Source organism: Dama dama, chromosome 1, assembly GCF_033118175.1.
Source record: "Dama dama isolate Ldn47 chromosome 1, ASM3311817v1, whole genome shotgun sequence".
NCBI lineage: Eukaryota > Metazoa > Chordata > Mammalia > Artiodactyla > Cervidae > Dama > Dama dama.
In genome coordinates this window covers 64,962,481-65,539,196 of record NC_083681.1, presented here as the reverse complement: position 1 = coordinate 65,539,196, position 576,716 = coordinate 64,962,481, and the positions used below count along the sequence as shown (strand labels likewise).

The 576,716-nt window shown below is 45.4% G+C and overlaps 4 protein-coding genes, 1 long non-coding RNA gene and 2 other non-coding genes across 23 annotated transcripts; 3 read left to right on the top strand and 4 right to left on the bottom strand.

Moving 5' to 3' along the window:
- Nucleotides 1–9,516: 9,516 nt before the first annotated feature.
- Nucleotides 9,517–91,806, bottom strand: PRR5L (proline rich 5 like). 9 transcript variants are annotated; one of them, XM_061152121.1, is made up of 9 exons: nt 91,788–91,806; nt 68,433–68,720; nt 66,262–66,342; nt 48,239–48,287; nt 34,418–34,475; nt 29,583–29,674; nt 25,171–25,311; nt 21,460–21,586; nt 9,517–12,546 (listed from the first exon to the last, which is right to left on the bottom strand). In XM_061152121.1, exons 2-9 carry the CDS (start codon nt 68,594–68,596, stop codon nt 12,152–12,154), a joined length of 1,107 nt encoding a protein of 368 aa, XP_061008104.1. In that variant the 5' UTR covers nt 68,597–68,720; nt 91,788–91,806; the 3' UTR covers nt 9,517–12,151. The 9 variants fall into 9 exon arrangements, with proteins under 9 accessions (XP_061008104.1, XP_061008095.1, XP_061008110.1 ...); XM_061152112.1 differs by lacking the exon at nt 91,788–91,806 and adding an exon at nt 91,648–91,734; XM_061152127.1 differs by lacking the exon at nt 91,788–91,806 and adding an exon at nt 91,438–91,455.
- A 3,208-nt stretch (nt 91,807–95,014) lies between these two features.
- On the top strand, nt 95,015–159,822 carry LOC133054896 (uncharacterized). 2 transcript variants are annotated; one of them, XR_009692530.1, is made up of 3 exons: nt 95,015–95,143; nt 100,619–100,733; nt 159,281–159,822. It is a non-coding gene; the product is annotated as an uncharacterized LOC133054896 (long non-coding RNA). The 2 variants fall into 2 exon arrangements; XR_009692529.1 differs by lacking the exon at nt 159,281–159,822 and adding an exon at nt 128,161–128,470.
- Nucleotides 103,220–103,291, bottom strand: TRNAY-AUA (transfer RNA tyrosine (anticodon AUA)). The gene has a single exon. It is a non-coding gene; the product is annotated as a tRNA-Tyr (tRNA).
- A 15,125-nt stretch (nt 159,823–174,947) lies between the features above and the next one.
- Nucleotides 174,948–187,936, top strand: COMMD9 (COMM domain containing 9). Its single transcript, XM_061152064.1, has 6 exons — nt 174,948–175,015; nt 181,374–181,499; nt 182,960–183,099; nt 184,681–184,715; nt 185,567–185,670; nt 187,204–187,936. Exons 1-6 carry the CDS (start codon nt 174,965–174,967, stop codon nt 187,342–187,344), a joined length of 597 nt encoding a protein of 198 aa, XP_061008047.1. The 5' UTR covers nt 174,948–174,964; the 3' UTR covers nt 187,345–187,936.
- Nucleotides 187,937–220,454: 32,518 nt separating this feature from the next.
- Nucleotides 220,455–479,539, bottom strand: LDLRAD3 (low density lipoprotein receptor class A domain containing 3). Of its 8 annotated transcripts, XM_061152000.1 has the most exons (8): nt 479,448–479,535; nt 471,059–471,437; nt 450,080–450,185; nt 403,563–403,709; nt 359,761–359,886; nt 338,556–338,690; nt 225,029–225,374; nt 220,455–223,388 (listed from the first exon to the last, which is right to left on the bottom strand). In XM_061152000.1, the coding sequence occupies exons 3-8, from the start codon at nt 450,132–450,134 to the stop codon at nt 223,151–223,153; spliced, it is 1,047 nt and encodes a 348-aa protein (XP_061007983.1). In that variant the 5' UTR covers nt 450,135–450,185; nt 471,059–471,437; nt 479,448–479,535; the 3' UTR covers nt 220,455–223,150. The 8 variants fall into 8 exon arrangements, with proteins under 8 accessions (XP_061007983.1, XP_061007973.1, XP_061007989.1 ...); XM_061151990.1 differs by lacking the exon at nt 471,059–471,437 and having other exon boundaries at nt 479,448–479,539; XM_061152006.1 differs by lacking the exon at nt 479,448–479,535 and having other exon boundaries at nt 338,556–338,687; nt 471,059–471,420.
- Nucleotides 479,540–507,220: 27,681 nt separating this feature from the next.
- On the bottom strand, nt 507,221–507,355 carry LOC133064861 (small nucleolar RNA SNORA70). The gene has a single exon (XR_009694747.1). It is a non-coding gene; the product is annotated as a small nucleolar RNA SNORA70 (small nucleolar RNA).
- Nucleotides 507,356–539,441: 32,086 nt separating this feature from the next.
- Nucleotides 539,442–540,982, top strand: LOC133054890 (mitochondrial-processing peptidase subunit beta-like). The gene is given in 2 exon segments (XM_061140292.1): nt 539,442–539,980; nt 539,983–540,982. Coding segments are annotated over 2 exon segments (1,458 nt in total). The 5' UTR covers nt 539,442–539,451; the 3' UTR covers nt 540,912–540,982.
- The last annotated feature ends 35,734 nt before the right edge of the window (nt 540,983–576,716 follow it).

Sequence of the window (576,716 nt, the reverse complement as noted above, 5' to 3'; positions counted from 1 at the left end):
TAACGCTATGCTTGCAGTATCTGAGCTATGATCAAGTAATAAATAGTAAAGTCAAAGAGCAATACATTCACCCAGAAAATTAAATAATCTTCAGGTGAACTTCTTAAATAATTCCCCAGTGTGACTTTGAAAGGACATACAGCTCAACTCTTTGCCTTATTAAGTTTGGGGGATTCTTTTTAACAGAGGATAAAGACAGCAGAACATGGAGCGCGTGGATTCTATACATCTGGGTGAAAAAAAGTTCAGGATGGAGAAGATATATTCAAAAACAAGAACCAGTTAATTCAGAAGGAGGAGAAAACTGACTGATACTCAGAATTCATGGGCCGCTTCCTTGGATTTATTTTCAACACTAGCTACAATCACTTTCTCCTGCTTTTTAAGTAAGTCATTTGTCATCTTTGTAGTTATTTGGCTTACAAACTAGTCATTCCCTAATCATTTCTCTTCGAAGTTTGTCTTAAAAGTTTGCTAAGTTTTTCGACATTGTTCTTTTGTTTTTCATCTAAAAAATTCAGGTCTTAATTTTTAAAAACATCAGAGGTATCCTCTGATTTTTATGAAACAGTTGCCCATCTGGGGAATTAAACTTTGACTGTTAAGAGACATGAAGTGAAATAGAAAAACCATGGGTCCCAACCCGATCTCCATATTTTTCCATAACTTTCTTTTGCCTTTGGAGAGATACTTTAGGAATGAATCTCTGTTCTGGATAAACATCTGGAGTTCAGCAGCTTCTTCATTTCAGTTCAGTTCAGTTCCTTCTACTAATTTCAAGTAAAATTAAAATTCCGTAATTCTTGTAAAATAGTCTTTGAATGGGTATCTTCAAGTGAGATTCAGATTTTTTTTCTTTTTTGTACTTTTCTGTTTTTCCTTTATCTAAACCAAGACCATGTCTTTTTTATTAAATTAAGTTTTAAAAATTCACTTCCTTGATCAACTTTATCACTCTCAGTTACTGATATAACAGTATCTATCATTTATTGGCTTTTTAAATTTTGAAAAAAAAGTTTTATTTTTAAAATAATTTTATTTAGATATGTTTTACATAGCATAAACCCACCAATTTCTAGATATTTATACAGCAATATTCATAGAACTATTATTCACAGTAGTCAAAAGATGAGCTTAGTTGCTCAGTCATTTGCAACCCCATGGACTGCAGCTTACCAGACTCCTCTGTCAATCGGATTCTCCAGGCAAGAATACTGAGGTGGGTTGCCATGCCCTCCTCTAGGGGATCTTCCCAACCCAGGAATTGAACCCAGGTCTCCTGCATCAGAGGCAGATTCTTTACCGTCTGAGCCACCAGCAACACAAATGTCCATTGAAGGATGATAGACAAGATGTGGTACATACATACACTGCAATATAGCTCATCCTTCAAAAGGAAAGAAATTTTGACACAAGCCACAACATAGATGAACTTTGAAGACATTATTTGGAGCAAAATCAGTCAGTCACAGAGGGACAAATATTGTATGATTCCACTTACACAGGGAGCCCAGAACAGTCAAACACAGGAGATAGAAGATATAGTGGTGGCTTCCAGGGGCTAGAGGAGAGAAATGAGGAATAATAATTGCTTAATTGGGTACAGAGTTTCAACTGGGGAAGATGAAGATATTCTGGAGATAGATGGTGGTGATGGTTGTATAACAATGTGAGTGTTTACTTAATGCCACTGATCTATACATCTAAAAAAGACTAAAATAGCAAATTTTATGTATATTTAACCACAATAAAAAAAAAGAAAAAAAATGCAATGTCAGTGTACAGTTCAGGTGTATAGTTACATTTTAGTAAATTTCCATCATCATACATCATCATCATACATCAGTTTTAGGACATATTTATCCCTGCGATAAGACCACTGATGCCCATTTATCATTAATCCCCACTCCCATTCCCTACCCCAGGCAATCACTCATCTGCCTTCTATCTCTATACGTGTGTCTTTGTTGGACATTTCATATAAATGAATCATACAATAAACAGTCTCTTGTATCTGGCTTTTTTCACTTAGCCTGACGCTTTTTGAAGTCTGCCCAAGATGTAGCCTGTGACAGTACGTTATTCCTTTTTTGTTGCCAAGTAGAACTTCACAATTCATTTTGTCTCAGCATTCATTAACCTATGGATATTTAGGTTTCCAGTTTTTGGCTATTACACCTAAGACTGCTAGGAACATCCATGACTTTACCTAACCCAGAGACAGCCTGAATCTTTTCTATGCCATTGGTATTCATACATGTGTGTATGTAAGCAGTATATAGTGTATATATGTGTGTGCACATATATATATATATATTTTTTTTTTTTTCCTCTAAACTTGCAAAGTAGGCATAATTAGTTGCATTTTGTGGAAGGACAGAGAGATCAAGTAACTTGTCCAAAGTCACCAGCTAGTATTGCTGGGCAGAGAAAAAGGTCTGTGCGACTGCAGGGGCAGGAGGCTGGCTGAAACTATAAACAGAGGCCCCTGGTTTTCCCGTGGACCTCATTCTCTTCCTGCGCTCACTGGCTCTGAGAGGAACGTGATGGGGAAGTGCCTCAGGGCGCCTCTCGCACACTGGTGGGGAGCCTCACAGAGGGAACTTCCCTCCAGTGAAACACCCTAGGGAAAACCAGGGGCCCCAAGGGGCCACCCAGCTAGCTCTCATCTTTCTCAATCACTGTTATTTGGTTTAGTAATTTAGGTTACAGGTTCCAAAGAGTGGAAGAAGAGTTTATCAGAGCATAGTTAAAAGCTAGGTCTCTGGAGCTGGACCACCTAGGTTCGCATTCTGGTGTGGCCCCTTATTAGTTCTGTGGCCTTGGACAAGTTGCTCAGCCTCTCTGTGCCTCAGCTTGAAGTGAAGTGAAGTGAAAGTCGCTCAGCTGTGTCCAATTCTTTGCAACCCCATAGATTGCATAGTCCATGGAAATTTCCAGGCCAGAATACTGGAGTGGGTAGCCGTTCCCTTCTCCAGGGGATCTTCCCAACTCAGGGATCAAACCCAGGTCTCCCACATTGCAGGTGGATTCTTTACCAGCTGAGCCACCGGGAAAGCCCAAGAATACTGGAGTGGGTGCCTCAGCTTAAAACGTGAATAATAATGTGTCTACTTCATTGCATTTTTAAGAGGTTTAAATGAGGTAATATAGAAAGAGTTGAGTGTTACGCTAGCATCTGGTCATAGTTAGCCTTCAGTGAATATTAAATGTTGTTCTTACAATTACTTGTTACAGAATTATTCTTGGGGGGGTCCCAGAAGCTTGGAAGACTCTTAGGGCCCCTGCGTCACCCTGACTGTCCATCACCTCAGCACATGATGCTCCAAACATCAGCCTGTCTTCTCTATAGGCTTTTCCAGTTACTCCTACCCAGGAAGAAAGAGGACAGGCAGCTGATGACAATATTCCTTGAGAGAAAACACCCCCATCATAGCTCAAAGACAGAGAGACCTCAGCCTGCAACTGAGCACTTTAGGAAATGCTTCATCTCCTGGTTTCCCTTCAGATTCTTCCCTCGCACCCCGATGACGGGCCCTTCTGTCCCCACTCTCTCTCTGGGCTCCCCCAGTCCCTTCTGCACAAGCCTACCACCCATGCTTCCCTCCAAACAGCTTTGCATTTTGAGGGAAGAACAGAGCTAGAGATGAGCTGGGGAGGATTACCTGGGGTTTTCCCGCTCTGGTTCCCACTACCCGCATGTGTGTAGATTCAGAAACAAGTCTCTCCTTTACCCTGAGCACTGCTGAGGCCTCCTCTTCCATTCCAAGGGAAGTATTTTAACTCTTCTTACATCTGAAACCATGTGAGATGGCATGCCTTAACAGCCACCTATTGACTGGATCAAGGATGGATACATGCTTGAACTAGACCGGATTCTTGAGAATTTGGACTGAGAAATTCAAAGAAATCAGACTGCAGGAGTCCATGAACTGGAAGGTCTCTGTATCTTTCAGGGATCATGTGTAACAGAGGAGGAGAGCATTTACACAGAAGCTTGTGTGTGCGGGAGTGTGTGTATGAGTCAAACAGACTATCTGAGGATCTTAGCTCTTGAAAGGTTCCAGTCTACACTTACAGGAATCCCCACAGAATATCCTCCGCTTAGGTTACAATGTACTCCTGTGCTTTCAGGGACCCTCTCCAACTGCATACAAGCTTGTTCAAACAAGCATACCATAGGCAATATTGTACTTAGAAAGCAGAGCAGTGATTTAAAAGCTCTCTGGCAAGAGGTCAGACCAAACTACATTTGAATCTCATCTCTCTCATTTTCTGGTTATGTGATCCTAGGCAAATTGCTCAGTCTCTCTGAGCTTCAATTTCCTCATCTAATGAGGATGATAACTTTTCTTCATAAAATTTCTCTGGGGATTATACAAAACAATGAATGTAAAATACTTGGGGTGGTACATGGCATAGAGTTGATGATCAAGAAATGATTACTTTATTATATTTATATATCTATTGTATTATATTTATATCTTTATTGACATCTTATCATTACAAAACTTGCACGATTATAACTTAGCAACACCAGATTTCTTTTGCTAGCATTTACAGAGTATGTTTCCAACCTTTTAGTTTCAATCATTCTCTGTTCAAAGATTAAAAGTGTGTCTCTTATAAACAGAACATTGTTATCTTTTAATCTGGTCTAACCTTCTCTGTCTTTTCATTGGAGTGTTTAGTTCATTAATATTTAATGTAATTTCTGATATCACTGTATTTTAGTCTACCATCTTGCTACGGGGCATGACCTTACTCCCAGAATGTGGCCTTTCTTGGGCCTCAACCAAAAGGTGGGACTTGAACCTTGGTCTCCTCAGCATCGTGCAACAGCTGAAATCTGTTCTGTTCTTTAGCATCCCAGCTGCTATTTTCTGCTGGGTTTCCTGGAGTTCTCACTGCATGTTCAGCTTGTGTGTGTGTGTGTGTGTGTGTGTGTGTGTGTGCTCAGTCATGTCTGATTCTTTGTGACCCCGCGGGCTGTAGCCCGCCAGACTCCTCTGTGCATGGAATTCTCCAGGCAAGAACACTGGTGTGGATAGTCATTCTCTTCTCCAGGGTATCTTCCCAACCCAAGGATCAAACCCACATCTCCTGCACTGGCAGGCAGATTCTTTACTGCTGAGCCACCAGGAAAGCTCCATGTTCAGCTTAGGAGTCAGTCAACAGCTTGAGGAAAATGGGTATGCAGGTTTCCCATTTAGTTCTCTCCATCATTCTCCCTTCCTTCAAGTTCCAGCTACTCTCTAGCCTTAAACTCTGATCTCAGTCCAGTAAGACTGCTGCTTGCTGCTGTCACCCACTCCTTCTTACTCACACCCCTGCCAGTGACTTGGGGAAAAACCATCTGGAAAAACCAAGATGAATGTGAAGTTTTGCCTCATTTGTTTCCCTTCTCTTAGGGAGGGATCATAGCAGCTCAGATCCTGCCTGCCCTGGGTGATCACCAATTCCTCCAAACAGTTACTTTATATATTTTATCTAGCTTCTATAATTATACTGGCAGAAAGATTCATCTGATACAAGTCATTCCCCTATGGCCAGAACCAGAAGCTATGTGCTATTTCCACTTATCGAGCCCATCTCAAAACTGCCTTGGAGTCGGCAGCAAAAGTTTCTGTTGGCAGGCAATTGACTTGATCCTAGTTCAGTCTATAGAGAATAGAATGACCTCATAATTTGGACTCCAGACAAATCTATCTCCAAGATATATAACTGATATCAGACTTAAGTTTAGGTATTTGTTAAAAATTATGTGTTCCTGAGAATATGAAAGAATTCAGGAGATGGTTGGGTTCAAGGTATTCACATTGCTTAGTAGTCTTCTCAAAGGTGATTAGATGTATGGCAGAAGAACCAAGGAAATTAAGAACCAATTTAATGAATGACTTGGTGACAAAGGCATACTTCTGAAGGTAGACTGGGAAACTAGGCAACTGCCTTACAGCTCTTTTAGGTTAATGAAGTCATTGACTAAAAATCATAAACAGCATCCAGTGTCTCTTGGGGATGCTGGCAAGAATCAAGTCCATCAAGCCAGTCAGCTTCACTGTTAATTTAAAGAATGCTGAGGAACAATAACCAAAATTATTTGAAACGCTATAGTTTCCTAGGGTGGGGGTGAGAAGAATCATTCTGAAAGTCTGCTGGTCTGGGTCTCACATCGAAAGGAAGTTTCTGGTAATGCCTAAGCTTGGTAACCTGGGATGGTTACTGTCTTCTTTAGCAGGCGTGTAGTTTCAACCCTGGCTCATTGGTCTGGGTCTAGTCAGGGGACAAATGTCACATCTGTCATTTTAACAGAGAGCATTTAGTAGATTATTAATCAGGTATTGGACAAATAAGAATAAAATGGCGAAGAGTAGACACCGAGGAATCACAGAGGTAGCTACAGGAAGCAACGATAACCCACAGAAGGGAACGACTGGGAATGACTGAGGTGTGAAGGGTTGAAGGAGGGGCGCTGAGAGCTGGACTGCCAGGGTCTGAGGGGGCCCAGCCAGGGTGCTGCTGTCTCTCGGAGAGGATGTTGAGGTGGGTTCCAAGAGGGAGGAAAACCTGCAAACTGGAGGTACCTGCAGCTACTAGACCCAACTGCCAGTGCAACGGCGACAAGACAGGAAGCGGTGACCCCACCAGCTTCCCAGGCTCCCTCTAGCGCCCCCCACTGGCAGAACCAACAGCGGGGCCCATCTCACAAAGCCGACGTGTGATGCGCAGAGGCCCAGCACCCGCATCCCAAAACACATAAAAGGCTGGAAGCTAAGCAACACAACAGGAAGATTTAGGCTTAAGTGGAGAAAGATTTAAAATAAACAAAACTATAGCTTTAATATTTTTACGTTAGGAAGGCAAAGTGCATATTTGATATTTCAGATGTGATATTTAAGAGAGTAAGTCCCATTAGAATGTCACTTTTATAACTCCATTTTAAAATACATAATTGAGTAATTAATTTAGACTTACAATTTTTAAATAGTGACATCTAAGTTTAAGTAGAGTATAATATCATTTAAAGTATAATAACATTTATTTATAAGTTTAATTTATTAGTTTCTATAAGAATTTAGGATTGGGGAAGATTTTGCATGCTGTCAGAAAAACTGAAGTACTTTAAAAAGAAATAAATATATTAAATTCATAAATGCATTTAAAGCATTTGAAGTGCTGAGCTAAGGTTGTAAATAGGACCAAGCATTATTCAAAGTCTCCTCCAAAGTTATTGCTACAATCTGTTAAGACTTATATAAAGAACAATAAAATGTGTAAGCTGAACTTAAAAGTCCCAAAAAAGTTTAACTTGTCTCTTAAATTGAATATTGATTCTAAAGACAAAATTATTAATTGTACTATTTATTAAATGATTACTAATGATTATACTTACTAAATATTATTTTTAAAGCCACATTTAAACCTATTAATATTTAAAGATTTAAAAAAAAAAAAACATTGAGGAGTTTCTCTGGTGGTCCAGCGGTTCAGAATCCACCCGCTGATGCAGGGGACATGGGTTCAATCCCTCGTCCAGGAAGATCCCCCGTGCCACAGGGCAACTAGGCCTGTGTACACAACTCCTGAAACCCCACACCCTAGAGCCTGTGCTCCGCAACAAGAAGCCACCATAATGAGAAGTCTGCATACCGCAACGAGAGAGGAGCCCCTACTTTCTGCAACTAGAGAAAGTCCTTGAACAGCAACAAAGACCCAGCACAGCCAAAAATAAATAATAAATAAATAAATAATTGAAATCTTTTCTACATAAGAAATCCATTGTCCAGGTTCCCCCAATCCCCCGCTCCCTACCCTATGAGGTTTTCTAGAAAGAGTTTGAGAAGAGGAAGAGAGGTAGCTTTGAGTGGACATCAGGTTTAAAGGCCCCCGGGACAGGCAGACCAGTCTCCCTGGACACTGAGACTGGTACCCACCTGCTGGCTGCAGCTCAGGCTTCTCAGCGTCCCGAGCACACCACGAGGCTGGCCTTTCCTCCCTGAGACATCAGTAGAGGGGGCAGCAGAGGCAGTGGTAATCAGAGGCCCATGGAAATCTTGACATAAAGCTTATCCCAGTGGGCCCAGTGGAATCACAAGGGTCTTAAGAGTGGACAAAAGCAGAATGGAGGCTGGCATGATGCAACGTGAGAGGGACTCAACCCATGGCTGCGAGTTTAGTGTTGAAGATGAATGAAGAGGCCGCAAGCCAAGGAATATGGGCGGCCTCTGGAAGCTGGCAAAGGTGAGAAAATGGGTTCTTCCCTTGGAGCCTCCAGAGAGGAACGCAGCCTTGCCAACACCTAGATCTCTAGCCTAATGAGACCCAGGTCAGACTTCCAGCCTACAGAATGAGATCATAAATGCACGCTGCCTTTTTTTTTGGCTGCAGTAGGTCTTTGTTGCTGCGCATGGGCTTTCTCTAGTTGTGGTGAGCAGGGGCTACCCTTTGTTGCAGTGTGTGGGTCTCTCATTGCGGTGGCCTCTCTGGTTTCGGAGCACAGGTTCTAGGCACGCGGGATCAGTAGCTGTGGAACACAGACAGTCGGCCCACAGCACGAAGGATCTTCCTGGATCAGGGATCTAACCAGGTCCCCTGCATTGCCAGGGGGATTCTTAATCACTGGACCACCAGGTAAGCCCAGCGAGCGCTCATTCATGGTAATTTGTTATGGCATTGAGCGGGAACAAAAGCAGATTTTTAAGGCTGATCCCAAATTTAGAGTGACCTTCTCTAGCCACCTGGTCTAGGGTCACCCACACATCAGCCATTAGTCACTGTGTGTTGCCATTCTATTTCATTCAGTGTTGTTCATTACTTGAAATGCCTGTGTTCACCTGACTGCCCGCCTTCCCCCATTGGAGGGTAAGCCCCAAGAGATGCAGGCGCATGGGTTTTCTGTCCCATCACCTCATGCCCAGCACCCACAAGTGCCTACAATGCAGTGGCAGTTTCACAAATATTTGGTGGAAAGATGAGTGGCTGAATGAGTGAATACAGATCGTGTACCAGAGATGTGAAATCTACCGAGACAGACCACTCAGCATTCATAGTTCACTGTTCCAGTCTCTGAAGGCTCATTGAAAAGTGTGACTACTGTCCTTGACCTCCTCCAGGATTTTCAATCAGTTCAGGATACACCTCTTTGAAGGCTCTTACAAAGGCTCCCTCCAGGTCAAACACTCAGGAAAGAGACCAAGCTGGCTTCAGAAGAGACCTTGCCTTTGCAGACTCTGTTTGGTGTTTTCCAAGCTCCTCGGCAGACGGGCTGTTCCTCCAGGAAATGACTTGCCAGATGAGGATGGCAAGCAAAGCCCAAGGGAGACCAGCTAAGGTCAGGCTGCTGCCTAATCCAGGAATGGAGGCAACAGGAAAAGGGACCTAGCAGCCGAGAAGGCAGGTTCCTTACACCGGGAGTGTGCAGACAGGATGCAGAGGTCTACCGGACACGCTCAGACTCAGAATTTGCAAATGGACGCACGTGCAAATTCAATCAAGACACACAGCCCGGGAACAGAGTAACGTACAAAATGATGTTTATTGAATCCGTTTTGGAAACAGACAGCATGAAAGCTTTTTGGTTTCTGAGCTCACTACGAGTTTAAGAGTCATGATTGTTTCCTGTCATTAAACCTCAGGCACAGAAAGATCCTAGCTTAAATAATGAAAACGAATCTTCCTCTCATGAAGGGGGGAACAGTGGTTAAAAACACTACCACTGTTGCTCTTGCAATAGCTCTGATGGCCTGAATGCTCATAAACATCAGCAGTTTTTCTATGTACAGCGTGAAGTATTTACTGCACAAATATCAGGTGTGGACATCAAAGGTACAGTTGTGAACTAGCTAACATTCATTAGCAATTAAGTACACTAAGGGCTTACACATTTAACTGATGACTGCTGTCCTCATCAGGGGCATTTAGTATATGGAAAAAGCATTTAAAAGCATATATATCATTCATGTTGTAAACTAAAAAAGCAAACCCAACCATAATTAATTACTTTGCTGGGATCAGTAAAGACTATTCCCGAGTGCTAAAGTATGCCAATAAGGACAGAAGTCATCGGTTAAAGAAATCATCACATGTTACCTACTGATATTCCATTTGCTAATGCATGTTAGTGAATGTGTGGACTTTACCCAACACATCCACAGATTATTTTTTGTTTGAAATTCTCAGAAGGTCTCCTTTGTGTATGTTTTCTTCCATCACTCTCTTAAAAGGATGTAAACGAAACAACTTTTTAAACAAAATTTCCAAATCAGAAGCCATCAAAAGCACGACTCTGGTCATATTTCAAATCTTCACCCAGAAGGGAAATACCGTCAAGGATGAGATGAGTTTAGAACGTCTCTTCCTCTGCTGGCAGCTTAGACTGTCCTCATCCTCTCTCCTGCTGTATTGGAAGCCAAGCTGGCTCACAGCTCTGACATTTCATAAACAGTTTCCAAAGACTAACAGGATACCTAGAAGGTGCCAGAAGTGTTCAGGGCCTTCTTTTTTTTTTCTGGAGTTGTTATCAGGGGGCCAGCAGACAAATACAAAAAGAACAGTGAGGTAAAAGGAGATAAAAAGCCCAGACCTGGATGGAAGAAGCAGTGTTGAGAAGATATTATATGACTCAGATGGTAAAGAATCTGCTTGCAACGCCAGAGACCTAGGTTCAACACCTGGGTTGGGTAGATCCCCTGGAGAAGGGAATGGCTACCCACTCCAATACTTTTGCCTGGAGAATTCCATTGTCAGAGGAGCCTGGTGGGCTACAGTCCATGGGGTTGCCAAGAGTTGGGCATGACTGAGTGACTAACGCTTTCACTTTTTATACATAAATAGTACCAAAGCCTGCTGCCCCAAAGAACATTTCCAGACCCTGAAGGTTAGACATTCCAGGCACTTGTAGGCACTGCTTTAATCACAGGGAATGAACCTCTCCTCCAAAAGGTCTTGCCCACATCACCCCTGGCTCCCCCGAATATAAAGCACTGAGACATCTCTTTTGCTCAACCCCTCGGCTCCCGAGGCATGCTGAGTCTCCTCACCGCAATACAACTTTTTCCTATAAACCATGACACTCACAAACACAGGCCTTAACTGCACTCAAATTCAGCTGCTTCCAGAACTCTGTAGCCTCAGGGCCCCACCTACCATGGATCGCTTTCACCCTGAACCACTCCTAATCTCCTTTCTTAGGGGGTTTGCTATTTTTCTGTGTGAAGACCCACCCCCATGGGAAATGAGTGGTGCAAGATCTACGTGCAAATATTTGCAAGCAATTTTATTTTTGAAACGATGTACATTAAAAAAAAAAAATTCAAGTCAAATCCAGGAACAGATTAGTCAGTTGGTATCGGCTGGCCCCTCCCTGATGACAGCAAAGGGGTCAGTTTCTGAAATAAAAGAGGGAGAAAGGCACCAGCTATTCCACCGGGAAGGTTAATTCCTTGAGCTGGGGAGAAAGCCTTGGGAAGGGAATGCTGAGGCTTAATTAAAGATGGGGCTCCTCCAACCATGTGGCCCTCCTGGGCCAAAAGCCAAAGACAGTATAAAGGGTCTGGATATAGGTGAGGAAGAACCCTCTTTTGCCAGTAATTCTGAAACTGAAAGGAAAGATGCATTCCTGGTCAGGCTTGGGAGGGGCTGCAGTCTACTTTTACTCCACACGAGACAGAGACAAGAGGTACCTCTCTACTGCCCCTTTTCACCCATCAACCTTTTGTATCATGAGGACTCAAGGGGAACTCCACATGCCAACACATCCTTGCTGGCTTTGTGTGTGGTTCAGATGACCTCCAGCTATAGGAACGCCGGGGGGGCTGGGATATACAGTCAGGAGGACCGGACAGTCCACTATCTGAGAGTAAAGGCCCAGAGAGGAAGATCTGGGTTGAGTCAAGCAGGGAAGGCTGAAGCAGACAGAGGGCAGACATTGGGCAGTTAGATGTGTGTGGCCGCAAGGAGGGGATCACCATCCTGAAAATGAAAAAACTTACAATGGGAATTTCCCCTAGGGCACTCAGATTAACCTGTATCCATCCGAAAAGGCAGAAGGTGGCATTGCCCAGGGGAAGCGCTCCCCTCGGCGATCCTCGGGGATGCAGCTGCCCTCATCCTGGTTGCCAGGCAGGAGCTGGGAGTGCTGGGAGACGGGGGTTCAGCTGAGGGAAGCACAGTTCAGCTCTGAGTCCTCCTGGCTGCCTGTGGCCCCCTGCTCTGGCTCGTCGGGGCCGTCGGTGATGTTGGGCTCGCTGGAGCACTGCCGGGGGGGCGGCGGGAAGCTGGGCTGCAGCAGCAGGCACTTGTCCTCGCCGCCAGACTCTTCCCCTAAGCCCGAGTGCATCATGGTGGCCATGGCCAGCAGCTGGATGTCCGAGTGGGCATTGGCCACCGTGTGTCGCCGGACGCTGCCACACTTCTCTAGGTAGGCCTCCCCCTCTTGCTCCGTCAGCGGGGTCAGGGCCATCTCGTTCAGGGGCCGGCTGATGGGGGTTATTGGGGAGGCATAGTTCAGGAGCGTGACCTTGGGCCGGACCCTGGAGTGGCGCCTGGCTGCAAGAGAAAGACCAGCAAAGGCTGTAATCTGGTGGGGGTGGTGGGTATCAAAAACTCCTAAAGAATTTGGGGGAAGAGGGAGGTGGCAGGAACGGCTTTAGATGAAGCCCTGAAGCGCAAGGGAAGAACTTGGCTACATCTATGCTTCTCTTGTAACTTCACTTTGTTCATGCCTGATCCTGCCTATGGCCAACATGCCCTCCCATAGTAGAAGTCCCAATGGACGTTCCATGATGGATCAAGGAGCTCCAAGGGAGTCTCCTCACATTTGCAGCTGCTGCCTCAGCTTCCTTGGATATGCCCTCAATTCCCTTCTAACCAGTCTCGTCAGAAGACCTGAGCACTGGCTGGACCAGCTACCCAGAGATGCTCTGGGCTCTGTTCAGCACGATGAGCCCTCTGCAGTGTCAACAGAGGAAGTGGAAAAGACCTCATAACCTCAAGTCTTGAGGAACAGCTAACTGGGGGGACCTTGGCTATCAAAGCAAAGGCAGTGGGACATCCTCTGGATCGTCACGGACCAGAACCACCAACACTCCCAGCAGGTTGATGATCTGAGGCCTGCATTCTGTTCCAGTCGATACTCTGGATTCAACCAGCCTTTCGCATCGGGGTGAGGCTCCGTCAATGGCCCATGGAGGCAGGCAGAGAGCACTGGGCATGAATTATTAAAAAAAAACTGCTGCTTCTCAAATTCTCACATTTTGGAAACTATGCTCAACCTTGACATGTGTTCACCTTTTGAATTCTCTTAAAAATTGAACCTAAGTTATGATCATTTTTCATAGTTAAAGTGGGAGATAATATGAGCATCAAAGAGATAGGAATTGGCCTATGCTGACACAGCTAGAACGTAGAAGAGCTGGGATGCTAGAACGTAGAAGAGCTGGGATGCTAGAAAATAGAAGAACTGGGATGCTAGAACGGAGAAGAGCTAGGGTGCTAGAACATAGAAGCACTGGGATGCTAGAACATAGAAGAGCTGGGATGCTAGAACGTAGAAGAGCTGGGATGCTAGAACGTAGAAGCACTGGGATGCTAGAATGTAGAAGATCTGGGGTGCTAGAACGTAAAAGAGCTGGGATGCTAGAACATAGAAGCACTGGGATGCTAGAATGTAGAAGAGCTGGGGTGTTAGAATGTAGAAGAGCTAGGATGCAAACAAGGGCCATCTCACTCCAGACTTGCATCCCCAAGGCCCCAGGAAAGCCTCCTCCATAGGCACCAGCCTTCTATCCCACTGAGGCACCATGTTAGCATCACGAATTGGATGAAAGACCCCAGTGAGGCAGAGGAGGAGAGGACAGAGGGCTGAGGAGTGGTGGGGTCTGGTCAAAGCCTCTTTTTTCCTTCTGCCCTCTTCCAGCCAGTGTACACCCCCAGCCTTCCAGCTGCCCAACCCATTGGCACTTGTCACTGCTTTCACCAGCTCCCCCCATCCCTCAGACCTGGAAGACTCCTAACACATGCCTCTCTCAGCAGGGGATTCCAGGGGGATAAATGAGGGAGGCCTGGCCTCGCTGGTGCTCCCTCCACCCCTGACAGGATAACTAAGGGTGGAGGGGGGGACCTGGTCTCTAAAGGGAGAGAAGACGGCACTCGCCAGTCACAGACTGGCCTTGGGTCACTCAGCCCATGCTGCTCTAGTTTACTGTTGGCTCTTCCCATGGATCTGGAGGCCCTGAAACATGCAGTCATCACCTGCAAAGCTCATGCGCCTTGATGGGCATTGTAGTGAGGGTGCCATGTTTATCTGCAAAATTCTCAGCAGGTCCCATCACTGGATGGTCTTATATGTCCATACATGCACATATGCATATGCATATAAGGGCTTCCCTTGTGGCTCAGCTGGTAAAGAATGTGCCTGTGGTGCGGGAGACCTGGGTTCGATCCCTGGGTTGAGAAGATCCCCTGGAGAAAGGAAAGGCTACCCACTCCAGTATTCTGGCCTAGAGAATTCTATGGACTGTATAGTCCATGGGTTGCAAAGAGTCAGACACAACTTTTCATATACATGTGTGACTAGATACACATACACAAATATGTATATACAATGACAAGAGAATAAAATACTAACCCTTAGGACTAAGTCACCATGACTATTGGCTTGGAGCCCCTAGAAACTGTGGTAACAGCAATTATTTCTCAGAACCAGGTAATAATACATAGAATTTAGAGCTTACTGAGTGTCTTCCCATCCATTATCTTACTGTTGAGTCCCAATCTCCCTCTGAAACACTAGGACATCTCTCATCATCCCCACTGGTCAGATAAGGAAGACTGAGGCTCAGCCCAATCCTGTGAAACCCTAATTGGCAGTGCCCAGACATTCCCTACTACACGCCGCTGTGTCTCAGGCCTCCGTCACCGCCCTTGGGCCAGCTGACTCTCTGAACTCAGGCAGTGGCAAACACTGCCTCCAGCAGAGCCAGACAAGAGGCTGGGTCCTCATGCCCTTCTTTGGGAGAAACATGATATAGGAGACAAAACGCCAAGGAGCCAACAGGACAGAAGAATCTATGCCAGGTGCCGGCAGCGGTCCTCTCTGAAGCATGGGTGCCTCCACGCGCCAAGTCTCACATTTCTAAAATGTCCCCACATTTTTTACAATAACCATGTATTACTTTTATGATCACAAAAATCGATAACTATAAAACAGAAGCACCGGAAGAGTTCAAAGAAGCAGGGACCCCATTAAAGAACCATCCTTTAAAAAAAGTGCCCTTGAAAACAATTCATCTTCTCTCCTGCTGCTGTTAAAAGCAAACACTCCAGGTTGGCAGTTGGAAAACCAGGTGGTGGTGGCCCTACAACCAGCCTAGAAGGAAACTGGACTGGACAGTGAGTGTTTACTGTGTGCAAATCGAGGAAGAGGAAAAATCTAGAACAAAGCCTGGGCTCAGGACGCGGGATGAGGTCTGGGGGAGAGACGTGAATGGACACACAGCATCTCTGGAGCAAAGAATTCCTTGGATGATTTCCATAGTCCCCAGCCGGGCAGAATGAACTAGCAAGTTGTCTCAGATGGGTGCCTGGACGTCATCCATCTCTCTCACACTGTGAGTCCAGCAGTCTAAAGGTTCTGGATGGTTCAACTTGGGCTTTTGTGGAGAGATGGAGCCAGAGGGAGGGTGGCCAGCCTGGAGGAGGGAGTCCCCATGATGCCCAGTCCCTTTCAACAAACGTCTTGAGCTTTGTGCAAAATGTTGTGTTCGCTGCGGAGAGCAAAGTGGAGCTTAAATCTGATATGAGGCCCCACACAGGGGCTAGAGCACAGTGGTGGAGGGGAGGTGTGGAAGTTTCAGGAGCAATCATTAGTTGAGCATCTACTATGCACTGTATCCAAACAGGAGAGGCCTCACTGACATGATCTCCTTCTGATTGCTTTGCAGAAAGGGAACCTGAGGTTAAGATGCTAAGTCATTTTACAGTCATGGTTAGTGATGAAACTGGGATTCAAGCCCAGGGCTGATGGCAGAGTCCTTGCTCCTGACCTTCCAGAGGCCGGCACACACATCTGTGTCAAACCCAGGTCAACGCAGCAAATGTCAGGGCAGGGGTACAAATGAGAGCAGGCTGGGGAATCAGAGGAGGAGGAGTTATGAAGAGGGGTCTTCTCAGATGGGCCTGGTCCTTTGGGGGTCAGACAGACTGCCTGGCTGTCCGTTCATTCGTTCTCTCCCTTGGAGGGGATGTGTGCCTGGCCTACAGGGGAGCCACATGCAGTGAGTCTAAGGGGGAGACCGACAATAATCAGGCCGTGACTAACACAGCATGGTATGGTCTGGGATGTGGTCTGGGGTCCGTAGAAGGGAAGGGGAGGCACACACAACTCCTCACCTGGGGTGATTCCACAGGCCCCAGACCATCCTATCTGGGCCCGTAATACAGCTGGTGGCAACTCTGGCGGGGCCCTGCCCAGCGACAGGGCAGCCTCTTCCTCCTCGGTGTTCAGCTCTCCACAGCTCAGAGACATTGAGTAACTTACTCCAGGGCACACAGCTGAAGCCCACCCTGGTGGTTTCCACAGCCTTGCTCCCTCTGCGGCCAGCCCCACCTCTCTTCTTAGGACAGTTCCCTGCCGCTGACCCGGAGGCCGCCAGCTCCTCCTGCTGCCTTCTGGGCACAATGTTCTGGCTCCCAAGCCTGGGTGTGGACACAGCAGAGACCACAGGGGCGGCTGGGCTGTGTGAGTACCCTGGGCAGACAGTGTGTGCTTGCAAAGCTCCCCAGAACATTCGGAGCCACCTCCCAGAGAAAAGACCACAGGGGCCCCTTGGGAGGCCTTTAAACTGCATAGTAGGCTTGGAGATAGTCAGCTTGCCATACTGGCTGCTTGCCTTCTTTGCCTTCTTTTCCTTATTTGCATCAGGGAAAGCTGGGCCCTGCCATCCAGAGCAGGAAGTCTCCACAGGGGATTGGCTGAGCTGTGGGTCTCCCCCTGGTGCCTAAAAGCTGGCCCCTCCCTGGCGAGGGGGCCCACGGAGAAGCAGCAAGAGGGCTGGGCCATGCCACCTCCTACACCCACCTCCTGGCCGCCTCCTGTGTTTGCTCCTGCCTCACTCCCCAGGCGCCCCGCGGAGCCCTGGCATTCGTCCCCCTGCTCTGAAGCCAGCCCTGGCAGCTCCTTTCAAACCTCCAGAGAGAAGCAAAGCCCAGAGGAGGGGGTTCTTTGTTGGGGACTCCATTCCCAGGCCTTTGATCTCCCAGGCTTTCGGCTGGGCCCCGCCGGAGTGGCCCCCGTCAGGTGGGTGTTGCAACCCCTGCCCACCAGATCCACGGTGGGGGTCTCTCTTTAGGACCTGGCACCTGAAAGTCCATGAATGCCGACTGGTCACGAGGACATGTTACCGTATCTGGGGGCAAAGGACCCTCCCTCTGGAGACACAATGGAGAGAGATGAGTGGGACGCCCGGGCCTTTGTGCGGGAGAAACGAGCGCTAACTGAGCCAGCGCAGTGGCCTGGAAACCTGGGAAACTGGAAAGGTAGAAATGTGGGCCTGGCCTCTGACAAATCGGCCTGTTTGTTGTTGTTGTTTTTTTTCTAAAGATTTCATTATTTTCCTCCTCACCCACGACTCCTTCTGCCCAAGAAAAGTGACACCTTTGGAGGGAAGGACACACACGCTCACTCCATCACATCTTGGGACTCATTTTTTTCTCTCTGAAGCAAGCCCTGCATATCCATGGGGTGAGGCTTAACTCTCAGACCCATTGGCCTGACCGGCAGGAAGGGAGTCCACCCGTGAGTCCCCAGCTCAACCTGCCTGAGCCCGTGAGCACAGGTGGGGAGCCCCTAGGCGGCCACTTCTCCGGCTCTGGTCACCTACCCCGCCTGGTGACCCTGGGGACGTTTCTTACCAATGCAGAGTCTGAGGTCACGACGGCGTGCATCCCCAGAATCTGGTAGGATGACTACATGCCCAGTGCTTGCTCAGGGCCTGGAAGGTGACAGGCGCTTTGAGATGCCGGGCCCAGCTGCCACTTACCCCTCCCACCGTCAGGCCCGGAGGGGACGTGGGAAAGGCCTCCCGAGATTTCTCACGTCCACTGCCTCGGCCCAGTCTCTCTCTACCTCAGCCAGCTGTCACGACAGGCAGCCACCTCTTCCACAGATAGGAGAGAAACCTCTGCTCAACTGAGGGGAAGATAGTCCCAGAGAGTCCTCTCTATCTAGAAAGGGGCGTCCTCCATAAGGAAGGGCGCCGTGGTAGCCATTTTAGCTTCTGGTGTCCAGGGTTGGGGATGACGTCCTGGCCCCGGATACCTCTGGCACTAAGGACCACGTGGACAAAGAATGCCGCCTGCCATACCACTAAACAAAGGATTCCCTGGCCCCCAAGCCAGCAGCCACTCTGGACTGTGTACACTCAGCAGATTCAGGATGGAGAAGAGCAGGATACCAGGCCTAGACGTTAGGGTGCACATCAAAGGACTCTGAGATCAACATGTGCATGCTGCTATATTCCAAATGGATAACCAACAAGGACCTACTGTATAGCATAGGACCTCTGCTCAAGGTCATGTGGCAACCTGGATGGGAGGGGAGTTTGGGGGAGAATGGATACATGTGTATGTTTGGCTGAGTTCCTTTGCTGTTCACCTGAAACTATCACAACATTGTTAATTGGCTACACGCCAATATAAAATATAAAATATACTCCAATATAAAAGTTTTTTTAAAAAAGGAGTGATTTCAACGAGCCCAGATCGCATCTTCCCGTATGTAGAAAAGCGCTAAATTCACGAACTTGAGATATCTATTTTTCTTTAATTAATAGTTGGAATAACAATATTCCAATTACCTGGTCTTTGTTGCAAAAACGTCTATATATCCTAGCTTCTCCCTCCCCTCTTTGGAACAGTCCTCCAGAGCAATCTGAGAGGCTGTCATCTGTGCTTAAGTACTTAGGTTGTCCATTGACTAAAACATAATTCTCAGTTTTTAGGGTGTACATTTTTTTCAGTCAACAACTGAGAAGGAAGGACCAGCTTCTCCGAGGTTCCTCAGCGCCATCCGTCACCTCTTGGAGCTGACAGGGTAGGTGGGGAGCAAGTGGAGTGTGGGAGAACAGTTGGCCAAGGGCAAAGAGCTGGGGGCTTTGAAAGCCTGTCTCCAACAGCCAAGCGACCTTGACCTTCGTTTGCCTCACCTGTGAGTGGGAACATGTTATCCAGCCCACCCTGCACAGTGCCCAGGATGAGGTCTATGTCCCGGGGCTTCCCCTGCCATCAGCCACTCTGCAACTCTAAAGCTCTCTCAGTTCCTCAAATGTTGCACCCTCCTGCTCCCCACCTGCCTCCCCATAACCCCAAAAGCCTCCCAGAGATCTTTCCCTTTGCCTGGTCAATCTCTCCTCCCCACTGACTCAGCTAACTTGTATTCATCCTCCAGGTCCCTTTGCAGAGATCACCTCCTCCAGGGTGTCTTCCCTGATTGCCCAGTCCAGGTGAAGTCCTCCTGCTGTGGGCCCTGGACGTCCCCTCTGGGAGCACTTGTACACTGATGAGTCATCATCTCGTGTTTGTGACTTCCAAATTGGCCCCTGTGCCAGAGGGCAGGGGTGGGTCGGTTTTGTCACAGATATCACCTGCAGCACCTCACAAGGTGCCAGGGACAGGCTCTTCTTAGTACACATTTGTTGAAATAATAATATAATTTAAAAAGTAATCAAAAGAACGTCATTTCCTCCCCTCTTGGGCTCTACTGTGACAACGCCCAGAGACAAGGACTGTCCTTGGCACAAGAATAAAACCGCAGGCCTTTGATTACAATTTGATGAAAGTATGTATTCGTCTCATCATAGCTGAAAAGTTGAAGGCATCCCCTCTTAGACTGAGTCCTCACTGAACAAACTCCCAAGCCTACTCGTGCTCCCGGCTGCAGGCCCAGCAGATGGTGGGGTCCCCGCCATGGCCCGGCTAACCCACTGGCATGTTCCCATCGCTCTGGATCCTCCCACCCCAAACTCAGGGGCCAGCTGGCCTGCCCAGGGCAGGAAGGTGGCGCCCAGCCCTCCTCACGGGGAGGGGAGGGTACTGTTTTCCTTCAGCCGGCTCTTGCCAGCTCCTGGGTGGAATCAGGGAAGGAGGGAGGGAGGGAGGGAGGGTGGAGGACCAGGCAGGCAGAAGATGGGCCAGCACCCTCAGACTTGTGGTGACTGTGGTTAAACCGGTGTCTCCAGAGAAACATGAAGGGGCCCTAAAAACTGCGGCAAGCCCTGCTTTCTTCTGCAGTCGGGAGGCCCGGGAAGGGGCGGGAAGCTTGCTGGAGACTGCTCCTCCCCTCTTTTCTTTGAAGCTCAGCTCTGTCTCCATTCAAGCAAGAACAGGGGATAAAAGGTTTCAAATTCGGGAAATCCCTTTCCACCTCTGCACCTGTGTGTCAGTGCTGGTCACCCCAGCCTCGGGTACCACCCATCCATCTAACAAATAGTTTTTGACTGTCTACTCTATGCCAGGGCTTCCCAGGTGGCATAGTAGTAAAGAATCTGCTTGCTAATGCAGGAGACGCAAGAGATGCAGGTTCGATCCCTGGGGTCGGGAAGATCCCCTGGAGTAGGAAATGGAAACCCACTCCATTGCTGGGACAGAGGAGCCTGATGGGCTATAGTTTAGGGGTCACAAAGAGTCAGACGTGACTCTTTGAGTATGCACACATACTGTATTGCCAGGCACCATCTTGGCTGCTGAAGTTAGAACCACAAACCAAAAGTTCCTGCATTGGGGGGGTGGGTGCTTCCATTTCAGAGAGTAACTAAGGAATACCTTTTATGATAGTCTACAGCTATTTCCCCATCTAGACCATAGTCTCACTGAGAGAAGGAATAGACCCATTTCATCTCTAGATTCTCCGGGGTGACTAGTACAGAGCCTGAATTTTAGCTTGGCAGCCACTGAAAGAGGCCTCAGTGGGACTTGTGCCCCAGCCCAGGAGCCCCTGTCCTGCACATGCAGGCTCTGGCAGTACCTATAGGAATGCAGTGGGCAGCCAGCAGCTGGATCTCCAGCCACACACCCGTTAAGCTGGCTTCGCATTTTCAGCCACTCTCAAAAGGAAATTCATCACTGGTGGTTCTTCCAGTCATGAGGGGGTGGGCTGCAGTCAGGCATGGCTTTTGGTATCAGATACAGGAAAATTAACACTGCAGGCACCACAACAGATTAAAGCCACGGATCAAAGGTGTGAATCAGACAAGCACCACCACAGAAGTTCGGTATCAGTTTGGACTCGCCAAGCAGGGAGGTTACTGCAACCACCAGGCCAGAGGGCAACACAAGTAGTGAGCATGCAGAGGTCTGCAGGGCCTACGTGGGAAGCAAAGGGCTTGGCGGATCATCAGGGCTCAGGGAAACATAACTGGTACCAGTCACCGAGGCTCCTGGCAACTTGAGAGCCGGCCCCCTTACCCAATGCGTACGTGGGGCCTGAGAGGCCACGGTCCTCGCTGATGCCAAGGAAGGGAGAAACCACCTGCTTCACCAGCTCCTCCAGCTGCAAATAACCCTCACTTGGGCCTGTGGGCTCGTGAACACTCTGGAAATAAACACCCAAGAGAGACAGAGGTCAGTCCAAGTCACCATGGCCAGCGGATTCTGGCCACCCTCCCACTACATTCAAGGCAGGCTGTATCCTTGTGGCTGAATGAAGGAAACCCAGGCTTGGAGCCCCAGGCACTGGTCCTGGGTGGCGGTGATCAGAACTGTGCATGGAGCGCACCCTGGCCTCTGTGGTGGGATCCCGCCCCAAAGCAGGGCCAGCGGGACTGTCCCCACCCCAGCTCCAGGGCTGAGGTCTGACTGGTCCCAACCACAGCCAGCTCACCCTCTCCGCCACAGTAACCGTTCCACACCAGGCACACAGGAGGTTTATAGAAGCACTTTATATGTTTCATGGCACCTGCCAACAACCCTCACCATACCCCCTTTTACACACAAGGAAAGTTAAGACTCGGAAAGCTTATGTAACTTGCCCAGGAAAATACAGCTGGTAAGTGGCCAAAACCCAGGACTGGCACACAAGCTGCCTGGCTCTGAGCCCATTTTACGGCTCCTTGTTAACAGGCTAGAAAAGAAAGGGGGAGAGAATCTGGAAAAGACCAGAACGGTAGAAGAAAGGGAGCATCACTGTGGACTAGACACACATTTAGTACCAAAATGAAGGGTCAGTTCAAAAGGACAGTAGTCCTTGGAGCTATAAGGAGCTGGAAAGTCATTGAGGTTTTCTAGAAAACCAGCTAACTCTGAAGGAATTCAATTTCTTCCTGGAAAGGTGTGGAAGCCATGTGTTTGTGTGGAGGGCCTGCAAGAGAGCAAGGCTTTCGTGGGCGCTGTGCTCAGCCCAAAGGGCCAGCTGTCAAAGTCTCAAAGCGGAATAGATTTTAAATCACTCTTGTTTGAAAAGAGAAAACTCTCCCCTGCACTGGAGTTTAGGAGCTGGGGCCAAGAAGCGGGAGGGGCCAGTCCTACGGGTTGGATGGAGACCCCTGGGTGAAGTGCAAGCTCCAAGGAAACTGGCTGATGTGGTACGTTGTCAGCTCCATCACAGTGAGATGGAGGCGGCTGGGGGCAGTGGGAGGGAGGAGTGGCTTACCAAAACCAAAAGGAAGGCCGAGGAGGGGTCTATGAGGCAGAAGACTTGGCGGTCAGGACCAGGAAGGGGTCAGAATTGATGCAGAGGAAATGGGAGTGGGGTGGTCTGGCACTTGAGGGGGCTGCTAATGGGAGAAGACCTGAGGGTTTTTCATGTCCCTCAGCAACAGCAGAAGCACTGGGAAAGGCCAGCAAGATGCTTCGCTTGATACTCAACAAGGACCTACTGTAGGGCACAGGGAACTTTACTCAGTACTCTGTAATAACCTACATGAGAAACTGACCTGAAACATAAGAGAGTCATGTACATGTGTAACTGAATCACTTTGCAGTACCCCTGAAAGTAACACAACATTATAAATCAACTGTACTGCAATATGAAACAAAAATTTAAAAAATAAAAACAGGTGGAATTTCAGAACTACCAAAATGTGTACTGTGCTAAGTCACTCAGTCGTGTCCGACTCTGCAAACCATGGGTTGTAGCCTGCAAGGCTTCTCTGCCATAGAATCCCCTGGGCCAAGAATACTGGAATGGGTTGCAATTTCCTTCTCCAAGGGATCTTCCCAACCTAGGGATCAAACCTGGGTCTCCTGCATCTCCTGCCTGGGCAGGTGGTTTCTTTACCACTAGCAATAGAGTGGCAACCCACTCCAGTAGTCTTGCCTGGAAAATCCCATGGACGGAGGAGCCTGGGAGGCTGCAGTCCATGGGGTCTCGAAGAGTCAGCCACGACTGAGTGGCTTCACTTTCACTTTTCCTTTCATGCATTGGAGAAGGAAATGGCAACCCACCCCAGCATTCTTGCCTAGAGAATCCCAGGGATGGGGGAGCCTGGTGGGCTGCCATCTATGGGGTCGCGCAGAGTTGGACACAACTGAAGCGACTTAGCAGCAGCAGCAGCAGCAGCAATATATTATTACAAAAACTTTTCTTTGTTAAAAAAAAAAGTAACTATCACAACTACCTACAGAACTACATGTTGAGAAAAGAAAGGCTTCACTTAGAAAGGCACACGAGACTCTCCACAAGGGTGAGGGGATCCTCCAGGGGGCAGAAGGGAGAGGGGAGCCTTATTCATGCTCCCAGAGACCCACCCGCAGCCTCAAAAGTAGAGCGGTTTCAGCCCCAAAACCACCTTGGTTGGGTTTCAGAGCTGAGGACACTTTTATCTCATTTTTTCACACTTTGATATTTCTCATCTGCCTTCTCCCCACAAGACTCTTCCGCTCTACGATTCCTAAGCGCTAAACAAGAGAGGGATGCAGAGCGAGGAAAAGAGGCAAGAAGTGGGAAGAAAATTCTGAGCTGCATGGTTTTCTCCCTGGGCAGAGAACCTGACTTGCACACAGCCCTCTGGGAAGGAGCTGCCCTTGGCTTGGCTGCTGCGCTGGCTATGTATTTGCAAGGCTCAGCACAAGATGAAAATGTGGGGTCCCTTGTTCAAAAATTAAGAATTTCCAGATGGTGATGAAAAGTCAAAGTGTTAGTCACTCAGTCGTGTCTGACTCTTTGCGACCCTATGGACTGTAGCCTGCCAGGCTCCTCTGTCCACGGGATTGTCCCGTCAAGAATACTGGAGCAGGCAGCCATTCCCTTCTCCAGGGGTTCTTCCCAACCCAGAGATCGAACCCGGGTCTCCTGCATTGCAGGCAGATTCTTTACCATCTGAGCCACCAGGGAAGAGAATGGGATCCTGCTGGGGGCGGGGGTAGGGAAGGAGCCTGGGGCACTGGCCAGCAGGGGGCACACCGGCTTGATTGGGCGGGTCCCCTCAGAAGGGACCATGCTCGCATAGTCTCAGACCTGCCTGCGCCTGCCAGGGAGAACAAGATCTCCAGGGTGATCAAAGTCTCTGGTTCAGCTTCTTCCTGGACAGCCTAAGCATAGGACCTCACGACCCATGGGAGGAAAGGTTGAGCCCCTTGTATGTTTTGAGGAGGGAGGGGTTGGTTCAGGGCCATTTTGGAAATGCACTGGGAAAGAGAAATGGCTCTTCTCTCTGTGGGAGAGGTAGGCAGGGAAAAACCAGCCCTAGATCTCTTGAGGCTGTGGACAGTTGGGGGCCAGGCAGAGAAAACAGCAGTTCTAGCTACTGGGGCACAGCTTCCCTGCAGCGGGGATGGTCTGAGGACAGTACAACCTGCACGTTTCCTTTAGATTCAGAAGCTGCCACCCCTGCCACCCAGAGTTAGTCCTGGGCTGGGGAAAGACCCGCCTTTGCCATTGTCACACCCCCAGCCTCTGGCTTCCTGGCTCCTAGAGGGTAGAAGAAGGTGTCCCAGGAGGCCCTCAGGGAAATGATGCCAAATTCCCCGTGTTAAAGGGACCATCACTTGTGGGGCAGCTCCAAGTGTCCTAGGAGACGGCGGGAGGAGAGGGACCTTGACAGTGCTGGCTGCACGCACAGCAAACGGACAAACGAGCTGGAACGTGACCGATGACACTAGAGGACACGGAATGGAGCCAGGGTGCTCCAGCCACAGGGGCCCTCCCCCACCCCGCGGCCATGCTCCGTCGTGCCCCACCTGCAGGATGAGCAACATCTGGACGATGGACGAGGGCGGCTGGGGCTGCGCCAGCAGCAGCAAGTCCTCCAGCTTCACCTTCAGTAGCACCAGGTCGCGGAAGCCCAGCAGCGAAATCTGGCGGATGGTCAGCTCCTGGCCCTGGTGGGACAGAAGAGGCAGCGGTGGGAGGTGAGAGTGCGTGGGATCTGCCACCAACCACGTGGGGGCCGGGGCCACGATCGGAGGGGTGGGACCAGCACCTCCAAGGCCCAGGGGGGCTGTCGAAGAGTTGAATATTTGACCCCTGTTCCTTCAGAATGAAAGCTTCGTTTAAGATAAGGTATGACTCATGGGTCTGGAAAGATCTATGCACCCCAATATTCATAGCAGTGTTATTTACAATAGCTGAGACATGGAAACAAGCTAAATGACCATAGGCAGGTGGCTAGATAAAGAAGATGTATATACACACACATACACACAACGGAATACTATTCAGCCAGAACAAGAATGGAATTTTGCCATTTGCAACAACAAGGATAAATCTGGAGGGTATTTATGCTAGGTGAAATCAGTCAGACAGATAAAGACAAGTACCTTATCACTTACAAAACAAACTAATGAATATAACAGAAACAGACTCAGAGAATAAACTAGTGGTTACTAGTGAGGAGAGGGAAGGGGGCAGGGGTAATATAGGGGTAGAAGATGAACAGGTACAAACTACTAGGTAAAAAATAAATAAGCTACAAGGATATATTGTACAGCACAGGGAATATAGCCAATATCTTACAATAACTTCAAATGGAGTGCACTCTATAGAAACATTGAATCACTGTGTTGTAAACTAATATTGTATCATTGTAAATTAATACTATAAATCAATTATACGTCAATAAAAAAAGTAAATGCTGAAATGCTCAATCTGCTTAAATGACCCAAAGGTGATACAAGACACATATATTGAGGGTCGTGCTGTGCTGTGAGTGGTCAGGAAGGAGGAAGAGGTGGAGAAACAAGAGGAAAGATAGCGCCTCCCTACACTCAAGGCTGTGTCCTCAGCTTCATCCATTAAATACTTGTGCACCTATCATATGCCAGGCAAAGAAGGAAATACAGGACCTGCTAAGACTCTTCTGCAAATGCAGGTAACATAGGAAGAAAAATCACCGAAGATGTAGAAGAAAAGGACTTGTTCAACCACGTAGATAGCGGCTGAGGATGAAAATAATGACTGATAATCTTAAGAGCTGATCCTTATCTTAGTAAGGCTAAGTAAGACCCTTACCTCTGACATGTGCTGGGCTTGATTTTCAATATGCTAGATATAAATGGCACATTTAATCCTCATGACCACTTCTGAGATAGATACTGTAATAAAACCCAATCCACAGAAGAAAAACCCTATACCCAGACTGACAGGAATTTACTCAAGGTAGAGCTGGATCTCAAAGATAAACTATTTAATTCTAGAGCTCCTAAAGCCTCCCAAAACAGAAAGGGAAAGGAGGGCCCATTCCCAGACTCTCCTCTGCACATACGTACACCACACATGCCCCAAACTGGCTGGTCTTAGAGAAGATGAGATATCATCAGGGTATCCTCCCAAAGAGATGTGGCCTCCCATTCCTCAAGTTGGCCAAGGTTGAAGGAAATACTGCACTTCCTATAACTCCTTAGGGTTTACAGAAACACGGGCAAGAGTGGTTTTGCCATTCTCACAGCCCCCTACTCTCCAGTCCCAAAGAGATACACCCCACCCACACCTCACAGGCTCAGTTTAACCAGTCCTTCTCTTAAAATTTTTTTCTTTAGTTCTAAGATTTTTTCTTTCTTTCTTTTTTTTTTTTTTTGGCTGCTTGAAACAAGCAGGATCTTAGTTTCCTGACCAGAGTTCGAACCCATGCCCCTACAGTGGAAGCATGGAGTCTTAACCACGGACCACTAGGGAAATCCCTAACCACTCCTTCGTGATTGCCTTCCCCGGCCACTGCCAATGGCGGTGGTCCCCCCACCTTTCCCAAGGTCCTACAATTTCTATTCTTTGCACCACATCTTAGCACTCATCACTGATTGCCTATCTCATAGGTGTCTATGCCCTTGCTTCTTCTCCAGGAATCCATTCACTCTATAAGGTAGAAAAAGGCAGGCAAGTTTCCACACTCAAACACCTTTATCCAGTGAGGAAGCAGGTCTCACGCAGACACTTACGCAGCAAGTTTGTGTCTAGACTAACAGACACCCCGAGGGTGTTATTACCAGTAGTGAGAGCCCAGGGGTTCTCCAAGTGGGGTATCTGCATCAGAAGCAGCACTTGGGAAATTGTGGGTGGGGAAGGTAGATGGGGCAACAGCATATGTTGCCACATCTTGCAGTTTTTCTTTCTTTTTTTTTTTTTGACGCAGTAACAGATTTTATTTTCTTGGGCTCCAAAATCACTGTGGACAGTAACTGCAGCCATGAAATTAAAAGATACTTGCTCCACAGTTTTTCTTTAAAAAAAAATTTTTTTTTTTTTTTACTTAATTATTTAGCTGCTCTGGGTCTTAGTTACAGCATGCACAATCTTCACTCTTCATTGCTGCATGCATGTGAACACTTAGTTGCGGCATTAGGGATCTAGTTCCCTGACCAGGGACTGAATCCTGGCCCCCTGCATTAGGAGCATGGAGTCTTAGCCTCTGGACTACCAAGGAAGTCCCAGATCTTACAGTTTTCTAAGATAAGTAGGACAGTGTCATCCTCAGGTCCACACAACTGGACTCCTGCCTGAATCTGGGGCTAAGGGAGCCCTTCTTGACCCTTTAATACCAGAGGCAAGCCCCTCAGCTTCCTCACTTCCCACTCTAACTCCATCTACTGGGGAATTCCCTGGCAGTCCAATGATTAAGTCTCTGAGCTTCCAATGCAGGGGGCGAGGGTTTGATCCCTGGTCCCCTGGTCGAGGAACTAAGATCCTGAATGCCTTGAGGCACGGTCAAAAAAAGAAAATACCCATCTGGGTATCTCTATCTAGGAATTCCCTGCCTACACAGTCCTAAGAGGGACCTACGTCTATACCCCTTCTCCACTAGGGCTGCCAAATAAACCAGAGGCTGTCCAGTTACATTTGAATAACTTTCTAGTATAAGTACGTCCCAAATATTGCATTGTTTATTGTTCACCTGAAATTTAATTCAGCATCCTGCAGGTCAATTTCATTATCTGGCAACTCTGCCTCCCAGGCATGTCATCTTAAGACCCACTGCTGGCCAAGGAGTGAGTATTGCACCAAAGGGACAAGTCTATAGACTCAGAGGGTGAGCCATCCAAAGAAAGGCTATAAATCCTCTCGTGGGGCTGCAGCGGGGAGCCAAGGATGGGATGAAAAGAGCAGTGGGCTGCAGTCCACACGCTTCTACTGGAATTGTTAGGGGCAAACTGGAATTGGAAAATGGGACTCTAAAGGTATAATCTCCTGATTTTAAAATATTTGACATGTATTTTAAAAAATCCAGAATTCCTTTAAAACAGCATTCAGAGCAAACAAAGCCCGTGGGCCCTTACTTGCGATACAAGGTATTTCCTACCAATGGCTTCACATCTAATCTAACCTGATTACATGCGAAGCCTTAACCCCAACGGGAAGAGCTACTCTGAGCACACAGCAACGGAAGCGGAAGCGTATGACAGGCACGTACACTTTGGAGAAGAACATCTATTGGTTAGTCGGCCTGAGGGCGTGTCCCTTCTGACCAGGCACTGACCAATCCTGTTCTCGGCCCCTGCAGGAGGGTGGAGGGAAACCAGCACATGGTAGAAATGAGCTGAGCTCGCGGAATAAGCAGCAGAAGACAGGCTGTTCGTCTCCTACTCTAAACTCCTCATTCTGCAGGAGATGAAACGCAGCCATGCTCAGAGACGGGAAACGAGTTTGCCCATACTCAACTACGGATTCCCAGTCCGCAGTTCTTTCTGCTACATCATGGGCCTTCTCGTCTTCAGGAAATCGCTTATAGAGAGCAAGGAACACGACTCTTTTCCCGGAATTTGGGAGTCACAGGAAACTTGCCAGACAACTGTGCGTCAAAGAAAGTGGGGAGGGGAAAAAAGGAAAGAAAAGGGAAAAAAGTCTCCTTCCCCCACCTTCCCTTACTTCTGAAAAGTAAGAAGAAACAAACCACTCTAAGAAGATACAGACATACTCAAAACCACGAGGGAAAGGATAGCCTACAAATTGCTAGGTATGCAGGCACTGTTTGCTGCTTGAGGTCAGATGCTAAATATAGAACAGAGTGCCCTCCAAAGATGTCCGAGGTCCTAATCCAACTCAGGCAGTGCCCAGGCTCCTGGCTTTCCCCCATTCGCTGGCAGGCCCCAGGGGGGACACCGGTCAAGGAGTAAGACAGACTGCTCAGGCTGGCAGGAGGTCGTTCCCCAGTGAGACTGACCTGAACTGGATAGAATATGGCCTGCAGGGTGGGGAGAGTCTCAGTGAAGAAGTGGTCCCAGACTTCAGCCAGAACCTCAATGCGATTTTCACCTACACGAGGGCGAGAAGATGGGAGGGGAGAAAGAAAGAAAAGAATGTGGTCATTACTCACAGGAGTGGTTGGGAGGCAGGTCCTAGTCAAATGGAGCACAGGCGGGGATGTTGTGGGGGAAAGCTCATTACCTACATTGGATCTCTAAGTGACTACAGCAAACATGGAATTGGATGGCAAGATGATCAAGAATATGTGAATATGCCTTCTCTCCCTTCATCCACAAAAGGGAGCTGAATTTTGAAAAGCACATAATAATTACAGTCATCATGAGAATGGTTACAACATGATCAGGCCCTGTGCTATTTATCTATAAGCATCTCATGAACAGATGCTATTATCCTGCTTTACAGCTCAGACATGCCAGGTATCTGGACTCAAAGGAACACAGGTAGAAGGCCAAGCTGGGGTTCCAGAACCCATGTTCTTGTCAATAGAATCCAGCAAGATCAAGTGCACAGTTATATATTATCTTTTTTTTTTTTTTTTGCAATCACTAAGACACTGGCTTTTCAGTCTAGATTTGTGCTATCACTTGAGAAAGATGGAAAGAGGACTTAGAAACTATCACCTCCACCCACTGTAACCAGAAGGGCATTACTCTCTGAATGGTCACCTGCAAAACACAGCCACCTCCTGACGCCGTGTCTATCCACACCCCCGGGATCAGGAAGCCCGAGTCCTGGCCAAGTGCTCCCCCCAGGCTAGATGGACACAGGTCACCCAACACCACCGGAAGGCTGTTTGAGGAACTTTGCACCTGCAGGAAAGGCAGGCACTGGCAGAGGGGAGTCTGCACGGCAGCTGCTATTTAATGACCTAGATAACAGAGCTGACTGGGCACTGTCTCTGCCCAGCTGAGGCAGGGAAACTGGGTCAGCCAAGATTAGACACTGAGAGATGCGTCTGGCAATACGTTGCCAGATCCACTGAACAGATCTTGAAAGATTCACTTAGCGATGTCCATCTATTAGTTTAACGGACAACAAAAGCAGTAGCTGGGAGAGAGAACAGAATGAAGCCATGACTTTAGCTGGCAGGACCAAAGATGTGCCGATTTTAAAAGGTCAGAGTGAAATACACCAGAATGCAAATCCATCCACTCTCCTTTGTAATTAGCCAAGAACTAATTACACTCTGTTGGAATCACTCATTCACTTCTCTGTCTCCTCCACTAGCACGGGAATAAGGGCACCGGCCTTGTCTTCCTGCTCACCTTTCTAATTCTAGTGCTTAGCATGGTGCCAGACACATTGGTAATTCACTGTTTGGAAATCTTTGATTGAATGAATGGGAAGTATTGAGTGTATAGGTTTTTGTAAATGCCAGGGCTGGTGAGTGGGAGGAGGTTACCTTTTAACCCAAATATGGGACAGGACAGGGCAGGCAGGACTTAACAGTCAGCTCCAACATTTTCCTTTGCTCTTAGATAAAGAAAACCACACCATGGCAACCTGGCTGGGGAGAGTCTGTTTCCTGCTTCTGTATCTTCATCCTCTTCTGAATTCCCCTTCTACATGAATTTTATTTTAGTCCCTTACACTCACCATCCTCCCTCCATGCCACAGGGCTTTTGCACATGCTAGTTCCTTTGTCGAGACTATTCTCTGCCTTCTCTCTTTGCCTAACCTACATCTGTTTATCTTCATAAACTGATGAAGTGTTCATCTTCTTCATAGTTTCAACTCTAGCATCACTTCCACAGGAAAGTCTCCCCCATTGGTCAAACTCCCCTGTTATGGATTGTATTCTTAGTACTTGTCTCAGTTATGGTTTTATGGTGGTGATTTGATTAATATATGTCTCCACTACCAGGTTGTGAGCACCTTCAGGACTCGTAATCCTATGAAGTTTTGCTCACCACTGTGTTCTCGGCACCTAGCAAAGTACCTGGTATAGTAGATCATCAATAAATGTCTTTTTTTTTTTTTTAATTAGTTGGAGGCTAATTACTTCACAACATTTCAGTGGGTTTTGTCATACATTGATATGAATCAGCCATAGATTTACACGTATTCCCCATCCCGATCCCCCCTCCCACCTCCCTCTCCACCCAATTCCTCTGGGTCTTCCCAGTGCACCAGGCCCGAGCACTTGTCTCATGCATCCAATAAATGTCTGAATGAATCAATCAGTCACCATTCTCTTTTCAAAGGCAGGTTTGCTAGTTCACTGCAGGGAGGAGCCAGAAAATCAAGAGACAGTCTGAAACATTAGGTCATGCTGGTGCCTAAAACCAACGTGAATCCCAACACTTGGACAGAATGTCTCAAAGGAGAAAAGGCTGCACCAGCTCCTTTACTGACGGCCCTTACCCTGAGCCTTCCATCACAGAGACAAGCAGAGGCCCTGCTGACTAGAAGGATGGGACAGAAAAGCATGCTGCTCAGTGCTGCTCCTACTTTCTCCCCTTCAGGTCCCAGACGGAATACTCATGGCACATGCAGTCTTCATTCAACCCGGCAACAGGAAGGTGCCTCTCCTGGGAACCTGGGTCTAATTGTCGGCTGCAAACTTCAGAGAGGAATGGAGGTTTTGGAAAGTGTTCAGAGAACATCAGAGAGACAGGCTAAACAGAGTAGCCTGGGGAGGAAAGAGTTAATGGGACAAGGTGACTCCACCTCCAAGAACAGCCCCCAAGTCAAGGGCTTAGTCCTCTACAAAGATGAAAGGGGTCTGGATGGAAGCTTCTATTAAAAACTATCTTATTAAAAACTGTCCTCTAATTGCCACAGAGGTTTAGATCACCAGAGGTATACAGAATAAGTCAGAAATTCTTCCAAGGTCACTAAAGCTCTAGAAAAGATTACTGAAACTAACAAGGCATATTCTGCCTACAAAAGAGAACCACAGAGCTAGGGGCTGCCTCTGTCCCTTCTGCAGCCATCAGTCAGGGTGGACGAGTACAAGCCAGGTTGATAAAGTACAGGTTATTCAATGATGGATTCCAAACTTGATTTTATAGCAAAACACTTTCATCCAAATAAAATCTTTCTTGGAGTTATAACATACAAAATTAACATGTAGAAATGTTCTGGTTGAAGATGTAAGAGCGCCTTCACTGTGCAGAAAGGACCCTGCCACCTAACCCCCAGGACAAGAAGGGACCCAACAAGAACATCCCGGCCCACTGCCCTCCAGTCGCACTTTGGAGCAGAAACACAGATACTTGGATGCTCTTGTTTCTCCTGTCAAGCTCTGTGCCTGAATTTTCACTCTGAATGTAGCTATGTTGAATGTCACCTGGGCGAGAGACCATTAACTTTCCCTTTTAAGGGCCCTTGAATCTCTGGTTTTGCTCAGGATCTTGTTCTAACTCTGGTTATCCACATTTCCAGGAGCATGAAATAACTCTCCAAATGACTTACAATGTGGTCGAAGACCTGGAAACCGCCCACCTTTCAGGCCTGGGTACTAGCCCCACTCCAAAATGCAAAAAGGCCATGAAGCTTTCAATGTAATTGCATTCGAGGGAAACAAGGCTGTAGGTTCAGTCAACTCTTGAGTAGACAGGTTAATTTGGAACCTCTGGTTTTTGCAAAGTTTTGGTGAGCACTCACTGTGTGCCGGGCCCTGGGAATTTCCAGGGTCAGTTTCTCATTTTTCTTCCTACTTTGTCTTTCTAGGAGACACGACACGGTACACAAGTGTCTTTCCCAGAGAAGGGGAAGAGAAAAAGGGATGGTCTACTGCCTAATGCGTCTGAATCTAGAAGTAAACTTGACGAACAGATAGAAGTCTCGAGGCTGGTGTAGGAAAAAAAGAAGGAACCAGTGTGCATACCTACTATGTACCAGGGACAGCGCTATGCTGGTTCTACTCCTTACATCCCCTATCATCCCTAGCTCCATTTTATCATTTTAAAAATTATTGGAAAAATCAAGACTCAAAGAGGTGAGAAACTCACCAAAAGTCACCCAAGAAGTGGGTGGCAAGCTACAATCACGATCCACGTTGACAGGAGTTGACAGTAACCATCAGTGGAGCCAAGGGGTCTATCGGCCAACTCTTGCCTTCATCCCAGCTCCCAGCTCCATTCAATGCCTTTCTATCAGTTAGACTCTAGAATCTTTTAAGGCTGGGAAAATGTTCTTTTGCTTCTTAAATTTTACCCCACTGAGTGGGTGCCTGCTTGGTCTCCCTCAAATGAGTGGACCACCTGACAGATACAACTTCAAGAAACAGTGAAAGTCTGCTCAGTCGTGTCCGACTCTTTGTGACCCCATGGACTGCAGTCTGCCAGGCTCCTCTGTCCATGGAATTCTCCAGGCCAGAATACTGGAGTGGGTAGCTGTTCCCTTCTCCAGGGGATCTTCCCAATCCAGGGATCCAACCCAGGTCTCCCACATTGCAGGTGGATTCTTTACCATCTGAGCCACCAGGGAAGCCCTGAGAAACAGTACAAAGGTCAATAGGAAATAGCCTGGATCAGACCAGAGGGAACAGGATCTACAATATAATGTATTCCTTCAAAGGTGACCCCTGGCAGCATCTTGTGAAACCCAGCCCTTAACGGGGTCTCCCAAGAGGCCACCCTCATTCCCCCTCATTTCTCAAACAGTCTGACTTGCACCGCCAGGAGTGGCTGACTCAAACTGAAACGCTGCCGCCTAGCTGGAGAAGAGGCGGTGGGGTGACTCACGTGCTTGGAGCCTGCCTCTCTCAGACAGACTCATTTCAGCTGTCCAAGCATCAAAGGCTGAGTCAGAGTTCCCGCCAGACGGGGACTGCCTTGTACTTGCCTTCACACAGCTTGATCTTCTCCTCCACGAACAGCAGTCCTTTTGCTAGAAGCTGGTTCTGCCGGAAGAGAACAGAGGACACAAGACTTCACTGCGTGACTAACCCTTGTCCACTCCAGGCGGGTGAAGGCATGGAGTTCTAGGCACTTGGACACTGTCATGCCTCCAGGCTAAAGAAGCCTTCGGTCCTCTAGGAAGGCTGAGGCTTCGGGAGGAGTCAGTGAGGCAGCCCGTCACAGAGGAAGGAGATGAAAGCCAAACCCAACCAGCATTCCCATCTCTCCAACCAGGGAAGACGTGACCACAAGCTTGGCTGGACTGTCTGGAAGGACTAGGGTGGACACCCAATGTCCTTTGAGCCCTTCATATAAACTCAGAAAGTGGAGCGTGGAGGCAGTGGGAAATTATGCAGAAATGATAGACTTTTTATACAAGCTAACGGTTTCTCAAGCTCGCGTGAAAGAGACTGCCTGCAAAATTTTAAGCAGCAGTGAGGGTGTGTCCCTTAGTGACTGTGTGCATGAGAGAGCTGTGGGAAGACAGGGTAAGATGAAGTCCCTTTGCAAATGCAACGAACAACTGTTCGGTGTTTTGCAGATATCACAGGATATTTATTCTTCATCTCATCTAATTCTGACCTTCCCAATAATCCGATCGAGTTGGTGCTGTTACCCACTGACTTTACTGATAGTCAGGGTAGACTTGCCCACAGGAGACAGACTCAATCTTCCTGGCTCCACCAGCCATGTTCTCTCTACTCTGCCTTGCTGCCTTCCAGCAGGTCTTCCCACCCAGATCCCCTTCTTCCCTCAAAAGGGTACAGCTGGTCCCACACAACGCAGGCAGCTTTTCCAAAGGTCACAGAATCTCAGAGATGCCTCACCACTTACCTCACATCTTTAGATGATCAAAGGCCTATGCTTATGGCATGGGGGATCCACAGTGGTATATATCCTATCAAAAACCTATGCATTTCTTGGTGTTCTCCTTTAGAAAACCCTAAAAGCCCTGTTACCACGATGGTGAGAGCGTACATGGCAGAGAGGAAAGATCAGACAGGTGTTCAAGTCCAGCTCAGCCACTTTCTAGCTGTGTGATCTTGGGCTTCCTTTCCTGAGTCCTGAGCCCCTCATCTGTAAAATAGCATCACACCAGCAATATCATAAAGTTCTTATAATAATCATTATAAATATACACACGGGGACTTCCCTGGTGGGCCAGTGGTTAAGACTCCAAGCTGCCAATGCAGTGGGTGTGGGTTCGATCCCTGGTTGGGGAACTAAGATTCCACATGATGTGTGGCACAGCCAAAAGATTAAATACACACACACATACACACAAACATGCACACACACATACACACACACAGCCAAAATTCTAATACCCTTAGGCATTTGTACATTTTGCTCTTATTTTACAAATATTTACACACACAGAGTAATCAGTGGTAATGGGCACTGATGACAATAGTTGCTCTCTTAGCCCAACTATCTTCACAAAAGGATAGGCGGGTAAAGAGATTCAATAATGAATAGACCTACATCAAACATATTAAAGTAGTTTATCAAAGGCACTATCACATTCCTGTAACTAATACATATATATGGAATTTTATAGACCCAATTAAAATTTCCAAGCTATAACCTAATTTGAAAAGTAATTAGCCATCATTTAATTTCAAGATGGAACCCCAACTCAAAGTTACAGTGATGTCCTATAGGAGTCCACCAACTTTATTAAAGGGAAAAAGGTCAATTCCTTTCCTAGGAATTACAGAACAGACAAGTAATGAAGGTGGAACTGTGTGTTTCTACCTTCCACCAAGCACACGAATCCCAGAAGCAAGAAAAACACCACAGCACCAAACTGAGATGATCAAAATCAGGGCTTTGTGCCAACTTAGCTGGGTGGGAATGGATGGCACGGGTGTTTCCAGATGTAACCAACCCCATCAAATGGCTCTGAGCAAATGTCCCAATTCAGGCCTGAAGTCTGCCCTGGTCCCTTTCACTGGCCCGGAGGATGGCCTTAGGATGTCCCCCGGTACTCTGTGCAAGGAGTCCCGATGCCTTGCTCTCCATCACTACCTCCATTGCCAACACGGATACTCCAGCCTTCTTCCAAAATAGCCACAAATCCTCCTCAATTTCAAGTTTCTGAGATTTACCTCCAAATGTACGAGAGACTCCTCCCTCTGATGCAGGTTTCATAATTATGTTCCTGCACTGTAATTATTTACATTTTATAGGTGGGGGGTGTCCAAGGCACCGAGAGAAATAAAGGCCTAGTCCAGGTTATATCATGAGTCAATGATAGTTAATATATCCCATGTGTCAGGATTTTAGGTTCTCAGGGGTGAGGACCATGTAATTTAGGTTACCTGGCTTGGAGAACAATGCTTAAAACATGGTAGAAGCTAACAAATATTCACTGAGTACGTATTGCCTGTTTGGATGTTACAGACCAGTTTTGCTTTTAAGAAATCAAGGTAAGAGATAGAATGGTTTTAAGAAGAGAGAAAGTGATGTAAGTCCCTAAAATTCTAATACACAATAAGCTATGTGCTCAGTCATGCCCTACTCATTGCAACCCGATGGACTGTAGCCCACCAGGCTTCTCTGTCCATAGAATTTTCCAAGCATAAATACTGGAATGAGTTGCCATTTCCTACTCCAGGGAATCCTCCTAACCCAGGGATTGAACCCAAGTCTCCTGCATTGGCAGGTGGATTCTTTACCACTGAGCCACCGGGGAAGCCAAAATTCTAATACCCTTAGGCATTTGTACATTTTGCTCTTATTTTACAAATGGCATTTTCTTCCTTTGATGAAAACTACTTTGCATCTTAAGAGACAAACTTTAAAAAGTGGCATAGACTCTCCTTCCTGCTCTTTTCCAGGTCCTCCCCCTACAAGGAGACATTTCGGGGATGTTTTTTTCAAACTAAGGAAGTTATTTGTGTATTATGGAAGAAATGGAAAAGGAAATATTCTTTTTTAAATGTCTCATGATACACAGCATAGAAATTCTTTACCTCAGACCAAAATAAGAGTAACAAAAACCTGAGGTGAAAAGGGACCTTCAGAATCATCTAGTCCTTCTCACCTCTCCCCAGCCCCGTGGTCTGAATCAAATGGTCACACATAGTTTCAATAATTTTTTAGTTTGGACCCATTTTCCAGGAAGCTAAAGCACCTTTCAAAAGCATCTGAAAGAAAGGTTTTGTTACTCCTAGGCTTTACAGATTTTGCTCTTATTTTATAGTTGAATAAATTGCAGCTAGAAGTACAGTCTCCATCTTTTATTTGGCACGTGCTAAGTGACTTCGGATCTTTTGGGCCAGCCTGGCCCTCAGCCCCACTTCACTGGAGAATTGCCCGCCACCTACTCAGTGGCACTCTGCCCCCTCTTGCATGCTCCAACCCTTTGAACCAGCCTGCATCTCTGGCTGTGCTGACTGGCCAGGTGCCCACCCTCCGCCCCACCTGAGTCTCCAATGGAGCCAATCACTTGCTCTCCTGGGAACTGTAATCAACCAGGCCCCCTTCAATGCAAAGGGCCCTGTAATCCTAAGGTCCCAATGCTTTGAAAGGGCTTATGCTCTGCAGTTGCCTTCCTCACTTCGTAATATTTTTATTTTTGAATCTGTGTTTTTTTAAGAGAAGGCTGACAGGGCAATGGAGCTCACCCCAGGGGCTGGACTTCAGCTCACTCGTGGTCTGTCTCCTACAGCCACCCCAGGAGGGGTTTTTAGGTCCCTGCTCCCCACCCCCCGCCCATCTCCCCTGCCCTGCCCCACACTGCTGTCATCCTACTCCTAAGGCGATGACAGGGTCGCGTCGGTGGGCGCCCAGGCGCCGGTGCCTTACAGCATCTTGCAGAAAGCCAGGCGGCAGACCTCCCTGCCCTGGGCTGGCAGAGCTCTGGCTCGAGTGCTGGTGACTCAATGGGGGCCTCTTGACCACCCCTGATCTGTGCACTGAGACCATGAAGGTTGCAACTCTTGGGGGTCCTCTGTCCATGGTGGGTTGCAGCTGCAGGTCTATGGGAAGGGAAGAGCCTTCCACGCCCTGGTGGCAACCACATTTGCATTCTGCACCTGCTAATGACGAAGCCCACCCTGTCTGCTGATCACTTCACCTAAGGACACACCAACTGGACATCTGTGCAGCTTAAAACGGCTGAGACTTAAAGAAAAAAGAAGAGAAAAACAGCCTGGATTCTGAGAGCTATCTTGTCTTTCTAAGCGTCTGTTCCCCCTGGCCTCACCTGCCAGTATTCCCAGCCAGATAAACACCTGACTCTAGAAGGTGCCAAGAAAGTGTCTGTACGGGAACAGAGCTGGAGAAGATCCCGAAGAGAAGATCCCGACTTTCCTCTTGTCCCGCTCCCTGCCCAATGGCACCAACCCCATCACCCCCCAACCCAAAGGCTTTGAGCCAAAAAACCAGTTATATTCAATAGCAGCCACCTAGGAAATGGGCCAGTTGTTACTTAATGCAGCCCCCATAAAAGAACTTGGACAGGGAATACATAGCCCTCTAATGAAGTGGCAGAGGATCCAGAAGGAAAGAAAAAAACAGCTGACCTGTGTTTAAGAAGATGCTGAAAATGGGCTGCCAGTGGAAGAACAAGGCTCCAAGGGAAAAAAATGCAAAAAACAAAACAAAACAAAAAAGACAAGGATGTCTGTGGAAAAGTATCCAAAACTATGCACTCTTCAGTGGATTGAAAAGATTGAGCTCATCCAGGGTAATCCTGGAGGGTGGGCAGAAGGAGTTGGGGAGGACAGAGGAGAGAGTGGGCCTGTGACAACTGCAGAGCTGCTCCCTGACCCGGCCAGAAGGACTCAGGAATATGAAGAACCAACAAGCTAGGAGTTGGGGTGAATGAGGCTCCTCCCACACAAGGTAGGAGCTCTGTAAATGCTTAAGGCTGCTGACCACCCATTGCTTCTAGTGCTTTAGCAGTGATGATGACAGTAAGAAGAGAAAGGATGACAGTAGGGATAACGCTGGTTTTTAGTCTTTGTCAGGCACCGTATTGTACCTTAGAATGCATGATCTCACTTTACCGTTGCCACAAACTGATGCCCTTTATACAGAAGAAGAAACTGAGGCTCAGAGACGTGAAAGTCAAAGTCGCTCTGTCGTGTCTGACTCTTTGCAACCCCATGGACTATACAGTCCATGGAATCTTCCAGGTCAGAATATTGGAGTGGCTAGCCTTTCCGTCCTCCAGGGGATCTTCCCAACCTAGGGATTGAACCTAGTTCTCCTGCACTGCAAGTGGATTCTTTACCAACTAAGCCACAAGAGAAGCCCAAGAATACTGGAGTGAGTAGCCTATCCCTTCTTCAGCAGATCTGTCAGACCCTGGAATCAAAACAGGGTCTCCTGCATTCCAGGCAGATTCTTTACCAACTGAGCTATCAGGGAAGCCCTGAGGTTCAGAGAAGCAACTAGCAAATGTGAGACTAGAACTTGCATCCAGGTTGATTGGAATCCAAAGCCCAAATCTTTCCCCCAGCATATGACTCTGTTTTACTTCCTCAATGATGGTTAAAAAAAATACTAAGGTGAACGCTATCATTCCTTGATGGCTCACTTTGTATTATACAAAGCACTTGATATATGTCATCTCCTCTAGCGACTGGCAACGATCTTTTGAAGTAGGTGCTGTGATTACAGCTAGATTATCACTAAAAGAACTGAGTTTCAGAGAGGCTAGGTAACATGCCTACAGTCACACAGCCAGAAAGTGTTCTGGCAAGGACCGGCATTCAGACCTTCCTGGCAGAAAGGCTGGTGTTTTTAGGCATCACACTCTTCTGCCCTGTCAGTTGGAGAGGTTTTTAATGCCCTTGCCCACAAAGGAAAATAGATGAGATCCATCTGGTTCAGATACGGTGGGGAGGTTGGCTTGGCAACTTCAGGCTATAATTGGGTTCCACCAAAACTTTCATTTGTCTGGGTCACTGCTGCTGCCCAATCCTGCTACAGCTTCTCAACTTCCACCTCTCCAAAAGGGCTTTCCTGGGGCCTCCCTCTCCGCTGTGCTAGCTTGCTTCAGTCATGGCCAACTCTGTGAGACCCCATGGACTGTAGCCAGGTTCCTCTGTCCATGGGATTCTCCAGGCAAGAATACTGGAGTGGGTTGCCATGCCCTCCTCCAGGAGATCTTCCCAACCACATTCTATATCCAGCAAGGCATACACCTGGCTCCCAGATGGATTCTATTCCCAGATAAGACATTCTTTCCTACCCCAGAAGGATTTGGCAGTATGTCACTCTGCCTACCAAGAACTTGTATTAACCAATAATTCTAGTCCAGGCATTTGTTTCCAGGGACAGCAACGTCTGCAGAGGTTGTTGTCATTGGCATCAAGCCAATGATGGATTCATGGGCCACCTCCATTTTTTTCCCCTTTTGTGACTTTGAAAGTACAGCCATCATCTCTAAGGATGTCTACATTTCCTGTGAACCTGGATGTCTTCCTAGATAAGCAATAAAAAGTCTTATAAACAAAACTCACCCCCAGGCCCAGAGAGTTCTTAATAAACCAATGTGTAGGAGTGATGAGACCAGAGAGAAAGCCCCAGATGGAAGCTGAAGACAATTTAAAACTTGGTACAAATGCTAATTCTTCACTTAGCATCATGTCGCTGGTAAAATTCACTGAAAGGGTGAACTGGGGCTTTTTTCAAGTTATTTTATTAGGAATCAGGAAAATAGTCCCATGTCTGTTTTGCTACATACTGAAAATATAAAATTTAAAAGCACTGAAATTTCTCTTCTCCGGGGTTTTTCAGGGGATGTCTTCAGGGCATTTTTAACACTTTAAAGTATATGATCCAAAAGATTTTTTCCCATGTCCAGATGGCCTGGGTTTGATCTATGCTCTACCTTTGACTGGGCTTCCCAGGAGGCGCTAGTGGTAGAGAACCAGCCTGCCAATGCAGGAGATATAATAGACGCGGGGTATGATCCCTGGGTCGGGAAGATCCCCTGGAGGAGGGCATGGCAACCCACTCCAGTATTCTTGCCTGGAAAATTCCATGGACAGAGGAGCCTGGCGGGCTACAGTCCATAGGGTCACAAAAAGCCAGACATGACTGAAGCGGCTTAGCATGCACGCTGTCTTTTACAAGCTGTATGATAGTGGGTAAGCTCTCTTTCCCCAGGTTCAGCTGCAATACGTGCTAAACAATAGCAATGACAATGTTCTCATCAGCTGTCAGGAGGACTACATGACTTGGTGTAGGAATGGTTCTCAGATCAGTTCTCAAGACTTGAGCACACACGAGAATCACTGAGGACTTGCTAAAACACAAACTGCTGGGCCGCAACCCCACAGTCTCTGATTCAGTTCATCTGAAGGGGGGACCTGAGGATTTGTTTATCTGACACTTTCTCAGGTGATGCTGAAAATGCAGTGGAGAACCAACAGCTTAGAACAATGCCTGACAGATAAATGGTGGAAAATATTAGCTTTTGTTACTATGATAGTTATTTTTGTCTTCCTTTAGTTGTAGAACAGACTCCGAGAAAGGCCCCCTGCTGCTTTCCAAGTCTAACAAACACTCCTCAGCCCTCCCACCTCTGTCTTTACTTCTCAGGCCACTGAAGTGCTGGATGTTTTCATGTGCCCAGCGTCTACCTCTGTCTTCCATCCCTTCTCACATTGGTTCCCTAAACCTGTCTCCTGCCATTCCCAGCCTAGTCACCCAATTTCATCCATAATGGGTTTCCAAAAACACGTACACATGTGGAACAAGACACTGATGTGTTATAAGGGGGAGCTCTGTTCCCATAGAGCATCAGATGATAAAATCCCTATTTACACCTCATTTTTGGAGCCCATCTTTGGGTGATATATTTGCAGCATTTTGTACATACATGTTCCTTCTTTAACAGTTGAACATGTAATAACCTCGTCGGACGAGGCTAAAGAGTTGCTGTTTCAGCATGTCCACAGATTTCCATCTTTCTCTCACTTATATTAAGATTTATGGATATCCATTTCAAGACTCATTTTTCCATTTATCTTCATAAAATTGGAGGAAAGTCCAATAAAAATATTCAAATAATTGCATAAAATTCAAGTCATTGCCAAGGAGATTAAGCACAGCAAAGTGGCTGGAAGGTAACCACTGGCTGGTGGGCAACCCCACAGAAGGCAGCCTGAAAGAGCCAGGGGTCCTCCTGGAAGCCCCCTGACTATGCCAACTTTTTCTGTCCCTTCTCAGCAGCCAAGGGAAGCGTTAGGCCACCCCAGTGTTCATAGACTCTGTACGTAAGGCCTCTCTTACAAGAGCTGGCCAAATTCAAAATGCAACCTCTAATGACCTTCTCACCTAAAGACATCATCCTCTCCCCATGTCTCCCATCTTCTTACTGGAGTTCAGCTCCTCGTGTTCAAAGCGCCTCTGGATACTGGCTCCAATTTCACCTTCAAAGTAGTATATGGGAACTGTCCCTCACTACTTGCATGTTGCATACTAAGGTTGCCCCAGTCATGCCCGACTTTTTGTGACCCTATGGACTGTAGCCCACCAGGCTCCTCTGTCCATGGATTCTCCAGGCAAAAATAACTGGAGTGGGTAGTCATTTCTTCCTCTAGGGGATCTTCCCGACCCAGGGATCGAACCCAAGTCTCTTATGTCTCCTGCAACGGCAGGCTAGTTCTTTACCACCAGCGCCACCTAAGAACTCCTCCTAATTTATCTTTTTTCCCATTTCAGGAATCGCGCTAGCCTTCCCAAGTGGATTAAAGAAGAGTTTAAACTTTTGTACCCTATTCCATTTGGGTTTGGAAATTGCAAAAATTATTTCCCCCACTCTTTATTGTTTCTCCACCCTAATCTTCCTGGATTCTTACAAGCCCTATCTTTGTACCTAAACAATGTATTTATTCTGGGCCTGTTTTTAAGCCTTTACCTTCCACTCAGGGCTTCAGCTAACATAATGTTCTGTATTACCTGGATGGATGTATCTACAGCCCTGCACTTCAGTTTCATTCTCCATGGTGACCAGGATGCTCCTATGGGTCTCTCCTTCAGCTTCCTGCCACGTGCCACATGCCCTTGATGAATCCTCTCTGATAATGGTGAGTTAATGGGAAACTGGCCTCCTGGGACTCACGGATATGAGCAGAAGATGGAAACATTCATATCACACACTACTAGGCCATCTGTGACCTATTGACAAGTGTGGTTGCCAAATTTCCCCTTTTGCTAGGTAGTATCTTGTTCAAGGGCTTCCCAGGTGGCTCAGTGGAAAAGAATCTGCCTGCCAATGCAGAAGATGCAAGAGACGTGGGTTCAGTCCCTGGGTTGGGAAGATCCCCTGGAGAAGGAAATGGCAACCCACTCCATTATTCTTGCTGGGAAAAATCCCATGGGCATAGGAGCCTGGTGGGCTACAATCCGTAGGGTCGCAGAAGAGTCAGACACGATTGAGTGACTAAATAAAAACAACAAATCTTGTTGAAAGTCACTGACTACACACTGAGTTTCTGTATCAAGCAAAACTCTGGTTCCACCAAAAACAATTTAACTTTCTGGGCTTGAGGAAAAGCTTCCAACAGACACAATGCAGATGCAGAAACACAGAAAGTGCTATCTGCCACTCTTCCCATCCCCATGTCCCGAACCACCAAGGTACCTAATCAGTTAAGAGAAAAATGCAGAGCATTTCCTATCATCTGTTTCCAGAGTTAAAAGAAACCAATTACCTCCCCAGGGCTGTCTCTAGGATATAGAGTTCCTGTCGGAAACCCCAATTTTCCTTCTGGGCGCAATTCAAAACAGACCGAAGGAAAAAGAAAATCAATACTGCAAATGTCAAAGATTTTTTCTGGCCGGTGTCTTCCGGAAATCTATCTGTGCTTTTGCCAATCAAACTGGCTGACTTCTCTGTGTGCAAGCATAAGATAAGCACCATTTTTCCACCTGCTTTCCCCCTGCCCTCACCTGGGGTCATTTTCATTATTCTTCCCTGAAGACCATCTTTTTTTAAAGCTGAAAAATGAGAATGTTCACTTTCAAAAGCAGAGCCCCAGTGATGGCTTTTACAAACAGTGATCTCTGGGTTGGGGGTTCTGGGTACCAGGAGACAGACCTCACTGCTGAGTACAGATGTCTGGGAGGGTGGTCATCTGATCCTCCACACAGAGGAGCCCGTTCATCACCTTACCCAACAGCCATGTCCATGGCGTGTGGGTTGCAACAGCCCACCCCCGAATTTCATTCCTCACTTGTCCCCAGACCTTGCCCCCTCCTTCTTGCTGGAGGAATGCTCTTTCTGGAGCCCATCCTGACTGTCCCTTTTAAAACTACAGCTGATAACTGAGTGTGAAGGCTGAGGTTGCCTCTATCCGCCTTCCCTCCTGGATTTCCCTCTTCATCTGAAGAACTCTTCTTGGCGTGGCTTTGAAACCAGCCCATTACCAAGGGTGCCTGACGAAGGACTTTCCAAACCTGAGTCTCTCTTGAACCACCGTCACCACTTGGCCACAACCAGAGCCACTTACACTGTCATTCCTGTATACTATTTTTCTTCAATCAATCCATTTTTTGTTCTTTATTTTTAAAGATTTTTCTAAAAAATCTGGGCCATTTTAAAAGTCTTTATTGAATTTGTTACCATATTGCTTCTGTTTTATGCTTTGGTTTTTTGGCCCCAAGGCATGTAGGGTCTTAGCTCCCTGACCAGAAGCCCATACCTCTTGCATTGGAAAGCAAAGTCTTAACCGCTGGACCACCAGGGAACTGAGGAAAGTTCCCCTCAATCCACTTTTTCAAAATATAAATATGTTTAAAAAAGAAACCGTAGCAACACCATTTACCATAATCAGAATGTAACTCAGGATCTACTCAATGCAAACTAAATGATGTTACGTAACCCTAATTATAATTAGACACGGCTCTGGCTGAAGACACTAAGTCTGAAACCTGCTCTCTCTTCCTTAAACAAGAGAGATCATCAAGTCTTGCAGAAGCATAACAGACACAAGGGCGCAAACCGAGACTTTCCCTGGCAGGATCAGAAGTGCCAAAGGAAAATAAGGAAACACTGTGAAGGAAGGTTGCTCAATACCACAACATACACCTCCTCAAATCTCATGTGTACCCACGGTGGACAACCCCTTCCTCTAGCCCAGGAAAGTTTATTGGGCATCTACTACGTGCTAGGTAATTTCTAGAGACTAGAAAATCAAACAAATTTAAAAAATGGCTCTGGGCCTGCACGAGACCTAAAATCTACATTTTAACAAACAGTGTCTAGGATAGCCTTTGTTCCAATCTAGCACCTTAAACTAAGGAAAAAAACCCAGATTTGAAATCATGAAAAACCCCCAGAAGGAGACTCAATAGTCACCAAGCAGTCTCTCTGATTAAGCTCTAGATAAAACATGACATGTGGTTACCAGCTGTTAAGTGTCTGGCACACTTTGTAAGCAGTACTAACTGCCCCCGAAACCTCAGGGCTTCCCAGATAAACAAATCCCCACCCAAAAGCCCTCCCCCACCCATCCGAGGGGGAGCCCCCAAAGCCAAGCAATGACTGACACTTCAGACCTGGTTGAAACCACACACGGAACCTTGTCTATTTTAAATGTCAATGAGGAAGGCAGCTGGGCCAGCAGGTTTCTCCAGGAGGGACTGAAAAGCCACTTCTGTAGTGGGATTTAAAACTCAGTCAACTAGAGACAGCAAGAGAAGAGCCTGTGGACAAAACTGACCTCTGAGTCAAGGGCAACTGAAATGATTCACATTCGTGACTAATTATCTCCTCTTTAATCTTTGTTTGTCTCTCTCCCAGGACAGGGGTTGTCTTTCAAGCTGCTGAGGTTTTTGACCTGACTGAATTCCCGGCTTCTGTTGGGTCTTGCTTTGTCCAGACTTAGAATGGCCAAGTGGCCACTTGCTGGTGTGTGTGTGGGTGTGTGTAACAACTGACATTTATCATTCTTTCAAAGTGCACATAAAAGTTTAAGCTTCCTGATCTATGCAAAGAAAATGAAAGGACGCCTGTGTTGTTTTTAAAACCTACAGACTCTTTATACTGTCTTAAAAGTATGCTCACCTGGGATACAGAATAACATCACCAACCTGAAACCAATTTGTTATGGATTTTTATGTCACTTTCCCATTAAAATGGATGAATTACACTTTAGAATAAAGAATGTGTATACAGCTGATCCTTGAACAACATGGGGGGCTTTGGGGGGCCAACCCTCCACGTACTTGAAAATCTGCATATAATTTATAGTCAGTCTTCTGCTTCCCAAGATCTTTGATATTCATTGATTCAACCAACCACGGATCCTACAGTACAATACTATTTACTATTAAAAAATAAACCAAGCCTGTGTACAAGTGGACCTTTGTGATTCAAAACCATGTTGTTCAAGGGTCAACAGTATATAGATATTTAATGCACACATTATTCTGTCTTACTCTGTACTAATCACTGTCGAACACTTAACAAATAATAATTACCTTAGTCCTCACAACAGCCCTATAAGGTTACATTCTATGACCCCTGTTTTTATAGAACAAGACACTAAAATAAGAGAGATAAAATGACTTTCCAAGGCCACACAGCTAGAAAGTGGCTGTGCTGGGCGCTGAACCCAGGCAGTCTGCCTCTAAGCATTCCTCTCTGCTGCCTCCCGCCCCAGCCCCCGCACACTACGTGCTGTGTGCTTTGCATGCATTATTTCATGTGGACCGGGCAGTGACCTATAAGGTAGATCTTCTTTTGTTTTTAATTCCATTTTACAGATGGGGAAACTGAGGCACAGAGAGGTGAAGCAGCTTGCCCCAGGCACTCAGCTCCGACTTCGTGGAAGTCACCCACTCAGTTACATGACACCTCCCCACGCCCTCCCACCACGTGCCTTTGGCTGGGGTCAGGAAGCCAGCTCGTGCCAGTGGGTTAGAAACCATCCTGTGACTGCACCTGGAGTCTTGAATTCACTAGCTGCATGACAACAGTGTCTAGGCAGGAGGGATGTTAGCTTGTCTGATTCAATTCTACCTTTAACAGAACAGACTGAGAGGCTTAGTGACAAGAAAGAACTCGGCTAAAGGGACATATCATTACACTCAATTAGGTACCATCCACGGGCTGGGAGGGAATGGCAACAGAGGAGCAGTTCTCCAAGTGTGGTTCAGGGTCCCCTGGGGGATCACCCAGACCTCTTCCACATGGTCAAAACGATTTTCTTAACAACACTAAGCTGTTATTTGCCTTGCATCCTCTGTGAGTGTACTGTGCAATTTTCCAGAGACCATGTGCAATATTTTCCAGACACGCATTATCACAACAGTCTGATGATGAAGCCAATTCAAGGACCCAGTCTGCAGGCAAATATGCAGGCCTATAGGACAATGCCACACTTCTACATTTAGTTTGAAAAAGTGATTGTTCATAAAAATGTCATTAATGCTAACATTAGTAGGTTTATTATTTGAATGAATTAAGGCACACAGTAAAGTTTCTCATCTCTAATTTCTATTATTGTGAAGATACAGTTAATCCAAGCAAATGATCATTTTTAAGAACATAAAGGGGTTCCTGAGGCCAAAAAGCCTAACAACTGCTGCCTGAGACTATAATCTCCAAAAGAGCAAGGACCCTTGCCCTGTATGCCTCCACAGGCGCTGCATTGCAGTGCCCAGCACATAGTAGGAACTCGGGATGCATAATTGCGGATGTTGAAGGCATATCCCGTGTACCATATCGGTCATCCCTTACGGTCCATGTACCCACATGCAAAGTATAACCCATGCTCAGATGCACAGAACTTACCTGGAAATAGTCTGTAATGAATGATCCAAGTTCACTCTTCAGCAGCCGCCTGGAGAGAGAGAAACACTGTCAAGCAGTCCTTGATGCCACAGCTCCTGGAGTCCAGCTCACGGATGCACGATGAATTGGCGTGCTTGCCAGAGACACAGGTGCTGAGGCCAGGCCTGGGAAGGGAGTGTGCTTTCCTAGGCCCTAGGAATGCCCTACCCCCACCAAGGTTATTAAAGAATGGGGGGCAGGGGATGGGAATCCTAGAGGGACTTCTGCTCCTTCATTCCCTTTATGGGTAAAGCATCTCCGGAGGGCAGCCACAGGGGATCCTATTTCTAATAGAGGTGGAGGCAGGCCAGGGCACCTTGCTTCACATGCAGCAAAAGATAAGGAAGGGGAATACCACAACTGTGTAATTAATGCCCCTATGTTTGCAGACTTCCTGGTTTAAAATGCATTTTATATTTTTCATACATTCTTCATCCAAGTATTGGAAAGTATGTGTGTGGGGGGAGCAATTATTATCCCTCAAGTCTAGATAAAGAAATTGAGGCACAGAGAGGTCTCCCAAATAAGTCAGTGGCAGTTAACATTCAAACTTTTTCTGCAAATTCAACATTCTTGCATAACTACCCTGTCTTGCCTCGAAAATTCATGGAAGAATATATTCAGGTATTATGATTTCAGTGGTCTAACTGCCCATCCCCGAGCAGCCGAACAGTCCTTGAGGGGAGAACGGGTCTATTTTATTTATCCAGCACCAACATTCATTCAGCTGCCGTTTATGTGCCAGTCATTGTTCCAGCATCAGGCATGCAGAAGAGAACAAGAACAGGCGAGGTTTCTGTTCTCTAGGAGCTTACATCTTTGCAGGGAGGGTTATGAAGAGCCAGTGGGTTAATCAATACACTCCCAAGATAAGTTCAAAGAGCCTTAACAGCTAAAAAAAAAAAAAAAAAAAAAGAAAGAAAGATAATGAAAAATGGGGGTATTGGCACCAGACCTCCTTCTCCCTGTGACAAATCATGCAACCATCCCTACTGTTCTGTCTTTAATTTAATCCAAACAAGGTGAGGGAGCTGAAGCCAAGAATCCAGTGAGTTCCCTAGAGAAGAAAACCTTCAGAACGTCCAATGACTTTATTTACACATCCTGTCAGCCACAGTTACTAAGGAGCAAACATTCAAACTTCTGACCACACCAACTGGGCTTTAACTCCTCAAAACAACGCGTTCCCATGTGTCGGATAAACAAAGTTGTTACAGCAAGATGTCACAAGGTGCAGAAGATAGACACAACAAGATTGGACCACAAGAAGAAGAACCATCCATGACCTAAACTTTTGTACCAGGAAGAACCCTGGAATGCTGAAAACCCACACTGAGCAAGGAAAATACCTTCTTTTTCCCAGGACCGAAGATGTGTCTGTGGTGGACACTGCATTTTGAGATCTAACAGAACTGCATTTTCTGATCCAAGAGATCAGAAGGACACCCCACCCAGAGAACCTAAGGTTCACTAACATGTGGGCAGGTTTGACCGAGACAGGGAAGTCTTCGTCAGTCACCAGGCCAAGAGCAGGTGGGTCCCGGCTGGTCTTCGAGGCTAGAGGCATCTCTCAGACCGGACGTGGAAATCAAGTAGGTGGTCCCAGGGGGAGGCCCTGGGACAGGAAGAGACAGGGAAGCTGTTTCTGGCTGCTGGCTCCCAACAAAGTCTTCACGGCCACCGGGAAGTCTCAAAAACACAGGTGAAGGAGGCAAGCTTCATCAAAAAGTGGGGGAAACAAGGCCTCACAGTCAGTTACTACTAACAGCTGCTCAAGCCTATCTTCAGGGCCCACAGTGTGGAGGGGTCAACACGGTTCTGAGGCTAAATTGCATGCTATGGAATTGGTGTCCCAAGGAAGCCACACTGGGAGAACGCTGTGCTCATGAAGATGCTTCAGATAAAAGCAAAAATGAGAGTTCAGCAATAGGAGTAGGCCTTCAAAGTCAAGAGCTATGGAAACCTCCTGGAGCACTGCAGGGGCGTAATCATTGTTAGCTGGGACTGGACGTGATTAAGCAGGTGATTATCACCCAGGGATTTTCACAGTGGTACCCTGGGAGCATCGTGATGCTACCCAACTGAGGACCTCAAGGTCTCCTCCCCTGCCAGTGACAGGAATGGTACAGCACCCTGAGGTTACAGTCAGGGCTCCATCAAGCCATGGCCAACGTCAGGGTTCTACAGAGCATTACAGGAAGACAAAGCTCAAGATAGAAACCAGCTCATAAAGGCGCAGAGGCTATAGAGTGAACTTGTTCCAACTGCCAAGACAAAGGCCTAGCAAAAAGGACTCAGAAGCTAGCAGTAGCCACCCCAGGGCAGCAAGACGCAGATGGATATGAATAAAGAAGCAGAATAGAAAGAGGTGCTCCCACCACACTGATAAGGGTGGTCCTCAGTTCTTTACTGAAGCGGGACCAGACACAGGTGTGGAAATCTGCTTTACATACATTAAACGTAATGGACCATAACCAGGTCTTGTAAGAGAACCGTGCAATTGTCCTTTTATCAAATCCCAAGTTCAAAACCCTCTCCACTAGGTATTTTTATTACAGAGTTAGCAGAACAGAATGGACCTTACCTGATCATTTAAATCAACATTCTACTGGCCTTGGTGGGTATATCAGCAAGCTATCTGTCCCTTACAAAATCCTGTCTTATTTCTGTCTGCACATGTTACTGGTTAGACAAGGTCAATGCATATATGTACAAGATTTTTGCTGCAATGAAATATAGGGATTAACATAAATTGCACCAATAAAGTGCTCATAAAAATTTGGTTCACTCATACAATGAAGTTCTAAGTAACCATAAAAAAAAACACAAAAGGAAATAAGTGTTCTTAGTAATGATACGAAGATGCCTACATTACATTAAGTTTTTTTAAAAAGTAAGTTGCAGAACAGTATGTATAATATGTGAAAAGAAAAGAGAAATATATATATATATAGTTTTTTATTTACACAATATCAACAAATTCATTTGTCAAATCTGGTCTAACTTGCTGTTCTGTCATAGCTATATGATTTGGTGTCCAAGTGGCCCTTTGAACTAAAATATACGGTACTTTGGGGCTTCCCAGGTGGCGCTAGTGGTAAAAGAACCTGCCTGCCAATACAGGAGACATAAGAGACACGGGTTTGATCACTGAGTTGGAAAAATCCCCTGGAGGAGGGGACGGTAACCCACTGCAGTATTCTTGCCGGGAGAATCCCATGAACAGAGGAGCCTGGCACATTACAGCCCATGGGGTCACACAGCTGGACACAAATGAAGCGACTTAGCGCGCACACACACACACACAGACACACACACACACACAGACAGTACCTTAATTTTTAAACACGCAAAACACACATGCATTTTCAAAATTATCTGTAAATGCACTGGGTTGTGTCTTCTCCCCTGTATCGCCCCTAAAAGAAGGCTACAGAAGGTTGAAGCTGTTACTGGAAATTAAGTCAGGCAACAAAACACTTTGCTGGGGCTTCCCAGGTGGTTCAGTGGTAAAGAATCTTTCTGCAGTGCAGGAGTCACAGGAGACATGGGTTCAGTCCCCGGGTTGGGAAGATCCCTTGGAGGAGGGCATGCAACCCACTTCAGTATTCCTGTCTGGAGAATCCCCATGGACAGAGGAGGCTACAGAAGGTTGAAGGGGATGGGGGTGGGAGGGGGGGTTCAGGATGGGGGACACATGTACACCCGTGGCTAATTCATGTCGATGTATGGCAAAAACCACCACAGTACTGTAAAGTAATTAGCCTCCAATTAAAATAAATATATTAATAATAAAAAAAAAGAAGGTTGAAGCTGTTACTAGAAATTAAGTCAGGCAACAAAACACTTGAGCAAACTTTATTCCTTGAAGTTGGGAGATGCAGTGCTATAGACACCAAATCACCTCATCAGACCCCAGTTTGTGGGCCTCATATAAAGTGTCAAGTAAGTATCCACAGCTGCTTAAGTACTCCTTCTGTATGTATAAAGAAACTCTGGATGAAAAGCCAATAAACGACTACAATAAAAGTGATCTTTGGAAGGGAAGTAGGAACTGGGTTTCTGGAGTACAGGGAAGGGAGATTCCTTAGGTATTTAAAATCTGGGAGTACACGGTGGACATGTCCTACTCAAACACTCTAAAAACGGTGGTTTCTAATTAACGATCGCCACCACCAAGGTTGCCAGCGGATGGCTCGAGGCCGGGAAGGAATTGTGGGAATGTGTTCCCACATCAACAGCACAGTATCAGGAAGCAGACTGACCTCGGGGAACAGAAACCCACAAGGCCTGAGAGTCTGCCAGTGCAAACCCACCCCGGGGCGGTACCCCGAGATCGTAACACAGAGAGCGCGGGGTAAGGTGAGGTCAGAGCTCGCTGGCCCAGCTGAGAGCAGTCAGCCGCTGTGTCCGTGTGGGATCCGCCGTCGATGCCTATACTCTGTGTGCTCCGCTTGCGCTCGATTTACAAGGAAGGTGCCCTTCTGAAAAGCTCTACCCTGGCCTTGGCTGAAGTGAAGGAAAGGGATTTTCTGCCTCTCAGCCTTGAGGCGCCATCTCAAGGGGAACTTGGCAGTAACTTCTCCACCAAAACAGGAACAGGGGACTGACAGAGCATCGGGACCCCAGGAGTTAATTCCACCACGTCACAAGCATTTCCTGAAAACCTACTGTGTGTCAGACACGGTGTGAGGCACTAGGAGAGGAAGATAGGAGAGCACGGACAATGACTCAGCCCCATCGGGACCACTCCCTCAGGAGACAGGGTACCATCTTGTCCCAAAATGGAAAGGATTAAGACATTAGGGATGCACAAATCTAAATCCACAGAGGGATCACTCAGCCCTATAATCTTCCTCACAGTTTTCCAGTTCAGCTTGGAAAGTACAAGAAAGAAGAGAAAAGCAGAAAGACAGGATTAAAGAGCCTGTGTTTTGTGGTCCCCTCCATACAGAAGAGATGGAAAACCTGATTCCCAAAACCTTGGATGTGTGTTTCTCTTGGGCACAGAGGCACCAAAGTCAGCAGCCTCCCTTCCTCTTTTTCCATCCTTTTCTAGGGTTTCTTCCCAGGAAATAGGAAAGTGATTACATATTGGAGCAATTAATAATAATGAATAAAAAACCAATTGCTCCTAGGATGGAGCCTCACTTTTTTTTTCCCAATTAAAGTTTACTGAGCATTTATTAAGTGCCAGGCACCACTGTCAATAATGTACATGTGTTTCCTCATTTAAGCCTAAGACAAAACTATTAGGTGGTAGTGATATTTCTGCTTTGTAGACACAAGAAACCAGAACCTCAGAAGTTACTGAGGAGGGTGTGCAGTGGGCTTAGGACAGAGAGGAGAAGAGTTTCACTAAGAGTGCAGTTTCATTAAGACTGGGTCTGAACCCTGTGGTTAGCAATATCTTTTACAAGTTCACTGACAAGTTCATCCCTTGTACCTGTTTCCTCAAATGGAATTCGGGGGTAATCAAAGGATCCACTCCACAGAATTACTGCAAGGGTCAATTAGTTAACCTTGGAATGGTGAGTTTATAGAACACTGCCTGGCATACAGCAAAGCTTGGCAAGTGTCACCACCACCACCACCCCCATCACCATCACCCCCATCACCAGTGTCACCACCATCACTATCATCACCACCATCACCCCCATCACCAGTGTCACCACCATCACTATCATCACCACCATCACCTCCATCACCAGTGTCACCACCATCACTATCATCACCACCATCACCCCCATCACCATTGTCACCACCATCACTATCATCACCAGTGTCACCACCATCACTATCATCACCACCATCACCCCCATCACCAGTGTCACCACCATCACTATCATCACCACATTCACCGCCATCACCCCCATCACCAGTGTCACCACCATCACTATCATCACCACCATCACCCCATCACCCCCATCACCAGTGTCACCACCATCACTATCATCACCACCATCACCTCCATCACCAGTGTCACCACCATCACTATCATCACCACCATCACCCCCATCACCAGTATCACCACCATCACTATCATCACCGCCATCACCCCCATCACCAGTGTCACCACCATCACTATCATCACCACCATCACCCCATCACCAGTGTCACCACCATCACTATCATCAGCACCATCACCCGCATCACCAGTGTCACCACCATCACTATCATCACCAACATCACCTCTATCACCAGTGTCACCGCCATCACTATCATCACCACCATCACCCCGATCACCAGTGTCACCACCATCACTATCATCACCACCATCACCCCCATCACCAGTGTCACCACCATCACTATCATCACCACCATCACCCCCATCACCAGTGTCACCACCATCACTATCATCACCGCCATCACCCCCATCACCAGTGTCACCACCATCACTATCATCACCACCATCACCCGCATCACCAGTGTCACCACCATCACTATCATCACCGCCATCACCCCCATCACCAGTGTCACCACCATCACTATCATCACCGCCATCACCCCCATCACCAGTGTCACCACCATCACTATCATCACCAGTGTCACCACCATCACTATCATCACCACCATCACCGCCATCACCCCCATCACCAGTGTCACCACCATCACTATCATCACCACCATCACCCCATCACCCCCATCGCCAGTGTCACCACCATCACTATCATCACCACCATCACCGCCATCACCCCCATCACCAGTGTCACCACCATCACTATCATCACCACCATCACCCCATCACCCCCATCGCCAGTGTCACCACCATCACTATCATCACCACCATCACCTCCATCACCAGTGTCACCACCATCACTATCATCACCACCATCACCCCCATCACCAGTGTCACCACCATCACTATCATCACGACCATCACCCCCATCACCAGTGTCACCAACATCACTATCATCACCGCCATCACCCGCATCACCAGTGTCACCACCATCACTATCATCACCACCATCACCCGCATCACCAGTGTCACCACCATCACTATCATCACCGCCATCACCCCCATCACCAGTGTCACCACCATCACTATCATCACCGCCATCACCCCCATCACCAGTGTCACCACCATCACTATCATCACCACCATCACCCCCATCACCAGTGTCACCACCATCACTATCATCACCACCATCACCCCCATCACCAGTGTCACCACCATCACTATCATCACCACCATCACCCCCATCACCCCCATCACCAGTGTCACCACCATCACTATCATCACCACCATCACCTCCATCACCAGTGTCACCACCATCACTATCATCACCGCCATCACCCCCATCACCAGTGTCACCACCATCACTATCATCACCACCATCACCCCATCACCAGTGTCACCACCATCACTATCATCACCACCATCACCCCCATCACCAGTGTCACCACCATCACTATCATCACCACCATCACCTCTATCACCAATGTCACCGCCATCACTATCATCACCACCATCACCCCCATCACCCCCATCACCAGTGTCACCACCATCACTATCATCACCACCATCACCCCCATCACCAGTGTCACCACCATCACTATCATCACTGCCATCACCCCCATCACCAGTGTCACCACCATCACTATCATCACCACCATCACCCCATCACCAGTGTCACCACCAACACTATCATCACCACCATCACTCCCATCACCAATGTCACCACCATCACTATCATTACCACCATCACCTCTATCACCAATGTCACCACCATCACTATCATCACCACCATCACCTCCATCACCAATGTCACCACCATCACTATCATCACCACCATCACCCCCATCACCAGTGTCACCACCATCACCCCTATCACCAGTGTCACCACCATCACTATCATTACTGCCATCACCCCATCACCAGTGTCACCACCATCACTATCATCACCACCATCACCTCTATCACCAATGTCACCACCATCACTATCATCACCACCATCACCCCCATCACCAATGTCACCACCATCACTATCATTACCACCATCACCTCTATCACCAATGTCACCACCATCACTATCATCACCACCATCACCCCCATCACCAGTGTCACCACCATCACTATCATCACCACCATCACCCCCATCACCAGTGTCACCACCATCACTATCATCACCACCATCACCCCCATCACCAGTGTCACCACCATCACTCCCATCACCAATGTCACCACCATCACTATCATTACCACCATCACCTCTATCACCAATGTCACCACCATCACTATCATCACCACCATCACCCCCATCACCAATGTCACCACCATCACTATCATCACCACCATCACCCCCATCACCAGTGTCACCACCATCACTATCATCACCGCCATCACCCCCATCACCAGTGTCACCACCATCACTATCATCACCACCATCACCCCCATCACCAGTGTCACCACCATTACTCCCATCACCAATGTCACCACCATCACTATCATTACCACCATCACCTCTATCACCAATGTCACCACCATCACTATCATCACCACCATCACCCCCATCACCAGTGTCACCACCATCACTATCATCACCACCATCACCCCCATCACCAGTGTCACCACCATCACTCCCATCACCAATGTCACCACCATCACTATCATTACCACCATCACCTCTATCACCAATGTCACCACCATCACTATCATCACCACCATCACCTCCATCACCAATGTCACCACCATCACTATCATCACCGCCATCACCCCCATCACCAGTGTCACCACCATCACCCCTATCACCAGTGTCACCACCATCACTATCATCACTGCCATCACCCCATCACCAGTGTCACCACCATCACTATCATCACCACCATCACCTCTATCACCAATGTCACCACCATCACTATCATCACCACCATCACCCCCATCACCAATGTCACCACCATCACTATCATTACCACCATCACCTCTATCACCAATGTCACCACCATCACTATCATCACCACCATCACCCCCATCACCAGTGTCACCACCATCACTATCATCACCACCATCACCCCCATCACCAGTGTCACCACCATCACTATCATCACCACCATCACCCCCATCACCAGTGTCACCACCATCACTCCCATCACCAATGTCACCACCATCACTATCATTACCACCATCACCTGTATCACCAATGTCACCACCATCACTATCATCACCACCATCACCCCCATCACCAGTGTCACCACCATCACTATCATCACCGCCATCACCCCCATCACCAGTGTCACCACCATCACTCCCATCACCAATGTCACCACCATCACTATCATTACCACCATCACCTCTATCACCAATGTCACCACCATCACTATCATCACCACCATCACCTCCATCACCAATGTCACCACCATCACTATCATCACCACCATCACCCCCATCACCAGTGTCACCACCATCACCCCTATCACCAGTGTCACCGCCATCACTATCATCACCGCCATCACCCCCATCACCAGTGTCACCACCATCACTATCATCACCACCATAACCAACATCACTAACATCACCATCGTTACGGGCACCACCACCATGACCATCACCACCACGATCATTACTATCACCACCACAATCATCATTACCACCACCACCAGCAGCAGCCACTGAGCGAGAATGAGAAGGAAGTGGGGGCTTGAGAGCAATGGGAAGTGAATGTTTACGTGGGACTCAACCCAAAAGGGCCATCACAGGGAGAAATGGGGAACTGCTCACGCCCTGATATGTGTTATCTCACCCCTCACCCTCCAGGCTGACCGGGTGAGACACCACCCCAGATGACAGGATTTCCTGCTATTACACAGGCCTGCCATCTCGCCCCACACCATCTTGTCAACTCAACTTCCCACTTCTGTGGGCCCGATGGTAAATGAGGCACAGAAGCTGGATTCTAGCCAGTTGAGAGGCAGAGGGATGACCGAATGGCAGGCAGGGCAGGAAGTAGCAGAAATGACACAGAGAAACCACCTTCGATGTGAGCCACAGTCTCCCCTGAGCACAAGCCCCAAAGCAGCAAAATTCCAAAGGATGATGAAGCAGCTTAGAGAGAGGTGCCTCAGGGCTAAAGTCTAGCCAGTGTGACTGGGGAAACTGTTATCAGTTGCGTGGTATTTCTGTGCCACATGACAATGAGGGGCTGCCCCAGGCCCCTTGGCATTATCTGGCCAGACGCCCTCAGGGTCCAGGAACAGGGGGGACCTTACAGGATCCTGCCTGATCCTAAGCTGGTCAGTGCCTCTCCGATTTGATCATTAAATTCTCCCAAGATGACCCACCTCACATCTGCAACAGGGTATGTTTCAAGGAGGCGGCATCTTTTAAGCAGGAACACCTGGAAACGACCTTTCCTCACAGGCCCCCATTCTATAGGGGCCCATCAGAGATCGTGTGCATGACTCAGATAAAACGCTAGGACTCTCACACCTCTCTATACTCTGCACTGCCTGGGTGGCAGTGGGCACAGTGAAAAAGATGGAGAAAGCCAACAGCGAGCACTTCCAGAGCTATAAATCATGCCGCTTGTACTGTGCTAAGCAGTTGGCACAAAGCCTCCAGGAGCCTTTAAGGTAGGAATTGACCCTTGTTTTGAAGACAAGAAGACTTGGCACTCACAGCCTTGCCTGAAGCCATACACACCGGCAGATCCCAACTCAAACAGAGGCCCACCTGAACATCAGGCAGTGGTACCCGCCCCCACGCCCACAGGGGCAGGCAGATAAGGTGAGGAAGGGACATAGACGGGCACCAACAACGGGGCTGCAGCGAACTCTGCGGGAACCAGCAGCCAGGTCTCGGTCCCACTGACCAGTTGACCAGCTCCAAGTCCAGTGCTGCCCACTGTAAACTTTCCAGAGAGCCCTGGGTTTTCAGGGCAGATGTCCAGATGCTGTGCAGGCCAGCCACCACATGGGCTGGCCCTGGAAGTTTCTCATGAGCTCTTTCCCTCAAATTACTCTTCCCGCCCCCAAAGATAAGGCTCTTTCTCAACCAGAGCAGACACAAGGCGTCAGGCAGAGTGACCTGGGCCAGAAAAAGATCTTGCCTGAAGGCCTCTCAAACGAGGGTTCTCAGAAGGCAATGCTCCAACCATCTGATGATCTGTTCATGAACCTCTGTCCAGGGGCATCAGGCTTAAATCTGGACAAGGCCCATCACGTACCTCTTGGAGCCCACTTACTGTTTTTTGGTTGTTGTTCTTAGTCTTCTGTTTGTTTTTAAAATTTATTTACCTATATATCTATTTGGCTGCTGCAGGCAGGAGCTTTTGGTGCAACCCTGGGTTTAGTAGCTGCCACAAGCGGGAAATGTGGGATCTTAGTTCCCCGACCAGGGATCAAACCCGCGTCTTCTGCACTGGAAGGTGAATTCTTAACCACTGGATCACCAGGGAAGTCCCCCACTGACTGTTTGTTAAGGAACATGGGAGGCTCAGGTGCAAGTCTCAGGTCAGCTGCTAACTAGCTCTGCAAACTCTGGGCCAGTTATTCCACCTCTCTGTGCCTCTATTTCCTCATCTGTAAAAGGGAGATACAGCAGCACCCAGATCACAAGAGTGTGGTGAGTTTTACCAGAGTTAACACACACAGCCTGGCATGCACTAAATAAATCTTCTACTAAAGTCTGCTATTATGTCATGGAATCTTGACTCAGACCGGTCCCCTCTGCCAGCCTGTGGGCTCCATCCGAGTTCTCCTCTCCTCCCCTCCCAGCTCTCGCCCCAGCTTCAGGTCCCAGTTGGGTCAACAGATTCCTCCCAGGGCTGGACCCAGCTAAGGCAGAGCTCCGCTTTGGGACTCAGGCAGCCAACTAACTCAGAACAAGGACGTTCAACTCCAACCTGTCGGAGATGGAGCTCAATTCTTGGAACCTCCTCTTTCCTTGAAAATCTCTGGGGTTTCCTTCACGACACCTCCCTCCCAACAAGAACCGAAGCAGGGTGGTTGGAAAGAGAAGGAAAATGTGAGTTTCCTGCCTCAGGCCAGCTGCAGATAACTCATCTCTGGTTTCCGGAAACCTCCATCTGTGAGCATTTATTTCTACTGAGAAAAAAAAAAAATCTCCCCAGGAAGAAGGAGGGGTGAAAAGGTATGGAGAGATGGGTGGCAAGATTTTTCTCTCCTCACTTGCCCTTTCTACCTGACTCTCACCTGCCCCATCCTACAGATTTCAACAGGGTGCCTTCTCCCAGATCTAAGGGTGCCCACTCCCCACCTCGCACTTCCCCAGCACTCTGGATTCTCCCACCACCTGACTTAAAATATCGTTTGATAGCTAGTTGTTCAGTGCCTTCATCTTACTCTGTGTTATCTTCCCTAAGAGCAAGAACCACCCACCTCAACAGCTGCCCCAGAACCTGGCAGAAAGTCCACAAATATTCACCGATGAAATGAAGGAAAGCATCAATGACCCCTCTCTCTACATGTACCCCCCACCTCCAGCCAACCACAAACCAAAAGCACTTTTAAGAACCTACTTGCATAGGTTCCTATGAGAACCAGGACACATAAACAGTAGCTTTCTCACACTTTCCTAACTTTCTACAATTAGTGGACTAGTTACTGAAAAGAATGTTTTAGCAGGAGCATGCTTTCGTGTTTTAGTTTGGCCACTCTTGTTCCTGGGAAAGTTCATGAAACTCAAACCTCTAACCCAGACTTGTCCCCACTAGTCAAAATGCAGCCACATTAGGATGGAGGCTGGAGGGGGGCGTTCAAAACCACACTGATGCCCCATAGAGAATTTAAACCAAGAACATACTCAGGTCCAGCCCATGCCAGGGCAGACAGAATTGTAGGTTGTGATAACAAGGGATTTCACTAGAATATGTCTATTCTGAGGGGTCATTTTCTAAGTCAGTTTCAACAGAAAATAATCTGATTCATGGTCTTCATATTGATAGACCATGAGCCCTGACTTTAATTTAGGGAAAACTTGCCACTTTATTGAGGTGGCCACCTGATGCAAAGAGCTGATGCATTGGGGAAAAAACAGAAGCTGGGAAAGATTGAGGGCAGAAGGAGAAGGGAGCTACAGAGGATGAGATGGTTGGATGGCATCACTGACTCAATGGACATGGGTTTGAGCTAACTCTAGGAGATCGTGAAAGACAAGGAAGCCTGGAGCACTGCAGTCCATGGGGTCACAAAGAGTCGGACACGACTTAGCGACTGAACATCAATAATTCCTGACGAATTTGATCTTAAAAGTTCTCTGCATCCTTCTTTTGATCTAATGATCTATTGTAGAACCTAATCATCCTTAGTCCAGAGTTCTTCCACAGAGCTACCCCAAAGTCTATCTCCCAATGTTTAAACTGGAGCTCATTTTTTAGACATGGAGACATGTCTTAGAAGAAAACACCAATTATTTGTAACAACGGCATTTCGGGACCCAATTATATAAAACTTACCTTTCTGGTGATCCTTTGCATTGGCTAATATTTATATGAATTCACGTTTCCCGGGGAACACACTAACTCCACAATTAGGGCTGGCTGGGGTAACCTGGGGAAGCTGATTTAGGTTTTGACATTGGACTTGGATAATCCATCAAAGTTTATTACTGTTTGGCTGGAGTAGAATGAAGAACTGAGAGTCATTTCCTCTTGTTCTTTCCTCTGCAGAAAGGAGAAACAGCTGGCTCTCCTTGTAAGAACTTAGCCTCACCCTCACTCCCAGGCCAGCACATTCCTGAAGGAGCCTGGCCTGGATCTTTCTAGTTCAAAGTCAGCTCACCTCATCCAAACAATAAGAGAATTCATTACACAGTGCTGCTCACGAGGCGACTGGTCACACCGCCCTGTGCCTGCATGCAAGGTACTCAGCAAGCATTTATCACTTTATTATTGCTAAATTTTCACAATACGAATAATAATGGCTAACATCTACTTTTTTTAGACACAAGCTCTTGTACTAATGACACTTCTGGCATTATCTCAGACCTCCCAATCACTATGATTTTGATATCATTATCCTTATGTCATAAAACAAAGAACAGAGACTTGGATAAGCCATGGTCACATAGCTGGTCTAAAGCTGGTCACATAGCTACTCTCTGAAATTAAACAATTCTCTTGAGTCTGGCAGGTTTCTTCCTGCACATAGAACTGTCCTAACTGATTGAATAATGGGGTTGAGATTAGCAGCCTTCTTTCCCTCCACATCTTCCTCCCTTATCCCTACTGCCTCTGTCCCTCATCCCACCTGGTGGGGCCTCAATGCTGGTGAGGCGGCAGTTGCATTCTGCGAACAGGTCTTCTTAGAGAAAAAAAAAAGAGAAGAAAAACCAAAACCTGTCTATCTGAATGTAACCAGAGACTAGCACGCCTGTTTCGGTGTTTTAATTACTGAAATAAAGGCAGCTGTGTTTATTTCCATGTTGGCTCTTGCAGACAAGGGTTCACTTATTTAACTAGGGACAACCAGGTCATACAAAGTCTGGGATGCGTTTCATGTTCCCAGTTATACTCTGAGTGTCTGTGCTGGGAAAGCCCACATCCATTCTAATGACCAGCCTCAAGAAGGACAGAGGATAGATGGTCCAGAGCATGGTCATTGCAACTCTGGTTTTTGACAGCTCTGATGTATTCTGAGCTCAATTCACATCCGGGTAATTAGCTTCAAACCCCAACCATATGTGTTTCTCATCATCCTCAAAACAGACAGAGGAATATCCAACACCTAACACTAAACCCAGTACTGGAAAGGAGTGTTGGGGGAGTGTTGTGGTCCTCGGAGGATGTTAAGAATCAAAGCTCATGGTGATAGATGGGGCCTTGGAGGCCTCAGGAATGGAACCATGGCAGAAAGAAAGATCAAGACCATTGGCTTAACCCTTCTTCCAGCTAAAACCTCTCTTTCTGACACTATCATGCAGTGCAAAGAACACAGGTTTCACTGCAGGCTGACTTGTGTCTCCACCCCACCCCACCCCCCAAATTCATATGTCGAAGCCCTATGGCCACAGTGTGATAGTATTTGGAGATGAGGCCTTTGGGAAATAATTAGGTTTTGATGAGGTGATAAAGGTAAGGCCCTCAACACTCATGCTGGGATTAGCATCCTTACAAGAACGGACACCAGAGACCATGCCCTCTCCTCTTCGTGCGCAGAGGGGCTGTGCAAGGACACAGCAAGAGGGCAGCCAGGGAGAGAGCTCTCACCAGGAGCTCTGTCTGCCAGCGCCCTGACCTCGGACTTCCCAGCTTCCAGATCAGTGAGAAATAAACATCTATTGATAAAGTCACCCAGTCTATGGTATTTGTACGGCAGCCCGAACAAACTAACACAGGTGTCTAAATCAGACAAGGATTCATGCGTTTTTGTTTTTAATTTTTAGTTGGAGTTTAATTGCTTTACAATGTTGTGTTTGTTTCTGCCACAGAACAACGTGAATCAGCCGTAAGTATACACACGTCTCCTCCCTCCTGAACCTCCCTCCCACGCCCCCACCCCACCCCACCCCCTCTGGGTTTGTCACAGAGCACCACCTTGAGCTGCCTGTGATATACAGCAACTTCCCACTAGCTATTTATTTTACACCTGGTAGTATATATATATGTGAGTGCTACGCTCTCAATTCGTCCCACTCTCTCCTTCCCCACTGTGTCCACAAGCCCATTCTCTATGTCTGCGTCTATATTCCTGCCCTGCAAATAGGTTCCCCAGGAAAAGGTTCACATTTTGACTCTACTTGTGACCTTGGACAAGCTATTGTGTTTCTCTTGCCCATCATTTTGTGGACGGACTACACAATGCGAACAATGGTTGTCTGGCAGCTCTGTGAGCTGGGTTGAGTGTGGTGGAGATGAAAGGCACCTAGCACTTTTCCTGGCACCTCCATCCATGTCAGCTCCCTCTCCTCCAACTCAAGGGTCCTTAGTGCTAGAATCTGGAATGCAACATTCCCACCAGCAATGCCTCCCATGCATGCGAAGGCCGATCTCACAAATGGACACCTCTTTGGTCAGTTTCAGCCCGTGGATGTGTTTTGTTTGCCCCATACCGATGTTTGGGGACATCTGGATCATTTATCAACATTTAAAAGATATGAAATTTCACGTAAAAATCTCAGTCTCTGGTTCTTCTTGAGAAATAAGATGGCATGACACTGGACCACATTCTTCCAGCGGGGAGGGGGAGTGGAATCCCCTTGCGCAGAGAGTTAGCCCTCACTTCCATCCACCAGGCTGGCACCTGCAGGCCTCTCGGTGGGCGGCCCATGGGTTAACAGGGCTGGTGCAATCTGGCGTGACCCATACTTTTCCTAGCTGCCCACAAACAATGGTTTTAAGTACAATTTCAGGATCCGTCCCCTGATGCAAGGAACAATTAGCACGTTCCTGAGTCACCACTTTATTTATTTATACATCTATTGTGAGCTAAGGAACATTCATGAAGAGCCGGGGATCTTAGTTTTTGGAGTGAAACTCAGTTTTTGCAACCGGGAGGTTGGCTGACCCAGCTTTGCCCCTGTCACTCAACTTCTCGGGGCCTCAGTTTCCTCCTCTGTGAAAATGGGGCCTTGGGTGAGATGATCTCTACCGTGTCTTTCCTATTTTTGTAACTCTTATGTGAAATTCAAGCACATGGCTAGAAATTTAACACAACTCTCTTTACTTCTGAGCTCTAAAGGTTTTCATGAAAGCAGAGCTCTTAAAACACTTCACTGACCCTTAATATAGGTCTTAAGTAAATGTAAACAGGACTCAAAGAATGGCCTTGTTTAATGTTCTGCCCACTTCAGGCTTGGGTCTTTAGCCTTGATGTTCTGCACTTAACACACCCAAGAGGAATGAACACCAGCGCATTAAAAGAACTGATGTCCAATTCTTGTCCCCAGGAGATCCTGGGGCTCTGGGCCATGCCTGCTTCTCTGCCCTCATTTTACCAAAACACAAATCCAACCACACCACCACCCAACCCCCAGTGCTCTGGGCAAATGTGCTTACTTTCAGTTCTGTGCTGAGGTCCGTTGCTACCACAGGACCTTTGCACCTGCAATTGCCACTACCTGGAGCCCTCTTCATTTAGTTAATATCCACTGATCCATCAGATGACAGCACAAGTGTCACATCACCATTCCTAGCCTCCTTGGCAAGATCAAGTCCTACTAACAGTTGTGTTGTGGTAGCTGTCACAGCTACATTATTATTAATACATTTTTTATGTGTGATCAGTTGACTAATGATTATTGCCCCAACTGAACATATTATAAATTCCAGGAAAAGCCGTGTCCACATCTATCTTTATTCATTCTTGTGTTTCCAGTGCCTGGCTAATGGGGAGGCACAAAAACATTTGACGCATGAATGAATGAATGAGTAGTAGACACTACTGGGAAGATTTTGGAAGACAAACTCTTCAAGGACCATATCTTATGGAGAGTTTTATCACCAAAACCTAATAGCAATGACAGTGACAAGGATGGTTAGAGCTCCGAGTACCAAGTACTTCACGCATTTCCAACTCTGTTCTGACAGACTATTTATGCAGTAACTCAATACCTCATAAGAACTTACGGAAGTAGGCGCATTTCCTATCCCTGTTTCACATAAGAGAAAGCCAAGGCACAAAGAGGTTGGTAAACCTCTTAGTAAAAGGAAGAACAGCTATAAAATCCTAAGCAGTCTACTCCCAACCACTAGACCATCTTGCCTAATACGGTCAATGAGGCACAAGAAATGTTTACAGAGTGAATGACAGCTGCTAGATGTCACCCTCTACCCCTGAGCCCCACCACCCGCACATGCACTATATACATGGACAAATGGACAGGCCCTCTCTGGAGCAGAAGTCTAGACAGACAAGGGCCCCGGAACTTAACAGTCAGAAAAGATTCAGAAAAGCCAACAGAAGCACCAATAAGAACCAAGCAGCAAACAGAACTTAAGGTGAGGCTCCCAGAGTGATGGTGAGGCGTAGCCCCTCTGCCCCAGAACAGGCCCACATAGGAGAGGGTCCCTGCCGGGCCAGCCACATACCTGATGTTTTCATTCAGCGCATAGAGCTCATTGCTCTGCAAGCCGCCCCCTTTAAAGACGTTGATCACAGCAGTCTGGACGCTGCGGGGAAATAGAAAGACCCCGGGTGAGTGGATCTGCCTCCCCGGCGCCACCTCCACAAGCGGCTCAGAGCCGAAGGTGGCGAGAAGGGCCAGGAAGCCCAGGGCACAGGCAGGGCCACGTTTTCTCTCCCTGGAATCCATCACTTGCACACGAGGGTCCTTGGAGAGGGAGGAAGACTGAGCCCCAGAAGACAGAAAGAGGCCCTCTCCCCGCACTTTCTCGCACACTGGCAGCCCTGCTGGGGAGCAGCCTTACTCGAGGGCGGGCAGTGGGATCTGCCCTCGGGAAACCGCGTGGCCAGCACCTGCGGGCCTGGAAGAATCCCGCGTGGCTCTGATTGCAAGCAGGAGTTCACCCCAGCCTGTGGGTCTCTCACTTAGGAGGCCTCTGTCTTCACAGCCTGGAAAAGATCATGCCTTGGCTTATCTTATTTTTTTTTAAATTTTGCAATTATGGATTTCAATGTCCTCGCCTTTTGTTTTACTTTTTTAAAAAAATTGGAGTATATATAATTGCTTTACAATGGTGTATTAGTTTCTGTGATACAACCAAGTGAATCAGCTATACATATACATAATATCCTTTCCTTCTTGGACCTCCCTGCCAGCTCCCCGCTCAATCCCACCCATCTAGGTCAGCAAGGAGCACTGACCTGAGCTGGTGCTATACACCAGCTTCCCACCAGCGACCTGTTTCACAGCTGGTGGTGTACGTACGTCACTGCTACTCTCCCAATTCATCCCGCCCGCCCCTCCCCCTCTGTGAGCACATGTCCCTTCTCTATGTCTGCATCTGTGTTCCTGCCCTGCAAATACGTCCATCTGGACCATTTTTTCTAGATTTCATATTCATGCCCCAATATACGATAGTTGCTTTCCTCTTTCTGATATTTGTTTTCATACTTCACTCTGTATGACAGACTCTAGGTCCAGCCTTTCAATAGTACTTTCTGGGAAGAACTCCAGAAGGGCTGGCCTCACTTCCCCTTCCCCTCCCACAAGTGCCCAGGCAGGAGAGTTGATCCCTTGAAGGACCCAGGTAAGTCTCTGGGCCCAGCCCAGGATTTCAGCAAGGAGCTGATCACAAGTTTGTCTTCACCCCAGGTTTCAGGCTTTTTTAAAATGAGCCAGGTTCATTTTAAGTAGAACCAGGTTCTACTTACCATCAAAACATTTCAGATCTCTCCTCCCTCACCATCATGAGTTGTGTGTTCATTTAAAAAAAAAACGATAATGATCCAAATGACAAAAAAAAACAAAAAAACACTTCAGTAATGCTTTAAAATAACAATGCATTTGATTTATCCAAAGAGGAACCAAATTTGAAAAACAGCTCCAGGAGGGTTAGACATAGTATGGATTCAGTCTCTACTCAGTACCTGGTACACAGATTGGCTGGACACCTTTTGAAGGTGCAGTGTCTCCTCTCCCAGCCACCAGCAGCTTCCAGGTGGGGATCAACCCTGGTCTATGCTGCGTTGCTAGCTTTTCACAGATACGTGTCAAATCTTCCCAAATAGGTAGCAGGTGACTGGAAGTTATTTAGACATTCCCACCCTAGGGTCTCTGACAACTGGCGTAAGACTAATGTTAAGTTTTGATACAACTGTCCTGGGCTGGTTAACTGACTTTGAGAGCCCAGAAGCCCCCAGTGGTCCGCTTTCCCTCTATTCAAACATGGAAAGACAGGGAGAGAGAAAGAGGGACAAACTAGGAGTATGGGATTAACAAACTAGGATACAGCAAACAGATAAGCAACCAGGACTCACTGCATAGTACAGGGAACTATATTCAATATCTTGTAATAACCTATTGTGAAATATAATCAGAAAAAAATAACTGAATCTAACAAAATATTGTAAATAAACTGTATATCAATACAAAAAGAAAAAATACATTAAAAAAAAGAAAAGAAAAGCTGATGGATACAGTTGCCAGGGAAATGGGCACACTGTGTCAATCACCCCTATACCCATGACCTTCTGGAGCCGTGATCTCAGGAGATGCTGAAGTCCAGCCAGCCCCTGGCCCTGGCACCCCAACCCCTACCCCACCACCACCTTCCTGCCCACCCAGTGCTTCCCATACCTGTTCCAAGCAGAGTTGGAACTCAGCTGCCGAGCCTGGCGGGCTGCCTGGAAGCGGGGCAGGTCGCTGAGTGCCGGGGAGCTCATGAAGCGCGGTCTGGGCCTGCGGAAGGAGCCCATCTTGGGGAACTCGACGGGTAGGCTGGGGGCGAAGCCACGGGTCATAAGTCCAGGTGAGGGGGCGGCTTCTCCTCTGGACCAGAAGGTTCTGACTGCCCACCCAAAGGGCTTCTCCCAGGGCTGTCTTCCGGCCGTCGGGCGTTCTCAAAACCACGGCGTTGGCCAATACCTGAAAAGAGAGGCCAGCTTTTCTTAAAAATGTCTGGGCTAAGCAGACCCCATCTTGGGGGAAGCTGGCTGGGACTTCCCCCTCCCAAAAAAAAAAATTCCAGGACCCTACAGTACTATCTATATCTTGCAGGGTCCCATGCACAAGTGTTCACAAGCCTCCTTTTGGTTATAACCTTGTGGTCATCCCCAAGTGGAGAGGCACTCACAATGGGTTGAGGCCAGTCCTACAGAAAAGTGATTTCTAAGCTACGTTTGACTGTGGTTCCCATGCACACCTATCAAAGTTTGGGCCCCCGCTGAGTGTCTGTAGCTTCCACCAAGTTTTCCATTGAGATGACTTAAAAAAAAAAAAAAAATAGAGCACACAAGAGCTCCTTGTCTAGGCACTGAAGATGGTCTATGACACGCTCTGACCCCAGCAGCCCACATGCATCGCTCACTATTTCCCAAAGCATCAGCGCCTCTTCCCTCAGGCTCATCTCCTCACCCTCCCTTACCTGCCGTCCATTCATGCACTCCATCAGAACATATTTATTGGTTACTATTTACTAACCAGGCTTCCCTAGTGGCTCAGTGGTAAAGAATCCACCTGCTAATGCAGGAGACATGGGTTGGATCTCTGGGTCAGGAAGATCCCCTGGAGGAGGAAATGGCAACCCACTCCAGTATTCTTGCCTGGAGAATCCCATGGACAGAGGAGCCTGGTGGGCTACAGTCCATGGGGTCACAAAGAGTCGGACACAACTTAGTAATAAACAGCAACAATTTATTAACCATGTGAGTTGTGGAGCATCCGAAGATTTCTAAGACCTAGTCCCTGACCTCAAGAGGCTCATGGTCTATGGCAAGAGAAGTCGCCATGTATTTGCTCACGCAATAAACATTTAAGAAGCCCCTACAGCACTTCAGGCGCTCAGGTATTGGGGATGCATGATGGCCATGGAGAACGTGGTCCCTACCCCATGGAGCCGTTCCATGTGAGGCTGCAGCCTTTTGATTGTATCTACAATTTCCCTTGGGGCTTCCCTGGTAGCTCAGCTGGTAAAGAACCAGCCTGCAATGCAAGAGACTCTGGTTTGATTCCTGTGTTGGGAAAATCCACTGGAGAAGAGATAGGCTACCCACTCCAGCATTCTTGGGCTTCCCTAGTGGCTCAGATGGTAAAGAATCCACCTGCAATGCTGGAGACCTGGGTTCAATCCCGGGATGGGAAGATCCCCTGGAGGAGGGCATGGCAACCCCCTCCAGTACTCTTGCCTGGAGAAACCCCAAGGACAGAGAAGCCTGGAGGGCTACAGTCCTTGCAGTTGCAGAGAGTCAGACACGACTGAACGACTGATCACGGCACAGCCCTGTTTCCCTTGCCCAGAACCCCCTCCCTCTTCCTCTCTGCTTATCTAAATCTAACTTACCCTGCAGGGTTGGGTTCAATGACACTGTCTCCTGGAAACCTTTATGACTCCAAGGTTAATGACTTTGAGTGAATCTGGGTTCACATCTTAACAAGGTCACTCCCAGGTTGTGTGACTTCGGGCTGATTGAGTCTGAGAGTCCTCAGCCGCTAGCAAAGCCAACTTCACAGGGCAGGTAAGAGGGGAAATGAGACGGTGTGACCTGCCCAGCAAAACAGCAGACCTGAGGCTCTCAAGCACCGGCTATTTCTGTTCAGACCTGTCTCTCTCACTTCTCTGGGCACTTTTGAACCTGCCATTTCACCCTTTTATCCTTCAGTCAGCGTCAAGTCCAAACTGACAATGCAAAGTGAGTTTGGGAACTGGTCAGAGGGAAGAACAAAAGGAAACCACCTAGATCACAGTCACTTTTTTCTTCCAAAGCTTTAGGGTTTAGCCCAGAAGTATTCTCAGTGGCACCTCACCAGCTACTCTGCTGTGTCCCCAAAACCAACACTGAAAGAAAAAGATATTCCAGCCGCAAATGCCAACTTTCCAGCTGGCAGGGGGAGCAGGTTTTGCAGGCCCAGCTGCAGTGTTGGAAGAAGGAAGAATCCAGGTCCCTCCTCCCAGGGAAACAGGCTGCCCTGGTCAGCGAAGCACTGAGGCTGCTATCTGGGCCCTGAGACTGTCCATCCAGAGGGCATGGGCAGGGTTACCACTCCCTGTAGACAGTGGGCACAGTGACAATGTACTTGTAAAACCAAGAGCCCAGAAAGGAATGACTCGTCCTACCTCTGACATTTTTTAAATGTGTCCCACTTTCTCTGACAGTCTCCTGCCCTTCACCCCATTCTCAGAATGAGCTGATGATGACTAAACTTTACCAATAAATGCTGAGGAAGTCATGGCAGACCTGCTCACTTTCAGAGGGTCTCAATAACCCCACAAGTGCCCTGGAAGGTGGAAAGATCTATGCAAATAAATGAGTGGGGCAATGCAGTAATAAAACCACGGGAGCCCTTCAGACGCCTTAAACTAGCTGGCTTTGGGATTTAACTTGCCCGGTAAAGGTCACACGATTAAGAGAGACTCTGTTTCACCGCCCTTCTTTAAATGGGCCTGTTAAGTGCAATTCATCTGTGTAATTATGGGATATTAACTCCATTTACGAGGATCCTAAACTCCAGGTGATGGAGCTGCCTCCCACTCAGGGGCACCTGTACAGGGAAGTGGAAAGGTGAGCAGAATGCATCATTCGAGTCTTCTGGTTTCCTGCCGAAACACCACTTCTCCAGGAGGCTGGGCAGCACAGCGGATCCCGGGAGCGGGCTCCTACCCGCCCATCCCACTTCTCAGTTACTGCCTCCGGTCCCACTGCCAGGCTTCCTGCTCCAAGCCGTGTGCACATCCAGCAAGCCTCGTGGGCAGCCCCATCTACATAGGCAACCCTTTTAACTAAGGGAGACTTTCAGCCAAAAGGATGATGACTGCGGTGTCCTCAGCATTGCCTCAGTCGCGCGGTAACACACAGCCAGGAGCATCTCTGACTCATTCGTCCCCTGCAAAACCTGCCACCCTCAGATCCAGACATTCCAAAGCTGTCTTCATCCACCATGCCTACTTCCGGCTGGAGCCAAGGGGCCTCCCCAGAACCCCAAGAGGAAGCTGCTGGGCGCATTGATGAGAGGGGCCTGAAAGGGAAACGCTGACACAGCCTGTATCCACCTGCCATGGCGCTGTCTCCTCACACCCGGGCTTGTCCCGACCTAAACAGGACAAGGCAAAACTCACAAGACAGACGGGGCTTCGGAGTGAAGCCAGGCCAGGCTCTCGCTTACAGAGGACAAAAGTGAGGCCCAGAAGAGCAGAGAAAGGTCTGATGTCCGAGGTAGGAGACAGCCAGGACTGGCTAGAACTCAGGTTCCCTCATTCCTGATCTAGAAAGTTTCCCAGCCCCCACCTAGGCCATTCTGTAGGCTCTTTGAAGACAGCAATCAGATCGAGACTTACTCATCTCTGTAACCTCAAGCCTAAGGGTACTGCTGAAGCTAAAAATGAAGAGACTAGCAACTCATAAGGCACCAACTGCCTGCCTGACTTGATGACAAACGCTGTCACAAAACCCCATCTGAAGATCAGAGAAGTTAAGTAACCTGCCAGAAGTCACACAACTATTAAGAGGCAGATCACTGACTGACGACTGGCCTCATCCTACAGCCCATTCTCACTTTGCTGGGAGACCAGACCTGGCCAGGAAAATCACAACTGAAGCTACCAAGTTAGGCAGAAACATCTAGTCACAGAATTTCATATTAAAATTTAAACCTCATGCCCCAGAGATGGATAAACAGACGTAAGGAACACTAAGACCACATTTGACACGGGCAAGGGGAGCACAAAGAGGAGAAAAAAGGAAGGCGAAAGCATAGACTGCTCTAGTTAGACACCCCACCCCTTACTCTGTGCGACCTTGGCAGATCTCTTGACCTCTCTGAGGCTCAGTTGCCTCCTGCAGGAGATGAGCCAGCTAGCGTGACAACCTCAGGGTTGAATGAGGATAAAAGGAGGATATTTGTAAAGCACTTAGATGGAACAGTGCGTGGCAAACAGCAAATGCTTCACAAGTGCTTGTTAAATAAATAACTTGTTATTTCTAAATCTCTAGGCAGGGACAGCAGTGGGAACACAGCAACACTTCCTCTAGCTTATGGCGGCCTCACAAACATCTGGAAAATACTCCACTTGGGAGCAGGCCAGGTCTCCGAGCCCCCATGGTGGTCATAGAGCAATAGGGCCTTGGGTAACTCAGGATGGTATTTATTGAGGCATGATGCCTTTCAACTCCTTTCCTGTAGCACTATTTCTGGGTGGCAGTGGGGTGGGGGTTGGTCACAGAGTGAAGCAAGCTAAGAATTACTGGCCCTTTGGCCCAGCAGTTCCACTTCTAAGAATGTACCCTACAGAAATGGTCACATGGTCCTGAAGACTGGCAGATATGCCAGTTCTTTGCAGTAATGAATAATGGAAACTACCAAAATATCCACCCATAGGGGGCAGGTTAATCAACGATGATACCCCCTAAATGGAATGGTTGCTGTTCAGTTGCTCAGTCGCATCCAACTCTTTGCAACCCCATGGACTGTAGCCCACCAAGCTCTTCTGTCTGTGGAATTTTCCAGGCAAGAATACTGGAGCGGGTTGCCATTTCCTGCTCTAGGGGATCTTCCCCAGTCAGGGATCAAACCCATGTCTGCTGCATCTCCTGCGTTGCAAGCAGATTCTTTACCACTGTGCCACCTGGGAAGCCCAAATGGAACATTTAACATACCATTAAAATTAACAGGAATGCCTGTAGTTCTCAAGGAGGAGTGGTCACTAGAGGCTTTTGAATCAGGCAAACCCTGGTATCAATGCTCATTCCGCCACTCATTGACTGTAGGAGGCAGAAAAACTGGCCCCCAAAGATAGAGTCACTGCTTAGTCCTCAGAACCTGAGACCATTGCCTCGAGTGGCAAAAGATGTAATTAAGTCAAGGATCTAGAGAGAAGTAGCTTAGCCTGGATTATCCAGATGGGCCCATAAATATGATTACACGTATTCTGATAAGAGGGCTGCAGGAAATTGGAGACAGAAAAGGAGACACAGATACACACAGAGAAGATGAGAAGACGGAGGAGGAGACAGGAGAGATACAACCACAAGCCAAGGAATGCTGGCAGTCACCAGCTGAAAGGGGAAAGAAAGATTCTCCCGATGCAGCTAGAAGTTGGTATGCTGTGAAAAAGAAAATGAGATTCACCCCTAGAGTCTCTGGAGGGCATGTGATCCTATGATACATTGATTCTGGACTTCTGACTCTAGAACTGTGAAAAAATACATTTCTGGGTTTTTTTAAAGACCTTTTTTTTTTTTTTTTTTGGATGTGGACCATTTTTAAAGTCTTTATTGAATGTGTCACAATATTGCTTCTGTTTTATGTTTTGGTTTTTTGGCTTAAGATGTGGGATCTTAGTTCCCAGACCAGGGATCAAACCTGTACCCCCTGCATTGAAAGTCTAAGCCTTTTTTGAAATGCTACCTGTTAATTTTGGAAAACGGTTTGTTTTGTACTGGGGTATTGCCAATTAACAATGTTGTAATACCTTCAGGGGAGTGGCAAAGGGACTCAGCCATACATACACACGTATCCATTCTCCCCCAAACTGGAAGTCGAAGTCTTAATCACCAGACCAGTCAGGGAAGTCCCCACGCCTGTTGTTTAAAGCAAACCCAGGTTGTGGGCATTTGTTACTGCAGCCACCACAAATGAATATACTCACTGCGTCCCTGGCCCACCCTGCACTGCAGGGTCTACATCGAAAACATGGGAGCCTGGAGAGTTGTGGTGCTGACGAACAAGATGATCTACGAGGTGCTTGGCACGGTTCCTGGAATTACGCAGGTGCCGCCGCACATGCCGTGGAGGTTCAGACCGAAGGGGCCAGAGCCAGGCTCCGTGTCACCACTTCCAACCGAGGCAGGTGAATTAGGTTTGGTGGTGGTAGCGATGGTGTGGGGCTGGGTGAGATGATTCAAGGCAGGCTTGAAACAAGCTTGGTATGCAGCAAGGGCTTGATATCTGCTACCCATTGCTTATTTTTATTACCACCACCACCACTGCTGCCGTATTAGCCTGCTCTGTCTGCTCTAACCAAAGACCACAGACGGGGTGGGTTCAAGCAGCAGACATTTATTTTCTCACAGTTCAGGAGCTACAAGTTCACGACCAAGCTGTCAGCAAGGTGGTTCTCTCCTGAGGCCTCTCTCCCTGCCTTGCAGACGGCCACCCTTTGTCCTCACGGGGACTTTCCTCCGTGTGCCTGCATCCCACGTGTCTCTCTGTCCAAACTTCCTCTTCTTATAAGGACGCCAGTCAGATTGGACGAGGGTCCACTCTAATGAGCTCGTTTTAACTCAGTCACGTCTTCAAAGTCCCTATCTTAAAATGTTACATTGGCCAAAAAGGCTTGTTGGGTTTTTTTTCCCATAAAATGTTACAGAAAAATCCGAACCAACGTTTTGGCCAACCCAGTACAATCAATTCTAAGGTACTAGGGGCTGGATCTCAACATACGGATTCTAGGGGGACACAATTCAGCTACAAACCCCAATGCCCCCACCACCATTATCACTGTCACCATCATCACTGTCACCATCACAAAACCTTCCTCGCCTGAAGTCTCTGAGTTACAGAAACCATGGTGCTTTAGTAGATGTTCGCTCATGAAGGACCAATGAGGTTAACACTTAGGAAAATATGCTTCTAGAATGATTTAAATAGTTAAGTGTTGCGTGCTTTTCAGCTATCTGGAAAGCCAGTGTCCTGTGTCCACGAAGCATGAGACAGTTAGAGGGTTCCTGGATGCTGTCACTGGCCTTGCTCTCCCCCAGGCTCATTGCACAGGATTTCTTTGGAAACTTGGGATCCACAATGTGTATATTGGAGAAGAATGTGGTGTCTTGCCTTCTCCCGGCTTCTAGGGCCAGGGCACGGGGAGGGGGCGCAGCCTACGGGCTGGGCCAATGGGCAGAAGAAGGTGGTATACCTAGCAGAAAATGCAAATGAATTCTATTGTACTAAGGCTCCAACCCTCGGCTCTGAAAAGGGAAGTAGGATCATGGCAAAACTTAAAAGAAGTGGGTGGCTTATAATGACTCTGAGGCTTCCTAGAAAAAGCCAATCTGAGGGTAAACAACAAAGAAGTCAAACAAAACTGGGTACTCAGTCTGATGTGGCCGCCCAGAAAACAAAACAGGAGAAACCCGTTCCCAGGGAAACCACACAGCCAGCTCATCTGATAAGGTCCCCTCACCCCCACCCAGGTGCCCCTGAAGGCAGGAAGCCCAGCGTGGAGCTCCTCCCCTGGGACACGAACACAGAGATGAAGAGCCAATGACCTTCCACACCCTCAGGATTTAGATACCGTCATTCAACTCCACCCATCCATTCTCTTAACTATGGCCAGGGCAGTCTTGATCATGATGACTGCGGAGAATGATGGCATATTCACTGAGGGCAAAGAAAGGGACAGGCCCTTGACATGCCTTATCATGGTGCCTCTAAAATGAATTCAGGGGGGCTTGACCTGAATATAGACCCCTAATCTATATCTTTCATGATATAGATTAGAATAGGAAATATCAGAGTGCACCCATCTGGGGGAAACGTGCATATTACACATTTACTGGGACTAAATATATCAGTATTTCCTACCATCAAAATGTTAGAAAGCCCCTGAAAAAGACACATGTTCATTGTAGCCCAATGCTCATTGTAGCACTATTTACAATAGCTGGGACATAGAAACAACGTAGATGACCACTGACAGATGAATGGATAAAGAAGCAGTGCTCCATATATACAGTGGAATATTACTCAGCCATAAAAATGAATGCCCTTTGAGTCAGTTCTAATGAGGTGGATGAACCTAGAGCCCATTATGCAGAGAAAGTCAGGAAGAGAAAAACAAATAACATATATTAACACATATATATGGAATCTAGAAAGAGGCCAATGAACCTGTTTGCAGGGCAGTAATGGAGACTCAGACATAGAGAACAGACTTGTGGATATGGAGGAGGGAAGGAGAGGGTGGAATGAATGGAGAAAGTAGTGTTGAAATATACACACCACCATATGTAAAATAGATAGCCAATGAGAATTTGCTGTATGGCTCCGGGAACTCAAACTGGGGCTCTGTGACAACTTAGAGGAGTGGGATGGGGTGGAGGTGTGAGGGAGATTCAAGAGGGAGGGGACATAAGTATACCTTTGGCTGATGCATGATGATGTATGGCACAAACCAACACAATATTGTAAAGCAATTATCCTTCAATTAAAAATAAATATATTTTTAAAAAATGCTTGAAAGCCCTGTGTGCTATCATCTTCCCCATCTTACAGAGAAGGAAAGGAGATGCTGCTTTGAAAAAGAACCCAACACCGCAGTGCCTGCAATGCTCACAGAGCTGTCACTTCAATGCTTTCAAAGGCTCCCGACAGGTCTTAGAATAAATCCCCAAACCTCATCCTCACATTCTCACCTCCCTTCACTCTGCACACCAGCTTTCCTACATGTCCTCTAATACTACCCGCTCTCTCCTGCCCCAGGACCTTTGTATGTGCTGTGCCCTCTGTGCGAAATAGTTTCTACTCACTTACCCAGGCTCAAACCTGCACACCCTTTATCATCTAAACTTCACTTGCTCAGAGAGGTCCTACTCCTCCCCCCACCCACCCCCACCCCAATCAGGTTACACCACCCCACAGAGCACCCTCCTCACCAGGGACCAGTTTCATGGAAGACAGTTTTTCCATGGATGGGGGCAGGGGATGCTCTGGGGGTGATTCAAGTTCATTACATTTATTGTGCACTTTATTTCTATTATTATTACATCAGATCCACCTTAGATCATCAGGCATTAGATCCCAGGGGCTATGGACCCCACAATAAATCACTACAGAAATATTTCTTACGGTTTCCATGAGGTCCATAATGGCAGGCACTATGTCTATTCGGTTCTCAAGTGCATCCCCAGAGTGTAGTATAATGCAAGAATTCCACAGATATTTGATGAATGCGCAAATGAACCTGTCAGAGAGTGAGTCTTGCTGGGAGACACAGAAACTATAAACAAGTATCAGCTGAGGATTCCAGTACCTCAAATTACATACGGCCTTACTGTATGAAAACATCCTAGTACTGAAATCTGACAAGCCTGGGTTCAAATCCAACCTCCACAATGTATCAACTGGGTGACCTGGATAAATGACTCAACCTCTCTGAATCTCTGTTTCCTCATCTGTCAAACGAATGTGATATTTAGCTCAATGTTGTTAGTATTAAATGAGGCAGCCTAGATCATGGCCTCACCCATAGTAGGAGACCCCCTAAATGGAGCTAGTATTAAATTTTTATAGAACATTGTTCTCCACGAAGCCTCCATAAGTTCCCAAAGATGACATCCAGTCATGGTGTGGGGCTTGACTGAGCGCAGTCTGGGGCAACTGCCATGGAGGGAAGTTTGATAAGATCTGCAACCTGGTGGCTCAGATGGTAAAGAATCTGGCTGCAATGTGGGAGACCAGGGTTCGATCCCTGGGTTGGGAGATCCCTGGGTTCCCCTCTGGAGAAGGAAATGGCAACCTACTCCAGTATTCTTGCCTGGAGAATCCTATGGATAGAGGAGCCTAGCAGGATACAGTCCATGGGGTTGCAAACAGTTACATATGACTGAGCGACTAACATACACAAAATGACCAAGGTTGTATCCTCGGACACAGAAACACTACTTCCAGGGATGTTACTCTGGGCATGTTGAATGGCTTTTAAAACCTGAGTTTTTCTACTGCCTTCTTTAGAACAGCCATGGGTCAGGAAGACCCTAAACGCTCAGCATCCAGGACTGGCTCCGTCAGCTGCGGTGTCCCATATGCTGGGATCTGAGAGAAGGGTCCAGAAACCATGCATTGATTGGGGTGCTCGCCAGGGGACTCTCTGAATGAAGCGTGTTAAAGGGCTAAACATAGAATCATGTGTATGTTAGGCTCCCACCTACATAAAAAAGACGAAAAAGTGTATGTGCCTATTTCACCAAATGAGCATAAAGTATCTCTGAAAAGACAAACCAGAAACTGGTAACCCTGGTTTTCCCTAGGAAGGAAGCTGGGTGGCAGGAACACAGTGGGGAGCACTTTTCTCTGTAAACCCTTACGTACTTTTTAAATTTTGAAACATGAAAATGTATTACTTTTTCAAATAAATAAGTTTAAAAAAGTGATCAGCTGGGTGATCAGCTCCCCTTCTCAAAAGTCAAATACAAACATAGCTTATACGATTTGTTCAAAGTCACTCAGCTCTTAGAAGTCAGGATTCAAACTGGGCTCCTGATCCCCAGGGCAGTGCTCTATCACTTACCACTCACTCATTCAACACAAATTTATTTATTTAGCATTTATTCTACAACAGGAGCTGCCTTGTGGAGGGAAACATGGGCCAGAAAATAAACCCTGGTAAGAAAAGATGAAAGGGAGAATCAATTTCTTTCCATCTTCGCATCATGCATCACAAACTGTCCCAAAGGGCTGAGCCTGAAACATCCCAAAGAGTGGACAGAAACAACCCAGGTTAAAGGAGGCATCCACTGCCCAATCCAATCTGGATTTTGCCATCTTAGGATAAAAGCCCAGCTGTCCCAGATCTGAAGTTTTCAAGAGAAGCCCCAAATCCAGACCTATTAAAATGTTTAAATCACTCAATGTGTAAGAGTTGGCAACTAATTCACCAGGTGGACTAACACCTCAGGGGCTTCACATAACCCTTCCCAGCTGGGGCAGTGATAAAAGAATCTGCCTGCCAATACAGGGGCTGCAGGATATCCGTGGGTCAGTCAGGAAGATCCCCTGGAGGAGGAAATGGCAACCCACTCCAGTATTCTTGCCTGGACAATCCCATGGACAGAGGAGCCTGGTGGGTTACAGTCCATGGTGTCACAAAGTCGGACTTGACTAAAGCAACTTGGCACGCATATGGGTCTGTGACCTTTATTTTATCCCATCATAGCTATGACCATCAGCCTTCTCACACTTTTTACCCAGAGCCTAATCAGAGTATAATGTAAGCAAGCATTACCCAGCCACTGTGGCCTTGGATAAGTAACTTCCCTTCCTAAGATCTATAAGTAAGAGACTCGCTGATGGCCATGCTAGCCGCCCTGGTAGCTCAGACGGTAAAGCGTCTGCCTGAAATGCGGGAGACCTGGGTTCAATCTCCAGGTCGGGAAGATCCCCTGGAGAAGGAAATGGCAATCCACTCCAGTACTCTTGCCTAGAAAATTCCATGGATGGAGGAGCCTGGTAGGCTACAGTCCATGGGATCACAAAGAGTCAGACACAACTGAGCAACTTCACTGGATGCTAACCTCTCAGCATTGCCAGCCATGTATTCAACCCCTCCTCTGTGAGGCCGACATAACTAGGCACCTTTGACAGACCAGGATGGGGATTAGACCCTGACACAGTGCAAACGCGGAACCAGCCTTCAGCCTTCTGTCATATCCCACTTGCCATATCATCTAATTGGTCAGCCTCTTAACTAACCAGCTCTCTCTCTTATCTCACCCTTACTCTATCATTGATTCCTCAGTGGAGCCACAAGCACCCTCTCCTCCCCTCCACATTACATACACACCCAGATACACTCTTCAAACAGGGCCAGTCAGCAGCCCCTGAGATTTCACTAAAAGAAACACATAGCAAACAGAGCCTGCTAAGCCAACCTAGGAAACCAGATCTGAACTACCTGGCGCCCATATGTTTTGAAGAACAGTGGGACCATTTTCCAGATCAATCGCTTCCCATGATGATTTTCCTCTTGTTGGTGCTGGCAGGAATATACTAACCATCATCAGAGGCTGGCCTGGATGGTCGGGTAATTCTGAGCCTCTATGAGCAACTATCATCTCAGTCCATTTCTGCCCTAAACCAATGAGGTAGCTTTTGTTATTTTCATTTTGCAGAGGAAGAAACTGAAGCCTGGGAATTAGCTTGCCCAAAGTCAGAAGACTAGTTAAGTGGGACCAAAAGTCAAATCCCACCTGATTTCACGTCCTGAACTCCCAACCCTCGGTTTTAACGACAGGTCTGCCACAGGACCACCTCCCACACTTCCCTTCTCAACCTTCGCCGACAGCGTCTTACCCGGTTCAGGCAGCCCATGAGCTCTGTCCCTTAGAGGAAGGAGGTTTTGTTTCTTCATAGTCCCTTCAAGAGAGCTGAAGTCATTTGTGCTTGTTGACTTGTTCACAGTCTGACTGGCCCTGAGAGCACGTAAGTTCTTTAAAGACATGTGAGAGCTGGCTGGACTCGCTCACTGTCGTATCCTGCTATAAGCACGGTGCACAGAAAAGATTGCCCAGGAAATAAGGGTGAATATTGGAATGAAATGTGGACTCCCAGGCCAGCAAGTGGAACAACCCTTCCATTTCTGAAAGTGAAAGTGTTAGTTGGTCAGTCATGTCCCACTCTTCACAACCCCATGAATCACAGCCCGCCAGGCTCCTCTGTCCATAGGATTCTCCAGGCAAGAATACTGGAGTGGGTAGTTTTTCCATTCTCCAAGGGATCTTCCCGACCCAGGGATCGAATCTGGTTCTCCTGCATTGCAGGCAGATTCTTCACCATTTGAGCCAAGCATACACAAGGGACCAGAAAAATACCCTTCCTTCTGCTTGAACTGGGGTCCACCTTAGCATCACTGGACCTGGGCCACATGGGCAAGAAGTCCTGGGTCTGCCTGCTGGTCCGTGGAACCCACAAGTGCAGCAGAGGAAGGCGCCGGCGGCAGGACACGGCACACTTATTTGGATTAAGACCCACCTTTGCAACTTGTAGGAGACAAAAACCAGTGGGAGACAGACATTCTCACAAACAAGAAAATGTTAGGAGTCAAATTTGGGCTATGGAAAAAGTTCAACAGGAAGAATGAGACAACTTTCTCAGTCCTCCGCTGGAAATCAGACGCAGACGGAAGAGTCTGGGAGTCCAAATTTGTGCAAGAGTAAATATTGGCACAAACAGGATGCAAGCGCCTGCTCCTCTCTGCTTCACAAGATTGGCAAAATGTCCCCAGAACTCAGAGCACTGACAATCCCGATGCATCTAGAAGTAATGATTTCATTCCAGCAGCATCGTCACCCAGGCTGCCAACCACGATATAATCATCAGAAAAATCCCCTCCTGTGATACAAGTCAAACAAAACTGTGGGGAATAACCACACCTCTTATTTACTCCTCTCGAAGCCCCACTTTAAGTGTCCAAGTTTCTTGGAGTGTTTGGGTGTGGCCCATAAATGCCATCCAGAGTGATTCTGCAGTGCCTCCCAGATGATAAACTGAAAAGTCTAGACACCAGTGGTTGCAGAGACTGACCATGCATGATGTCGGCAATGACACTGCTGACGTGGAACGTACATAAGACCTGGAGGGGTGACAGAGCGGTCAGAAGCTACTGTCTGGCAGCCAGCAGGAGTTTTCAGTGTGGGGAAATGTGCTCTAGAATAACATGTGTGATTTATTAAAAATTAGCTTCACTCTCCCATTGCAGGAACAAGATGGAGTGCTTTCTCCTAAGAAAAGGAGACAAAGGGAAAGGGCCCCATGTCATGGGGCCAAGTGCAGAGAGCGCTGGACAGAGTCAGGAGCCTGGAGGGGCTCCTGGGATCTGATCATTTCAGGGAGGTCATGAGTTCGATTCAAGTTCATGTAACAACCACATGTTAGAAGGTCCGTTGTGCACGAGATCTGAGTAGGAAAGAACCGTTCAGGACAAGGAAGAATGGAATATCTGCCCCCAAGAGGCTCAGGGGCTCACAGGAAATACTCAAAAGTAATGCCATAAATGCGCTATTACACCAACGGCTGTAATTGAAGATGGACGGTTGAGACAAGACGGAGGCAGAAAGATTAAATCGCCTTCTCCATTTACAAAGCAAAGCTCATGAAAGGTCAACCGAAAAATACATGCTTTCTTTTTTCTTGTCTGTTTCTCTAAAGAATATGGGCGCTGGACACTGGGAAGGAAATTTGGGGAAGAAAAAAAAAACAAGCTTTCATAGCTAAAGCTCAACAGGTACCCTTTTAAAATCTGGCAAGGATGGGACCAAATATTACGTTTTAATACATATCAGTAAGCACCCACTATCCAGAGTGTGGAGAAGAGCCAGATGTGGTCTTACCAATAATGAAGAAAAGAGAAAAAAGGAACAGGAATTTGGTCATGATTAAAGAAAAACACAGGAAGGCCTAAAGCTCTGATGGCAAACAACTCAATGCCTACGGTGGCCCAAGGCAGAGAACACACCCATGCTTAGAAGGCCAGGTGGGGACCACAGCAGACTAAAGGGAACCCTCTGTCTTCTTTCTGTTTCTTAAAGAAAAGCTGGAAGCCCGAGTTTACATGTCAAATCTTCCAATTTTTAAATACTGGAGCAAATAATCTTTTTTTTTTTTCAAAACAGGACTCAAACCAAACAGGACATTTCTGATGCCAAAGTCTGGCTCCTGGGCTGCCAGTTTGAGGCCCCTTGCCTTAAAGAGTGACTACAGAAAAACAAGTATAGTTCCTAACTGCCAGGGCCAGAGGAATAACGAGGAAAGAGCGTGATGGTCACTCAGGGAGGCCTGTAGGAAGATGAATCCAGTCCTGGGAAAAATAACCGAACCAGTAAAATGAAACTTCAGAGGCCTGTAGTATACCACTCACCACTGACACCTGCACAGCACTTCATATAGTCAGCCTTAGGGATCTGTGGGTTCTGAGCCCTCGGATACAGAGGACCAAGTGTAAAGACTTGAGCATCCTTGGATTTCAGTCCAGGGAAGAGAGACCTCCTGCACCAGTTTCCTTCAGATACCAAGGGATGACTAGTCATGATCAGATGACTACCTCATCTGATCTCCCCAACAACTCTCAGAAGTAGGCATCATTATGAACCCTATTTTAGAAGTAAAGAGTTTCTAGTTCAGAAGCCAGAGAAGGAACTTGTCTCCAGTCCCACAGTTATGAAAGGGCAATAGCATCAGGACTCAAGTCTGGGATGAGTACTTTTGCAGAATTTCAAAGAGAAGAACTCCAGGCTATCCTGATATACAGCCAGCCTTGACAACACCAGTCTAGCAAAAACTAATGTTCTCAACCAAGGGTGATCTTGCCCCCATCTCCTCCCAAGGGAGACATTCAACAATGTCTCCAGGTATTTTTGGCTGCTGTGCTGTGGGGAGGTGTGAAGGGTACCACAAGCATCTAGCAGATGGAGGTCAGGGATGCTGTTAAACATTCTACAGCATGCAGGACAGCTTCCTATGACAAAGAACTATCCAGCCCCAAGTGTCAATATGGATGAGGTTGAGACCCTGGTCAGACTCTAGCGCCTGGCTACTTAACTCAAGACCTGAGAATCAGCAGAATCAGCATCACTTGGGAGCTTGTCAGACATTCAGGCCCCAACGCACACCCACTGAATCAGCTTCTGTGGTTTAACAAGATCCCTGGGTGATTTGCGCATACCTGGAGAAGCACAGCCCTAGACCAGGCTTCCTTGGCCATGTCGGAATTTTAACATAGGAAGCAACCTTCACAGGAGACCATTGCATTATTTTGTACACGGCAACAGTGAGCAGTTGGCCCCGGGTCAGACAGCTTGCCCATGGCAATCTCTGATCTCAAATCCAGATCTCAAATCCCTGTCCTGCACTATCTCCAAGATGCCAGGCAGGACCAACATATGGCCTCTTTGTACAACTCTCTCATCTGCAAAGTTGATACTGACCTTTGGGGGTATCTTGGGGACTTTTTCTGAATCGTGAAAGGAATCGATTATCCTGCTGGCTGAGATTTTTTAAAATGATCTCAGAACACTGCATGGGATAACCATGTTCACCCACCACATTTGCCTGCAGATATTTTACAATGAAAGTGGACACACAGCTACCACAGTGGTGGACTCCAGTGGCCAGCAAGTAGCAGAGTTCTCCAAAATGACGGCGGCAGCTGATGTGGTCTTCCCCAGCGGCACCTGGGGAATAATGCTGAACCCGTTCCAGAGGAGTATTTAGAATTCAACGACAAGCGTAAAAGGCTTTACACGGAGGATTTACACAGATGAGGTCACGAGCAGGTTGTAACAGGGTTTGAGGCAGCTTAGTTCAGAATAATACAGACACACGTCAGAGTCCTTGCTGGATTTTTGCCCCCAACCTTGGGAAGAAGGGGAAAACAAATTCCTTCACGTATTCTCCCAGGCTCAGCTAAATGGACATATACTCTAGTTCCTGCATGGCCAAGGCAGTCCCAAGCAGTCCCTTAATCCTAGTATTTGCTAGAAACAACTGTTGTCACAGATGCCTTCAACAAAACACAGAACTCGGCATGCATCCAGAAGAGCCAGCAAAGTTGAAGAAAGTTCTGTAACAAATGAGGAGAGAAGCAAGAAACTGGAGGTGTTGCTGGTGTGTGGTGGCCAGCTAAAGTGAAACCAGAACACTGATGATGAGAGAAATCTCATATTTACCCCCCAAAATTAAGGTGAGGTGTACTTAGAGGCAAGAACACGTTTTTTGGAGCCTATGATTATATGCAAACTAAATCATACAAATAATTATGAGAGGCTGTTTGGGCATTGGCAGGGATAGATGGTGACCTGGTTTTTCCAGAGGCCATGGTCAAGAGGGAGAGGGATCTTAGGGTGAGTTCCATGGCTCTCCAGGACCCTCTGGGCACAGTTCACCCATAGGCACGACAGGGCTAGGAAGAGGGTGAGGCGAGTGAGGTATCACTCAGGGCCATGCCCTTGGCGGCTCACTCACCTCACCCTGGTGCGTGCGTGCGTGCATGCATGCGTGTGTATGCTCGGTCACTTCAGTCATGTCCAGTTCTTTGCGACCCTATGGACTACAACCAGCTAGGCTCCTCTGCCCATGGAGATTTTCCAGGCAAGAATACTGGAGCAAGTTGCCGTTTCCTCCTCCAGGGGATCTTCCCAACCCAGGGATGGAAACTGCATCTCCTGTGGCTCCTGCATTACAGGCGGATTCTTCACTGCTGAGCCACGAGGGAAGCCCACCTCACTCTAGACCCAGCCTCAAAGCATACACACCACCCGCTTCCATAAAGAACACTCATATTTTTGACTGAAAGCTTACACAGAGCAAAGGTGGTTGATTTTCATTTTAAGCCTAACCTTGTACTACAGAGAAAAATGAGGAAGCCATACTCCATCCCCAAAACCTCACAGAGGTGTCCTCATATTTCTGACAAAGAACTCAGCTAACTGACTTGCTTTCCAATCAGCATAGAGCCAGCTAAACCGGGCTGCTAGCTTCTGCTTCATAACGAAGCCAGTTTATAATAATGTCATTTATTATCCTGCTACAGAAATGGAATATTTTTAAAAGGGAGGAGACAGAGAATGTCTTCCACACATATGAAAAATATTTAAAAAGCCCCCAAATCACCAGAATATGTTAGGAGTTGGAACTATCAGAGGGGGAAAAAAAAAGTCAGCTTAAATTTAATAGACCGTTTAAATTCCTAGTTGACAGTAATTAAAGAGCAAGCAGTATTTCTTTAAACGGCTGCTAGACAGAACTTAATCCAATTTAGGTAATCACTAACCTTTACTATTTTTTTTTCTCTCTCTCTCTTTCTCTCTCCTCTAAATGGAATCCAAGGATTGATCTACAAAGGCCATAAACTGGCAAAGCATAAGAAAAGAATATTTAAAGAGAGAGAGAGATTGGGTGACTGTTACCTCAAAGAGCCAAGTCCAATTAAAACGGAAACAAGTCTGGGGCTCCCTAATATAAATTGACTATAACCTGGGGCTTCTAACGAGGCTTCCTCACAGCAGAAGCCAGGCCAAGAGAGGTGGCAGTACTGCCTCCCCCATTCTCCTGTTTCAGAACCTGCTGGGCAGGCTGATCACCAGGTCCTGCCCACCAGTGCGACAGCCAGCCCTTGCCAGACCAGCACCAGTAATTCTTATGGTCACAATACCTTCTGGGCCTCTCTCCTTCCATGGAATAACTACTCTCAGAATTACCCAGACTGTCCCTTCGGTTCCTCCAGTGTTCCCCCAGCCCCTGTCCTCTCATGTTAATGCTACCACACTGCTCTGATTCAGAAACTTCCATGTGAACAACTAGGACCTTCTTGAGATCTTGGGATCCTGGGTTTTTCATGGAAGGTCTTCAAAGACACATATCAGAATATACTAGAAAGAACAAGGGGCTTGAGTTAATAGCTGTGTGACATCAGGAAAATAATTAACCTCTCTGAGCCTTCGTTTTTCACATCTTAAAATAGGGAACACTATCTACCTGTTTGATTGTTGAGAGGTTCAAATAACATTACCATGACTGTACCTAGCTCACAGTAACTGCCCAGTAAATAAATTGGCTCCTTTAACTGTACAAGTTTTAAGATAAACCTTGAATCTCCAGCCCCTGCCCAAATCATGAATTAACTCAAGTTCACTGCTGATGCTCGATCATTGCTTTGCATCACTTAGCTCCAAAGGGGACTCTTCCCTTCTAAAACAGTACCTTCTGCTCATCAGGGTACCACTGTCTCTGTTCCCAAATTATTAAACTCATAGCCTGTAGAAAACCCACAAAATATTTTATTCCCAACACTCAGCCACTGAAATATTAATTTATAATAAATGGTTAACAAATGATACTTTCTATAAGCATTGCTTTTAGCAAGAATTTACATTTTGCATATACAGAGGCAACTCTAGGGAACAAACTTTAAATGATGAACCCAACACAGTAGAGATCTTTCAGAAGGCCTCACACTCTATATTTCTCACATCAATTCTGTATCAATCTACCTCTGCAAAAAAAAAAAGGTGAAAATGAAAAAGGCTACAATTCAAGTTTCTGTGTATTCTATGCATACAATGGCCGTACAAAAGGAATGACCAAGGAGACTATTCACATGGACACCTACAAATTCCCTAGGATAGAGAACTCATTAAGAAATCCACAAAGTCCTTATTGATTTCAATTTTCTACAGATGAATGCTTGAAATACTGCACGTACATTGTTAATAAACAAAGTGAAGATTATGACATTAGGTCTGGATCCCCAGAATCATATTTTCAAATACCAGTGTGATGGTTTTTAAAGATAAGACTAGGATTTTTTTCCCAGTGATTGAGTCACTCTATGATATTTAAAAGAAAGAAAAAAGAAAAGCCACCAGTTAATCAACTATAAAATGATCTTATCAATAACTGAGGCCCTGAAAGGAAAGACATCTTCAGAGCTGGCTGGCACTTCAAGGCTGGAGTAACAGATCTGGAACCCATTCTCAGCTCCATTCCAAGGTGTGTGTGCCTGTTACTGAGTCCAGGCTCACTCTGCTTGCTGCACAGAGGTCAGTGAATCCAAGAGGCAAGGTGTTAAGGCAAGAACACGACTTTATTTGGAAAGTCGCCTGACCAAGATGGCAGACTAATGTCTCAAAATAACCATCCTGTCAAAGTCTGGATGCCAGATTCTTTTATGCATCAGTGATGGGGGGTGGTGAGGAAACAAACTAAAAAGGCCATTTACTCTCGCAAGTATCTCCTAGAGTAGCAAGCCTCAGACAGGGTGATGTGTTAACTTCTTCCTTCCTGCCATCTACAGGTGGAAGAGTTCTGAATAAAGGCACTTTAGCTTAACAGTCAAGCGGAGGGGCAGGATTCTCAGAGGCAGGCCATTATGTGTAGTTATAATAACAAAAGAAATAGACCTAGCAGGGAAGAGTCCCTGTTACTTGACTTTGGACAAAGATGCTTTTGAACTGTGGTGTTGGAGAAGACTCTTGAGAGTCCCTTGGACTGCAAGGAGATCCAACCAGTCCATCCTAAAGGAGATCAGTCCTGGGTGTTCATTGGAAGGACTGATGTTGAAGCTGAAACTCCAATACTTTGGCCACCTGATGCAAAGAGCTGACTCAGTGGAAAAGACCCTGATGCTGGGAAAGATTGAGGGCAGGAGAAGAAGGGGACAACAGAGGAGGAGATGGTTGGATGGCATCACCAACTCAATGGACATGCGTTTGGGTGGACTCCGGGAGTTGGTGATGGACAGGGAGGCCTGTTGTGCTGCAGTTCATAGGGCCGCAAAGAGTCAGACACGACTGAGCGACTGAACTGAACTGAACTGAAGTCCTCTAAGCCTCAGTGGACTTATCTATGTCATGTGAAAATGATACTATTTATCTCATTTTTTGGGGTGCAGATTATATATCAAAGTTTCTTAGTGCAAAGTTTGATATAATAAGACTTCAAGAGGTGTTTGTCCCCCTCCCCTTTTATAAAATAAAGAAAAACATTTTTGAAATGTTCAAACACAGACCATTGTTGAAATTTCACCCATTTGAAATAAAAACACAACCATGACCCTCTGGATCTGAAAGAAATTAAGTCTCCTCATTGAGAAATAAGCTTGTTTAAACTAAGCCCTTGAGCAATAACCAGGTCAAATAATCTTATTTCTAATACCTTTCTTTTTTACACTACTAAGGGTTCTGGTTGTAACAATCGTCGAAATACTGAAAGGATGATGGTTGGAGTTGAACAAAACCAAAGACAACTTTGTGGATTAACCAAGCATTGTTTCCTTTATCTGCTACATTCTACAAAAACACTTGAACAGCTCTCTTGGTCAGATTCTTGGGCTCAATACAACCAGAAAAGCCCCACCAGCCAGGTTCCACAGAGAGGAGCGTTGCACTTCTTAGTCCTACTAGGAAACTCACAAGAAACTAAATTTAAAATGTGGCTAAATTAGTTCCTGTAAGTGCCTGTAAGTGCCACCTCGCCTTCTGATACAGGTGCTGTTTCTGTTGTCAGTTACAGCGCCTCCCGCACACCTCTCAGCAACCCCGCCCCAGCAATTTACTAGAGCACAGTTCCATGACATTTTGCAGCATGCAGGCCAGTGATATGTCATGACTGCACCCACAGTGGTCAGGATCACTAAAGGGAAATAAAAAGGGCCACCTCTGAGGTTTGATCAGCAAGCACCTTTTGGTGGGGAAGGGGGAGGCGGGCGCGGAAGATGGAGACAATCTGGAGTTGGAGTCCTTGACCGCTTTGGTCGTTTGCAATGGGTCGTTTGGAATGGGTCGTTTGGATCTGCACGTATCGTGTGGGCAATAGGTCTAGAACTCTACCCAGCAGGAATGTCTGGAGGTTCCAGCCCAGAACTTTTTCCAAGTGGGTCTCCGGAGCAGATGTGCCTCTGAGCCACCTCGCGTGAGCCTTCCGTCCCGTGGGGCGCATCGCAGTAATTGAAACCTTGCATACCGCAGGACTGCAGTGGTGTCTATAAATACTCACCGCCTTACTGCTGACCAACAAAACGCGGGCTCCCGGCACCGCGGGGGAAGAGGCGGTGGCATGTGACCCAAGGCGGAGGCTAGGTAGAACAGGGGAAAACCCTACTGCCAACCAGGGAGGCACCCCAGAGCTGATTCCTGAAGCACGGTTGCAAGTACAGAACCCGGTCTGATCCTGGGCGGCCGCCCCTCGGAAAAGGGGGAGAAAGCTGGAACCAGAGTCGAGAGGCAGGAGTGAAGATTCCAGACCGCCCCCCTGTGCTCGCAATGAGCTCTGCGTGCGCGCACAGTAGGCGCACAGGGGAAAGCCTCCCCAAAACGCGGGCGGGCGGGAAAGATGTAGCGGAAAGGGGATGCAGCTGGCGAGGAGAGCCGCCCGCCGGGCCGAGGTCTCCGCGGGCTGCTCCCCGGCCCGCCCCAGTCTGCGGAGCGCGCACTTCCAGCGGCGCTTGGGACAAAGCGGCTCCCTTCCCTGGCCTCCCCTCCCAAGCCTCTCTCCGAAAAGAAGGGGGAATAGTAGGAAAAGATGGGGGTGTTTCGGGGCGCCGAATCGCCCGCGCCCGAGTAGGGGCAGCTCTTGAGATTTGCACCTCAAAGGGGCCAAAGGGGAGAACCAGAGAGACCGACAAGCAAACTTTCTTTTTCGATCTCCAGGCATAGCCTGGGTCCTAGGATCGGCGGCGTCCCTCGCCCATCCTAAGCCACGACGCGGGGATCGTTCCTCCCCTCCCCGCCCCCACCCCCCCACGGTGATCGCGAGCCCAGTCCTCTGTGCCCGCCTGCAGCGTCGGATCCGAGGACCCTTAACCACGCGAGGGCCCCCACCCGGTTGCCCCCAGATGTAACGCTTTCCCCAAGCCCCCTCCGCGAGCCCCGCCGGATTGTGCCCGGTGTGCCGGGCGACTGTGTTCTCAATCCCGTGCCGCTGCTGAGCCTAAGGCTCCAGCCCCTCCCGAGTCACCTCGAGTCAACGCACCCCCGAAGCTCGCCTCCGCCGCAGACTCTGCACGCCCGGGGAAAAGTTTCCGGTCTTCCCGAGAAAGTTTTCTCACCCGCGAGCAATGAGCGACCTAGATGGCTCTCGCCACCGCGCGGTGCCCAGCTCCCTCTCCTCCCTCCTCTCCCGGCTCGGCGGGGTCCTGTCCAGCCTCAAGTCCTCTCCGGCGCGAGTCCACAATCGCGGTGGCGGCGGAGCTCCCGGACCCGAGCTGGTGACACGTTTCCCTCCTCGCTCATCTTGCGACCTCCCCCTCCTCCTCCCACCGCCCCCCGCTCCTCCTCCTCCCGCTTTTCCTGTCCTGTGCTCATCGCTTTAGTTTCTCTCCAGCAGCTCGCACCCCACCCCACCTCACCCCATCCCACTGCTCCTCCCTAGCAGCAACTCTCACCCGGCTAGGGAGGGGGGCGGTGCAAGGGGAAGGGGTCGCCTGCACTTCGATCCAGTGCAACAATTTCAGGAAATGCAACGCTTGTAAAGCTGGGGAGGATGCAACAGGTCATGGGAGCTTGGCGCTGCGCTTCCCTCACACAAGAGGTCTCGAGACCCCCCAGCCACCCACCCCCACCCCCACCTCCACCCCCACGAAAAGAAACTCTACCGGGATGCCAAGGGCGTGATTCTAGGGCTCAGTGGAGGGCTGGAGCCTGGGATTTCTGTCATTGCGTTAAGGGACAATCCTCAGGCCGGTTCCAGAAGTTAAGTGCATTAATGGAAATATAATTCCAGTGAAGTCTCTACCTTAGATTTGGTAAACTTTTTTTTTTTTTTCCAATTTCTCACTTCTCTTTCCAGCTGAAGGTTTAGTGAATTGGAGGGTCCTTCAGAGTTTGAAACAACCGAAAGCCAACCGATCCCCAAATTAAAAACAATGAAAAACTATTTTCAAAACTGTTTTTCTTTTGCAGGTGTTAAGAATTTGATGCAGCTGTTCTCAGGACTCACTGGCTTGCATAATTTCACCCTATGGCTGAGCAGGAAATACTTTACAAATAGGCTCGTTCACACATCACACTTAGGCTTTGAAACCACAGTGACATTTGCTGAAAAAAAGATGTCTTTTTATGTCAAAACTGAGAAAAAAATTCTTGTTTATTTTGAGCAGTGTGACCTTATGAAAGGGTTGCTGGTCAGAATGTGCCCAAAGGGGGTTTCATGAAGCTCCGGGTGCTCCCCTTGTCCAGAGATATCAGATAAAGCTAAAGTGTTCTCAGCAAACCTCAGCAGGATGAAGAGACTTTAAATCCCATCCCAGGAATCACAGACAATGAAGGAGACTGGACAAAGCGCGTGCCTGGGATCAGAAGGCTTGAGAGCGCAGTGGTCAATGAGGGGAACTGGGAACTGCAGTCAGTTACACTGACATTTTCTATTTCATGTTCAGTGCTCCCATTTCATTTAGTTTATGTTTTCCAATTTCTCCATCTCTTCTGGTTTTTTTTTGATGTTCTTTCTCAAGCCTTTATCAAGTGCAGTAGAAAAGCTTTTGTATACATATATATAGTATGTATAATATATGTATTTTAGAAAACATGAATTTTTGCCTAGCTAAAAAATTTATGACAATTTTGATTCTCCTTGTTTGACTTAGTATGAATAAAATGCTAGGTTTCTAATTTAAAAGAAAATAGATACACAAGCAACAAAGATATACTGTATAGCACAGGGAACTATAGCCAATATCTTGTAATAACCTATAATGGAAAATAATCTGAAAAATAATATATGTGTATACATATTACTGAATCACCTTGCTGTATACCTGAAACATTGTAAGTCAACTACAATAAAATATATATATTAAAAATTTTTTTAATGAACTAGCAATCAAAGTCAGTAGGATAGAGAAGCAAAAAAAAAAAATAGATTACTAATAAGGACCTACTGTATACCACAAGGAACTCTACTTAATGCTGTATAATGGCCTACGTAAGGAAAGAATGTAAAAAAGAGTGGATATATGTTTATGTATAACTGATTCACTTTGGTGTATACTTGAAACAAACACAACATTGTAAATCAACTATACTCCAGTAAAAAATTAAAAAAAAAAAAAAAAGCAGTTGTGTAGAGCAGTTGAGAGCCAAAGCCTGGAACCAGAGGTCAAGGGTAGTCACCCACCCTTTCTGACTAGTTGCAGAATATTAGCCAAGTTATTTAACCACTACGCTTCAGTGTACACCTATGCAAACGAGGATAAAAGTAGTAGCTATCTCAGGCTTGTTATGAGGATTTAACGAATTCATACAGAGAAAGTGCTTAGAATCTCTGCTGAGATTCAACAGACACTATTATTATTACTGTTATTATTCTGCAGGTCTGGGAAGTGGAAAGGGAGTCTTTGTTTAATGAGGCCTTCCCTATGCAGTCTATTTAAAATTGTAACTCACTCTTCCCTCCCAATCCCCCTCATTCAACTCTACTTTTTCTTTTCCATCTATTACCATGTAACATTTTATGTGACTTTTTTTTTTTTTATTTAGAGGATGAAATAGACAATAGACTCAATAGACATGAGTCTGAGCAAACTCTGGGAGGTGGTGAAGTATATGGAAGCCCAGCATGCTGCATGCAGTCCATGGGGTTGCAGAGTTGGACATACTTAGCGACTGAACAACAATGAATTATCTCTCCCATCACCTCCTGTTTCCATACTAGAACATCAGCTCTTCAAGAACCTGGATTTGTTCTGTTCACTGATATTATCCAAAATCCTAGGAGAGTGCCTGGCATATTTGCTGCTACCCAGTAAATAGTGTATGAAATAATTCGTGAACAGATTTCATCTAGCAAATATATGCTGTACTGGTTGCCGATGGGGGGTTGGACTCTGTGCCGTAAGAAAAAACTTAATTACTGGGCCTATCCAAGAATAAAAGAGGCTCCCTCCAAAAGAAGCACACTCCCTGGTAAAGAGAAATATTCACAATACAGGTGATGCCAGCATGGTGTGGATGCCATAAAAGAGTATTCAAGGATTGGAAGGAAGGTTTAAAGAGGTTAGAGACTTCAACTCTAAGAAGTTGCCAATTTTGTAAACAGAAGTTTCTAAAAATTAGAAGGGGCCAACATTTTGGTGCAAATGAGAGCTTTGCTCTAAGGCCTATTGATACCAATATATTATACTTGTTACCACTCAAAATTTCACCAAAATTCTACCTAAATGCAATGGAACATTGCCTTTTCTTATTAAGAAATAGAATTTTGTTAGGAGAAACTAATACAGTTTATTCTATTTAAACATTTGTTTATGGAGGAGAAAATTTTCATTCTTTATTAGATACATCAGGTACACAGTTTACCATGGCCACAGCTTCTGAAGTGGAAGTTGGTCCAATCAAGTTTCCTGCTGAAAGGGTAGGCCTTAGGCAGCCTCAGTGGGCCCTGATCCAAAAGTAGCCAAACTCTGTGACAAACTTCTCTGAGGAACTCTGGCCTCAAAAGGTATACTGAGTGAATCAGTTTCCATTTCAAGAATGTAAACACACACACACACACACACACACACACACACATACACGTAGCTAGTATCCAGAACAAGAGCTGAAATGTCATGACTTTATCTGAACTCTAGTGTCTAATCACTGCAGATTGGCTGTCTGTAGACCAACTAGATATATATTAGATGTATACTGTTTGAACCCCGTGGTGACAACACTTTTGAAATCACTTGCCAACATGTAAAAATCAGAAAACTTCATGCAAAAATATGGATTTTCAGCTTGCTTTGAAAACTCTGGACTACTTGGCATTGTCCATGGTGGAGGCCTGCACAGCCACAATTAGCTGGTGCCATGGTCCTTCTCTTCTGTTAAACAGGGCATGCACTTTCCACTTTGCACAATCCCAGCCACTCCCTACTCTCTGCTTCTCTTATTCCCAGCCTGCTTCACCCACTTCTCTGGCACCCGGTCGCAGCTAGAAAAGGGATGCTGGCATATTGTCAGAGGCGCCAGAGGTCTGAGTCAGCAGAATTTATGCTAGCGTTCAAACCATTTTTCTCCCAGCCAGAGAACCCACTTCTAAACAAAACTTTGCTTGGAATCACAGAATTTGAATGCTGCTGAGGGAGAGGAAGCGATGGGGTAGATATGGAGGTGAGTGAGCATCAAGATGGGGAGCAGCTGAGGCCTTTGCTAGGGCTGCCTTGGGATCAAAGCCACCATCCAGTTCTGCTCTTTTGGGAAGCCTGTTGTTTCTACTTTCCTCTGTTCCCATGACAGTCCTGCCCCTCCCAACTCATTCTACCCCATCCTACCCCCGAAAGCCTAATCAGACCAAGTTCAAGAAGCGTTAGGTGATCTGTCTACAATTATACACAAGCAAGAAAAGACAGGGCAGCCAATGCCAATTCAGAGCTCCTGTTTTATACTGTACTCCCTCTTATTCTGATTAAGTGCTTTCATCTTTAAATAATAATTAAATTGCTTCAATTTACAGAATCACAGCTGTTAGTACCCTAAGGATCTGGTATACAATAGGAATAAAATAAATGTCTGTTGAATTTAGGTGTTTAAGGTCTGATTTCCAATTCAGACCTCCTTCCATGACACCTCAAGTTCTCGTATTATAGCATAGAAGTCTTCCAATGAAGAGAAAGATCATGTCCTTCCATAAGTTTTCTCCTCTTTATAAATAGAAAATTAGAGGCTCATAAATTCCAAAATCTTTTGCTAATGCCAGGTACAGAGTTTGTGAGGAGAATAGGTAGATGCCCAGGCACAGGCAGTATTAGAACACAGTTTTTCAGGTCCTGAGAGCTCTGGTCATAAAATGAGTTAATGTAGTTACTCATGATAAATACCAGTCTAGATACAGAACTTGCGTAAGCCCTCAATATACATATATCCACAGCACTGCACCATCCATAAAAACAGAATCATTTGAAAAATAAGCTCAGCATCTGATCTAACACTGGGGTGTAAAATCAGTGACCTTTGTTACAGCAGGAGGACTTAGCACACAAATGAGAAATCTTGCCCGCTTTCTGTTCTCTTTTTAACTTCCACAGTAATACTGAGAACCTTAAAGTCTGTGTATTGAAAGAATTTTGGATGACACAAAAAGCTGTCTTTGTCTTCTCATTCTTTTCTTGATAGCAATGGGCTGTTTCTGTTATGTTGTTTTTTTCCAGTTATTTTTGTCTTTTAGTATTGGGAAGTGCCTCTCCTACAGTCTAAAAGGAGAAAGTGAAAGTGTTAGTCGCTGAGTCCTATCTGACTCTTTGCGACCCCACGGACTGTAGCCCACCAGTCTCCTCTGTCCATGGGATTCTCCACGCAAGAACACTGGAGTGAGTTGCCATTTCCTCCTCCAGGGGATTTTCCCAACCCAGGTATGGAACCCACGTCTCCTGCATGGCAGGCAGATTCTTTTACTATCTGACCCACCAGGGATCCTCAAGGGGCTGGTATGTAATTCTGAAGGTATTTTGAGAATAACTTGAATGAGCCAATCTTAAAAGTGAAAAGAACTTTAGCAATCCTACACAAGTTTTCCCTGGATAATCCAGATTTCAATTATTCCTTTCCACAATTCCAAGTCAGTCAGTTGGTGGACAAATATTGAGCCGTCACTTATTGTTGTCAGATACTGGGAAGGCCACAGCAAACAAGAAAGACAAAACATCTATGGTCTAAGGAACAGAAAACAATAAACATGAAAAGGAACACATAAAGGTGACTTCATGTAATTTCAGGTATTGATCTGTGCTATGATGAGGATCAAATGAGGCATTAGGGTGAATCAGAGGGAAGAAGAGAAATGCTTTATCTATGATTATCAGGCATGGTCTCTCAGAGAAGGTAGCTCTGGAGTTGAGATTTAAATGACGACAAGAGGGGGACTTCTCTGATGCTCCAGTGGTTAAGAATCCACGCTTCCTCTACTGGGGGAGTAGGTTTGGTCCCTGGTCAGGGAACTCAGATCCCACATGTCATGTGGTGTGACAAAAAAAAAAAAAAAAAGACTGAAAAAATAATGACAAGAGGCAGACCTAGGAACAGAAGAATGTTCCAAAAGAAGAAATGGCCAGTGTGGATGCCTTGAGTCGAGAAGAAGTCTGGCAAATTAGAGGGATTAAGAAGAAGGGCAGGATGGTTGAAGCCCAGCAAACAGGTCCAAGAAAAAAGATCAAGGTCAGATCATATGGGACCTGATAAGTCATGGTAAGTTGGGTCACAGTGGAAAGTTATTGGAAGGTTTTAGAAGGTAGGATGTGATGTGATCTGATTTCTGTGTTAGAAAGATCCCTCTGGCTAATACATGGTGGATAAACCAGAAAAGTAGCAGAAGTGAAGGGCTGGCAGTCCCTTTAAAGAGGTGACTGCAGTAAACGAAAGAAGAGGTGATGAAGCTTGGATTAGGTTTGAAGCAAAAATGTTTGTAAGACATTAGAGATGATGGCACTTTCTAATGGACGTATGAAGAAATGACAGACATCATGGGATATGCTTCCACTCTTTGTTAGAGCAACGGGATGGAGAGTGATACCATCTACTGGCATGGGAAGGACAGGATGGAGGCTGAGGTTAGAAGGAGAATTAGTATGTCTGCTTTAGCCATGTTATGTTTGAAACGCCTAACGTGAGAGCCAAGCAGAGATGTCAAAGAGACGCTGGAATATATGAGATGGCATTTAGAGTTAGAGAGAAAAATAAGAGCCCTCTCAGTGTATATAGATGGTACTGAAAACCAAGGGACTAGGTCTGAGGACTTGGAGAGTATGGATGGAAAAGAGAAATCGGGAAGAATAGAGGAGTCTAGTAAAAGAGGAGGAACCAGCAGAAGAATGGAAAGAAATGAGCTTCTAACGAGACAGGGAAATCCTAGAATGTGTGATACAGAAACTTCAAGAAGATGTATGAAGAAGGAAGGATTGATCAAGTATGTTCAACACTGTCAAAAAGTGAGTTAAAATGAAAACAGAATTAACGTTTCTTTGGCAAAATGTAGGTTGATGCTGATCTTGATAAGGGTTCTTTCAGCGGAGTGGAATGGAAGGAAATTCCATCAGAGTGAGCTGGGAAGAGAAAGAAAATCAAAGTGGAGACGGGGAATACTAACAACTCTTTCAGAGTTTTGTTATAAAGGGGAGCAGAGAAATGGGGCTGTACCTAGAAGGTACAGAGTCAAAAGACAGTCTGTTGGTTTGATTGTCTGACAGTTAATTTATAAATGGGTGATAAACAGCAAGACATGTTTTAAAGGTTGATGAGAATTATCCAGTAGAGAGGGAAATTGATTTATATCCCTACACACATTTTGGTGGGAGGGAATAGGGAAATAAATGCTCTCGTTGAACACATCCTCCAAACATGGCACCATTTAAACACATTTTAAATGCAATACATTGACATGTTGAGACTATGACGAAAAGATGCCAGAGGAAGCAATGCGGAAGTAAGATATGGACACGCACAGAGAAGGTTCTCACATGACAGCTTCTGTATTACATAACTGCAAAAAGCATCAGTCACTTAGACCACAGCGTGAATGATGTCTTTCGGGACTTGTGCAATATGACAGACTTGAACTTAAGATTGTTTGGGCTAGGACTTCCCTGGTGGTCCAGTGATTAAGAATCTGCCTGTCAGTGCAGGGGATACGGGTTCAACCCCTTTTTCGGGAAGATTCCATGTGCCAAGGGGCAACTCAGTCCATGTGCCACAACTGCCAAGCCCGTGTGATGCTACTGCTGTAGCTTGCACACCCGAGAGCCTGTGCTCTGCAACAAGAGAAGCCACCTTAATGAGAAGCCCATGCACTGCAACTGGAGAGTAGCCCCCTCACAACAAGAGAAAACCCAAGTAGAGCAACGAAGACCCAGTGCAGCCAAAAATAAATAAATAAAAATTAAAAAAAATTGTTTGGGCTAGATCCATAAAGTATGTATATACATATACATATAATATACCTATACATTTTTTAAGTCCCGGGACGAATGGCATTGTTTTACATTTCTGCAAATCTCTCAACTTCCAGCTTAATGGAAGACAGCTGGATTCTTCTACACTCCTGCATTCAATCTGTTGTGTTATCGCACATCACGGAGCCTCTGGAAAATTCCACAGTAGATTTGTGAGAGAAGGAGAGCAAAGAGGCTAATAGTATCTTAATGCTATGATGAAAACACTTCTTGACTTATGGATCTCTGACAGGGTTTTAGAGGCTCCCTGGGGTTCCTTAACTACGCTTTGAGCATCACTGTTCTGAATGAACACTGGTTCTCCCCTGAGGCCCTTCCCTCCTCCAAAATCTTCTCAGATGGAGGCGGTTTCTCCCCCACAGTCCTTGTATCCCTGGACTTCAAGGGAGCGTGTTTGTTTTCTCTGTTCCTTGTGCCACTTCCAGACCACAGTCCCTCCCTAAACATCCCATCAAACCATCAGACCATCCTACCCACTCTCCCTCCTTGTTGTGGTCAATGCAGTCTCCCAGTTAGCCTCCTCTTTCCTCGAAGCCTTGACTCTTTGTTCAAGGTCACTCTGCCTCTGATGGTTTCAATATCCAGTCAATATCCATTGAAGAATTATCTTGGTGATTTCAATATCCACAGAAAGACTTCTTCCAGTATCCTGGAAGCTCAGTTCCTTAACCCCAGTTTCAATGACCTTTCCCTTCATTCTACCACAGCCACCCACGCTGATGGTCAGCCTTGACCTTGTCATTTCCTATCACCACCCTGACCGGCTCTCTAACTTTCCACTTCTCTCCCTCTAGTTCCCTGCCTCTCATAATTCTTCAACTCACTGGGATGTATTGGGTTGGCCAACAAATTCAACTTTTTGGACAGCCAAACAGTATCTTTTCATGGCACTTAACCCTTCATATCCTCACTTCTCTCCTCGTTCAGCTTAGAGTCCATCATCATATTAACTTCTTCCCATACATCCTAGACTCCTTCGCACCTTTCTCATTTCATTGCTTTGCTAAATTAAGGTTGTTTCATCAAATTCACCTCTGCACAGTGCCTACATGGAGAAGGAAATGGCAACCCACCCCAGCATGCTTGCCTGGAGAATCCCAGGGACAGAGGAGCCTGGTGGGCTGCTGTCTATGGGGTCGCACAGAGTCAGACATGACTGAAGTGACTTAGCAGCAGCAGCAGTGCCTACATCAATATAAACATAAGTGGAGAAATACAGGCAACTGTGTATCCACATCCATCACCCTCCGGGGCCCTTAATGCTGCTCAGCACCCACACCAAATGTGTCTAGTCTTTTCACACTTCTATTGTCTCCTACATTCCAAAGTTTCCCTCCACATCCTCGCTCTCATCAGAGAACCTTCCTTCCTTCTTTGCATGATAATATAGGAACATCTAACAACAATTTCCACAATGCTATGGACAGAATGCTTGTATCCCCCCAAATTCATATGTTGAACCCTCAATCCCTGATGTGACGGTATTTGGAGGTGGGCCTTTTAGGAATTAATTAAAGTTAGATGAGGTCATGAGGTTGAGACCCTCGCGAAAAGAAAAACGCCTAAATAGAGAAAAGGACACAAAACTGAAATGTCTGTATGTCTCACTGTCTCTTTCTCTGTCTCACTCACTCTCTCCACCAAGGAAAAGCCACATGAAGACACAGCAAGATGGCGGCATCCGCACGCTATGCAAAAAGCCCTCACCAAGAGTCAAACCTGCTGGTTCCTTGATCTTGGACTTCCTGGCCCCCACATCTGTGAGTAAACGGATGTCTGTTGTTTAAGGCCCCAAGTCTATGGTATTTGTTATAGCAGCCTGACACATTTATCGCCACTGCTGTACCTATCCCCTTGCTATAATTAGCAGCCATATTCTGCCTCACTTCTGTTGCTGGAGATGAACCGCCAATGCCGATTCTGAGGCTAAACCCTCCATTGTGCAACCGATCCCATCCCTCACATTCCCCATCTCCTAGTGGAGCTGGTAGGATGTTCCCCTCCCCTCCCCTTCCAATTTATTTAGAGCAAAACACCTTGAAAGAGTTTTCCATATTCATCGTTGCTAATATGTCTTTTCTTTTTCATTCTTTGACCCTCTCCAATCAGGCTTTCGTGTTCTCTATTCTGCCGGAACTACTTGTCCGGGTTATCCATGACTGCCATGTCACATAGGAACTCAAATACTTGTTGAATGAATGAATGAATTATCCCATGGTGAGGATCTCCCAACAGAAAAGTCACACATGTATACATGTGCACAAACAGACACACACACATAGATAGAGGGCAAGGGGGAGAGGGAGGGAGAGAGAGAAGGATGGAGAGAGAACTCTTTCTGGCCCCAGATCCTACAAAGCCTGGCTTGGCCTTATGTCTGTGAAAGGCCTCTTTTATTTAAGAACAGAGTATGGGTAAGGCTGTCTTCTGTAACATAGTTATCTTGACCAAAACAGTCCTCCCTTCTAGGATAATCCACATCTTACAGTCGAGAAATGTTCCCTTGTGGGGAAGAAGCTTAAACTTTGATCTAGACTAGTATTAAGAGCATTATTTCAGGTTGGGCTTCCCACGTGGTCCAGTGGTAAAGAATCCACCTGCCAATTCAAGAGATGCAAGAGACTCAAGTTTGATCCCTGGGTCAGAACGCACCCCTGGAGTCGGAAGTGGCATCTCGCTCCAGTACTCTTGCCTGGGAAATCCCATGGACAGAGGAGCCTGGTGGGCTACAGTTCACAGAGCTGCAAAGCATTGGCCACGACTGAGCACGCACACACGCATGTCATTTCAGGGCAGTTCCGTAATCCATGAGTCTCAGTTGCAGATACATCCTGGTTTTCAGGGATATCAGAAAGTCTAAATGAAGCTTATGAGAGATATGTGAAATATTTGGCATAGTGCTTGTCACACTGTAGGACATTTACTAGCAATAGAAAAGTAATGAGGTGCCATATTCAAAGCAAGAGACTGTTGGTGTTTATTGTCCATAACATTTGTTTCCCTTGATAAATAATCCCAATTCCTTCACGGTAAAGTCTAGTATTGTGCTTGATTTCCAATTTGGTTCACATGTGTTTCGACCTTTCTTTATACTCCAGTGCTTACTGTATTACTACAATGCAAATACACTCTTATATTTAAAAAAAAGTACTGTTGAGTATAAAGGAGACTTTTACAAGTGGTCCAAGAATATGGCAATAAAATGGTAATTCTATTTTTTTTTTTTTATTATTATTATTTTTTTTCCCAGTGGGTTTTGTCATACATTGATATGAATCAGCCATGGATTTACATGTATTCCCAATCCCGATCCCCCCTAAAATATGACTTTCACATGCTCCCACTTCAAAAATAGATAAAAATAAGGAGCAGAATCACATAAATGTAACAACAAAAGATAGTAGTCTGCATTCCAAAGACAAATGGAAAAAGCAGCAATGAGTTTATGCTAATTTCTGTTGGGGTAGGCAGAGGGAGAGGAGGAGGATAGGAAGAGGAGTGTTAAGGAGGATAAAGAAAAAGGGGGAGGGAGGACTTCCCTCATGGCTCAGTGGTAAAGAATCTGCCTGCCAGTGCAGGAGACGCGGGTTGAGTCCCTGATCGGGGAAGATCCCACATGGCCTGTGCTCCAGAGCCCGGGAACAGAAACTAGTGGGCCCACGGGCCCCAACTACTAAAGCTCAAGTGCCCTAGAGTGCGTGCTCTGAACAAGAGAAGCCACCGCGATGAGACCCTGTTCACCACAAGAAGAGAGTAGTCCCTGCATGCCAAAACTAGAGAAGAGTCTGCGCAGCAGCAAAGACCCAGTCCAGCCAAAGACAAATAAATAAAATTATTTTTTCAACAGGCAAAGTAAAAGAGATGGTCTTGTCCAGCGAAAGACTGCTGGCCAAGAGAGTCTGTCTAGGCTATAGTCAAAAGGCCTGATTGGAAAAAATCCCTCAAGGCAATCTATCCCTCTTTCCTTAGAATCATCACCCATCTCACAAGTCTCTAACCACTGAATTCAGTATCCTGGGTGCCATGATGCAGCCACAAGGTGTATCCCATGCAAAGTAAGCTTCTGAGGACCGACTCATGCTGACTAAATTCTCCAGAGTCTGATGTATAAGTGACAATGTCAGTCACTCAGTCGTGTCTGACTCTGTGTGACCCCATGGACTGTAGCCCACCAGGCTTCTCTGTCCATGGGGATTCTCCAGGCAAGAAAACTGGAGTGAGTTGCCATGCCCTTCTCCAGGACATCTTCCCAACCCAGGGATTGAACCTGGGTCGCCTGCATTATAGGCAGATTCTTTACCATCTGAGCCACCTGGGAAGTCTCTGATCTATAAACTAAGGTATTAATTAATGTATAACCAGGGATTCCTGGGTTGGGAAAATCCGCTGGAGAAGGAATAGGCTACCAACTCTAGTATTCTTGGGCTTCCCTCGTGGTTCAGCTGGTAAAAATCAGCCTGCAATGCGGGAGACCTGGGTTTGATCCCTGAGTTGGGAAGACCCCCTGGAGAAGGGAAAGGCTACCCACTCCAGTATTCTGGACTGGAGAATTCCATGGATAGAGGAGGCTGGCTGACTACAGTCCATGGGGTCACAAAGAGTTGGACTTGACTGAGCAACTTTCACTTCACTTCACTTCAACCAGTAATCTTGTTTTCCAGGACTCTGCCTAGTATCACATTGATAAATTATCTCTTTAAGTGAAAGAGATAATTCGTAGGAAATTCATTCATTTGCCATTTTAATCTAAATCTTCCTCTGCAAGATGGAATTCCCATTATATCTTAAACATTGCATCATATGCCTCCCACTTTCCTCTCTTTTTCATTCTTTTGCTTTCTCTCTCTCTCTCTGTTACACACACGTGGAATCTACAATAGCAACAGTTACAACTGACATTAATATTAACTGCAGACATACAACGTGCTGGCACTGTGTTAGGCGCTTTGCAAGCAATAGCACACTCCTCAGACCACAAACCCTGTGACATGGGTGCTATTATTATTCCCATTGTACAGATGAAGAAATTCAGGCTTAAGTGAATGGCTGAGTCCTTTCCCAAGGTCACGCAACTTGTCAGAAATAGAAATAACCACAAATAACAGTGTTTTCTTTCTCACTGTAAGTTCTTCCCTACCCTGAGTCATCTCGACCTCCCAATTTAGGGAGAGGAAGTTGCAGAGCTGTTTGGGGAAGATAAATATTCTCATCCAAACCACCAACTGTAGGGAGGTTTTCTGCTGGACGTGGGAAATAAGGAGAATTCTGCAGTAGGAGAAAGTAAACAAGGCCAGGATACACTGTCCACTTGGACAGCTATCCCTAGCAACTCGGTCATGGTAAGCCAAGCCAGAGTGTGGATGGCCACGGTGCACAGAGAATTCTCTGTTCACTCTCTGGCATTAACTGGGGCAGGCAGTTCTGATTTGACATCACTCAATGTCTGTTCCACCTCTTCTAAGTATGGTACTCATATTACCAGAGTTTGGGTGTTTCTGCATGACTTTCATCAGTGAAGTCTAACTTAGGACATTTCTCAAACTCTTCTCTGAGGAAGAGTAAGCCACAAGATGTTGCTAGTGTTGCTGGAGAAAGGTTCCTCAGTCAAACAATCTTTGGAAATACAGCATACAATATCGCAACATGCATCTGTATGTTAAGATCTTGGGGGTGGTCTGCAGGAAAGAAGCATTCAATAATTTCACTTCTTTCATGGAATACTACTAACAGTTTAAGGATATAATTTTCCATAGACCACAACTAGTACAGTGCTGTCCTAGACTGAAGAATTGCATGTCAGTCAAATTTGCTTTAAAGACAGCCCAGGACTAAATAAGATCAAGGGGAGGTAGTAGTAGAGTCTTCTTGGCAGATTCTGCTTTCAGCTTTTTAATTTCTTGGATGACGAATATACTGATAGTATCCTAAATTTACAGGGGAAAAGTCTGCCTGCTTCGCTGTGACTGCAGAAACAAAATGAATAACCTTCACAGTCACTCTTTTTGACCTACGCATCTCATCTGGGCTGGAGAAAAGAATAAGAAGCAGTCACCTCCGTCAGGAGAAAGGCAGACGAGAGCAGATGCCGATGAGATCAAGGCATTTGACAGTGAATTAGATGAGCAGCCATATTTGCTGAGAGCACAGAGGTACCACGTGCAGGCTAGCTCCCAGCAGACAGTGGGTGACCTGCTTCATTGTACAGCCTTCCTGTGATGCATCACGGGCCTGTCCATTTGGGGAATAACCAGAACCTAGCATTGTGCCTCCAGTGAGTAGACACTTAAAAATATTTATTAAAGGAAGGAAGAGTGGGAGGAAGGAAACAAATTGAGGTTTGGAGATGCTCACTTGCCTAACATCACACCTCTGATGAGCAGGAGAGCCAAGACTTAAATGCCAAATAGCTTAGCTCCCCCATGACTCGCCAACTGCCAAGATTTTGGTTAGCTAGCACACAACCAGCTTCAAGGGGCTGGCTTGAGGTTCTGGCCACATGTGCTCTGTATGTTAGCTTTGGCATTATTATTACTTGTGCAATCACAATTGCTGTTTTGACGCAGCACTTTTAGTGGGGGTGGGGGGTGGTGCTTGATACTGACAGATAAAATTTAGTGAGCACTTACTACGTGTCACTTACTGCACTGAGACCATGACACAGCTCATTCCCCATGACCATCCTAGAAGTCAGGACAATCGCAAACCCATTTTATAGATGCAGAAACTGAGGAGCAGAGAGATTAGATGACAACCTCTAACTAAGTGGTGGAGTCAGGATTTGAATGGAGTCAGCTATTCTAGTTGTAGTGTGCATGCTCAATCATGTCTGACTCTTTGAGACCTCATGAACTGAGGCCCAACAGGCTTCTCTGTCCATGAAAATTTCCAGGCAGGAATACTGGAATGAGTAGTCATTTCTAACTTCCAGGGGATCTTGTGACCCAGGAACTGAACCTTCATTTCCTGTGTCTTCTGCATTGGTAGGCGGATTCTTTACCACTGTGCCACCTGGGAAGCCGGAACTGAGGCAGTTTGACTGCCCAAATTCTTGTTTGTAACCTCTTGGCTACATCTATTGCATCTGGCCAATTACAGACATCCCAAGAGAAGGAAAAGACAGGCAGGTACCACACACAGCTGCATAATGATATTTGCTTTTATTAATTTAACCCTTAAAGATGTTTACATAGGTCTAAGCACATCACCAATACCAACTCATTTGATCCTCAAAATACAGTAAAACTGTATGAAAGTGAAAGTTGCTCAGTCGTGTCCAACTCTTTGAGACCCCAAGGATTATATAGTTCATGGAATTCTCCAGGTCAGAATACTGGAGTCAGTAGCCTTTCCCTTCTCCAGGAGATCTTCCCAACCCAGGGATCGAACCCAGGTCTCCAGCATTGCAGGATGATTCTTTACCAGCTGAGCCACTAGGGAAGCCCAAGAATACTGGAGTGGGTAGCCTATCTCTTCTCCAGAGGATCTTCCCAACCCAGGAATCAAACTGGGGTCTCTTGCATTGCAGGTGGATTCTTTACCAACTGAGCTATCAAAACAGTATGAGGCTGGTACTATTATTTCCATTTCATAGATGAGAAAACCAAGGCACAGAGAACTTAATAACTTGCCCAAAGTCACACAGCAAATGGCAGAGCTGGGACTCAAATCCAGGCAGTCTGCTCCCTAGCCCTTAGGCTTAACCCCTACAGAATGCGGCCCAGTGGGAACAGGCAGACACCTCATTTAAAGGTGAAATACCCTCCCAAGACCAGTGGCTAAAATGATCTCCAAGTTCCTACTCAGAGCCATCTGCAGTCCTGGAAGTTAAACGGGGGTCAGGGAGCTTGAAAGACTTAATTGCTGTTCAATTTAGATTTCCTGGCTGAAAGGCATTCTGCTCATCCTACTGGAAATTAATAGCCAATTGTTTCTTTGCATTCTTGTGGGAGGGTAAGCCCTTCTCCCTGGGCCCTGGCTGTTTCTGGAACAGTAAGCACTCAGTCAGCATCAGCCAGGTAAAGGCTGGGAAGTGAAACCAAGTCTCTTTTGTTGAAGCTGGCAGCTTACTCCACTGGTCTAGGAGCTGGGGCCCCTCCTCCTCCTGACTTTGCAGGAAAGCGCCCTTCTGTGCCTCTAACAGAGGGAGTCAGAGGAAGGAAAGGAGGTTGTTAGGAGAAGGGGCACAAGGTCTTCAAAGGAAGCATGAGAAGCAGCAACCATAGCATCTGTAGAAGTGACCCTGCACTATTAACAGTGGATCCCGCTTAGCACAGTAAGTCTACCCCCAGCCTTGCTGGATGGAAGTGAGCTCAGAGACACGGTGGGAGCGACCTCTGTCTGGGCACAGGGCAGGGACTCAGTGAATATACACTGAACATCTTGTAACATGAATATAACTGAACAGCCCCTTGAAACACTGGGTTTTACTTTTTCCTGGTCCCTGGTCACCTCCTTATTCTGCTGCCAGTGTGACTAGAGGAATACGATAAGCTGGCTGGATCCCAGCTTCATCTCCAGCTACGCTTTCTTTTCATTCGCCTTGCAATGCACCAAGTCACCCTGAGCTGCCTGCATTCTTGGAAAGGTGGGACTGCATTTAGATCAAGGGTCCAGGCAATGAAGACGAACTGGATTTCAGGGCTGGTCCAGCAGTGCAGCGCTGTGAAGTTGGGCATACCACTTAACCCCTCTGGGCCTGAAGCGCCCTGTTCTCCTTTATAAAATACCACTTCCCCCTCCAGGCGCCAGGTCAGGATTGTCCCTTTTCTCCACCCCAGGCGGCCTGCCCAGCACTTTGCACACCCTCCCTTGCATCCACCCCGGGCACCCTGCCCTGCACACCCTCCCTTGCAGCATTTGCGTCAGTGCCTTACAGAGATCAGTTCACCTGTTCTCTGCTCACAAATCAGGAAATCAGTGATGCTGGGTAATTTATTTTCGAATCACCAAACCTAGGCAATGCCTGGGATACAATCATGCATGATTGGTCATTCAGTCCTCTTCTGAGTCTTTTCGACACCATGTAGCTCACCAGGCTCCTCCGTCCATGGGATTCTCCAGGCAAGAATACTGGAGTGGGTTGCCATTTCCTCCTCTGGGGAATCTTCCTGACCCAGGGATTGAACCCGCATCTCCTGCATTGGCAGGTGGATTCTTTACCACTGAGCCATCTGAGAAGTCCCCTGGGATATCATAGAGGCTTAGGAAAAGCTGTTATGGAAGAATAGAGGAAGAGTATAAATGAAGAAAGAAACACAGATGGAGAGAGAAAGGGACCCATCTCTGATGACCCCTTAAAAACAGCAGGTATGGTTTGAGAAGTTCTAGGAAAAAAAGTCCTTATCCTGAAAATATCTATTTCACTTGCCCAGAGTCTAAGATTTCCTGCTTGGGAGACTTGTTCCTGGTGGTGAAGATACTGTCTCCCCTTGTTTCTTTTCCAAGGGTAATGTGTTCAACTATTATCAGCCAAGCACCTTAGCGTTCCATCACAAGATGGATTTCCAAAAGACAAGTGGGGAAAGGATGTCAGCGCTTTGGTGCTAAAAGTGGAGGAAAGGGGCTTTAAAAAGGGAAGGGAGGAATCAGTGACCTAAAAAACTGTCCATCTAGTGAGTCAGAGTCATAAGAATGAGAACATGCAATTCTCATTCCCACCCTGCCCTGCCTACCCGGTTCTCCCTTGCGTCAGTCACTCAGAAGTCCTCTTCTCAGACTCCAGCTGGTGCCTGCTTCCTTGCATGCAAGACCGGAAACCCTAGTGACTGCTGCAATGCTTTGGTCTGATGGAATATCCGTTTTCTCCTCCTTTCTTGTTTTTTTTTTTTTTTTCTTCTTCTTCTCCTTCCTTTTCCTCTTCCTCTTCTTCTCTGCTTCCTTTTTTCTTCTTCTATCTTCTCTCCCTCCTTTCTTTTTTCCTTGTAAGATACGTATACCATTCGCTATGACTTCAGCCCTGTGAGTCTGGACTAGGTAAGGGAAGACCCTCTCATCAACTAATGCTCCAGAAGGTCAAGGGACCTCAGAAGTCACTCACCCAACTCTCTGCCTCATGCCCAAATCTTCTCCAGCACCCACACCAGAAGTGGCTTCTGGCTGGACCCTTTCAGGGACGAGATGCTCGCTGCCTCTCAGGGCAGCCGTTCTATTCTGGGAAGCTCCCATGGCTGGAAGAAAACCAGAACCTGCCATTCTGAAGTTTATCCAAAGAAAGAAAAACAAGTAGAAACAAGCGATTTGTGTTAGATGACATGTTGGGAAATTGTGAAGAAGTTCAAGGGTAAAGAAAAGGTTGTGTCTGTCTCATCTTTAAATAGAGGTAGATTTCTTAAAATTTTATTTTATTGAAGTATGGTTGATTTACAGGTTTCCCTGGCAGCTCAGCTGGAAAAGAATCCACCTGCAATGCAGGAGACCCCAGTTTGATTTCTGGGTTGGGAAGATCTCCTGGAGAAGGGATAGGCTACCCACTCCAGGTAGCCTATTATTATATTTTTCCCTGGTGGCTTAAAGTGTAAAGTGTCTGCCTTCAATGTGGGAGACCCGGGTTCAATCCCTGGGTCAGGAAGATCCCCTGGAGAAGGAAAATGGCAACCCACTCCAGTTTTCTTGCCTGGAAAATCCCATGGAGAGAGGAGCCTGTTAGGCTACAGTCCATGGGGTTGCAAAGAGTCGGACATGACTGAGCAACTTCACTTCCTGTGGTTTATCACAGGATATTGAATATAGCTCCTTGTGCTATACAATAGGACCTTGTTGTTTATCCAGCCTGTGTGTTGGGTTGGCCAAAAAGTTCATTTGGGTTTTCCTATAAGATACTATGGAAAAACCTGAACAAACCTTTTGGCCAGCCCAATATAATAGTTTGCATCTGCTAATCCCAAACTCCCATCCACCCACCCCCTCGGTAATCCCAAGTCTGTTCTCTATGTCTGTGAGTCTGTTTCTGTTTCATAGGTTCCTTTGTGTCATATTTTAGATTCCTAGACATAGATTTACCTACATAAATGAACAAGTGTGATGGTTAATTTTATGTGTCATCCTGACTGGGCTAAGGGGTGCCTAGACAACGGGTAAAACATTATATCTGAGTGTGTCTGTGAAGGTCTTCGGGAAGAGACCTGCATCTGAACAGGAACCCTGAGTAAAGAAGATCGCCCTCTCCAATGTGGTGGTCTCTTGCAATCCACTGAGGGTATGAATGGACTGAAAAGGCAGAAGAAGGGCCAATTTTCCTTCTTCTCCTGCCCCTGGACATCAGTGCTCCTGGCTCTCGGGCCTTCAGACTCGGGCCGAATTACACCACTGGCTTTCCTGGGTCTCCAGCCTCTTGGCTTGCTTCTGTTGTCATTTGGGCCAATTCTTACAATAAATCTCCATTTATGTATAATCTCTCCTATTGGCTATGGTTCTCTGGATAACCCTGACTAGTATAAGTATAAACAAGCACACTGTATCTTTTGGTCACATTCCTTCAATGATTTCTTTCCTATAAGAGAAAAAGTAAATACCTATAAAGCCTTGAATAGCTTTCAGACAGCCTTAAATAGCTTTCAGACTTTTTGGACTCAGAATCACTTTATACTCTTAAAACTTATTGATGATCCTCAGAATTTTTGGGTTTTGTGAGTTGTGTCTATTGATATTTAATATGCATGCATGCTCAGTCACTTCAGTCATGTCTGATTCTTTGCGATCCTATGGACCTTGGCCCACCAGGCTCCTCTGTCCATGGCATTCTCCAGGCAAGAATACTGGAGTGGGCTGCCATGTCCTCCTCCAGGGGATCTTCCTGACCCAGGAATTGAACCCATGTCTCCTGAATCTCCTGCATTGCAGGCAGATTCCTTACCCAATGAGCCAGCTGGGAAGCCCAATATTTAATATAGTAAAAGATAAAACTGAGGAAAATCTAAATAGCTATTTATTGATTCACTTAAAAACCATTTTAAAAAAGATTTTATGTTAACAAAATTAAAATACATTTATGAAAGCTGTTTTCCAAAAGCAAAATATATATGGTGAGCTGAGTGGCATTGTTTTTCAAATCTGCAGCTCGCTTTAACATCTGGCTTCAGAGTAAATAGCTGGATTCTCGTATCTGCTTCTGCATTCGATCTGATGCAATAGAGCTCCAATTCATATAGCCTCTGGAAAGCTCCACTGTGTACATACTTGTGTGAGAAAGATAGTGGAAAAGGCAAATAATATAGTAAAATTATCATCATCATCACTATTATAAGATAGTTCTGAACTCATGGATCCCGTGGAAGGGTTTCAAGCAACTAAGACCAGCTACATAATTTGCAGGCAAAAGGGAGAAGTCTCTTGTTCAAAAGTTATTTACAATTTCAAGACAGCCACAACACAGCCTTAAACGGAGCACCAGCCCTTCAGAGCAGGGGGCCCTGTGTGACAGGACCTGAGGGCAACTTCAAAGGTCCCTGGACCACACTTTGAGAGTTGCTACTGCAGAATACTGCCTGCATCTTGCATCAGATCACTGACTTAGGGCCATAAGAATACACCAAAACGCTACAGAGGTAGCAGTCTGCTTCTCTGTGTGTGTGTGTGGTTTGAGCTGCTGGATCACCAGGCATAAGGGTTTTTGATCAATAACACATCCATAGCAAGATAGAAGTATCACTTGTGCAGGCTTCCCCCTGGGTGCCTTCCACATAACCCAGCCTTTTACACAAATACACACACACACATACACACCTCTAGCTAAAAGGTTGCACCCCTTATGTTCCAAATGGCTGCACACTAGATATTCATCATGGTTTCCTGTTTTGTGTTTTTATTGTGGTTAAGGGCTTCTATCAGCCAAGCTGATATCTGTGGTCCCCATTTTCCTGTTTGGTGCCTAACACATAGTGGGCACTCTATGCTTTTGCTGAGCTGTATTTTACAGTTCTGGTGGTTGGGTGGAAATTCTACTTAATAAATGCTGTTAACAACTGATGGTTGGCAACATAAATACACCGATTGCCCCTCCTTCCTGAGAACCAGGCTCTTGGGGTGATAAGAAACCCCATGACTAATGGGTGGACTTGCGCATTTGAATGACAGACACAGCATTTTCTAGCAACAAGTTGGCAATATTTCTTGATGTTCCTGAGGCTAAGATAAGTACATAGTTAATAAAGGAGTGAAGTTTTTATAGCTTTTAGAAGGATGCCCTTAGAATCCTGGTAACAAATAAGTCAATTTCAATGAATATAATGTGTGTGCACGGGCAAAGTCACTTCAATCGTGTCCAACTCTATGCAACCCCATGGACCATAGCCCACCAGGCTCCTCTGTCCGTGATATTCTCCAGGTAAGAATACTTGAGAGGGTTGCCACGCTCTCCTTCAGGAGATCTGACCGACCCAGAGACTGAGCCCACATCTCTTGTGTCTCCTGCACTGGCAGGCGGGTTCTTTACCACTAGCGCCACCTGGGAAGCCCAATGAACATTATACACATTTATAAATATAATACAGAGCAGTTTACAATTCTGGTCAAATCACCTGTCTCTCCAGCACAGAAGAAAGGGACTGCGACCTCTCTCTCACTCAGACAAAAATCGCACAATAGAGGTATTAATCCTCCACCTAAAATAAGACCTTCTTCTACTCATATTAAAAGGTAGTACTGCTGCAAGTTCCAAGGACCCAGGATCTTGAATTCAAATCTACCACTTTACAGGATGGGGAAATGGAGACTCAGAGATAAGATGTGACTTTTTTAAAGAATTCTTCTTACAATTGTATTTATTGATTTTTGGCTGTGCTGGGTCCTCACTGCTCCTTCGTGTCCCTGGTTGTAGTGAGCAGGGGCTACTTTCCCGTTGCGGGGTGCAGGCGTCTCACTGCAGTGGCTTCTCTTATCACGGAGCACGGGCTCTAGGGCACACAGGCCCAGTAGTTGCAGCTCGGGGGCTCAGTGCTTGGGGATCCTGGGCTCAGACTCAGTAGTTGTGGGATGCAGGCTTAGTTGCTATGAGGCATGTGGGATTCTTCTGGATCAGGGATTGAACCTCTGTCTTCTGCATTGGCCGGCAGATTCTTGGCCACAGAGTCACCAGGGAAGCCTAACAGATGACTTTTTTGCCCAGGATCACAGAGCTGCTTATTAGCAGCTGTGGGACATACACCCAACTCTCCAAATAGTTAGATAATGGATCTAACACACCAGGGCTTTTAGGACAGTGTGGGTCCAGATTACTGAAAGTTTAACCACTGCTTCATCTAGGATCATTAACAAGTAAAGCCCAAAACATTTCTTCCAAACACAGCTGGACATCAAACCCTCCACTAGTGCCCTGAGCACCATCCCTTCCCTGACATTCATTTGAAACACCTTCCCTCCATTTTCAGCATCTTTATCCTCTTCTCTTCCATCAGTCCCCTTTCCTTTCCTCCAACATGCATTTGTTGCCTTGGGGAGAAGGGAAAGACAGCCTTCCCACGGCTAGCTGCCCCTTGTAGCTGTAATTCTATTTCTTTCTGGGTTGTTACTGCCCAGCCCCTGGAAGTGATCTATAATCGGGGCCTCCCTTTTCTCACCTCCCTTGGCTGCCTTAGCCCTTGCAGTCTGGCAGTCATCCCAGCGCTTTACAGAAACCACCCACTCAAGGGTCAATGATGTGCTTGTCCTAAATCAAATGGCTTTGACTTGGTCATAATTCTACTTGACGTCAATGACCGTGCTTCCCTAATAGTGATAGTCATCGTGATAATACAAAGCTTTTATACTTCAAAAGCAGGTCAGGTCTTAAAAACCCATTTGTAAGTTCAGTAGTTAAAAGGACTTTGGAACCAGACTGCCTACTTCATCTCTTGCTTGCACAACTGACCAGCTGGATCCCTTGTGTCTCAGCTAAACTGAAAACATAACGGTACCCAGCTCACAGAGCTGGGGTGCAAGCCCATGAGATAGATTTAGAACACTGTCTGGCACACACTACATGCTCAATAAGCATGAGTTGCTGTTGTTAGTATAACATTTGTAAATCTAAGAAGATTGAGACGAGTTTAAGCTTGCAATGTCCGTTCACATATCCACCAGACAGAAGGGTTAGTTGGCACTCTGACATTCCTATTTCTCTTTGCTGCTCTCATACATCTCTCAGGCATATTTCTTTAAAATAGATCAGTTCGGAAATCTAGACAGGCAATTGACAGTCCATCCCCAGACGGTCTCCATAAGTATCTTAGCAGTCTATAGGATCCATACCCCAGTCACCCAAGGTTCTTTCTAATGAGGAACAGATTCAAATGAGCTTTAAATTCATGGATCACCCATAGCTTGCAATAGAAATCTCCAAGTGGCACGTTCCACTTTCTGCGAACAGGAATGTATAAGCCCTTGCATTTTCCAAAGCCTAGCCTACTCCTAAATTTGCATGAGGCTTCTAGGGTTGACACTCTGCTCTGGCCTCCTAGTAGCGATTTTTTTTTTCCACTCTGTTTTTCTTTTTTTTTCTTGCCTCAGGCTGATAACTGTAGAATACATGAGTTCAGCATCTTCCAAATATAATACGATGCCCTCTTCATTTGACATGATGATGATATGATGATGACAAAGATGGAAGAAATTTCTTGAGTGCTTACTGTGTGCCCAGCTCAGTTCTCAGCACTTGATGTGCATCATTGTCCCGTGTTCTCACTTCACCTCAGATGCACATGCACAATTCTTTTTCTCACTTTCAGTTTAAAAAAATGACCTCTACTTTCATTTCCATTATGAGCAAATCTCTCAGTAACATGCTCAATGCTCTCCCTGCTTTTGTGCATACAGGAAATTAAGGATTTAGTAATAAATCATAAGACACCTCAAAACAAAGCAACATGCAACTAACAAGCCATAAGTAAAGGACAATCAAAAGGCTGAAGCTGAAGCAACTACCCCAGTGACTCCCTCCTGTCTTTGGTGGCAGAGGATATGTCATGTCCAGAGCTTACCTTTGTTCCTAAGTATAAAATAAGCTGAAAAATGATTAGAGACGCTTCAATAGGACTGTTGAGTGTTTACGAGGTCCTAGGATCTGTACTCAGAGCTTTAGAAGCATTATCTTCTTGAATCTTCAAAACAATCACGAGCTGAATATTGTTAATGTCTCCATTCTACAGATAAGGAAACTGAGGTTAAGAAGGTTATTTGCCCAAGTCATATTAGGCCAAGATTCAGACACAGGTGCATCTGCCTTCAAAGTCTACGTTCTCAGCAGCTCAATTCCTATGCTAACTTCTGCAGCAGTATGTTCTCCAAGTTTTCCCAGAGAAAGAAAAAGATATATGACTGCCAAAGTCCTTTCTGCCTTCTCTCTTTTCTCCCATCCCCCTCGGGACCAGAGGAGAGCATTCACTTTCACCTTATCACTCACCTCGATGGGAAACATTTTAAAGTCATCTCATTCACCCCTGTGTGTCTAAAACCTTGCCTAACTCCTGGCACATAGTACACAGACAGTATATACTGGTCTGGATAAATGAACAAAATACCTTTCTAAAGGTGTTGAAAAAAAAAAGTAATCACTGTATTCTCAAGGAATGATCTTAGAGCTTCAGTTTTTAAGAGTTTATGAGTTTGGGCCCATGCAATGATGGAGCTCATGGTAAGCATGTTGACGGAAGGCACTGGTTCTCGAACTCGGGTGATTTTGTACCCCCACCGCCACCATGCCAGGGACATTTAGCAGAGTCGGAAACATTTTTAATCCTCGTGACTGGGGGTGGGGGGAGGGATGCCAGTGGCACCTAGTGGCAAGGGTGCCATTAAACGCCCTCTAGTACACAGGAAAGTCACCAAAACAAAGAGCTATCTGGTCCAAATGTCAATAGTGCTGAGGCTGAGAAACCAGTATAAGGGTTTGTTCTTTCTGAAGCTGGAGTCCTGGAGGCTGAGATGGGGCAGGGACGTATAAGCCCTCTGTTTATCTGAGTGCCAAGTACCATAATCCAGGGTCACCCTCTTATTTGAATGGAAGGAATGGGGAAAAGGAACAGCTTGAGGATCCAGAGATGTAACTCCTGGTCCTGAAACCTCCAACTAACATGATTTAGTGCTACAGAAAAGGGCTGGGCTCAACTTTTCATCTGTAAAAGGGGTGTGGATAGAGGGGACCCCTTTTAGTTCTTAAATCCCCTAGTTTTAACAAATTTTGAAAGCTGAACTCTTCTTTCTGTTAATTTATCTTTCTGATTTTACATCCAATCCCAAGTCAAGTTTTATGTTTGCTTTTAAGACACTCCTGCAAATGCCTCTTTTCACTCCTCTGCACCACCTCTTCCCCACCACACACACTTACTTCTACCCGGTCCTCATTGTTACCGCTTGGATTACAGGATGAAATTCCTAATCGATTTCCTTCTCTCCAGGCTAAACCCTTGGGAGATACAGGAGCTCGACCTGGATGCCCCGTATCCCCTAATATGTGACATAAGGCATCTTTTCTCCCCTCTTCGTTCTCTCTCCACCTTCCCTGAAGAACAGCCAATGCTTCAGAATACCTCTTCATGGAAGTTTCCCTCAAGTCAGCAGAATTGCCTTTTTTTGCTCACACTCTAGTAGTCCTTTCTGTCTAAAAGCAGGGCATACATTTCTCCTGAGAAAATGTCCTCCTGGTACCAGGAGGAAAAGAACATTCTTATTACCTGAGATGGGGAGTTGAGATGGAAATGAGCTTGCACAAATAAACATTATTCAAATAACCCTTATCTTCCATTAGTTTCCCCTATATATTTCCTATTCACTTTCCCACAGTTTACCACCCTAGAAGCCCAATCCCCTTTCCTTTGTCTAATCACTTCTCCACAATTTATCACCATTTGTTAAAATGGTATCCAAGCCCCCAGAGAGTTCTACTTCTTTCACATACAAATACTGATATCAAATAAAATGTGTATGCTTTTCTCCTGTTACTCTGTCATCTGTCAGCTTAAGTCACAGTCCTGACTCAGAATGCAAGAGGGTAGAGGAAATGTTTTTCCTCCTCTGAATATGCAAAATTATTAAAAGACTACTGTGCTGTGTTAAGTCACTTTAGTCGTGTCCGACTCTTTGTGATCCCCATGAACTATAACCCGCCAGGCTTCTCTGTCCATGGGGTTTCCAGCAAGAATACTGGAGTGGGTTGCCATTTCCTCCTCCAGGGGATCTTCCCAACCCAGGGATCGAACCAGTGTCTTAGTTCTCCTGCATTGGCAGACAGGTTCTTTATCACTAGCACCACCTGGGAAGCCCCACTGCTACTTCCACACGATGAGCACATTTACAGGCATTGTCCATTGTTCCAATGGCAGGGGTGTGAGGAGTGGACTCATCTTTGTTTACAAAAACATGGTGATGAGTCTTTAGCTATAAAAATTTATCCAATTCAGATTATAATGAAGAAGCGGAAATAAAGGAAGCTAAAAGTGTCCTCCAGAATAAAGTAACAATAATTCTCCATTCTTCCCTTGACGTCTGAGCCACAGATATTGGAAAGGCTTGGGAATTATATAACAGAAGAAAATGAAAGCAGTTCATCAGGGTAAGGGCAACCGGGGGACCCAGCAACATAGAAACTAACCAGATCAACAACAGAGATGACCTAGATACTATGGCAGTTATTTAATAACTGATTATCTACTGCTTACCATGTGCCAGGGGCTTCCCAGGTGGTGCTAGTGGTAAAGAACCTGCCTGCCAAAGCAGGAGATGTAAGAGATGCAGGTTCCACCCCTGGGTCGGGAAGATCCCCTGGAGGAGGGAATGTCAACCCACTCCAGGACTCTTGCCTGTAGAATCCCATGGACAGAGGAGTCTGGTGGGCTATGGTCCATAGGGCCATAAAGAGTCGGACATGACCAAAGGGACTTAGCAGGCACACACCATGTGTCAGGCACGGTTCTAAGCACCTTACAAGTATTCAGTCACGGAATCCTCACAACAATCCCATTGGTATTATTTATTATCACTATTTTCTAGATGAGGACGCCGAGGCAGAGAAGTTAAGTGACCTACTTCCCATTTCACAGCAGGCAGGGGCACAGCTGGGGTTTGAATCTGGGGAGTCTGACTTGAAGATCTGTTCTTTTAAATGACTGTATTGCATGCAGATGCATGCATTTGCTCTGAAATGTAATTCTGTTAGCTCAGAAAAAATCTGGGAAGTTAAACTGAGAGAGAACAAAATCTATTCTCTTTAGCCTGGGAGCTCAGTGGTGCAGAGAGCTGACACCCCCAGCAGCAGTGAGGATGGACTAGAGGTGATGGAGGAAAAGCAGGTGGCAGGAGGTCAAAGCCAGAGATGGTGTTGGGCTGTCTCCTTTGCTGACTCCTCTGTAGGGAAGGCTGGAGAAGGAAATGGCAACGCACTGCAGTGTTCTTGCCTGGAGAATCCCATGGACCCAGGAGCCTGGTGGGCTACAAGTCCATGGAGTCGCAAAGAGTCAGACGCAACTGAATGACTAGGCAACCTGTAGGGAAGGGTAGGTCTCACAGTCCTTTTTCTGGTTAATAAAGGAAAAAGTGAGCCCAGTTCCCTCTGGACCACCCCAAGGTGTCTTAGGCCGAATTCAAAAAATGATAGGCTTTTAAAAGGTGATAAGCTAAATTTGCCACCCAGGAGAAAATGAAGGAAGCTGTATCCCCCCACCCCCACAACACACACACACACACACACACACACTCTCACTCACGCCAACCCCCACCAGGACCCGCTTGTTCCCTCCTCACCTGTCCCTGCCTCAGGAGCAGGAGCTAGAGAGCTCCCGGGAGGGTGTCGGGGCTTGAGGGGCGGGACAGGGGCCCCTTGCTGTAGAGTGTGGGCATCACGGGATTCCGGAGAAAGAACAGAAGGCCCCTTGCCTTCCTTCCCCAGAACAATCGACCAGAAGGAAGTCGGGACACTCAGCGCTTGGATTTTCCCCGCAGGAAACCCGGGCCCTGCAGGGCCTCCCGCTTCCCCTCCCCCACGGCCCGGGTACAGCTCCACGTGAGCGCCGGGCTCTTGGGCTAAACAGAAAGGGCGGGGTACAATCCGTAATTTGTTTTGCTGTCTATTTTAGCCTTGTTGCTTCTAGAAATAACAGTTTCTTAAATATAAATTCATCAGAGAGGGGTACTAAATAATACTACATATTTACTCCGAACCTACTGGGTGCTGATACTGAGCACTAAGAAAATAGGAAAGAGTCAGCCTCTTCATATATGGATACTTGGGTGGTACTTCATTACTGGTGGAGAAGGAAATGGCAGCCCACTCCAGTGTTCTTGCCTGGAGAATCCCATGGACAGAGGAGCCTGGCGGGCTACAGTCCACGGGGTCGCAAAGGGTTGGACAGGACTGAGCGACTTCACTTTCTTTCTTTCTTTCATTACTGGAGCTACTTAATCACTTTCCTGAACTTCATTTTTCCTCAGTAGGGCAGGAACACGGATACACACCTTAGAGAGGTGCTGTGATATTACATTTAAATTCTGTGTGAAGGCATCTAGCACCATATCTGACACACAGCAATCTCCTTGAATTTAGCATCAATGATTAATTTTTAACTCATCTCTTATTTATAGTTATTCACTTGAAAATACATAAAACAAAGCCCCTGATCTCCAAGATCTCCCTTTTGGGTGTGACGCATCCATTCAACTACCAGCCCACACCAGCAAGGTGGCCACAATGCCCAGATGTCTTGAAAATGGAGGTACTGTGTGGTCAGAAGAAGCAAGACTTTAATTGGTTGAAGGAGGAGCAGGATTTGGGTACCCATGTCACCTTTAATTTGCATCCTGCCTTTTACACTCCCAGTGTAAAAGGGTCTTTCATACCTCATCTGCCTGAATTGATGGGGACAACAGGTGCCACCAAGTCTTTTATAGGTGAGAAAACAGCTCCAGAGAAAGAATACAACCAAGAATACAGATACAGAATACAACAAAGAATACAGCCAAGACCGGTCTGATTTTTGTCAAAGATTGGGAGGCAAAAAGTTAACCAAAAGTTAACACAGTAAACCAAAAGTCATCTGGCGGTTGTGTAACAACCCCAATGATGACTATCATGACAGCAAACTATTAACATCTACTAAACACTTATTCATTGTTCCAGGAGTCACAGAAAGTGCTGAATGAGTGTTGGCTCATTTGGTTCTCATAATAAGTCTATGAAATATGGGGTGGTATTATTATTAATTTTCTCTCTCTTACACAGGAAAAACTAAGGCTTCCAGAGGTTCAGAAACTTGGCCCAAGGTTGCTGGGCCAGTTGCTACCCCAGGTCTGTCCACCCCAGAGCTCAGGTTCTGAGCTCAGGCCCATAGAAGTTCTGCTGAGACCAGCTTGTAGACTATTTTAGACAGGGGCCATGTAAGGATCACCTAATCTGATCCCATCCAGAACCCCCGGTGGCTGGACTGTCCCCTGCTTAGCAGGAGGTGATGGGTCGCCGTGGCTCAGGCACAGACTCTGAGGCTCCGTGAGCGGACCGGTCTCCTCTCCACATCCACCCCCACACCTGCTCTCTCTGCTTCAGGCTCAGCAGACTGCTCCCCTCACAGGAACTCCCTAGACCTTCACCTTCCCAGCCTTTGTCCTCAGCGATCACCTAGCTTGCCCACGTGTGTCTTACATCCCCGCACCCCAGGCTAGAAAGAGAGCCCTGACTTGACTGGTACAAAGAAGAGTGAGACTGACCCTCTATCATACAATCATGCTTTTGTAAGCAGCTTTTGCAGGAAAGAGCTCTCAGCAGGAGGCACCCTTCTGTCTTGTCACCAACTTTAATCTGTGCATCCACATGCTCTGCTCACCTCCAGTCCTAGCACCCCTTTCAGACCTTTTGATCACACAGTTGGTAATTAATAGGTGACCAGATCTCTTCCCCAGCTCCCCCTTCAGTAATCTCGTGAACAAACTCTGTGAACAAGAAATCTTTTAAAGAAAAAATCCCGAGAAATCAACAAGCCTGCACACAGTAGTTGGATCTGAGCTCCAACTCAATGATTAACTGAGATTGTTTCCTTTTTTTCCCTTTAAAAACTTTCATGACCAAGCAGAATCATTGGAGATGGTTTTAGGGGGACACAGGATACCATCTCCTCAGACTGCTGGCATTTTGCTTCAAAGCAACTTTCCTTTCTCCCAACATTTCCGCCCTCCCCCCCCCCCCGCCCCCCCATTGAGTTTTGAGCCGTGAGCAGCCAGCTAGACCTGATTTGGTAATGCTTTCATTATCATTGTCTCAAACTGAGTACTTTTTTTTTTTTTTTCTGGTTTTTGGTTTTGTTTGTTGGTTGGTTTACTAATTACTGATTTCTCTGCAGCTTGTGGCTAACTAAAACTTCTTTCAATAAAGTCACAACTATACAGACAAAGGCGCTCCTGTACAACTGAGAATTCCCAGTGCTTAGTTATGTTGTTTGGGGAATTCAAACAGAAATTACAAAAAAGCAATGCATATGTCCATCTCAAATCACACAAAACAGAAATGAATAAAGAAAAGTGAATAACCTCCTTGCTCCCCATCCTACCTTTTTTCTCCTCAACGTACCCAATATTAACAGCTTGGACCTATCTTTATAAAATATGTACACACTATTCAAGGGGGATCGAACCCAGGTCTCTCGCATTGTGGGCAGATTCTTTACCAGCTAAGCCACTAGGGAAGCCCAAGAATACTGGAGTGGGTAGCCTATCCCTTCTCCAGTGAATCTTCCTGACCCAGGAATCAAACCAGGGTCTCATCCATTGCAGACAGATTCTTTACCAGCTGAGCTACCAGGGAAGCCCCCAAAAGATCACACTCTATGCCATATGTCAGAAAACTATGGTCTGCAGGCTAATCTGATCCACTGCCTGCTTTTGTAAATAAAGTTTTATTAGAGCACAGCTGAGTCTATTCATTTATACATTGTGTATAGCTGCTTTTGCACTACAATGGCAGGGCTTAAAATATTTGCTATTTAGCCTGTTTCAGAAAACATTTGCCCATTTCTGCCCTATATATGACATTCCAGAAAACATTTGCCCATTTCTGCCCTATATATGACATTCCAGAAAATATTTGCCCATTTCTGTCCTATATATGACATTCCAATCCATATTGTCACAAAGTATCATGACCACCTCTTAGGTCACACCACAGGATCTAACATTCTTTTTAAAGCTATTTAATGTTTCATAATATGGATGAATTATAACTTATTCTATGATTTCACTATTTGTGATACTATGATATAATAAATATATGGACTTCCCTGGTGGCTCAGACAGTAAAGAATCTGCTTGCAGTGCAGGAGACCTGGGTTCAGTCCCTGGGTTGAGAAGATCTCCTGGAGAAAGGAATGGCTACCCACTCCAGTATTCTTGCCTGGAGAATGCCATGGACAGAGGAGCCTGGTGAGCTACAGTCCATGGAGTCGCAAAGAGTCTGACATGACTGAGCTACTAACACAACAACAAGAAATATATATTTCTTCTTTCTCTCTGGTTCCTGGCACAAGCTTCCTAAAACCCTAGTAGTTTCCCATGTAATAGGAATGAGAGGAGTCTTGTTATTCATTATAAACCCCTGTCAACCAAAGCTGAGTTATTGCTAATAAGGTGACCCTTGGCGCTTCCCTAGGTCATTTCAAGATGGGGATTGGTTGCCAGAGGAACCAACCATGTGATTAGAGGGACCCCCATCACTACCCCTACTTGAGGGGGGGAAATCTGGGGATTGAGTGAATCACCAATGACCAGAGATTTAATTAACCGTGTCTTGTGTAATGGAAATATGGAGGGCTTTGAAGAGCATCCTGTTGGAAGGGTGAAAGTGAAAGTGAAAGTCACTGAGTCGTGTCTGACTCTGCGACCCCATGGCTGGAAGGGTGGGACGCCTCAAACTGCACAGGGACAGAACCTCCTGTGTTCAGGATCCTTCCAGACCTTACTCTAAACACCTCTTCATCTGGCTGTTCATTGGTACCCTTTATGATATCCTTTGTAATAAACTGGTAATAGTAAGTAAAGTGTTTCCCCAGGTCCTGTGAGCCCTTATAGCAAAGCAAATTATCAAACCTAAGGAGAAGATCCTAGAAACTCCCAATTTGTAGCTAGGTCAGACAGAAGCCTGAGTAACCTAGAAACCCACTACTTTTGATTGAGTACATCTGAAATGAGGCAGGCAATTTTGTGCAACTTAGCCCTTAACCTGTGGGGCTGGACTAACTTGGAGTAACTAGTGTCAAAATTGAATTGATTTGTAGGACACCCAGTTGCTGTCCACAGAGGACTAGAGAATTGCTTGGTGTGGAAAACCCACACATTCGGGATCAAATACATAATGTGGGTAAAAATACTGATCATATCAGTTGTACTCTTGATGGACCCTCAGATTGTTCACAAGTTTCTTCAGCTGTAATCAATACTGTAACAAATGTTTATTTTTAGAATTACTGTATGATACAGCAATCTCACTCCTGAACATATATCCAAATAAAGCTACAGTTCAAAAAGATATATGCACCCCTATGTTCATAGCAGCACCATTCACAATAGCCAAGGCATGGAAACAGCCTAAATGTTCATCGACAGATGAATGGATAAAAAAGATGTGGTGTATATATATATATACATATACACATATACATATATACACACACACACACAATGAAATACTACTCAGCCATAAAAATGAACAAAGTAATATCATTTGCAGCAACATGGATGCAACTAGAGAGTATCATATTAAGTGAATTAAGTCAGAGAAACACAAATACCATATGATATCACTTAATGAAATACCTAAAATATGACACAAATGAACCCATGTATGAGACAGAAAGAGACTCATGGACATAGGGAACAGACTTGTGGTTGTTAAGGGTGTGGGGGCTGGGGGAGGGATGGAGTGGCAGGTTGGGATTAGCACATGTAATTGATTACATATAGAATGGATAAATAACAAGGTCCTACTGTATGGTACATTCAATATTATATGATAAACCATAATGAAAAAGAATATAAAAGAAAGAATATTTTAAAAAGAAATTATATATATATATATATATATATATGTATAATTCAATCATTTTGCTATACAGCAATGGGGCATCCCGGGTAACTCAGCTGGTAAAGAATCTGCCTGCAATACGGCAGACCTGAGTTCAATCCCTGGATTGGAAAGATCCCCTGGAGGAGGGCATGGAAACCCACTCTAGTATTCTTGCCTGGTGAATCCCTATGGACAGAGGAACCTGGCGGGCTTACAGTCCATGGGGTCACAGAGTTGGACACGACTTAGGGATGAAGCACATACAATAATAATTAACATTGCAGATCAACTATACGTCAATAAAAAATTAAAAGAAAAGAAATAAATAATTTTTAAGATTTCCCAGAAGAAATGGGATATAATAAAGAGATTCATAGGGCTCAAATATGAAGCTCCCACTGTGCCAATAAGCCTCTTCAAGCAGCAGTTCTAGTCAGCCTTGGGTGTTGCCAGGCTCCCACAGGAGGAATTAAACTTTTAGAAAAGAGAGTACCTCTCCAAGTGGAAATTTCGCCTTGATAGATTCACCTGGCTGCAGCCCAGCTTTCTGCTGTGCCGAAGAGCTTTCCCCTGAGCGTTCAGTCTCTGCCTCCTGAGCCACCCACACCTCTGCTAAGCCCTCCATCACCCAGGAGTTAGGCTGGGGGACCCTGTTGTTCCATCCAGGGAGGGTTTTCTGCCAATTGTGGAGAAGGAGGTGCCTCTGAAATAGGGCAGAAGGAGTTCAGCTCTGGAGAGAGAATACCTTTGATCCTAGAGATGGAGGGAATGTACACAGATTACTTGTTTCTCATTTTCTGAGGGTCATATACTCCTGAAAGCTATAGATCTTTCCCCCCAGAAAAAAACGTGCTTATTTTTCTGTAAGCGTTAGTCGCTTAGTCGTGTCCAACTCTCTATGATCCCGTGGACTGTAGTCCACCAGGCTCCTCTGTCCACAGAATTCTCCAGGCAAGAATACTGAAGAGGGTTACCATTCCCTTCTCCAGGGAATCTTCCAACCCAGGTTTTGAACCTGGGTCTCTTGCATTGCAAGCAGATTCTTTAACATCTGAGCCACCAGGCAGATTCTGCACAAATTTAGGGTATGCACAGACCTCCTGAAGATGTTATCTAAGGCAAATGGTCCTCAGGTCAGCAACCTGGCTCCAGGTACACTGCAATCACATTCCTTCCTGAGGCTCACCCAGCCCTTGGCATGGATTTGACACAGCGTATTTTTCTGTGATTCATTAACGCTTCCCTTCCTCCCATCACTGACCTTGTGCGAGGTCTTCCTCAGGCTGCATGTCATGTGCCTCCTTCTTCCTCCAGCTATCCTGTTTGGAAAGATAAACCCGCTTCCTAGCCCTCAGAAAGCTCTCGCTGGGCACAGAAGGCCATCATCAATGCCACCGACCAACACCATTTTTTCCTGCTGTTGCTATTACCCTGACCTGCTTTCCTAGCCTCGGGTGCAAACCCACACTGGAAAGACTTTCTCTCTAGCCTTTTGCCATCTGGATCTGTCTTCCGGAATCTTCCTGAAAGCTGTAAATCTTTCAAGTAAACTAGATTTTCCTCTCTGGCCTCTGCTTGTAAATATGATGACATTGTAGTTGCTAAATTTTTTAAAGGAAGTTTGGCCAAAAAAGAAAAAAATGCTAAAAAAATATGTCAAATTCAAATAGCCAAGAAGGATTTCTGTTGGTGTTCGTGCTGCCCCCTCCTGGTTAGAAAAGAAGCGCTAAGTAAAGGTGACTACTTGGTCAGTCGATTCTTGCTCAAAATCCTCACCGTTTTACTTTATCTTGATTTTTAATTGGAGTCCTACAAAGTAATACTGATCTTTGTTATTTACAAAGGCAGGGTACATGGGTGTCTATTTTAATACCTCATAATGTCCATTAAATGTTCTTGCCCTTTGGTCCAGAAATTTCCTTTCCAGGAATCTGACCTGAAGAAATAGAAATGTAAGCAAGAGATTACCTTCAGGGATAGCCATCTTGTTACTAATGGTAGTAAAATATAGAACAAGGTTAAATGTCTAATAACAGATGGTATAACACAGCCATAGGATGAAATATTATGTTCACCTTAAAATGATGTTAATGGAAAATTTTTAATAATATGAAGAAATGTTCATAACATGTCAAGTAAAACAGGACACAGAATGATAAGCAATGTACAATCACAACTAAATTTGCATTAAAAAAGAAATCTGGAAGTAATATATCCAAGCTTAATCCAGCTTTCTCTGAGTAGTGGAATTAGGCTATTTAATACATTCATATGTTTTCCAGTTTTCCTATGAGTGTGTGATATTGTAAAATCAAGAAAAAAAATCATAAAACTTATTTCTGCATGGTGTAAGGAACATGGACTTTAGAATCAAATAGCCTAGATTTATATCCTGGCTCTGTGTCCTTGGAGTGATTCACTCTCTCCAGATTTGTTTCTTCAACAGTAAGTGGGGTATATAATAGTATCTGCATATCAGAATTATTGTGAGACCTGAGTCTGCAGAACAAACCTTACTGAATAATCCTTATCTTTGATTAATTTCTCTCATATAGTTACCTTCCCCAAACTTACCACCACTAGAAGCCAAAACTGCTTTCCCTTTGTCTTGCCTGTCTGGCCACTTCTCCACAATATATCACCCTTTATTAAAATAGTATATAAGCTCAAAGGTCTAGCCTCTTTGAGTTTTCACCTCTTTGTGAGGCCCTCCAAGTGCATACAAAATAACTTTTTTTTCCTGTTCATCTTTTGGTCAGTTTAATTCACAGATCCTAGGTACTAAACCTAAAAGGATAGAGGAAGACTTCTTTTTTCTCTTCCTTACACTATCAACATTTGCAAACTTCTATCAGTGAGCAGGAATTATGCAGTTCCTATAAATTGTGCTGCATGTTTAGTTGAAGTCCCTTATAGCTGTCTTTTTAGGTACTCAGACCAGCTACCATCTTGCATTGAAAGGATCACCAAGGCAGTTGAAAGAATATTTCAGAGATAGGACTGTAAAACCGTTATAGTCAGTCTCAGACAATGAAGAAAATCTTCAAATAGATAGACAGCCACTTAGGGGTAAAAGGGGCTTTTCCAGTGGCTCAATGGTAAACAATCGGCCTGCCAGTGCAGGAGAACTAGGAGATGCGGGTTTGATTTCTGGGTCAAGAAGATCCCCTGGAGGAGGAAATGGCAACCCACTCCAGTATTCTTGCCTGGAGAATCCCATGGACAGAGGAGCCTGGAGGGCTGCCGTTCATGGGGAGTGGGGATCATAAGAGTCGTACATGACTGAGTGCACACACATGCATTTAGGGGTGAAGACTTGAAGTCTTACATATTTTTCACACAAGGGTAGGAATATTAATAATAAAACACTTTTACCAATTTATGAATCTTGAATACCACTCAATAACAGAAGTTGAGAGCTCCTTTATAACATCCATTATACTTATCAACATCCTACTAATTTCACCAATGAAAATCTATTTTTGATACTTGATACTTAGTTTCCTCATTTTGGTGTCTCTCAGAGGTAAAGGGAGCCAAAGTACTTTAAATGGCCTCTTCCTGAGTGATAATTTTCTAACATAATCCTAGCTGACCACCCATGGAGAGCAGAGGCCTGATTAGAATGGTTGCTGCCCTAGGGTGTCACTTCAAATGTGCGTGCATCGTCTGTCACTCAGTCATGTCTGACTCTTTACCACCCCCTGAACTGTAGCCTGCCAGGATCCTCTGTCCATGGAATTCTCCAGAAAAGATTACTGGAGTGGGGTGCCATTTCCTACTTCAGGGGATCTTTCCTACTCTAGAGATTGAACCCGTGTCTCCTCTGTCTCCTGCACTGGTAAGCAGATTCTTTACCACTGAGCCACCTGGGAAGCCTGTCACTTCAAATAAGTGTATATAAATATCACAGGACCTATGCTGCAGTGTTTTAGAGTAAATCACACAGATAACACCTATAAAGCAATAAAGGCCCTGAAACAGGTAAGCATACCAGATTACGTGATTAGTAAGTCTGACGCAAAAGTTCCAGGTTGTTCCATATTCTGAACTTTGAACTGCTTCCATGTACTTCCTTACAGGTTTTGAACTATAAAACTGGAAAGAGGAAATCTCATTTAAAATAGAATCAGGATGCCAGAAGGAAGCTCTCTTGCCTTCCTACTTCTTTCTCTCTGCAGATCCCAAACAGAAGGAGACTTGCCTTTCATCTCCAAGTGGAAGGTTACTACTTTGGAACCCCAGCAGGGGGAAGGAGGATTTTCTCCTTGCCTGGCAACAGCCTAGCCAATGAGAGATTGTGGCAACTCAGCCAGTGAAGTCACCACGCTTTGCACTCCCAGTTTCCTCCAGTGGACTCTTTATTTACAACAGGCTGTCCCAGCTGCTCCTTTTCCTCTGTGAAATAAGCGTCTTCTCTTTTGCTTCTCAGAATGTGCCTAGGGTTTTTGCTCGAGCATGCTTGTCCCAAATTGCAATTCTCTGCCATTCCTAAATAAACCCATTTTTGCTGATAAGTCCATTTTTGTGAAATAAACATAAAATTGGCTGCGTTATGTTTATAAAAGGTCAAACAGATTAAGTTTTTTTTCCAATGAATTTCTATTTTCCCATTCTTTTCTGAAATGTGGCTGTATTGAATGGGACAAGAAGCCTAGATGGTAAAGGTCTTCAGTCAGAATACCCAGGGGAGAGAGTCAGTGCTGATCCCCAGGTTCCTAGGGTCAAACAGTTTATCCCCCTACCCTCACCCATGCCAGGGCCCACTGCACCTCAAGAATCCCATTAGAAGGGCTGCTTTGGCATTCTGAGAGTTCTCCATTCAGTGTGGTTTTATCAGAGGAATTAAGCCAGAAAGTATGCAGCTCAGATAACAGGATTAATTAACATTCTTCTCATTCTGCAGACAACCGATCTGGGAGGAGTGCCTCCTGTGTCTTGCTGGTCCTACTGCGGTGGGCCTGGTGCAGGCCTGGAGCTGCCCAAGGCTGGTCTGGGATTTAAATGACTCTGCTGAATCCTAGCCTTCTCTAGGAACCGCGTGTTGTGAACAAAACAAAACAAAACAAAACTCTCCTTTGTTCTCATGGGGCTTTCCCCCTCCTGTTGGCCCCACTGGTTTTCAGCTTTGTATTTTTAGGCTGGTGTCGCTATACGGAACCTGGCAGCTAATAATGATTGTAGCAATGAGAGCAGGCACTAACATTTATGGAACCGTCCCTGTGGACCCGCATGAGGTATTCACGAAATCCATGTGGAATGAGCCTTCACTAGAGGTCTCAGTCTCAGCACCAGCCCACCTTGAGTCTGTACCATCGTCCCAGCAGGCTTAGTGGTAAACAATCTGCCTGCCAATACAGGAGACAAGGGTTTGATGCTTGGGTCTGGAAGAGCCCCTGGAAAAAGAAATGCAACCCACTCCAGTATTCTGGCCTGGGAAAAGTCATGGATAGAAGAGCCTGGTGGACTCCAGTCCATGACGTCGCAAAGAGTTGGACATGACTGAGTGGCTGAACACCCCCACCCAGAAGATCTGCCTCCAGTATGGCATTTGTGAGCAATGGCTCCTCCACTGAAGACCGTAAGCAGAGATAAATATGCAGATTTGGACTTGCAGTGTTACCAGCTAGCGCTGACTTTAAATTTTTCCCAATAGGTACCTCCTCTCCCCACCATCCCCAAACTTCACTCTTCTTCCACCTTTCTCTTCATTTCTCCTCTTTTTTCTTCCCCACCCTCAGCATCTATAATTCTCTTGATTTTCCAGAGCTGTTAGGCACTAACTCTCATTTTGCAAAGCCCAGCTGACACTCAGGAAAGGAAAGCTAGCTTCATCCCTGGAATCCAACTTCATGGCCTCAAGCACCTGTCTTGTGGGCAAGGGGTCCTCAGCATATTCCAGTTACTACCTTAGCTCATATAATTCTCTTGACATTCTTGAGAGGGAAGAGAGGGAAGATTCCCGGGGATCACTCCCATTTTGGACAAGAAACAGGCTTAGAGGTTAACTTGCTCATGGTCACAGCCAGATTCAGAATTAAGAAATCCATACCTGTGAGGGTCTTAATGGCTTGGCTTACTGTGACCATATGTCTCAGCCCTGGAGAGCCCCAGTTTAAGCCAGTGTTCTTCATGCTCCATGGCGCCCTAGTCTGGGAAGTTATGGTCACTCTAACTATGCCATAGACTTGTCCATTTTTGCATCCACAGCGCCTGGCAGCCAGCAGTGCTCACTGAATAGCTTCAGAGACACTTCCTGGGTGGGTCCTGAGATGGACATCAACCATCTGAACCAACCGTACTTCCCCTGCCTCTGCCTCAAAGCCTTTGAAGAGGGCTCTTTTGCAAGGCTGTCAGGCAGCTAACCTAACAAAATGAATTTCTCTCTGTGCTTCAGGCTCCATTCATCTCCCTGTGGAACCGCAGCACAGCGGGGCTCAGACAGGCTGGGCGACCACGGTGGACACCTTCACAAAGGCTGAAGCCATCATATTTCATCCTCACCTCCCTCCCTGGGAGACAGTCAGGATTGAGATGGATTACACTTGTTCATGAGCTAACGTTTCAAGTGAGAGTTGGATGGAGGCTTAATAGAATTAATTAATTCTCCGTGTTCCAAGAAGGGAGGGAAAAGGGAGATACGGGAAAACTCCACCACAGCAGGCTCTCTGGTGGCCCCAAAGATCCTGGCAGGTGCTCACTGGTTTCTTTCTACGCCCTGATTTCCTTTGGGGCAAGGTTAGTTTTGTTCAGAGCAATGAGGAAAAGCAGCCTTTCCCTGATGGCTTGTTATTTGTACAGGAAATGAGCTCTATGGGTTTAGATTTTCAGAGTGTCGACTTCAGGCTGCAGAGGGGCCAGGTTCCCTCCCTGCTTCCCCCTCCCTGACCTCTCCCTTTGGAGCAGGGACAGAAATCTCAATCCCTAAAGTGAGAGACAGCAGGTGGTGTTTAAAAGCTAAGACTGCGGGGCTAGAATGCCTTGCTAAGAGTTCCAGCCCTGACACTACTTTTAGTATGGACCTTCATGTTCTCATCTGTAGAACGGGGTTAATAACCATACCTCTTCCAAAGATGACTGTGACAACGAAAGGTGAAGCCCCTAGTTCAGTGTCTGACATATAGTGCCACATACCTATGCTGTGTGCTGCTGGCTGGTAAGGAAAATTAATGTGGATAAAGGTGTCTGGATAATAGGAAGGGGGATGCTATGCCAATTTAGACAGAATGTGCTCCATCTGAACTAGACAGCCTGAATCTGTGGGCATATAGACCCAGTGTTGCCAAAATCTTCCAGTTTTTCAAAAGAAGCCCCCCTGTCCAGATTTTGTGTGACATCTTCTAAGTTGTGAATGCTGATGATGAATTTAAAAAACATGAGATGCTGGGCTGCACAGGACAATCAGTGGGTCTGATGCAGCTGGGGGCCTGCAGATGGTGGCCTCTGCTTACTTACTCCATGCTGTCCCTGCAGAATGGAGGAGACCAAAGCCATGCAGCTTCCAGGAAACACAGAGGTGGGTGAATTGCTTTTATTGCACCCAAAGTAGTATTTGACAATCAAAAAGGAGGACAGGGGACGGGGTGAGCATCTGAGACTCAAATGGGCAATGGTAGGTTGGCAGTGCCCAGCCCAGGGGCACTCAGTAGGGAAAAGGCATCCCAGTCTAGGCAATTTCCTGCTGGGACAGGGTGGCAGATAAAGTCCAGATTGTGGGTGGCTACTTACGGGATGTCACTAAATCTTCGAATCACCAGACTTACCCTTACTTTCCAGTCACCATCTTAACACAGGACCAAGAGCCTGGCCTCAGGCATCAAGCTTTGTGGATTACATCCTGGCTCCAACCCACTCTCAGCTATGTGACTTTGAACAAGTAACTTTACTTCTCTGTGCCTCATTTTTATTTGCAAAATTACTAGTGCCTGCATCCTGTAAATAGCCACCCACCATCTGGACTTTATCTGCTACTGTCCCAGCAGGAAGCTTACTTAGACTGGGATGCCTTTTCCCCACTGAGTGCCCCTGGGCTCAGCACTGCTAACCTACCACTGACCATTCAAGTCTCAGCTGCTCGCCCCTGTCCTCTGTCCTTTTTGATTGTCAAATCCTACTTTGGATGCAATAAAAGCGATTCATCCCCCTCTGTATTCCATGGAAGCTGCATGGCTTTGGTCTCCTCTATTCTGCAGTGACAGCTGCAGTAGAAGGAAATGAAGTGATATATGTGAAAAGTTAGCATAGGACCTATCACATCAAAATTACTCAATAAATATTATTATTAATATAAGTAACCATCATTTAAATAAATGTTAGCTTTTGTTACACACAAAGCAATAGAAAGTTATGAAGCACTTAATGGGTCTGAGTTTTAAATCCCGGCTCCATGGGAAATATTAGGACATTGAGGACAGGCCCTAAATCTTACTTACTACTAAATCCCCAACGTGGAGCACAGTGTTCATTGAATAAGGGTCTTCTGTCCTCAGGGAGTGGCGGGGAGAAGCAAGACTTAAATGTGTAAAAAATTAACAATGAAAGATTAATGCTGCTCAAGTCATCAAAAGAAGGGCAATCTGAAGCAGAAGGGTGTGAATATCTGAACGAGTCAAATACAATTCCATTGAATATTCAGTTTCAGAAGAAATCAACTCAGATGCAAGCAGTCAGGGGAAAGTCTCAAGGAAACAAAGGTGTGGCTTGGCTATGAAGTAAAAACACATTCCAAGAGGGCTGAGTAAATGGAGATGGCGACAAAGTGCTAGGTGTGTTTCAGGGACAGTGAGCAAAGGAATTTGACGGGGGCAGAGTGGTCAGAACAGTTAGTAGGTGAAGGAAATCTGGAAAGCTGGACTGACACTTTATTGAAGAAGGCCTTCAAAGCCAAGCAATGGTAGAGATTGCTAGATGTCTCTCCTTCTTTTTAAACAAAATTCTTAGTTTATTCACTAAATATATTGATACTATACTTCTCAGCCTCAGTGGTAGCTGGGTGCAGCCATGTGACTAGATCCTGATTTAGTTGAGGCCAATGAGACTTAATGAGATTTAAATTCTGGGATATTGACCCAATGGCTGGAGCTTTAGCAGCCATCCTAGTTCTAGAGGCAAAATGCTAAGGCTTTTGGCAGAAAGGAAGGAAAGAGCCAATCTCCCTCATCAGTCTCAGATATTCTACCTCTGAATGGCTACTAAAGAGAGAAATAAACTTTACTGTTTAAGTCACTGTTATTTGGGTCTATTTTAACATGCAGCCAAACCTAATCCTAACTGATACACAAGTCAAAGACTTTATGCTTTATCCTGGGATATCAGGCAACCATTGGAAATTTTTTTGGTGAGTAACAAGATTCCCTGGTGGCTCAGATAGCAAAGAGTCCACCAGCAATGCAGGAGGCCCAGGTTTGATCCCTGGGTCAGGAAGATCCACTGGAGAAGGAAATGACAACCCACTCCAGCATTCTTGCCTGGAGAATCCCATGGACAGAGGAGCCTAGTGGGCTATAGTCCATGGGATTACAAAGAGTCGGACACAACTGATCAACTAACACTAATAGCAAGATGAATATTTGGTATGGAGTATACAACCCAGAATAGTCTGGAAGCAGCTATGCAATAGGGATGGAAGGAAAGGGAACCCAAAGGCTGAAAGCTCAGAGAGGAGACTAATGCAGTAAGTGAGTAAGTAAGTAAGTGTTGCTCAGTCATGTCGGACTCTGCAACAGTGCATGCACTGTAGCCTGCCTGGCTCCTCTGTCCATGGAATTCTCCAGAGAAGAATACTGGAGTGGGTTGCCATTTCCTTCTCCAGTTAATACACTAGTTTAAGCAGAATGAACAAATGAGTGTATTAGTTGAATTATCCAGAGACACAGGACTAATAATATTCTTGCCTGGATGATTCCATGGACAGAGGAGCCTGGCAGGTTACAGTCCATGGGTTCACAAAGAGTCAGACATGACTGAGTGATTAACACCAACATTAGAATTCTAATAGAACTAGCAGAATTATACATATAAGAAGGAATTGGCTCACACAGTCATGGAGGCTGAGAAATCCCCAGATCTGCAGTTGACAAGCTGGAAACCCAGGAGAACCAATGGGATTGTTCCAAGTCCTAGTCCAAGTCCAAAGGTAAAAGAAGACCAATGTCCCAGCTCAAAGACAGTCAGGTTGAGAGAGAGATTTCTCTCTTACTCAGCCATTTTTTGTGCTATTTAGGCCTTCAGCTGATTGGATGAGGACCACCCACATTAGGGAGCACAATCTGCTTTACTTAGTCTGTGGATTCAAATGTTAATCTCATCCAAAATACACACTCCCACAGACACACTCAGAATAATATTTGAACATTATCTGGGTACCTTCTGGCCAGTCAAGTTGATGCATACAATTACCCATTACAAATGAGCATGTGTTGAAACCTGTTTTGAGGGAAAAATCATTATAGGAACTGGAATTAAAAAGTAAAATATACATGGAGTATGATGTACTTTGATAATGTTGAAAAAAGTTACTGCTTATTAATTGATCCAACTAAAATCTTGCCTTAGTGGCTCAGGCCAGGCCAGAGAAAATCAGATAATATTGTATAATATTTTATTTTTAATTTTTATTTATTTATTTATTTAACTTTACAATATTGTTTTGGGTTTGCCTTACATTGACTTGAATCCGCCATGGGTGTACATGTGTTTCCCATCCTGAACCCCTCTCCCACCTCCCTCCCCACCCCATCCCTCTGGGTCATCCCAGTGCACCAGCCCCGAGCACCCTGTATCATGCATCGAACCTGGACTGGGGTTTTGTTTCACATATGATAATATACATGTTTCAGTGCCATTCTCCCATGTCATCCCACCCTTGCCTTCTCCCACAGAGTCCAAAAGATTGTTCTGTACATCTGTGTCTCTTTTGCTGTCGCGCATACAGGGTTATCGTTACCATCTTTCTAAATTCCATATATATGCGTTAGTATACTGTATTGGTGTTTTTCTTTCTGGCTTACTGCACTCTGTATAATGGGCTCCAGTTTCATCCATCTCATTAGAACTGATTCAAATGAATTCTTTTTAATGGCTGAGTAATATTCCATTGTGTATATGTACCACAGCTTCCTTATCCATTCGTCTGCTGATGGACATCTAGGTTGCTTCCATGTCCTGGCTATTATAAACAGTGCTGCGATGAACCTTGGGGTACATGTGTCTCTTTCAATTCTGGTTTCCTTGGTGTGTATGCCCAGGAGTGGGATTGCTGGGTCGTATGGCAGTTCTATTTCCAGTTTTTTAAGGAATCTCCACACTCTTCTCCATAGCGGCTGTACTAGCATATAATATTTTTAGAGGAGGCTCCTGAGTTAGACTTCCTGAGTTTAAATCCTGGCTCCTTCAATTACCAGCTCTGCAACCTTCGGCAAGTTATTTAAGTCCTCTGTGCCTTGGCTCCTTCTTCACCTACATGACAATTGGGGATAATAGTTTATGTGCTAGAGTTGCTGTAAGCATTAAATGAGAGATGATACTCATTCATTCATGGGTTGTTATATTACACCTGTTATGTGCCCCACACTGTGCTAGATGCTGAGAATATAGGCATGGACAAAAGAAAATCCACTATTTGGATTAACTAGCAAGGACACTATGAATAAGAGAATATTTATAAAGAAAAGTGGCTTTCACTTTTGCTTATTATCTAGTTGACAGACCAAGAGTTGCCCTATGCAGAACTTGTTTTTCTGAATTTATTAATATCCTATAATTATCCTGCCAAAGCTTCCACTTAAGTAGACCATACTGTATCTGGATTGTCCCTCAGGTAAATCAACACAGTCTTGTCTCCCCAATTAAATGAAAAACACAAACATGTTAAAGCATGCTGCTCCCCAGCCTCTTTCTTATTTTGAAAATAAGAGTGAGCTTTATTTTGATTGTCTTTGATCAGAACGGGAGTGATTGTAGAGAGAAATTTTCTGTTTCAGTGAAAAACTATAATCCTTTCTTGTGGGTTATCAGATTCTAGTTCTGTTCATTGTCTTTGAGCCTATTTCTCCACTTTGTAAATGGGATCCTGCTATCTCACACATTTTGTCAGTAATTAATGTTTCCAATTTTTCTCTTACCTTCTTGTCTTGGCATCACTGAGAGCTAAGATGTCCTTTTTCCAAAGCCCTGCACACTGAACTGGATGACCTGACATAACTTCAAAAGATTTATCACCACTCAGAAAGTTCACCAGAACGCTGCATCTTCCATGGTCCCCTCTAGGGAATAACCATGACCATGACATTGCTGGCTGCCATCTTCACACTACTACCCAAAGATATTTTGAACTCAAAATTTAGAAATCTAAACTGGCTGTACTCTGGATTAAGAAGAAAACTGCCGAGAAGAGAAGAGAAGAAAAGAAACGGGAAAAAAATGGGTTCTGCAGTCAGTTCCAATCATTAATCTTTGCTTTTCTTTTGTTTCCATAGAAATGCTCCTCATTAAATGTCTGACTGCTTGCACCATTTGCCGCTGTTTAGTCGCTTAGCTGTGTCCAACTCTTTGTGACCCCATGGGCTGTAGCCCACCAGGCTTCTCTGTCTATGGGATTCCCCAACCCACTGGAGTGGGTTGCTGTTTCCTTCTCCAGTGGATCTTCCCATTCCAGGGATGGAACTCACGTCTCTTTTGTTTCCTGCATTGGCAGGCAGATTCTTTACCACTGCGCCACCCAGGAAGCCATATAAAGGCCTACTTTTGGCCTTACTTCCCTCTACAGCATCACCTCCTGAAACACAAATGTCAAACTGGACTGATCTGCTCCCAGGACTGAAAGGCTGGGTTAGTGGGATATGAGCCGGTCTATTAATAACTCAGCTCCTTATCTGTGAAACTTCTAGGGAGGTTTCAGATGGGATAAATGAAGGGATCTGGAATATACCATTGTGAAGGGTCTTTGTTCTGAATTCCCCTTATCTGTGTACAAGGGGAAATTTCCCAAAGAATTAAATTTTCATAAACCTCTGCCCCCAGGGAATCACAACCAGGGAAGACTGACTCCCATCACTGGAGATGAGAAGTTGGCACCAGGATAAGAAATTATCTAAATTCACATGATTACAAAGAGATCATCTCTCTGGAGTAATTCCTAAGGGCCCATTTATCTTTTCTAAATGTTGTTTGTTTTTCCATAAATGCCCCTTTCTTCCTCCTTGTCCTCTGTTAAGTTGGTTTACAAACTCCAAATTGCGCCTCCTTGAGTCACATTTTTCTGTGAACTCCCACATGTGAATAAAAATTTGCCCTTTCTCTTGCTAATCTATATTTTGTCAGATTAATTTGTAGAGCTCCAAATGCTGAGCGTAAAGAGTGCAGAAGAAAAGTATTTTTCTCCCCAAAAGATTGATTCAAATTGAGACTGTCTTGTGGGTGGTATTAAATGGATATCTACCTGTGTTACCATCATTCTGCTGTTTATCCGATGGATCCAGCTGTGGAGCACAGAGTTAGAAAACAAACTCAGTAAATACAGAATGACTTTGGCTTATATCTTAAAGACCTCATACCACCTCTGTATTTCATCTTCCACTGGTCTCTAGGGGAATTTACCCAGATGAGATAACAGGGTTTTATTTTTATTGCTCCTAACTAAAGCAAGGTTTTAACAATCACTTACCCTGACATTTAATTGGGTCCTTAAGGATGGTTTAGATTCTTTAAATAGTTCCAGTCTTTCCAGGGGACATTTAAGAAGTCATTTCAAGAGCTTAGCAGCTTTAAGAGAAACAGTCTAAAAGATCCAGGACCACCTGCCCCCTGGTGGGGAGATGGGGGACAGAGGAAGATGTTAAGGACCCCAAGGGGTATGGTCAGTCAAATGAGTAATAGGATCTAAATGAGTAATATAGGATAAGTGATTGAACCAGGGACTTCAAATAAATGGAATTTGGGGGTAGTGGGGAGGAAGTGGGAAAGAGAGGACAAGGGAAACTGTTAATGATTAAAAAACACAAGAGGTAGATCAACCTCTTGATCTACCAAGTGCAACTTTGGTTTGGATCTTGATTCCAATAAAGCAACTATTAAAATATTTTTAAATATGAGGAAGTTGAATGGATTGTATTAATTGTGTGTGTTATTGGTTTGAGTTGGAGTGTTTTTGTTCTTTGCTATTCTCCAATAACATTCTAAAGGATTTATGGATGAAAAGCTATATTTAACTCACTTTTTACTGATAGTCATTTTAATTGTTTTCTGTGTTCTGACATCATAACCACCACCCCCGCCCCGGACAAATATCCTTTTAGTGATCTTTTACACATATCTGGGATTATTTCCTCAGGATGGATTTCCATGAGTGTATTGTTGACATTTGTAAAAATGAGAATTTTTTTTTTTTTTTTTTTTTTTTTACCAACGGATCTATCAGGGAAGCCCTATGCCAAGCTATAACATCTATAATTTACTTCATATCAAGAAAGAAAAAATAATGTATAATGTGGGAAAAGGGGATGCAGATTGTATAAGAATAACAAAATGATGATTATTAAAGTTAGGTAATAGAGACATGAGGGTTCACAATAGTATTTGAATTTTGCATGTTTGATATTTTAAATAATTAAAAGTAAAATAAAATGGCATACATCACTTCCAGTAGTGTAAATTAATACAAACATTTTGGAAAGCAGTTTGGTATATATATCCAAAGTAATAAAAGTGTTTACTCTGTTAAAAAAAATTGTCAATTTTGCTAATGTCAACAATGCACTCATAGAAATTCATCGTAAGGAAATAATCCCAGATATGTGTAAAGATCACTAAAAGGATATTTGTTCCAGTGGGGGTGTTATAATGTCAGAACACAGAAAACAATTAAAATGACTATCAGTAAAAAGTGAGTTAAATAACTCAGGGTGAAGAAATGTGTTGGCATATTACGCTGTCATGAAAAATGATGTTGCTGAAAAATACTAACATAGAAAATGTTTATAATAGGTGAAAAAGGTAAAAAACTGGTTCCCTATAATCAGATTTTTGCTTTTCTAGAGAAAATGAAAAGACGTATCTCAAAAGTCATAATGATTTTTTCTAAATAGTGAGGATGTAGATGGTTTATTTTCTCCTTTTAAATTTTTTATGTTTTTCTAAAATTCTAAAAAGAGGGGCTCCCCTGGTGAACCAGTATTTAAGACTCTGTGCTTCCATTGCAGAGGGCATGGGTTTGATGACTGGTCAGGGAACCAAGATGCCACTTGCCTCGAAGCATGGCCAAAGGAAATGAGAGAATGGGAAGAGTATATATTTCCTAAGGCTTCCGTAACAAAATACCACAAACTGGATTGCTTAAAATAACAGAAATTTAGTTTCTCACAGTTCTGGCAGGAAGTAGTCTGAAATCAAGGGGTCCACATGGACATGCTCTCTCTGAGGGCTCTTGGGGAGAATCTGCCCCGTGTCTTTCTCAGCTTCTGGTGCTTCTGGCAATCCTCAGTGTTTCTTGGCTTGTAGACTCTACTTGCTATGGCATCACTCCAGCCTCTGCTTCCATCCTCATTTGGGGCTGTCCTCATGTGTCTCTGTCTCTTTTCTCTTCTTAAAAGGACACCGGTCAGATTAGGGCCCACCCTAACCAACGATGACCTTATCTTAGTTTGATTGTACCTGTAAAGACCATATTTCCAAATAAGGTCATGTTCACAGATATCAGGGATTAGAGCTTCAATATATCTTTTTGTTGGGACTCAGTCCAACCCACAACAGGAGGACCACCCTGCCCCTCCAATCCCTAACATCCAGCTAAGTACTGACATGAGTCATGTATCCAGTCCTTCAAGGATGGACAATCACCTTGGCCCAAGGATGCAACCACCTGTTTAAATCTGTGATGAGGCAGGAGGTGCTCAGTGGCAGGTGGGGTAGGCAATGATTTGACTCAAATACCCAAAGGTCATGTGCAGTAGAGAAAATTTCCCAAAGAAATGGTATACCAAAGTATGTTAGGCAGATGAAAATAATAACTGCCACAGTTTACTCTAAACCATTATGTTGGTGGTGGAAAAGAATCTACCTGCAATGCAGGAGACCCAGGTTTGATTCCTGGGTTGGAAAGGTGCCCTGGAGAAAGAAATGGCAACCCACTCCAGTATTCTTTTTTTTTTTTCAGATAGTGGAGTGCAGTTTATTACGCCGGCGGGCCCAAGGCAGAGTCTCCTCTTAGCCAAGGACCCCGACCAGCATTTGTGAAAATCTTTTATACCCCATGTGTGCGCGTCCAAACCCACTACCCCAATTCCAGTATTCTTGCCTGGAGAACCCCATGGGCAGAGGAGTCTGACTGGCTATGGTCCATGGGGTTGCAAGAGTTGGACACGACTTAACAACTAAACCACCAATACTTATTAATAAACCATTATGTTAAATCATTCCATTTTCTGGGATTATATTTATTATCAATTCATTTTGAGAGATTCACCAAGAATTAATGTTGGGTATATTGGTGTGTTTTACCTTTTAAAAATAGGAACCCGAATTACTGGTAACACCCACCTCAAAACTTTTCCAAGGTGAAATTATCAGTTGCATGAAACATTTCCTGGCTGTTATATATCATGAATAAAACAACTGCCATAATCTCTGAGGCAAAGTCAGGATAGGTTCATGTCAAAGAATGTTTTTGGAATAATTATGAAACTATAGATATGTCACAAACCATTAAAAATGGTTAAAACTTATTTTAAAGGGTAATCTTGGAAGTTGGGAATTGTTACGGGCTGAATTGTGTCCCTCACTCCCGCCACCGAACTCATATGTAGAAGTCCTAATCCCTAGGACCTCAAAATGTGACCATATTGAACACAGAGTCCTTTAAGAGGTAAAGCTAAAATGACGTTCTTAGGGTAGGTCCTAATCTAATGTAACTGGCATCCTCATAAGAAGAAGAGATTAGGACCAAACACACACAGAGGAAAGATCAGGTGAAGACACAGGGAGAAAAAAGTCCCCTGCCAGCCAAGGAGTGAGGCCTCAGAAGAAACCAATCCTGCCATCACCTTGCTCTTGGATCTTTAGCCTCCAGAATTGGGAGGAAATTGATTTCTGTTGTTTAAACCATCTCGTGTGTGGTTCTTTGTGATGGGAGCCCTAGCAAATGAATACAGGGACTCAGAAACAACACAGAGGATCATAACAGAGGAGGTAGGCACGAACCGGTGCTCTGTGCTTATCCGTCAGTCCTGGCATAAGCTCCCTGGGGCCTGCCTCTTTTCGCATCCTCCGTGTGCAGTCAGGCAGCTTCAGAGCTGGGTCATATTTAGCTAGTGATGGGCAAAACCTCTGAGGCATAATTTCTCTCAGGTATGAGATCAAGACCATATCTGGGCAAATGAGGCTTGAAAAGACATTTGTTACAGGGCTTCTTCCCAGGAGGCGCTACTAGTAAAGAACCCACCTGCCAATGCAGGAGACCCCAGAGAAGTGGGTTCAATCCCTGGGTTGGGAAGATCCCCTGGAGGAGGAAATGGCAACCCACTCCGGTATTCTTGCCTGGAAAATCCTACCGATAGAGGAGCATGATGGGCTACAAAGAGTTGGACATGTCTGAGCACATGCATAATGGCGATAAAGGCTTATGGGAAAGCAACTTGCTTGTTTTTCTGAGAAAGCCACTGGAGAAGACCTTTTCTCTTTCTGAAGGATGTGGTAGAGGAAGCATGTGGCCCCTGGATTTATTGGAAACCATCTTCTGGCCATGATTTGTGATCGTTTTAACATGAAATTGTCCTCACAGAACACAGAGTATAGTGAGAGGAAGAAAATAATCTTTGGCGACATTTTTGAGTGCTGTATTAAGCCTTAGATGACTTTGCAATTAATTACATGGGCCAATAAATGCCCTTTCTCATATCAATCTGTTATTTTAACTGGAAGTATCCTTCTCTAATGGTTAGAAAATCAATATTTTTTTAAAGGCATGGATTACTTTCATAAGCTTGGAGAAATAACTGAAAGCAACCAACAGCGTGCATGCTTGCTCGCTCAGTCGCTTCAGTCATGTCCGATTCTTTGTGATCCTGTAGACTGTAGCCTGCCAGGCTGCTCCGTCCATGGGATTCTCCAGGCAAGAATACTGGAGCAGGTTGCTATTTCCTCCTCCAGGGGATCTCCCAATTCATGTATTGAACCCCAGTCTCCTGTGTTGCAGGTGGATTCTTTACTGTCTGAGGCACCAGGGAAGCCCCCAAAGCAACCTACACCATCAAAATCCAAAGAATTACTTTTGGGAAATTTCATAATAAGAAAAATAAGAAGCAGGAGGAATTTTCTATCAGGAACTTATTTCTAAAAACGGAATAAAATCATTATAAGCAAACATAATAAACAATTACCCTTTACAGATTATCTTTGGCCAAGCTCTGTACTAAGTGTATCATATGCCATAGCTCATTTAATCTACACAACACTCCTGTGAAGAGGGTTCTACAAATTTCGCACTTTTACAGATGAGGAAACAAAGATTCCAAGAGTTTAAATAACCAGCTCAGTATCACAGTAAAAAAGGCTAAAGGAGAACTGGGTCCTGCTAGTCTAACTCCAGGGCCTTCCCAGGTGGCATTAGTGGTAAAGAACCTGCCTGCCAATGCAGGAGACATAAGAGACGTGGGTTCAATCTCTGGGTCAGGAAGATCCCCTGGAGGAGGGCATGGCAATCCACTCCAATATTCTTGCCTGGAGAATCCCATGGACAGAGGAGCCTGGCGGGCTATAGTCCATAGGGTCATAAAAAGTTGGAAATGACTGAAGTGATTTAGCACACAATCTAACCCCAAAGCCCCACCTTGAACAAGTACACACACTGCCTTCTAAGCATATATCAATTTAATCCTTACACCACTTTCCAGGGTGGGGCCAATAACAGATGAGGAAATTCACATTCACAGAAATTAAGTAACACGAGGGAGCTCCATCAGCTCGCGATTATGCAAAAAGGTGAACCACAGGGCAGAGAGTATTAAGTCAGAGATTAACAGGCAAGATCATTGATATATGGAAAGAACCACCAAAACTTGGCACTCGGTGAGCCCTTAAAGATTCCTGGTTCAGCACGTTCTTTTAGTACTGGAAGATTAAGGCTCAGAGAAGTTTCATCTCTTGCCTAGGGCAACACAGCATGTTAGTGACAGAGGGGGCATCTGCTGAATGTGCTTAATCTGGGAACTTTTCCCTGTCTTAATGGAGTAGATCAAGCCTCCAGGGCCTGTTCATCTGATAATAGACCCCTGATTTTTGCTGTAGAAACCACCCCTTCACCCTGCATGTGGTCTTGAAGGACTGGCAAAAGTCTCCCTCCCTTGGACATGTGATTTGAGCTAGAACAATGGGAATCTCTCTCCTAGGAATTTAAATTTGGGCTGCCATTTATTTTGATAATAAATCTCTGTTTTTCTTTAAGGAATTCAGAGTCAATTTGTAGAGTTTAGAATCTGTGGACCTGGATTAGTTAAGGCTTTTTCAGTTACAAGTGTTAGAAACTCAAGCCAAATATACTTAAGCAAAAAAGAATTTAGTGCCTTAGGTAAGGGATCTGCAAACTGTTGCTCTTGGGCCAAATCCTGCTCACCACCTACTCTTGTAAATAGTTTTATTGGAGCCCAGTTACACCCACTGGTGTATGTACTCTATGGTTTTTACACTGTAGTAGCAGAGATGAGTAGCTTTGACAGAAAGCTTTTCAAGCAGGCCCTTTATAGGAAAAGGCTGCCGATCTCTGATTTAGGTGGAATCAAAGTCAAGTGGCTTGATCGAGGGGCTTGATGATATTTCCAAAATCCAGACCTTCCATCTCTTAGCTTCTGCCTGCTTTCCTCCATGTATTAGCTTCATTCTTGGATTAGCTTTCTCCTTGCAGTTGTAGCCCAAGCAGGGACAACAGTTTATTCCCTCCACAGGCAAATAAAAGTCTTGGGTCAGCAACTCATTGGCCCAAATCAGCTTTTCCCTACGGGCAGAGGAGTGGGGCTTACTGATTGAAGTCAATAAAGATTCACCCCCTGAAGCTAAGGATGGGGTAAAAAAGGATTCTGTAGGGATATGAGGAGCCCTAATTTGCCAGATTTGCTGAATGTCTTCCCTGGTGGCTCAGATGGTAAAGAATCTTCCTGCAATGCAGGAGACCTGAGTTCCATCCCTGGGTTGGGAAGATCCCCTGGAGGAGGAAATGGTAACCCACTCCAGTATTCTTGCCTGGAGAATCCCAAGGACAGAAGAGCCTGGAGGGCTACAGACTATGGAGTTGCAAAGAGTTGAATAAGTTGGAGAGACTTCACTTTCTAGAGTCAATACTGCTATCATACTCCTATTATAGCTGACTTCCAATGCAGAGTTGGGAGGAGATGCACGGTAGCAGGCCATTAAATAGTATTTCCACAATAAACGCCACAGACATAAATATTTCAAGGGCTAAGATGATAACAAAGTGTAGCAAAATAATTAGGAAGTGATGAACTTGGAACATTTATTACTAATTGCATGTTTATATAAGTTAATTTTTAATAAGGGCCATGTTTGACAACTGGCTTATACTTAACAGTCAGCTCTTACTCACCAGCTCCAGCACAGCATAAAACTTATGGAGACTTCTTTTCCCAGAACACAAATAGATGTTAGATGGTAAATAGATAACAACAACAAAAACAAACAAACAAACAAATAAAATACCACACAAGTATCCACTGTGGAAAAACTGATAAACCAGGTAAGGTGGGAAACAGTATGTGATTTTAAGAAAATAAAATATATGTACATTTTTGGGTGAATCCAACAGTGGTGAGAAGCTAGAGTCAGGCCCTGTGAGGCTAGAGATGTGTGGGCTTATATGGGCTGCCCACTGTCCCTCAAATAGCTCCATAAAGCATTGGTTTACACTGACTTCAGGTGACCTCCTGAAGTAGGTAAAGTGGGTAAAGTGACCCATTAGGCCACGCTGAGAGCTAATCCAGAAAGTTCCATAGGAAGAAATCAGGCCATGTAGGAGGGCCAGACACCAAGGAAAATTAAAAGCACAATATGATGGAAATACAGATAGACATTAAATGCCATTACTATGGAACACAGTTCATTAATAACACAGTCTCTGGGGGCATTATTAATAAGAAAATTAAGAAATGTCTTGGATCTATAGTCTGTGAAAGTTCCCAAAGGACAGTCCTTCGAACATCTGATTGTGGGCCCCATGCTCACTCTCTGGAGGGCACACTGTCTCTACGAATGAGAAAACAGAAATGTGGACATGGTCATAGCGAACAATTGATTGTTGTTGTTCAGTTGCTAAATTGTGTCCGGTGGGGTCTTTCCCAGTGAGTCGGCACTTTGAAACTGGTTGAGCTGTGACTATAATTCCAGTCTTTTGATTCTAAACTCTATTCTATGAGCTGAAATCTGACAAATAACATGCTTTTGCCTTGGGATATGCACACACACATAAACAGGTTAAAACTAGAGAACCAAGTCACCACAAGAAAAAAATACCAGGATAATAAATGCTTTTATTTAGGGATTTATTTGCATAGGCTAATGAGTCCATTAATATAGTTTGACTAATTAGATATGTTAGCACCCAAAATGGAGCGGGTAAATTTGGTTCTTCCATTTGACTTTCAAAGCAGTAGGTTTCAACACTATTATCATGGATAATATAGTGGTTCAGGGTTCAGATTGTAGAGACAGGCTGCCCAGATTCGAATCCCAGCTCTATTATTGCTATCTGGAAGATATTGTTTACTTTTTTGTGGCTTAATTTCCTCATCTGTAAAATGGGGACAATAACGGTGCTTCAAAGGTTATTTGAAGATTAAATGAAATAATGCTCAGAGCAGTACCTGGCACATAGTAAACCCTTGATATATGTTAGTGGTTAGTATTTTTATCATAATCAACACTACTGATTTTACTTGGCATAAATACTAGCTTCAGAAGTCAAACTTTAAATGGATGTGCTTATTTAAATTTAGATTTGTTTATTCCTGCTATGATCCTTAGTAGTAAAAACACTATACACTCACATCCATGTATTTTTTTATATTGTCCAAAATCTGTCTGAAAATATTCTCATTTACTCCACTACACAAGAACACTGGCATCATTTAGGGATATGAGAAAAAGAAAGTCTGGATAACTTAAGTGTTAAGCCTTGGAGCCACAATCCAGCCCGGTCTCCTGACTCCAGTAGTTACCAAAGACAGCTGCACTTTCTTAGCCTTTTAGCTGCTGCATCACTGGGCTGTTCTTTGCTCACAAAGCTTCCCTGAAGCCCTCCGTCCGCTTGCTAGGTTTAATGGCTGGTCTCTGATGCTCCTTCAGCATCACCACCCTTCCTTTCACTGGAGAATCCACCCCTCCCCCTTTCTCAGCCATGCAGTTTGAGTGGGACCAGCTTCACACACTCAGTCCCATGAAGGATCCTGACTGATACAATTAGCCTGCCTTAGACTCTAGGCCACATGATTGGGTGTGGCGTGAGCACGTGACCCATTGTGGACCAATGAGAATCCTAGGTCTTCAGCAGGAGACTTTAGAAGAGATTCCCAGTATTCCTGAGTCCAGTGTGGGTTGAGGGCTCTAACTGGGTTAGTTATGTTGTTCTCATGATAAGAGCAGGAAACTACCAGCAGATGCAGGTGTGCATCTAAGCAAAGGATGAAGTCCACAGTAACAAAGGCAGAATGAAGATATGGAGAAAATCCTCAGTGATGTCATTTGAGCTGCTAGAAATTGCCTTACTGGAGGCCAGCATCCACTCTAAACTTTTTGGTTATTAGGATCAAAATTTTCCTTTTATTATGGAAGCCTCCAAGTTGGGTTTTCTGTCACAGCAAAGAGTTCTATTTGATAGAAAGGACCTTCCCATATGACCTACACAGAATCCTCAAAGCAAAGAAGAGATTTAGGCTAGACTAGTTCTATAATATTGACATGGGATATATATATTCTTCACAATGCTTGCTTCTGGTTCTAAATTTCCATTATTCCTCCTTTTTTTTTTTCATATAATACCTATTGAAGAGTTAATAATCCATTTTATTTTCCATCAGGAGAGAAAAAAGTGATGGGTATTAAGTGCTTCTATTATTTAAAAAGTTATTGCTATATGATTTTGGACCATCAGGACTGTTCTAGTAAAAAGATAAAAGGTGTGGAGGGGATGTGGCAGGGAGGGTAATTAAAGGAAACCTGTTCTCAACAGGCCAAGCTCCCAAGAACATCTTCTTTCGTTATATTTGAGTCTCTGACACTTGCTACCAAATTTAGACCTCCTTTTCTGCCTTTTCCTCCATTTCCCTTCTCTCTGACGTATCCTGTGGTCCACTCCTTCTTAATTCCTTTCCACTCTTCGGGATATCCAGGACACTTCTCTGACTGTGCGTGTTGCCCGCGCCTCCTTTGCACTATATGGCTTATGTCATATATGTCCCTGCGCTCCTGTCCTAGTGCAGGCTGAGCACCCCAAAACTTCCACCCTCAGTGTCCTTAATGACTCGTAGCTGACAGCAGCCCCACACGTCCATATCCACCCTTTCCAGAGATGCTGTAAAGGAACCCAGATGAACCCCAGCTTTCTGGGTTTCAGGGATTCATCACATCTCAGGATTGGGAGGAAATCAGCTAGCTAATGCAACAGTCCTAACTGGTGTGTGTGGGTCAGCTGCATGTAGTGTCCTAAGCAAGGTGGTGAAAATAGTACCAGATAATTTACTTGAATCAGTGAACTTAAAAAGATAAAACAAAGACTGATAAAAAGAACTACATTAAAATCAGGGACTTCAGTTTATCAGAAAACACCTATAACAGCTAAAGTTCTCATATCTAGACTCCATGAAGAATTTTGGCAAATGAGTAAGAAACTTCAACAGACTCTTTCCAGAAGAGGGTATTCAAATGGCTAATTAGTATATGAAAAGCGTACAAACGCCTCCCACTTGGGAGACACCAATGAAAACCACCAGAAACCAGAATGATAAACAGCTGACCTGCTCATAAGAAGTCTCATGGGAATACATATTGTTGATGTTCAGTCGCTCAGTCCTGTCCAACTCTTTTGTTGCCGAATGGTCCATAGCTCACCAGGCCCCTCTGTCCAGGGGATTTCCCAGGCAAGAATACTGGAGTAGGTTGCATTTCCTTTTCCAGGGGATCTTCCTGACACAGGGATTGAACCTGTGTCTCCTGCATTGGCAGACAGATTCTTTACCCCTGAGCTGCCAGGGAAGCCCGAGAATGCAAATCTGCAGAGTTATTTTGGAGGCCTACTTAGTGTCTACTAAGCAGTTTAGAACCTACTATAGCTGAACACAGACAACCTATGACCCAGCAACTCCACGCGTAGGTATGATGTGGACTATTCAAACAATGCTAAACATAGACCTAAACTGACTCTTTGCGACCCCATGGACTATACAGTCCATGAAATTCTCCAGGCAAGAATACTGGAGTGAATAGCCTTTCCCTTCTTCTGGGGATCTTCCAAACCCAGGGATCGAACCTAGGTCTCTTACATTGCAGGTGGATTCTTTACCAGCTGAGTATGAGAGATGAAAAAAAAAACAACAACTAAAGGCAACATCAGTCTTCAGGTTCCATTCAACTGTCCATAAAATACAGTATATAGACCATTTTGTGCATGCTAAATGATTTACATCACAAAGTGCATTTAACCCTCAGAACTCTGAGACAGGTTTGATCACCCCAATTTTACAGATGGGCTCAGAAGGGTAGAAAAACTTGCCGCAGGGCACACAGCTACATTAGGAGAGTGCTAGGATTTAAACCTGATCCAGTCTCCACACTCTTATCTGTTCTGTACCACCTTTGTTGCTGATTGCCTTCACTGAGATAGGCAAACCCTGTAAAGGAGGGGGAGAGGAAAGGAGCTGTGAGATTTCCCCTGCTCTGGGTTCCCACAACCCTACTTCGTCCACCTACCCAGATGCAAGCCTACTTCAGGAAGGTGTTGGTTGGGGTTCTTCTCTTTTCCAGGTTTCTATCCAGAGCCATAGCCTAGTCCAGGAGCCCACAGCTTTAGCCCAAGGGCCAAATCCAGCCCATCACCTGTTTATTCAAATAAAGTTTTATTGGAACATGGCCAGTACGAAATTAGCCTATGTATAGACTATGGTGGCTTTTGCCCTGCAATAAGTGATAGTTGCTCAGTTGTGTCCGACTCTTTGCTATCCCATGAACTGTAGCCCACCAGACTCCTCTGTCCATGGAATTCTCCAGGCAAGAATACTGAAGTGAGTTGCCATTTCCTTCTTCAGGGGATCTTCCCAACCCAGGGATCGAGCACAGGTCTCCTACACTGCAGGCAGATTATTTACCATCTGAGTCACTAGGGGGGCCTACTATTAAGAGACATTTCTAAGTATAAAGACAGGTCAACTTAAAAAGTATCAGCAGATCCATATGGCCCTCAGTGCCTATAACATTTATTATCTGGGTCTGTACAGAAAAAGTTTGCTGACCCCTGCCTAGACTAATACACTTCCCTTGCAGTCCAACCCCTATAAGAGGCAGGAGGAGGTTGATTTCATCACATCCTGGTCCTAAACAACAAACTTTTAGGTGCCCCAGGTCCCATCCCAAAGGAGAGACATCTGGATGCTCTGGGTTTAGGAGAATTCTCAGGTGCCCTGAAGCTCCTTTCTGCTCCCAACAGACCCATCCCCTCTCTGGTAGCCAATCCTGAAAGGACTAGTTTGGCGGCAAGGTAACTACGGTCACCTGTGTAAACTCTACTTATGTCTAATTACCCCACAGCATAGATTGGTTTTGCATATCCTTTACAATGTCATATTAAATTTGTTGCAAGCCTTATTTGATTCCAAACTAAACTATACTCATGCATATTCTATCTTGCTAATGAGCTGCTTTTGGAAAATGGCCAATTGCTCACAATTTACACAAAATCAAATGGAACACTGGTCAGGAGTGCTGGGTTATTGGCTTATGCTCAGAATTATTTCTTAATATGTAGCTGAAGAAAGGAAATGACTATAAAGCTAACAGCCCCCAAAGAAGTTACAATTTCCAAAACTAAATATCAAGAGAGAACCATTAGAAAGTTTATGAATTGTGTAATGATTTGAAATTTCTAAAGCCAGAGCTATCAGCTTAAATTAATCAATTTCTGTCTTGACTAAAGCTTTTTGTAAAATAGCATTGGGATTTTCTCAATACATCTGAACTTTTCAAATGTGAATTTTATACCAGGAGAGAAGACAAATATACCTTCCCAGCCTAATAGTTCGATTCAAGGCATAAGCTTTTAATAATAATAGCTACACTTTCTTAAACTTTTAAATTGCATGAGTCTTTGTCTTTAAGTACATTATTTGATTTAATCTTCCCAACAGCCATATAAATAGGTACTATTAGCATCCCCATATTATGACAGAGGAAACCAATATACAGAGTGATTAAGTAACTTGCAGAAAAATTTCCCAGTGTCATCTAGATAGCCCTGTTTCCTCCTTTGTGCTCTTATTGCACATACGCATCTCATAAAAAGTTATCAATGCCCATTTTCTACTGAGAGAAAGCCCACTTATGTTTTGTGAGAGTTCAGGATGTGATTTATTCAAAAAGCATAGATGGCAATTACTGTTCCGTGTTTTGCAGGCATGATTTCACTTTGTCTTCACAACAGCTCCATTAGCCCTATCAGTATCTTAATTTCTTAGGTGATTATCCTGCGATTCAGAGAGCTCATGTACCTTGCCTGCCATCACAGAGCCGGTAAAGAACAGAGTGGTAGGTTTCCGATAGAGCAATGGGCATTGGAATGCTACAATGCACAGATGTGAGTGCATCCGTGCACTCTCAGTGGTGTCCGACTCTCTGCGACTCCAAGGACTGTAGCCCACCAGGGAAGAATATTGGAGTGGGTTGCCATTTTCTCCTCCAGGGAATCTTCCTGAACCAGGGATCCAACCCTCATTCCTGTATCACAGGCAGATTCTTTACAGCCAAGCCACCGGGGAAGTCCACGGATGTGAGAGTTGGACCATAAAGAAGGTTGAAGGCTGAAGAATTGTTGTTTTTAAATTGTGGGGCTGGAGAAGACTCTTGAGAGTCCCTTGGACTGCAAGATCAAACCAGCCAATCCTAAAGGAAATCAGCTTTGAGTATTCACTGGAACGACTGTTGCTGAAGCTGAAACTCCAGTACTTTGGCCACCTGATGTGAAGAACCGACTTGTTGGAAAAGACCATGATGCTGGGAAAGGTTGAGGGCAGGAGGAGAAGGGGTGGCAGAGGATGAGATGATTAGAGAGCATCACTAACTCCATGGACATGTGTTTGAGCAAATTCCTGAAGACAGAACTCCTGGAGAAGGGGACGACAGAGGATGAGATGGCTGGATGGCATCACAGACTCAATGGACATGAGTCTGAGTAAACTCTGGGAGTTGTCAATGGACAGGGAGGCCTGGCGTGCTGCAATCCATGGGGTCGCAAAGAGTTGGACACGACTGAGGGATTGAACTGAACTGAACTGAACTGGAGATAGTGGAGGACAGAGAAGCCTGGTGTGCTGCAGTTCCTGGGGCTGCAAAGAGTTGGACATGACTTAGTGACTGAGCAACAATGAAGTGCTCTGATGCCCCTTTAGGAGAGCAACGTCTTGATTCATGCGATGAATCAAGTTGGGGTTGTTGCGCTATGATGCTTTTGATTGGGTAAGTTCATGCACTGGGCCTGGGGCAGGGCCAAACGGCTCTGCTTATTAAAAATAGTGAGGAACTGAGGGACTTCACTGGCAGTCCAGTGGTTAAGAATCCAAGCTCCCAATGCAGGTGGCCTGTGTTTGATCCCTGGCCATGGAACTAGATCCTGCATGCCAAAAGTAAGACCTGGTGCAGCAAAAAAAAAAAAAAGCGGGGGGGGGGGAGGAATTTTAAGTTCCCAAGAGGCAGAGAGAAAAACCCTGGAAGCTGGTGTGGGGAAAAGGGCACCAACAGAAAACCTTAAAGCGGAGCCAAGCACAGACTCTGGAGGAAAGAAATCCTGAGGCAGAAGTGGTGTGGCAGTGGTGTGCACGGGCACACGCACTCAACGTACACTCCCATCCCCTTCACAAACCTCACCAGGATATTGTCAGTAAAGTCCACCTTGCTCGCTGATGTGTGAGGAGAATTTTTTAGGGTAACTTAGGCACCAAGAGCCGGATTACTGCAAAGCAAAACCAGAGACAGCTCATGTGATGCAAGAACCCCAGCCCAAGGTGCCGACTGACACGCATCCAGGTTACAGCAGTCACCTACAGGGGGCGCATTTCAGATCCCTCTTGCCAGCTGTACTCAACCCCATTCCACTGTACTCTTTAGCACTGCATTAAGTACTCCTTAGTGCCAGGTAACAGATAAGGGGGGAAAAAAGACTCTTAGAGGGTGCTTGAGACTAAACTTCTATACTACTTACTAGGAAAAGAGTACTTTGTGTGTGTGTGTGTGTGTTAGTTGCTTAGTCGTGTCCGACTCTTCACAACCCCACAGACTGCAGCCCACCAGGCCCCTCCATCCACGGGATTCTCCAGGCAAGAACACTGGAGTGGGTTGCCATTTCCTTCTTCAAACGGAACTATAGAAAGAAAGATAGCTCCTCATTCCAGCTTACAAAGTCTACAAGCAATAAATGCTGGAGAGGGTGTGGAGAAAAGGGAACCCTCTTACACTGTTGGTGGGAATGCAAACTAGTACAGCCACTATGGAGAACAGTGTGGAGATTCCTTAAAAAACTGGTATTAGAACTGCCATATGACCCAGCAATCCCACTCCTGGGCATACACACCAAGGAAACCAGATCTGAAAGAGACACGTGCACCCCAATGTTCATCGCAGCACTGTTTATAATAGCCAGGACATGGAAGCAACCTAGATGCCCATCAGCAGACGAATGGATAAGGAAGCTGTGGTACATATACACAATGGAATATTATTCAGCCATTAAAAAGAATTCATTTGAATCAGTTCTAATGAGATGGATGAAACTGGAGCCCATCATACAGAATGAAGTAAGCCAGAAAAATAAAGACCAATACAGTATACTAACGCATATATATGGAATTTAGAAAGATGGTAATGATAACCCTACATGCAAAACAGAAAAATAGACACAAATGTACAGAACAGACTTTTGGACTCTGTGGGAGAAGGCGAGGGTGGGATGTTTCGAGAGAACAGCATCGAAACATGTATATTATCTAGGGTGAAACAGATCACCAGCCCAGGCTGGATGCATGAGACAAGTGCTCGGGCCTGGTGCACTGGGAAGACCCAGAGGAATCGGGTGGAGAGGGAGGTGGGAGGGGGGATCGGGATGGGGAATACATGTAAATCCATGGCTGATTCATGTCAATGTATGACAAAAACCACTACAATATTGTAAAGTAATTAGCCTCCAACTAATAAAAATAAATGAAAAAGAAAGAAAGAAAGAAATTGATGTTGCTCAGTCATGTCTGACTCTTTGCGACCTCATGGACTGTAGCCTACCAGGCTCCGCCATCCATGGAATTTTCTAGGAAAGAGTACTGGAGTGGGATAACCCATTCACCCCTCACAATTACAGAAGAGAAATTGAGGCATAGAGAAGTTAAGCAACTGGGTCCTCATCACACAGCAGCTAGGAAGAAACATGGCTGGGACTTGAACTCAAGACACTCCAGCTTCAGAGCCCAGGATCTGAACAAATACTAAACCCCCCAGAGCATGCTGCCTGGAGTACAGTGCCTAGAGAACTCAGCAGGGCCCTCTAGCCTCCGAAATCTGGTTCCTGAGTTGACAGTATCCAGACTCCAGCTCGTATTCTTCCTCAGGTGGATTTAACGGGCAGTGAGGGTAAGGTCACCGATGCTTGGCTGTTGCTGGGCCCCTATTCTGAGGTGTTCATTAAAAAAAAAAAAAAAAAAGACCCTAGGGATGGGATGAGACTCGCAAGCCAGGTGTCCAGAGCCCAGGCTCCTCCCCGCACTGAGCACAGTCTTCTGCGTCTGATTACACCTGCAGGGCGGACTTGTCTGCCCTTGGCTCACCTGCTGCTTCAAAAGGAGGCAGAGAGCCTGCAGCCACACAGCAACGCAAACGTGTCTCTCACCAGAACCCGGGGACCAGCACAAAACCATTTCTGATGTATTCAATGTTTCTGAAACCCGAAGCACACTTAACTCCTAAACACTGGTGTGGCTTAAAACTTCTGTCTCAAAAATCGGATCTTAAAAACGTAACAATCTTAAGAGTGGGAAATCCCCAACATCACGGCCTACCCTGGCTTTACTTTTTCTCCCATGCCTCCCCCATCAAGACTAGATCACCACAGACGAGACGCCACGTGAGTGTCTCATTGGGGTGAACCGGGGCGCCTTTGTTTCTTTCCCTGAGACTGAAAGAAGACGGAGGATGAATTATCTGGTGCAGCTGAGAAGTGGGAGGAGGGTTCTCCTTTTAAGGGGAACCATTAAGTTTTAGAGTCATTTTCACAGTAACATTAAGCCATTTACTTAGCAATTATGCAGGGAATAAATACTGATAGAGTGTTCTGTGAGCACAGCTGCATGCCAGCATCTGGAGCTGCCTCTGGAATCCTAGAGGGCACATCTGCCAGTAGAGAGGCTCCTCCGGAGAGTGCCTCGGAGGTTGGATGGAAACGCAGCTGCAGTATCAGCCAGTGAGGTCAGGAAGGGGTGGGCTGTCCTGACCACGCAAGAAACCTTAGACTTCGTTCTGTATTCTATACAGAGTCAGGATCTGCGCTCCTGGCCACACACACACACACACACACACACACACACACACACACACAAAATGACTGCACTGGTAAAAATAAACTCCCAAAGCAATTGAGCATCTGTAATGGGCCAGGAGGGCTTCCCAGGTGGCTCAGAGGTAAAGAATCCGCCTGCCAATGGAGCAGACTTTGATCCCTGGGTCGGGAAAATCCCCTGGAAGAGGAAATGGCAACCCACTCCAGTATTCTTGCCTGGGAAATCCCACAGACAGAGGAGCCTGGTGGGCTACAGTCCAGGGGGTCACAAAGAGTCAGACACCACTTGGGGCGCACACACCAGCACTACCACCACCAAAGGGCCAGGCACTGTCCCCTGCACCCTGTGTGTGAGGCTTCCTAACAGTGAGGGCGCTGCTTGTGTTATTCCTGTTTAATGAGGGAGGGCAGGATCGAGGGAGGACTTAGGTACTCAAGCCCAAGTATCTAGCAGCACCAAGACTTGAGCATGGGTATATTCTGATGTTGGAGCCCATGCTCCTAACCATGACCCTATATTAACTCCCAAGTAGGTGATCATATAGAGCTGTGCCAACAGATTCTGCAGCACTCTGGCTGGCTTGACCCTAGCAGTCATTTTTCAGAGTACCTAATCTGTGTCAAGGGGCTTTCCAGGTGTGACCAATGCAAGTGACTTAAGAGACGTGGGTTCGATCCCTGGGTTGGGAAGATCACCTGGAGGAGCGCGTGGCAACCCACTGCAGTATTCCTGCCTGGAGAATCCCATGGACAGAGGAGCCTGGGGGGCTATAGTCCATAGGGACTCAAAGAATTGGACTTGACTGAGTGACTTAGCACACATGCACTCGGTATCCGACACATCCAGTGGATTGAAATGTAGGGAGCATGTCAATGGGAGAATCAGCAGATGGAGGTGTTCTCCACTGCAGGCAGAGCACCCACCCCGAACATTCTTCATTTGTCCCTTCTCATATTGCCCCGCCTGCCCTTTTCCTTCTCCCTTTCCCAAAGTGATGAGAAGGAGCAATCAGATGACTTATGATGAGGGGCAAAGCAACTATGTCTTCCCCTCTCTGAGTCATTCTCCAGATCTCTAGATATCAGTTCAGTTCACAGTTCGGTTCAGTTGCTCAGTCATGTCCAACTCTTTGCGACCCCATGGACTACAGCACACCAGGCTTCCCTGGCCATCACCAACTCCCAGAGTTTGCTCAAACTCATGTCCATTGAGTCAGTGATGCCATCCAGCCATCTCCTCCTCTGTTGTCCTCTTCTCCTCCTGCCTTCAGTCTTTCCCAGCATCAGGGTCTTTTCCAATGAGTCAGTTCTCATTAGGTGGCCAAAGTATTGGAGTTTCAGTTTCAGCATCAGTCCTTCCGATGAATAATTAGAACTGATTTCCTATAGGATTGACTGGTTTGATCTCCTTGCAGTCCAAGGGACTCTCAAGAGTCTTCTCCAGTACCACAGTTCAAAAGCACCAATTCTCAGTGTGAGAGAGTCCAACTCTCACATCCATAATGACTACTGTATTTATCTCTAGACATATACAGGTATAAATTTATGTACATGTTTCAATATTCAGTGAAATGTGTCCCCCCACCCAGGTCCTACCCACCCATCCCCTAATTCTACTGATTTGCATTTTCTTGTGTTTCCTTCTAAATTTGCACATACATATGTAACACATTACAAACTTAGTAGTTATTAATCCTTCTCACTCCTGCTCATTTTCTTGGTGCTCTAGCCCTGTGAATACTCAGAGAGAGCATCTTCATTCTCTTCTATAGCTGCATACTATTCCATTTACAGATGTGTCATACTTACTTGAGTTTCCTCCTATTAAAAGACATTCTGATGTTCTCTATTTTTCTGTTCATAGATGGACACTTTGACTCTTTGTGTCTAGATCTCAGTTCTTTAGAACTCCATGAAAAATAAGGAGGATGATGGACATCTCCAAATTTCAAAGAACCACCACTACAGAGTATCAAAGCAAAGAATCAAAATGTACTCAGGAAAAGCTCCACTCTGAGAAGATCTTTCTATGCCAGGAGAGACTGCCATGTCCACCTTTTCCCAAATATTCCATTTCCAGACTTTCCTGGTCATCCAGGGGTTAAGACTCTGCCTGCCAGTGCAGGGGACATGGGTTTGATCCCCAGTCAGTCCCGGAAGATCCCACGTGTTGTGTAGCAATTAACCCGTGTGCCACAACTACTGAAGCCTGAGCTCTGGAGCCCACGCTTCTCAATAAGAGAAGCCATCACAATGAGAAGCCTGTTCACGGCAACTAGAGAAAGCCCACTCATAGCAATGAAGACTCAGCGCAGCCAAAAATAATTTTAAAAAATTCCATTTCCCTTCAGCTCAGAAAAAATCTGACATCTTGAATTATGCGATCTATACATAAAGCAGTTTTTAGCTATAATTGGTGGGGGATGGTTATTGAGATAATGTAAAACTCAGCCCAGTCTAGCCTACCAACTCAGGAGGAGTCCAAGCCTGGAGGTCTTTCCTTTGCCTCTCTGGCTGGGCCCATCAGGGGCTGAGCAATTGTCCTCTCCATGAAGACATTCACTTTCCCAGCGCAGCCCCCCGACCACCCCATCCAAGCCAGATAAGCGTGCCTGCATTTGTGAAAATGTCACATCAGTGCTGGATTTGTCACCAAGAAATGATACGTGTTTCTTCTCTTATCCCTTTCAGATCTTTACTAAAAACAGCAGTCACACCTTAGAATGGGACCAGCACTAAAATAACGAGAATTAGGACAATCTGCTTGCCTTTCGGTTTGTCCTAACACCCTCACCTTTTCTAAACTCGGTCACTGCATTCTACCTCCTCCCTCCTCCCACCTGTAGCTGATGCTGTTGGTTCCCTGCCCACATTCTCTTAGGTACCATTTCAGGGTACAGTGGCCTGACTTTCAATGACTAGCATCTGCATCTCTTTGCCTAAGAGCTTTCTCCAGCTACCAGTGGCCATTCTGCCCATATGCAAGGCAGACTGGAAGGGCTCAGGAATTAATGCCCAGTGCTCTTTCCCTTACATTCTACTACATTTGAGCACTGATGATGAAATACTTGGTGTGGCAATTTCTTGGCCATGAAGAGTGTTTCAGTGAGAATGGGTCACAGAACGCTTCATAAAAAAGTTCTTAGAATTTGGGCTGTTTCAAGAAATTCCCCAAAACCTCTCCAGTTCATCCCCTCCCTGAGCTATATTTAACACATGCTGTTCCAGGGGCTGCTCTGACGGGACTTGGTCTCATATCTTGTCCTACAAGCCCCTCACACCGTCCACACCCTTTGGGCAATACTTGAAAATATCGTCTGCGGGAGTCTCCTATTCCTGCAACACTGCTGCAAAACAAAAACTGGTGACTTATGAAATCAAGCGTTTATTTTTCTTATTCACGGGTCTGCAGATTGGCTATGGTGATGCTACTTCAGTCTGGGTTTGGGTCTGTTCCATATGACTAATCCTGGGATCCAGAGACAAAGGGCACTGGCTACCCAAGGCATGCTCTTCTTATGGTGGTTACAAGGGAAGCCACACAATGTAAGCATTATTTAAAGGCTCTGCTGGAGTCACAGACACTCACATTCCATTCGTTGAAGCAGGTCAATGGCCAAGGCCACAGTCAGTAGTGTAAAAAGCATATAAGGTCCCAGATTGCAAGGGAGATGAGTGAAGCTCTGCTGAATAACACTTCAATCGATCACATCAGCTACAAGTGTGATTTCCAGGGAGGGAGGGAGGTCAAGTACATCTTCCCAAAGCCTCTGAATCTACAAACTGATACTGTCCTATCACTCAAGTCAGTTCTATAAGCTGCCAAGAGGCAACAATCTCAAAGGGACCTTTCTTGAGAGATCCCCGGGGATGTGAAATGGCATTCTCCCAGATTAGAGATCCCCAAGATGGAAAGTATCTAGTTGATCTGGGATAGTTTAAAAACCTACCATTCTACTTCTCATGATCTGCCCTAAATCAAGCTTTCAAACTTCCCTTTAGAAAGGATGGGACCTGAAGAGAGGGAAGAGGCAGATGTGGGTGGTTTATATGCTTCACCCTCAGTAATCAATGTCTAGCAATAAAGGTCCTGGCCAAGATACAGAATAGTGCAGTGGCCAGGAATAGCTACTCCTGAGTTTGACAACACACATTTGAATCTCTTCTTATGCTGGATACTAATTGTCTTCCCCACCCAACTCCTCAACTTCCATTTCCCCTTCTGTCTCCCAAGAAGAATCCTCATTTTGTTCATGGAACTGCCCTCCTCAGGGAACAATGACCCACCTCCAACACAAACCTCAGCTGAATTGGCAGGGACTAGTTCTGTTCCCTTTGCCAGTGACTGGTTCAAGAATAGGTAAGTGACCTAGAAGGGGCTGATGAGATAAACAACCGTGGCTACGGGAAGAGTTTGCTGGAGGGAAAATATTCCATCATTGTAAGGAGAAAGCCCTAGAAAGAAACCAACCCTTTCTTCTTTTTCTGAACTTTGTTATGTCTAGATGTCACTGCTAGAGTCCTCTAACTTCCCAAAGATGAAAACAACTGAAAGATGGCAGAGCAGAGAGATGGAAAGAACAAACGTCCTGAGGATATCATTGAACTGCTGAATCAACCTCGCCTGAAGCTTGTCTTAACTGCGACCTTGCTTTTCAGTGAGGTCATGAAAGATCCTGGTTCCTGACTCTTGACTCACAGCTAAGCCAGCTTCAGCAGTCTCTACCCAGTCACTGACTACCACTGTGTCCTTGGGCAAGTCACTGAATTTCTCGAACTCCGTTTTTGCACCAGAACCTATTGCCAGGATTAAACGACAATAAGAATGAAGCATTTGAAAATTTGCAGTGTCTGGTGTCTCGTAAGGATGCAAATGACTCCCAGGCATGATTTTTATTATAGGGCTTTGGGGCACCATCAAGCAAGAAAGTGCAGGCCTGGGCTGAGAGTCATAACTTATGTACTTCTCTGTTTATAGTTGTCGTCCTCTGGCTGTTCCTTCTAGAAAGTTACTAAAAACCGCTCCCCAAAACCTGTTTTTATAATGGACTGAGAAGTATAAGGTTTCCTACCCTAATCTCTGAAGCCTGTGAGGTGTAAAAGCCCCATGGTGAAGAGTACAAGGGGGATGTGTTTATGTCTTATTTTTTAAACATTACATAATTAACACATGATTTTTTAATATGAAAAAATGCAGATAAGCAATATGAGAAAACAAAAAGAAAATTTACTTACAATCCCAACACCCAAAGGAAAGCACTCTGAATACCATGTACATGTTCTTCCAAACTTCTTAGTTGGGGCATCTTTGAAAAGAGAGAAAAAATAAGCATCCTTGTATGCTACTTCTGAGGGTGAATTGGTGATGACCTTTTGGAGGGAAATTTTGTAGAGTCTTTGGAAATTTAAAAAATATGTATATTTTAATGCACCAACACTTTGGTTCCTCTTGACAGTCCCTTGGACAGCAAGGAGATCAAACCAGTCAATCTTAAAGGAAATCAACCCTGAATATTCACTGAAAGGACTGATGCTGAAACTAAAGCTTCAATACTTTGGCCACCTGATGCGAAGAACTGATTCACTGGAAAAGACCCTGATGCTGGGAAAGATTGAAGGCTGGATGAGAAGGGGACGACAGAGGATGAGAGGGTTGGATGGCATCACCGACTCAATGGTCATGAGTTAGAGCAAGCTCTAGGAGTTGGTGATGGACTGGGAATCCTAGCATGCTGCAGTCCATGGGGTCACAAAGAGTCAGACATGATTGAGTGATTGAACTGAAGTTTGGCTCAACAATTTTGCCTTTAGAATCCGATCTCTAGAACAACAGCAAGAGGTGTGGATTATTGGATAGAGCTTGCAGAATGCCAGGTACTGTTCTCCACATTTTTGTACTTGTCTCAGTTTATCCTCACTACCCATGAGGGAGATATTACATTTTTTATAACAGCTCAATTGAGATACATTTCACATACCATACAATTTGTGTACAATTAATGTTTTTTTAGCATATTTATCAAGTTGTGTAACCATCACCACAATTTTAGAATATTTTGTTGTTATTGTTCAGTTGCTAGGTCATATACAACTCTTTGTGACCCCATGGACTGCAGCACACCAGGCTTCTCTGTCCTCCACTGTCTCCTGGAGTTTGCTCAAATCCATGAACATTTTAATCATCTTTAAAAGAAAGCCTCCTTGGTAGTCATTCCTCTTTTCTGCAACCCCTTAACCCCTGGCAACCACCAATCTCCTTTCTGTGTCTATGGATTTGTCTATTCTGGACATTTCATAGAAATGAAATCATATAATATGTGGTCTTTTGTAATTGGCTTCTTTCAGTTAGCATAATATTTTCAAGATTCAGCTACAAGCTACAGCTTGTATCAGAACTTACATCTTGTTAATGCCAAATAATATTCCATTGTATAGTTACATGGTATTCTGTTATCCGCTTATCAGCTGATGGGCATTGGGGCTGTTTCTACCTTTTTACTAATATGAATAATGCTGCTGTCAACATTTATGTACAAGTTTTTGTGTGAACTTGTGTCTTCATTTATCCCAGGTATATACATCGGAGTAGAACTGTTGAATCATATAGCAATTCTATGTTCAACCTTTTGAGGAGCTGCCAAACGTTTTTCTAAGGTGGCTGCATCATTTTACATTCCCACCAGCAGTGCACAAGGGTTCCAATTTCTTTGTATCCTTGCCAACCAATACTTATTATCTGTCTTTTTGATTACAGACATCGGAGTGGATGTGAAGTGGCATCTCATTGTGGTTATTTTGCGTTTCCTTGATGAGTAGAGGGAGGTAAATTATTATGTTTATTTCATACGTGAAGAAACTGAGTCACAGAGAGGTTAATTAAGTACCCCTGGTTACTTAGTAAGTGTACAGACTCTTGTGAACACAACAGTATATGCAGAAGACAGCTTGCTGCAGTACTGTGAAAAAAAAAAATCAGAACACCAGTAGGGGTTTATCCCTACAGAAGACCATTCTCCAGTTTTCGAAGAATGAGGAAGGCCCATTTATGTGTACATGAAATGAACTCCAAGGCACATTGTTAGTGAAAAAGCCAGTCACAGGATCATGTGTACAAAATGAACCTACAGATAGAGTCATTGATACGGTTATGGATATACATGATATAGCTATAGATTAGAAGGTTATACACTAAACTCATTAGAAAGCAAGCTCAAGGAGGCCACGGATCTTTTCATTTTATGTGCTACAATATCACCAACAGGCTTCCCTGATGGCTCAGTTCAGTTCACTTCAGTTCAGTTCAGTTCAGTTCAGTTGCTCAGTCGTGTCCAACTCTTTGCAACCCCATGAATCGCAGCACGCCAAGCCACCCTGTCCATCACCAACTCACGGAGTCTACTCAAACCCAAGTCCATCGAGTCAGTGATGCCATCCAACCATCCCATTCTCTGTCGTCCCCTTCTCCTCCTGCCCCCAGTCTCTCCCAGCATCAGTGTCTTTTCCAATGAGTCAACTCTTCGCAGGAGGTGGCCAAAGTACTGGAGTTTTAGCTTCAGCATCAGTCCTTCCAATGAACACCTAGGACTGATCTCAGTGGTAAAGAATTCGCCTGCAATGCAGGAGACACAGGGGATGCAGGTTCAATCTTTGGGTTGGGAAGAACCATTGGGGGAGGAAATGGCAACCTACTCCAGTATTCTTGCCTGGGAAATCCCATGGACAGAGGAGCCTGGCGGGCTATAGTCCAGAGGGTCACAAAAGAGTTGGACACGACTTAGCAACTGAGCAGGCACACGTATCACCGATACCCAGAACTGGACGTGTAGCACACAGTAGGAGCAAAATAAATATTTGCTGTTAAATGGGCAATTCCTTCGGAGAGAGGATTGGAAAACAGGAATATATACAGAAGAGCTCAGGCTTCATTCTGCAGAGCCATGTCCTCTGTGAGTGAATCCATGTAAGTTGTATCATTTTTGACACACAAAAATAACCTGGATAAATACAGGCAGCAATGCAGGGATGATCTCTGCTTCCTGTAACTTGACATGCCAAAGGCTCTCCTAATACTCCACATTTAGGTCAAAGAGGAAAATGGACATGTCTAATGAAGCTGCTGTATTTATTAATATTAATGAATAAAAACTGTTTGGATGGCTTAAAAATTAAAAAAAAAAAAACACCTGGAATTCTTGGGGCCATTAGCAAGAGAAAAACAAGGCCCCCAAGAGAATTGGTATGGAAATGATACACAGCCTCAGTGTCTTCCTGAGACACATGAGGACCTTCCTGGCATCACCCCCCACTTCAAGTGCATACAGCTCCCTCCCAGCGGGGCTCCATCTCTGGGGCTGATCACCTGCAGGGGAGACAGGCTGGCTCCAGCCCTGCTGGGTATCCCAGTCTGATCAATAAGTTGTTCTTTCAGTTAACAGGAATCCAGTGTCAGGATGCCAGCAATGAATCTTGTTTTCATGCCTGAGAAGATCAATAAGCATTAGAAGGACACAGCCAAATATTTTCCTTTCTATTGTTTTTCAATATTTGCTTAATTTGTCATCCCTGATGAGCCCTCTGAGGAGGCCCAAAGATTAAGGGCTGCTGGTAAAACAGCACAGGTGTTCACATCACATTATGCAAGGGTAACTGCCTTGGAAGACAATTAAGAGACATTTGCAGTTGGGAGCCGGTTAGGAAAGGGACCAGGGGCTGTGGCCTGTTCTGGTATACCTAGGGTACAGGGCTGACCTACAGATTGCAACATTTACAGGTGACAAAATTCAAACAGTGAAAATGTCAAGTTGCACCAAAAATGATGGTTAGCAGGGGCCGGATGCTTTCAAATTGTGGTACTGGAGAAGACTCTTGAGAGTCCCTTGGACTGCAAGGAGATCAAACCAATCCATCCTAAAGGAAACCAACCCTGAGTATTCATTGGAAGGACTGAAGCTGAAGCTCCAATACCTTGGCTACCTGATTCAAAGAGCTGACTCATTGTAAAAGACCCTGATGCTGGGAAAGACTGAGGGCAGGAAGAGAAGGGGGCGACAGAGGATGAGGTGGTTAAATGGCCTCATCGACACAATGAACATGAGTTTGAGCAAACTCAGGAAGATGGTGAAGGACAGGGAAGCCTCGCGTGCTGCAGTCCATGGGGTTGCAAAGAGCCGGACATGACTTAGCAGCTGAACAACCACAAGAGCAGAGGCCGGGGCAAGAGAAACATGAGCGGATGTACAGCAGGTTGCTCCGCACAGATGGAGACATTAGGGATTTACTGACACCCTCTCCATTTATTATGAGGAGGACATCTCTTCTCTGACCATGGGACGTTCTCTGACTATGTGCCATACTCAGGCCAAGAGCGGGCAGTGGGGTAGGGTCTGGCCACCATCTTGGACTCTTCCTTGAGAAATGAAGTATTTCCTGCCATCTCAGTAAACAAAGGATGTCACGGTCAGCAGCAATTATATTCACCACTAATAGTGAGCTGGTGAGTCCCAACAAAACTCAGGAGGGAAAGAATACCTGCTCTCTGGAGAATCCCAGGGACGGGGGAGCCTGGTGGGATGCCGTCTATGGGTTTGCACAGAGTCGGACACGACTGAAGTGACTTAGCAGCAGCAGCAGCCATCAGATCCTTGCTCCTCCAGGCTCCTCCATATCTGTGACCTTGGGCAGGTTACCGAACCTGGCCATGCCTGTTTGCCTCATCTCTAAAATAGAGAGGCTAATTTTGTAGGCTCCTGGGAAAGGCACAGTGAGGATTAAGTGAACTAATCTAGATCAAGTGCTTAGAACTTAAGTGGCTGCCAGATGATAATGGCTCAATACTCATTAGTGACATCTTTCTGAAACACAACCTCCTTGCTTACACCCAGATCAGGACAAAATTCTAGCCCTCCTACCCAGCCTGCAACTCTACAGGACCAGCTTACCTTTCCTGTCTCACCTCTTGGTGACTCTCTGCTTCTCACTCTATACTCACATTCAATGTCCTTTTGTTCCTCTAGCAAAACAGATTACCAGGCCTTCATGCACAAAACAGACTACCATGCCATTACCTCTGCCTGGAGCCTTCTCCTATCAGTTCTTCCCCAACCCCCTGCCTACGGACCACGCATCTCTCAGGTCTTAGATGATGTTTTCTTTGGGAAGCTTCTCTCACCTATCAGATCCAAGTAGGAGCACTTCTTTATGTTTCAACTATATCTTACTTCCCATTAATGCCCTTGCTACACTGTATTTTAAAATTTTTATTATGAAAAGTCAAACCCAAAAGAACAGTACCATACTACAGTGAACTCTCATATACTCCCAACTATTGATAACGTTTCCCCATATTTGCTTTGTCTCTAAATATGTGTGTGTGTGTGTGTGTGTGTGTGTGTGTGTGTGTGTGTGCGCGTATGCAGGTGGTGGTGGTGTTTAGTTGCTCAGTTGTGTCTGACTCTTTTTTGACCTCATGGATTGCAGACCACCAGGCTCCTCTGTCCATGGGATTTTCCAGGCAAGAATATTGGAATGGGTTGCCATGCCCTCCTCCAAGGGATCTTCCCAACCCAGGGATCGAGCCCAGGTCTCCTGTTTCCAAGCACATTACAGGCAGTGTGACCTTTCAACTCAAAACATTTCAGCTTGCATCTCCAAAAAAGAAAAAATAAAAGTTAAGGGTTATTTTCCAATCTAAACTATAACACCCTAATAGCACCTACAAAAAATGAGTCATTCTCTAATAACTGAATACTTGATCTGTATCCAAACTTCCCCAACCACCCCCCCCCCCCGCAATTTCCTTTTCTGTCTTTCTGCAAGATTGCGTTTGAATTGCTCTTTTCCTTGAGATGCAACTCTAAGAGGAATGGAATGTGTCCCTTTGCTCCCCTCACCCCAGCACTCAGCCCTCCTTGGTAGGAATTTTTTGTAAGAAAAACCTCCGTGTCCCACCTCTTCCTGCATCAACATGCCAGAACCCGGACCCCCAGAGTCTCAACCACTGGACCACCAGGGAAGTCCTTGTATAGATCCTTTTCAGACAATCACCAGGAAGAGTGGAGAAAGAAGCTGAGAACAACTGATATGGCTGAATTATGCACCCCCAAATTTATATGTTGAAGCCCTGTGCCCAACCTTGAAACATAACTTTATTTGCTGATGGGGCTTAAAGTGATGATTAAGTCAAAAAGAGGCATGTAGCATGGGCCCCAGTCCAGTCTTTACAAGAGGGATTTGGACACACACAGAGATAGCAGGGTGCACATACACAGAGAAAAGACCACGTGAGGACACGGCGAGAAGATGCCGTCTGTAAGCCACAGAGAGAGCCTCAGGAGAAACAAGCCCTGCGTACACCTTGATTTCCACCCCCCAGCCCCCAGAATGTATTTGTGAGGAAATACATTTCTGTTGTTTAAGCCACCTAGTCTGGGCTATTTGTTTTGGCATCTCTCGCTGACTAAGACAGACTGCTCGGAGGCTGGGGGACTCAGGAAAGAGTCTTAGGCACCTGCCTCAAGGGATTGGCAGTTTAGAAATCCCCAAAGTTAAGGAAGGAGGGTGTTCTCTGTAGTATCCACAACATTGTATGAAGAGACAAAGAAGCAGGTTTAACACCCAGCAGGCCCAGCCAGTGGGGGAGGAAGACTAGTCTCCATTTGGATGCAATATTGGAGGTCTAGGTTATTGCACAGACCTCCGAAGTATCAGCTACTGAGCTGAAGCAGTGTTGGAACTAGAAAGGTAATCAGAAGAATGAGGCAGTGGACTTCCCTGATAGTCCAGTGGTTAACAGACTTTATCTCCCTGTGCAAGTGGTGTGGGTTCAATCCCTGGTCTGGAATCTAAGATCCCACAAGCCTCTTGGCCAAAAAACCGGAACATAAAACAGAAACAATTTTGTAACAAATGCAGTAAAGACTTAAAAAAAAATAGAAAGGCCCATCATAACATCTAGCAGCAAAAAATATCAAAGAAAAAAAAAGTCAGGGAGCTGCCCTAATTTTCATCCCATGGCAAGGAAAGAGTGGGGCAGCACATACACACACAAAAATTAAAGGCAGCAACAGACACAAATAAAGCTGGCTTCCTGAATATACCTGGTAAGTTCTGCTTATTTAATATCTGTTATCTTACTTAGCCTGTTACTGGCCAAGTAAGCAATGGCATTCATTGAGCAATTATTATCATCCAAATTCCTTCCCTGTCACCATTGGGCAATTCCATCTTCCTTGAATTTGGCAAAAGCTAAGGAACAACAGGCAAACCGCTGAAGAGCTTCTGCATTCCTGAAGCTGACAACTCAAACGCTGATGTTCTACAAAGCCAGGATAAGAACACCACCCTCCGTAACTCATGATCCAGAGAAGGAGACTAGCTCCCATCCAGCCAAAGGGTAAGGCAGGCTTCAGATTCACACAAGGCTCCAAAGGAAACTGAGTTCAAATCCTGACCCTGCCACCTGACAACTGTGTGACCCTGGGCAAGATACTTAATGCCTCTGTACTTCCATCTCCTTGTCTATACAATGGAGATGATAGAAGTACCCATCCCATGGAATTTATGTGGAGTAAATAGAGTTTATTATATGGAATAAATAAGGAAGCAGATACAAAACATTTAGAACCTTGCCCGACACAGTAGTTAGCATTACACATAGTTCCATCTAGCTAGTATTATAGGTCGGTGCCCCTCAAAGTGAAAGCTTACAATAACCTTGGTTTGCTGTAAAGGACATTAGACAAGAGGCATGGTGATGCAAGCACAGATTCTAGAACCAGACTGCCTGGATCTGAATCAAGCAAGAATGTAAAGCACATGCTGTAACTGTTTGCTCTAATTGCTAGCAATGCTGTCAGATACCTATAGTCATATATATGTACACATATGCAATACACAGAGTAAGAGATTAATTATGGCAGCTATCATTAGAGAACTAGTCTTCTCAACAAACCCACAGAGACCCTGAAGTTGCTGGTCACCCAGAGACATCAGAGGCGTTGAGTGGGGGTCTGACAGGAAGTGTGCTGCAGAACTTGACCTCAGCCGCTTTGGCTTCTTTGCCTACCAGCAGACAGTGGCTCTCAAGCCAGCACGGTGTCTTGAAATCAGAAACCCACCCTCCTGGGGCTGGACACTCAGCCATCACCTCCAGCCCCCATTCCACGCCAGAAGCTCTCAGCCGCTTCTGTGTTACCTGTCTGCTCGCTTCCTCCAGGGCAGGGGAGGTTACCACAGCCCTTCGGCCTCCCGAGAAGATGACATTTCGATGCGGCCCAGCTATCCCTGGGCCTGACCGTCCACTCGGTTCCCACTGCCCTGGGCCCTGAGGACTGGCAGAGGAACAGGCGGAAAAGATAAAAAGCTGACAACCCCCTGCAGGAAATAATTGTTCAGCTGATTCCAGAACTGAAAAACACAAGTGTAACGTCGGAGAAAGGAGAGCAAAGTGCCATTCAAGGCCATTGTTACAGCCTCCTCTCTGTGTATGGAGGAAACAAAGAGGCCCTGTGTGTGTGAGGACAATGGCATGTGTCCCCAACCCCTGCTGTGTTACTCCTGGGGACGGGAGGACGGGAAACGAGGCCACAGTACCCTCCTGGGTCTGGCGCGCTGTGGACTCCACTGATCACTGCCCCCAGCCTGGTCAGAGATGGGAAAGCAACTTCAGACTCCCAGCCCATGGTGCCCTGTAGTGAGGGGCAGTGGACACCCGTCAGGAGTGACCGATCAGGTCCAGGCTAGTCTTCCAGGCATGGCGAATTGCTAAGTGACCCTTCCTCTCCCTCTCCCCTTCTCTCACCAGTTTTCAGAGGCTCACCACAAGTTAGAGCTGAAAAGAATCACAGCTATCTTGTCTTCAAACACTCCGACTCTCGGCTCTCATGAGAAGGCATCTGGCCCAGACTGTCGCCTGGCTGTGTCCCACGTCAGCTGCCATTGGTGAGGCCAGATGAATCCTGATGTAAGAGCATCCCTGGGACCCCCTCAAAGACCAGACACTCTGTTGTGAGCAAGCTCACAAAATGAGGCTTCTGCCTTTAAATCCTGGTTCTGCCACTAACTACTCATAGATTGTGAGGGTTCTTTTTTTTTCCCTGTCTGAGCCTCAGTTTTCCCGCCTATAAGCAGAGATCATTCTTGGGTTACCATGGAGATTAAATGAGTTCATAGGCATCTCAGTGGTAAAGAATCCACCTGCCAATGCAAGAAATGCAGGAGATTCAGGAGACGTGGGTTCGATCCCTGGGTCAGGAATATCCCCTGGAGAAGGAAAGGGCAGCCCACTCCAGTATCATTGCCTGGAAAATTCCATGGACAGAAGAGCCTGGCAGGTCCATGGGGGTCGCAAAGAGTCAGACATGACTGAGCAACTGAATGACAACAATGTAAAATTCACAAAACATTACTTGGCCTGTAACAGTTGCTTTAGAAGCAGGAATGACAAGTTAGATGCTCACATCACACATGAGATTTGCTTAGGCTCACGAGGAGAAGGCATGAGGATGGCTGGAATCCCAGGGTCTCGAATACCCAAATTCAGTCTCGCTGCTCACGATGGCCTAAGTTTGCCCCATTAGGTCCCTCAGGGAAGTTGGGCACCGATAAATACCCTCAGGGATGAGGCAGGTGGCCAACTGTGACACAAGCGGAAGCAGTTGGGACAGTGGGAACCCAGCACCTGGGCCAGGATACAGAGGCAGCCAGAGCTCAGCTTCGGGCAACCACTGCAACATAGAAAGGTGGCAAGAGCATGACCCCGCTTGTCGATTTTTAAAACAACCCAGAAACCTGGATTTTTATGTCGAATTTCCCAGTTTTGACACATGTTTCCTGAGACATTGTTAGTGCGAAGTCAGCCTCAAATCATGTGCCTCGTGATGCTTGGTCTGGACACAGATGTCATTTTCCATGCCAGGCCACGCCTGTCGTTTTCAAATCTTCTGCCCTCCACTTGCAGGCAGATTCCCTGTCCGCTGATCAGGCCACTTCAAACCCACTCTCTGACTTGGAGTAGGTGGCCTAAGATCAAAAAAGATGAGCAGCCCTATCTCAGTCCAGGAAATGGGGGTGAGGAAGAGGTCAACCAGGGAGAAGAGAGGGCTCTCCCCAAAGGACCGCAGCCCCTTGGCCTAATCCGTCTCCTGCAGGCACTCCCCTGATATAGCCTGGACTTGGCAGTAGGACCAAAGGGAAGATTGAGAGCTCAAGCCCCTGTAATCTCCATCAATCACCTCAAATGAACATAAGCAGTCTAAGTGACCAAAAGTGCTTGGTAGGCAAAAGCAACTTCAAAACAAGATTGCTCATAATGAGATACCATTTCACACCCACTAGGATGGTTACCATCAAAGAGACAGATAATAACAAATGTTGGTGAGTATGTGGAAAACTGGAGCCCGCAGACATTGCTGATGGGAATGTAAAATGGTGCAACCACGATGGGAAACAGTCTGGCAGTTCTTCATAAAGTTAAACACAGAGTTACCACATGACCCAGCAATTTTACTCCGAGAGGAATGAAAACATAAAGCTATACAGAAACTTGTTTGAGAGTGTTCACAGCAGCATTATTCATGATGGCCAAAGGCAGAAACAAGCCAAACATCCATTAAATGATGAATGGATGAGCAAAATGTCATGTATCCACACAATGGAAATTATTCAACAGTCAAAAGGAATGAAGTGCTGAAACAGGCCACCAAAATATTAGGACACCTCATGAAAACATTAGGCTGAGTGGAAGCTAATTAAAAGACCACATTTCATAAGATTCCATTTATACGAAAAGTCTAGAATAGGCAAATCTATAGATACAGAAAGGAGATTAGAGGTTGCCTAGGGCTTGGTGTGATGAAGAGAGTTGGCAGAATGATAGCTAAAGGGTATAGTTTTTCTTTTGGGAGTGATAAAATATGTTCTAAAATTGGCTGTGGTGATGGTTACATAACACTAAAATCCATTGAACTGTTACACTCTAAGTGGGTAAACTGTATACAGGACTTATATATCAGTAAAGCTATTACCAAAACAAACAAACAAACAAAAAAAAAAACCCTCAAAACTAAGATTGCTGCCTTTAATTACCTTCTTTTTTCTTTTTTTAAAGACTTTTTTTTCTGAGGTGGATCATTTTTAAAGTCTTTATTGAATTTGTTATAATATTGCTTTTGTTGTTTATGTTATGGTTTTTTGGCCATGAGATATGTGGCAGCTTAGCTCTTCAACCAGGGATCAAACCCACACCCTCTGCATTGGAAGGAAAAGCCTTAACCACTGGACCCTGAAAGAAGTCCCCTTAATTGTTGTTTAGTTGCTAAATTGTGTCCAACTCTTTTGTGACTCCAGGGACAGTAGCTCACCAGTCTCCTCTGTCCATGGGATTTCCCAGGCAAGAATACTGGAGTGGATTGCACTTCCTTCTCCAAGGGATCTTAATTACCTTCTATTAAAAAGAAATTCTATCCATATCACTCTCTTCACTGTAGCCACACTGGAGAAGACAGGTCAAGAGCTCTAAAAGGGTGGTTTTCTTCAAAAGCACAGGGTTCAAACAAGGGTAACCAACTAACCTGGTTTGCCTGAGATAGTCCAGTGTTAGCACAGAAACTCTGGTGTCCCAAATATAGATGGCTGACGACCCTAATACCCACTCTTTCCCAGAGCACAGGAATGTTCTGCCCTTCCATGCAGCCAATGGCTAGAATCAAGTCTCCATATAAATAATCTTTCCCCATTTGGGGTGTAAGTCATCCTTAGTCAATGACCCTTTTGACCCTCTAATGGTCAGAAGGTTTTGTTTTTTTCTTAATTATTGTTGCTCCTAATTTACAGATGAAGAAACCGAGGTTCAGTGATGAAATAACTAGCCAGAATCACACAGGAGCCAGAAATTGAACCTGGATCTTTTTCCAAAACCCAAGTCACCCCTTCCACTCATCATCTCGTCTCTTACCATACCACTGGGTTGAATGTCCAGGAACACTATGAGATTGTTCTTGGCCCCTGGGGAAGGTAGTCAGACAACCAGAGAGAAAAAGCATGAGCTTTCAGCTACAGGAAGACAGGAGATAGCACAGACTCTGGAGCTAAAACGCTCAAGTCTGGGCTTTGCCAAAATTTTAGTTGTGTGAACTTGGACAAGTTAACTTGACTTCTCTGTGTCTCAGTTCCCCCTTATGTAAAACGGTAAAAATTATAGTACTCTGTGTGTGTGGGTGTGTATAACACATCGGATTGCTATAGGAAGTAAATAAATCAATAAGTGTGAAATGATTAGAATGGAGCGTGGCACATGTATTAAGTCAATCTATTTAAAACATTTATTTAATAATACAAATGTACATTTATTAAATAAATTGGTGTCATTAAGTAAATGAAAGCAAGCACAGATCCACATACCCAGTACTGGAAAGATATCAAACTAGGTTTAACAAAAACCAGAATGTGAGACCAAATCATGCAAGTAAACCTAATTCGTTCTGCTGCTTCCCATGTAAATGTTCCTGGCTGAGAAACTGCTAGAAACTCTTGGGGCCGTAGACACACCTTTAGCCTCAACATGGCGGTGGCAGTGTGGGCAGTCCTGGCAAAATGGGATGGTCTGACGCCGGGTTGCAGGCCCTGCCTGGCACTGACTAAGCCCAGGATTCCCCTCACCGCATGCCAGCCCACAAGGGCACAGAGAACTGTTAGGTAGCTCCTTCCACGGGGGCAAGTGGGTGTGTGATCAACATCATTTTTTGATCAGCATCAGCTTCAGCTGAAGTTCAAGAGGCTCAGAGAAGCTCAAGAATTTGTTCAAGGTAAGTTAACAAGGAGAGTTCGAATTCAACCTGAGGTTAAATTCTAAAGCTCCTATGCTTTTCTGCCTCCATGGAATAGTTGTTATTGCTATGTAACAAATTACCTCAAAGCTTAGCAGCTTAAAACCACAAACACTCATAAGGCCAGAGATCCAGGAGTGGTTTAGCTAGGCAGTTCTGGCTCAGAATCTCTTGTGAGGTTGTAGTCAAGGTGTTGGCCGTGGCCACTGTTATCTCAATGCTCTACCAGGGCTGAGAATCTGCTTCCAAGCTCGGTCATGAGGCTGTTGGCAGGCTTTTTAGTTTCTGGCTGGCTATTGGTCAGAGGCTTCAGTTTTTCACCACACGAATCTCTCCAGAGAACTTTTCATATCATGAAAGCTTGTTTTCCTGGAAGCAAGAGATTCAGGAAAAAGAAATCAGACAAGAAAAAAAAAAAAAAAAAGAGTACTGAGAAGCTGTCTAGTTTATAACTAATCTTAGTTTAAACTACGTTAACTAAAAGTTAGTTTACAACTAATCTTAGATGTGACATACCACCACTTCTGACACCTGCTGTTGGTCACACAGACTAATTGAGGCACCATGTGGGAGGGGACTTCACAATGGTGTGAATACCAGGGAGCAGGGGTCATTGAGAGCCATCTTTGAGGCTGATGACCATTCTGCCCATCTTCCCAAAGTAAGACAGAAAGCACAGACCTGCAAATAATAAAGTAATATCCTAAAGAAAAGTCTGAGAAAGTAATTTTTTAAATTAATTAATTAATTTTAATTGGAGGCTAATTACTTTACAATATTGTGTTGGTTTTTGCCATACATTAACATGAATCAGCCAGGGGTGTCTGAGGGGTTGTTAACAAACATTTAGTTCACTCAAAGCAGTGGGTGGCCCTATGGATACAGGCAGAAGTAAACCTAGAGTTTACAGGGACTAACTGGCAGAAAAGAAAAATCAAGCCATGTGGTCCTGGGAGAAAAGAAGAGGGAGAAGCCAAGAAAGAGAGCTGGAATCAGGACTCCAGGACAAGGTGGACAATCTTCTAGTCCAGATAGAGGTTCATTCTCAACAGCCTATGTCTGTTGTCCTGGGTCTGGACAACACCCCCACAGAAAATGGGAGACCAAAAGAAAGAAGCGGGAGAAATAGAAGGCAGAAAAACTAATGACCAATTTCTGGATTCACAGTTAGACATTCTTTCTCTGGCTTAAATTCATCAGAACCTGTTTCGAGCCAAATTTCATGAAGGAGCTGGGGATGGAAAAAGAAAGAGACAACTAGATAGGAAAGATGCACAAGGGAACTGTCAGAGGTTGGGGGATGGAGGCCAGAGGAGGTAGGTGGTTCCTTCAAAACCAAGTTCCAGGACTTTACAATTTAAATCTATTCCAAGATGGGATCTAATCACTGGGCAAATCAAGAGTCCTGTACTATCCACTCAAAACCATCCTTACATTCGTTACAATTATTTTGTTGAATCAATGAATTAAATCACTTCCATGAACCACCCCTCCCATCCCCGCTATAGGTGTCATAGGAACCTAGTTAGGTAATATCTTTCATTGGATTCCCTTTCTACTCCTCCCTAAAACTTCCCCACTCGCTTATCAGAATGGATCTCCTCCAGGACTAGAGAAAGTCATCAACACCTCATTTGGATAAGGTTAATAATACCAGCTCCTACCTACCCCAGGGACAGAAAGGAAATTGAACATGTGAAAGCAATCTTCGAGACAGGTGGGGTGGGGGTGGGGGGGTACATTCCAAGAATTTGTAATGACATGCACAGCCATATTTTAATTCCGAGCGGCCGGGTACGATGATCACCCCAGAACAGCTACGTTTCCAAGGCGCTCCTCAAGCCTGCAGACGCAGTTCCCCAATCACCCAGTCCACCCACACGAGCCAAGAAAATAAGTTTTCCCCGGACCTGGCGAGTAGACAAAGTAAAGCGGCTCAGTCGTGTCCGACTCTTTGCGACCCCATGGACTGTAGTCTATCGGGCTCCTCCATCCATGGGATTTTCCAGGCAAGGGTACTGCAGGGGGTTGCCATTTCCTGCTCCAGGGATCTTCCCGACCCAGGGATCGAACCCAGGTCTCCCGCATTGTAGGCAGACGCTTTTACCGCCTGAGCCACCAGGGAAGCCAATTTCCTGCCCTGAAAAGCATCCAGCGCCTGCGTCCTGCAAATCCCACGGTCCTCGAGTCCCCGGGCTTGAGCAGTCCCGCCTTCGCGCCCTGTTAGGCGCCTCCCCATCCCCTAGCTCCGTAACTCAGGCCGCTCCCGCCACCCTGAAGGACTACAGCCCCCGGTATGCCCCGCGCGGCTATCGGAGCCACGTGACCGCGCTTCTACGCCTACCTCGGTCACGTGATTCGGGGAAGATGGCCGCGCTGACGGCGGAGAACTTTGCAGCTCTCCAGAGCCTGCTGAAGGTAAATGGGAGGGCTGGGGGCAGCCAAGACGGGCCTCTGTCTCCGAGACTTTGGACAGAGCAGGAGTTGAGAATAAACCAACCCTGATTTGGAGCCACGACTCTGCCACTGCCTCTCACTGTGACCTCTGGCAGGGGGTTGCGCCTTTCCGAGCTTTTTGATGGTAGGAACGAAGTTGATATCGCTTTGACAGCATAGTGGGGAAAACAGACAAGACAATGGACTTGAAGGTGCTGTACGAAGGTGCCCTACTAAAAGTCTCTGGGGCTGGCTTTGGGGATCGGCGCATTGGGGTAGTAATCGCTAGATCCACCTTACCAGTTCCCCATGCACTTTAATTTTGAGATCTTGATTTACAGGCAGTTGCGAAAACAAACAAACAAAAACGCTATACAGAGAGATCCTATTTGCCCATTACCCAGTTTCCCGTAGTGGTAGCATTTTGCAAAGCTCTAGTATGATACCACAACGAGGATATTGACATTGATAGTCAAGATGCAGAACATTTCCCATCACCACAGGGTTTTTCGTGTTCCCCTTGTAGAGCCACACCCACTTGCCCTCAGCCTTCACTCCCTCCCTAAACTCTGGCATTCACTAATTTGTTCTTCATTTCTATAATTTTCTCATTTCAAGAATGTTCTATAAATAAAATAATACAATATACAACCTTTGGGGACTGGCTTTTTTCACTGAGCCCAGTTTTTGGAGAGTCATCCATGCCGTATGTATCAATAGTTCTTTCTTTTTTGTTCCTTAGTATTCCCTGGTATGATATCTGCAGGTTTTTTTGCTGTTACAAATAAAGCCACTGTAAACACTTGTATACAGTTTTTTTTGTATAAGCCTAAGTCTTAGTTCTCTGAAATGAATGCCTAGGAGCACATTTCTGGATCTTTTAATAGTTGCATGTTTTGGGGGTTTTGTTTTGTTTTTATGAAACTCCAAAAATCTCCAGAATGGCTATACCACTTTACATTTGCAACAGCAGTGCATGAATGATCCAGTTTCTCCGCATCCTCACCACATTTATTGGCATCACTATATTTTATTTGAGCTATTCTGATAGGCGTGTATGTCTGTCTCATTGTGGCTTGAATTTGAATTTCTCTAATGGTTAATGATTTTGGACTTCTTTTCATGTGCTTACCATCTGTATCTCTTAAGAGAAATATCTGTTTATGTCTTTTGTTCATACTCTAATTGCATTGTTTGCTTTTTACTTTGAGTTTCTTTCGAGAGTGTAGTTCTTTGTTATATTAGTGGTTTGCACATATTCTTTCCTAGTGTATACTTAGAGAGAATTGGTGGCTCACCCAGGAGAAATGTATTGTCTTCCAGTTCTGGAGGCCGGAAGTGTGAGATCAAGGTGTCAGTCAAATTGGTTCCTTCTGAGTGCTTTGAGGAATAGTTTGTTCCATGCTTCTCTCCTACTGTCTGTTGGTTTCTGATAATATTTAATGTATGTAGTGTCTGCATTCACTTTCACATGGCGTTTTCCCTGTTGGCATATCTGTTTCTAAATTTCCCTTTTAATTATGGCATCAGTCATATTGGATTAGAGTTCACCCTGTGTTCCTTGGGGCTTCCCTAGTGGCTCAGATGGTAAAGAATCTGCCTGCAAAGTAGGAGACCTGGGTTCAATCCCTGGGTTGGGAAGATCCCCTGGAGGAGGACATGGCAACCCACTCCAGTATTCTTGCCTGGAGAATTCCGTGGACAGAGGAGCCTGGTGGCCTACTGTCCATAGGTTTGCACAGAGTAGTACACCACTGAAGCAACTTACCAACTCAGCTAACCCTGAGTCTTCACTAGACAGGTCTTCACTTGTCTTCACTAGTTACATTTGCAGTATGCATGCGTGCATGCAATCCTATTTCCAAATGAGATTACATTTTGAGATCCTGGGAGTTATGACTTCAATAAGTGAATTTTAGGGGACACAGTTCAGCTTGTAACAGGAGCTTTTGCAGAACAAAGGTTTTAATTTTGATGAAGTACAGTTTTTCAAAAAAAATGTCCTTATATGAACTGTGGGTTGTTTTTTTTTAAAGAACTGTACTTTTGGTATAAATTCTCAGAACTCTTTATGAAGCCATAGCTCTCAAAATTTTTCCCTATTTTTTGCTTGTAGTTTTATATTTTCCATTTATGTATCTTTTAACATATAAGTCCGTGACAAGTTTTGCTTTAATTTTGTATAAGGTGTGTGAGATACTTTGAGGTTTCCCCCTCCCCACCTTTGGCCTATGAATATCCAGTCATTCAAGTACCATTTGTTGAAAAGTCTATTTTCTCTGTTGAATTGCTATTACAATTTTGTCAAGAATCAGTCAGGCATATTTGCATAGGTCTACTTCAGAGGTCTTTGGTTTGTTTCATTGATCTATTTGTTTATCCCTCTGAAAATACCATATATTCTTGATTATCATAACTATATAATAAGTTTTAAAATCAGGCAGATGGATTCCTCCTATTTCATTCTTTATCAAAATTACTTTAGGTATTCTAATTCTTTTGCCTTTCTGTATAAATCTATAGAATGATCTTGGATATATCTTTTAAAAAAAGAAAGTTTGCTGAGATTTTCATAGGAATTGGGTTAAATTTGTTTGTCATTTAGGAGCAAATTGACATCATCTTAATGTGTTGGATCTTCCAATCCATGATCATGATGTGTCTCCCCATTGATTGAGATCTTTGATTTTTTTTAATCTGTGCTGTGTAAGTTTCAGCATACAAGTCCTGTACATGCTTTGTTAGATTGATTCCTAAGTATTTCTTCTTTTTTTTTTGAGACGTTGCAAATGATATTATACTTTTAATTCCAGTGTCCACATGTTCATTGCTAGTGTGTCAAAATACACCTGATTTTTGTATGTGTCTCTTGGATTTGCAAACTGCTGACCTCATTTATTCTAATAATTCTTTGTACATTTCTTTGGGCTTTCTCATAGGCTGTCATGCTGTCTGCAGATACGGACAGTTTTATTTCTTCCTCTCTGATCTGCGAACCTTTTCTTTATTCCCCTTGCCTTGTTTTAGTGGCTAGAATTTTCAGCACTATGTGGAGTAACGGTAGTGAGAGCAGACAGCTTTGTCTTGTTCCCAGCTTTAGTCTTTCATCGTTAAGTATGCTGTCTCTAGGTTTTTTGGTAGATGCTCTAAATCAAGTTATGGAAGTTCCCCTTTATTCCTAAATTTGTGAGAGTTTTCATCAAGAATGGATGTTGAATTTTACCTACTGCTCTGCCTACATTGATTGATACCCTCTGATTTTCTTCTTGAGCCTGTTAATATGGTGGACTACATAGATTTTCAAATACTGAACTGACCTAGCTAGTATCCCTGGAGTAAATTCGACCTGGTTACAGTGAATAATGCTTTTTATATATTGTTAAATTCTATTTGCTAGTATTTTGTTAAGGATCTTTGTATCTCTTTTTATGAGGGATATTGGTCTATTGTTTGTTCGGTTGGTTTTGCATATATTCTCTGTCTGATTTTGGTATCAGAGTAATGCTACCTTTGTCAAATAAATTGGTAAATGTTTCCTCCTTTTCTGTTTTCTAGAAAAAGATTATATAGAATTACTTAATTCTTTCTTTAAATGTTTGTTAGAATTCTCCAGTGAAACCATCTGGGCCTGGCAATTTCTTTTCTAGGGGTTTTAAAATTACAAATTCAGTTGCCTTAATAGTTACAGGACTGTTCAAGCTTTCAATTTTATTTTGGGAGAGTTGTGGTAGTTTGTGTTTTTTTGAGAAATTGATCCATTTCATTTAAACTGTCAAATTTATGTGTGTATAGTTGTTTGTATTTAGTTATTCTCTTATTTTCTTTTGAAATCTGCGGGGTCTGTAGTGATATGCCCTACTGCCTTCCTGGTAATGGTAATTAGCGTTTCCTTTGTTTTTAACTTTGTCAGTCTTGCTAAAAGTTTGTGAAGTTTTAAAAATTAATTTATTTAATTTAGTTAATTAGTTTTAAGTTTGATATTTTCAAAGAACCAGTTTTTCCATCGATTCTGCTTTTTTCCTGTTTTCATTTTTTTGGGTGTCTGCTCTTTGTTATTTCCTTCCTTCTTCCTTTAGGTTTATTATGCTTATGTTTTTCTAAGTCCTTAAGATGAGAACTTGGGTTATTTTTTTGAGATTTTTCCCTCTTTTCTAATGTATGCATTCAGTGCTGTAAATTTCTCTCTCAGCACCATCTTGGCTGTATCCCAAAAATTTGGGTGTTGTATTTCATTTTCATTTATTCAGTTGAATAAATGAAGTAAGTTATTTCATATATTTTTAAATTTTCCCTTGAGACTGTCCGTTTAGTCTGTGGATTATTGTTTCCAAATGTTTGGACACATTTCTTTGATCTTTCTTATTGATTTCTAGTTTGATTCTATTGTGTTCGCTGACAGCACTCTCTGTATGATTTCTGTTCTTTTGAATTCATTTGGTTTGTTTTTGATTCAGAATATCATCTATCTTGGTATATGTTCAGTGAGCTTTTGAAAAGAGTGTATATTCTGTTGTTACTGGGTGGTGTTCCATAAATGTCAATTAGGTTGATTGATGGTGTTGTAGACTTCTTCTGTATCCTTGTTGAATCTGGTGTAGTTGTTGTATCAATTGTTGAAAGAGGGGTGTTAAAGAGTCCAGCTGTATTTATGGATTTGTCGATTTCTCCTTTCACTTCTCTTTTTGCTTCCCATATTTAGTAGCTCTCTTGCTGAGTGCTTACATTCAGGATGTCTTCTTGGTGGACAGAAGTTTTTATCATTATTTAATGTCCCTCTCTGTCTCTGGTAATTTTCTCTGCTGTGAAGTCTACTTTATCTGATGGTCATGTAGCCACTCTTGCTTTCCTGATTGTTTGCCTGATCTCTTTTTTCATTCTTTTACTTTTAATCTGTTTCTGTCATTATATTTGAAGGGTGTTTCTTGTAGACAGGATCATATTTAACTGATCATATTTCTTAATCTAGCAGTCCCCAACCTTTTTGGGACCAGGGACCATTTTTGTGGAAGACAGTTTTTCCACAGACTGGGTTGGGGGCTGTGGTTTTGGTATGATTCAAATACATTACATTTGTTGTGCACTTTATTTCTGTTACTATTATATCACCTCCACCTCAGATCATCAGGTATTAGATTCTGGAGGTTGGGGACCCCTGTTTTAATCCACTTAACCTTTATTTTTTGTTTCTTTAATTTTACTGCCTTTCTGTGGGTTATTTGACCAGTTGACCATTAGGGAGAATTCCATTTTGATTTATTTATAGTGCTTTAAAATGTAATTCTCTTTATAACTCTTATAGTGGTTGTTCAACTTATTACACTTATTTACATAACATCACAATCTCTGTGGCAATATCAGTATCATCATTTTACCAGGTAGAGTGAAGTAGTCCCTTATTTATGATATAGTTATCTTAAATACTTCCTCTACATGCATTTAGAGCCACATCGGACAGTGGCCTTTCTTTTTGCTCATATATCCCAGACTTTGAGTTGAAGAAGAGGGCCACCCAGATGCCCAATGGGTGAAAACAAAGAAAACTCCATCAAATACTTGCTTTCTCTTATCGAAGACCAAGAAAGGGATAGCTTACGAAGACAGAAAACTGTTAGACAGTAACTGTTTTACTCCACCAAAACACCACAGAAAAAACTGTGGCTTCCCTGCTTCCTGCTATGTCAACAAAGGCTGAGGGGGAACACAGACGCCTACCTTGGGAGGCTGTGACAAGGTGTTTCAGCGCCCCCCTCCGTTGGCGTCTAGGGAGCTGGACTTCCATCCCCACCAGCTGGTTCCACCCCCCTCCCCCATGGTATTAGTGGAAACTACATGGAGCCAGAACTTCCGCCTCTGCGCAGTAGCAGCAAGGAACCCCCACGTTAAGAGTGTCAACAGGAGCCAAGTAGGGGAGCTGGACCTTTATTTCGGTTGGTCGTCATGAAGCCGCATCCTCCCCCACCACACACACACACTCCCCGTGCTGTCTGAGCAGCGAAAGAGGAAGCCAGCTAAAATAGAAGGTTTAAACAAGATCCACAGTCTCAAGACATAATATGACCACGTCATTCCCTGGTCATGAGGTCCCTAGAAGGTCTGTCTGCTCCTCTCCCTTTTCAGCGCTGTCTTACATTTCTAGAAAGTGCCTGGGGAGTTTAGCTGTGTTTAGCAGGAAAAATAAGAAAAAGTACATCTGCCTCATCTTCCCAGAAATGGAAGTGTCCTGTGCCCCTCTTAGGCCTTACACCTTGACCGAGACTGTATTAAGTTCTTAAGAAATGTATTTTCACAGTCTGAGTTTGTTTCTTGTTTTGACTTTTTCCATCTGTGAATTAATTTATAGGCCTCCTCGAAAGATGTTGTCAGACAGCTGTGCCAAGAGAGCTTTTCCAGTTCAGCCCTTGGCTCCAAGAATCTCTTGGATGTTACGTGTTCCAGCTTGTCCGTGACCCAGGAGGAGGCAGAACAAGTAAGTGTGGTCAGAAATGACCTCTGGCTACTGGCTTCTCAGCCCATCAGTCTCTTTGTTGACGTCCCAGCCACTGCCACGTCCAAGGGAATTTTTCCCCTGAATTGTCTGTTGACGTTATAGCAACTTAAAATAGATGATTTTTTTTTTAAATGTTAGGGATCTTGGTGGGAACCTGCTGTGTATCACAGGGAGCTCAGCTTTGTGCTCTGTGGGGGCCTAGAGACACCCCTGTAGGATGAGAGGGCGAGAGGGAGACCCAAGAGGGAGGGGATATATGTATACTTAAGGCTGATACACTTTGGTGGTGGTTTAGTTGCTGAGTCCTGTCTGTCTCCTGTGACCCTATGGACTGTAGTCCTCCAGGCTCCTCTGTCCATGGGGATTCTCTAGGCAAGAATACTGGAGTGGGTTGCCATTTCCTTCTCCTGATACACTTTGTTGTGCAACAGAATCTAATACAGTATTGTAAAGCAACTATGCCCCCCACCTCCCAAAAAAAGCTGTTGTCATTGAACCATCACATTGTTGTTATAAATGAGGCATGGATGGGAAGACTATACCCAAAATCAGAGCTTTTGACCATTTTCTTTTCAGATTTGTTACCTAGACAGTGTGCACGAAAGCCACACTTGTGCTTTTCTGAGCTGAGCAACCTCCCGTGGTGTCTAAGAAAGCCCTAAGGCAGAGAAAATTACCTCCGGAGCATCTTGTTAGGTTCAGCTAAGCAGTGTGATTCTCACAAGACGAGGACAGGCCACACTTGGCTATACATTCACTTGGAATGACACGGGGTGGAACCTGGACGTCCCAGCAGGGCAGCACCAAGCTCTCCTTCCACAGGGGGCTTTGCACAGCCAGCCTGGAGCTCTTGGCTCTCCTCGCCCTCCCTGGTGACAGCTGGGGGTAAGGAGGTGCATTCCAGCCCCTGTGGATGAAAAGCCCAAACTCCCCTGGAGCCAGAGCCAGTGCAGTAAGCACAGCTTCAGCGCTGGCAAGGACCATGCGGCCACACTCAGGGAAGCCCGCGCCGTGGGCCCTGGTGTCTCCGCAGGCCTGGGCCAGCGTCTGGGGACCAGGGCAGCATTGCCTAGTGACACCGCTGACTTGCCGCTTCTCTCACGTTACCAGGGGAACAGGCTGGAAAGTTAGCTTAAGGTCAGAGTCCGTGCACCAGGAAAAAAACGGGTGTCATTAACCCTTTGCCCACTGGCAGAGAGACTTTCTGGCAGGTTGATAGCATCCTTGGTTGGGCAGCTGCATGTCTTCTAAGCAGCAGGTGAACTTGGAGGCGGGCCGAGGCACGTGGGCATCAGCAGTCGGGTCCCCGGGGCCTCTGGACTCCTGAGACCCAGCGTGAGTGACGGGAGCGGGCGGCAGGCCCTCTTCCCAGCAGCGGATGGCGCCCTGCCCCCCGTCCCAGTGCCCCTCACCGCCCAGGCTCCCCGTCTGCCCCGCAGCTGCTCCAAGCCCTGCACCGTCTCACCAGGCTGGCCGTGTTCCGCGACCTCTCCTCCGCCGAGGCAATTCTGGCACTCTTTCCTGAAAATTTCCACCAGAACCTCAAAAACCTGCTGACAAAAATCATCCTGGAACACGTGTAAGTGCTCATTTCCTGAGAGTTTCTTATAATGCTGGTATTTTTTAATTTCTCTTCTAGATAAAGTATGCTCATTCTTGAAAGGCAGGCACAGGTAAGCAAAAAAGAAGAAAATCATTAATTCCACCACCCAGAGGGTTAGCAGTGTTCATTCCCTAACAGAAAACCTTTTTCGAGGGATGTACTTTTTCCATTTGCACAGAGAGAGAGGGATTTTTGTTTTGCTTTTGTGTTTAACACAGTGGGGTTGTGCCTTTTTATAACTTGCTTGTTTTCAGTTCACAGTATTAATGTGAATGATATTCCAGGGTGATAAATATTTATCTTCAGCATTATTTTTAATGGCTAACTGTATTTCATTATATGAAGAAATTATGTATAATTTAGTTAATGGATACCTTAGTGTCAGACATTTAGGCTGTTGGCAGTTTTCACTTCAGTGAACAGTTTATTGGGGACCCTTTGCCCACATTGTGCTTAACTATTTCCTTGCTGGTAGATGGTGATATTGGAGCTTGGCTTTTTATTATCAAGTTAGCCATTGGGAAGATTGCACCATTTCTCCATCAGTAGGACATGGGTGTACTACTCTGGCCACACCATCACCTGCACTGGGGGAATTTTTTTTTTTTACTTCCAAGTTTCACAAATGGCAAATGGTACGTCATTTCAATTTGCATATCTCTGGTATTGGGTTTCCCAGGTGGCACTGGTGGTGAAGAACACACCTGCCAATTCAGGAAGCATAAGAGACCCGAGTTTGATCCCTGGGTCAGGAAGATCCCCTGGAGGAGGGCATGGCAACCCACTCTAGCATTCTCGCCTGGAGAATCCAATGGGCAGAGGAGCCTGGCGAGTTACAGTCCAAAGGGTCGCAAAGAGTTGGGCGTGACTGAAGTGCCTTAGCATGCTTGCATGAATCTTTGGTACTAGTGATGTCAAATATCTTTTTCATGTTATTGGTCATTTTTATTTCTTTTGTGAATTATCTGTACATTTTCTAGCTTGGAAAATCCTTTTCAGTACATATAATTTAAGCAGAACTGATTAACTACTGGTTAGCAGCAGGCTTGAACAGACCTCTATTCTGTTGATAATCACAACGGATAACGCTTACTTACCGAGGGTTTTGTTGCTTATTTAGAAACCTCTGGGTAACCACATCTTACTGTGACCCTGCACCTCACTGTGGCATGGTTGGCTGTAGCATTAGGTCTGTTCGGGTGTGTTTTATGTAAGGCGCCAACATTGTGTAGCAGATGCCCAGTGACAAAGGGTAAGCTGACCTTCTCTGTTGCGTCTCTGAGAACACTAGTACAGTGTGATTACAGTGCTTTTAGCCTTCTCTTGTTTTTCCTAAGCCGTGAAAACCGAGCACCTATGGCCTCTACATCACTCGATTCTGTAAAACAAACAGCTGCTCCTTGGAGGGGGGCATTCCTCTGGTCCTCTTCTGTCAGGAGGGGATTGTAGGTATGAAGATCACAGAAGGAGCGGAGGCCCAGGCTCACGGGCCTCATTATCGGAAGACTCAGTTGTCATCCCTTCTCCATTCTGTTTTCCTCATCTTTCCCCAAACAGATCTACCTGGAGAGCTGAAGCCCAAGCGAATCAGAGTGAGTACCAAGGAGCCTGCCTCTTCCCCCACCCCCATCCTCCGCAGCCCCAGCCCTAAATCTGCTGGAGTTCTTAACTAAAACCAAAGTGAATTAACCCAATCCCAAACCCAACAGTGTTTGTTCTGCATTCCTTTTTAATTCTACTTTTTAATATGGTTTCTGATTATAAACTTAATAGAGGCATGTTGTTAAAAAAAAAAACAAGAAAACCCAGTGTTCAAAGCAGAAAGTACTTATAATAACTATGTTTCCATTAGAAAACAAATTAACCATAATTGAAATTATTGTGAAAGAGTGAGTAAAACTGGGTGCTTGGTAAATGGTCACTAAACTCGGTCATAGTGCTGCAGAACTCGGCCTGCATTAGCTCATTTAGTCCTCCCAGCAAGCCTGTAAGCGGGGTGGGCCTCGTCCCCATTTTACAGGTGAGCAAACAGAGGCTCAGCGATCAAACAGGAATATTGAAGCCAAACCAGTGCGTCTCTCAAACAAAAGCTCTTTCCGCTGTTGGCAAAGCTGCACATTTCCTGAGACTCAGGCCTCGGCCTCATCTCCTCCCCACGTCACTCATTCCTCATTCTCTCCTGACATCTGGAGGGCTGGGTGTTCAGGCCGCAGCCTGGAGGTGCTGTCCGCCAGGAGTCCACACTATAATAAGCGCGGGGCCACAAGCAGTGGTCAGGAAGGCCCAGGGCTTGCTGTGGGCTCTTGGGCCCCATCTCCCCGTCCCCCTCGGAGGCTTGCTGTGTGGACTAAGCGCCTTACACGTGTGCAGCCCCTAGAGCTGCCCGTCGTAAAGGCTCGGTCACTTGCTGGTGCGAGGGCTGAGCTGAGCTGTATCCCTGCAGTCTCTCTGCCGCGCCTGGTGGACCTGGACTGGAGGGTGGACATCAAAACCTCCTCAGACAGCATCAGCCGCATGGCCGTCCCCACCTGTCTGCTCCAGATGAAGGTATGGCCACCGTCATGCTCACTGGAAGGCCGGGGGGCGGGGGCACGCAGGGTCTTGGTGTCCCACAGACCAGCGGAAATGCCAATCTCCAAAATCATAGGATCTCTGTGTGTGTGTTTAGTCGCTCAGTCGTGTCCGACTCTTTGCAACCCTTTGGACAGTAGCCCGCCAGGCTCGTTTGTCCATGGAGTTTTACCAGGCAAGAATACTGAAGTGGGTAGCCATTCCCTTCTCCAGGGGATCTTCCTGATCCAGGGATCAAACTTGTGTCTCCTGCATTGTAGGCAGTTCTTCACCTGCTGAGCCAGCAGGGAAGCCCCTAACCCCATAAATTAAAAAACTGTAGCACCCCTAAAGAGCAGAGTATTTATTTAGAAAGTATATGTGAATTAGCATAGTACAGTCATAAAACCTATACCAAAAGTAGAAATATTTTTAAAAATAAAACAGACATGAAATACAAATTTTAAAAATAATTTGCTGATACCTAAAGGTTACCTTTGACACTTACAGGAAGGTTTGGCTTTAACAATAGGAGCATGCACTCAAATTCCAAATTGTCTTCTTGATAAGCTTGGTATACTTTACTGAATTCTTGTCTAAACTAAGGGGGCTGTCGCTGTTTATACCACGCTGAACAGGGGCTCCTATTAGAAGTTGGAGAAGTGTCAATTCTTCATTTTACTGTTCATATGCTGTGGCCTCATTGGTGGTGTCTTCACAGTTATTTTCAGGAATCTTTTTAAGTCACATACCTGTTTTTAGGGTTTGTTTAGGTAAAACCTGGGCTTCCCTGGTGGCTCAGATGATAAAGAATCTGCCTGCAATGCAGGAGACCCGGGTTCAATCGCTGGGTCGGGAAGATCCCCTGGAGAAGGAACTGGCAACCCGCTCCAGTATTTTTGCCTGGAAAATCCCATGGACGGAGGAGCCATGGACTACAGTCCATGGGGTCACAAAGAGTTGGACACGACTGAGCGACTAACAGTTTGAGGGTTGTTTTTTTTTTTTTTTTCAGTTTTTGGTTAAAACTAGATAAGGTAATGCTGTATTTAGTTAACTACCAGACAGCCAGAAACTCAACACCGGTGAGAAAATGAAAACAAAGGGTGCCTCTAACAACTTAAGTTTTTAACTCTTAGTGTAAGACTTACTTAAAAAAAAAGATACAACTTTAAAAAAAGATGCAAACACATATAACTAGAGGTTGTAATAGTCTTCCTGCATCCTGGCGGATTCTTCCATACCCGTAGAGCCCCGGCCTGAAGTGCCAGCATGAACCCAGGCCGTGTTTCTCACTCGAATGCTGAGTTGGGGGTGGGAGGGTGAGGGAGCCTGCTCCGACTCCTGTTGGGAGCCCCTGAGACGGCTCCCGCCCTGTCCCCATTTGCTGGGTGACCCCAGGACTGGGCCTCGTGACTCTGACACCAGAGTCACACGTACACCTGTGACACCCTCGTGACACCAGAACCAGGTAAGGCCTGCGGGTTGAAGTGAGGCAGCCTTGACTCTGGGGAAATGTTCTCTTCTCAGATCCGGGAAGATCCCAGTCTGTGTGGGGACAGGCCCTCCGTGTCGGCCGTCACCGTGGAGCTGAGTAAGGAGACGCTGGACACGATGCTAGACGGGCTGGGCCGCATCCGGGACCAGCTGTCCGCCGTGGCCAGCAAGTGAGGCGGCCGGAGGGCCCCGGCGCCCTGCCCGCCGCCCCTAGCACGTGGCGCCCCCGCAGTGCCCACCGCAGGGGTCGGGGCCGGCACGAAAGGGGGCTGGCATCCAGAAGGCGCGGCTGGGTCGGGAGGAAACAGCCGGGCCCCCACGCTCTTCTCCTCACTCGTCTTCCTCTTCCTCTTTCTGAAGTTGGTGGGCAGAAGCCACTGTCCCCACAAGGCTCCTGGGGGGGCTTCACGGCCGCTGTGGGGACAGGGAGGGAGCGTTTGCTTGGCCAGCGGCCTCTGCCAGAGAGTGGGCGATTCAGGCCCAGGTTGTGGTGCTCGTCTTAGCAAGGCCCTGTCCGGCTGCACTCTGCTGAGCTCGCTTCTGCTCCGGAGCACGTGCGGGGAGCCAGGTGATGGTCCCTGCAGGATCCCTGTCCTCCTGAGTCCAGAGCCTCCCCCAGCCCTTCATCCCTGCTGGACTGCCTTTCAGCATAGAAAGTGGGAATTCATTCCCTTCTTCATGGAGCCAGTGCCCCTTCCTTGATGTAATGGGACCACTCAGGGTGAAGAAGTGGGAGTGATTGGAAATAAACACCAGTTCTAAAAACTTTGTGATCCCAGTGGCTTTTGTGGCTTGTCCTTGGCTTGAGTCGTTGCCTTGGACCAGTGCTGCCTCTCATTCGTAAAGATGATCCTGACGTCGTCCTTCCCGGCTAATCCCATGACCATGGTGTGACCTAAAACCCATCCTGTGAACTGGCCCGACTTCCACATAGCCGTCTGTCGCATAGAGCAAAAGCACGGTTGACATCAGCATGTGCTTCTCACAAGAGCTGTTGATGAATGCACTCCTCGGTGGTCCAGTAGCTAAGACTCCACGCTGCCAGTGCAGGGGGCCTGGGTTCGATCCCTGGTCAGGGAACTAGATCCCACGTGCTGCAACTAAGACCCATTCCAGCCAAATAAATAATAGTTTAAAAAGTGCTCCTCAAGGAGTTTAACCAGATGGAATTGTCCCTGTCCCATGCCGACACGTCCGAGGGGCTCGGCGTAAGAGGTGCCCTTCCTTATCCAGATCACTCAGTACCAAGAGCCTGCAGTCTGCTCTGAGTGCTTCGTTTTGGCAGCTTCTTGGGTGATGTGTGTGGATGGCGGATGGGAGGGTGGATGGAGGAGGTGGGGCCTCAGGTTAAGAGGATTCGCTTGAGCTCAATTCTTGCCCACCCTGAGTTTTTACTTTCATTTTTTAAATTGGAATAATAATTGCATCTGCTTTGTAGAACTTTTGTGCAGATTAAGTGGGATAACTACCTAAAAAGCACTTAGCACTGTTAGGACAAATAGGAACGGCCAGATACTGTTAGCTTTGGGATGGAAAGTAGCTCTCTCTGCTCATTGTTTAATCTCCTGTAACGGGGTTCATATGACTGTGAGTGTTACTGTCCTCCCTTTATTGACGACGAAGTCAGCTCATCCAGGTAAAGTCACTTGCTAATAAGTTGCCTCGTCAGATCTTGGGCCCAAGTCTCTCTACCCCACAGGACTCTGCAAGGGACTTGGAGTTCTGTGACTTTAGCTCCATTTGAAAAAATATTGGAACTGAAGTAGAGATAAGAAATCTTACTTCTGCCCCCGCCAATGAAACACTAGGCAAGTCAAGAAAAAGAATCCCCAGACTTCTCTCTGCCATCCCCTGGAAGCTGAGCTACCTTCTGTTAAAAATGGCAGTTCTTGACCCATTAGGGGCTATGTCCATTGAGAATCTAGTGAAAACCCTGAATCCTCTCTGTAGGAAATGAACACTCAATTTTTTTATATTCAAGGCCAAGCGTTCATGGACCCTGGGGGCCAGCCCACTGTCTCCAGGTTGAGAGCCCCTGGTTTCGGCCTCAGGTAGAGGTCAGCCTTGTCGTGACTTCATCCCCTTCTTTTTTCCTTCCACTCCCTGTGACCCATGGACAGAGACCTCCAAATAATCTGTTTGCTGGGCTTCCGGTGGGGTTCCATAAGAAACACTTGAAGCAGGAAGCCCAGCAGAGGTGTCTGGACAACTGGACATTCCTTTAGCCAGATCCACCTGAACAAAACTGGGTGCATGACAATGAGAGCATTCAAGAAATAACATTGAGGGACTTCCCTGGAGGTCCAGTGGCTAAGTCTCTGCACTTCCAATCCAGGGGATGTGGGTTTGATCCCCGATCAAGGATCTAAGATCCCACATGCCATGTGGTGCAGGCAAAAATGGTAAGTGTTTGCCCCCCTGAAGTCAGTGGAGCGTGGTTCCTTGAGAATCCAGGCATTTACTGAGGAAGAGTCAGTTCAGAGACAGCCAGGGCTGAGTTAGAACTCCAATCTGGGTCTTCAGCTCAAAGGTCTGTGCTCTTTCTTGCCTTGATTTTGGAAAAAGAAAACCTGGGTTCTTTACAGATAGTGAAACTTTACCCTTAATCTGACGACATTCAGCTTCCTCCCTCAGAAAGCAGAAATCAGTTCTGCTTTCCCATTCCCTGCTTCTGGTGATTATCAGGTTCAAAGACCATGAGTGACCTGGGGACCAGACGTGTGAGTCTTTCCCACACAAGCCAGTTCTCTAAACACACATGGTGGGCGCCATGTCTAACGATCGTTAGTCAAGCTCTGTGCTCTGGTAGTTACAGATTTCCAGGATATAAGTCCGGCGTGATATAGAGGCTCTTGGTTATTTTGTTCAGTAAACTGAGATGTTAACCAGAAATGAGAGAGGGCTTTTGTTACATTTTAAAAATATTTTCATCTGGAAACCGTTAGCTCCCTGGCATTTTGAAAGTTTTCCAGTGGTTGGACATTTACAAGAACAATTTTGAACCTGTTGCTGCTGACTTTCAAATACTGATCATTCCTAAACATTCTCTCATTTACGTGATGCTGACTTTGGTACAACTTCCTTCTTTATTTAGTGCTCACATTTCTGAGCTTTAATTGTCCTTTTTAGAACTACTTTAAGAAAGAGGAAAAAAAGATTTCTTAGTAGTAGTTCCTGGATGGTAGGCTTCCCCAGTGGCCCAACGGTAAAGAATCTATCTGCTATGCAGGAGATGGGTATTCAATCCCTGAGCTGGGAAGATCCCCTGGAGAGGGAAATGGCAACCCACTCCAGTATTCTTGCTTGGAAAACGCCACTGACAGAGGAGCCTGATGGGCTACAGTCCATGGGGTCTCAAAGAGTCAGACATGACTGAGCAACTAAACAACAACTTCCTGGCTGGTATCAGAGGACCCTAATCTCCAAGGAGAGGGAACCAGTCTTCATTTGAGGAAATGTCAAGAACTCTTAAAGATAAGTCTGGGAAGCTGAGCTTCTACTTACCCTGGGCTCTTGGAAAAGACTCTGATGGGTTTTTCTGCCTCATCTATAAGTGGAGATAACTACTTAGGTAAATGCATCTCATAGATTTGTAGAAAACTACAAAGTAGACCCCTTGACTGAAGAGTGGGCCTTCCTTGGCTCTTCGTGTCAATGTTGCACTAACCATGTGACGTCTGACACATACCACACAGTGAAACACAATCCTGTCCCAACAAGTTGAATCATAAATGAATTCAGAGATGCTTTGGGATATCAGAAGACTCCGGGGTCAGTATAAACATACCCTGGATTGCAGCTCAGGGGTTGGCCTCTGGTTAGGATTTCAGGAACTCTGATCAAGTTCCCACTTCAGGCAGCAGATGCCCCCCAGGAAACGTTCATTGGTGTCCCACCTTCTTCCACAGACACACACGATTTGACACCTATTAGTAAATGATGGTTGAATTATATCGCATTGATCAGAATGGCAGACTCGTGGAATGAATGTAAATGTGAATTTCTTTTCCAAAACCTACCTCCGCAGTGCCTTTCACCCCAGATCAGTTCATCCAGGCACCTGCAGAGGGAGCTGTGGTCAAAGTGAAAGCCACTCAGTCCTGTTGGACTCTGCAACCCCATGGAGGATACAGTCCATGGCATTTTCCAGGCCAGAATACAGGAGTCGGTTGCCATTCCCTTCTCCGGGGGATCTTCCCAACCCAGGGATCGAACCCAGATCCCCCACATTGCAGGTGGATTCTTTACCAGCTGAGCCACCAGGGAAGCCCGAGCTGTGGTGGCTGGGCCCTAATTCACCAGTTGGGACCATTCTCCCCTCTTGCCACCAAGCTTTCAGGCCCGGGTTGACCTCAGATCTGTGAGCACGGGGTGGTCGCCTAGCAGTCTCCCAACCTGCTAGTTTCTAGTTTTGCTAGTTTCTAGTGTTAGAGGAGGAAGCTGTCAGAGCCCTGGGGGCTGGGAGGAGGGAGTCTGCTGGCCGGGGATTGGGGGTCGGTGGAGGGCAGAACTCAGCTCCCACCACTATGACAGAGGTCAGGGACAGCATTTCCAAGGGAAACACTGAGTTCATTCCAGCTGCTGGGGTAGGGTGGGGAGGTGGAGAAAAGAAGAGACTAGCCCTGAGCCTAAGCAGGATGGCCTAGCTGCACCCTCTCTCTGGAATGCCTTCCTTTATCCTGGCTGAATTCCTATTAATATTTATCCCTCTGGATTCAGGAGCAGCACCTATCAGGAACCTATTAAGTCAGTTTAATTGCCTGTCTTGTCTGCCTGTGTTCCCCCCGTCATTGGTCAGTCGTGTCCGACTCTTTGTGACTCTACGGACTTTAGCCCGCCAGGCTCCTCTGTCCACGGGGATTCTCCAGGTAAGAACACTGGAGTGGGCTGCCAGGCCCTCCTCCAGGGGATCTTCCTGACCTAGGGATGGAATCTGCGTCTCTTATGTCTCCTGCAGGCAGATTCTTTACCACTAGTGCCACCTGGGAAGCCCCTCATTGGTCTTACAAACACTGCGTTTTAATCATCGATATATTTGCCTGTCCCTCCCTTTTTCTCCCGTGCCCCCTGTATCCCCACTCACTGTATCCCCACCACCTCCGTGCACAGGTAATAGGCGCCGGGTTTCCTGCCTCTGGCTGAAATGGGGCTCTGTCCCCAGGGTTACTCCCGTAGCAGAGCCCGCTTCTCGCTTGTTACATCCCCTTTGTCGGCCCAATACTCTTGGAAGGCCACGCCCGCCGGGTCATTTCCCACCCACGCCTCACCCGAGCGCAGCTGGAGCCTCCCCAGCATGCCCAGCAGGTGGCGCCGTTGCTCTCCTTATCGCCCCACCCGGGCTACTATCGCTAACAAAGACCGGTCCAGAGCGGGGTAGGCGGGGCGGCGGGCGGGCCTCTCCTCGGGCCCTGGCGAGGACCCGGGTCCCCGCGCGTACAGAGCTCTCCGCCTCAGGCGCAGAGCAACAGATGGGAGAGAAGCGGGGAGGTGGGGGCAGGGCTGGGCGCCCATCTCCCCGCTGCGAGCCGATGCAAGGCTGTTCCCAGGGCTGAGGTCCGAAGCGCTCATCACTCCCGCCCCCCCCCCCCCCCCCCACCCCGCAGGCTGGTGGGCGCCAGAAATCCAGCTCCTGGGGCCTGGAAGATGCAACTCTCCCCAGTAAGGTTTTGTTAGTGGCAAAGCCCATCGGCCTTGTACTGCCTCACTTCCTACCTAAATCCTTGGGCAGGTGATGGAGCCAGGATCCAAGTCCAGGTCAGTTTGGAGTCAAGTCTGTTTCTTCATCTCCAGAAAAGAGAGATTAAGTGTAATTTTTGCTGACAAGGCCGCTTGGAGGGGATTAATTATAGATGAGGGAGTCTGAGAAATGGAGGCTGCCCAATCCATGATGGTTAAACTTCACACATAGACAGATACCTTTCTGGGGCAGAGCCCCCTGCAAATCAGGGGACTTTTCAGTTCCTTTCTGCCAGCCCTTGGCCTATAGAGTCCAAGAAATTCTCCAGGCTGGAATACCAGAGTGGGTAGCCTTTCCCTTCTCCAGGAGACCTTTCCAACTCAGGAATCAAACCCAGGTATCCCTCATTGCAGGCAGACTCTTTACCAGCTGAGCTACAAGGGAAGCCCTTTCTGCCAGCAGGGGGATGTGATGGGTGGGGTGGGGGTGGCAAGGGGCCTCCTGAGTGCTTTCCCCGACGCCCATCTCGCCGTCCTCCTCTCCTGGCCTCCCATTCAGCCCCCTCACCGCTGCAGGTGTTTTCTGAATGGAAATCTAATGCCACCCCTCACCTAAAATACTGCAACGCCCTTCATGCTCTCAGCACAAAGGCCAAATTCAGAAAAATGTCATTTGCTGCTCTTTACAATCTGATTTCTCCCTACAGTTTAGTTCCATGAAATAAGATTAAAGAAATGGGCTTCAATCAGAATAAACTGCGTGAGGTCTAGGGGCGGGAGTGAGCGCTGAGTGATGATTCAGGACAACTCTGGGCCCCAAGAAGTGAGGAAGTGGGGACAGAGGGAGGAAGAGAAGGGCGAGAGGTCTTGATGGCCAGCAATGTCCAGGCCTTGATCTGTCTTTTTCCAAGGGCAGAGACTGGGTGCCCAGCGCCTGGGGCACTGCCTGACATCAGAGATGCTCGGTCAGTGTTTGCTGAATGCTTGCAGGCATGAATGAATGAGTGAATGAATGAATGCCTGCAGACTGACATTTCCTGTGTCCAAGTGGCCACTGATTTTAGTCTATTAGGGGCTATACCTCGTTCTCCCCCACCTGCTGGGCTGGCCCCCTCACTGCTGCCTTGACTGGCCTTCGAGATCGGAAGGGGCAATGCTGGAGGACAGTGAGGCCAAGAAGAAGAGGGACTGTCTCAGCGATGCAGCCTGGGACTCAGTTCAAGGGGAAGTAGTGGTGATGTTGAGGGCAGAAAGCCTGCTCTGCCTGCGGCCTCTCTCAGCGCTCCGTCCTGAACCTTGTAGGAAGGTCACCTGCTTTCCCTCCGTGAACCCCTTGGGTGGCCAAGGGCATGGGCGTGGCTGTCTGGCCAGCTGTTTCGGGACAGCTTGGTCCCTGCACAGATGCTGGTGTCCAGCCCTCCCCCATCCACAGCGCGCAGCTGGCTGCCAAGATGTCACATTGCCGCAGCCTCCTCCTGGTCTCTCTCGTGACCCAATTTCCCCATCACTCACCTTCCGTCGTCTCCGTACTGTGGTTTCACTTCCGTGTTCTCCCTCTGGTCAGCCTGCTCAGCCACCTGGGGACAGACACCCAGAGCACCTTGTCAGCTTGTTCAGCAGGGACGTGGATTTTTCCCACATCCACATGGTCCCCGCCCTTGGTCTCCTCATCATCAGCCTGAAACTGGGCTCCCTGTCCTGGGCTTGTTGCCTTCCCCATATCCGGCCTTCACAATGCATTCCAGAAAGTAAATCTGCCCTTGTTTTATCCTCCAGACAAGATCCTCCTTTTCCCAGGCTTCCCTATCTCAGCAAATACCAGTGCTATCCAGAAATGTGGGGGACATAACTGCCCCACATTCTCCCCCATGTAACCCACTAGCAAGTGCTGTTGGTTTTGTCTCTGAAATGTATTCACATTGTTCCATATCTCTTCATCTCTTCATTCATGGTGCCATCATTTTTCAGGAGCTCCTAAGCATGGGGGCATCTGTCAATTTGCCTCCAGATCTCCTGTTACTTTCCTCATCACACCAACCATCAGTTCCAGGGGTCCTCTAAGCTGTTTCCTGCCGCAGGGCCTTTGCACATGCTGCTCACTCACACCTATCCCCACCCACCTGCCCGGAACACTCTTTCTCCTGGTTTTCACAAGGCTGGCTCCTTCTCAACTTTTAGGGCTCAATGAGAAAGTCGCTTCCTTAGAGAGACTTTTTCTCCAGCTACACTCTCTAAAGAGGATTCCTCCTTGTACTCTCAATCCCAGAATCCTGTTTATTTCCTTCCCACTCCCAAATAAATTCTTATTTTCTTAATGAATTTATGTGTGTACATAATTTGTCATTGTCTGTCTCCCCACTGGAAAGTACTGTAAGAGTAAGAAGCTTGTCTGTCTCGTTCAACACTGTACCCCGGAGCCCAGCACGGGCCTGCACCGAGTATGTGCTCAGTAATACTTGCAGATCCATAATGTTACTGCCCTGCTTTGGATGGTCAGTGCTTCCCATTGTCCTCAGTATACGTGCCAAACTCCACGGGCCCCATTACTGTTTCTTTACCACCTCCTTGGGCTCACCTTTCCCAGCTCCCTCATCAGGCTGATGGGGAATCGGCATGGAAGCGGTTGAACCAAAAGGCAGTTGTGCCTCATTGCAGAGAACTGACCTGGGAGGTGAAAATGACCTTCATGATCCTAGGCAGCGCTTCAGTTCTGTGATGTCTGATTTTTTTTTTTTTCTTTTTTCTTTTTTAACCATAGTGAGAATGAAACTCTGGACCAAGTTGCCAAGGGAGCGACTTGCGATCAGCAGGGACCGCTCTGGGCGGCTGGGGAAGGGGTGTGCAGATGGCCGAGCCCCCAGCGCTGACTGAGGCCAGGGAGTTAGAGAGTTCTGAAGTCCCCCGAAGTGAGCAGATATGGGGCCACGCCCACTGCTTCACGCTGCATCCTCCACACTTAGGGAGGGGCCTGGCACGTGGATGCCCTGGGTGACAAGTTAAGTGAAGGCATGTGTGTAGGGGCCAGAGGGCCTGTCCCAGTGGTGTCATAACTAAGGTGCAGCAAGACTGCGAAAAAGCCCCCAGGGGCCAAGGTCCCCCGAGAATTAGGAGCCTCTCAGGAGAGCAGGGAGGGGCTATTGGCCCCCCTCCCCTGAACCGTTCGAGACCTTGACTGAGCCTCAGGCCCCGGGTGAAGGTGTCCTTCTGGCCCAGGCTCTGCTCTGCTCCTGACCCTGAAACAATTATCCAGCAGATTAAACTTATCTCTGTTGGCTCCTGGCAAAGTGGCTCTGAGCCAAGGTGTCTTGCTCCAGCCTCCACGCCCAGTGCCAGGCAGCTGCCAGGACTGAGTCTCCAGCTCAGAGCCCCCAAGATCACATCTCCTCTGAGCCTGGCGTGCAGCTCTGGGTAGGAACCTCCAGGCTCAGCTCTGACTGTCGGTGTGGATCCAGCCTCCATGGTGGGAGTAGGGTGGGGGGCGGAAGTGGCGTTAAAAGCAGCAGCTGGGCGTTTCCAGGTGCTTTTCCACTGACACAGCCAGTCCAAGCAGCCTGAGCTTCGTCCTAGCAAACTCAGAAACTGTTCTGTGTTTCTCATCAACCCACTGGGATGGATCCACCGAGAGGATAGACTGACCCCACTTTCACGCTGGGCACCAGACATTGCCAAATAAGACCTCTGGCCAGCATGTGCTTAAAGCCAGGTCAGGAAACAGAGGCCCGGAGACATGAAATAACTCACTGGAGGTCCCATGACTAAGCGCCTGCTGGCCCCAAGTCAGGTGGTTTCCCACTGTTGGAAAAATTGAGGTGCAGGAATTTACAATGAGAAGAAGGATCATCCTGGGAGGATGAGAGTCAAAATCAAAAAGATGTTTTCCTAGGGGCGGGGCTGCAGGTGTCAGTGATGGAAGCTCGGAGCGCCAGGCTGCCTCTCCTTGTTGAAACGGGAGCAGAGGGACCCGAGGGTCAGAGGGACCTGTGACCTTCGAAGCTGCTGGCAGTAGAGAGTGGAAACAAAGAAGAACGCTGGGGGTGGGGATGAGGACCCATGTCCAAGTGCTAGCTCCTGGAATGCGTGCTATTCCGGGCAGCAGAGGGAAGATTGGGGCCGGGAGGAAGGTGGGAAGAGAGGAAATGCTGCTGGCTTGGTGGGAACAATCTCTGGCTCTGGGGGAGGTTTAAAGCGGTGCTTTCCTTTGAGGGGACTTCCCTGGTGGCTCAGACGGTAAAAATGTCTGCCTACAATGCAGGATACCTGGGTTCAATCCCTCAGTCAGGAAGATCCCCTAGAGAAGGAACTGGAAACCCACTCCAGTACTTTTGCCTGGAAAATCCTGTGGACAGAGGAGCCGGGTAGGCTACAATCCATGGGGTCACAAAGAGTCGGACACGACTGAGCAGCTTCACTTTCACTTCCTTTGAGGGGTCTTTGTGGGTTTCTCTGAAGTCTCCTTCTGAGGGGCCTCATATAAGCTCCTGTGTCCTCCAGTAGCCACTCAGCACTCCCCAGAATTTCTGGTTGAGTGAGTGAGGGAGTGAACAGATGTGTATCTGGGGAGGAGGTTTGGGATCTGGGGTCCACTGCCCCAGCGAGAACCAAGTCTGGGGTGGTCGGCATCAACCACAGAGATCTTTCTTCCCTCTCTCGTCCTCTCCTCCAACACAGGGGTTCCCCAGGGAGTGCTCCAGGACCTCCATGTAGTCCTCAGCGGCCCCCTGCTGCTCCCCCTGCAGGAGGCAGAGCCTGGCCCATAGGTGGAGGGTGATGAGAAGGGCAGTTTTCGAGGAAGGTGTTCCCAGGTGACGCGTGCTTCCTTCAGGCATCCTCTGGGTACCGGGCCCCTCTGGACTCTGCTGCAGCTGACCAGTTCCCTCCGGTATCTCTGTGCTCTTTCTGGACCAGGGGCTGAAGCCTCATGGATAACCCTCCCCAGCGCTGGGGCTGCCAGGGTCCAGAGGCTACAACGGCCCTGAACTCTGGTTCCCATGACACATGTTTCCTGGCCTGATCCAAGGCACGTCCCTTTGCTAAACCTCCCAAAGCTCCTCGCTTCCACTCTCTGCACTACTGAGAGGGCCACTTGTGCAGGAAGAAGGCCCATCATCCTCACCGCCAAGCCCCCAGATGCTGCAGACGGGGCTGTGGCCAGAGACTCTTCCCAGCCCCTTTCTTTCCTGGACAGGGCAGGACCAGCCATGAGTGGCCCCCCTCTCCTCAGAGCCCCGCCTGTGCCGTCATCAGACCAGTGGTTTTTGAGGTCCACCTCCCCTCCACCCTGGGAGTCGTAAGGAGAGGCTTCCTTCACTGTAGTGCTGGGTCCCCAACGGCTTGCTTGGCTTGAGGGGTGGAGAATGACTCAGAGGCAGGTCCTGTGTTGGCAGACAGCCCCCTGGACTCAGCCCCAAACCTCAGAACCTAAGTGACTCGCCCTTCATGGGGACACAGGGGGAGAAGGGGAGGATGGGACCAACAGAGAGAGTAGCATTGATGTATATACACTGCCATGTGTAAAACACAGAGCTGGTGGGAAGCTGCTCTGTAGCTCAGGAAGCTCAGCTCGGAGCTCTGCGGAGACCTAGAGGGCTGGGATGGGGGTGGGAGGGAGGGAACTTCAAGAAGGATGAGATACAGGTATACATATAACAGCCATGAAATTAAAAGATGCTTGGTCCTTGGAAGAAAAGTTATGACCAACCTAGACAACATATTAAAAAGCAGAGACATTACTTTGCCAACAAAGGTCCATCTAGTCAAAGCTATGATTTTTCCAGTGGTCATGTATGGATGTGAGAGTTGGACTGTAAAGAAAGCTAAATGCTGAAGTATTGATGCTTTTGAACTGTGGTGTTGGAGAAGACTCTTGAGAGTCCCTTGGACTGCAAGGAGATCCAACCAGTCCTTCCTAAAGGAAATCAGCCTGAATATTCATTGGGAGGACTGATGCTGAAGTTGAAACTCTAATACTTTGGCCACCTGATGCGAAGAACTGACTCATTTGAAAAGACCCTGATACTGGGAAGGATTGAAGGCGGGAGGAGAAGGGGACGACAGAGGATCAGATGGTTGGATGGCATCACCGACATGATGGACATGAGTTTGAGTAAATTCCGGGAGTTGGTGATGGACAGGGAGACCTGGCATGAGTCGCAAAGAGTCAGACTTGACTGAGCAACTGAACTGAACTGGACTGAATAGCTGATTCACTTCATTGTGCCACAGAAACCAACACAATATTGTAAAACAACTATCCTCCAATACTAATAGGTGACTCAGTTTTTCCTTGCCCCCTATAGGTACCGCAGGCAAGTTCTCGGTCTCATAGTAAGGTCACGGCCCAACCCGCTCACTCCCCTCGGTCTCACTGTGGACCCTAGCTGGCGAGACCAGGACCTTTCACAGGGACTGCAGACATCCCCCCCCAACCCACATTGCCACTTCTACTGTTGTCCCTGACATCCACTCTTTACCTGAGGGCGAAGCCATCACTTTAAACCCATCAGGGGTCCTCCTTCCTGCCCTAAAACCCCAGCAGGGCTTGTCCCAGCCCTGAAGCCCCACCCCCCGCCCCGGGGTGCCCCTCTCCTGTGTTCACTCTGCTGCAGCCCCGCTCACCCCTCCCCCGCACCATATCGGCCTCAACCGTGTTCAGCTTCTTTCTGCTTAAGCCCTCTGCGCTAGCTCTTCCCTGGAATGCTATGCCCCTAGAGCCACGCGTGGTTGCTCAGGGCTCAGTCCAAACATGAGCTGCTCAGAGAGGCCTCCTTGACAGCCTAGAACAAGGCAGCCGCGGGCACCTTGCACGGTGCTCCCTTTGTCTCCTGTCACACTTGCTGAAATGATCTTGCTTCGTGTTGTCTGTCTCCTCCCCTGGAAGCCTCGCTCCGGGAGAGCCTGAACCTCATCGTTTCCAATGATGTGTCCCGCCTTCCAGAACCTGACCTCCCCTCTCTGCAGAGCTCCACCCACGGGAGCTGTATCTTGGTCACATTCCTGAATCCTTTCAACAAGCTTCATTGTAGGCAGGAGCTCCGGCAACCCCTCAGTTCCTGAAATTTAACTAAGATGCGTGAATTAGAGCGCAGATCGGGTCTCAGAGGACGGAGAATCCTCTGCTGATCGTTCCTCTTGCCTTTGATGTGGGGCCTTTGATTTCCTCTACCTTCCTGCTCTCCGCCTCACTCTATCTGCCTCCAGTCAGCCTCCTCAGCCCCAGCCCCAGCTCCCTTGCAGCTCACCCATCAAAGGAAGGCAAGATCCGGTAAGGAGCTCCTGAGCTTGTCTGCCCCAAACAAAAGGAGCCAGGGAAGGGAGACAAAGACAGACAGCCGCATCAGGGGAGGGAGAACAGAGCTCCCGAGACGAAGTCAGCTGAGGCTTGTGTCCGGCGGCTCCCAGGGTAACCTGGTTCGGTCACTCACAGCATCACAGACACAGTCTGGGTCAAGCTTACCCCGTGTGACCACACTCTCAACGAGCTAGACAGTCTGGGGGAAAGTCCTGGAATGTGACATTTAACACCAGCTCTGCCTTGGGCTTCTCTTGTGGTTCTGGCGGTAAAGAATCTGCCTGCAATGCAGGAGACCTGGGTTTGATCCCTGGGTCGGGAAGATTCCCCTGGAGAAGAGAATGGCTATCCACTCCAGTAGTCTTGCCTGGAGAATCCCATGGACAGAGGAGCCTGGCGGGCTACAGTCCGTAGGGTCGCAAGGAGTCAAACATGACTGAGCGTGTCTTTCACTGTCTGCCTTGGAATTGTTGAGTCAGGGGCCACACATCTTTTTATTTCCTTGTTTCTTTATCTCCTCCTTGACTTCCATCTCTGGATGATTTGAGAAGGAGGAATAATAATAGCTCATCTTTCTGAATATTTATTACAAGCCAGTCACTATTCTGAGCCTTTTAGATGCTTAGAATGTCGAATTCACCCATTTAATATTCTAACCACCTTGTGAAGTAAGAACTATCATTATTTCCATTCGTGACAGATAAGAAAACTGGGTTCCAGCAAAGTTAAGTAACTCGTCCAAGGTCACACAGCCAGTAAAAATGAGAATTTGCTCCAGGCAGTCTCATTCCTGACTTTCTGCTCTTTACACCCACCATGGCTCTCACCCAAGATCATCAACTTGAATAAGTCCTATTCCATGTGACACCCCCATTTATGAATTTATTATTTATCAACCTGCTTTCCCCTGGCTCGTAGCATCTCTCCATGTTTCTCACAGTATTTCTATCCCAGGGATACCAGGGGACCCGGATGGGAACCCAGGACACAGCACACAGCTACTCAGATGCTATTCAGTTAGATCCCACCCGGGAGAGCTGCTGGGGAATGAGTGAAGAACAGTAAGATGATGGAGGAGCTAGAGCTCCAAGCTAGAGTTTTCCTTTTAATCTTTTTTTTCTCTCTCTCTTTTGGCCGCACTGGGAGACATGTGTCATCTTAGTTCCCCAACCAGAGATCGAACCTGAGCACCTGCATTGGAAGCACAGTCTTAACCCGTGGACCACCAGGGAAGTCCTCCAAGCTAGAGTTTATTGATCACTCAGTTAGTAATGAAAATAAGTGATGTTTGTTGAGTGCTAATCACATGCAGGCATCATTTGATGCTGTCCTACCTGGCATGTGGCCCCTACTGATCCTTGCCTCCTGATAGTCTTACCCTTGTTGAGTTCCCTCCTGCACTGAATCAGGGCTGACCTGTGTGACTAGGATATTTATATGGTGGAAGTGGCAGTGTGTGAAGGCATCACAGCTTCCTCTTTGGTGTCTTGGAAAGGAGCTGAGACCTCAGGCCAACAGCCCCAAGAGTGCACCATCCTGGACACAGATCCTCCAGCCCTACTGGGGCCTTCAGATGTTGCAGTGATGGCCAATATCTGACTGTGCCTTCATGAGACACCTTGAGTGGGAATGCCTGATGGAACACCCCTGAATTCCTGACATCCGAAGCATCAGAAGGGAAAAGTCCACCCCCAATGGTGAATGCCTTGCTTTGTCCTGTTGGGGTCCCCTGCACCCTGAGCTTTCCAGCTCTCATTGTCAAGCTCTCAAACTGGACAATGAAGCCATCAGAACTGGGCCAAAGCCCCATGCTTCCGGCATGCCACGGCTGGAAGTGGCTGGCCGTACCCCAGAGGTGCTATTTTATCCCTTGCCCCAAACCATGCACCCCCAAAGAGTGTGCAGCCAACAAATTGCAGCTCAGGCCTCTCTGGGCTGTCCACCCCAGCTGTTCCTGCCGCGGCAACCGGCCCCTTCTCGTGCGCCCTCTGATATCCAGATGGCAGCAGACGCAGCAGTAAAGGCAGCTTCAGTCAGGCAGCTCCCAGGCCAGCTGTGTGTCTGATGAAGCAGAGAGCCCGGCAGACACAGCCTATCTGGAGGGCTCACAAAGGCAGCGCACAGCCAGCCACAAAACATCGGCGGGTTTTATCCTCAGCCCAGCCAAGCAAGTTTTCTGTGTTGATTCCAAAGTATGTTCAATGATGTTATAACGACAACCACTATGATTGAGCACTTAGTGTCAGGCGTCCTGTGTTCCATCCACCCTTTGGTGGAGATGTGAAGTGAAGTGAAGTGGCTCGGTCGTGTCCGACTCTTTGCGACCCCATGAACCCTACCAGGCTCATGGAAATTTCCAGGCAAGAATACTGGAATGGGTTGCCATTTCCTTCTCCAGGGGATCTTCCCAACCCAGGGATCGAACCTGAGTCTCCTGCATTGCAGGCAGATGCTTTACTGCCTGAGCCACCAGGGAAGCCTGATGGAGATAGTGTTGTTATCATCATTCTGTTTATTGTGCTGCTTCACGTGTCAGGAAAAGGGTTCCCCAGCTGGCATGGGGTAAAGAACCCGTCTGCCAATGCAGGAGACGTAAGGGACACAGGTTCTATCCCTGGATTGGGAGGATCCCCTGGAGAAGGGCAGGGCAACCCCGTCCAGTGTTCTTGTGGCCTGGGGCACTGTTCCGTGCTCCAGGGGCACTCGACATAAATCACAGCAATACCTTTTCCAAGTCATCTCCTAGGATGATGGAAATAAAACAAAAATAAACAAATGGGACCTAATTAAACTCAAAAGTTTTGCACAGCAAAGGAAACAATAAACAAAATGACACCCTCTTAAATTATGTGCCCAAGACAAGTGTCCTGTTTGCCTCACCCTAGTTCATGTCTTGATGGGCCTTTCTTATGGGGTCTTAGCTCCCCGACCAGGGATCGAACCTGGACCCTTAGCAGTGAAAGCTTGGAGTTTTAACCACTGCCCCCCCCGAGAATTCTCTAGATAGGACTTTCAAAGTGAGGACTGATGCATTGTGAATAAATTAATGCCTGATTACACCTGGGGATGCTGAGGTTGGGAGGATGTGTAATTGACTTGAGGTCACGCTGCAGGTGACTTGGGCTGGATTCAGTCCCAGACTTGCCTGGCCCCAGGGCCTCTGTTCTTCCCATCACTCCAACCTGCCCCTGGAGCACCTCCTCGGTCACTTAGGCATGTGCGCCTGCAGGAAGAAAGTGGTTCTCAGACTGGACTTCTCTGCTCTCAGAACTGCCCACCAGAGATGGCCAGAAACCCACCATGGGACTCTGCTCTACCAAGTGAGCGCAGCGTGGGCAGAGATTCTGCAGCCCCACCAGGCTCACTGGCTCTGCAGTGCAGAGGTCAAAGGGGGAGAGGACCCTGAAACCATAAAGGCCCCAAAGGAGCCCCCCCCCCCCCCCCCACGGAAGGTGCTGAGGCAGCAGCATCGTGTCCTGTCACCCACTCACCCAGCAGCCTAGGGAGGACAGAAGCAATGACTCCTTTGTAATTGGTTTCCCCGCTGAGGAGCCAGATAGATGGTCTACTGGATGGAAGCTGTAGAGGCATTCTTGCAACAGGACTTCTTTCTCTGTCTCCTGTTTGAGGCCTCAGCTGGGTGTGTAGTGTCCCCAAGGAGACGGCCGATCTGGGGAAGAACAGGAAGAGGCTTGGCCTCTGCCCTGCCCCTGGTTGGACACATCCGTGTCCTGGCTCTGGCTGAGAATCACAGGGCTCTGGGGTCAAGTCTTTTGGGCTCTGAGTGGCAGGGATCACTTGAGCACTAATAGGAGCCTGGGAAGGTACCAAAAAGAGCAGCCAAAGTCTTCTAACCCACGGGCGGCTCCTGTTTGCTTCAGAGGCCCAGAGCAGAACGTGGGGCTCCTGTGGGCATCTCAAGCCAAGATATAAACCATTCTCTGGGAAGGAAGGAGGACTCGGCCCCAACGTAAGCCATCCATTCACTGCCATTGGCATCTGCTGGCCCCAGGCCTCTTCTCAAGGTTAGTGTCACTGACCCTGGGCACTGAAGCTGCAGCTCCCAGCACTGCTGCTGGGGCCCTGGGAGGTGCTGTCTCCTTGGATATGGACCCAAGCTGGGAGGTCTTCAGTGGACAGCCAGTCTCCTTCCACTGCCTCTGGCCTTTGAAACACAGCACTGCAAATGCCCAGCCCAGGAGGACCAGAATTAAGAAAGGGGCAACAAATAAGAAAAAATGGTGATTTTCCCTGGTGGTTCAGACGGTAAAGAATCTACCTGAAATGTGAGAGACCCGGGTTCGATCCCTGGGTCAGGAAGGTCCCCCTGGAGGAGGAAATGGCAACCCACTCCAGTCTTCTTGCCTGGAGAATCCCATGGACAGGGGAGCCTGGCGGGCTATAGTCCATGAGGTTGAAAAGAGCTGGACATGACTGAACCACTCACACACTCACACACACACACACAGGAAGTAATGGTAGAAATGGCATTGAGATGAGAAAGCATTTGGCTTGAGGACCGTTATGTAACACTGCATCAGTGACTCATCCTTGAACTTAAAACATTTATTATGCTACAACCTGTGTAGGTCTGAAGTTTAGGAGCCGATTCACTGGGTCCTCTGCCTCAGGGTCTCTTAGAAGACGGAAATCCTGGCGTCAGCTGTGGTCTAATCCGAAGGCTTTGCTGGGATGGATACACTTCTCAGCTCACATGACCATTGGTAGCAATCAGTTTCCAGGTGTAGGCTGAAGGTCAACACTCCCTTGATAGACCGTCCTCTCCAACAGGACAGGCGTATTAGAGATACAGAGGGAGAATAGCAGCAAGGCAGAAGTCACAAAATCTTTGATAACCTAATCACTTTTACTATATTCTCTTGGTTAGGAGCAACCAAGCCCCAGCCAACACTCAAGGGGAGAAGATTACACAAGGGCAGGAATACCTGGAGGCAGCGATCACTGGAGCCATGTCAGAATCTGCCTGTCATAGCTGGTTTGCACTGAACAAGTTACACTTCCATCTTTCCAGATGCCTTTAATTACCTGCCCGTGGCCCTGCGAGACACTGGCCATAATAGCCTGGACCGGAGTGATGCCTGGGGCTCAGCCCTATTAGATGCTGCGACCCAGGTAGTTTGAATGGAAGACTCAGAGAAAGGCAATAATCATTCCTTATTCTAAGGGAATCCTAGGCACTGGGTCCACAGTAATACATGAGACGGACATAGTCTTTGCTTAAGGGAGAAGTAGGGAGATGCACAAGGCAATGGCAAGAATGAGGAAGCACCAGTGGCCATGAAGAAAGCAGCATCCATGAGGTTGTGAGAAGAGGGAGAAGGGGAAAATAATGCAGGGAAACAGAAGCAGAGGCACAGATACGTGTGAGCCTCCCCAGGGCAAGCCCAGGTATAAGGGGAAATGCATCCATTTACTAGCTTAGCAACCGGCTTAACTCCACTAAAGAGATACCATCTTCCCTGAAAATTCTGGAGATCAGGGTCACAGACTGAGTCGCTTGCCTGTCATTGAACCTAGGGGCCAGAGTTCTGATCAGCCACCTCTGAGTCACCTGCTAGTCTGAAGAAGGAGGGGGACAGAGCTGAGGTCAACTTCACTTAAACCACATGAAAAGACTCCAGAGCTACCAAGGTAGACAAAAACAACAGCTATGTGCTATATGTGGAGTTTAGAGGAAGGAAGTGGGGGAGGGGACTTGGCTATTGATGTCTGCCCAAGAGGCACCACTGGACAGATTTTGGAAAGCTGCTCTTCATTTTCTGTGCATTGTGGGGCATTCATACTTCTGATGTTTGCAACACCTACAGGCGGTCCTTTCAGCAAGCTCTGCATTCTGAGTGCACAGAGTGCTTTTTGGACTCTGGACCAGCAGGTTAAGCCAGAAAGTCAGATGTTTGTTTCCATTTTTAACTTATTTATTTCTACAGGATTATTTGTTGAAAAATGTCTCAATTGGCAATTCATTCTCATATATTGTTTTCCAGTTCCCTTATTTTTTAGGTCAGCTCAGTTCAGTTCAGTCGCTCAGTCGTGTCTGACTCTTTGTGACCCCTTGAACCGCAGCACGCCAGGCCTCCCTGTCCATCACCAGCTCCCGGAGACCACCCAAACCCATGTCCATAGAGTCGATGATGCCATCCAACCATCTCACCCTCTGTCATCCCCTTCTCCTCCGGCCCTCAATCTTTCCCAGCATCAGGGTCTTTTCAGATGAGTCAACTCTTCGCATCAGGTGGCCAAAGTATTGGAGTTTCAGCTTCAGCATCAGTCCCTCCAATGAACACCCAGGACTGATCTCCTTTAGGATGGACTGGTTGGATCTCCTTGCAGTCCAAGGGACTCTCAAGAGTCTTCTCCAACACCACAGTTCAAAAGCATCAATTCTTCGGTGCTCAGCTTTCTTCACAGTCCACCTCTCTCATCCATACATGACCACTGGAAAAACCATAGCCTTGACTAGATGGAACTTTTTTGGCAAAGTAATGTCTCTGCTTTTTAATATGCTGTCTAAGTTGGTCATAACTTTTCTTCCAAGGCGGAAGCGTTTTTTAATTTCATGGCTGCAGTCACCATCTTCAGTGATTTTGGAGCCCAGAAAAATAAAGTCAGCCACTATTTCCACTGTTTTCCCATCTATCTGCCATGAAGTGATGGGGACCAGATGCCATCATCTTAGTTTTCTGAATGTTGAGCTTTAAGCCAACTTTTTCACTCTCCTCTTTTACTTTCATCAAGAGGCTCTTTAATTCTTCACTTTCTGCCATAAGGGTGGTGTCATCTGCATATCTGAGGTTGTTGATATTTCTCCCGGCAATCTTGATTCCAGCTTGTGCTTTCTCCAGCCCAGCATTTCTCATGATGTACTCTGCATATAAGTTAAATAAGCAGGGTGACAATATACAGCATTGACGTACTCCTTTTCCTATTTGGAACCAGTCTATTGTTCCATGTCCAGTTCTAACTGTTGCTTCCTGACCTGCATACAGGTTTCTCAAGAGGCAGGTTAGGTGGTCTGGTATTCCCATCTTTTTCAGAATTTTCCACAGTTTATTGTGATCTACACAGTCAAAGGCTTCGGCATAGTCAATAAAGCAGAAATATATGTTTTTCTGGAACTCTCTTACTTTTTCGATGATCCATCGGGTGTTGGCAATTTAATCTCTGGTTCCTCTGCCTTTTCTAAAACCAGCTTGAATATCTGGAAGTTTATGGTTCATGTATTGCTGAAGCCTGGCTTGGAGAATTTTAAGCATTACTTTACTAGCGTGTGAGATGAGTGCAATTGTGCGGTAGGTTTTTACATCAGAAGACATTAAAAAAGAAAATAGATTCCCTTGACCTTGATTGTAGGTCTACCCCAGAATATCATTGGAGGTTTCCTGGAGTCCCTGTTGATGTATAATTTTGTTTGCAAATCTAGCCAAACCTCCCTGAAGCAGTGGAGTCTTGCACTGGCTCTTGAAAGCCTCCTTACTCAGTACTGCATTTGATCATGTCATGTTGTTCTCTTGGAATTGGCCAGGGTGGGAGTATTTATACCAAAGTGAAGTCCCTTAGTCGTGTCCAACTCTTTGAGACCCAGTCTCCCCGTCCAGAGGATTCTCCAGGCCAGAATACTAGAGTGGGTTGCCATTTCCTTCTCCAGAGGATCTTCCTGACCCAGGGATCGAACCCAGGTCTCCTGCATTGTAGGCGGATGCTTTACCATCTAAGCTACCAGTGAAGTAAATTATACCATGAAATATACAAATGCCGTGGTTCATGGCTTTGCTTCCAGGTTGAGAGCTGGTGGTTAAATATATACCAGCATACCACTGCCTCTAAGGAAAAGACTTCTCAAATGACCATATTTTAGTACTTTCTTATTTTTCTTGCCCGTTCAGGGCCTTTGAAAAAAGTTGTGGCATAGTTGGATTCTTTAGTTTCTCTCTTTATCTCACCTCCGCTGCTAGTTTCAGTATTATTCCCTCACCGGGGGACTAACAATTAAGTAAACCAGCTGGTAAATATCTGATAGCCCAGAACAATTGGTCTAGCAAAATCCTAAATTCTACAGCAAATTTCTGTCTTCCTGAGGTTTAAAAAAATACTATAATTATAACCTTCAATTTAGCCCTAGACCGTGGTTAAATTTCAGCTGCTATAGATGTGCCTTCTGGTCTAGTAGTTTTAAGGGGATATTTTGCAATGTTATTGTGCTTTTCCTGAGACAAACTCACTTAGAAAGTCAGGAGAAAGAGCAGAAGAAAGAGAGGGACCTAAGTGAGTGGGGACCATGAAGTTGAAAGAATGAAGTAAAGAGCAGAAAACTCTGAGAGCTTGGACAGGAGTGAAATAGAAAGGCTTCGAGACAGACTTTTAGAGTCAGTGTTTTGTTTTGAGTCCTTAGCGTATCAATCAAAGAAATTGATTATTGAATTTTTAAAATTGAAATATAGCTGATGTGTAGTATTATGTCAGTTTTAGATATACTACATGATACAGACATGCATTATGAAATGATCTCCACAGTAAGTCTAGGAACCATCTGTGCCCATACAAAGATGCTGACTGTTGAAGTTTTAATATATTTTCTCATAATTTTCTAAAACTGTTATTAAATGCATTAATTCCCTCACTTTGACATGCCAAACTTTCTTCAAACGGTCAATTATTCCAAGTTTTATGGGCTGGATTGTGTCCCCATAAAAATCATCTGTTGAAGTCTTAGCTCTCAGTACCTCAAAGTGTGATTGTATTCAGAGACAGGGTTTTTAAAGAGGTGATTAAGTTTATTTTTATTTTTTTATTTTTTTTCCTCATTTATTTTTATTAGTTGGAGGCTAATTACTTTACAACATTGTAGTGGTTTTTGTCATACATTGACATGAATCAGCCATGGATTTACATGTATTCCCCATCCCGATCCCCCTTCCTTTAAATGAGATAATTAGGCTGGGCCCTTCTCTGGTATTTTTATCTTTTCTAAGAAGAAGAGGTTAGAACACAGACACAGAGGGAAGGCCATGTGAAGACCCAGAGAGACAACAGTTCACTACAGGCCAAGGAGAGAGGTCTTAGAAGAAACCAAACTTGCTGACACCTTGGTCTTGAACTTCAAGCTTCCAGAGTTGCGGGAAAATAAATTTCTGTAGTTTAAACAGCCTAGTCTGTGATACTTTGTTATGGCAGTCCTCACAAACTAATACACCAAGAAGAAAAATGTTTTGCCATTTACCTAATTAAATGCAAATTCATTTGAGGAGTAGGAATTCTGCCAAGAGGACGTTGAGGCTTTGACATAGCCAAACCCATGACAAAGAGACCAACCACTATGATTGGTCAAAAAGTATATGTGTTTATGAATGTTTTTTTCAGATGCCCCAACCAAGAACATGTTAGGGAGGGGTGAGATAATCAATAACCCAAGAATGATTGACCTTAGAATAGAGTGAGCAAAGTGACCTTCTTTTACAAATTGATAAGACGGGGAGTATCCTCATAAAATTTTGAAGGGGACCCAGAGCAGAATTTAATGCATGACTTTTGCATGAATTGTTTGCTGGTCTCCAAACCTCCAGCTTATAGTCCTTAGGACTGGTGTGAATTGAATTGAAGCCTATGCCTCCAACTCTCCCCATGGAGCCTTCTTTGTGTATTCAACAGACGCCAGTCAATCCAAGTCAAAACAAAGACACACACGACAAGACTTTACAAACAGTCATGCTAAGTTGCTTCAGTCATATCCGACTCTGTGACCCCATGGACTGTGGCCTGCCAGGTTCCTCTGTCCATGGGATTTTCCAGATAAGAATACTGGAGTGGGTTGCCATGGCCTCCTCCAGGGTATATCCCTGACCCAGGGATCGAACCCGCATCTCTTACATCCCTTACATCACTAGCGCCACATGGGAAGCCCAATTCTGGCACCAGGTTCATGGCCTGCCTCCTCAGAAAGAGTCAAACAGAATCAAAAGCAAAGCAAGCATGAAAAGAATAAGCTAATGTGGCAAAAATATTCACCAAATGGTACAGCTCCAAAATAGTTCTCATTATGTGATGACTGAGACCTAATTTTCTTGTTCAAGAACCATTTGGTTACAAATCCCGAGATAATAAATTCAGCAAAGACATTTTAATGGCATGCATCAGGGGAGTCTATAGAGTCACTACCCTTGGGCACAAAGGACCAGGTGCGTGAATCTGTTGGATTGAGGACTTTCAAAATAATTTCATTGGAACCTCCAGACTTATCAAAGGAGAAAACCACTGCTCAAAATCTGAAAATATTTCTTATTTATTTACTTTTGGCTGTGCTGGGTCTTCATTGATGTGCACGCTTTTCTTTAGTTGTGGCACGTGGGCTTCTCATTGATGTCGCTTCTCTTGTTGAGGTTTGTGGTCTTGGGCTCAGTAGTTGCAGCACATGGGCCTAGTTGCCCCGTGGCATGTGGGATCTTCCTGGACCAGGGATAAAACCTGTGTCCCCTGCATTTGCAGGCAGATTCTTAACCACTAGGCCACCAGGGAAGTCCAGAAAATATTTCTTAAGTAAAGGAAGAGCCATACTGATCATGCAGATTTCTCTAAGCAAAGCAAACTGCTGGTCTTTTATGGATTGTTGGGAAGAGTGTATTTGGGGTTGGGTTGGTTTTAGAGGCAGGACAGGTTGATGTCAACCTTGGAAGCATGTTCACAGAAGGCAGTCCACCAGCAGTTGGCTGCCTTCCATGCCATGATGACCGTCACTAATAGCCTGGCTTTCAGAGTTGTGTTCATTGAAGTGACTTCTCACTCATCAATTCATCAGGTATAGAATTGTCATTGATGGATTAGACAGGTTGAAAACTATTTCTGGTGGAAACTTGTACCATGACTATAGAATAATCAGTCCTTTCCTAGGGGTGTGGGACCACCATGTAACAATCTTTATATCTTTTATTTTGTTTATTGAGTATCTCTCACCTTGAGGAGAGAGATACACTCCAGAGGGGCAGAGATTTTTACTCATTTTGACCCTTACTGGATTTCCAGCGTCTAGACGTGTCTGGTGCAGCGTGCTAGGTTGCTTCAGTCCTGTCTGACTCTTTACGACCCCATGGACTATACCCCACCAGGCTCCTCTGTCCATGGGATTCTCCAGATAAGAATACTGGAGTGGGTTGCCGTGCCCTCCTCTAGGGGATCTTCCCCACTCAGCGATGGAACCTGTGTCTCCTGCGGCTCCTGCATTGCAGGCGGATTCTTTACCGCTGAGCCACTGGGGAAGTCCTCTGGCACACAGTAGGTATACAACAAATATTTGTTCAATGAATGAATAATCCTGACCTCCAGATCTCGACCTGTAGAATCTTTCAGGGAAGATACGGTTTTCTATTTGAGTTACTTACCAAAAAATCCATTACTCCAGACACTGGGCTGGATCTAATCATGATAAATGCTTTTGAATTGAGGGTGATTAACGAGCTGTGGGATAAAGCTAAGTGTGTGCGGTGTGCCTGCTGCCTCTCCAGGTCACGTTTTGACTCCACTGTTACTGTACTTGCAATGGATTTCGGATACTGGCGGGATCACTTGGATCATTAATCTTGAAACATTCATGCTCTGGCTTTCGTAGTTCTTAGAGATTTGCTTCCTTTTGGTCTTACGGTCCTAGAGTGTGAATTCCAGGAGGTGGTATGGCATGGTGATCAAAAAACTTAGGCTCTTAGTAGTGGCATCACTTGGAGAGGCCGTGTGCAATGTTTCCAAGCCCCAGTCTCCTTGCCTGTAACATGGGAACAGTGATAATAGAACTTAAGTCATACGACTGTGGTTTTCACCACCACCAGTACTATCATTGGTCCTTGTCATCCACGCAACCACGGGGCTCTAGTGGGCTCCCTGTGTCCCAGCACTGGCCAACATGAGTGTGCCGATCTCATGAAGCTGATTAGTGGACCAAATGGGTTAATGTTGAGAGCATGTGGCCTAGTGAACGCACATAGCAAGTGCTCAGTAGCGGCTTGCTTCCTTCCACCCTGGGATGGTGGAGGAGGTGGAATTCTGAGATGCGAGTCAGGGGCTAAATCAGGTCCCACAGAGCATTAGCAGGGATTGTCGTGGGCCATGAGCCATGGATGCAAACCAAGAAAGTCCTCCTCCGAACCCTTCCTCCACCCTGCCCCTGGAGCTGAGTAGACAGCCCTCCTCCCCGGAGGGCCTTTCTCCCCAGGGAAGGTGCAGAGAACATGCCCAGCAAGAGTCAATGAGCCACCTGCCAATTGCCTGTCCCTGCTCTCCTTGCTCAGACAGATTACTCCTGTGAGGAGTAGCAGCAGCCTGCCTCATCACCCTAATTGCAGTAGGTCACAGGTCCAGGATCAGAGGTCAATGCTCAGAGGGAGGTCAAAGGGTCTGGGGGCAAGAGGTCAGAGGTTAAAGGCCAATGATCACAGAGTCAAAGACCAGAGGTCAAAGGTCTGATGTCAGAGGTCAAGAGGTCATAGGGTCTGTGTTGAGGTCAAAGGTGAAGGAAACAACAGGGATTCGAAATTAAATTCCAACGTGCAATTTATCCAAGAGATGAGGACTATTGCGAGATTATGCAGAAACCCCTGCCTTCCCTCTGGAGGCGGAACGTTCCTGCTGCCAGTGCTGCCAGACCCCAAGCTTGTCTCTTTGGGGCCAAGGCTCTCGGGAATGAGGATTCTCCCTGGGCTGCTGTCCGCTGCTTTCCCATTTTACAGATGGACTTACTGAGGTATAGAGAAGGGTCTAACACATGGAAATAGTCCTGGGAAAACTGAGACCAGGACTGGTGTGGCCCAATCTCCCTTTGGGAACTAGGCGTGACAAAGCATCTCTCTGGCACATCCTGAAACGACAAATGAGGCCATTCTGGGTGATAGTAAGGGCTGCAGGCATTTCATTCTGAAAATCACAATCCTTCCGTCAGCATTCATTTGCCTGAACGAGGCTTCTAAAGAGCCCAGGCTTCATATCAATGTGCCAGCTCCTTCCTGGCAGATTCATCTGCCAGGAGCTTGCAGACTGGCTCCTGCCACCTGTTTCCCCCAGTCCTGAAATGTTTTCCGAATCTCAGACAACAGAATTAAGATGGCAACGTTGATTGAAAACCACAGAGGTGAGGAAGCTGTCGAACCAGGAAGGCAACATGGCTAGAAGTGTGTGTCTTCCTAAGTGGCCGCCCTCTGGCTCCCTCCTATCTCGGTTCAGCACGCGACCGGTAGTGTGTGGGTGCCTGGCCCTGGGAGCCCCTCTCCACAGTCTGTGGCTGTTTACTGTCGACACTAATCTTTCTCAAGTAAGCCTTAGGCTCAGACGAGAAGCAGAGCAAAATGCCAACACCTCCTCTGGGGTTCAGGGCTCCCTAATGTGGGGGATGGGGCACAGGGACACTCAAGTGACAAGAGCTGGAGCCCTGGACACCTGTGCTCCAGGAGAAGTGTCTCCATAGCCAGCCCTGCCTGGCAAAGCCTTACTTCTCCCGGGTCCCTGGGTTCAGCTCCCAAACTGGCACAGATTTCCAACATTTACCAGACAGACAGCACTGTGGATTCAGGGGTCAATTTTAAGAGTGTCAAGTGAGCAAATAACCCCTCAGGAAGCAACATCTAGTTCTGATGGAGAGCCTGGAGGCAGGAAGTGGACATTTCAGTCCAGGGCTGATGCCATCATTTGAAGTTGCAACGCGGTAACCGTGGGTCGTACACCAATTCCCCAACAGGGCAAGGGGGATGAAAAGGAGGGGACATCACTGTCATAAAATGATGGGAAAGGTTAAAACCAAGTGGTTGGAGCATGGTCTCTGAGTGCAAAACTGAAATTGAAGGCTTTCAAGATTTAGCTCTTAGAACAATTTCTTTACATCTGTGGCCCTCGGTTTTCCAATCTGGAGAGTGGATAGAACAATGGTATCCATCTCTCAAGCTTCATTTAGAGGAACTTTTTCTATAAAGGGTCAGATAGCAAATATATAGGCTTTGGAGGTCATGTGAAATCTGTTGCACCTACTAAACTCTGTGGTTGTTGGAATGAAAGCAGCCATAGAATCAGTAAATGAATGGACATAGCTGTGTCCCAATTAAACTTGATTTAGAAAACAGGTGGTGGGTCTGATTTGGCCTGCGAGTCGAAGTTTGCCAACCCCTGATTCAGAGGATTATCTGCGACAGTGCAAAGGATAGCAAAGTGTTTGTCACAGAACTAACCAATAAATATTACTGTCATCCTCATCCTTTTCCTTATTGGCATCGCTCCTCTGCATTTGGTCACATGGACTGTAGCCCGCCAGACTTCTCAGTCCATGGGATTCCCAGGCAAGAATACTGGAGTGAGTTGCCATTTCCTTCTCCAGGGGACCTTCCCGACCCAGGGATCAAACCTGGGTCCCCTGCACTGTAGGCAGATTCCTTACAGATTGAGCCACCAGGAAAGCCATTTGAATCATCAGGTGCTGCCTAATAAATACCTCTGCTCCCCATCTCTCTGCCTTTACCGACTTGTTAAATTTCCAAAAAGGGCACTTGCTTGAGTTCCTTCAAACTCCTGGATGCAAGGACATTCAGGATTTTGCCCTGAAGTGGCCTTCATAATGCAGACTCTCAAATCTCTTAGCATTTAAAAGCAAGGGAGTTTGGATCCCCAGCGAAGTAAACAAGGATGTGACTCCCCATTAGAAGTTTCTATTGCCCTTCACAAGGGATTTCCTCTGTAATATAGCATAGATTTCTCACAACTGCTTGAAGAAGTAAAGATGATTACAACGATCTTACAGGCAAGGAACTGAACTTTGGGAAGACATCTTGACTTGTGTGAAGTCAGACTGAGAATCGGGAGCAGAGCAGACACTTGATCCCAGGTCTATGGGCTCCAGATTCCACTGCTCGTGCCTCCACGCTGCAGCTGCACAGAGTATTGCATAAGTCAAGATCTTTGCTGCCAACAATAAACTTGCTGGTTTAAACAGAAAAGGAATTCATTGTCAGTGGCTTAGAGAAATTCTGAGAGGTACAGAGAGTCAAGTGGTAGGCTGTGAGGGGAGAAATAGATCCCAGTGAGAATGCCTGACGCGTAGTTGCAGATGCTTCAGACCCAGGAACCACACCTGGCCCCACCAATGCCTGTCGCCTTTAAGATGCCTGCCCCTGCTGTGGCCTGAAGTTCAATTTCTTCTGCCACCTTGGAACCAGTCCTGCACTGTGCTTACTTCTTCCCACCAATCTTTCAAATGCAAGTCTTCAAGAGAGGGTCCTATGGGCTGAGCCTTCTCATGTGTCTGGGCCCTAATTCCCAAACGAGTTACTGACTGCTTCCTGGTGGTGGGGGAGGGGGTGGGGGGCAGGGCTCCTAGGAGGGGGATTTCCCAAGCCCAGGAAGAGTGTGCCAAGGGTGCTCAGCCAACTCCACTTTGGGATACAGACTCCAAAGAAATGAAGGGAAGGACTCAAAGAGATACCTGTACACCCGTGTTCAGAGAAGCACAATTCACAATAGCAAAAAGGTAGAAGCAACTCAGATGTCTGTCAATTGCTAAACGGACAAATGTGTGGTATATCTCTACAATGGAGCATCATTCTGCTTTAAAGAGGAAGGAAATTCTGACACAGGCTACAACATGGATGAACCCTGACAACATTATGCTAAGTGAAATAAAATTAGATATAGGACAAATCATCTTTGTCCATGATTCCACTCATGTGAGGTTTCTGGAATAGTCCAATACACAAAGACAGAAAGTAGAATGGAGGTTACCAGGGGTTGGGAGGAGGGGGAATGAGGAGTTATTTTTAATGCGTGCAGAGTTTCAGTTTGGGAAGATGAAAAAGTTCTGGAGATGGATGGTGGTGATGGTTATACAACCACATGAATGCACTTAATGCCACTGAACTATACACTTAAAAATGGTCGAAATGGTAAATTGTACATAATGTATATTTATCGTAAAAAAAAGGTGCCAAGCATGACACATATCCACGCTGACAACTTTAAGATTTCATTTTCGAGAAGAGGCCCAGAAAGTGACTAATCAGTGGCAATGTGGGCGACTGTCAATCTTGAGTGCTTGCTCCTTCCAGAAAGAAACTGTTGGGACCGTTAGAAGTAAGGTGCCAGCTCCTCAGCCTTGCTCCGCCAAGCAAGCGACCCAGCGAGCTGAGTGGGTTGGATGGGAGACAGCGAGGAGGAGGGGTTACTGTGATGCTTTGAGGAACAAAAGTTCCGTCCCAGCAGGGCGGCTGCTCCTCGGTTTGGCCAAGTTTGACACGTGGGCAGGGAGCCCCATGCTGCTCCATCTCCTGGCTCCTAAGAAGAAGCCAGACATCCAGATATTTATGTGAAATCTCCCGAACTTTAATTGTTGGCAACAGATGCAAATAATATGAGAGTCTGCAGGCTGGGATGAAATCTCTCTCTGGGTTGAATGCCACCCTTGGGCTGCTGGTCTGTGAACTCTGTTTGAGACTAGGGGCCAGGGCCAAAGATAACATCAAGATGTCAGTTTTAATAGTTGATGCTCAGAATCCCCCCAGGAAAGAATGCTAAAGAAAACATAGCTATGAGCTAAAATCAAAATAAGGGTCTTGTAGTACATTCGACTTCCCACGCTAAATTCTCAGATCTTCCGGGGCAGAGTTGGGACTGAGGATTAAACTCCATGGGAACTCAGCCACCCTGCCTGTCCAAGTGGCGGGAAGAGCTCTGCCTCTAAAACTCATTAACCAGGAAACACAGAGTGACACAGAGTGGGAGGATGGAGGCAAAGAGAGAGGCAAAGAGGACAGGGAAGGACGGAAGGAAGAGGGAAGGATGCAGAACAGGTTTTCAGCCTTTTCTCAAGGCCAACTCCTTCTGCAATCTCTGAAATGACTGTTTCCAGCTGGAGCAACCCGTTCTCTGGTTGATGTGGCCCAATCTGAGCAAACTCCGTGAGATAGTGAAGGACAAGTGAGCCTGGTGTGCTGCAGTCCATGGGGTTGCAAACAGTTGGATGCGACTTAGCTACAGAAAAATGATTGATACATTCACTTGGTTTGACTCTTACCTAGTAAATTTGCTCCTGTGAGAAGGTGTCAGAAAGCAGGGGAGAGGGAAATCATTGTGGAGAGGGGCCGGGAAGCTTCTCCATTTTCACTTCTAAAAACTCATTTGGTTTGATGGCCAAACCTGTGGTCAACGTGCTGGCGGTTTCTCTCAGGGCAGGAGATGAGCATCTTACTCCCATCTTCATGAAGTTGCTCACCCAACACCCACACCTGGCCCTTTATGAGTCTCACAGGGACCCTCAGGGGACACTAGGAAGTCAACACAGATCATTAATAAAAGTCTCTCCAACACCACGCTTTTCCATTTCCCAACACAAGTTGTCTAAACATCTTATCGGAGACTAAGCTAAATAACAGAATCATTCTAGTTTGAAAACTGTGAACTCCAATTATTAGATACACCTAGAAAAAAAATTAAAGGTCAAAAGTGAAATTCCCCTTTCTTATTAAATACAAAGAAATTAATGTCCAATATTTGTTGAGTCCAATTTGCTATAATACATTACAAGAACCCTCTCACTGGGAGGAGAGAGTATCTGTTCTGGAAACTACTGCTTGGATCAAGATCATGGTTCCCAGGGGGGATGAATGTCTGTTGTCTTCACTCTCATCTCAGGCTGGGAATCATACTTCCTGGAATCCCCTTCCCCCTGTGGTTCTAGGGGGCAAGTGTGTCAATGAAAGGAGCTTACGTGAGACTTGAAGGCAGAAGTGTAGTTAGTCATTACTCTGGACTGGGGTGAGTGGCCATGTGATTTAAGTCCTCTCCATGAGCTAAGTCACCGAAGTACCACCTTGGACTTATTATACTGCCTTCCTGGTCACCCTTGCAAGCTCCTGGTTCTCCATCTGTCCCAGGCTTAGGCTGGTGTCATTGGTAATTATGTCTAGGATCCTCCAGCTGCAGCCTTCCAGGCATCTCTCTGCCAGCTCTTCCAGGGTCAGTATAATTCCTTATCTCCATCTTCAATCCCTTTTTCCTGTAACACTTGTAGTGGCTCTGACTGATCCCAGCTGAAACACTGGGAAAACATAAACATCATTTTCCTAAAGAGGCACTTATTAGATCTAAGCCAAGATAGCAACTAGGTCAAGATACTCACATTCCATCACTTTCTGGCAACTGATTCCAATTAGAAAGATGAGTTACTTAAACAGCTTATTTTTCACTTACAAGGGAGCTAACCCCTTCTTCTCTTTCTATGATACCCCAAGAACTCATTTCCCTGCTTGAACATGGTGTCAGTTTCTCATCTCTGAACTGGGGATTTCATCCTCTCCAGATAGGATCTGTGGTGCTAGGAAGTTCATTGAAGGCAGTTTCCATTAGTTCTCAAAGAGAGAGTATCTTTTGTTTTTCTTTTGAACTTTTTATTTTGTATTGGGGTGTAGCTTATCAACAATAGTTAACTGCAATAGTTTCAGGTGAATAGTGAAGGGACTCAGCCCAGAGAGAATCTCTTTTTCTTAGATCATGAACCTGGATATTCTGGGACCCTATTTTCCACCACATTTTATAAAACCAAGAAGTCATGGCTTGACATGGATAAAGCAGGGCGCAGAAGTCAGAGAGGGCAAAACAGATCCCTAATGACAGCTGTTGAACCAAAGAATTCAGCCCTGTCCCAAACCAATTTCCATACATTTGAAGATGATTGCATTTAGCCAATACACCTGCTAAAATTTAACACAATTCAGCTTCTGTGAGTGGGATTACTTATAACTATCACTTACAACCGGGGATTCTATTAACATTCCCACTCACTTGTATAACTACAGGATGTCAAGGGAGTTTGCGTATTTTCTCCCTGGATGCATTTCTTCTCCTATGAACACCTCCACTGCAGCCATCTGAAGCTCCTTCTTCCTTATACTGTTCATTCTTTGAATCTACTGCCTTGCTTGAGGGTAGCAAGTTAAATCGAGAAGATGAACACTACCTCCCAGCTCATTTATCCCCATGAACTTTTCTCTAAGAGACAGACTGTTGTGATACTTTATCTTACAGAATCCTGACCGAGAGTAGATTTTCAACCAAGACCTTGGCATTCAACTCACTGTTTAAGGCCTCTCTGGGAAAGTCTCTACTCATCATAACCCTGAATTTCTTTATTCACTGGAAAAGAGCTAAGAGGGTCAATTAAAATGAATTTCACAGGTCCTTGAACTGCCTTCTTCCTACGTTCTTCCATTTTTAATTTTTTGGAGGCTGGTGCCGTTTTGAGGGTTCCAATCTCCAAGGCCAACCGTTACTGTGCTATTTCTTTTCTTTTCATGAGCTTCGGATCCATGAACACGATGTAGGAATGAGCCATTAAGTTAGGGGTGGGCAAATGACAAAGCCAGATCCAGCCCATTTTGGTAGTTACTGGAACAGAGGCACATTTATGCACTTATGTATTGTCTATGGCTGTTTTTGTAGTTGCTACAGAAACCCTATGGCTGCAAAGCCAAAGTATTGTGTTATCTGACTCTTTACACAAAATGTTTACTGATCTCTGCTCTAGATTAGTGTTTCTCAACTGTTTTCTCAAATTAGTGCCCATAAAAATGAGATGAAGGAGCTCACATCTTGATAAGATTTTGGGGGCACATTGTTCAGGAAGGTCTCCCTAGATCACTTGGGGCAGGACATAACCTGGTATATGCTTGGGATACCACTAGTCTTTCCAACACCTCTGGGTACTGACACACGATCTACACCTTGACTTTGTAGGTCCTGTGTTTTGACTCCCACAGAGATTTTGATTTTGGTCAAGGCCAAGGTTACTATTGTTCATGAGTGGTGGTGGTGACCTCCTGGGTATCCTGACTTCCTGTGCAACTGTCCCTGTAGCATAAAAGGAGACTTATAAGAGCGCAAAGATGCTCCCATCACTGGTGGACCCATTGGAGCCATTTGTGGTTCAAAGCTATTCACCAGCACACCTGTGCCAGAGTCAGTGCATGTCCTGAGTATGTGGTCAGAACCTGTTCAGTATCACAGTCACGTGCCCCTTTCCCTCAAACACTGAAGTCACTATGGGCATAGTTAATGCCCATCTTCTGAACTGACATCCCAGGTCCCTCCAAAATGGACTGGTGTCCACGACTTTACCTCCAAATTCCAACCATGCCAGGTGTGGAATCCTTAAACACCCATCATATTTTGAGGTCCCATCAGCAGTCTCTCGTCTTTTCTCATTTTATTAGGGTATACATTCATTGCAGAAGGCACGACAGAAGCAGCTGTCCATTGAACAATAAAGGGGTTAAGAATCATTTACACCAACAGGAAGAATGAAACTGCAGATTTATTTGAAAGTATAAAAATTAAAAAAAAAATCCAATCAAAAAAGCAACCACACATAACCTTTCCAGTTTACATCAACTTTGAATGTCACATGCTATTTATTAACCACTTCCTTGTGTTTTTTAAAAATGTCAATTTCAAAGTAAAGGGACTGAGGGCAAGTGATAAGTGATCACAGTGGAACAATTTCAACGCTAAAATAAATGCTGATCTTATTTGAGAAAAGGGAGCAGAGGTGGTTTTCTGGTTGGCACAGATTTATGCCATGTATTAAAAAAAAATATCCTCGTTGGAATGAGTAAAAGAAATAATGCTGGCCACTTATTTGCTATCTTAAGTAGGGGAAAAAGCAAAACTCTGCTGCTTTGGTGTCCTATTTATATCTTTTTTAAAAAACCCACCATTTAAAAAAATCAAATCTATAATAAAAATGTCCCTGTGTTTATTTTAAAAAACAACATTAAGAGGCTCTTCTTATCGACTAAGACCATTTGTCCTTTCTAAGATGCCTGGAAGCTGAAAAGCGCGTGAAATTAATTCACTGCACAATTAATTAAAATTAGAATCCTTTCCTCTAAACAATTTCCAGAGCACCAGAAAGAAGCAGGGGCCCACCAAGGGGAGAAATGAAGACAGTGTGACTCATGTGAGAGGAAGTGATCAGCCAGAGCTCCTCACACACTCCGGCTGCCACTTAAAGTTCTCTCTGCACTGGACTACTCAGAAAATAACGCGTGTTATTTTAAAAACGAAAAGAGTGAGCAACTAGGTTTCTTTTCTTAACTTGAAAATCACCAAGTGGCTAGCTTTCCTGTAGCACACTTTGAATTTGGTTAGAAAAAAAAAAATCGTCTACAGAACAGGATCACTGAATGCCACTTCATCCCTGCTCCTGCAGGCTCTGTTTGAATTAGCATCAAAGAAGTTACTGAGCATGTGGGAAGCAGGTCTGCATGACAGCTGCCCCGAGTGGCTCCACCTGGTTCCAGTTTTGTCCCCCGCCCCCCGGTTAGTCAGTGTGGTTTCTTGACAAATAACATCTACATTTCCACCCATGACTTCCTGAGGGGGTGGGCGCTGTGGCTGGCTGGGCAGGGAGAAAGGAAAGCGAGCCTGAACACAGAGACCATGAACTGAGGGAGAAAGGCATTGGTCTTTCTGCATCCTTCACGAACTCGATAAATAAAAACTCAAAGTGCAACAATGCACAGACGCCTGGCACACAGGGCCGTCTGGGGGCGGGGGGACTGGTTATTAGAGCTCAGCGGGACAAAGGTGTGATCTTGTGCATCTTTGCTTGGACCTCGCTAATGGAAAAACAAACAAAAGACAGCTTTCCTATACACATATAAATAGTCCCTTAACTAGAAGGGAAAAAACAAACACACTGTTTCAAATGCATTTCTAAGAGATTATATATAAAAAGAGTCCGAATGGCAAATCTTGACTCCAAACTGTCTGTTATCCATGTCTCTCAGAGAAGAAACTATGGGATGTCTGGAGAGGTCTGATTCTCGCTCTGACCCTAATCCTAAACCTTGGTGCTGGTATCTATCTGGCTGGGCCTTGGGAAGTTGGGGGGGTGGTGAGTGCCGCCCAGGAATGCGGAGCTCTCGCGGCGGGTGCTGAATTAGGTTTTCATGTGAATTAGAAACCCACAGTGTCCTCAAGCCCGACTGCACAGGTAGAATGACTTCTGAGTGTCTGGGGGGACTGGGGAGGTGAGGGTTGAAGCTGCATGAATGGGCAAGGCAGGCTGGGCATGGTTTACAGGGACAAAAGGACCAGATCAGATTTCTGGCCAACTCAGGTTTAGTCCTCATCCCTGGGCTAAGGCAGGTCACAGCTGGGAGGGTGATGATCAGAAACCAGGGAAAGGGCTGTGGACCAAAGCAGACCCCGGTTCTTGGCAGCCTGTATTTTAGGAGCTGAGAACTCAGATAAACTAGTGGTGGGGGCTCCCTCCTTATTCTGGGATGAGGCTGATGATATATGATGCTGGAAAAAGCTCTCAAAATGAGGATTCTTGGGCAAATTGTTAAATCCAGAATCTCTCCAGAATTGATGGTTTCAGAGTCCTTCAGAAAACCAAAATGACACTGCTGACTTCTGAAGGACGTTACTCCCAGCAACAGTTTTCTTTGGCCCCAGCCTCTGCTGACCCAAGAGCAACGTGCAGCTTCGTGCAACATCCAATGACAGCCTCCTGGGAGGATCACCCAACCCAAATCCCCAGGTGGAGCTCTAAGGTCACAGCCCACACAGAATTTGGTCCAGTCTCCTCTGCCCTTCTGAACATCCCACATGACACAAACACTGCTTTCTCAGTACTTAAGTACCACGTTCTCCCGCCACCTGCAAACTTACGCCACCGCCTCAGCAAGATTCCAACAGTAACAGAAGAATGACGTGGAGGGTGAGGCTGTGATCGTTGGCCTCAAGGGAAGAATAATTGCCCAGAAAAGATGCACCATACAACAGGTCAACTCAGAGGCCAGAACAAGGCAGGTCGCCCTCCAAAGAACATTCCTGAAATCTGGGCAAGGAGGTGAATGGAGAGACAGCTGACACTCCAAATCACTCCTTGAGGGACCCCGAGGAGCTTCCCGTAAGCGCAAGTTGTTAGGACAGTCAAAGTCAGAGCAGATGAACCCATGGAGACTTTGGAAGAGCCGGAGTTTATACGTCTTCGGTGCCCTGGCTGGGCGCGGAGTCCCTGGGCTCAGCGGTGCCCTCCTGCGGGCCAGGCTGCCCCGGGCTGTGGCCGGGGGCGTCCACGCTCAGGAGGCTGCTGGCTGCCTGGGAGCTGGCGCTGTCGGCACTGCCGGAGCGGGAGCGGTAAGGGGGCAGGTCGGCTTGGTTCAAGGACTCAGTGTCTGAAGAGTAGGGTGGCGGAGGAAGGTCGTACCAGGCGGGTCTGTGATGAAGAGAGCAGGGTGGGGTGAGGAGCAGGGTTGGTGGAAGGGAGAGAGAAGAGAACATATTAGGAGCCCAGGCACGGCAGGCAAAGCTGACTTCTGTCTGTTTTTGAGTGGATGATGATGTCAGGACTGAGATTTTTCCCTCCAAGGAGACAGGCAATCCTAGTACTAGGGAAACCAGTGATAAGCAATAAGATGAAGGGAAGGGATCAAAGGTCAGCATGCTCTGGCTGGCTTGTGCCAACTGTACAGTGCCAAATACATAACCTTTGGGAGGGGGAATTCTAAGAAGCCCCCGGCTCATCCTGGGTGGTTCAGCAGGGATGCAGCTGGCCTGAGATTTTGATGGAGACCTTAATGATCCACATTATTGGGGGTCCTTACTGAAAGCCAACTCTTTCTGGTTGTCTGGACTTGGGCATAATAATGACACCTTGCTTGCATTGAGATAACTTCAAAGGCATTTTACTTTCCAGCTATCATTTACAGAAGGCTTCTTGTGAGTCAGGCATTGCACCACCCACCTTATATCCTTTATTTTATTTAGCATTCAGAAGAATGCTAGAGGGAGCCATTACTTGTATGCCCATTGTAATGGGGAGGAAACTGAGGCAAAGGGGCATTAGACAGCTTGCGTGGGGTCACAAAGAGCTAGTAAGCAGCAGTGCTAGGATTTGAACCCAGGAGTTCTGTCTCCAGATGCAGCAGTTTTAACCTTGCTCTACATCTGATGGTCCAAGCACTAAGAACACAGAATCTTAGTGCTTATTTGCAAAGATGTCCTTAAGCACCAGGCCCTGGAGCTCTGTTTATCTTTTATGAGGAGGAAAAATGAAGATTATATAATACAAGAGCTGTCACTGGACGGCTTCAAGGAAGAGCCCAGTTAGCCCAGGAACACTGCCCGCAAAATGCCTCACCAGTGAGTCCCAGGCTTATAGAAGAGGGATCCTGCAGGGTAAGGGATGCTGAGAACTGGGGGCTCAGCTAGCTCTGGTCCTGGGACTTCAAAGTGGGTTCTCTGGGATATGCTGGAGGTCACCAAAGGACAGAGGAAGGCTGAGCAGGCGGGACTGAGGTCCACTACCTACTCCAACTACAGAATTCTGCGTTTGACTTTGTTTGTTGGGGTTTCCTGTACGGCTCCATCTGCAATGAGGGTCCTAAGCTTGAGAATTCTCCCTTTATATTACAGATGATGGCATGCAAAGTTAAGGAACTTATTTATTTACCCTCTCATTCATTCATTCAATTAGAAATCAAACCTCCAACGTGGGCACTGTTCTGCGGTAGCAGGTGGGTCCCCAGAGTTGGGTACATGTGTCCATGTGGCATTACCAAGGAGGAGGAGGGATCTGAACTGGCTGGGATAGCTGTTTGTCCTCAGATGAGTAACTGAAAAACTCAGTTTTCTCATCTGCAAAACTGAGGCAAATATAACCTCGCTTGGTGAGTCACTATGAGGATTAAGCGAGATGATACGTGTGAACTGTTTTGCAAAGACTCAGTACAAGGCAGACACTGCGGCATCTTTGCAGCTGCATGCAGGGATCCCAGGCGTGTGCACAGAGACTCTGCCCCTAAGTGCGACGACCTCCCTTCCCGGCCGCCCCAGGGTCTCCCGTCCAGCACACACCTTTGGTCCAGCAGGGCCTCTGAGTAGGAGGGCGGGGAGCCCACTTCCGACGCGTTCTGCTCGGCCTGGCTGGCCACGTACTGGATGCCGTTGTTGACGTTGTAGGTGACGTTGCAGCGGTGGGGGTGGTCCAGGACCACTAGGCGGGACAGCAGCACGGGGTGCTGCAGCCGGTGCACCGGCAGCGTCATGAGGTTGTTGCGCTTCCGCTGGTGATGCAGGACGAGCGCCAGCAGGGCCACCACCAGCACGAAGATGACGGAGCTGCCGATGATGGCGTAGGTGATGCTGGGGTAGTACACGAGCTGGTTCTCCGAGGTCACAAACACCTGCCCGCTGCCTGGTTCTGGGAGACCCCAGAGGGGAGAGAAAAGGAGAGACGTTACCAGGTGGCTTCACTCACGTGCCTCGAAGTCAGCCCCAGGAGGGGCGTGCAATGTTCCAGCAGCACCATTCGCAGTAGCCGAAAAATAGAAACCGCCCCAATGTCCACCGACTGGGGTGGACAAGATGTGGGCTGTCCATACAATGCAATATTATCCAGCTATAAAGAGTACTGGCACATGCTACGACATGGATGAGCCTCAAAACATTATGCTAAGTGAAATAAGCCAGACACAATAGCCGAAAAGTGGGAACCACCCCAATGTCCACCGACGGGTGGAGAGATAAACAAGACGTGGACTGTCCGTACCATGGAGTATTATCAGGACATAAAGAGTACTGATGCATGCTCTGACACAGATGGGGCCTCAAAACATTACACTGAGCGAAATAAGCCAGACACAAGAGACCACACATTGTATGATTCCATTTATATGAAATGTTCAGGAAACGCAAATTCATAGGGACAAAAAGCTGATTAATGGTTGCCTGGGGCATGGGGGCTCACTGGTGATAGGCATTGGGGATCTTGCTGGGGAGATGGGACTGCTGTAAAACTGGATGTGGTGATGGCTGCACAAATTGATACATTTACTAAAACTCATTGAATTGTAAAGTTAAAATGGGCAAATTTTATATTATGTAATGCACGCTAAGTCGCTTCAGTCGTGTCCGACTCTTTGTGACCCCATGGACTGTAGCCCACCAGGCTCCTCTGTCCATGGGGATTCTCCAGGCAAGAATACTGGAGTGGGTTGTCATTTCTTCTTCCAGGGGATCTTCTCGACCCAGGGATGGAACCCGCGTCTCTTATGTCTCCTGCATAGGCAGGTGGATCCTTTACCACTAGTGCCACCTGGGAAGCCATATATAATGTAAATTATACCTCAATAAAGTCATTAAAAAAAATCAGCCCAGGGGAACATAACATCCAGGGAATGGGAGTGATAATTGCTATGACAGAAAATAGTTTTTCTCTGGAAGTTTATAATATGTATGAGGCACACCAGCCAGTGTGTCCGGGGTTCCTTATGTTGGCGAAGTACTTATTTGATGCCTGGCCCCTTGCCAAGCTTTCAAGATGAACAGCCAGCATTGCACAGGCTAAAATCACGGACTCCGAAGCCATTCAACCCCCAGCAATTCAACTGACTGGCTGCGTGCCCTTTGGAAAGTGGTAAACCTCTCTGCTGTAATTTGCTCATCTATGAAATGGGGATGGTATTAGTCCCCACCTCACTGGGCTGTTCCGAGTGTGAAATGAGTGACTCATTATCAAACACTTAGAACAGCGAACACACTGTGGGTGTTCCAGGCACACATATACATACTTCATGATATCTGTGTGACTCACAGCAACTCCGTGAAGTAGGTGTTGTAACTGCCTTCTTCTTAAGACAAGGACAGGGATGCTCAGAGAGGTTGGGTCCCCTGACCAGGGTCACAGGGTCAGGAGGTGAGGGGCTGTGCCTGATTTGAGCCCCAGTGGTCTGACTTCAGAGCCTCGCCCCTAACACTTTGCCCGCAGCCCCCTAACAAGGCCCGCTAGGCAACCAGCAGGCATTTGCTCAGAAGCCTTTGGATGAAAGCCTGAAACCCACCCACACCCAGCAAGATGCCATTCCCCTCCTCTCCACCTGGAGCAACAGCCCCCACTTCACATACGCAGCGGAAGGGTTTCCCACCAGCAGGACACAGCTGGCAAGGGTGGCCAGGTTCAGGCGGGCCCAGGAAACCAGAGCGGTCCTTCCTCGTGGAAAGCTGGAAGATCTACAACTACCCCCAGCTGTGGCCCCGCCGCAAGAATCATCTAAATGCAGCCTAAGTGCACAAGTCTGAGACCACACCCGGTGCCCGGTCAACCTCTGAAGCCACGAGGAGGTCTGAGTGGGTCCTCAGCGGCCAGTGTGAGCTATGAAGTGGAAGCAGTATTGTGCGCTGGCAAGGGCCAGCCCCGGGCTAAGCTTTCCCACACCCTCGTCACTAATCGCCCACATGCACAACGTTGCATTTCACCTTCTGTATACATTAGAGTGTGCTCACCACCAAAACTTCGGGTCCCACTCATCACCATGGGCTTCCCTAGTGGCTCAGTGGTAAAGAATCTGCTTGCGGTGCAGGGGACGTGAGTTCAATCCCTGAGTTGGGAAGATCCCTTGGAGAAGGGAATGGCAACCCATTCCAGTATTCTTGCCTGGAGAATCCCATGGACAGAAGAGCCTGGTGGGCTACAGTCCATGGGGTCACAAGAATCACACATGACTTAGCAACTAAACCACCGCCACTCATCACCACCATACAGTTGACCCTCTTTATCCATTTCACCCTCCCCCCACACCCCCACCCCTCTGGTAACCACCACTCTGTTCCCTGCACCTCCGTGTTTTGTTTGATTTGGTCTATTCACTTATTTTGTTTGTATTTTATATTCCATATATGCGTGCAATCACACAGTGTTTGTCTTTCTCCATCTGACATCTCACTTAGCACCATACTCTCTAGGTACTGTGGCATGATTTCATTTTTTATGGCTAAGTAATAATCCATGTGTGTGTATATGTGTGTCTGTGTGTGTACACACACAGACCACATCTTTTCTATCCATTCATTCATCTGTTGATGGCCACTCAGGTTGTTTCCATATCTTGACTACTGTAAATAATGCTGCAATGAACATAGGGATGCACATATCTTTTCAAACTAGTGTTTTCATATTCCTTAAATAAAAACTCAGAAGTGGAGTTGCTGGATCACCTGGTATTTCCATTTTTACATTTTTGAGGAACCTCTATACTGTTTTCCATAGTGACTGCACCAATTTGCATTCCCTTCAACAGTGCATGAGGAGTCCCTTTCCTCTTTTTCTATTGTCATAAAAATATATGTAACATAAAATTTACCATTTTAACCAGTTTCAGGTGAGCAGCAGTTCAGTGACATGAAGTTACATTCACACTGTTGTGCAACCACTACCATGATCCATCTCAAGACTTTTTCATCATCACAAACTAGTGATGTGAATTTTTAGTGTTTGCATTCTTTCTGTCATCCTCACCAGCTTCACTAGACCAGAGGGAATGGCTGGGAGAGCCCCTTTTGGTGGGGGATGGTGTCGGGGAGAGAATAAGAACTGAATGAGCTCCGTTCCAGGAAGATGTACCCCTTCGTTATCTTTGACCGCACTGGGTCTTTGCTGCTGTGCGTGGGCTTTCTCTAGTTGTGGGGAGCAGAAGCTACTCTCTAGCTGTGGTGTGTGGTTTTCCCACTGCGGTAGCTTCTCTTGTTGCAGAGCATGGGCTCTAGGCGTGCAGACTCAGTAGTTGCTGCACATGGGCTTAGTTGCCCCGAGGCTTGTGGGATCCTAGCTCCTGGACCAGGGATCCAACTCGTGTCCTTTACATTGGCAGGTAGATTCTTAATCACTAGACCATCAGCAAAGTCCCTGAGATGGACTTCTTAAAAGTCGATGGATTTTCACATGGAAAATAAATGGTTCCAGAGATCTTAAAACACTAACTTGCATGTAACCACTTGAGATTTTAAGAATCCAGGAGGGAGCTCTTAGTGAATGGAATGTAAAATGCTTGCTGGTGAGAAGCTGTGACCACATTTGCTCGAGAAATTATGATGTTACATAACTCAGGGGTGCCTGGTTTCCGCTCTGTATGTAAAATGTCATCTTGCATTAATTCATTAACTAGACTCACTTTTCTTAAGAGCTTAATGAGCCCGCGAGCCAAATTACTAATATCAGAGTTGCCTGGGACCTGAGTTCCAAGTGCATAATCCACGGATAATGAAGTTTCCATTTGTTCTGGCTTTCCCTCAAGCTCATGCCCTCCTACTCACTGTCAAGCAGCTTGAACTCCTGTCCTGCATCTGTGGCTTCTGCTGCATTAATTCCAGGCAATTTGGTTACCTCCAGAGACCACTGAAGCTCAAAGCTTCCGGGGCTCTGGCTGCTGCGCGTGGTGGAGACAGCTGTGCTCCAGAGCTGCTCATCACCTCGGTCACAGCTTTGTGTAGTTACCATGACAGTTTTCGAGCGGACGGTAGATGTCCTGGGGAGGAGAAGGGCCTTTTTCTAACTCATACAGAGGTGATATCCGGACTGACAGAGGGACTAAAGCAGTGGACGCTTGTGACTCGGAGTTCCTTGCTTCTAAAACGTTCCCTCCTCCAGATTCAAACTGTATTTCCTCTAGCACACAATTATTCACCTCTCAGACTGGGCTTCTCTAGTGGCTCAGACAGTAAAGAATCTGTCTGCAATGCGGGAGACCTGGGTTTGATCCCTGAGTCGGGAAGATCCTCTGGAGAAGGGAGTGGCTACCCACTCCAGTATGCTTGCTTGAGAATTCCATGGAGAGAGGAGTTTCATGGGCTACAGTCCATGGGGTTGCAAAGAGTCAGACACGACCAAGCGACTAACACTTTCACTACTTTCAGACTAGGCAAAGGGGAAGTATGAGTTCACATCTTGCCAGGAAAACAGGTATAATTATTCATGCATGACAGGTACGAGGGTAAATTGGTACAAACTAGGGTAGTGATTGGGGTTAACAATATAGATCAAAATAACAAATGTACATTAACAATATATATCTAAATAGAGAAAGTACATATCATTTGACCCAGCTTTTCCACTCTTATGAATCTAACAGATATATTCACGCAAATGAGAAACAACTCTTTAATACAAATATTCATGGAAGTATTGTTCACAATAGCAAATATATCTAGAAAGATATATCAAGAAAAGATCTAAACGTCCATCATTTGTGGACTGGCTAAATAAGCTATGGTGCATCCAGACAGTATCATACCTATTTAAGAAACTATGGTAGCTCTACATAAACTGATGTGAAATAGTCTGAAAGATATTGTGCTAAGTGCGGGGAAAAAAAAGTCCAGTGGAGAATGTTTTGAATATTTCTAGAAGGAAACAGAACTAGTAAAACTGGGAGAGAACTTTCCCAGTACTTTTCATTGTTTACTCTTTTCTGCTCTTTATTATTTATACTGTATTATCCAGTCAAAAAATAAGCATCTTGTCTCTTCTTCTGGCTCTGCCTAGGCTGAGGTTTTCCTTCCTTCTCTCCCTGTCGTGTGAGGGCTCCTGGGGGTTCACGTTTCACTGTCACTCACTCACTCAAGATCCCTGAGTCCAGAGTTCCTGTCCTAGAAGCGACACTGCCCTGTTCAAATGGATACCTCACCATTATCCTGAAAACGCCATTGCTTCTTTAAAAAAATTATTTTTAAAGTTAATTTTCCTCTAGATTAAGTATCTTTAAAGTCAAGTTTATTGAAGTAACCGACACATGATAAAACTTACCCTTTTAAAATATACAGTTAGATGAGCTGAGTAAGGAAGATCCCCTGGAGGAGGCACAGCAACCCACTCCAGTATTCTCGCCTGGAGAATCCCACGGACAAAGGGGCCTGGGGGGCCACTGTCCACAGGGCTGCAAAAAGTTGGACGTGACTGAAGCGACTTAGCACCCACGCACAACTAAACGCAACAGTCGCATAAACATCACCACGAGCAAGATATCAAACCTTTCCATCCCTCCCCTTGTTAGCAGCCGCTGGAAACCACCGGTCTGTTTTCTGTCCAAATAGATTCATCATTTCGAGAAAGTCAGGGAAGGGAATCTTTTGGTAAGTAGCCTACTGTGCGTGGCTTCTTTCACGCAGCATAACGCCTCTGAGATGCACCGGGCTCCTCTGAGTACAGTGTTCCTTGCATGGAGACTCACAGTTTCCTTATCCCTCCACCAGTTAACGGAGGGAAGAGGTTGTTTCCAGTTTCTGGAGTGCAGATCTTTACGCTGACATATATTTTCTTCTTTAGGGAGTATATACCTAGGGGTAGGCTGCTGGGTCATACGGAAGGTGTATGCTTAACTTTGTAAGAAACTATCACACTGTTCTTCAAGGTGGCTGTCGCAGTAAGCCCTCCCCAATCGCTCTGCAACCTCACAGCACATAACATCGCTAGCCCTGTCAGTTTCAGCCAGGAGCACAGGTGTGTAGCGGTACCTCTCTGAGGTTTTAAGTTGCATTTCTCAGTGACTAATGATGTTGAGCATCTGTTCATGTGCTGATTTGCCATCTGTATATCTTCTTTGGTGAAACATCTATTTAAATCTCTTGCCCATTTCAAAACTGGCTTGTTTGACTACTTATTGAGTAGTAAGAGTCCGACAGACATTCTGGGAGACAAATTCTTCTCCAGATGTGTGTCTCACAAGTATTTTCTCCCAGACTGTGGCCTGGCTTTTCACCTACTTCACAGGATCTTTTTGAAGAGAAGTGTTCAAAATTTTCTTATGAAGTCCATTGTATTAATTATTTCTCTTGTGTTTTGTGCATTTTGTACTCTATCCAAGAAATCTTTGCCCAGAAGACGTTTTATAGCTTTAGCTCTTACATTTACATCTATGATCCATTGCAAGTTAATTTTTGTTTATGGTACAAGGTGAAGTTTAATGTTCTTTCTTCCCCTCCCTTTGGATATCCTATTGTTCCAGGACCATTTGTTGAAAAGCCTATCCTTTTTTTATTGAATTACCTTGGCACCTTTGTTGAAAATCAATTGAGCATACAAGACTGGGTCTATTTCTAAATGATCTATTCTGTTTGATTGAGTTACATGCCAATCCTTATGCCAGCAAGTGTGCTGAGAACTACAGCTTTATGGCAAGTCTCAAAATCGGGTAGTGTGAATCCTGTGTTTTCTTCCAAATTGAATTTTTCTGATTATAAAAATACATTAAAATTTAAAGTAATATAGAAATGTTCATGACAGACAACCTCTCCCGCCCCCTCCCTACTAGAAAAAGAAGTTCACAGTCTGGTGTAGACTAGGGGTTGGCAAACTTCTCTGTCAAGAGTCAGACAGTGTGTTGTACAGGTTAAGCCACAAGCACCTCAACTCTTGTCTCTGAAGTGGTGGTGGTTTAGTTGCTAAGTTGTGTCCAATTCTTGAGACCCTATGGACTGTAGTCTGCCAAGCTCCTCTGTTCTTGGGATTCTCCAGATATGAATACTGGAATGGGTTCCCATTTCCTTCTCCAGCAGATCTTCCTGACCCAGGAATTGAACCTGGGTCTCCTGCATTGCAGGCAGATTCTTTACCAACTGAGCTAAGAGGGAAGCCCTCTGTAGTGCAAAGCAGTTACAAACAGTACATCAGTGAATGAGTGTATTTGTGTCCCAAATCTGATTTACAATGACAGGCAGCTGGACCAACCACTGAGAAACTATCATTTCATAGATTTCTCCACGCCACTGTTTATATTCTCTTATTGTGAGACTTTGGAGAAGGCAATGGCACCCCACTCCAGTACTCTTGCCTGGAAAATCCCATAGACGGAGGAGCCTGGTAGGCTGCAGTCCATGGGGTCACAAAGAGTTGGACACGACTGAGCGACTTTACTTTCACTTTTCACTTTCATGCATTGGAGAAGGAAATGGCAACCCACTCCAGTGTTCTTGCCTGGAGAATCCCAGGGATAGGGGAGCCTGGTGGGCTGCCGTCTATGGGGTCGCACAGAGTTGGACACGACTGAGGCGACTTAGCAGCAGCAGCATTGTGAGAATTATGGCTGTATTGCATGTATGTATGTGACCAGGTATTAGATTTTAGCAGGAAAAAAAATTTCCAGGAATTTATCAACTTCAGATTAATAATCCTTTAGGAAAAGTGATAATAGTTCTTAAAATTTCCAGTTAAGGCAGAGAAAACAATTATTACATTTTACAACTGATTTCATTCTAAGTGTTCTTTTAATTCAGCTTCAGGAAGATTGTACTTTTTGAGATCTTTCATGTGTAAAAATGCCTGAGTATCTTTATTAAGCCTGAATAATCATGTTACTATATATAATTTTCATATGTCAAAAGTTATTTAAAAAATCATCTAGATATAGTTTTAAACACTGTAGAGTCAAATAAAATAGAAGATTAAAAATATAAACCCAGCCAAACAAAAAACAGGCAGCAGATCAGATTTCGCCCGCTGGCCCTAGTTTGCAGACCCATGAAGTAGAGATCCCTCAAAACTCTTCTTTGTGTATATACACATGTACAGAAATTCTTCAGGTTATACAGACATTTCTACAAATGGACATCTTTCCTCACCTCTGCACACGTTTGTTAAGGAGCTATGTAGAATCCCACTACATAGGTAACTCACAATTTATATCACCAGCCCCTGACTTATGTACATTTTGGTTGTTTTTTTTTTGGTGGGGGGGGCACTAATGTAAACAATGCTATAGTAACATTCAGGCAGACCAACCAGACTATGACAGCCGAGAGGGGAGGGCTGGGTTTACTGGTCTACCTTCTATACTCACTGCCCCAGACAAAAGATAAATATGTTAATCTTTGGTCACTGATACAACGATTTCTTAGGATGGGCTCTGGTTGCTGGTTATTTCCCGGGCCATCTAGTCTCTGGGGCTGTCCTGAACACTCTCCTTTTCTTTGACCACACTGAGCCACCAAGCGTGGTCAACTGCTGCTATGCAGGGCTTCTCCAGCCTCTGCTTCCGGTGTCCAACAGGTCCAGGCCAGGAAGAGAAACCTCCTTGGGGTCTTACTAGCTTTAGCCTCTTTGTCCTCCAATCTTTCTGCAATACCCTCATCAGTCTGAACACGACCCAGCTCTGTCGCTGTGGCATTCTTGTAAAGTTCTTCAGGTCCAGGACTCTGAATGGCTCACATCACCCTCCCCAGCCACACATTCAGACTGCAGCCTTCCCTGCCTCGGCTTCTCAGTACCAACCCTGGAGGGTGTTGGAGTGTTGCGTGGCTATTTGCTTTGTGGCCTGTCCCCCACTGAAATAGTACGAATAATACCAACCACCACCACCCATGTTTACTTTGAACTCAGAGTAATAATAATCTTATCACCATCTTCATGATCGCTGAAGCCCTCATCCTACCAGCAGTATCTTATGTGTTTACATGTGAATTCTGATTTTGTATTCCTTAAGCCAACTGCAGTGAGTTGGACGATGTCCCTCCATCCAACTAGGAACCTCAGAATGTGACCTTCCTTGGAATAATGATCTCTAAAGAAATAATTGACGTAAAGACCTTGAGATGAATTAGGGAGAACTCTCAGAGTGTCCTTACGAGAGACAGAAAAGGAGAAGGTCCAGAAACAGACAAGGGAATAGTCATGCAGAGATGGTGGCAGAGGTTGCAGCCCCCAAGCCAAGGACACTAAAGCAGAAGAGAGGAGAGAGACGTAACTCTCCTTAGAACTTCTGCAAGGAACTAACACTGCCAGCACCCGCATTTCAGACTTCCGGTCTCTAGAACTGTGACAGAACAACTGTGCTGTTGTTTTAAGCCACCGGGGTAGTAGCGATTTGTTTCAGCAGCCCTGGGAACCGGATACACCATCCTATGAAGTCAACCACTTTACAGAGGAGGAAATGGGGGCACGGGGAGGTTAAGTCACTTGCCCAAGTCCTCCCGACACTGTTAATAATAGTAATAGTAATAATAATAACAACTAGCTAATGTCAGAGCTGGTTAGAGAGGGAACTGGGAGGAACCTAGCCAGTCTGGCTCCAGAATCCTTGCTCTTCATGTATGACTTTCTTTCATGTTCATGTTTCATGTTCATGTCTTTCAACATGAAGAGGAGTTTCAGTGGGCAAAGGCCGGACTCTCCTGTTGAAGTCCTACTCAGGGCCAAATACAACCATGGAAATACAGCAGGTATTCAGCAAGTACTTTTTTTGGGGGGGAGGGGGCGGTGCGTGGGTTCTTCATTGTGGTGCGTGGCCTTCTCTTATTGCAGCACTCGGGCTTCCTTGCCCCATGGCATGTGGGATCTTAGTTCCCCGACCAGGGATTGAAGCCTGCATTGGAAGGCGGCTTCTTAACCACTGGACCACCAGCGGAGTTCCTGCAAGTACTTTTTGATATCTGTAAACTGACTTTGAAACATGGGAATTCACAACCTCTGCATTTACAGAAAGAGTCAAACACTGAATAAGGTGACCTTGATGAGGGCAACCTTGAAGCTGAGGCAAGTAGGCCCCCTACTGCTAATCTCCGTCCCGTATGCACAATTTCACTTCATCCTTACGATAACTCTGACTTACAGATGGGGAAACTAAAGCCCACGGAAGGTCACAAAGCAAACACGTGGTACAACTAGTATCTGTGCCCAGGAGTCTGATGCCAGAAGCTGCCGCACGGTCCCAGGTAGTTCTCTCTGCCCTCCCCTCCCCTTTTCTGCCTCTCCTATCCAGTTGTCTCCCCACCTTATTGTTCTTGCAATGGAGTCCTTTCTCCAGTAACTCCATTGACTCTGATCAACATATTCTGAAATGTCTTTGGTGAGATGGTAAGAGGTATTTCATGAGAAAGGGTACCTTGGTCAAAGAGGTATGAGAAAAAGTGGACTAGACAAATTAAACCACTTTCTTTGTAGCTGTTCAGAGTGCAAGCTTTGGAACCAAACTGTCTAGATTCAGTCCTTGGCTTTGCCACGTATTAGCTGTGTGACCTACAGCAAGTTACTCTACCTCTCTGTGCCTAAAAATCCTCATCTGTGAAACAGGATAACAGCAGAACTCCCCCCACGGGGTTGTTTTATGGATAAAATGAGAACATACATAAAAAAGAGGTTAGAACTTTGGTACACAGGAAATACTCAACAAAGCCTAGCTAATATTAATAGCTATCATTATAGGATTTTTCAGAGTCTTTATTAGGCAACTGTATACTTTGATCTTAAAGTCCATCTTAAAGGAAATCAGTCCTAAATATTCCTTGGAAGGATTGACACTGAAGCTGAAGCTCCAATGCTTTGGCCACCTGATGCAAAGAACTGACTCATTGGAAAAGACCCTGATGCTGGGAAAGATTGAAGGCAGGAGGAGAAGGGGACGACAGAGGACGAGATGGTTGGATGGCATCACTGACTCAATGGACATGGGTTTGAGTAAACTCCGGGAGTTGGCGATGGACAGGGAGGCCTGGCGTGCTGCGGTCCATGGGGTCGCAAGATGTCGAATACGACTGAGTGACTGAACTGAACTGAACTGATACTGTGATGCTTCATGGGAGAATATGGCTATTTCATCAACCTGTTGCTTTTCGGAGATGGACAGAACACACATGCTAAGTTGCTTCAGTCGTGTGTGACTCTTTGCGACCCAATGCACTGTAGTCCACCAGGCTCCTCTGTCCGTGGGATTCTCTAGGAAAGAATACTGGAGTGGGTTGCCATGCCCTCCTCCAGGGGATCTTCCCAACCCAGGGACTGAACTGGCATCTCCTGAGGCTCTTGCCTGCAGGCAGGTTCTTTACTGCTGAGCCATTGGGGGAGCGCTGGACAGAACATACATCACGTTCTAAATAAGCACATTCCCAACATTCTGGAAGTCATCTTTTTACAGATCATAGGGGCATCCCTGGCCTTCAGGTTGTTGGAGGAAGCTCTGTGGCTGCAGCTAAAAAGCTAAGAGGCAAAAGGTGAGAAGCAACTGCCTAGCACCCCTCCCCCTCCATCTCCAGGCCACACCCAGTTACAGTCCAGCACCCCCATCACTGACTGAAGTCGGCCAAGTACCAGGAGCCCAGACTGTGTGGCAGCTCCTGTGAATTAGATAAGAGATTCCATCACTGGGAAGGCTGCCCCACACCCTGCCATCTTGACACCTGACAAGACCAAGTAGGCAGGAGCTGGTCCTGTTTAAACATGCAAAGAGCCCAAGGCTGCCCTGGGTCTGTTCTCTGGAAGCTTGAGTTCATCATGGTCCCTGCATAATCAGTTCCTCGGTGCTACATCTGTCTGTTAAACCTTATTACCCAGGGAAATGCTGAGTGAGCACACTTGGAGCTTTGAGTGCAGAGAGCTTGCTGAATAATTTAGGGGAAAGGTTTGGTAACAGAAGATTACAAGTGGGGCTCCCTAGGGGGAGTGTTATTGACCATGAACACATACACAGCTTCTGGAATTTCAGAAAATCTTAATATGATGACTGGGGCCCCTGCACCCCAGAGGGAAGCGCTATTCGTTTTGCACATACTGGGGTCTTGTGCTTCGGTCCCAGCGCTGGCAGGACACAGAGTCCTTAAACGGGAGCTCGGACACCTCTGATCCCACAGGACCTCTGCCCACAAGCCCCAGTCCTCACGCCCACGTCCCACGCCCCCCATGGCTGCCGCCATCATAGCGGTCATGTCACCTCCACCCTGCCCCCAGTCTTGCCCTCCAGTCTCTTTTCCCTGAGCTGTGGGGTGCTCCTTCTAAACCCTAAATTCATTGGCTCATGTTTATTTCACTCCTCTACTCAAAACCCCTTAGTGGTTTCCCACATACTCGGCTCACTTGCTAAGTTGTGTCTGACTCTTTGTGACCCCGTGGACTGCAACACGCCAGGCTTCCCTGTCCTTCACTATCTCCCAGAGTTTGCTCAAACTCATGCCTATTGAGTCAGTGATGCCATCCAACCATCTCATCCTCTGTCATCCCCTTCTCCTCCTGCCTTCAATCTTTCCCAACATCAGGGTCTTTTCCAATGAGTCGGCTCTCCACATCAGGTGGCCTACTGGAGCTTCAGCTTCAGCATCAGTCCTTCCAATGAACACTCAGGGTTGATTTTCTTTAGGATTGACTGGCTTGATCTCCTTGTTGTCCAAGGGACACTCAAGATAGTCGGTATAAGACCCCGATGTCCTCACTATGGCCTCCTAGTCCTAAATGATCTTGCCTCTGATATCACTCCAACATTCACTCCTGCCCCCTCTCTGGCTCCTTTTGCTGCAGACCCACTGGCCTCCTTGCTGTGTTTTTAGGACACACCAGGCACATGCCTGCCCCAGGGTCTTTGCTCTTGCTGTGCTGTCTGCCCAGGACAGGCCTCCCCGGGCAGCCTCATCGTTTACACCCAATTCCACTCAAGTCTCTGTTCCTAGGCCAGCGTCATGGGGTGGCTTCCTGGGCCACTGACATCCATTTCCACTCCTACCCTGCTTTATATGTCTTCATAGCACTCAAGACCACCTGTCACTGTTCGGTGCATTTGTACCAAATCATCTCTCTCCTGCTGGAACGTAACTCTGTGTGGGCATACCCGGATTCCGCTCACTCACGGCTGCATCCCCGATGCCAAACCTGGCGCTCTGTAAAGATGCGCTGGGGGAAGTGAGCAGAGTGTCTCTAGCTCTGCGGCTCTGTCCGTCTCAGTCTCAGCACACTGCACGCCCACCAGAAGCCCCTACATCTTTCATGTGAGACTAAGCGCCCTACGAGCCAAGTGCTTCGTGGCTATGAGCCGAGTTAGCTGCACAGATGAGAAAAATAAGTCTCAAAGAAGTAAGGTCACTTGCCCCAGATCACACAGCCAGGAAGAGACAGAGTTGAGACTGGAGCCCAGGTTTCTGACCACATCCAGAGGACAAATGGGAAGGATGGAGTGAGCTCTGACCAGAGGCTGCCGGCCCGGGAAGGCTGGAGGCGGGCAGATTAGGCGTGGGCATCTGATGTGAGCGGCTGGGGAGGGATCGTATTTGGTTTTCTCTGATTGATCCTAAAGCTGGAAATGGGGACAAAATTTAGGGAAGCTCTCAATTACTAATCAAATCTTGGATGCTTTGGGCCCATAGTAACAGCAGTTAGTGCTTGGCTCCCTGGGCTGATGTGGGAGGTTGAGGGTCGGAGTTCTGCTTTGACACGTGGTCTGGCCAATGCCCATCTGTATATTCAGTTTCTCGCAGACTACCCCAACCGTACCCCCAGATCTGCCTGTGTCCCCGTGACACCCTGGCCAGTCTACTCCTCATTCTCCTCATTTGTAAAGTAGGGGCGGTGCAGCCAGCGTGCAGCGTCTCTATGGGGCTTAGAGCTGACACACGTGATGTCCCCACCCTGGAGGGGTGAGCCTAAGGTCATCGGGTACCTGGCTGCTCACAGAGGGAAGTGAGGTGTAGTATGAATGATGACAGGTCCAACCAATGAACCACAAGTGGCGTGCGTGATGGTCAGCTGACATCTGGGAGTCTGGTGGACAGGCTCAGGGCTCTAGTTCAGCTACAGACCTCACGAGTGATACGGAGCAATCTCCCGCACCTTTTGAAGTCTCGTCTGTAATGTCAGGATTCAAAACTTGCCTGCCTCAGCAGAGTTGACAGGAACATTAAAGACTGTTGTTTTCAATTTAAGCCAAGTGAACTGACCGTGAACTGGCTGCTGTGACTTCCCCTTGTCTGTTGAAAGACGCTGATCCCTTCATACCTGAGCTGACTGGCAGACAAGAGGAAGTGGGGGAAGAGGGAGGCTGAGGCTTTCCAAGGCTTGTGTGAGAGTTAAGGACCTCTGGTTGAGGCTATGCTCATTTATCACTTACGGAGCCCAGATTGACGGTCAGGCCCTGGGCTCAGAGCTGGGGACTCCAGCACCCAAACGGCAGAGACCTGACTCTAGGGATGCTCACATGGCAGAGGCCCTGGGCCCCTACTTCTCTCCAGGCTCCCCCAGAATCACCTCTACCAGCCTTCAGCCACATCCTCTCAAGCAGGGGAGCTTCCAGGGACTGTCTTGGCCACTGTAAACCGAGGACATCCTGACATCCACCTGGACTTTGTCCTGTTTTTCAAAAAACATCCCATGCGGCTGCTGCGCCTTTGTGGATCTCTATTCCAAGCACATCTCCTGTCCCAATTTAGATGCGGACTGAAAAAGTTTAATTTAAAGGGCAGACTGGCAAATGACTGAATCAAAAGAGAACCACGAAAACCCCACTGAACCATTACCATGGCAACGCGAGTTTCTAAAATTAACCGAAAGGAGGGTGATGGGAAAATCCTTGCTGCCAGCCTGCCCAGCGTCAGCCGGACCACAGCAGGAGGCATCCTGGCTGCGAGCCAGAAGGAAATCAGAGACGGGATCCATCTGGAAGGAGGGAACTAGGGCTTTGAGACCATTGAGAGCCAGGAAACAAGCACATGAAGATTACATTCAAAATGGGAGAGAGGAAAAAGAGAAGAGAAAGTTTTAAGACTGGAGAAAGAATGAGGGGCCATCTCCTTGAGAATTCCAGTGATTCTTATTCCAAGAGGGCCCAGGGGTTCTTGTCCTTTCCACCTCTCACATTTGGGCAGAGGGGACAGGAAGTGTCCCTAAGAGGCCCTGCATTTTCAATAAGACAGCCAACTGTTACCCATGGCCTCTAATGGACAAGCTGCTCACCATGAGCAGGGCAGCCTGGTGTGAAGGAAAGCCCCCTTCATGATCCAAGGCTCTTAGAAGCCTGCCAAAAGCTGCTGTGCAAGCTCAGAGCTGGTTCTCTGTCTTTGATGAGGAACTGGGGAGTGAGGTGGTGGTAAATGGCCTCTTTGCTAAGAAGCAGGCCCAAGGCGGTAATACACAACTGGCTAGAGGGTCAGGAACTTAATTGGCTATTTAAGGCAGAAAAGGGCTTTTGTAAAAATAGAAATTCAAATTGCTACCAAAGCTCGGTGATGAGGGTAATTGGGAGCTAGGGCCCCCAGTGGCCTTTTTAGAACTCTGCTCAATTGCGTCATGGCTTATCAAATGTCAACAGAAGAGTGCAGTGAGCGGGGAGCTGTGGTTCTATGCCACGTCTTCCACTGCAGACCACGAAACGCAAAAGCCAAGAGGAGCTGGCAGGCAACAGGCATGCGACATTGGGATCAATGCTCTAATCATTCTAACCATCGAAGGGCCCCTCTCTCTTGTGTACAAGTGGCTGTAGCCAACCCAGGCTCCTGCATATGACATTCTGGACTGCTCCGGGAGGCAATGTGCTCAAAATGGTTATAAGTGCCTCCTGGAATTTGCTGAATAAGGAAGGCCGCACAGAATTACTATTTCTATTGCTTACTGTATCTATTTACCTGGAGTGGTTGGCGGAAGCTGCAAAATTAAATGCTTAGCAGACATTCTTTGAACGTGATGGTCAGTTGGTTTCTGGGCTGGTAATAAGGCTTGGCGCGCTGCAATACAATGGTTATTGAGCCCACAGTGTCAGCGGCCAGAGCAGAATACTGCTAACTCCAGTGGGAAGCTTTGATCAGTCTGTGAGTGCCGGAGAAACATAAACAAATAGCACTGCTGGGAAAAGCTAACCCTAAAAACCAGGGAGAGGAAAATTCTATCTCAGGCATACCATCACCACTGCAAATAAAGTCTCATTAGTGTGGGGCTGAGAAAACAGATACTATTAAATATCAATTACAACCCCACAATGCCATCCGCAGCCACCCCGAGCTGGAAGTCCCAGCATCAGCTCTGTCTTTGCCTTTTGTTTTCCATTCTTGTCCAACCCTTTTCCATTCACAGTCAACTCATGTCCAAAGGCAGGTCTTGCTAATTCTGCTTCCAAATTATGGGACTAATTGGCATCATCTGTGGCATGGATTACCACAAGAACTTCCTAGCTGGCCTCCCGATTCCTACCCTGCTTCCTCTCCAATCCATTTCCCACACAGCACCCAGAAGCTCTTTTTAGGAACTAAATAAGATGGCTGCTCACTGAAGTAAAAAACCCAACCTCCTAACAATGGCCCAGAGAAGCCTCTCTGATCTGGCCCTCAACTCTGCCACAACTTGATATTGAGTTATTTATCAGGCTCTAGCTCAGGGGTCAATAAAGTCTGATCCATAGCCTGCTTTTTTGTTTTATAAATAAAGCTTTATTGGTACATAAGTGTTCATTTATATACTGTACACATCTGCTTTTGTGCCACAAGGCTGAAGTACACAACTCTGACAAGCTAAAAAACCTAAAATATTAACTGTCTGGCCACACAAGTCTAAGTTTGAATCCTTGAGCAGATCAGTATTGCAATAATCAAGGAGCTAAGAGAAGTACCGGCTACTATTAGCCAGCACACAGTCTTTTGGGGAAATTACTATAATACCCCATATGTGGCAATCATGATGTGACGATTGCATCCATTACAGAGAGTAAATGACAAAACCAAGAACTAAAAAGGAAGAAATCCAGCCACCCCTCCCCAGCTGGGCCTTCACCAGCTCTTGCTTTGCACTGTCCATAGAAGTGGGCAAGTGAAATGTTCCTACAGGAAATGGCAGCTTGGCCTCAATCTTGGATACGAAAAGTCTTGAATGGTTATAAATCTGTCTGCTCTCTGCCACCTCTACCTTCCTGGGTGGTCAGGCAGCTTTCCCTGACCATACAATCCTGTCTTCTAAGAGATGCTTGGATAGCACGTATCTATGCTTCCTGAGACGAAGGCTGGCTGGAAGTTTTAATGTTCTCTAAGACAAGGTGCTGGCGGCTTCATGCCAAAACGTGATGGTTTCCTGGGCAGTGGGTCTCTGAACTTGGCTCTTCCATTATAAATGAGTAACTTACAAGGTCTGGGGCAGTGGAGGATTCTGTTACCTGCCTGATTCTTTAAAGAGGAAATAATCATCACGTATCCCTAGGGCCATTTTAGAATCCACGTATCCTTGTCAAATGCTCTCCAGACACCAAAGACAAGGCCAGAGAGCTCAGGCAAGCATTTTTAAACATTAATGGGGCTGTATTAAAACAAGCAAGGGGAGATATCAAAGCTTCTGTCACTGTCAGAGAGCCCGAGCTGGTCTCCTTAGAAAGAGGAATAAGAGGGCCCAGAAGGATTGATGTGACATAAAGAATCCTGTGATGGGCCGAGGGCTGAGGGCACCTGCTTATTCATTAACTGTTTACTGAACATCTGCTGGGGGCCAGCCTGAATGCCAGGAGATTCTGGGCACAGCTATAGGGTGGGAGATACTGGGTAATGAACAGGAACCCCTGGGTCCTCAGCACTACCAAGACTGCTTAGATTTTTTAACATTTATTTTTTAAATAAGCGATAGATGCATGGTTCCAAACTCAACAATGCATCTTCTGGCTCAGACAGTAAAGAATCTGCCTGCAATGCAGGAGACCTGGGTTTGATCCCTGGGTTCGAAAGATCTCCTGGAGAAGAGAATGGTGACCCACTCCAATATTCTTGCCTGGAAAATTCCATGGACAGGAGCCTGGTGGGCTACAGTTCATGAAGTCACAAAGAGTCAGACACAACTGAACGACTAACATTTACACTCCAAACTGAACAGGTAAGAAAGAATTTGTAGGGACTTCCCTCTTAGTCCAGTGGCTAAGACTCCATGCTCCCAATGCAGGGGGCTGCAGTTCAATCCCAGTCAGGGACCTAGATTCTACATGACGCAACTAAAATGTCTCACATGCTGCAACTAAGACCTGGCGCAGCCAAATGAATAAATATTTTAAAAAGGGAGGATTTGTAAGAGAAAAGTCAGTCTGTTTCCCCTGTCTCCAAGCCACCACATTCCCCTCCCCAGACACAACCACGCTAAGTGTTGTGTGTGTGTGAATCAATGTGTGTGTATGTGTGTGCAGACTTCCAGAAATAGCTCAGGCATACATTAGCAAATATCTATTATTTTGAACACTATGGCAATTAAAATTTTTTTCACTTAATGAACCATATCACACATAATTTTTTAAAAGCCAAGTACCATTTTGACTATTTAATAAATACCTATACGGCACTGACTACAAGTTTTCAAAAAATTTTTAATTTTGAGATCAGTTTAGATTTATAGGGAAGTTACAAAAATAGTCAGAGTGCCCAGAATATAACCCACATTCAGTTTTCCCTAATGTGAACACCTTTACTAACCACAGGATGACTGTCACAACTAAGAACTGACCTTGGGACAATTATATTAACTAAATGACAGGATTTATTCAGATCTTCCCAGATTTCCCCAATAATGTCCTTTTACTATCCTAGCATCCAGCCCAGAATCCCACACTACATTGGACTCTGTGAGCCTGTGACACTTTCTCAGTCTTTATCTTTCACAACCTTGACACTTTTGAAGAAGCCTAGTAGTTACATCCATTAGTAAGAAGAATATCACAGAAGTAATGGGCCCTTCTCAGAGTGTTTCATCTGGGGATGCCTGCTGTGTATTGACCAAGTCTGTCAACCATGACCATCTGATCAATGTAAGGTGCTAGCCACCGAGACTCTACGTTATTAAGTTACTACTTTTTCTTTTTGTAGTTAATTAATATCTGGATGAGATCCTTTGAAACTATGCAAATATGTTATTTCTGCTTAAATGTTCACCCACTAATTTTAGCATTCCTCCTGGATTTTGCCTGCAGCAAGTTATTACTGGGTTATCCTGATGGTGATTTTCTCTTTCTCTCCTTCCTTCTACACTCATTAATTGGAATTTTTCTAGAAGGAAGGTTGCCCCTTCCTTTATTTATTTACTTGGTTATTTATTTACATCAGATGGACTTGTGAATATTTATTTCACTCTCTGAACTTGAATCCAATCCTATTATTATTTAATTTATTGTTCAAGTCATTTGAACTTTGGTCACAGGAAGATTTTTGGGGTTGGCCCCTGGAACCTTCCAAAACACCTCTACGATTCTGTTTGTTTGTCTGACCACGTGTTTACTTTCTGGCAAGGGGGTGCTTCGGGTCATCTTTTATTTCCCAGTCTGGGGCCTGGAATCAACTTTCGACTATTTTTTAATGAATAGACGCTATTTGCAATGTGCTATTTGCAGAGATGTGTCATCATTTGACGGGCATTTGGACCTACTTCCAATCTTTTCCTCTTATAATCTTTTACAATGAAAAATCCTTATGGATGGGTCATTTCGCACTTCAGTAAATGTCAGAATAAAACCTAAAATTCGTGTAAGGACTTACAAGGCCCTCTCTGAGCAGCCCCCACATTCTCTCCGACCCCAGGTCCCTTCGCTCCTTTCCCCTCACCCAGGGTGGCGGGCCATCTTTAAGACAGGCCCTCTGATTGCTGCCTCCCGGGATTCTCACTCTTGTGTGATCTCTGATAATGAACAGACTATGGCAGAAACAATGAGCTGCCACTGCCAATGAAAAGTGAAAGGGAAAGTCGCTCAGTCGTGTCTGACTCTTTGTGACCCCATGGACTATACAGTCCATGGAATTCTCTAGGCCAGAATACTGGAGTGGGTAGCCGTTCTCTTCTTCAGGGGATCTTCCCAACTCACAGATCGAACCCAGGACTTCCACTTTGCAGACAGATTCTTCACCAGCTGAACCACCAGGGAAACCCAAGAATACTGGAGTGGGTAGCCTATTCCTTCTCCAGGGGAATCTTTCAGACCCAGGAATTGAACTGGGGTCTCCTGCATTGCAGGCGGATTCTTTACCAACTGAGCTATCAGGGAAGCCCTGTCACTTCCAATACTAGGCTGTAAAAAGACTGTGGCTTTTGTCCTGCCTTAGATGAGCTCTCTCTCTGTCTCTCCTAAGAGGGCCATACGGGAGCTGCCCTATGGAGAAGTCCACTTGTGACAGAGCTGAGAGACACCCTAGCCAACAGCCCACCAGTGAGGAGCCGAGGCCCTCACCCCAGCAGCCCATGGGAAGCCAAACCCTGCTGACAGCTACGTGAGTGAGGTTCACAGCAGATCCTCCCCCAGGCGAGCCTTCAGATGAGACCTCAGTCCAGCCAACAGCATATCTGCAATCTCAATAGCCACCTGAGCCAGACCTACTTGTGCACAAAGGGCGAAATCAAATCATGTTTTAGAAGAGCTCAGAGTGGAGAGCAGTCTTTCTAGTTACAAGGCTCTACAAGTAGATTTTTCAGAAGTCCTTTCTTCCTAAAGCTGCTGCTCTTTTGGCCTGCTGTGTCTTTCCCAATAAGACTTCTTGTACACATCCTGGCTGATTTTCAAGACTCAGATGGCCTCTGAGCCACTTTTTCCCTGACTTCTCCCCTAGGCTCTCCAACTTTAAATAACTTTTCTTGGTTTCAGCCTCTACCTGCAAATTCACCGGATCCATGTCACAGCACTGCTCACTCCCTCTCTTGTTGCAGACTTGCTGATATAACTACTTTCCAATACAGACAACTCTAAATTTCTTGAGGGCTGGATTCCTGTCTCAGTCATGTTTATAACTTGTCCCTTTCTCTCGTAAGCACTAAATTCAGCCTTACACACATATATTAGGTTCTCTATAATATCTGTGGAACCAGTAAGTAATAATAAGCCTCAAATTATGGGTTTAGACTCAACTGGCAGTCACAGGGCTTACCACACACAGTTATTAGCTATTATAAGCATTATTATCACCACTCAATATTTCATGAATGAATGTTCCCTTTTCTGAAAAGGATTTAATTTTCTGGACTCCCCATGATCTTCCTCTCTAATCTCAGACTCTCCAAGTTTAAAGGAAATAAGAAATAGCTTCTGACCAATAGCTTCTTCTGGTGGTGGTTCCACTTAGAGCAACAAGGGGACACCGGTGTTAATACCAACATCAAACCTTCATGGAAGACTCAGGGAGCAGAAATTTCCAGGCAGGAGCATCAATCAGATTCATGTCAATTAATATTATACTCCTAACTTCTGAGGTTTTGCTGGCCACCTTATCATTCTCAGCAAAGCTCCTCTTGCCACAGCATCTCTGTCCAATTGCATTAATTGAACACACAAATGAGGGAGATAAAAGAAGACTTGGCTAATAGCATTTTTTATTGGCTTCAGAGGAGGAAACCTCATGATCAGTCATGATTGCAAACTCCCCTTGTGGTCTCAACAGCTCAGACTTGTGTGTGTGTTAGTAGCTTAGCCATGTCTGACTCTTTGTGACCCTATGGACTATAACCCACCATGCTGCTCTGGCTATGGGGATTCTCCAGGCAAGCATACTAGAGTGGGTTGCCATTTCCTTCTCCAAGCACAGACTTATGCTGGTGCTATTCTGAAGCACCAGCTGGATGGTAAACAAGCTCTTAACCATTTTCTGATCTATGAAGACTTTGAGGAGATAAGAGATACCACAAACCTTCCTGCATCCTTTGGTTTAGAAGACCCATCAATACTGAGTCTTAAGCTAAAGATACTATCTGTGGTGTTTCCACCATCATGGGTTCTCCTGTGGTTAAAAGACGCAATATAAATGTTTACTCTTTCAATGTGGACACCATTGGTGGTCAAAACTATGACATGGCTGGCCCTGTGAAGCCCCTGACTGCCCAACTCCTTGGAAACCATGTTTCAAGAAGCAGACAGAAGGAAACAGGGGCACTGAAGGAAAGGGAAATTGAGGTTTCATCCTCTTTGGAGGGACGAGCTTCGAGCTCCCCTGGGCTTTCCACGCTGATGACAGTCACCGTGGGGTGAACCCACTGAAGGCAGGATTCTTAGGCTGCACCATGCTCCAGGAGCCCAAGAAGGGACTGGAATTTTGTTACCTAATTCTAAACCCTTAGGATTTGCTATAATTAAAAGTGAGGCAAATCCAAATTGAAGGGAACACTGATCATGAGTCCCATCTGACCGTGGAAAACAGAAATCTTATCCAGAGAAATTTGGTCACTTATTAATGAAGAGGAGGAAGGATCTGGGAGCCTGGGGAGAAGACAGTGTTGTGTATGAGGGCTGGGGTGCATAAGGACAGGCAGCAGGAGCCTGTGGCCCTTAGCTTCCCAAGACTTCTGCACAGCAAACGCTGACATAATGGCCTAAACAGGCTGCCTGGCAGGGGATGGGAAAGTCTAGCAGCGAAACGATACCTGGAAACTTTGTAAATGAGGAACCAGAGAAAAACTGGAACCATTAACAAAGAAACTCCAATGACAACAAGAAAATTAAAAAATCACGGGAGAAGAAGAGGAGCCCCGTGAGTTCAGCTCCACTCTGTATCCTGGGAGGGCACAGGGGCAGCAGGAGGAGGAGGGAGCCTGGACCCGTTCAGCCACCGGTCAGCTGGCTCTCCAGCTCCGGAAGACTGCTGGCCTTTGTGCCTCAGTTTCCTCATGACTGCACCTAAGACGGCACAGAGATTTGGCTCAGGCCTGACGCACCATTATACCGCATTTGTGATGGAGAGGTACCTGGGATGTTCTGCCTTGAGCCTCAGATTTCCCTCTAACAAGGCAGGTTCTGTCGCACTTCGGCAGGTTCAGCCACAAACACATTCAGCCCCCAAATTGCTTTAGCTACAGAATGAGGAAATTGCTTCACTTGGTGAAAGGTTCTCCTCCTGGTTCTGCTAATGGCAGTCTGGTAGGTGCGTCTGTAATGGAATTTCTTTTTTCTTAAACTGAAGCTGTCCAGATTAATGAGAATTGGAAAAGGGCTGTGGTAGCAGCATCATGGGGGCCATCCCAGCCCCTCTGGTGAGCTGTAACTGCCTTCAGAAATCATATTCTCCCAGACAGAAACCACTGACCTTAAAAAGAGGGCTTCAAAAACCAAAACAGTGTCTTGGCTAAGAGGGCACAGTCTGACAGAAAGAGGCCAAAGGTGGAGAGGTCTTTAGGGGGTTATGTATTAGGAAATGGAACCTCAGAGAAAGTGCTCTGTGTTAAATAACCACAGGACCCTGTAATGATTACAGTTATACCCAATCTACCCTTCTTCAATCCTTTGCTCTGGAGATTCAGGTTCTTCACAACCGTCCAAATACCAACTTATTTGCAGTCAGAGGAAATTTTTCCAAGATTTCTGATACTCAGAGTCTGACACTTATCAACAGGAGCAAAACTGAAAGCTGCCCATGGACATTAAAAAGGGGTTGAGATGATGATACACAGCATATTAAAAAGCAGAGACATTAGTTTGCCAACAAAGGTCCGCCTAGTCAAGGCTATGGTTTTTTCAGTGGTCATGTATGGATGTGAGTGTTGGACTATAATGAAAGCTGAGCACTGAATAATTGGTGCTTTTGAACTGTGGTGTTGGAGAAGACTCTTGAGAGTCCCTTGGACTGCAAGGAGATCCAACCAGTCCATCCTAAAGGAGATCAGTCCTGGGTGTTCATTGGAAGGACTGATGCTGAAGCTGAAACTCCAATACTTTGGCCACCTGATGCGAAGAGCTGACTGATTTGGAAAGACCCTGATGCTGGGAAAGATTGAGGGCAGGAGGAGAAGAAATCCAGTGTAGACAATGGACTCTGCATGCTGACAGACCCAGGTTTGAATCCTGGCTGTATTGCTGACTAGTTTTGAAATTCTGGCAAGTTACTTAAACTCCTGAGCCTCAGTTTTCCTCATCTGCAGAATGGGGGATAATAACAGCCATCTCATGAGTGCTTGTAAAGAGCAGACACGGTCATTATGACGTATGTAGCACAGAGACAGGTGAATAGTCTGAGGACTCAACAAGTATCTGTTGCTGCTACTGCTGGTACCACCATCACAACCACCTTGGCTGTGTTATCCTTCATGAGGAGGCAGAGGGCTTGTCTTACTGACTTAGATACCCCCAGAGTGTTTATCTGTAGTAGAGGGTGGCCTCAGAAAAACCAGAGAGATGAATAAACTCTACATGCAGCCTAAAGTAAGGACTATAGAATTTCCTTTCATTTTCTGACTTGAAGAAACAGGTTAGTAAGCTATTGTTGTTTCAGTCGTTCAGCTGTGTCCTACTCTTTGCGACCCCATGGACTGTAGCCCACCAGGTGCCTTTGTCCACGGGATTTCCCAGGCAAGTTTACTGCAGTGAGTTGCCATTGCCTCCTCCAGGGCATCTCCCCAACCCAGGGATCAAACCCGCATCTCTGGCATTGGCAGGCAGATTCTTTACCACCAATCCACCTGGGAAACTGCCTCAGTAAGAGTCAGGTTCCAATCTCTCTCTGCCACTTACGTGGCAGGGAGAGGGACCCTTGGCAAGCTCCTTAAGTTTCAGGCCTCGGTGGCTTGGAGGACGGGAGAGAATAATATGTGTCGAGTGCCCAGAGCACCGATGAGCCTTCAGTAACAGCTCGGCCCAGGAGATGAGGTTACTATATTCTTGTGATAACCAGTAGGTTTTATATATATGTTATATATATATATATATATATATATATATATATATATATATACTTCCTGTATCTTGCACTGGAGAAAAGGGTACCCCAAGAGATGTCCAATGAGGAGCCTGAGACAACAGCTGAATGGAAACGGGGCAGCTGGTGTACTAGGGCTGGGCTATGCCTACGTGCTGTAAAAATGGGAATCCAAGGTGTTCTTCAGACCACACCTTGGGCAAGGATGTATGCCATGACAAAGATCCAAGAAAGCCAAAAGTCTACAAAATTAAAAGAAAAATTGAGATAAAAGGCACCTGTGACTGTCTCTATTATATGTCTGGGGGCTATTTTGTGGGGAGACTTTGCTAATAGTTTGAGGAGACTAAAACCCAATGCAGGGTCCCCAAGCTAACCCAGCTAAAAGTTTAATTAAATACAATTGCTTGCGGTGTGTTCCTTTCCCAAACGGCCTCATACATATTCATCACTGTAATTATGGTAGTGGAAAAAATCCACGACTAATTATTCCATGCTCCCCATCTTTCACATGCCTAGAATTTTTGCATAATTACTGTTGAAATTAATTGCAAGTTAGTTAATCTTATACTTTGTCCTTTCAAAACTTAATTGAAAATTAATTTAAAAGATACAACTCCCCCCCCCCCCCCCCCGACAACCCAACAACCACACAACAAAAATCCTACCACCAGCTATTATGGCAAACCTGGTTACTAAGACTTATGATGTGCATTAAAAATGCAAAGCGATTATTTCTAACCCAGACGCAGGGTTGTTCATGTCAAGCTATAATGGAATGCCAGTCCCATAAATGCCCTGGAATCGCATCTTTATACCACAGCAACAAAGACAAGACTCAGGATGGGTGGAGAGGCCAGCCAGTGGTCTGGCTATCTTCTGGCTCTGGGTTTATCATTTTATGTTCAATTAATTGCATCTCCAGCCTTCAGAGAAGAATAGCATGTGGCTTTCATTATCACCCCATCCGGCTTCTACCCTCAAATGTCTCTGCTGGTACCCATTTTCAGCATCCAAGTGCAACATGGCATCCAGGACACTTCGCTTTCATGCTGCTGCTGCTGCTAAGTCGCTTCAGTCGTGTCCGACTCTGTGCCACCCCATAGACGGCAGCCCACCAGGCTCCACCATCCCTGGGATTCTCCAGGCAAGAGTACTGGAGTGGGCTGCCATTTCCATAAATGTCTCTTCCTCTTGTTCGTCACAGTGCTCCACTATCCCCAGCTCCTTTGAGTCACACCCATTAATCTTATTTCTGTGACCTATTTTGTGTGAGACCAGGAAGGAACCACTGACTGGAGTGCCTGCCCTGTCCTGCAGTTGGTTGTAGACGTATACATGAGTTTTGTTTAATTTCAGCACCCAACACACCGTGTGACATATCAACAGATAATCAGTCAATCCATAGTTATTTCCTAACTGACTGACTGAATAAAGACTAGCTGTCACAAGCTCACAACTGAGCATCATCAACTCCACATGTACAGAGAAATAACGGCAAATTCTGAGAGATTAAGTACATCTCTGAGTTCACACAGTCAGTAAATGACAGAGCTGAGACATGGTGCCACGTTGCCTCTTCATCCTTCTCCTGACGCCCTACCATCCTGACCGTTAAGATTTTATCTCCTGCCAACCACGGTCTCTTGATAACCTGGTTTCTTAACCCTGAGTCCTGAAACCCGTTTGTTAGGGACTGAATATTCATGTGACCCCACAAATACATTGAAGCCTTAACCTTCAATGTGATGGTTTTCGAGATGGGGCCTTTGGGAGGTCATTAGGGTTAAATGAGGTTATTAGGGTAGTACTCTCATCAGAGGACTAGTGCCCTTATAAAACGGAACACGAAAGAATTTGCTCTCTCGCTTTTCGACATGTGAAGACACAGCAAGAAGACAGTCGTCTTCATGCCAGGAAGGGAGCTCTCCCCAGGAACCTCTCTGTCTGCACTTTGATCTCGGACTTCCCTGCTGCTGCTAGAACTGTGAGAAGTAAATTTCTTTTATTTAAGGCACTCAGGCTATGCTGCTTTGTTATGGCAGGCAGAGCAGAGTAAAACACTGTATCACAGTTTACTGAATGACCTAGGTTTACTCACATTATACATTTTCAACTGATACAAGGTGAAGGTGTGAGAGTATAAAGGAAAAGGTAAATGGAAACCAAGTCAAGAGAGAGAAGACACATCTTTATGACACAAAGGAAGCTGGATGAGCTACTGTTCCAAGGCTAAGGGGCTGCTCTCATCCCACCTGGAAAGAGACAGAATGTATACTACATACCCAAACAGGGGTCCTTACCCAGAGGACAAGGATGACCCATCTGTCACGGAGTAGATGGGGAGGAGAAAGAGATAGAAAACCAATCCACAAACCACAAGGCTACTGATTTTTTTTTTTGAGTCCACAGAATTACCTCTTTTACAGGTGACTTTTAATGACACGACCCTTCAGCAATTTCAGGACAAACAATTCATCCTCCAAGAGGCGTATGAGGTTTGGGACCCTCTTATGACTAAAGGAACAATTCCTTAACAAAGATTCTTTATAGAGTTCAGGCTCTCAAAATATGAGAGGTAGTTTAAAAATAAGATGATGTGCATGTGTATAATTTTTCCTCCACATATTAAACAGAGGCTCCCGTTCCAGATGAGCCCATAAATCCTAGCTGCAAACTCAAATTAGGTGTTCAGATACAGCCATAAAGCTTCTGTATACTATTTGCACATCAGGAAAGTATGCTATAGGGCGTCTGAAGGCTTTAAGTGGGTGCAGTAACACGGCCTTGCAGATAGAGGGCAGCCCAGTCACTGGGGTGTGACCGGAGCTGTCAGGTGGGTGGGGGCAAGGCAGGGAGGAAAGCAGGTTCATAACTGAAGGTTCAGTGTGGTTCTCAGCTCTTGGGTGTTGGACACAGAAAAGTACCCGAGCTATGTTGCTTGGTGTAGGAAAGCACATGATAAGAGCAGGATGTCACTTCTGTGGATGAGATAACGTGTGTGCATGTTTCTATTCAGGGCTTTCCCGATGGCTCAAGTGGTAAAGAATCTGACTGCAATGCAGGAGACTCAGGAGACGCGGGTTTGATCCCTGGGTAGGAAAGATTCTCTGGAGGAGGAAATAGCAACCCACTCCAATATTCTTGCCTGGAGAATCCCATGGACAGAGAAGCCTGGCAGGCTACAGTCCATGAGGTCACAGAGAGGTGGACATGACTGAGCACACATTTCTATTCCTTTGTAAAAAAGATGTGGAAGGCTACAGAGTAAAATATTAATAGTGGTTATCACTAGATAGATAAATTATAGATTTTTGGGGTCTTTTCCTATATCTTCTGAATTAATTATTTTTAATGAATTAATGCCTCCCCTTCCTTCAATTTCAGGTCAGTCATCTCCTTGTCAGGGAAGCCTTTGATGACCTTCCTGATTGGGGTAATTCTTACCTGTGTTCACCTGGAACTAGCTCTCTCTCTTTTTATCATAGCACATACTACAGTTACACTTTCACTACAGTCTTTTAGGTAATGTCTGCCTCTCCCAGGAAACTCTGTGCCCCATAAGGACAGAGATCATGGTGGATTCTGTTTTGTTTTTTAGACAACTCTGTTCCCATCATCTAATAATGATGATGATGATGATGTCTGTAAGAGCAGCAGGAGCAAATCTGGGTAGTGGAGATGACTCACAGCACTTATTAAGTGCCAGGTGCTATTCTAAGGACTTTAGAGGGAGGTAAGCATGATGGGGGCTTTCCAGGCAACTCAGTGGGTAAAGAATCCGCCTGCAATGCAGGAGATGTGGGTTTGATTTCTGGGTTGGGAAGATCCCCTGGAGGAGGGCATGGCAACTTACTCTGGTATTCTTGCCTGGAGAATCCCATGGACAGAGGAGCCTGGTGGGTTACAGTCCATGGGGTAGCAAAGAGTCGGAAGCGACTGAGCACACACGCAAGCATGGCTGACATCCCGTTTTATGGTTGGGGAAATCACAACACAGGAAAGCTGTGGACCCAGCACAACCTCACACAGCCACTAAGAGTTGAAGTGGACTTGCTCCCAGGCCGCTGGGTGCTTGAGTCCATGCTCGGAACAACTATTATACATTGCATGCCCTTTTTTCAGCAACTTTATCTAGCACCCATGGTTGCCCAATAAGCATTTGTTAAATGGAAGATCGATCACACATTCCTTTTAGAATCTTAAAAACATTATCTCCTTTTTTGGATGAATGGAAATTAAAACAAAACAAAACAAAACAAAACACTCCCCTGGGAATGAACCAGCAGAATGAAAAAAGTAGTTATGAAAAATCAGTTTTCTGCAAAGAAATTTTCTTTTTCAGATGGCAGTGCTTGACTCTATAGAAAAATATACCACACAGGGTTCATTCATTAAAACAAGTCCCCAGTGTTTTAATTTCCCTGAATCCAGAAGGGAGTAAGGACTGACAGGGCTCAATGTCATTCTTCCTACAGCCAGACTCTGGACTCAAGTTCCCATAACTTGATAAAGTCAAGGGTTTCGGCTCCTCATGATTAGCTAATCAAAGAGAAAGTCAATCCTTCATCTGAAACCTTCCCAGGCTCATGGTAAGTATATCCAGCCTTTGAGAATTGGCGGTGTACTACTGCTAAGGTGAAGACACGCCAAGTGCCTTGTCTGTGAGTGAAGGATTTGGGTAAAACCATGTAGGCATGGAAAATTATTGTTTCCTCCCTAAAAAGGCAGGCAGAAGCGGTTATCTCTGCAGGGTCTTAGCAGAACATGACTGTCTGTGGAGCTAGAGGGCCCCATGTGCATTGTTAGCTAGAGATATTTAACCGATTAGGACCACGTGTCCTGGCAGACAGACCTGATTTAAGTTTTTCACATGATATGAATTCCCCACAGTAAAACCCAACACGCTGGCATCATTCCAGGTTAAGGCAGGAGCTAAAAGTGGAAGAACTCAGACTGCTCTGTTCATTTCAAACCAAGAAAGAAAGCATCTCCTTATAGCTTATTGTTTCAGGATTAGTGGATGTCACGTCAGCGCCACCCTGAATACTGATGAGACGGGGCCTCACTTCATTAAGCTTTTGATATGGTTAAACTGCTACCCCGTTTCACAGCCTGCAGGAAGCACCATACCCTGACAACATGCCCTGTGAATGGAACGCAGAAGTGCATTCCCTGGCTGCCTGTGAACTTTCCCACCCTCTCCTTCTGATCATTTTAAGATCAAGTGGGAAAAAATTACTCTTTTCCAACTCCCCTGTGTCTTGAGCAAGATAAGAACACGGTTTCTACCATTTCTACCGTTCTCTGGCTCATGCCAAAGGTATTCAATAACTCAGTCAAGCCAGATGTTTCCAATTCCTGCCAGAGCTTAGCATCAGATCCAGCTACCAGGCAGCTGTGAAACAGAGCAGCAATCTGTCAGGGTTTAATGAGGCCAGCTTTTTGGGAAGGGGTACTTTTTTGCCTTTTCATACTGTTCTTGGGGTTCTCAAGGCAAGAATACTGAAGTGGTTTGCCATTGACTTCACCTGATGCTGCGAAGAGCTAACTCATTGGAAAAGACCCTGATGCTGGGAAAGACTGAGGGCAGGAGGAGAAGGGGACGACAGAGGATGAGATGGTTGGATGGCATCACTGACTCAATGGACATGAGTTTGGGCAAACTCAGGAAGATAGTGGAGGACAGGGAAGGAAGATAGTGGAGGACAGGGAAGCCTGGTGTGCTGCAGTTCATGGTCACAAAGAATAGGACACGACTGGGCAACTGAACAACAATGACAACACATTTTTTTGTGGGGAAGGGGGTGGACACTTTGGCAAAAAGCCGGGATACTCTGACTATGGAACAGGTATGTCCTTGATTCAGGTGATGTCTGACTGACCAGCGAGGGCTTCCTTTACTTGCCCATCCTCAACAGGAGTAGTTACAGGCTGAGGAAATGTCAGAACTTTATGCATATGTGGGGAATCAACAGTGGTATTTCTCTGGCTTTTCTGTTCTTCCTGCCAAACCCACCATGTCACTGCTGGTCAAGTATCCTCCGTGACTAAGAGTAAGACTTAGAATGCATTTTTTTCCCTTGAAACCAGAGCAAGATCTGGCTATAAAAAAGTGTACCCTAAAGCACTGGTCTGCTGTATCATAGGGATGCTTTGCAGCCCTTTAGTCTGGATTTTAGAAGTATTAGCCGTTTTCCCCCTATTTTAAAATGTTCAATTTATATTCAGCTGTTCTTTCCAATGTCTGAACCTTAACAGTGAAAAGCTGCTTGAATTGATTCAAAAGGGATTAGACGGTGGGACTTCAGAGAACAATAACAGCGGATCAGTTGGAACCACATAAATGGCCAATCACAGAGGATTAGTTGGATTAGTTGTGAACAGTGCTGAGGTGTGACTGTAATGGTGCCATTCAGGGGTGCTTCAGGTGCATGAGAAACAGGCTTTCATGGACTCATGCACCACGCAAACAACTGTTCTTAAAGAGAATTGAAAAATCTTCCCCGTTGGTTCAATTATCTTGCAATTCCCGCCACCATTTGTCCTGAATACTGATGTTACTAATGGTGATGATGATGACAACGGTGATGAGAGCAGTCATGGCTAACATTTACCAAGGGTTTTCTATACCTTATGCCACCATCTTTATGAGGTGTTTTCTATGGATTCTCCATCACATCTGTTCTTATCATAATCCTGTAATGTAAGTATGGTTATCACTTTACAGATGGTAAGTCTGAGGCACAGAGAGGTTTAGGAACTTACCCAAGGTTGCTGGGAGTGAGGCAAACCCAGGGGCGGTCTAACTCTAGAACCCTTTCCCCACCATAGTAGTCAACTGCCTTTTCTGCCCCGACTGTCAAACTGGCAAGGACTATGTCTGTCTTGGTTATCACTATATTGTAAATAAGATAGTACTTGGCACATAGCAGGTCTCGTAAGTACAGTATTTGACAAGGAAAGGAATAAATGAATGAGTCGAGGACAACAGAACTTCAGAGAACTGGGGTCCTTGAAGATTGGTCGTAATTTCACACAGGAGAAAGCTTCTTTCTTTGTGTGTCCTCAGGGCTGAGAGGAACAGCTGCACCTTGAGACACCTGAATTTGCTCGGGTTTCTAGTAAAGCTTGTGCATCGCAGTGAGGGAAGCATGACCCCAGAGAGAACAGGACTGTACCCAACAACCGAAACTCCTAGTGCCTGGCAGAGAACCACACACCCAGCAGTGACACCAGACTTTCAAACAGGAACGTTCATGCGTGAAGTAGACTCCTGGAGGACAAGGCAGTCATTAGACAGTGGACTGAAATCCCTGAATTTTGCTCCTTCCAGATACAAACGGTAATGGATTAGACTTCCCTGTACCCTTGGAAGTTAGACTTGGACATATGACTTGCTTTGGCCAATGAAATGTGAGCACTTACCTCCCTGAGTAACTAAAATGAGAGCGTGCCCTACTGATCCACAATGGACATGCAGCATGAGCAAGAAATAAACCTCTATTGTTTTTAAACAATAGAGGTTTGGGCCTGGTTGTTACCTTTGCGTTAGCTAGTGTATACTGACGGACACAGAAGGGTAAGTTACATGACAAAATATGCATGCGCTGGACCTACAGAACTAAGGAACAGAACACCCACATAGGAAACAACCGAGGGAAGAAAACTGATATGGAAGCAACTAGATGCCAGATGTGATACTAAGGGATTTATGCCCTTATTTCATCATGACCTCATGCATTATTTTATTTCTCAATGTCCTCATTTGTAAGCTGGGAATGATGACACTTGCTCCTTGGAAGAAAAGGAAGACTTTATTTTTACAAATTCCCATTTCACAAGTGAGACCCTGAGTTGTAAAATTATGTTTCCGAGGTCTCTCAGCTAGTAAATGGACAAGTCTAAGATTTTGAGTCCAAACCGTCAAGACTCCAAAACATGCTTTTTCCCACCAATGAACTCAACAGCTTTCCTGGCCAAAGAAATTTAACTGAAATTGCAAGAGACCAATGCTGGTTACTTCCAGCAGCCGGAAGTGCTGCTGGACAAGGCATAAAGAAGTGTGATCAGAGAAGGCTTTCTGATGGAAGTGAGTTTCAAGTCAACTCTTCAAGTAAGTGACGCTCTAATGAGAGAAGCTGGGGAGGGCCTGTGACAGTGTGTAAGCAGCAGAGGCAGAAGGCACGAGACCGGACGAGGAAGACAGTGGCCACTTGGACAGAAGAGAGGCCAGCAGGAGAGTGGGGAGGGAGGCAGCTGTGTGAAGCTTTAAATGATAGGCGGGGTGTTCTGATTTTATAACCACAGTGGGCTCTTCGGCGAGGGTGGGAAGGGATAAAAGCGGTGTTTCTGAAAAATGATCCTGCTAACTGTCTGAGGATGAGCTACGGCAGAGAGAGGGAGAGAGAGTCAGAGTAGCTAGGTAAGTGATTCTGTGGCCCGACAAGAGGAAGGCAGTCCTGAATGAGGATGATGGCTGTGGAAGTGCACAGGAAAGGAAGTAAAAATTGCCTCGGTGAACGCAGCTCTCACTAGTCACTGGGTATCGGGCTGAGGACGCTGTACGCACAGGCTCACAGACTGCAATCTCAGATGCAGTAGTGTCCTGTTTTGCAAATGAGGAAAGCGAGGCTCCCAGAGACTTGGTGACCTTCCTGACACACGCAGGCATTATAATAGTGAGTTAATAGCTACAGATCCCCTGGAGAAGGGAATGAGCCCTTCTCTCTTCCCTCTCTCTATGGGTAACCACTAATTTTTGCCTTCCCTCATAGCTCAGTTGGTAAATCATCTGCCTGAAATTCAGGAGACCCAGGTTTGATTCCTGGGTGGGGAAGATCCCCTGGAGAAGGAAATGGCAACCCACTCCAATATTCTTGCCTGGAGAATCCCATGGACAGAGGAGCCTGGCAAGCTACAGTCCACGGGATCGCAAGAGTCGGACACGACTTAGCGACTAAACCACCACCACATGTGACAGGCGCTGGACTAAGGACACAGTTCAGATGTCATTTCATTCTATACTGGAGGTGCTACAGCTACCTCCATTTTACGGAGGTGAAAATAGAGGCTCTGGGAAGTGAAGTAACTTACTCAGAGTCACACTCAGCTGCTAAGAAGCAAGGTCAAGATCTGAACCAACCAACTTTGTGTGGGCTCCAAAACTCATGCTCTGACCCACTACATTGATGGGAACACACATTTGGTCTCTGCAGTCCTGGCTGGCTGGGTTACATGCCTGGCTGTCTTTGTTCAGTTGTAAAGCTGTGTCCAGCTCTTTGGACATGGACTGCAGTATGCCAGGCTTCCCTGTCCTTCACCATCTCCTGGAGCTTGCTCAAACTCATGTCCACTGAGTCGGTGATGCCATCCAACCATCTCATTCTCAGTTGCCCTCTTCTCCTTCTGCCTTGAATCTTTCCCAGCATCAAGGTCTTTTTCAATGAGTCAACTCTTCATATCAGGTGGCCAAAGTACTGGAGCTTCAGCAGCAGTCCTTCCAATGAATATTAAGGGTTGATTTCCTTCAGGATTGACTGGTCTGATCTCTTTGCAGTCCAAGGGGCTCTCAAAAGTCTTCTCCAGCACCACAGTTCAAAAGCATCAGTTCTTTGGCGCTCAGCCTTCTTTATGGTCCAACTCTCACATCCGTATATGACTACTGGGAAATATTGTAACTTTGATTAGATGGACCTTTGTCGGCAAAGTGATGGCTCTGCTTTTTAAAACACTATTTAAGTTTGTCATAGCTTTTCTTCCAAGGAGCAAGTGTCTTTTAATTTTGTGGCAGCAGTCACCATCTGCAGCAGTTTTGGAGCCCAAGAAAATAAAATCTGCCATTGTTTCCACCTTTCCCTCATCTACTTGCCACATGCCTGGTAGCATGGGGCAGAATTCCACTTCAGCAAAGGAGTCTCTGCTATTCACCCGATGGGACTGGGAAGATGAACCAGGTAACATTTTGCATTTGCAGCTTGTAAAGGAAGGTGCCACAATCAATGCACCTAATCCAGGCTGCTTGGGAGGGTGAGAGAAAAGGGAATAAATCCTCATCTTGCTTCCCAGATAAATGCCATGTGGTTTTGCTGTGAAAACCAGGGCAGAATTACAACTCACCTCACAAAGGGGTCTTGGGATGCTTTCTGTGGGCCCCAGACCCACTTAGAGGGTACCTCGCTGTCTCTTCTGGTTTGTGGTAGACCAAAATGCTCAGAATTGAATTTTTCAATAAACCACTCATCCTGCAGTTATCTTGCAGAGAGAAAAGGTCATAGGCTCCTGAAATATCACCACTGCATCTGCGCCTACATTGTCAAGGTGGACCCAAGATTGGGGGACAAATCCGGGTACAGAGGTGTTTTTCATGCCTGGGAACATCTTCAGGGAGGATGCAGACACTTGAAGGAGCTTTTCCTCTGACAGTTCATTTTGAAAGCATAAGTGCTGCTCCAGACCAATTGTTCCGACCAGTGCATTCTTTAAATTCTGTTTTCACTTTTTATCAAAGGAACATGCACACACAATTTAAAGAGTCAGATAGCTGTATGAAGCTGGATAAAAAAATAGTCTTCTTTGACCCTCCTCTCCCAGAAGCAATCATTTCCTGCTATTTTGGCTGATTCTTTTCGTAGTTTACCTCCATATCTCTAAATAACCTGCATTCGACACAACTTCTTGATTTTTTCTGTTTTAGAAATTGGCTATTGACTTCTCTCTCTGCAAGAGAAGAATTTAATTCCAGTTTATCTCCATCTCAGCTGCCACCCCATGCAGACCCACTTTCAAGCCCCCTTGTTAGATAGTAATTTTAGATAATTGGTGTTTTTGCTGTCTTGATCATGAAAATGTTATCCATTGATGTGCCAACAGAGTATATTATGCTTTAAACAGTTTTCTTCCTGGAAAAACTTTTTGTTTTCCTTATAGCCCCTTCTTTTCCATCGGTTTAAGGGTTTATATGTTTCTTGCTAATATAGAGTCTTCCTGACTTTTTTTTTAATTTTTGACTGCTCTGGGTCTTCCTTCCAGCACACAGGCTAAGATTGCAGCATGTGGGTCCTTAGTTTCCAGACCAGGGATCGAATCCATGTCCCCTGCATTGGAAGTCAGAGTCTTAACCACTGGAACATCAGGGAAGTCTCTTCTGGGCTTCGTTAATCTCCTCTCAATACATTTAAGTCCATTTGGTGGCTCAGTTGGTAAAGAATCCACCTGCAAAGCGGGAGACCTGGATTCGATCCCTGGATTGGGAAGATCCCCTGGAGGAGGGCATGGCAACCCACTCCAGTGTTCTTGCCTGGAGAATCCCATGGGCAGAGGAGCCTGGTGGGCTGCGATCCACGGGGTCCCAAAGTGTCTGACACGACCGAGTGACTAAGCACAGCAGAGTACTCCGTCAGTCCCTGGAGGGCCCTTCCAGCCCCACTTCTGCCAGTTTCTTCTTTTTGCTTGGTTTGTGTGCTCACTCAACCATGTCCAACTTTTTGAGACCCCATGGATGGTAGCCCACCAGGCTCCTCTGTCCGTGGGATTTTCCAGGCAAGAATACTAGAGTGAGTTGCCATTTCCTACTTCAGGGGACCTTCCCGATCCAGGGATCGAATCCAGGTCTCTTATGTCTCCTGCATTGGCAGGCAGAATCTTTACCACTGAGCCACCATGAAGCCCCTGGTTTACCCCCTTAGTTTTGGGAACATATTCATTAGTAGTTTCAGAGGGCTGTTTGGAAGTCAGCCCTTTTTTCCGCTCACTTCTGAAAATGCCTTTATGGTGCAGAATTTGAAATTACTTCCAAACTGCTGACTCCTGTCCAATGTGAATATGACATTCGATGCCATTTTGACTCTGGAAATGTGGTATAAAACCTGTTTTTATTTATGTACTTAGTTTTTTTAATGCCCTCTCTGGAAGCTAGGAGGATCTTCTTTCTACCCCAGTGTTCTGAAATTTCATGATGATGGGCTTGGTGAAGTTTACTTTCATTTATGGATCTGCAAGCTGTCCTTGGGTTCAGGAGGAATTTCCTTCATTTCTCCTTTCTCTTTAGAATTCCTATTACTTGGGTGTAAATCTAACCATGTCCTCTATTTTTTTTCTCTTTTGGATCTTATTTTGTATTTCTCTGTGTTTTTGTACTTTCTGGGATATATCCTCAAATTTACCTCCCACCTTTTTCATATTTTAAACTCTTTCCTGGTTACTGCTATAAAAGGGTGGGAGGGGGGCATCCTGCTTTCATTTAAAAAATGCAGTATCTTCAGTTATCTTTTATCTATTTATTTTTAAAGTTTTCTTCTCATTGTATAGGCTGTTTCTTCTAAGGAGTTTTTCACTTTCTCTCTCTCTCTCCCCCTGGCCCCCTCCTTGTGCTGTCCGTGTATTCTTCATATTCAAGGCTTTCCCCAGGTGTCTGGTAATTCTCAGCTGAACACTCCTGTTTAAGTACAGGGCACTAGAAAGGCGATGGCTTCAGGCCTCACCATGAGTTGAATCAGCTGGCCCATCTCACTGGGGATCTCCAGTCCCTTAAACAGGGCTTCCCAGGGGGCTCAATGTTAAAGACTCTGCCCGCCAGTACAGGAGACGCAGATTTGATCCCTGGGTCGGGAAGGTCCCCTGGAGAAGGAAATGGCAACCCACTCCAGTATTCTTGCCTGGAAAATCCCATGGGTAGAGGAGACCGACAGGCTACAGTCTATGGGGTTGCAAAAGAGTTGGACACGACTGAGCACACAGCAGAGAGAGAGCGAGATGTCCTTAAACCCATGAGATTCCCACATGAAAGACTCTTCTAGACTCTTGACTAGAAGGTTCCTGAATCTGGCCGACTGTGCTCTGGCAAATGACTTGATGAAAAAGATGAGTGGTTTCAACGTTCATTATGTCAACTTACAGACATAATGTCCATTTTTCAGAAAAGGACCCCCATCCTCAACTGTGCTCGATGCCTGATATTTCTGAGACCCTCTGCTTTACCCCCACTGGAAAAGAAACTCTGCTGTTCTCTCTGAGTGTGTGAGGGGCCGTTGTCCACCATACAGGAAGCAGATGTGGGAGACCGACAGCTTCCTAATGAAATGCCAACCAACCTTCCTTTTGGAGCCCCATCATCACCTCTGCTTCCAGAGTTATCTCATGCTGTAATTCCTGGGCCTTCTGGAAGCAAACCTGGTTGCTTTTTGGTTCTCCTGAGGGCCAGCTGAGGGCTCCATTTTCTGAGCACACTAAATCAGTACTGTCCATCCATTTGTTCCCCCGCTTCCCCATCTTTATGCCTGATTTTTCTTTTCTCCTTTGTCCTTGAGGGTTCACCCTTTAAAGGATGTGAGCAGGTGGGCAGGAGGAAACCGAGGTAAAATGTGTGTGTCTAAGTTGCCACTTAAAAGTGGATGTCTTGAAGGTAGGTTGTGATACCACTTAATCCCCTGAAAGAAAACTATCTAGGGCACCTAGGTTTTTAGGGAAGTGATGCTGATGGGATCCTGGGGATCTGGGCTGAGTGTCTCTTCCAGGGTGTGTTTTCAGTGAGGAAAGAACACTGGGCTGGGAGGAGGAAAAAAGGAATTAATCACAGCTCTGATTCTTACTCCTCGTTATCCTTGGTCTCATCTGTAGTCTCAAGATAATAACCACCAACTTGGCGCACTTTCAGGGTTCTAAGTGGGATCAAATAGGATAATGACTGTGAAAGCACTTCAAAAAGCATAAAGTACTACAGACACACAAGGCTTTGCTATTACTTAAAACCTCACTTTCATCTCCCAAAATTCAATCTAACATTCCCTTGGCCTGTCTTCAGGGGAGAGAGGTTTGTCTCCAGTAATCTTATAAATCACCTTTTTGACGTTCAAAAGAATATCCTTTAATCATACAGACATATGGCATAGGACAGTGTTTCTCACTCCACCAACACTATTCAATCAGTTGCCAAAGACACTCAGGCCCCACATCAACCCAAACAAACATCCAAGATGTTGTCACCTAAAGAAATGAGTGACAGGGGACCCTTCAGGGGGTCCATGCCACCATGGGTCTGCATACAGCTGAGCTACATGTATCCATCTTGGCTAAGGTCAGAATATAGGAAAAACAGTTGTTAAATATATCTAAACAATAGATGCAGTATACCCTTGAAAAAGAGAGGGGTGGTAGCTTTGTCTGTGGTGCCATGAAAAGATACCCACTGTTAAGTAATAAAGGGCTTCCCAGGTGGCGTTAGTGGTGAAGAACCCTGCTAATGCAGTAGACATAGAGATGCAGGTTCGATCCCTGGGACGGGAAGATCCCCTGGAGGAGGGCCTGGGAACCCTCTCCAGTATTCTTGTCTGGAGAATCCCTTGGACAGAAGAGCCTAGAGGGCTGCAGTCCACAGGGTCACAAAGAGTTGGACATGACTGAAGCAACTAAGCACGCATGCACGCATTAAGTGATAAAAACAAGATGCAAAACCATGAGAATGATTCCATTCCTAAAACAAAACAACAAGCATATCTATCTGTATGTATGTACCCACATATCTACATAATTATATAGCTACATACCACAGATACATAGAAGAGATCTGGTTGGCTTCTCACCAAATCACTCATGGTGGCTACTTCTGGAGAATGGGTTTGGGGATGGGGAAAGACTTCTACTGCTTACTTTATACACTTTGAACAGTTTAATTTTTTCCATAACATGCATGTATTATTTCTAATCATAAAAAGATTAAACCTGAAAGAGTAAGAAAGAAAACAGAGTCTGGGAGGAATAGTACAGGCAGTAAGAAGTCAGGAGAAGCCCAGTGGTGGAGAGGAGGTTAAGACAGAGGCCAAGGTTGGCAAGAGTTGGGGGCAGGTCACCTGCTTCTGCTAGAGACACACAATTGGTGTCCCTCCTCCCAGCTTGTGACCACAGAAGGATCCCCTTCAGGTCATGACAACCACCTGCCCATATCTTCAAGTTCCACTATCAATGTAAGGGGAAGGAAAACTTACTTTTTAAAAACTTTGATTTCCACTGAAATAGGATGTATCTTTAATGGGCAGTTCAACGACTTCAAAAAAAATGCATATACCCAGGTAAACCACAAGAGGATTTGCTTTAATGCAATCTCCTAGCTCTATACAGATGCATGGATCTGCAGGGGATAGGTTCACTCAGCCATGGACAAACGCCGGAAAGGATCACTGTCCCAACCCTAGGGGTCTGCCATGGGTCAGGGGTTGATGTTGGGTGTGGGATTCATATTCCATCCATCTCACTAATCCCCAGCCAGGACCTGCCTGGTGGTGCTAGGGAGTCATCTCTCTGAGTTCCTCCAGCGAGTTTCTGATTCTGTAGACTCCTAATGTGGGTGTCTCCTGGCTTAGGAACTCACAAGTCTCTTGGCAATGTACATGATAACCCTAGACCACACACGCAGTCAGTCTGGCAGGGACGTACTGAGCTGAACAGATCCTTGGAGGTAGACCAGCTCTCTCAAATAAGCCAGCTATCTCTGGCAACTTCCCCTTTCAAAATGGGAGCTCTTAGCTCCCGTGACTCACTGGAACAGGGAACTATTTTTACCGGCATTGACAGTACCTGCATATAATCGCTCTGGGCTAGCATAATAATCACAATAGCTCACATTTATTGAGTGCTTGCTATAGTCAAGCATTATATTCTAAGCAATTTACATGATTTATCTTTACAACAATACCATGAGATAAGTCCGATCATTATCATCACTTTAAAGATGACAAACTCAGGCAGAGATGTGAGTAACTTGCCCAAGGTCACAGAATTAGTGAGTGATACTGTCAGGACTGGGACCCTGCAGGGCTATGCTTTCTCTCATTGGGAAGGACCGGCAAACCCAGGGTTGAAGGTGTCACCTCCTGACTTCTTGGTTGGAGCTTTCTCTGCCAGACTCTGTGGCCTCTGTCTAATCCATAAAACTGTCAAGTCCACTGTTCTTCTAAAAAGAGGTAAATATACAGTCACCTCCAGGTATTGCTGGGGCCACAAAGAGGTCTCCAAGCTCTGTCTAGACACAAAATCAACAAAGCACAATGCAGAACAGTGTTTTATAGCTGGAGTTATTTTTTTTATCTTGTTGTTTCTTCTCGGAGGAGTTGGCTGATAAATCAGGCCTCACAGGTCCAGAGGAATGTGTGTTTTCGACTTTCAGGAGCCGAGTGAAGGGCGAGCAGGAACGTGGCAAAGAGAGAGAGGCATCTTTCAGAATCCCTGGCAACCTCACCTCAAGAGGCCAATTCATCCATTTGCAGCAGAGCCTGGGTACAGACTGTCAACCCAGTTCTCAAAGACGGGGACAGGAGGACTCTCACCAGTTTGCATCTATCTGTCTCTGTGGTGAACGCAAGCCATCCTGTGCCATTGTGTAAATCACCCTGCGTGTTCTGTCCAGAGGCACGTGGTGATAGCAGGGGGATGATGAGCTCAAATTCATCTCAATAACTGTGCTGCCCTGAATTCCTAGAGACTAAGGATTCTTAACTTGATGACAACTCACTGACCTCCTTCTAAAAGCACTGTCTACTCATTTTATTGGATTAAAGGAACTGTTGCTTTGAGACTTGAGCTATCTCACTTATCTCAGTCATCTCAGATATCTGGAGAAATTCTAGGAGAATGAAAGTGAAAATTTTGGGCAAAGGCAAGTAAAGCAAGAAGTAGAGCTTTTTGTTTTATCACTGTTAGTATGGGCTATAAAGTGGACAGAAGCACGGTTCTTAAACTCTAGCCTAGAGACTGCCAGTTCTGGGAATACGGTGGGCTATCCTTCCAACTAACTTTCCCACTGGAAAAAAGTAACTTACAAGGTTGGAGTAAAACATGTTAAAAAAAATCTTAATATCATTGAAGACATGATAGAAAGTAAAAAGTAAGCAATTGGATGCTGGGCTGGATGAGGCACAAGCTGGAATCAAGATTGCCGGAAGAAATATCAATAACCTCAGATATGCAGATGACACCACCCTTATGGCAGAAAGCAGAGAAGAACTAAAGAACCTCTTGATGAAAGTGAAAAAGGAGAGTGAAAAAGCTGGCTTAAAACTCAACATTCAGAAAACTCAGATCATGGTATCCGGTCCCATCACTTCATGGCAAACAGATGGAGAAAAAATGGAAACAGTGACAGACTTTATTCTTTTTTGGCTCCAAAATCACCACAGATTGTGACTGGAGCCATGAAATTAAAACACGCTTGCTTCTTGGAAGAAAAGCTATGACCAGCCTAGACAGCATATTAAAAGGTAGAGACATTACTCTGCCAACAAAGATCTGTCTAGTCAAAGCTATTGTTTTCCCAGTAGTCATATATGGATGTGAGAGTTGGACTATAAAGAAAGCTGAGTGACGAAGAATTGATGCTTTTGAATTATGGTGTTGGAGAAGACTCTTGATAGTCCCTTGGACAGCAAGGAGAACCAACCAGTCAGTCCTAAAGAAAATCAGTCCTGAATATTCATTGGAAGGACTGATGCTGAAGCTGAAACTCAATACTATGGCCACCTGATGCGAAGAACTGACTCATTTGAAAAGACCCTGATGCTGGGAAAGATTGAAGGTGGGAGGAGAAGGGGACGACAGAGGATGAGATGGTTGGATGGCATCACCAACTTGATGGACATGAGTTTGAGTAAGCTCCGGGAGTTGGTGATGGACAGGAAGCCTGGTGTGCTGCAGTCCATGGGGTTGCAAAGAGTTGGACACAACTGAGCGAATGAAATGAACTGAACTGAACTGAAGCAACTGAAAAATTAAAAAAACTCTTTTCCAAAGAGCAATGGTGATCTGGAAAAACTTGGGTTGTTGCCAAAGGCTGAAGTTAAGATCTCGGGCTCCTCTTAGGGTAAGGATGAGCCAGAGGTAAACCTCCTCCTCTTCTGCTGAGGGAACTTCAGCGAAGGTTGTCTTTGCAACAGATAGAAAAAGGGAGATCTAGAGGAATTTGTCATTGTTGGTAGCCTGCTCATGGATTGTATATCTTGAGGCTGCATTATGTGGGTGGTCTAGGGGACCTCATAACTTCTGCAGGCACTGAGTAGAAGCCAAGCTAAGACTGTCTGAAGGATGGATCTCATATCCACCAATGAATCCCCACAAATAACTTTTCAGAGACAATGAGCAGTATACAGCCCCAAATACCAAGTACTTGAAGTACCAAGGCACCGTGAATAGATCAATACAAAGAACAGACATCAGAAACAGACACAAAGACTTCAGATATTAAAATCATCAGACTAGATCATAAACATGCTTACTATGTTTAAAGAAATAAAAACTTGAATACATTCATCTGCAGAGAACAGAAGCTATTAAAAAATGACCAAATACATTTATTATTTTTATTTTTGACCAAATACACTTGAACAAAGAACCAACAGAACATCTAGAAGTAAAAAACACTATAACTAAACTAAAAACTCAATGGACCACTTTAACAGTACACAGATGAAATGAAAATTAATGAGCTGAAAGGTAGTTCAGGAGGAATAGTTCAGAACATGGCAGAGACATTCAAAAAGGTGGAAAATACAGACAAGAGGCTAATGGACATAGGGTTAGGTGGTCTAAAGGAAATTCAAACGATGGTACAACAGCATCGTCTTCAGAGCTTATTAAAACACAGATTCTCTCCCATTATTTTGATTCCCTCGGCAGGATCCCAGAAATATATACTACTAGGAGAAGAGGCCATAATACTTTAAGAAGCACTGGAATAGTGACTTCTGGCTGGCAGACTTTGGAAGTTCTTTTTTTGTTGTTGTTTTTTCCGAACTAGATTAAGTTTTTCACCTCTCATTGACTGTACCCTTCCCACCCAGAACAGCTGGCAGAATATGTCATTTTCCTCTGTGGATTATGGTAAATGTGCTTTATTTTAATTCAATAGGGGTTTAGAGAGGAAAATCAAAACATGTGTTAAAACCCAGTAATTCTATATTTCCAAAGCAAGTGATATTTAAGGTTTTGTTTTTTTTTTTTTTTAATTGAGTGTGTGTAAATGTATTACCTTTGCTTATTTGGGGCTTACATGCTACTTGTCTGTTACTCACTCCAGCCTGTGAAAAGCATCTCTCAAAAGTTAGCTAACCACCACTGGGTGTCTGTGGCAGGCGTACTTAACCTCTCTGTCTCACTTTCCCCACCTGTGACATGGGCATCCCACCATTTATGTCCCCAGCGACATGCATGAAATGCTCAGCAGAGGGCATGGCACACAGTGAGTGCTCAAACACCAGGAACCATCATTAATAAATGATGTATCCATTTCTCGAACTGTAGCTTCAACCTCTCAGACTTCCTTCTTGTTTTCTCTCTAAATTCCTTGTGCTTCTTCAAAAACAGCCACTTCTTGGCACCACTGTCTTCGTCTCACTCCTTTGCCTAATCGCTTAATATCAGGCCCTGCATATGTCTAACAAACGTATGTCTGATGAATATTAAATGTCTAGCACATATTAAAAGCTTACATTATTAAACTGAGACACTTGGCCCCTGGTAATTCCAGGAATGCCTTCCCAAAGATGCAGAAAGTGGCAAATGAAAGCCTCATGGCTTATCATCATGTTCTTGCCTCCAGAAATCTATCCTGTAGAGTTAGGGGTCTGTACGAGCTTCAACAGGGAACAGATGGGGGACTGGCAACTTTTCACTGTGCCCATTGGAGCTGGGGCTTGTGTGTTTTCTGAAGCCAAGCAGAGCAAGGCTCCCAGGAATGCAAATGAACTGATAAGTAGCGGATGCTACCAAGATTGGAACCCATTGTTTGTTTTCTTAACTGAGGGCAGGCTGAGGTGGGAGTGAACAGGGGAGCGATAAAATGCAGAGATGATGCCAACATTTTGAACCTGGGCCACCAAATTCTGAGATCACTCAAGGCTGTTACATTTCTTCCTACATTTTCCCACTTAATTTCTCGTCTCTTTTATTATGTTCTCATGTCTTCTATCTCTGAAACCCACAAAGCTGCACACTTCTTAGTGATCAGAGCTATATAGTTTCAAGCCTCATTTACTCTTTCTGGAAAGGACTGGATTACAAGCAATAGCTTCACACCTGGGACATAATTCTAAGCCAGAGGGATGGGGAGTCACTCCCTGTTTAAAGCTGGTCAATTTCTCTTGCTTAGTTCGCCTTCTCACCATGATGATTTGTTTTCAGCTATTTCCACAGGTCCTGTCTGGATAACCGGTTTCTTTCTGTGATCCACAGGCCCATATCAGTCTCAGGGTCAAGAGCAGGGAAGGCAAGATACGACGTTAACTAGCAGCTAAGAGCAGCCAGTCTGAATTTTTATTTCTGATGCTTTGGGTCAACTGTGAACTAAGACTGTGTGTGTGTGTGTGTGTGTGTGTGCATGAGACAGAGGGAGGGAGGGAGGGAGGGGAGGAGGAGGAGAAGGAGGCAGGCAGGCAAAACCGACTCCCACCCCCCCTCAGGGCCTTCTTATTAACAATTAAATGACACTTTAATAATAATAACACTTCAAAGTGTTATTCAACCATTAATAATTGAGTAACTTTTCAAAACAATGTTGGGGCTGCCTTCTCAGGAGAGAAGGAGAGCTGTAAGTGGAAATATGGCAGTCTATTGAAAGAGGCCACATTTAATTAGTCGATTTTAATTCAATTTGGGTAGGGTCTACACAAAACAGCTCACACCCAACTCCCACAGCAGGAAAAGCTAGAGAAGTTTCAGAAGCATCCTTCACAGAAGCCAGGACCACTTGCTCCCAGGACAATGCTGAAGACCTCAGGACCTCCCGTGAACTCCTGCATTCATCAGCCTCCTGGTCTTAGGAAAGTTTCTCTGCTTAATTTAATTTTACTCAACTGTAAAATCTGGGCAGTAAATACCCTAAGGAGGTTATTGTGAGATGATGCTTATCAAGCACTTAATTTGCCTAGGACCCGTTACACAGAACATGTAGAAAAATGTGATATGCAAAACCACCATGGTAAAAATGGAAGAATAATGACCTCATGGCAGCAGAGGTATTGAGGAAGACTTATTTTTCCACTTGAGTCCTGTACTCCTGACAAGTTCATGCTGGGTCACAGATGATGTTGAGCTTCCGGTTGTCCCAGAGAGCAGCAGTCACCTAAGGCCAGGCTGAACCTCAAGAGGTGGCACGTCTCCAGCTGAGTTCCTCATCTGCTCCTCTTGCAATGCCTCCCCTCCCCCCCACACCCCGCCAATTTCTATTCTTGGGGTCTCCATCCTTCCATTTCCTCAGGCCAATGCTTTGGCACCATCCTTGACTCTTTTCTCACACTCCACATCAAATCCAGAAACAAGCCCAACGGACCCCGCTTTCAGGACAAAGCCCCTTTCATCCACCTGCTTCTCACCACCTCCACTGTTGACCGGGTGCCGGCCACCACCCTGTCGCCTGGGTTACCGCAGCAGCTCCCCGCCCGGCTGTTTCTCCGTGCTCACCACTGCCCCCTACAGTCTATTCTCAACACAGCAGCCGAGTCCACTACTCACCTGGAGTGGAAGCCAAAGTTCTTTCTGTGTCTCCCAAAGCTTCAGCATCTGGTTCCAGCCTCCTGTCTCTCCTTGATCCCTCCCTCACTCTGCTTCGGCCTCACAGGTTGCCCTGCACAGCCTCCTACTTATTTATCATGTTTCTAGTCTGTTTAGAATATAAGCCCCTTGAGGACAGGGATTTCTGCTCACTTTGTTCACTGATGTATGTTCAGTGTCTGTAAGCATCTGGCCGAGCAGATTCTCTGTATATGTATTTGTCGAAGAAATGACACCGACAAAAGGCTATTCTAGGAAAAGTAGCATTGAAGTTGTGTCCTTGGCAACTCAGGTCCACTGGACCACAAGCAGCAGAAAGGGGTAAAGAGACAGACAAATCCCAGGGGGAGAACAGTTGCTGGCTTGTGATGGAAGCAACCTCCAAATAATGGTGCAGACTGGGGCAACGAGAGTGCACCCAGGCAGGTAAGAATGACCTGAAGCTGGGATTCAAAACTGGGCGTGGTACTTCGTGAAGGACACCAACATTCTCCATGTCTTCTCTGATGGAACATTGGGCTGACCGTTTTACACGTGTGTTTTATTTAAACTGCACCCTCCCAGTAGCCTAAAGAGGCAACTATTATCATAATAGCTCATTTTACAGATAGGGAGGCCAACCAGGTCTGCAGAGCTAGGAAATTGCAGCACAGGATTCCAGCTCACATGCATAGGATCCACTGCACCAGTGGTTCCCAAGAGGTCTGTCGGCAGCAACAAACTTCTGAGATATCGATTATAATAAAACTAAGTTTCTGGGCTTTGCCCTTTGATTCAGAATCTCCAGGGATGCAGCCCAGGAATCTGTGCTGAGTGAATGCCCCAGGACTCCCTTCTCAGCCAGGGCATCTGCCTCCCTGCCTCAGCACTATTCAAGTCAGAGAAAGAGCTTATCCTGCCGCTCAGCCCAGTTCACACTTAAGGAGGGCTTACAACAGATAAGGCAGATAGATGGTCCATATTTCAGGTGACACGGCACTCTCTCTCTTATTTCTCTTGACCTCAATAGGCTTATAATCAAATAAATAGAAAAATAAAGGAAACAGGGCTTCCCTGGTGGCTCAGTGGTAAAGAATCTGCCTGTCAGTGCAGGAGACATGGGTTCGATCCCTGATGCGGGTAGATCCCGCATACCGCGGAACAACTAAGTCCCTATGCCACAACCACTGAGCCTGTGCTCTAGAACGCAGGAGCCACAACTACTGAAGCACACCCTAGAGCCCATGCTCTGCAACAAGAGAAGCCACTGCAATAAGAAGTCCACATGCTGCATCTAGAGAGTAGCCCCCGCTCTCTGCAACTAGACAAAAGCCCATGCAGCAATGAAGACCAGCACAGCCAAAAATAAATAAACAAAAACTATAAAAAATGGTTTGCATACAAAAATAAAAGGAAACAAATGTCAGGAATAAAAGCGCTCCAACATCAGTGTTGGAAAAGCAGTACGAATTAAACGCTATGATGTTCAAAGGCAGGAGGATGATCTCTGGCTAGGAAGCGAGAAGTGAGCATGACTCATCAGGTAGGTAGTAGGTGAGATGGTTCTGGAAGGATAGAAGCAATTTTAGCAAGTGGAGCTGGAGACAGAATATTTCATGTAAAAAGAAGCAGCATTGGCAAAGGTGGGGAGTGAGTGAGTGATAGTTGCTCAGTCATGCCTGACTCTTTGCAACCCTATGGACTGTAGCCTGCCAGGCTCCTCTGTTCATGAAATTCTCCAGGCAAGATTACTGGAGTGGGTTGCCATTTCCTTCTCCAGGGGATCCTCCTGACCCAGGGATCCTGCATTGCAGGAGAGTCTTTACCATGCGAACCACCAGGGAAGCCTACTATTAAGAGGTATTTCTAAGTATAAAGACAGGTCAACTTAAAAAGTATCAGCAGATACATGCTTGACTTTATCTTATAATCTATAAACAATACATTAGAATATGTAATGAATCCAGCAAGAGCAATATGAAGAATGATAAACAATTCAGTTTTGCAGGGGTTGGGGGAGAAGTGTGAAGAAGTCCATTAGAGTTGAAGCTCTGAATGCCAGGGTAAGGAGCTTCCTCTTGATTTAAAAGGCAAAGGATGGTAGGGGTAGAGTGCGGCCTTTGGAAGGGGTTTGAATGGGGGAGTTGACTCTGGAGGGGAGACTGAGGAAAGAAATCTGACACTGAGTGCAGGATGGATGGGGCTGAGAGAGAACAATGAGGAGGGAAGAATAGCTGGCATGTGAACCATGCAAGGCAAAGAAAGGTGACGGTTTCCAGAAGAAGACGATCCTCAGAGGAGGAGGGGCAAGGGCAGGAGCAAAGGGAGATCCCTGGCAGGAAAGAAGCGGAAGGAACTCACGCTGGGCATTCTCCGTGCCGTCCATGGAGTTGGAAGCAAGAGCTTCTGCGGGATGGCGCTGGGGGTTGAGTGTGAGGCTGGTTTAACACTGTGGCAGCGGACGGGCTACCAACCCATCGGAGATCAGTAAGAAGGATCCACTTCACCCTAGTACTCATTCTTGTACTAGTACTAGTAAGGGTCTATTTGATGCTGGGTAACAAGAATTTGTACTGACTCAAATCAGTTCTTAGAAGACCCTTCTTGAGGAGTCAGAAAAAGCAAAGTCTTACCACGGGAACAGAATTACTCATGACATGCCAGTCTTTACAGCTACACTACAACCTAAATGTCCACACTCTTTTAAAAGCATCATTTTCAAGCTCAAAGATTGATGTAGCTTGTGTTCTGTCTGAAGTCTGCCTTGAGGCGGGTCCAAAGAGACATCTTAATTTGCTGAATTAATCGTGAAAACACAATATCTGCGAGTTTGGTTTCTCCTTGCTATTTATCACTGTTATGAGGAACTCAACTTTTTCAGGGTAATTTTATTTCCTCACTACTGATTTTGGTTGATACCCCCTGGCTAAAGTCAAATTCACTGGTTTCAGATTTCAGCTCTAATACATACATACACACACACACACAACTGTTGCTAAACAGTGAAATGAGTGACATTTACAGCTTCGCTTTCCTTGTGGAGGCTACCCTATTGATCACAACTGACATTTACTTAAACATTCCCTAGCAGAAAAATACCTCCTGATTCTATCTCCTTCTAAAATGCCAACAAATGTGCCCGAGGCAGGGGAAAAAACACCCAGAATAATATCATCTCTTCATTGCCCTACAACCACGTTGCTTTGTTAATATTATAACTTTAATGATTTCTTCGGCTCTTGATGGCTCACGATGTTAGTCTAACCCTCACCCAGTATTGATTCCCCTCCTGTTAAAAATAAGCATCAGCGAGGCACCAAAAACTGCCTGCCCAAGCTTATTGCTATGCTGGGAGTTTATATCATGCATATTAAATCTGGACAGCATTTAGGCTGAAGCAATCTTCGCTTTATGATCCTGTTGGTTTTTAAAGTGAATGTTAATGAAATATGCATTACTTATGGCAAATGGCAGTCCCAGTGGGGGACATTTTAATTAGCACAGTTTGTTCAAAGAAAAGCAAATTTAACTCCACTTCATCTGTCATCCAGCTGCCCTGCAACCTGAGGCAGAGGGAGAAGAGAGTAGAAGAAAAGACAAATGAGCATTTGCAGGTCAGCTTGCGAGTTATGGAAAGAAGAGTCCTGACAGATTCATTCCGGGCACAGTAGCTCTGAACCTCTCTTCATGATGGAACACTTTAGTTCGTGCATTTTGCAGGCTCTGGGGCCATCCTTCAAGGTAGCCGATTACCAGAAAATTCAGGCATTTGTGATGATGTTCTTAGGCTTGTCATTGGCCTATACTTAGGATACTCATTTCTCAGGGCTGCTGGAACAAATGGCCACAAACTGGGTGGCTTAGGGAACAGACATTAAAGCTCTATGGAAGAATCCTTCATTGACTCTTCTTAGTTCCTGGTGGTTGTTGGCAATCTTTGGTATGCCTTGGACTGTGGATGCATCATTCCAATGTCTGCCTCTGTCTTCACACGGTCCAGTATGTCTGTGTCCAAACAGCCTTCTTCTTATAGGGACACCAGTCATATTAGATTTGGGGCTCAACATAATCTCATATGATCTCATTGTGATGGTCAGTTTTATGTATCAACTTGGCTGGGCTTCCCCGGTGGCTCAGATGGTAAAGAATCTGCCTGCAATGCAGGGGACCCAGGTTCGATCCCTGGGTCAGGAAGATCCCCTGGAGAAGGGACTGGCTACCCATCCCAGTATTCTTGCCTGGGAAATCCCATGGACAGAGGAGCCTGGCAGGCTACAGTTCATGGGATCACAAACAGTTGGACACGACTGAATTACTAACACTGTCACTTTTTTCACTATTTTGGCTAGGCTATGGCACATAGCTTTGAGTCAAGCACCAGTCTAGATGCTGCTGTGAAGGTATTTCTTTAAATGTGATTAATATTTAAATCAGAAGACTGAGAAAATCTGAGGGTTGAGAAAAGCAGATTGTTCTTCATAATGTGGGTGAGCCTCATTTAATCAGTTGAAGGTCTTAAGAGGAAAGACTGATGTTCTCCAAAGAAAAAGGAATTGTGCCTCCAGATGGCTTCATATTCAAGACTGCAATATCAACTCTTCCCTGGGCCCCCAGCCTATGGGCCTGCCCTGCACATTTGGACTTGCCAGCTCTCACAATCAAGTGACCTTATTCTTTAAAATCAATTAATCAACTTCTTTCCGTTTCAAAAGACAGATAGATAGACAGATATTGGTTCTGTGTCTCTGGAGAATCCTGACCCTGACTAATATACTCAACTTGATTGCATCTGCAAAGATTGTATTTCCAGATAAGGTCCTGAGTGGACATGAATTTCAGAAGAACACTAATTCAATCCAGTATAGACATGTTGACTAGGGCCTCACTGTTAAAAGCATGAGGCTTGGATCAGTGGCCATGGGATCTCCCAAGAGCTTGGTAGAAATGCAGTCTCCCCTACCCCATCCCCATTCACGGGATCCAGTGAATCTGAATCTCCAATTTTTTTTGAGAGTCCTGGTCTTTGCTTTATTACAAATGAGCCTTTGTAACTTTTATAGTGGTAGGGTGAATCAAGATCATTATCTTTTTTAATATGTTTAAAATTTATAGCAGTGGTAATGTTGGCTTTCAGTGATTTGATAGATTCTACTCAGAACTGTCTTTGTTGAGTTCTTGGAAAAAACTAGACCATTCTCTCCTATCTTCTGGAGTTCTAATTATACTTTAACCATTCAGATGATTCGTATGCACATTGCAGTTTGAGAAGCACTGGGCTAGAAGACTGATTTTCCAGCCATATGTGTGAGCTCAGTCACTTCAGTCATGTCCGACTCTGTGTGAACCCCATGGATGGCAGCCCTCCAGGCCCCTCTGTCCATGGGATTCTCCAGGCAAGAATACTGGAGTGGGTTGCATGCCCTCCTCCAGGGGATCTTCATGACCCAGGGATCAAACCTGTGTCTCTTATGTATCCTGCATTGGCAAGCAGGTTCTTTACCTCTAGCGCCACCTGGGAAGCCCCTTCCAGCCATTATGGTATTTGTAATAAAACGCTTGGAGTCTAGACATTGTAAAAGTCAGACAATCTTAAAGTAAAGGGTCAGGGGAGAGGAACTAAGAGGGATAGTTGAAGCAGCAGGGAATTTTGAAATAAGTCATGTCTCATTAAGAAGCACCTTACCAACAATGGAGACTAAATAAAGTATCAAATGAGTAGACAAAAGAATAAAGTGGGCTTTAAGATATAGAGAGGCTTTCTAATAAACCAGCTTCTATTTACAAGGAAAGCCCTTAGGCAAAAGAAAGAAAAATTTCATTACCGCCGTCCAGAGCCCAGATTACCTCTCCCCCTTTTTGTGTCATCGAGACGCACTGTTATGCCGAAGTGACAACTTGGGAACGTTGTCTCACTCTAATACTGAAGGCTTGCTCTAGGCTCCCACCGTAACTCATGTTGACGTGCAGAAATGTTTCATTTTCAGATCCATATGTATGAATTTTTAATGAACCATGTCAAAGAAATCAAGTATTTCCCCCTCTACCCACTACTCGGATGAATCAGATTTTGACCTTCTGCCAAACAGCTATAAATCATGTTCAGCAGGAAGAGAAGAAGCAGGAGCCAGGGGCTGCTGCACACGGATTAGCCAGTTAATTTCCCTCTGTCAGACCTTCACCTGAGCCGTCACAGGCTGGAGCGAGGAGGGAAGGCGGAGGGCAGTAGGAAGGAAGGAAGGAAGGGAAGAAGGAATGAAGGAAGGACTATGAACAGAACTCCACAGTCGCTGACCAGAAACAGTAGGCACCCAAAGGCAGAAGTTAGAAAAGTCAAAATTCAGGTGAGGTTATTTATTGCCTAAAAACTGGGTGGCCACCTCAATCACCAGAATCTTTGGCATATGAGTCCCCTCCTCCTGCATTTGGTTATATATTTCTTCAAGTAAGATGACTTAAAGGTGGGGGTGGGGGGGGGAAGATGAGAGTTTTGAAAAAGTAGAATGAAAATAAATTATTTCCTTTTTCAAGAGCACTTTCCTAGAATTTCTATGAACTATGGAGAACACAGCAGGGTCTTCCCAAATAAAGCCTCAATCAACACTTAAAAGGAAGCCATAACAGTAAAGCCAATTAGATATCACTTCTTGCTTAGCAATGCAGGGATGATTTTAAAATTGATGGTATTCTATGTTGGCAAGGATGTGGTAAAGAAATAAAATTCCATCCAATTGCTTGTGGGGGTGTAAAAAGAGAAAATCCATTTGCAAAATAATTTAGTAATTTAAGGGCGATGAGCCCTAAAACTGTTCATATGTGGTATAAATCCTACGGAAATTCATCCGAAGTAAGTAATCCAAACTGAAACAAAACTCCACAGCTTTGTCTACAATAATTCAATGGTAAAACCTACATGCTCACCACTAGGTGTGTGGTTAAGTAAAATAAGGCGCATCCATTTGACAGAACAGCAAGTAATCATTAAGAATGCTTATTCAGTTCAGTTCAGTTCAGTTGCTCAGTCGTGTCTGACTCTTTGTGACCCCATGAATCACAGCACGCCAGGCCTCCCTGTCCATCACCAATTCCCGAAGTCTACCCAAACGCATGTCCATTGAGTCGGTGATGCCATCCAGCCATCGCATCCTCTGTCGTCACCTTCTCCTCCAGCCCCCAATCCTTCCCAGCATTAGGGTCTTTTCCAATGAGTCAACTCTTCGCATCAGGTGGCCAAAGTATTAGAGTTTCAGCTTCAACATCAGTCCTTCCAATGAACACCCAGGACTGATCTCCTTTAGGATGGACTGGTTGGATCTCCTTGCAGTCCAAGGGACTCTCAAGAATCTTCTCCAACACCACAGTTCAAAAGCATGCTTATTAAGAGTTTATAAAAATATGGAAGAATACTTATCAGTACAAGTGGGGGGAAAGTAGAATGCCAGATGATAAATAATACCACGGCTAGAAGAAGAAGAAGCCACCCCTACTTAGTCACTGAAAAAATATATGAAGAAAACACACCAACTGCTAATAATCGTTATTTACAGATGGAGAAAATATGGGTGAATTTTTTCCTCTTCTCTATTTTCAAAATGTTCTATAATGAGTGTGTGTACCTTTATAATGGAAACATATGATTTTATTTTGTTTTCGAAAAGCAAGTCAGTTGGTCTAAGTAAGATTTGAAAAGATGCTCCCTCAACAAACAATAATAATTCAATCATGGCTATTTCAAAGTGAAACATATTTGTAAACACCAGATTTTTGAATCTAACATCCAGATCTGGGACAGAGAAAAACCTGACCTGCTGCCTGCTTGCAAAGCATCTAAATCTGTCCAAAATACTGCATTTAAGGAGGTAAAGGAAGAATCAGGGCTGTCAGCTTTAAACTACTAGACTCCAGGATGAGGCAAATAGCTGTCATAGACACTCCATTTGCTCAAGTTCATTCACTGGAAGGAGCTCCACCACGCAGCACTGGCGAACAGACACAGGGATGGACAGGCGTAAATTAGATCGGACATCTCTCCTTTCCAGACAGCATCTCTAATCACAGCACCCTCCTTTCCTGGCAAATCTGTGCACTTGAAAGCCATCATCTCCAGCTTTCTGACCCCGCTCAGGCAAGATTTTTGGAAGCAAGCCATGTGTTTCTGGAATGAGAAGCAATCTAAGACCATATGCAGGGGGCAGGGGTGGGGGAACAATTTCATTTGAGTGATGAGTTTATTGATATATTTTCTAAGTACCTGAATTTTGTTCAATTTTAAATAAAGCAACACTTGGGTGACCTAAACAGGTTAAATAGCAGTAGCAGCAGCAGCACGGAAAAGTAGGACAGACGACTGGGCCTCTTGGGATGGGCAAGCCCAATAGGCCCCGAACTTTACCTAAAGCATCTTTACCATTTTAGTTGCCTGGGAAGCTTGTATTAGGAGAGTGTGGACTGTGTGCATGGCTGAAGTCCATGAGACCCAATCAAAACCTAGAGATCATGGATGGCAGTGGGAAGGATGGCACTGACTTCCTCTCTTCTCTCTAGAAGATCTTGGGCTCTATTTTTGTAAACCGTTCAGGCAGGACAGGGATGAAAGCAGCAGAAAATGAAGCCACCCAGCACTAGAGACATAGTGAAAACAGGAGCAAAATGTGGTTGTCTGTTCAGGGCTATAAATCAGTGGGCTCCTACTAATACGTTTTCACAAACATATTCTCCGGACTTCCCTGGTGATCTGGTGGTTATGAATCCACCTTCCAATGCAGGGCACAGGTTCAATTCCTGCTGCAGGAAGATTCCACATGCCGTGGAGCAACTAAGCCCACGTGCCACAACTACTCAGCTCATGTTCTAGAGCCCACAAGCCGCAACTCCTGAAGCTCACGCACCCTAGAGTCCACGCTCAGCGATGAGACGCCCGAGCACCACCCACAAGAGACTAGCCCTCACTTGTTGCAACTAGAGAAAGCTTGCACACCACAAGGAAGACCCAACACACCCCAAAACAAATAAATAAATAAAAATTTAAAAATTAAAAAAAAACCATATTCCCCCAATATAGATTTTTATTATATATATGATCCTCTGTCAATCCATATATCAAACATAAAGCTTTCCTTTCTCTTTAAGGTAAAAAAATATGCACTTGAACCCTGAAGAGTCACCTCACACAATCCCTCTTTGGAGAAGTGTTCTATATACTGAAGCAGATTATCAGATGGTGTGGCAGCCCCGGAGTGGGCTAGGGAGGCAGGGATTGACAGTTTCCTGCCTTTCCTGTCTTACTGAGGGAAGGAATACTTAAAAGGTCCCTGCATCTGGTTGGTAGGTAGCTTATACCAGCACTCTCCAAAGTCCATTTTTCCACCCTAGTCAGTTTCCCTGGTGGCTCAGCAGTAAGGAATCTGCCTGCCAATGCAGGAAAGAAGGGTTTGATCCCTGGGTTGGGACGACCTCCTGGAGAAGGAAATGGCAATCCACTCCAGTATTCTTGCCTGGAGAATTCCACAGACAGAGGAACCTGGCAGGCTACAGTCCATGGGGTTGCAAAGAGTTGGACACAACTTAGTGACTAAACAACAACAATAATACAATACTTTTTTTATCTAATCATGACTAAGACCAAACTTCATTAACGTGGAGCTCATAAGCTAATTCGAATTAGACTGGGCTATAACACACTTCTTGTGTTGAGTATTCAGGAGAAAGGGTCTGCTGAATAACTAGAGTGGAGAAAGGAGGCAATATTTAATTGCTGGAAGGGAACAGAGTTTTCTTCAGGCTCTATGTACCTCCAGGCAATCCATCTACCAATTACAAGCAAGTTCTTATCCAAACATTAAAGCAGGCAACTGACCATGTTGGAAACCCAACCAAAACTGCTTATCTTCAGCCTTCCATAATTCCAGACCTTCTCCTGATCCACCCTGGCTTCCTGCCTAATGCATTTGCATTGCTTTTTCTGTCTGATATCAGACACCTATGCAGACACATGTGGGCAAGGTGGTGAGCAGATTTCTGCTTCAGCTACCTGGGGCGGAAGATGCTATTTGGCTTCTTGGGTCCATATTTGTCCTGCTGAACATCACGACTGTCGAGCCCTCCTGGAGAAGATCCAGTTCTAACAACAACCCTGTTTGATCCCTCACATTTGAAATATTCCAGAAGGGAAGACTGTCATGAAAAGGGAATGGGGGAAGCAGCAATGTTAGCCAACACTTTAAAAAAAGGGAGATCCCATACCAAATTGGGGATTCTCATTGCAAATCAAGCGTTCACTGGGCCCACCATCAGCCAAGCTCAGGACCCTGGCTAATTAAGTAATCTCAGCGGGACGTCGCAGACTTAAGGGCCATCACTTGGCTCTTGGCTCTTGGCTCCTGGCAGAGCCTCCATTCATTCTGCACGTGGTGTCTAGCTTGTCAAAGCTGATGCAAGGAACAAAGCTGATTGGGTTGCCCCTCCTTCACCTGGATGCACAGCCCAGGGCGCCCCCGCTCATATGTCATTTCTCTGCATTCCCATTCCGTCTGGGTTTTCCCCTCATGCTCAATAAGTCTGTCTCAAGTTGTAAATAAGGAGGTGAAGGACGGGGAGGCATGCCAACGAACGGCTTCTTCTCACACGTGGTGCTCAGCGACAAAAACCACTTCCTAATGCGATCTGAAGAAACTCAAGGAAGATCAGATGTGCTGTCAATTCTCCTGTGATGAAGAATCCTGCCAGTGAGCAGTGATTGATATTCCAATTCTTCAAAAAAGCATCTTTCTAAAAATGTAGATTAAACTTTCAGAAATAGCTTTGGTGCTCCTCCAACTCTTTCTTCCCCAGGGCACGCCCACCCCCCTCCACATGGCTTAAAAATACCAGGAATTTATATTTGGTGCAAATTTGCTTCACATACCAAGGCTAAATGCAGCCCTACACCAATCTTATTTCCAAAACCACTTACTTGTAAATGTACAAAACTATCATGAAAAGATTTATAGTTTCCGTTCAGCTCTTTCATCCCTCCTTCTCAGAGATGTCTCGGGAGGGTGGTGGTTATTTTTGGATGCTTCTAAGTTTGTGGACTACACGACTCTTGATGGGTGTTAATTCATTCTCAGAGAGCCTCACGTTCACTGGTTTACACGTGTCATCCATTTCAACATTCCATAAGCACTGGGGAAGCAGTAAGTTTGCGGGGCACAAAAAACTGATTAAGGCATGGGTTTCTCAGTCATCTTATGAGTCACAAGATGTGTTGCCATCAGGAACCAAATTAATTGGCCAAATCAAACGTCCCTGTTCTTCAGCCTAGGCTGTCTATGTCTCCAAATGAATCTGTGATAGCCCTTCAGCAAGAGGGCTAGTTATTCCTGGAATGAAAATGGGCTTCCCTGATGGCTCAGATGGTAAAGAATCTGCCTGTGAGGCAGGAGATCCGGGTTCAGTACCCAGGTTGGGAAGACCTCCTGGAGAAGGAAATGTCACCCCACTCCAGGATTCTTGCCTGGAGAACTCCGTGGACAGAAGAGTCTGGCGGGCTACAGGAATGAAAATGGAGGTGGCTTCTGAGAACTGTTACACTATCCATGCATCCCAAAAGGAATCCTTAGAAGGTGGCCTCCACAAGGGTAGGGGTTTTCATGTTTGCTTGTTTTTCTATCTATAAATGCATCTACATATTGGCAGTGTCTCAGCCATATGTAAAATTCACATCTCATCTTGCTTGCAGGGACTCAGATACTTAAAGCTTGATTTCCATTTGCAATAAAACCACCCTGAATTTTCATTTCAGCAACTACAAGATGGGGTAATAGGATCTGCTTCACAGGATTCCTGGTAGGAGTCAGTGGAGCAATGTATGAAAGGTACCTTACTTGAAGGGCCGGATACCCCACAAGCTCCTGCCCTCTCTCCTCATGGAAAGAGAAATCAGAGATGGGAGCCCTCGCTGGGTAGAAATGGAGAGACCAGGTTAAAGATCTAGCTTCTACGCGGCTCGTACTGAGTCAATGTACAACTCTGGGCAGGTCACGAGTACATTTTCAGTCCCTATTTCTACTATGTAAGAATATTTTCTAAGTTGAAAACCAATATAGAAGGTTGACTATGACTATAGAGGGGATCAGACATTATTTGATTCAAATATCCTCAGCTTAGACAAGCAGAGTTCCTGCCTTGACCAATGGGATAAAATCATCATAAAATTGACTTCTGGGACTTCCCTCGTGGTCCAGTGGCTGAGACTCTGAGATCTCAATGCAGGAGACCTGGGTTTGATCCCTGGTCAGGGAACTAGATCCCACATGCCACAACTAAGATCTGGTGCAGCCAAATAAATATTAAAAAATAAATATACAAAATAAATAAAATTGACCTCTGAGAGCCTAATTAAAAGTAAGACAAAGTCCCAGGAATTGTATTTTCTTGCAAGGCTAAATATGGGTTAAGAGGGGAAAATAAGAATTGCTGGGACATGCATTCATGTATCTTACAATTAAATATTTAAGGAGGATTTGGCTCAACTGGCATCACTTCATGGAAATACGCTTCCCAGGAGCCTTATCTCCTCTGGCTGGAAAATCAGGCTGGCTCTGGGGGAGTATGATTTTCCTCCCAGTTTTGAGGGGCAAAGGGCTTGGCAGCCAGCCTCCATAAAGAACACAGGGGTCTGAGAACAGAGACTGGGCGGCTCACAACATTCCCCACAAAGCGGCAAGGTGGAATATTTATCTTTTTCACTTACCAGAACGTTTATTCACCGCACAGATTCAGGTTTACTCTGCGTGTCTCAGGCAAGAAAAGGGAGGGGAAAGACGCTTTCATTTCTGTCAGACTGCTGCTTATCTGCCTCAGTCACAGCCATTACAGCAATGGATTTATAAATTCTCCCGTGATGGTCTTATCAACCATGAGCAACCTGCAGCAACATGGCCCAGGCATTTCACAGGGGGCCCAACAGCACCTCTACAGCTGGGCACTGCCGATGAGATGCTGGAGGGTCTGCCACTGGACACGCAGGGATGAAATGAAAGACTTGGGCTTAGGACAGAAGGAGAGGAAGCCAGGCAGTCCCGTAATCAGCCATGGGCCCCTAGGGGTGAAAGTGCATTGTCCCTGTGGGCACCTTGTCACCTTGATGCTGGTCCCCTGATCTCCCCTTTATCCCAGGGACGTTCACTCCCTACCAGCATCCCCATCTCCTGGTCTCACTGTTCTTCGTTTCTGTCCTAATCTAAGTGGGGGCTCAGCGTTCCCCTTGGTGCTCATGCTCCGTCACTCAGCCATGTCTGACTCTTTGCGACCCCAGGGACTGTAGCCCACCAGGCTCCTCTATCTACGGAATTTTCCAGGCAAGAGTAATGGAGCAGGTTGCCATTTCCTCCTCCAAGGGATCCTCCTGACCCAGGGATCGAACCTATGTCTCTTAAGTCTCCTGCATTAGCAGGTGGGTTCTTTACCACCAAGCCACCTGGGAAGATCAGCCTTTCCCTTAATTTTCTCAATTCAAGATAGTCCCAGTCAGAGGGCATGCTTTTTAATCAAGCACTCATTGATTCATCCATTCAACAAAGTCTTGAATGAGCACCCCCTCAGGAACTTCTCCTGCAGTGTGGGGTCAACAACAACAAAAAAACCCTTGTGGAATTTACAAGCTGGCAGGGAGAGGCAGACAATGAGTATAATAAGTAAATTATAAACTATATTGTTTGTTGGAAGGTAATAAGCACCGTGGTAAAAACCAAACCACAACCAAACCACCCCAGACCATGGGAAGTGGAATGAAGAGGGGGCAGGGTGGGGGGTGGGAGGCAGTTCTGAAGAGGGCGCCCAGGGAGTGACCGGTTGAGAAGGTGACACCTGATAAAAAACTGGAGATGGACCCTTGGATGTCTAGAAAAAGCAGATCCTCAACAGAAGGAAGACTGAGTGCAAAGACCCTGGGGTAAGGAACAGCACGGGGCTGCTCTTTAAAACTGAATGAAGCACGAAAGGAATGAATCTGGACAGTAACATTCCTGGGAACGTTCTAGGCAGCTCTCGGAACTCACGTGCTGAGGTCCTTCACACAGAATACTCTACTGCAACATTTTTTTTTTATATGTCAAGTCTCCACCAAACATTAAATAGATCTCACACAGTGGGTCAGGGCTGGCATAAAATTAACAGAAGGAAATAGGATATATCAAACCCATCAATGTGCTGCATATAAAACACATTCCTATCTGTACCCTTGATTGTGATTCAAAAACTAATTTTTTTTAACTGTGGTTGCTCTTGTTTGTCTAGTCGGTAGCTTGTTGTTGTTAAGTTGCTAAGTCGTGTCTGACTCTTTTGTGACCCCATGGCTGTAGCCTGCCAGATTCCTCGGTCCATGGGATTTCCCAGGCAAGAATACTGGAGTGGGTTGCCATTTCCTCCTCCGGATTTCTTACCGTGGGTAGGTGTCAAAATAACTTGAAAGCTACTGGCCTATAGACTACCTTCTGCTAAGCCCCAACCTGCCTCCGTGTGGCCGTGCCTTCTGTCTTCAGCACCTGGGAGCATCTCCCTTGACAAATCTGGATTCCTTATAATGCAGGCTCAATAAATGAAGACAGAAGACAGACGAAGACATTTCCTCACCCACACACACTGCCTGCCCCAGAAATGACCGATATAGACACGCTTCGCTTTCTCCAAAGATTGACACCCAACCTTCTGGCCACTGGGTGGGTCCTCACCCAATGGCCCCAGTGGGTCCTGCTCCATTAGATTTTAAGACACACATAACAGAGAGACGCACAGTGGGGGGGGTGGTTCTCCTTTGCTTATCATGACCCCCACTCGACAGAGTGGAGTCAAGCTCATGGGCAGTCTGCTGAGAAACATGGCTGAACCACTGTTCATCTGTTCTCTTGGCCAAGGGCCCGTGGCTCAGCTGGAACCTTAAAAAATGATGACTTAATAAAAAGAACTTTAAAAAAAAAACAACAAAAGCACTACATAACCGCTCACAAGCCGCAATTTGGGAAAGTCTGCAGTCAACTCCCCTATTTTTTTCTATTCTGGCAAAACCAAGTTTGTCAGGCAGCTCCCAAAGGTCTGGTTTTATCTGGACAACTCATTTCTAGCTTTTGTAACAGATCCCCCACTAAGCAGGGAATTACAGTGGTTCCCATTTAAAGGCATGAGGGGGCAGAAATGGGGTAATGAGAGAAGTCACTCTCTCATTCATTTAATTCATTTTTCACTTGAATTTTTATCTGATCTTTTATCTGATTTTTATCTTGTTATTCTTACTGTCAATGCTCTGATTTGGACAGGTTTCTGACCTAAACTTAGGTAGTAACTTAGGTTAACTGACTCTGGTCTGTTTTACACAAGACTGCACAGTCCTTGTCTCTTTATGTTTCTTACAAGTACAGTCCTAGTGTATTCAATCCTTACTTAAGACCCAACATTATCTGAGAAGATCCATGCCCTCCCCAAAGGCATTTTTGTATATCATTAGGAGTTCTGGTCCTTGTGTCTACCTTACCCTCCCTGGGTATGGAGGTAGTCAGAACCCTGAGAGGGCTTTCAGTAAAGTTAAAATTCCCTTTCTCCCTTTCTCAACCTGTTCTTTGAACCGTTCTGATGACCATGACTTCTTGGAACATTACTGGAAATGTGAGTGATGGCAGATATGCAGGAGACTCCATGCAAAATCTGGAGATTCCATCAGCCTCTTCTAGCATCACCAAAAACATTCTGAGTAAGGCTCTCTCTTTCCAGAAGGAGACCAACAGATTGCCCTTAATAGAATTTTTTAAATTGCTTAAAATTGCTGCTTCTATTCCAGGCTGAAAATTACAGCCCTTGCTCTGTTTTCTGTCCTCCCCCGAGAGTTACTCAGAGCCCCCGAGGAGATCTGTACTAACAACATCATCAACAAAACCCCGAATTCACTTTGTGTGGGAAAAAAAAATATTTGTAGCTTTTCAACCAGATCCAAACAGGGCTGTGACTGACATGCATGCTCTCCCACATGGATTCAGACTTCCCTTTAAAAAAAAAAAAAAAAACACGATTAAAAAAAACTACCAACGTGATTTATGTTGCCTTCCCCAAACATTACAAATCAAACGCTAAACATCTCTGAAATGGAAGCTGGAGATGATGAACGCTGAGCTGCCTCCTGTCTCACCCTCCACGAATCCTGTGGGTGGCCTGAGGAGGGAGGCAGGTGACAGAGAAACGAGTCATGGTCTCCAAATAACAAACACGAGTGTGAGTGTTGAGACTGTGTTCCTCACTTAACCTCCCCTCAAGAGGAAGCTCTGTCTGGGGAAACAAACAAAACCCAATCTATGTTTATTTAAAGATGCTGTGTCTATTTAAAGATGGTAGGAAAGTTGCTGTTGACTGCAATGAGATGAAATTGCTTTGGAAAGATCCAACTTCTTCTGCTAAGGATGACAAACGGGTGGTGTGGTTCCAAGTGACCCTGAGCCACCTGGCTCATGTTCTGCCAAGACAGCTGGCCCTGACCAAGGTCCTGCTGGGCAGACCTGGCTGCAGGAGCCAGCCTGGACTTAAAAGTCTCCAGTGATAGTGTAGATGGACAAACAGGTCCAAGCTGGTGACATCATATTAATCATTAACTGCTTCTGACTCAATATTGAAGTACCAACTAAGATGCAATCTACTGGAGTTCTTGGTTACCCCTTCAAATGCTTCATACTCAACGAGGTTTTACAATCTCCACTCAGTCCCTTTCCCTGGACTAAAGCCAAGGCTTTCTGACCCTAGATGCACATTAAAATCACAAGGCCCCACCCTAGACCAGCAGACTCAGTCTCCGGGGATGGCCCTGGCATTAACATTGTGAGGAAAAAAAGCTCCCTGGGTGATTCTAATGCGCAACTAGGAATGGAACAGCTAAACAGATAAAGAGCAGAAAAATGATTTATGTACGAACGCGTTTTCCCAGCCCAATGCTCTTTCGTACATAGAACCTTGCAGGTGGCCTCTGGACTACAGTGGTAGGTTCAGTGCCTTGAAGTCAGAGGAAGCCAGGCCCAAGACTTCAGAGGGCCCAGACAGGACTTCCATAGAGGATTTCACAATAGGCATATCCCATTCCTCTATTTTCCACTGTAAAAAACTTCCTGAGCATCTGCTATTAAGCCAGACATCCCTGGAAATACAGAAGTGAACAAGAGGCCCCTTCCTTTCCCTAAAGTGATGGATATCAAGGGGATCAGAACATGCCAGTCCAGAATATGCCACCCTGGCTTGAGGATTATTTTGAGCTGAAGGCAAGTGAGAAACAGCAGACACAGGTCCTCCTACACTGCTCTCAACCTACATAAAAGCAGGGCATCCATTTCCTTCTGTAAAGGTAGCTGAAGGCCCCCTTGTGAAGGTGTCCACTGGTCTTATACCAGGAGGAGAATAAATAACTTATCATCAGGGACAAAGATGACACCGAGATGAGTTGGTATAAACACACTTTACTAAATAACTTTGCCTGACATTAGTTTCCCTATATATTTACCTTCCCACAATTTACCACCCCTAGAAGCCCAAATCACTTCTCTACAATTCATCACCCTTTGTTAAAATGGTACAAAAGCCCCCAGTTGAAAAAAAAAACCCAAAAAACCACAACAAAAGCCCCCAGGTCTAATTGCTTTTTTGAGTTTTCATTTCTTTTCCATGAATCCCCTTGCACATAAAATTAAGAATACTAATATCAGCCTGTCTTTTATCAGTTTAATTTGCAAGCCCCCACAAATTATCTAAGATTGTTGTCTTCCTCTACAGACAACCACACTCTTTAACTGTGCTAAATAGTTTGCATTTCTCTCATGCTCTCACTTAATCTTTACCGCTGATCTGTGAGGTGAGATTCATTTTACAGAGGAAGAAATCGAGGTTCAGAAACAAAGCAATTACCTGAGGTTGCAAGCTGTTGAAATGACACCAGTCTGACTTTTTCTAAACCTTAGAGCCAGACCTGGGAGAAAACTGGCAGTAAAAATGAACCAGGAAACAGAGGCAAAAGTCAACATAGCTACTACTTAAGCGAGCTGTCTCAAAACAAAAGTTTTTAATTACAGTTCTTTAAACAAAAGAGAAAGAAAATCAAATAATTCGGAATCCTTAATGACATTTTGAGGCACAGCTTCAAAAGCCCCGAATAAATAGTAAATGTCACCAAAAGGACAAGGAGCAGAGTGGCTGAATTACTTGCAGACAGTGCCAAGAGCAGGCTGGAAAAAGGAAATGCTTGACAGCATGCTCTCTGGATTGTTAACAACATTGGAAAATCTTTCTAGATCAGCAGATTTCCTAGACAGCTGAGATCCACTCTGAGGAGCCCTTCAGCCATCAATTAATTCCTGATCAGTGAGAAGCTCAGTGATGGCAAATAAGCCAGTCTGAACCTGGAAAAACTAGGTCTGAGGTCAAGGCCATCCCCTTCCCAGCAGAGTTCAAACTAAGGGGAAGGTGAGAGGATGAAGGGGAAAAAGAAGTGTAGGTCCAAGAAGGGGAAAAGAAAGGAGAGAAAGAGAACACAGACAGACTGAGACTGATGGCAGATGGTACCTACAACCTACAAATCACGGCAGGACCCGGGGCAGCTGTGGCGGTTCAGCTGGTAAGCTGTCCCTGATGGAAAATCTTGTCCCAAGGATGTCATTTGTTTTAGTTTGAGCTGCTATAATAAAGTACCATAGACTAGACGGCTTATAAAAAAACAGAAATTTATTTATAAGTTAGTTTTTGGAGGTGATGTCCAAAATCAGGGTTCCAGGTTCTGGGAAGGGTCCTCTTTGGGGCTGCCAACTGCCAACTTCTCCTTGTATCTTCACAAGGCAGAAAGCTGTAAGCTAGTTCTCTGGCCTGTTCTTATAAGGGCACTAATCCCATTCATGAGGGCTCCACCCTCATGACCTAATTACCTCCTAAAGGCTTCACTGCCTAATACCATCACACTGGGCTTAGGTTTCAACATATGAATTTGGAGGGAGACACAATCAATCCTTAACACACTGACACAAGGTCCAAGAAAATTAACAGAGACATGGAGCACATTCCCCACTCAGTTACCTGGCTGAGTGCAGCCACGGCATCCAGAATGGGTTTGCACAGGCGTGTAACAGTGGTATGAAAAGGGGAAAAGAATGGGTTCTTTGGTCAATTCAGTTTGGGAAACACTAGGCAGACAGGTACACGGCTTGCTTCTTTACCGTAAGATTTCTCCTCATGTCTTATGTGATTTCTGAGTCGGACAGTGTCTCTCAAATTCATGACCATAGGTGGAGCTGCCTATAGAGGTGTGATTCCAAAGGTGGTGGCTTAGGAAAGCTACTCAGGTTCAAAGGAACTGATGGAATCCACAGGCTTGGCTATGCCACGTGGGGCCTGGGCTTCTTGTGGACACTGGAGGTGAGTGCCCATTTCCTCACTTGGAAACACTGGTGATGCTGGCAGAATGGGCACATGGTTTGCAGATAAGTCTGCCTGGGGCTAAAGTGTGACTTTGAGTAGGTGTGACAGTCTTAGAGATCAAAAGTGGGATTCTGCGTGCTGACACTCTGGGAGAATGCCAGAGATGTAAGGGAACATTCTGGGTCAACTCATCACGTACAGAAGACGAACAGCCAAAGTCTCTGGGACAACTCAGTGGTTGAGCTAAAATGAGAACCCAGGTTCCCAGACCCTCAGTCTGAGCTCCCTCTGCCTCCCAGCTGGTCTCCTGCTGAAAGTGCAACTCCAACCCATGTTTAAAAATTCAGGAGGAACTGTGTCCTTGGACTGGGGGAGGCGGTAAATTCCACCTTCCCATGGCTGGCCAGCTCTTGTTGGTCCACGTTGACATGTCCACATTATTTATCCTGTAAGAGAAACATTAACAAACAAGCAAGCAAGAGCAACTCCCTGTAGCAGGGAGCATAATGATCACCCACCACTGGAGCAAATAAATATGCACATGGGGCTGTTGCCTTCCCCCTCCTCTGTTCAAGAAGCAGCAAAGAAAACAGCATTGATGGAGCATTTGGGAAATGGGTCACTGGGATTGTGAGGTGGGGATGTTCTACTTAGCCATTCCAAATGAGAGACTTGCTAATTAGATCATGTACTTGATGGAACTGGGTCTACATTTACAACAACTTTACAGGCTGATCCAAGGCTTCTCTGTGGCTCAGCTGGTAAAGAATCTGCCTGCAATGTGGGAGACCTGGGTTGAATCCCTGGGTTGGGAAGATCCCCTGGAGAAGGGAAAGGCTACCCACTCCATTATTCTGGCCTGGAGAATTCCGTGGACTGTACAGTCCATAAGGTCTGCAGAGAGTCAGTCACGACTGAGAGACTTTCACTTTTCACTTTTTCAGACTGATCCAAACATAGATAAACCAAGGTAATCTGGAGAGAAGTCTCAGGGCTCTGGGGAGCAAGACAGGGCTGGTTCTTAAGTGTGGGTAGATGAGCCAGCCAGGCAGGAGGTCTGACTAAAGCAGAGATACTTTCTCCACCCCATATTTCCAGCCCCAAGGTGTTCGATTCAAGGTTCTCTCAACAGCAACCAGATGTCAGTCATTGGGCAGACAGAAACTTACATGAAATTTACTCACTTCACTTGACAACTACCTCTGGTTCCTCCCCAACCCATGTGCTTCCTACAGCAATGTAAGGTGGCATATATCCAGTCTTGGGAGTATAAATTCAACAAATATTTATTGTGGGCCTGCTATTTGGCCAGAGGCCTGTCCTCAGAAGCAGAGGCGCAGCACAGACAACACAGCTCCACACTCATTGGTCAAGCATCTCCCCTATGCCAGGCATCTTGCTGAATCTTCCAGCATTCATGTCTCCTTTCTTGGGGACCCTGAGGCTCAGAGCAGAGAAGTGACTTGCCCAAGTGCACGCTAAATAGCAGTCAGGATGGGAACCTGGGTGAACAGGACCCCAAAGTCCTCAAGCTAAGCAATGTGGTAGCCCTCCCATTTATATGTAACAAGGGCTTAAACAGTGGTGCTATTCCTGTCAGTGGTGTTGCTGTGTGATCAGCACCCTAAGAGAATTAACAATCATCCGAGCAGTAAGTGAATTCAGAAGTCACTCCTAGATGTCACCATGACTCACCAAAAGGAGCGTCTGAATAATCAGAACAACTGGAAACCTTTTGCCTGGCTGAGACCAGGGAGGCATTCCAGGAAGAAAGAAAGGCGTGATTGAAAATGTTTAACCAAGACGTGGGTACAGGCAATGGTGAACAGATCAGGTCTGGGGAACATTCGATAAGGAGCAAGAAGCTCGGCTTTATGATGTTAGCAGAGAGGGCAAGACAGTTGGGATTAGGCTTGGAGTAAAATGGACTGGAGGGAGGACCGATTATGGGCAGGGAGACACATTATTAGGAAGCTATGCAAAGGCATGAGGTAAAGACGCCCAGCTGGGGCATAGGCATCAAGCTGCAAGGATGGATGCCTCGTTCATCCAACAATGGTCCAGGGATGGGCCTGGTTCAGGGTCCAGGCCATCCAACAATGGTCCTGGTCCAGGGATGGGTGGTGTCCTAGACAGACACGGCCACTAGGAGGAGATACTGCTCTTCCCCGGGGATGCAACACCACACACCCAGGTCAATGACATCCACCTGCAGCCGGGTGGCAACTGCGAGAAACTGGTTTCTGAGAATGGGCAAGGACTCCCTGCTGCTTCCACCTCACCCCACAGACCACCACTGTCCTGGGCCTTATGTCCAGAAAAGCAATGCTGTAAGGAAGAAGCAGGGCTTTACCTTCTCATGCAGCAAGGTGGGAGACACATGGAAACAGGTGTAGAGCCTCAAGGAAGCTGCCCCCGCCCCACCCCGGCAAGGACTGCACTTGCCTCCGCTCTCGAGGCCCCAAGGAAGCTCTGGCGGTGTGCTGTTTGTCCTCCCTCCACCCCCATCACTGACTCCAAGGTGATGGTTTTCTTCCCAATTACTGTCTGAGATGTACGAGGCCGGACAATGGGATGCTGTGGGGCACGGACCCCTGACCACCAGCACAGAAGCAGGCAGGCGGCTCCGACAATTTTAACAAGACACGAGCAGGAGCAGAGGTCAAGTTCAAACTCCCTCCTGTCCTCATCTCTCACCAGCTGGCGGATACTGCTGTGCAAGGTTAGCGTCTCGGCCAAAGACGATGGTGTCTCTTGAATCATTTGTCTTTCAAGGGCCTTCCAAATTGGGTGATTTTGTCCTTTCCTTTTTATTGACTACCTGCTGCTACTTTCTTTCCATTTTCCCCTCTTGCTTTCTGCCAACTTAAATTTTATCCAAGATGGTCCCTGTATTTGTTTCTTCCACTCGCTCTGTTCCTCTGCAGATTCCAGCTGGCAGATTTCACTCCTTCCTTGCCTTCTGAACAGAGGCCCTTGACATCTCCTGACTTCTCCCCACCCAGTTCTCAGAGCCCGCTCATTCCCACGTAGCCAGGAGAAAGGTCACCTTCTTTCCCACCCCTCCCCTCACCGCAATGGACTTACACACTCCCCTAAGGTGCCTTATTGGTACTCAAATGGACAGAACTCACAAGCTGCCCGTGAGTCTGTTCCTCTTCTTAGACTCTGGGTTTCCTGAGGTCCTGGGTCTTAGTCCCCTTCATAATCCCAAAGCACGACATTGAGGGCTGTTCAGAGGCAGAACCAACAATGATGGCTACATGGATGGATAAGTGGATGAAGGGATAACAGGGTTCATTTCACACACTTCATTTGTCCCTTCTAGAACGTCTACCACCGCAGTCTATCACAAAAGCTTCCAGACAAAATGTTATTTCATTTCATTACCAATAATTTCTGGCTATTGAAGTCATGGGACCACAAGCACTGTCTTCACAGGGCTGGTGATCTGTGTGGGGAGAAGACAACTGAACTCTCCATACCCCTCAGAACCTCAAAGGTATGGTTTGGGAGCCTTACCGAGATGGAGCAGTCCTGGCTCAGGCCCCCAACTGCTCCAAGTGCCCCAAAAGAGTTACCAAGACTGAGTCTGAGGGAGCAGAAACCCTAAGACGGCCCTTTCTCCTTCCTCTGCTTGGCCAGTCTCTCAGACCCCCATCTAGATTCCATCCCTTATGCCACACGCTCCTTATCATAACAGCTCTCAGACTGAAGCTGTCCCTTCTGGTCCCACTGGTAAACACAACTGTCAGAATAATTTCCCCAAAGCAGGCAGCAAGAGGAAAACAGTAAAGACAGTAATGTCCCAGTGAGGGAATGGGAAAGCTGCCATTAAATGAACCGAGACGCCCTGCCCTTCCCCCCCAGAGTCACCATAGAAATCCAGCAAGAATTTCTCCTGAGTGCATTAGAAGGGTGAGCTGAGCATCCACAGATATTTCAGTTCTGTTTCTAAACCCCTGAAATGACTGAGAGATGTTAAAACATGAACCACACAGGGGTGGAAAGCAAGGAAAGCATCATCCCCGGAACCCCACTTTATGGTTTTCTTTTTGCTTTTCTTTATTTTCTAAAATCCTTATACCAAATATGTACCACTTAGGGACTAAGGTAAAGAAGCAATAAAAGAACTTGATGGGGGGGGGGGGGGAAAACAAAAGAACAGATACGACAGACTCAAACTGGTAGCTCGTCTTTGCAACATGGTAGGGTACATGGACAGCCAGGGATTGCTTTGCAGTGATGTAAGAGGTCAGAATTACAGGAGCCTGGCATGAAGTAAGATGCAGTGTGAGACAAATGATACCATCACCATATGAAGGGATGTTTTGAAACACATTGTTTCAGGAATTTTTAACAACTTGAGAAAATGTACATAGTACTATGTGCAGTGGCTTGAATACTATGTGTCTCCCACCAAAAGATGTGACCAAGTCCTAACCCCAGGGTATCTGTATCACCTAAATAGGAAACAGTGTCTTTGCAGACATAATTGAGGTAAGGATCTCGTTGTTGTTGTTTAGTTGCTAAGTCCTGTCTGACTCTTTTGTGACCCCCATGGACTACAGCCTGCCAGGCTCTTCTGCCCATGGGATTTCTCAAGAAAGAATACCGGAGTAGGTTGCTGTTTCCTTCTCCAGGGAATCTTCCTGAGCCAGGGATTGAACCTGTGTCTCCTGCATTGACAGGCAGATTCTTTACCACTGAGCCACCAGGGAAGCCCTAGGGATCTTGAGATGACCTTACATCCAAAGACTGTGTCCTTATGAAAGTAAAGAGACGGAGATTTGAGACACAGAGACGTAGAGTGTTAGTCGCTCAGTTGTGTCCAACTCTTTGCGACCCCATGAACTGTAACCAAACAGGCTCCTTTGTCCATGGAATTCTCCACGCAAGAATACTGATGTGGGCTGCCATTTCCTTCTCCAGTGGATCTTCCCCACCCAGGGATCAAACCCAGGTCTCCTGAATTTTTTGGTGGATTCGTTACCATCTGAGCCACCAAGGAAGCCCAAGAGAGAAATTCAGAGATGTAGAAGGTAAAGACTAAAGGAGGCGGAAGCAAAGACTGGAGTGATGCACCTATGAGCCAACAACTGCTGGCAGCCCCCAGAAGCTAGAAGAGAAGCCCGGAATGAATTCTTCAGAGCCTCGAGTAGGTACCAACCCTGCCAACACCTTGCCTTTGGACTTCTGTCCTCCAGAACTGTGAGGGAATAAATTTCTGTTGTTTTAAGCCACCAAGTTTATGGTCATTTACGGCAGCCCTAGGGAACTAATGTATGATGGGAAGTACAGAAGCAGCTTATATAGCTATTTACAGGATGGCTTCCGTTATGTAAAACAGACGGGCAACGGGTGTGTATTCTTCTTATAAAGAGGGAAAAAGGTTATTAAAAATGCACGAGCAATCTGCCATCTCACCAAGAATGTTAGCTCACAGCCAAACCTTGTGACCACATCACAGTTCTCACTCACCAGACATTTGCCAAAATAACATGGGCAGGTGAGAGCAGGGGAACATCATTCCAGTTTTACAGAAGAGCCCCTGGAGCTGGAATGTGATCAAGGTGGTGCTGGTGGCTGAGTTTGAATAATTTGGGTCTCCGGGTGCTTCTCAGCAGCTCCAGTGGTGTCCAGCTACTTAGAGCTAGGAGCTGAACTGTGTCCCTCCCATCCCCAAATTCACGTTCAAGTCCCCAGCACTTCTAGTGGAGCCACATTTGAATAACGTCTTTTAAGGAGGCGATTAAGTTAAGAGGAAGTCATTAGAGTGAACGTTAATCTAATCCAGCACATGTCCTCATAAGAGGAAACTTGGACACGCATAGAAAGATACCAGCCACACGCATGCATGCACAGAGGAAAGACCATGGCAGGACCCGGGGGGGAAGGTGCCCTCTGCAAGTCAAGGAGAGGTCTCAGGAGAAGCCTGACCTTGATCTTGAGCTGCTAGCCTGCACAACTGAAAATATGGGCTGTTGTGAAGCCATGCAATCTGGGTATTGTGTTCTGGCAGCCCCAAGCCAAGATGCTTAGGAAGGCTGGAAGACAGACTCTTTTTTTGCCGGTGGCTCCTCTTCCTGCAGCATCCTCCCTGGGCTGAAACGGAAGGAGGGAAATATAATTCCCAGTTACAGGTCTCTCCTGCCCAGTGAGGTTATTTCTGAGCTAACAACAGCCAAGACTTCCGGCAAATCTATCTTCTGCAGAAGGTCTGCCAAGCCCAGTGGGTAGGTGGAGTGGTCAAAGCCATGTTCTCCAGATGTGCCAGCTGCTTCTGGCTTCTCATTTAGGGCCACAGGCCATCACTGTGTGGGCAAGCGTGTGTGTGTGTATGTGAGAGAGAGAAGGGAGAAGCAGGGGTGAAGGGTGTGAGTGGTGCTTCATGACTTTTAGGCAGGGGAAAGTGAGGCTGCAGGAGGCAGGGTGTGGTGGCCAGGTCACAGGCTGGAGAAGGCGACTGGATTCAGAGACGGGCTCCAGTTCCTCCTGTGTGTCCCCCAGCAAACTGCTTCCCCAAGTTGAGACTCAATTTCCTCATCTGTAAAGTGGAGCCAACACCACCCACCTCACTGCAGGGGATGACTCTGCAATGAGCATCGTGCCAGGCTCCTCCGTCCACGGGATTTTCCAGGCAAGAATACTGGAGTGGGTTGCCATTTCCTTCTCCAGGAGATCTTCCCAACCCAGGGATGGAACCCAGGTCTCCTGCATTGTAGACAGACGCTTTACCATCTGAGCCACCAGGGAAGTTTCGCCCACCACACAGGAGGTACTTAATAAATGTTTCTTATGTGTGTTAATGAAAACTGGTGCACAAATTTGACCCCTTTTTCAACAGGGCCTAAATCCCATGGGAGTGGTTTGGCCTTTTTTTCCCTCTATGGTTACCTTAATCTCAGGTGGGGGGCTGGGTTTTGGCGCTATTACACGATACATTAAAAGATTTTGAATTTTCATTCCCAGTATTTAAAAATCAAGAGCTTTCCCATAAAATTTCCAAGCTCTGAGTCGTCTGGATAGATAACCTGGAAGATGCAGCCGTGCAGACAGCGCCTGCCTCCGTGGGAGCGTCAGGCCGGAGCTGAGTGGGGGCGCCCCCTTCATGGAGTGTGTGCCCTCCGATGTACATGGAGGTGACCTGAGCAGCTCCCCCACTGCCCACCTGCCTGGGCTCTTGTGGACATGTGCCCAGAGGGCTCGGAGGAGAGAGAAGGGGGCAGGAACCAGACAGTGGGCTCAGCAGCACCATGGGTCAAGGAATGGAAGCCTCATCAGCTCTGATTTGGTGGTTGCATAACCAACGCTCACTTAATGATGAGCCACATTGAAAGCAGGCAGGTGGATAGGGCGCTCCATTCAGAATCCCAGCTTAGGACGTCACCAGTAGCTACTACACCAAAAGTGGTTACAATCCCAGACAGACAAGAGACGTACAGAGCACGCACAGACAGGTGGATTTTCTGTCTTGCTCTTCTGGAGCTCATTTAATGAATCCAGCGGGGAGGGCTAAACAGGGTCTAGATTGTGGTCCAGAGGAAAACCATCAGAGAAAGGCCACAGACAAGGAGTAAATCTCAGGTGGTCCTTGCACTCAGGGCAGTCATAATGGAAAGACATGGGGGTGTGGAGGAGGGCTGTGGGCACTGTCTGCCCCGAAACCCCCACACACTGTGGGATGTCTTCCCTTCAGGGTGAAGAAAGAGAGGGGATTGGGAGAAAGATTGGGAGCAAGCAATAGAGATTTTTTTTTTTTTTTCCAGAAAATGGAACAAATCAGCCCCTGCACATCTTATCTCAAGATTCAGAGAAAGGTCCCAATTGTATGGCTTAAAAAAAAAATCACTGATGCTGCAATTTCACAGAGCAGATCAATACTGCAGCTTAAATGCGAATTTATGGCCTTCAGAAATGCAGATGAGGCTATGCTCTGAGTCCCAGCCTGCCTCCCACTGACAATTCTGCTGACTTCCCATGGCCCCGATGATTCCAGCTGGCTACCTTTTCAGGTAAGGGCAAGAGTCCTCTGCTGAGCTTGCCCATCTCCTCTGGGATGGGACCTCGGCTCGGTCCATGTGTTGTCATAGAAACCACTAAATGAGCATCTCAGCCTTCATCTATACTGGTTAGCCAACATCCCTCCCTCCCTCATCCTTGTCTCTCTTCATTGACTGACTCCCTACTCCTGACCCCATCACACTCCACTCTTCTTGAATTCTGGGCGTGGCGTGCACCAAAGCTCGGCAAGCGTGTACCAGTCTACCAGTTCTGCTCCAGGGGATGTGACTGTTGGGTAGATCAAACCCCAGACCCCAGGACAGCTGTCTCCGTTTTCCTGGAGGGAAGCATCCACTCCCACATCCTTCCCAGCCTTCTAAGATGCACATAAAAATCCAATCACTGCTCTCTTTTTACTTTTATCCCTGCTGTGCGCTCTGGGGAGTTTTGATAAAACAAATGAACATGAACTTCAAGGCACGCAATGTGTAAATCACTGCAGATCCTCCCAGGCCTCCAAAAGCTACAAACACGACTTAGCCAAGGACCAAAGAAAAGCCCGATAGGTGATTATTCTTATTAAATAAACACTACTTACTATCCCCTTGCAACCTGGTTGACGGAGCATGTTCACATCTATTAACACCATCAGCTCCTCATGACAGCCCCATGCACAAGGCAGAACTGGTAATGTACAATCTCCATTAAGGGAGGAGACTTTTTAAAAAATTCATAGAAAAAGGCTGAAAAAAAATACACATAAATTGGTATGGTTACTAAGGAGAACAATATGGAGCTTCCTTAAAAAACTAAATACAGAACTACCTTATGACCCAGGAGCCCCACTCCTAGGCATATACCCAGAGAAAACCATAATTCAAAAAAATACATGCACCCCAGTGTCCACTGCAGCACTACTGACAATAGCCAAGGTCAGGGACACAACCTAAATGTCTGTCAACAGGAGGATGCATAAAGAAGATGTGGTATACATATAGAATATTACTCAGCCATGAAAAAGGACAAGTAATGCCATCTGCAGCAACATGGATGGGCCTAGAGGTGGTCATACTGAGTGAAGTCAGTCAGCCAGAGAAAGACAAACACCATATGATAGATAGCACTTTTATGCGGAATCTCTAAAAGGGTAAACACCATATGATAGATAGCACTTTTATGCAGCATCTCTAAAAGGGTAAAAATGAACTTCCTTACGAAACAGAAGTAGAGTCACAGATGCAGAAAACAAACTTATGGTTATCAGAGGTCAGGCAGGGGAAGGATAAATTGGAGATTGGGATTGACATATACAAACTGCTATATACAAAACAGATAACTAATAAGGACCTACTGGGAATTCTACTCAAGACTCTGTAACAGCCTATAGGGGAAAAAAATCTAAAAAAAACAAAAACAAAAAAGAGTGGATATATGTATATATATAACTGATTCACTTTGCTGTCTACCTGAAACACATCATTGTAAATCAACTGTATTCCAATAAAATTTTTTAAAAATCACACACACACACCCCAGAATGAAAACTAGTTAGAATTTTTTTTTTATCACTTTCCATTAACTAAAAAATTCTTTCAGATAATGCAAAAGTCTCCTTATCCAGCCCCTCTTGACTGCATGTCTGCAGCCCCATCCACCCCATTTTCTTGAGTTCATTTGCAACTTTAAAATCCAATTTGAAAGACTTTCATATACACATTTGTATCTATAACCAAGATGTAGTATTGGTTTGTATGTGTTCTTAAAGTACACAAATTTAGGATTATTATCATACGATTGATCAGATTTGCTCTTTTTCAAAACTCAAGTGCTGTATGGTATTCCAATGTATCTAACTCCCTACTGATGGACATTTAGATTGTGTGGAACTTTTTCATTATTAGAAACAATGATAATAAAACCCTAATCCCATCCTTTTATACACATGGCAAGATTTCCTCCTGCATCAGTGGGGGGCCTTGCTGCTCCGATGTGCTTCGCTCTGTCCACTGAAATCCCTGAGCACCTCCTCCTAGGCTGATGGTTCATCCAGACTTCCCCTTTTAGAAGTGAGCTTCCAGGGTCAGTATTTGTTATGAACAAACAAGCCACATTCAGGGATAACAAACAGCTGTCCAAGGCAAAGCGAATCACCCCCCTTCTCCTGCTCCCCAATACTGACTCTTCACAGCTGCCAGAAGGAAGAGTCGCCTTTCCTTGGCCTGGCTTTAGCCCAGTGAGACATATGTCACTTTCCAGGGCATCCCTATGGATGGCAGGCTGACCCTACTCCCAACACAGCCTTCAGGGCTGCAGCCTTCAGGCTGCACCAAACCCAGCACCAAACTCTACAATTAAAGGGCACACTGGCATCTCAGCTGGCTCCTACTGCGAGGCTTTGTGGAGGAAGAGGTTGTCACCCATTCTCTCCACTCCAGCTCTTCCCCATATCCATCCACAAGGGCTCCCAGCTCTCACTCTCATCTCATCCAGACTGGCCACAGAGGGTCGTCTGACCCTCACACAGGCCTCGCCGTCCCCCCAAACGGGCAAGGTTGGGAGATTTAGCAGAAAGGACACAGGTTTGCACTAATCAGCTGTGTGACTTCAGGGAAGTTACCTACCATCTCTGAGTCTCAGAAACCTTCCCAGTAAAGATGTGGGTGGTTGTAAGAAATAAAAGAAAATAATGCTACATGTGAAGGGATTGGAAAATACTAAGCACTTAATTCAGGGGAACCAATGGCAAGTCAAGCAGCTTGTGTTAAAATCAACACATCAGCGACTTCCCTGGCGTTCCAGTGGTTATGAATTTGCCTTCCAAAGCAGGGAACCCCTGGTCTGGGAACTGAGATCCCATATGCCACAGGGCAACTAAGCTTGAGTGCCTCAACTATTGATTCCACTAAGCCTGCACGCTCTACAGCCCCTGCACAACAACTAGAGAGAAGCCTTCACACCGCAACAGAAACCCAGCGCAGCCAAATAAATAAATAAATAAATTTAAAAAAATCAGCACATCAAACAAAGCTCTGTGTCGACACAGATTGGTCAGATGTGGTCCGGACCCTGGTTGGGTAGACACAATGAAGACATAACGCGGACCGAAGTTGGGATCACCCAGAATTAACTGATGAATCCTGTGGGCTGGAAATGAAGTCTTCAGAGAGAAGGTGGGATGTGAAGCTGGGTCTGGCCCCCAGGGATACTTGAAGACATGTTCAATTGTCACCACTTGAGGGTGGGGGCACCACTAATATCGAGTGGTTGAGGTCAGTGATAGAAAGTAAAAGTCACTCAGGTGTGTCCAACTCTTTGCAACCCCATGGATTACACAGTCCATGGAATTCTCCAGGCTAGAACACTGGAGTGGGTAGCCTTTCCCTTCTCCAGAGGATCTTCCCAACCCAGGGATCGAATCCAGGTCTCCTGCATTGCAGGTGGATTCTTTACCAGCTGAGCCACCCGGGAAGCTCAAGAATATTGGAGTGGGTAGCCTATCCCTTCTCCAGCAGATCTTCCCAACCCAGGGATCGAACTGGGATCTCCAGCATTGCAGGCAGATTCTTTACTAACTGAGCTCTCAGGGAAGCCCGGTTGAGGTCAGGGCTGTTGTTAAACAACGTTCAAAGCACAGGACAGCTGTTCATGATGAAGAATTAGCCAGCTCAAAACGTCAAGTGCCAAGGTTGAGAAGTGCTGCATCAGGTCACAGGAGAGAGAAGAGCATTCTAGGGCAGGAAGCAGATGTGAGTGCAACATTTTCCTGAGATTTATTGATGTTGATCCAGTTCAAGCCAAGGCCAGACTTGGAGGATAATGGGTGGGCGTGCAGGGAACCAGCAAGGTGTGCAAATAGGTAAAAATGGTCATGCATGCATGCTCAGTCATTTCAGTGGTGTCTGACTCTTTGCGACCCCACGGACTGTACCCCTCAAGGTTCTTTTTGTCCATGTACGTTTCCTGGCAAGAAAATTGCAGTGGGTTGCTCTCCTCCAGGGGATATTCCCAGCTTAGGAATTGAACCCAAGTTTCCTACCTTGCAGGCGGATTCTTTTACCTGCTGAGCCATCAAGGAAGCCAAAATGGTCATGACCCCTATTAAATAATAACCTGAGGTCAGAGGACAACTGCCTGGACTCCCCACTGAGTCACAAGGCCGTGCTCTTCAGACAGACCTGACCCACCGAAGCAGACAGGCGAAGTGAAACACCATCCAGACCAAAGTCCCAAACCTTCCACCACCATGCTTTTTCTTTAGTCCCCCTGCCATCCTCCAGCCCCAAGGACCGCACGTTCTGACAGCTGCCGTCTCCCGAAGACAGGCATTTTTCATGTAAGATGTGTGACAGCAATCTGGCTGCCACATCTATCACCGTGACACAATTATTAAGAACTAATTCATCGGATTCCCATTTTTTATTAATCCTGAACAAATGTAACTGCCAATTATAAGCCTCTGATCTGCATGAGATAACAGGTGTTGCTGTGAAGCTGAAAAGAGTCCAGCCAAGAGCAAAGAAACCAGGTGATCCTAATTCAGACTGAAAGTGCCACGTGGGCCACCCCCATCAATATGTTCATGGAAGAGCAGGAATCTGAGGACCCCAGCTGGGGAGCCTATGATGTGGTTGGACTGCCATACTGCAGAGAAGATGAATCCACAGTCTAGAGAAACCGCTTATAAAAATTAACACAGATCTCGGCCCATGTCATGTGTTAGGTGCTGAGCACTGGACATGATATTCCACTATTTCTCTCAGCCACCAAGGAAGCAGGTACTATTATCACCCTCATCTACTTGCCTTTCAGAAAGACGAAGAAAGGTAAAAGTCAGAATTTGAACCCACGTCCCTGGTTCCAGAGCCCACGTGCTTGCCCAGAAGGTGGTGATACTCTGCCACAGGCAGTCAGCCGGTATTACTGCTGACCTTGGACTCAATGGCATGACCTTTGGTCAAGGACTCAGCTGATGCTCAAATGCCAGAGATTAAAGGAAGAGGGGGCAGCCCCCCAAGTCACATGGGATCTGGGAAACTCCATCCTCAAGAGGCAGTCTGGCTTTTTTTTTTCAGTCTGAACTCTTTAATGTTATCTAACCTTAAAAAATAATGAGCCCAGCTGAGCCAGACAGGCCTGTGAATACAGACAAAATAGTTACTCATCTCTGGAGCAAATAAATATGTAAATAGTGGGCCTGCTCCCTTCGCCTTCATCTGTGCATCGGGGAAGAGTGGCATTACCGGCAGTCTTCACGAAGCGGTTTAGGATTATGCAGTGGAATGATTATTTATCCATTCAAAATATGAGTCTTGCTAATTAGGTCGTAATGGTACTCGTTTATCATCTGAATTTGGAGCATATATTGTATTGATCTACAATGTTGTCTGTGAGCACAAGGTGCTTATTAATACTGGCTTAGCTCTGCCGAAAGTTCCCATGAACCTTAAACCCTCTTGGAAACCAACTGAAGGGATCTGGGCTGACTGCAAATGAGGGACTTGCTGTAATGATACTCCTTCCACCAGGGCTGCTAGAATGGGATGCTCTGCCTTCGGAATCTGCCTGCTGCTTTTGAACAGAGTCCCCAGATTTTGGACAATCTGCTAATTCCGGCAAAAGAAGTTACAGGTACAGTGAATTCACATGGTTATGTCTTTAGACGTTGAGGGGATAAACACTGAACTCTTAGGCATCTGAATTGAGTCGTATTATTTTAGAAGGTATTCAGGTAGCCAAAGAGTATAAGTGTTCTGGCTGCAGCAGCAGGGGAAGAGCCTTAGTCACATACACACACCCCCATGAGAACGGTCCCATCACAATCTCTGTTTCCTGGTCAACTTCAGGTCAGCTCATTGGCCAGTGACAACTGAAGCTTAGTGTGGCTTAGTTCTGCTCCATGGACTCTTCCCAGTGTTTATGCTGAAGTCTGGCTCTGCCTTTTACTGGGTGTCTGGCCTTGAGTAACTCAGGTTACCCCTCTGTACATCAGAGGCTGCATCTGTGATGTTGGGATAATAAGCTCTCCTATGTTTCAGGGTTGTTATGAAATCTACATAAGAGATCACAAGTGAAATACCTGGGGTATAGTAGACACTCAAATTTTCATGTCTCCATTTAATCCTTCTAGAAATAATCAGCTTGCTCATGGCAACATATCCACAAAGGCGAACTGCCACAGAGCACCAGACTCAAGGAGCACAGGTTCACCAGCCCAGACGATGAACCGGGTGTGGAAGGAACAACTTATCCTGAGGCTATGATACTGGAAAGGCTTGGGGGATCAGATTGTTAGCAGTATCCATCCAGATGTAACTCAAACACACCACTCTGTGGTTGAGTACTTTTGGGAAATGCCAGCTACCATCTCCCCCACTTAGGAATCCCTAATGCGCCCAAGTGCAGCCAAGGCTTGTAGCAGTCCTGAAACAAAGAAAATGGTTTAATTTGGTTTTACCCAGTGTTTCCCATAGTTAAGTCACAGAACTTTTTCTGGGGGAGTGGGTAGGAGATGGCATGAGAAAGTCACCCTTTTAGATAGGGTAACAAAAAGACTCAGAATGGGAACAGCAGGCAGGAAGACGAATGGAAGGTCAGAATTGTTGCCACCCACTCTCAAGATTTAAGGGCCAGAAATGGCAACGGTCCCTAACCCGCCCAGACTCTACCTAGGAAAGGACAAAAGCTGGAGATGAGTCTTTCATGGAGCAGATGGCACAGAACCAGAATGTCTAATCCAACTTTCCCCAGACTTCTGGCTGCGACCCGAGTGAGCGTGTTACAAGAACAAGCCACTTGGGCTTCTCAAACCCTGTGTTTAAGTGATTTGCAGAGACAGATGCAGAGGCTGCATCCCTGGGCTGAGTCAAAAGATGAAAGCGGTGGGCAACCAAACTGTCCATCAAACATCACACTTATTTTACTGCATCTACAACAGGAAGGAAGACAAAGAGGGAAGGAAGGGGTGAAAGAGGGACAATCCAGAGAAGGAAGCTGCGAGAATATGGGACTGGGGGAGTGAGAGGCACCAGGAGAGGAGGGAGGAGAGGGAACCAGAGACAGAGAGAACTGGAAAAAGTAATTAGTGTTCCATCCCATTTAACTCCATCACGGTGCAGAGCAGTGATGCACTCTGTGGGCCCTCAAACCCCCGAGGTACCCACCATCAACTCACCAACTCCAAGCTATTCTTTCTGCTCGGGGTCAGATGACAGATTTTCCAGCCAGATGGGAGGTTCCAATTGTAACTGAACAAGCCCAAGAGGGACTGGATGGATGATTTCATTTCTCCATAAGGGTCAGGAGCAGATGCCCTGAGTCGCTGCTACTGCAGCAGTTCCTACCATTCAGCCGAAAGTCTGGGCTCACGCTTGCCAAACCTATACGGCTACCTCCTCCATGATCCGAGAAGGGAACCCACAAGAACCCCCTGAATAAAAAGGTCTCATTCCCCACAGTGCCATTAAGATAATATGTAAAAGTCCCTCTCTGAGTCTCATACCTTTGGGTTAAGAAATCAATTCCTCCAGACACACAAATATTAGAGACCCCATGGAGTGAGAATCTGTGATAGAGCAGGCTAAGACCTGGTGGGAAAAACAGGATTAGGGGAACTCAGCTTTTACAAGGACCTATGAAAGGGCTTATTAATATTGTCAGTGCACCTAACTACAACACACGCTGCTTATTAAAGAGACAGGCAATGACACTGTAAACATCTAAAATTGCAATGATGAGAGCTGTTAATGCATCACAATTTACTATCCCCTGCTCGCAGGAAATTTCTCAGAATTAACCTCCTCACAGTTTCCATAAGATGCTGATAAGATCATTTTGCATTGCAGGAGGTATCATGCAGACTAACACAATCTGTTTCCAGAGTCTGGCTGGGCATGCAAATATTTGATGTCCTGGTTTTATCACCAGTCCATGAAGTTATACTTCATGCAGAATGATCCAGGTTGACATGCATATGTGTATGTGGTGCAGTGGTAAAGAATCGCCTGCCAATGTGGGAGATTCAAGAGACTTGGGTTCAATCTCCGGGTCAGGAAAATCCCTTGGAGTAGGAAATGGCAACCCACTCCAGTATCCTTGCCTGGAAAATTCCATGGACAGAGGAGTCTGGCTGGCCATAGTCCATAGAGTCACAAAGAGTCAGACACACCTGGGCATAGCACACATGTATGTATACTTGTGAGTGTATGTGATGTATATGCACACATATATGTAAATACACAGACGTGTATCCGTGTATGTGTCTACATACACATTGCATGCATGTGTGTTTAGGTGTGTGTACAAATCTGAAAGAGGAGATGATAAAGCCGACTTTCTGAGCTTTTAGTTCTTCCAACTAAAGAGACATTTAAGAACCATGTCCTCTTGGAGCTGAAGCACTCCACCCTCTAAACAGAAGATGGACTCGGCCCTCTCCAGGGACAGGGCAGACATATCATCATGGAAGGAGGTGCCAGGAGCACGTGGATGGAGAGCTAAATTAAGATGAACTTTCTGGATCAGAAGTAAACAAAAGTAACCTTTGTTTGGGCAAGGTGATAACATAATCATTGTCTGATATATCCTTAAAAAAACCCCAACATACTCTAAAACTTATTTTAGTATTCCCATATGGAGGAACCCAGGTGTGGGAAGGACCATCCCTTGCCTGCAGTCTTGGGGCAGGTAAGTGGCAGGGCTGGGGACAGGACCGAGACCCGCGAGTTCCAAGCTGGGGCATGTCCTCCGCACACAACCTCTATCCTCTCGGAAGTGGGAGCCCATTGAAACAACAAACCTAAGTCCTCCATTCAACTAGCACAGCAGGGCTCTCTCTGTGCAGGGGACTGCGAGGCGCTCAGGACTAGAAGTGACACATGCACGTGAGAGCCACCCCACAGCCACGTGGCGAAGCAAGGCAGCGAGGGCACCTGTGATCGCCTGGAACCCTGACTAAAACCCGCAGTCTCTAAGTCCTCAACAACCTCTCCATCACAACACACTCCCTGTGGCTTTGTGACCTTTGCCAAATTACTTAACCACTCCATTCTGTGCCTCACTTTGCTCATCTGTAAAATGGGGAGATAATCACTCTTCCTCCTTTTGGGTTGTCATGAGGATTAAATAATTTAAAATATAAAATACTTAGAATAGCACTGGGTACATACACAGTCAGCATTACGTAAGTCTAGCTACATCACATTACTTCTGTTATTACTACGATTAAGAATAAGCACACATCATCAAAGCACAGGTTCACCCATGCATGCACACACACACAGACACACACACACACCCTTTTTCTTTCTCTTGCACAAAAACTAGTGACTGAGTCACATTTTCCAAAGAGAGAAACTGGACTTGGCAACAGAGCCCTTAACGCAGCCTTCTTTATTTTCTGTCTTCAGCACTCCTTTATAAATTGATGCTTAATAGCTTAATATCGGGTTCATATTAATCTCACCCTGTCTGAGCTTCAAAGGGACAAATTGTTCTGACTGCTAATGAAACGGATTTCAGTTGCAAGTTTCTAAGAGACCAGAGGCAGAAAAAGTACCAGTTGATCTAAAAAGACAGACATCTCTTTGGTGCTCTTTTAAAGCCATATGGGCTTACAGAGTTGCCACCGGAAGCCGGGAAGAAACCCAACAGCCTTAGCCAGGGCGGGGTGGGGGGGGGCGCACAAGGCCCCTCAGACACTAGATGGCACTAGAACATACTCGAAGCCTGGCCTCCTTCGGCCCTCCACACACCCCACCCTGCTCTGCAGTTAGGCTCACTGAGGCGAGACGTGGGACAGACCCTGCAAATTGGAATCAACTATCCGAATGTGAGCAGCAGTCGAAGAAGTAATATTATGTCTTTGCTTTTAGCTCCCTGGACAAAATACATCCAGGCATTGTTTTCTGGATTTCAAAAGGCAAATCATCACAACAACGTGAATATACTTCCCACTGGACTCTACATTTAAAAACGATCAAGGTGGTAAATTTTATGTTAGGTATGCGTGGCGTGGCATGCATGACTCTTTGCGACCCCATGGACTGTAGCCTACCAGGCTCCTCTGTCCATGGTATGCTAGGTATGTTTTACCAGAATTTAAAAAAAGAACTAGGAAAAAAAAAAAAAGAAAGGCAAATCATCCCCGATAATAGGAAGAGCAGGCTGTGCTGTGCTTAGTCACTCAGTCGTGTCCAACTTTTTTTGCAACCCCATGGATTGTAGCCCGCCAGGCTCCTTCTGTCCATGGGGATTCTCCAGGCAAGAATACTGGAGTGGGTTGCCATGCCCACCTCCAGGGGATCCTCCTGACCCTGGGATCAAACTCAGGTCTCCCAAGTTGCAGGCAGATTCTTTGCCATCTGAGTCACCAGGGAAGCCCAAACAGCATATTCAATTATAAAACTAATCACAAAAATAACCTCTTGCTTGGGTATAATGCCCTCCAGCCCAAGGCAATGATAAAAGTAGCTTTTTTTACCAACTGCGGGACTCCAGGTCAACGCAGGGCACCGCCTGGTAGCTTGGCTCTCAGTTCATTATGAAAACCTCACATCGTGTAAAGACCAACCTCCCCACCTTCGAGAAGGCTCTGGAGCAGGTTATCCTCATACAGAGAGGGGCCTGTGCCCCACACCAACTCTGTAATGTGTCTTCTGCGGCTTCAGGTCTCACCATTTGCAATTCACTTGTGCTGAAAGGCAAGAGATCCACGTTGAATGTGGATTAACAGTGGTGGGGAGAGCCGGGGGAGACAGGCACGGCTCAGAGGGCTTCCTGAGCTCCTTCTAGAGCGGGAAGGGCTGCTCTCTGGTCTTCCACCCACTTGACTGAGCTGGGACCTGCACGCCTCAGTCTGGATTCCAGAGGACGCCCGCTGCGTGCATCCTGAGAGGGAGCAAGCCAGGTGGGGAACAGAGAGAAGCCTGGGGCCATCACAGGGCAGGGCGAGGACCCTGGAATCCTGGGAGTGGGAAGGCTGGCCTATGAAAGGGTCAGAGGTCATGAGCACTGGGCTTGGACACGGCTCCGACATCATCTAGAAGAGAGGACTGGCAGGTCTCTAAGCCTTGGCTTCCACCGCTGCACAGGGGGGATGATGATGAAATCGGCTCCGGAACCAGCTGCCACGTGAGTACGCAGCACAGGGTCGGGTCCAGAGCTGGTGCTCAGATTGCAGCTGAAATGCTGGCAGTGACAGAGGGCCTGGAGGGACCTGAAGAGGGAACTTGGATATGTCACAGTCAAGGCTCAAGGGCACCCTGGCTCAGAGGACAAAATTGCTTGAGAGTCATTTTGACTTCGTCTTGGCAAGGGCACACTGCCTCCATCCTTCTGTCTTTTTCTGTCTTAAACTGTCCTTTGAAACAAATCCTCTAACAGCCTCCTACTACTCTGAGGATCAAGGTCTAAGGCCAACCCCACCCAGCCCCTCCCAGTCCCAGAAGACCTTCCAGCACTGGTCTCTGCCCACTCCTGGGCTCACATCTGGGTACTATTGTAGGCCACCAGCTCTCCACCTTATGCCTCACACGTGCTCTTCCCTCCGCCTAGAAAACTCTTTCTCCTCGGACTCCTTTTCATGCTTCAGGCCTCACTTTAATGCCTCTTCCTCAGGAAAGCCAGGCTTGTTCATACTGTGTCCTACACATTTCCTTAGGTGGACCATCATATTTGAAACTGCCTGTTCAATGCCTGTCTTTCCACTACAGAGGGAACTGCACAAGATCTCAGCTGATACAAGTTAGCCAGTAACATTCTTATCTGTTCAACAAATATTTACTGAGCACTCCCTGTGTTCCAGGCACTGTTCTGGGGGCTTGGGATATAGCAGTGAACAATACAGATAGAAAGATCGACAGATTGATAGATACAGATAGGTAGATAGATAAAGATGGAAGGAAAAGGAGAGAAAGATAGAAAGTATGGAGAAAGAGAGAAAGGCTGTTATCTTTCTGCTTGAAGTAGGTGAACTAGGCCACATAGTCTTCTAAACCCTTCTGGGACTTCCCTGGCGGTCTGCTGGCTAAGACTCCACATTCTGAATGCAGGGGGCCCGGGTGTGAACCCTGGCCAAGGAACTAGACCTCACATACTGCAACTAAAGATCCCGCATGCCACAACCAAGAGCTGGCACAGCCCCAGTAAACAAATAAACATTTAAAAGAAAAGAAACAAATGAACCCTTTTCCCTCCCCACATGATGACCTGCACATTTATACCAGCAAAGGTCAATTATACCTCTCAAGCTGGGGCCGATTCCCTCTCCTCCCCACAAACATCAGATCTCCTCTTACTTCTGCCTCCCTATCCTCTCTCAAGTCTGTCTGCTTCCTCTGTCTTCAGGGCAGACCACCAAAAGCCTCCCTTTGGATTACAGAGGTGGCCTCCAAGCCACGGTCTCTCTGCGTTAATCCTGGCCTCTGCCCATCACTGCTCCACCTGCAAACACAGCGGTTTTTCCAAGTATAAATCTGATCATGCCTTTTGGGTTTCCCCTGCTCTTGGAAGCAAGTCCAATCCGTGGCTCACAGCTTCTGTAGCTCTTGATTGGAGTCCTCTGGTACCTCTGTCTGAAGGCCCCAGGGGAGCATCCATGAATTTGACAGTTGAGTCATAGCACCCAGCACAGCGCCAGGCAGGGTAAGTCGCTGTTAAAGGTGTGAGATGGACTGACGTTCTTTAGCTAACAGGAGGCAGAGGAGGCCCCTTTCACTGGGTCCTGGCCCCTCTAGGGTGGGCATTTATGCAGATGCTGACAAACTGTCTGCTTAGACACCACACTACAAATAGGACATTATTAATCATTATCCAACTTTTGAGTCCCATTCCGAGTTTTAACTGCAAGCTGCATAATTGCTTTACATTTCTAAAAATGCTCTGTCACCAAGTCTGCAGCATCTAAGTTATGAACATCCTGCTGCTGCCTGACACTTGAAGTCAGTGGGTGGGGGTGACTCCTGCCTGCCCCGACTTGTATCCCCCAGGAGGTGGTTTAGGCTTTGCTCTGGGAACATAGTTGGAGAGATTTCCGACATATCCCTTTGGAAGGGCATTAAAACAGCTCAACTAGAGACCTTTAATCCACAGAATGAATGCCAGGGAAGGCAAAGATAACTAGCCTATCCCGGGCACCTGCAGGAGAATACAAAATATAGGACAATGATTTACAAAGTGAGCTTTGGAGTCAGGGTCAGATCCTTGCAAGCGGTATGATCTCAGACAGGTTACTTAACCTCTCTCTGAGACCCTGTGCCCTAACCTAAAGTGTGAAGATAGCAATAGGACAAGTGATACAAAGTAGGCGTGAGGAGTAAATAAGATAGTCTAAACAGAAAACTGCACACGGTGGCTCAGATGTGGTCAGGGCTCTACCCACGCATGCTAATTTACCACTGTAACTTCACTGCCACCGCTACTTCCGATAATGACATACAAGCTGTAGTCAAAAGCCTAAATACCACAAGAGTGATCCAATAGCCACAAACATTTCTCAAGTAACTGCTCTGTTCCAGTCCTGTTCTGAGTTTCACAAACACAAACTCATTTCATTCTAAGGATAACTTTATGGGTCAGGACTATTTTATGCCATTTTATAGATGGGAAAATTAAGGCACAGAGAAATCAGGGAACCAGCCTGGGGTTAAACAGCACAACTATCTAAGTTCAAAAATATAAGCACAAAACTCCCTCCCTCTCTAGCACTGTTTTACTTTCTGACTCGAACTTTCATAATGAACTATTCATAACTTATACTTTCAAATCCCTCTTTAGCCAATCCCTAACTCCAATGCAAACCTGCAGGATTATTACATGAATGTTTCCTTAATATAAATATATAATATGGTCTTTTACAATCTGTATATTTAACTTCTACCAGTTATATTTCCAGTCTGTTTTTAAATTGAAGGATACTTAGTTTAGAATGTTGTGTTAGTTTCAAGTGTACAGCAAAGTGATTCAGTTATACGCACACACACATCTTCTTTTTCAGATTCTTTTCCATTAGAGGTTATTACAGGATGCTGAGTAGAGTTCCCTGTGCTACACAGCAGGTCCCTGCTGCTTACCTATTTTATATATAGGAGTGTGTACATGTTAATCCCAAACTCCTAATTCATCTCTCTCCACTCTTCTTTATTAAGGTCACAAGATCAAGTGTTCAGAAGTACGGGTGTTATTTATTTTTTAATGTGTATCTTTTCTTTTGAAACATCAAAGTAAAGTGCTCAGTGTGAAGTGACGGAAGATGCTTAAACTGGACATAAACGTCAGCACTGAGCCACCACAAGAGATGACCGACCACTGCTCACATCAGGTGCCTTTTCCTCCAGGCTGTTACTGCACAGATCTGTTTACAGAATCGAGCTCACAGAATGCACTCGGGAGTGGGTTTCACACTGGGCAGCTTACATGTGTTCAAATTAGCCACTCAAAACACCCACTGGTCTTACAACACAGGTCCTTTGTAGAGCCTAGCTTCACAGAGTTTTTTCCTTCCTTTCAACAGAAATTAAAAAGGAAATTAAAGTCATAGACATGCCACATAACACCAGGAACACTGGCGCTCCTGGAGGCTAAAAACTAAAGGGCAACTCAGACCACCCAGCATCTCGTCATTGGATATGTTAACGAGCTCCCACTGGAAAACCCAAACAAGGCTGACAGCCCCAGTGGATGACCCAGCAGGCAGCAGAATTCCTTGCCCCAAAGTCACAGCCGACAGCCAGCTGGCTGCTTCTGGGGACCTGCCTTCCATTCGTGACCAAGGACCACGCTTCCCTTACTCTTCTGAGAGCCGGGTGTGGTGGAAAAGAGGTTGACAGAGTCTCCGCCGTAACTCACTTTAATAAGAGATCTGAGCATTTGGGGAGGGACGAGTGATGACGCTGGGATAAAGGAAACCATGTTCTTAGCGAGTATTGGCCTCTGTTTAGGAACAGGGTGCAGTTCCCACCTCTGGGAACTGTAGGGGGGTGGGTGCAGATTTACACAGAGAAGCCAGTGGAGGTGGGTGGAAGAAATAACCATCCAGAGGCCAACAGAAGGGAGGAGGAGAAAGGGATGGAGAGTGGCGGGGTGGCGGTCGGGGGGGGCTGCTAAAGCTTCCAGCACAGAACCTGCTGAAGCCTGGAGGGCAGACGGCAAGGAAGAGAGCGGACAGCAGGACTAGACTGCAAAGGGAGGACGAGGAGAGGCGTGGCATGCACAGGTCACCACGTGCAGCGGCTCCAAACGGGCCTTGTTGGTCACTGGTTGGGCCCCAGCTAAGCCTAGGCTTCCTCCATCAGATGCCTCCTAAGGGCAGGGGCCGGCCTAGCCCAACAGACTGGACGGGGGAGCGGGCTGCTGGAGGTGTGGAACAGGACCAAGGGGCCCACCAGGCGCATCTTCCGCATGGCTTAGAACCACCCTGCCCACTGCGTGAGCAGGAACACATCACTCGCCACCAACAAAGTTTCCTGTCTAATGCCCCAGAAGGATTTACAGAACTTTGCACAAAGACTAGTCTCCCAAACCTATTTCCTCTGAACAGCAAGACTGAGTTTGAACAGCTGAGTGCTTGGTAGTGGAGGGCAGCACAGGACCTAGGAATAACCCTGACATCACGGTGTCGTCTGAGAGGGGCCGTCTCACGCTGGGCGAGGAGGTATAAGGAGGGCTGGATCAGGGTGCCGAGCTCATGGACAACCCCACTGACCTGCTGAGGCCTCCATTTCCCCTTCTATGAATACAAATTCATTCATTCTCATGGCATATGTGCCACTAATATGAATGTGAATAACGACCGTAATAGCAGTTAACATTTACTGAATGCTTACTGTATATCATTTGCTGCTGTTGCTTAGTAGCTAAGCTGTGTCCAACTTTTTGCAAACCCATGGACTGTAGCCTGCCAGGCTCCTCGGTCCATGGGATTTTCCAGGCAAGAAATACTGGAGTGGGTTGCCATTTCTTCCTCCAGGGGATCTTCCCGAGCCAGGGATCGAACCCACATCTCCTGCATTGGCAGACACTGGCAATAGGATTCCTTACCACTGAGCCATCAGGCTTTGTCCTATGAGCATTTTTATGGGTTACTTAGTTCACTCTGGGTAATAACTGTATCATTACTCCCATTTTACAGATGGAGAAACAGAGGACAGTCATTGCCCTCAGGTCACACAGTCCATAGTAAGTAGTGGAGCTGGGATTTGAACCAGGTAACTGCTTAAAAAGCCCAGGCTCTAGAGCCTGCTACTGCCTCTGGGTTCCAGGGTCTGGGAACACACGAGTAAACAAACAAGCATGACCCCTGCTTGAATAGAAGGTACAGTCCAAGGGGGAAACCTGCCATAACCAGTAAATACCTAATAACCTCCCAGGAGAAACCCAGAGGACGCTGTGACTGAGATTATTAAGGGCAAAGTGAGGACAGCCTGTTTAGAGAGAGTGACCATGGAGGCTGTGATCCTTGCAGGGGTGGAGTTCCAGGCAGAGGTAAAACAAATGCGAAGGCCATCAGGCCAGAAGCAGCCTGGCATGTCCAAGAAATGGAAAGGAGGCCAGTGTGGCCGGAGCCAGCTGGACGAGGCAGAGAATATCAGGAAAAGCTGCTGGAGACCGGCTGGAGCTGGAACATCAAGGCACTGCAGTCTTTGGTGAAGAGTTCAATCTCACTCCAAGGACATGAAAGAACTCCCCAAATGCCACCTGTCAGTGCCCAATCAGGAGGGCCATGGTTGAGTGAATAGCTAGACCACACCCAAGCTGTGTGACTTTTTCAAGCTACTTAACCTCTCTGGGCATCAGTATCCTCATCTGTAAATAGGATTAATAATAATACCCACCTCATAGAGTTATTGTGAGTATTAGAAAAGTCAGTTATATATGTTAAAAAAAAATACCTAGGCAAGTGCTGGGCATTTAATAAACGTTTGTTTGTGGGTTACTTGGTGGACTCTGCCCACTCCCATCCCCCCAAACTTCCAAGTTTTTGCCACGTGTTCAATCAGTTTCCTCTTCTAGTAGGGGAGGTCGTGGGGAGGGTAGAGCCAAGGAAGAGAAGGAATGAGGCCAAATTAATTTGCAATCAATACTGCTTACAGCTATTATGGTGACAGGCACCAGATAAACACATAAATAGCACTGAAGACCAGCTTCCTCGGCCAGCTGTTGCCATTAGCCGCTTTAGACCATCACGCAGGCAGATGCATAACCTTTATGTAATTAAGCACTTCCTGACATTTTATTTGCGGCTCTTCTTTTGATTCCCTCCCCCTTTTATTTAGTCTGCTTTCAACTGTGAAGGCCCAGATGCCGGCTTGACTCGGATGCGCTGACTTACGGTAATTTTGAGTTAAGCTTTCTTTTACTGTCTGTGTAAATAATGAGGCAGAGACAGACTCAATAAATGGGAGCGCTGGCTGGAGCCAGAGGCCAGTTCTACAACTGCAGCAGGCCATCCGGGGCTTGGGGAACTGGCACGGAGAGTTCAGGCAGTGGGGAGGTGCTCTACTACGGCCAGGCAAGTCTCCTGGAAAACAAGGCATCTGCCAGGCCACCAGGCGGGCATCTGCGGCCACAGCCTCCTCCCTCTCCAAACTCAGTATGAACTCTATTGCTGGTCCCGGTTCTTCACTCTTTCTTGCACTTATGTCCTTGGCCACGCCACTGTGCAGTTTCTCTCACTAGAGGTGGAGTCCACGTCCTGCACCATGGACCTTGGACTTGGTCACGTGACTGACTCTGGCCATCAGGACTACAGTATGTGCCATGAGCAGAGGCTTAAAATATGCTTGCGTAGCCTGGGGTGAGCTTCTGCACTGGGTAGTCCACATTTTATTTTCCTCCTAGAAGCAAGGGCAACAGGGGCTCGAGCACAACTGAGCCCCACTTGCAGAACGGAGCCGAGCCTGGCTCGCATCAGCCAAAGCCTCCCAAGCTACAGACTGGGCACCACGCTCCTGTTGCATTATGCACATTTCAAATGCTCACTGGTGACTACTCACTGGGGATCTGCTCAAGTACTTAACATCCAGAGGGGTGCGTGCCCAGTGAGGTAAACAGACAGTGAGGGAATCTCCGACAGTCTCCAAGCCGCTCACTTACAAGGTCCCTCACTTACTCTCAGGACCACAGAGCACAGCCCCAATTTGCTGTTTTCTGTCTGTGTATCTGGTCACCCAAACCAAACTGTAAGATCCCAGGAGGCAGAGATCATGTCCTTAGAATGTGGTCGTTAAGAGCTTGCCCCTGAGGTCACCAGAGTGTGGGTTCAAATCCTGGCCATGCCATTTACACTCAGGGATCCGCAGAGGGACAGAACCAAGAGACTAGGGGCGTGCGCGCGCGCGCACACACACACACACACACACACACACACACACACACACACGCACACACACACACACACAGAGGCAGACTGATGGATTTACTAGGACGGATGGCTCAGACGATCATGGAGGCCAAGATGCTCCACGGTCCGCCCTCTGCAGGCTGGAGGCGCAGGGTAAAGCTCTGAACCTGAAACCCCAGAATGGGGAGCACCAATGTCCAGAAGTCAGAGGGGACGAGACGATGGAGGATCCACGTTAAGAGGAGACGGTGAATTTCTCTGTCCTCCATCTTTTTGTGGATAACTGGATGAGGGCCACCCACACTTGGGAAGCACCGCTCTCACCCATCAGCTTTACGCAGTGCATGATTCAAATGCTCATGTCTTCCAGAAATACCCTCACGGATACACCAAGATACGTTTTACCAGCTCTCTGGTCATCTTAAGGGATGACAAGCCAAAGGGACACAAAAAAATCAACCATCACAGTAACCTTACACCAGTCCCATAACCTCCCTAACTTCATCTCTTTCCCTGTAAAATGGGGATCTTAGTAATAGGAGAAACTTTCTCAAAGGATTCAATATGGTGTGAACCTCTCATGCACGATGCCTGCAGGCAGCACGGGGGCAAAGCCACCGCTGATGGCTGCTGTCTCCAGGGTCCCAGGGCAGTGGGCACGGCATTTTCAAAGAAGGCCATCTCACACCTTGGCTGTGGTCTTCTCACCCTTCCGAGCTGGAGGCGACCTCGAGGCTCACAGACCGTGAGAGAAGCAGAGCAGCTAAGAATTCCTAGCATCAATCACCTTGGCCAGCCCATCACACATTCCTCCTTCACAGAAACCAACTCTTGCCATCTGAACATTTCTGCGAAGCTCTCTCTCCTGAAATACCGCTTCTGAATTCCACAATAAGTAACGTTTTGCTGGGCGGGCTTGCCTGGGGGCTCAAACTGTGAAGAGTCTGCCTGCAATGTAGGAGACCTGGGTTCGATCCCTGGATCGGGAAGATCCCCTGGAAAAGGAAATGGCAACCCACACTCCAGTGTTCTTGCCTGGAGAATCCGATGGACGGAGAAGCCTGGCGGGCTACAGTCCATGGGGTCGCAAAGAGCTGGACATGACTGAACGACTAACACACACACACTATGTTTTGCTCGAACAATAATACTTTGATACACATGCTGTAGCACTTTCTCAGAGTTGCTGAGGTCTTGCTGATGCCAGGTCTGCCCTGCACCCCTGCAGAGCACAAGTGTCCCCAACTAGCCCCCTTTATTTTTTATTTTTATTTTTTTAGCCCCCTTTAAATGTCAGGGTCAGTTGCTCTGGGTGTATATGCTGACCTAATGGAACTGCCAGTTTTCTTACGTGGCCCATTCAACGGGCTGCAAGGCGAACCCAGTGGTCCCCTACTCGAATTCCAGCCTCATCTCTGCTCCACCACCCATCTCTCCTCCTCCTCGTTCCTACCAAGGTAACGCTTCCTCTCCCCCAGGCACCTTCTGGCTTTGGGTATCACTCTCAGGCAGGCAGGCTCTCTCTGTTGATTTCAGTCCTCTAATTTTCTCCCATAAATCAGTCCTCCCTTCCCGAGGCCACTGCTGTTCTGTCTCGATTGCTCCTCTAGCTGTTCATTCCTTTCATCCAACTGTGTATTCAACAAATGGTTACCGAGTGCCAGGTGTGTGCTGGGGACCAGGGATAGAAGCGTGAATGGGGGAGGCAGTTCAGCCTCGTGGCTGAAATGTTGAAAGTGAGGACTCTGGAGCTGGGTTGCTGGGTTCAAATCTGGCCTCTTCACCTATTAACTGGGTGTCCCAGTGCAAGTTAACCAACCTCTCTGGGCCTCATTTCCTTTAAAAAAATTAATTCTTCAAATATTTGCTGCTGCTATGTCGCTTCAGTCATCTCCAACTCTTTGTGACCCTACGGACTGTAGCTCGCCAGGCTTCTCTGTCCGTGGGATTCTCCAGACAAGAATACTGGAGCGGGTTGCCATTCCGCCCTCCAGGGAATCTTCTTGACCCAAGGATCGAACACCCATCTCTTATGTCTCCTGCATTGGTAGGGTGGGTTCTTTACCACTAGCGCCACCAGGGAAGCCCCTTCAGATATTTATTAAAGGCAAAAAGGAATGGTGATGTTTAAGCAGTCTCCATACAGATAACCTTGTGGTCCCATCTCCTCCTCTGGATCCTTCTGAAGACCCCAAACCTGGTATTTGCAGGTTTTTGTACACACCTATGGTGACATAGTGATAAGCTGCTGCTACTAAGTCGCTTTAGTCGCGTCCGACTCTGTGCGACCCCACAGATGGCAGCCTACCAGGCTCCTCCGTCCATGAGATTTTCCAGGCAACAGTACTGGAGTGGGTTGCCATTGCCTTTTCTGGACATAGTGATATATTCCACTTCTAAGCTGAAATCTGGGTCTCATAGATCTCAGTCTGGTTTTTTTTTTTCTTCAAAGAATAAACTTAACATTTACAGTTTATGTCCTTATACAGTGGTTTTAAAGGTTTTTTTTATTGAGGTGATACTGATTTATATTATTATATGAATTTCATGTATACAACATTATATTTGACTTGCGTGTACACTAAATGGTGTGTTCTCACCACCAAAAATTGGGTTTCTATCCATCACCATACAGTTAATCCCCTTCATCCATCTCATCCTCTCCACCACCCTTACCCTCCAATAACTCTGTTCTCTTCATCTATGTCTTTGTTTGGTTTGGCTTATTCACTTATTTTGGGGATTTTGTTCCATTTAGGGGCAAAATCACCTGGTATTTTTCTTTCTCCATCTAACTTATTTCACTTAGTATAATACCATCTATGTTGTTGCAAATGGCAGGATTTCATCTTTTTTATGACTGAGTAGTACTCATTACATATATGTTCCATATACATATGGAGTATTCCACTATATCATACCCCACTGGGCTTCCCAGGTGGCTCAGTGGTCAAGCACCCATCTGGCAATGAGAAACCGCAGGAGCCTCGGGTTCAATCCCTGGGTTGAGAAGATTCCCCTGGAGGAGGAAACGTCTATCCACTCTTCTATTCTTGCCCAGAAAATTCCTTCACAGAGAAGCCTGGTAGGTTACAGTCCATCGGGTCTCATAGAGTTGGACACAACTAAGTAGGCATGCATGAATGCGCACACACACACACATACATATTATTATTTAGCTGGCTGTGTTAGTTGGATACCTAAGCTAACTCTGTTGGACTTCTGAACAAATAGGACTTACCAATGTACTCTCAGAATGGAACATGTTTGCCAGGGACTTACTGAATCTATTTTTCTGCCAGGTACCATGCTGTTTTGATTACTATAACTTTATAGCATAGTTTGAAATCTGGGAATATTAAACATTCTGTTTTGATTTTTTTTCTCCAGGACTGCTTTGCTATTTTGGGTCTTTAGTGATTCCATACAGGTTTTAGAATTTTCCTGTTCTACTTCTGTGAAAAATGTCCTTGGGGTTTTAACAGGGATTGCAGTGAAGCTGTAGATTGCTTTAGGTAATAAGAACATTTTAACAATGTTAATTCTTTCACTCCATAAGTACAGAATATCTTTCCATCTATTTATGTCTTCTTCAATTTCTTTCAACAGTGTCTTATAGTTCTCAGTGTACAGGTCTTTCACTTCCTTGGTTAAATTTATTCCTAAATATTTTATTCTCTTGATTACAATTATAAATGAGATTTTCTTAAATTTTCTTTCTGCTGGCTCATTGTTTGCATATAGAAACATAAAGGATTTTTATATGTTCTGTTCCCCACAAATTTACTGTAATAATTATTTCTAGTAGCTTTTTTTTGGTGAAGTTTTCAGGGTTTTCTATTTATAAAACCATGTCATCTGCAAATAGTGCATTATGAGGTTTCATTTTCTTCACTGATAAAATGTGGATAATAGTTATTGCTTCATGGGGTTCTTGCGATTTAAATGATTGACATGTATGAAATCCTCAGAGAAGTGCCCGGAACATAGTTAAACACACATATGACAGTTTCCACTTAGTACACCTAGAGCTGCTACTACCACTACCTGCAGAATAAAAAAAAAATTCGGATGAAAGATTGCCATGGGCTTGATGAAGGAGAGGTATATGGTATGATGAGGTCCTCCAATGAGTAAGGGATGTGACTACTTTAAAAAAAAATACTTGCTACATCATCATACAACTTTGTCTTCTTTCAAGTGTGTTTGTTGGTTCATCCTAACATTTATGAATATAAATCTTGAGAAGGAAAGGACTGTCATGCACTACTTGTGAACTTGTCCCCAGACAAGAAATATAGCTAAGGAAGTCTAGGCAGTTTATTTATTCAAGACAAAGCAGACAAGGGTGCCAAGACAATTCAATAGGGGGAAAAACAGCCTTTTCAACAAAAGGGCTGGGACAACTGGATGTCAAAAGGCAAAGGAATGAATCTGGACTCCCGACTCACACACACAGGAAAAGGAACTAAAAAAGGATCGCAGACCTAAATGCAAGGGCCAAAACTATAAAATCCTTGGAAAACACAGATGAGTAAATCTTTGGCACATTGAAGTAGGAAATGGCTTGTTAAATATGAAACTCAAAGTATAAACAACAAAAGGAAACACAGGGGAACTGAACTTTATCAAAATTAAAAACTTTCGTGCTGCAAATGATAGTGTCAAGAAGGTGAAAAGACAACTCACAGGATGGAAGAAAATATTTGCAAGTCATATATCTGATAAAGGACTTGTTCAAAGAAGATCTAACAAACCTTTACAATTCAACAATAAAAAGACAAACAATTCAACTTAAAAATGGGCAAAGGATTTGAAGAGACATTTCTCCAAAGATGATAAATGAATGGTCAATAAGCACAGGAGAAGATACTCAACATCATTAGTCATTAGGAAAAGGTCAATCAAAACCACAATGTAATACTGTTTCACACCACAAAGAGGGCTATGATAATAATAACAATAAAAAGACAATGGTAAATGTTGGTGAGGATTTGGAAAAATCAGAACTCTGCTGATGGGAATGTAAAATGGTGCAGCCACTTTAGAAAACTGTCTGGCAACTCCTCAAAGAATTAAACATAGAGTTATCACGTGCATGCATGCGTTCTCAGTCACTCAGTCGTATCTGACTCTTTGAAACCCCATGAACCTGCCAGGTTCTTCCGTCCATGGGGTTTTCCAGGCAAGAATACTGCAGTGGGTTGCCATTTCCTAAGGATCTTCTTGACCCAGGGATGGAACCCATGTCTCTGTGTCTCCTGCATTGACAGGCAGATTCTTTACCACTGTGCCACCTGGGAAGCCCTACGTGGGAAGCATAATGGGAAGAGACCTGATTTTTAGTGTCTAAAGAATTGGATTCCTGTCCAGTCTTGTCATTTCTAAGCTGTGTGACCTTGGACAAACCACATCACTTTCTGGATCTCCATTCTCTCCTTTAAAAGATCAAAGAGTTTATCTAAAGATTCTCAAGCAGAGCATTCATGGTATTTGGGGGTGGGGAGCATGATTCTTTGTGAGACTGTACCCCACAATGAAAGGCACTGAATTTCCCTGACCGCATCCACCAAATGCCAATCATGTCTCCACCACCTGTCACATCATTTTGAAATTCACCATCAGCATTTTCAAATGCCCTCTCTCTCCCCTACATTTCTCCAGAGCAACATTTTTTTAGCTCCAAATACTCCTTGTCACTGGCCATACTTCCTTCCTCTTTAGTTATTTCTGCCTCCATAGAACTCTGATCACGTTCATTGCTCATTTCCACTTTCATGATCTATTCTCGGGGGATATAAACATCTTACAGAATCATCTCAATTTTACTACTAGATTGGGAATGAAAGGGTTGACCAAGCAGAGAACAGTGCCATCGGAGGCATCTCTGAACCGGCAGAGCCCACGAGGACCGCAGTCCTGTGGACACCACCGCAGCCACGGTCGTCACGCTGCCGGGGACACTGTCAGCCCGTGCGGGGAGCCGGGGACTCGGACGATCACTGGTCCATTTCAGCTGGGGCGCTGTGATGCTTCTGACTCGTTCTAGCTGAACAATTTTGAAAATGCATGGTGTGGTTCTGATTCAAAGTACTTTTAATGAAAAACAATAAGGGAGAATAATGGAAACAAAACAAGGCCAACAGCAGAACTAAGATTAGTTCAGAAAGCAGCAAAAACCCTCCCAGTTTCTGCTTCACATTTCTGTTCATATTCCAGTTTTAAATATAGCATGTATTAAATATGATGTGAAGTCATATTTTAATGCCCTCTGTGCGAATTTTGCAATTCTAACAGGAGACACACCATAAATTAGTCTGGGGGGACTCGTCTTTTCCACACGTCTCCAAGTGTGATTGTGTAGAATGGATGATCAGTCACTCCAGAGACTTTTTTCTCCCAGATTCTACATCTTACAATTTTTTTTTTTTTTTTTGCTCTAAGAGATGACTCCTGCAATCAGAAGGCAAATCTTTGTTCTTCCTGATAAATCATCAAAGTTAATTTCTTCCAAACTAATCAAGATTCACACACGGCTTTTAAACTTGTGCCAGACCTTAGAAATGGAGAGAACCACGTAATGGAGGAGAGCCGCTTGTTCAATGATACTTGCCAAGTGCCTAACATTCAGTAACACCTGCTGAATGAATAACTGCTAATATGAATTCACCCCTGTTATTTACCAATAAGATAGCGTGTCTAAGGACATAACCAGGGAAGTTATTATGGAGACACTTTGACAGCAGATGCCCCTCCTAAGCATCTCCCATCCCTGCTTCCTTGGCAGAGGGTCTGCCCCACCCTACTTCTATGTGAATGTTCACAGTCTGGAATGTTTCGTCGCCTTTTCCACTTTTGTAGGCCAGGAAGCAAGATGCCAGATGAAACCAAGGCCGGGCCCTGGCTCCTTGCTGGTAGGCAGGGAGGAGAAAGCCTTGTTAGCTGTCAGAGACAGAGCGCCCTGGAGAGCTCTCCTGATTCTTTTATACTTACTGTTTCTCCAAAGAGAAAAAAGCTCCAGCCAGTAGCTATGGTGCTTGCTGGTTACAGAGAGAAATGCTGACCTCTGGGGAATGGAACCCGCACTCAGCAACACCTGCTCTCAGCTTTATGCCTGCAGTCTTCTCTCACTTTTCCTTCCAGCAATCCTACAGCCAGCCCTGGTCATCTTGGTGTTGAAGAGGCTCAGAGCGGTTTAGCAACTTGCCCAAAGTCACAGAGCTGCTAACTAGCAGAGCTGCCAGTTGACCTCAGGCTGAGTCTGGGCTCTTGAAAGTGCTGTCTCATTCATGTTCTATCGTGAATATGGCTGATACCACTATAAGGTGATGGGGAGGTCTTAGAACTCAGAGGGCTCCTAAATTTATACCCAAAGCTTAATGATTCTTTTTTTTTTTTTAACTTTCTCACATTAAATGTTCTCTGTATCCTCCATGCCAACATTGGGCTGGCAGAGAAAATCAAGCTCCACCCCCTCAAGTATGTCTCACACTGAGGAAGTGGTGGGCATAGATTTGGGCTCAGCTTCCATCAGAAGTACCGTATGCAGCCCCTATGGGGTGACTGTGCCGCCCACAGAATTACGGGGTGACTGTGTGTCTGAGACGACACAGCAGAGCCTGCGGGAAAGCAGCGTCTCCAGTCCACACGTGAAACGCCACCTTGTAAGCGCTCGGCATGCGACGGCCCCATGGAAGCCCTCTTGGGAAACGAGGGGCCCAGTGAAGAGCTGGAGCCAATCAGCTTCTTCCCTGCAGGGAGCCCAGCGAGATGTCTTTTAACTGACTGAGGTTCCGATTAACTACTACTGCATAACCAATCATCCCCAAATGTAATAGCGCAAAACAATGGCATTTTGCTATCCCTCACAGTTTGTTTGGTTCAGGATTTCAGAAAAGGAGAGACACTTCTGGCTCGGGGGTCTCACACAGGGCTGCAGTCAGACAGGGCCTGTCCAGGCATCTCGCTGTCACGGGTCTCTCCAAGGTCTCGCCCTGGAGACTAGTTTGGGCTTCCTTATAACATGGCGGCCTCAGGGCGGCTGGACGCTTACATGGCCACTGAAGCTTTCAACGGGGAGCGTTCCAAGAGCAAAAAGGAAGCTGCGTGGCCTTTCACAGTCACAGGAGTCACCCAGCATCACTTCTATCATTCTCTGTTGATCAGAATAAGGCAGCCCAGTTTCCAGGGGAAGGCTTCACTTCTTGATGGAAGGATGACAAAGGATTTGTGGACATGCTTTAAGACTGTCACACGCAGACTGGGAGAAAAAGAGATGTAACTGAGCTGTGATGTGGGCTTGGGGGCGGGGGGAGGGACACACTAGACAGACACGTTCTCCAAATACACGTTTCCAGAAGGGAAGCAGACAGGCACTGGGAGGCCAAAGGAGTCTGAGGGAAAAATCTGTAAGAGGTTCTGAGCCACGTGGGAAAGCCTGCCTAACAAATCAGCTAATGAGGACAAAGCACCTGTCCCCTGAGATTTCCTTCAGATGCAAACTGACCCAAATCTAAGGCCCACTGACTCCAGGGAAAATAAAAGCAGAATCAAAGTCATGTTCCTGCCATCTGAAGAATAGCTATCACCTTGATCACACTCCAAAATCAAGATAAAAGCTTGCACAGGGTCACAACAGGCTTACAATAAGTGAGACCATGAAGGAACAAAGAAATACGTGAAGCGCCTTTTCAACTGCACACCTGGGAATGCAGAGGTGCCGCCCCCACTGGGCCTGTAACTGGGTTCCCCTGGTTGGCACTGCAGGGCACTCCAGCTCAGGCCTGTTTTGCTTGAGAGCGTGAAGAGGCAAAGAAAACCCAGAATGTTCTCTCTCAGGCTGCAGGAATCAGTGCCACTCAGATAAAAATCTGTGGTCTGGTGGCGGTCCACGCAAAAAAACCCACAGGACATGCTGTGGGCATGCACAAACCTCTGAACTATCAGCTCAGTTTAAAAGAGACTGTGACTGAGACTGTGACCAATTATTCCCCAGTATCTCTCCATCCTCCCTTTCTGTCTTTGGAGATATAGACTCCTGGGTTTTAGCTGAGCATATTAATATTGACAATGATTAAGAATGCCTTTGTCAGCCTCTCTTGCAGCTAGCTAAGGTCATGTGACTATGTTCAGGTCTCCGGATTAGAAATAAAAGTGACTGTACAACTTTCAGTTCATTGCCTTAAAAGTGAAGCAGTTCATCTGGTCTTCCCCTCTTTCCTCCTTCCTGATGTCTGGGAAATAGTGACCACTGGAGCATCCTTAGGGGAGGGCAGAACTCCCTACTGGCCCAGACTGCTCATCCCTGGGATGTTATATGTAAGAGAATTCATCTTAGTTGAGGCACTTATTTCAGTTATAACTTCCATCACTTTCAAGACACTGTATGATGGGGTCTCCTTGTTACAGCAGCTTAGCCTATTTCCTAAACTAATACATAGTTCCTGAACTGTCTTAAGTCCTTTAAACTAAGAACCTCGTGTTAGAAAGGATCTGAGAAAAAACAGTAGCAACTAGATACTAAAGATGCCCTCAGATTTGCTCATATCTTTGTTTTCTCTACTTTCCCATCTTTCAAGACCTTCCTAATCGTCTAAAGTATGAAAATCTTGCTTGATTCCATGTATGATTGACACTGACCACTCTTTCAGTAGATTATCCCTTGTAACCCACTCAAGCCAGTTCAAATGATTTCTCAGGGCATCCAGCAGTGCACCAGCAGAAGAAGACCTTCAGTAAAAGCTGACCCTGATGGTAAATTGAGCAGCACACACATTACAGAGGGCACAAGACCTCAAAGAAGGGAACTCAGGGAAGGGGAACACATGTAAGTATCATATTGCAGCATTCCAGGACCAAACAGTAACCAGACTGATAACCTGCTGAGTTTCCAGAGAGAAACAAGGAGAGAACAAGAAAGGGGTGCTGGAAGCATTTGGGGGCTGTGACAAGATATTTGCAACATCAGAACACATTTTTATTTTTCACAGATCACAGAGCTCTCAGGTAGCCAAACCAGAGCCCCTCCAACCATCACCACCCTCAAGATAACTACTGGATTGTGTAACCCAAGGGAGATTTTCAAATCAAGGGTGGGGACTGGGGAATCGCCAGAGTGTGGCCATCATCTAACCTCCCAAGCTATTCTCATGCTGGGAGGATTCACAGAATCTGTCATTCCGCAGTCTCATTTACAATATCCGCAAGTCTCAATTAGATTTCCTCTGCCAGTGGGACCGCAAAGCTCCGTAAGATCCACAGAGGATCAGAATCCTCATTGCAGGCAATGATAACCAGCCCCTCCTGAGGATTCCGTCACCAGAGCAGAGCATCTCATTTCTCCTGATTTTCTTCCTCCGGCTCCACCTTCCAATTGAAGCATGCAGGGAGGGGGACTGCACAAGCCAGCCTCAACCCCCCTGACAGCTTCACCCCCCACCCCACCCAGACAACCCCACCCCACTCCACACACAAGTACACGCTGCTCTGGCCATTTGGATCTCTGCCTCTGAATATGCTGTTCCCTCCGGCTAGATGCCAGCCTCGTGCTTGCTTCTGGATCCATTTTTATTTATCCTTAATGTCCGGGCAGAGATTGCATCCTCTGAAGTCCTGCCATATTCCCCTAGGAGAAACAGTCACCCCTCAGTGACTAGTCATGTCCTCGTGTACCCCCAAGGCATGCCCCTCCTTCCCCTATTACAGCATCAATCACGTGTCCGTGCATGCCAAGTTGCTTCGGTCGTGTCTGACTCTTTGCAACCCCATGGACTGTAGCCCACTGGGCTCCTCTGTCCATGGGATTCTCCAGGCAAGAATACTGGAGTGGGTAGCCATGCTCTCATCTCAAGATCCAGTATCTGGATCTTCCTGACCCAGAGATACAGTCCAGCATGATTATCCACAGGGCGTTGTTTCTCCCTTACTGACTATGAGCAACTGCCATCTGATCGAGCATTGTGTTTCTTCCAGAACCCAGGGGGAACCGGGCAATAACAGGCACGGTGCAAATGATCGGTGTTTGATGAAGGTAAGGAAGAGTCAAGACGGTAGAAGGGTGTTGGACGGGGAGCTGAGGGCCATAAGCTGTCCACAGACAGACAAATGTCCCCCACACACTCAGACTGCACAAGATGGCTTGTCCCGAGACTCAAAAAATTTGCAGAGAGACAGTAAGCCCCACACTGGGTCCCCCTGCCCGGAAACTTGGTCCGTCTGCCTCGGGAAGAGACACACTCTGCCAGGTGTCCAGGCAGGAGGACAGAGGGAGTACAGATGGGGACAGAAGCCAGGAGATGGAAAGAGAAGGGGGACCTGTGTGGGGAATGGGGGAGACTGGAAAAACAGCTTGGAAGATGAGCACGCTGGCTACGAGATCAGGAAGCAATTACTCTGATGAGTAGAGAATCATTCTGACTTGCTTCTAAATGAGGGACATATTAGAAATCTCAAGTGTCTGCTGCAGTGGGTAAAAGGAGGGAGTCTTTGGTGAGACAAACACTCAATTACTAAGAAGAGAACCCCACAGGTACAGAAAGGCACAATCAACCTCTCTCAACCTCCTTCTGGTTCTTCCATCGAAGTCAGCATTTCTGCCTCTCCCAGCCCAGCTGGTCTTTCAAAGTCTCAAATTAAAAGTAGAAAAAAGGCTTCTACATTCCTCCTGTTAATCGTACCTCCAGCAGTTTTACTCTAAGTGAGGCCAAATAAATTCTTTCAGGGTGACAACTCTTTCCCAGGGTCCCTCTACTGAGGCTCTTGACATCATCTGGTGACACGAGTTTTGCAGTGAATAGTGACCACCCATCAAATTCTAGGTTGTGATTTTTGGGGCTGGATCCCCTAACCCCAGACTACTATTTTATTTTTTAACTATACAAAGCACTTCTCCATTCATACTTGAAAAACAAAACAAAAAATTAGCACTTCTCCCATCTCATGCCCGCCATGATTTCTTTACACGTCTTTGGCTGCACATCACTTGGTTTCATTTCGCGACAGAAAGCCAAGGTCTCTTCCAAAAGCGTAAGCTCCTTTTCCTCTCAACTACCCAGGCCAGTTGCAGGGTCAGAGAGCTGGAGTAGAAGGACAAAGAGCAGGCCTAACTGGAAAATACTACAGTAGGTTCTCCAGTCCCATAAAAACAGCATCCCCATGGAGACCTGCTGTGGGCCCTTTCTACCTGTGGCCAACTTCATGGAGTTTATCATCAAAGCTCAGCAAAAGTGAAAATAAAAGTGAAAGTTGCTCAGCCGTGTCCGACTCTTTGCAACCCCATGGAATTCTCCAGGCCAGAATACTGGAGTGGGTAGCCGTTCCCTTCTCCAGTGGATCTTCCCAACGCAGGGATCGAATCCCGGTCTCCTGCATTTCAGGCAGATTCTTTACCAGCTGAGCGACCAGGGAAGCCCCCACACTGGCAGTGCTAACTGCCAATACATCCTGAAGCCATCACCCTGTGCATCCCCACTGTCATCACTAACCCCACTATCTCCACTCTCACACATCTGGTCCATGACTCAGTTCAGTAAAGTTCAGTTCAGTTGCTCAGTCGTGTCTGACTCTTGGTGACCCCATGGACTGCAGCATGCCAGGCCTTCCTGCCCATCACCAACTCCCAGAGTTTACTCAAACTCATGTCCATTGAGTCTGTGATGCCATCCAACCATCTCATCCTCTGTTGTCCCCTTCTCCTCCCGCCTTCAATCTTTCCCAGAATCAGGGTCTTTTCCAGTGAGTCAGCTCTTCGTATCAGGTGGCCAAGTACTGGAGTTTCAGCTTCAGCATCAGTCCTTCCAATGAACACTCAGGACTGATCTCCTTTAGGATGGACTGGTTGGATCTCCTTGCAATCCAAGGGATTCTCAAGAGTCTTCTCCAGCACCACAGTTCAAAAGCATCAATTCTTTGACACTCAGACTTCTTCATAGTCCAACTCTCACATCCATACATGACCACTGGAAAAACCATAGCTTTGACTTTACGGACCTTTGTTGGTAAAATACTGTCTCTGCTTTTTAATATGCTGTCTAGGCTGGTCACAGCTTTTCTTCCAAGGAGGAAGTGTCTTTTAATTTCATGGCTGCAGTCACCATCTGCAGTGATTTTGGAGCCCAAGAAAGTAAAGTCTCTCACTGTTTCTGTTGTTTCCTCATCTATTTGCCATGAAGTGATGGGACCAGATGCCATGATCTTTGTTTTTTGAATGCTGAGTTTCAAACCAGCTTTTTTACTCTCTTCTTTCATTTTCATGAAAAGGCTCTTTAGTTTCTCTTTGCTTTCTGCCATAAGGGTGGTGTCATCTGCATATCTGAGGTTATTGATATTTCTCCCGGCAATCTTGATTCCAGCCCGTGCTTCATCCAACCCAGCATTTCACATGATGTAATCTGCATATAAGTTAAATAAGCAGGGTGACAACATACAGCCTTGACGTACTCCTTTCCCAATTTGGAACCAGTTTGTTGTTCCATGTCCGGTTCTAACTGTTGCTTCTTGACCTGCATACAGATTTCTCGGGAGGGAGGTAAGGTGGTCTGGCATTCCCATCTCTTTTAAGAATTTTCCTCAGTTTGTTGTGATCCACACAGTCAAAGGCTTTAGTGTAGTCAATGAAGCAGAAGTAGATGTTTTTTCTGGAATTCTCTTCCAGAAAAGAAGACTGCCATGACTGCCCACGGAGAAAATCCAAGATCCTTAATGTGGCTCCAATTTACCACTCCACAGACCACCGCTGACGGCGCCATTTTACTTCCGAGTTATTCCTCTCCTGTCCACCAGAGGGCGCCACGTGGTTTTTTTTTTTTTTTTTTTCTTCCCCGCCCCATTTCAGTCTTTCAACTGCACCAAAGGGCAGATTCTTTACCATCTGGGAAGCCCTCAAATGCACCACGCTGTTCACCATGCTCAGTCCTGGATCTTATAGCCTATAATTCCTTCTGCCCAGAAGCTTCCTTCTCCCCCCACCCTCCCCTCCTCCTGTCCAGTAATTCCTCCTTATCTTCCCCGTTTCACCTTCAGCATCACTTTCTCAAGAAGGTCTCAAATGCCTGTCATTCACTTCCACAGCATCCTGCCTCTGCCTTTCCCACACACTCCTCACACCAGTAACCAACTCAATGCCCCCTTTTCCTACTGGGATGTAGGTGTCAACAGAGCAGAGACCACACTTGTCTCGTTTCCTATTGCCGTCTTCCATTCTAAGATCCACATTCCCCCCTCCCATTTTAACATTCTGAAATTGGGATGCAGCTTAAAATCAATAGTCCATCATAACTGAATTGTCAGCATTTCCTCCTTCTCAGCAAAACATAAAACAATAGTGGGCCTTACACTTGATGGCATCTTGCTATTTGTCAAAATAAGGTATGTCCCTGTATCTGATGGGCCCAGTGCCCAGCACATAGCAGCCATCAATAAATATTACGTGATAAATACACACAGACACACACACATTTCCTGAGGACCTGATATTAGCCGGGTTTTGCTATGTAACAAACACACTTTAAAGTCTCTGACCACAGCAGAGATTTAGTACCGCATGCATGGGTCCGCAGGTGGGCTGCATCTTTGCAGCTTCAGCTGGGACTGACCCCAGGTTGTGACTTGGGTGCAGGTCTGACCCCTGTGTCCCTTTTCCCTGGACCAGCAGTCTGGTCGTCTCGTGGCAGACGTTAGAACGAACGAGCCCAAGCACAAGGGCACAGCACACGCTAGGCCCCTTTATCGTCTGTCTGCCAACATTCCACAGTCAGAGCAAGCCTGGCATCCGCAGGGAGGGAACCTCCGCTGGCCACTGTGCCAGTCACGGGGTAGAGGGAGGGATCGAAGACCTGCAGAGAAGAATCCACCCACCGTAGGCCCCGCATGGAGGAGAGGTCTGGGAAGGGACACCACACCTCGCATTTCCGCAGCACCGAGGGCCAGCTCACACACTGGACCAGACAGAACACGGCCCTGCTCACCATGCGCGAAGGCCCCTGTGTTAGCAGTGGTGGTCCGAACGGCGCATCCCTCCGCCCAGCGGCCACCAGGAACCCTCCTAGATTCCCTTTGCTGTCGGGCTTTATCTGAGGTATTTATTTGAGAGCGTAAGTAAGAAGCAATCACTACCCCTAAACCTTTCTTTCTGCAGCTGATTATTTATCCATTGTAAGGCTAGGCTCCAGCTCCCAATCTGAGTGGGTGACTGGCTAATTTATTTACTAAAATTTTTTTTAATTGAAATATAGTTGATTTACAATAATGTGTTAATTACTGCTATACAGAAAAGTGACTCAGTTACACACACATATTCTTTTTTAAAATATCCTTTTCCATTATGGTTTACCATAGGATACTGAATACAGTTCTCTGTGTTCTACGGTAGGACCCCGTTGTTTGTTCATTCCCTACATAAAAGCTTGTATCTGCTATCCCCAGGCCCCAACTCCATCCCTCCCTCAACCCCTTGCCCTAGGCAATCCTCAGGGTGACTGGCTAATTTAGGTCGGCTGGGGCATTAGGACCAGACAGTAGAAGACCTGAGTGCCACCGTCCTAAGGTGCCCGGACAGCAGGAGTGTTGACGGTCTTGGTCAGAACTTGCTGGAAAGCTGGAGGCGTTCTGGCACCCTGATTTCAGTCTCAGAGCTGCTGCGGAGACAGAGTTAATGAGGCCTGCACACTGCGTACAGAAAATGAACATCTCAAAATGCACGCTGGGAGACAGCCCATTAACCACGTGCGGCTCGGGCCAGCGCTCTCCCCACCAGGAGGATGCCCGCTTGACTCCCTTACACCCTCACCTCCCTTTGATTCCGCACTCTGCTCACTTCTGAGCAGTTCCACATCCCTTTGTCTGTCTTTCTGCCGTGGCACTTGGCATGGGGCCGTGCTGGGCCTCAGTGTGACTTCCTGGGAGCCGTGTGCCCTTGCTAGGCCTGCGGTAACCAAGCGCCACCAGCTAGACGGCTTCAACGAGACATTTTCGGTCTTGTGGTTCTGGCAGGCTGGCTCCTGCTAGGGGCCGGCAAGGAAAATCTGTGTCTCTCTGTCGGCTTCTGGAGGTTTGCTGGCAGCCTCTGGTGTCCCCTGGCTTGTAGCTGTATCACCCAAGTTCCGTCTTCATGTCCCTCTGTGTGTCTGTGTTGCAACATGCCCTTTCGATAAGGACATCAGTCACATGGGATTAGAGGCACATCCCACTGCAGTGTGACCTCATTGTAACGAATTCCAATGCAAGGACTCGATTCCCAAGTAAGGTCACATCCTGGGGTTTAGGACTTCAACATATGAGCTATAGGGAAGAACATAATTTAAAAGAGTCCAAGACCACTTCTGTATCCCCTGCACATAGTTCAGGGCCTGGCACGTGGGGGCACGCCATCACCTGCCCCCTGACCAAAGTGCCAAAAAGGACAGCTCACGTGCTCTCTCTCTCTCTCACACACACGCACACGCCCAATCCTGCAGAAGAAACAGGACAAAGCTGTCACTGTGAGCTTCTGGTGAGGTGCCCAACCTCGCGGCCAGCTTTCCAAATTCTTCTCTAAGCATTATCACCAGGATACAGCAAGCGAGATAAAGAAACTGCAACCCAAGTGCCAATACACTCAATTAACTACTCTGGCACTGGTGGCTTCTTCAGGAGAGCTTAACTTCCCAGCACGCCTCACCCTGGGGGAAGGTGGGCAGGCCTCATTAGTCTTTCTGACCGAGAGGAGAACTTGAATACAAAGAGGGGAAAGCATGCCAGCCTCATACACAACCTCCCCCCTGAGCTCAAGGGACCAAGGCTGGACAAGGTCTGCTGTTCCTGGTCCCAGGACAGTGGTACCCAGAGAACCACAGCACGGGGTGATGGAGAATGTTAACTCGTATCTTGGAGGACCTAAGTTCCCAGCTTCATTGCTTACTTGCTGTGTGGTCATGCCACAATTACAGAACCTCTCTGTTCCTCGGGTTCTTCCTCTAGAAAAATGGGGGTCATTTTCTGTTCCTGGATCCTCCTGTCACAGGGATTTGGTGGACTGAGTAAGAAAATGTAAGTCAAATGCTTGGAGTAGGGCCTGCCACTTAGCGCTTAATGTGATGGCTGTTCTTGTAAACACCCTGTCTGACCTCTGTCCAAACGACTGACCCTCTCTCACCATCACCTGAGTCTTCATAAGTTCTCTGTGACTGGAATGATCAGAAGTGGGGCCCACATAAGGGATATTCATGGTATCCATTTTCTATTATGGCATAGCAAATTACTCTGAAACCTACAGGCTTAAAAAAAAAAAAAAAAAAAGGTCATTATCTCAGTTTCTGTGGCTCAGAAATCCAGGAGTAGCTGAGCTCTGCTTACTACAGTTAGAAAAGGCCATAATCACGGTATCTCCTGGGCCACGGAGAGCTCAAGGTCGGACCAAGGGGGCGGCCAGTTCCGGGCTCACCCTCGTGGCTGCTGGAGGCCTCGGTTCCTCATGGGCATTTGGTTGGAGTTCCCTCTCACGCAGGCCTCACAGCATGGCAGCTGCTGCATTAGAGGGAGTGAGACGGTAAGAAAAACAGACACGGGGTCTTCTGTAATCTTACAGGCAACTGACGTCCCATCACTTCTGCTGCTCTTCTCTTTGTTAAAAGCGAATCATGATTTATACACCTGTGTGCACAGCAGCATGACTCACAACAGCCAAAAGGTGGAAGCCACTCACGTGTCCATCAACAGATGAATGGACACACAAAATGCGGTACCGACGTACAATGGAGTATGATTCAGCCTTAAGTAAAAAGGCAGAAAATTCTGACACATGCGACAACATGGATGAACCTTGAAGACATTATGCAAGTGAACCAAGCCAGTCACCAAAACATGCTGTATAATTCCATTTATAGGAGGTATCGAGAATAGTCAAATTTCATAAAAACAAAGTAGAATGGCAGTTGCCAGGGGCTGGAGGAGGAGGAATGGGGAGCTGTTGTTTGATGGGTATAGAGTTCTAGTTTGGCAAGATGGAAAAGCTCTGGATATTAGCTGCACAATAAGGTAAACTGTTGAACCATTTATTTAAAAATGGTTAATATGGTAAGTTTTATGTCATGTGTGGGTGTGTGCATGCTAAGTCACTTCAGTCATGTCCCACTCTTTGTGACCCCATGGACCGTAGCTCTGCCAGGCTCCTCTGTCCACGGGATTCTCCAGGCGAGAATACTGGAGTGGGTTGCCATGCCCTCCTCCAGGGGATCCTCCCGACCCAGGGATCAAACTCTCATCTTCTGCATTGCAGGCAGATTCTTTGGCCAACAGGCCACCTGGAAAGACCCTACTGTGTGTAGTTTGCCAAAATTAGAAAAAAATAAAAAGGCAAGTCACGAGGTCCAGATCACATGCAAAGGGATGGGATTATATCAAGGCATCAACCCTAGACGCTGGGGACCACTGAAGGTGGCCTGCCATCGTCAGTCATGCATCCAAAGTTGGAAAGAATCTGTCAGTTCAATTAGGACTGAATCCAGCATGTTTAAGGCCACCTCGCTGCTGACCACTGCCAATATGCGCAGAGCGGCACCTGCTGACCCTCGGATGCACCCTCTCAGGGAAGGTTCCTAAGCAACAGAACGTCATATGCAAAGACTGCTCCAAAGCCACTGCTGGTGGAATTACCTCGTAATGGTTTATACTTCCAATTGGTGAAGCCCCAATTAAAATTCGATTCCACCATAGTGTTCTTTGGTCTCCAATACATCCCATCTGGAACTGAGAGGTACCGTAATGACTGCACTTTCATGGTCCCATTCCCGCCTCCACGTCTTGGCAGGGTTTGTTGTTGCTTTGCAAGACCACATGTAAGGAAAGGAAGTAAATGGGGACAAGAGGAAGAAGTGAGGAGAGGCACACACAAAGTTGGAGCCTCTCAGTGGAGACACAACCTTTTCATACCCTCATCAAATTAGAGGAAAAGTATTTCAAGCACCCTATTTCCTGTCTTGGGGTCCGTTTTCTCCATCCCATCAAAATAAGCATCATAAAATATCATTTTATTTTCCCACATCCGTTGAAAGCGATGATGCAATTTTTGAGGGCTGGAAGCCCAGCAGAAGCAGCTAGGACGTATTAATATTTTGACTAAAGGAGTTCATGTACAGAAGGTACCCAGCACAGTAGCTGGTACAGGGCAGGGATCGATAAACATCATTAAGATGACAATAGGTCAAATCCTACACAATGTAGTGTCTACGCAAGATGCCTCTGAAATTCTTCAGAAGACATTTAAAAGCCCAGGATGGGTCAGGTATTCCCCTAGCATGGGCACACTGGTGTTCGTATCAGCAGCAAAATTAGCAGTCAGTTTGCATTTAGAAGCTGCCTGACAAGAAAAACATACTCTTCAATACTAGAATTATACCCAGAGCACAGGGACATTCATATCGCTAATGGATTATAGTGGTCCACAGATTTTCACATGAACTCAATTTACCTGGAGGGCCTATTAAAACACAGATTGTTGCTGGACTCACCCCTAGGGTCCGTTGGATGGTCTGGGTGCAGCCTGAACTTTGCATTCATAAAGAGTTCCCAAGTGATGCTGATCCTGCTGGTCTGAGAACTAAACTTCACTCGTGAGAAGAGGACACAAGGAGGGGATTTTTCCAGGCCAGGACAATCAGAGGCTAACTTTGCCCAAGACCCACCTCCCGGAGCTGCTCTCTGTACAAATTTTGGCAAAGTCCAAGTAGATACAGATTTTGTCTTTTCTCATCTATGGACCTCAGGCATATGGAATAGATTGATCTTAAGCCTTAATGTGTGGCCCCCTCTCACCAGTGGTCTATGCATGGTCAATTTGTTCATTCATTCATTTTTAACAATGTAATAAACACCTACCAAAATTAAAGCTACGACCTTGAAAGGAACTTCCATCTAACTTCATCCTACCTCCCAACCATCCTACCTCCCAACATATGAGTTAACCAGTTATCCATCCTTATCTTGTTTTTCTTTTTTGCAGTATTAAATCTGTAATCAGTGATACTATCATAGAGTGGAGTACTGACTAACGGTCAAAACAAATAATCTTTACCAACAAAATAATATGGGTGGATCACAACAACTTAATACTAAGTGAGAAAAGTAATGATTGCATATGGATGATACCAGTTTATAACATTAGAAGCATATACTTTTTAGGATGCTTTAAAATTGACATGCATTTAAAAAATCTGTATTTTTTTCTAATCACTGAAGAAATAAATATGTGTTAACTGGAAAAGAGTCAGTGAATAAGAAAAGGAACCCAGTCAGTTTTAACAGGGGAGGATTTGACCCCTCTGTGTCCTTCTGGGTTCCCTAAAAATCTCATCTTTCCATCCCCAAATGCATCCTTTGGTTTCCGCTCAACAGCTCTGAGAGGAATAGGCAATTCACACAAGAGGAAGCAAAGTAGTAAACAAACACCCAGGGGGAAATGCTAACTTAGCTCATCATCAGAGAAATGCAAACTAAAGCATTTGGGGAACTATCATTCTATGACTACTAAATCAGCCAAAATAGGGAAAAGAGGACAAGAGTGAACTCTTGGGATATTACGGTAAACCTGATACACACAGCCAATACTAGCAGCAGTGGAAAATTTTTTAAAATTTCCCAACAGGTGTATGATGAGATGTAGTTATGAACTGTGCAGATGTCTTACTCCGCTGAATCTATCCTGAAGAAGTAACTCAATGGAAATATCTCGGTGGCCCCCAACAATGCCACTACTTAGAAAACCATAGTAGAGAGCACTGTCACGGTATGCAGTGCAGCTGGGCAAACTACAATATTGGAGAGAAAAACGTGTATTTGCTATTTAATGCACGAGAAATATGAAGTACAAAATGGTAGGTGGGTTACGGTTAAAACCATGTGTACGAGAGCTGCGTGGTAAGAGCAGAAACGAGCACGGCTGTTGCATTTGGAGGTGGGATGGGAGTTGTTTTCAGTGTTACCGTGGCGCGGTGTCGTAATTATTTTTTTTTTAAGAACCGGGGAGGCGCCTACCTTGAGAACTCTCACAGCTTTCCTCGTCACTGTTGTCCTGACAGTTATTCTGCCCGTCGCAGATGAAGCTCTTGTCAATGCAGAGGCCGTTCTTGCAGTGGTAGCGGGCAGTGGAACACAGCAGAGGGTTTGCTGCTGTGAAGGGAGAACAGAGCAGATCACCAGGGAGGTTAGCCAGTCCCCTTGGGACACCCAGAGCCTTCTCTATCTAGGGGTGTGGCCTGCTCTAGAGGCAGTGAACTCATCTCGGATGGCTGACTCAAAGCCTGTCCTGGGAGACTGGTCAAGCAGCGACTTGGATAGGGCAAGACTTCCTCTGCCCCATTGTAAAAGCTCCTCCTTCTGCTATACCACAGGTTTTTATTGGCTATCCATTTTAAATACAACAGTGTGTACATGACCAATGTTATGTGCCAGCCTGGATGGGAGAGGGGATTTGGGGGAGAATGGATACATACACATATATGGCTGAATCCCTTCACTGTTCATCTGAAACTATCACATCATTGTTAATCGGCTATACCCCAATACAAAATGTTTTTGGTGTTGAAAGATGGTAATGATAACCCTATATGCAAAACAGAAAAAGAGACACAGATGTACAGAACAGACTTTTGGACTCTGTGGGAGAAGGCAAGGGTGGGATGTTTCGAGAGAACAGCATGTATATTATCTATGGTGAAACAGATCACCAGCCCAGGTGGGATGCATGAGACAAGTGCTCGGGCCTGGTGCAGTGGGAAGACCCAGAGGAATCGGGTGGAGAGGGAGGTGGGAGGGGGGATCGGGATGGGGAATACATGTAAATCCATGGCTGATTCATGTCAATGTATGACAAAACCCACTGAAATGTTGTGAAGTAATTAGCCTCCAACTAATAAAAATAAATGAAAAAAAAATAACAAACAATGTTAAAAAAAATAAAATAAAACAAATTAAAAAATAAATTAGTTGAAAAAAAACCAGAAGCTTCTTCCAAGGCATCATGCTGGTGCCCTATAACCATACCAACATGGCCAGAGGGCAATGCCCAGCCCCAACTGGTCAACCTCAAGGTGGGCCAGCAGCCTCTGAGGGGTCTAGAGCAAAACCGGAGTCTCCCAGGAAAGTTAAGAATGGAACGGTCAGTAACAAAGAAAAGAGCAAAGATGGAAGGAGAGGCTGGGTTGGGGATCCATGAACCTGTGCCACGGACGGAGCCATGGTACATGTAATCCAAGGGCTGTGTCAGATCCTACTGGTTCCCTAATTACGGACCTTCCTGGTAAGTCCTTGTGTTTCTACAGCTCACCAAGTTGAGCGCACTGGTCCACTTTGCAATAAAAAAAACCCATTAACCCACTCGGTCAGCCTGAGTGGCCCTCAGCTACAGGCACTTTCAGAAACCTCAAAAAGAAAAATGACAGAAATGGCCTCTTCCTTCAAGGAAGAAGGTGGCAACCAGCCAGCGTGAAGTCAACACAAAACCCCTTAACGAAGCAAATCTCCATGGAAAATCACTGTTTCTACTGCACAATTTATCTTGCTTCACCACTCCCTGCAGCACAATTCAAGCAAGGCTCTTTCCAGGGCTCTATTTTCAATAAAGGAAGCAGCAAAAGGAGAAATTACTCCAAACCCAACTCTGCCATTTATTAGCTGTGTGATCTAAGGCAACTTGTTTCACCTCTCTGAGCCTCGATTCCTTTTTCCATGTACAGTACAGGCTCCATAATTTGAGGGCCCACTGTGAACTGACAATGTGAGCTCATCTGTTCAAAAATTATTTAAAAATTCAAAAAGATACGTGTTGGGCATAAAACCAAGTCTGGCACGCTTCGGAGCTAAACACGAATCCTGTGCTGGTCACAGGTCCATGAAGCTGGCCCTGCTACTTACAGCCTTCATTTGAGCATCAGTGAATGCTCAAATGAGATGACATGTGAGAAAATGTGCAGTGCAGAGTCTGACACATAGGGGCTCAGGAAATGTTGGACGTGCTCCCCAAGTTATGTCTGCCTTGGTCCTCCAGAGTGTGGTCCTCCCTTAAGGAGTGACATTGGTGATGATGAAGAGGGGTCTTCCTGGGATCTTGGGTTATGAATTGAGCCACCACCTGCATTATACATTGTACCAGAGCAGGACGACAGACCCAGCACTGAAGACGGTTATGGGCTTAGGAACAAGTCAGCGCCAGCATCTCTGGGTGGTCCTCACCTGCAAGATGGCAGCTGGCATTTATCTTTCCCATATGCTTCACAGAGCGATTGTCAAGATGTACTGAAATCACAGCTGCAGACTGCAAACTTCACAGGGCCCTGCAAACCCGAAGGACTGTGGAGTTTTTTATTTTTTACCTTGTCAACTCAGAAAGTTTAATCTGAAAGGTCAGAGGAAGCAGAGGGATGGGGAAGCCAGCGCTCTTAGTTTTAAAGATGAGGGACCAGTGTGAAGGCAAGCAAAAGGAGTCTGGCCTGGAAATGGAAGTTTTAATTATTTAAATCGCTGTGGGCCAGAGAATGGCTCCACTTGATCATGCTGAAACCAAAGTCTGACTTCAGCCAAAACCAGAAAGGGGAAACCCAAAACCACAAGTCACATTTGGTTTCTGTCCAAGGCAGCCCTCCAAACCCTTCTACATCCCACCATGGTGGCCTCTGGCTTCCCTGGGACCCTGTGGGTCATGTCTATGCGGCCAAAGCATCGACAACAATCAGCTCACTCTAATGGACAGCCTCGGAAAAGTGGAAAATCCCACCTCAAATAGAAAGACTTCCAAGAAGGGGCTGCTACAAACTTACCTGAGTCCCTCTACTCCCAGTAGGAGGGCTATGCTGAACCAATCTTGAAGACATTGCTGGCGTCTACTGACTTTTCTTCAGCCTTAGACCCTTTCAACCTCATGAACTTTTCCAAGGAAAAGAAGTCATATGTGAGCATGTGCATACACATGTACCACATATATGCATGCATATGTGTAAGTATGAGTATATCCAGATCACGTGCATGCGTGCTAAGTTGCTTCAGTCATGTCTAACTCTGTGTGACCCTATGGACTGTAGCCCGCCAGGCTCCTCTGTCCATGGAATTCTCCAGACAAGAATACTGGAGTGGGTTGCCATGTCCTCCTCGAGGAGATCTTCCCAACCCAGGGACTGAACCCATATCTCTTATGTCTCCTGCACTGGCAGGCAGGTTCTTTCCCACTAGTGCCACCTGGGAAGCCCTGTTCAGAGCACACATATCTCCAAATGAATGAAGACTGTCTATATCTTAACACACAGCTCTGTGGGTAAAGAATCCACTGGGACCAAAAACCGGTCTCAGTGCATAGAATGAATGCATATATTTGTTTTCAATGCATATAACCAAAAGAACCAGGATCAGAATATAGAAAGAACCCTCACAACTCAAAAGAAAAAAGACAAACAACTTAATAGGAAAATGGGCAAAGGACATGACCGGGCAATTCCCATCAGAGCAATGGCAAACGCTCAAAAGCAACTTGAAAAAATGTTGACAGGAGCCAGAAACGAAAGCACCACTTGAACCGCAGCAGACTTGCCAAACTTCAGGTCTTAAAATTCCAGGTTGTTGGTCAGGCTGGGGAGGGAGAGGAAGTCTTGGAGACTGCTCGTGGGAGTGTAAATTTGTAGATTCACCTCGGAGACCAATTTAGTGATACCAGGTGATGCTGAAGGGGCATATGCCCCATGGCCCAGTCATTTCACTTCCAGCTACACAAATGTTCATTGAAACAGTGTTTGTAAAATAAAAATATTAGCAATGACCCAAATATTCACCCACAGGAGAATTAACACCATGCACTACATTGTTATAACAGAATTTTATAGCAGGGGATGGCTAGCTTTTTCTGTAGAGGACCAGATAGTAAATATTCTAGCCTTTAGTAACCTTTGGGTCTTGGCCTCTTTCTTAACTACTCAACTTTGCCATGGCGGTACAAAGTGGCCATAGAAAATTCATAAATGAAGATCAGGGCTGTGTTCCAATAAAACTTGATTTATGGGTAATAAATACATTTAAAGTTAAGTAACTTTCAGAACAGGGCATAGGACAATTTGGGGCCAACACCTGCTGAACAGCAGGGAAAAATGAATGAACCAATAAACAAGGTCCTATTGTAGAGCACTGGGAACTATATTCGATATCCTGGGATAAACTATAACAGGAAAGATAAAAAGGATATATATATATATATATATATATATATAAAAGTCACTTTGCTGTATAGCAGAAATTAACACCACACTGTAAACCAACTATACTTCAATTAAAAAAAATATAAAATGAGAAAGACCAGAATCAAGATGGATCAACCTCACAATCATGGAAAAGAAGTTATAAAAGATACTGGCAAGTTATATGAAAATATGCAGAAGCTTGTACCACTCAGATGAAATTACCCATGCAAAAGAATGCTATCTATTATTCAAGGTATGAAAATACATACTTGCACTGTAAGGTCAGTGGACACCTCTGGAGAGAAGGGGAGGACAGGATCAGAGAACGGTGTACTGAAGACTGGTAATGATATTTGGTAAGATTTTATTATTTTAAAAACCTGAAGCAAATAAGGAATATAGCAATATGTTTTTTTTAATTGAGAAATAACTGACATAAAACATTGTATTAGTTTTGCGTGTACAATGCAGTGATTTGATATTTGTATATATTGCAATAAGTCTAGTGAACACCCGTCACCACACATAGTTACAAAATCCTTTTTGTGATGAGAACTTTAAGGATCTACTCTCTTAGTAATTTTCAAATATATAACGTGGTACTACTAACTATAGTTAATATAGTTACAACACTAGAATGTATTATAAATATAGTACTATTAATTATAATAATATAGCCGTGTGTGTTAGTTGCTCAGTCATGTCTGACTCTTTGCGACCCCATGGACTGCAGCCCACCAGACTCCTCTGTCCATGGAATTCTCGAGGAAAGTATACTGGAGTGGGTTGCATATCCTTCTCCAAATATAGCCATAACTATAGGTGATACATGGGACTTCCCCAGTGGCTCAGATGGTTAAAAGTCTGCCTGCAATGCAGGAGATCTAGGTTTGATCCCTGGGTTGGGAAGATCCCCTGGAGAAGGGAATGGCAACCCACTCCAGTATTCTTGCCTGGGGAATGCCATGGACAGAGGAGCCTAGCAGACTACAGTCCACGGGGTCACAAAGAGTCAGACACGACTGAATGACTAACACGCACACATAGTTAATATGATTTTTAAAATAGGGTGTTGGGCACCGAGGAAACCAGATCTGAAAGAGACACGTGCACCCCAATGTTCATCGCAGCACTGTGTATAATTGCCAGGACATGGAAGCAACCTAGATGCCCATCAGCAGACGAATGGATAAAGAAGCTGTGGTACATATATGCACCATGGAATATTACTCAGCCATTAAAAAGAATTCATTTGAACCAGTTCTAATGAGATGGATGAAACTGCAGCCCATTATACAGAGTGAAGTAAGCCAGAAAGATAAAGACCATTACAGCATACTAACACATATATGTGGAATTTAGAAAGATGGTAATGATAACCCTATATGCAAAACAGAAAAATAGACAGAAATATACAAAACAGAATTTTGGACTCTGTGGGAGAAGGCGAGGGTGGGATGTTTCGAGAGAACAGCATCGAAACATGTATATTATCTATGGTGAAACAGATCACCAGCCCAGGTTGGATGCATGAGACAAGTGCTTGGGCCTGGTGCACTGGGAAGACCCAGAGGGATCGGGTAGAGAGGGAGGTGGGAGGGGGGATCGGGATGGGGAATACATGTAAATCCATGGCTGTAAAAAAAAATTTTTTAATTATAATTTTAAAAAAAATAAAAAATTTAAAAAATTTAAAAAAGAAAGTAGTAGAAGGTTTTGAGGGGTGAGGGAGGAACACCTGTGATTCCCTCCTGATGTTATCTTCCATATGGAGAGATATTCACTGGTGTGAAACCCTCAACCTCTCATTGTCCCCCCTTGTCAATCCCCTCTGACATTAGAGACTTGGCACAATAAATTTGGGAAAAAAAAAAAATAGGGTGTTGGGAACACAGGTGTTCATTTAACTTTTCTTTTTCCTTTCAGTATGTTTGAAAGAGTCTACTAAAAGTTTTAAAGAGTCAAATTTGGCAGAAATGTTTCAGTGATCACTCACTTTCCTTTACTCTTTCCCCACAGTTATCTCTGGCCTACAGATCCCTGTCTTCAGAATCTTGTAGCCCATTTGCTCAGAGGACACAGGTAGATACAGGTCAACAGCCACACCTGGGATCCCTTCATATCAATAGCTCCTCATAAAACACTATGTCCTCACCTCCAAGGCAGGGCAGAGAAAGAGAGGCAAAGATGCTAGAAGAACACTCCCTAAACCCAGCAGCAAGCCAGAAAAAGGCCTCCGAACCATCAAAACACACTTCAGGATGTCAGTGCCCTTCAAGTGCTGGCAGCATCCTCAGGAAGGACCCTCAAGCCCTCCCCTCCCCCAGGTCTATTGATTCTGTTTATGTAAATTCCAACGAGGTTTGTGTTTCGGTTCCCAAGGACACAGCAAACCAGAAGGGAGACAGGATGCTGCTGCCAATCTGCAGACAAACCTCCAGCGAGAAATAAAAGCTGACAACCAGGGGAGGGGCCCCCAAAGCTATAAAAAGCCACGCTAGGAATTCCAAAAGCAGAAGAGCCTGAGATAGTTTCAAAAGTGACCAAAAAGTTCCAAATGGAGCCAAAGGCAACCCTGTATTATAGCCCAGTCTAAACAATGTGTGTGCTAAGTCGCTTCAGTCGTGTCTGACTCTTTGCGACCCTATGGACTGTAGCCTGCCAGGCTCCTCTGTCCATGGGATTCTCCAGACAAGAATACTGGAGTGCGTTGCTGTGCCCCCCTCTGAGTGGGGATCTTTCCCACTCAGGGATCGAACCCGTGTCTCTGTGTCTCCTGAACTGGCAAGCACGTTCTTTACCACTAGCGCCACCTGGGAAGCCCAGTCTAAACAACAGAGCTCCCAAGAACGGACCTGTGCTGTCACCAGAGAGAGACACTGATGAAGCCAAGATACACACATCTGAGACAGAACCCCGTCAAAGACTCACTTACCCAGAGTAAAATCTCTGCAAAGACCCCAGACAACTCAGGTTTAACTCTCTTTCTCCCAGGGCCTCTGCAGCATTTACCAGGCTTAAGGTAAATTTCAGGGTGTGCATTCGGTGGACCAACTGTATAGGCTCTGGGCGGGGGGGGAAGGGGTCAAGTCTCAGGGGTTCCTGCAATGCCATGGGCCACTCACCCAGAACTCTGAAACATAACTGCTCGACTGCCCATAAACTAACCAGGAAACGCTTCCTACTTTGGGATGTTATGTCTGTGTCTCCCAGCAATATTTAGTGTGCTCCACATGTATGTTTCCTTTGTCCTTGTTAAGGTTTCCCAGTCACTGAAAAAAATGTACTATTCTACTCGCTTAACTAGCAAGAGGAACACTGCTCTTTACAGCATTTATTTCAATGGGGATAGAGAAAACTGTCTACAGAGTTAACTTCCAAAACTCAACGGTGACTCCAAAGGTCCCCAGGCTCTTCTTACCACAACAAACACAGGGATCTAAGAATCTGTTTCCCAGCCCACAAGACTCAGAAAGGAGAAGTTGTCTCTCCCCGCCAGAGGGAGGGAGGGGTGAGTTAAGGTTAAACTCAGTGGTTAATTAAACTGGCGGCAATTTCTTCAACCACATCTGAAGGAAAAGACCCAGGGTTCACTGCAAGTCATCCAAAAGCAACTGAGCGGCTTCAAGACAGGAAATGAAGCCATCTATCTCCAGCAGGATGTAGGAAATATCGCCTTTAATCCATTTAAAGTCTGTGAAGTCGGCTCCTCTCCCACCTCAAAGGGTTCTTGACAAAACACATCAATGAGAACCTCCTTGCCCCTAGCCCCCACACGCCCCATCTGCTCCACAGACCAGGGAGGTGGTGGTGATCACTCACTTCCTCGCCAAGCATCCCAACCTCACCGTCTCCGTGGGGATCTTGTATTCCCAGCCCCCGTTTCCCTGGGAACCAGGCGACTGGGGGAAATGGAGCTGCCCCGAGACTTCCTCTGTTCCAGGACAGAGGATGTCCGGCCCTAAGCCTCTCTGCCAATAATCCGACCCATTAACAAGCACTGCTTCCTTTGTGGCCTGCAAGATGCTGGCAGCCCTGACCTTCAAAGAAGAGGCGGCTTGTCTGCAGCCAGAGGCAAGTTCGTGCTGCCTTTCAGAGCCGCCCCTCGGCCCCCCGAGACACAGCAGGGCCACGGGCAGCGGCATTCTGAGGGAGCCCTCTTTCGAGTCTGCAGGAAGGGAAAGGCTGCCCCTCTGGTCAAGGAGGAGGAGGCAAAGGTTCCTCAATCCCATCTGCCTTTTCCCCAGCCTCTAAGGACCTGGAATCAACCCGCAATAAAGGAGATGCAGGAGACAGGGGTTCGATCCCTGGGTGGGGAAATCCCCTGGAGGAAATGGCAACCCCCTCCAGTAGTCTTGCCTGGAGAATCCCATGGTCAGAGGAGCCTGGTGAACGACAGTCCATACGGTCGCAAAGAGCTGGACGCAACTCGAGCGACTGAGCACGCAAGGACCTGGAGGATGTGAATTCTCAGAACCCCTCTAGAGGCAGCACGGTGGAGTGGCAGAGCCTAAGTCATTGCTCATGGCTGTTGGCCTCCTCCTCCTTGCAGAGGCTGCCTGAGCCTGCTGCCTCCTGTCCCACCCCCAGCCTGCCTCCCTCCAATTTTAATTTCACCGCTTCGAGGTCACCACCCTTCTGTGGATGGCTCCCCAGGTCTTCCCTCCAGGGACAATCCTCTTTCTCCCGACACTTTGTAGACACTTCTGCCTCACTGTCCCCTTAACCTCAAACTCTGCATGGCTGACACTGACATCCTTACTGCTCTCCCCAACCGCTCCCTTGCTCCTTGGGTCCACTTGTCTTAAAGGGACCAGCAAGGGTGGGATGGATTGAGAGAACAGCAGTGAAACATGTCCATTACCATATGCAAAACGGAGAGCCAGTGGGAATATACTGTGTGATGCAGGGAGCTCAGCCCAGGGCTCTGTGACAACCGAGAGGGCTGGGATGGGGTGGGAGGTGGCAGGGAAGTTCAAGAAGGAGGGGACATGTGTATACCTATGGCTGAGTCACGTTGATGTATGGCAGAAATCAACACAACATTGTAAAGCAATTATCCTCCAATTAAAAATAAAATTTTTAAATAGGGACCACCATGCCCCAGCCACGCTTGACCTTCTCCCTCTCCTCACTCTGCACTCAGCTCAGAATCAACTGCTCCTCACTGGAAATAAGAGACAATCTTAGGTGGTTAACTTTTTTTCCTTCTGGTTTTATCGAGACATAACTGATAAGTTTAATCATAAGTTTAATCATACAGCATAATGATTTGATTTACATACATCATGAAATGAAGATGATCACGCTAAGGTTAGTGAACATCTATCATCGCAAATAAATACAAAATTAAAGAAATAAAAAAATTTTTTTTCTTGCGATGAGAACTTTCAGGATTTACTCCCTTCACAGCTTTCATATATAATAACATACCGCAGTGTTATTATACTTATCATGTTGTACATCACATCCCTAGAACTTATTAACCAGACTGTTAACTTTTCATGACCTGCCGCAGCCTACCCTTCCAAGCATACATTTTTCTGTAATGATTAATAGTGAGGGAATGAAATCCACCTGGGTTGAAATTTCAGCTCTACTGCTCACGAGCTACACGACATTAGGAAAATTCTTTAACTTCTTTCAGCCTCAATTTCATCATGTGGACTTCCCAGGTGGCTCAGTGGGTAACGAACCTGCCTGCCAAGGCAGGAGATGTAAGAGATGTGTGTTCGATCTCTGAGTCTGGAAGATGCCCTGGAGAAGGGAATGACAACCCACTGCAATATTCTTGCCTGAAGAATCTCCATGGACAGAGGAGCCTGGTGGGCTACAGTCCATGGGGTTGCAAAGGGTCAGACACGACTGAAGCGATTTAGCATGAATGCACAGTTGAAACATGAACAGTGCCTGTGTCTTAAGATTTTGTGAAAAGCAAGTGAGATATACACCCACATAACTGAGAATCGCATGTGGCCCATAGCAGATGCTCAGTAAATGCTTATAATGGTAATTATTATTGGGGATACACATTTAGTATAGTGCTTAAGTGTTCAGACCCTGGATTTATAACCACCTGGGTTGATGTCACAATTCTGCCACTTACTGTGTGACTTTGGACAAGTTATTTAACCTTTCTGGGTCTCATTTCCTTCTCTACCAAAAGAAAGTCATAGTATTACCAACCTAAACTGAGATCAAACACATAAAGCATATAAAAATGTGCCATATACATAGGGCACATTGTCAGCCAAGTGGCATCTTATGCCCTGCACGGGCTGCATACCTCCCTGCCTCGACCTGGGCCTTCAGCCTAAAAGACTTCATGGAGCTATACTGCCAGCTTTTAAATGGTATGCATGCTCCTGGATCCACCTCTTTCAATAACCCGCTCTGTAAGCCTAGAGGGAAATAACCTCTCCTCTGATCGGTGATTCTCACAGCACACCCAGCTGTCCACCCATATTGTAATTACTTGGGTAAGATGATTTTGGTCTCCCTGGCTTGAGCATCGTCTCAACAAAGCCATTTCTACAATCCCTCGCAGCATCGTGCATGGTGTCTGGCACAGAAATCTCGGAAAGAGAATGAGTCTGAAAGAAGGTAGCAACTGGGGTGAATCCACAATGTGCAACCTAAATGTGCCCTCTGGGTATATATCTGCAATGGTAGATGAGGACCAAGACATGCACATGTTCAGAATACATCCTGACTGCCTGTCTTTTTCTTTAACCCTGCATTTGATTAGTTGCCTGATCCATTCATTCCACAGATATTTACTCACTATTTCCTGTAAATTAAGCACTCTAGTAGGCACGGGGGATGAAAGAAAACCCAGTCTGTTCTTAAACAGCTTACACTCTAGTGGTGAGACAGGCAGGTCAGTGGGTACCGAAGAGAAAGCATGAGAAGTGTAATTTGTTCCACATGCATTTACCACGCATGGAGACTGAACCAGACCATACAGTTGGCACTGGGAGAACAGCTGTGAACCACCAACAATACCACCCAATGGCCATTACGGTGTAGCAGCGATGGCAGAAAATAAATGAAACTCGGTGGTAAGTGCAGAGGAGAAGAGTGGAGCAGGGGAAGAAGATAGCATGGGAGGCTGGGGAGGAGAGAAGTTATCTTTACAAGGTGTTCATGGCAGGCGTCTGACTCGGTGGCATTTGTTTGAAGAAGGCCCAAGATGGCGTGCCAACAGGCAAGGGAAAGACAAGCCCAGCCTCGACAGACCAGCAACAACTCCCTAAGGAGGCAGGTCACACAGGAGCCTTTAAATGGACCACGCTGATGGAGCTTCGGAGCACGCAGTGGAAGTACCCTTCTCTCTCTCTGCTCCCCCAGCCCCTCTGACTGACGCAGGCACAGCTCCTTGAGGCTTCACCCATGGATCTGCTGAGGGGTGAAGAGGAAATGTGGAATCTCATCCGGGTTGACATGAATAAAGCTACAGAAATACACAAGCACTCAGGAGCTCCATGAATAAAAAATACGGATATACTGGCTGGGTGATTCAGCTATTTAAGGGGACAGTCAAGAATGCATCAGCAGTGGAAGAAGCACAGTGGGTTTTCTGAGCACAACTATGCTGAAAACAGCCACAGAAGATTCTGCTTGAGTGAATTTTCCACTGTGGTCATCCAGACTGGCCTGCCATCTCAAGCTCACCAAAAAGGGTCTGGGGAGAGCTGTGTTGCCAGCTGACCCAGGGCTTCACCTCCAGCCAAGGATGTCTGAGAATGAGGCAGGAGGAAGAGGCCAAACACAGTGAAAAGGAGAAAGGAAGGAAGAGAAAGGGCAAAATCTCAGCACTGTGACCCTCTAGAAGGGATACTGGTTCTTGCTTATCCTCACTTCTGCCAAATGAATGCTAACAGTAGAAAAATACATCATAGTAATAAAATTCTTTAAAAATATGACTGTCCAATTATTTGCTGAAGTTAAGACACCACCCAACAAAACCACTCCTTTATCCTTTATTTCTTTTTACCATTTCATTATGGAAAATACCAGTTACGAAAACAGAGAGCGGCATAGGGAACCCCTGTGTTTCTATCACCCGGCTTTAATAACTACCAGTATGATCCCCAAATGGGCAGAAGGCCTATATATAAACCTTTCTCCAAAGAAGACATACAGGTGGACAATAGGCACTGAAAAGATGCTCAACATCACTAACTATTAGATAAATGCAAATCAAAACTACAATGAGGTACCACCTTGCACCAGTCAGAATGGACATCAATAAAAAGTCTACAAATATCAAATGCTGGAGAGGGTGTGGAGAAAAGGGACCTCTCCTACATTGTTGGTGGGAATGTAAGTTGGTACAGTCACGGTGGACAACTAAGGAAATTCCTCAGAAAACTAAAAATAGAATTATTGTATGATTCAGCCATCTCACTCCTAGGCATACATCCAGACAAAACTATAATCCAAAAGATACATGCACCCTACGTTCACAGCGGCGCTATTCACAATAGTCAAGACATGAAACAACATAAATTGTCCAATGACAGATGAATGGGTAAAAAAGGTGTCGTCCACATATACAATGGACTATTACTCAGCCATAAAAAAGAGTGAAACCATGCCATCTGCAGCAACATGGATGCAACTGGAGATAATCATACAAAGGGAAAGAAGGTCGAAAAGAGAAAGATAAATGTCATCTGATATCTCTTACGTGTGGAATCTAGAATATGACACAAATGAACCTACATATGAAACAGAAACACAATCAGGGACAGAGAAATCAGACGGAAGGTTGCTGGGAGTGGGGGAAGTTGGGAGAGAGATGGAGCAGGAGATTGGTGTTAGCAGATGTGGACTCTCATGTACCGAATGAATAAGCAGGAAGATCATACTTTATAGCAGACAGAACTATATTCAATATTATATAATAAACCATAAGGAAAAAGAATATTTTAAAAAATGTATATATATGTATAATGAATCACTCTGCTACACAGCAGTAATTAACACGACAATGTAAATCAGCTATACTTCAATTTAAGAAAAGAAAGAAGAAAATTTACTTTCCCGTGTCTAAGCAATAAACCCATAATTAAAATGAAAAAAATAAAATGTACCAATATGCTGACAATTCTGTTTCAGTCTTACCCCGCCCATTACTACCTCCCCCACCCCCTCCCAGAGGAAAGGCTTGAAACATATCCTAGACACCATGTAATTTTACTTTCATTTACTCTGGGATATATTTATCAAAAATAAAGACTATTTTAAAAGTAAGGATGCCACCTTCAAACTTAAAAAATTAAAACTAATAATAACTCCTTAATATCACTAGATATACAAGCACAATTTGAGATTTCTCAACTATCTCAATTTTTTTAAAACAGCTGTTTGTTTGAATAAGATCCATATGTTACATTTGGTTAGTTTATCTCTTAGTCTCTTTGGATCTGTAGGTTCCCCCTTCCTATATTATTTTTTTCTTAGAATTTATTTGTGGATGTAACTGAGTGATGGAGATTGTCCCACATTCCAGATCTGGCGATCTGTCTACCCATGGGGCCACATGTATGTTCCTCTGTCCCTGAATTTTTGTAAACAGGTGGTTAGTGTTAAGGACTGCATGTTTGGGGACTTCCCTGGTGGTCAGTGGTTAAGACTCTTGCTTCCAATGCAGGGGCACAGGTTCAATCCCTGGTCAGGGAACTAGCATCTCGTATGCTGTGCAGCACATGACCAAAAAGAAAAAAATTTAAAAAATAAAGAGAAAGAATTGCATGTTTGTGTTCCCCCTAAATTCATATGTGGAAACCCTAACCCTTAAATAGATGGAATTAGGAGGCAGGGTCTTTGGGAGGTGCTGAGGGTTAGATGAGGTCAGGAGGGTGATGTTCTCATGGTGGGATAAGCACCCTTCCAAGATGAGGGAGGAAATTTCTCTCTCTGTGTGCACAGAAAGCCATGAGGTTACAACCAGACAGAGAGTCCACACCACCAACCCACCCATGCTGGTACTCTGATCCTGGACTTCCAGATCCGTGAGAATTAAGTTTCTATCATGTACGCCACTAAGTGTATGGTATTCTGTCACAGCAGCCTAACTGACTGAGCCAGTTAGAGGCTCAGTCAGATTCACGGAGGATGTGCGGGGACAGAAACACCATATAAAGGTGCTGGGTGTTTCTTTAGGGTCATCTCAGAAGGCCAGCGTCTGGAGGTCTCTTCTCTTGGATGCTAAGACTGACTTGTAGGAGTTCCCATATCCAAGTCAGGCGCAGCACCCACACGGCACCCTGGCTCTGCCACGGAATGCAGCTGAAGAAAAGCTGGACAGAACACTTGGAGCAGCAACTTTTAGATTCTGAAGAGTATACTGGAGCAGACCAATTTCGGGGAAGAAGACCAAGATTTGAACTAGCACTGAAACGGTGCTAAGTCTACTTTCTTTTTCTCCTCTCAGACTCCCAGTAAATGGGCAAATATCAGAGAGATCACAGACAGCGAAGAAACTAGGAAAGCAACTCCATAAAGTTGTTTTTGAATTCCAAGGTGGATTCCCAAGCTGGACATGCATGGGTCTGGTCCTAATCAGCACACCAGACTGTGCTAACAGAACCCACGGACCACTGCCCAGCTCCCAGACTGACCACTGGAAGGTGCAGAGACAGGACAGGTCCAAGCAGCCACTGCAAAAACAGTCTGAAAACAGCTGCAACCACAGCTCACAGTGGGCTGCTAGGAACTTGCGGCCTGACCCAACGGGGTCATTTGTCCACTAAAACAAAAACAGAAGCCTTCTCCATGGGGTTTAAACAAAACCCAAAGTGTCATACATAATAATCAAAATAGCCAGGATGTAATCCAGTTTTTTACTTGGCATATGAAAAGACAGGAAAATCTCAACTCTGATGAGAAAAGATAATCAACAGACACTAACACCAAAATAAGGCAGAAGTTGGAAATTTGTGGCACAGACTTTAAAGCAGCTATTATGCAAATATTCTAACAAGTGATCATGAACACTCTCAAAACAAATGGAAAGTCAAAAGTCTCAGCAAAGAAACACAAGATATAAAGAAGAACCAAAAGAAAATTTTAGAAGTGAAAAAATACAGTGACCAAGGAAGAAATGTAAGTTGGTACTGCCACTGTTTCAAACTGTGGTGCTGGAGAAGACTCTTAGGAGTCCCTTGGACTGCAAGGAGATCCAACCAGTCCATCCCGAAGGAAATCAGTCCTGAGTGTTCATTGGAAGGACTGATGCTGAAGCTCCAATACTTTGGCAACCAGATGCGAAGAGTGACTCATTGGGAAAGACTCTGATGCTGGGAAAGGCCAAACGAGAAGAGGGTGGCAGAGGATGAGATGGTTAGCTGGCATCACTGACTCAGTGGACATGACTTTGAGCAAACTCTGGGCGGGAGTGGAGGACTGAGGAGCCTGGTGTGCTTAGCAACTTAGTGACTGAACAACAACAATTATCACTATGTGGTGGTGTATGGAGGTTCCTCAGAAAACTAAAAACAGAATTACCACGTGTGTGCTGTCATTTCAGCCATGTCCAACTCCTTCTGCCCCCACAGCCTGTAGCCTGCCAGGCTCCTCTTTCCATGGAATTCTCCAGGCAAGAATTGGGAATGGTTTGCCAGGTTCTCCTCCAGGGGATCTTCCTGACCCAGGGATAGAACCGGGGTCTCCCACATTGCAAACAGATTCTTTACCACAGAGCCACCAGGGAAGCCCAGAATTACCGTATGATCCACCAATCCCACTCCTGGGCACACATCCAGACAAAACCATAATGCAAAAGTATTCGTGCACCTTATGTCCATAGCAGCACTATTCGTAACAGCCAGGACATGGGAACAACCGAAATGCCCATCAAGAGGAATGGGTAAAGAAGATGCAGTGCATATATACAATGGAATGTTACTCAGCCATAAAAAGAATGGAATAATGCCATTTGGAGCCACATGGATGGACGCAGAAATTATTATACTAAGTAAAATAAATCAGAAAGATACCACAAGGTATCTCTTACATGTGGAATTTAAAATACGACACAAATGAACCTATCTGTGAAACAGGAACAGACTCAGAGACATAGAGAGCAGACTTGTGGGTGCCAAGGAGGAGGGCTGGGGAAGGATGGAGTGGGAGGTCGGGATCAGCAGATGTAAGCTACTATATAGTGTATGGATAAACAACAGCGTCCTATCTGTATAGCACAGGGAACTATATTCAGTATCCTACGATAAAGGATGATGGAAACAAATACTGTAAAAAAGAGTGCAGTAACATATATATATATAACTGAATCACTTTGCTATACAGCAGGCATTAACATAACATTGTAAATAAACTACATTTCAATTAAAAAAGAGAAATAAAAAAATGCAGTAACCGAAATTTAAAAAGTATCCTGTTGTAGGGGCTTTAAAGCAGACTGGGGATGAGAGAAAAAAGTCAACCTGACAAAGTTTAGCCGAAGAGTCGAGTCATAGAACCTATCCAGTCTGGACAATGAAAAGAAAAATGATTGATTTAAAAAATGAACAGAGCTTCGGGGACCTAAAATTGTTAGCAGAATCCCATTAAAAAAAAAAAAAGAAAGAGGGCTATAAATCAACTACAATTCAATTAAAGAGAGAGGAAGAATAGCTTAAAATGTACTAAGTATGGCCATAGACAAAATCCTACAGATTCAGAGAGAACCCTAACAGGATAAACTCAAAGAAATCCACACACCCAGATACATTATCATCTAACTGCTGAAAACTAAAGACCAAAAAAATCTTCAAAGCAGCTAGAGGAAAACAGCCTGTTCTCTAGGGGAAAACAATTTAAAATAACTGCAACTTTCTCACGGGAAATGAGAGAAGCCAGAGGAAGTGGCACAACATTTTAAAAGGACTGTAGAGGAAGGAACTGTCACCCCAGAATTCTCTGTGCAGTAAAAAATATCCTTCAGGAAAGCAGGTAAAATAAAGACATTCGCAGATGAAGGAAAACAGAGCATTTGTTGCCAGCAGTACTGCTTTAAAAGAATTGCTAAAGGAAGCTCTTCAGACAGAAGGAAAATGATAGAAGAAAAAAACTTGGAACAACACGAATCAAGGAAGAGCAATCAAAATGGTAAATATCTGGGTAAGTATTTATAATAGACGAGTCTTCTCCTCTGGAGTTCTTTAAAATATATTGGAAAAGTTAAAGGAAGAATTAGCACATTGTCTTTTGGGGTTTTTTAAGTATGCAGATTACTATCTATACAACTATAATATAAAGAGATCCATAAAGTGATAAGGTTTCTACACTCCTTACCACTCTACGGTGCAATATTGATTCAAAGCCATCTGTGAGAAGATTGACTGCTGGTTTCAGAACTTTTCTGCCGGATCCAATCCATTATAAAACTCCCTATCAATTTTTCATCTAATGGTTTTAGTTGCCACTGAAGATCCATTTCTTTATTAAGGGTTATAAAACAGACATACTCTAATTCTCTCATTCTTCTATTAGCTGATATTCTTCAATTAAAAAAAGAACTTTCCTAAGTAAGCTATTATAATTACTCAGAAACACAATTCATGTACGAAAAGGGAGGACAAATGCTTGATTCTTTCATTTACCAGTTTTCAAGTAGTGAACCAGAACCACTCTTCTCAAATGGCAGATAATGGATATAATTTACTCATTTAGACTATTAAAGACCAATATCCAAACATCTAAATGATACAGGGTCTTTAATTATGGCAGAGAGTACACAGGATGGCGCATTTAGAATGTACATACTATAATGCATCACACCTGCTTTTATTGCCATTGGATTCCTCTCTAAAATGTATGTATACATGACAATATATAAAAAGAATTCCCCCCCTTAGATGATAAGATTCCTGTGGATGCTAGGAAATTGAGACCAGGCAGATACTTACAAAAGGGCTAAGTAAAACATGGGCACACCTCGTTTTATTGAGCTTCACTTTATTACACTTTGGAGATACTGCATTTTTTTAAAAAGAAACTGAAGATGTGCGGTAACCCTGCACCAAGCAAGTCTGTGGCCACCGTCTTTCCATCACTCTGCATTTCTGTGTCACATTTCGGTAACTTAAACTTTTCCTTTATTATATTTGTTACTGGTGATCGGTGATAGGTAATCTTTGATGTTACTATTAAAATTTTTGTTCTGTGTTTTTAAATTAAGGTAGGTGTATTGCTTTCTCTTCCCAGACAGAATGCAAATGCACATTTAAGAGGCTACAGCATAGAGTAGTCATAACTTTTATATGCACTGGGAAACCAAAAAATTCGTGTGACTCACTTTATTGCAACATTTGCTTTATTGTTGTGGTCTGGAACCAAGCCCGCTGTATCTCAGAGGTATGCGTGTATAAAAAGAACTATGTCTTTAGCCATTCAAAACCAAAGGCAAAATCCTAATAGGCATGGTCTTCCCCTTAATCACTCAGTTTTGCTTTAAGTAACTTTGCATTTTTAAAGTCAATTTCTCTGGCTAGCCACCACACTCAGCACTTTTCAGATATCATCTCACCTAATCCTCACAACAAACCTGGAAAAAGGCTGTCAGTATCCCCCTTTGAGAGGAAAAACCACCGTGCAAGCAGATTATGTAAGACGCCCAACTTGTGCTTCCCTAGGGCAAAACACAAATCTGAGGCCAGACCCCAGCCCCAAAGTCATTTTGCTCAGCCAGGCCCCTGACCCTGTTAATGACGTGCACCCTCCTGGCTAAGGTGGGTTTCAGCCACTTCACTTCCATTCGACAACCTAGCAGCTCTGCCATAGCTCTGCCACTTGAGACTCAGGAGATGAAATCAGGCAACAGAAGGCACACGGGGAGAGTTATAAACTCTGTGTCCCTCTCGGGAGGGTACAGCAATGATTGTTCCCCGGAAAGACATAAAGAACACAGGAGACAGTCACTCTCCTCTTGGAAGACTTAACATAGAAGCAACAGGGTAAGAGAAAATCAGTTTATCAAAATAAACACTAAAGTCATTAAAACTTTAGTTTTAAAAAAATTAATAACATGAGAAAATGGTCACAATAAAGAGGACATCTCAATTAAGCATATTAGAAAAGATAGACACACAGATGGAGTGGGGGGTGACTATCACAAAATAGCCCACATATTAAAAGGGTTTTTTTCTAGGCAGTTTTGCTTCCCTCTTTATACTTTTCTGTATTTTACAACTTTTTTTTTGCTGACAAAACGAGAGACCGTATTGGGAAGGAGTGCCTGGGTGGAGAGCAGGAGGATGAGCGAACCCAGTATATTCTGCAACTTTTGCAATAATTGGAAGCGAAAAAGGTCACTAAAATATTTAAGTGCAGAAAGTAAACATGTGAATCCATCCATAGCCAACTAGTAACTAAATCTTTCAGGGGAAAATAAGGAGGATAAACTGAGCAGTAACCAGAGGGACCCAGCAGCAGGTACAGAGCAAGTGGTGGGTGAAAGGCGGGGAAGGCGCACGTGATGGTCACTGAAGCTGCTGAGTGTGGATCCGGACACAGAGATGCTGACAAGGAAGGGACTGCATGGATCCAGACCAAGGAGCAGTGAGGTGGGCTTCAACATCAAGATTGCCAAAGGCAGGTGGGGTAGAGAGAACAAGAGGAGGTGTGTGTGTGTGTGTGTGTGTGTGTGTGTGTGTGTGTGTGTGTGTCTACTGATGCTGTGGAATATTATACAGCAAGTAAAAAGAGGCAGGGGTGGTCATAAGTCAAGGAAAACTTTAGCTCTCTACTGTTTGGATATTTTTCCAAGAGCATATTCTTTTTTTAAATTGAGGTATACTTGATTTACAATGTTTTACTAGTTTCTGGTGTACAATAAAGTGGTTCATATATATATATATATATATATATATATATTCTTTTTCATATTCTTTTCCATTATGGTTTATTACAAAATATTGAATATAGTTCCCTTTGCTATACAGTAAGATCTTGTTATTTATCTGTTTTATATACAGTAATTTGTATGTGCCAATCCCAAACTCCTAATTTATCCCCCCCCTTCCCCCTTTGGTAACCATGTTTGTTTTCTGTGAGTCTGTTTTGTAAACAAATTCATTTGTGTCATATTTTAGATGCCACATATAACTGATACTGTATGGTATGTGTCTTTCTTTTTCTGACTGATTTCACTTAGTATGATAATCTCTGAGTCCACCAGTATTTGCTACAAATGACATTATTTCATTCTTTTCTATTGCAGGGTAATATTCCACTGTGTAGATATACCACATCTTCTTTATCCATTCATCTCTGGATGGACACGTAGCTGCTTCCATGTTGGGACTACTGTAAATAATGCTGCTATGAACACTGAGGTGCATATATCTTTTCAAATTAGAATATTCTCCAGATATATGCCCAGGAGCGGGACTGCTGGATCATACGGCAACTTGCAAGAGCATATTCTTAGAATGGAGAAGGAAATGGCAACACACTCCAGTGTTCTTGCGTGGAGAATCCCATGGACAGAGGAGCCTGGCGGGCTACAGTCCATGGGGTCACAAGAGTCGGATACAACTTAACAACTAAAGAGAGAAGAGATTCTTATAGTGTGTATATTATTAATATATACACATCTTTTTTTTTTTTTTAAAGAATTCACAGTGAGAAGGAAAGCAAGCACCTAAACACGGGGTGATGAGTGGGAGAGTCAATCAGATGAGGGTCTGAATGGGCCTAGAACTGGCTCTGCTCCTGATAAGCTCTGTGACTCTGGATGAATCCACTGACCCCTCTGTGCTTCACATCCTTATCTGTGGATGGAGATCACACGCCCGCGTTCTCAGAGCAATCGTCAGAACTGAAAACAAGATACGCTCCAGGCCCAGTGCATGTAGCAGAGACCCTGATAAATAGTAGCTGAGCCTCTGTACATACACACAAGGAAGAAGTGGTAACGAGTTGATTCTAGGTAACAACAGAAAAGGCCCTAGGCTGTGGTGCAAGAAGCCCAAAGGTGAGAGCGGCCAGGACGGAGGGTCCCCAGCACTTACTGCAGTTCTCTTCATCGCTGCCGTCTGGACAATCCTCAAACCCGTTACACCGGAAGCGGCCGATGATACAGTGGACGCCGCTAGCACACGGGAAGAAGGTCGGGCCACATTTTGACTTAGCCTTGGCTGCAGGAGGACAAACGAGATAAACAAGTGAGACGTCAGGAGGATAAGTTTTCTCAGCACCGTATACCCGAGCTGCTAACTTGTAGGGTGCAACAGGGTCCTTTCACATCTACCTTGACATTCCCAGAGTTTCTTACCACCAGAACCCACCTCCAAAACCCAGCCAGGATGGAAACCCCCATGCATCATCCTCCAGGAAGGGGGTGACTCAAACACTGCTAACAAAGTCCCAAGGAGCCCAGACACCACTCCTGAGCCAGCAAGGCGCAATCAAAATATGCCGAACAAAGGAATGAACGGGTGAGTAGATGGATGATGGATGGAGCTTGCTCTAAGGAGCTGAGGAACTACTCAGAATTCATATCCTGACTCTCACAGTAATCGTCTACACTTGCTGAGTGTTTACTAACCAGCCAGTGTGCCCAGAGCTCTACATCATCTCATTTATCCACCCAGCAACCACCCTATAGGCCGGTGAGCAGAAAAGAGCTATTAACCTAAGAGGCCTGAGGCTGCCACCCTGAGAAAGGCTTGCTTGCAAAGCTGGCCCTCGCTTGGTTGGCATCTGGGAACTGGCATTGTGGGAAGGTTCGCATCAGTTTCTCCTGAGGATGGCTCACTGTTCATGCAAACTATTCATGCAAACAGTGCATTTATGCTGAACCCCTGCCTTTCTTCTGGGGGTCTGGGATTTTGATACATGTTGGCAGAGGGTGCCTGCATGACCAGACCCCAGTAGAAACCCTGGGCACTGAGTCTCTAATGAACTTCCTGGGGAGAAAACATGCCATATGTCATATCACACTTGTTGCTGGGGGGATTCAGTGCCTCCTATGTGACTGCCTTGGGAAAGGACTCTGAGATCCTGGCTTGTTGTCCTCTGACTTCACTCCTTCACCTGTTCCCTTTGTTGGCTTCACTTTGTCTCCTTTTGCTGTAATAAATCACAGTATGACTGTGTGCTGAGTTCTCTGATTCCTTCTGACAAATCATAGAAACTGAACGTGGTCACGGAAAGCCCCTGACAAAGACAGGTCATATCACATCACAGAAATGCTCTGAAGAGGTGAAGTGACTTGCCCAGGGCTACACGGCTCGAAAATCTGATGCTGGTGTGAGACCCCTGGCACTCCGAACCCAGAAGCCATGCTCTCAACCAACTCCGCTGTACTGCCCCTCTGCCAGCGGCTGTCACTTCTCACAACAGAAGCCAGACTCCTGCCCAAAGAAATCCTTCTTCCACTCCTACTGCACAAACAGTTTTAACAGAAACTGCTGTGACTCAGGCTTGATGGAGTGTCCTGCTAACCAAACAGCCCTGCGGGGCAACGCGCTTTCCCATCAGCGGGGCTGGCTGCTGTGGCTTGCGATTACGAGGTGAGATGGGATGTATTGCTGCATCCTGGGTAGTGGGCCCCACCTAGCATCCCTCCTGTCTCCTGTCTAGAGGCAGGAGCTATGGTCCTCAAGAAGGAAGGGCCATTTCTTTGGAGTAAACAAGCAGTAAATTACCTTCGTGTTCCTGCCATCAGTAACATGCCAACTTTGGCAGCAGCTGAAACACGATCAACAGCGTTTTAAGGCCTGGGATGTGTCTAGGTTTTAAAAACCCACATGGCTTTGTTTTAGCCTGAAAATACTTTAGAATGGTGAGAGTGTGCTCTTCACAAAGCACAAACTTAGGAGGGTGTCCTGGGTTCAAATGTGGTTCTAGTCTTCATGACCTGGGCAAGTTTCTAAAAATTACCGAGCTCAGTTTCCTCCTCAGTATGTAAATCTCACTGGGCTCTAGGAAGGAATGAGTGCAATAATCTATATAAAATGCTCAGCCCAGAGCATGGCACAGAGGAGGTGCTCATTTAATGGTAGAGCTTATGCTATTTATTATCAGCAGCAGCAGCAGCATCACTGGGCTTACGGGATTTTAAAATTAATCTTTGGGTTGTTAAATTTCTTTTTCTGAAAAATCAAAGTTTAAGGAGTTCATTATGGAGTTCATATCTATGAATTGATACGAAGTGATCTCCAGGATATACTGTTAAGTGAAAAAAGCAAAGTGCAAAACAGTATCTATAGTACTTTATCCCCTCCATATAGCAAAAGAAGGGGGTCTAAGAAAACATTCAAGCATTGGCTTATCTGTGCAAAAGAAGAATAGGAAGGATGAACCGGAGACTAAAGAGACTGGATCCGTACAGGGGGTGGGTGCCTATTCAAAACATCAGTGCCATCCCAACACTTTAAGAATGCCTACAACTCCCATCACAGTATCAGGCAGCTCCAAGGAAGCCCTCCCATCTGATGCCCAATGTTTGTGCTCCAGCGATGCTGGCCTCCTAGCACCCGTCTGAGGCCCTGTGCAGCCTGCTGCACCCTCTGCTTGGAAAGCCTTTCTCTTAGGGGTCAGCAAGCCTCACTCCACCTGACTAAAGCCTCCTGAGCCAGTGGCTCCAGTAGCAACCTCGACCCCCAGCCTCAGGCATGTTAGCCCTTATTCTGCTCTCCTTTCCTGAATAGGAGGAGCGCCACTGGCTTTGTGCTGAGCTGTCTGATGCACTTACACACACACTTGGACACTTTAACTCATCACTTTTTTTTAAACTTTATTTCTCTATTGTTTTTCTTTTTTATTATTTTTAAAAATATTTATTTTGCTTATTATTTATTTGGCTGTGCTGGGTCTTAGTTGCGGCACAGGAGACCTTCAGTCTTCGTTGCGGCATGTGAGATCTTTAGTTGCAGCATGTGAACTTTTAGTTGCAGCATGTGAACTTTTAGTTGCAGCATGTGGGATCTAGTTCCCTAACCAGGGATCAAACCTGAGCCCACTGCATTGGGAGCTTGGAGTCTTAGCCCCTGGACCACCAAGGAAGGTCCTCATTCTCCACTCTTCAAGGAGTATGAATATACAGTGGCTATCATAGGCACCTAATCAATACTCACTGAATATACTAATGATCCTAGAAAAGGAGAGACTGGTCTGGGTAATCACAGCTCTCATTGAGTGAATGCTTAGTTTGGGCTGAGCATTGTGCTCTATGCTTTATAGCTACTGGCCCATTTACTTCTCACAAAACCCATTTTATAGATAAGAAAACTGAGGCCCAGAAATGAAGGTGCCTGATACCGCTGATCAACAGCGTCAAGGCTCAAACTTTAATTATCAATTCATGTATGAATGTGAGAGTTGGACCATAAAGAAAGCTGAGCGCTGAAGAATTGGTGCTTTTGAACTATGGTGTTGAAGAAGATTCTTTGAGAGTCTGTTGGACTGCAAGGAGATCAAACCAGTCAATCCTGAAGGAAATCAACCCTGAATATTCACTAAAAGGACTGATGCTGAAGCTGAAACTCCAATACTTTGGCCCCCTGATGCGAAGAACTGACTCATTAGAAAACACCATGATGCTGGGAAAGATTGAAGGCAGGGGAAGGGGACAACAGAGGATGAGATGGTTGGATGGCATCACAGACTCGATGGACATGAGTTTGAGCAAGCTCTGGGTGTTGGTGATGGACAGGGACCTGGCGTGCTGCAGTCCATGGGGTCGCAAAGAGTCAGATACGAATGAGCGACTGAACTGAACTGACATCTATTCTCCTGCCTCCTTACATACTTTTAGGGCCCAGCCCAGCTCCAAAGGACTAGACAGAGAATGACCGCTGTAGGTGAATTAGGTACCATTCAATTAACCAGCTCTTTGGCCCTGGCCCTGCACCATCTTCAGGAACCACTACTGAGACTCCTTGCCTTGTCAGTGATGCTCAGCTACCTTATCTGTCAGGGAGCAAGTCCTGCTATGATTTACATCTGCACCGGCAGACGCCTGCTCAGGCAACCACAGCGCGGATCACGGGCGGCCTGCCGAGTGTCTGGCAGAGGCTCAGAGAGAAGCCCGAGGCTGACAACAGCTCCCTGCCTGCCTGGCCCCCTGGGGGGCTCAGGGGAGTCCCGGACACAGTCTGATTGTCCCCAGCTTGCCCCCATTTCCATGAAGGGAAGATTTCAGCAAGACACTCAGCAGACCCTGGCAGAAGCAGACGATTCCCTGTGCCTAAACCTGCCTGACAGAGGCCGGTAGGGTGACTCCATCCCACTGAACACTTGAATCCACCGCGCTTCAAGGACCTGCTCCGTGAACTTTCCAAAGCAGCAGCTTTCACCAGCAGCAAGACAGGGCTGGGGGCTCCCAGGGGGCTGGGTTATTTCCTGATCTGAGCCCTCCCCTTCCTTTCAGAGCCTGACTGTCACAGCTCCGGACTTCACAGATCAGTAAAATAAAACTTTTTTTTTTTTAAACTAGGTGGAAGTGGATGAAGGAATAACAAAATTGTCAACTTTTTTTTAAACCAGAAAGGACATAAACAAATCTGCAATAACCTCTACTCACCACCGCCCTAAAGGAAAAGCTGCGTTAGCATCCAAAATGCAGGAAGGCCACAGCCCTCGGACCAGTATTTGGAGATCATGTCAGAATGAGAGAGGGGAACCAAGAGATGTCCCGGTGTCACCAGATTGTGACCCTCTCAGGGCAAAGACTCCCATCCTTCTGCGGCTAACATCTGGGGCCCAGTAAAGAGTCACAGAGCTTCACTGGTCGGGGAACTGGATCCCACATGCGGCAACTCAGAGTCCGCATGATGCAGCTGAAGATCTGGCGTGCCGCAGGACCCGGGGCAGCCAAATAAATAAATAACTCTTTTTTAAAAAAGCTGTGAGCTTATATTCAAACACAGTCATTTCCACACACACACACAAAAAAAAGCTCATTTAAAATTTTTAAACTCTTAACCAGGTCTATCCATTTTTTAAGGATTTACACTTCACCCATGCACAACACAAAACAGAGTTCAAGGGGCCAACACTTTTTTTTACTGCCCTCTCTTGGCAAAGAACAAAATATTTCTGAGCATCGTACTATCTGTCAGGCCCTGAGTCAGTTGTGTGGAGATTCAACAGCTGGGGGGATTAGCAGGCTGGTCAGAGCCTCTGCATGCAGTGCCGTGAGTGCTCTGATGGGGGAGCTAGAGGACACCTAATCTCAAACTGGGGAAGAAGCTGTTGTCAGAAAAGCCTTCTCAAAGGACAGTCAGCCTCCGCGGAGACACAGAGCCCAGGTGCAAACTGATGTGATGCTCAGGTAGTTAAGGTCTTAGTTATGCATTCCACTAAGAGTAATTCACAAACTCGGTCATTCCTCAAAGAGGATACATAGGAGATATCTATGCCATGGATGAGCCTTCAGTGCTGGGGAACTGTGGAGGGAAGGCTGTTCTGAGTGGAGGGAACCGCATGTGCAAAGGCCGGGAGGCAGGAACAGTGCTGTTAATTACTCACTAAGTCGTGTCCGACTCTTGTGACCCCATGAACTGTAGCCACCAGGCTCCTCTGTCCATGGGATTCCCCAGGCAAGAATACTGAAGTGGGTTGCCATTCCCTTCTCCAGGGGATTCTCCTGACCCAGGGATCGAACCCAAGTCTTCTTCACTGGCAGGCAGATTCTTTACCACTGAGCCACCTGGGAAGCCCAGGAACAGTGTAGTAACAGAAGAAATGCAAGGGGGTCAGAATGAACTTGCTTCTCATGTCAGTAAAAGTACCCAGTACTGTTTCTTTAATTATAAACAATTTAAAACCTTATTTTTCATAAGGAATGTGCTATGAGATAGGTGATATTCCACTCACACGAAAGGTGTGGGAATTATAAATCCTACAGTAAAGTATAAATTAGAAAAGAAATCAAATTATAAAATTCACACAACTTGAGTCATTGCACACACTCCATAGCCCCCAAAGTAAATACCCACATGTGGCCATCACTAGCTAAAAACTTTACAGAAACTAATGGATCTGCAGTTGCTGCTATATTCAGTCCCCTGGTTCATTCTGTAAAAAGTCAAACTGTGGTTCCCTTTAAAAGTCAAAAAAGACTTCGTGGCTGGGGGTGAGAAAGCAAAAGCAGCCTCATAAAAATAACAGACATTTAAAAAGCAATATATTGTTGGATTCTCTAAGAAGTCCGGGAGGGAGAGAAACAGGCCTTTTATTGTAGTCCAAATGCACATGACAAACAGCCCAGCAAGCCAAACTCAGGCCTGGGGATGCAAGTCTTTGCAGATTCATTATTGCTTGAGCAAAATGCCCTTTGCTTGTTCCAGCAGTTCAGCTCCACATGACTACTCGGGTGGACTCCACTGTTGTATTGATCAGATATGGCAATGTGTTATTTCTTAAAATGCCATCTTGGCTGTTTCAGAGATACACACTGGGGAGCAGAGAGAGCAAAAGACCACATGCTAACTGGACTACGAACACAGAAAGAGGGCATTTGGTTGAAACAGCGTTGCGAGAAAATTCAAATAGAAATTCTTTCTAAACATCTCTTTTTTACTGGAGTATAATTGCTCTACAATGCTGTGTTAGTTTCTGCTGCACAACAAAGTGGATCAGTTCTATGTGCACATATATCCCCTCTCTGCCATCCCCCACCCCACCCCTCTCGGCCATCACACAGCACCGAGCTGAGCTCCCTGCGCTATATAGCTATTTCCCAATGGCTGTCTACGTTACACAGGGTAGTATATAGATAAACATTTCCTCTTTTATAACAAGAAGAGGAGGTATATAACCTTGGGGATATTCGGGTATGACCTAAATCAAATCCCTTATGATTATACCGTGGAAGTGACAAATAGATTCAAGGGATTAGATCTGATAAGAGTGCCTGAAGAAATATGGACAGAGGTTCGTAACATTGTACAGCAGGCATTCCCAAGAAAAAGAAATGCAAAAAGGTTATCTGAAGAGGCCTTACAAATAGCTGAGAAAAGAAGAGAAGCAAAAGGCAAAGGAGAAAAGGAAAAGATATACCCATCTGAATGCAGAGTTCCAAAGAATAGCAAGGAGAGACAAGAAAGCATTCCTCAGTGAACAATGCAAAGAAATAGAGGAAAACAATAGAATGGGAAAGGCTAGAGATCTCTTCAAGAAAATGAGAGATACCAAGGGGCTATTTCATGCAAAGATGGACTCAATAAAGGACAGAAATGGTATAGACCTAACAGAAGCAGAAAATACTAAGAAGAGGTGGCAAATACACATAAGAACTGTACAAAATGATCTTAATGACTCAGGTAACCACAATGGTGTGATCACTCACCTAGAGCCAGACATCCTGGAGTGCAAAGTCAAGTGGGCCTTAGGAAACATCACTACAAACAAAGCTAGTGGAGGTGATGGAATTCCAGCTGAGCTATTCCAAATCCTAAAAGATGATGCTGTGAAAGGGCTGCACTCAATATGCCAGCAAATTTGGAAAACTCAGCAATGGCCACAGCAACTGACCTTTTCCAGTCTCAAAGAAGGGTAATGCCAAAGAATGTTCAAACTACCGCACAATTGCTCTCATTTCACATGCTAAAAAAGGAATGCTCAAAATTCTCCAAGCTAGGCTTCAAAGAGTACATGAACTGAGAACTCCCAGATGTTCAAGCTGGATTTAGAAAAGGCAGAGGAACCAGAGATCAAATTGCCAACGGCTGCTGGATCATAGAAAAAGCAAGAGAATTCCAGAAGAACATCTACTTCTGCTTCACTGACTACACTGAAACCTTTGACTGTGTAGATCACAACTTGTGGAAAATTCTTAAAGAGGTGGGAATAGCAGTCCACCTTTCCTGTCTCTGGAGAAACCTATTTGCAGCTCAAGAAGCAACAGTTAGAACTGGGCATGGAACAACAGACTGGTTCAAAATTGAGAAAGGAGTATGTCAAGGCTTTACACTGTCACCCTGTTTATTTAACTTATATGCAGAGTACATCATGAGAGATGCCAGGCTGGATGAAACACAAGCTAGAACCAAGATTGCCAGGAGAAATATCAATAACCTCAGATATGTAGATGATACCACCCTTATGGCAGAAAGCAAAGAGGAACTAAAGAGCCTCTTGATGAAGGTGAAAGAGGAGAGTGAAAAAGCTGGCTTAAAACTCAACATTCAAAAAACTAAGATCATGGCATCGAGTCCCATCACTTCATGGCAAATAGATGGGGAAACAATGGAAACAGTGACAGACTGTATTCTCTTGGGCTCCAAAATCATTGCAGATGGTGACTGCAGCCATGAAATTAAAAGACGCTTGCTCCTTAGGGAAAAAAAATGACAAACCTAGCCAGTATTAAAAATCAGAGATATTACTTTGCTGACAAAGGTCCATATAGTCATAACTATGGTTTTTCCAACAGTCATGTACAGATGTGAGAGTTGGACCATAAAGAAGGTTGAGTGCTGAAGAATTGATGCTTTTGAATTGTGGTGTTGGAGAAGACTCTTGAGAGTCCCTTGGACTGCAAGGAGATCAAACCAGTCAATCCTGAAGGAAATCAACCCTGAATATTCATTGAAAGGACTGATGCTGAAACTAAAGCTCTAATATTTTGGCCACCTGATGCAAAGAGCCGACTCATTGGAAAAGACCCCGATGCTGGGAAAGATTGAAGGCAGGAGGAGAAGGGGACAACAGAGGATGAGATGGTTGGATGGCGTCATCGACTCAACGGACATGAGCTTGAGCAAGCTCCGGGAGTTGGTGAAGGACAGGGAAGCCTGGCTCGCTGCAGTCCATGGGATCGCAGAGAGTCAGACACGACTGAATGACTGAACAACAACAAAAGAGGTCGGAAGGGCTTAGGGTAGAGAACGTCTGAGTCTCTATCCCAATTCTGCCACATGATAGCTGGGACCATGGATAAGTTACTTAACGTCCACCAGTCTCAGAACCCCACCAGTAAAGGGGACATTAAGACAGCACAGTTTCAATGTGAGATTCTGCATGTGGAGAATACAGTCTAATGCAATATCTAGTGAGAATCTGATAATATTCTCCCTTCCCTAACATGGTTCCTGGTTCTACAAACTGCTCTTCTTCACATATATGGATGGTCCTGAAAAAAGTCAAATGAAAACCATAGTAATAATTATGCCATCTAAGTCCTTGTGCATATGTGCATGCGTGCTCAGTCATGTCCGACTCATTGTGACCCTATGGATTGTAGCCTGCCAGGCTCCTCTCTGTATGGGATTCTCCAGGCAAGAATACTGGAGTGGGTTGTCATTTCCTACTTCAGGGGATCTTCCTGACCCAGGGATCAAACTCCTGAGTCTCTTGCATTGGCAGGCAGATTCTTTACCACTGAGCCACCAGGGAAGCCCAACTAAGGTCTTACTCTTTAGTTATTGGTTCCACTAACATTAATTCTTAATTAATGTTAATTAAAATTAATGTCATACTAACATTAATTCTTAAAGTCTCTTTGTGGCACACATAGGATGCAAAGGTCGCAAAGAGAATCAAACATAACTTCTTCTAGCTAGCAGAAGTCCCTCACTAAGAACACTAGCCTAGAAGAGGAGGGAAAAAAGGACAATAAACAGATAACTACAATGAGATAAGATAAGAACTATATAACCTGTATAAGCATTTACCTTTCAACACTTTGCTGCTGCTGCTGCTAAGTCACTTCAGTCATGTCCAACTCTGTGTGACCCCATAGACGGCAGCCCACCAGGCTCCCCTGTCCCTGGGATTCTCCAGGCAAGAACACTGGAGTGGGTTGCCATTTCCTTCTCCAATGCATGAAAGTGAAAAGTGAAAGTGAAGTCGCTCAGTCGTGTCCGACTCTTCGCGACCCCATGGACTGCAGCCTACCAGGCTCCTCCGTCCATGGGACTTTCCAGGCAAGAGTACTGGAGTGGGGTGCCATCGCCTTCTCTGTTCAACACTAATACACAGTTAATGCAGGGTTGCATGTCAGCCTGCCTGGGTTCAAATACTGAATCAAGTGCTTTGGGACCGCTATGTGATGTACTGAAAATATTTCACCTCTCTCTGCCTCCATTTCCTTATCAGGAAACAGCGATATGAACAGTACCTCCCTTGCTGGGCTGTTAAGGAGATTAAATGAGACAAGAAAATAATTGCTTAGAACTTTGTCTGGAACATGCTATTAGCTATGATAGTTCATATTCTACTAGCTACTATCATATGTATTACATATTAGCTATTATTATTTGATATTACACTATAAAATACACTAGTATGTAGTATTTAGTGTTAGACTGTATTGTCGAGTATTATCACACAGCATTAGCGATTGCTATTATTATAATTATTACTATTAGTTTCAAACACTTCTGCCCAGCAGTTCATTCTCAGTCAACACGTGGGTGATGGATACCTACTACTATATAGAAAACAAACGAGGGAATACAGCACAGGGAACTATATTTGATATCTTGTAATAACCTAACTGAGATATGCAGCAGGAATCTGATAAGGGAAAAGGGAAAAGAATCTGAAGAAGAATATAATGCATATGAAAGTATAATTGCATCACTTTGCAGGACACCTGAAACGTTGTGCATCAACTATAAGAAAAAAAATATGTGGGGGATGGCCCGAGTCCAAGACAAATTTAGAAAAAAGAATACAGCCCACCCAACCTAGGGGACCAGGGAGCACCGTACAACGCTGCGCTATTTTACCTGGGTCTGAAGAATCATATGTGGGTATGAGATGGTTAGATAGCATCATGGACCCAATGGACACGAATCTGGCAAACTCTAGGAGACAGTGGAGGACAGAGGAGCCTGGTGTGGGGCTGCGAACAGTCGGACACGACGCAGCGACGGAACCACAGCAACACGAACAATCAGGAGACGTGTGTGGGTGAAAAAGAAGACGGAAAGGCATGCTAGGCAAAAGAAATGATTGAACTGAGACAGGATGTGGTTTATAGCGAGATTTGGGAGAAGCCAGCATATCCAGAACATAGAATACGGCAGAAGGGAAGGCTGGGAGAGACACAGGCAGGAGTTTGGACACCTATCCTGGGAGCCAGTGGACATTTCTATAAAAAAAAAGTGAAGTCTCAGATTTGCTTTTTATAAAGAAAATTTTTATGGACTCACAAGAATATTACGAGGCTCTGTAAGTCAAGGAAACATCCTCCCCACTCCCAAAAAGCCCTAGAGGAACTGAAGAGAGCCAAGTCTGTAATGTTCTTTGGGCTTTTAGGGGGGAAAAGGCACTAAACGATGAGGGAATTCGAATTGCCTGCCACTGCCCTTGGAATAATCTTATTATTTAAAATGACAGTGAAGAGGCAAAAAAGAAGTTAGCACGTTTGGGATCAGGACATTAGTTTATAACCTAAAGGTTCTATCAGGTTACTTATTTTGGCTACTAATAATGCACGTACATTTGTGTATAAACATATGTTTGTGTGGAAAGGTGCTGGCATGCAAATTCCAGAGAATCTATAAGCAGGAAACCAAGACATCCCCAACCGATTTTTCTAGAGACAAACCTTGAGAGGAAAAAACAGCTCAAAAATGATACTAACTAAATGTGGGTCAGATAACTTAGCCTCCGGAGGCTTTTCAATCCTTAGAGGAAAAACTTCCTGACAATGATCAGAGTCCCTGGGATTAAGAACAGATGTGGGAACGGATACAGATAGAATAGTTTTCACCTTAAAAAGAATACTTCAAAAAAAAAAAGTGAGGCGATGTAAGAATCAAAGACAGTTTTGATTAAAAACTGTTTGAATAAAAATGAATAAAGAAGAGTCCGTTCTTCATCACCTTCCATCTTGCTAGGCAGTGACAATCATCTTTGCCAAAAGAAGGTTTTGCTTTTGAGAGCCTTCATCCTCACCTGCCCTCAGGACCCCTGACAAAATGTGAGTTTCCCTTTTTAAAAGCCCCTCATTGCTGTGCATAGTCTTTACCCTCAGATTTGTAAAGAGAAAGCTTATTACCCATTAGCTTTCCAGAAGTAAGTGTCTGACAGCCCCTCTGACTTGCTCCTCCCCATACAGCCACTGTAAGGAGGTCAAACCAGTCCATCCTAAAGGAAATCAACCCTGAATATTCGCTGGAATAACTGATGCTGAAGCTGAAGCTCCAATACTTTGGCCACCTGATGCGAAGAGCCAACTCATTGGAAAAGACCCTGATGCTGAGAAAGATTGAAGGCAAAAGGAGAAAGGGGCAACAGAGGATGAGATGGTTGGATGGTATCACCGACTCAATGGACGTGAACTTGAGCAAACTCCAGGAGTTGGTGATGGACAGGGAAGCCTGGTGTGCTGCAGTCCATGGGGTCGCAAAGAGTCAGGCACGACTTAGCAACTGAACAACCACAGTAACACATCCACATCCAGAGCAACCCTGGAACTCACGGTCTTGTCTCCTTAATTGTTGCAATAATGCCTACGAAGAGCCCCATGGAAAGGTCTATGACGTGAGGGTTAAACGTGGTGTGACACCCACAGAGCCCAGGACTCTCACTCAGACGCAGCAGGGGTGACCCTCTGTTGGGTGGTGTCGGCAGGGCACACACTGGGGACTTCCCTGGTGGTCCAGGGGTTAAGACTCCGGGCTTCCAACACAGGAGGAGGGGACTCGATCCCTGAGGGGGAAACTCAGATCCTACATACCAAGCAGCATGGTCAAAATTAAAAAACAAAAAACAGGGCACAGACAGGGAGGTGGCCTCTGGCTCCTCTGAAAGGCTGAGCAAGAGAACATTCTCTGTCTGTCATGAGGTAACCTGAAACTGAGGTAACTGTTTCCAAAATAACAGTACTTAACCCATCCCAAATCTGGCTTCAGGAAAGGTTTTCACTGAGGCATCCAGAGGTTTCTATGATGCTTTCAGTAATCACATAATCCCATGGATATTATCTCCTGGTAGCCCTGGGCTGACTTTAAAGACAGAACATCAATCTTCAGCTTCTTATTTATCTTCCAAGAGCAAGGACACCCAATCCTGACTGCACATTAGATTAACCCAGGAGGCTTTTTTCTTTTTCTTTTTTTAATATACCCAAAATCAAGAGAGCTAGAGTGACTACACTCATCTCAGACAAATAAATAGGATTGAAGATAAAAAGTATTCTTAAAGACAAAGAAATCAGGAAGACATACTATATGCACCAAAAAACAGACCCAGAAAATACACGAAGCAAAACCAACGGAACTGAAAGGAGAAACAGACATGTAAATAATACGAGTTAGAGACTTCAATGCTCCATTTTCAATAATGGACAGAATGATGAGGCTACAGATGGGCAAGGCAACAGGAGGCAGAAGCGACCCTGAAAGCCAACTAGACCTCATGCTTCTCCATGGAATTCTCCAGTCGACCACACAGAACACGCTTTTCCTCAGGGGCACACAAACTGTCCTCCAGGAAACCCCAGGGGCCACAGAACAGACTTCAAAGAGGAATGAAATCAGCCCATGCGTGTTGTCCAGTCACGCTGGAATGAATCAGAAATCAATAACAGAAGGTTTCTTTGGAGGGCGATGGAAGTGTTCTAAAATTAGATCTTGGCAAGGAGTGCCACAGCTCTCTGAGTACACTAGACACAGAAAAAAAACTTCCCAGGAACTCCTGAAGTCTGCGAGGGTGGTGGCATTGGAGACGGAAGGCCTGCTGCTTTCCAGGAAGACATGACGTTGGCTAAATTCCTCCCTGGTTCTTCCACTTGGCTCCCCAGGCAACATGTGGCAGTACCGGGGAGGTGGCGGGGGTGAGTACCACAGGCATCTATCTAGTGGGCAGACCAGGGATGCTGCTAAACATCCTACTAATAAAATGCACAGGACGGCTCCCCCACCCCCAACAAATAAATGATTGTGTGCTCACTCAGTCGTGTCTGACCTTTGTGACCCCATGGACTTATTAGCCCACCAAGCTCCTCTGCCCATGGAATTTTCCAGGCAAGAATATTGGAGTGGGTACCACTTACTATTCCAGGGGATCTTCCCGACTCAGGGATTGAACCCACATCTCTTGGGTCTCCTGCATTTGCAGGTGGACTTTTTACCACTAGCACCATCTGGGAAACCCCAGTAAATGATTATCTGGCCCCCAAATGTCAATAGTTTTGAGGTAGAAGAATACTCTTGTATTTTTGTCTCTTCTGATTTAAAGAAATGAATAATCCTAGATTAATGGTAAAGGAGAAAGAATTAGGAATCAGACCCAGAGCCACATCCTGGTTCCACCAGCTTCCCAGAACTTGGGCATTACCTAACTACGCTTAGACTTGAACTCCCTCATCTGTAGAATGGGATGATGACCTTATAGTGTAGTTGTGAGGATTAAATGAGAAGTTGCCCAGCACCAGTAAGGCTAAGAGCTTTCATTACTCTAATTATTGTTTTTTGCTAAAGCTCCAAAGTGGCTTAGTACCAAGAAATGAGTGACTGGGTTATTTTAAAATGGGGTTCTCTTCTCCAGCAACAATTAGTATGTAAACTGGGGCATTTTATGAGCTAATAAGCAATCAAGACATAACAGTTGACATTCCTCACTACTATAGTATACACTAGCCAAAGCGGGACTGGCTAAATACTCTGTTGCCATAGTAACAAAAAGTTCCTGGGAACCTGACTCATTTTCTTCCCAGTAAGTGCCTTCTATTTGTCAAGCTCGACTTTATACACAAGCACCCGGCACAGTCATGAAGTCTTTTCTACTTACTGGACCCTGTATCTCTGCTGTTCAAAAACCAATTTACTCCGGTGGAAACAGTCACCCAAAACTGAACGAGATGACAACCTGTCATTTGCTGTGGGCCTCTGTAATGGAGCCCACCAGCGGATAGGAGTGACTTGAGCAGACACAGTAAACCACGCAGTGCCTTCCATCGCCTCCACTGGGCCAGGTACCAGCACGAGATTCCATCATGCTCACCATAAGGGAAGAAAGATAAGAAAATAACCGTAAATGCTTCCTATGTGCCTTGGGCTTTCGTTGACTTTACTCCAGGCCCACTCTATCAAAAAACAGTGAGGCAGGGATGATTACCAACACTAAACCGAGAGCACTGACAATCAGAGAGACTCAGTAATTCACCCAGAGACACACTCTCTGTATACATTTGTTTGCTTCTGTTGTTGCTCAGTCACTAAGTCATGTCTGACTCTGCAACTCCAAGGACTACAGCATGCCAAGCTTTCCTGTCCTTCACTATCTCCCGGAGTTTGCTCAAACTCATGTCCATTGAGTCAGTGATGCCATCCAACCATCTCATCCTCATCCCCTTCTCCTCCTGCCCTCAATCTTTTCCAGCATCAGGGTCTTTTCCAATGAGTCAGTTCTTCGCATGGAGTGGCCAAAGTATTGGAGACCCAGCTTCAGCATCAGTCATTCCAATCAATATTCAGGGTTAATTTCCTCCAGGATTGACTGATTTGATCTCCCTGCAGTCCAGGAGACTCTCAAGAGTCTTCTCCAGCACCACAATCCAAAAGCACCAATTCTTTGGTGCTCAGCCTTCTTTATGGTCCAACTCTCACATCCACACATGACTATTGGAAAAACCATAGTTTTGACTATATGGACCTTTGTTGGCAAAGTGATGTCTCTTATTGTTTGCTTTTGCTCCATCTCAATTCTTAAATTAAGTTGGCTTAGGAAAGGAAATCAGTTAAAAATGAGGAAAATGGGATGTTATAGGAGAAAGCAAAAGAAAATAAGGTAGTAGCCAGAATACATTCATAGAGTATTGTATGATTATGAGCAACAGAGATTTTGGGTGCTCTTTACTAATAACCCAGATACAAGGGAATTATTCACAAAATGAGAGAGAGTCACAAGATTTGAAGCCAAATTAAACAAAACCCCAGTCCTGCAAAGACTACCCTGCTATCACTCACTCAGGAAGAATGGGCGTGAATGCATCATCCGTATTCTGCATTCATTTCTTCACCAAGCAGTCTCGTGGAGTGATGAGAACTGATTAAGATTTGGGAATCAGATTCCTTAGGTTCAAATCCCAGCTCTGCCACTTTCTAGCTACAAAATCTGTTGACAAGTTACATAAATTTTTGGGGCCTCAGTCCTTTGACCACTGACTGTAAAAAGCTGACATGCTGGAAAAGACCCTGATGCTGGGAAAGATTGAGGGCAAGAGGAGAAGGGGACGACAGAGGATGAGATGGTTGGATGGCATCATCGACTCAATGGACATGAGTTTGAGCGAACTCCAGGAAACAGTGAAGGACAGGGAAACCTGGCGTGCTGCAGTCCATGGGGTCGCAAAGAGTTGGACACGACCGAACAACAACAACAGCTTCCTCCCCTATAAAATGGAGATAACGTGGGTATTCAACGCAAATCCCGCAGAACAATTTTTAGGCTCCTTTATACAAGTTATGACTATTGCTTCTACTTCCATCATAGTTTATTGATAACTAATTATGTGCCAGGTATTGTTCTAAGCAGGGATGGACATAGCCCTGCACAGGGTGGGGGAGCTCTAACAAACCAACATGCAGAAGCAGACGGTGCTAACTGCTATGTGGCGATGTACGACAATGGGATAGAAGTGACTGTGTGGATAGCTGGGGTTTCGGGGGAGGAATACTTGATGCAGAAGCAGCTGCAGTGAAATCTCAATGACAAGAAGAAGCCAAAGGATCAGGGATGAGGGGAGAGCAGCCCAAGCAGAGAAAACCTCTCAAGGTGACACCAAAGACTGGAACCTGGAAGAGGAAGATCAGCAGGATCGGCTAGAGCAGAGAGCCACAGTGGTGGAGGAGAAGGTGATGACAAGGGGGAAAAAGCAGAGAGAGAAAACCTCGTCAGGGAAGGCTCCCTCAGCTTGGCTAAGGAGTCGGGGTTGGGTCCAAATGTGATGGGAAGCATTACAAGGAGTGATTTTATCTTATGTAATTTTTTTAAGCAAAATCATTTATTTTTGGTCGTGCTGGGTCTTTGTTGCTGTATGTGGGCTTTTGCTAACTGTAGTGAGCGGAAGGTACTCTGATGTGGTGGCTTCTCCTGTTACGGAGCATGGGCTCTAGGCATGTGGGTTCAGTGGTTGAGGCATACAGGCTTTAGATGCTCCGCAGTGTGTGAAATCTTCCCGGGCGAGGGACCAAACCTGTGACCCCTGCATTGGCAGGAGGATTCTTAACCACTGTGCCACCAGGATGTCCCTAATGTATCTGTAAAAGATCACCCGGCTGCCTAGTGGAGAGGGGATGGAGGGCGTGGAGACCCCAGGAAAAGGCAGGGAGACCATCTGAGGCGGTGGCCCACCTTGTGGGAGTGGGTAAGATGGTGAGCGGACCCAGAACCCTCTAGACCAGGATGTCTCAACCTCAGCACTCTTGACATTGAGGCTGGAGAATTCTTTGGAAGGACGGCTGTCCCGTGAACTGTAGGATGTGTCAGAGCATCCATGCTCTCCGCTCCCCAAATGTCAGAAGCACCTCCAGTTATGACAAACAAAAACACCCCCAGACATTGACCCCGGGGGTCAATATCACCCCTGGCTGAGATCCACTGCTTCAGAGGCAGAGATGCCCAGGCTCACCAATGGACTAGGTTAGGGAAAGGGGGCAGCCGATAAAAGAGAGGCCCCAAGAATGACCCCTAAGTTTCTGTCCATAACGAGGTAAGGTCATCTCGCACATTCTGAGGGTTTGTCCTCCACGCCAACAGGCTGCTCTAGATGTCACTGTCACTCAAACATTTATTCATTCCACGGTGAGCACCACAGTCCACGGAGAATGCTGGCCACACCCAGTGCCAGGATGCAGCTGTGACCGAAAGAGTCTGATGAGAACACGGACATAAAAGCAAGTCAAGTGGGTACAGCAGGACCCAGGCATCAGAAGAAGCCCTGAGACTGGGCAGAAGCACAAAGGAGGACATGGCCCTTAGCTCCCAGGGGGGCTCCATGGGAGCTCCAATGCTGTGCCTCATGTGGAGACATAGAGGGGAAAGAGCACGTGCAAAGGCGCAGGGGTGTGAGCCTGGGAGGAGGGTGGGAGGAGGGGCGTCAGGCCAGAGACACTTGAGAGTCTCATTTGATCCCATGCGAGACCTGGGAGCTGCTAGAGGGCTGCTGGTATTCACATCCCTTATCATTAATGAATAAAATGAACTCAAAGCGGCATCTGTGAGTACTCACTGTATAACTGGTCACTCACCTACTAAAGACCCTTCATCCCTGGCTCCAGATGAGAAAACCACAGCTAAGGAGGTTCAGTGACCTGCACAAGATTCCTTGGCTGGCAAGTGGCAGAGCCAGGGTCTGAGCCCAGGCTGGTGGTGCCGGAATCCTCTGCCTCCCATCTTAAGTCAGAGAGCAATAACACAACCTGATGTGTGGTTTAGGAACACCATTTAGGAGATTAGTATTCAGGCATCACTAGTTTGTGGGAGTGGATGAGATCACCAAGGGAGGATGTATTACACGGGAAGGATGGGATCATTTCTGGGAGAATGATAATGCAGGGAAGTAGACCCCAGTAGGCTCTCTGTGAGGGAGAAGGAGGTGGGGGTGGAACCCTGGGAAGCAAAGGAGGGAAGAAGAGGATGAGGTCAAGGATGCTGAATGCTGCTCGAGGTCAGGTAGGGTCGGATATTGACACCTGCCAGATCTGACAACTAGGAGATTCCTGGTGACCTTCCCCAGAGTAAATTCCTTACTGTAGCAGATGCAAAAGTCAGATGGCAGAGGGCCAAAGAAACACAATGAAGGAGAAAGCCAGAGCAGGGGCTGGCAGGACTCTAGCTGGAGACAGAGTTTGGGGCCAGGGGAGGCTGAAGATAAGTAAGTCCCGAACCTGAGTGTGAGTCAGAGGGTCAGACTCACCTGGGGAATTAAAACCCACCTTAATTAAGAACCTAGCTCCTAGGAACTCCAATGACCACAGAGTCTAAGGAACCACTGAGCTGGGCAGTGCTCTTCACACTGCGGTCCCAGGAGCACCTGTAGCTGCCGGGATCCCATCCGAGACCTGCTCACTGGGACTCTCTCACGAAGGTCCCATGGAGCTGCTTACTGAGGTCATTCTGACACAGCCAGCCTGGGACCCTGGGGCCCTCTCTGCTCCAAGTGTAGACCTTGGGCCAGCAGTATGAACAACTTCCTGGGGGGTTGTTAGAAATTCAGACTAACAGCTAGAAATTCAGTTAGCCTCACCCCAGGCCCACTGAACCAGAATCTGTATTTTACCAAGATCTCCATGCCTTTCCAATATATATAATGCTTGAGAAGTTCTGGACTGGAAAGGAGAGAGGGTTTTAGGGGTATGGGGACAGGTACCCAGTCACCCTCATCCACACACATTTAGGGCAGAGTCTCCTGATATTTTCCTGCCATTGATTTTTACAAAGTCAACAAGAGACTGCCGATAGAACCCCGTTATGGGTTCTGATGCTTCAAGCCCCTGATGCATCCTCCAGAACAATGGCAGGGATGATACAAACACTTAAAACATTATCTTTTTTGCAGGATGGAAAAGTGTTGTCCAGGACATTCAGTCTGCACTCCCTCTGCAAGGAACGCAAGGGAGGCGGGCAGCTCCACCTGAACCCTAAAACCTCTCTGTACAGAGCCGCAATTCAGGCCCTTACCTGCAGAGGGCAGCACAGCAGAGCAGTCCATCTGCTCACTCACGCCTCAAGGTCTGCTTTCAGAATTCCGCAGGACCACGCAAGCGCCTCGGTCAATTTCTTAATTCTCTAAGCCTCAGTCCTCATCTGTAAAACGGAGATCTAATAGGACTTACTTGGGGCAGGGGTGGGCAGGGGTGAGGACTGAATGAGACCATCCAAGCTGAGCACTGGCCACAGTACTTGGTGACCACTCATAAGTTCTAGGGTCCGATTCCAGAGCCCCTACATTACAGGCTCACCTGAAATCTCCACCATCCCACCTAAGCCTAAACTGGCCTAAATCCATTCCTCCATGTGTACGCCCACATGTCAGAAAGTCCTTCTGTATTTTCACAGGGAGGAGAACGTTCTATTTTAAATCACAGACATCTATAGTTGAAGGGGGTGTGGGAATGACCCAGTCGCTTTACAGATGAGAACACTAAAGCCCAGGAAAGCCACAGTGCTTCTGCCACTCCCCTGGGGCTGTGCTCAGTACAGTGAGTGTCCCTAAGGCCTGGAATTAAATGGAGCAGCCCCGAAGCTGCCAGGCACCCCGTTTCTGCACGTGGAAGCCCTCACTAGCCTCTGTCCCTGGTCTTCAAGTCCCAGCAAAATATCAGGATCCAAGGACTCAGGTGATAATGAGTGTCTATAGGGTCGCAAAGAGTTGGACACAACTGAGCAACTGAATTGAACACAAAGGCTTAGAAAGAGAGAAAGGCAGAGCTCTTCTAGAGGCCACGGCCCTTGGGGCCCAGAGAGAAGGAAGAGGTCCTGGAGGAATATGTACCCTCAGAAAACTGACTCATTAACACGGAGGAATTAGGATGGAGGACGTGGAAAAGGAGGCAGGTCAGGCTGTTAAAGCAAATCTATCAGATGCCCCCTCTGAATGTCTTGAGGGAGAGATAGAGAGAGAGTGTGTGTGTGCGTGCATTACTGGTGGGAGGAATCCTGTTCCAGCCTAGCAGTCCCATCTGGCTCCCTGGTGACAGACAAGGAACTCTGAGAGAGCAGCAGTGTGAGAGGGATACAGGAAGGCAAGCAAAGATTTGCCCCCACGCATGCTTGTAATTAGTCATGGCTCTTTCACTGGTTCATTCAAAAATGTGTAGCGAACATCCCTCATGTGCCAGGAGCTGACAGGGTTTGGCATGGGGATAACAGTGATCGAGATGCATGCAGGGTCTCTCCTAGCTGTCCTGAAACTTCTAATGTCACCTGGAAGAGAGTACCTAATACCCTTTAATGTATCTACTTGTTTATTAGTGTAAGGAAGAGAAGGGATACGAAACAGGGCATCTGTCTAGCCTGGGGAGGAGGGCAGGAAGGCTTCTGAGTGGGATGTGGTTATAGGATGAGAGTCTCTGTATTTATCCATCCACCCACCCAACTATACATCCACTGACCCATTCATCCCTCAGTCCATCATTCACCCACTAATCTATCCATCCACCCACCTACTCCTCCATCCATCCATCCATCCATCCACTGATCCATTCATTCGTCTATCCATCCATCTTCATTCTTCTTAAGCAGCAGCCTCTGCTGTTGTTTACCAGTTGCACATTTCTATGAAAAAGGAAGCAAAAAAAACTGCATGATGTCAATCCTGTAAATAACTAACATCTCTGGGCAGAGGTCAGAAGGCAGGTTTCTACTTAGAAGGAAAAGAAGGCTCAGAAAAGTAAAGTCACATGCCTTAAGTCCCACACAGGGTCAAGAACAAAGATAGAAGGACTTCCCTGGTGGTCCAGTAGTTAAGAATCTGCCTGCCAATGCCGGAGACACAGGTTCAATCCTTGATCTGGGAAGATCCCACAGGCCATGGGGCAACTCAACCCATGTGCCACAACCACTGAAGACCAAGTGCCCTACAGCCGTGCTCAGCAACAAGGGAAGCCACCGCAAGGAGAGGCCTACACACCAGGGAGCCCGCAGGGAGCAACGAAGACCCAGGACAGAAAGAAAAGAAGGGACAAAAGAAGAAAGAAAGAACAAAGATAGGTCTGCTCCCTACCCTGCTGAGTTGCAGCCCACCAGCCTACCCTAGAAGCTACTCACAGAGGCACTGTTTGGTTTTCTAAATTGTTTGTTTTGTTTTGATATTAGTCATGTCCTCTGCAGCCATACACAGACATGGTAAATACGGCCCTGCGCCTCTGACATTCTCCTAAAGGCCAGCCTTCAACATAACACTTTGAGGAGGACTGCTCATCGGTGGGAGAAAAAGCCTGGCAGAATTAGCAAATTAAGTGATGAAACAAATCTGCCTTTGTACTCCCACTGTTTGGAATGAAAAACAAAATATTTTTGAAATGCAGAACATGGAGGGAAAACCTGGCATGAGAAGCAGAACATTCAAGAGAAAGCACAGGGAAAGTTCGTCCCACATGTGTATTGTTTTCATCGTTGTTCACACTTGCCAGGATGTGATTTGCATCAGAGCATTATTATACCATCCAAGGTTTATGTTTTCTGAAACACGCGCTGCAGGGCAATGAGAAGCCTGTGGCCTTGATGGACTCCACAGGAACCACATCCCTGGCTCTGAATGTGGGTGAGGCTGATCTCCAGCATCAGGGTGACTGTTTTAAAGAAGGTCCCACAACTTCTAGAAGGTGCTCATATGATTCCAGGCAGTGCTTACAGAGACTGTAAAAGCCTGGCTCCTAATGGCACATGGCCCATGGCCAAGGTCAACAGCCCTGAAGGGAGACTGCCTGGAAACTGAATGCAACCTAGGACAGGTCAGTTGTGCTGTCACAAGCCAATGCTCACCAGTCACCTCTGATTCTCAGAGCAGCGGCGTCCCTGGCATCAACCATCCTCTGCACGAAAGCACTCTGACTACATCCTCACATCCTCTCCTCGACAGGCAGAGGGACTCACTCACTCTCACATCCAAAGGCTGAGCGGGTCTAAAAACAGGGAATTCAGGTGGCCCAGGGCTACTGTTAAAGAGCTCCAAAAAGCAGATCTGGGCTCATTAGAATAAATCAATTTCCGAGAATCCCATGCTATGATCATTGGAAGTGAACTTTGTTCTGGAAAAGGATAATCACCATGCTGCCTCTGGAATCACAGATGTCAAGGCCGGGATGAAAAGCAGGGAGGGGCTTTTTCAGGATCTGGTCCCACGGGATTCAACTCTTTGCTGTCTGCTCAACGCAGACCCGCTGTGAAAATGAAATCTTACACAAAGCCCACCAGATAGTTGAAAAGAGAGAGATAGGGAGACGGAGAAGGCAATGGCAACCCACTCCAGTACTCTTGCCTGGAAAATCCCATGGACGGAGGAGCCTGGAAGGCTGTAGTCCATGGGGTCGCGAAGAGTCAGACGTGACTGGCGTCTTCACTTTCACTTTTCACTTCCATGCATTGGAGAAGGAAATGAATGGGAACCCACTCCAGTGTTCTTGCCTGGAGAATCCCAGGGACGGGGAAGCCTGGTGGGCTGCTGTCTATGGGGTCTTACAGAGTCAGACACAACTGAAGCGACTTAGCAGCAGCAGAGACAGGCAGAAGTGTAGCTCTTTGCTTTCAGAGAGAGAAGGGCCCCAGTCCAAAGGCCCCTTTGCTCTCCAGCTCTCCCCTCTCCCTCTAGGGCACTAACCACTGGCACTCGGAGAAGCACAGGCTGACACAGTGATGGAGTGACTCACCCCTCGCTATAGAGATGAAAAACTGAGACCCAAACCAGAGAGCTGGATCCTCACAAATCCCTATAGGTCTTTAAGCAGAGTTTCTAGATCCTTCACATGTAAGCTTCTATGACCCAGGCAGCTTTTCTCTTCATACATTTTTTTTAATCACCCAAAACCTCTTATTGCATGTATGTAAAGATTAATAATAATGGCTAATTTTTCTCAAGAGCTCAGTAAATGTCAAGCACGGTCTAAACACTTAACAGGTATCAGTTCAGTTCAGTTCAGTTCAGTCGCTCAGTCATGCCCGACGCTTTGTGACCCCATGAATCGCAGCACGCCAGGCCTCCCTGTCTATCACCAACTCCCGGAGTTTACTCAAACTCATGTCCATTGAGTTGGTGATGCCATCCAGCCATCTCATCCTCTGTCATCCCCTTCTCCTCCTGCCCCCAATCCCTCCGAGCATCAGGGTCTTTTCATTTAAAGTTGGGATTAACACATTTACACTACTGATACTATGCATAAAATAGATAACTAATGATAACATACTGTGTAGCACAGGGAACTTGACTTAATACGTCGTGGAGACCTAAATGGGAAGGAAGTCCAAAAGGGAGTGGATAGATGTACAGCTGATTCATTTTTCTGTACAGCAGAATCTAACACAACATTGTAAAGCAACTATGCTCCAATAAAAATTAATTTAAAACTAATAAATAAATAAAATAGATTTTAAAATTATAGCACCAGAGGAATATCTCTCAAAAAAAATTACAAGCCATCCTAGACAGGATAGTTGATGAGTGTTCAAAACTGTAGATCAGATGTACTCTAACTTGGAAGAGAGAGGGGAAAACATGCTAAGGAAAGCCAAAAATGAAACTCCTGGAAAAAAATACACAAAAAGTCTCCGAGGTCGATGCGTGTGCATGCTCATTCACTCAGTCGTGTCCAACGCTCTGAGACCTCATGGGCTGCAGCCCGCCAGGCTCCTCCGTCCATGGATTTCCCAGGCAAGAATACTCAAGCGGGTTGGTATTTCCTCTTCCTGGGGATCTTCCCAACCCAGGGATCAAACCTACGTCTCCTGCATTGGCAGACAGCTTCTTTACTGCTGAGGTGGATACTGTTTGATTATTCCTCATTTTACAGATGAGGAAACTGAGGGACAGAGAACCTCAATAACTTCCCCAAGGTACAGAGGACCCAGGAAAAACCCTAGCAGGTTTGTACCAGGCCTGTGTGCTCTGAACCTCAACGCTTCTGCCTCCCATGCAGAAGTAATAAGAAGTTAGGAAAGAGCAATTATCCATCATCCCGCCTCTCAGAGTCACCCACTGTTAACAGGGGTTTAATCTCATTGGCGTTCCTTGCTGAGATTTCCAAAGGCCGGCCACCTCTTGCTCGAAATTTCATTTCTGGCCCAGATAGAGTCATTTTCTTTCATGGGTAGAACTGGGATAGCATGAGCGATCCATCTGCTTTCTTTAGGAGACAAGATGCATGAAAGCCTCTCAAAAGTAAAACAGAGCACTAACCACATCACTGTCACAGTACTCAGAACTCAGAACGTTTTGCTCTTGAGGCCAACACACTAGTTGGGACACTTCTCATCTGCCTGGGCCTCTCAGGAGGGATGCTCTGGGTATCCCCCTCTCCCTTGACATAGAAAGAGGCTGACAGGACAGAACTTGTCCTAAGTAACTGCCTCCTTCCTAAGACTGATCAATAAATCATAGGACAAGAACGTCTCAAAATGTCGTGGGTACAAGACCCACCTGGGCTGCTGGGGAAGATAAAGATGCTGGGGCCTCAATCTCAGAGATTCTGTTTCAGTGGGTTTTGAGTGGTCCCCAAATCTACACAAGGCATGAGTCAGGTGACTCATTATGCACAGTTTAGGAGACACTGGTTAAAGTCCGTCCCTTAAGAGACCAGGACCTCCCATGGGAAACAGCTTAAAGCCTCCTTCAACTGTTGTTAAGAGAACACTCAAGAAAAACTAGCTGCTGAGGTTCCTTTCTTCATTGTTTGTTCTTGTTAGTATTACGTGCAGCAGCTTCCTGCTGAGCCACGGAGATAACCCTATAAGCTCTCCTTCATTCATCCAGAAAATGTGTTAGTCACGTCGTCCTGATAAGTCTGGTGACTGATGACAGCTGGCAGGCACCGAGGATGGTCTCACCAGGACTTCGGTGCAGGAGAATTTAAAGCATGGAAATGTTAGTAAGAACAATAAGTGACGTTTGTTGAACTTACTGAGCAACAAGTATGGTTCCAATAGCTTTACAGAGGGCTAGTTAATCTTCATAACCTTCTAAAACAGAATTCCTTCTGACCCATTTTACCAGATGTGGTGCCTGAAGGACAGAGAGGTAAAGTAATTTGCCCAGGGTCACACAGCAGGAAGCATTAGGGCTTGATGTGACCAATTCATCAGGCCCTCAACCACTAGGCACACAGCCTATGTCCTCAAGGCCCCACACGATTGTCCCCCACGACACACTTCTCTGAACACCCCTGAAATTTGCTCCTCCTTCCCACCAGCCACAGCATTACCACAGGCAGACCTGATTAGCCGGCGCCCCCTCTCGTACCTGCTAGGCTTTTCCCTTCCCTGCAAGAACCTCCACTTCTTACTGGGCTAATTCATCCTTCCCCTTCCAGTCTCAGCTTAGACAGCGGCGTCTCCCAGAACACTCCCTGGATGCCCCAGGTGAGACGGGGAACCCTCCTGCGGGATGCCAGCACCCAGGATACACCCCTTTTCCCAGCGTGTTAGGTGGAGTGTGACCTCAGCTGACTTCGTCCTCTCCCAGGACAGGAATGTCCTTGTTCACCATCCCCCCCACCCCCTGCCCCATGGCAGCAAGTGCCGAGCACACAGTAGGTGCTGTATGAATGTTTGTTCAGCAAATTAGTGAATGCATGAACATGGCTCATCAGTGGCTGTGGGGGTCAGGAAAATGCATCACGCGCTCTCCAAGGCGGGAAGCATGACTGATGGGGGCTTCTGCACCCACCCCCCTCACCCCGTTCCTGTGGCCATATTCAGGCTAAAGCTGCACCTCTCCAGGGCCGTCCTCCACTGACTGGCAGGGCAGATGTGCAGAGACCTGCCCACCCCTGCAAGGCCTAGGGTGCTGCCAAGAGGCGCCTTCTGCTCCAGGACACCTGTGGCCCTGGCCTAAACCACTGGTGGCCCACACTGGCTCTTCCTCCTCCTCCTCCCGCCCTCCTTTCCTTCCTTCCTTCCATCTCTCCCACCGTAAATGCTCAATGTCCCTCTCCACCCTCCCTGCCTTCCCTGGCTCCCACCCCCAGGAAGTCTCAGGGACGCCTCATCTTGTCTTGTGTCAGCATCTCAGCAGACCTGGATAACGCAGTGGCAGAGCCCGGGGCCCACCTATCACTCCAGGCCTGTCCCCAAAGTCAGGGCGGCCGCACAGATTCTTCCTCGAGTCGCCACTAGAACCAGCCTCCCAGCACGCTGCAGGCAAGAGGCGAAATGGGGAAGCGGAGCAAAGGCAGTGCCTCCTCTACATTCCCATCTCAGGAGGCGCTCAGAGGGGCCCTGAGCAATGGCAGGATGGGGAGGGGGCATCCGAGCAACAGCACTGCCACTGCTCTGCCCCAAACACGCCCCGACTATGAGCAGCACGTGACCTCCCCCTCACCCCCTTCCCAGCATGGAACTCGCTGGGGTCCTCAGTTGCGGGGAATGGGAACAACCCCAGTTTGGCTTTTACTGTCAGACAGCGAGCGGCAGGGACAGGACGTGCTCTATACGAGGGCGCTCCACTCTGGATGGCTGGGACACAGAGAGCAGTGGGACCGTCGGGGTGGGCATCAAGGGGCAGGCTGTGCTAGGGGCTCAACAGGAAAACCATGCGGCACGGTCATGGTGATGGGCTTGAGCAGCCCTGGGAACTAATCCACCACCACAGGCAGGCTCCCCTCTTGTTGGCTGCAAGGTACAGAATAGCCAAGAGAAAAAAATATACCACACTGGGTGACTGCCATCAAGTCACCGGTCAAGTGGGCTGCCCACCCTGCTCTCTAGGGCATGTCATGCTCTCAATAGCCACAAATGACTCCTCACCAGAATCACCGAGACCTCCAACAGTGTCTAGTCCCCCCTCTAAAGAACTTTGTCTTCGCTCAGGAGGTCAGGAAAGATCATGGGCTTTACTGCTAGATTCCAAAAGACATGGAGAGGCCAACAACCCTTGCCCCTGATAAGAAATACCAGGAATCAAGATGGCATGGGCCCCTGAATATCTAAAGTGCATTGAGAACTGGGGACATTGGTTACTTGCCACCACACCCGCATGCCCCCCAAATGAAGGACACTGATGACAGAAATCAACCCTGAATACCCATTGGAAGGACTGATGCTGAGGCTGAAGCTCCAATACTTGGGTCACCTAATGCAAAGAGCTGACTCATTAGAAAAGACCTTGACGCTGGGAAAGATTTGAAGGCAGGAGGAGAAGGGGATGACAGTGGATGAGGTGGTTGGATGGCATCCCTGATTCAATGGACATGAACTTGGGCAAATTCTGGGATGTGGTGAGGGGCAGGGAGGACTGGCGTGCTGCAGTTCATGGGGTGGCAGAAAGCTGGACATGACTTAGTGACTGAGCAACGACAACATGCAAATGACACTTTCGCAAAGCAGTCAGAGGCTGCATCCTAATTTAGAGTTATCCTTAAGCTCTTCTGTGCTGTGGGACACAGAACATCTGTTTGTAACCCCTTTCAGTCCCTTCTCTTCCAACTATTGAATCTAGAAAACCTGACAGCCTTTTTAGCCCTAAGACATTTCCTACATTTTATGGGCTTCCTCTTCTGGGATCTTAACAAAGGATATGGTCATAATGATGTCAGAAGCCAAAAGTTCCTGAAATGCTTTTTTATGAGGGATGCACAGTAACCTTCTGACCTCAAAGATTTTCTGCCCCCTTTTTATCCTGCTGTAAACCATCCTGAAGCTAGTCTTTGAATGTTACTAGTAAACGAACCATTCCGGTCACGTATTTGAATTACAAGAATGCACCATATCCTCTTCTTTTAATTATTACTTTTTCATCTGTCTCTAAATTTTTTTTAAAAAGCCATTAGACAACTGCAAACTAGTTGTATCCCGGATGAAAGTGCAAGTCTGCATTAAAAAACAAAAATAAAAAGACTGCACAGTCACAGCCTCCCTTGGATCAGCAAGATTTGTCTGGATGTGCCAGGAAAAAAAAAATTTTTTTTGATATTCTGTGATTTTTGCAGCCGTTTAAATTTTATTAGCAATTATGGAGCCTGTTACCGCTGACGACATCTTGCGGCTCTAGCCAAGTCCTAGCAACGAGAACACCGCCTGAATGACAGGGCCCAAGCAACCTGGCCCCACACGTTCAGTGACACAGGAACACAAAGCCTCCCAGCTCGGGCACTTCATCGAGATTCTCTCCGTGCAAGCGGGAAGAGGCAGCCTGCAGCGCTGGTAATAACAGAGTTCTCTGGAAGTGGCGGGGAGGATTGGTGAGAAGGAGTGAAGCTGATATTTGTGCAAAAGAGTTGATTTGAAACATGACTTTAGCATGACTCCATGTCACTAACTTCTCAGCTGGTGACAGTATTGGTATTTAAACTGGCGGTTACCGAGAAAGCAGTGGCAGATCCTGAAAGGCATCTGCCATCACCTGGGAGGAGCCAAGGGAACCAGGTGGGACTGGGGGGGGGGGGGCTGTTCTGGCAGACAGGACTGTTGGCACCTCCCTGGCACCCTGAGAAGAGGATCAGAAGGACGCCAGCAGGGATATGAGGTGGGGGGAGCTTTAACTAAATAATAAAACTTCTTAAGAACTGGGAGCTTTCATGACTTCAGTAATGAAAAAATTCCTCTAATCCAGGAAGATGGTAAATTGGACAAATTCCTCCCAGTCTTTCTTTAGGCTCTAGGACGTCTTACCTCAACAGACCTGACTCAACATCCCTTAACCAGAGAGTCTGAGGTCTCCTGTGGCAGGTCCAGGGGAGGAGTAACCAGGACCTCTGGCAGACAGTCTGATTCCTCTCAGCTTCTGGGGGTGCAATGGGGACTGGAGATCACTGAATTTGGCACAGGCTTCTTTGGTGGTGCAGACAGTAGAGAATCTGCCTGCAATGCAGGAGACCTGGGTTTGATCTCTGGACCAGGATGATCTCCCAGAGAAGGGAACGGCTATCCACTCCAGTATTCTTGTCTGGAGAACTCCATGGATAGAGGAGTCTGGTGGGCTACGGTCCATGGGGTCGCGAAGAGTCAGACATGACTGAGCAACTTTCATTTCCCCCATCTTAGGCTGCCTTGCAGCACACATCTCAAAACAGGGCATTGCGGGGTCTCTGGGTTCTGTCTTCTGAAAATGCTCACTGTGACTAATGTGCTGCCATCCTGAATATTCCCAGTATATCTGAAATAGAACAGCCCACCCTCCTAAGTTTAGAGAACCTGTTAGAAAGTAGAAGCTAGGAAGCATCCTCCAGCCCTTCTTTGATGACTGAAGGAGCCCCAGGGAACCTGGATCAAAAATTCTCTGGCAGTCCTGGAGACTCTCCCTTCCAGGGCACAGGCATGGCTGAGGAAGGCAGACGATGGGAAAGCATATTTTATTAAGCGCCTGCTATGCACCAAACATTAGCACTCGAACGTCTGACTCTCATACCCAGACCAGCAGGTCTGGTGTCCTTCCAGACCTGCTCTCATTTTACAGATGGAGAAACTAAGGCTCCAGAAGCAAAATGACTAGCCAGGGGCAGAGCTGGGATCTAAGCCAGAAATGTGACCCCACACTGACAATAAGAACACAGCTACTGTTTACTGAGCACTTACTTCATACCAGCAGCAGTTTGAAGATTTTTCAAATTCATTTAATCCTCCTCAAAATGCCACGGGATTTAAGGAAACAGAGGCTGAGTACCTTGCCCAGGGCCCACTGCTCACACGTGACAAAGTCAGGATTCCACCGAGGCCCTGTGGCCCCAAAGCCAGGCCCCCCCCTCACTCTGCACTGCTCCAAGTGCAGCCGGCACACCAAGGAAAACACATATGTGTTCATGGGATGTTTATCTGTTTGGAAATGTTAGCACCTTTGGTTGGAACACCATATGCTAACAAACCAGAGAAAATGAATTCAATGTCACTGAGTCTAAGACACCACCAATTATAAGGCATGCCAAAATTTCCATACAACTGAGAAAGAAAAAGTACTCTGCCAATTAAACCAGGACACATGTTTTCTTACCCCATTGATTATAAAAGGTGTCTCACATTCAGAGACCTGAAAACGTAAAAAGATGTGTGTCTTAGGATTAAACACTGAAGAACTTCGAATGAGCAAGATGGTGAAATGAACCACAAACCATAGATGCAGAGTGGAAACAAGGTTCTCTGAGCGCAGAGTATCCTAACACTAAATCTAATTTTCCAAGAAAACCTGATAATCCCAAGTTTTATGTGCAAGCTTCCGATTTAGAAACATTGGCAACTAACTCATGTTTTTCATGTCCTTGCACAGGAACAAAAAGGCTGCCTACAGCCCAATCTGTCTGGGAGCACTCCCAGCTTTCTCCCAGGTGGACTGGAAGACAGAGAGCTACAGGCATCAGTTTAGTTGCAGCATCTCCCACCCCAGTGGCTTTTAAAGGCACAGGACTTTCACAGGCTGCCATACACACTACCTAGAGTTCAGAGTAATTTTTTTTTTTTTTTAATCATGGACGTAGCCAAGTAAAGACACCTCACAGAAGTAAGACTACTTCTATAATTGACTCAAAAAATATTTATTTTCTCTTATAAAGCACTCTCCCAGGCTTTCCACCTACTGCTGTTCTATTGACACGCCTGGTCCTGTTTCATGGGAACATGTGTTTTTGGATCACTCACTTGTGTCTGACTCTTTGCAGCCCCATGGACGGAAGCCTGACAGGTTCCTCTGTCTATGGGATTTTTCAGGCAAGAATACCAGAGTGGGTTGCTATTTCCTTTTCCAGGGGATCTTCCCGACCCAGGGATCAAACCCATGTCTCCTACATCGGCGTGTGGGCTCTTTACTTCCGAGCCACCTGAGAAGCCCTCCTGTTCCACAGCCACCAAATACAGAGGCAGGAGTAAAACAGTAAGATCAAATGACCCCAAGGGGAGGCAGTGAAAACTCATCCAGCACACAGCACACAGAGGGCCGAGCGCTCAGGCCTGGTCCTGGGGGCGCTGGCCACTGCACACTCTGCCTTGTCAATATGGACCGGTATGGTACGTGGCTAATGTCCTGGAATTCCAGAATGGAACCTTATTTGGAACACGAGTGTGTGCAATATATATAAAAAAGTTAAGATGAAGCCACTCTGGATGAGGGGTGACCCCAAGCCCACGATGGGTATCCTTTTAAGCAAAGGGAAATCTGAACACAGAACACACGTGCACAGGGCAAACACCACAGGAGGCTGGAGGCAGAGACGGCAGTGTTTCATCTACAAGTCAAAGACGCAAACGGTGGCCAGCAATGAAACAAGGAAGGATCTGCCCCTAGAACCTCCCGAGAGAACACAGCCCTGTGGACATCTTGATTCTGGACACTCGGCTTCCAGACCTGGGAGAGAATGCATTTCTGTTCTTTCAAGTCATGGGTTTGTGATATTTTGTTTGAGCAGCCCCAGGCAACTGAAATATCCAGGGAGTTCTGGAGCACTTCCGTATGTCTCCATCTACTGTACAATTGCTGGCTTCTTCAAAGAGCAGCCAGGGCCCTTTTAGAAACTAGCATATGGTCAATTCGTGTTAAGGTCAAGTGTAGCCTGACAAGCGGGACGCTGTCCCTCAGGAGCTGACTGACCAGCTGGGAGTTTATACGGCCATCCCGACATCTGGAGAGCGCCAGCGGAACCGCGCGCAACGCGCACGTCTGGACGGGGCGGGAGGGCCGGGAAGGATGTGACCTTGACGAGTCCTAGACCTTGGCGGCTGATAGGAGGCGGCGCGGGTTTCAGGCCAACGGAGTGAAGGCAGAGACTTCAGAAGGCTGTTGAAGTGGAGCCGCAAAATGCTGTCATCAAAATCCACTTAGGTGCTTAATTGTGCGGGACTCGGGCAGAGCTGGGAACACTGGCGGGTGGGGGCCAAGTGCAGGGCAGTGTAGACATGGGTTCCCAGCTGAACGCAGGAGAGCTCTGACCAGTCCCCCTCCCTGTGACCCCGTGAGCCTGCCAGGCCCACCTCAGATCCTCAAAGATTTGCTTCCTCCTCTTGTACCGGGGCTTCTGTGTCTGGCTGGCCCCCTGGAGCTCAAAGCTAGAGAGAATTTCATAAGAGCTGATGACTGCATGTTTAAGACTCTCTGGAGGCGGAGTCTTGAAGGTGTTTCTATGCCTCCTAAGCGAAAGCAGAAGAGACGGGGTGGGCAGCTCTGCGGGAGAGGGGCAAGGGATGGGCTGGACGTTTAGCTGGCAGGGCCAGGAATGTCACTGCAGACGTGGGTTTGAGGATCATGTCATTGGCACTCATGAGGGAATAATGTCCATTAGCACTTGCTGAACTTGTTACTGGGGCCTGGAAACCCAGCTCTGAACCTCAGGTACGTTAGCTCATTTAAGATTGACAGCAATGCCCTGTGGTCAGCCGTGCTGATCTCCACTCCATTTCTAACTTGGATTACGGCCTGGACACACCGCCTATTAAATGTTTTAACTATCACCCCTGGGTTATTATCCACATTATACAGATGAGGAAATTGCTATAGTGGAAGGTAAGTCGGTGCCCAGAGCCTCAGAGGCCATAAACGGAGACCAAACACCAATGTGTGTGTGTGTGTGTGTGTGTGTGTGTGTGTGTGCGCGTTCAGTCACGTTTGACTCTTTATGATCCCATGGACTATAGCTGCCAGACTCCTCTGTCCATGAAATTTCCCAGGCAAGAATACTGAAGTGGGTTGCTATTTCCCCTTCTAAGGGATCTTCCCGATCTAGGGATGGAACCCACATCTCCAGGATCTCCTGCATTGGCAGGCAGATTCTTTACCACTGAGCCATCCAGGAAGCCCTGGCCTCCAAAGCCCCTGTTTTTAACCATAGGATTTACGGTCTCACATTTGAGAGGAAAGAAACCAAGTGAAGTGGTGGCTATGCCTGAAACGATCTGAGATGTTTCTAAACGAAACACAAACGAGCAAAAATGACTGTGTTAGAAAAGGGGCAACATTCACACACACAGGTCTTGGATTCCTTCTCTATCATGAGTGCCGGAGAGGAATGTAAATTTTCATTCTGAAGCATTTCAGGGACAGAGAATTAACCACAGCACTACTCTCTAGACTCCCGTTTTCTGAAGATGGAGGTCTTCAGAAGGCTTTTGAAATTCAGCATTTAACAATGGCTTGCCAGCTACACGACCTGGAGGAAAAAGGGTTGCCTCAATTGGGTGACAAGGTGGTGTGCCCCAGCAGAAAGAAGAGTGAGGCTCTCAGAGAGGCCAGGCAAGTGGCAGGAGGCTGACACCAGCAGGCCCACACCTATGGGGCTGGCAGGCCCCCAGCAGCCCAAACGGCTTGACTTGTCCCTGGGAAGGATGTGTGTTAGATGCCTCGGGCTGCAACAACAGAGTACTCCACACTGAGTGGCTCTGAGCAACGGAAATGTATTCCCTCACATTTCTGGAGGCCAGAAGCCCATAGTCGAGGTGTCAGCAGGGCCACGCTCCTCCTGAGACTCATGGCGGACTCTCGCCCCGCCTCCTCTTAGCTCTGGGGGCAGCTGTCAATTCTCGTCGTTCCCTCTCTGGCAGCCGCATCGCTCCCATCTCTGCCTCTGCTGTCACGTGGCCTTCCTCCCTCATATCCTCTCTGCACGTCTCACAAGGACATCAGTCACATTGGATTAAAAGCCCACCGGACTCCAGTATGACCTTATCTTAACTAATTACACTCCCATCATCCCAATTTCATATAAGGTCACATTCAGAGGTTCTGGGGGTGAGGACTAGGACACGTCTTTGGCAGGAACATAATTGAACCTATAATAGGAAGAGCTTTACTTTCACATTGTTTAAAAAAAAATAGAAGCAGGAATGTCTGTGAATGTCATCCTGTTACACAGCTGTAGGACATCTGTCACTCACTATGTAACAGTTTTTTAAAAAATAAGAGACGGGTAGATGGCTGGGTTAGTTTGCGAGGAGTGTCATAACAAAGGACAACAACTTGGTGGCTTCGACAACAGACAACGCGTTGTCTCCCAGCTCAGGAGGCCATGAGTTAAATCCTAGTGTCAGGAGGGCTGGTTCCTTCTGATGGCTGTGGGGAAGGCTGTTTCAGGCCTCTCTCCTTGGCTTATAAATGGCCACCCTCTCTCTCTGTCTTCCCATCGTCTTCCTTCTTTATGGATCTTGGTATTCAAATTCCACCTTTTTATAAGGGCATATTGGATACGGCCCACTCTAACGACCTCAGTTTAGCCTGATTACCTCTATAAAGGTCTTATCTCCAAATAAGGTCATGTTCTTTTTGCTTCTTCATGCTACTTAAATTTTTTTTTAATGTATTTTTTCTTAAAAATTTCTGTATAATTTTTGGCTGCACTGGGTCTTTGATGCTGTGCACGGGCTTTGTGGGGGCTGCTCTGGTTGCAAGGCGCAGGCTTCTCATTGCGGTGGCTTCTCTTGTTGAGGAGTCTGGGCTCTAGGCATCTTCAGTAGTTGCGGCTCGAGGGCTCTAGAGGGTGGGTGCAGAAGTTGTGGTGCAGGGGTGTAGCTGCTCCACCTCATGTGGGATCTTAGTTCCCTGATCGGGTATCAGATTGGCGTCCCCTGTACTGGAGGCAGACTCTTAAACACTGGACCACCGGGGAAGTCCCTTTTTAATACATTTTTTAATTGAAGTATAGTTGATGTACAGTATTAGGTTACAGGTGTACAATATAGTGATTTACAATTTCTAAAGGTTATACTCCATTTATAGTTATTAGAACATATTGGTGATATCCCACGTGTTGTGTAATATATCCTTGTAGCTTATCTTATACCTAATCATTTGTACCCTTATATTGTACCCTTAATCCCCTACCCTTCTATTACCATCCCCCACCCCAACCCCCAGAGAAGGAAATGGCAGCCTACTCCAGTATTCTTGCCTAGAGAATCCTGTGGACAGAGGAGCCTGGTGGGCTGCCGTCTACAGGGTCGCACAGGGTCGGACCCGACTAAAGTGACTTAGTATGCAAGCATGCATTGGAGAAAGAAATGGCAACCCACTCCAGCATTCCTGCATGGAGAATCCCAGGGACGGGGGAGCCTGGTGGACTGCCGTCTATGGGATCGCACAGAGTCAGACACGGCTGAAGTGACTTAGCAGCAGCAGCAGCAGCCCCACCCCACTGGTAACCACTAGCTTATTCTGTAAGTGTGCTTCTTCTCTGTTATATTCACTAGTTTGTTGTATTTTTTAGATTCCACATATTAGTGATATCACAGAGTATTTATCTTTCTCTTAGTTCACGTAGCATAATGACCTCCAAGTCCATCCATGTTGCTGAAAATAGCAAAATTTGGTTCTTTTTTATGGCCAGGTCACATTCTGAGGTACTGGGGTTATAAGACTTCAACACATGAACTTGGTGGTGGGGATGGAGACACAACTGAACCCACAACAGCGTTGTCCAGCTTTGCTCTTTACACAGCTGAAGGGAGGACTAGTTCCCACCATAGTTGCATCTCCCCAATCACTGTCGGGCTACCCCCCAGGTCACAGCATGTCACCTGTCACCACCCTCTTCTCTAAGAAAAGACAGAGCAGCCTGAGAGATGAAGAAGCAAGCTGTACCCATCCCATGGAAACTGCCTGATTGCCGGGACATTCTGCATGCCAGCCAAGCAGGAGGGGCCTTGGTAAAACAGCTGAATTACTGCTAAAGTTTGGCAAGGAGAATGACTCAGAATCCAGGTTTTTTCTCCTCATCTCTGCTTGCCCTGGAGCACCAGGTTTAATAGAAAACATTATATGTGGCACCACCTAGAGTCAGATGGTGAGAAAGACCTGAAAAGAAAAGGAAGAGCTTCTGACTGGGCTTTCTTCCCCTTTGATATTTCTTAATGATCATTATTTCAAACTTGCCCTCTCAACCCTTTCTCCTAGATTTCTGCTGTCACACCCGACTAAATAAAAGTCATGCTCAAGAAACAGTTGGGAACACTACAAGCAAAGAAAACTCAAATTCCATTTTTGGACCTACTTTTCTAAATCTCTGGATTTGGAGTTTCATTAAAATTTTATCATTTGACAAGATTCTTGAATTTATCTCCATCCCCATCCCTGCCAACAAACACACACACACACACACACACACACACACGGCCTGAGATTTTAAAAGTCTGTACCTGCCTCAAAGATAGTGATTGATACAATTTTTCAAAAAAGAAAATGAATGACCTTGTGACAGGGATCTCAGAATCTCTCCCCTACTTGGTTAGAACAGAGAAATGTCAGCTGCAATCCAACACAAAGCTGGCAGGAGATCTGAAGGCTCTGATTTCAAGTCACATGTATGTTCTCGAAATTCGGATTTCTGCTTTATTATTACGGCAAGGGGCAGTAATAAAGTACAGTTTCTTCTTTCAGAGATTCACAGACTAATTGCCATTTTAGAAATCATTTACAAGCATACCTCGCCTCATTGCATTTCACTTTATTGCCCCTTGCAGATACTGAGTTTTTTTTTTTTTCTCTCTCTCACAAATTGAAGGTTTGTGGCAACCCCGTGTCAAACCATTTTCCCAACCATGTTGGTTTACTTTGCGTCTCTTTGTCACATGTTAGGGGTAACATTTTCATCATTATTGTGTTTACTATGTTGATCTGTTACCAGTGATCCTTGATGTTACTACTGTCACTGTTCTGGGGCTCCATGAACCAGGCCCAGGTAAGATGGCAAACTTAATTGATAAATAACATGTGTGTTCTGACTGTTCCACAGACCAACTGGCCTTTCCCCCATCTCTCTCCCTCTCCCTCACCCTCAGGCTCCCTATTCCCTGAAACACAGTATTAAAATTAGGTTAAACAGTAACCTTATAATGACCTCGAAGTGTTCAAGTGAAAGGGAGAGTCACAAATCTCTCGCTTTAAACAAAAACCTAGAAATGATGATTATATTCGGTGAGGAAGGAATGCCAAAAGACCAAAAGCTAGGCCTCTAGTGCCGAACAATTAGCCAAACTGTGGAAAAGTTCTTGAAGGAAATTAAAAGTGCTGCTCCAGTGAACACACGAATGATAAAAAAGCAAAACAGCTTTATTGCTGATATGTAGAAAGTTGTAGCGATCTGGACAGAAGACCCAACCAACCACAACAGTCCCTTAAGCCAAAGCCCAATCCAGAGTCCAATCCTAACTCTCCTCAATTCCATGAAGGCTGAGAGAGGTGAGGAAGCTGCAGAAGAAAAGTCTGAAGCCAAGAGCGGCCAGTTCATGAGGTTTAAGGAAAGAAGCTCTCTCCACAACAAAAGTGCAAGGTGAAACAGTAAGTACTGATGTAGAAGCTCCAATAAGTTATCCAGAAGATCCAGTTCAGATAATGAATAAAGGTGACTATAAAATTTCAGTGTAGAGAAAACAACCATTTATGAGACGAGGCCATCTTGGACTTTCATAGCTGCAGAGGAGAAGTCAATGCCTGGCTTCAAAGCTTCACGGACAGGTTAACTCTCTTGTTAGGGGGCTAAAGAGCTGATGACTTTAGGTTTACCATTTACCATTAAAAATTCCAGGGCCCTTAAGAATAATGTTAAATCCACTCTATCTGTGCTCTATCGATGAAACGACAAAGCCTGGATGACAGCACATTTGTTGACAACACTGTTTACTAAATATTTTAAAACAACTGTTGAGACCTACTGCTCAGAAATAAAGATTCCTTTCAAAACGTTACTGTTCACTGACAACACACGTGCTGAGTCAAGAGCTCTGATGGAGATGAACAGTGAGATTAATGTTGTTTTCATGCCTGCTAACATCCATTCTGCAGCCCACGGATCAAGGAGTCATTTTGACTTTCGAGTCTTGTTCTTTAAGAAATACATTTCATAAGGCTAAAACTTCCAAAGACAGTGATTCTTCTGATAGATCTGGAAAAAGTAAATTGAAAAACTTCTGGAAGGATTCACCTGTCTAGATTCCATTAAGAGTATTCGTGATTCATGGGAAAAGGTTAAAATATCAACATTAACAGGAGTTTGAAAGAAGTTGATTCCAACTCTTGTGGATGACCTTGAGGGGTTCAAGAATTCAGCGGAGGAAGTAAATGCATATGTGGTGGAAACATCAAGAGATCTAGAAATTAGAAGCGGAGCCTGAAGATGTGACTGAACTGCTGCAATCTTATGATAAAACTATATCGGGTGAGGAGTTCCTTCTTATGGATGAGCAAAGAAAGTGGTCTCTTGAGATGGAATCTACTCCTGGTGAAGATGCTGTGAAGGTTGTTGAATGATGAAAAAGGACTTAGGACATTACATAAACTTAGTTGATAAGAAGCAGCAGTAGGGTTTGATAGGATTGACTCCACTTTTAAAAGAAGTTCTGTACATAAAGTGCTAGCAACAGCATTGCTACTACAGAGAAATTGTTCATGAAAGAGCCAATCAATGCAGCAAACTTCACTGTTTCTTATTTTAGGAAATTGCCACAACCATCCCAACCTGCAGCAACCACAACCCAGATCAGTCAGCAGCCATCAACGCCAAGGGGAGATGCTTCACCAGCAAAAAGATTACAACTAGCTGAAGGCTCAGATAATGGTTAGTAGTTCAAAGCAATTCTAATTTTTTAATTAAAATATGTACATTATTTTTGGACTTAATTCTATTGCATGCTTAATAGACTACTACTGCAGTTGCTGTTCAATTGCTTAGTAGTGTTCAACTCTTTGCGACCCTATAGACTGTAGCCCACCAGGCTCCTCTTTCCATGGGATTTTCCTGGCAAGAATACTAGAGTGTGTTTCTATTTCTTCCTCCAGGAGATCTTCCTGACCCAGGGATCAAACCTGTGTCTCTTGAGCCTCCCGCACTGCAGGTGGATTCCTTACCACTGAGCCACTGCGGAAGCATACAGTATAGTATAAAAACAACTTTCATATGCCCTGGGAAACCAAAAAATGTGTGTGACTCACTTTACTGAGATGGTCTAGAAGTGAAACCACACCATCTCCAAGGTATGACTGTCTACAGGAAAACATTATTGATGTTTCCTAAGTTTCTTGAGAAGTAGATCAGTAGTGATAACATACAGTATAATCCTGTTCAGCAGAATAACACGGATCCATGTACAAAAGACTGAATGAACCCACTGGTGGTCTCTGATGGAGAAAGGTTACAAGGACTTACTCTTGGGAACAGCCATCGAGTTCTGCATCATCTCTCTATGGCTCAGTCTGCTCAACCGGAGATAACAACAGTGCCTTTCTCATCAGGCTTCTGACAATCCATGTTACTATAATGTAAAGTGCCTGGATAGTGCAGCCCAGAGGAAGCTCAAATAATGGCATGCCATTGCTCTTGTCATAATCAGGGCTTTCATGGAACTTCTATGTTTTTTTAAAAACATATTCTTATTCTTTAATTCCAAGGAAAAGTAATCTGGATAAAACAATCATTTAGGGCATTCCACTAACTAAGAACAGAAATACACTCAGACTATCCCCAAATGAGCCTCCATTCTCAAAACTCTTTAGGTGGAAAATTCAATGACTCAACCTAGTTGGAAATTTATTCTAGCTCATTAATATTTCACAAGATCAGAAATACAACTAGTAAACAGGAGAATGGGAAAACAATCAACCACTTTAGATAATTTTAAAAAATGAAAATATGTAACTGTTTTCAACTATATTAAACGAACCAGAAAAACTATTTTTTAAAGATATTTCCCAATGCTGCCAAGACTAAAATAAAGCCAGAAGTCACACATGTTGCCAGTGGGAGAACAAGCTGGTGCAAACCGTTAGCAGAACAAGTGGGCAGTCTGATCAAGAGTTAGAAAAACCGCCTGTCCTTTCACCTAATCATTGCACTTCTGAGAATCAAGCTGAAGAAAATTTCTCAAAATAGGGGGAAAGTCATATAAACCCTCATTTCACAACCATGAACATTATCCCTACGTGAAAAACTGCAAACAATGTGAATGCCAAATAATAGGTAAATAAACTATATTATACCAAATGAATGGACTGTTTAAGCATTAAAAGTGATAGAGAAATACACTGTAAAAACATAGAGAAATGTTAAAACGTTACTCGGGAAAAAAATCAAAATATAAAGTTGTATACCTCTGGTGATTACAACTGAGAAAAGCCTTAATGCAAACTTGTAAAATGCTAATAGTGGTCTATGAAAGAGGACAGACTCTATGTGGGATGCTCTTTTTCTCCTTCCCCATTGCCCCAATTTTTATTATTACCTTTAAATTAAAAAGTTTCTTCCTGTCTCAAGAAAATCTTTTTTCTGCTGTGGACACAGCATTAACTGCTCTCTGCCTTGTAACCCTCCAGCACACACTTCTCCAGGCCCTTCTCTCACCGTTTGCAAAGGCCAAGGCTACCCTCTGATGAAGTGTATTCTCTTCTAAATGCCAAAGCTATTTCACAGGGCATTAGAGGAGATCCCTTCTCCCAAGTGAGAACACCAGCTGCCCTCACTCTCCGCCATGTTAAGTACCAGGTTGTTCCAAAGAATCAGAAAATGAGCCCTGTAACTTCTAAGCAAGACACAGAAGAAGGTGGCATGGATTCTAAATCGACCACCCCTAGGGAGCCCCTGAAAGGATGGATCAAATGGTACCTACCCTGGAGACCTCGGCCCAGGCCATCCCGGCTCTGGCTGAAACCATTCTGTATTTCTGTCCTCCGGGTATGGATAAGTTCCTTAATGGACCCTAAACAGTTTGATCAGCAGAAGTAAAAAAGCAAAAAAGACTTAAACATCCAACAATAGGGAAATTATTAGATTACAGAGCATCTACTGGATGGAAGGGTAGGTAACCTATAAAACAACAATTCCAGGTGCTACATGCATGGGAATGTGTCAAAAGGTCTCTAAAGTAAAGTGTAGGAAAAGCCAGCTACTCAATCACATGCCCCATGACAACAACCAGACCCTGTGCAGACTCACCAGTAACACTCAAAGCTTACAAGTCACTGACTATACCCAGGCACTGGGCTGGGTGCTTCACAGCCATTAAAAAGTAACAACAATGCCACTTAGAAGGCTGATCACTCTCATTTCGAGAGGAAGGAATTGAGGTAGCACAAGGGTTAAGGAATTCTCATTTAATCCTCCCAGTGACTAAGTTTTAGACCATTCTGGTAGCTTTCCTAAAATCACACAGCATGGTGGGGAGAGGGGTGGGGAGGAGAGGTGGGGTTTGGACAAAGTCCTTCTCTAGGTCTCACACCCTCAGGTCCTGGACTGGAAGGGAATACACAAGGAATCTGAACTGCAAGGAGAATTTGTCTTAGAAAAGGGACTTCTTTTCCTTCCCTCTGTTGTCTAAACATTCCAGCGGTCTTCTGCTTTTATACTTTCAAGAGGGGCAATGGAGGAAAGGTTTTGTGAATGCCTGTGTTTATGTGAATGGTTTTTTAAATTATGTTTCGATCAAAAGACTAAATAAATGCCAATAAAGTCTCTACTGCACTTGGGGGTGAAGGGTAGGAAACAAGGAGAAAGAAAAATAATGGAGAATAGCCAAGGCGAGCCTGTTCCAAACCAAACCAAACCAAACCAAACCTCGCCAAGCAGCTGCCCACACCATCTTTTCTTAAATTTCTCTTTTCACCAGCTCTTCCCGTTTATGCATGAATTCTGAAATCATGGAACTGGACTGGCAGAGGACACAGAATGTCACAGAGAACATTAAGATCACACAGCTGCAACTGACAAAGCGGGGAATCAAACTTAGGTCTCAACTCTCGATCCTGCATCCTGTCACAAACTTGTCCTGCTCTGAATATTCCTAGTTCAGCTAAACACAATCAGTATTTATGGGAGATCAAATACACACTGTATTCCAAAAACAATCACTCACATTCAGAATGTTTAATAATGCTCAAAACTGGACAGATTATAGGGTTCACACATACTGTCTCATTTGAAACTCAAATTACAAACATTCAACTTCCAGCAATTTCGAAGCCAGACTAGAAACAGAAAAAGCTGAAACAGACATCATACTTTTTTTTTTTAATAACTCTGTAAAAATAAAAATGCATTATGTAGAGTGGTCTATTCAGAAGAAATCACATGCAACAAACGAGATGAAATACCTCTCACAAAAAAACATACTCTCCAGCCATCCCCTCCCAAAATTCCTCTGAAGAGTGGGGGGAGGCGTCAGGGACCCAGGGAGACCTCTGAGGGGCCGGTCTCGGATGGGGCACGTCACGAAGGAGAGGGAGCCTGGCCCCGGAGGGGGCCCTAAACCCAGGGCTCCTTCCTGTACGTCAACAGGCTGAGCCTCAATCCTGGTAACAGTTACGTGAAAAGTTCAGATAATCATCATCTCCTCATTTCCTCAGCTGGCTTCCAGAAAGACAGCAGATTCGGAGCCAGAACACAGAGTTCTCCTGTGCAAGAGGCGCTGTGGCCCGATGCCCAAAGCCCAGGAAACAGCCAAGAGCCAATATCCAGCTGTGTGGTCCCTGGGCACCGGACAAGCCGGGGCCGCCTCACTGGCCCCGGCGTGCATCCTGCCAGCCAGGGTGCCACGGCCCAGCAGCACCCAGCTTTGGCAATGAAGAGAAATAAGGCTCTACGGCCAGGGAGAAGGACCCTACCACTCCCTGGGGGCCCCTCAACTCACACCCCCGGGGCCTTCTTTCTCGGAGATGACCACCGACCCAAATCTCACGCAGATTTGGGGTACAAAATGGGGAAGAGGATAAAGAAAGGAGACGGGTGGGGGGACAAGAAAAGCCCCCAATCCTGGTGGTGCCCATCTGAAGATGCTGCCCCAGGAGTCGGCAGAGAAAAGGGCATCTGGAAGCAGATTACCATAAAGTCAGTACCAACTCCATGGCGGATGCCTGAGGTGATGCTACAGGGGATCTAATCATCAAGAATGCTGCACAATGTGGAAGACGTGCAAGGTGGTGGCCAGCCTGGGCCCCGGGCTCAGGCAGCCCTGGGTTCAAATCCAGGTAGGCTGCTCGCTGGTGAGGAGACACCAGAGCTACTCAACCTCTGGGAATCTCAGCATCCCACGTATGAAGGGAAGGCAGCGAGAGGACCCCAGGGTAGGGGTGAGGAGAGTCTGGTGAAAGGGTCCCCTGCCCCCCCAAAGCTGTGGCTCCCACCACACCAAGACCCCTGCTTCTGCACTGACCACGCTGCTCCGAGAGCGAGTTACAGGTGGAGCGGGCAGGACAGCCGGCCAGAGGCCCGAGCCCCGCAACTGGCAGACACAGACCAGGGGGAACTCCCCACTGACGCCCCAGGACAGCCCCCCGCCCGCACCCCCAGCAGAGGGCAGGCCCACTCACGGCACTCCTTCTCGTCACTCTTGTCGAAGCAGTCGGGCAGCCCGTCACACTGCCAGGCACCGGGGATGCACCGCCCGTTGCTGCACATGAAGTTGCCTGGAATGTTGCACTCGTTGGTGAAGTTGTTCCCGGGGAGCAGCTGGCTCTCTGTGGGAGGAAAGGGACAGGGCAGTGAGATGGTGTGGCCAAGGTGCCAAGGACCCGGGCCCCCACAGCTCTTCCTCCACACGGGCGGTGTATGTGACACTTCTGGTGGGTGACGTTGCCTCTCTGGGCCTCAGTTTCCTCATCTGTGAAATGGACAGACATATAATCTGCACCAGCCCCGGGGATTCTGCGAGGCCTACACGAGGAAAGCCCTTCACTGGTGCTGAGCACACAACAGATGCTCACAGACTTCTTGCTTTGTCGAGGACTGGTCATAAAACACAAACTTTTTTTCCTGGTCATTGGCAGTCCCTAAAAAGAATGTTTTCCAAGATAGAAGTGAATGAGGGACTCTCAGCGCCTCCAACAATGGAAACTGCAGGCTCCTTCCAAGTCTCAGACTCTGTGGCCCTATGATCACAGAATCCTTGAACTCGGGCCAAGTCGGCAGGAATACTGGGAGATAATTTCACTATAGGAAACAGGAGCCCCAGCCCACAAAACCAACCTGCCTAGGGTCACACAGGGAGGAAAGGTCAGGCTGAAACTTGAGTGAAGGCCTTCTAGCCCCATAAGCGTACCAACTCCCTGGAAGGCTTGCCAAGAGTTCCCAGAGATTTAGCACCAAGCTTCAAGGTTGAGACTCAACGCCACTGAACACAGTCATAGAATAGCAAGCCACTCATCCCACAGTGCCAACCCTCGGGCTCGAAAGCAAACAGGGAAAGTCAAGGAGAGCTGAATTCATCCACCAACGGACCTTGTGGGCCAAGTGTCAAGGGAGGCAGGATATGATCAATCGGACCCATCTGAGCCACTGTGATCAAAAGCTGGAAGATCATGAGCCATTGGAAATAAAACAGTCTTAGGGGAAAAGGAGTTTAAAAAAAAAACACAAAAGACCAGTCCTTGCAGGACTCCCTCCTGAATCTACAATAGGCATTTATTGAAACGACCATATTCATCCACTAGGTAGGTTCTAAAGATGCAGAGATGAAAGCTAGGCTCCATCCTCCAGGCTGGAAAGGCACAAGGGTATACTAACAATTTTAGTGCCCTGTACTAAGAGGAAGTCCAGACTCTTGTGGGGTGGCAGGAAGAGAGAGGGCCCACGAGGCTCTTCCACAGACTGTCATGCCAGCCCCGACAGCACACCTTCTTTCATAACACCATCCTTTACCTGATTTCTACCTGGAATGCCGTTCGACCCATGGGGTCTCCCGGGAAATCCCAACACACCTATTAGCAAACAACTTCTTCGTTACTCTACCTCGGAAGTGTTCCCTTACTTCCCCAAGGAGAAATGGGCAGTCACCCCGTTGTGTGGCTATGGTACTACTGGGGTGATACTAAAAACACTTTACAACTGGAACAAGTGGGCAGCAAATTGGAAAAGACACAGCCGTAGGCAAGGGGTTCCACATCCACCCAGGTGCCGTGGATAGTCCTCAGAGACCACCTGCTCCACTACACTGAATTAACAATGTACATGAACATCCTACTGAAAATGCGCATTCGTAATTCAATGAAGAATTCTAGAAGAGCAGCTACAGGGAGGGGCCTCACCCTGCCTTAAGAGCCTGCACCGGGCTCCTAAAAACCTTCCTTGTCCCCTCCTCACTCAGTCACCCACGACGAGGGCCAGTCACCAAGTCCTGCACGCTAGTCTCCACTGCCCCAGCCACGACGCCAGCCCAAACCACCACACCCTCTCACCAGGACCCCTGCTACAAGTAACCCCTGCCTCCCCTCAAGCCCATCTCTGTGGCCAGAGGGACCTTTCCAAAGAGCAAATCGATTGCGACACTTCTCGACTTTCAAAAGCCGATGAAGGGTTTCCTCAATGTTCTTAAGATAAAGTCAAAATTCAAGGCATTAGAGAAAGGTCACAGGATAGAGGCGGCATTTGCAGGGTCTGCTGACAGACACAAATGTCTTTCTGTAAGGACCCCTTGCGCCTACAGAAAGATGGCAGAGATCAGAGCAAGAAGGCTCAGCCCAGTGCACAGATGGTATGGAATGAAAAACCACACGGCTTTGATAGTCTAGAACTGAAAATGTACTGTGCCCCCCTCTTTCCCCAGTTCTACACCCAAACCAGATATCACTAATCACGGGGTTCTGTCCACTGAGCCCACCCTCCATATCAGAATCCCTTTCAAGACTGGGCTTGAGGAAGCTACCACCAACCCTGAGATGGTCGTGAAACCAGCTGCCCATCTCCTGACAGAGGCACAAGATGCCGGAGTGGGGCTCCTAGGAGACAAGCCTAGAAGGACAGCCAGATGCTGGATCCCCTCCAGAGACTTGATGCGTAACCCTGAAGACCTACGCATCCAGCTGTTTCCTAATAACTGCTCTGGGCTACCCCCGCCCCCGCCCCCCCACACACCCCTGCAAGCAGGGAACTCTTTGGGGCTCAGAACGTGGCTGCCATTCTGTTTTATTTGGAAATCACTTACACTTCCTAGTGCAGAGCTAGCTGCTTGAAGGCAAGCCCCTTGGAAGAGTCACCAGGACTGTGAAATCTTGTTCTGATAAACAGATTTCCAGGGCCAGATTAGATTTCAAAGTACTTGCCTTGAGAATCCAAAGCCTGGCGGCACCGGGACTTGATAAATGAGAGGGTGGAATGCAGACTAAATACCACGTAGGTTAGACACAGGTGGTCTTGCAGCCATGGGGCTCCCAGAGCTTTACTGGCAGGACCTCGGATCTCCGGGCCCGGTGTATGAGAATGCCAAGGAGCCATTCTTGTGCACGTCCCATCACGCGTGCAAGGGCTGCAGAGCCTCGTGCTTTAGGAGTGACAATATCAACAAACACAAAAGGAAAAGGAGAAGCCAAGGCCGAGAGAGGTTGAATCATGCTGACTCTTGTCTTCAAAAATCTTCCTCAAACCAGTTATGGTTGCCAGAGGGGAGGATGAGGGAAAGGGATAGTTAGGGAGTTTGGGATGGATAGGTCCACACTGCTCTATTTAAAATGAAAAACCAACAAGGACCTTACCGTATGGCACAGGGAACTCTGGTCATTGTTACGTGGCAGCCTGGATGGGAGGGGAGTTTGGGGGAGAGTGGATACATGTAGACGTATGGCTGAGTCCCTTTGCTGCTCACCTGAAACTATCACAACATTGTTAATCGGTTATGTTGTTGTTTAGTTGCAAAGTCATGTCCGACTCTTTTGCAGCCCCAGGGACTGTATAGTTTGGCAGGCTCCTGTCTATGGGATTTCCCAGGCAAGAAAACTGGAGTGGGTTGCCATTTCTTTTTCCAGGTTAATTGGCCATACCCCATCACAAAGTAAAAAGTTAAAAAAAAAAAAAAAATCTTCCTCAAACCCATCCAATGTCCCTCACTAAACTGGCACCGTCCAATCCAAGCCACCGAGACCCGGGGTCTGCTTTACACCAGTGGTTCTCAACAGGGGGCACTTTTGCTCCCCAAGGGACAGATGGCAGTGTCTGAGGGCGTTGTTGGTTGTGATTTCTCTTGAGTAGAGGCCAGGAATGCACCCCCGTAATACACAGGGCAGCCCCTCACAACAGAGAACCACCTGGCCTGAAATGGCAAAAGAGTGTTGACTTGAGAAATCCTGGCTTAAACCAACCTTTCACTTCTCACTCCCCCCTACCCCAGGTCTTTCTCCTCACAGCAGATGAAGATGTTAAACACTGCTGATGGCTCTTCTGTGCCCTTGTAATAAATCTAAAACTCTTGCCAGGGTTTATAAAACCTTGTGCCCACCCCACCTCCCCAATCCCACCTCTACAACCTCATTCCAACCATCTCCTCCAACACAAAAGTCCTCCCTGCAGTGGTCCTCCATTCATACTGTCCACTGACCCTGATTCTTCCACACACCCTGCATCTGGTACTACGGACTGAATGTGTGCCCCCAGAATTCACATGCTGAGGTCTTAACCCCTGTATCTCAGAATGTGACTGTGTTGGGAGGCAGGGACTTTAAAGGGGTGATTAAGTTAAAATGCTGGGAAAGACTGAAGGCAAAAGGAGAAGGGGGCAGCAGAGGATGAGATGGTTAGATAACATCACTGACTCAATAGACATGAATTTGAGTAAACTCTGGGAGACAGTGGATGAAGAGGAGCCTGGGGTGCTGCAGTCCATGGGGTCACAGAGTCAGACATGACTTAGCGACAGAACAACAACAAAGTTAAAATGAGGCCATTTGCGTGGGCCCTAATCCCATTGGTCTGGTGACCTTATAAAAAGAGATGAGGACACAGACGCACACAGGGAGGGTCATGTGAAAACTCTGGAAGGAGACAGCTATCTACAAGCCAAGGAGATAAACCTCAAAAGAAACCAACTCTGCACACTTTGATCTCAGACTTCTGGACTCCAGAGTCATGAGTAAAGAAATGTCTGGTGTTGAAGCCGCTCACCAGGTTTCCTTGTCACGGCAGCCCTGGCAAACGGCTACATCTGGCTAATCTCATTTATCCTCCACTTTGTATCACTGACTGTGAGATTCCGTCACCGACACCCCGTCCAAAGCTGGTCCCCCTGTTTCCCACTCTGGCAGTGTCCTCTGTTTTCCTTCATCCCAATGTGAGCTCACCAATGAATCTGTACTATCTCCCCACCAGACTCCACAACCCCAAAGGGCATTGATTTGTTTTGCTCTGAGTCCTGGGCATCTGACGTTTAGTAGGTTATCAACAACTATCTGTGGTTATTCTCAGAAGAAAACCAAATGTCTACTTACTGATTTATCCCCCATCCCTCACATTGTACCTTGGAAAGTTCCATCTACCCCCTGCCTCGTCCCCCAAGAAGGTGAGCGGGATCTGCACATACATAAAAATAAGGGACATGGGGGTGTCTGGATGAGTACAAGTAAATTACTACCCTGCCAGCTTTAAAAGAGGTTAGAAATCTTTTGAGCCCGACAGCAGAACTTTCTAGTGGCTGAAATATTTATCCCATCTCTGTGTCTTGGGACACATTTAGAATCCAAAAGAGACAAGCATTAACACGAAGTTGGCTAGCTGGGGTTTCTCCTTCTCCTTTTTCTTTTTTCATTAAGCTGAAAAATGAAAAGAGTTGCCCATTTTCACTGCAGCAGCACATCACTTACTTAAAATAACTACACCATCTGCACCAAGAACAACAACAAAAAAAACACACCCAAGTCCTCCCCCATTGGGCAAAAGGAAAGAAGAAGCTGCTGCTGCAGTTTCTTCCAAAATTTCTGGCACCCACAAATTTTTATTTGATGAGGGGGCGCTGCAAAAACTCAAGACAGCTGCTGCATTCTATGCCTTCTGGAACAGGCAGTGAGCAATGCTGACTTTTTCAGCGGAGAAACGGGAATTTGCTTGTACCGGTTGGAGGCCTCCACATGCTCCTCCCTCCCTCTGTTGATCTTCTCCCTCTAAGGTCACCCCTTATCGTGATGTCATACAGACTTGGCATCTGCAAACTATCAACAGGCCCTGCTTTCAGATTTCTGTCCAATCACCTTCGCTTTTAGCCTTTGCTTCCCGACCATCCGGTCTGCAGGCTCCGTGAAGAACAAAACAAGACATATACACGTATATGTACAGACACACATACAACTTAGTGTTCCCATTTGCAGATCTCAACTAGACCTTCCCCTAAAACCTCCCTGGAGAATGAACACACCTCTTCCCATTCCCTGGTGCCAACACACATCATGTTATGAGGCCACTGAAGACAACCATCTGCTTTCCCTTTGACTCGCTTCTTCAAATACACATGAACATCTCATGCACAGGCACATGTAAAGCACCAAGTGAGCAGGTCCACCATGATTAGTTTCTCAACAGCCCTGAAAAATCCCTGCAGGTCCTTTCGAGTCTAGACCACTCCTCGTGGTGGCACTGATGTCAGATGGAACCAGACACATCTGCCTTGAGCACTTCCCAGAGCCATTTGATTCTCCATCAAACCAGCTGCTTCCCACTAGAGCTGTCTGGGGAGCAGCCTAGCTGTCAGCAGGGTGGGAGGAATCACGCGTGGACATCTGAGCCTGGTGTGAGGATGGGCCTCTGCCTCCAAGTGCAGAAGCTGGACTAGGTCTCCAGCTGTGTCAAGACTCTGCCCAGCAACCTGCCCACCCTGAGAGCTCGTTCTAAGAACCCCAATCTCTGCATATCCATCTGTTCAAGGAAGATACAGCCCAGGGACATAGGGAAGAAGTTATAAAATGACTCATGGATTCGGCCCAGGGATGATACCCTGGCATTCATAGATCTCATTTTTACACAGATTTCATGGGGCTTCCCTTGTGGCTCAGACTGTAAAGAATCTGCCTGCAATGCAGGACACCTGGGTTCGACCCCTGGGTTGGGAAGATCCCCTGAAGAAGGGAATGGCAACCCATTCCAGTACTCTTGCCTGGAGAATCCCAAGGAGAGAGGAGCCTGGGAGGCTACAGTCCACGGAACCGCAAAGAGTCAGACACAACTGAGCAACTAACACTTTCACTTTCATATTTACACACACAGCATATTATATTTACACTGACCCTGAAGGAAGATGGGGTGTAAATTTCCCACAGGAATGATTTACGGATGGAGTGAGTCACCTGGACAGTGAGCAAGCCAAGCCGTCCACCCAGCATCTGTGCTTCACTCCGCATTCCCATTTGCCTCTCTCGTGCAATGCAGAGCAGCAGCCACCACAAAGTGACGAATCCTTTGTTTCCTTCTTAAAATGAGTGAGCAGAGAAAGCCAATGGCTAGCATTAATGAGGCAGGCAAAGAGAAAAGCGAAGAGGTCTAAGTAAAGGACAGCTCTTCACCAGGAAATAGCTTTATAAATTATTTTCAGACTGTATTTATAGCCTCATTAAGGGCCCGAAGCTGTTACTTACATTTTTTAGTTATGCTTCATTGCGTTTCATGAGGAAAATTATATCCCAGCGGCATTAACATTGTGGGGATTTGCAGAGCTGGCAGGATGCGGCCCTTGTGAGGTCCAAGGTTCACGACTCAGGGGCTGGACAGCAAAACTGGGGTACGCTGTTCCTCGGGTGGGGTTGATTCTCAAAAGTGAGTTCTGAGCCCCCCGCCCATCCTGGTCCCCAACCCTCGTATGCTCCCTTTAGCAGTCCTTAAGAAGTTGATTATTGACTTCTCACTCCGGAAAATCTAACATCTACTGACATTAGCACCTGGCAGAAGTCTAACATCTGTTCTCTTTCTCGGTCTTCACAGGAGTCCTCTGAAATAGGCCCCACACCCATCTTGCAAACCAGAAAACAGACTGAAGACAAAACATAGTACAGGGATCTGCCAACGTTTTAGGTCAGACTGTAAATATTTTAGGCTGTGCCGCACAGAAGGCCAAATTAAAGACATTACACCATGACTTATAGAAGAGGAGAGAAAACAATATTTTACATAACTTGTAGTGATGAAATTCAAAATACTGACATAACAATCGAGAGCAATTTTCTGTAGCACAAGTCTACTAGTGAAGAGAACAGAATTCTTCTGTGGGGGGGTAAGGGGCAGATGGCTGAGGTTCAAAGTTGGTATCCCCTATCATTAAAAGCTACTGCAAATGTTTAATTTTTCTCAACCACTTTAAAAGGGTAAAAACCATTCTGAGTTCAGGCACGGTGGTGGACTGGCTTTGGCCCCTGGGCCATAGTTCGCATACTTCTAAGTAAGAAAGTAGGTCCGCCTAAAATACCAAAATGGAACAGGCATTCAATCCAAAGGGCCTTCCTCTCTATGTCATCACACCTGCCACACTCTAAAACAATTCCTTCGGTCGAGTGGCTGCCCTCACCACCACCACAAAGGCAGGGATCTCTGCTGCCCTATGTCCCCGCAAGTGCCAGGCAACCAGCAGAAATGCAGGAAATGCTTGTTGACTGCATGAGCAATGACTCCTAAGGACACTTCCGGTTCTGACATGCTCAGGTTCTGTGAATTTATCTAAACCCTACCTGAACCTATTTATGTGTGCTCAGTCGTGTCCAACTCTTTGCAACACCATGGACTGCAGTCTGCCAGGTTTCTCTGTCCATGGAATGTTCCAGGCAAAAATACTGGAGCAGGTTGCCATTTCCTACTCCAAGGGATCTTCCTGACCCAAGGATCAAAGCCGTGTCTCTTGTGTCTTCTGCATTGGCAGGCAGATTCTTAACCACTGCACCACTTGGGAAACCTGAATCTATTTATACTTCTGTGCAAAAAGCAATGGGTAATGAGATTGGTTCTGTAAAACACTCCTGAGCTCCCATGAGGGGAGGAAGAGAAACAAAGAACTTTTCTGGATGAACTTCTATAGTCACTTGCTCTTCTTTCACACATGCCGGGTCCTCACCAGGGGTGACCTGCATGGCAGGCGCGGGTGAGAACCTAGCCGCACGCGCCTTCTGTCTTTTCAGCTTCAATCGACGACAGCAGCAGGAAGTAAAAATCAGGCAGTGAAGATAAACTGAAGGACAGGAGAGGGGACAACTTTATAACCAATCCATCAGGCTTGAAGATAAGCCAGGCTTCAGAGAGGACCAATCAATCCTGCACTTCAGCACCTCTCAGAGACGACCAAAGGGTCAAGAAGAAGGGAATTCATCTCCAACTCCAAGGTCAGCACAGCCCCATCTGCCCCGGGACAGGTGCAGCCATGCCGACAGTCCTTAGAAACCATTGTGCAGCCTGGACTCTGCTCTGCATAGACACACCCAAGGCAAGCATGGAAAAGCCCCAAAGCAAACCAAGAAATAAGGCCAGAAAAGCAATATGAGCTTCATTTAGGCTCCAAAGCACACCTTGATGAGCACAGGGTAAGGAAGGATTTCTAAAAGAAGAGTCAAAAAAGCACAAGTCATTAAAAGTGATAAATATGACTGCCTTAAAGTGGAAAACAGCTGGTCATTAAAAGATGCCATAAACGGAGTTAAAAGATAAGCAACTAATTGGAAATGGTATCTGCCATATATATAACCCACAAAGATCCACATTCAGGATTTTCTTATAAGATTATATACGGAAACATAGACCACCCAACAGAAAACTGGTCTGAGCGTAGAAATGAACAGTTATGTTCCCAGATGAGAAAACTCAAATAGCTGCTTCAGACAAACTCCACCTCACTTGTCATCAGAGCATGATAAACGAAACAAAGGAGTTCTTTTTCACACTCACCAGACTTGCAAAGATTTGAAGTCTGATATTCTCACGTGGCACAATGATGGGTTACATACAACGTGAACTCCCAGCTACAGGTATGGAGTAATGCAGGAAAGCCATTTAGCAATGCCCAGTGAGGCTGAAGGTGTACCAAGGCTTTAACCCAGCTGATCCTCCTCTGGTACCTACTCCAGGCCTGGGGCAAGCATGCACAAGACAAGGGCAACAGAACCTTCATGGTGGCACTGTCATAATACAAAACTGCGAGACACACCGAAGTCATCAAAACGAAAACGCATGGAAAATCCAGTCCATTCAGAGCTATGGACTAATTGCCCAGGGCTGGAATTGAATGAACTGGGGTGGTGCGCATCACCATGGGTCAATCTGAGAAACCTGATGCTTAATGAAAAACCGAGCAGCAGAATATACATTGAAGTCTATGCTACTTCATCGAAGAACATGCTACTCTAATAGATACATCCAGATCTGAAGGGATTTTTGAAAATGTGCAGGAAAGGAAGGTATCAGATTCAGGACAGTGGTTACCCTCTGTCGAATGGGGTCAGAGGGCACCCAATGAACTTCAACTGTAAGATTTCTTTCTTTCAAGCAGTCTGAAGCAAGCACAATAAAATATCAGAGTTTAATGGAGCTGGGGGGAAAGCACACAAGCTTTCTTTGTGTTATTCTTGGTCGTTTTCCCATCCTTTAAAATATGTTTCATTAATAAAATTTATTATAAAGAACAAATAGTATGCTAATATTTGAGAAAAGTCTATGAAAGACATATGGAACTGTTTACCACTAGTGTTCTAGCATCAAAAACCTCATCAACTATAAAAGGAAGAGAGATAAAAGGGGACAAGTGCTCACAGGGAGGAAAAAAAATGCAAGGACATCCATCTGAGAGATTTGGTCTATTACGAACTCTTTTCATTTTCTGAAAGGCAGCAACAGTTGCAGAAGTGGATTGTAGAGGAAAAAAATAAACACTTCTCACAAGACAGATTTACCCACCCAACTTACTAAGGCATGACATTCCAAAAATAAAAATAACAAGGGCCAGTCAGGTCAGATATTTTATAAATACTAACTCCCTGAGATGTTAGGGTGGGAAAAAGCCACAGGAAAGGTTGCTTTCTCAGAATAGTCCACACCAGCTGCCTCCTTACTCCACCCTACCCCCCAACATGGGGCTGCAGAAGGCTGAGCAAGCGTGGGCTAAGCTGGGGCAGCCAAGGCTTTGATTTGGTGTGCCCCATCACCATTGCCAAATAACTGATTCTCTTACCACTGTTAACTAGCCGTGTGACTTCAGACAGGTAAGTTACCCTCTCTGAGCTGGAATTTTCCACTCGTGAAACTGGGGTGACCCTACCTCCCTATCAGGGCTGCTGAGGGATTAGTGTAGTCGCTAAATCATGTCCGACTCTTTGCGACCCCATGGACTGTAGCCCACCAGGATCCTCTGTCCATGGGATTTCCCAGGCAAGAATACTGGAGTCGGTTGCCATTTCATTCTCCTGGGGATCTTCCCGACCCGTGGATCGAACCCAAGTCTTCTGCATTGCAGGCGGATTCTTTACCACTGAGCCACTTGGGAAGGGATATAATACATACATACACACACACACATATATATATAACAGAGAGATAAAGTAAATATAATAGCTTAGGCGGCATACACTGGGAGCTCACTAACAGTTCTAGTTCGTGACTCCTTCCTTCCCTCCACCATCTCCCTGCCTCTCCTCCTAGGGCAGGTAGCATAGTGGTAACTCAGACAAGGCTGAGCCCCTTTCTCCCTCTGCCTCCCTAGAAGGGGCACACAGACTGGGCACGTGGAGCTGGTTGGCTGGCTGAGACCAGTGGTCACTTAGGTTCAGAAAAGTAGACTTTGAAGATAGTCAGTAGGTTTGAAGAATTCACAAGGCGACGCTGACTGTGTATTCTAACACAGGACAGTCTCAGTTCCACTATTGCTAAGAAATAGTTAACCCTCCACTGATCATTCCTAAGGTTCTTTAGCAGCAGCCAAACTATATTCATGAGCCAACCCTTCCAAACCATGTGGTTATGAAGCAGGTCAAAGGTGAAAGGCACGTGCGATTTCACCGTTGGAAGCTGGGGGTGAAGCTCTATCTCTTGGGGTCTCAGGTACCCCGGGTGTAAAACAAAGTAGTAACAGATGACGTCCAAGTTCCCTTCTAGCTCTTTGACCGCTCATTCTTGCTTCCATGGACACACCCTCAGTCCCCGAGGCAGGCAAACATTTGCCGTCTGCCCATCCTAGATACATTCTCTAGCATTTAAAAATAATACCTGGGGTTTACACAGAGCTCCTCAGCTGAGGGACTAAAAACATTCCTGCAAGGCAGGTACTGAAGGCAGTTCCTCCTTTTCAAACACAAAGAGACTAAGACTCAGAGGTCAGCCAGCTTCTCGAAGGGCAGGGCTGGAATTGGCCAGAGAACTCAGGTTCCAGCCCCTGGGGGAGGCTTAACTCTTGTCACTACATATTAGGACTCCTACCTCCTGCATCATCCCCCATGGAGACGGCTGGTGCCACCTCCCCTGCCCCAGGAGAAAATAATCTCTAAAGAGTCACAAACCAGGCCCGCCCTCCCCCATTCCCTATGGAGTCAAGGGCTCCCTAGTTCCCTGCAATCATCCACAATTTTCCATCACGTCTCAGCAAATGAATGACTGTCTGGCTTATCACTTCCGATTAGGAGAGGAACTCTGCCAGGGAAATCAAAAACGCCAGCCTGTTACCGCCAAGCAAGGGGGGAATACATATTAACTGGTGCGTCTTTTTAAATTTTCTTAAGCAGCTTAATCCATTAAACCCGTCCATCCTGCTTCTACAATCTGCTCACGTGAGCACCTCCCTCCGTGCTCGGCGCGCCGACAGGCCCTCCATCAGGAGAAATTAGCTGACTTCTTGAGCAAATGATGTTTGTACATCCAGCAAGTGCCAGAATTAAGCAGTATTTACGGCTGGAGTCCCGCTTCAGTCCGCGTGTCTGAATGAGCGCTGATTTCAGAGGGAGCCACTCATCTTTGCAAGAGATTTGTCGGATTTGGTAACAACAAGGGGCTGAAACCTTGCGGGAGAACCTGTTTGGATTCTCCACATTGTGAAGGGTAGTTTATGATGGCCCAGAAAACAAGGCGAATTAAAACTGAAAGAGGGATCCATCCCAGAGCTGGTTTCTTTCAGGTCAGCCCTAAAGCCCACAAACTCTAAATTCTAATTCCACTCCTCCTAAGCTCAGGGGGGATGGCTTAAGTCCTCTGTGCCTCAGTTTCCTCATCTATAAATGAAGATGGACCAAACATGAGCTCAATAAGCTCCCGGGGGTGATCAAAGAGCTGTTTTGTCCCTCGTGGTATTGGATTCATATAGTCCCGGATTTGAAAACATTTCAATTCTCATTGTTTATCATTTGGACCAGTAAACCTCTTACAGAAAAAAAAGATACATATACTAAAAATTCAGTGAAAGCTTCTGGCATTTTCAGACATTTTATGACAGCACGCAGATTGGGGCCATAGATTAGCCAGAGTTCATTTGTTAAAGGTATTATTATCCACTATTAAAGAATGACTATTATATAAAGACTAGATGTAATGTAGGCAGAGACTGTCATTACACAAGACATATCATTATAATGTAGTTACATGATTAATAATTAGTGGAAAGGTGATCTCAAGTGCAAAAGAATCCACCTTAAACTGAAGAAGATAGAATCCTACGAGGTGAGATGAGAGATTGAGAGACGGGAGCTGCTCATTAACCAACTATTTTTTGATCACCTGAAGAGGCCCTACCACGTGGCTCTGGTTCAGGTTTGCACAGCGCTCTGGTAACAGGTGCAGCCCAGCACCAAGTCACTGGAAAGAAGTCAAAGGCTTGCTGAACACAGAGGCCAGATCAGCCTTTCAACAGGTTCAGCCCCTAGAGTCTGCATGATCTTCACCCTCGGACACATCCTGGTTCCTGCCCTCTTTGCTTTCCTGGATCTATTTTCACAAAGTCCCCAAGGGCCTCCCAAGCCTCCCAACTGATGAATCCGAGAGCTATTTATTAATTTATTTTACCGAAGAATAGTTGATTTACAATGCTGTGTTGGTTTCTGACATACAGCAAAGAGATTCAGTGTGAGTATGTATATATATATTTTTTCATATTCTTTTCCATCATGGTTTATGGATATTGAATATAGTTACCTGTGCCATACAGTAAGACCTTGTTGTTTATCCATTCTATATACGCCAGTGTGCATCTGCTAGTTTCATACTCCCAATTCAACCCTCCCGTGCCCCTCTTCCCCTTTGGAAACCACAAATCTCTTCTTCATCTCTGTGAGTCTGTTTTGGTTCAAAGATAAGTTCATTTGCGTCATATTTTAGATTCCAGATGTAAGTGATGTAGTATAGTATCTGTCTTTTTCTTTCTGATCATCATCTTAGTATGATAATCTCTAGGTACATCCATGTTGTGGCAAATGGCATTATTTCACTCTTTTTTATGGATGAGTAATATTCCATTGTACATCTGTTGATGGACACTTAGGTTGCTTCCTTGTCTTGGCTATTGAAAATAATGCTGCTATGAACATAAGCGTTCATGCAGTCTTTCAAATTATAGTTTTATCCAGATATGTCCCCCAGGAGTGGGATTATTGGATCATATGGCAACTCTATTTTTGGTTTTTGGAGGAACTTCCATACTGTTCTCCATAGTGACTACATCAATTTACATTCTCACCAACAGTGTAGGAGGCTTCCCTTTTTTTCCACACTCTCTCCAGCATTTGTTATCCAAAAGTTACTTTCAGTCTTTATCTGGCACACAGCTAGGCTGCAGTGGATAAACTGGATGACTCCCTCCTCCCAAAACGCCATTCCCTCAGCCTCGCTGACATGATGTTCTCCCGTTCCCCCATCTTCCCCACACTCCTGGTTCTCTGATCATTCCTCCTCCATCTCCTTGGAGGCTTCTCTCACTCCACCCACCCCTCTTTCACCTCCAGAGTTGTGTCTCCCGTTGCTTGAGTGACAGAGTCATCTTCCCTGGATAAGCTGTCTTGTCTGCCATTAGGGTCAACTTCCAGCGCAGCTCTCTTCCCTTCGACTCCATCCTCCACTCACAACTGCACACTTCCACCCACTACTGCTTAAGACACCCTGTCCCGGGCACCAACTCAGCATGTTTCAAACAGAACTCTGGAGTTTTCTTCTAAACCTGCCCGGGGCTGTATCACTCAGTATATCAGCTGGTAGAACGGCCAACCATCCCTCCCCCTTTACTTCCACCCATGTCAATCAACCAGTGTAAAACATTTTTCACTTCCATCTTTCCTCACCATTCCTACCACTCACAACCCTAGTTTGAATACTTCTCTCTTGCCTTCATGGCTTTGCATTAACAGCGTCCTCGCTGGCTTTCCAAGATCCAGCCTTGACCTCTAAAAGGCATCCTTCACGTAGCTGTAGAGCAAACCTGATCGCACCCCTCACTGTCATTCCATAGCGGGTATGGCCATGGCCCTGGGGTCAGCACAGGAGGGGTGCGTGACCTGGCCAGCCCACCTCTCCTGCGGCCCCTAACATGCAGGTCACTTTACAAGCTCCCCCATGAGAAACTTTCAACATAACTGACGCAAATGTCTTTCTCTTCCCTTATCACAATAGCCATTGTTTGTGTTCCAGTCTTACCGAAAAACCCCATGAGCAACTTTCACACCAAGGGAGGGAAAGTGTCCTAATGTAGCCCAGAGCCAAGGACAGAATACTGAAATGAGGGAGGGTGGGAGGCATGAAGTGTGTGGGTGTATAGAAATATGGATGGTTGCTTCTTTGTGCTATCATATTCTGAATAGCCTCTCACTCAACATTTTGTGGATTATTCCTGCAAGTTAAAATTATTCCTCAATCATATGGACAGTCCACATTTGTATGCAGCCTAAGATTTATGGAATGAAGACATGTTTCTTCATGCTCAGATAACAATTTGAGCTCAACTCAATTATCTGAAAAATGGGAGTAGGGGAGCAGGATTCCCCAGTAATTTCATTCCTATCATTGTTATTACGCTCCTTTCTGAGAAGTCCATGGGTTTCAGGGATTTTCTACAGAGCCATCTTCACTTTTAGATTCACTTGAGCTTAAACAGATAATCCTCCACGGCTCAAAGTAAAAATTCCAACGTAGCCCAATCCTTTGACAGTAACCTCGGCAGGTAAGGGCTGGCCTCCAGGACTCTTGGGCATGAGGACTCTGTCTAGGGCATGCGCTGCCAGCATCAGCTGACACAGACGTCGGGGACACAGAAAAGACAGCAGTCTGCGATAACCCATTCTCTCAGAGACTGCTCCCCAGAAATCAAGGTCCCAGATGCATCCAGGCGCTGATCACACCCACAAGAGTCAGGCCCCCTTCTGTTTCTGCTCTGTGCTGGGTTGCAGGCAGCCTCAGGCAAGCCTTCGGGCTTCCATCCAGGGGGAGGTTGATTCCCCTTTCACCGCAGAGAATCTCAAACCATCAGCACCCCACACACTTGGCCTCTGTTTGTTTCCTTCCGTATCCAAGGAGCAGTGACAGCTGCACTGAAGACGGTGGCGTTGGGGGCTGGGACTCTCACCCAGAGCAGGCAAGGCAGCAAGCCCTCTGCTACTGGAGCAGCGTGGGTGGCCCGGAGAAACGGAGGGCTCTACGGGGTTCTGTCAAAGGTGTTCCTGCCATCCAAGGCCTCGGGAACACTGGGACCTGGGCCCCCAGCCACCTCCATTCCTGGAAACCCTGGCCTCCTTGGAACAAACAACCCAGTCTGTTTATCAGCATGGGAGGTGGCTACCCTCCACCAGCTCTGGACGTGGAGGGAAGAATCCTGGCTCCATGTGAACCTGCCAAGAGAGTTTAGGGAGCAGCACTGATCTAGGAAATGCCAGCAGAATGAAGAAACACCATGAGCCAGAACTGCCAACAGAGCTCGAGAGACGCTCCCTGTCTCTCCTTTTGTCGATCATGGGTCTTTATGCTGCAGACTGGAGCGGCCGTGGTCTTTAAACGAGGCAAGGAATTCAGCTCCTCACTGAACATCCACAGTAATCAGCTCCAACGAGCACCAACCCCTGCCTGGCACCGCTCCTTTTTCAGGGCACATCACCATCCAGCCCGCGCTGCACCAACAATAATGCAGTTACAGACAGCCGGGACTCTCCAGCTAAGAGGAAAATTTGCACCTAATTAGATAAAAACAAAACAGAAAACCCAAACCTTTAATCAGCGCCAAAAAGAAGATGGACTACTTGATCTTTTGTGGAGCTTTATAGCCTGGAATGCCCATCAAGATGATTTTTTTTTCCTAAGTGTTATCTTTCAAAACAATCCTCTGTGTCCGTATTTACAAAGAACTTAAAAATTCATAAGAAAATCTCAAACAAACCAAGGGAAAAACAGATATAGGAAATAAACAAGCATGTCACAAAAAATGCAGGTGGTTAATAGAAAAAAAGATGCACAACCTCAATGGCAATTAAACAAATGCAAAAGGAAATGCCATTTTTAAAAACAATCTGATCAGCAAAAGTTAGAAAGATGGATAATACTGAGCTGGCATGGCTGTGCGTGGCTTTAAGGACACCGATACTACTGGTGGGAAAATCACTTGCTACCAGCTCTCTGGGGCCATTTGGCAGTGCCCAGCACTATTTAATATGAGCTTATCTTTGGACTCACTGGTTTCATTTCTAGGAATCTATCCTTAGGAATGCATGTGCGCTAAGTCGCTTCAGTCGTGTCCAACTCTTTGTGACCCCATGGACTGTAGCCCGCAGGCTCCTCTGGCCATGGAATTCTTCAGGCAAGAATCCTGGAGTGGGTAACCATGACCTTCTCCAGGGGATCTTCCTGACCCAGGGATCGAACCTATGTCTCTTGCACTACAGGCAGATTCTTAACTGCTGAGCCATCGGGGAGGCCCATTCTTAGGAATATATTAATATAAATGCATAGAGAAATACGCTGAAGGCTGGTTTTCCTTTACATGGTTATTTGCAAAAGCTCAAAACTTTGAAGAACTTAAACATTTACCAAGCAGGAGATGGGTAAATATCATACGGCATACCCACCAAGAACACTGCAGCCTTAAAAAAAAAAAAAATCCAGGAGCCAGAATGTACTGACATGGAAGAATATCTACAATATAGGCAGAGGAGAGAGCCCTCTCTCTCAAGGTGCAGAACAGTATATACAGCATAATCCATTTTTGTTTATCTCTAGAGATGTATGTGGTAATATATAAGCACCATTTACATCCCCAGGTCTTAGAACGTACACTCTGAGGGAAAAAAGTGAGATGTCCTTTCAAAATATGGGTTATATTTTTCTATTAGCATCTTTTTAAAAAAAAAATTTCTTAAAATATCCCCATAAGCAAATATGCCTGGAGAACTTAATGATGTAAGAGTAACTGCGATGATACAGGGGAGGAATTGCACAGCACCGCTCGTTATCAAAACACACACCCCTCCACAAACACACTCACAGAGAGGATGAGAGAGATTGGCTCCTTCAACTTTCAAAAGCAAAAGCCAAAAGGACAAGGTCATCCTTCTATTCAAGAATTTACAAAATATTTTAAAAAAAAAGGCAAAGCATGCCTTAAAACTTAACGGGGAACAACTCTGGGTAAGAGGACTCTTATGTAGCTATGAAACTGATAGCCCCAACCTTTGGCCCAAATTAATAGTAAAAAATAAAATTAAACGCTAAAACTAAGGAGGGAATCATCTGGAAAAACCTGCGGATGGCTGCTTCTTAACGAGTCATTCTGGAAAATTACCTAAGGGCTGTATTCCCCTTTACTCCCTAATAGAACAAAAATATATTCGACAAAGAGCTGTGGCCACCCTTCCCAGGCCCCCCTCCCACCCAGCCCTTCTCCCCACAGGAGGCCCCCACCCGGTGGCCCGCGAGGGAGCACCAGGAGCCCTGACTCTGATTAAGGGATATAAATCTAATTTGTCCTCTGCAAGGAATGTAGCAAGTCTCTCCAAGGCTTGCTGGGCTCAGTGTGAGCCCACAATTATAGCTGCTCTGGACTCCGGCTTCCACACTCCTGCGTCTTCCAGGTGGCAGCAAGCCACACTCTCTGCTGGAAGACACAGAGCTCATTCAAGGGCGCCTGGAGCGAAAGCCCCGGAGCCCGGAGCCCGAGGCCGGAGGGGCGTCCGGTCACCAAGGTTTCCGAGTTGCCCCCGCAACCTCAGTGGATGGCGGGTCATCCCACAACCCGTCTCCTGGAAAAGGGGGCGGAAATCAGATGTTTTTTAAGGTTGAGAAAAAGGAATCAGACACTTACTCTTGCCAGGGTTCAAAACCAGGCAAAAGTAACCTATGGGGTTGGAAGCCAGGATTGGGGGGGAACCACAAGGGTTCTGGGGTGCTTGGTGATGGTCTGTTTCTCCACCGAGCCCTGGATTCCCAGGCGTGTTTGCTTCATGAAAATTTATGAGCTCCGCACTTAACAGTTGTGCACTTTTCAGTCAATGTGTTAAACTTCTGTAAAAAGTTTATTTAATTAAAAAAAAAAAAATCCCTTGAAAGGTAGCTGGCTCACAGACACCATCTCTGACCATTCTCAGTAGATCCTCTCCTCTCTTCCTTTCGCAGTTGGAGCCACCAGCAAACTCACTGCTCAAAGTCAGGCCAGGTTCCTAGGTCCCCAGGCCACAATGGCACGATCTATCGACGGGTGGGGGTGCTGGCAGAAGGAGAAGTGCTGAATGGAATGTCCAGCCTTTATTTTTAATGGATTTGCTCACTTTCCCCTAATATCAGAACAGCCCCACTCCTTTTCTGCAATGACCAAAACGGCATCAGCCCCACCCAGATAAACCCCAAGCACGCAGACCTCTCAGGCCTGGCACGAGGCTCTGCGGGCCCCATCCACTGACCCTGGCTGAGGTGCAAGCCTCCAGGAAGCATCTGCAAAGTCTGAACAACTGCTCCAGCTCTCATTCCAAAAAGAGTCTGACCCCGGGCTGGGACTCACCTCCTGGAAAGCCCACGTCATCTCCAGCTACCTTCAGCCTCATTCCCCCACTCCTCTGTGGCTCTTGTTATCACGGATATTTAGGTTTTCAATGAACTTTTCATGCAGTTACTTTGGAGGTTACCTTCTTGTGTTAAATAAAAAGGTTTTTGTTTGTTTGTCTTTGACTTGAAGAATAATGTAAAGTTTACAGAAAACTATATGGAGAGAAAAGCAATCCAAAAAGAGGTATATTCCATGAACCTACAAATTAGGTACCTCAACACTGATATCTCTGGGTGGGAACTCTGAATCTGCTTTCTCTCTCTCTCTCCCTTGCTATAATCGTGGTTTCAAAAAGGCACTGCCGAGTCACCCCCACCACTACCCATGTGTTCAGAGAGGATCTTCAGCTGCAGGGAAGAGAGGATGATTGTCGCTCACCAGCACGGTAGGTATCACCTCCGGAGCGCACAGCACAGAAGCAGGAGGAGTCGAGGAGAGCCCCTCACCGCCAAGGGGAGTGTCTGATTTTAAGAGCACTCCAGGCATCATCAGGGTACGAACCATACCACCACACTGCACCCTTCCAGCAGCTTCATCCAAGAGGGCCCATCATCTCCCAGGATGTCCGTACAGCATTTCCATGAAAGCCCAGGCTGATGCTGCCACCCATGGGTGTTCCGCATACAGATTCCACTCCACTGCGGTCAGGCACCTCTCTGTCCGTCTACCCCTCAGGTCAGCCTCTTATGTTCCCACAAAACAAACAGCTTCTGTTCCAACTTCCAGCCGTGCCCCGTGCCACCCTCCCCCACCCCCCAGAATAAACTCAATCCCCTGCCACCTCTCCGACCCCAGGAAAAACCCCAAACTTGTGTAAACACTGGGCAGGCCAGCTCCAAGCTCGGACTCCGAGAGCAGGGAGGCGGTGAGGTGTGGAAGGAACACCTCGGGCGACACTCACCGGGCCCAAGAATCACAGACCCACAGTTCAACAACAAGTCACAGATCCAAAGATCACACCGGGAACGCCTGCAGAGAAAGAGCCAACCGAAAGCTTAACAAAAATAGCGTCTTTATGAAGGGAAAAAAAAACCGGGGTGCCAGCAAACCCGGCCTGGCATCAGCTCTTTTCCAGGGCCTTCCATTCCTAGCAGATAACACATAAACATGGAACCACAGCCCGGGAGTGTAGGCAAAACTGGCGGGGGCAGTGGGGAGGAAGACGTCAAGTAACCATCACGGTCAACTCCCCAGCAGGAGGGAAACTCTCCAACACTCCCTAAGGCTTACAAACTCATGAGGAGAGAGGGGGTTATTTTGTAAAACACCATCCCAAGAAACAGTTTTCAGTTTTTCAAAGTTCATACTCCTAAGTCAGCTGCCAAGAGGCTAAGGGGCCCTGCTAACAAGCACACGATTTCAGGGAAAAAAATGTCTGTTTTTAACCAAACTCCCATCTGAATCAGGCACTTTCCTCAGTGCTGCTTAAAGAACACGAAAGAAGAAAGTTCAGAATCATTTCAAAAACAAAACATTGTTCAGAATGTCCACACAAATAAATCAGCACAGCATTTCCAGCTCTAAATATAGCAAATATCTATGGGCAAGTCAATAACATTTCAAAATTAATAAGTAACTTCAGAATTATAATAGAGAACTAAGATTTAAACACTGTGTAAATTTCCATTTTCTGCCCCCAAGCAGCAGGGTTTTTTTTTTTTTCTTTCTACATTTTCCATCCACAGTATTTTTTTCCAGTTTCAAAATTCCCAGAGGTTCATATCTTTAAATAGAAATACAGCACTCAGAATTCCTAACCTCTAGTGAATACAGAAGGAAGAATTCCTAATTTTAGAATATAGAAGGAAGGCTATCTAACTTAATTAATTAAAATCAATAGTAAGAAACCACCTTCAAGGACATTAGTGACAAAAAAAAGCAGACCATAAACTCACGGATTCACAATGTTAGCAACAGGCCGCCACTCAAACTTCCCTTAGAAGTGATCCCTACATTTATGAGGCACCCACAATGTGTTAAGATCTGCACTGGTGTTTTTACACATTATATAATCCACACTGCATCCCTATTGAGTGGCTTTTATTGCCATTTTACAGGTGAAGAAACTGAGGCTCAGGATGACAAACTAGTGAATGAGAACTGGGATGCAAATCAGAGTCGATCTGGCTCCCCAAAGCTCTCATTTTTTCCTTAAAACCACCACTGTATTCTTAACACAGCAAAAACAAACAACATTATTATGAAGAAAACACAACCTACAATTGCTGTGGTTCTCTCTTCACCCTTTCAAGGTCTTAATTCATGTATTATTGGAATAGTGGAACTTCTGATATACAAATCCACATCAGAAGTGTTAAAAGACCCTTCAGATGTGAAACTCGTCTCCATGGGCAATCACTGCGTTCTCACATCTAAACCACCGTAGCCCATGTTTTCCTGGACAATGACATTTTGCCATTGCACTGGGTCCACGGAACAACATAATTAAACATTTAATCTCTACCTGTTCCCCACTGCATGCTCTGTTGCATGGTACACAGACATTCAACTAACTGATTCATTCATTCATTCACTCATAAAGAACTTACTGGGCATCTAAGATAAGCCTATGGGGACCACAAGGTTGGGGTACATTCAAAGCCTACAGCTAACCAGAAGAGAGGGGTGTGCATCTAAACAGCTGTAATCATAAAAGGTGGGATCAGAAATGCCACAAAGAGTAGAAAATGGGATGTCATCAAGGAGGAAGAAAAATATTCCAAGGAAGCATGGTGGAATGCTTCATGGAATAATTCTCAACCAGGCTGATCCTGCAGCACTGAGGTGGGAGGGGTGGGAGTGGAGGGTGTAAATTTGCATTCCAAAGAAACATTAAGCTAAGCTGAGGCACAAAAGCAAACAGTCACGAGGAACAAGAGGCAGGAGCCTGAAAAAGCTTTAACAGCCACACCACCGGAGTTTGGACTTGACTTTGTACACAGCAAGAAACCAACGATATCAGTTTCAAGCAGGGGAATGATACGAGATGAGTAACGCTTCAGGTCGGTTAACCTGGCACCCCTACCTAGACAGACACTGGGGTAGGGAAACAGTTAAGAAAATTTGATTTGGAAGCTACTGGAAACTTTTAGGCAGTTGTTTGGGAATCAGAGTTGGGTTCGACTTTACTAAGTCCAATATATATTCCCCCCCCACCACAAGAAATATTACAAAAAGTTGGTCAAACTTAAAGTAAATAAATATATTGAGTCTCTATTTGCTAAAGGAGGAGACAACCCAAGTCATCAATCTTTGGCTCCGGAAAACAGCAGATGGTATTTTTGGCAGCAGACCCACTGTCCTAGTTATATGTTTTGCTCAAGCTAATGCTGCACTTGGGTGTTTCTTCAGCTTGCATCACTGGAGGAAGGGGCAGGCCATTCCACAGCCTAACAAGCAATAAAAGAAGCTGCACTGGGCTTCAAATGTGAGCACTTGCGATAACCCAGGCACAAGGACATAGGAGGAGATTATAGTCTTCAATCACCAAAGCTGGGAATGTTTGGCAGGGCTGGGGGCTGGCATTTGCTGAGCACTCTATAAACAATTCAAGCACTCTGTAAACAAGCCTTCAAAAGACAACAACAACAGAGAGACAAGCATGGAGGAGAATCGACAGTCATAAGTGGTTTATGTAGGCAAAACTGGAAAATCCCTGATACTGGTTAAGATTTCTGGAAAATAACCTCTTTATAAGATTTTTTAAAAAAACAAACTAGCTTTCTGAAAATTGTTTTTCTAGACCTGCCTTTTGAGGTGCTCCTTTCTGTAATAATATTAATAATAATAATAAAGAAACTCTTGCAGATGTGTGACTCATAGCATTTTCTGCATAGATTAAATTTCTGATACTTTCTGTGAGCAAACCAGTAACAGAACAAATGACATTTGCATTTTAACAACACCAACTTACTTAGGAGGGTGCAGAGCCGGTATTATAAAGGGGTGGGAAAGCCTTCCTTTCCTGAAGAGTTTCATTTCACCCTTGCAATCCAACTTTACTCCTTTTGACAGAAACCTTGAGCAGGAGGAAAAACCATCTCTATTCTAACGGAAACTAATTTTTCAGATGTGGGAGAGAAAAATAATACAAGACTGTTTTCTGCACTTTCTTCTTAGCCTTCTTTCAGCCAGGTGACCAGAACAGCCAACCAGATCTTGCCAATGGAACTCATCAGATGATATCTGATCCCAAATCAAAAGACCTAAACTGTAGTTTGGAAGTTTTTGATTTAAGGAAACAAAAATGTCAGTCTCTGAGCTGAAAAAAGGAGCTTCCTAGGAAGTGATGCCAAGAGAAGGAAATAAACTCTTCAGAGATGTTCTAGGAAGAAAACGGTGAAGCAGTCACAGACAGGAGCTGGAGAAAGTACCAAGTCCACTTCTCTGGGTGCCAGGAAGCAGGATGATGGAGAGAGTGTGGAGCTGGGCCCCCATCTCAGAGTGCTGGACAAAGAAAAGACCTAAAGCAGAGACACCTGGCACAGTCCCAGCAGAAGAAAAGGGAAGATGGGAAAAGGGCCCATTAAAAGAAATACAAACACTATACCAACTCAACTCATAATCAGAGTGCAAGTGACTGCCGTAATCTCCAGAGCTGTAATTCTGCTGTGAAAACATGTTTTTAAAAATAAGGCCTCCGTGGAAATAGAAGCCCAAGCTGGAAGGCCTACAAGGAAAACAAAGCGGCACTTCTTCCTTGCACAGCACGGCTTCCTGCAGAAACGCAGTGAATGAGGACAGATTCATTGCTGATGAAGACAAAACAAAGGCCTCAGTTCTCTTAAATGTACTTATTAAGACTTAGCCAGTTACACATTGGCCTTTCCCAGTTGCAATCTCCCAGCCCATAAATATTTAAGAGAAATGCACACAGGCACACGCACACACACAAACACACACACACACACACACACACACACACCCTCCATACCTGGGCCCAATATATGCACATACACATGTAAGCACACTCGCGCCCATGCATGCATGCACACACGTGGAAAATATTCTTTCTCACTGAGCAGGAGTGGGAAACCCACAGAACTGCCCATGGGTTTACAAACCTAATCTTGCAATAGGAGCATTTAAAGCCTTAGTCCCTGACCACAATCAACTCCCCAGGGAAAGAATCTTTCTCTCGCTCTCCCTCTTTCTCTTCAGGTTCTGAATTCCTCCTTTTATTTTTCAAGACTTCCAGAAGTCCCAAGGCCACATAACAATCCCACACTCTTGAAGAAACCCTGGACTTGGGATGAGCAAGGCTTTCTTTAGAGACAACCCCACACCCCCATCAGTGGCACCCACCACATCCAATCTGCCTCTCTCAGGCCTCGGGGTGTACACACAAATGGCTTTTGGAAAGAAAAAAGGATTTGACCCAATTTGTTTACCAATTCTGCCTGGTATGTGAGGCCAAGCGTTCGTTACAACTGATAAATAAACTGCCCTCCCCCAACATAAATGGCACTGATGATAATTACCATTTATTGAGTGTTCCCCATGTGCCAGATGCCTTTACAAACATCTAATATTTATAACAGCCTTAATCAAAGGAATCACTAGCTCCATTTCACAAATGAGGAAAGGCCGCACAGGGAGGTGAAACAGTCTGCCCAAGGTCACATGGAGTAATCGAGAATCTAGGATTTATACAGGGCTGGGACTGCCTACACTTTATCTTCTGCTGGAATGTTCCATCTGGCCCCCCAAAAAACATGACCATAGGAATGTCCAGTCATCACACACACACACACACACACACCAGCACCCCACAGAACAAGAAGCCTGCATGTCAGTCACAAGATTCTCCTGCAGCTTTCTCCCATCAGAAAATTTACGAGGATTTTACAAAAATCACTAGTCTGCGAAAGCTATGAAGTGACTTCCAGTTTTAAAAACTGACAAGAATCTCCCCAGAGCCAATTATTAGGGCTGATACAGCTCATAAAACAGACCATAAAACCCTCTCTGTTGGATGAGTCGTGTGTTTTCCTCTTCCAGAGGCCTGTCGGAGGGGAGAGCGCTAGACACGCCTCGCCCAGGCCTGTGGTCCACCACACCCAGGAAAACCTGCAGACTTCGCCTCTTTCCCTCCTGGCCCTTATCAGAGCCTCTCAAGTGTGTGCAAAGGAAACATCATTTACCAGCCTCCTCTACCAGAGGGTGATCTCAGATGGGTCCCAGGAGCCGGTTCTAATTTACTTAAACGATTGAGATCTCCGTCTCCCCAGTTACTCAACCCTGCAACGCTGGCCAGCAGATATAATTGCGAAGCAGGTAGGCTAGACTCACCCATCTGCCGATGCGGTGCCAGCACACGTTGCAAATTACAGGGTATAAATTTAGCAGGGTGGGTCTTGACACACATTCCTGCAAATTACATGTTCCCTCGCTAGTAGAAAGTTGCAATAATTACTTCGGGTGCACGCACTACGTCCACTTACTCTGGGCTTTTGGGAGCGCTGAGAGCAACTCAAGAGGAATCTACAAAGATTAAAGCTTAAGTGTATAATGCCTGCTGGGGAGGTGGGCCTTTTCAAAAGCTCTTGGAATTGGAATTGCTAACTTTCTCCCCACAGATGGAGAGTCACTTGGGCCCAGTGTGTGGGGCTGAGACATAAATAGGAGATGGAGAGGGGACACTGCACGGGGGTGTTGGGGGGCGTGGTAAGAGCAGCACCGGCCTCCCTGAGCTACAGGTGGTGCTTTCCCTGCAAGAAGCAGAAGGGGCATCGGTGCAGCCAGCCAGATGCAGCTGGAAGGGAGGCCTGGACCCCTCGGGCTGAGCTCACTGGAGATTTCACCCTGTGCAACGGAGCGCGATCTATGTGCTGGGCATTAAGTTCCGGACACAAAACCTGCACCTGCATATGGCCCTTCACTACTGCCACCCGAGTGGAGATGAAACTAGCACTCAGTTTACAGAGGAGGAAACCGAGGCTCTGAGACTAAACACTTCGCCCAAGGTCACTTGATCAGAGGAGCGGAATCACCCGGTCTGTGTAACTCATGCTCTGAAATTCCAAGGGCTGCAGCATCTGCTGAGAGGCAGGCAGCCCCAGATGCTCACTGGGGCTCTGGGGAAGGAGAAAACATCACATGGCCATTCAGAGCCTCCTATGTCTTGGTCACACAACACAGTGCCTTCACCGAGGCTGTTCCGTTTAATTCTCGGAACAACTCTGGGACTTGTCCCATCCTCTCAATGGCACCCATGAAGAAACAAAGGCGGGGGAAAGTCAAGATCATCCATCTAGTAAGTTGCAGAACCAAAATTTTAACCCACTTACATATACCCCCCAAATTCAAGGCTTTTCTCTCTAAACTGAGAGCTGAAACCCTGAGTTAACCGTCACTCTGATAACTATGCAGCCTTCATGATTCAGGGAGACCAGACGCCTGGGGCCAGAGAATATGGAATGGTGCCACCCACAAGGTCCCAGAGTCCATGCTTCCAGCAGGATGGGGAGCAAGTAGGCTGTTTTTAAAGCCACAGCCACAGTGGACACTGGCGGCAGATTTGGTGTTCATTTCTGACTCTGCTTTATTGGCATAACCTCTCTCTCAATGACTGTGATGTAACAGGGCCATAATCAGGAGTCCCATGCTCTCCAGCCAAAGGGAATCCATGTGACCTAAGCTGAACTAACAGATGATCCCTCTGTAGAGTATGACTCTTGAGAAAAGAGAAAAAGACACTGAATACACTCCATTCCCAGAAAGAAGCGGGACATGCCAGGATCAAATCTCTCCAATGCCATTGGACTCAGAAAGTCGTAGGCCTCCCAACTGATGGAGCTTCCACTTTCGTAAGAAAATAACACTGAGAAACACAGGTGTTGTGAAGAAAAGCAACAGAGGACTCCCACAACAGCAAATCTGCGTGGAGTGTACACAGACACAGAAAAAGGGTATTAGGCAGGAAGATGGGCATCCAGAAGGGACCCACTCATTCAGAGAGAAGACACTGCCTGAGCCGGTTGGATAAGCTAAGATCAGGCTCAGCCATCAGAAGAGCGACTTGTCACAGCCAGATTGCTGTCTCGTCACATCTAATATTGACAGGACATTTCCTCTGAGCCATCATAATTGGGTGGGTTAATTAAACTTGGAATTCTTGAGCACTCAAGGTTACGACCTCCATCCTGACTTCAGGAAATTGCACATTCTTTGTCTTAATTGGAAATGTGTATGGTTTCACCTAACAAAAATGTGTATGGTAACCTAAGAATGCACCAAGGCTCCTCTAGACCAGAGAATTAATGAAGAAAGTTGACACAGTTACACAGGAAATGGCTGTCTCCAGATTAATCCATTTATAGGAGGATGAGGAACCCCACCTCATTACCTAGGTGGTCCCTTTCAGTTCTTTGTTACTAGGAAGTAAGAAGCAAGGGAGCGGGTCACCACAGAGGCCCCTGACCTTCTGAGATGCTGTTTTTGAAGGGAGATTTATTGTCTGGCAGCCAAGTGAGAGTCTGGGGGGTGGAGGGGAGGCTGATGCTCAATTAGGAAGACCCAGTATGACCCTGGGTAGCTGCTAAGACAAAAAGCCAGAGCTAAGGGGGTAAAAAGCGCCAAGAGGAAATGGTGACAGCTGAGGGTACCAATGGAGCTCTTGAGAACGATCTCATGGGCTCTTACTCAGGCAAGGCAGTAACAGGATAATGCAGTACAAGCTATGCTCTAGTTGTTAACAAAATGATAAGGATGGCACACGAAACAGTGACCTATAGAGCTCCTGTATATATTCTGCATGAACCAGGGCCAGACAACAGTTTCTGCTCCTGGCCATTTGATACCAGGGACACGAATGGGTGTTGAATTTCTGGGAATTTTTCTAATACACTGAAATGACTACAGATGTACACAAATAACATGTTGCAAACAGGCTATCCACAGTGATGCTAACGACAAACAAAAACTTGGAAACAAGACAACTGCCCCAAATTTGGATGTGTTTAAATAAATTATGGATCATCTACAGAATTCAATATAGCCATTAAAACTCGTGCAGAACTGGTAGCTGGTCATAGAGGCATCCTCCCGAGATGGAGAGCAGCTCAGTTAAGAGGGATCTTGTGTGGTTTCAAAAAAAAATCAATTAGTATTAGAACAGACATTCTAAGTTAGGAGACAATGGAAAAGTCTATTGTCTTCATAATACAGACTACAGAAAATAAAGCTAATAAAAATGATGACCAAAGAGTTAGGGTGAAAACAACTGAGGATAAACTAAAATAGGAATGTTTTAAGAAACAGAAAAATGTTCACCATGTATAAACTGAAGTTTTAAAACTATTCATACAAACACACATACAACATGCCAGAAAGGATAATAAATCATTTGTTTCTAAATAGATTACTGGTGATTTTGATTTTCTTCTTTCTGATTGTATTTTCAACACCAAATAACAATAGGAATAGTAGCTGGACTTTCCTGATCGTCCAGTGGTTAAGAATCCACCTGCCAACGCAGAGGAGATGGGTTCAGTCCCTGGTCCCGGAAGATCCCACTTGCTGGGGGGCAACTAAGCCCGTGTGCCATAGCTACAGAGCCCACGCTCTAGAGCTGGTGCTTGGGAACAAGAAAGGTCATCACAGTGAGGAGCCCATACGCCACAAATAGAGAAAGCCCACACACAGCAACAAAGACCTAGCACAGCCATAAATAAATAAACAGAGCTATTAAAAAAGAATCCCAATAAATGTGATTTTTCAGAATTTTTTATTGGAGGCAGAGACCAATATAGAACCAAACTGTCAGAGAGTAAATCAAAGTAGTTTAGCTTTGTCTCTGACAAGACAGTTTCCCCTAATAATTCAATTAAAAGATTTTTTTGATAAAGAAACCATACAGTAACGCATAAATGAAGCTCATTAATTAAAGAATCCTTCCACAGACGCTTTCTGTAATAAGTGGCATCCCTAATGTGCGACTTGGAAATGGAACAGACCCTTTACATTTCCAGCATGCCTGCATGACACTCGAACCACAGTATGTCTCAGACATCCACCTGACCTGTCAGATGAAGCAAAGACCACTTCCCCGGAGTCTTTTTTTTTTTTTTCTCAAGGTGTCATTCCAACCACACTCTGCTTTTCCAGGTAGTTCTCTGATAGAACAGGTACCAATGCACATCTAGGACACACAACCTTCAGGTCTAGGTAAACTGGTTCTACCACTTCGACAGCCAGCATCGCCTTGGAGTGTAAAGGGCACAGCGGTAAGGATGCCAGGAGAATGTGATGGCAGGTCCCACTGCCTCACCTCATGCTCTCTGGTTCACTATCTCCCCAACCCCGGCTCTGGCCCCAAACCCTCTGGACCACGACACCAGCATCCTACCCAATCTCTGGGCCCGCAAGCTCGTACCCTCTTGGTCATTTTCACACGGAGGGCTCATCACATCATTGCCTCCACTCCATGTCTCCTCACCTCCTCCACCCAAAACTCGACTGGCAGGAAGATTCACAGCCTGCATGACACAGCTTCCATCCACCTTCTACCTGTATCATCTACCTACCTTCTACCAGGACAGACCAAGTTCCAGACTCCCCCACACAATCTGCCATGCTCTAAACATCCTTTTTAGTAGGAAACTTTTCAAGCATAAAAAGAAGCACAAATTTTGACATAATAGATTCTCAGGGACCCAGACTTCCAAACTCACAAATATGAACATTTTGCTCAAGTTCATATCTTTTTTAATGAATAAAACACTACTGAGAGGATGGTTGAGAACTCCCTCCCATCTGTCATCTCATTTTCTTTCCACCTTCCCCAGAAGCAGTTGTAAACCTGGTAGGAATCTTCTTTCCAGGTTTTCTCCTTTACTACACATACATAACAACATGTATGAATATAGTATACATATGTACATACATATATGCATACACACTCTCTGTAAGTGCAAACATAATTATGTATCTATATATACACACTATATACATACACACTAGACACACAGACAGTCCTGTTTTGTGTGGTTTTAAAATAAACTCAAGTGGCATATACCATACAGATCCTTTCCTTTTCTCACTCTAAATTGCTGGAAAGATTTACCCACATCAATGTATGAGGATCTAGTTCTCTAATTTGAGTTGCCAGAGAAAGCTCCACTTGAGGACAAGGCCATCATTTATTTGCTCAGTCCACTTAGCTTAAACGGACATTTCACCACGGCAAACAGAACTTCTGAGAACGTCCTGGCTGATGTCTCTGCAGGCACAGTCAGGGACCCCATCTTGAGAGACAGTGTCTGATCCAGAGCACACACAGCCCACCCTTCCTGGACGCTGCTGTGCCCAGGGCCCCTAGGGACCAGGTCATCACTGTTGCTTGTAAGGTACACTGGCCCCTGCCGACTGAACCAGAGGGGAGCCTGTGATCCAAGACAGGGTTGCCAGGGACCAGCAACACCCTGAAAAAGTCAGGCAGGTGGAACACATGCCTCCCTGCAGGGCTTTAGGGCACAGCTGGCTAAAGAGCAGGGAGCTGAGTGGGAAGAGAGGGAGGAAGACAAGACTGGGATGGCCTGGACGGGAAGATGGAGGAGGCGCTGGGCAGGATGAGAACACCCCGAAGCAGCGACCACGCAGGCTTTAAGACAGATGGGGAGAGGAGCAGTCTCCGTTCTGGAGAGCCTCCTGGCTCTGGTCTAGGCCCCTAAGGGGATAGCCCTGCTTTAAGATCCTTTAATCTGGTTGACTTTCATCAGGGAGGATGGCCTGCAAGGATCGGTTAATGTCACCTCCACCACAAAGCCTTCTTCAGTCCAAGTGATGGAATCAATCACTCACGACATCCCTCTTCTTCAGAGCGTACACTCAGTTCCAGGACATTGTTCCCTGCCAGGTGATTCCAAGTCTGTCCTCTGTACAAGGTGGTAAGGGCCCCCCAGGCACACACATCCATCAACATCTCCCCTACAATGCCAAACACAGGGCTTTGCATGCAATAGGTGCTCAATCAGTGTTTCGTGACTGAATAAGAGCTGTGAGTCCCTTAAAAGCAGGACCCACTTTCAGCAAACATCCCGGCTTCAGTGTCCAGCAGACAGCAGGTCTTCATTGAATGTGGGCTGAATAAATGATAGAAATGTAGGCTGCCGTGGGCAGACGTGTCTGCCCCAGCTACCCTCCCAGGGATCGTAGCAGTGAGCAAATTTCAAAGTGGAGGTGACCAGGCCAAAGGATAATTTATCTCCCTAAAGATGCTAAGTGTCAGTTAAACGGCTGTATTTAATAGGGCCTGACTTCGATGGGCCATTTTGAATAAAAGCAATAACTGCTCCAGTAATGAGCCTACTTTAAATTGCTATTACTATTACTACTCTGAGTCCACAGGCTTCCTTGAGCCATCAGAACAAGGTCCCAATTAGAGGATCCTCTGCCTTTACAAACCACAGGCCCCCAGCCTCACATCTTTGACCTCCCTGGAGCCATAGAGGATATTTTTCAAGAGAAATCAGGATAATCCTCTCCAGAGGCTCATTCTAGGATTGTTTATTGGGTTCCTCTGTGTTGTTGTTGTCTTTTTTTAATCAACCCGCCCAACTGGCTCTAAGTGATTACACACAAGTCATGCATACAAGTCTGATAGAGACAGAATATGCTATGGCTGAGGGGAGGCTGGTGCGAGGGTCTCAGAAAATCAACCTCCTATTAAATGTGTTTATTCAATTTCTTGCAGCCATCTAATACTTATTAGCCCAGAGAATGTTTGCAAGCATGAAAGAAGCTGGGGAAACGGGTAAAGGACAATGGGAAGGACTGTATCTGGCAGGACTGACTGTAATCTGTAACAGACACACATCAAAGGCTGAAAACCAGATGACAAAGGAACCCATACAACCAAAACCAGTCCAAAGGTCTTCAATTCAAAAAGGAAGCGCAAAACATCTCCGCAGCCCCAGCAATTCCAGGAATAGAGGAACGGGGAGATGAGAGGGAGGAACAGGCCAGTCCACTCTTACACACCGTGGGGCTCCCCTTCTCCAGCAAACATCCTTGAGGTCACCCGGGTGAGGCAACTTTCTTCGGGAAGACGTGCAGATCCGAAAAAGCAGCAAGATCCAGCGTCCATCACCAGGCGGCTTCTCTAAACATAACCCCCTTAATTGGCTGATAAGCCAGGAGGACACCGTGATGAAAGCCCAAGATCCAGAGTCAGGCACACCAGAACACAGGTCTCAACCCTACTCCTTCGGAGCTGTGAACCCCGAGCAAGTGACATGAACTCTCTGCACCTCCGCCTCCTGATCTGTCAGACGGGGGTAAGAAAGTCACCACCGCTTCATACCAACAGTTGTCATCTTTAGAGCACACATAACGGGTCATTCTGCACACTAAGTGTCATGCGTGTACCATCTATCATCCCACAAGGCTAGGACATCACTGTCTGAGGTTGACAGATGAGGAAACTGAGGCTGGGAAAGGAAGCAGTCATCCCCAAGGTTGCACAGCGGGCAGATGGAGGACTTGGGACTTGAGGCAGGTCGGGCCCATCTCAGTCTCAGCAGCGTTTTAGTCTCTAGACCGCAGTGTTCAGAGTTTGAGTGAGACTTTAGACCCAAACCAATTTCTGTTACTGTTTTATGAAATATTACTTACATTTGCTGCTCGGATTCCCTCCAGCGTGATCCCTGCCTGCTACCTTCTCAATCAGGCCAGTGTGTGTGCATGCATGCTAAGTTGCTTCAGTCCTGTCCGACTCTTTGCAACCCCATGGACTGTAGCCCACCAGGGGCCTCTGTCCATGGAATTTTCCAAGCAATAATACTGGAGCAGGTTGCCACGCTCTCCTCCAGGGGATCTTCCCCACCCAGGGATCGAACCCACGTCTCTTATGTCTCCTGCATTGGCAGGTGGGTTCTTTACCACTAGGGCCACCTGGGAAGGCCCAATCAGGCCAGGGAGGACATCAATTCTAGACCAAAAAACAGACCTCCATCTGACATTGAAACCATGCACAGTGGGCTATCACCACTGCCATTCAATGTCAATTCAGTGGCAGATGCCCTCCTAGGTAGGCAAGGACCCAGGGAATCCCACTGAAGCTCAGACTACAGGACGAACAGGCCATCTCTTCCTCCAGACCCCTAACTAAACTGGAGATGTTCTGACCCAGAGGTGGGCCCCATTTACCAGCACTACATTCACAGTGGGAAGGAGAAAAGAAAACCTTGAATCCACGTGAGTCCTATTTAACACAGGAAACAGTCCTGCTGGGAAGGAGCAAATATTTATGTACATGATTAACCAAGGAAGTAGACTGCTCTGTCAAAAGTTGAGCAAAACTTGATGAATAAACAGCCCTGCCCATGAAATAGCCTCTCATAGACCTGGCAGCACAGAGCAGGGTTGATTCAGCTCCTCAGTGCTCAGAAACGAATCCTGTAGCCTGTAGCGAATGGACCAGACACCTAGACTAACTGGGACTTTTAGGGACCTCCACTCCCCACTCCCTCCCCTTCCTTTCCCAGGGAAAAATTCTCTTTTCTTTGTATCTCTGGCCAGGACTGTGTACTCAGGGCACAATTAACTGCTACCTGTTGGCTGATGCAAGAGCCTTAGGGGAAACCAACTCTTTTTTCCCTAATTGTCTGTTTGTACGTTCCTAATTTTCTATCATTCCCCATCTCAAATTTTACTTTCAGAAGGACCAGAAGCCAAGCAGTGAGGACGAATTTCTAACATTTGTACTCTGCAATGTTCAGAAAAAAAAAAAAACAGCATTTTCCACTGAAAAATAACCTTCAGGACCTCCTGGATAAGCCACAACCACAAGTGCTGGACTGGGTACCGGCCTCCATACAAGGCTGCAGTCAGCCCATTTCTGTGTCCTGGACCGTCCACCACTCCAGACCCCTAGAGAAGGTGTTAACAAGGAAGCTATTCATGGCCAATACCTTTTTTTTAACCCCAAATTCTGCTCACTCTTTTAAAAAGAACACCCAACATCTTGGCAAGCACAGTGGACTGGGCATCAGAAAACCTGTGCACGCCCTCCTCATGCCCCGGGACTTGGTTTTTTTTCATCTGTCAGAGGGAGAGGAATCTACAGAAGTATGGATTAGGGGATCGATTTAGTGGGTCACATGCAGCAACTTTTTAAAGAAATGGAATGGAATAGATTGGAATAAATCAGAATGTAGCAGACACAGAAAGAATAAGTCTGAATTCAGCTTTGCACAAATGTTCTAGTTTGCGAAGTAAATGTGATTCTGAAGTTTGATCGAGACATAATTCACACGCCAAACTATTCACCTATTTCAAGCGTACAGCTTTTACTACATTCAGAGATAGGCAAGCAGCACCACCATCAATTTTAGAACATTTCATCATCCCAAAAGGAAACCCCATACCCAGGAACAGTCCACTCTCCATTCCCTCTCAACTCCCACTCTCACCCGAGCTTACCATCAATCTACTTTCTGTCTCCATGGTATTCTGGACACTTCACATAAACAGAATCCTACATGTGTTCTTCTGTGTCTGGCTTCTACCACTCAGCATAATGTTTTTAAGGTTCAGCCTTGCTGCAGCACGTATCAGTATATCACTCCTTTTTATAGCCGAATAATACTCCATTGCATGTAATACATTTATTTATCCCTTTATCCACTGATGAACATTCGGGTTGTTTCCACTTTGGGGCTAGAATGAATAACATTGCTGTGAACCGTTTATGTAAAAATGCTTGTGTGGACATATAAACACGTTTCTATGGGTAGTTATCAACAAAGATTCAAGCCAGTGAGCTACAGAGTTAGTGAGAGTGATACCATTCTGTGATTGTTTTAAAGAAAATCATTTCATGGTTTTTCCTTTGGAAAAGAAAATAAAGACCATCAAATCAAATCATTCCTGTTGATGCAGCCACTGAGACTCCATGGCCAAAACTGCTTCACTACGATCCTGGGACTTCCCTGGCAGTCCAGTAGTTCAGACTTAGCCTTTCCACTGCAGGGGGCACAGGTTCGATCCCTTGTTGGAGACTAAGATCCCACATGCTGTGCCACACGGGGTGGGGAGGGGCACCCCCATAAAAGCAATTTGTTCAACATTGCTTCACTACGATCTTGAAGAACCCAACATTTCAGTGAATTTCACTGGAATATGCGCCTTCACTGTCCAAACAGGTTGAAGTAGGGAGCATTTCTATACTGATGGAAGCTACTGAGCTATCAGTGAAATTCAGTAACGGATAAATGTCCCAGTGTAAGCAGCTTCAAGAGGAATCCAATTCCAAGATGTGAATTCCTGCATCTCAAGGTTCCAGACACAAGAGCACTCGTGAAATAAGGTCAGAGGCTACTACAAGCTCCTTCCAAAACACATACGCACACTATTCAATTTATGATTGCTCCATAGAAAATCTGACTCCTACATCTGCAACTATAAAAGAGCTGATGTAAGAGAGACAACGGTCAAAAGCAACTTGCATCCCCAGCAAACCTGCATTAATAATTTAGCTATTAACAGCCATGTAACCAAAGAAGCTTGACAGGGACAGCTCTGTAATCACCTGGGAACATCTCTACGGTCGCTTCCTTTTCTGCTTCCAAATCAGAGATTCTGTTGTCTTGAAGCACTTGTCATCCTCAGAGAAAGGGAGCATGACAAATTTGTGAAATCTCAGGAATAAATACAATTCCTATATGCTTTAAATTTATGGCCCTCACGAAGCCTGCAAAATATGATAAACCATTATAGGTTTTTCCCGTCTTCCCTGCCTTGGCCACAATTAATTTTGCCATGTTCGAGTGTAATATGAAATGTAATATATGGAGGCGGGAGATTTAGAGCCCTCGTTGTCTCGCAGTGAATAAGCTTCTGCAGTTTGGGGCCCCGGAGGTAAAAGAAGCAATAACGACAGGCCTCATTTTGGGGGAACCATTTGTGAGCATTTTCTGTTTTGCATCGTTAAGCAAGACAAAAGTGCCCGAAGCAAACCTTGACAGCACTGGGCCAAAGTCACTCAAAATCCAAATGCCAAACGTATTCTGTAATTGAGATGCACGGCAGCTCTTACACATACCCCAGAAGAGCATCATATTGCAAAGAAAAGCTGTGCGTTACCAAAAAACAACAGAAACGCTCTGGTTTTACTGATACTCTAAGCCTCAAAGGCCTGAAAATACAGCAAAATTCAGTCAGAAAGGTGCACAAAGGTTTTCGCACTCTGTTCAGAAGAGTAACAGAAACTATTATTTGTTGAGGACCCACTATGTTTGCATAGTGTTAGTATTTTGCCGAGGCTACTGAAGTGAGTAGAATCGTGTCCCCCCCACCTCAAAAGATAAGTTCAAGTTCTAACCTCAAGGACCTGTGAATGTGACCTTATTTGGAAAGATGCTTTTTGCAGGTGTAATCAAGTTAAGAAGAGGTCATAGTGGGTCAGCTCGATGCCCGTGCTCACTCAGTCATGTCCAACTCTTTGCAATCCCATGGACTGTAGCCCACCAGGCTCCTCAGCCCATGGGATTCTCTAGGCAAGAATACTGGAGTGGGTTGCCATGTCCTTCTCCAGGGGATCTTCCCGACCCAGGAATGGAACCCACGTCTCTTGTCTCTCCTGCACTGCAGGCAGATTCTTTACTACTGCAACACCGGGGGTTGGTAGTGGGTCAGAGTGCACCCTAATCCAGTGATGGCGGTCCTTATAAAAGGGCAATATGGAGAGAAACAAAGGGAAGAAGGCCATTTAGAGATGGAGGCAGAGATGGGAGAGATACAGTGGCAAGCCAAGAGTGCCCAGCATGGCGACCACAAGAACCCAGCAGACGGCTGGGGCACAGGCGTCTCTCAGAGCCTCCAGAAGGAAGAGACCCTGCCGCTGTGCTGAATTTGCTCTTTTAGACAACAGAACTGTGGGAGAACCCATTCTTACATTCTCGCTGTGGGCCAGACAGTCTGTGGTCATTCGTCACAGCAACCCTATAGTACAGCTGTCAAGAAAATCCCATCCACTCTGAGAGCTAGCCACTTTCATCTCCCATCTTATAGACGAGCAAACAGGCAAAGAAAGACTAACTAGTTCAAGGTCACACGGCTTCCCAGGTAGCTCAGAGGTAAAGAACTTGCCTGCCAAGGCAGGAGATGCAGGAAACACGAGTTAGATCCCAGGGCCAGGAAGATCCCCTGGAGTAGGAAATGGCAACCAACTCCAGTATTCCTGCCTGGAAAATTCCATAGACAGAGGAGCCCGGTGGACTACAGTTCACAGGGTCGCAAAGAGTTGGACACGACTGAGCACACACGCATGTCAAAGTCGCATAGAGAACACGCAGTAGAACCAGGATTGGGGATAGGTTGGCTAACCCTAAATAAATTTGATGCCCTGACTACTAACTAACAAGTACCCAATTTAGCTATTGTGTCTGTAGAGACATTTTCCCTCAAAAAGGTTTTAAGGAGACAGTCCCTTAAAATGGCAGTAATGATGGTATTTTCTTGCTAACACAGCAGTAACGAGAACTGAGCCTCTTCCCAGAGATAGTTAGGTCCACTCCGGCTGCACCAGGAATGGTTCTGGAAGGAGTAAAGATGTTGGTCTTGTCGTGGAGGACATGGATCCTTGTGGGCACCAACAAATGTTTGGTATGTGAACATCTCTTCTGCAAAGGGTAACATTCTTCCATGAACTCACCAGTACAACTCTCCTCTCAAATATGTGTCCCTCCAGACACTGGCATCCAGGCTCGGCCCCTCCCCGCTTGGACACACCATAACGGGAGTGCCCCCGGAGGATCTAGCACCCCTGCCTCCCCAGAGCCTGACGGGAGCCTGAGTGCTAACAGGCGCAGCTCTGAGCACTGAGGTCCCATCGTCCCCAAAGTCTCCACATCGCAGCAAGGCCACCTCCCAGGAGCTGCAGAAACACCATCTCCCACGGAGCCCCCTCTGTCTCCTCACTCGTCTGCAAGGAAAAACTCAAAATGCCAGAGGTTAGAAACTCCAGCAACAAATGCAATGGCCAATCGGTGGAATCAGAGAGAGGGAGCTGGAGGGAAGCACCAAATAAACAAAAGCAATTTCTGAAACACACTCGGCAGGGATTGCTCCTGGCCTCCTGGGTGTGCCTGTCATGGGGGAGGGACCCAGAGGGACGCCTACAGCCACCCCACCCAATTCCCATCCAACCAAAGCAGTCTGGATCAGGCGTCCAGCTGTGATGGAACCACATGCTCAGAGAAAAGATGTCTTGATGCTGAAAGCCTAACACCCACCTCCCAGGCTTAACCTGAGGATGAAGTGAAGTAACTGCAAAAACACCTGATGCACTGTAGACAGTCATCGAATATTCTTTCTCTTCCCCTTTCTCTGTTGTAATTAGTGTGAGGCCCCTTCTACAACTGCTGGTGGGAGACCTAAATGTCTGCGTAAACCAGCATATCATGTTCTTTTCCCAAAAATAAGGGATCCAATTAGAGCATTTAATGAGCACCAAAAAGACAGCTTTCTCATTGAGAAGGAAAAAAAACAAAAAGCTGCATAATTAGCAAACCATTCCTCCTCTTCCCTTAGCCAACAAAACAAATAGGAAAATAACCAAAAAACTGAGAGGACAGCCTCACAAGCCATAAACAAAATGCCTGGACTCTTAAGTATCTCCAGACTACTAAGATTATTGGCCCAAAGGCAGCCTCCCTCCAATTCATCTTCAAGGTCAATGGCAGAGTGCCTTTCAGCATTAACAATGAAAACGTCCTTCACTGCGGAGCGGTGGCCCGTGATAGCAAGACGTTTAACAACCCAGCCTTGGTTTTGCACTGGCTTCTTTCAGTTCTTTCAGAGAACTCCTTGCCCACTCCCAGCACTATAGTGGGCTTGCCATCTCCCCCGTGTATTATTAACTCCCCAGGGCTGCTGTAACTTCCACAACATGGGTGGCTTATAGCAATGCACGTATATTCTCTGGTAATTCTGGAGGGAGGACAAATGTCCAGAATCAAGGCGCTGGTAGGGTGGTTCCCTCTGCAGGCTCTGCGGGAGAAGCCACTCCACGCCTCTTTCCCACATTCTGGTGGCAGCCAGCAATCAACCCTTGGTTGCCCAGCACTGGGGACCCAGCACTGTAATCTCTGCCTTTGTCTTCACACAGACTTCTTTCTTCTTCTTATAAGATTGTGATTCAGAACCCACTTGGGTATCCAGGATGAGATCTCAAGACCCTAATTACACCCTCAATGGCACTTATTCCAAATAAGGTCACATTCGCAGGCTCTGGGTAGACATATCTTTTCAGGGGAAGGGATTCAACTCCCTACACTTTCTTACAGGAATCTAGGTATCACCATCCAGAAGGTACACTAGCCACACCTCATGCCCACCTCTGCCCCCAGCACTCAGCTCGCCATAAAATCCATACAGGTCCGTGCAGTTTAAGACCTAGATACAGGGAGAGGGCTGTGACCAGCCTCATCCGATAGAAACACAAGGCAGACCACACATGTAGTGCAAATGCTTCTAGTAGCTGCATTACAAAAACAGTAAAAAGGAACAGGTCAAATTCATTTTGATAATATATTTTATTTAACCCAGTACACCCAATACAGGGTAGATACGGTCCTAGTCTTCAAAGAGGCCCTGAATGTGGCCTAATTACTTCAACCCAGAACAGCTAAGGAAGCAAAACTGGTGCTGGAGGGACTGGGGAACTCCAACTCCTAGGCCATGAGCCAGGTAAAAAGTGACCTTTCCTGACGTTTCCCAGGAGTGGGAAATGCAGCATTCCTGACATGCAGCCAAAGTGGGCTTCAAACAGCCACCCACAGGCACATCCACAGCCTGGGCGGAGCAGCGCGGCCATAGGCTCCCGCCCACAGTTACAGCCAGGACGATGCCGACTTGGTGGGAGATGCTAACGTCCTTGGGTTCCCAAGGCCATCCTGCCAGGGGACATCCATGCCAATGGTGGCTTTGGCAAACTACAGACCAAGAAAGGGCCCCACTGAGACTGACCTCCCTCCCCAAAGGGAGGGCAAAGGTCACAGGATCAGCATCATCTAAAAGAACATCTCAGTCGAGGCTGACTCTTTGCAACCCCATGGGCTGTAGCCCACCAGGCTCCTCTGTCCATGGGATTCTCCAGGCAAGAATACTGGAGTGAGTTGCCACTTCCTTCTTCAGGGGATCTTCCCAACCCAGGGATCGAACCCAGGTCTCCTGCACCGCGGGTGGATTCTTTACCAGCTGGGCCACCAGAGAAGCCCCAAAGGAACATCAGAGAAGTATATTTTTAAAAAATATGAGGATGTGAAAACAAACCTTTCTAACAGTATGTACACCTGCCAATAGGATCTGAGGTCTCCAGGAGTTGCTTTCTGTTCTTTTACAAGCCTCCTAGGTGCTAGCCTAAGACACCAGTTTTTAATTGAGAGTTGGACCATCAAAAAGGCTGAGCGCCAAAAAATTGATGCTTTTGAATTGTGGTGTTGGAGAAGACTCTTGAGAATCCCTTGGACTGCAAGGAGATCCAACCAGTCCATCCTAAAGGAGATCAGTCCTGAATATTCATTGGAGGGACTGATGTTGAAGCTGAAACTCCAATACTTTGGCCACCTGATGTGAAGAGCCAACTCATTGGAAAGAACCCTGATGTTGGGAAAAATTGAAGGCAGGAGAAGGGGGTGACAGAGGATGAGATGGTTGAACGGCATCACCGACTCAATGGACATGAGTTTGAGCCAACTCCAGGAGGTTGTGAAGGACAGGGAAGCCTGGTGTGCTGCAGTCCATGGGGTCGCAAAGAGTCGGACATGACTTAGCAACTAAACAACAACAACAACATTCCATTTAGCCCTCCTAACAATTCATGGAGGCAGTTATTGCCTCCACGTTGCAGATGAAAAAGCTGAGACCAGAGAGGTTAAATAACAAAGCCAAAGTCACACAGCTGAGAAACAGAGAGCCAGCATCTGGTCCCAAATTACTCCGTCTGCAGAGCCCTTGCTCTCATGGTGAAATCCTCCCTGCCGTTGGCTCTGCCTTCTCAATTCCTTCTGTATCTCCGACAGGGTGACCTAGTAACGATCAAAGTAGAGAAAAGAGAACTAATAGCCCCTGGGCACAGCTCTGGGTAGACCCTGGGCCTCAGAGAGAAAGATTTTCTACCTTTTTTTTCTTTTTCTTTGTATATGAAATTTCTCAACCAATTTGAAAACCAAGACCCAAATGATAATGCCCTGACTTTCCTGAAGTCAGCAGTGGCTCAAGGTCTTCAACAACAGCTCCCAAACGGGGGTCCCCAGAGGGCTGGGGATACCGAATACTCCCAGGACTAATTCAGAAGGACCAACCAAACTGGTCCATTTGTTTAAATCCTGGGTAATTTGCACATCAGATATCTTTGTTCTTGGCTGAAATCAAAACACATTAGTGTGGTAACGATAACTACTTCCTTCAAATGGAATCTCTCATAGTTATAAAAACTACAACTTATTAATTGCAATTTGGTAGCAAGCTATTTCAAAACATCTGCTTGGTACTGGAATAGTCTAAAAGACGTCCTTGGCTGGGTTAGACAGAAAGTTAGCAGACTAAGCTTTATCAGTGCCCAAGGCATTCACATTTGGGAAACTGGAAAATGCTCGCGTGAGGCCCAAAAGCAGAACCCAAGTTTATCATTAACAAAATACCATTTCTCATCCTGTCATTCTCCCAAACTGTTTAACAAAGTTCACGTTCATTCATTAACCTTCCCAGTGGGAGAGCCAAGTGAACTAGAATTTCCATTATATATATATAAAAACAAACAGTAATCCCATTTCCAAAAAGAGTAACTCAAACCAGCTAACTCACTGGCCAGCAGTTTAGCTCCCTAATAAGAGCACACTCGTCCTTATAAACACAGAGGTGACAAGGAGAGGGAAAATGCCACAAAATCTTGAAAATGGAGTGCAATTAATTCCTCCCCTATTATTTGATTTTTTTGGGGGGGCAAAGAGGCCTCAAGTCCCCCAGCAACAAAATGGGGCTAATATCTGCCACCTACCTGATAATGAAGATATAGCTATAAATTACTTTGAATTGCCTGGATAATCAGCATTATGCAAATTGATGGTATCATTAGAGAGCTACTAAACACAGCTATAAATCTTATAAAACTACTTCCATAGAAATTAAGGCTCAATTAAGAAGCTCCGTTTTTTAAAATTTTCCATCACCTTGTTATTTTAAAGACCAGAACATTCAAAACCAGCTTAGACATTTCTAAAGCAGTGATATGAGACCTTTCTCAAACAGTCTTGATAAAGCTTGATAAAGAGTTGGCTAATAAGAAGGTTAGAGGACAGATCTGAGAGCCAGGTGGAAACCAAGGGCCTAGGAGAACCCTCGCCAAGGGACAGTCACCAGCTCAAGGAGCTCGTCTCATCCCCACCATGATACTTCTCTACACTGAGCTACGAGGTCTGGTGCACATTATAAGTTCTCTTTCAAGCATGATACACAGGAAAGAACTTGAACTAGCTTGACTCAGTATAACTTTGCTTATCCTAATGTCTTCTGAAGAGGCAAATGAATGACAACAACCTAAAACAAAGAGCTCTGACACCCACAGTTTCAACACTCATCTAAAGCTCACTAATTTGAAAAGACACACCCCCCCACATTCACTGTAGCATTATTCTCAACAACCAAGACAAGGAAGCAACCTATGTGTCCACAGATGAACAGATAAAGAAAATCTAACATAGTATATACTGTTGTTTTGTTCACTAAGTCGTGTCTGAGCAACTCTATGGACCACATAGAGTTAGCAACCCTATGGACCACAGCCCACCAGCCTACCCTGTCCAAGGGATTTCCCAGGCAAGAATACTGGAGTGGGTTGCCATTTCCTTCTCTGGGGGAATCTTCCTGACCTAAGGATCAAATCCATATCTCCCTGCGTAAGTCTAGTTAACAGGCGGATTCTTTACCACTGAGTCACCAGGGCAGAAGCTCTAATGGTATATATACATAATACAATATTATTCAGCTACAAAAAAGAAATTCTGCCATTGGCAACAGCATGGATAGACCTTGAGGGCATTCTGCTAAGTGAAACAAAAGTCTGACAGAGAAAGACAAATATTGTATGACCTCACTTATAAGCAGAGAGAAAAAAAGAGAAAAAACAGAACTCTGAACAGATTGGTGGTTGCCAGAGGGAGAAGGTTGAGGGTGGATGAAAAGGGCAAAAGTGGTCAAAAGATACATACTTCTAGTTATAAAATAAATAAATTCTGGGGATATAATGGACAGCATGGTGCCTACAGTTTACAACACTGTATTGTATATTTAAAAGTCATTAAGAGAATAAATCTTAAAAGTTCTCATCGTGAGAGGAAAAACAATTGGTAACTGTGTGGTAATGGGTGTTAACTAGACTTATTGTGATGATCAGTTTAAAACATACACCAAGATCGAATCATTATGTTGTATGCCTGAAACTAATATATTAGTCAATATAATATATTGACATAATATATTATGTCAATTATATCTTGATAAAAAATTATAATAGCTGCAATAAAAAAGACAAATGATGTTAAGTCAATCAAGCAAGCAAGCAAACTCTGCTAACCCAAGAAGTCCAACTCGAACACCACCCACTGCCTGAGGACTAACCTCTACCCACACTCAGGAAAGGAGTGCCATCAGACTACAAAGAACCTTGGCAGAGACCCTGGCACCCTTCAACCCATCAACCTCAGGACCAACTAAAGCAACTACAGATCCCAAAGTCAAAAAGGTCATAGGCTGGTTGACCCCAAAACTAGCCAAGATGATAAAGCAGTGAACTAAGGAACTATACAGCCTGGCTTTTCAGGAACATCCTCTGCCCACTCTAGCCTGTGGCCGGACTCTACCAAGGGGCTGCCCCATCTGGGACTCCCCGGGCCCACTCAGCTGCAGTGTGCTCACAGCAGAAAACCATACCTCCTGCATCCTGGTGCCCATGTGCAGGGACACCATCCAGAGCTAAAGCAATCCCGTAAGTTGGAAGAATCCTTCTCCCTCCCTCCAACCCAGGGCACTAGGGCTGTTAAGAGAAATAGCTCTGAGTATGGGTGTTTTTGGAGAAGGAAATGGCAACACACTCCAGTACTCTTGCTTGGAATACCCCATAGACGGAGGAGCCTGCTAGGCTACAGTCCATAGGGTTGCAAAGAGTCGGACATGACTGAGCGACTTCACTTCACTCACTTCACTCGCTTCATACTTTATCACTGGAGAAGGAAATGGCAACCCACTCCAGTATTTTTGCCTGGAGAATCCCATGGACAGAGGAGCCTGGTGGGTCATGGTCCATGGGGTCGCAGAGAGTTGGACACGACTGACGTGACTAAGCAAGCAAGCAAGTGGGTGTTTAAAATGTAAATGTTTCAATGAGCTGACTCTTCCAGGCTCAGTTGGTGATCAATTTACCTTTACACTGTCCTTTTCAGCTCAATAATCTGCTCTAGGTAAAGAGTGCCTCCAGCTTTCAATCATTCAATCACTTTAATCGTGTCCGACTCTTTGCAACCCCCTGGACTGTAGCCCACGAGGCTCCTCTGTCCATGGGACTTCCCAGGCAAGAATAGTGGAGTAGGTTGCCATTTCCTTCTCCAGGAAATCTTTCCAACCCAGGATTGAACCCTCAACCATGCATCTCCTGCCTTGCAGGTGGATTTTCTTTTCTTTCTTTTTTTTTTTAACCACTGAGCCACCTGGGAAGTGCCTCCTGCTTAGGTGACACCAAGAGGCTAAGAAACCAACCTATGATCTTCTAGGAATGAAGTCTCCTTCATCTCAATAGCATCTCAGATAACTGAAGATGTGTTTCCCAAACACACTCTGTTGAGCTCCTGGAGAGAAGATTGTGTTATTCAACTGAGAATCCCCAAGTGCCTAACACAATGCCTGGAACATAGCAAACTTGATGATGAATGAAACAAAATCCATCCACTGGCCTGGGAGCGGGGCAAGGAGTGTACACACGATATATCACATCTTCATTCCCTCAGTGCGTCTGTGTCAGTATTTCCAGGAAACATCCCTCATCCATTCTCCCAGGACCCTCACCCCCTCTCTTCTCTACACAACTTCCTTCAGAGGCTCCCCCAAGCCACTTCCCATCACCTACTGTGGAGGTGAAACTTTCCAGCCCCACCATCTGTAAATCCCAAGACATTTTCATTAAATCTTCCTTTTCCCACTAGGACACTGACTCGCCACATCTCTGGATTCACAGTATTAACCCATACAATTATGTTTTTCTTAATTGCAAATTCAAATTCTACCATGATATGATTCACTAACAAGTTTAAAGAATTACCTGGCACGTTTATTGTCAATATCACCTTATCCTACTCTGATGCCTTCTGCGCCAACTGTGAGATCACTCTCATTTCTACTTCAGGGCCTGGACTTCCCTTCAGTACTCTGCACTTCTGGGAAAATGCAAGCCCTCCATTCTGCACCAGTCCAACTCCATCTACTCTGATATCAAAATGGTCCCCTCTCTGCATCCACTCCAACCCTGCCAAGGGCATCTTCTAAGTGGCCGTTCTCTTGAGCCTGAGCACCCAAGTCCTTACTTCCTCTAAGTCTCTACCACTATTAGCACATCCAAGCAACAGAAAAATTCTTTCTTTTGGTTTCATATTCTTCCACTTTTTCAAAAGCCCCCTCCTCTTCCTTGCCAGCTGTCTGGCCCAGCCCAGCTGGAGGATCCATTCCCGCCACCCACACCAAGACTTTAAACCTTCTACCCTACAAAGCCGAGAGATTACACAGTTAGCACACTAGTTAGCACATTGTTCATTATTGTTGGGGTTTTTGCTAACTTTCTTTAACCCACCATCTCTTAATTACTTTTTAAAATCCTCTCCTCCCAGCAGGCCAATCAATCCACGATGACTTTGGGGAAAGAAAACGGGGCCTTCTTTTTTTTCTCGGTCACAAACTATAGGTAACAAAATTGACTTCAGGAAACGTGGGAAAACAAAAGTGGAGAGAACACAGCTGCTAGAATTTCCATCCTTCTTCCAGAGGCCTGGTGTGCACACTCGTGTCCTCCAGGGAGAAAGGCTGGGTACTAATCCATCGGCACCTGAAACACCCCACAGCTTATCCTCTCACCGCCTTCTTCTACCAGGATAACGCTTTCAAGTTGCAACCACACATGTGATGGCATCTAGAGGCAGTGGTGTGGCCAGAAAGTAACATTCATCAATATAAGCGGCATCTGTAACAAAGCACAGAATGGGTCAAATTCTACGGTCAAATGGATGGAAGAGAAGCTGCAAACCTCCATGACACCAAAGCAGATGCTAGGCTATCTCAGCCTGGAGACATGGAACGTGGACGTGAAGGCAGCAGGAAGTCCCTCACATTGAGGTCAGCCAAGGAATACAGCCAGATGCCGAAGTGAATCAGTGAAACAGAGTCCACAGCTGGCTAGGGTCAGGATCCAAGGCCAGGCAGTCGGGAAAGATGAGCACAGCTCCAAGGCACCTCCTCCCCATCCGGAAGCAGGTGTCTCTTACTCCTTAGGAGCTGGCAGCATTACAGAAATGAGGTCACATATAAATACATAGATAATTAAATTATGAGAAGGTAGAGTGGCAGATACACTATTTTTTCTAATTATGAAAAAAATTTATTTGTTGTTTCCATTTATTCTCAAATGTGACACAATTAGAGTTCTTGGGACATAGACAAAAATCTTTAATAAATAAATTAGCAGTATGCAATTATTCTTCAATTAGAAAAAAGATAAGAAAATAAGTTTATGCTGACTTTATATAATTTATGAAATACTCAAAAGTTGTTTTAAATCAAGACATATTTTTCAATTGGTTCTTTTAAAAATTTTTTATTTTGTATTGACAGTGACAATGTTAGTCGTTCAGTCATATCCAACTCTTTGCGATCCCATGGACTGTAGCCTGCCAGGCTCCTCTGTCCATGAAATTTTCTTGGCAAGAATTCTGGGGTGAGTTGCCACTCCCTTCTCCAGGGAATCCTCCCTACCCAGGGATCAAACCCAGGTCTCCTGCATTGCAGGCAGATTCTTTACCATCTATGATCCCAGGGAAGCCCAGTCAATTAACAAACGATGTTGTGACAGTTTCAGGTGGATAGCAAAGGGGTCATCCATACATATATATACATGCGTCCATTCTCCCCCAAACTCCCCTCCCTTCCAGGTTGCCAAGACACACTCTTAAGGTCAGGTCCCTCCATGGTTTCTGATGTCATGTCCTTCTGTGATCATTTCCTCCTGAATGCGGACAGGACTGTGACTTGCTTCTAGTACACCAAAGGTAATGGGATGTTACAGAAGACCATAGGTCCCCCTTTTCTGTTGCTGACTTGATGGAGCAAGAGGCCATCTAGGGACCCACATGGCAAGGAACTGCGAGCCACAGCCAGTAAGAAAACGATGCCTCAATCCAGAGCCCGCCAGGGAATAAATGCTGCTGACCACCAGACGAGTTTGGAAATGGATCCTTCCCCAGGCGAGCCTCATATGAGAATTCAGCCCCAGCTGACACTTTCACTGGAGCCTTGTAGAGAATCTGGCTAAGCCATGCCCAGATTCCTAACCCACAGAAGCTGTGAGAAAATAAATGTGTGTTGTTTAAGACACTATATTGGTTATCATATTGTTACACAGCAATAGAAAACCAATATAGGAGGTCTAGTCAGTGTGCAGGGGGCATTATTCAATAAATGACAGGAAGAAATAGGTGGCCACTTGGAAAACAAGTAATTTGGGCCCTTGATTAACACATGACACCAAAATAAACTCCTCATGGATAAAATATTTAAATATGAAAAATAAAAGGAAAAGACAGATTTTTTAACATGTAATTTTGGCATGAGGAAGACTTTAGTATGATGTGAAAATCTGGAAGAATTTTTTCATTGAGGAAATAAAGGATTAATAAATCTGACTAAAGAAAGAAAATACATTCTACAACATACACCACAAAAGGCTAATTTCCTTAATATATAAGTAGCTTTACAAATCAATAAGAAAAGATCATTTTGAAAAGATGCTCACTCATTACAAGAGTAATACAATGAGATGGAGATTATGATAAAATGTTGGATAACGCAGTGAGTTGGAAAGCAGTGGGGGAACCAGCACCCTCATTCACAGCCAGTGGGAGTGAACTGGAACAGCCTCTCTGGAGACAATTAGGCAGTAATGATCAAAATATCAAATGCACTTGACTCTTCAACAATTCTACTTCATTGGACATTTGAAATAACCTGTGTATAAGGCTATTTAATATAACAGTGTCTGTCACAGCAGGGATGTAAATCATCTAACCTACCAAGAGAAGACTGGTTAAGTCATGTATGGTGTACCCACAGAGCAGAATACATTGAAGACCATCAACCATAAAAATAAATGCAGCAGTTCTTTCTGTTCTGATAGCTAGAGCTCTGAAATATATTTGGCAACAATAATAACCAAAATACAAACAAATAAGAGTCTCCAGGAAGGAGACTTGGTGTGACTGGAGACAAAGAAGGAGGGAGACTTTTCATTGTGTGATTTTTTTACACCTTATGAATACTAAACCCCATGGTTACATTTCTTTTTCAAAACAAAACTGAAATCAGTAAGTAGATACACACGGTAAAACAGCATGCATGCTATGATTTCTATTAAAAAATTAAATTTAAGCTATATATATATACAATATTATATATGGTATATAAATCATAGATAGATATTATATATGGATATCCATCGATCCGCCTCTGTCTATATATTACATATCAGGGGTCCCCAATGGGTCTGTGGCCTGTTAGGAACCAGGCTGCATAGCAGGAGGTGAGTCATGGGTGAGCGCGCAAAGCTTCATCTGTATTTCCAGTCGCTCCCCATCGCTAGCACTACCACCCAAGCTCCTCCTCCTATCAAATCAGCAGCGGCATCAGATTCTCACAGAAGCGTGAACCCTACTGTGAACTGCACATGTGAGGGATCAAGGTTGTGAGCTCCCTATGAGAGTCATCTCAACACCATTGCCCCTGCCCCAGTCCACAGAAAAATGGTTTTCCACAAAATCAGTCCCAGGTGCCATAAAGGTCGAGGACTGCTGTTATATATTATGTTATATGTTATGTAGCCATAAACAGCTATCTCTGAAAGAACACCCAAGAATCTGAGAGCTGGTTTCCCCTGCACTGGGGAGCTAGCATAACTACTAACTGGTAAACTGCATAGTGAAGCAGCAGTGGGGAGACAGAGAGAGAACTACTTTTTCACCATATTTTCCTTAAATTTTGAACCACTATGCTGCTGCTGCTAAGTCACTTCAGTCATGTCCGACTCTGTGCGACCCCATAGGCGGCAGCCCACCAGGCTCCCCCGTCCCTGAGATTCTCCAGGCAAGAATACTCGAGAGGGTTGCCATTGAACCACTATAGTTATTGCCAATTTAAAGGCAAATCCTGATGAACATGTCTAAGCCATCATGGTTCCTATTCTGTTCTTCCTCTTTTAGGACCTCCTCACCACTTTCCAAGTTCCTACTGATGCCCAGAGGTCTCCTCTGAGCTCCAGATACAAAACCCAGGAACTGGGTTCTTTTCACAGATAACTTGGACTCCTGGTCCCCCATACCTGGAGTCCTCAGGAGGTCCCCTGGATCCTGGTGAACAGGGCTACCAGGCAGAAATGCTACCTCTTCATCCAGACAGAAATGCAGGTGCTTCCTGGGTTCATTCCCCTCACTGGGGCCCCCTCCCAGTAATGGATGACAAGCCCCTGTGCATTCTACCTCTACGCTGTTTTGTAACCCACCCACTTCTTTCCATCTCTGCAGTCACCACCCTCGTGAGGCCATCTTAATTTCTCCCCTGCAAGATCCCAGCTGCTCCAAGTGCCCACAACATCACCCCCCTCTCCCCGCTGCTGCTACACTCATCTTTGAAACGTTTCCCTGAGTCTGCTCAGACTGCATGGCTTAAACAATACAAATTTATTTTCTCACACTTCTGGAAACCAGAAGTCCAAGACTGAGGTGTGGGCAGTCTTGGTTTCTCCTGAGACCTCTCTCCTTGGCTTGCAGACGGCCCCTCCTCCCTGCGTCCTCACGTGGACCTTCCTCTGCCTGCCTGCATCCCTGGTCTCTCTCTGTGCGTCCAAATTTCCTCTTTCAGAAGGGACACCGGTCAGATGGGATGAGGGCCTACCTTAGCCTCATTTTAATTTAATCACCTCTTTAAAGGCGCCTCTCTCTTTAAAGGTACCCATTCTGAGGTACAGGGCTTAGGGTTTCAACATGGGTATGAATTTGGGAAAGGCAGACTGGCACAATTCAGCCCATAATAATATCGGACATTCACGACACTCCCTCCGATATAAACCTTCTGTATTATGGGTGACCCACTGGCCTTAGAATAATATCTTTCCAACATGTGACCCCTGCCTACTTCTGTTTCCCCCCCCAACCCCCAGCTGAGAACAAGGACAGAGAACACAAGTGCACAGAGATAAGAGCAGAGCTGGGAAGAGACAGGATTAGAGAGATTAAGAAGGATGACACCTTCTGTTATTTCTCTTCTTTCTTCCAACTACTGACAGATTCGGGGCAAGTGGTGTAACCTCTCTGTAGGATGAATCTTGGTCCTTGATGACAATGAGGCTCCCTGAACATACATGTCATGACACAGAAAAGATATGACATCTCCAAACAATACTTGGGTCCCCTGGACAGAAAACAGCTGTGTCCCTTCAGCCAAAGCAAGGGTTTCCCCTGAGTCATACTCAGAGAAACATCATCTGGCTGAATCCAGATCGAAAGCAGATCTAAACTGCAACTGGGTGACCTCCCTCTGAGTCCCAGCTCCTCATTAGGGTGACCCAGATAACAGGCATCAGAGTCTCCACCTCACCTTGAAAGCATGACCTTGGCTACAGCACCACACAATCCCTCACTCCTGTCTCCACACAGGAGCTGAGTGACCTGGGGCAATGAGCCTTGGTTTGTGTGTCGGCAAATGAGGTTAATTCTCTTCTAGGTAATTCCTTCTCTACTGGTTCCTAGTTCTGCTTAATAAGTTGCCAAAAACGAGGTGGCTTGGGCTTTTCAGGTGGCGCTAGTGGTACAGAACCTGCCTGCCAATGCAGGAGGCATAAGAGAGTCGGGTTCCATCCCGAGGTCAGGAAAATCCCTGGGAGGAGGGCATGGCGACACCCTCCAGTATTCTTGCCTGGAGAATCCCATGAACAGAGGAGCATGGTGGGCTACAGCCCAGTCCACAGGGTCGTGAAGAGTCGGACACAACTGAAGTGACTTAAAACGTACGTCCGGGTGGCTTAAAATAAGAGAAATCTACAACAGCCAAGAAATAGAAGCAACCTAAATGTCCATCAACAGAGGAACTGATAAAGAAGATGTGATACACATATACGATGGAATATTAGCCATAAAAAAGAATGAAATAATGCCACTTGAAACCACATGGATGAACCTAGAGATTACCCTATTAATACTAAGTGAGGTAAGTCAGAGAAAGAAAGACAAATACCACATGATATCACTTATACATGGAATCTAAAAAATGATACAAATGAACTTACATACAAAACATTAACAGACTCACAGACAAAAGAAACAAACTGATAACTTACAGTACTAAAGGGGGTGAGAAGAGATAAATTAGGAATTTGGGATTAACATATACACGTTACTATATATAAAACAGTAAACAACATGACCTGCTGTATGGCATGGGGAACTCTACTAAATATGTTGTAATAATCTATAATGGAGAAGAATCTGAAAAAAATACGTGTGCATGTGTGTATGTGTGTGTGTAGGTATATACAACTGGATCACTTGTTGTACACTTGAAACTAACACAGAACACTGCAAATTAACTATACTTCCAAAAAAAACCCAAATGTATTCTCTTTCAGTTCTAGAGGCTCTAAGTTACAAAGGTATTGGAAGCGCTACACTCTGTGAAGGCTCCAGGGAGATGCTTCTTGGCCTCTCTCCTAGCTTCCATGGTAACCAGAAATCCTTGGAGCTCCTTGGCCTGTACCAACATCACTCCAGTCTCTGCCTCTGTCTTCACACAGCCATCTCTCTCTGGGTGTATCTATTTGTGCATCCCCTCCTCTTAAGGACATCAGTCCTTAGAATGTGAGCCCACCCTAATCCAGTAAGATATCACCTTTACTACTGGTACATTTGCAAAGACCCCACTGCCAAATAAGGTCACATCCACAGATCCCAGGGGTGAGGACATGACCATATCATTTTGGGGGGGACACAATTCAACCCACCCAGAAGATGGTGAGAGGGTTCAAGGGCTAAGGATGCCAAGTGCTGAGAAGGCTGTCAGGGGCACATGGGGTGCTCACCAAGCCACACAAGGCAGCCATTTCTCCCAACAGCCAGCCTTCGGGGAAGGCCCAGAAGAGCAGGCCCTGCTTCTTTACTCCTCGTAAAAACAAAAACCGCAAGCAAGAAACCAAAAGCCAACATGCCTGCATCCTGAGGGCTGATGTGTTGTTAAAACTTTTAAGACACACCACCAGGGTTTGGGACCAAGTCACCGATGTAAATATTTTATCAGTGGGTCTCTGAGCAAACGTGCACCCACACGTGGGCCCCACATGCCTGGGAGGAGGAGGAGGAGGAGGAGGCGCTGGTCTGCCAGTAAGGAGCCCCACAGGCTGCTGAAAAACAGTTTACCCAAGGTGTGCACCGCTGCTTCCAACATCTGGCTGCCTTCCAGCTGTGAGAAACATCCAGATGTGAGGCCCTGGAGGCCCCACAGGGAGCATGGAGAGATGGAGCCTGGAGCCAGGCAGAAGGAGTGGCCAAGGAAGCGATGAATAAATCATGGACACAGCCAGCCCTCCTCACAATGGTGGGACCCAAGTGCCCATCACCACGATCAAAGCTGATGCCCACGACTTGAGACCGACTTTGACTGGGCTCATTAAGCCATAAGCTCTTGAGGGCGGATCTTCTCCACGGCTCATGCTCGAAAATTAGGAAGTCAGTGGCCTGGGATAAGTTGGGACCCATTAACACACTAGCCAGATGGAGCTTGCATTAGAAGAGAAAAATGGCTGAAAACCTGAAAACCGTTCTTGGGCAGCCATTCAAAGACTCCATTATGAGTTTTCCGGGAGGGCCTTCGAGGGGTTCGGGCCCATGGGAGAGAGGGCAGCCGCACAGATGGGCGGGAGTAGGGCCTGGACCAGGAAACGCAGAGAGCCCCAACACATCACAACTGTTACTCCAAATACAGACGTCACCCTTTAGGTTCCAAAGAGCAGGGGGACCCCAACTCTGCGATCTGGCTGTGAGGTGACTTCGGTACCTCCAACATCTGCAGCTTCAGTTTCCTCACCTATAAAATGCGGATAACAGTGCCTCTGCCTACCAGAGACATTTTATGAGGATTAAGTGAGAGATCTCGCACGATGCATCTCTGGCAGGTGCTAAATAAATGTCAGACTGTCCCTCTCCCTTCCACTTCCCTCCCTCATCTCTCAGGCATGTCCCGCCCTCCTGTGTTCTCAGGAGGCCTCCCCAGTTCCTCTCAACATCGTCAGGGCTCCCTGTCGCAGTAAAACCTCCCTAAATCCTAAACACTCACATACTGAACACCAGTTACCAACATCCTCCCACTGCCCCCAGTCTCTGCCTCCAGTTTCCTTCCCCCGCAGTCACACCTCGGAACAGCACGTCCTCCACCCACAGTTCCCAAGTGCATGCTGCAAGAACACCTTGGTCGACTGCAAAGCATTCGGCGGTCAGCGATGAAATCAGAAATTGAAGGAACATTTGCTAAGGTTCTTCTTAGAACTAAACTTACCCCATTTAAAGGACCAGCCTTTGTTCTGAGAATGAGACACTCCTAAACTGTCCAATTAAAATGTGATTTCTATTATAAAATGGCAGTGCTAGGATAAAAAGCTGATTTTTTTCATTGGATCAAAGTCAAACCTTTCTTGGTTTACTTTTCATTATTTTTCTGGTCCATTAATTCAAGCATGGGAGTCACCCAACAATGCCCATGAGTGGTTCATGGCTGCCTCCGCTTCCTCCCCAGCTCAAAGTCTTACCCTAATTTACAAACTCAGCTTCTGCTCTCGGCATTCAGGGGAAACTGCTCACTCCAAGGTCTCCAAATTCAGACCTCTTCCTGAATCTGACAGCCCAAGACAGGCCCTCGTTACTCAGATGTTTCACAGCCTCCATAAAAAGGCCAACCCCAGCCTTTCCAAACAGATTTGATCAAGGTAAAGGCTTCCCAAGGCTGAGCACAAAAGCCAGAGGTCTCACTGGCATCTCTGGTCATCACTATCATCACTACTCCACCACCGAAGCACAGGCCCTGCTGCTAATAAAGACCAGGGTCCACAGATTAGCTCTCACCCAAGTCTAGACAAGTTGCTTCATTTCTCTGAGCATCAGTCTCCTACTAGATCAAGCTGTGATGGTGACAGTACTTATTTCACAGGGATCTTGAGAAGATGTGACAAAAGCATGTGTGTAAAGCACTTTCCACAGAGCCTGGGACACAGTCAGTGCCATTAACTGCAACACAGCTAAGCAGACGCAGTCTTCGTAACAGACACGCCCTCCTCCCAGCTCTATCTCCCACTGCTCCTTGAGACTCCTGCAAAACTGTAACCTTGGTGGCTCCCCAGATATACCGTACACCTTCCCACCTCTGGGGCTCTGCCTTTGCCAACCTTGAATTCCAGGCTTCCTCCCACCCTTTCACCCAAGCTCATATCAGGGACCTCCTTCACAACCCCTGTCTGTCCATCATAGTCGGAAGAGGTGTGGTCCTCCTCTGAACTCGGGCAGCATTGGATCTGAGCCATTCTCCTAACTGCATCACTCGGCACGATCGCACACGCCTTACTCAGACCTATGTGCACATCTTCTCTCTCGTGCTAAACACTCAGTTAAGGTCAGGGGAGCTCTGCACACCCACCAGTATGTGCCATAAGGCCTCACAAGTAGGGGAACAATAAGTAATTGTTCTAAGAAGCCAGTGACCATCCCTAATAGATCAATTTTAAAAAGAGAAGCAGGGACTTCCCTGGTGGTCCAAAGGCTAACACTTTGCACTCCCAATACTGGGGGCCCAGATTCGATCCCTGGTCATGAAACTAGATCCCACAGGCTGCAATTAAGGCACGCTGCAACTAAAACCCCCATGTGCCACAACTAAGACCCAGTGCAACCAAATAAATAAATACATAATTTTTTTAAAAAAACCCAAAAAGCCATATATGGTCATCTCAATAGATGCAGAAAAAAATAATGTAGAGAAGTAAATGTAATGTGATGGCCTCCTATGTCTGATGCTGAACTTCTTCCCAGAACAAAAGACAGCAATGTTCATATATATGTATAAACACACACATCTATATAAGGGCTGTGTGTGTGTGTGTATATACACACACACACACACACACAAATATGTTCATCCCCAAATCCCAGGCCATACAAACGAATCGTACTTAAAATTCAAATTCAATGGGATTGAAATCCATTGTTCCCACAGGCTGGCCCATCCTCTGTCCACAATTCTGGCTAATGGTCAGTACATGACTCGACTCTGCCCTTCCATTAACACTTACAACTTTGCACTCTGATTTCTGTGTTGTTTCGATTATGTCTTCTTCTGGTTTCGTCTTTACCATGTTATTTCCCACCCTTCACTCAAGTCACCCTTTCCATGTGGCATTGCTATTTATTTATTTTACAAAGCCAGTCTTTTACTCTCTGCTTTGTTCCCTGTTCCCCTGGGTTTCCAGAACACTAAATAGCCTTTGTATGATGCCTTATGTGTGCAAATAACTCAAGTCCAGAGAGAGCTCAATTTCATTCCATTCTGCTCGCATCCTCCCCCTCTCAAATAAATGAAAATTATTTAAACAGACAAGGGAATAGCCTGTGTGTCTTCCTCTAAATATACTTAGAGGAAGGGCATTTCTATTTCAAAATCTTTGAGGCTCTTCTGTTCACCTTAGGAACTCATTTAAAAGGAGGTGCTCCAGAGAACCAGGAAACTTAATGAACCTCCCAGAAGCAAGCTGTTCATTTCCTTGAAGTCAGAGCAGAACCAACATATAGAAAATTATCATCAGTCACTTAGTCTGCATGATGGCCCCACAGGGTGTGTATACCCTCTTTGATATAAAAATGGAAAAAAGGATTCTATAGAGGCAAAACAGACTGAGATGAGCCATCTGAACTTGCAGCAGACCTACAACACATCCAGAATTCTCAGAACTCTCCTTCCAGAGTCTAACTTAGCACTGATCCTTCAGTACGTCCTAGGTCATGAAAAAGAGTACTCTCTAAAACTTGGAGACAAGCTCAAATGCAAACTCCAAGTACTTGGGTATTTCAAAGTCATCAAAGGGAAAAAAAAAAAGTTCTGAATGTGTTTCAGAAAGGCCAAGAAGGCAAAGAAAAAACATCTCAGGGAGAGAGGAAATGGGAAGAATGATTTTTCAAAGTCAGTGTGAAAATGAGTCAGAAACACCTGATTTCATGGTTGGTGACCAGATATTTCAGGAATCAAAATGCCAGGTGGACCAAGAGGCCTCATTTCTGTTTCAAGACCACCACTGGGATCACAAAGGTCCCTGGTTGAAAACCTTCCCATTGCTCCTAGAGTAAAACTCAATAGTCTTAACAGAGTCCTCCATACAGGCAAGCTGAAGTTCAGACCTAAGCAGAAACCCATACATTCATTCAACAACCATTCACTGAGCTCCCACTTCAGTACCCGCACTGAGCTAGGCACTGGGAATCCGGACACAGACAACACCCCCAGCCCTCAAACCCAGCCTCAGAGCACGGATTAGTAAGCATGTGGTGATGCCGCTGAAGGACCAGGCAGTGGGCATAAGTGCCTTGCATGCACGACCTCATCCACTCCCCCCAAGAATGCTACAGTATCTCCCCTTTCCAGGGAAAGAGCCCATGGAGGTACAGACAGGCTCTGTAACGGGCCTAAGGTGACATAATCAGGATCTGAACCCAGACCACGTAATTCAAGAGCCTGCCTGCCTTCCGAGCCATCACTCCCCAACACCTCCACCAGAAGTGGGGTCCAGAAAGTGGCTCCCCACTGCGTTGCTGGTTTTCTCACCAGGGAGCACCCTTCGTTCAGTGATCTCAGCAGCTTTCAGAAAGCAAGACACCAGCCAGGACAGAGAAGCCCAGAGCTGCCTTGGAGATGCTGAGCCCTAAAAGGAGCATCCAGAATCCATGCAGAAGGCAAGCTTTCAACCCTCCAGAAGAATTAGACCTGATTCCCCAGTGCTAGGGCTTCCCTGGTGGCTCAGTGGTAAAGAATCCACCTGTCAAGTAGGAGACGCAGGTTCAATGCCTGGGTCAGGAAGATCCCCTGGAGGAGGGCATGGCAACCCACTCCAGTATTCTTGTCTGGAGAATCCCATGGGCAGAGAAGCCTGGTGGGCTACCGTCCACGGGGTCGCAGAAGAGTTGGACACAACTGAGTGACTAAACAACAGTAACAACAACCCAGCCTAAGGCCTGGAGTTCCAGACCTGGAAATTCTTGCCACACCATCACTGGAGCAACTCCCTCTTCTCTGCACCTGTGTTCAATGTCCTCGCGGTTCTCCAGCTACATCCAACTGGGGGGCTTGGAGTTGGGGGGAGGCAAGGTAGAGAGGCCTAGCCACAGCCTACCACACTCCCCTCACTAGGAATCGAGGGAAAGGACATGGAAACCACAGTAACTTACCACTTTGGGCCTTGGGGAAACTAATTAAGAACTCAAGTCTAAATATTGGAAGAAATGTGGGAAAGCAAGTGCTCTCATAAACCACTAATGACAGTACACATGGGTAGGGCCAGTTCAGAGGGTAAGCTGGCAACATCTAGACAGGCAGAGGATGTGCAAACCCTTTGATCCAAGATTCTACTTTGAGAATATTATGAAGTCCTGCTCTGGTGCACAAGGATTTTCACTGCAGTGTGGCTGCTCACGGTCACAACCTAAATGCCCTCTTAAGAGATGACTGAAAGGGAATTGTACTGGGAAAGTAGGGGTTGAAGCCAAACAGCCAAATTCTGTCATCAGAAAGTGTGTCAGGGTTCAGCAAAGCAAGAATGACAAAAAAAAAAAAAAAAAAAAAAAATCACAGCCTTCGTACCCAACAACGGTTGTTTCCATCTTACTAACGAAAATGATGAAGATCTGGTGGCTGGATTTGGGTGCAAAGGTCATTCTGTTGGTAACATCCCTCTTTAAGGTTGTCAAAGGGGCCAATGTCTCTTTTTTGACCTTATACAAAGTCAAGAAGAAAAAACCAAGATCATAAGTTTTGATGATCTTGAAAATTTATTTTATCGTGAAAACACGATAGCAATAAATTTTCATATGACAAAAAAAAGATGAGCGAACAAATTTTATTCTCTTCCTACCATGAGATACCCTACAGCAATTTAAAAAATGTGGCAACTGGGATGGGCCTCAAAATTATAAGAATAAATGAAAAAAGTAAGTTGCAAAAGTAGACACAGAATGATGACCTTGTGTATACTTTAAAATACTACGCGTTGGAGAGAGATGTACACAAATGTGAGAAAAGATTCAAACATGGACAGAAAGGCTATATGCCAACATGAGGATAATAGTGACCTCTGAGCAGAAGAGAAGGAAATGAGATGAGGGACACTCTTTGATAGTATCTATAGTACAGTTTTCTTTAAGAAATCAGAGTCTAAATGGCAAATGTTAAAAATCGGATAGATCTGTGTGACAGGTACATTGGTATTTATTATATTATTCTTGGTTCTTTCATGATGTTTGAGAGATCCCAAAATTTAACGTAATTGAAAAGTATGTATTTTGGAACACCCAGGCTAGTCTTATAATCATTTAGGTTTAAGAATCACTCAAGCATAGGGAACAAGCATAAATAGAATACCACATGTGAAGTTCAACATGAACAGAAGCAATGGAGAGGCAGTCATTAAGAAGTGAGATGACGGAAAATTATTCAGCTGTAAAAAAAAAAGAAGGAAATCATGCCATTTGGAAAAATGTGGATGGACCTTGAGGGCATTGTGCTAAGTGAAATAGGTTCGGACAGAGAAAAACAAATACTATATGAGTTCACCTATATGTGGAACCTTTAAAAACCCGAACTCACAGAAACTGAAAAGACAAGTGTTTGTCAGAGGCAGCGGGTGGGATGGAGAAAACGAAAAGTGGTAAAAAAAGGAACTAACTTTCAGTTTTACTCTTAACTCCTGGGGATGTAATAATCAGCATGGTTAACAATACTGTATTGTGTATTTGAAAGTTGCTAAGGGAGTACAACTTAAAAGGTCTCACCACAAGAAAAAAAACTAATTATGTGAAGTGATGAGTGTTAACTAAACTTACTGTGCTAATCATTTCACAATAAACACACATGTGAAATTTTGGGGGGAAAAAAAAGAAGTGAGATTCACTCTGTGTTGGGAGTGGACCAAGGGAGGAAAGCTTTCTAGACAGGGAAAATCAGCAGTAGAGTTCTGAAAGGTGAATGGGAAGCTTTCTCTGAAACTGTACAAACAGAGGCATAGCTTCAAGCAACAGTAAGACCAGACAGCAAGCAAGGGTATACACTGCAGACATAAGCTGCATTTAGCTGTGGGGGGAGGAACGAGCTGGGAAACACTTCTCAGTCAACCTGGCGGGAATCGTTGGCTAAAAATCCAGCAAGAAATCAGGATCACTTAGGCTTAGATACCATCTGCCAAGGAAATCAGCGCAAGGGTCATCTGTATCAGTTCACCCCAGTGCCAAGGCAGACAGCAGGTTCCTAAGGAGGCCTGGGTGCCTGGAGGCCTGATGCTGCTGAAAGGGACGGGGAGGGAGGAACCATTATGTCAGAGCCTCCTCCACAGCATCCACGAAGGTCTCAAACCAGACTAAAGCAGAACACACAAGCGAACTGATTACCAATGCGGTGTGGTTTCAGCCTTTTTTCCTCCCCTTAGGTAACAATTCCCACCCATCTGAATGGGGGAGGGGTATAGTGGCTTACTCTGCACGTAACCCTTGTAAATCATTGCTGGAAAACATGGGGGAGAGTTAATTTATGGGAAGGGGTGGATTGAAGTGTCTGGCAGACAAGAAGGTCCAAAGCTAAGCAACAGGCCTTCAAACAAAAAAGCAGCAGTAACGCCAATGACCATGTCAGGCGTTACCCAGGGTCCTGAGAATACATACAGAGTTCAACATCTGACTTCTATCAAATCTCTACCTTTCGCTGAGTGAGGGCAAGCAGGGCCAGATTGGACGGGATTTAGAAAAATGAAGAAATGCTATGTCGTGCCCCAAGTATCAAGGGGAGGACTTAATAACATACATACTACAAATCTGAATCACTCTGCTTCTTAAGAATTCTCTTTCCACAGAAGAATTCTTCTTTGGAAGCGATGCCATCCAATAGAACTTTCTGTGATGATGAAAAACTCCAACATCTGAGCTGCGCAATAAAGTAGTCACTAAGCCACACAGGGTTACTGAGCACTTGCAATATGCCTGCCCGGTGTGATGGAAGAATTTGATCCTTCATTTTATTTAATCTTAACTAATTTAAATAGCCACCTGTGGCAAGTGGGTATAATATTGGAGAGCATCTTTTTGAGGTCTGCACAGTATTCTAGCACAGTGATAACTCACCCCTTCCAGGAAGCATTAGTTTCCAGACTTTCACCATGAAAAACAATGCTCACACACACATCCTCATAGCTGAATCTCTGTATTCATCCCAAACTATTTCAAGAGGATAAAGTCCTAGAAGTGGAATTGTGGAGGCAATGGGTAAGACACACACATCCTCATAGCTGAATCTCTGTATTCATCCCAAACTATTTCAAGAGGATAAAGTCCTAGAAGTGGAATTGTGGAGGCAATGGGTAAGTATGCTTCTGGGCTTTTCCTACATAGCAAGCTCACCCACTTACAGTAACGTAGATGTGTACAGAATTTTACCCATTACTAGCTGTTTTCACAGACACGATCCCTGAAGGTTCCTCAGTGACTACCAGGTAAAATCAGATGGGGCAGGGAAGAGCAGCCCACATGGGTCGACAAGGAAACAGGCTGTGAAAAAGCACACTGCCGGTTTGATTGGTTTAGAGAATTTTTATAGCCAACATCAAAAGAATCCACCCAGACAGTCTGGGATGTTAGACCATTTGTTCTCCTACATCAGTTTAGTGAGGAAAAATGCCAATGCAATCTTCACAAGTGGAAAAAGCCAGATATGAAATTATATTCTCCGTATGATAAAAACTACATAAAAATCAAAGAAAATAAACCAATGTATTAACAGTCTTTAGATCCCAGAACTATAAGGTATGTTTTTATAAATTCTTGTCCAAATTTTTACAATAAACCTGGATAATTATTTAAATAACATTTAGTCATATTAGTGAGCAATAATAAAAGCTAAGTGCCTCCCATGTATTATCCCAATTAAAATATTTCTACTTGGGAGGGTCCATTCAGTTCAGTTCAGTTCAGTCGCTCAGTCATGTCCGACTCTTTGTGACCCGGTGAACTGCAGCACGCCAGGCCTCCCTGTCCATCACCAACTCCCAGAATTCACCCAAACCCATGTCCGTTGAGCCGGCGATGCCATCCAACCATCTCATCCTCTGTTGTCCCCTTCTCCTCCTGCCCTCAATCTTTTCCAATGAGTCAGCTCTTTGAATCAGGTGCCCAAAGTACTGGAGTTTCAGCTTCAACATCAGTCCTTCCAATGAACACCCAGGACTGATCTCCTTTAGGATGGACTGGTTGGATCTCCTTGCAGTCCAAGGGACTCTCAAGAGTCTTCTCCAGCAACACAGTTCAAAAGCATCTATTCTTCTGCACTCAGCTTTCTTTATAGTCCAACTCTCACATCCATACATGACCACTGGAAAAACCATAGCCTTGACTAGACAGATCTTTGTTGGCAAAGTAATGTCTCCGCTTTTTAATATGCTGTCTAGGTTGGTCATAACTTTCCTTCCAAGGAGTAAGCGTCTTTTAATTTCATGGCTGCAATCACCATCTGCAGTGATTTTGGGGCCCAGAAAAATAAAGGCTGACACTGTTTCCACTGTTTCCCATCTATTTGCCATGAAGTGATGGGACCGGATGCCATGATCTTAGTTTTCTGAATGTTGAACTTTAAGCCAACTTTTTCATCTCCTCTTTCACTTTCATCAAGAGGCTCTTTAGTTCTTCTTCACTTTCTGCCACAAGGGTGGTGTCCATTATTATCCCTATTTACAGACGAAGACACAGTGGGCAGGAAAAAGTTGAAGAAACCTGGCCAAAGCTGAGGCAGTGAGCTGGGATTTCAACCCAGGCTGGTTCATTGAAAGCCTGTATTCTTAGTGACCACATCAGTGCATCTCAAACTTTAATTCAAGTCGGAATCGCTCAAGGATCTTCTTAAAATGCAGGTTCTGATTCAGGTGATGCTGATGCTGTTGGCCTGGAGACCCACATTGTGAGTAGCAAAGCTCTTACATAATCCCATGATAATACTACCATTTTAAGGAGAAAATATACTATACTCGACCAGGAAAATGTTTTCTAATAATCTAAATAATGTCAATGCTTCCTAAGATATAAAAGCAAAAATAGCCTTTTCTTTTCAATCACTTTTGCAAAGCCTCCTTTTCTATCCATATGGCAGGCCTTAAACTGCTCTTGTAAATTCCCACCCACAGACGCTGGTGCCAGACTAAGCCCAAGTCGAAGCTTAATCAATCTTCTCATCTCATTAGCAGGGAGGATTTTATCCCCAAAGCTTCCATTAGCAAACACTTCCACAAACCCAGGGAGCAGCTGTGTGGAGGAAAGACACCCCAGGGGTGTCCCGAGGAGGCCGCTTGTCTCACCCACTGCTCCTGACTCCTCCTGACACTCATCGTCAAGTCACCAGCACATTTTGGTGGCTCAGATGGTAAAGAATCTGCCTGCAATGTAGGAGACCGGGTTCGATCCCTGGGTCAAGAAAATCCCCTGGAGAAGCAAATGACTACCCACTCCAGTATTCTTGCCTGGAGAATCCCATAGACAGAGGAGCCTGGTGGGCTACAGTCCACAGGGTCGCAAAGAGTCGGACACTACTGACTAACACACCACTATTCCTACAGACCTTTTCTTTGAAATGCTAAAATTAGGTAATCTCTAAATATTTTAACATTCCAAAATTTGGCAAGCACTTGCTAATTTTATCCAAGAACCTTCAACATCCTTTAATTATGTCTCTAATTCTTCGTGTCTGTTTACATGGGATTATCAGATACTTGTTTAATGAAACCTTTGCCATTTACAGTAACTCTGTTTATCTATCTTACTGCTTAATGCTATGCAATTACTTATCTGATACCGCAAAAGAAGCCTTGGCATATAGAATTTTATTTCCCTAACTTCTCACTCTATGTCTCTTGAAGTGCACCACATCGCCTATGAAGAATAGCTGGGTGATTTTTTTCACAAGAGTTACTAACATTTTGCTGTACCCTTGGTCTTATAATTGATGTATTCCTATCATCCTCCACTTCCCTCTAAGATTATATTGATTGATGCGCTTCCTTCCTTGAATCATTTGTGTGGTCTCAGTAGCAAGTTTTATTTCCTTTTAGATTAGGCCAGAAGATAACCTTAAGTTTCTTACTATTTAACATTTTTAACACTGATATTTCACGAGACGGAACTGTTTTCAACTCTTTCCTCCCAGTAACTTCTCATATTTGTTAAGTAAACTGTGTAAATTCCCTTCAAGTGGAATTAAGAGGCACAGCAGTTTTCTTTCACCTGTCAGAAACCCTTTTTATATGCCACATGCTAGACTCTTAATTGTCTAATTTATCACATGACTTTAAAACGGCTATAATCCATTTTCCTCTACAAGTGCTCTTTCTTTTTGTCATTTTCTTTTAAGCCACAAGTGTCTCCAGTATAAAGATCTCTGCAGGTCTTTGATGCTGAATGAGACTGTTTCAAAGTCTAGAGCAGAAACAATGTGTCACCAAAGGGCAACATCGCAATTTCATCCTTCCCTCAACTGCTTCCCTTTTTCAAAGTCACAGTCCCTTATCTTTAGCGATCACCTCAGTGCCTTCCAGGTAACTTACAGGAGATCCTATTGTGTGACGGACGCTAAGCCAAGCCCTGACTCAGGTGCTGGACTATAACAACAAATAAGATGGACATTAAAGAAGCTTGCATGACCCCATCTGGCCTCGTGGAATTCGAATCACACAAGAATGGGAGAGTTCTTTCTTCTGTCAGGATTATTGCTAAATTACACTTCCTGGGGACTTTCAAAAGATCCTGAGATTGCCCCCTCAGTGACGGACAGTGTTCCTTTCCTTGAATATACAGTCCAACTCCTGATCCACTCCAATTTCCCTGGTATGTTTCTTATTCAAAAAATCAAGCACCCATAGTATATTTTCGACATCTGTTAGCTTTTCCTGGATTGTCATTATCATCAACTTAGGCAACACAAATGAACTCTGGGCATGCTAAATCTTCCCCTACTGCATTGCTGCTGCCCTTCATAGGTTCCACAGATGTTTATCGCTTCTCTGTAACATTTACAAGGTTAGTTCGATCTTTAATTACTATAGATTATTCCTGATGTGAGCCTTTCTCTTCTACATCAATTACCGTCCACTCTTTCCAGTCCTGCCATGCCACACCCCTGCCAGCTGAGCACCCTCCTATCATACCTTTTAATCAAATTTTACAAAATCTGCTTTTGAAGCCTCCATTCAGTTCTGCTCTGGTTTCTCTTAGCATCAACCATTTCTTATAGCTTTGGATTTTTTTCTGATGAAATTTTTACTAATGAAACACCCCCTGCTACTAATCACTCTTCCATCATCCCCAAACTCCCCCATCTTTATTTTTATAATTAAAAAAAGCAAGCTAAATTTAGCACTTTCCAAAGCAATTGAGGTTGTTTTTTTTTTTTCAACTGACTTTGGAGCTACAAGTGTCACGAGGGCTCACTTCTCAGCCATGTCCAATTAGTTCTCCTAGAGAACACTGCCCTGATTCAAGGCAGAAGCCGAAGAAAAATGTTCCAGTGAGGCCATCAAAGACAGCACACTTGTGATATCCCCAAAGCTAACCTCACTGGGTCTTATAATAACGAGAACAGATTTATAATGCAATAAAATTACACACCTTTTATGTTTTCATTTCGCTCTGCCAACAGACACACGAGTGTCCCACATGGAACACTGGCACCTTGGGTAGGTACGTCTTCTAAATCAAGTTATTCATATGGGCCATGCCCCTCCAGCACCCAGCTCCAGAGGCAACTAACTGGCTGTCCCGCCTCTCAGCAGCCTCCCTCCAGGCCAGAGACAGCCCTTGTCTTCAGTCTTGCCATGCTGCCTGTCACAAACCGCAGCTGGACTTAAGCACCTGCAAATTCATCCAGTTTACAGTCCCCTGGTAGCACAAAGACTCGTTAAAAAGAGAGATAGGTTTCAGGAGAGAACTTAGGAGTGAGGGTTTGGAATCCTGAAGCTTATTATGGTCTGCCTGTAGTTATTAACGCCTTTCAGACCTGCAGTGTTATCTCCTCACAAGACAGGACCTACTGCCCGTAAGAGCCCCTTGGTTTGAGGTAACAAAATGGGGCAAATTCTTTGCGGCTATGATTTCTTTCTGGTGCAGTACATTAACATTTCACCTTCCACAACAAATAACATCAATGACTAGCTCGGAAAAAGTTCTCCCATATGTGAACCATACCAGCTTAACCTCAGAGTGAGAAAGACAAAACTTTTAAAAAGTTTTCTTTTTAGATGAGGCATTATAATCAGCACTATATTTTTGTCTTAAAAACCTACTTTTAGACTTTATAAACAGTGGGCACTTCTCTCTGGCAGCCAGCGCTACTTGAAGGAAGTACTGACCAAAAAGAAATTACTTTTGGTTGGTATTCCAGCAAAATATTTCCACCAAAGGGGGAAAAACATCTCCATCATGAATACGTTAAAAGGCAAGTCTCATGGTGCTGAAATAATTTGTTTATTGTTGCTATTGTTTCTTTTAATAAAGAAAACCTCTACAAAAGCCAATTTAAATGCCTAAAACAACAAGTCTTCCATAGGGGGAACCAGCAAAATGTCAATTTCAATCTGCCGAGGACAGGCCACTTGAATAAAAACAACTTGAGATGCCTCCTGACCAATGGCTCTCCAACAGATTATTCTATCCAACATAATAAGCAAGGAATCAATACTGACACCACTCACCAATGAAAGAACTCTCTAGCACCATCTAGGAGTACACCTCCTTCTTCCAACACACATGAACTTGAATGTCTACTCAATGCCAATGCAGTAGAGCCAACAGTCAAGAGAACAGGTTTAAGTTGGGCAGATCTACATGTGAATTCTGAAACCACCTCTTACTGGCTGCCGGGTTGGGAAATTTCTTTAGTCTTCTAGTTTCCCCATCTCTACAATGGCAGAGCATACTATCTACCTAAATGAATGCTGTGAAAATGAAATAGGATTCATCAGCAGACGCATGAAAAAAATTACAGTACTGACATATACGAAATGTTTTTAAAGCTGTTTTTAAAAGAATGCATAGTTACAGAAACACTAAAAGAAAGATGGCCAAGAAGACACATCCCTTTGGTACTGGAACATCTCTGAAATGAGGATGTGCCTAATTTACCTTTAACACTGTAGCATCTCTGAACTCAAGGGGTGCCCAATAGCCAACAAGCCCTTACGCGAGCACAGAGTAAACAGAGGCTGTGATCTGCTGGTCACTTTCAGCACCTGGGAGAACTTGGTCACACACTTGGAAGGTGTGTCATCATTTCCATCCAGTACTGTGTATTGTTGGAAATGCAGAGGCTGAATTTACCTGCTATTTAGAAAGCCTTTTACAATACGACACTAAAATTTTGCACTGAAATGAAAGATTATTGTGTATACAAAGGGCAAGGAAACTACATAAATATGAAAACAGCGAAGCGCGTATCTGTCACTGGAGAATGATTACAATTCAATATTTTCTTTCTTACCTGATTAATTTATTTAGGGTTGCCCTGGGTCTTCTTTGCTATGCACGGGCTTTCTCTAGTCACAGCAAGCAAGGGCTACTCTTCATTGCAGTGCGGCAGCTTCTCATTGTGGTGGCTGGTCTTGCTGCGGATCACAGGCTCTAGGCCCACGGGCTTCAGTAGTTGCAACATGTGGGCTCCGTAGTTGTGGTCTATGGGCTCTTGGGCACGTGGGCTGTAGTAGTTGTGGCACATATGCTTAGCTGCTCTGCGACATGTGGAACCTTCCCAGACCAGGGACTCCACTGTACCACCAGGGAAGTCCAGGACCACATTTTCTTGCAAAGAATGAGCCAAGCACTTTAAAGTCAGGCGCTTGAAGATATATCACATTTTGTTTCTGAGATAGAGGCAAAAAGAGTGCCATTTACAAACAGAAAGTGAACTGCAAGTGAAGGTGAATGAAAATGCCAAGTGCTTGGGAATAAATGGAATGTCTAAACGACAGGAGGCAGGTGTGACCAATGCGTATATCTCAAAGTAGAATTGATAAAATACAACATTTTCAAAAAGCAAGTCAAAAAACTACAAATATAGACAAGTATGAGCTCATTAACTCTATGGGCACACATGCATGTGTGTGTATAAGTCCACAAGGACTAAACTGATATATACCAGACAGTTAATAGTAACTTTAAAAAGAAATAAGAAATGTAAACAGAATAAAGAAAGATGTTAATGCTTTACTATAATGACTTCTATTGTGCTTGAAATTTTTATAATAAGCATATATTCAAGGTATTATTTTGATAATGCTTTTAATTCAGGAAGATTATAATGAAATGATACATGTGCAGTTTTGGCATCCTGCCAGGTAGAAAACCCTCCAGTGATTGGCAGCCATTATTATGCTCCTAGACTCCACAAAAGAAATGAGAAATATGACATATACATTTAACATATGATTCTAGCCATTAATGAGTTTACAATCTAGTAGGATTAGAGACTAAAAGAGGTAGGAGATATATATATATAAAGACATATATATACACATACACTAAGATATATGTAAATATATACCAAGATATGCATATTATACATATATATACATATTTATCATATATGTGTGTGTGCTAGCCTGCAATGCAGGAGACCCCGGTTTGATTCCTGGGTCAGGAAGATCCACTGGAGAAGGGATAGCCTACCTACTCCAGTATTCTGGCCTGGAGGACTCCATGGACTGTATAGTCCATGGGCTTGCAAAGAGTCGGCACAACTATGTGATTCCACTTTCACTTTACTTTAGCATATATGTGTCTGTAGGAAGTATGACAAGATAAAGAAGATTGCTGCCCACAGCCCCAGAAGAAACGTCTCATTAGAATTTCATAAGCCTAGAGTTAAAAGAACCTTAGAATACCAATAGATGTACCCCCAAATTTTATCTGGATAGCTAAAGAAGCAAGCTAGGACATGTGCCATCACCTCTAAACCCTTATCAAGAATGGCCCATCCCACCTGGAGGGCATTATGTTTAGTGAAATAAGTCAGAGAGAAATACTATATGACATCACTTATATGTGGAATCTAAAAAAATACCACAACTAGTGAATAAAACATAAACAAAGCTGATTCACAGGTGTAAAGAACAAACTAGTGGTCACCAGTGGGGCAGTGGGTGTAAGTGGGTGTACAAGGATGTATTGTACAACATAGAGAACATAGTCAATATTTTATAATAACTGCAAATGAAAAGTAACCTTTAAAAGTTGTATAAAAATAAAAATTTTAAGAAAAGAATGAATCATCCATTAAATGTTCCCAATGACTGGATATCCAGGTTTGCCAAAGCCTTGTGACATCCACACAGCTCTGTTCTCATGAAGGTCATAGATCCATCAGTATGTCTCACATTTAGGAACACAATGCCTCCAAAACCCCACTTGCTGGAGGAGTGCCTCTGCCCTTCCCAGATCATGACAGAGGTAAACAACCCCATTTCCAATCACTGGATCATTCAAGTCTTCAAGGGCCAAGAATAAGTTCTACACAGCTCTGCCCCAACTAGAGCACAGAGCTGGTACCACACTAGTGAACAGTCAAAGACAATAAGTCCCCTACACTGGAACCTTCAAGTTGCAAACTTTCAAAGATGCAAATGTGCATCTGGTTCCAACAGAACCAGGACCTGTGCCATCAATGTCAGTTGTGAGTGAAATTGCAGCTTACTCTCCGTCTCCTATTGCTGACAATCCTTCAACTCTACCATCTCCCACCTGCCTCCCTCCTCCAGTCAGTAACTCTTCTTGCCTCTCCATTTGACGTCAGCCCCTGTATGGGTCAGGAAGATCTCCTGGAGAAGGGGTTAGCTACCCATGCCAGTATTCTTGCCTGGAGAATTCCACGGACAGAGGAGCCTGGAGGGCTACAGTCCATGGGGTCACAAAGAGTCGGACAGAACCGAGTGACTAACACTACACCTTTCAAGACACTGTACTGTAAGATTAAAAACGTTTATTTTTTTGTGTTTGTTTTTTACGTATTATTTGTGTGAAAAGTATTATAAACGTATTACAGAACAGTATTACATAGACGATTCTGTTAGTTGGGTACCTGGGCTAACTTCGTTGAACTTATGAACAAATTGGACTTACAAATGCCCTCTTGGAATGGAACCCATTCCCATGTAGGGAACATACTGTAAAGCTTCGAGAAGAGTTTTCAAGTTACCCAGAGACAAAAGGGAAGAAAACAAGACTCACTGGAGAAGCCTTTGGGGACAGGGTATGATTTGAGGCTCATGTGTCTGATGGAAGATAACAGACACTTCTCCCCTCCACACCCAGCACTGCTTTCTTGGTAGCGCCTTTCTCCCTGAGACCTCACACGCAGAAGAAGACAATGGCAGACACTGCACATTCATGCTGGTCTTCTGAAGAGAGGAAGAAGCTAAAAACTCAAGGAAGGCTGGCCACCACTGAACAAAGGAGCCGGACAGCTGGAAGGCAAACTGTCTTAAAGGAATGCAACAGTTACTAAGTGACGCATAGCTTAACTTTCAAAGGACTTCAGAGAAGAAAGTAGAAGATGCATATTTCTCCAAAGCTCACTGGCTGCTTAGTACAAACGATCCCCCGCCCACCTAGAGAAGGAACTCCAGTTGTAAAAGCTTTTGATGGGAAGGGGGAAGGAACCCTGGGGAGGGAAGGGGAACCGAGAGAAACAATGGCCGCTCTGTGGGGTGGAGGCAGGGGGACTTCCAGGGAGAGATTTCAACATGCAGCTCCCAAGGCAAACCTTGAGGGCACTTCTCCTCCAGCTCACGCGGACAGTGAACCTCCCAAGTCTAAAAGGTCTTCAGGGAACCAAGCGGCTCCGGTGTCACCCACCACCTGCCTTTTACTTGCTCCCTCAGCCTGTCTCTCCCAAGCGAACAAGATCCACCATCTCCAGCTTCACTTGCTTTCACTATCACACAAAAGCAAGAAGCAGGAGCAAAAGGTCATGGCTGAGGCTATTTCTAGACAAAACCTATTTTCACATTGAACTTGTGGGGTTGCAGAAACAGAAAGAAGAAACCTGATGACTAAGAGACCCTTGGGAGGAGAACGCCACCCTGAATCGCTGTATCTGGGAGACACTTCTAAGATGAGCAGTAAGAATGCTCCAGATGTGTGGCCAGGTGGGGAATGCTCACAGCAGACCCAGGGTTCGCAACTGGGGTGCTCAAGCTGGGCTGATTCTGCCCTCAAGGGAAATGTGGTAACAGCTGGAGACACTGTTGGTTGTCACAACTCAGGGAGGCAGAGAAGGAGGCTGCTTCTGGCACGGAGGCCCAGAGGTGCTGTTAACCAACCTACAATGCAAAGGACAGCCCCCCCCCCCACCCCCCAACAAAGAACTCTCCAGTCCCAACGTCAACAGCACCGAGGCTGAGAGATGCTTCCCCAGATAACCACATCCCTGTAGCCACCTCCAGAAACCCTAACTATCCTATCTGAAATAAATACCTGCCATCCCTCTGACCCAGCAGTTAACCTGTCACCCAAGTATACTTATCGTGTGTGTGTTTGTGTGTGTGTGTGTGTGTGTGTGTGTGTGATTAGTTGCTCAGTTGTGTCCAACTCTTTGCGACCCCATGGACTGCAGCCTGCCAGGTCCTCTGTCCATGGGATTCTCCAGGCAAGAACACTGAAGCGGGTAGCCATTCCCTTCTCCAGGGGATCTTCCCAACCCAGGGGTCGAACCTGGGTCTCCTGCATGGCAGTCGGATTCTTTACCAGCTAAGCCACCAAAAGTTTACTTATCCTGTGAGCAATAGCAAACATCAAATAGATATGATAGGCAAATCCTGTACCCTCAGAGTACCTGGCTCTTCTCCTAGCAGACGTTTTAAGGGCACTCCTCAAGACCCCAAAAGTAGATTATTTCACAACAATCACAATAAAAGCTCCTTTTATTTACACAGGAGCAGCCGTGTTTAAAAACCTCCCCAATTGTCAGGTAGATGCAGAGGCAAAAATAACTGCACAATTAGGATGGCCCAGGCATTTCCAAAATATTCCAAAGAGAGAAAGAGGGAAAGAGAACAAACAAGATAACTCCACAACCAAAAATAGATTTTCCCCCAGGGCTCTCTCAGAGCTAAAACCAGTTCCATCACTCTGAGTTGTCTTTCATTTTTTAATTGTAAAATACCATAAACATGTAAGAAAAGGGGGGAAAGGTAAATATAGAATTTAATGAATGAAAACAAACCCCCCTGTAACTACACCTCGGGTCAAGAAATGGAACCATGTCCAATGGTCTCTCCCTGCCAGACATGCCTTTCCCATGCACAGAGCAAAAATATGGGTGCTATTTTGAAAGTTCTATCTTTACTCAAGGACTGGGATTTATTTTTACGTATTTACCACAAATACCAACTGCTGTGACTGCAAAGTGAACAGATTTGGGAAGGGGGGCTGTTTATGGAAACAAACTCATGGATTGTTAATTCACAAAAGCACGTAGGGGGAAAGGCATGGAAGGATGCCCGGAAATAGGGCGGAAAGCCCAGACTGGGGGCCCAGAGAGAAACTCGAGTCAGAATCTGGCACCCTGGGTACAGATAATCTTTCACGGACCACAAAATGACTTCCTGTCACACAATATCGTTGGAAAAACGCAACGGAATCACGTGTTTCAAGGGCGAGCAAAGCATCTCACACGTAGGAGACAACAGTCCACAGATACTGGGTTCCCTCTTCTCTCCTTGCCCGTGGAAGAGGGCAAGGTGGAAAAGGCCATGACTTTCGTAGGAGATTATTTGATTAGAAACTCTTCCAATTCCCAGTTCTCTAAACTCTTTCAAGAAGAAGACGACACAAACCCACTTTCAGGTTCAAACCCACTTTCAGGTTCTTCTGGCGTCCTTGACAGCAAGGCACCTAAACCAGTCTTGGAGGCCCTCCCTCTGCTACTGGCTCACATCCCAGGCCTCTCCCTCACTTATCACAAAGGTACAGGCCTAAGTGGATTGTCAGGAAAAAAACACCTCGCACCCCAGCAGGGAGCCTTCGTCCATCTCTTTGAAGACGAAAAGCAACAAGGTGTGTTTATTTGTACTTGCTGCACACAGCCTCATCGAGCGGCCTAGGCTGCACGAAGACACTCAGTTCGTTTAAAAATAATAATAATAATAAAACCCACCTGCTCACATCACTAAGCAGATCGCTGCAGGAGAAAGTGTCAACACCCACACTCCTGGGTACACACTGGGGAAATCAAGCCTTTTCACTGACAGGTAGAAAAGGTCAGAGAGTTCCTGAAAGGTCAACCAGTAAGGAGGTGAGCCGTCTAACCCCGCAAGGCCTGCCCACCATTAGACATCCTTCAGCATCCACGCACTTAAACCCACCGAGCCCACCTCGGCAAGGAAAGCTGGATCTCAAATGGCCTGAGCCTTTCTCACCAGATACATTAAAAAATAATAACGGTCGAAATCGATGCTTCACTTCCCTAACACAAACAATAAAAACAAAGGAAGGAAAAAATACACACATGCACGTGAAGGTGTCTAAGAAGGCTCCTGAAAAACAGAGGCCTCCAGATTGCTCTTGAAATGTCAGTGTCCTTCCAGTCCTACAAAGATCTGAAACTCAGACTAAGGCTCCACTCTGACCCCCGAGTTTCTTCACAGTCTATCAACGGGAGAAAGAAATCCAAAGTGCCAAAGCACTGGCATTGATCATCTTTCTTGTTCGATCAACTTCCCAAAAGAGGATGGAGATGGAGGATATGGGGCAGAAGGACAGGGTCTCTGGCCCACTACGAACTGACCTACCATGCAGGCTTCAGGAGACGTGACCGGCCCTGTTCTCCAGTGACACGTTAGGGCAAAGTGGAATCCCTGCTAGAAGGGTGATACTTTATATAACAGGAAAAATGCACACACTTCAACCTGCCTGGACGGTTTCTAAACTAGCAACTCACTGTAAAGGTGACTCAAAACCACACAAGCCCAAGGCACACAGATAATAGAAAACCACCGCTTGGGACAGCAAGGTGCTTTGTGACTGCCACCCCCGATCCTTCCCTCCCCACCATGACTGTTCTTCAGTTGTGTCCAACTCTTTGAACCCCATAGCACAGCAGGTTTCCCTTCCCTCGAGTTTGCTCAAACCCACTCTATTTTACTTATTTTAGCCCTATTCACATGTACACACATATTAACCACTGCTGACCAGAGAAAGACAAAATTAACTTTACAGCTATTTTTACAGTGATGAAGACTTAATGAAAGCCACCCAGTACGAACTGGGAGATGCAATAAATAACTGCTTCTACTGGGCCGCAGGCAGTTCCCTGAGGACATGCACAAGACCTGGCTTCCGGACTGTCCCACTTGGGTTTTATCAGGGGACACACTGGGTCAATGCAAATGGAAAGCATGAATCTAGGCAGGTCTTTGTGTCTGAGATGTCCGGGAAACCTCCCAGTTCTAACAGCCTCCAAATAATCACTCGTCCCTACCTGTGACTGCCAACGCCCCCCTGGGAACCCTCTCCCTGGGGTGGCTGAGTAGTCCAGGACACTCTGACCCACACCTGGTTAAAAATCCACAGCAGCCACCAGCATTCCACCCTCCCTGGAAGCCGCAGAAAACCCACAGACATCTAAGCAGGAGTCTCAGAGGAGTGGGGATGATGTCATAGGTCTTAGAGTGGGGGAAGGCTACCCAGCAGATTCTCAGGATAGCCAGGACTAGGGACTCCAAACCAGGAGGAGGGTTTGTCTTTCCTAGTGCACATCTGGCAGGGAGGGGGAAGCCTGGAATTAAGTGAGGCTCAACTTCCCCAACAAACACACCCCCAAAGATACTTCCACCTCAAGTAGCTAGAAGTATCTGGGAGAATGGGGCATGAATTAGACATGTAGATGGCACCAACTTCAGGCAAGCCAGCTTCTTGACGAAGAAAGTTCACGCTGCCCTGTCATCTACTTTGCCATGCATCAGCTGCCCAGAAATAAATATGGGAGGGTCAAGGGCGGCAGACCCTAGGAGGGGCAGCTGACAGCTGTGACCAGCGGGCAGGGGCAGGGGAACAGCTCCGGGATGGAATTTGGAGCGTGCCCACATCAGCAGAAAAGTTCCAGGGAACGTCACGCTGTTCCTGAAGACCTCAGGGTGCACACGCTAAAGGCGATGCCAGGTTCAAAGGGCGGCAGATGAAGCCCGTGCCCTCTCCCAGGGCATGTTGCCGGACAGGGCGTCCGCCGTAGGGCGAGTGGGGGGTGATCAGATGATTTAAATAAATGTCTTGCTCCCAGAATCAGTGGGAAAGATGAATAATTCCCAGGTCCGGCCCTGCTTCATCTCCCTTTGCCCAAACCAAACACAGTCCCAGGGAGGAATGGAAGGGAAGGGCGATACCACCCGCCCCACGGTCCAGGTACGAAACTGAGGCACCGGGGTGCGCACAAGAGAACCCAAAGGGGCCCTGGGGAGGCTAAGGCAGCACCCAGCACCCCGCGTCTGGGATGTTGGGATCAAGGAAGCGTTCTCTCCTCTCTAACCCTTCTTCCTTTCTTCTACACAACACACAGCGCGCGCGCACACACACACACACACGCACGAAGTCTCCAGCTACGCCCAATCGGGGCAGCTGCCGGGCTCCCCAGAGCCGAACTGCACACAAAGCCCCGCCCGTGCACACACCACAAGCCGGCGCGCACGCCCACACAATAGGACGGCGCGCACCCCGCCGCGGCCCCTCGCCGGGGTCCCGGCCAGCCCGGCGCCGGGGTCCGCCCTCTGTGCACACCCGCGCCGGGAGACGCAGCCCGGGCAAGGGGAGGGGGCACGATCGCAGCCCCGCCGCCGCGCCCCGCGCCCCGCAGAAAGTTCTCCGGACGCCCCCCGACTCACCCGCGGCGCTGCTCAGCAGCAGGCAGAGCGGCCCCAGCAGCCACATGGCGCGGCCGCCGCTCCCGCTGCCCGGCGCCGTCGCTGCCCCCGCGGCCTCGGCGACGACCCCGCCCCTCGCCGCGCAGGCCCCGCCCCCGCGGCCCCGCCTCCCGCCGGCCCCGCCCTCCTCGGCCCGGCCGGCCCGGCCCCGCTCCGCGAAGTTTTCGCTAGCATCCGGGCCGCGCAGCGCCCGCGTCCTGCCCGGGTGTCCAGGCTCAGAGAGGCCGCCACGGGGGCCGCGGAGGGTCCGGCCTGGCGGCCGCTCGCCACCAACCTCCTCTGGCTACGAGGATCTAACAGTCCAGGTTCTGTCCTCGCCTTCTCTTTCTCTTTTTCCTCCCACTTCTGTTCCTCCATCCTCCGAAGATGCCGCGCTCACCACCTCCTCAAGTCCCAAACTTGAATTCTTTACAGAACTAACTACAAAATGAGTTTACTCCAGGGAGGGAAAGAAAGAGTTGAAAGAACAGACCAAATGTTATGGGCGGGGGGAGAACACACGTATATATGTATTATTTTTAGTAGCAATATGGAATACGACGAGTGCTTCTCAAACTTTTCAAATGCATCCGACGCACTGGGACTCTGACTCAGTAGGTATAGGGTGGGGCCTGCGATTTTGCTTTTCTAAGAAGCTTTCAGGTGATTTGGAAACTGCTGGTGAACCACAAGTGGAATAGGCACACAGCTTTAGCCTGTGCTTTATTTGCTCTGAATCTTGTCTGCCTAGACCAAGGGACTTTGGGGCCCCAGTTTGCAGAAAAGGAAAGTAAATGTGAAAGTAGAAGCCCAAATACAAAAAGAACAACTGCTCCAGTGTAGTTGGGGCTCCAAGACAGCACTGGTGACAATTCCCAGAAGATTTAGACGGAGGAAGAATCAATGACGCTTTCGTGCTCCACTCTCCAGCCCCTTCCCTCCCCAGAAAAAAAAAAAAAAGGAAGAAAAAAATGCAAGTCCTCACCCCAGACTGTAAATACCCATTAACTGAGGAGTGGATAAGGAAACCGTGTCCTGTCACTTAATGCAGCAACATGTGCTGCTGCTTTAGTAAGTCAGCTGTGTCCAACTTTTGGGGCCTCATGGACTGTAGCCCTCCAGGCTCCTCTGTCCATACGGTTCTCCAGGCAAGAACACTTAAGTGGGTTGCCATTTCCTGCTCCAGGGGATCTTCCTGACCCAGGGATTTAACCCCAGCCTCCTGTATTGCAGGCGACTTCTTTACCAACTGAGTCACAAGTGGCTCAACATGAATGAATCTCAGAAGTGTGCTCGGAGGAAGAACCCAGGGTTCAAGGGTGCATTCTGTATGACTCCATTTATAAGACATGAGGAATGAGGACAGGGAGGGAAGCGAAGCTATAGGGACCAAAATCCGCTCGGTAGATACCAAGATCTGGCCTGGGGAAGAGGGACCAGTGCAAAGGGTCACAAGGGAACGTTGCGGAGCAGTGAGACTGTTCTGCAACTTGATTATGGTCGTGGTGGTGGCTGTTGTTATATACAACATATACATAACCGTATGCCTTTGTGAAAACTTAGAGAACTACATCCGTAAAACCCACACCTAAAGCAAGTGCATTTTACTGTGTATAAACCATACCTATTTGGAGTAGCTGGGAGGGCATGGGTGCGGGAACTGCTGGTAAGGGAAGTTGTAGATGGGATGCCCGCATTAGATTTGAGATGAACTGGAGAAACCACAGAGGATACTGAGATTCAGTGTCTCTGCATTTTAATTATCTGCTCTAGCCTAGAAATATAAAGGTTAAAGTGAATCAGGTCAAAATTTTAAAATTAACAATGGTTCAAGGTAATGAGAAAATGTGATGCCATGTAGGCAAGTTGAGCAAGTTGCATATTACAGAGTAGTTTGTCAAATATGGATAACACAAACAAATTCTCCAAAACATTTCGCGTCTGGGGGTTTTCTTCTGGGGTCCATGAGGACTAGGGTGCTCATCTCATGGGCTTCAGAAAATTTTAAAACCCCCAATATTTTATGCAAATTTCAAGGAAGCATGTTGGAGTGAAGCCTCTGACCTCTGATAAAAATACAAAAGAAGTAAATAATTTCTCCTACAGCTATTCATTTGCCTCCAAACATTAGAAATATGGAAGAAGGAATGGATCTGACCCAGCACCGTCTTTCTTATTTCCTTGTGTTTCTTTGGGCACAAGAACTTCAATTCTATAAGTGCCTGGTTTGCTTCCTGCCTCTCTCTGTCTCAATTTCTCTCTCTCTCTCCCTCCCTCTCTCTCTCTCTCTCACACACACATGCACACACATATCTTTTAAATATGTGAATGTCTTTGAGACCATTCTAACTATGTAAAGCCCTCTTTACATTCAGTGTTGTTTTTATATTTCTATTGAATCACTCTCAGCCTTCCCACCATATAAGCCGTTCAGTTCAATTCAGTTGTTCAGTCATGTGCAACTCTTCATGACCCCATGGACTGCAGCACGCCAGGCTTCCCTGTCCTTCACCAACTCCCAGAGCTTGCTCAAATTCATGTCCATCGACATGATGCCATCCAACCATCTCATCCTCTGTCATCCCCTTCTCCTCCTGCCTTCAATCTTTCCCAGCATCAGGGTCTTTTCCATTGAGTCAGTTCTTCTCATCAGGTGGCCCAAGTATTGGAGTTTCAGCTTCAGCATCAGTCCTTCCAATGAACATGCAGGACTGGTTTCCTTTAGGATGCACTGGTTGGATCTCCTTGCAGTCCTAGGGACTCTCAAGAGTTTTCTCCAATACCACAGTTCAAAAGCATCAATTCTTCAGCGCTCAGCTTTCTTTATGGTCCAGCTCTCACATCCATACATGACTACTGGAAAAACCATAACTTTGACTAGATGTACCTTTGTAGGTAAAGTAATGTCTCTGCTTTTTAGTATGCTATCTATATTGGTCATAGCTTTTCTTCCAAGGCGTAAGCGTCTTTTAATTTCATGGCTGCAGTCACCATCTACAGTGGTTTTGGGACCCACAAAAATAAAGTCTATCACTGTTTCCATTGTTTCCCCATCTAATTGCCATGCAGTGATGGGACCAGATGCCATGATCTTATTTTTTTGAATGTTGAGATTCAAGCCAGCTTTTTCACTCTCCTCTTTCACTTTCATCAAGAGGCTTTTTAGTTCCTCTTCACTTTCTGCCATAAGGGTGGTGTCATCTGCATATCTGAGGTTATTGCTATTTCTCCCGGCAATCTTGATCCCAACTTGTGCTTCTTCCAGCCCAGTATTTCTCATGATGTACTCTGCATATAAGTTAAATAAGCAGGGTGACAGTATACAGCCTTGACATACTCCTTTTCCTATTTGGAACCAGTCTGTTGTTCACGTCCAGTTCTACTATTGCTTCCTGACCTGCATACAGTTTTCTCAAGAGGCAGGTCAGGTGGTCTGGTATTCCCATCTCCTTCAGAATTTTCCACAGTTTATTGTGATCCACACAGTCAAAGGCTTTGGCATAGTCAATAAAGCAGAAATAGATGTTTTTCTGGAACTCTCTTGCTTTTTCTATTATCCAGCAGATGTTGGCAATTTGATCTCTGGTTCCTCTGCCTTTTTCTGCCAGTTCTTTGGAATTCTATCAAAAGCACAGGACCCTCAGCTTCTGGAAAATGTAATAGGACCCAGTGCTAATTGTTCAGATCTCAGAGAGCCAATCCCAAGTCTTTTTTTGCAGTTGGTTTCATAAAAATCAAAATCAGAGTGCTTCATGGCTCTTATTTACCAAAAATGAGACACTCTGAGCTTGGATGTGTGCTTCAAACATGACTTCACATTGTTAAAGAAGGGAAGAAAGAGTTTTGTCTCACTGTGGTCTTTGGTAGAATGATCTATAGTTCTCATGCTTTTTCTCATCAACTCCTCACAGCAGCTCCAGCTACATCACACATGAAAATAGCACAAACTGGACTTGAGCTCAGCTTTTTCTTCATTGTTCATTCGCTAAGTCATGTTTGACTCTTGGTGACCCCATGAGCTGCAACTTGCCAGGCTTCTCTGTCCTTTACTATCTGCTGGAGTTTGCTCAAACTCATGTGCATTGAGTGAACGATGCCATCCAACCATCTCATTCTCTGTCATCCCCTTCTCCTCTTGCCTTCAATCTTTCCCAGCATCAGGGTCTCTTCCAATGAATTGGCTCTTCGCATCAGGTGGCCAAAGTATTGAAGCTTCAGCTTCAGCATCATTCCTTCCAATGAATAAGCTGCTTCTTACCTGTGCTCCAGTTCTCTTCACTTCCTAGTCTGTGACTTTGGGCAAATGATTAGACTCTCTGAACTTTAGTTTCCTTATCTGTAAAAATGGGAATAATAAGAGACCCTAGATCTTAGGGTTGCTGTCAGGATTCAATGAGCTATGTGAAGTCGTTTGCACAGTACCTTGCACATAATAATTGCTCAAGCAAAAGTAGATGCTGGTGTGGTTGTGGTTGCAGTTCACACTACAAGGCAGCTTCTGTGGTAGCCAGTCTCCAAGATGGCACGCAGAGATCTTTGGCTTTTGGTATTTGTGCTTTCTCTAGTCCTCTCCCCCAATCCCCTCCACACTGGCCTGGCTGACAAGTGTGACCAGTAGACATTGTGGAAGTGGCAGAGGGTGCCCTCGAAGGCTGGATCACAAAGGACATAGCACTTTCCTCCTTGCTCCCTCCAATCCCTTGCTCTGGATGAAGTCAGCCACTGTGTTGGGAGGACACTCAAGAAGTCCTGTGGATAGGCCCACAGGGAGAGGGCCTGAGCTTCCTGCCAACTTAGAATGAACCATCTTGGCAGCAGAATCTTCAGTCTCAATCAAGCCTTCAGATGACTGTGCCTGGACCAATATCTGACTGGCTATTGTGAGAAATCCTGAGCTGGAACGACCCAGCCACTCCCAAATTTCTCATCTACAGAAACTGTCAGAGATAATAAGTATATATTGTTGTTTTAAACCACTGACTTCCAGGTGATTCTTTATTTAGCAATAGATAACTAGTACTTCTGCCTTTAAAGCCATCCAGAGGATTGACTCAATGATTCTATAGGACCTTATAAATGACTGCATACTTGGAAAACACTTTGAATTTTGACTGCTGCTTAGTAAGCACGCAAATGTTTGTTTTATTGTTATCATGGTTTATTCTGAAATTATGGTCATTATCATCACCTTTTTTCCAAAACACCTAGGCCACATTTAAACTTTAAAAAAAAGTTTTAACTCAAAGAAGAGTAAAGACATAGGTAGAACTAACAAGCAGAGGAAGAGCCAAGGGACACCAGAGAGACAGAGAGAAACTACTTACAAAATGTTTACTGGAAACTCGTAGACATTAGCTTCATAAAAATCATGCAGAGAGATGGTAGATGGCCTTGCTCCCTTCCTCCCGCAGTTATTTCTTTGGCTCACAGTTTCCACGGGAGCCATCCTTCCTGCCCTATGCTCTCCCTGTCATTCATCTGATTTTTGTTCCTTCTGGGGTGTGAAGAAAACAGAAATTCGCTTGAGGATACAGTCACAGAAGGCTCGTTCCCCTCCACAGTGGGGTGGGTGCTGGAATCTGCCAGTTGAGAGGCTGCCTGGTGGAAGATGACTACGCTCTTCCTGAAATGCGTGCCCATGTGCACTGTCTCCCCCTCACATGTGACTATCATGACTCCACAAAGTCAAGTAAGCTGCTCCACAAAGGCTTTGGAGCAGCTTGACACTCCTGGGCTCCTCAGTCCCACCACTTACCAGCTCTGTGAGGCTGAGAAAATCACTTTACCTCTGAATGCCATTTTCCTGTGCAATGGGCGTAACAGTTGTGCCCACCTCTTGGGTTGTTTCATGAAGCAAGAGGACTCACTGATTCCCTCACTACTTTGACAGTTGTTGAGAGAGAACTGTGTCAAACACTGTTCTGGACTCTGGTTTGCTGCTGTGAACACACCTTTCCTTGTCCTCACAGAGCTCACAGTCTAACTGGGGAGACAGACAGACATCAAATTGGCATGCAATACAGTGTCCTTTATCAGGGCTATGTGAGGCCTTCTGCAGCTTCTGATTTGTTCTGACAGTCTTGATTTGTTCAGCCCTTATTTGTATTACTGGCTGAGGGCCTACATTTGAAGGGTAAGTAATACCAGGAAACATGAAGGTTAAAACTTCAAATGTCTGCAGTAGGCAACCTCTGAAATGGCCCTCAATAATCCTACTTCCTGGAATTCACACTTTTACGTCATTCCCTCCCTTGAATGTTGCTGGATCTAGTGACTCAATTCTAACAAAGAGAATACAGCCAAAGTATTCCAAAACTGTTCAGTCACTCAGTCATGTCTGACTCTTTGTGACCCTATGAACTCTAGTCTCCTCTGTCCACGGGATTCTCCAGGCAAGAATACTGGAGTGGGTTGCCATGCCCTTCTCCAAGATATCTTCCCGACCCAGGGATCAAACCCGCGCCTCTTATGTCTCCTACATTGGCAGGTGGGATCTTTACCTCCAGCACCACCTAGATCATACCAACATGTAGGCTTCTGTTTCTCTCTCTCCCTGGCTCCCTCACCAGCTCCCACTTTCTAAACTGTACTACGTATGGAAAGGTTCAACTGGCAAGGAACTGGAAAGGCCTCCAGCCACAGCTAGTGAGGTACTAAGACCCTCAATCCAATGAGCCCAACAACAACTGAATCCCGCCAACAACCACATGACTGAACTTGGAGGCAAATCTTCCCCCTAGTCAAGCCTTCAGATGAGATCCAACCCTGGCTGACTGCTTGGCTACCACTTCATGAGAGACCTTAAACAGAGGAACCCAGCTAACTGTGCCCAGATTCCTGACCCAGGAAAACTGGAAGATTATATGTTTGTTGTTTTAAGGCACTAAATTTTGAGATAATTGGCTATAGACCAGCAGGGAACTAATACAAAAGCCTTACTGTAAGCGCTGAGTCTGTGAACATTCAGCATTATTGAATCTCACTTACCCATTAGCCTGAGGAAGGCAGTAGGAGAGAATTGTCATTAACCAAGTGTCTGCATCAAACATTGTGTGTTTATGATCACATCTATCTTCACAGCAATCTCTGAGTTAGATACTATGATGCCTTTTGCACAGATGGGGAAATCTGAGGTGCAGAAGTGACTGGCCCAAAATAACCCACAAAGGAAACCAGTATTTGAAGCCAGATCGTTTTGATTCCAAAGGATTCCCACAATACCATTCTGAACCTCGCTGCCTTCTATAGCAAAACAACATCTTATTCATAAAACTTGTTAGCAGCTTGAAAGGTAATGTGCTCGCTGGGTTTGGGGCTAGACAGGTAAAAATGCTCAGCACATCAAATGGAACTTGATTTAGTATGCAATGCAATTCAACTCCCAGAAAACTTTTCTAGATGCATCCAATTATAGTAATTCCCACACCCCCAAAAATGCTGAGTATAAGAGTTCTCCCGGCCAGAAATTAAAGTCATCCCAGAGCTGCCAAATGTATAGATATATTTTTAAATTGTCAGACTAATCTACAGAGAAATACTGCTGGGAACCAGCACAGTTCTTGTAATTCATGTTTAATAAAGTCACTAGCTTGAGGAAGAGAGATCTTCTGACATTTGTAAATGAAGAATTTGTACCATCTGAAAGGATGAAAATTTTACCCCTCATTTAGAAAAAACATGCAGCTTGTTATTTATTTTAATGTCTCAGTTTTACTGCCCCTTGAATGAAGTTGTCTACACCCTTAAAAGAGTTATTTTTCATTTGTGATCAGGCCTGGAACCAATGAACAATTATATGAAAAAGAATTTAACCTGAAATTTATTAACCGGACCTTGTTGCCAGCTTTCATCACAGACATTTTTTTTTCTTTCTCAATTGGAAAGAGGGGAAAAGGTAGATTTATTAAATGTATAAATCTATTCTTGGTCTATCAGTTTGAGAGGGAAAACTGTCATTGAATTATATACAATAGATCTGTGGTGTGCAATATGGTAGCCTTTAGCTGCTTGTAGCCCCAAGTAGATATACTGAGCACTTGAAATGTGGCTATTATGATAGGAGCTAAGTAAAAAGCCAAACTGAATTTCAGGGACAGTACAAAAAAGAATGTAAAAGATCTTAATAGTATTTACACTGACCATAGGTTGAAATAAGGTATTTAGATGTATAGGTTTATATAAAATAATATTCAAATTAACTCCACTAGTATCTTACTACTTTAATGTGGAAATTTTAAAATTTCATATGTAGCTTGCATTTGGGGCTCACAACATATTTCTTTTCAAGGGAACTCATAATAGATGTTTTATCTGATGAATGACCACATGACATGTCTGCTTTCCTGGCATCATTGTTAAATGTAAGTTCACTTGAAGATCACTGAATTGAGAGAAAGTTTTTTCTCCCAGTTTCTCCATCTAAATAATTTTGTTCCCAACCCCTTTAGCCTTATATTCTAGTCACCCAAGTCAATTGAGATAAAAGTGATTTTAATGTCATTATTTCAATATTGCAAATGCACCATAGGGTCAAAAAGAAGGAAGGGAGGGAAATGAATAGAGAAGAAAGGAAGCATCTTTTTAAACATGAATATTTGGCACTTGGATTCTGAAAAGAACCCAACACTCAGTAAGATTTCCTGAAGTAATATTTTAGTAGGGTATTTATACAGTAATTAACTAACAAGTCAAAAGTGATAGGAGATATTCACTCAATGATAAATGGGAGACAATGTTTCCAGCATGCCTAGGTCTGATCTCCTTCCCTAAGTAACAACTTTCATAGACAAACAGGTAAGCAGTAGACTTTATTACAAGTACTGAAAAAAAAATCATCTGGAAGGTAAGTAGATTTACATTTTTAATCTGACATTATTGGAACATTCTTCCTGTACCATGAAAACTCTGCTTTAATAATTTAAGTTGTTTTTCTCTGTTCACCTCAGCCTACTTCTTTTAAACACCTCTTCATTTCATGTTAGATTCTTTGGGCTTGATTGATTTTAATGTTTAAAAGCTTAATTTTTGGGCTCTGTCTGATTGCCTGATCTGGAGCTGATGCTGTGTGGGTTTGCAGTTCAGTTCTGGGTGGCAGGGGTGTAGAGAAGAGGGATTTTTTGTGTGTGCATCTTTCAGTGAATTCCCACCCCCAGAGTGAAAGAGAAGGAACTAAAGGGACAGGGAAGGGAAACTTTTTTACAGTTTCTAGGACCCTTCTACCTGCAAGTAATGAAAACACGGTAGAATTACAGGTATTGTTTGCTTCTGTTAGGCATTGATCACTGCTCTTTAAGACCAGCTGGCACTTTTCCCTTGTTATTCAAGCCAGAAATCTGGGGGATAAGCCTGGACTTCTCACTCACTTTTCCCCAACAATGTCAGTCACTGAGATTTGTTAATTCTACCTACTTAATGCCTCTTGAATACAATCCACCCTTCTCCTCCTGCCACTCCCTTCATTCAGATCCCCTGCACCTCAACCTGAGTTGCTTCAACCTTCTTCTCACTGGCCTTCTCAGGTTTTGTTTTGCTGCCATTCAATCTGCTTAAAACTTCCATGGCTCCCTATTACCCATAAGACAAGCTCAGACTTCTCAGCTGAATATATCTTTCATGAGCTGTTACTGGGGCTGTCAAGGGGGTTGAAGGCAGAGAGGGGCGTAAGGGGGAGACCAAAGGAGTGGGCAAGAGATTTGGGGCATGTTAAGAAGTGTAGTCTTTATCCTTTGCACAATAGGAAGTCACAAATGGTCAGTTTCAAGCTGGGTCATGCATGAACAGAGGTGCTCTGGTTAAAAGCAAGGGTTCTGGGATCAAACTTACCTTCAAAGCCTGAACATGCCACTTTAGCTGTGTGTCCTTGGGCAAGTGACTTAACCTTTCTGAGCTGGTTTCTTCAACTGTAGAAGAGAGATTAAGACCCCATGAGACAGATACAATTATGACATTTAAATGAGGTTGTGCTCAGCTTACTACCCAGCACATAGTAAGCACTTGACTAATCATAACTGACATTATCACTAATAACTCTTAATCTTCCTATACTTCTTGCAAGAAGCACTCCATGAGCCCTCAAAACTGAGTTAAGCCTCATCCCCATGTGTTCTTGTAACACTTTGTATTTCTTCTTGTTGGTAGGACTTACGAGTCTGTATCTTAGCTGACCATTAATATGTCATTTCCCCCATCAGACCACGGGCTTCCTAAGGCTGGGTACTCTGGCAAGAGTTACTTTGACATTTACTAATTGAACAAATACCTTCGATCACCTCCTGCTTTGATTCACATGATCTCTTTTGTCCTATCTTTATTTCCACCTTACAGTTGAGGAAATAGAGGCTCAGCGAATCAAGCCATAAGTCCGCAGTCCTACAATCAGTGACCATCTGAGCTGTGATCCGCCTCTGGCCTCATATCTCACAATGGCCAACTGCAGGAGGAAAAGCTGAGAGCAGTAACACCCTCTAAAATGACCTTCCCAGAGCAGGACGAGCGTCCTCACTCAGCCTCACAAAATGGCAAAGTGAAGGAATAAAACATTTCCGCTGGAAAAACAATAGATAGCCAGAAATCAACCCCAATTCTACCAGAAGTCATAATTCCAGAAAACAGAACTACATACACAAACGGCAATATACTCCAAGATACACATAATAAAATCATCTTGGCAATGCCTGTGCCCTTGTGGCCAAGCCAAGGAGGGATTGAATTTAAAAGAGAACCAGTGAAGGCAAAAGGAGAGGTGGGAGGCAGAGGATGAGATGGTTAGATAGCATCACCGACTTAATGGACATGAATTTGAGCTAACTCCAGGAGACAGTGAAGGACAGGGAAGCCTACTGCAATCCATGAGGTTCCAAAGAGTCAAACACTCCTGAGTGATGGAGCACACAGCAGGAGGACCTTCACCCGTATGAGCCCATTCAAAGAGGTGTTCCTACCCACCCACAAGGTTCAGCTCCCTGCCACACAGCCAAGAGCCTGATCGTGGTGAAACTCCAGAGTAATTACAATGAAAATTTCCAAGGGGGAAAGATCAGGCCGTGGTAATGCTAGAAGCTGTCTGCATAGGCCAGTTGGCTCAACTCTCTCAGTATGGGGCCAATGAAGCCAAAGTGGAGGCTGATACTGTTGTGGGCCAGTTGGCTTTGCCCTGAAGGGGAAAAAAAAAAAAGTTCTCTGGTCACTGGCTAGAATCTTCATCCTGCTCAGTTGTCCTGCCAGTGCCGGTATCCGGGATCAAAAAGGGATTGGGCAAAGGACTCTGCAGAACCTACTGCCAATCTTGACGACCAGGGCTGACAATCAGGCAGCACAACCAGCAGAGAGAGCTGACTGTCGGAATAAAGACCCTGAGTCCCCTGAGTGTCCCTCACGTCGCCCCAGGTGCCCAGCTCCTCCCCAAAGCAACAGTGAGAAGTGGCAGAAAAGGAAGAGAAATACAGAAGCCACCCAGCTTCCAGTATTGGGGGGAACAGTCTGGTGTCACAGAGTTTGTTAAATGTGTAACCAAATGAGGCAATGTTTATCAGTTTGTATATTTCTAGATTTAAATAAACTATCAAATGAGGGCAAAAAATGTCTCAACATGCATCTTGAATTTGAGTTCCAAAATTAGTCTTCCTGAGAATAGAAAAGCTTTTCCATAAAAGCCACAAATAGATACTTACTGAGAGTTTTCTTAGTTGGGATTCCCCCGAACAGAGCTTGAGACAAGGATGCGGACCAGGCGGTTTCATGGGAGGGGATCCCAGGAAGCAGGGAGGGAATGAAGACAGAGGGATGACGGGGGACAGAAGTCAATAAAAAGAGCACTTATTGAGCTGCTTAACACTCTGAGCAGCTGAGACTCACCTCTGGTGTGCACCCTCTGGGATCCATGGAGACCACACATCAAATTATTTCTCTGAATTCGGAAATGAGACATTTATCCATGGATTCCTGTCCCTCATTGGTTGTGTTAACCATCTGAGCTTCCCGATTGTCCCACTTTGGAAAAGCTTCTGAGGCAGCAAAACCAAGAGGCTTAGTGATGCTGGAGGTAGGATCCAGCCAGAGTGTGGGCAAAGTTGCCCGCTGTAGCCACAGCCCAAATCCCATGGGGGCAAGTGATGAGGCTTCTGATACGCCAGGTATCTCACGTTCCACAGATAGGTCCTATCCTTTTCTTCATTTTCAGAAGATGAGACACAAGAAAGTTAAAGGTCACAGAGCTAGGAGATGGCTGAAGACTCAAACCTGCCTTATGCAACTCCTGAGTCAAAGCATTTAACCTTGTCAAAAGTATTTCCTAAAATGGGATTTCATAAAAGATTTTTTAAAAAGCAACTATTTGTGGATGCGTGGGAGGAAAGAAGAAACAATAGCAGGGAACATTTTATAAACACACTCCCTTCTTTTTATGGAAATAAGGAGACAGTCAATCTGGCCATAGATTTTTTTTAAAAACTCTTAAAAATGTCTTCGAATGACTTAAAGACACAGAATGACAGACAATCCCCTGACCCCAATACTCAAAGATGCTATATATTTAAAAGTACAGGTTGCTTATTGAGCTTCCCTGGTAGCTCAGTGGAAACAAATCTGCCTGCTGATGCAGAAGACCTGGGTTAGATCCCTGGGTAGAGTAGATCCCCTGGAGGAATGCATGGCAACCCACTCCAGTATTCTTGCCTGGAGAATCCCATGGTCAGAGGAGCTGGCGGGCTACAGTCCATGGGGTGGCAAGGAGTCAGACACAGCTTAGCAATTTAAGAATAACAACAGAGTTGCTATTATTCTAGTGAAAGCCCAGTGGATACTGAGGCTACCAATGCCCCACCCCACAGCACCAGGAAGTCTGTGGACCAATTATTTAGTGTAATTCTTTACACGATCTATGATTCTTCTGGGCTTGGATTTTTTTTAAGAGGTCAAAAGCATGGCTTTCTCTGAAACAAAGCCAAAATGTTTTGGGTAGTTACAGGCATGTAACACTTAGATGAAGAAGCAGAGCTGATTCAGCCAGTGTGCAGCTGGCCTACCTAGAATCAGAGTGCATGAAAATTAAAATTTGGGATGAATTTACTATCTAGGCTCTCATCCTACTGGGAATGTGGGGGTAATATTATGCATGCGATGTACCAGTCGTCCTCAGAGTTAAGCAAACCCAGAGGTCAGGTTCCAGGTATATGGTCTCCAGGAAATTGAGGGGAAACTTTTTACACAGACAATAAAGGCCGCTAAAATGACATGGCTCCTCTCAGAGCTCTCTGGGCTCTGTCTCCCAGTATCACACCCTGTGCTTACGTCTATTTGATTTCACTGGAAGTTTCTGTGAGTAAATTTCTAGCTTCTGAGGCATGATTGAAACCCAGTTGGTTGCTCCCATTCTCTACCCTTGCACCGTCTTTTCAAGTTTTCTTAAATTTGATGTCTGCCCTGCTTTAGATGAGTCGCCAATGTTGCATCTGATACTTGTACTTTGAAGACTGTACCTCTGCTTGGTAATTTACAACTAGGAAGTCCCTATCTGTACTTTGGAAGAAAAGCTATGACCAACCTAGACAGCATATTAAAAAGAAGAGACATTACTTGCTGACAAAGTTCATCTAGTCAAAGCTATGGTTTTTTCCAGTAATCATGTATGGATGTGAGAGCTGGACCATAAAGAAAGCAGAGTGCTGAAGAATTGATGATTTTGAGCTGTGGTGTTGGAGAAGACTCTTGAGAGTCCCTTGGACTGCAAGGACATCCAACCAGTCTATCCTAAAGGAGATCAGTCTTGGAATATTCATTGGAAAGACTGAAGCTGAAGCTGAAACTCCAATACTTTGGCCACCTGATGCGAAGAACTGATTCATTGGAGAAGACCCTGTTGCTGGGAAAGATTGAAGGCAGGAGGAGAAGGGGACGACAGAGGATGAGATTGTTGGATGGCATCACCGACTTGATGGACATGAGTTTGAGCTAGCTCCAGGAGTTGGTGATGGACAGGCAGGCCAGGCAGGACAGGATGCTGCAGTCCATGGGGTCGCAAAGAGTCAAACATGACTTAGCAACTGAACTGAGACGCACTTTTTTATCAGTGGATGGAAAAGAAACCGAACCATTAGAAAATGCTTCAGAGTTCCAAGATATGCAAAGAGGAAGAGCTATGTAGGGTTGACAGTAGAAGAGATAGTAATTATTTCCGTTAAGTGACATTATGTTAGCCACTACACCGTAAGATCAGTCCCAAGGGGAAGTACCATTTAATAAAGCCCAGTCCAGACAGACAAGAAGTAATCTACAAGGTCTAAACTGAAGACTTTTAGAAATCAAAAGAATTCTGATTTGTGAAATCTCACACGTACCCAACATGCCTGATGATCACTTTTCTTTTCTCCCAGCTTCCCTACACGACACCCTGCCTAGCACCCTCCTCCTGAAATTTCCTGGAAACACTCGTTATGGTCATTTGTTCAGAACATATTTGCTCCCTCCCCTTTCCAGTTGTGGGGAAAGAGACTTCTCCCCGACACTGATGTTGGCCTGGGCCAGGTGACTTGCTTTGGCCAGCGGAACCTTAGCAGGTGTAAATGAAGCAGGGGCTTCCCTGATGGTCCAGTGGGTAAAGACTCCGCCTGCGATGCAGGAAACGAACGATACTTGGGTTCAGTCCCTGGGCCAGGAAGATTCCCTGGCGTAAGGAATGGCAACCCACTCCAGTATTCTAGCCTGAAAATCCCATGGACAGAGGAGCCCAGTAAGCTACAGTCCATGGGGGTGCAAAGAGTTGGACACGACCGAGTGACTCCACACACACACAACTGGACCAGAGGCCCTAAATTTGCTTGTGAGTTTTGCTTGACCTCGTTTGTTCTGGTGAGCCTAGCGTAAGAACACATCTGGGTATTTTCTGCTCATTCCATACAGGCCCCAGATCAGGGACACGTGAGGCAGATCTGAACCCATTCACAGTCTGGATCTAAGCTTAGTCAGCCCACAGCCTGAAGCAGGACCACCCGTTGAAGTCCAGCCACCACCAGCCTACTTGTAACCAATGCCAGGTCCATGTTCATTACTGTCATCAAGTGTACTTTTTCTCTCATTTGTACTAATTCTAGTTAACAAAAGCCGCCCCCCCCCCCCGCCCCCGCCAACCCTACCGAATTGCAGTCCCCTTTCAGGGGAGATTTAAAGGGAAAGAAATGTATTAGAGCAAAATCAAAATCTTCATTGAGACACAGAGGGAAGAAAAAAGGCCAGAACTGTTTATGTGTTGATAATTCTTAAGTTGTGAATAACACCTATGATAATAGCTACCATTTATTTGTTCTGTGACAAGCACAGTGTTAAATAGTTTATAAACCTGAATATATTTAATCCACTCAATACCCAAGAAGTCAGAATAACTATCACCATTTGATGGAAAGAAAACTGATGCTTAGAGAGGTTGCATATCTCATTAGAAGGTGCCAGAGCTGGGATTAAAACTCAGGTTTAAGCAAATCCCAATAATTATTGAGCAACTTAGGCAGTGAACCAGTCATAAAATGAAATGCCATTCTTCAGTGTAACAAATTGGCAAAGATTAGAAACACTCTAATACTGAATATTGGCAGGAGAATGGCATCTCATAAAATACAGGTGAGAATGCAACTTGGTGCTGACACCCTGGAAAGCAACCTGGCAATATTTGTCAAGAACCTGAACATTTGCACACCCTTTGAATCAGTAATCCCACTTCTTGGATTATGTTCTAAACATCCATCCAGAGGTGTGGCTGAAGATTCATGTATAAGATTGTTTTTCAAGGCATTTGGTAAAAAGTTGGAATCAACTGAAATATAAAATAGTTCCAAAATGGTTAAATAGTTGGTATTGCTACAGGCTAGAACAATATGCAGCCAGTAAAAAATCATAATTTTGTTGTGTGAGAAAAGCTTGTGTTATGTTCTGAATATTTGTCACCTTAAAGTTCAAAAGTTGAAATCTTAATCCCCAGTGTGATGGTATTAGGAGGTGGGTCTTTGGGAGATGATTAGGTCATGAGGATGGAGCTGAGACGGATGGGATTGGTGCCCTTATGTAAGAGGCTCTAAGAGAGCTTTGTCCCACCTTCGTACAGGTGAGGACACAGCAAAATGATGACATCTGCGAATCAGGAAACAGGTTCTCACCAGACAGCCAGTTTGCAGGCATACTGATCTTGAACTTCTCAGCTTCCAGAACCATGATAAAGACATTTCTGATGTTTATAAGTCACTCAGTCTCAGGTATTTTGTTACAAGTAGCCCAAATATGGACTGGTTCAAAACAGTAAAAGGAGTACATCAAGGCTGTATATTATCACCCTGTTTATTTAACATATGCAGAGTACATCATGAGAAATGCTGGGCTGGAAGAAGCACAAGCTGGAATCAAGATTGCTGGGAGAAATATCAATACCCTCAGATACACAGATGACACCACCCTTATGGCAGAAAGTGAAGAAGAACTAAAGAGCTTCTTGATGAAAGTGAAAGAGGAGAGTGAAAAAGTTGGCTTAAAGCTCAACACTCAGAAAACTAAGATCACAGTATCTGGTCCCACCACTTCATGGCAAATAGGTGGAGAAACAACGGAAACAGAGGCAGACTTTATTTTGGGGGACTCCAAAATCACTGCACATGGTGACTGCAGCCATGAAATTAAAAGACACTTACTCCTTGGAAGAAAAGCTATGACCAATCTAGATAGCATATTAAAAAGCAGAGTCATTACTTTGCCAACAAAGGTCCGTCTAGTCAAGGCTATGGTTTTTCCAGTAGTCGTGTATGGATGTGAGAGTTGGACTATAAAGAAAGCTGAGCACCAAAGAATTGGTGCTTTTGAACTGTGGTGCTGGAGAAGACTCTTGAGAGTCCCTTGAACTGCAAGGAGATCCAACCAGTCCATCCTAAAGGAGATCAGTCCTGGGTGTTCATTGGAAGGACTGATGTTGAAGCTGAAACTCCAATACTTTGGCCATCTGATGCAAAGAGCTGACTCATTGGAAAAGATTCTGATGCTGGGAAAGACTGAAGGCAGGAGGAGAAGGGGACAACAGAGGATGAGATGGTTGGATAGCATCAGTAACTCAATGGACATGAGTTTGAGTAAACTCCAGGAGTTGGTGATGGACAGGGAGGTCTGGCATGCTGCAGTCCATAGGGGTTGCAAAGAGTCGGACACGACTGAGCAACTGAACTGAACTGAAATATGGACTAAGCTTGTAATACACTCTAATTAGAAAAAAAGTAGGATATAAAAGTGAATACATAATGTGACTCCAGTTTGGAGAGTAACATGCACGTGGGCTTGTATGTAAGGCAATACGGTGGTGAGTAATCATGCGTTATTGTTGCATGGTGATTATCATTTTCTGTTGGATTCTTGTGTGTTTCCTAAACATGTTTTATATTTACTAAATTTTATACAGCAAGAAAACATTACTTTTGTTCCCAGAAAAGCATATTTCAAATGATTGTTTGGAAAAGCCAGGAACTATTTTCCCTGTTGAATATGAGGACAGGAGTTTTTATCTGCTTTGCTCACTGAAGTATACCCAGAGTAGTGCCTGGCTCCCAGTATGTTCTCAGTAAATATTTGTTGAATGACTGAAAGGCATATCCTGCAGCGTGTGTAAACCCACTGTGTATGCTGCTAAGCTTATCTATAGATTCAGAACCAGCCGCCCCCCAAACAACAATCATTTTAATAGGCTCATGCATTCGCTAGAGAACACTTCAGGCACGACCCAGTGGGATGACTTATCTCTCTCCCCATGTCTGGGGCCTCCTTGTTACCTTTCCCAGTAGGGTAATTATTGAGGCAAATAAAGGAAAGTGAAGAAAGCATTCCCAGACCCATTTCCCACCGCCTTCAATGTTAACAGAAGTCTTATTGAAAGCAGTTCCTCTGTAGGATTTGAACCTGTGACCTATGAAACCTGAAGCAGCCCCACTGCCCAGTCTCCTAGAAAAGCTCTTGTTCTGGTAGGTGGAGTCAAACTGACCCTGGAGATGAGACTAGCTGGAGGTGCCTTCAAATGTTAAAAGCAGGAAGCATCTGGAGGCTTCTCCCCATTCAGTCTGTCAACCGAAGCATACACACACACATGCACACACACGCACACACATACATAGTGTCTCCATCCAGCCTGGTCTTCCACAGCGGATTCTGCATGAGCAGAATGAACCTTTATTTTATGAAGCCACTAATACTTTGGGATCTATTATTGTATCAGAGTCCACCTTAGCCCGAACTAACACAATTTCCAAATACAGAGCTATGTCATTTAATGAGAGGTACAGCAAGATCAAACCAGTCAATTCTAAAGGAAATCAATCCTGAATATTCACTGGAAGGACTGAAGCTGAAGCTCCAATACTTTGGCTACCTGATGCAAGGAACTGACTCATTGGAAAAGACCCTGATGCTGGGAAAGATTGAGGGCAGGAGAAGAAGGGGACGACAAAGGTCGAGATGGTTGGATGGCATCACTGACTCAATGGATGTGAGTTTGAACAGACTCTGGGAGAGAGTGGAGGGCAGAGGAACCCGGCACGCTGCAGTCTATGGGGTCGCAAAGAGTTGGACATGACTGAGGAACTAAAAAACAACTTGAATTTACCTTGTCTTCTGGTCTCATTCAGCCTGAAGGCCAGTCTGAGGAATGTCTTTCTGTTCCATCACTGGCAATTTGGAAAGCTGGCCTTCCACTCAGCATGGCATTTGAGACATACATGTCTTGGACCAAGGTACCTACCCTGCCATTCATGAGCCACACGTAAGGCCTTGAATATGTGACAGGATTTTTCTGATCCTGTTTCTCATTTGCAAAATGAGAATGATGACTGCAACTTGTCTCAGGATTGCTGTGAGAATTAAAAGGGATGAGGTATCTTTTATAAGGCACTTTTCAGAGCATAAGCACTTATTCAATGTTGGTTGTGGAATTAGTTTTATTAGTTTACAATGTCCCTAATCTCTTGATCTGAAGGCTAGGATAGGGTCAGCTATGCACAATTTTTAAAAAAAGTCATCGTATCCAGAGAGGATTTAGCATCCTTTGCATGTGATGGGGGTTAAGGGACAAGAGACAAAAGGAATGCATTGAATTCCTAAAGCCACAGATAAGAAGAGAGGAGAAAGACCTGCTCTTTTGATGTATTATACACCTACTTATTTATATACAGCGCCTGGCTCCACAGGAGAAAAGAGAAGGCAGATTTCATGCCGTCTCATAATTTGGAAACAAAAACAGGCACTAAACCAGGGATGGGGATATAAAATAGAAGCAGAAAGTAGCTCAAAAAAAGTCTTACCACGGGCAAATTCCTGCAGACTTTGGCTGAGTGCTAAGCTTTCTAGCTGACGATGCAGAAGGGCCTGGTTGTGGCTGCCCAGAACAGTTCTTCACTGCTGGTCCCGACTTTCCCAAGGGAAGGCTAGAAGACGGCTCCTGGTGAAGATGGCCTGAGTGACTGGCTGGGTACCATAGCCAGTACTGTGCCATGCAGACTGGGTCACCCCAGAGGTCCAAGACATGACTGCCAGGCTCAGTGGGGGTAGGGGAGGGTGCAGTGGGAAGAAGAGACACATCCAATTTTTGTGTTCATCACATCACTCAAGTTCGGAGGAGAGAATGTCTATCTAAAAATTTCTCTCTGGCTTGCACTTTTTAGGCCACTTAATTTTTTATTGTTGAGCACGAACAACGAAACGGAGCAATTTCCTGTTTCTCAGCCCCCACTCTCTGCTGCTTGGGAATTTGGGTTTAAACTGCCTAAGAGGAACATTTAAATTCTGTAAATTAGCCTCACTAAAGATGCTTAAGCATTTATGAAAACATTCCTATTTTATACTCAGCTTTATAAAATCTTCAAGAAAAAAAGATCCCAAACTGCCATGGGAAGCTAAACTGGCATAGAGTGATCTGCTCAATGCAAACATGCCAACAGCTTTACAGATGAGGATATGCAACCAGGATTAAGAGTCTGCAGATCATTTATCAGTGACAAAACAAACATTCTCAGCCTCCATACTCCGGTCCATGGAGACTCCCACAGGCTCAGTAATGCACCTCAGAAGCAACAGACAGTATTAATTCACTTATGCCCACCTTAATGCTGGCAAAAGAAGTCCCATTGTGCCAGGTCTTGGGTGTCCCAGAGAGGTGTGTGTGCTGTGTGTGCTAAGTCAGTTCAGTCATGTCCGACTCTGTGTGAACCCATGGACTGTAACCCACCAGGCTCCTCTCTTCATGGGCTTCTCCAGGCAAGAAAACTGGAGTGGGTTGCTATGCTCTCCTCCAGGGCATCTTCCTAACCCAGGAACTGAACCTGCATCTCATGTCTCCTGCATTGGCCGGCAGGTTCTTTACCACTAGCACCACCTGGGAAGCCTGTCCCAGAGAGGTATTTTTACGTAAAACAGAGTTTGGCTTGAGGGAGACCTGGGTTTAAGTTCTGGCTTAGCTACTAACTGGCTAGTGATCTTGGACGATGGACTTAACCACTCTGAGGTTTGGTTTCCTTCTCTGAAAACAAGACTATAATAACAAATTCCCTTGGTATCTTCACTTCTAGATGAACAAGAAAAAAAAAAAAAAAAGGAAACAGAACTGCAACTCCATTGTGTATGAAGTGAAGTGAAAGTGTTAGTCACTCAGTTGTCTCCAACGCTTTGTGACCCCATGGAGCCTGCCAGGCTCCTCTGTCCATGGAATTCTCCAGGCAAGTGTACTGGAGTGAGTACCCATTCCCTTCTCCAGGGGACCTCCCCGACCCAGGGATTGAACCTGGGTGTCCTGTATTGCAGGAGGATCTTTACTGTCTGAGCCAACAGGAACACCTGTCTTTGTGTATATGTTAAATAAATGTGACGCCTATCCCCCTTTCATCACAAAAAGGAGAGCGTGACAGAGAAAGCAAAAGAGAAAACTCTGGTTCATTTCCCCCTTTATCTCCTGCCCTTAGTTTTTGGACTATGCCTGGACCTTCTCTGGTTCTAGGGAGAAGAGGTCACAGACAAAATAAAAAACTAAAGAAAGGAATTTGGGTTTGTGATTCTGAAGGTGTTGGTTTCAGAATCATTTTGACTCTTGACTTTATAAAAATTTCCCCTGAAGTGCTTACTTTCACATCTGTGACCTCCCCATCCAGAGAGCAGGCCCCTAACCTCTAGACCAACAGATCCCGCTCATGACTCCCTTAACCTCAGGACAGCAGCCCAGGGGATCAAACACTGGTGTCCTCTGGCTGGTAGACATAGAGCCTGTTCTGCAGCCTAACTTCTTGGGACATCAGATACCTACAAAGAGGGTATTAGAGCTGACATGGCAGCTCGTGTTGACTAATACTTAATAAAACATCCTAATTGTTTCTAGTTTTTTCCACCTAATTCACATCTTTTCTGTCCATCAAAATTAGGTGGTCACCCAAATGGATAAACATTGTCTCTGAAGATTTATCCTGAGCAGCACTTAGAAGAGGAGAATTTGCAAGGACAAATCCTTATTTAATAACCATCACTGCCACCCACCTGCTATCACTATTCGCACAGTTTTACCTTTACTATGACATATTTATTTTCATTACAATCTCAGTGGACAAGGGTTTAGCAGAGAGGCATTCTCAATTCCTGTGCCTGCTCAGTGATGCGCTAGACCAATGCTTTCTAGTAGAACTTTCCAGGATTCTGTCCTTTATACCTGTGTTGCCCAGAATGGTAGCTACTAGCCATGTATGGCAACAGCACTTGACATGTGCCTGGTACAACTGAGGAACTGAATTTTAAATAGAATTTAATTTAAGTAATTTAGAGTGAAATACAATTGCCATCTGGGGTTATTTTTTGCTTTATTGGCCAGCACAGCACTAGCCAATTAGGACTTGTGCTGTCCAATGGAAATATAATGTGAATCACGTTTATAGCTTAAACTTTCCTAGTAATCAAACAAACAAACAAAAAAAAAAAAAGAGAAAGAGATAAAATTAATTTCAATAGTACATTTTATTATTATTGACTATTTAAAATACTGTTATTTCCACATATTGAATGTTCAACACATTGAACATTAAAATGCTCCATAAACATTAAAATGTTAATGAAGTATTTATATTCTTTTTTTTCATTCTAAGTCTTCAAAATTCAGTGTACGTTTTATAATTACAATAGATCTTAATTTAGATTACCCATATTTCAAGAGTTCAACAGAAACTTCTGGCTAATGGCCACCATATTGGACAACCCAATGCAGATGTTAGCAATGATGGGGCTAATTTTTCTATCTGTAACATGTGCATGTTTACTGAAACTATAATCAAAAACACTCTTGTGTTTAACTAAGGGTGCTGCAGAGTTTTCCACCCAAAGTGTTAAACATAAATACCAAACTTACTATATTTATTTTTAACAAAGTATGCACAGTAATGCAAAATATTTGGTATTTCCTTTCCTTTCTAAAGATGTTTCTTCTTTTGCTTTGAGTTAAGTTAATTAACTAATTTCAGCGACATGTCAATATTTACTGCTAATTATACAGGAACAATTCTACCACTTGAAGAAATGGAATGCTGTTGTGTATCATAGAATTCGTAAGCTCAGTGCCTGGTAATTTCCATATCAATAATTTCCATTAGTGTAATGGGACACAATAGAAGCTGATCCAGGATTAAAAATGTGTAATGAAAAAAAGCAATCATAGAGAATCATTTAGCAGCAAAGTAGATAACCTATAAGCCAACGACTTGATCCATGAGTATTAGCTACACTAAATGCAGAAGATGATTCAGAAGTGTCCATTAGCAGAAATTCTAACAAATAAATTACATAAGACTAATCAATACAATTAGCTAACAATCTACAGTGGATCTGGAAGCAATTTCAAAGATTTGCATTTCTCACACTTGAATGCCTTTTCAAGTTGTAGGTTGCAAGCTAGACCTCCTCCCTCATCTTCCCTCTTTAATGCTTTTCCTAAATTAGCTTGTTGTGTCATCCTTACCATGTAGTAATGAAAAATGGATAAAGGCTGTCGTGGATTTGCTCTCTTTGCAGAACATACCTTGTTGAAACATACTCAATATTTGCTAATGGTTTTGGAGGCAAAAGCTATGACGATACAGTCTTTGCTTTTGAAGACAGGGGCAATGACAGGGGAACTTAAGAGGGGATAACATGGTGAGTGGACTGGGGGGAGCAGTTATAAAGACTGGCTGCTGCTGCTGCTGCTGCTAAGTCGCTTCAGTCGTGTCTGACTCTGTGCGACCCCACAGACGGCAGCCCACCAGGCTCCCCCGTCCCTGGGATTCTCCAGGCAAGAACACTGGAGTGGGTTGCCATTTCCTTCTCCAATGCATGAAAGTGAAAAGTGAAAGTGAAGTCGCTCAGTTGTGTCCAACTCTTTGCGACCCCACGGACTGCAGCCTACCAGGCTCCTCCGTCCACGGGATTTTCCAGGCAAGAGTACTAGAGTGGGTTGCCATTGCCTTCTCCATATAAAGACTGGGTGGATACCTTTTAAACGTAGACAGGAAAATTGTTTTGTCATGATTGTCCAGAATGTCAGCCTGGCTCTTGACTGGAAAAAAGGAAGCAAAATACAATTCCTGCGGCTTTGTACTCTGCCAGATGGATCAGAATCATTCCTTCCATTTTACACAGTTTATTGAGTCTGACTGGGTAGGCCCAGTAAGCATTCACACATTACACAGTGAGCAGGCTGGAGAAGACGGTATACTGATAGAGCTATTATGTACTATTTAACTGGTATGATGCGGTCATTTATTTCTCTGACCAAAGCAAGATTTTGCTTTGCTTAGGAAGGTAAGCAGGAGTGAGCTATGAGCCATACTCACTTGGGAGACATTTGTCCTGTCTTCAAGGGGCTTGATTCCAAGAGAAGGAGGGAACCCATGTCTTTTCTCTCGTGGCTTTTCATAGTGAGGCTGGAAAGGAAGAAGACGGCTGCTGTTTACTGAACATCTACCATGTATCAGTCACCATGCTAAGCACAAGTAGTATTCCCTAATTTTGCTGACATTTTTTCCCCTCAAAATCACTGCTAGTGGTGAGAAAAGAGCCTCATTTTAAACACAAAGAGAAGAAGATTCTTTGTACATCCCAGGATCAAAATAATAGAATATTAGGATTCCAAGAGAAAGTGTCAGCAGGGACCTTTGATAATTTTTTGTGCATAGCAAGGAATTTAATCAAAAGGTGGTAAGTTGGGGCTGTTACTTGCCCCTTTTAATGCTAAGACAATAGTAGTGTTATTGGGTGCCAGGAATGACTCACTTAAAGTGAAATCAGTAAAATCTAGAAACACCATCCTTTCAAAACTCTGTCAAGAGGGACAATTTGAATACTTGTTTGAGGTAATTTCTGGAAGTGGGAAAGAGCCCTTTAGTTATGCATGTAAAAGTAAGTAACACATCTGTTGTAAGAGAAGTTATGAAAAAAATTATTATTAAAAGTGATGTCAAGGGACTTCCCTGGTTATCTGGTGGCCATGACTCTGTGCTCCCAATGCAGGGGTCCCGGGTTCGATCCCTGGTAGTGGAACTGGATCCCACATGTCACAACTAAGAATTTTTACACTGCAACTAAGCCCTGGCACAGTCAAATAAATAAAAATTTAAATATATTTTAAATGTAAAGTTAAATGATTATATTTTTAAAATCATGACTCATACAAATAAAAAATGGACATGTGTCAAAGATTTTGCTTGACTCATTCATTAAGGAACTGTTAAAATGATACAGTGGGCTCAAGGGAGAATTAAAAAAGCAGATGTGTACATAGGCTGATATAAATTTGTTTAATAGATGTGAAGCTGGCTTGATGGAAGCTGGTGGGGACAATTTTCACAACTATTTGCATGTTGGAAGAACTTTGAACTGTCTGTTCAGCGTGTGTGGCTGCTTTAGTTGTGTCCAACTCTCTGAGATCATATGGACTGTAGCCCATCAGTCTTCTCTTTTTATGGGGATTTTCCAAGCAAGAAAACTGGAGTGGGTTGCCATGCCCTCCTCCAGGGGATCTTTCCAACCCAGGGATTGAACCCACATCTCTTATGTCTCCTGCAATGGCAGGCGGGTTCTTTACCACTAGCGCCACCTGGGAAGCCCCCCTGGTGTATACATCCTGAATAATCCCCTCCCCTGGATCATGGGCAGGACTGAGAAAACCATGACTATGATAAATTTCTTATGATTAGGTTACATTAGATGACAAAGGTGAAGTGAAGGGATTTTGCACGTGTAATTAAATCTCTGAGACTCTTAATTAATAAAAAAGGAAATTAGCCTGAATGGGTCTAATCAAGTGAACCCTTAAAAGATATTGGAACCTTCCCGAAGGAAGAGATTTGAAGTGTGAAAGATTCTACTGGCCTTTGAGAAGCAAATTGTCAAGTAGCAGAGGCCACGTGACAGGAAATGGCAGGCAGCCTCTAGAATCCGAGAACTGACGGCCAGCAAGAAAGCAGGACTGCAAGCCAGCCAGCCACCAGCAATCCTGGAACCCAAGGCCCAGATGAGACCAGGCCAACACCTGGACGTCAGCCTGATGAGAACTTGGGCAGAAGACCCAGCTGACAGGCTGGACTCCTGACCTACAGGAAATTCAAGATACTAAACTGATGTTACCGTAAGTTGTTAAATTTGTGGTAGTTTGCTAAGAAGCAAGAGAAACTTCTTACATACATCTACAGAAAAGAATTATTTGCTTTGGCGTTGATTAGTTACCACTTACAAAGTAGTAAAACAGCTCAACGTAATGAAGGTACAGAGACCCCACAGAATCAAATAACCTAGAAGATAACACCTTGATTTGTATTGAATGTATCTAGGAATCCATTTGGTCCCTACTGTGAGAGATGTTTCATTTGGTAAATTGCTTGTTTCACAAGCAATGTTGCTTGATTTTGTTTTTTATTTGAAGAAAACCTTTTTTCCCTCCTGAAGAGATTTAAACTACACTTTAATGTACTTTGGGCATTTGAGGGGGTGAGGGGTGACTAGCTACTGAGAATTAGAATGCAGACGCTATAAGGCTGCTGAAAGCACCAGCAACTCTGAGCTCCCCCATGCACCAGTTATCGCTGAGAAAATGGAACTGGGTGAAACCCAACCTGGACTGGGAGGCTGGTGCTCTTTGTGAAGTAAAAGTCAAGAAGTCAAGGCTGACTCCATCCAGTCAAGCATTTATTCCCTCAATAAACAAATCCAGTGCCTACCTGAGACTAGACAGAGGTACATCGGTGAACAAACACCACCAAGGTCCCAGTCCCACAGGATTTGCATTTCAAAGGAGGCAAAAATAACCCAGATTTGGAGATCTATACTGAAAAGTTCCAGAATTTGAGAACCATACTGATATTTGACCACTGTGCTCAGCCATGAGGAAACTTCGGAGGTTAATGGTTGAGCTCATACCTCTTCTGGAAGAGTTTCCAAGAAAATTCAGCTGTTAATCATGCTGATAAGAGGCAGATCCAAGTACAGAGAATGAGATGATGCTGCTGAGTTCTTAGACAGGCATGAGGTTGGATACACAGGCACCCACTCTGACAAGCATCCACATTCCCAAGGAAATATGGACTTAGTAAGGAATTGTCTTCATGCTGGGATCAGCCCTTGTCTGCCACATAGAGGTGACCCTGTGCCCTGGGTAAAGAAATATAGAAAATACAATAATGTTCTACTAAGTTGCTACATTTACTTCCGTGGTTAGTAATAATGATAGCTAATACATTCAAGTACTTACTATGGTCCAACAACAATTTACCCTGAGCTAGTCATTTTTCTAAGCACTTTACACATAATAACTTATTTAATGCTCACAATGTGTGTGTGTGTATGTGTGTGTGTGTGTGTGTGTGCTCAGTTGCTTAGTCGCCTCTGACTCTGTGAACCCATTAACTGTAGCCGGCCAGGCTCCTTTGTCCATGATTTTCCAGGCAAGAGTACTGGAGCAAGTTGCCAATTCCTACTCCAGGGGATCTTCCCGACTCAGGGATTGAAACTGCATCTCTAGTGCCTCCTGGATTGGCAGGCAGATTCTTTACCACTGCGCCACCTGGAAAGCCCTCAATACATACAAGTCCTTACTATGAGCTAGTCATGTTTCTAAGTACTTTACATATGCTAATTCATTTAGTGTTTGCAATAACCCAGTACTATTATTATTCCCAAGTTACAGATGAGGAAATTGAGACAGAGAAAGACTAAGTGCTATGTCTCCAAAGTCTCACAGCTAGTCAGTATGAGAGCTGTGATTCACACCCAGATGGTCTGGCACCAGAATCCTAGTTCCTAACCCTCACTAGGCTCCATTTTTTTTTTTTTGACAGGAAATAACATTTATTGGTGAGCGTGATTAAGGAGGGAACAGAGCTGATGCTCATGAGTGCAGGGCCCGCCATTTGTCCAGGGGACCACGATTAGGCATGTATTTGACCCCACAGCCATCCAGGATGAGTCGCTTTTCTGCCACCATGTTCTCAAATTCATCCGCATTGAACTTGGTAAATCCCCACTTCTTGAAGATGTGGATCTTCTGACGGCCAGGGAACTTGAACTTGGCCCGGCGGAGGGCTTCAATCACATGCTCCTTGTTCTGCAGCTTGGTGCGGATGGACATTATGACCTGGCCAATGTGGACCCTGGCCACTGTGCCCTGGGGCTTTCCAAAGGCACCGCGCATACCTGTCTGGAGTCTAGATTGAGAAACAGCAGGCCAGTCATGAATGCCCACTAGGAAGAGTTGTCTCCAAGGTCCCTTAGGGCTACCTGTACAGGCAACAGGTTGCATACACTACCAAGGAGGCTGCTGTTTGCAGCCATTGCACACTGGGCCCCCATGGGGAAAAGAGCACAGTCGGCTTAATTGGCTGCAAAAGGCTCCATTTTTACAATAAGGGTCCCCTTGGACATAGACAGAAGTAATTCTGAAGTGCACGCCACCTTGCGATTTATTTCTATCACTCCAGTGCTTCAGTATTCTCAACAGCGGTAGCCCATCTTCAGCAGTACTAGAGGAAATGAAGGGATATTTACATTTTCTTCTGGCCACAGTGTGGGGGCCTGCTGATTGTACACCAAGTAAAGCTAAGAGTTATTTTACCATTCTGGCAAATCTGTCCCCTACTAAAAAAATGCTTCTTTCCTCATTCCCTGAGCCAAATTTCTACTTTCTTTTTGAAGAAGTTTCTCCTCTGAGTGGTCTGTCTTAGAAATTGACATGGCTCATCTCCCCACTAGGATTCAACCCCCCAGGCACAAGCTCTGTGATGGAGAATCCCCTGCAGCTGCCCACAAACAATAAGTAATACAAAGGATGACTGAGGGTTTCAAGTTTCCTGTTTACAACCTCCATCCAATGGGGATCTCTCTGGGAGAGATGTAAGGCTGGCAACAAATTAACAAGGGTTCAGTTATTTTACAAGAGCAAACAATGGTTCCTCTGACCACTTTTGATTCATTCCATCTCTGGTTTCCATGGAGCATCATAAAAGGATCTATGTGTGTGTCAAGAGAGTGGAGGAAGAGAAGCGGCCCAGAGCTAACAAGGGAAGAAGCACCCGCCTGACCAATCTCTCCGGAAAGAAAGTATCTCTGATCCTTAATGTCCAGTTCCTATGTTGTGGGCTGCTCTATCTGGGTAATGACAATCGAATCCAGTAACACAGCCCTCATTCCAACAGTCTTTTTCTTCCCTAGAGATCTTTGCCCTGGGTTCTGGTTGCTTTTAGGCTTGATCTTGTCTCCATCTTTCCCCTTCTATCATCAGCTTTTATTCCCACTAGTTAGTTGGAAAAGCTATATAGGAAATGAGATGTGCCTGCTGAACTGCCTCTTTGGGGAAACAGTTAAAGAATTCTCTGGAGCTGACTTGGGAAGTTAGGGGTACAGCGGCAGCCATCTGTGGGTTTTTGGTCATTCAAAATCCATTCCTTCATCTTTTGACAATTTTACCTCTAACAGAAAGTGGGATCTGGCTTCTTGCCACTCAAAAGCCATTAAAGAACCCAAGGTTGGTGGAAAAGAAAGTTTGCTTTATTTTGGATGCCAGCAACTGGTGGGGAGGGTGGACTTCTGTCCAAAGGCTGATTGCCCACCCCCGACATTTAATGGGCAAGAGCTTTTATAGGCTAAAAGAGGGAGCTACATGCAGAAACAATACAGTCAGCTCTGATAGTCATCTTGCAGTTTGGTCATTAGTGGTCTGATCGGCACCATCTTGATTGTTTTAAGTTAGTCTTGTCCCAGGGTTGGTTTGTTCCCATTTCCTTAAGGCCAGTTCTCAAAATTGTAGCAGCTTATGTCAAGGCTACAGTCTGGTCATTATGTAGTTAACTTCTTCCACCTGGTAGGGGTTTCAGTATCTATAAGACAGCTCACAGGATAAGGTTCAGAATATTATCTACCCTCGAGAAGGAATTAGAGACCCTTGATTATGGTTTCATCTTCCCTCATAGCTCAGTTGGTAAAGAACCCGCCTGCAATGCAGGAGACCCGGTTTGATTCCTGGGTCAGGAAGATCTGCTGGAGAAGGGATAGGTTACCCACTCCAGTATTCTTGGGTTTCCCTTGTGGCTCAACTGGTAAAGAATATACCTGCAGTGCAAGAGACCTGGGTTCAATCCCTGGTTGATTATGCTTAATGACCAAACTATTATTATTTGGTCTCCTTTGATGGTTTGCCTTTGTTTCTTCATATTCTCACTTCTCTGAAAGTTTTTCCACAGACAAAAGGCAGGCAGAGGACTTGGGGACAGGCGGCAAGGACCATAAGTTAACCCGCTCCATTTCACACCAACTCTTATCCTTCTCAGTCAAGTGATTCTATAAGGATTAGAGCCCAGGCTCAGGAATAGAGCATGTGATTTAGGCCTAAGCAAATCAGAGCATTGAATTTCCTTGGCTGCCAATGATTGGCTCACTGATAATCATGTGACTTAAGGAGAGCCAATTAGGAAGGCAATGAGGAGCTCCCTGAGAATTCTGGGAAGGAGACTCCCACTCTACCTTGCTGCACTTGAATGAGAGGTGTGAAGTTGGAGACCCTGTAAACATCTCGCTATGGATAGGGAGTTCCTGTCTGCAAATATTGTCAAGGCAGGAAAAGAAAGAGATTCTGGATCTTGAAGACAGTGCTTGAGCCCAGGAATTAGTCTGTCTCTGAAGCAAGCCTTGTTTCCAGATGCTCAGTTATGTGATTCAGGAGATTTTCCTTGGGCTCCTACTGTCTTGGGTTGGATTTTGTTGCTTGCAACTGAAAACGTTGTTTATCTCCCACTAAGAGAAGTTGAGAGGAAGCTCCAAGAGTAAGAGCAGCTGGAGGGGAAGCAGATCACAGTCCTTCAAGCAGGAAAGCAATTCTCACCCGAGAGTATTTGTCCCTTTACATTTATCATGAGAAGGTAGAATCTACAAAATGTGTTTTTAGAGCCATTAACCTTTCCTTCCCTTCCATCTAATGCTGACATTTTTATGTGGGCGGGGTGGTGGGAATCTTTGTAGTTTATTATTCAAGTGATTGCTGGGCTGCCTTAAAGTGAACATAGACATGGGGAGGATTCCTTAAAAAGTCATACATCTCATTTCTTTGGTCACTATGCTTTTTAAATGCTTATGTTACCATCTGGATTGTATCACTTTTTTTAGCTGAGTGATGGTATACAAAGACATTTGGTCAGGAGACCCCAAATCACTTGAATCCTGCCTTGGCCTACCAACTACATCGCCCTGCAGTGCCCCTATGCAGGCAACAAGAAACAGTTTATTTTGAGAGAGAACTTTGGTTCAAAACCTAATGCAAATTCAAGTAAGGATGGACTTCATGGTCTGTCTTTCTCCTTATCATTCGATTTCAATTCTCAGATGTAACCCATGTGGATTTCTAGTTTCATTTTTCTGACACGGCTGATGTATGTTGGATCAGGTTTTTTATTGTTGTGGTTTGGTTTAGTTTTGATTTTTGGCTTTTGACGTATGTCAGGGAAGGAAAAGAAAGCATTGTGTCACTTCTGCTCAGAATATTTGCCCAGTGGCTGCTCAAGTCCTGTGTTAACAAAATTCAACTGAAAAAGTTTTAAAAGATCTTATTGGCTTTAGTCAGTCATGCTGGAATCAGGCAGCATCCAGTCTAGCAGCTGGAAATGGGTTCCAAAGCGTGGTACAAGGCAAGAGATTTTTATAGACCAAAGTGAGTAGGAACAAGGAAGTTGTACTGGGCACTTATTGATTGGTGAAAGGGTTGCTTCCTTTACATGGAGCGAAAGGAAGTCTTGGAGAAGGTAACTTATGTCAGGTAACTTGGGTTGAGCAGGAAAGTTCTGAGTGGTTGACCTAGACCTCCCTTTTTTTAGAAGAGCTAAGCCTTGAAACTTGGTTAAGTTTTCATTTTTGATGCAGTGCTTAGCATGAGTCACTCAGTCTCGGGCCTCATCTATCTACTTTAACACCTGTCAGGCTGAATCAAGAACTCTGAATCTGCTTCCAGGCGGGTGGATAAATCTGTGTCCAAGGAGAGAGAAAGTGAAGGGGTGGGAAGAGGGGAATGTAATATTGCCTTGCCATTCTGGCTGCAAGGAAGAGCGAGAAAAGGAGTCTGTACCTATGTTACATGAGCTGTAACCTTATTTCCACTGAAATGTCACCAGGAGAAATGTGAGTTAATAAATGTCTTGGAACCAGTCAGACTGATACTTTCCTTCTCAAAGGAGAACAAGGCAGAAGGTAAAAAGAGAATTTCTGCAAGCTTCCTCTTAATAGTTACCATTATCGTATTAATCAGGATGATACTGTTGTAACAGCAAATCATGTCCAGAATTTTAGCAGTGGGTAATGTAATAAAAGTTTATTTCTTGTTCATATAACAATCTAAAGTGGAGACTTCTCACTGACAGACAGCTTTCCTATACTTAAGATTTAAGAACCCATGTTCTTTCTGTCTTAAGACTCCACTTTAAGGCAGTAGTTTTCAACTTTTAACTGCACTTTGTAATTACCCAATGAGCTTCAAAATGCTAATACATGGGCCCCACCCCAGGAGACTCTGATTTCACTGGTTTTAATATCAGCAGGCATCAAAATGTTTAAAATGAGCCCCAGAGAAGTATACAATGCAACCAGTATTTCACTAGGGCATTACTATAGCGTAGTGGTTTCCAGTGCACGGTCCCCAGGCTGGCAGCACCAGCAACATTTGGGACTTGTAAGACTTTCATACTCTCAGATCCCGACCATATCTGCTGAATAAGAACTCTAAGGATGGGGTGCAATCTATGTTTTAAGAGCCTTCCTGTTGATTCTGATGTATAGTCAAGTTTGAGAATCACTGCCTTTGAATGCCAAAGTTCTCCAATCCAGGTGGAAGGAAAGAGAGGGAGCTTGAAGGAACACACCTGTTTCTCCACTACTTCCCAGTCTCTTGGCAATATCTCCAGCCATGGGCCCAGCTCGAGCCAGAGAGGACTGGGAAATGGAACCCTAATTGAGCAGCCTGTGTCTGCCACAGTCATACACTTGGGTTTTCTATACTGTCCCTGAATTAGACAGTGGTTCCGGATTGAAGGAAAATAAAAGGCAATTTTAAATTCTAGGTGTAACACAAATGGTCAGGATTCCCAGGTCCTAGGAGTATGAGACTGAAAAAAAAAACTTGTAGGAAGGCACAGGTAAAGAATATATGTTCATGTAGAGTAGAATGGATTCATTTAGAGAGAAAAATTAACACATAAAGCCTGCACAAATTTATAAGCAAATTTCTATCATGCCTGTGCATGCATGAGTGTTCAGTCATGTCCAACACTTTGTGACCCCATGGACAGTATAGCCCAGTAGGGTCCTCTGTCCATGGAATTTTTCAGGCAAGAATACTGGAGTGGGTTGCCATTTCCTACTCCATGGGTCTTCCAGATCAAGGACTGAACCTGTGTCTCTGGCATCTCCTGCACTGGCAGGCAGATTCTATCTCAATGTGCTACCTGGGAAGCCTATCATGCCTTGTAATAGCAATTTCTTCACCAAAGTGATAAAATCTCTTGAGTTCTTTTTCTGGCTGGATTGCTCACCTTCTTCCCACTTCTTTTCCCCAAGAAACTCAACAGCGGCTCTGAGGCAGAGATAAAAGATTGTGGATCTGCTGGTAGAAGGTTATTTCGGATGCCAGTCCTGAGAAACTATCCCAATCCAGGATTCCACTATGCTATAATGAAGGAAATAGTGACCTGAATGTCAGGCAGTTTGGGGTCCGTGTCTTGGCTTTGCCAATGCTTTCCTGTGTAGCTTTGGGTGAGACACTTAACTTCCCTGAGCTTTAGTTTCCTCTTCTCTGAAAGACATAAAAAGTCCTGGCTCATCGAATTGTTGGAACTACCATATGGAAAATAACATAGGTAAGCAGAGGAGCCAGGCGGGCTCCAGTCCAACGGGTCACAAAGAGTCGGACGCGACTGAGCGACGAAGTACAGCAAAGCTGCTTTAAAAATCTTAGCTGTTTTCACCTCCATTTGGGTTGCCTTGACAGAAAAAATTCAGGCCATTCTTATCCTCAACAAGCCACATGCAGGAGAAACAGATAAGATGCTTTGAAATGGTCTGAGGGTGGCTAAGTACAGCCCATTCTTGTTAAATCTATTTATAGCAAGAAGCCATTCAGGTCGGGCCTGCCTTTCCAGTCTGCCTCATTGGCAACGTGGTGGGCCCGGGGCTTTGACTCTTACGTGTTCCTTGTGGTTTCTATTTGCTCTGGCTTTGGTGGTTTCTTTCATTCAGCCTAGATGCCAGAAGGACGATGCGGTCCAGGGAGCTAAAGAACAGACTGGTCATCTGGGGACTTCGTGTTTGTCTGTGACACTTCAAAAAGTGATTGTTAGCCAGTGGTACAGAGAAAAGAGAACACGTTGTCCATTTGAAGGCGGAGGCAATCCTGGTCATCTGAATGCTTGAAATACATATCAGCCTCTTGAAAGCTAAAGGCTGATTTGGGCTCCATGATTCTTTAGAGTTCAAGTGGCCCTCAAGGGAGGGCTTAGGGAGGGGATGACACCAGGCAATTACTGGCACTTGCAATTTTGTGCAGCTAAAATAAAATGGATAGATTCTAGACACTTTCAATTCCAGATCTTAGAATCAGTTCAGAGCGTATAACAATACAATGACAGATGTAATAAATTCATACAGGTGTAGTGTTTTCCAATTTTCATACACTGTAAGAAAGCTGATTTTTTCCATCTCCTGGGAGCACATATGTTATTACACTTAGGTGTCTTTGGTGGCATGGAATACAAACCCACTCAGGGTACCAGTTGCATGCGCGAGAGTCCGGTGCCTCCTTGTGCCTTTCTAAGTGCTGTGGCCCTGCATCAAACTGGTGTTTTCTCCCTAGTCTTGCCCGAGGCTAAGGTTTGGCAGTCAATTCTTGCTGCCAGGTTTAAAACATGGTAGGGATGGTGTGAGCTCAACAGAATTCACGTCAAATGTAATCCACACTCCCTCTCTTGCGGCTGTCCTTAAATTTACAAGGACAATTTCCTTCTAGGAGTGTCTGGATATCGGACTAAGATTGTCACATGCCATTAACACATTTCAGTGCTGCAACTTCTCTGATTGGAAACCCTGATTCAATATTGCAAACTTGTTTTTGGCAACTGCATCAGCATCTTCCCCAAATATATTAGAGTTGCCATTGACAGATGGTCTGAGATGGGCCCAGGGAGGCTGTTGACAGATATCTTGAGATGGATCTTATTACATTGACATAGCTGGAGAATGTCCCGTGGGAAATGTCTTCTTAGGCCCGGAGGCTGACAGAACAAGACCGAAGTCCTTCAAGACAATTGCCAATAAAGAGACTGAAAATGGGCACCGCCTTCCGGAGGTAATTTGGCAGTATGTATTGAGACTTAAAACATTCATACCCTTTGACCTATATTCATCATCTCAAGTTTTAGCTGAAAGTGCTGCTGAGATGTGTGAGTGAAGATTTATGCATTGAGACTTTCACTGCAGCATTAACCATACAAAAAATCTGCTTATCCGAAAACAGTTTAACTCCTCCCTCTTTCCATAACAGAAGTACCTCTGTGGGCTTAAAATCTGGGATATAAAACTAACTCCCAAAGTTCACCAATTTAGCAGACTTTTTTTAAACCTACAGACTATTTGTTAAGAAAATTTAATTTCAGTGTGAATCAATTCACTGGAGAGAGGGAATGAGGGATTTAAAAAAAGCAGTGGGTGAAAATATGCAAATGTGAAATTGAGGATGACAGTACCACACGAGAGACTGTGGCTGAGCCTCTGACTTGATGTCCATAATGACAATGACCTCAAAGGAAATTTAGGAAGGTGTGAAAATTCAGTATTTAAAAATCAATTCTGATTGAATTGGTGCGGAAAACAAATCTACTGCCCTGCAGAAATAATGCCAAACCTTCAGTTGTTTTAATGAAGCCTGCCTCACACAATTCACATCAGAATATTACTTTCATCAGAGAATCATTTTTGTTCTTCCATGAAATAGCACAGGAAATATATTACGCAGTTACTTGCCAAGGTCAAGAAAACTCATGATCTTGACAAGAAGGGGGAAGAAAAAGAATAATTGTGCCTCCATCTAAACTGGTAGTTCTCATCTGGGGGGCATTTTGCCCCTTTAGGGATCATTTAACAAGGTCTGGAGAGATTTTGGGTGGTCACAATTGGGGTTGGGGGTAGGGGTGGGTGTGCGGTGGGGAAATGCTACTTTGGCCTCTAGTAGGTAGAGGCCAGAAATGCTGCTGAACAATCTGTAGAGCCCAAGACAGCCTCCTACAGCAAAACATTGCCTGGTCCAAGGTGTCAGTAGAGCCAAGGTTGAGAAACCTTGGTCTAGACAGTGACAAATGATCTGGGAAGAAATGACCAAGTGCGGAGCCCATGCTGTTCTGTTCTCTACTGGTGGTGGTGAGAGTCCGGGCAAGGCTAGGGGATGGACTTTCTTCTCCTCCAGCTCCACCTGTGCTAGGCCTAAGGCCAAGGGAGGGGAAGCATAGCTCTCAAATCCTGATGTCTAAGACCTCATATGCATCTTTCATCAGGACTAAATGAAAAAAACTTAAATCTTTACTGGAATTTGTATAAGCAAATCCCCCAGTTTTGCAGACTTTTTTTTCTTCTACAAGGAAAAAGGAACAAAATACATGAAAGAAGAAGCTTATTCAAGGAATTTCAAAGCCATTTCCTAGGGTCAAGGACAAATTCTACCCAATCTCCTGTTTTGTTTTCTGGACAATGGGAATTGGGGTCCAGAATATTTAGCCTGAGGTTCAGCCTGACCCTCAACTATCAGAGAAGCATTAAATCACATTCAGAGTAAGCTGTGTTTCTTAGGGCAGGAAATTCAACTCATACCTTTCAGTAAGGTTTCAACATCAAGCACTGATGTGAAAAGGACTTTCTGGGTAACTTCAAGATAACCTGGAATCTCCCATTCCCTGGGCATTTTGACTAATTGGGGTTTTCCTGTGGTTTACATTCTTCAAGATGTTCACTGGCAAGATTTACAGGAAGGTCTACTGACAGTATTACAAACTCCAATCCAAACTTTCCCTTTGTACATTTTATGTCTGTAATGTTGGAATGCCTCAAAATAAACGTGTGACATTTGCTCATAATGAAGAAAAACAAGTCAACTGCTTTGGTTTTTATATCTAAATAATACAAAGAAAACATTCATTGGATTGAGAAGCATTTACTAGTCTACAGAACAGCAGCAGGGGGTGGGGGGAGGCAGCTTTTTGTGTCTGTGACAATTTTAACTTTGGAGAGTTTTGATCTAAACATTTGCATGATTGTCTTGCTAGGAACAAACCGCGTTGAAAGTGTTCGGTTTTGGCTGATTCTACCTAATCTCATTCTGACAGGTTCCCATACGAGCTGGGAACAGCCGGGACTAACTCTTCTCCAACATTATTGCTAATTGGCAGCAGCAAGACAGCCTGTGAGCTCAAGTATGTGAAAGATGGGGGAAAACAAAAACAAAGCCAAACTCTTAAGACTCCAATCAGCTTTAATTAGTCAAGAAAAAGTAACCGCCTAAGAATGTACACCTACTGAGATAGTCAGAAGCAGATGGCTATGAAGTGTTTCTAGGTCCAGCTAAGGATCTTATACCCATCACTTATCTACCTGGCTTTTGGGTTTTCCACCTTTATAAACAAGGTGCTGAAAATTGTTGTTTTTTATTTCTACCAGATGTGGCAATGATTCATTTAGAAAATGCAGAAATATCTTAATAGACCTGGTGCTAGGCGGTCATCCTCCCTGTCTCTGTCTCCTTCCCCGAATATACAAAATATTTGATATTCATGTGGCAAATACTCATAACAGCCAGAATCAAAAGTTCATTAATCTGAATCCACCCAACAGGGCAGCCCATCAAGGCACTTTTCTTTTTCTGTGTGAAAATATCATAGTGGAATAGTAAAAACATCATTAGCGGTGCTTCTCCTCAGACCAGGGTTTAAAATCTTCCTCCCCTTAACAAAATCAATGAGCTTCTTTGAAACTCCACTTCCTCATTTACTAAATGGTTTTATAGTGATTGCTGCATAGTATGTGGTGAGGATTAAAGTAAACAATACATGCAAAGCGAACTGTTGGAACTCAATATGTGTTAGTTCCATTCCCTGCCTCTCCAACAAACACCACCCACAGCACTGACCGCTGAGTGCCATCCTACTGTGAAGTGTTTGTTTAAATACACTTTTAGGGAAAAGAGTTAAAGGTTTAGAAACTGAACCAATAGTTGGGGTTTACATCAAACAAAGGCATCTTTTGTAGCAACTTCTGGGGTTGAACTTATGACACGTATGGTTTTCTGTTTTCTGCACACAGAGCTCTGACTAATAAGAACTGAAAGTTTTTAATGATGACCCTAATGCTGCAGTCCTCAGTCACTCCAGAAAAGGGGAGCTGTGCTCTCTTGTATGAGTTAGGACCTGGTTGCAAGTAGTGTGAGCTACCTCCAGCTAGCTTGGATCTGGATGTGTGTGTGTGTGTGTCTGTGCATGCGCATGGTCATGCACACACATGTGTGTCTGTGTGTAGTGAGGGGACTTCAAGGGGTCCTCTGAAACCAAAACATTCATCTATGTCTCTGTGTATATTTCATTTTCACCTTCCCCCAAATCCGCTTTTCTTCACATCCCAAATCACAGGAAAACAGCTGCCTGACAATTCTGGAGATTTTGTGTTACAGGCCCCTCCACAGGAAGAAGCCAATGCTATCAAACAGTGCCCCAGCCCAGATTCCCAGAGAAGAGAAGCTGATTGGTCCAGCTGAGGTCCACCGTATACACCTCAGCTCCAATCAGCTATGACCAAGGAAGCAGCAGCCCACTGTACAGACATGGGCTCACTCCTGCCATCCTGAGGATGGAGATAAAGGAGGAGGTCTCAAAGTGCGGGAGAAGAGGAGTGTCTCCATGTAGAGGCACCCAAGGTATCATTCCACTTTACACAGTAGGGCGAAAGAGGACTAATGCATTTCAGAATAATATTCAGTAACCAAGGTCACAATCTAAAAGATTTTCTGCACATACCACAGTCAAGCCAAAAATTCAATTTAGCTAAGCGTATTTTGCTCTGCATCCCAAATGTAGCAGACACAGATGGTTGCCCATCTAACAGCCTGTTCCTCCTTCTTAACTAGCAGGATCCCACATATATTTAGATGTCCATTCCTCCCTTATGTCAGTCATAGAAAGCTTACCTTATCCCTGTGTTTAGAAGGAAATTAATCTAATGGTTGCATTGTGACCCCTTTTGCCTTAGGCATGGGCATATGACACAATTATGACCAATGAAATATGATGACGGATCTTCTGAGAGGCCTTCTGCAAAGATATTTTTCTCACTGATAAAAAAGAAACTCACAGGAACACTTGCTAACCTTCTACCACTCTGTGTCTGGATGTGATGCCCAGAACGGTGGCAGCCATCCTATGACTAGGAGGGGAACTAGCCTGAGGATAAGAGAGTTGAAATATTGTTAAGAACTCAGGTCTTTGATTACCCAATTGAGCAACTGGGTTAACCTACCTGGGACTGCTTTACCTCTGGGATTCCTGTTTTATTTATTTTAAATAGGAAAGTATAATTAACATATAACATTATATTAGTTTCAGGTGTGAAACATAATGATTTCATATTTGTATATATTGTAAAATGACAGGTCTATTTAACATCTGTCACATACATAGTTAAAAATTTTTTTTGTGATGAGAGCTTTTAAGATCTAGTTCAATATTATTGATCTAGTTCAGTATAGTTAATTATAGTCACCATATTGTACATTACACCTTAGATTCTCGTTACTTGATAAAAGAAGTATTGTTTAAATCTGTTAAGTTGATTTTTAATTTTTTGTTGCTTGCTACCCCAAACATCCTAATTGATATACATCCTAATTAATAGAAATCACAAATGAGACATGCTTTAATAAAACCCAACTTCCTAGCTGGAGCATAATTCCAAAAAATGCTTCAGCGAAGGTATCCCTTGGGTAATATTGGTATAGATAGCCAAGAGATAATTTCTAAGGCTCTCAGAACCGTATCAAGACAGAGTACTTTGCAAGCAGACCACCATTATTTTTTTGTATTTATAAAAAGCAACTCAAAGAACTTGTTTAGAGTAGCTTTTTTTATGCTTCAAAGTCTTTGCTTTTCTAGATGTGGAGTCGGACAAGTTTAAAGTGGTTTCATTGTGTGCTCTGCTTACTTGAGTTTGATAGGCCGTGTTCTCATGACAGGTCTGTCCCTGCAGTGGCTGTCCAGGATGCTTTGATGTGGGGTGCATTCGGACAGCCTAATACTTGGGGAAAAAATGTGCTGAAATTGAACAAGATTGCTTTCTGCCCAGCTGTTCTCTAAAGGCTCAGACATTTTTAGCACTGAGCTAAGAAGCTTGTATTTGTTTTGACAGTCTTGGCAGGGAGAACAATGGTTGATTATCCCAGCACTTTACTAACAAATAAGACTGCCTCCAGCAGAGATAAAATATGGGTCTTGACTTGATTGCATTTCATGTCCAAGGGAATTATCTTCTTTTCATTCTGATGCCCTTTCCTTATGCAATGTCTCTTTTTCTTTCTTTATCCTAGCCCCACGTGGTAACCCATGGCTTTCACTCTGAGAAGGCAGAGTCCCGAAATCATCAGGAGCAGGGCAGTTTGATTATCATATAAAACATGTATTTTCACTTCTCCAATTTCATTTCTTAGAAACTATTTTTTGTTTGTTTGTTTTCAGTTCTCCGGATTTGTATGGCTTGTTCCTTTTCTAATTTTCTGTCTGCTTGCTTTTGGCATTTGCTTATGTGGCTGTAACTGTTTCAGCATACACACAGAAATCTAAGATTTTACATCACACCTACATTTAAACGGTCTATTCCAGGTGTTTGCTTCACCCATACAGTGAAGAGCTTTATCCAGGTCAGTTATGTTCTCTTCAAAGCAAAGGGACTTTTAAATAGTTTTATGGAAACATTTTTATTTTTCCTATATCATTTTCTTTCCAAAAGGTTTTAAGAATTAAATATTTTGTAAGTGTAATATATGCAGATAAGGGTACAGCTCAATGTATTTTCACAAAGTGAACACACAGTTGTAACTATTGTCCCCTCAAGACCCCCCAGTCATCATCTCTCCGATCTATCACCACCTGCCAAGGTAACAACTATTCATCACAGAGGAATTTTGCCTCTTTGCTCAATATTATATTTGTATGAGTCAATCATGTTATCATGTATAGTGGTAATTTCTTCATTTTTACTGCTGCATACTATTCCATTGTGTGAATAGGCCACAATTTATGTTGATGGACATTTTGTTTGCAGCTCTTTGTGGCTATTAAAATAGTAATGCTATCATAATTTTGTGTATGTCTTTGGCTGAGTGTATGCACATATAGTTTTAGTTCTGTATTATGAGGGGCAGAATTGCTGGGGGACAAAACACAAACATCCTTACCTTTATTGGATTATCCCAATTTACATTCCCACCAAGACAGTGTGAAAATCCAGTACTAATTCAAATTGTTGCCAACACATAATACTGGTATTATTGGCCTTTTAAGTACAGTGATTCTGTTAAGTGTGTAATGGCATCTCATTGTGGTTTTTATTTTGCATATTCATGATGACTAATGAAATTGCATGGTTTTTACCATTACTGGCCAGTTAGATACTCTCTTCTGTGAATCACCTGGCATAATTTTTGTTCTTTTTTTAATACATATTATATATATATTATATATTTCTTTTAAATTTGTTAATATTTATCTATTTTGGAAATTAATTTGCTGTTGAATATGTATATTATAAATAAATTCTCCCATTCTTTGGATTACCTTTTTACAGTTTCATGGGATCTTTTGATAAATAGAAATTATGGATGATTTTAAACTTTTTAATTTGAAATAACTTTAGACTTTCAGAAACTTTAGACTTGCAAAAGTAAGAGTTCCTGTGTACCCCTCATCCAGCTTTCCCTAAGAATAACCTATTACATAGTCATAATGCAGTTATCAAAGCAGAAAATTAATGTTGTCACCATACTATTAACTAAACCACAGACCTTAATCTCATTTTTTCCTTTTTACAGTTCAGGATCCAATCTAGGATTTACACATTGCCTTAAATTTTCATGTCTCCTTGGTCTCTTCTAATCCATGGCAATTCCTATCTTCCTTAGTCTTTTATGAGCTTGACACTTTTGAAGAGTTATTTTGTACAATGTCCCTCAATTTGGGTTTGTCTGATGTTTTCTTATAATTACGAACACTATTTTAAGCATTTATAACTATAAACATGGTATCTTTAAGAAGTTTTGGTTTATTGGGGACTTTTGTCACCCTTTTTAGCATTTAGTTCTGAACTTTGATAAATGTTTACAGTTATGTAACCACTACCATGGGCTGCAGTTCATGGGGTCGCTAAGAGTCGGACATGACTGAGTGACTTCACTTTCCCTTTTCACTTTCATGCATTGGAGAAGGAAATGGCAGCCCACTCCAGTGTTCTTGCCTGGAGAATCCCAGGGACGGGGGAGCCTGGTGGGCTGCCGTCTATGGGGTCGCACAGAGTCGGACACGACTGAAGCGACTTAGCAGCAACAGCAGCAACCACTACCACAATTATCATGTAAAACAGTCTCATAGGCCCCCTGATAGTCATTCATGTACCTTTGTAGTCAGCTTCTTCCCCTCAACCCCAACCCCTGGTACCTACCTCTCTGTTTTTAATCCCTGAGGTTTGCAGTTCTGATTTTTCAGAATGCCATATAAATAGCTTCACACAACATGAAGCCTTTTGAGTCTGGCTTCTTTCACTTAGCATCAGGCGTTTTAGACAGATTCATTTCGATATATCCGCAGTTTGTTTCTTTTCATTGCTGAGTATATTCTGCTGTGTGGATGTACCACAATTTGTTTATCCACTCACCAGTGGGTGGATATTTGAGTTGTTCTGCCTATTACAAATAAAGCCATTAGAAAAGACTCTGTACAAGTCTTTGTGTGGGCACAAGTTTTAATTTCTCTTGGAAGAAAACCTGGGCATGGGACTACTGGGTCATATGGTAAGTGTATGTATAACTGTATGAATAAGTAATTGCCAAACAGTATTTCAAAGTGGTGGTGCCAGTTTGCACTACCACCAGTAATACACAAGAATTCTGATTTCACTACATCCCCAGCAGCACTTGATATTGTCAGGTTTTTTTTTTTTTTGGCATGGTTGGTTGTGATTACGTATTTGGAGGGGACAAGCATACCATGGATCTGACATTGTGCTTCTGAGTGCAACACATCAGAAGATACATATATTGTTACATCTTGTTATGTGCAGGTTGCCTTTGAAACGTTGATTATGGTGGTGTGTGTCAGGATTCTCCAAAGTAAAGTTACTATTTTTCTCTTTGCAAGTAATAGGTATCCCCTGCGCAGACACTTTGAAACTATGCAAATACTCTGTTCTTCACTATATTTTCACCCACTAATTTTAGCATCCCTTGATGATTCTTAAAGCAATAATTATTACTATGTTGCTTCAGTTCAGTTCAGTTCAGTCGCTCAGTCATGTCTGACTCTTTGCGACCCCACGGACCACAGAATGCTAGGCCTCCCTGTAAACACCAACTTCCAGAGTTTACTCAAACTCATGTCCATTGAGTCAGTGATGCCATCCAACCATCTCATCTTCTGTCGTCCCCTTCTCCACCTGCCTTCAATCTTTCCCAGCATCAGGGTCTTTTCCAATGAGCCAGCTCTTCACATCCGGTGCCCAAAGTATTGGTGTTTCAGCTTCAACATCAGTCCTTCTAATGAACATGGAGGACTGATCTCCTTTAGGATGGACTGGTTGATCTCCTTGCATCCAAGGGACTCTCAAAAGTCTTCTCCAACACCATAGTTCAAAAACATCAATTCTTCAGCGCTCAGATTTCTTTTTAGTCCAACTCTCACATCTATACATGACTACTGGAAAAACAATAGCCTTGACTAGACGGACCTTTGTCGGCAAAGTAATGTCTCTGCTTTTTAATATGTTGTCTAGGTTGGTCATGACTTTTCATCCAAGGAGTAAGCGTCTTTTAATTTCATGACTGCAGTCACCATCTGCAGTGATTCTGGAGCCCCAAAAAATAAAATCAACAACTGTTTCCCCATCTATTTGCTATTAAGTGATGGGACCAGATGCCATGATCTTAGTTTTCTGAATGTTGAGCTTTAAGCCAACTTTTTCACTCTCCTCTTTCACTTTCATCAAGAGGCTTTTTAGTTCATCTTCACTTTCTGCCATAAGGGTGGTGTCATCTGCATATCTGAGGTTATTGATATTTTCCCCAGCAATCTTGATTCCAACTTGTGCTTCCTCCAACCCAGCATTTCTCATGATGTACTCTGCATATAAGTTAAATAAGCATGGTGACAATATATAGCCTTGATGTACTCTTTTTCCTATTTGGAACCAGTCTGTTGTTCCATGTTCAGTTCTAACTGTTGCTTCCTGACCTGCATACAGATTTCTCAAGAGGCAGGTCAGGTGGTCTGGTATTCCCATCTCTTTCAGATTTTTCCACAGTTTTTTGTGATCCACACAGTCAAAGGCTTTGTGTAGTCAATAAAGCAGAAATAGATGTTTTTCTGGAACTCTCTTGCTTTTTCGATGATCCAGCAGATGTTGGCGATTTGATCTCTGGTTCTTCTGCCTCTTCTAAAACCAGCTTGACCATCTGGAAGTTCACAATTCACGTATTGCTGAAGCCTGGCTTGGAGAATTTTGAGCATTACTTCACTAGCATGTGAGATGAGTACAATTGTGCGGTAGTTTAAGCATTCTTTGGCGTTGCCTTTCTTTGGGATTGGAATGAGAACTGACCTATTCCAGTCCTAGTAGTAATTTTGTACTTCTGGGCTTCCCCCATGTCTTAGCAGTAAAGAATCTGCCTGAAATTCAAGAGATGCAGGAGACATGGATTCAATCCCTGGGTCAGAAAGATCCCCTGGATAAGAGCATGGCAACCCACTAGAGTATTCTCGCCCGGAAAATCCCAGGGACAGAAGAGCCCGGTATGCTACGGTTCATGGGGCCTCAAAGATTCGGACACGACTGAAGTGACTGAGCACACATGCAATTTTCTACTTCTATAATTCCCTCCAAATTTATTAACTAGAAATTCTATTGTAAGTGAGGACTGTCTTTTTGCTTCCATTTATCTATTCAATTGTATTAATATGTATTCATAGACATTTTTTAAATTCTATGAGTTATGTTCCTTTTTAAAAAATATTTATTTATTCCTCAAATTGCCACAGATGTAATCAATGGGAACCCTTTCAAGTCGGCTTTTGTGTCTTTTCAGCATCACCCATCATTTTTTTTCCCTTGGCAATTCCTTCATTTCTGTTTCCATATGGTCTCCGTGCTCACCTCGTACTTTCCCTTTCCAAACCCTGAACTCAATCATTTTCCCAAGAATCCCTCATTCCTTGAATTATCTATTGGTGTTTAGAATCAAGATCTTGGTGCTAGGTGTGCTCATTGCTTTTGGGCCCTCTCAACAGAAAGGAGTAAGAAGTATATGCAGGTAAGTATAAATCACACACACATAAATGCATATGTGTTGGTATATTAAAAGTCATGAATTCATGCCGATATGTAGATTCTATCCAACACCACAGGGCTCATCTGATCCTTCCTACTTCTCTAATTTTTATCTTCTTTCTCTGATAGTGAAAAACTTTGCTGTCTTGACCTACAATGTACAGGTCTATCGTGATATATGATGTATTTGTATACATGACCTACAATGTATATAAATACTTGTTCAAATGTCACACACACATAATTTCAGAATTTCTAACCCATGCCCTTTATGAGAAACACATTCGCGTAACTAGAGTATAGCATTTCTACAGTTTTTTTTAGTCTTTAGCTTTATGGAATAGAGTCATCATCCTGTTTTCCAAAATAACTTGTTAGTACTTTTCTTCCCTTATCTCATCAGTGAGATTATGTTATTCAAGAAGTTGCTAGTTTTAATGTAGTCATATTGATCAATCTACCAGAAATCAATTTTTGGTACCCTTTTATTACAATATAACATAAATAGAGAAAAGTATACAAATCATAAGTGTAGAACTTGGTGTATTTTCACAAATTGAAACTTCTTGGTAACCGGCATCTCAGAAGCTCAGTCATGCCCACTTTTAACCACTATCCACTCATTTCAGTAACCACCATCTAACTTCAAACACAATAAAGTCTTTTACATACTTTATATAAATAGAAGGTTATACTATGTACTTTTCTGTGTCCTCTTTGTCTCAGCATTGTGTTTGTGAGATTTATTCATGTTACTGAATGTGGTTGTGGTTTGCTTCTTGTCATTGCTGCTTAGTATTCCATTGTGTGAATATACAACACTTATTTACAGTGTTGACATTGACAAGCATTTGAGTAACTTCCAGTATGACGTTGCATGTGGACTAGTATGACAGTACATGCTTCACATGTTTTTTGAGGAGCATATGAATGCATTTCTGTTGTATATCATAGCAGTAAAGTTTGCTAGGTTATATCAGGGTTGTATATGTTCATCTTTCATAGATACTTTTGGTGTGTAGTCCCATAAGCAATATACAGGATTATAGTTGCTCCACATCCTACCGATGCTTTGTATCATCTGGCTTTTTAGTTTTACTCATTTTGATAGATGTGATGTCACATTGGAGTTTTGGTTAGCACTTCTCTGATATCCAATAAACTTGACCACTTTTTCATACGTTTATTATCCATTTAGCTAATCTCTTTTGTGAAGTGTCCATTTAAGTCTTTGCCATTTTTCCATTGGCTGATTGACTTATATGTTTGGTTACTTTCTTATTGATTTGTAGGAGTTCTTTATATGTTCTGAATACAAGTCCTCTTTTTGAGTTGTGTTACACATATCTTATCCCACTCTGTGGACTTCTTTGGCACTCATTCAATTATGTTTTTAGAAAAAGAAAAGTTCTTCATCTTAACATAGTCCAATTTCCTTTATGTTTAGCACTTTATATGTCCTACTAAGGAAATATTAACTACCCCAAGGCACAAAGAGGTTCTCTTAGCTTTAGAACCTTTTTGTTTTATCTTTCAGTTTGGGTTGCAATCATTTAGAATTGTTTTTTATATGCAATGTAAAGTAAGAATCAAGATGGATTTTTCCCTAAAAGATTTCTATTTGCTTTAGAACAATTTGTTTTAAGCAAATCTGTTTTTTTAGTATATCAAAAATTAAGTGACCGTCTATGTGTGTATCAATTTATGGACTCTAGTTCTATTATTTTGGTCTATTTGCATATTTTTTGCAATAATTCTATACTTTCCATAACATTATAAATCTTGATACTTGGTAGTGTTAGTCCTATAGCTCTGTTCTTCCTCAACATTGTTTAGGTTATGCTTAGTATTTTGCATTTCCATATGTATTTTAAAATGAGCTTGTCGATACTCACCAAAGACACATACTCTCACACAGAACAGCAGGGGTTTTGCTTTGGCTTGCACTGATTTTTGTAGGTCAAATTTGGGAACACTGTCGTCTTTACAATATTGTGCATTCCGATCTATGAAGATGGTATATTCTTCCATTCATTTAGGTTTCTCACAATTTTTTCCCAATTGGATAGTTATCTTTTTGTTATTTATTTCCACTTCAATTGCACTGTAGGCCAAGAACATGATTTGGTGGTTTCAATTCTTTTAAATTCATGGGGATTTGCTTTGGTCATGAATATTGTCAGTTTTGGTAAATAGTCCATGTTCACTTGAATAAAATGTACATTCTGCAGTTGTTGAATGTGGTATTAAATATAGATTAAGCTTATTAATTTTGTTGTTCTATTTATTGATAATTTCGTCTACTTTATCATTTAGTGGGAAATAGGTTTACCTATTTCTCCTTTTAACTTCTGTTTCATATATTTTGAGACTATTACATGCATAAAACTTTAGCAGTGTTATGCTGAACAGAGTTGAATTAATTCTAGTGGATTGACTCTTTTATCATCATCAAATATCATTTCTTTAGTAATATTTAGTATATTTTAAGTATTTACTTTGTTATATATAGTTACACTATTTTTGTTTTTCTTGATGTTTGTATGCTATATTTTGTTCCATCCTTTTACAGTCAACATTCCTATGTCCTTATATTTAAGGTGCATTTCACATAGTTGAGTTTTTAAAATTCAGTCTCACACTCTTTTCATTTTAATTGAGGCATTTGGTCCATTTACACATTAGTATAAATACTGAAAAAATTTTATGCTTGGTTTAAATCTACATCTTATAATTTTTCTTCTTTGTTCCACTTCTTTGTTGCCTTCTTTCCAATTATTCACGTGTGCTTAATCTTTTCATTTCCACCCTCTATTATCTTTTGAGATATTACATTCTTTTACCTTTTTTTTCTTAGTGGTTGCCCTAAAAATTATACCATACTTTCTTGACTTTAAACAGCTTAATACAAGTGAACGCTTTTGCTTCTTCCTGGACAATGCAAGGACTTTAGTAGAATATTTTAACTTGATATATTTCTTTCCACTCAGGTAGGTTTTGGAAGATAGTTTTGAAGATAAACTGCTAGTTTTCTAGGTAAAAATGCAAGGGGAAGACATTCCATGTAGTAAGAACAGCAAGTCTGGGTGCTGACTGTCCTCCCCCATCTGGGCCGTTCTTTTTTTCTTTGTGACCCATGAGATGACCTCTATGGCTACATCAGCAAACAGACTTGCCCTCTGGCTTTCTATTTCAGGGCCAATGAGAGGTTCTGGCAGGGGAGTGCAAGGTAAGAGCCAGTTGAAATACTTCTTTGATCCCTCTAAGCCTACTACGGTTTTGACAGCAGGTACATACGGTCCCCCACCCCCTACCCCAGCTCCTGTCCCAAGCTCTGACTCCTACCAGGCTCTGCTAGTACGACTCCTTCCTCCAGTCTCTCAAGACCTTTCCAGATAACAGCTCCCTGCTGTCGCTGGTCCCTGCGTCATTCACCATCTTTGTTGTCTGCTCTAAATCAACTCTTACCTTTCCTAGGGTAAAGTCCCTCCGGTAAACTTCCTGCAAGGATGTATTTTTCCCATTGTAACCCTTGATGTTGATACGTGGAGGAGAGAAAAGTAGAATGTATTTAGAGGAACAGGAATAGTTTAATGTGGTCTGATCATGGGGTTGAGATAAGGGAGGCCCAGAGACAAGCCTGGGAGTGAGAATGGGGATTTATGAAGGTCTGCCAGTCCAATCTGGATGTCACCCTGCGGGCTATGAGATTCACTGGTAGTTTCCAGAGTTAAAGAGAGACATGGCCAGACCAGCCATTTACAAGGGTTACTCAGGTGCAGCAGAATAGAGGAGGGACTGGGAAGAAAGAGAAGAAAGAGATTGAACATGGAGAGGCTGGTCTGGAAGCAGTTGCAATAATATTCCACATTCAGTGGTTGTACAGTACAGATAATCACTCCAAACTCTTAACTGTGGTCTGCAAGGCTCTGGTTGATTGGGCCTCTGTCTACCAGTCTGATCTCAGCTATGCATTCCTCTTTGCTACTGCGTCTTTGTCAACTGTCCCTTTCTCTCCTGTTCAGTAAACATGTCAGGCTCCTTACGACCATAGGGACTTTGCAATTGCTGTTCCCCTGTTTGGACAGATTCCAGACTTCTCATCATTCAGGTCTCAGCTTAATAATATATCCTCAGAGAGGACTTTAGCAGCTACCTTCTTTACAGTGTCTTCGTCTGGAAGCCCTACATTACTGGAGGTTTTCTCCCCATAGGACTTACTACTGTTTGAAATACTTTCTTATTTTGTTGTTGACTAATTATCTGCTCCCCTTCTCTAGACTGTAGAATTCATCAGAGAAGGACTTTGTCTTATTCACTAGTATATCTTTAACTCCTAGAAGACTACCTGGAACATAATAGATGCTTAATTGATATTCCTTGAATGAATGAATTAAAGAACTTAGCATTCTGTTTGGCTCCCAAACATTACCCTACGTTCCCATGTATACATTCAATCCTTTTATCACCTTCACTCCACCCTTAACTTTCACTTACAAACAAAATAGGAACCTATTTTGGAAAAAGACCATTATTCCTAGTGATAAATGATTACTCCACCAGGGAAGGTTTCCTGTAAGATGTGGAATCTGACAGGGTCTTGAAAGAGAGGCAGGGAGCATGGATGTAAGAAGCCATCTATCAACGAATTCAAGCCTTAGACTATCAAGAAATCAAACAAAAATAAAAAATCCATACCAAAACTTTCAAAAAATAAACACTTAGATGTTGTTAGTTTTCTAGTGTTGTGTAACTAACAGCAGATTAAACAATACCTACTTATTATCTCACAGTTTTGTAGATAGAGAATCTAGGCAAGCACTTCTGAGTTTGCTCAGTGTACTCCAAATTTGAAATAAAGGTGTCAGCCATTGGGGTTCTCATCTGCAGGCTTTGGGGAAGATCCCACTTTCAAACTCATTCAAGGTGTTGGCAGAATCCAATCCTTGAGGTTGTAGGACTGAGGTCTGTGTTGTTGGCTGTCTATAAGCTGCCATGCATATTCATTCTTATATAGTGCTCCCATCTTCAAGTGAAAAATAGCATGTTAAATCATTTTTGCTTTTTGAATCTCTCTGACATTCCGTTCTGCCTTCCTCTTCTACTGTGAAGGGCTCATGTGATTATAGTGGCCCAACCCAGTTAATCTAGGATAATCTTCCTATTTTATAGCCCACTGATTAGTAACTTTAATTACAATGGCAAAGTCACCTTTCCCATGTAACATAACATATTCATAGGTGTAATACCAGGAGCAAAGGTCATAAGGGCCAAAATTCTATCAAGTATAAACAAGAAATGGACAAAACCAGCTCTTAGAAGGGACTGAAGGACCCCAAAGATGGGCCCAGTCTCCAAAACGTTAAAAGGGCAACCGTCTTTTTGATTTTGCACTCAAGCTCTCCCTTCATCTCTCAATACAAACTTTTATGTCCAACTGATTAGAGACAACCAGGGTCCTAATAATTTTTCAGAGTGATAAGTATGAATTGACCTCCTCACTGGGATGCTTTTCTAAACTCTGCCTGGAGTTCTTGCTAATCCAGGCCTATTGGATCTATTGTAAATGGTAATTTTCTTTCAGCTTCTCAAAATGTGATCAGCAGATGGCTAACTCACAGGGCACCCAATGAATCAGAATTGCTGGTGTGAAGCTTCAGTTTGTATTTCTAGCTCAGTCTCCAAGTAGTCCTTAAGCCCTCAGATTTGAACCACATAGTTCTCTTTTTCTCCCCTGTATTGTGGCAAAACTCAATCATCTCGCGTGTCAAAAGGAGGTCCCAATCCAGTTTCTTAGAGAAATGAAGGGAGTGCTAATGATTTCTAGCTCACAGGAAGCCACCTTGTCTTCCATGTTAAGGAAGAGTAAGAAAGAGAGGGTTAACAGGAGGGGACAAACACTGATGAGTGCGTGCCTGCTGCGTACAGGAAAGCATTTTCTCCACCTACACAGACAGGCAAGTAGATAAGCACAGTACACAAAGTTCCCTCATCTTACGGTTTGTCCTGAGGCTGGCCTGACTTCATAGATGAGGTTCCTCCCTCTCCTGACAGTCAGAAGAAAGCTTTCTCTCCATCTCTTCTGAATCCCTGCTGCTTCTCAGGAAGCCAAGCCAAGCCCAGTGGCAAATCCAGCCTCAGGAATGTCACAAGTGCAGGTGCCTCTGGATTTATTGAACTCCTGCCTTGAAGACAAACCAGCTGGGTTTTATTGCATCCCATTTATCCTGCTTCCTCCATTCCCACTTTGCCCACACATCTTTTACCCAGGGTTTGCGGTAAAACCCAGGGTTTGGCATAGATGTGGGTGCTGGAAAAGCTATCTGGAGGTGCCTGGGAGTGTGCAGATTCCGGGTTGTCAGCTCACTACCCATTTAAGCAGCTGACCAGCACCTGGGTGATTTTTCTAGATGTGCCAAGCACACATATAAAGCTGAGAGAGCAGGGAGAAGGTAGTGGGAACAGGAAGGCGGCTAGATGCCATGGAAAAGAGGACTTTGGAGACATTTGGGCCTAACTTTGAACCCACATCTGCCACTTCCTGTATGACCATAGGCAAGCCACTTAACCTCCCTGGGCTTCATTTTTGTTAGCATTATAAGACAAGAGTTTGATCTATTCCTTGCAGATGTGTTTCTGGATTGAAGGAAATAATATTAAAGTATCTGTTGGGGCTTCCCTGGTAGCTCAGACAGTAAAGAATTTGTCTGCAATGCAGGAGACCCATGTTTGATCCCTGGGTCAGGAAGATCCTCTGGAGAAGGGAATGGCTACCCATTCCAGTATTCTTGCCTGGAGAATCTCATGGACAGAGGAGCCTGGCAGGCTACAGTCCATGGGGTCGCAAAGTGTTGGACACGACTGAGCAGCTAATACACATGCATCCATTAAGATATCTGTCAGAGTGTAGGTCTTCATTTATATTAGGACCTTTCTTCCAATATGGAAGAGACTTGCCTATAGCTCAAATGGTACAGAATCTGCCTGCGAGGCAGGAGACCAGGATTCGATCCCTGGGTTGGGAAGTTCCTCTCGAGGAGGGAATGGCAATCCACTCCAGTGTTCTTGCCTGGAGAATCCCGTGGACAGAGAAGCCTGGCGGGCTACAGTCTGTGGGGTCGCAAAGAGTTGGACACGACTGAGTGACTAACACAGTCCAGTCCAATATGAAAAGCCTGCTTGGCAAGTTAGTTACCTGCTTAGTGCCTTAGTTTCTTCATTTGTAAAGCAGGGGTAATCATCGTTCCTCACAGCTGTGCAGTGAGGCTTAAATAAATTAATATATGCAAAGCTCTTAAGTGCATGGTTAAGCACATAAAAAGTTTGCAAGCAGCATGAGTGAGGAATGAATGACATGCCTGCATTGTGTTCACAGCTTCTGTGGGAGATGCTAAGGACAAACTTGGAAACCAGAGATCCCAAGATAGGGCCAGTCCCCCCTAGGGATAAAAAAGTAACTACCCTTCTGGTTCTGCAGACAAACCCTCCTTTCCTCTCTGGAATGAAAGGAGGAGGCCCAGCTAACTTCCTTGCAGGGGAGGCCCAGCTAACTTCTTTGTCTTTCTGCATACACTCAAGTGTGTAGACAAATTTTTAAAACTCTTTATTACTGAATAATAAAATGCCCCCAAATAGAGTAGTTTTTAACAAGCATTTATTATCTGTAGGTTTCTGAGGGTCAGGAATCTGGGAGCAGTTTAGTTAAATGGCTGTGGTTTAAGGTCTCATATTAGGTAGCCAAGGTTCTGGCCAGAGCCATGGTCACCTGGAGGCTTGACTGGGACTATGGTTCAATGCCTAAGATAGTCATTCATTTGGCTGTTGGCAGGAGGCCTCAATTCCTCGCCACGTGGGTCTCTCCAGAAGCTGCTGGTTCATCTTAAAATGTGGTGCTGGCTTCCCACAGAGCAAGGTAAGAGAGCTGGATGGAAGCTGCAGTGTCTCTGTCTTTCTAGCCTCCACACGAGCACATGATCATTTCTGCAATATCCCATTTATTAGAAATCAGTCACCAAGAATAGCACACCTTCAAGAGGAGAAGAGCTGGGCTTCATCTTCTGAGGGAGTGCTGTCAAAGAACTTGGGATGTATTTTAGTCTTTTCCATCAGTGGTTGTTCTGCAGACAGTTATGATTTTGGGGTGTTCACGAGAGACGGTGAGCTCAAGGCCTTTCTACTCCATCATCTTGGCTACTCTCTCCGAGGACATATTTTAAAACACTCTCCTATCATAGGAGTAATGATAGGTGCATGACAGGTTTGGGGGTTGAATCCCTAATGAGCCAGTGTCTCTGGTCCCTTTCATTACCCAGTTTACCCCTCCTGGAAAAAGATCTGACATTTCCAATTTCCAGCAGAGCTGAAAATAAGCCTAGAATTGGAACAGAAAATGGCTGTGATTCAAACCACAAACTCTTATCGAGTGCCTTCTATACGCCACATCCTATGTTGTGTGTTAGAAATAAAGAGATGATTAATATAAATCTCTGCTCTAGAAGACCTGATGTCTAATGGAAAGACAGAGAGGTAAAGAGGACATCATAGTTAAATCATATAGATAGTCTTTATCACACTCCTAATTTTTCATTTCTATATCCTTTTCCTTCCCAGTTTTTAGTACAGATGGTATTTACCCACTAATTTGCTTCTTTTACTTGTTTATTACTGTTTTCTTTCCACTGTTTCCCCAGGGTTTGCTACATAGACCTACCCAGTAATACTTGTCAGTGATTAACTGAGATGCGGCAAGCATGGTGCTCCATGGCAGCAAATAGGAGGTCACTTCTTACCCCAGCCTGGAAGGAAGGCTTCCTGGAGGAAGCATGCCAGCATTGAGATTTGAAGTATGAATAGGAATCAGCAAGATAGAGCATGTTTGGATTGTTCCCGTCCATAGGAACAGCATCCCGAGCAGAAAGAGAGTCCTGTGGGTCCAATGGGCTGCAAACACTTCTGTGTGCTAGAGCAGAGAAAGTGGTGGGGGCTGGGGAGAGGAGTGGAGAGAGAGTTGTGGAAGGAGTAATGAGAGATGAAAGTAAAGATACAGTAGAACCAGGTTGATGAGAACTTGCCCCATGAGAAAATCTGGGGAGTATGGACTTTATCCTAAAAGCAATGGGAGAACTATTGAAGGTATTGAAATAGGGGAAAGATGAGGTCAGGTGTTTTTAATAGTATAGACAGCATATTAAAAAGCAGAGACATTACTTTGTCAACAAAGGTCTGTCTCGTCAAGGCTGTGGTTTTTCCAGTGGTCATGTATGGACGTGAGAGTTGGACTATAAGGAAAGCTGAGTACAGAAGAATTGATGCTTTTGAACTGTGGTGTTGGAGAAGGCTCTTGAGAGTCCCTTGGACTGCAAGGAGATCCAACCAGTCCATCCTAAAGGAGATCAGTCCTGGGTGTTCATTGGAAGGACTGATGTTGAAGCTGAAACTCCAAAACTTTGGCCACCTGATGTGAAGAGCTGACTCATTGGAAAAGACCCTGATGTTGGGAAAGATTGAGGGCAGGAGAAGAAGGGGATGACAGAGGATGAGATGGTTGGATGGCATCACCGACTCAGTGGACATGGGTTTAGGTGGATTCCGGGAGTTGGTGATAGACAGGGAGGCCTGGCATGCTGCAGTCTATGGGGTCGCAAAGAGTCGGACACAACTGAGCAACTGAACTGAACTGAACTGAACTGAAATAAGGATTAGAAGGGCAGCCCTTGCCCCTTGCCCCGTGGTTTGAGTGTGGGAGCCACAGGCTACCAGGAGCCAGAAGTTACATTGTAGAAGTTATTTTAGACCATCTTTCTGCAGAAGGCCCAGCATTCTCCCCGCATCTACTCCAGGGGCAGGGACAAGAGTATGGAACGGCAGCATCCTCAGGCCATGAGGCCAGACCTCACTGGGCTCCTGTCCAGCAGCCCTCACAGCTTGTAGAAACCAAACCCGGCTCCTCCTTGTTCTCTGGCTCCCTTTCAGAAGTCGAGCTGGAGTGGGCGCCCCAAGCCCAATTACCAGAGCGTAGAGACCATGAGTTGGCAAACACATCTTCCCAGCAACAAGAGAAAACGTGCTGCCTCCTAGGATCCCCCCACTGGAATCATCCATGGAACGTGCAGAATGGCAGAAAAGCAGTTTTTTCTTGGAAACATATGGAAAACAGTTTGTTTGCTTGGAGGAATATCATAGCTTGTTGTTTTTTTTCCCTCTGGAGGAAAATGAAAACTCTCACACATTTAGTCTTTTCCATCTCTTGTTTGTCTTGTGATTTTGAACCAAAATGCAGGCCTGGGGAGAACGGGTGCTTGTTGCTGAACAGGAAATCTTAATTAGAGGGTTGGTTCCACTAGCCAAACTATAGGAATTCCAAACTCAAATTGTCCATTCATGGTCTCTAAGGCAAGAATGGAGTCATTAAGCCCCAAAGCCAAATGACACATGTTTTGCAGAAAGGAGGGTGGTGTTGGTTTTATAGGGTGTATGTGGGGTGGGGGTGGGCGGGGTGCAGAATGATAGATAATGGTGAAATGTGAAATATCCAAGTGTAATCTCCAAAGCAGTCTTGAAATAATCCTCCCTTTGGAGACCTGTTCTTCTTAGTCAAGATGAAAACAAAAGAAAAGAGCCCGTTTTTCATTTGGTTCACTGGTCCGGAAAATGTGCCCCAGGAAGATGAGGCAGAACTAGGCATCTGAGGTGAATGGAAAGAGCCAAGAGTCATTTGCTGGGGATTTCTTTTGCCCAAGAGCCTCCTACATCTGGTCTTGCCTTCCCAGGAGGTTTCCCTGGAGCCGCCTTCTTCCCCTCTTCAGCACTGATCTTTGAACAACCTCGGAAGCTCTTTCCTTGGTAACATGAGAAACTACATGCAGGGCTTTAAGGATACATTCCAAATGATGATTTATGCTAGGTTATTCGCAACCTCCCCCTCCCCAGCAATAATTCTCCCAGAGAGCATTTAGCTGATTTGGAAAATGTATATCAAATCCCCCAGAGAACTGTGTGCATCTTAATTGTGGATGAATATAATTCTGATCATTCTCTGAATGCTCAAAGCTTTACAAACTGAGTAACCCAAATGTGCAAAAAGGAAAAAAAAAAAAAAAAAACCTGCTTGCCAGCCTCTGAAGAGAAAGTTGATTACCCTAAGGGGAAACTGGGAGTGGGAGGAGGGGATGGAGCTTGATTCTCTGGATAGGCCATTTGATAAGCCTTGTGGGTATTTCCAGAAGTAGGACTCAAGTGAGCCAAGTTAATCATGCCCGCGTCCTTAAAAACCATCTTACTAAGCACCTAATATGTTCCAAGAGCTTTACTTAATGCTTGTAAAAATTTACAAAAAGCATAGCCAGTGAACCTTAAGCAAAGAAAACACATGAAGTGAGCCCCACAGTCATTCGTGCTTTCTGCTATGGGACATGTTCCAAATAGTGTCATGAGAAAGTAGATGTTAAAAGACAGCCATGGTCTCATTGGTTGAAGGCAACAGAGCTGCAGCTTCTGAGGTGACCGGAATTGATGGAATAGGGTATTAAAGAAGAAATAAATGAACAGAGAAGTTGCCCCAGAAATCTACATTCATGTCCCCTTTAGGTTTTGGCCAAATACAAAGCTGTAAATGTGTAAGCAAGACCCTGTCTGGCTAGGCAGAGAACAGCTACTGAGAGATGATGAACTTATGGAAATTCTGGAGTTTACACAGTGATGGGGTTATTGGGCTTCTGGTCAATCTCAGGGTAACTATGTTACTGAACACTCTGGGCATTTAGCTAAGACTCCGGAGTGGCCAATCCAAGGAACGGGAGTACTGGAGCCGAGCACATGGACTATTCTTGACCCACATTAACAAAGCTGAAAAACAAGCCTCAACAGGAACAAAGTGAATGAATTAGATGCTTGCCAAAACAATACTCAACACTCAATAATCAACATTCTTTAAAGGAAAAGGACATAATCCAGACTCAGCATTGCATCATTCATAATCTTCAGTATTCCAAAAAGTTACTAGACATGCAAAGTAGCAAGAAAATGTAACCCATAACCAGGAGAATAAAGTCAATAGGAACAGACCCAGGGATGACACAGAAGTAGTCAGTAGTGGACAGTGATTATAAAATAGCCATTACAAGTAAGTTCAAGAATTTAAAGGAGGGACTTCCCTGGGAATTCAAAGGCTAAGACTCCACACTCCCAGTGATGGAGGCCTGGGTTCGATCCTTGATCTGGGAACCAGAGCCCACATGCCGCAACTAAGACCCGGTACAGCCAAATAAATAAATAAAATATTTTTAAAAAGAATTTAAAGGAAAAGATGGACATCTTGTTATGGAAATCTTAATGGAGAAAGAGAGACTTAAAAAAAAAAACAAATGAAAAGTGCAAAACTGAAAAACAATTTATAAAATGAAAAACTTCATTAGGTGCACAATGCATAAGAAAAGATTCATTTCAGTTCAGTTCAGTCGCTCAGTCGTATCGATTCTTTGAGACCCCATGGACTGCAGCATGCCAGGCTTCCCTGTCCATCACCAACTCCCAGAGTTTACTCAAACTCATGTCCACTGAGTTGGTGATGCCATCCAACCATCTCATCCTCTGTCATCCCCTTCTCCTCCCACCTTCAATCTTCCCCAGCATCAGGGTCTTTTCCAATGAGTCAGTTCTTTGAATCAGGTGGCCAAAGTATTGGAGTTTCAACTTTAGCATCAGTTCTTCCAATGAATATTCAGGACTCAGTTCCTTTAGGATGGACTGGTTGGATCTCCTTGCAGTCCAAGGGACTCTCAAGAATCTTCTCCAACACCACAGTTCAAAACCATCAATTCTTCAGCACTCAGCTTTCTTTATAGTCCAACTCTCACATCCATACATGACTACTGGAAAAACCATAGCCTTGACTAGATGGACCTTTGTTGACAAAGTAATGTCTCTGCTTTTTCATATGCTATCTAGGTTGTTCATAGCTTGTCTTCCAAGGAGTAATCGTCTTTTAATTTCATGGCTGCAGTCACCATGTGCAGTGATTTTGGAGCCCCCCAAAATAAAGTCTGCCACTGTTTCCCCACCTATTTGCCATGAAGTGATGGGACTGGATGCCATGATCTTAGTTTTCTGAATGTTGAGCTTTAAGTCAACTTTTTCACTTTCCTCATTCACTTTCATCAAATGGCTCTTGAGTTCTTCTTTGCTTTCTTACATAAGGGTGATGTCATCTGCATATCTGAGGTTATTGATATTTCTCCCAGCAATCTTGATTCCAGCTTGTGCTTCATCCAGGCCAGCGTTTCTCAAGATGTACTCTGCATATGTTAAATAAGCAAGTGACAATATACAACCTTGACGTACTCCTTTTCCTATTTGGAATCAGCCTGTTGTTCCATGTCCAGTGAACATTGAAGAAAAGATTAGTGAACTTGAAAAGAGATCAACAAAAATTATCTAAAGTATCCAAATTATTTAAACTGTTCATTTTTAAAAATCTACAAAGACTTGGTGACTTGTGTGCAAATTTTAAGCAGTATGAGTGTAAGCAGAGTTCCAATAGGAGAAGAGAGGGAAAGAAGAAGTAAGAAAAGAAATGAAAGAATTAATGACCAATATTTCCCCAATTAGGTGACAAACTGTCAACATTCAGATTGAAAAAAAAAAAAACAGAAATCTCAATGGAACTTATTCAAGATCAGCACAAAGAAAACCACACCTAGTCATTTCATAAGCAAATAGCTGAAAGTCAAAGATAAAGAACATTTTAAAAACAGCCAGAGGAAAAAAAGGCTACATACAAAGGAACAACGATAAGAATACTGCTGATTTCTCATCATACCAGTCATAAAACCAGACAGAAGATATGGAGTGACATCTTTAAAGTTCTAAAATAAAAAAATAAATAAAAACTAAAGTTCCCAGTCAACCTAAAATTCTGTATCTGGCAAAAACAGCCTTTAAAAAAACAGAGGCCAATAAAGACATTTTCAGATAAGGTGGATTATTCACTAGTATATGTGTACTCTACAAAATATTAAAGGAAATTCTTGGGCAAAAGGAAAATGATTCCATAAGATATCAGAACTATCAAAAAAGGGTAAAAGAAATAGAAAATATGTTGGGTACAAATATAAATGACATTCTTAAAATTTCCCTAAAAGATATTTGACTGCTTAAACCAGAAACAGTAACAAAGTATTGTGAGGTGTATAATGTATGCAGAAGCAGGGTGGAAAACAACAGTATCATAAGAGATAAGAAGGGACAGATAAAAGTATACTCTGTGAGGTTTTCTTTTCCATTATGTGTGAGGTGGCATGAAGTTAATTCATTATCACAGGTAGACTGATAACCAAAATATGCTTCTTTTAATCTCCAGAGCAACTGCTAAAAATTAAAACAAAGAGGCATAGCTAAAAAAGACAAAAAAAGAAGAAAACTAGAAAATACTAGAAAACATTTAATTAATCCAAAAAAAGAACGAAAAGAGGGAAATGAGAAAGAAAGCATGAATGTGGCAAAGAGAAAACAAATAGCAAGGCGGTAGAATTCGATCCAACCAAATCACTGATTACATTATACCTAAATAGAGTAGACAGTCTAATTAAATGAGCAATACTGCCAGACTGGATTTCAAAAATGAGGTTCAGTTATACAATGTTTATGAGGACACATACAACTAAAAGAAAAAGAATAGAAAAGGACAACGAAATAATGATTAATTGTGAAAACACAGGAGTAGCCATATTATCAGACAAAGTCAAGAACAATTACAAGGTATAAAGGGGGATGTTACATAACAACGAGAAAGTCAATTCATTAAGAAGACATGCGCTTCCTACAGTCCAGAACTGAGACGATGGCGGCGGCGGCCCGAGCGGTGCTGTTTTCTGCGGCGCGGCGGCAGCTCTGCGGTTTCACAGAGAGGCTCCTGATCCGGGGCGCTGCTGGGAGGTCATATTTTGGAGGAAACAGATTGAGAAGTACACAGGCTGCTACACAAGTTGTTCTGAATGTTCCTGAAACGCGAGTAACCTGTTTGGAGACTGGACTAAGGGTGGCCTCTGAAGACTCTGGGCTTTCAACACGCACAGTTGGGCTCTGGATTGATGCTGGAAGTCGATATGAAAATGAGAAGAACAATGGAACAGCTCACTTTCTGGAGCATATGGCTTTCAAGGGCACCAAAAAGAGACCCCAGTTAGATCTGGAACTTGAAATTGAAAATATGGGTGCTCATCTCAATGCCTATACCTCCAGAGAGCAGACTGTATATTATGCCAAAGCATTCTCTAAAGATTTGCCAAGAGCTGTAGAAATTCTTGCTGATATAATACAGAACAGCACATTGGGAGAAGCAGAGATTGAACGTGAACGTGGAGTAATTCTTAGATGCAGAAAGTTGAAACCAATTTACAAGAAGTTGTTTTTGATTATCTTCATGCCACAGCTTATCAAAATACTGCACTTGGACGGACACTTTTGGGACCAACTGAAAATATCAAATCTATAAATCGTAAGGACTTAGTGGATTATATAACCACACATTATAAGGGGCCAAGAATAGTACTTGCTGCTGCTGGAGGAGTTTCCCATGATGAGCTGCTTGAGTTAGCAAAATTTCATTTTGGTGAATCTTTGTCCACACACAAAGGAGAAATACCAGCTCTGCCTCCGTGCAAATTCACAGGAAGTGCGATTCGAGTGAGGGATGACAAGATGCCTTTGGCACACCTTGCAGTAGCTGTTGAAGCTGTTGGTTGGGCACATCCAGATACAATCTGTCTCATGGTTGCAAACACACTGATTGGCAACTGGGATCGCTCTTTCGGAGGAGGAATGAATTTATCTAGCAAGTTGGCCCAGCTTACCTGTCACGGCAACATCTGCCATAGCTTCCAGTCTTTCGATACTTCCTACACAGATACAGGATTGTGGGGAATCTATATGGTTTGTGAACCAGCCACTGTTGCAGATATGCTACATGTTGTTCAAAAAGAATGGATGTGACTATGTACAAGTGTCACTGAAAGTGAAGTTGCACGAGCCAAAAATCTTCTGAAAACAAACATGTTGCTGCAACTTGATGGTTCCACTCCCATCTGTGAAGATATAGGTAGGCAGATGCTTTGCTATAATAGAAGAATTCCCATCCCTGAGCTTGAAGCAAGAATTGATGCTGTAAATGCTGAGATAATTCGAGAAGTGTGTACCAAATATATTTATGATAAGAGTCCAGCTGTTGCTGCTGTTGGTCCTATTGAGCAACTACCAGATTTTAACCAGATTTGCAGTAACATGCGCTGGCTTCATGATTAAAAATGCTCCTAATAAACATTTGGAACATTATAAAACTGAGACCCGTAAGTCATAAAGAAAAAAAAAATCTATACTGGTAAATATGAATAACTTTGAAAGGATAAGACCACCACAATGAATGGTAGATCTCTGAACTCTGAGAAATTATGCTGGGACACACTTTAAGTATAATTTTAAGAATGAAAATTTGTATAGTATTTTCAGTTTTATTATAAAAATGCATACACACACACAAAAAAAGAAGACATGCAATTCCTATGCCTATGTGAAAAATTTCTTAGCTAAATTAAAGAGACGTCATATTTTAAAAAGATATAATACATCATTACCAAGTAGAGTTTATCTCAGCTATGTACAAGATTTGTTTAACATTAGAAAGATTGCAAGATTCTAGGCCAATATATAAAAATGAACTGCATTTATGTAAAAGAACAACAAACAGTTGGAAAAGAAAATGAAAAGCTCAATATCACTTACCTTAGCATTTAAAAAAATCAAAATATTTAGGGACAACGATAATGAAAGATTTTTAAGGTTTTTATGTAGGAAGGTACAAAATACTGTTGAGAAATATTAAAGGTCTGAATAAATATTTTATGTTCAAGAATGGGAAGATTCAACATTGTTAATACATCAGTTCCCCAGAATTAATCTTTAGAAATATTACAATTAACCATCCCAGTAGTCCTTTTTGGGAGGAGGGTATAAATTGACAAGCTGATTCTAAAATTTATGTGGAAATGCAAAGGTCCTAGAATAGTCAAGTAATCTTCAAAAAGTACATGGTTGGATGACTTACACCATCTGATTTCAAATCCTTTATAAAGCTATAGTAATCAAGACAATGTGGTATAAGGATAGAAAAATAAATCAATGGAATAGGTTAAGGAATCTAGAAATAGATCCAAACATATATGGCCAATTAAGTTTTTATATTTGAACTAAGACTGCTCAATGGAGAAAGAAAAAAAAAAAATCTTCTTTTTTAAGGTGCCAAAATAACGGGGTTTTTATATGGGGAAAAAAATAAATCAACAGTACCTTACAACATACCCCCGAATTAGTTCATTGTAGATAATAGGTCTAAATTTAAAAGCTAGACTATAAAGCTTCTAGGAGAAACATTAAAAGGAGAATATTGTTCCTAATTTGAGAAAGGCAATGATTTTTTTTAGAACAGACGCAGAAAGCACTAACCATCAAAGAAAACTGTAATAAACTGGATCTTATAAAAATTAAAGATACCATTTAAAAAGTCAATAGGAAATCCATACACTGGAAGAAAAGTGCATAAAATTGTGCTCTTTGAAAAAAGTTTGAGGACTTTAGGAAACCTCTCCTGGACCCCACAAGGCCCTCTAATCCTATCTACCTTGTAGATACCCTCTGAGCTTTTTAAGAAGGAAATCTGACTGTGAAACATCCCTCCTTAACACATTTCAATAGACTCCATTGCCTTTAAGATAAAAGCTCAACTTAATAGGCTTAGAGAGTCCTTAATGATTAGGCCTCCGCTTACCTCTTCAGTCCCTTCTCAGGCTTCTTTACTGTCACTCCTATATTCCTCAGCCCTTGTCCCAGGGACAGTAAAGTCAAGTTGCTCAGTCGTGTCCGACTCTTTGCGACCCCATGAACTGTAGCCTACCAGGCTCCTCTGTCCATGGGATTTTCCAGGCAAGAATACTGGAGTGGGTTGCCATTTCCTTCTCCAGGGGATCTTCCCGACCCAGGGATTGAACCCGGGTCTCCAGCATTGCAGACAGACGCTTTACCGTCTGAGCCACCAGGTATATACATACTGCATTATTATACAGCATAACAATACATAACAATACAATACTGCGTAACACAACACCCCCAAATTCAGTGACAGGAAGCAGCAATCCTTTATACTCATGGATCTGAAAGTCAGCTGGAGCCATTCTGCTTCAGGCTGTGGCACTCAGGTTGGGTGATGTAGACTGGGCTTAGCTGAACCGCTCTACCTCCAGATGCAGTTCTGAGGACTGGCCTGAAGGCCCTGCTCCATGTGTCTTTCATCCTCCCTGGACCAGCAAAGAAGCTGGGGCAAGTTCTTCTTATGGAAGTGGCAGAAATTCATGGAGGCGAGTGGAGCACTCAGCACCTAAAACCTAAGAGGCTCTTAAGATGCCTCTTAAGATCGGCAGGCTGACACATCCACCAGTTTCACGGCCAAGTCAAAGTCAACCAGACACAGATACCCTTCATCCTGTCCGGGGCAAGGTTGAGCCTGCAGAGGGTGAAACATTGGGGCCAAGAGTTCAATTTACTCTAAACCCCTAGCCTCTGGACCAGCTGGACCACTTTCAGCACCCTCCCAAGGTACCACCTGCTCCTCCTCCTGCCCTCAGACATCCCGCGCTTTACAGACTCCCAAGCCTTCCCCCTCCCCCTGACTCCTCCTTGCTCTTCCCTGAGTCCTGGTCAGGCGAAGCACCCCTGCTATGTCCCTCTCACTTCCCTCTCATGACCCTTAGCACGGGTCGTGCACCCACAGCCCTTAGCAGCTCACAAACTGTGGCCCCTACCCGTTATCTCCTTCCAAGGTGTAGCTATTGTCTGATATGTGAGTAGGGATGGAGAAAATTTGTTCCTGTTACAATCTTTGGTTCCTGGAAATAGAAGACAGGGTGTTTCATGCATTGGGCCTGAAATCTTTGGAAGGTTTGACATACATTTTTCTTTGGGTTACAAACAGAAACAGCATAATGAATCCCTGTTGCTTTTGCTTGTCCACATCTCTTTGGCCTTTTAAAAAGTAATAGTGGCTGGCCTTTGGGGAATAACTCCTGTGACACTGTACACAGACAGGCTCATGTCCCTTGTGTCCTATGTGTCCCCCGGGTCAAGGTTGGGTTAATCAAATGTTCTCGCCCAACAATTCGAACCAGGTGGAGGAAACTGATGGGAAAACAATTTGAAAAGGCCTTTCTCCAAGGCAGTTCTTTGATGCACCACTCATTTCCCAGAGCTACTGGATTCCTGGTCCCCAGATTCCCGGGGCTACTATGGCTTCTACTCTTGATGAAGTTATGTTTAGCTTTTCCTGGGAATCTCTAGGCTAGCATAAATCCTTTCAATAGATGCTAGCGTTTCATTTTAATTAAATTAGCCAAGTCATTTTCTATTACCTATTATTAAAAAAATATTATATTATAGTTGATGTTACAATCAGATGCTCAAAACTTCAGACTCCACTGTGTCTCTTCTCTCTTCCTCTGGTTCACCAGGAGGTGGGTAGAGACCGTGCCAGCCCTTATTTGGGGTTAATTGACCTCTGAGCTCTTGTAAAGCTCATTTTGAGAGGCAAATCTCCAGCTAATTTAAGGCTGTCAGCAGCTGGGACTCTCTATGTGTAGGCATCTTTGCTTTGCCAAGGAGCGAAACTTCCTGCGGCAGCTGGAGTAATAAGTGGCTACTGTGTACCAAGTCTTGCACGTTAAAAATCTACCCCCATAATTACTCTTGCAGAGCAGGTCTTCTGAATATTCTTAGACCTTTGAGGAAGGAGATAGTCGCTAGAAATTACTAGGGTTGGTGAGCTCAAAGATAGGCTGGGAGCCATGGTGTTTCATATTCAGATAAATCCCTCTGGTGAAGAGACTCTCATTGCTTCATTGATTCATCTATCTGTCTATTATCTATCATTTACCTGTCTACCACCTATCTATCTATCACCTATATATCTATTATCTATCATCTATCTATCTACCTATTATATCTATCTATCATCTATCTGTCTATATCTACATCTACCTACCTGTCTATCTATCAATCATTAGACTTGGCCACACTTTCATGGGCCCTGGGCATTTTCAAATTCTCCATAAGCTCGACAGCATGTAAGATGAGAGTTGGGGTAGTTAGCCCAGCTTGCCAGGTGGAAGGCCTGAGGCACATTTCATTGTGAGCTGATCCTCACTTTGTGATTAAGCTCCCACTTGCTGGATCATACTGGAGAACAAAAGCATTCACCCATTAGTTCCCGCGTGCCACCCATGTAAAAACAAATGATGGAACCCTGTCCTAATTTGAGACAGAAGACACCTCTTGTTTATTCTTAATTGTCCTTCTATGCAAATTTTTCTTTTCCTTTCTAATCTGTCATGTGAGAAAAGTTAAATTAGCCTGAACATGTGGGAACAGATTCTACTAATTTTGAGCTCTTCCCTTAGGCATTTAATCAGTTCTTTTTTTTTTTTTTGAGAAGATTTGTTTGGCAAGTGGAAGAGAAGATAACAAGCCGGGGGATGGGGGAGGTAGGATTTTAAAGATAGAAGTACGAAAGGAGCTGCCATCTGAGTCTCAAATTAGGATGGAAAGCACATTCTCTGCAGCTCTATGTTACCGTAATGGAAAGTTTAAAACAAAGTGGGTTTGATTTGAATCAAGAGGCTGCAATTAAATTTATTTTTCTAAGAAGTGCACTCTCAGTATATGATATAGTCTTAATGCTTGCTCTTCACAACTAACTTGGAGAAAAGGGTATATTTCATTATGAATATATTTCATTTCAAAGAGTATGTTTCATTAATGGAAAGGTTTTTGAGAGGCAATAAGGTAGAGTGGGAATTGCTTTAGGCATTCAGAAGACCTGGATTCTTGCTCCTCTCCTGGGCTGTTATCTGCTGGGGTGACTGCATAAGTCTTACCTCTATGAGCCACAGTTTTCATCTTCCATGAGAGAAGAATCTCTGCCCCGCCCTGCCAAACCTACAGGGCTGCTGAGCTCAATGAAGAGAAGGTGCTTGTAAGTGAGAGCTGGTCGTAGGCTTTGCAGGAGGGGTTAATTGGGAGCAGGACCCACCATTTCCAGAAGCCACCTATCAACTTGACTTGGACAGCTTAGTGGGAGCTAAGTTGATGTTACTTTTGGAGGGCATTGGCACATTCTTTATTAAAATTAACATTTGTTGTTATTGTTTAGTTGCTAATTGTGTCCTACTCTCTTGCAACCCCATGGACTGTAACTCACCAGGATCCTCTGTCCATGGGATTTTCCAGGCAAGAATACTGGAATGAGTTGTCATTTCCTTCTCCAGGGAATCTTCCTAACCCAGGGACTGAACCCACATCTCCTGCATTGGCAGGCGGATTCTTTACCACTGAGCCACCAGAGACCAAAAAGTTCGTTCAGGAACTTGAACAAACTTTTTGGCCAACCCAGTAAAATTATATTTACACTTCTAGGTACCTATCCTGGTGAGACATCTGCACAAGTGCATAAGAAATAACAACAACTCTCATTGACTCTAACTGATTGCTAGGTTCTAGGTACTATACGGGCTTCCCAGGTGGCACTAGTGGTAAAGAGCCTACCTGCCAATGGAGGAGACGTAAGAGACATGGGTTCAGTCCTTGGGTCAGAAAGATCCCTTGGAGGAGGGCATGGCAACCGATTCCAGTATTCTTGCCTGGAGAATCCCATGGACAGAGGAGCCTGGTGGGCTACAGTCCCTGGGGTTGTAACGAATCAGACATGACTAAAGTGACTTTGCATGTTCGCAGGTATTAATTAATATAGGTATTAATTCATTTAATCCTACAACAAACCTCTAAGGTTATTAACCCCAATTCTTAGACGAGGAAACTGAGGCATGGAGAAGTAAAGTAACCTGCGCTGGGTCACAGAGCTGGTAGGTGGCCATCTTAGTCTTGCTCTTGAGCTGCTATAGCAGATGACCACAGACTGCATAGCTTATTAACAACAGAAATTTTTTTTTTCATGGTTCTGGAGTCTGAAGCCCAATATCGAGGTGCCTGTATGGTCAAATTCTGTTGAAAGCGCTCTCACTGATTTACAGAGGGTCACCTTCTGGCTGTGTCCTCACCTGGTGGAAGGGGCAACAGAGGGACCTGTTAGGCCTTATTCATGAGAGCTTACCCTTAGGACCTAATCATCTCCAACAGGCCTCACCTCCAAATTTTATCACATTGGAGATTAGGTTTCATCATATGAATTTTGAGGACACAGTCAGTCTATCTCAATGGCTCACCTGAGATTTGAAGCTGTTCAGTCCGACTTCAGACACTATATGTTCAGCTACTACACAGGTATGAATCCAAGTTTTGTAGAGTCTGAAACTCATGTAATTTTAAAGCATCTCTTAAAAAAAATTACAAATACAAGTCATGCACAAAAATGAATATTTATTTACAGTGAGAAAAGAAATTGCAAAAATTATGAACCCTAAAATGTGACAAATAACACGAGCATCACTAAATTCAGAAAAGTAACATAATATTTTTACTAATTTACAGCCCAATGCACTCTTATTATGCTTTCTTTCCTACATTTTATTTCTGGCTGCATATTCTTTGATCTTCTTTTTCATATGATGACAATTTTGAAAAAATTTTATAAAGAGAATAAGAGAATGCAGTCTTTTCCGTAGCATGGTAAATTGAAATTTGTTTTTTTATTATTGATAACTTTGATACATAAAACATGCTGCTTCTCACAGACATACTCACTGTTTGTACTACTTGTACACATTTATGCCCTGAAAAGACAAAAATTTTGATATAGTCTATTCTCCATTATTTTCATCAAAAAAGAAAGAAAAATATGGTAACAATACATGTTGCATTGTCAAGTATGTTTCTGACAGATTTCAGTGAGAAACAAAATCCTTTTCATACCTCTGATGATTGGGAGAACTTTCTGTAGACTAGCTTCTGGCTCTGTGCTTTTCAGACCATTTCTCTTCCACTCCCTACATAATTCTGTCCTGTTATCCATACACATGTTTTTACTGAGTCATGACCTGTGGCGTTTGTTTCTTGTACAACCCTATGGGTTGGTACTGTGGGTAGAAAAAGTATTTCTGGAAGCTATTCTTACATGGTGCAGCTAGCAACTTTTGACACACATCCCTAGATGTGTATACACTAAGTGTATCCCCTAGAAGAGAGATAGGAGGGAAGGCGGCAGGGAACAACCTTTGAAAGAATGACCTAAGAGGAAGGGGACATATGCATACTTACGGCTGATTCATGTTGTTGTATGGCAGAAACCAATACAACATTGTAAAGCAATTATCCTCCAATTAAAAACAAATAAAAAATTAAATAAATTTTAAAAATCAATAAGCATCAAACCAGACTTACTGAAAAAAAAGGACATAGACATAGGACATGACAAAAACTGGTTAGAACCAACTAGATCCAAAATGGTGGAAGATTTAACTTCCAGAAGACCTTGCACCTCATTGTACACTCACTATAATACATTAGCAGATTCTGAATGACACAGCTACCATGGCCATGACATTTCCAAGGCTGACCATCAAAGATCAAAATGTGGGCAGTGACCCAATTCCTGGAAATCGTCACCTCTTCCCCCACATAATTGGAATAATCCTCCCATCTCTTAAACACTGACCCAGCCCATAAAAACTGACCAAGCCACATTTTGGGGGCCTCTCACTTTCTGAGATGGCCCACACTCTGCCTGCGGAGTGTGTTTCTCCCACGGCCATTCTCACCTTTTGAGACAGATCACATTTTGTTTATGGAATGTGTATTTCTCTGAATAAATCCACTCCTTACCTATTGCTTTGACTCACTGAATTCTTTCTGCGATGAGATATCAAGAACGTGATCTTCATTAAGTCCTGAGGCCATCTGTGTGATTTCAGTTAAAAAACAGTGGGTTCAAGTTCCCATCTGAGTTAAGTGGTTTCAGCAGAGGGTCTGACTTATGAGGGACCAGAAGCATCAGCGTCTTTAGCATTTGCTACATATAACTAACTATATAAGAAGGATGCTCAGCGCAGCTTCTTTCTAGTGGTGAGAAACCAAGAGAATCTAGATGGCCATCAGAACAGGACTGATTGGAATGTGGATGTCCACATAAGAGAATCCTTTGCAGGTCTTAGGAGAAATAAGCTAAATGTTCAAACCTGGTCTGGTGAGGAAAGGCATTCTCTTCACTTCATGGTGAACTAGAAAACACAAGTTGCAGAACAGTAGCGTCATCCTGTTTGTATATCTTCAGAAATTTGTGTATTTATAAACGCAGAGACATATTTTGTAAGCATATGTAAGAAACTGTAGGAGTGACAGCCTCTGGGGAGTTTAGACTGAGAACTGAGGGTGTAAGGAGGAAAATTTTTAATTTTCACCTTATGGTTTTCTGTTGTTTAAGTTATCTGACTTTGAGTCTGTGTTAACATACACACTCACTTGCTGATGATAGAATCTCAACTTAAGAGCTTAAGGGGAAAGGGGAAATTTGTTAATTCATACAACTGTGGCTAAGGACACCAGGCCGTGCTGGATCCAGAAGCACAAAAGGTGTCAGTGGGAATGTGATTTTCTGCATCTCTTGGCTCACATTTCCTGCTGCTCTTTGACTTTACCCTAGGTAGGCTGTCCCTTGGGCTTCTCCTGTGGCTCAGCTGGTAAAGAATCCGCCTGCAATGTGGGACACCTGGGTTCAATGGGTTGGGAAGATTTGCCTTGAGAAGGGAAAGGCTACCCACTCCAGTATTCTGGACGAGAGAATTCCATGGAGTGTACATGGGTCACAAAGAGTCAGACATGACTGAGCGATTTTCACTTCACTTCAGGCTCTCCCTTTGTAATGGCAAATGCCCTCCAGCCACTCCAGGTTTATGCTTTTTTCAGCTCAGCAGTGTCAGTGGGAAGAAAGAGAATTCCTCTTTCCTAAAGGTTTCAATGGAAGTCTGGAGTTGATGCTCACTGAATCAGGTCTATGCATGTGTTCACCCCTGAATCATTCACTGGGGCCAGAAAGAAGAATTAGGCTGAAATCACCTTCCAAATTGGAGGGTGGGATCAGTTTCACCCAAACTGCATTGGTGAGCACTGGGAGAGGCAGGAGAAGGGATTCTACCCAGGAAAATTGAGGTGCTGTTATCTAAAAACAAAAAGAGGACCCGACAGGCTGGAGCAGCCATCTACCACATGTGCATTCCATTTACAATGTTAATGGAAGAGAATTTCAACACAGAAACAGTGCCGATTGTCAGGGGAAAAATCTCAGAGCAAGTGGAATATCTTATTGTTTTGCTAGTAAAGCAAAACAGAAATTATTGAAGACAACAGTTGAACACAGAGTAGAGAAAATTCTCTTTTGCTCTCTTTCCAAAATAAGCTAAAGCTGCATTTGTTTGCTGCAAGAATTAGGCCAATTGAGTAATTAGTGGTTAATGTTGAGCTGAATTAAATAAATTATTAGTATATCCATATGATGGGGACTATACAGCCATTAAAATGATGTAGTAGATGAATATTAATATGAAAAAAAATTCCCTGTAGTTACTTTTCGGGAAAATGAGTGTTGCGAAACAATATTAACAACACAATCTCACAGTTAAAAAATGTGCATATATGTATATATAGTGGAAAGACTCAAAAGTAGTATTTCTCAATTGGCTTTTCTGGGTTAATATGTTATGAATGGCTTTTATTTTATTCTCTTTCCATATTTGTATTTTCTGAGCTTTTTCCAATGAATATTTATTAACTTTTTAAACATAATTTAAATTTTTATCAAAGTTATTGCCTACTTTAAAAAGTCAAGCAGTCCTATGAAGCTTATAATAAAGCTTCCTCCTGTTCACCCCAGTCCTTATTTTCAGAAGGAAAGAAAGTGAAAGTGAAGTCGCTCAGTCGTGTCCGACTCTGCAACCTGGTGGACTGTAGCCCACCAGGCTCCTCCGTCCATGGGATTCTCCAGGCAAGAATACTGGAGTGAGTTGCCATTTCCTCCTTTAACCCTTTTAGATGCTGCTTCTAGGATTCACTTCTAAATCACTTGTTTGCATTGCTATTCTTAATTTTCTAGGTTCATATATCATATATTGACTTCCTAATAAGAAAGATGAAGATTCAACTCTAATACAGCGTCCTCATCTGTATGGCTTAAACGTCACTTTTATTAAACTCATATTTGTTGTTCTCATGATTAGGGATCATGTAAATATTGTTCACTGCTGAGCCAAGTAATGTATTTACATTTCATTTCCTAAATACCTATTCCTTTTACAGATTTTAATTTGATCCTGAAAACCTTACAAACAAATGGAGAGCTGTTAAATGAATGAAAAAAAAAATCCATTAATTTAATTGGGGAAAATATTGATGTATCCCAATGCAACCCCAGGTGCCCAAACAATTTTTGCCAGCAGAAAAATAAGTCAATTGAACAATAAAGCAAGTTTAAATAAATATACATGATAACTTGATAGTAAATATAGCTTGTGTATGTGTATTTATATATATAGGACTTCTCAGGTGGCAATGGTGGTAAAGAACTGCCTGCCAATGCCAGAGATGTAAGAGATGTGGGTTCGATCCCTAGATTGGGAAGATCCCCTGGAGGAGGGCGTGACAACCCACTCCAATGTTCTTGCCTGGAGAATCCCATGGACAGAGGAGCAAAAAGTCGAACATGACTGAAACAACTTAGCATGCACATATATATTTATATACACACATTATATATATATATAATGTGATGTAATGGAGACTTATTTTATTTACCAAAGGAGGAAGAGTAGACTTAAGAGCATGACTGTTGTAGGAGTCATTATCTGGAAGGTATGTTCTTGCTGTACCATTTTCTTCACCAAAGTCTTTGGGCCCATGGATGTCTCTCACTCAACCTGCACTTAAATTTGGAGTATGTAGAAATGCTTCTAGAACTAAGAGAAGGCTAGAGATGAGAGTGCTTGGAAATACAAGGAAAGAGCCGGCACCCATAAAAGACTGAAGTGTTGGTTAAGGTCTTTCTTGTCTGGCACTCCTTGCCTAACAAAGCATTTGGGCTCACCCAAGCATTGATGCAACATGCTAGTCTCTGACTGGAAACTGTTTAATCAGCTGGGAAGTATGTCATTGCCTAACATTATAATGTCAGACTATCACCTCCGGTGGCATATGTATTTAGTGTGCTTCCGGGTGAAATTTTGTCTCAAAAGCAAAAATAAAATGAAAGGCAGAAAGTGTTTACTGTCAGAAAAGTGCTATAATTTGTCAAGAGATGTTATGGAGGGAAAATTTTAATAGTTCTTTTAGGAGGTAATTGTTCAATGTTTTCTTCTTGTACTTCAGTTCAGTTCAGTCCCTCAGTCGTGTCCGACTTTTTGTGACCCCATGGACTGCAGCACGCCTGGCCTCCCTGTCCATCACCAGCTCCTGGAGCTTACTCAAACTCATGTCCATTGAGTCAGTGACGCCATCCAACCATCTCATCCTCTGTCGTCCTCTTCTCCTACCACCTTCAATTTTTCCCAGTATCAGGGTCTTTTCCAATGATTTTTTTTTTTTTCTTGTACTTAATTGCTTTTAAAAAATTGTGTGGCGGTCTTCAAATTTCTGATGAAGCCTTCTGTACAACTTATGGAATGGCTCTTCTCACATTCAACTGTGTCAAATAAGCCACCAGTTTGGGTTTTACTCCTAGAGTCACTCTGCTCTTCTCCTACTCTGTTCTGGATTGGTTTTCCTCTTCGGGTGCTCTACAGCCGGTTTCCTTGTCATCTCTCTTCCATCCTCCCGACAGTCCCCTTTCTCTGCCATCCTGTGCTGGGTGAATGACTTGCTGATTCTATTTCTCTTTCTCAATTTGCTCCTTCATTTTGATGGAGCATCTTTCTTTCTTTCAAATGGTACATTGGAGGTAAATTTTTTAAGACAGGGCAGAACAGCACTTGATGAGAATGATTGATGGGGTTGGACAACCCCCAGCCTCTCCTTCCCACCCCATCCTGCCCTCACTGCCACAGTGAAAATAGCATCCTAGAAAGAGCACTGACTTCAGAATCAGGCACTTTGGGGACTGGAATCTTAGCTCCAATTTCCAAATGCTTCTATTCTATACGCATTCCTGACTGATGATTTGCCTGGCCACAGAATTTAAGTTGGCAATCATTTTCCTTTTGAATTTTGAAAGCATAGTTCTGTAGTCTTCTATTATAGTTGTATGCCATTGTGATCACTATTTCTCCTTGACAGCTTTTGGGATCTTCTTTATTTCTGGTGGTAGGTAATTTTGGAATGCCAGGCTTTGATGTGAGAATTCCTTCATTAGGCTAGGTTCTTTTAAGGCCCCTTCCACCTGGAAAACTACTTTCTTGAGTGCTAGAAAATGTTCTAAGACTTCTTCCTCCACTTCGTTTCCTCTCTTGATTAACCACCAGACAGAACACACCATTTTCTCTCATTTCCATCTCTGTTTTTATGAGTGTCTGGAGTATGTCTTCAGTTGTATCATCTCATTTATCAACTGCATTTTTATTTCTGCTCTTACATTTTGAACTTCTAGACGTCCTTTCTTGTTCTTTTTCTCTTATTATGACCCCTTGTTCTTGTTTTATAGTTGTAAAATCTTCTTAATATGGCTGCTAATTACAAATTTAGTGGAATTGTTATTTTGCCTCCTGCTTTAAATTATTTGTTCATTTTCCTTTCTTTTTTCCTCCCTTTCTTCCATTTTCCTTCCTTCTTTCCTTCCTTTCTCTCTCTCTTATCTGCCTTCCTCCCTCCCTTCCCTTTTTTTCTTTCTTTTGGATTGTTGTTTTAGCCTCTGTCTTCCAGAATCCGTCCCTTAATATCTGATGGACCTCTAGGAAAGAGGCTCTGAACTGCTGACTGGAAGTCTTCTGCTTGCCAGTGTGACTTGTCAGCTTTTGGACTTCACTGTGGACAGATTGGGTAAGACCTGGCTCTCTCACTGGGACTCCTTCTGTGCATAACATTTTTTAAAATATTTTTTTATTTGGCTGCATTGGGTCTTAGCTATGGCACATAGGATCTTCACTGCATCGTGCAGGATCTTTCATGGTGGCGTGAGGGCTTGGTTACTCTGCAGCATGTGAGATCTTAGTTCCCCAATCATTGGCAGATGAATTCTTAACCACTGGACCACCAGGGAAGTCCCCTGTACATTATGTTTTAATTTAAGAAAACAACACATTATTTTATAGGAAAAGGCAATTACACACCACTTACATCAAACTTCACCTTATTAAGACCAAATGATTTCAAGAGCACATACACCCAGGCACTGCAAGCTATCTGATTACTCACCCAAAAAATGTTCTGTAAGCAGAGAGCTGTGATTCACTTCTGGAGCTCTGGACTCTAAAGAAAAATGAAAATAGGTTCCCTGAGGACATCATAGCCCTGTCACCACTGAAGTTGCCTCATATATCACCATGGCTACAACTTTCTACTCCGAAGCTATTACACAAGCTGAAAGCTAGGTGGTTGTCCTTTTGTGAATTGAAAGTCTGATGAATAAACCTAATCTTTTTTGGCCACAATGATTCAGCACTTACTAGGTTCCTGGCCTTGTGTCAGATGTTTCTAACACAATATTTCATCCCTGCACAGTCCATGGGCTGTCATTGACTTTGTGGTCTTATGATGGCCACCTGGATTTGTGCAGTGCACAACCTGAGCAGCAGTACGTGATGGCTCTGACTTAAATCCTCCCATCAATTCAACAAGGAAGTTATTGTTCAGATGATTTAACAGATGACAAAACTGTGATTCAGAGAGGCTAAGTAATTTGCTAAAGTTCTCCCAGCTGCCAAGTGTTGGAGCTAAGATCTCAGTCTCCAAAGTGCCTGGTTCTGAAGGCAGTGCTCTTCCTAGGACACTGTTTTCACTGTGGTGGAGGGTAGTGGGGTAGGGAAGAGTGGGGAGGGGCAGGATGGGGTGGGATGGAGAGGCTGGGGACTGTGTAGTCCCATCAGCCATTCTCATCAGGTGCTGCTCTGCTCTGGAAGCCACCTTGGGGTGCTTGCCATGGTGGGAAAGTCCTTCAGAAAGTCTCTGTCTTTTAAACTCTGGCCCCATGATGATTGTCTCACTCATTGTGTCTCTTCTCTCCACCTGGGACAGGCACAGATTCAGGCAGCTGGTGCTGCCAAGCACTCCCCTTGGCAGTCAGGCCACTAGAAGGTCTCTGTGTCTTGAAGTCATGAGTCCCTTCAAGAAGACTCGGAAGGCTGTCTGAGGCTGTCAAGGCCACAGGGAGGGACAGAGGGCCATGTTTGGCCGGGGACAGCATCTAGGAAGGACCCTGAGTGTAGTCATGCCTTTCTAGTCATGCCATTGTAGGGTGCAATTTCTCTTCCAAGTCCTCCAATCCATGAACAGCAAAGCAGTTGCCCTGCTACAGGTCCCTTTCTTGGGGGTGGGGGTAGCCCCTTGTGCATGACTGTGTATGCTTGAGAACCTGTATATGTGTGTTGTGTTCACAATACTTGTACACTCACAGATACCCAAAGATAGAGCTTGGATGTTTTGTGATGGGGATTAAGCTTATGAAATCTAACTTCTATATGGATGGGATGGTGTATGTGTGCATGTACGTGCACACACACACACACACACACACACACGGGCTTCCACACCCAAGCCTCATTGCACGTCAGTTTTATTTTGTCTCTGACCTCAAACCCAGGCAGATTTGAAGGTTTTCATTCTTTCTGTTGACCTGTTCTCAAGCTTCTGGGTAGTAACAACCAGTTACATTCTCATAATAGCCAGATAACTGTTTGTTATTTTATTCCTACTCCGAGCCAGACACTGCACTCAGTACTTTACATGCATTATCTCATGACCCTCCCCTCATGCATGAATGCTTAGTCATTTAGTTGTATCCGACTCTTTGTGACCCCATGGACTGTAGCCCACCAGCCTCCTCTGGCCTTGGAATTTCCAGGCAAGAACACTGGAGTGGGTTTCCATTCCCTTCTCCAGGGAATCTTCCCAACCCAGGGATTGAACCAGCATCTCCTGTTGTCTCCTGCATTGCAAGTGGATTCTTTATTCTCCCTTCTGGAACTCTATAGAAAAGACATTATACCCAATTTACCAATAAGGAAATTGAGACTCAGAGAGGAGAAGTAATGTTTCTAACCAGTTGAACACACATTCAAACCAGATCCAATTCCAAACATGAGCTCATTCCAATGGATTAATTGAGTCAACAAATATGCTTTGAGCACCTACTGTGTGCCAGGCATTGTGCAATCAGAATCTTATAAGAGGGGGCTGTTTGGTGGTAATATAGCAGTGAATGAAAGAGAAAAAAATCCCAGACCTCATGAAACTTATATTCTATAAGGGAAACATATAAACAAGTTAAATAGTAAAGTATATCAAGTGTAAATAATAAGGAGGAAAAAAATAAAAGGCAGAAAAGAAGAGCGACAGCTTGGAGTGACTGATACTTCTGATACAGTGACCAAGGAGAGCCTCATGGAGAAGCTGACATTTGTGTAAAGATTCAAAGGAGTGAGAAAGCCAGCCATGCACTAATGTATGGGGAAAAAATTCTAGGCAGAGGAAACAGCCTGTGCAAAGGTCCTCAGGTGGGGGCATGGCAGCTGTGTTTGAAGAATACGGCGAGAACTAGCATAGCTAGAGCAGAGGCCATCTGAGGGAGAGCAGAGAATATCATGCTTCTCTTGGTGATGAACTAAAAACCTGTGTGTTACCATCGGTGAACTCTGACCAAGCATTCTCACCACACTCCGCACTACGCCACACTCCACTTTCCTGGCATCTTTCACTGAAGTCTGCAGAGGCTGGAGGCTGGGTGGTGTTTTCAGGGAGGGAGGGAGGGAGCCTCTCGATTTCCACTGCTGTTCCCTTCAGCGGGAGGAATGTGCAGGGTTCGCAGGGGAGGGAAGGTCCTGTGGGGGACAGGAAAACCTCAGCCCTCTTATTGCATTGGTGTTGACCTCAAGTCACTCGGCAACCAGCCCAGCAGCAGCCATGCGGGCCCCTGCACAGCTGCACCTCTGTAGCCCTACCTGTCTCTTCTTTGTCGGAGCCAAAAGAGGAGCTCTGTGTAATTCTTAAGACCACATATTTCGCTAACCTACTCTGGCCTAAGTGATATTTTATGAGGAATTAATCTAACGGCTGATCATCTCTCACCCTGACAGGGGCTAATGTGTCCTGGGAAGCCCTCACTGCCGAGCCAGGTTCTCTGTTCTTGGCAGGGACTGGGCCTGGACTAGGGACGTGGCTCCAGATGCAAGCTGGGTCTAAGGGTTTGGGAGGTTTTAAAGAAAGCAGGGCTGACCCAAAGGAAATCAGGTACAGGGGAAAAATAAATAAATTGAATTTTTTGAGGAAATTGCTTTTTTTTTTTTTTTGCTTCTCATGTCTAGCTCCCTTTAATTTGAGGGAACCCTGTATGCGTTAGTTACAGGCCATCAATTCAGTATTTTCCACTCATGAATCAATAAGTATTAAAGAATCCAGTTTGGGGATGACTACTGGCCCTGGATGGCCACAGTTCCGGGAGGTGTGTTGTGCCACCAACTCCTTTCTGGAAGTTCTTTGCCCTCAGTGCCACCGTGGCACCCTGCGACTCCCACCTCCCTGGTCACAGGGGGATTGGCCACTTTGCCTAAGGACAGCCAATCCTTACCCTAATCACCAACCTACGAGATGGTCTCAGACCCAGCAAAGTCAAAGATGACTAGCCAGATTGTTTCACTGGGAGAACTTGATGTCAAGGCCCGGTTGCAGGAGCTAGAGAGACAGAGAAGCAGAGACAGAGTGGCTGAGGCTTGTTTAGAGGAGGCAGCAAGAACTGGTCATAGCATGTGCCGGATTCTGGAGGGCTCCCTCTTCCTTCCACTGTTCTCTCCCCATTTCTCTCTAATCCTCTTTGCCGTCTTTTCCTCCTCCCATTTTCAAACTCTGCTTCCCTTCATGTAGTCATACATTCCAGTGTCAAAAGGGAAGAAGAGGATGAGGGAGGTCTGTAGCCAAACAATCTCAGACTTCCATCACACTATTTGGAAACTGCAGCAGAAGAAAGCTTCTGTCTCCTGAAGCCCACATATAAAGTCCCAGGGAAGGCCCCTGATTGGTCAGTGTGGATCACATGCCTCTCTCACTTGGCAAATTCCCATGGGCAGGGGGCTGGTTATTTGATTCCTCTGGCTTACATCATTTGCCTAGAGCAGCAGCCAGGCAGGAAGCCCCCATGAATCACATGAAATGGAAGATGGGTATGATTAAAAGAACCTGTTGCTGCAGTTACCAGAAAAAGAGGCTGAGTGGTGATGGCTATTCTCAGACTGACATCGGCTGTCTGTGCTTGATGGTCCACCCTGGCCTAGGCACCGTGGGGAAGGTTATGGGCACAGCCCTCTTCTGTGTGGGAAAAGATGGCACAGTCACCAGAGACAATGGTCAGCACTTCTGAAGCAACTGGAGAACTGGGATTCCTGAAAGTCAAGGGGATGGTCTAGCCACTAACTTGGCTCCATGTCACTTGCCCTACTGATTCAAAAAGGCCCCGGTGCTGTGAGATGAGTCTGCGGCAGGAAGGTCAGACCACTTCTGTATCACCTTGGACAAATTCTTAGGCTGCTGGTCACCTAACAATTTGAGAAAAACAGGTAGTTGGGGTGGAGGGGAAGAGTATAGGATATCACTGTCTTCTCCTGAAGTCATCCAGCAGAGGGACCAGGGGATCTTGGTGACTCTGGGCCTACGGAAGGTTGTCTGCCAGGGTGACCCTCCCTGCCTGGGGGACAAGGTGTGGGGAAATGTTTCCATAAAGATGGGCTCAGGGGTCACACAAACCAGGATCTTATACAGGGAGGTGAAGTGGAGTTTTCCTAGCCTGGATGACCTCATTAGAGCAGACCACTAACTGTGGACCTAAAATGAGGGCCTGACCTGGAAATGGGACGCACATGTCTGCAGCTCCATGGGGCGGGGAAAGAAGGCAAGATGGGTGTGGGGTGGGGCATGAAGAATAGTTTGGTAAGTTCCACCCTTGGAGTCAGAGTTGAAAAGAACTTAGAGATACATCTGTGAGGCTGTCAGGAACTAAGATCTAGAGCCAAATGACAGAGGAGGAGCAGGATTCCGAGGAAGAAGATGGAGCCCAGGATTGAAAACCTTCTTAGGAGAATGATGGAGGAAAATAGACATCTCTGACTCAGGCGAGGGACCCTGGACTAAGTGACATCTAACTGATAGAAGACAGAAGTACTTGGATATTATTAGGAAGAAGGCCATGCTATCAGATCTAGGGTGAAACGGAGGAGCTACTCAGAAGTGGGAGAACTGAAAGCCAAGGAGGCTGGAGAGGTCCACACGTGGGGCTGCAGAGCAGATGGGGCTCTGACCTGGAAATTTAAAACAAGAATATCTTTTATGTGCCAAGCTTTATACCTTCAATTAGTTAATCAGTGTGCGTGCCTCTTGTACACCCTGGGAGAAAGGTAGCATCAGTCATGGGGCAGTGGTGGGGAGGAGGAGGCCAGACAGGCCTGGGTACCAGCAGTCAGCGTGCAGGCAGGAGGTGACTGAAGGGGAAGACGATGCGTAAAGTTAGGCTGCAAGCCTCACTGAAATGAAGACCCATTGGCCTGCACTTGGTGGTGGTTTAGCTGTTAAGTCATGCCCAACTCTTGCCACCCCATGGACTGTAGTCAGCTAGGCTCCTCTGTCCATGGGATTTTTCAGGCAAGAATACTGGAGTGGTTTGCCATTTCCTTCTTCAGGGGATCTTTCTGACCCAGGAATCGAACCCAAGTCTCCTGTACTGCAGGCAGATTCTTTACTGACTGAGCTACCAGGGAAGGCCTGCACTTATAGAACACAGATTTAAACATAAACTTATTAAGACTTTCAAGATAGTGACTAAATAACATTAAACCCTACGCATGGCCCTTCTAAGAGTAGACTATAGATTTCTATGTGTCTGCACTGCTGGCAGACCTGAGAAGCTGGACTGAGTCAAGCACAGCAGAGGAGAGAATTTTAGTGCCTAAAAAGCTGTCTGCAGAATTCTGGGGAATGAATTATATTTGAGTTGGAGGCAATGTCCCAGGGACATGGGCTTTGGCAAAAACCAAAGTGACGGAGGACAAAGCTAAACTGTTCTGAATGAGTTTAGGAGAGCAGTTGTTTCTTTGTTTCAGAGAGGAGCAGGGAGAGATGTGCCCATGAGGAAGGAGAAGCTGGCAACCATGTGAATTTGTAGGGAAGATTGGCAGAGACAGGTCCCTGGTGTGATGGTGGCAGCGGGAACTTTAAAGCACTGGGATGTGTGATGTTGAATTTTAAGTTCTTCATAAGTCTGTAGTTACAATTCTTTTCCACTTCTCCCCACCAACTTACTCTGATTGGGAAAATATATACCCACAAAGGCTTAGAAGAAGTGGCGTGTGTGTGTGTGTGTGTGTGTGTGTGTGTATGAGTCAGCTGAGGAAGGAGTTGAGTTTCACATCAGATTCAAAGTGAAACAGACTTTGTAGGCACAAACAGAAGCAAGAGTCTTGAGACTATAAATCCCCCAACCCTGAGAACCTGAGGAATCACAGGGAGGGCTTTGAACTTCCATGGGATGTTGAAGCAGGAGAGAGGACATCCAGGCCACTCTGATGTAGATCTCCAGGGGCTGTGTGAAATGTGGGCCAAACAAATCTTCATGGTCTAGGATCAAAGTAATCCTGAACTTCTAAGTGGTGGTGGTAGTGATGATGGTGGGAATGGTGGTGATGATGATGAAGGTGACGATATTGACAATGATGGTAATGATCAGGTCAAACACTGTTCAATATAATCCTCATGCCACCCCATCAAGAAGGAACTCTTTATTGCTCTTTTATTGAAGAGCTGAAGTAACTTGTCCAAAGTCACATATATAGTAAATAGACAAAGTCTATTCTGATGGACCTTGTTAGAGAGAAGTAAATCTCTTCTTGAGATTTGCCTATCAGGATGGTCTGTGGACAAGTCCACCAATACTGTTGTGTGCTGCACAATCCAGGAATGTCATTCCTATTTTAAACTATGTCAGTGTCCCCTGCAGATGTTCAGTACACAACCTAAGTCCTTTCTACAGTAAAGCATTTTCTCCATATCTTGATGATGAAGTAAGCACAGCATAGGTAAATGACTTGTTCAACAGCAAATGTGTATGGAGAGCAACGACAGGCTGGAAGCTGCGTTGGGCCCTGAGGATCCAGACTAGGTGGTGTGGTTCCAGGGGTGACAGAGTTTGCAGTGGTGATAGAGTAGCTCACGTGCATGGTTGAATACATAGGTGGGAAGTTGGATCCTGAAACGCTTTTCATGTTGTGCTAACAGGTGAGATTTCCACACTAAGGAGGTGTGCAGTGAGGCCAGGCCTTCCATCTCCAGCCTCTAAGAGTTGGATTATGACACTGGAAGTAATGTGAAGAGACACAGAGAGCCTCTTACCAGGAGCCTGAGGGCAGAGGTATCAAACAATGAGTTTACCACGTGCCTACTTACTAAAGGGCCCATATTTACTAGGTCTTATGGTGAGTTAACAGGGCTTCCCCGATAGCTTAGTTGGTAAAAAAATCCACCTGCAATGCAGGAGACCCTGGTTCAATTCCTGGGTCAGGAGGATCCACTGGAGAAGGGATAGGCTATCCACTCCGGTATTCTTGGGCTTCCCTTGTGGCTCAGCTGAAAAGAATCTGCCTGCACTGTGGGAGGCCTGGGTTTGATCCCTGGATTGGGAAGATCCCCTGGAGAAGGGAACAGCTACACACTCCAGTATTCTGGCCTGGGGAATTCCATGGACTGGATAGTCCATGGGGTTGCAAAGAGTTGGACACGACTGAGCGACTTTCACACTCACTCTCACTCTGTCATGATGAGTTAACAAATGGCAACTGGGCAAGTAGACGATGTCAAAGAGTGAGGCTGGCAGGCATCAGGGCTACTGTGGAGTGGTGGGGACCCTGGTGGACTGATGCCTGCATGCCAATTTAAAGCAGCAGTCATTACTCATCAATTGATTCCATGAAGGAATGTAGGCCCAGTTTTGCCAGAGCTGATTTTTTAGGAAAAGCCAGAAATCCAGATTTTTATGTACATTCTTCTTTATGTACTTTATGTACTTTAATGATAACTATTAATTCAAATACCATATAGGTGAAACAAAATACAAACATGACCAGGATTTAGCTAGCCACCTAGCATCCCTATCTTCCTATTCACCACCCATTCATTCATTCACCTATACTTCCATCCACCCATTCAACCAGCCAGCCAACCCACCATCTACCTATCTATCTATCACTTTGTCCATTTATTTCTTCCTATCCACTTGTCTATCTATCTATTTGTCCTCCCATCTAATAACCCACCTGTCTACCCACCACACACCACACACACACACACATACATGCCCATGCATCACCCACTTATTTATCCAACTATCCATCCATTCATTCAAGGAGATCAAAACAGTCAATCTTAAGGGAAATCAACCCTGAATACTTGTTGGAAGGACTAATGCTGAAGTGGAAACTCCAGTATTTTGATCATCTGATGTGAACAACTGGACTCATTGGAAAAGACCCTGATGCTGGGAAAGATTGAGGGCAGAAGGAGAGGAGGGCATCAGATGATGAGATGGCTGGATGGCTTCACCGATACAATGGACATGAACCTGGGCAAACTTCAGAAGATGGTGAGGGACAGAGAGGCCTGGTGTGCTGCCATCCATGAGATCACAAAGAGTCGTACATGACTGGGCAACTGAACAACAACACTTGTACATTCAACCACTTACCCACCTACCCATCTATTCATTCATCCATCCATCTCTCTTGCACTGTTAAAGTATACTTCCTCTTAAATCTTCACAGGATAAGACTGAAACATTCATTTTGTTTCACCTGCCCCAGGCCCTTGGAAAGTCCTATTTCCCTCCAAGTTAAAGCAAGTGTTAAGTTTGCAACGTGGTGCTAATGTGAGCGGCCTTGTACCTTCCTCCTTCTACAGGAGGATTTTCACTTTCGAGTTATGTCCTTGCTGTGCTGCCTGGAATAGAAGGGTATTTTTTCTCCCCATTGGATCTGAGCCTTCACAAGTGTTCCAGAATAAAATTAAACCAAGAAGAGAGTTAGGTTCCCTCCCCTTTCTTGGAAATCTCTTGCCAGTAGGCTCATTGGGAACGAAATAAGACTTCTAAAGGCGATCTGAAACAAATTTCTCAGTGGGGTTTCTAGATATCAGTAAATGGATTTATGGGAAATGGATTAGGATTGGTAAATTCTAAATTGCAATACTATGAATGTGCAATATATCTGTGCAAATAACCCTTCTTTTTCTCTTTCTCCATATCCAACTGGAACTCCTCTTAATGTCTTGCGTCAATCAACCTTCATTTCTTGACCTAAATATCTCTTCCAGCTGGAGGTTGGTGGATTTTATATTCCTGATTTCAGTGGCATATAATTTGGCATGAGCTAAATAGCAAGGCATAACTACATTGAGAAATTCTTTGAGCTTCAGTTTCCTCATCTGTCAAAATGGGACAAAGCTTCCCTATCCCCTTCCTCACATAAATATCCTCAGAGGGGCTACCAAGGTGTCTGATAACACCACTGGGACTCGCCCACCTTCAAGTGAATGAAAACTTTGCTGAAATGTCAATGTTCTTGGAGTTCTTCCCATCATCAAATAAGCTTTTATTTTTCATTAATTCAAATAGATTAGGAAGCCCATGAAGAGATGGAGCACAGGGTGGGTGGTGGTGATGGAGTGTGATGGAGCCAGAGAAAGGTCCATACAGAAGCTGCAGGAGGGAGAGGCTGATTCTGGGGAACCTCGGGGGTGGATTAAACAGTGCCAGGTAATGGGATGGCAAAGGAGGAGGGACAGCTTTCCTACCATCTCTGGACCACTTGTTCTGCTACTCTCTCAACTGGAACTCTTCCCTGTCTGTACAGCATCACACTGTGTCAAACAGAACAGTGTCGTGGAGACGGCTGAGCACTTCTGGTCATCCATGACCCTCCATCTCTTTGTCTGTCAAAGCGACGGGATCGCTGTGAGGGACTAAACGAGATAAATCAAGCTAGTGTCTGTGTGGGGGTCCAGTGTTCCCCTCCAAGCGGCTGCTTCAGACCAGCTGCCAAGCTGGGGTTGGGTCTCTCCTGATACCGAGGACTGGAAGGCAGAGTGCTCAGCCGCTGCCCAACTCTTTGTGACCCCCTGGACTGTAACCCACCGGGCTCTTCTGTCCATGAAGGCAGAGAGGGGTCTGCATAGCTGTGGCCAGGTGTGAGGGTGGACAGGTGACCTGCTGGCTGTATCCACCTGCAGACCCGGGGAGTGGGAGGTGGAACAAAAGCCGCAACCTTTCATGTTTCGTTCCTGCCAAGAACTTTAAAAATATTATCTCACATTATCTTTTAACAACCACTGGAAGTAGGGACTTTTCTGAGTCCCATTTTATAACATGGAAATGGTGGAAAACACAGGGGTGAAGTAATTTCTTCAAAGTCCCAAGAAATGGAGTACTCGGGACAAGAGTAGTGGCGACAGAGAGCATATGACCCACAAAGCCTTAGACGTTTACCGTCCGATGCTTTAGAGACAAAGTACGTGGACACTGCTACAGAACAGAGCTACTGACCCTCTGAGGCTCTTTCTTATTGTATTCTAGTTCTCGTCAAAGCGTGCATCCTTACCTCATGTTATCTATGTACTATACACACTTGTAGATGAGTAGAGTATGCATGCATTTTATGTATGTGCACAAAAACACATAACGTATACACAGAAGGCCCCATACATATGAAACTTCAAGTCACAAGCTTTCAAAGATGTGAACGTGCCTGCCAGGGCCTGTATGCCAGCTGCAGTACTGTACTTTTCAAGGTGCTGTACTGTAAGATTAAAAGTGTTTACTTTTTGTGCTTTTTTTTAATGTATGTTTATTAGTGTGAAAGTATTATAAACCTATTACAGTACAGTACTATATAGCTGGGACTTCCCTGGTGGCTCAGTGGAAAAGAATCCACCTGCCAAGCAGGAAACATGGGTTCAGTTGCTGGGTCAGGAAGATCCCCTGGAGAAGGAAATAGCAACCCACTTCAGTATTATTGCCTGGGAAATCCCATGGACGGAGGAGTCTGGTGGGTTAGAGTCCATGGGGTCACAAAAGAGTCAGACATGACTTAATGAGTAAACAACAGCAATTATATAGCTGATTGTCTTAGCTGGATACCTAGGCTAACTTTGTTGGACTTAGTGAACAAATAGGACTTAGGAACATGCTGTCAGAACAGAACTTATTCATATGTAGGGGACTTATATACAGTACATATGTATGTGTGTGTATATATACATGTCCCTATTTGTGGTTTATTACCTTATGCCTACCCTGCCACCTTAATTGTCACTCTACCCCTTCTACCCCAAAACATCAATCTGCTCAAACCAAGCACTCAAAACGTACTGGTTGACTGAAGGAGTGAAATAATTTTAGTTGCTTTTAATCATTTCTTTTGCTTTCACTTGTTATGGACTGAGTGTTGACCTCCTAAGACCCGTGATGGTCTCAGGTGGTGGGGTTTTTAGGGAGTCTTCATGAATGGGCTAAGGGCCCCTTTTCCTAAAAGAGGCTCTAGAAAATTCTCTCACCCTCTCTGCCATGTGAAAACCCAGAAGAGGGCTCTCACCAGAGCCTGACCCTGCTGGCACAGTGATCTCCACCTTGCATCCTCCAGAACTCTGAGAAATAAACTCCTGCTGTTTATAAGCCACACAGTCTATGGTGTTGTTTTAGCAGCCCGAACTAAGGCCCCCTGCCTGCCAGCCAGTAAGTACTTAGATTGTACCAGGTTGCTCTGATGAACGTAGGAGTTTTGGATACACATTTGCAAGCATATCAAGGATTGAGAACCCCCTGGCTCCGGGGGGCCCACGCTCACACCTAAATCCCCGATGCCCTTTGGCTCCACCCTCACCCTGGGCCCTGGTTTCCTTCCCTTTCGGATGAGCTCACCCTCCTCATTTCCTCTCCCTGGGGCCTCAGGAGGCAGGTGAATGGGGGCAAACAGCTGCGCTGCCAGCGGCACGAAAGGCAGGGAAATGTGTGCCATTTCCTCAGGAACACACAGGAGAGTGCGGTTCATAACCGGGAGGAGGGAGGAGCTGGGCGGCTGGCTGGCCGTGGGCTGGCTTCATTTCCCACGGCCCCTGTGGCCGGCAGAGCACAGTGAAGTCACGGCGAAGGGGTTTCCTCGCAGGCTTCCGACTGGAAGCGTTTGGTGAAGGCTGAGGCCCGTCCCCGGGGTGGGTGGCAAGCCAGCTCTGTACCTTAAAGGAAGGCTTACCTTGGCTGCTGTGGTCCCTGGGTTTCCCCAGGAGATGCACCCCTGTATCCAAGTCACCTGGGAGTCCATTTTAGCCTGTGAACCTCAGTCTCGTTTTTCTTGCTGGAGCTGACAGACCTATTACAGTTGGAGCTGGTCCCCAAATTACCCACTCGTCTCTTGGGGCTGCAGAGAAAATGTAGTTTCTCGAGCTGTCCGTATCTACTTGGATTTTTCTCTTTTTTTATAGGCTCCCAGCTGCCAGATAAAATATTTTCTATCCAGTCCTATAAACTTAGTTTAATGCAAGTTTTTAGAAGTCATGGTTTGCCTCTTTAAGTAAAACAAATAAGCAAGCAAACAAAACCCCTCTTAGCCTCTCCTACTGTCCCGCGTCTCTGAGACGGTGCTCAGGTATGGAGAATGACTGTGGCCACACGCACGCAGCAGGGGGAGGTGGCGGCCTCTGCACCCTTGCACTGGGCCTACTGAGGGACGGCTGTCCACGCGGGCCCCAGGCGGTGGCCAGGGAATCCTGTGGCTGCTGGCCTGTCCCCCAGACCACTTCTTGGCTTGGTCAGGCCCTCGGCCTGCTCTCTGCCTGCACTGGCCCTGTCTTGGTTCTCATCTTGAGTACCTGCCAGGTTCTCCATCCAGTCCCTGGTCTATAGAGCCAAGAGCCAAGTCACATCCATTTTGCTTCCCAGGGACTTCCCTTGTGGTCCAGTGGCTAAGACTCCATGCTCCCAATGCAGGGGGCTGGGGTTTGATTCCTGGTTAGGGAATGAGATCCCCTATGCCACAACTGAAGATCCCTCATGCCACAACAGAGACCCAGTGCAGCTAAATAAATAATTTTAAAAATGTTTGCTTTCCATCTGTTGTTTTCATTCATTATGATTCTTCTATGAGGACTATCAAACCTATGTTATTTCAATGATTGTCCTCACCAGAAATGAAAGTTACACTCAAAAAGCATTTAGCTGAAGAGATCTGAATGAAGGGGCTGAGGAAAGTGAGATCAGGTTCATGGAACCAGAGAGGGGAAGTGTGGCCCCCAGGGATCAGCAACAGTGGGGACTGTTACCACCCCGTGGCTTGAAGGGCAGAGACCATTGAGGAGTGAACATAGGAGAAAGGGGCTGACCGATGGGAGCTGCGTCAGATGCAGGGTTCAGTGAACTACAGCCCATGGGCCAAATCTGACCTGCCACCTGTTTCTGTAAGTAAAGTTTAGGGGAACATAGGCATGCTTATTCATTTACATAATATCCATAGCTGCTTTAGATTGCGATGGCAGGGTTGTGGTGATCAAGACCATATTGCCCACAAAACCTAAAATACTCTCTGGCTCAAATGTACTGAACCCATCTCCCCCAAATTTCACATATTGAAGTCCTAAATCCCACTACTCAGTATGTAACTGTATCCAGAGAGAGTGCTTTTAAAGAAATAAGTTAAAATGGTCATTAGGTCATTAGTCAGTCAGCCAGTTCAGTTGCTCAGTCGTGTCTGACTCTTTGTGACTCCATGAATCGTAGCATGCCAGGCCTCCCTGTCCATCACAAACTCCTGGAGTTTACTCAAGCTCATGCCCATCGAGTCGGTGACGCCATCCAGCCATCTCATCCTCTGTCGTCCCCTTCTCCTCCTGCCCCCAATTCCTCCCAGCATCATGGTCTTTTCCAATGAATCAGCTCTTCGCATGAGGTGGCCAAAGTATTGGAGTTTCAGCTTCAGCATCAGTCCTTCCAATGAACACCCAGGACTTATCTCCTTTAGGTCATTAGGTTAGGCCTAATCCAGTATCCGACAAAGGTCCATCTAGTCAATGCTATGGTTTTTCCAGTAGTCATGTATGGATGTGAGAGTTGGACCATAAAGAAGGCTGAGTACTGAAGAATTGATGCTTTTGAACTGCGGTGTTGGAGAAGACTCTTGAGAGTCCTTTGGATTGCAAGGAGATCCAACCAGTCCATCCTAAAGGAAATCAGTCCTGAATATTCATTGGAAGGACCGATGCTGAAGCTGAAGCTCCAATACGTGGGCTACCTGATGCAAAGAGCTGACTCATTGGAAAAGACCCTGATGCTGGGAAAGATTGAAGGCAGGAGGAGAAGGGGATGACAGAGGATGAGATGGTTGGATGGCGTCACTGACTCAACGGTCATGAGTTTGCGCAAGCTCTGGGAGTTGTTGATGGACAGGGAGGCCTGGTGTGCTGCAGTCCATGGGGTTGTAAAGAGGCACACACAACTGAGCGACTGGACTGAACTGAATGCAGTATGACTGGTGTCCTTACGAGGAGAGGAAAGAAGGATACCCAAAGGTACAGAGGGAAGACTATGTGAAGACACAGGGAGAAGGCAGCTATCTGCAAACCAGGGAAAGAGGCTTCAGAAGAAACCCCCCCTGCCAACACCTTGATCTAGCTTCCCAGAACTGTGAGAAAGAGGTTTTTGTTGTTTAAGCTGCCTGGTCTACTATTTGTTACAGCATTTATTACGGCAGCCCTAGCTGACTATTACCACTGTTATAGCAGAACAGAGCTGTTAGAATCTCAGGACGGCAGTGAGGAAGCGAGGGGGAATAAACACCCTGACTGCTCTCTCCTACCTCTGCTCATCTGCCGTGGTGACCCCCACTGGATGAACCGAGCCAGAAACCAGCCGACCATGCAAGTCTAGGGGATAGTCTATTAAGATTGGCCTTAAAGGCACAGAGCAAGGCAAAGTAGAACAGAGAATAGAACTAGGGGCAAAAAGTTGGATAACCAGAGAAGTGAGTGAAAGTTGCTCAGTTGTGTCTGATGCTTTGCGACCCCATGGACTGTAGCCTGCCAGGCTCTTCTGTCTGTGGAATTCTCCAGGCCAGAATACCAGAGGGGGTACCCATTCCCTTCTGCAAGGAATCTTCCCGACTCAGAGATCGAACCCAGGTCTCCTGCATTGCAGGCAGATTCTTTACCAGCTGAGCTACCAAGGAAATCCAGTGTATACTTGAAAAAATAGAGAGAATGGTGTTGTAATAAACCCCCATGTGCCAATCACTCAACTTCAACAATTACCAACATATTCCTTTATGGTTTCATTTCTAGCTTCCCCCTTTTTCCTGGAGTATTGAAAGAAAATCTCAGGAATGTATAGGGCAATATGCATTTATACACAGCTTCCCCAGTAGCTCAGTGGTAAAGAAACTGTCTGCAATGCATGATGGAGAAGGCAATGGCAACCCACTCCAGTACTCTTGCCTGGAAAATCCCATGGATGGAGGAGCCTGGTAGGCTGAAGTCCATGGGGTCACTAGGAGTCAGACACGACTGAGCGACTTCACTTTCACTTTTCACTTTCATGCATTGGAGAAGGAAATGGCAACCCACTCCAGTGTTCTTGCCTGGAGAATCCCAGGGACAGGGGAGCCTGGTGGGCTGCCGTCTATGGGGTCGCACAGAGTCGGACACGACTGAAGCGGCTTAGCAGCAGCAGCAATGCATGACCCGCAGGAGACACGGGACATGGATTTGAGCCCTGGATTGGGAAGATCCCCTGGAGGAGGGCATGGCAACCCAGTTTAGTATTCTTTTTTAAAAAATATTTATTTATTATTTGTTGGGCTGCATCGGATCCTAGTTGTGGCAGTATGTGGTCTCAGTAACCCCATGGCATGTGGGATCTTAGTTCCCTGACCAGGGATCAAACCTGCATCTGCTGCATTAGGTGATAAATTATATTCTTAACCACTGGACCACCAGGGAAGTCCCCCACTCCAGTATTCTTTCCTGGAGAATCCCACGGACAGAGGAGCCTTGTGGGCTACAGTCCATAGGGTTGCAAAGAATCAGACATGACCAAAGCAACTTAGCACACACACATGCATGCATTTATACTAGATAATAACTTTAAAAAACATGACAGCATGTCTTATTATAGCTAATAAAATGAACAAAAACCCCTTAATAGCACCATCTCATCCTAGTCTATACTCAAACTGCCCCATTGTTTATTTCTTTTTTTTTTTTAACATTAAAATTTTGGTTTATTTGCTTTGGATCTTTTTTTTTTCTTTAAAAAATATATCTATTTTTTTTTTCTGTTTCACAATTGATAATATACATGTTTCAATGCTATTCTCTCAGGTCACCCCCCCTCCCCATTTTTTCAAAAATATCTTTCAATACTTAGCTCATTCCAATAAAAAGCTAAAATTCAGGCATCACAATTATTTTTTGGAAAAATTGGGTTATTTGTCTTGTAGTAGAATCTCTCACATTTTGGACTTATCTGATCACATCTTTATGTTATTATTTAATTTGTTCCCATGTTCCCTGAATTTCCTGTAAGCTGATCATTAGATTCAAAGGTTCAATTCAGTTCAGGCTTCCTATTCACAGGGGGCTGCCTATTGTATCACGTCACAAGAAGAGAATATCTGCTTCACTCACTCTCTGTGATATTGAGAATGATCACTGGGTTCATTCATGTCAACCTCATCTTTCCACTGTCGAGTTCCCTATCAACCTTTTATCTAATTATGTTGGTGTTTATTGATAATCACTGCCAAATCTATTAGTTCATTCCAGTTTGCAAACTGGGGAAGTATTAGGGGTTTTCCAAAGAAACAGAATCAACAGGTTTCTGTAAAGGGATTCATTATGGAGACTGGCTCACGAGATCACGGACGCTGAGAAATCCCACGCCTTCCCACCCACAAGCTGGACATCAGGAGAGCCTGCAGTGTCATTCAATCTGAGTCCAAAAGCCTGAGACCCATGGGGGCCTATGCTGTAAATCCCAATCTGAGGGCAAGAAAAAATCAACGTCCCAGCTCAAGTAGTTAGGCAGAAGAAGCAATGAATTCTTCCTTCCTCTGTTTTTTTTTTTTTTTTTAATGGTTGTTGTTCTATTCAGACCCTTAATGAAATGGATGATTATTTTCTTGGGCTCCAAAATCACTGCAGATGGTGACTGCAGCCATGAAATTAAAAAATGCTTGCTCCTTGGAAGAAAAGTTATGACCAACCTAGACAGCATATTAAAAAGCAGAGACATTACTTTCCCAACAAAGGTGTGTCTAGTCAAAGCTACGGTTTTTCCAGTAGTCATGTATGGACGTGAGAGTTGGACGATAAAGAAAGCTGAGTGCCCAAGAGTTGCTGCTTTTGAACTGTGGTGCTGTAGAAGAATCTTGAATCCCTTGGACTGCAAGGAGATCCAACCAGTCAATCCTAAAGGAAATCAGTCCTAAATATTTGTTGGAAGGACAGAAGCTGAAGCTGGAGCTCCAATACTTTGGCCACCTGTTGCAAAGAACTGACTCATTGGAAAAGACCCTGATGCTGGGAAAGATTGAAGACAGGAGGAGAAGGGGACACGACAGAGGATGAGATGATTGGAAGGCATCACCAACTCTATGGACGTGAGTTTGAGCAAACTCTGGGAGTTGGTGATGGACAGGAAAGCCTGGTGTGCTGCAGTCCATGGGATCGCAAAGTTGGACATGACTGAGCAACTGAACTGATACTTTAACTTACTCTGGGGAGGTTGATCTGCTTTACTCAGCCTACTGATTCAAAGGTTAATCTCATCCAGAAATATCCTCACAGACATACACAGAAATAATGTTTAGCCCAGTCTTTGGACACCCCATGGCCTGGTCAAGTTGACACATAAAATTAATCATCACACACAAAAAAAAATTAATCATCACAGGTTATTTTATAAATCTATTATTCCTCCTGCATTTATTAGGTAAAATTCCTTTATTCAATGTCTCTATCACCATCCACCACAATCTAAGAGCTGACAAAATGCCTAATCTCTCTTTATAGAACCCTATACTACATATACTACATCGAACCAAAGAACACATTTCATAATACTACCAAGCAGGTGTGACCCACTGGCCTCAAATCAAAGATGCAGTCTTCATGTCCCTCATCCCTTTATCAGGGATGACCAGCCTGGTAAAAATGGTGGAATGGCTTAGTTAAATGTCAGCTAAAAGGCCAGATCAAGCAGGTTAGGACACTGGTATATGGACTGGAGTCTTTTTCCTTCCCAGTCCCTGACCAATAAGTTGGGCCATTCACTACTGATGAGGAGTTAACATCTGCACACACATTAAGCCAACTGCTGGTAGCTTTGGCTGTCTGGAGGGGTTCTTTCACTATGATTTCTGGGGGCATCTCTAAGTAGGGCTTTAATGTGGCAGCCACCCATTTTTGGCTAAAATCGACAGTCTATTCATGCTTTTAGAGCCAAGTCAAGTCCTATTGTGTGACTCAGAGGAATGAGAATTTCCTATGAGGTTTGAAGCCAAAAAGCCATAAAGTGCTCCCCCACTTGTCCAGGCAGTAGTATAAACTTCCCTGACACTTAGGCTATATGACCCAGCAGCACTGATCAGAATAGAGTTAACTATGGCAGATAATGATGCCATGGCGTTTTAAATAAACTTCAGTAAGAGAGATGCAGTACAGACTCTCAGGGTTCTGCAACGAGGCCATGCCTTGATTCTTGGCTCTACCTATGACTAACGCCTGACCTTGGGACACCAAGTGACTAGGCAACCACAAATGTTCCCTATGATCTGAGTATTATCGGAGCCAATGAGTCATAAGGCTGGGCGGATACAGAAGTAATCCGCTGTATGGTAAAAATGATACATTCGGGATTCAGCCTGACCACATCCAGATGGCTCGAGTGAATGACATGAACAGGTGGTCTAGACTCCCATAGCACCTACCCCTTTTGCTCCAATACGTCTCTCAACAGAGGAACAATAGGGGAAGTTTATTGCTTTCCTAGCCATGTAAAAGAGAACTGCTTTTCACCTTCCTGTTATTAAGAATGAAGGGAAAAATAATTCACCCTATCAACAGCCACATATCAAATATCAGAAATATCACAACTGCCAAGGCAGCTGGGCTGCAGTTGCGGCCACCTGATTAAGCTCAGTCATTTCCCACCACCATTCTCTGAGAAGAGTCTGGCTCTTGCAAAGGCTGGAAAAGTGAATTGAATAGCAGTGTGATGGAAGCTACTGCCCCTGCATCTTTTAAGTCTTCAACAGTAGCACTCATTTCGGTAATTCCAAGCAAAATGTCCTTTTGCTTCTGATTCACTGTCTTGACCAGGACAAAAGATAGCTTCCAGATGGCCTTTCCTATGAAAATGGCTTTTACTGCCCCACGCCCCGCGCCCCACCCCCTCCCCCATCAGCCAGGGAGCCAATGTGAAGGATCTCTTAAAGATATTTGTCCCAATTATGCATTCTAACCAAAGTTATCATTGGGAACCAGACAAATAAACAAGGAGTGGATCCATAGACATTCAACCCAAGGTACTATGAATCCCACCTTTCCTACTGATACTAGGAAGTCTAATAACATCCCTTACTGTCAGCCTGGCCTTCAAAGATGCCAGTGCCCCTCTGTGAAATCCCTGTTGCCTTAGTGAATGAGCCATTGTCTGTGTCCTCCAGAAGCACATAGTCTGGCAATGAGTTTTCAGTAGTTTTACATCATAAATCCATTCTACAACTAATGATTTCCTGAATCATTTGGCTTTTTCAATATTCTGTGAAGGCAGTTCTGACTTCTGACATTATTACTTCATTTACTGTATGCTACTGTCATGTCCAAATTTCAAGGAATCATTATAGGTGACAAGACTGGTCTCAAATACTTTGGGTCCCACGTCACAGGTGTGTGCTCTCATGTATTAGCTCCATATTCTGTCCCTTTCTTAGTCTAATATCCTAATGATCCACACCCATACATATTTTTTGAGTCCTGTTTGTACAACTCAGCCAGTTCCTAAAATTTCTTTTGGGTGTAGGCAATTTCCTCCTGCAGTAGGGATTATAATTCTCCACTCAGGCTCTTCTGGAATCTGACCATTAGCACCACCTGGGAAAGCCAATACAGCACTGAATGCAGTTTAAGATTTCTTCACAGTTCTTTTTAGTCCTCAGGATCTACTCACCTAAGGATATACTGTCAACATCCTGTTTTATAGAGTCATTTGCAACAACTCTTCCTTGGGTAGCTAAACCACCTATCTAATGTGCCATGATAATTATGAGTTTCCATTTTTCCAACTTTTATAAATTTATTCTTCATCTATAATTTTATTTTTATTTACAGCATTTACATGGCTTCAAAGTTAAAACTATACAAATTACATGCAATTAAGTCTCCATTAGGCTCCATCTTTGCTCTTCTATCCTGTTCCTTCTCTCCTTAGAGGTCCCCCACTTTTATTGGCTTATTCTTGCATTATTACCTTTTGATAAGATAAGAATCTATGTTTCTATATTCATATTCCCCCTTTCTTAAATAAAATATGACATACTATAAACCCTGTTCTCTAATTTTCTCATCTTAACACAACATCCTGGGAACTATTTCATGTAAGTATGTAGACAGCCTTCTCACTTAGTTCTTTAGTTGTATGATACTCCATTGTACGGATGAACCACAATTTATTTATTCAACCAGTGCCCTCGTGATGGACATCTGGATTGTTTCCATCCTCTTACTAATGTAATTACTGGCAGTGGATATCCTCTACTATGTCACTTTATATTTTTACCAGTTTACTTTCTGAGATAGATTCCTGGAAGTGGGATTGGTGTGTTAAAGGTTATGTGCATTTGTAATTTTGCTGGATGGTCCAAATTCCCCACCCCCCCATGGAGTTGTATCCTTTGCACTTTCACCAGCAATTTATGAGAGGACTTGTTTCCTGAAAGTTGTATTAACAGAATATGTTGTTGGAATATGGATTGTTGCCAATCTGATAGCTGAGAAGTGATACCTCAGTAGTGTTACATTGCATTTTTCATACTCAGAGGAAGTTGAGTTCTTATCAAATATTTGCACTGGGGTCATTGCATTTCCCCTCTGTAAAACCATTCATAAACTCTGCCCATTTTTCTGTATGGTTTTTGGTGTTTTCCTCCTCAATTTTTAGAAGTTCTTTATGTGTTAGGGATATTCCCTTTAAGCTACTGCAATCAGTTTTTAAATTTTTCTTGTTACCTGAAGATGCTTTCCTACTCGAATACAACCATATTTTTCTACACATAAGGCTATTATAAACATTTATTGAAATGTTTTTCTCTTCCACTAGGCAGGTCAAGAACACTGATTCTTTCACCCCAACCACTATCTGTCACCTCTCTCATAGTTTTTCATTTCCCTCCTCCACGGTAGGCTCCTCATCCAGTGATGCAGCTATAAAAATGTAGGATCTGATGCAGAGTCTAATATGAGTTCCCCCAGGGCACAGGAGTTCCCAGGGGAGCAGAAAGAGGATAAGCAGCTCCATTTCTTTTTTCCTTTCTTTCTTTGGAATGAGCACTCAGACTAGAAGGTGTCGCATGGTTGCTACACCTCTGTGTGCCCAGGAGATATCCAAAGAAACTGTGAACTGACTGGGATGTGTCTGGAGGCTGGGCCCTGAGCTGGCCTCCTCTGCTGCCTTGGTGGTGTATCTTACTGGGCTCCCATCCCCTTGGCCATGGAAATGGTATGTCTTCTCTCCTGACCCCAGGGCAGCTCGTGTATTTCAAGAATTGGGTGCACTGGCTCAGTTCACAGCTGTGCTTATCATTTCATATGGAAGATGCCAGATTTAGAACCAACACCCATAGACTCTATCCTGTAAAAATGAAAGTACTAGCACCAATGGATTTAAAATATAGGATATTTATTGCTACCTCATTTGTAGTGGCCAAAAAAAAAAAAAAGCAGAAACACCATCAATGCCTGTTAATAGAGCCAATGAATGATGGTACCTTCAAACAATGGAGCATTGCTTTGCTCCTAAAAAATTAGTTAGAGCTGGCCCTGTTGACCTAGAGAGACAGCAGTGATATCCTCTACTGGAAAAGCGCCTGCAGTGAAATGTGTCCTGTGTGTTCCACTTTTCTTGTTTATTTTGAATGACCGAAAACCTCCTTTGTTTGTGTCTAAGTATTTGTTTGCATGTTTGAATATTTTGTATATCTTGGACCTCAGTTTCTTTATGTGTTAACCAAGGATAACACTAGTATTTCCTTTTTTAAAAAAGTCTTTATTGAGTTTGTTACAATATTGCTTCTGTTTTCTTTTAATTTTTGTTTGTTTGTTTTTGGCCCTGAGGCATGTGGGAATCTCAACTCCCTGACGAGGGGTCAAACCTGCACCCTCTGCATTGAAAGGTGGAGTCTTTCTGGACTTCCTGGACTGCCAGAGAAGACCCTAGTACTTCCTTTAAGGTTGTTGTGAGGATTAAACAAGCTAGAGTAGATCATATGGTAAAAAAACAAAAACAAAAAACAATGCTTGTTTTGTAATAAGCATTGAGCAAGGATTTTGCTATTATTATTTGCTGCTATTTTAAATGAACATAGAGGGAGATGCAGACGGATGCCCCAGGCTGTTAACACGGGTCACAGTGTGGGGGGAAGAGAAAGTTGGAAGAAAGGGAGATAAACTGTGATTTTCACAAAACGTAAATATTATTTATGGCAAAAATTAAAGTGAAAATGAAGAAATTAATATTCCAAGTTATATCTGTAATGTTATAAGGAATATGAAAGAACTATATATGCATGTGGAAAAAATAAAAATAGTGACTTAATTAGGTGACTGAAGCGTAGGCAGTTTTTATCTTAGATCCTGTCA

Bases quoted from the DNA above. Each gene is read 5' to 3' on its own strand.
- COMMD9 (XM_061152064.1), top strand. From the start codon at position 174,965: ATGGCCGCGCTGACGGCGGAGAACTTTGCAGCTCTCCAGAGCCTGCTG. The intron at 181,500-182,959 runs GTAAGTGTGGTC...TCTGCCCCGCAG, and splicing joins CCCAGGAGGAGGCAGAACAA to CTGCTCCAAGCCCTGCACCG. The intron at 184,716-185,566 runs GTGAGTACCAAG...GTATCCCTGCAG, and splicing joins TGAAGCCCAAGCGAATCAGA to TCTCTCTGCCGCGCCTGGTG.
- LDLRAD3 (XM_061151990.1), bottom strand. From the start codon at position 450,134: ATGCCATCACATGTGTGGTTGCAACTTGAAAGCGTTATCCTGGTAGAA. The intron at 403,710-450,079 runs GTGAGAGGATAA...TTCCTCCCACAG, and splicing joins TATCCTGGTAGAAGAAGGCG to AGAGCCAGCTGCTCCCCGGG. The intron at 359,887-403,562 runs GTGAGTGGGCCT...GTCCTCCTGCAG, and splicing joins GAGTGACGAGAAGGAGTGCC to CCAAGGCTAAGTCAAAATGT.
- PRR5L (XM_061152121.1), bottom strand. From the start codon at position 68,596: ATGACCCGTGGCTTCGCCCCCAGCCTACCCGTCGAGTTCCCCAAGATG. The intron at 48,288-66,261 runs GTATGTGGCTGG...CTCTCTCTCCAG, and splicing joins GCGCTGAATGAAAACATCAG to GCGGCTGCTGAAGAGTGAAC. The intron at 21,587-25,170 runs GTGGGGCACGAC...GTTTATTTCCAG, and splicing joins AGATGTTGCTCATCCTGCAG to AGTGTTCACGAGCCCACAGG.